This window comes from Tamandua tetradactyla, chromosome X (assembly GCF_023851605.1).
Source record: "Tamandua tetradactyla isolate mTamTet1 chromosome X, mTamTet1.pri, whole genome shotgun sequence".
Taxonomy (NCBI): domain Eukaryota; kingdom Metazoa; phylum Chordata; class Mammalia; order Pilosa; family Myrmecophagidae; genus Tamandua; species Tamandua tetradactyla.
In genome coordinates, this window is record NC_135353.1 from 29,855,493 (window position 1) to 30,432,208 (window position 576,716).

Genomic DNA, 576,716 nt, shown 5'->3' on the forward strand with positions numbered 1-576,716 from the left:
AATGTCAAATGCAAAAGGCAAAGAAAGAATTCTGAAAGCAACATGAGAAAAGCAATTCATCACATACAAGGGATTTTTAATAATACTAACTGCTGATTTCTCATTAGAACCACACAAGAATGAGCACTGAGCTGGGAGAAAGAATGCCTGGTTTCTAGTCTTTCTAGCTTGCTGTGAGTCCTTGGCAATACAATTCACCTTTAAACCTTATTTCCCTCATCTGCAAGTTTGAAGTGCTTGCTTTTTAAAAAAAAAGTATAGAGAAGTTGCAGATTTACAGAACGATCATGCATAAAATACTGGATTCTTTTATACCACTGTACCATCACTTGCATTGGTGTGGAGAATTCTTACAATTGATAACACATTTTTTTTCATAATTCTACTATATATTTTAACAGTAGTGACATTTGTTGCCATTGAAAGATTATTAAAGCAATACTACTAACTATTGCTCATAGCTTACATAGGGATATTTTCCCCCATATTCCAGTCCTGTTATTTTATTATTACTTTTTTCATGCATGTCTTTTATTTTGTTACTCATCTGCCCACAAACTGGATAAAGGGAGTGTTTGTCACAGGGTTTTTGCAGTCACACGGTCACATGATAAAACCTATATAGTTTTAAAACCATTATCAAAGATTAAAGCTACTGGATTATAGTACAACAATTTCAGGTATTTAATTATGGCTATTCTAATACATTAGAAATTAAAAAGAAATGTCAGTATTTACAATCATTTGTCAAATCTTAATTTCTCGATTACATCTCCTCTTTCTCATTTGATCATTCACTCAATCTCCAGGGATTTCTGGGCAATGACCATTTTAACTTTTTCATGCTGGAAAGATGTGTTGACTTTATGGGGTAGAGGAATGAAATTGGTTGATATTCTTGGAGTGACTGGTGAGTCTGAGTTTTAGGGCTTTTTCTGGCATAGGACCAATCTGGAGATCTTAACATTCTGAAAAACAAAACAAAAACAAAACAATCATACTGAGTAAAGTTTTATAGAGTCTTAAATAGAGCCCAGAGCATTTTTTCAGTGTTTCAGAAATACCGTTGGTTGGGACTTTGGTATACGGTGGCAATTTGCAGTAGCTGGCTGAATCTTGCATAACAATATACTGCAGAATCATCTCTAGACTCTATTTAAAATCTTTTAACAACTGATTATTTATTTATTTATTTATTTTTTACCATTTTGTTCAAGAAGGCATTTTCAATCCAACAATGCCAGAACCAAGATCATTCCTGGTAGTTATGCCCCCCGTTTCCCGGGAGAATTACCAGCCTGGAAGTTATGTCCCATGCTGGGGGGAGGGGAGTTATGTGCTGTGTATTATCAATCTCAGCCCTTGCACTCATTGTGGGCTGGGGTACTTTGTGCATCTGGTCAAAGAAGCTCCCAAACAGTTCCAAGCTATTTATTAGCTGCCCTAGAGGAAGAACTAAATCTCATACCTCCCCACACCACCATCTTGCCCCACTTTTGAGCTTGCCTTTTTAAGTCGTCATCTCTCAGTTTTAACAGTCTCTATTTTAAGTTCACTGACAGTTGCAAAAGTTAATTTTTTTTTCACAGAAAGAGGCTTAGGGAGAATCTGGAAGGTTTTGCCATGCATATTAAGTGGAATAAACACACACAATATGTGGATTATTTACTTTCATGTCCAAACATGACTTTATGGGTGGCACAAAATTTTCCCTATAAATTAGAGGCTGATTAATTGATTGCTACAGACTTTGACAGTGCTATGCAAAACAAGCCAAGGAAATTCCCAAAGGCTTGTCTCTCTTTTGCTAAAAGAGCACAAAGTACACACTGTACCCTATGCCAGTGGGCATGTGTCCAACTTACTTATGAAAAGTCATAAGGTGATCTTTAGATAGAATCTAGAAAGTAATGTCAAGTCAGACAAAACCAATACTTTAAACCAGACTTTAATGTTTTCATACTTAATTTCAAGATGTTGAAATCTCATTCGTATATGAACAAACATGCATTAATATAAGAGACTGATTGATATTCTAGAGTTTCTATTACAATGAGCAAAAATAGGATGAGAAGATTGACTTACTTGCTTACTTACTTCACATAGAAAACAATGTTGTGGTAGGGTTAAAGTTTGGCCAGGGACCAAATAGAACTACGAAAGTGAAATTGTCTCCATTAATTTTCCAGTATTTCCACATTGTACTTCTGCCCAAGGCACAAAACCTTAAGATGAATAATTAATTTACAGGGCAAAGAGCAATTTTTGCTATTTCAAATAATATCAGATCATTAGCTTTAAACTTGAAGACTTACATGTTAAGCTCTAAATAAACTCTTCCTTATAAATCAAACTATCAGAATATGTGACTGTCAACAAAATAATCACTCTAAAAAAACTCTGGGCTATAGAATTTGGTCAGATGTTACTTTCACTTTTACTTCCAGTACATTGAGAACATTGTCTTTTTTCATGGGGGCAAACTTGAGATAATGAGGATGTCTCTAGCAAACCTGGGTGTCTCTGTATCTGTAGAAGGAGAGAGAGAACTATAGCCTTTTGAAAGTTAAGTTCTAAAATAAAAAGATACCTGTCTCTAATTTTGTTGAAATGGAGAGCAAAATTGATATAGATTAGGTATTTCATGAGTTTCAAGAAACTGTCTTGCTTCTTGATTTCTTTTTTTTTTAATTTTTTAATTAACTAAAAAAATTAACAGACAAAACATTGATATCATTCCATTCTACATATACAATCAATAATTCTTAATATCATCACATAGTTGCATATTCATCATTTCTAGAACATTTGCATCGATTTAGAAAAAAATAAAAAAGACAACAGAAAAAGAAATAAAACGATAACAGAAAAAAAAAGATTATACATGCCATACCCCTTACCCCTCGCTTTCATTTACCACTAGCACTTTAAACTAAATTTATTTTTAACATTTGTTCCCCCTATTATTTATTTATTCATTTATTTAATTAAAAAAATTAACACAACATTTAGAAATCATTCCATTCTACATATGCAATCAGTAATTCTTAATATCATCACATAGATGCATGATCATCATTTCTTAGTACATTTGCATCGATTTAGGAAAAGAACTAGCAAAACAACAGAAAAAGATATAGAATGATAATATAGATAAAAAATAAAAATAATAATAATAAAAAATAAAAATATATATATATATAAAAAAACACAAACAAAAAAAAACTATAGCTCAGATGCAGCTTCATTCAGTGTTTTAACAAAATTACATTACAATTAGGTAGTATTGTGCTGTCCATTTTTGAGTTTTTGTATCTAGTCCTGTTGCACAGTCTGTATCCCTTCAGCTCCAATTACCCATTATCTTACCCTGTTTCTAACTCCTGCTGGTCTCTGTTACCAATGACATATTCCAAGTTTATTCTCGAATGTCGGTTCACATCAGTGAGACCATACAGTATTTGTCCTTTAGTTTTTGGCTAGACTCACTCAGCATAATGTTCTCTAGGTCCATCCATGTTATTACATGCTTCATAAATTTAGTCTGTCTTAAAGCTGCATAATATTCCATCATATGTATATACCACAGTTTGTTTAGCCACTCTTCTGTTGATGGACATTTTGGCTGTTTCCATCTCTTTGCAATTGTAAATAATGCTGCTATAAACATTGGTGTGCAAATGTCCGTTTGTGTCTTTGCCCTTAAGTCCTTTGAGTAGATACCTAGCAATGGTATTGCTGGGTCGTATGGCAATTCTATATTCAGTTTTTTGAGGAACTGCCAAACTGCCTTCCACAGTGGTTGCACCCTTTGACATTCCCACCAACAGTGGATAAGTGTGCCTCTTTCTTCGCATCCTCTCCAGCACTTGTCATTTTCTGTTTTGTTGATAATGGCCATTCTGGTGGGTGTGAGATGATATCTCATTGTGGTTTTGATTTGCATTTCTCTAATGGCCAGGGACATTGAGCATCTCTTCATGTGCCTTTTGGCCATTTGTATTTCCTCTTCTCAGAGGTGTCTGTTCAAGTCTTTTCCCCATTTTGTAATTGGGTTGGCTGTCTTTTTGTTGTTGAGTTGAACAATCTCTTTATAAATTCTGGATGCTAGACCTTTATCTGATATGTCATTTCCAAATATTGTCTCCCATTGTGTAGGCTGTCTTTCTACTTTCTTGATGAAGTTCTTTGATGCACAAAAGTGTTTAACTTTGTGGAGCTCCCATTTATTTATTTCTTTCTTCAGTGCTCTTGCTTTAGGTTTAAGGTCCATAAAACCGCCTCCAATTGTAAGTTTCATAAGATATCTCCCTACATTTTCCTCTAACTGTTTTATGGTCTTAGACCTAATGTTTAGATCTTTGATCCATTTTGAGTTAACTTTTGTATAGGGTGTGAGATACGGGTCCTCTTTCATTCTTTTGCATATGGATATCCAGTTCTCTAGGCACCATTTATTGAAGAGACTGTTCTGTCCCAGGTGATTTGGCTTGACTGCCTTATCAAAGATCAAATGTCCATAGATGAGAGGGTCTATATCTGAGCACTCTATTCGATTCCATTGGTCGATATATCTATCTTTATGCCAGTACCATGCTGTTTTGACCACTGTGGCTTCATAATATGCCTTAAAGTCAGGCAGCGCGAGACCTCCAGCTTCGTTTTTTTTCCCTCAAGATGTTTTTAGCAATTCGGGGCACCCTGCCCTTCCAGATAAATTTGCTTATTGGTTTTTCTATTTCTGAAAAATAAGTTGTTGGGATTTTGATTGGTATTGCATTGAATCTGTAAATCGATTTAGGTAGGATTGACATCTTAACTATATTTAGTCTTCCAATCCATGAACACGGTATGCCCTTCCATCTATTTAGGTCTTCTGTGATTTCTTTTAACAGTTTTTTGTAGTTTTCTTTGTATAGGTTTTTTGTCTCTTTAGTTAAATTTATTCCTAAGTATTTTATTCTTTTAGTTGCAATTGTATGGAATTCGTTTCTTGATTTCCCCCTCAGCTTGTTCATTGCTGGTGTATAGAAATGCTACAGATTTTTGAATGTTGATCTTGTAACCTGCTACTTTGCTGTACTCATTTATTGGCTCTAGCTTCTTGATTTCTTAGTATACACTAGTATAGTTGGGATGGACAAGTTCATATGCCAACTTGGCTAGGCTATAGTGTCCAGTTGCTTGGTTAAACAAGCTACTCTGGGGATATTTCCTGGATTAAATCTTTACTCAGTTAATTGCATCTATGTGAGATTGTATCTACAATCAATAATCAATTCCCAGACTTGAGACCATTTACAGACCCAGAGACCCTTTGAATGAGAGAGGATTGGATACCCTTGGGAAGGACCCTAAACAATGTAAAAAAATGTGTATTGTTAATCATCTTCCCAGCTTTCCCCTAAGGGATCCACAACATTTTATCTGGGTGACTGTGCTTTGGGAAAAATAGAATGATAAAATATTCAGGGATTATTAGACACTAATTTTGAACTGACATTAATTCTAGGAGACCCAAAACATCACTATGGTCCACCAGACAAAGTATGATTAATGGAGGTCAGGTGATCAATGGAAGTTTAGCTCAGGTCCATCTCCCAAGTGGGTCCAGTTGATCCCTGAACCCATTCTTCTGGTTATATCCCCAGTTCTGGGATGCAAACTTGGAATAGACATATTAAGAACTGATAGAATCCCCACATTGACTCCTTGACTTGTGGAGTGAGGGCTATTATGGTAGGAATTTCTAAGTGGAAGCCATTAGAATTACATCTAGGAGAATAGTAAATCAAAAGTAATACCAGGCAGGCCATGGTGGCTCAGCAGGTAGAGTTCTTCCCAGCCATGCCAGAGATCCGGGTTCAATTCCTGGTGCCTTCCCATGCAAAAAAAAAAAAAGTAGTGCCACATTCCTGGAGAAATTGCAGAGATGGGTGTCATCAAGGATTTGAAAGATGTGGGGTGGTATTCCCATCACACCCCATTCAACTCTCCTATTTGGCCTGTGCAAAAAACAAATGGATCTTGAATGATGATGGTGGATTATTGGTAAACTTAACCAGATGCTTAAGTTTCTCTTTCCCGGCCTGTAACTATGGCCTCTTGTAAATTTCCCTACAATTAGTTCACTGAGGAGAAGACTCAGACTTGGTTCACAGATGGTTCTGTATGATATGCAGGTACCACCCTAAAAAGGACAGCTGCAGCACTCCTGCCCCTCTCTAGATATCCCTGAAGGACACTGGGCAGAACTTCAAGCAATGCAACTATTTGTTCATTTTGCTTGGAAGGAAGAATGGCTGGAGGTTTGTCTGTACTCTGATTCATGGGCTATAGCCAATGATTTGGCTGGATGGTCAAGGAGTTGTAAAGAACATGATTGGAAAATTGGTGACAAAGAGTTCCGGAGCATAGGTATGTGGAGATACCTTTCTGAATGGGGGAAAAACATGAGGATAATTTTGTCCCATGTGAATGCTTACCAGAGGGTGACTTCATCAGCAGAAAATTTTAATAAGCAATTAGACAGGCTGACCCATTCTACGGAAATAGTCTCCCTCCTTCCCCAGTTATGCAAGGCCTTGATATCATGGCCTTCCAGTCACCAAGACTGACCTGGCTACAGACACAGCTGAGTGTCAATCTGCCAATAGCAGAGAACAACACTTGGTCTCTGATATGACACCATACCCTGAGGTGATCAACCTACTACCTGGTGGCAGGTTGATTACATGATATCATTCCTATCATGGAAGGGGCAACATTTTGTTCTAATTGGAATAGACATATACTCAAGATATGGATTGGTCTCCCCTGCATGCAAGCCTTATTCCAAAACAGCCATCTGTGGATTTAAAGACTGGCTTATTCATGGTAATGGTATTACATACAACATTGCTTCTGATCAAGGAACCCACATCATAGCAAATGAAGTGTGGGAATGGGTATATGCTTGTGGAATTCACTGTTTTTACCATGTTCCTCATCATCCTGAAGTAGCTGGATTGTTAGAACAGTGGAATGGCCTTTTGAAGACTCAATTACAGTGCCAACTGCATGGCAATACCTTGAAAGGCAAGAGGAATGTTTTCCAGGAGGCTGTATATGCTCTAAATTTCCACTCTATTGTGCTGCTTTTTCCCATAGCCAGGATTCATGAGCAAGCAATCAAAGGATGGAAATGGGAGTGGTGCCATTCATGGTTAGGAAAAACAAAGATGTAGAAAATAAGTTTAACATTTAGGAAGGGTTTGATACAACATACAAGTATAACCATAATGCGTTACCCCTTGTGATCCATTAGAAAAAATTTTGCTTTCTGTCTCCACAACCCTAAGTTCTACTTGTCTACAGGACTTATTTCCAAAAGAAGGAGTGTTTCCACTATGAGATACAGCAATGATTCCATTGAATAGGAAGTTGAGACTGCCTCTAAGCCCCTTTTGACTCCTCAAACCTTTCAAACAATGGAGGAAGAAGGGAATTACCATACTGGCTGGGTGATTGATCTTGTTTAGAATAAGGAAATAGGTCTACTACAACATAATGAAAGTAAAGATGTGTTTGCCTTGAATATAGGAGATCCCTTAAGGCATCTCTTAGTACTGCCGTGCCCTGTTATAAAAGTCAATGGAAAACTTCAGCAGCCCAATCCAAGTAGGACTACTGATGGCCCTGATCATTCAGGAATGAAAATTTGTGTCACCTACCAGGAAATGAACCATTGCCAGTTGAGATGCTTCTCAGGGTAAAGGAAATATGGAATGGGTATTGAAGAAGGCAGATATATATATATATATATATATATATATATATACAAGCTTTGTCCATTTGACCAAGGGTAGAAATGAGGATTACAATGGTTATGAGTATTTCTTCTTTGTTTTAAAAATATGTTTGTATATACACATAAATCAAATATCTTTGTTTTTTTCTCTACCTGATCCCCTTATATAACATAAGTCATGCTAAGCTTATGTCATAATCTTTAAGTTACAAGATATCAAGTTTAGAGTGAATATTACCCATGGGCTTGCATAAATCTGGAAAACATGTTAGTGTGTTTCTGGTTTTATGCCAGACAGTCAAACTATGTTAGGTGAAAACATGACTGCTTTTTTATTGAGAGATTAATTATGGTTTGAGGAAGTGTGTATGGGTGCCATGTTGCCGAGGCATGGATAGTGATGGTTAAATACATGCGTCAATTTGGCTAGGATATAGTGTCCAGTTGTTGTTTAGTCAAACAAGCACTGGTCTATTTGCTACCATGAGGGTATTTCCTGGATTTAAAACATTCATCAGTTGATTGCATCTGTGGTTTATTATATCTACAATCAACAAAGTATATTGTATTCAACAATGAGAGAAAACTCATCCAATCAATTGAAGACCTTAAAGGGAGAACCTAATGATTTCAAAACTCAGAAAACAGGATTTCTATCTCTACTACAGCTAACCAGCTTCCCCTGGAGAATGGATTGAAAACTTCATTGGCGTTCCCAACTTGCCTCTTTCTCCACCTGCTTCAGTTTTGACCATTTTTCAAGTCGCATTTCAAAGAACAACTATTTGATGAATGCTTTTCTGCTAACCCCTGCCAGATATTATCTCTATCACCTTTTGTAGAGCATCCAAATTGCTCCATATCTTTCTTAGCAGAGTTTACCTTTATCTTACATTATGGTTATATTTGTATGTTGTCTTAAACCCTTGCTAAATGTTAAACTTATTTTCTACATCTTTGCTTTTCCTAACCATGAACAACAGAAGTTTAGTGAATACACACTGTATTGAAATTGAGGGTTCTGAGCATCTGATGCTATTGTCCTGTTTGTGCTGCATCCACTTTCCTATATAATCTTTGGTTCTTGGGTTGACATTGGTGACTTCCTTCCATAATTAAATTTGAACATGTCTCTACCTTGATTAAAATTCATCATTGACACCGTTCATTTTTGTGAACAGAAATGTGCTTAAAATCTATAATTGATGTGTTCATTTTTGAGAAGAGAAATTCTCAAAGTATAGTGCATGAACCCCTGAGCACTCCCAAGACCCTTTCAGAGGTTCCACCAGATCAAATCTGTATTAAAAATTATTCTAAGACATTTTTATCCTTTTTCACTTTTTGGCATTTGCACTGATGATGCAAAAGCAATGGAGAGTAAAACTGCTGGTGCCTTTGCGTGAATCAAGTCAGTGGCAGCAAACCATGCTAGTAGTTGTATCTTTTGCTGCTATGTACCTGGAGGGAAAAAAAAAAGTCAGTTTCACTTAAAAAGATCCTTGATGAAGCAGACAGTAAAAATGATCAATTTTATTAAAACTTGATCCTTGAGAACATGCCTTTTTAACACTCAATGTTATGAAATGGAAAGTACACTTAAAACAATTCTGCTAAATAATGAAGAATTATGGCTGCCTTGAGGAAAAGCACCAGCATGATTGTTTGAGTTACAAGCTGAACTAGTTCACTTATTTCCATGGAACACCACTTTGACATGAAAGAATAACTGGCAGAAAAGTATGGTTATGCAGGCTTGGGAATGTTGCAGATATTTTCTTAGAAATGAAATAAATGAGCCTGTCACCTCAAGGAAAACAACTGAAAGTATTATTGACAATGATAAAATCTATGCTCACGAATATGTGTTTTTCAAATTTTCAAATTTTGCAAAACTTATATCTGCAACCATGACCTTTATGGATTTCCAATACATAAGACTTTTCTGATAAGATTAGTAGTGATATTAATTAATACAATTTTTGGTAGTGTATAATATAATATGTCAACATTTGGGAGTTCTGCATAATTCACTTTACAAGTAGTTTTCAAATGACTAAGGTATGATGGTACAAAATCGTGCCTGGGTAAAAGATGCAACATAGACAAATGAATTTTAAAGTAATAGAATAGAAAAAAGTTTATTAATATGGTTTCAGATTTCACATCTAACTAACTAACTTTTTAGTAACTACCACTCACTGAGTTTTGTTATAGTATCAGAGAAAAATGCCTATAATTTTCTGAGATGGTTATTAAAATACTTCTCCCTTTCCTACCTTTATGTCTGTCTGAGACTAAATTTTGTCATATATGTCAACCAAAAGGACATATTGCAACGGACTGAATGCAGAAGTAAGCCTTAGAATCCAGCTGTCTTCTATTTAGCCAGATATTAAAGAGATTTGCAAAAATGCAAAACAATTCCACTCCTCTCACTAATTTTTTGTTTGGGAAAATATAGCTAGTTTTCATGAAAAAGTGTTTTTTTTAAATGTCAATATGTAATTGTTTTTTAAATGAAGTAAAAAGTAAATAAATCTAAATGTCCCAGCTTTAAATTTTAATACTAATATCAGTAGATATATCCCATAGAATGAAAGCTTTTGGGGATTCTCACTAATTTTTAAGAGTGTGAAATCATTTTAAGGCCCAAAAGTTTGAAAACGGCTGTATTAGATAAAAATTCAAACTTTTTACCATTGCCCACAAAATCCCTCATGATCTAACTTCTGCCGCTCTCCAGCTTGGTGTTGTGCTGCTGTCTGTTTCTCACTAAGGTCCGGTCACAATGGCTCTCTTCCGAGGACACTCACACCTGCTAACCTCTCTGCTTAGAACAGTTTAGCTCCTTCACCTCTTCACCTTTCCCCTTACTGACACTTATTCTACCTCCACATTTCAAATCTGAATTAGTTTTCTATTCTTGTGAAATAAATCATCACAAATTTAGCAACTTAGAACATCACACATTTATTATTTCAAAATTTTGTAAGTCAGAAGTCCAGGTGGATTCTAGGGATCTATATGCTCTGGATTTCACAATGCCAAAAATGAGGTGTCACCAGTGACTTTTTTCTGGGAAGCATCTTTTTTCCAGGTTCATGCAGATTGTTGGCAGAATTAATTTCCATGTGTTTATGGGACTGAGGTCTCTGTTTCCTTGCTGGCTACTGGTCAGGAGTCATTCGCAGGTTCTAGAGGACACCCACATTTCTTGCCGCACTGTCCTCTCTATCGTCAAGTCAACAACAGTGTGCCAAGTCCCTCCTATGATTTGAATCTCTCCAACTTCTCTTTCTACCACATCTCTTCTGCCTTCAGCCAGAGAAAGTTCCTGCTTTCAAGGGCTCATATGATTAGATTGGGCCTTCCTAGATAATCCAGGAAAACCTCCTTATGTTAAGATTGGTAACCTTAACTACCTCTACAAAGTCCCTGTTGCCATTGAATGTAATGCATTCAAAGGCTCTGGATATTAGGGTGTGGGCATCTTTGATCGGGCTGTCTGCCCACCATCAACTCCAAAGCTTTCTCTGTCTCCCCAACTACCTGAAGTTTCCCCTCAACTCCTATAATTGTCATCATAACATGTATAGAACCAGGCTGGTGGTTTTCCCAAATCTTTTCTTTCTCTTGGATACATGTCTTCCTGGTCAGACACCATTTTTTTTCCTGATTGGCTTCATACAGATATGGTCATATAACTAAGTGCTTTCCAATTGGGTGTGAGTGGACGTGATGTTTGCACTTTTTCTCTCACTTGCTTAGAAATAAATAAATGGATTCCTCTCGTCTTTCCTTCCAAGGATCCACTATGCAACCATGTCGAAAAGGGCAATGCTTTGGGAGATGATGGACTAACAAGATTGGAGAAATGTGGGCTCTAAACAACCTCTCTTATAAGCAGTTATCCTACAAACCTGAACCTCTCACCTCAAGACTGTTATATGAGAATACATTAAGCATATCTCATTGAAGCTACAATATTATGGGGTCTTTTGTTACAGCAGCACAGTCTTCACCCTAACTGAAAGAATACTTACTACCATTTGGAATTACATATTTATGTATTTGATTACTTGAAATTGTTCTATCTCCCCAACTAGAATGGAAACTACATTATAGCAGGAAATATGTGACTTATTTACTGCTTTGTCTTTCGTGTCTAGCACAGTAGCCTACCACATAATAGCTGCTCAGTACATGTTTGTTGAATGAATGAAAGTGATGTATGCAATGAAACAGTGATTAGCTTTTAAACACAACAATCTTGTAGTTGCCACCAATTAAATGGAAGTATCTTTTGGTTTTGGGCTCTCCTCAACCATAAGTAAGTATTGCAATCTGTATTCAGCTACAATTTCCTCATTGCCTATTCTCAACCTAACTGCCTTCACAGCTACTCCCTATTTAGGCCAGCTCATCCTCTAAATTGCTGGTTTAGAACAATGCATATCCTGGATGATAACAACTTTCAACCTAGTTATATGGTAGCTTCTTCATAAACAATAATTTTGAAAGATAGTATTTTTACCACTTTTCTTGTTCATATGATATACCTAACCAACTTTTCCCTTCTTTCTATCTCACTGTATTTCTATACAAATGGTTAAGGCAACAAATGCTTGTATTTCCATAACAATTCAATTATTTTTTTTAGTTTCCTCTTTTCTAAATATAAGAATATCAGTATGTACTTTAAGCATCTTCCTGTTGGACTCATTCTTCTCTTTGTCTGCACCAGATTTATTCTTCATGTAAAGAATTCTGATATTATTAGCCCCAAGACATGATCTTGTTTTCATTTCACACCTGGTCCAATTGCTGTGTTTTTTTTCATTCTAAAGGGGGTATAATTCAACAGTGCTTGTTTTGGTGGTGGAATTGTGGAAAGATGACAGTGTAGGAAGATATAGGAATCAGTACCTCCACCAAAACAATGATTATCAGTCAAGAATTATCTAAATCAAAGATTTCAAACCTCTGGGGTTCAATAGAAGACGGTGCAGCATCCATGGAAGAGTAAGGAGGAAAAGGCTGGAAAATTGCAACAGATATCAGTCAATTGCTCTCTCTACATAGTGGTTATCATCACCTAGCCCCTACTCTTGTTGCAGGCAGTAATAGGACCTGGCCCCTGGCACATCTTGCTAGTGCCAGAAAGGGATATAAAACTCCACTTCTATAAGATCTGGGCAGGATGGGGTGTGGACACCGATCACAGCTTTTGATTAACCACGTCAGAGCAATAGGGACCCAGGTTTGAGGGTAACTACCATTTCAACCGCCCCCTACCAGAAAAAATCAGCAGGAGAGACTTAAAGACAATATTCCTCCTTAGAGATGCAGAGGGCAGTTGAATGGTGGTGTGTTGCGTAGATGCCAAATAAAGAAAGCACAGCTTTGTGGAGCTATGGAAAAAGCTGGCACCTTTCCTGGCCCCTCATTCACCCCTACCCCAGAATAGTTTGGAGTTGGCTGGCATTTCCTTTGGGGGAACCCTGGGCTTGTTTCATCTGGGAAGAACTAACTTGGGGAAATTCTCTCCAGCATGCCCCGTTTCCCAGAATTTGCCCTTCAAATAAAAGCAGCCTGAGACAAGAAAAGTAGTGTAAGAAACAATTGGGGTAGGTGGTCTGGGGCAAAGGTTTACCTACTTTAAGTCCTGCAGTGGAACACTTGGAATAAGCAAAATTTCTGTTTCCTGGGAAGCAGAGGGGGCATCCAAACCCTTGTAAAAAGAGGACTTCCTAAGGCCAATAGTGAACATAAGCCCAGGCCAAGATACAAGCCTAAAAAACACAGGGAGGACCCTACACTTTTCATTTGCCTTGGGCTGATCTTCATGATCGAAGGCTGAACTCTAAAGGCAAACACCAAACAAAGCAAAGCCAATTTGCAAAGACAGTGGAAGGCATTTCTTGCTTAAGTTTGGTTTTGTTAACTCCTGACACTCAAGAAAATCTCAGTATATCTGGATACAGACTCAAGAAATAGACATCTCAAGGGATAAATCCCAGATATAACATTTTTAAAAACGTTTTTATTGTTAAATATAACATAAGTACAAAGAAAAGAGAGAAAAAGCAATGATTTTCAAAGCCAGGTATAACATACAGATATGCAATAAAAGATTACAAGACAAATGAAGAAACAGGACATGATGGCCCACCCAAAGGGAGGATAAACACTCAGAAAACATTAACAAAGAAGACTAGACTGTAGACATACTAGGCAAAGACTTGAAAAAAAAGATCTTCAGTATGCTCAAGAAGATGAAAAAATATAGAGGAAGAACTAAAGGATTTCAGGAAAACAATGAATGAACAATATGAGAAGCTCAATAAAGAGATAGAAAAGTTCACAAAGACTCAAACAAAATTAATTACTTGCTTGGGTTTCCTAAGCTGCTCAAGCAAATACCATGAAATGGGTTGATTTAAACATATACGTATTTATTAGCTTAAGGTTTTAAGCCTAAAAGAAAACCCAAATCAAAGCATAATCAAGGTCGTGCTTTCTCCCTGAAGATAGTGGCATTCTGGAGCTGGCTGCTAGCAATGGTTGGCTCCTATGTCACATAGCAAGGCACATGTACCTCTCCTTGTCTCTCCCTTCTCTTCTGGGTTTCATCAATGTACAGCTTCTTGCTTCCTCTGGCTTTCTCTCTGTGTGTCTCAATTTCACTCTGCTTATAAAGGATTCCAGATTGATGTATCTTAACAGAAGTAACCTCATCAGAAGTTCCCACTTACCCATTTACGATGGGTTCACACAAACAGGAAAGAACTAGATTTGGCAATGTGTTTTTCTGGGGTACATACTGCTTCAAACTACATTGCTGGATTTTAAGAGTACAATAACTGTAGTCTTATTCCTAGGTGGATTTACACAGCACATTAGAGCTGTCAGAAGAATTAGTGAACTTGGAGATGAGAAAACTGAAATTAGTCAAGCAGAAGAACAGAAAAACAAAAGAATTATAAAATACAAAAATAGCCTAAGAGATCTGTAAAGCACTATTAAGGATACCAATAAACATGCTATCGGACTCCCAGAAGGAGAAGAAAGAGAAAAAGGTACAGAATGAATATCCAAGATATAGTGATGCAAAGTATCCGAAACTTAGCAAAATATATGTAGCTATGCATATCCAAGAAACCCAGAGAATGGAAAACAGGATAGATTTCAAGTGCAATTTATCCCAAAACATATTGGAGATCAAACTGTTGAATGCAAAGGACAAGGAAAGAATTCTAAAGTTGTGAAAGAAAAGCAACATGTATGTACAAGGGCGGTCCAATTAGATTAGGTTCCACTTTCTCATCAAGAAACATGGATTGAATATATCTGAGTTCCCAAAACAATTCTCAATAAATTATAAAATAGTGAAATCATACAATATATCTTCACCCACAATGGTATGAAGCTAGAAATCATTAACAGAATGAAAATGAGAAATTCAAAAATGTGAAAATTAAACAAAATACTTGTAACAACAAATGGGTTAAGGAGGATATCACAAGGGAAATTAGGAAACATCTTAAGGCAAATGAAAATGCCAATACAACATACCAAAACTTATGCGGTGCAGAAGAGTCACTACTGAGGCAAATTTATAGCTCTAAATACTTACATTAAAGAAGAAGAAAGGATAGGATTCAGAGATAACTACATCAATATGGTAACGGGAATATATGAAAAAATGATAGCCACCATTGTACTCAATGGAGAGAAACTAAAAGCTTTCCCCATAAGATCAGGAACAAGACAAGGATGCCCACTGTCACTACTATTCAACATTGTGGTAGAAGTTATAGCTAGAGCAATCAGGCAGGACATAGAAATAAAAGGCATCCAAATTGGTAAGGAAGAAGTAAAACTTTCATTATTTGCAGATGAAATGATACTATAGTTGGAAGATCCTGAGAAAGTTATATCAAAGTTACTTGAGCTAATAAGCAAATTCAGCAAGGTGGCAGGATATAAAATTAGTGTGCAAAAAAATCAGTATTGTTTCTATACATAAGCAATGACCTAACTGAGGAGTCAGTTAAGGGAAAAAATCTATTCAAAACAACAACTAAAAGAATTAAGTACTTAGGAACGAACTTAACTAGGGACGTAAAGGGCTTGTACACAGAAAACTATGTAACATTGTTAAAAGAAATCAAAGATCTAAATAAGTGGAAAGACAGTCCCTGCTCATGGATAGGAAGGCTAAATATAGTTAAGATGTCAACTCTACCCAAATTGACCTACATATTCAACACAGTACCAATCAAAATTCCAACAACCTACTTCAAAGACTTGGAGAAGCTGGTTACCAAATTCATCTGGAAGAGAAAGAGACCCCAAATAAAAAAGAAGAATGAAGTGAGAGGATTAACACTCCCTGACTTTAAAACCTATTATAAAGCCACAGTGGTCAAAACAGCATGGTACTTGCACAAAGAAAGAAGAATTGACCAATGGAATTGAATTAAGAGTGCAGAAATAGACCACCAAATCTATGGTCAACTGATTTTTTACAAGGCCCCCAAATCCTCTGAACTGGGACAAAATAGTCTTTTCAATGAATGGGAATGGGAGAATTGGATATCAATAGCCAGAAGAATGAAACAGGACCCCTATCTTACACCCTATACAAAAATTAACTCAAAATGGATCAAACACCTAAATATAAAACTAACACCATTAAGTTTCTAGAAGAAAATGGGAAACATCTTCAAGAACTAGTAATAAGAGGTAGCCTCCTAAACTTTACACCCAAAGTACAAGCAGCAAAAGAAAAAATAGATAAATGGGAACTCCTCAAAATCAAACTCTTCTGCACCTCAAAAAACTTGTCAAAAAGATGAAGAGGGCGGGCCATGATGGCTCAGCAGGCAGAGTTCTTGCCTGCCGTGCCGGAGACCCAGGTTTGATTCCCGGTGCCTGCCCATGCCAAAAAAACAAAAACAAAAACAAACAAACAAAAAGGTGAAGAGACAGCCAACTCAATGGTAGAAAATATTTGAAATCACATATCGGACAAAGGTGTGATATCCTGTATACACAAAGAAATCAACAACAAAAGAACAAACAACCCAATTATAAAATGGGCTAAAGATTTAAATAGGCATTTTTCTGAAGAGCAAATACAGATGGCTCAAAAGCACATAAAGAGATGTTCATTTTCATTGGCTATAAGGGAAAAGCAGATCAAGGCTTCAATGAGATACCACCTCATACCTATAAGAATGGCTGCTATTAAACAAACAGGAAACTATAAATGTTAGCGAGGATGTGGAAAAATTGGGACATGTACTGCTAGTGGGAATGGATAATAGTGCAGCCAGTATGGAAGACTGTTTGGCAGTTCCTTAGGAAACTAAATATCGAGTTGCCTTATGACCCAGCAATAACAGTACTTGGTATATACCCAGAAGAGCTGAAAGCAATGACACAAACAGACATTTGCACACCAATGTTCATAGCAGCATTATTCACAATCTCCAAAAGATGGAAACAAACCAAATGCCCAACCACAGATGAGTGGATTAACAAAATATGATATATATATTCGACGGAATATTATGCAGCCTTAAGACTAAATGACGTCCTGAAGCACATGACAAGATGGATGAGCCTTGAGGACATAATGCTGAGTGAAATCAGCCAGACACAAAAGGGTGGATACTACATGATTCTGCTTTTATGAACATCATAAAGGTAAAATCAGAGGCTTATAATACAGAATATAAGGGACTTAAAGATACATAGAAGTTAGAGATGGGTGAACCATTAGTTAATGAGGTTGAACTCCAATGTAAGGGAATAGATAGAAGCGAAGGCTGTTCTCTAATGGGTCTATAAGTAATATTACTATATTGAAGATGAACAGGATTGAAAAGGGTTGTATAGACCTAGGTGTCCCATTAATTAATACTAGAAATACAAATTAGTTCTTGCAAGAACTACTTCAAAGGTATGATTGATATACAAAGAGTGTTTAAGTCCAGGGTACAAGGGGAAAACTGCCATTGCATGTTATGAGCTATGTTTAAAAGGAAACCATCAGCTCTACCACAGCAGCAGCAGAGGTAAATGATGGGGGGAAGGGCAAGAGTTAAGAGGGGGTTTAGATTTCTTATTTGGCGTCAGTGTGTTTATTGGTTTTCTTTCTCTTGGGAACAGTGAAATAATCTAAAATTGAGAGTGTGGATGGACTTTGGTTTTTGGGCACTATACATGATGCCTGATTAATATAGGTGGCTGAAGGATGCACTGACTGAGAATTAGATTGGCAAACAATGGTTTATACTTATGAATGAATGTTGTGTTGCTACAAAAAGGAATGAAATCGTGAGGCATGCAATGATGGGAATAGACGTGTAGGACACTTGGTGAGGCAAGATAAGCCAGAAACAAAAGAACAACAATGATATGGTCTCCCTTAAAAAATGTTTATAAGAAAACAGGGGCCTAGATTCTAAGCTTTTATAGTAGACACATTAAGTCCAGAGTGGTAATTATTATTTCTGGATTCTGAGAGGCTATTTTGTATATATATAACCTGATATTTAGAAATAAGAATGAAGTTGATCAGACTGGGGTTAAAATAATTCAGAACACGGGGATAAGGAAGATATTGTCTATATTATACAATCACACATACTCTTTGAGACCAAAGGAAGAAAGGTTTATTTGGTTTGGAACCTAAATTTTCTGTAACACATAATCTAACTCAACCTATCTGCATAGCTCATTTGAACAACTAAAACACAAGGAGCCCAGAATAAGAAAGAGGTCCTTTAATCCTGTATAGCTTAATATAATGCCTGGATACATCCTAGAGTGTGTTAAGCAGATAATAAAAAAAACTATTGGCAAAATCCTTTGAGAAATGGGAGAAAATATATGGAACTATTGAACTTTACCATCAGGGAATCCCCTGATACTGTGTCAAAATTTAGGGGCACCCAAATCAATAGGCCATGCCCTTGATCCTGAGGCTTACTCTTGTGAAGCTTATGTAGGTAGCAGAGGAGATTAACCTACCTATAGGTATGCCTAAGAGTTACTTCTGGAGGATCTCTTTTGTTGCTCAGATGTAACCTCACTCTCTCTAAACCCAACTCTGCAAGTGAAATCATTGCCCTCCCCTCTACGTGGGACATGACATCCAGGGGTGAAAGTCTTGCTGGCTGTGTGGGAGATGACTCCCAGGGATGAATCCAGCCCTGGCACCAGGAAATCAATAATTCCATCCTGTCCAAAAGGGGGGAAAGAAGTGTAATTAATCAAGTATCAGTGGCAGAGAGATTTCAAATAGAGTTGAGAGGCTACTCTGGAGGTTGCTCTTATGCAAGCTTCAGTTAGACATAGCTACTTATCATAACCTGCCAAAACCCAACCAGAACCATTCCAGCCAATCCTAAAGAACACCTAGGGCAATATATGGGATTCCACATGGGTTCCATGTACTGGTGTAACTGTCCAGGAGCCTGCAACCTTCAGATGGGCCCCTGGACCAGATAGGTCCTGAAATCTAGAGGGCTCAACCTCTCCAGAACATCAGATAGTTCCATCTCCCTACACCATGTTAATGACAGGCCCTTCCAACATGAAAAATTTCAATGACCATAGCCCAAACACCCCTAAATAGAGGGATAGAAAGATCAAAAGTGATGTTGGAGTTATACAGAGAAGATAGGATCTAACAAATGAATAGGATTGCTGAATCATTAAATTGACATCGCTTTTGGTCTCCAGTACTTTAGAGCAGCTAGAAGTAAAAACCTAAAATTGTGGAATTGTAACCCACTTCAAACTCTGAAATATATTCTACAACTAATTGTGGTGCTGTGCTTTGAAATTTATTGCTTTTTTGTTTATATGTTATTTTTCACAAGAAAGAGAAAAAAAGCCAATTTTGATGATAAAATATATTTATGCCTTCTAGCCTCTTATATTCTGGAGCAGCTAGAAGAAAAAATCTGAGAGGATTTTATGGTAGCCCATGACAAACTCTGGGATCTGTCCTGTAACTACTTGTTGATGGGGTGCTTTCAAAACTATTGTTTTTTTTTATTTTTTGTCTTGTATCTATGTTATATTATAAAATAAGAAACATTATTAAAAAAGAGAAGAGAGATTTCAAATCAGAGACTTAATCTCAAAAGTGTAAGAGCTAAAAAAGGAAGAGAAAACTAAACCCAAAATGTATAGAAGGAAGGAAACAACAATGATTAAACTAGAGATAATTGAAACAGAGCATTAAAAAAAACAATAGAGAGAAGCAACACAATCCAAAGTGAGTTCTTTGAAAAGATCAATAAAATTAATTAATCTTTAGTAGACTGATGAAGAAAAAAAGAGAGAGAATACAAATAACAAATATCAGAAATGAAAAGGGAAGTGTTACTGCTAACCCCACTGAAATGAAAAGGACTCTAAAAGGATTGAATAACAATGGTATGCCAATAAATTAAATAACCTAGATGAAATGGACAAATCTTAGAAACACACAAAGTACCTACACTGACTCAAGAAACCATAGATGAGAGCAAGGAAAATCCAATAACTAATAAAGATATTGAATCAGTTCTCAAAAATCTCCCAACAACAAAATAAACCCAGGACCAAATGGCTTTAGAGGGAAATTTTACCAACAGTCCGAGAATTAACACCAATCTTGCTGAAAGTCTTCCAAAACATTGAAGGGGGGGACACTCCCTAATAAATTTATGAGGCCAACATCACACTTACCCCAAAGCTGTATAAAGATGGTGCAAGAAAATAAAACTACAGAATAATAACTTTTATGAATATAGATGCAAAATTCCCAAAGTATTAGCAAATCGAATCTAACATCATATTAAAAGAATTATGCCCCATGATCATCTGGGATTTATCCCAGTTATGTAAGGGTGGTTTAACATAGAAAATCAATTAATGTAATATACTACATTAACATAATGAGGAAAAAGATCACAGGATCATCTCAATTGATGTAGAGAAAGCATTTGACAAACTGCATCACACTTCTTGATAAAATCACTTAGAAACCTAGGAATAGAAGGAAACTTCCTTAACATGATAAAGGGCATATTAAAAAAACCTGATAGCTAATGTCATACTTAATGGTGAATGACTGAAAGCTTTCCTTCTAAGATCAGGAAAGAGACATGGATGCCCACTGTCATCATTGTTATTCAACATTGTGATGGAAATTCCAGCTAGAGCAATTAGACAAGAAAATGAAATAAAAGGCAGTAAAACCGGAAAGGAAAAACTAAGATTTTCCTTAATTGTAGATACAGAAATTCCTAAAAAAATCCACACCAAAGCTCCTAGAGCATAAATGAATGCAGCAAAGTGGTGGAGAACAAGATCAACACCCAAATGTGAGTAGTGTTTATGTATACTAGTAATGAGCAAGAAGAAATTAAAAATAATGACAGTGGACAACCATGTCTCTTTCCTGATCTTAGCATTTATGTTATAGCATTTGCTGCTATAACAAATACCTACAAAATGTGGAAACAGGTTTGGAATTGGATAATAGATAGAGACTAGGAGAATTGTGATAGCTCAAAAATGAATGAGAGCTGTAGACAAAGTTTGCATTATCTTAGAGAAATACGCAATTTGCCATGAATATAATGTTGGGAATTGTTTGTATTGTCTTAGAGAAATATGCAATTTGCCATGAATATAATGTTGGGAATTCATGAATATATGCCATGAATATAATTTACAATAACAGAAGAGTCAAATATCTAGAAATACATCTACCCAAAGATATAAAGGACTTGTACACAGAAAACTAGAAATATTGCTAAAGGAAATCAAATGAGACCTAAATTAATGGAAGGATACTCCGTGTTTATGGATTGGAAGACTAAATATCATTAAGATGCCATGCCTACCCAAAATTGTTTACAGATTCAGAGAATCCTAATAAAATTCCAACAAACTTATCTGCCCAAATGGAAAAGACAATTATCAAATTTATATGGAAGGGCAAGGGAATTCGAATAGCCAAAGCCATCTTGAACAAGAACAAAGTTGGAAAACTCATATTTCCCAATCTTAAAACGTATTACAAAGCCACAGTAATACAAATAGCATGGTACTGTCACAGGGACGGATATGTAGACAAATGGAAATGAATTGAGAGTTCAGAAGTCAACCCTAACATATATGGCCAACTGAGACAAGGAGGAGAACCATTCAATTGGAAAAGAATAGTCTTCAACAGATGGTTCTGGGAAAGCTGTATCTCCATATGCAAAAGAATGATGGTCAACCTCTACCTCACACCATGTACAAAAATCAACTTAAAATGGATCAAAGATCTAAATATAAGGGCCAGAGGTATAAAACTCTCAGAAGAAAATTTAAAGAAGCAACTTCAAGATCTTGTGTTAGACGATGGTTTTTAAGTGTTTGCAACCAAAGCACAGACAACAAAAGAAAAAAATAGATAAATGTGACCTCATCAAACTTTTGTAATTCAATGGACTTTATTATGAACATAAAGTCACATCTTACAGAATGGAAGGTAACATGTGGAAAACCATATCCAATAAAGGTTTAATATCTGGTATATATAAAGAAATCCTACAACTAAACAATAAAAAGACAACTCAATATAAAAATAGGTAAAATATTCGAATAGACATTTTTTCTAAAGAAGATATACAAATGGACAAAAAGCATAGGAAAGGATGCCCAATATCAATAGCCATCAGGTAAATGCAAATCAAAATGAGATATCATTTCACACCCACTAGAATGGATATTATTTTTAAAAACCCTGGAAATTTACAAGTGTTGGAGATATGGAGAAATAGGAACACTCATTAAATGTTGGTGAGAAGATAAAATGCTGTATCCTCTGTGAAAGATAGCTTGACAATTCCTCAGAAAGTCAAGCATAGATTTACCATATAACCTGGCAATCCCCCTTGTAAATATATATCCAAATAAATGAAAGTAGGGACTAGAGCAGATATTTGCACACAGATATTAATAGTAACATTATTCACAGTAGCCAAAAGATGGAAGCAGCCCCAGTTGCTTGAGCAACTGATGAATGGACAAACAAAATACAGTATATACACATGATGGAATATTATTCAGCAGTAAAAAGGAATAATGGTTGATACATGTGACAATATGGGTGAACCTTGAAGACATCAAGTTAAGTGAAATATGCCAGACACCAAAGGACAAATATTGTATGATTTCACTGATATGAAATAATTACAAAAAGCAAACTCATGGAGTTAGAATCTAGAATATAAGTTATGAGAGGATGGGTTGGGGATATGGAATAATGAATTAATGCTTAAAATGTACAGAATTTATATGTGGGATGATGGGAATATTTTGGTAATGGATTGTGCTGATGGTAGCACAACATTGTGAATGTAATTAACAGCATTGAATTGTATATTTGCATGTAGCAAATGGGGGAAATTTTAGGTTGTATGTATGTTACTAGAATAACATTAAAAAAATTGATGGAGGGCGGGCCGCGGTGGCTCAGCGGGCAAAGTGCTTGCCTGCTATGCCGGAGGACCTCGGTTCGATTCCCGGCCCCAGCCCATGTAACAAAAACGGAGAAACAGAATATAATAAAAAAACAAGAAAATGTTTAAAAATGTTTCCCTTTCTTCCTTCCTTCCTTCCTTCTCTCTGTCTTTCCTTTAAAAAAAAAAAAAAAAAAAAAAAAAAAAAAATTGATGGAACCGTTCACAGTGAATCCTAAGTTAAACCTTGTATTATAGTTAATAATATAATTATAAAAATGTGCTTTCATCAATTGTAACTAATGTACCACAGTAAGGCAAGGTGTTAATAATAGGGTGGTATTCTAGTTTGTAAGCTGCCAGAATTCAATGTACCTGAAACAGGATGGCTTTTAAAAAGAGGGATTTATTAAGTTGCAAGTTTACAGTTGTATGGCCATGAAAATGTCCAAATTAAGCACCAACAAGATGTTGCTTTCACTCAAGTAAGCTGGATGAAGTTTGGGGTTTCAATCTCTCAGCTGGGAGGCCCATGGTCTGCTAACTTTCTCTCCTGTCTTCTTGTTTCATGAAGCTCCCCCGGGAGTGTTTTCCCCCCTCACCTCCAAAGGTCTCTGGCTGCGTGGTCTCTGTGGGTTCTGGTGGTTTTTGTGGCTCTGAAGCTTTTTCCAGAATGGTTCCCTCTTAAAGGTTCTAGAAAGTAATCCCACTTTGAATGGGTGGAGACACATCTTCATGGAAACCATCTAATCAAAGGTTACCGCTCACAATTGGGTGGGACATCTCTCCATGGAAACAATAAAAAAAAAACTCCCACTCAGCAATATTGAATGGGGATTAAAGGACATGGCTTTTCTGGGGTACCCAACAGATTCAAACTGGCACAGGTGGTATGTGGGAACTCTGTATTTCATATGTGATTTCTCTGTAAACCTACAACTTCCCTAATAAAAAAAACAATAATAATTGCAGTGAGATAGAATCATGTCCCCCATACAAGGCATGTTCAGGTCCCAATCCCTGGTCTTGTTGGCCTGAACCAATTTTTTAAAAGGACTTTTGAAGCTGTTATTAGTTAAGGTGTGTGCAAACTGATTGAGGGTGAGCCTTAATCCAATATGCTTAAATTCTTATAAGCAAGAAAAATAGACACAGAAAGATATGTCATGTTGAGCAGACAGAAGCTGGAAGTCAGTGGGACCCTGAAGAGAAAGAAGATGCCTCCATGTGCTTTGAATGAGACAGAAAATATAAGGACCAAGGAGCACCAGCAACCAGATATGGAATACCACAGTTTTTCAGAGAGAAGAGATTTTGGACTTCTACTCTCAAAACTATGAGCCAATATATTCATGTTGCTGAAGCCATCTCATGTGAGATATTTATTTTAGCAGATGGGAAGCTAAAACAATTTTTGCTAGCAGATAGTGGGTTGCTGCTATAACAAAGACCTACAAAATGTGGAAACAGGTTTGGAATTGGATAATAGATAGAGACTAGAAGAATTGTGATAGCTCAAAAATGAATGAGAGTTGTAGATAAAGTTTGCATTATCTTCGAGAAATACGCAATTTGCCATGAATATAATGTTGGTAGAAATATGGACATTCAAGATGTTTCTGACAAGGCCTTAGAAGGAAATGATTAATGCATCATTGGAGATTGAAAGACTGGTGATACTTATTATAAAGCGTCAGAGAACTCAGTAAAATTGTGTTGATGTCAGATTGAAAGTGTAACTTGTTAAGTGATGAACTTGTATGTTTATTTGAAGGGATTTCCTAGCTAAGTGTGGAAGTTGTGGCCTGGCTTCTCCTTACAGTTTATAATAAAATATGAGGGGGAAGGGATAAGCTGAGAACTGAACTCTTAAACACGAGGAAACCAGAAATTGATGGTTGGAATATTCTGAGCCTATCCATGTAGTGTGCTCCGAGTCTAGGGCCAGTAGAAAGCTCTGTTAGGTGTCTTCCTGAGAATTCAGTGAGTTCCCAGTGGACAGTGCTTCATGTGAGGGTTTAATTGAAGAAGATGTGGTGAAGAGCCTGTGTCTGAACATGGATCTTCACTTCAGTGGAAATCAGTATTGATAATGCAGTTAATCAAGAAGGATCTGTAAAAAGCTCTATTGTCTGATAGTTTGGACCTGATTGAACTAGACAGAAAGCCGACAAGGTTAATGCAAAATTCGTAGAAGTACAACCACTGTCAACCTGGACTGAAAGGGACAGAGAAAGAATGGATTTAAAGAAAAATGACTTCAAGGGCAGAGTCATGGAAGCCAAGGAGGTATGGACCAAATAGAGCTCCTTAGGCAAAGTGAGCAGGCCCTCCTACGTGTGTGGAAAGAGCAGGTCCACCACAGGCTTTGCAGAGGGCAAGCCATCTGTTCTGCTTTGCTTAGGGATAGTGTTCCAATACTCATGAAGGGTGGGGCCTGTTCCCAGGCATTTGCTGAGAGCCTGTCCACCATTCTGATTCTCTGAGAGGGTAGAACCTTAAACTAAGTGTTCAAGGAGAGCATAGCTTCTGTGCAAACATTTGGAAGGGGTGGGGCTGCTGCTACTTCAGGCCCAGAGAACAAAACATCAATTCATAGATGGCTCTCAGACCTTGAAATATAACACCGTTTGCCCTGCTGATCAAACTTGTTGACTTATTGGGACCCGTGACCCATGTTTTCCTTCCAATTTCTCCTTTCTGGAATGGGAATGTTTATCCTATGCCTTTCCCTCCATTTTATATTGGAAGCAGATGAACTGATTTCAAGGATTCACAGGTCCATCAGAGAGAAGACGGGCCATGCCCATGTTGATTTCAATGAGACTTTGCATTTAGCTTAATGTACTTTGTACTTAAGCCTTAATGACTTAAGGCTTTGGGGATGTTATAATGGAAAGAATGCATTTCGCATGTGGGAAGAACATGTCTTTTCGGAGACAAGGGGTGAACTCTTGGGTATTGAACCATGTCCTCCACAAAACGCATGTTCATGCCCCTACCCCGTTTCTTGTGGGTGTGAACCCATTTGTAAATAGGAGCTTTGAAGATTTTATTAGTTAAGGTATGCTTAAACTGAATGAAGGTGAGTATTAATCCAATACAGATAAAGTCCTTATAAACAAAGGCAACTGGAAGAGAAGCCACAGAAAGCAACCAGAGTCTGGACATCTGCAGACCCCGAAGAGAAGGGATAAAAATGCTGCAATGTGCATTGTTATGTGACAAAAAGCCAAGGATCACCAGCAGTCAGCTTAGAACACCACAATCTTCAGGGACAAAACCTTGCCTTGCTGATGCCTCCTCAATTTAAGATTTCTCCTAGCCTCAGAATGGTGAGCCAAAACATTTCTATTGTGTAAGCCAACTTATTGCATGGTATTTGTTTTAGCAACTGGAAAACTAAAACAGTTTGCAAGGTATTTTTCCCAATACAGTGCCCTGAAAACTAGCACAGCCATCACAAAACCCTGAAGAGCTGTTCATTAAAAAAATATAACATAAAGTAAAGGAAAAGAAAGGGAAGGAAGAAAAAGAAAGCAAAATGAAAAAACAAAAACTTGAAGAACACATAACTCATATTTTTGTAAATATTAGTACCTTTTGCTTCAGTTACCAGAGCACATGGGAGTACTATTACATCAGATTCATGTTAATTATGTATTTCAAACATCTTAGGACAACAAACTCAGTACACCTGTTGTAGGGCAAGTTCAATTTATTCATTCCTTTGTTCCTTCATTCATTTGTTGTCTAACTATTTACTAAATAATTTCTCTGTGCATAATACTATGCAGGATGCACTGGGAAATACAAGGAAATTTCATGCAAGGCAATTCCTATTAATGTTCTAAAAATCACAAATGCATTTGTAGAAACAAGAGACTTGAATTTAGCAAAAGATTGTCAAACTTAGGGTGAGTCATTCTTTAGAGGATTTAGTTCTTTGAAGTCTGGATTATGTGATATTTTTATGCAACATTAGTTACTGAGGCACCAAAAAAAGCCACACAAATGTCAGATAAAGGCAACGTGTGCTTGTAGAATTCATTGAATCCAAAAAACACTACCATTTGTATTTGAAGTATAGACTTTGCCTACCCATCAAATATTGGATGTAATTTCATTTAATGTTGCTCAGATTTTCAAGCAGTGCACTACCTTCATTTACTCACCCATTTAAAATTTTATTGATTGTCTGTCTTGTGCTAGACCCTGCCCTTGGTGTTGGGAATACAACAATGAACAAAAGTGGCAAAATTCCTGTTTTCCTGGTGCTTACTTTCTAGGCGGGGGAAATAAATCAAACAATAAATCAAAGAAATAAATCTACAAAGAAAATCTCAGATAAGGATGTGTCATGAAGTTATGAGCAAAATTGGCATGCTCCTTCTCAGGGTAGGGGAAGAAAGTTGCATATTAGGTATTAGCTATTTTTATCCCTCCACCTTAGAAAAAAGGTTTAGGGAACTAACAATGGTTTACTTTTTTCTCACTATGCTCTACGTCATTATTGTTAACAGGTTCTATCTGCAATATCTAATCCCTCTTTTGAAGGATGTTTAAAGATTCATAGAAACAAGCCATTTTTCTTGAGACTCTACCAAGTAGATTGTGCTGAGATTGCACCATTAGTGTTTAAAACTTGCCAGCTCTGCAAGATCCCACTTATTTGTCTAGCAGCCGGTTTCAAACTATTATGTACCCCAGAAAAGCCATCTTTTAATCCTGATCGAATCTTGTGGGGCAAAATCTATTGTTTAAGGTGGGAAACTTTGACTGGATAGTTTTCATGGAGATGTGACACAACCAGTTGTAGGTGTGGCTCTTTTGGTTAGATGGAGATGTGACTCCACACATTCACGGTGGGTCTTTGTTAGTTTACTAGAGTCCTTTAAAAGGGGAAACATTGACTTCCGGAGAAGATGGCGGCTTAGTAAGACGCGCGGGTCTTAGTTCCTCCTCCAGAAAAGCAACTAAAGAAACAGAAACAATACGAAACAGCTCCCGGAGTCACGACAGAGACCAAAAAGACAGCGTACCCCATTCTGGAACAGCTGAACGGGCAGGGAGAATTTGCTGCGGTGAGCTACCCGAGGGGCGCACGTTTTCCCGGCCGGGGCGGCTGGCGACTGGGGTCCCCTCCACGCACGTGGCTCACCGGCCTGACTGGGAACGTTGGATAGCGGGGCCCTCCTGTCACACTTGGCGTTTCGGGCCAGCTGGGCAATTAGGACCGGCACTCTCCCAAGCCGCGGCGGCCAGCGACCCCCACCTCCATGCGCGGTTTCCCGGGCCAACTGCGGTGCAGACAGACGAGCGCCACGAGCGCCACCTACTGGGCAGGAAAAGAAAAACAGAGCCCAGAGATTTCACAGAAAAAGCTTTCAACCAGCTGCGTAACACACCCAGGGAAATCTGATCAAATGCCCAGACACCAGCAGAAAATAATGGATGACGCTCGGAAAACTGAAGATATGGCCCAGTCAAAGGAACAAACCAATAGTTCAAATGAGATACAGGAGCTGAAACAACTAATGCTGAATATACGAACAGAAATGGAAAAATTCTTCAAAAACCAAATCAATAAATTGAGGGAGGACATGAAGAAGACATGGGCTGAACAAAAAGAAGAAATAGAAAATCTGAAAAAACAAATCACAGAACTTATGGGAGTGAAGGACAAAGAAGAAAAAATGAAAAAAACAATGGATACCTACAATGGTAGATCTAAAGAGGCAGAAGCTACAATTAGTGAACTGGAGGATGGAACATCTGAATTCCAAAAAGAAACAGAAACTATAGGGAAAAGAATGGAAAAACTTGAGCAGGGGATCAGGGAACTGAATGACAATATGAAGCGCACAAATATACGTGTTGTGGGTGTCCCAGAAGGAGAAGAGAAGGGAAAAGGAGGAGAAAAACTAATGGAAGAAATTATCACTGAAAATTTCCCAACTCTTATGAAAGACCTAAATTTACAGATCCAAGAAGTGCAGCGCACCCCAAAGAGAATAGACCCAAATAGGCGTTCTCCAAGACACTTACTAATTAGAATGTCAGAGGTCAAAGAGAAAGAGAGGATCTTGAAAGCAGCAAGAGAAAAACAATCTGTCACATACAAGGGAAACCCAATAAGACTATGTGTAGATTTCTCAGCAGAAACCATGGAAGCTAGAAGACAGTGGGATGATATATTTAAATTACTAAAAGAGAAAAACTGCCAACCAAGACTCCTATATCCAGCAAAATTGTCCTTCAAAAATGAAGGAGAAATTAAAACATTTATAGACAAAAAGTCACTGAGAGAATTTGTGACCAAGAGACCAGCTCTGCAAGAAATACTAAAGGGAGCACTAGAGTCAGATACGAAAAGACAGAAGAGAGAGATATGGAGTAAAGTGTAGAAAGAAGGAAAATCAGATATGATATATATATAATACAAAAGCCAAAATGGTAGAGGAAAATATTATCCAAACAGTAATAATACTAAAAGTTAATGAACTGAATTTCCCAATCAAAAGACATAGAATGGCAGAATGGATTACGACCCAGCAATACCACTGCTAAGTATCTACTCAAGGGACTTAAGGGCAAAGACACAGACGGACATTTGCACACCAGTGTTTATAGCAGCATTATCTACAATTGCAAAGAGATGGAAACAGCCAAAATGTTCATCAACAGACGAGTGGCTAAACAAACTGTGGTACATACATACGATGGAATATTATGCAGCTTTAAGACAGACTAAACTTATGAAGCATGTAATAACATGGATGGACCTAGAGAACATTATGCTGAGTGAGTCTAGCTCAAAACTAAAGGACAAATACTGTAAGGTCCCACTGATGTGAACCGACATTTGAGAATCAGCTTGGAATATATCATTGGTAACAGAGACCAGCAGGAGTTAGAAACAGGGTAAGATAATGGGTAATTGGAGCTGAAGGGATACAGACCGTGCAACAGGACTAGATACAAAAACTCAAAAATGGACAGCACAATAATACCTAAGTGTAATGTAATTATGTTGGAACACTGAATGAAGCTGCACCTGAAATATGGTTTTTTGTTTGTTTGTTTGTGTGTTTGTATCTTTTGTTTTTGGATTTTTTCTTTTTCCTTTATATATATATATATATATATATTATTAGTATTATTATTTTAATTCTCTTCTCTATATTAACATTCTATATTTTTTTCTGCTGTTTTGCTAGTTCTTTTCCTAAATCGATGCAAATGTACTAAGAAATGATGATCATACATCTATGTGATGATACTAAGAATTACTGAGTGCATTTGTAGAATGGAATGATTTCTAAATGTTGTGTTAATTTCTTTTCTTTTTTTTGATTAATAAAAAAATTTAAAAAAAAAAAAAAAAAGGGGAAACATTTTGTAGAAACCTCAGATGCAGATGCTTGGAGAACACTGCTTCGGAGCTGACAGAGACACAGATATCTGGAGACGCTTGGAGTGCCAAAGGAGAGAGCAGATGCCTAGATATGGGCAGAGCCCAGCAGACTTCACCATGTGTCTTCCCATGAGATGTTAAGCAAGCCAGAACCTGGGGAGAGCCAAGGGAAGCCAAGAGATGAATCTCATCCCCCGAGAGGCCAAATAAAGATCCTTTACAGGAGACAGAGGCTGAAAACAATGGGCCCAGGAACAAGGGAACAGCAAATGCCAGCCATATGCTTTCCCAGCTGACAGAGGTGCTCTGTATGGAATCACCCTTTCTTGAGTGAAGGTAACCTCTTACTGGGTTCTTAATTTGAACATTTTCATGGCCTTAGAACTGTAAACTCACAAGTTAATAAATTCCCTTTTTAAAAGCTGTTCCATTTCTGGTATATTGCATTCTGGCAGCTTTAGAAAACTAATAGTCTATATGACCTATATAGTTTTTGACAGATTTACCAAAGTCTTCTGATAATTCTCAGGAATGCTGACAGTTGTTGACAAATCTGTCTTGGTTGTCAGTGACTGCATTAGTTAGAGCTTAGAATCCACGGATTCAGGCTCCAAATATTTCCACCAAAGCTATCCTTTGAGATTGGAACTGTGCTTTAATCACTATCATCACTGCCTATATTAAGATATTGGTGGGGCTGGAAATCTACTGCTCTTCATGTTGGTGATGCTGAAATACCATGTGCTATCCTGATGCTGGAGATTTATATCACTATTCTCACAAAGCGAGAACACTCTCTCCATTATTTATCTTGGTTAGAGAGGTTACCCACAGCACAATTCCACTGTCCCAAGGCACACACCTTCTGTCAGGGTGGTATCCTGAATCATCCCTCTTCTCTAAGACACACCCTTTTATTTTATTTTTGGATCTACTCAACATTATAGATTCCTTATTTTTTATAACTAAAAAATATAAAAAATATATATGTCTGGTACTCTCTATTTTTCCCTGGAATCTTCCTCACTTAGGGACATCCCAGCCCATGAATCCACTCAAACGGTGGACACAGATTAAATTATTTTCTTTCAGTGTACTCTTCAGCCCCTGTAATTCTCCTTCTTGAGAATTATTTCTCCCCTACAATCTGTAGTCTTAGTATACCTCTGCCCAATGGGTAGACACCTAACTCAAACTAAGCCAATTGGTCTCTCCTCAAAATAATAATCTTCAGAAAGAAGACCCAAAGGTGCAGAAAATGGCTGAAGTTCAGATATATTAATATGAGCAACCTGATAAGACTGTTGAACAGTTCTTGATCCCTGCCCTAAAAGCTCCTTCTTTGTTCTTTTTTGGGTAAGCTTGATTCTCCATTGATACCATGAACCAATTTATATCCCTCCACTAGTTTCATTTTCTACTTTAATTAGGCAAAGTGGGTTTCTGTTGTTTGCAGCCAAAGAACCCTAATCAATATAGTCAGAATATAATTTGGTTAATGAAAGGAAACATGTGGCAGAACAGGTGACTCTTAATTCCTCCCACCAGAAGCATCCACTCCTCAAGGCTTTCCCAGTCAAACACCTTGTTATTAAATGTCAGAACCTGAACATGCTTGAAAAGCACTGCAGTCCAAACCCTTCATTTCATAGATAAACTAAGGCGTAGAGAGAGGAAGAGACTTACCAAGCTTGTTCTTTCATTCTACAAATATTAACTATTAGGTACAAGGTACTGTTGTAAGTGCTGAGGGGGTAGGTGTTAAAGAAATTTGGATGCAAATATTATCTTTTGGGGGCTCAAGCTGTCTATGGAATATAAGCCATTAATGAAAATAATTAAAAATTTGCGATTGAAAATGTTAAGTACCACATAAAAGGTACTGATGAAGTACCTTAGAAGATTTGTCATGGGAGGGAATGTGTTATTTAGATGTATCAGTTGAGCTGCCTATGGAAAAATAAGTTGGAAATGGAGAGAAAGATAATCCAAGCAAAAGGCAAAGGCATATACTGGGAATAGTGTAAGGTGTTTGAGAGGGAAAGATGAATAATCACGTTGGGCTGTAATCAAAGGTGCATGCAGCTGAAAAGTAGGAAATGGGGTTGAAAAAGTAGACTGAGGTCAAATAAAGGAGGGTCTTGAATGCCAGCCTAACAAGTATGGTGAGTGAATAAAATCAATAGAGTCATGAAGGATTTTTGAAATGCAGGAATGAACTAGCAGAATGAAATTGTGAAAAAAGAAAAGGCTATAAATAGCAGAGATTTTTACAAATGTAGATTTGAGAGGGTTTAAATGTGAAGGGTCAGGGAAGTGGAGGAATGAAAGATGATGCCTGATAAGTGACAGCGTGGTGCCATTAAAGGAGAGAGACAACACAGGATGTTAAACAGCAGTTTCTAGTTTCTAGGGAAAAGATGTTGAATTTAGTTTGGGGAACTCTGCATTTGAGGTGCTGGTGACACATCCAAAAATGAGGGACTAATGCATAGGAAAAAGGACAGGGATAGAGAAAAATTCCAGAATCATCACTATGCAAGTGGTATTTGAAGGTGTATGAATAGTTAGCTCATCCATGGACATAAGAGAGGCTGAGGATAGAATATCTGAGAACACATTCACCCTTATAGGAAGGAGAAGGAGGGAAAAGATCCAGAGAAAGAGAGGATACACAGCCAGAGGAAATATAGCCCAGTCTTGGTTTTCTATACTACTCTCCTCACTGCTGTCAGAGTGACTGTTCAAAAATATAAATATTATCATGCCATTCCCCTACTTAAAATCCATTAGTGCAGGTTTTCAAAAGTGTGGGCTGGGGAAACATACATCAAAAGGACCTGGAGTGATGTTGAAAAGGGAGGATTTCCAGGGTCACCACAGTGATTGTGGTTTTTATCCTTGGGGAAACCTTTTTCATGAAGTGAAAGGGAAAAGAAGCACTCATAAAGGAGACCAAAGAAGAGTAGTAAGAGAGGAGAAAGGCAAGTGAAGTGTTAAGACACTATCGTTTGTCAAAGTATGTTCTGACTTCAACTCAATCACAAGAAAGACGTAATAAAATGTGTATTTCTAGGCTCCACCCCAATCAGACTCCATATAAGTGGGATCTAGGAAATACATATTTTAAACAGTGAATCTGGTTTTGAGAGCCACGGGTCTAGGCAGCTCAGGCAGCTTCAAAATCAGCAACGTGTGGAGCCCATACTGGTAAAGAGTGAAATCATTGTGGGTCAGTCCATGATCTAAGAGCTTGGGTTCAAAAATGAACTCTGGATGGCATCAACATAACAACATATGACAACCCCTAAAAAGCCTCCCCAGAGATTTCGCGAATAAAATGACAAACTCTATGTTTTTACAACTCTGGAGGATGATAGACACTGGAGAAGGACTCCACAAATGCTGAATTGAAGAAACAGAAAAATCTTAGGTAGGAAAATTCTGTTCCAAACCGCCTGTCTGTCACCATTCCCCTCCCCTTCACTCGCACCCATGCCTCTTGGGAACCATACAGAGGAAACAAGGCTCAGGTCCCTTCCACCATGGACAGAGACCATAGAGTGACTCAGAGTAAGTTAGAACTCCATGCATATCCAAGCACAAGGACCTAAATTTGCAGAGACCCAAGGAGGAACACAAACCACTGAGAAGTGTTGCACATAAAAGGGTCCTGAGGAGAGAGAAAGTGGGGGTGGGGGAGGGAGAGAGAGAGAGAGAGAGAGAGAGAGAGCAGGATATAAAGGCTGGCAAGAACTGTTGTGCCCACACTCAATCCAGTTTCAGACTACTGGAATACCTAAAGGCAAAACAGACTTCTCAGAAGTGACCCATCTTTCTGGATTAACCTCATCTTGGCACCTCAGTGTGGTTTGCCCTAATGGGGAAGAAACCAAAGGCAGAAAAACCTCAGCAACAGGAACAAAAAAAGGTGGGTAAACTGAATCGTGTAAGATAGGATGGTTCTCAGAACTGAGAAGTGTAAGGAAAATGGAGTACTGAATAAGGAAGAGAATTTAAATAGATCATTGGAGCTCAGGAAACAAGTCTGCACAGAAACAAATAGAACATATCAAGATTCCCAAAGGAAGAGGAGAGGAAAGGAAACTCTCTCCTGGAGGTGAAACAATTGCACCACATATCCATGGCAAGAATCACGTGCAGAACAGCTGAGGAAACCAGAACAGTTAAACATGGGCTATTCCAAACATGGTAGAATAAGTTATAACAAGCATTAAAGAAAAGCCTTAATACAAAGCCAATCAACAATAAACCCCTAGACAAGAGGAAAACAAACCTTCAGAGTTAATTCATCAAGATAATCAGATGTCCAGACAGGAACAAAAAATTATAAGCCATACAAAGAAACAGGAATATATGGCATCAGTTACATCTTTAACCTTAAGAGGAGTCACAGAAGTTGGGATAACTAATCAAGGCATTCAAACAAATCTCTTGAATCAATTAAGGAAGATGAAGGAAAATATGCATAAACAGATAAAAGATAATATGAAGACAATATGTGAACATAAAGAAGAATTTGAAAGTATAAAAAGAAATATGACAGAAATTATGGGGATGAAGGGCACACCAGTAGAGATTAAAAAATAGAATAGAGTAATACAACAGCAGATTTGAGCAGGCAGAAGAAACAATCAGTGAGCTAGAAGACAGGACAACCAAAATTATACAGTCAGAAGAACGGCTAGAGAAAAAAATGGAAAAATGAACAGTGTCTCAGGGACTTGAGAGACAGCACGAAGCACACAAACATACACACCTGGATTCCCAGAATGAGAAGAGAGGAAAAGAGGAGGAAAGACTATTTGGGGAAATAATATCTGCAAACTTCATAACTCTTATGAAAAACATAAATATACATGTCCACGTAACACAATGTACTCTAAATAGAATAAACCCTAAGAGACCTGTTCCAGACACAAATTAATCAGACTGTCAAATGAAAAAATAGAGAATTCTGAAAGCAGCAAGAGAAAATCAATTCATTACATAAAAGTTTCAATTTCTCATCAGAAACCATGGAGGCAGTATAACAGTGGTATGGTATATTTAACGTAATGAAGGAGAAAAACTGCCAGCCCCAAATTCTTTCTTCAGCAAAAGTGACATTCAAAAATGAGGGACACTCTAAAATAATCACAGATAACCAGAAACTGAGAAAGTTAATGAAAAGAGACCTTCCCTACAAGAATTACTGAAGGATTTCTGCAGATTGAAGGGAAAAGACAAGAGAGAGAGGATTGGAGGAGAGTGTAATAATGAAGATCGACAGTAAGAGTAACTAAAAGGGTAAATGCAAAACCCAATAGTAGGGTGGGCCACGGTGGCTCAGCAGGCAAGGACGCTTGCCTGCCATGCCAGAGGACCCGGGTTCGTTTCCCGGTGCCTGCCCATGTAAAAAACAAAAAACAAAAAAACCCAATAGTACAGTATCCTCAATATACAATTATACCCTATAATTCATGTAAGAATCAGGCACACTTGCTCAAGAAAAAGGCATATTTATTGATGACGAATGTGCAAAATATGAAGTTGTAGAATGGAAAAAAACATAGAGAGATATGGCAGAAAAGATTATGTATGCTATTGAATTTAAGTTGATTTTTTGCAACTTAGTAAGTTATAGATGTAGGTTTTGTAATATAAACCCCAGGGTGAACAGAAAGAAAGTATTTTAAAATATAAGAAAATGAATTGAGAAAGGATTAGTCAGATACATCACAAAAGATCAACTATACAAAAAAGATGGTTGCAATAAAGGAAAAGAGGCAAAAAGAAAAAAAAGGATATGATATATGAAAACCAGTGGACAAAATGGTAGAACTAAGTATTGCCTTTACAGCAATAACACTGAATATTAATGGATTAAACTTCCCCATAAAAGGCACAGATCGCCAGGTGGATTTTTAAAAAAAAGTATGATCCAACTATATGTTGTTTACAAAAGACTCACCTTGGACCCAACAAATAGGTTGAAAATGAAAGGATGGAAAAAGGTATTCCATGCAAATAGTAACCAAAAAGAGCTCTGCTAGCTACACTAATATGGGACGAAATAGACATTAAATTAAAAGCTGTTTTAAGAAGCAAAGAAGGACACTATATATTAATAAGATGGGCAACACACCAAAAAAAATGGCAATCATAAATATTTATGAACCTAACCATGGTGCCCCCAAATACATGAAGAAATCATTGGTAAAACTGAAGGGAGACAAAGAGACCTCTACAATAGTAGTTGAACGCACTAATACACCACTCTCATCAATTGACAGAACATCTAGTCAGAAGATCAATAAGAAAACAGAGTGAATAATATGATAAATGGACTAGACCTAACAGACATATATAGGACATTGCACCCTACAGCCACAAGGTATACATTCTTCTCAAGTGCTCAGCGATCATTCTCTAGACTAGACCACGTGATGGGTCACAAAACAAATTTCAATAAATTTAGAAAGATTGAAATCATACAGTGTATCTTCTCTGACCGTAATGGAATGAAGCTGGAAATCAATAGCAGGTAGAGAACTTGAAAATCCACAAAGATATGGAAGTTAAATGCACCCTTTTAAACAATCAATGGGTCAAAGAAAAAATGCAAGGATAAAAATAGTCTCTTCAACACATGTTGCTGGGAAAACTGGATATCCATATGCAAAAGAAAGAAGACCACTATCTCACACCATATGCAGAAATTAACTCAAAATACACGAAAGACTTAGAGATAAGAGCCAGGTTTATAAAACTCTTAGAAGAAAATATAGGGAAGCATCTTCAGGATCTTGTGTTAGGCAATGATTTCTTAGACTTTATACCCAAAGCACAAGGAACAACAGAAATAGATAAATTGGAGTTCTTCAAAATTAAAACCTTTTGCGTATCAAAGGACTTTATCATGAAAGTGAAAAGACAACCTTCTCAATGGGAGGAAGTATTTGGAACCACACATATGAAAAGAGTTTAGTATCCAGAATATATAAAGACATCCTATAACTATACAATAAATAGACAAAGAATCCAATTTAAAGAAAGGGGCAAAATAATTGAATAGACATTTCTACAAAGAGGATACACAATACAAATAAAATGCATATGAAAAGATGCTTAAAATTATTAGCTATTAGGGAAATGCAAATCAAACCCACAATGAGATACCATTTCACACCCAGTAGAACAGCTACTACTTAAAAACAGAAAACTACAAGTGTTGGAGAGGATGTAGAGAAGTAGGAACACTCATTCATTGCAGGTGGGATTGTCAAATATTGCAGCCATGTTGGACAACAGTTTGGCAGTTCCTCAGGTAGATAAATACAAAATTATGATATGACCTGGCAATCCAGCTATGAGACATATACCCCAAAGAATTGAAAGCAGGTTCTTGAACAGATATTTGCATACCAACGTTCATAGAGGTATTATTCACACTTGCCAAAAGATTGAAGCAACCTAAGTGTCCATCAAGTGATGAATGGATAAACAAAATTTGGTACATACATACAATGGAATATTATTCAGCAGTAAAAAGGAATGAAGACTGTTGTAGAGACAACAACGTGGATGAAATTTTAGAACATTCTATTGAGTGAAATAAGCCACGCACAAAAGGACAAATATTCTATGATCTCACTGATGTGAACTAATTTTAATAAGAAAAAACCCATAGAGTTAAAATCTAGAATACAGGTTACCAGGAGATACATTAAGTAGAGAATAGTAAGCTGATGCTTAATTTGTACAGAATTTCTATTTAGGTTGATTATAAAGGTTTGAAAATGGATGGTGATGATGGTAGCACTTTATTGTGAGTGTAATTAACAGTGCTTAATTATGTATGTGAATGTGGCTGTAAGGGGATGTTTTGGGCCATGTATTTTACTAGAAGGAACACTAGAAGATAAAGGCACAGGGCTGTACGACACAGTGAGCCTTGTTGTGAACAATAGATTGGGGTCAATAGTACAAGTATAAGAATGTTCTCCCATGAATTATAACAAATATACAACAATAATACAAGGTGTTAATAATAAGGTGGAGTATGGAAAAATACACCTAATGTAAGCTATGGGCTATGGTTAATAGAACTAATTCTTTTATCAATTGTAACAAAATTTCCATACTAACGCAAAGTGTCAACAATAGGGGGTATATAGGAATATCATATTTTTTACATGATTTTTCTGTAAACCCACAATTTGTCTAATTTAATAATAATAATATTTTTAAAAATAGCAAGTAGAAAAAAATCCATGAAAGATTGTAAAAAAACAATAAATAAAAGAGCCCAGCTCCCTATCAAGAGGGCACTAGGAGAGGCCAAGAAACAAACCGAAGAGATATCAAAAAATCTGATTCGTGGACCAGGAACTAAGAGAAACAGCCAAGGCATCTTTCATCCTGTGGCCATTTTAAACAGGTCACTGACTGCCCTTAGGTTATTGTCCTGAGGTCTTTTGGAGACGTTTTACAGCAACTGAAATATATTCCCATTTAATCTCAAGATTCTCCGATGGTTGGACCCCTAGATTTCCATTGATAAGAATTATTTTCATTGTGTACACAGCATATGATGAGCCCTTTAAAATTTTCAAAGAGCAATATGGGGTGCTGATCATGATTCTAAGTTTAGAAAGTATAAGATAAAACTAAGTATGGACTGTCTGGAAGAAGGAATGAAGTTGTGAGGCATGCAAGAAGATGAATAGACCTTGAGGACAGTATGCTGAATGAAACAAACCAGAAATGAAAAGACAAGTATTATAATGCCTCACTAATATGGACTAACTGTAATGTGCAAACTCTGAGAACTGAGTTTGAGAGCTCAATTCTTAGATCATAAAGGTTCCTAGATTGTAAGCTCTTACAACAGGCACATCTGTTCTGGAGTTGTAACTGCCATTTCTAAATTCTGAAATGCTGAGCTCTTTGTGTCATTCTCTGGAATTCTAGGTATTTGTGTGACACCTGAGACTCAGAATTAGAGCTCTGAAGCTATGAAAGTCAGCATTACCCCACAAAGCAAATGTTTAAAACAGTTGAAAAGGGATCAAACTTCAGTTAGGGATATGAATAAAACTGATCTGGATAGAACTAAAGTAAATCAGACTAAAGGATAAAGGATGATATTGACTGTATTTTAAAACTTCAACTTCTGTGTGAGACCAAAGGAAGAGATGTTTATTTGGTGCAAAATTTATATTTTCGGTAGCACACTACCTAATCTAACTTGTATGGTCAGCTTATTCAAACAGCATAATTACATGGAGCCTCTAATAGGGAGTGAGATCTTGTAGGTTTGTACAGGTTGGTGTGATGCCCCGATACATCCCAGAGTCATCTGGGAAGAAGATTAAAAAGTATTTGCAAAGTCCCCTTGAGGGACTCAGGGAAAAGGTAAAAATACTCAACTTCCCCATCTGGGGAAGACCTGATATTCTCGCAAGCGTTGGGAACTGCCAATTTGATGGGCTATGACCTTGATCTTGGAACTTGCCCTTATCAATCTTACTTCTGCAAAGGAGAAGCTAAGCCTACTTATGATTATGCCTAAGAGCCATCCCCAGAGAACCTCTTTTGTTGCTCAAATATGGTCTCTCTCTAAGTCAACTCTGCAGGTGAGCTCATTGCCCTCGCCGCCATGTGGGACATGACTCCCAGGGGTGTAAAATTCCCTAGCAATGTGGGACATGACTCCAGGGGATAAGCTGGGACCAGACATTGTGGGAGTGAGAAAGCTTTCTTGACCAAAAGGGGAAAGAGAAATGAAGCAAAATAAAGTTTCATTGGCAGAGAAATTTCAAACGGAGCCAAGAGGTCATTCCGGAGGTTATTCTTATGCAGTTTATAGATATCTCTTTTCAGATTTTATGTTTTTGGAGTAGCTAGACAGAAACACCTGAAACTGTAATCCAATAACCTTGGTTCTTGAGGATGATCGAATAATCATAGAGCTTTTAAGGTGTGACCGTTTGATTATGAAAACCTTGTACCTGACATGCCATTTACCCATTGCATGGAGAGATAAGCAAGCAAGAAAGAAAGAAACAAACATAAATAATATGGGGGGGGCATGGGATATTTTAGGTGTTCTTTTTTACTTTCATTTTTACATTTTTTCTTATTTTAATTTTTTTTGATGTAATGAAAATATTCAACAATCGATTGTGACGATGAATGCACAACTATATGATGATACTGTGAACCACTGATTGTACAATTTAGATGATTATTTGGCATGTGAATATATAATATATCTCAATAAAATTGCATTAATAAAACAGACAAAACTAAGAATACTCTCTTAAGTTGAAGTAGCGAGTCAGCCTCTAGGATATGATCTTATAAGAGAAAGGAAGCTGGGGTGTAAGGACCGTGTCAGGGAAGGCAACTGTAGAAAGAAGTACATTAAATATGCAATGTTGCTTGAGAAAATGTTCAGTTTCAACTGGGCATCTCCTGGCTACAAAGCCCCATATGACATTTCCTCCAAAGCCTAAATAAGAACTCTGAGCATGGTGTTTCAGTGTCCCAGAGTCTGTGGAATTGTTGGCAACCCAGCAACAGGATGTGGGATAGCCAGAAGATTAGGTGGAAAGGAGACCTGGAAAACAACAGGAGGTTTAGCAATTCTCCCAGATGTTTCTGGATAGGAAATCTCATGACCAGTTCCAGCAGGTTTTTTGGTGTTTTTTGTTTGTTTGTTTGTTTTTTTGACAAGTAAAGGTTTCATCTTCCTGTATCTCCAAAGCATCATGCAGTCAGAAGGGACCAAACCCCTCCCACCAATAGAAGTAGTGACTGTGTTCCTCGGCTCAGGAAATGAGTTGAAAGCAGGAGTTTAATAAAGAAACAACCTTCACAATAAGGAGTGGGAACAGAAGTTTTCCTGGACTCCTGCTGCTTCTTCATCCTGCTAGCCTTGTCACTGCCCAGCACTGGCTAAATAAATCAGGGATGTCAGACTTTTTCTTCTGACCACTGACTGATTCATGGTAGAGAGGGGGGTATGGATTCAAGGTCATATAAGTTAAAAGCAAGCTTTTCTCCCCAAAGAGGAAAAAACGTAAATTTTTCTAATCTTATGGTTTTTAAATTAGAAGGCAACATGGAACTTACATTTGATCTTAAAAAATAAAACAACAAAACAACTTGTTCTATGTTACAGCCAACTAATGGAATGTGGGGAAAGAAGGATGGAAGGAACAGAGAAGATGATACCAGGACAATGACTGGGTAGGAAAGAAAAGGAGACAGACCTTACGGTAACAACGGCATGGGGTAAAAAAACAGGGTAGGTGACTGCTGAAGATGACAATAAAGGGGCTTCCTTCCTGTGTCTTGTTGTGGTCTTAGAAAAGTTGTTTCTATGCTCTTCTTTTTGTTTCATTGACAAGCATTTAAAAACAATCTAGCAAATGTAAACTCTCTTTTCTGCATTGTAAGATCACATTTCTGCCTTTTATTTTCAAATTTCAAAATTGAGTTTTAAAAGAAGCCTTCATTTTCTCAGAGATTTTGCACGTGTGAAAAGGAATGAGTTGGCTGGTTCTTTTGGAATCTTAAAGGTGTTTCAAATTTGTTAGCTATACCCAAAAGTCTTGTCATTGTGAAAATAAATTGTGTGATTACCTTATTAGCTTCCCCCCCTCAGTTCTCATTTATTTATTTGCTTGTTCTTTTCTTTCTGTTTTGATAGTCATGGAGAAATAGTGCAACACAAAGATGAATTAAAGCTCAGTGTAATTGCATATAAGACCAGGTAGGCATTTCTCATAATTGGATTCCATGAATGGAAAATCTGCTTTAAGACCCACTAGATCAGATGATATTTATGAAACACTCATAATTGTGTTTCTTTATAAAACCTGACTAGAAACAGGTTAGTGTCTTCTTGTTACCATGTCTGTCATTTAGGCCACTGCCCTATAGTGGCACATGTCAGTATAGCATATATCTCCTTAATTCAGCTCTCCCAAGGATTACAGTATTGACAAGCAAACTAAAAAGATACAATCTGCCCAAATATTACTCCTCTCATTATTCGCTCTTTTACATAAATGGAATTACACAGCATTTTTCAAAGTGGTCCTACCATTTTAAACTCCCACCAACAGTTTGTGTGAGTTCCAGTTCTTTCACATCCTTGTCAGAACTTGGAATTGTCAGCCTTTTAACCATCCTAAAAATGAAAGAAGTGGTATATAGTAATGTGGTTTGAACTTGTATTGACCTAATGGCTGATGAGATTGAGCATCTTTTCCTTTGCTTCTCTGCTACATATATATCTTCTTTGATGAAGTGACTGTTAAATGTTGTGACCATTTAAAAAATTGAGTTATTTGTTTTATTTTTGAAAGTGCTTTCTATATTCTGGATACAAGACTTTTATCAGATATATGGCGTGCAAATTTTTTTCCCAGTCCATGCTCTTCTTTTCATTCTCTTCACCTTGTTTTTCCAAAGCAAACCTTTTATTTTTGATGAAGCCCTATTAATCAAATTTATCTTTTATGGATTCTGCTTTTGGCATTGTATCTAAGACATTTCTGACTATTTTTTAAACTTTTTATCTGGAAATAATTTCGAATGTACAGAAATATTGCAAGAATGAGAATAGTACAAAGTATGTCTGATTACGCTTTACCTTGCTAACATTTTTCCTCATTTGCTTTATCATTTACTTCTCTCTTTCTCTCTCATTCTGAATAATTTACGGAAAAGTTACATACATCACCTGCCTTTACCACTAAATACCTCAGGGTATATTTTGTAAGAATAACTTCCACAGGTAAGTTATCAGCTTCATAAATTTACATTGTTAATATTTTTATCTAATCTAACATCCACGTTTCCATAATGCATTTTTTTCAGTTAACCTAATAATGTCCTTTATAGCATTTCCTGCCTCCAGTACCCTTCCAGTAAAGAATGTAGTGTAGGGTCAGATATTGCAATTAGTTGTCATATTTCTTTAGCCTCCTTTATCTGGAGCTTTCCACAATCTTTCTGTTTTTTAATATATTTACATTTTTGAAGTTCTTTTTCTCTTTGAGAGTTTGCTTGATGTTTCTTCATGCATTCTAGGCTGGAATATTGCATTTGTGCTGTTGTGACCTTCTCAGAGCACCACATAATAAAGGCACACAATGTTTATCTGCCTCTCTTTAGTGGTATTAATTTAACCACCTGTCCAGTGAGCTGTCTGATTTCTCCACTATTTAATTACTATTTCCCTGTGGAACTCTTAAGCACTCTTTTGGAGACACTTTAATTTCATGCAAATATCCCAATCCTCATCTATGATGGTGACAAAATGATGAACATTCAACTCCAATTATTTCCTCCATATTTACCAATCTGCCATCAGCATTCGACTGCAAGTAAGAGCTTTTCTTTCCCCTTAGTTTTTTCTTTATTATTAATATACTCTCATGATTTTCATTTTCCTCAATGTCTTATAATTATTATTTAATTATTTTGATCCCCAAATTGTCTCAGATTTGCCCAGTGGGAGCTCCTCCAAGCTAGCTCCTGTGTTCCTGTATCATACCCCCATTATTGTTTGAGCACTTTATTACTGTTTTGTTTGCAGTGCACCATGAGACGGGTTCACTCTTAGCATTGGGAATTCATTAGTTTACAAGCTTACAGTTTTGAGGCCATGAACATGATCAAATCAAAATTTCATCAAGATGATGCTTTCTTCCTGAAGGCAGGCTGCTGGTGAGCCTGGGCTCCTCTGGCACATGGCAGTATCTGCTGGTCTCTCAGTTTTTCTTCTGGGTCTCTTTGCTTTCAGCTTCTTGTTTCTGTGGCTTTCTCTCTCTGTATTCATCTCATTTACAAAGGACTCCTGTAAGAAGATTAAGACCCACCCTGGGCCATACCTTAACTGAAGTAACCTCATGAAAACCTACTTACAATGAGTTTACCCCCACAGAAATGGATCAACTTTAAGAATATGATTTTCTGGGGTAACTACAGTTCCAAACCACCACAATTACTTTCTAATATGACAAGATGTTCCAGGCTCATCTTGTCCCTGTCCTTTCCTAGCCCTGGAATCAGTCATTATTCTTTGTTGCCCCAGTCCCTGCAGGGGGAAAATAGTACTAGGGACTAAGATCTAGGTTCAACTTTTAAAATGTTTTCAGTCCTTATTATCTTGAAAATCACTTGTTTATAGATGCTAAGTTTAAAGTAACTGCTATGAGAATTATTAGCCTCATATGATTGTATAATTTTGTGGTGGGTAGTGCAGTTTTTTTATTGTGATAAAATACACACAAACATAAATTTCACTATTTTAGCTATGTTAAAGTATACAACTCAGAGGCTTTTACTATATTCTCAAAGTTTTGGAACCATACCACTATCTAATTCTAGAACATTTCATCACACCCAAACAAATTCTGAACCTACTGGAAGTCTTTTCCTTCTCCCCACCCATGGCAACCACTAATCTACTTTCTGTCTCTATGAGTTTGCCTATTCTGAACATTTCATGTAAATGAAATCATATGATATGTAGTTTTTTATGTCTGACTTCTTTCATTAAGGGTAATATTTTAAAAGTTCATCCATGTTATATCATGTATTATAGCTTCATTCCTTTTTATGGCGGAAGAATATGCCATTGTATGGCTAGACCACATTTTGTCTAGCCATTCACTGGTTGATGGACAGCTGGGTTATTTCCTTTGGCTTTTGTAAATAATGTTGCTAAGAAAATGCTTTGAAAATGTATGTACCACTCTCTGCTTTCCATTCTGTGGGGTACATAACTGAGAGTGAATTTGCTGAGTCATATGGTAATCCTGTGTCTAACTTTTTGAGGAACTGCCAGACTATTTTCCATAGTGGTTGTGTCATTTTACATTGTTTAATTGTATAATTTTACAAATTGATTGTATAATTTTTACCACAACTATTTTATACTTTTTAGCAGTCTTATAAAGTAGCGCCATTAGCCTCAATTGAACCCATTATGTTCTGCACGCAAAATTTGAGAAGGCAGAGCAGCAACAACGCTTTGTAATCAGCTGCACCATCATCTCATTTTATAGATGGTGAACATGAGGCTCGGACAAGGTAAGAGCCTTATCTAATATCATCAAATCATTCAGTGGCAGATGTCGTCTCACTTTTGTCCAGTGCTATTTTCATGATATCATGCTAACTGTTACATTTTCCTTTACCAAAAAAATCACATTAATAAAAACGTTTAATTAAAAACCAATAAAAACACTTGAATAAGGAAAATCCCTGTGAATTCTAAAATACTTCAAAGCCTGTAAGTAAAATTAGTAGCTATATATATACTATACACTTTGGTTCTAGTGTGGGTGGGGCTGTCTATTGAGGAGTCAACATTTAGCACATTTTCATCAAGAACTTTATTGATGATCTCAAAGAGGAAGGCAGTTATTCATTAGCTTTGCAACCTTTAAAAAAATCTAAGTCCAGACCCAGGATTTTCATTAGCTAACCCCCAGTGAAGCCTGTCAAGTGCTTTTGCCTTCTTTATCAAACAAAGTAACAGAAACTTGGGGAGCTTAAGCAATTTGTCCAACACCAACAAGTGGGATGACAATGCATAGCATTTGAGGTGAGACCTTGTGTTTCTAAATCCTGTCCCTGTGACTGGTTCCCTGCTGTTCACCTCTGGAACATTATGCCAAGGCTCAATGACCACCCCAGGAATGACTGAATGTATTGGCCCATGGAAAAGCAGCAGTCCTGGAGGAATGAAAAATTGCCCTGAGTTACTGCTTTTGGCTGCCTCAAATGACAGACACTGGCAGACGGCCCGAAATGGAGGAGTTACTAAGTGCTGCAACATTAGCTCATAGAACAGAAAGTCCAAAGCTGAAGAATCTCCTTTGCTGGAGGTGGTTAGCAGAGGTTACACGATGCTATCTCTGGAGTTAAGTGAAACTTATCCGGTGTCAGGGACTAGTCTATACAATGGTTCACCTAAACTGCAGGTCACAGAGCCTTTGGGGAGTAGGGGATGGAATGGAGTTTGGGAGCTGAACAAAGTTACGTGTACCACAAATGTTATCAAGAGACTGGATAAATAATACACATCTCACATATGTGCACTCACATTTTTCAAACGTATGTAGATGTTGTTATTGACATCACAATTGTTACTGAATTCATGGTAGTTTTTTTGCCATACATTTTCTCGTTCAACAGATAGCAAAAGCTCAAATGCTATTATGAAAGACTGCAAGTTTTCTTATGCTCATACTCTGAGACCAGTTTTCTCTGGACTATGCAATCGCCAGAGTTTCCTTATGCAAAAAGACAATCTTTCATTCAGAAATATATTTTTGGCTAATTCCACAGAATCTACTCCCTCCCCTAAAACAGTGCACTTCAGGACGAGAAAGACAGAACAAATTGGAGAGGTCTGAAAAGTGCAATGGCATGATTGAATAAGAAATAGGGTAGAGAAGCCTTCTTTAAGGAAAATTGAAGGGGACATGAGTTTGAATAAAGTATCAGCAGGGGAATAAACATGGAAGGGATGATAGCATCGTGATTACCTTGCAGATGTAAATGCCAAGATTACAGAAATATTATGTTGTTGCATATGAGCCATTGTAGGCAATCTGGGATTAGAACGAGGAAGAGCAGGAAGTTTCCATTCCCCACAGGTACTTATTTCACAGTGATTGCGACACAATGAAATTCAGAATAGAAAAGCAAAGATACAAATCTATTGTGTATTCAATTTTTAGGAAAGGGGGACACAAGAAAGCTGTGGACATCATGGAAAAAACTGAAAAGCAGAGTTTATAAATGCAATAATTTACAGGATGCCTGAGGACTATTTGTAAACAACCTATTAGAATCTCAGAACAATGTATGCCAGAGTTCAAAATTATCACATGCTGGGAAAAGAAAGTCCTACATGGCTTAACGGATTGTCAGAGACTGCTTATGATTTTAATCTGGGACTTAATCCATTTAGATAAATACGTATAACATTTACTGGCCTTTCCAAACTCAAGGTATAGATGATCAACTGTACAAAAATGACCGTTCTAAATAAATAAATATATAGCCATTTCCCCTCTCAAGCAAGCAAGTCAAAAGCAAAAACATAAAATAAATAAAACTAAAATTAAAATTAAAAATTAAAAACAACAAAAAACTTCCAAAACAAAAAACACGACCATCACCACCAACAAAATGAAATGAACAACAAAAATATGAACAAAGAACCCTGAACCCACACTTGTGTACTCTATCACCAAACAGCATTAGATCCACTGATTACTTGTTAGACTATAAAGTTTAAGGTTGTGCTTTGCGTTGAAAAGAGAGAGGCCTTTATGCTCAAGTATCAAAGATGTGAAAGTAAAAATTTTCTGCTAATTATTTTGTCAATCCTATAACCATTTTCAAAACAAATAGATATAGCATAGGCAGAGTTCAGGTCACTTTGGTAATCCCTTCTTTCTAAACCAATGGTTGCCCAGCCTAACTGAGTATCAAAATCCCTGTGATGGTTTGGTTCTGGTGTCAACTTGGCCAAATGATTACACCCAGTTGTCTGGTAAGGCAAGAACTGGCCAGGCCATTGCTGCAAGAATATTTCATGGTTGGTTGATTAAATCATCAGTCAACTAATTGCATCTGCAATCAAGTAAGGCTTGAAATTACCCAATCAGTTGAGGCTTTTAAGGAAGAAGAGAGACTTTTTCACTGTTTCTTCACCCAGCGAGTCTCTCCTGTGGAGTTCATCCAGACCCTTCATTGGAGCCACCAGCTTCACAGCCTGCCCTACAGATTTTGGACTCATCCATTCCCACGGTTGCATGGAACACCTTTATAAATCTCATATTTACAGATCTCTCTTATTGGCTCTGTTTCTCTAGAGAACTCTGGACTAACATAATCCTTAAGGATCTTTTTAATCATTAGGATTCCAGATTCCCACCCAAATCTACCAAATCAGATACTACAAGTTTAGAGCCACTGCCTTAGTCTTATCCACAGGCTCTGATTAGGACATGCTGTGTACGTCATCAAGTCATCCTCTTTTGTTATCCTGGAATCTGAAGCTTTTCCAAGTTTATTCTCACCCTTTAGAATTACTCAATATCTAAGAGCCTCTGGCTTCTCCTTTATAAGCCATGGAAATAGCTATTACATTTTCACTGTGAAGACTCTACTTGTCAGCATTTCATTACATTACCTTTGAAGCCCACTGCCCATTGCTCTCCACAGACATCCTTGACTTGTCATATTACAACCCTCAATACGAAGTCTTCTGTCCTCTTTTCTGGGCCAAAGCCTCTGTGATTCTCAAGGTGGCAATTAGTTGAGCTCTTAAATTATTCATTGAGTTGTATCTATAGGTCATCCCTTTGTCTCCAAGTGGCATGCTTCTTTGGGCAGAGGCTTCCAAAGATCATGCTTTTGCCTTTAGAACCTCCCCCCCCCCCCCCCCCAAAACCAGCATCATTTTTGTTGCCTCATCTGGGAAATATATCTTAGAACAGACAAGAAAGGGAACGAGGGAAAGGTTTAATGTCTTTCTCACTATGCTTTAAATAATCAAATCTCTGGCCTACATTCATCCATGCTTAGCTACAGATGTTCTCTAAATTGTTACATGTTTGTCATCTCTCCCCCTCCCCTAAATGTTCCCAAACTAACAGGACATTAAATGAGAAAATGCCTCTCCATCAAATTTGCTTATTTTACTATTTGTTTCCCTCAGCATAGCATCCTTCTCATCATCTGTAATGTGCAATCAATTGCATACCCCTGGGAAGGTTGTTCATTGGTCATTTACATGATTAAAGAATAGAGAAAATGAGACACTTCAAAGAATAGAGGTGTTTTAATAAACTCCAATTTGAATATCTTTTCACCATCTACTCCCTACTGACATAATATAACAAATATCTCTACCTTTACCCTCTCTCGCAAAGGAGGTTTCAGGTTTCCCCCTATGTGGTGCAGTATTTTATTTATTAAGGATGCCAGGAATATGCCAGGCCATTAAACCCTATGGGAATCCTTATTCTGCTGGAACAGGAAGATCACCATGGATACATTTCTGCTCCACTGGATGATCAGCAACAGCTGTTGAGCTAAGCTTGGGAGCTTTACTTATCACACAAATTGCGTTAGGCGAAACCATAAACCCCATATCTCACTTAGTGTCAAAAATTATACATATTCCAGCAGTTTTGCCCAAAAGAAGAGTAGTCAATCATTCCTAGAATCTCCCATACTTATTTTGAAATCCCCCATATCTATTTGGAATCCCTTGACCTTCAGTAACTGCCCTTACTATGAATTAGATGAATAGAATTCCTCTGCAATCGATCTCCACTCCCAAATTCACCCCAAGCCCAGAACATCCTTATTATGAAAAAGGTGGGGGAACCACCCTAATAGGGGATCTTACAGCCCTTGCTTCCTTGATATTATACACAATGAAGCTTTTAAGAGTGCCTGACTTGTTCTAGGACGTGTTGTGACCTACTTGCTCTCTGAAAGTGTGGTGAGGCTTGGAGAACCTGAGCTGAATTGACAGCCAGGGAAGAAGCAGAAGACTCTGATTGCTCTGGAAGAGTCTGGTAGGCAAATAACTATGGTTACATAACATGCACAGCAGGACCCAAGCCCAGGCTCATTTATATGGGAAGTCCTGAGCTCTTCTGTTATGCTTTGAATTCCACTTTTAGGATCAGTACCTGAGAGCTTTAATCGAAGTGAGAGTTTCTTCTGTTGGTTAGGAGAAAAGTGGTGCTGGGAAGCCAAAATGATGGTACTTATCCCAAAAACATCAAACAAGCACGGACCCTACTTCAGAGGGAAGTTTAACTCCTAACTACCTGTGGAGTCCTGTCTGAGACTGGAAGCAAAGGTGGAGTTGGGGTTCTTTGTCACTGAGTCAATTTAGGACAAGAACTCAATTTTGTCATGGTATTATCCCCATGGAAGGCTATACTTCATTGGGTGGTTTGCCTGTTCACTTTAAAACAAATCTTCCTGGATTGTACTTTATGTGTGTGTGGCTTTGTACTAGGAATTTCCATAAACGAGAGCTAATAAAAGAGTTTCAGGGCTATTGAGATGAATAATGGGCAGTGTTTGTGGAGATATCAAAAAGAGTAGAAAAGTAATAAATAAAATAAAAATCTAAGCAAACAAATCTATAAAAGAAAAGGCCAAGGAAGAAAACACATTGGCGGGAAAATCAAGAACACTTCTGTTTTCTCTATAAACAATGCAATCAAAGTCTCCTCAAAGTGAGTATAACAATGCTAATAAACCTGGGAGTTTCAAGACTCCTAATGAAAGAATTAACACAACAGGGAAAAGACATTCATTCAACGAAGCCAATCTGTTGTAGGAAAACTTTAGCAGATTCCTAATCTGAGAATGATTAACAAAAATCATTACTCAAAGCTTTGGGCTGTTAACAACCAGAGCAAATGAAGCTAGGTATGGAGATAGTTTTGGTATGAAAAGGAAGTCACTCGGTTAAAAATGAGAGAAGGAGCTGCAGCTTTAAGTTGAAAAACCATAATCATAAACAAAGGAGTGTTAGAAAAACAAGCAGAAAAAACATATATGCATTCTAATATCAGACTGGTCAGCACAAATCTTGCAACTAAAAGGAAGAGAAGCCCCAATGAGAGTAAACACTTTCTGAGTAGGGGTTTTATCATCAAAGCTCAATGCACACCCTAAGGATATTTCAAAAGGGTTTTCAAGCACAAGGATCAAAGACAAAATTTAAAAAGAAACAAGGCATAGAAGATTCTTATAATACCAAATAAGTATATAGCACTATTCCAATATACAGCATTAGAGACATTAAAACAAGGACAGGAGATGGAAAAAGTAACAGAAGTCCTAGTCATTGCAAAATGCTGAAGACCATTTGAGTTTTCCTTTTTGGCCACGGATTTAACACAAAGGTAACATTTTATCCACAAAGTTTCCCATGCTTGGATGTATGAGTCTATAAAGCTAGAAACAGGGCTGGCTATATGGGTGTGTGCCTGTGCATTCACACAGAACCCAGTGCTTGCTTTAATGCTCTGCTCTTATTGTCTTAAAATACCTAATATATTTATTCTTTATTAGAGAAGTCTTGTATTTACAGAACAATCTTACATAGAATGCAAGATTCCCATATACTACTCTATTATTAACACCTTGCATTGGTATGGAAAATTTGTTACAATAGATGGTGGCATATTTTTATAATTGTGCTATTACCTATAGTCCATGGTTTAACTTGGGATTCACGGCTTGGATTTTAATAAAAATTTTTATTCTGTTATGATATATAAAATCTAACCTATCCCCTTTTAATAACATTCACATGCATAAGGGCTGTTAATTATGTTCACAATGTTGTGACACCAATAACACCATCCACTACCAAGACATTTCCATCATTCCAAATAGAAACCCTGTGCATTTTAAACCTTGGCTTCCCATTCCCTAACCCCAACCCATGCCCTGGTAACCTATACTTTAGATTTTGACTCTATGAACTTGCTTATTCTAATTGTTTCAAATCGGTGAGATCATACAATATTTGTCCTTTTGTGAGTGGCTTATTTCAGTCAGCATGATGTCTTCAAAGCTCATCCATGTTGTTGCACGCATCAGGACTTTATTCCTTTTTACAGCTGAAATCATTATAATTCCATTGTATGTAATACCACATTTTATTATCCATTCATCAGTTGCTAGACGCTTACGTTGCTTCGGTCTTTTGGCAATTGCGAATAATTTCCTTATGAATATCAGTGTGCAAATATCTGCTTGAGTCCTTGCTTTCAATTCCTCTAGGTATATAATGAGTAGTAGGATTGGCAGGTCATATGATGATTCTATATTTATCTTATGAGAAACTGCCAAACTGACATCCAAAGCAGCTGCACCATTTTACATTGCCACCAGCAGTGAACGAGAGTTCTTATTTCTCTGCATCTTCTCCAACACTTGTAGCTTTCTGTTTCTTAAAATAGCAGCCATTCTAATGAATGTGAAATGGTATTTCATTGTGGTTTTGATTTACAAGTCCCTGGGAGTTAATGATATTGATCATCTTTTCATGTGCCTTCTGGCCATTTGTATATATTACTTGGAGAGATGTCTATTCAAATCTTTAATATCAAGTTTTAATATCAGGATGTGTGAGTCTTCCAATTTCATTCTTCCTTTTCAATATGGCTTTTGCTCTTTGGGGTCTCTTATCCATCCATACAAATTTGATGATTAGTGCTTTCATTTCTGCAAAGAAGGTTGTTGGAATTTTTATTGGGATTGTATTGATTCTATAAATTGCTTTGGGAAGGATTACCATCTTAATGATACTTAGTTTTCCAGTCCATGAACAGGGGAATATCCTTCCAGTTGTTTAGGTCTTCTTTGATTTCTTTTAGCGATGTTTGGTAGTTTTCCATGTACAGATACTTTACATCCTTGGTTAGATCTTTTCCTAGATATTTGATTCTTTCAGTTGCTATGGTGGGTGGAATTTTTTCTTGATTTCTTCTTCTGATTGTTCATTGAGTTTGTATATAAACACTACTGAATACTGGGTGATGATCTTGTACCCTGTCACTTTGCTGAATTCATTTATTATCTCTAGGAGATTTGATGTGGATTTTTTCAGGATTTTCTGTATATAGGATGATATCATTTGTAAATACGGAAAGTTTTACTTCTTCCTTTCCAATTTTGATGCCTTTTATTTCTTTTTCTTTCCTAACTATATTAGCAAGAACTCCTAGTGCAATGTTGAATAACATTGGAGACAGGGGCAAAATCATCTTATTCCTTATCTTAGAGGGAAAGATTTCAGTCTTTCACTATTAAGTATATTATTAACTGTGGGCTTTTCATACATGATCTTTGTCATGTTGAGGAGAATTCCTCTTATTTCTAGAATTCTAAGTGTTTTTATCATAGAGGAGCCAGATTTTGTCAAATGCTTTTTCTGCATCAATTGAGGTGATCACATGGATTTCCCCCTCCATCCTGTTAATGTGATGTATTAAATTAATTGATTTTCTTATGTTGAATGAACCTTGCATACCAGGGATAAACACCATTTAATCATAGGGTTCAATGCTCTTAATATGCTGTTGCATTCAGTTTGCTAGTATATTTTTGAGGATTTTTGAGCCTATAATAATAAGGGATATTGGTCTATAGTTTTCTTTCCCTGTGGTATATTTATCTGGTTTTGGATTGAGGGTGATGTTGGTCTCTTTATTTGTCAAGGTTCTCTAGAGAAACAGAACCAACAGGAGATATCTTTAAATATGAGATTTATAAAAGTGTCTCATGCAACCCTGGGTATGCAAGAGTCCAAAATCTTAAGGACAGGCTACCAGGCTAGCAACTCCAATGAAGGGTCTTTATGCACTCCACAGGAAAGGCTGACTAGCTGCAGAAGAGATGAAAATTCTCTCTTCTCCTTTAAAATTCCCTCTTCTCCTTTAAAATTCCCCAACTGATTGGATGAAATCCAACTGATTGAATCTTCTCCTTTGTGGAAGACACATCCTTAGTTGAGTATAGATGTCATCAGTCCCAGATGCAATCAGTTGACTAATGATTTAATAAACCAGCGTTTTGGTTTATCATCCAGCCACAAAATGTCCTTGCAATAAAGGTTAGGCCAGTGCTTGCCTAACCAGACAATTGGGCACCATCACCTGGCCAAGTTGACACCTGAGTCTAACCATCATACCCTCATAGAATGAATTAAGAAATGTTCCTTCTGCTTCAATTTTTTGGAAGAGTTTGAGCAGAACTGGAGTAAGTATTCTTGGAATGTTTGGTAGAATTCCCCTGTAAAGCCATCTGGTCCAGGGATTTTCTTTATTGGGAGGTTTTTGATTGCTGATTCAATCTCTTTACTAGTAATTTTTGTTGAGCTCTTCTATTTCTTTTTTATATTATATTATATTATTTTATTTTTTTAAATAGAGAAGTTATGGGTTTACAGAGCATTCATTTCTTCTTGATTCAATGTAGGTAGTTTTTATGTTTCTAAGAATTTGTCCATTTAATCTAGGTTATCTAATTTATTGACATGCAGTTGTTTAGTTGTCTTGGACTTTCCCTGTTTACAAGATTTTGGTTGCTCCGTCTGTTTCCCAGAAGATAGACCTCTCTTTCTCTGTTGTTTGAAGCCAGTAGGCCCTTGCTTTGGTCTGTCTGTCTCTGCAGTTTCTTATACTTCTTTCATTGTCTTAAGCTTCTTTTGCCTGGAGGGTGAATTCTGGGAGGAGGGGCACACCAGTGAGGACTTGCTCAAATCAGTTTTTCCCAGCTGAAACAGGGCCAAGGACCCACAAAGGGGGTGCAGAATATATCCAACATGCCTTGTGGAGAGAATCGGAAGGGTGCCAAGACCTTTTCTCATGGCTCTCCAAAGCTGAGTTTCTCTGTCCTACCCAGCAAATCTAGCCCTTCAGCTAACTAAGCCCTGCCACACTGAAGAAGTGCAGCACCCTAATGTCTCCAACACCTTGAAACAATGGCTGTTGCTGCCCTTGTTTGGGGAGGGTTGAAACAATGGCTTCCCTCCGAGCCAGGGCCCATGTGATCCAAATTTGCAAATCAAAAGCTGTGATCAGTGATCCTCCATGCCAACCCGTGGTCTTGAGGAAGAGGACTTTTACATACTATTCTGTCACCAGCAAGCTAGCCAGAGTCTAGACCTCACAGCAGCCAGCCACAAAAGTAGGTGATGTGTCTGAGAGCTTCTGTGTGAAGAGAACAATTTATTGTTTTTTATCCTAATTTATCAGCCTCTTCTTCCTGCTCTTGTAATCCAATTTGTTCTTCTGGCCTCCAGAATTTCAACGTAGTTGTTTCAGACAGATCCTGCTTGTTTAATAGTGGTTTTGGTTAAAAGACTGAGTCCTTACTCCACCATCTTCCAACAATCCTCCTATGATGGTTAAGTTCATGTGTTAACTTCACCAGGTGATGGTGCCTTATGGAATTTGGATTTCTGCATCTCCACAGTTGCATGAGATACTTTTCTAAAATCTCTCATTTACAGACATCTCCTGTTGGTTCCGTTTCCTTAGAGAACCCTCATTAATACACCTCATAATAATTTTTGACTCTGCATTTTCAGTATTCATTGAGCCCTGCAAATTTTGTAGGTGGTCTGGCTAGGAAGTTCATATTGAAGGAATTTTTCATGGTGGGGAAAAGGAAGAGCAAAGGAGAAAAAGCATAGCCTAATGATAAAAAAAAATCTTAATAGAAAGTTACCATTATTTCTAAGTTCTAGTTTCTATAACACTTTTTTTGCATGCGTTAGAATGCAAAGGTCCATGTATTAGAAAAATCATCACAAATTATGAACCTTATTCTGAGATTACTCTATTTCCCTCACTATTAGGAGTTTATTATTTTTTCAGGTTCAATTTGATATTATTTATAATTCCTGCTTTGATGTCCCATTTCTAATATTTTTGGTACTGAAAATTCCTTGCAAACAAAGCCCAATCAGTTATTTCTTTAAGAAATATTATAGAATTTAGAATTCACACCAGGAATGGAAATGGTTGGAATTATCCTAGGAAAATGGAAGAATTTCTTAAAGAAAAGTCTGATGTGGCTGTGTACAAGAGCAATCTGTCCTCTGAGCCACAACTGAATTATAAAGAGTTTAAACATCAACTTATTGCTTCAGGGATCTCAAAAGCAAGAGGTGCTGTCATTCTAATTGCTTAAAAATTCCCATTTGATGTTCAAAGTCTTGAAACAGAGCCTGATGTGTAGTTATCTTTACTAAAGGCAATCAGCTAAGCAAATCATTAGCAAGATGCCCACTTTAAGTGTTGTGTGACCACAAAGGGCATTTTATAGCTCAATCCTTTAAAAAATTACATAAAACCTGATGGTGAGCAATAGAAAAATAGCAGACACTTTAATGCCTCACTGAATTCAAAGATGGATCTATTCTCCTTTTCTGTAACTACTATAGAAGCAAGGCATGGGGGATTCTTACAATGCAGTCTCACCTGCAGGAGGGTCTATTTTTTATTCAACTAGAACAAAACTACTCAAGATTGCATTATATTTTAACTTTCTTAGTTTGGGAAAATCTGTGTCAGCTAAAGTAGGAACAATAACACTAGTCGACAGTTCCTGGGTCTCTTATAAGCTTTCTGGAAACAGAAACATAAAAAGGGCTTAGAATGGAGGCATCCTGAGTCCATTTTGTGAGGTGACACAGTAGTAGTCAATCTTTCAGCAAAAATTACTTTCTATCTTCATGCAAATTCTTCACATGAGCTACCATGAGATATTGTTTAAGATGATATTTAATATAACCATAATAAGATCTGGACTATTGCCACTTCATAGTTTGTAATGCTCCAAGGAAACACAATCTTTATTTCTGGTTGAGAAAGAAGCATTCCCTGGAGAGAGACAGAACACCAGCAGGACTTCCCCATAATTCTCCATAACAGTAATAATCACCAACATGTATTTCTTGCTCAATCTACATCAAATACTTTGCATGCATTATTTCCCTATATCCTTCAAACGTCACTTTACAAATTAGGAAATCAAAGCTCAGGGAAAACATACCCAGATGAAGTGGTAGAGTCAGATTTGAAAGCAAGTCAAACTCTACAATCTTGCTTTTGACAGTATGTTACCATACCTCTCAACAAATGACTGGAAACACTGTGATGAAATGGTAGTATAATTAATTATATGCTGCCAACAGGATCCGAGATAAAGTTTGGAGCAACCCCTTGATTATCTGTGGATTTTGTTACTTCTCTGCTCAAAAACCTTTGATTGTCTGGTACAACTTTCTTAAACTGGAATTCAAAACCCTGTATTAACTGGCCCCATCCACATTTCTACTGATTTTTTTTATTATTCTACTTCCCTTATTTTCTGACTTGTTCATTCATTGGACAAAATGACAGTAGGAGCCCAAAAATTAGTACCTTAATTGTTGAAAGTGAAATATCCTCCTCTGTTTCTTGTTTTAGATCCAATAGATACATTTAGTTTTATTTTACTTGACATTTCTGGAAAATCTGCCATTGTTGACCTCATCTGTCTACTTGAAATTCCCTCTTCTGTAAGTTTTTCTCTCTATCCTATCCAATTTGATCACTCATGTGGGCTCCTCCTAAATGTTGGTGTGAACTAAGATTCTTAGCTCTCTTCTATTCTCACTCCACAGCATAATTTTTCAATGTGTGGTTCTGAGAATACTTGCATCATCGTGACTTAAGGTGTTCAGTAAAAATGCAAACTTCCTTGTCCCATGTACCATTTTAGAATCTTGTAGCATCCTGAAATCTGCATTTTTACCCAACACCCTAGGTGATCCAGATGCACTCTAATGTTTTGTATAAAATATTCTACATAGATACATTATCCCCTGGGCAATGTTAAACTTTCTAATGGCTTCAATAATTCACTATATACTGGATACAGAAGGTGGTAAGCTTACAGAATGCATATGAAGAAGTAAAAAAGTTTCCTTGACTTGGCTTCCATTTTCTCTGTGAAGCAGAATTGATATTATATTCTGAGAATGAAGGCATGAAGTTGGAGGGGAAAAAAAGAGAAACAGAACTCCAGGGAAATACAGAAGGTTTATTGCATATTATGAAAGCTCCATTTCAGATTTTCAAAATCGGAAAAGTACTGTGTAACTCATCAGTGTAGTTGGGACATATTTTTAAAGCCACTCTGGTACAGGTGTAAAGAAGGAAAATATATTGATTGATCCAGACATTGGATTTTGGCCAGGAGGTGTGAATAAGATGACAATTCAAGGAGTTGAGAATACTAATAAGAACAATGTAAATTATGGATGGTAGGATCTTCTACATAGAGAAGAAAGTCATAATGAGAGGTGATGGAAGGATGCCTTGATATGGGCCAAGTGTAGGTCTAATAAGAGTGACCAAATGGAAGAGCTAGAATAATGAGTGGTTATTAATAGAATGGAAAATTTGACTTTAATATTTCAGAGGTGAAGTAGTTTTGGGTAAAGACAAAGTCAGGTTGTTGCCAGGTAAGTGTGGTTGAAGTGGAAAGTTGGTGAAGATTAAGGAACGGAGTGGCTAGAGAGTTGGGAGCATATTCATTGTGGATGATGGTCACCAAGCATGATGGTGGAAAGACTTGGAATGGAGAAGACTGTGAGTCAACATTTTCAATAAATGAGGGAGAATTTCCAAGAGGTTGTTAGATAGCAGCAAAAAAGACCAAGTCTCTCATCTATGGAAAATTCCAATTTCTTGAAGTGCCAAATTCCTCACTGTAGTACCTGTAATTTTTCATGTTCTGGCTCCAACCTAAAGTTAGCCTAATTGTAGTCTATTCACCCCTATTGTAGTCATGCAACCTCTATTTTAGCCCCAACAGGGTGCTTGCCATTTTCTAAGTAAACACCACATCCTGCATTATGTGTTTCCTGATCTTTCTGTTGCACATCCAAAACACTTCAGTAGAGAAGCACCTACAGCTTAAGGCTTTTATTAGTTATTTGTGTACATGTCTTCTCCCCTACTGGTGTCTTTGATTCCAGGATGATATCATATGCCTCTTTGTAGCATCCATCTTAGCACCTAGTATAGTGCTTTCACATAGTAAGTTATTGATAAGTATTTAAATATTGCTGAATATTGTTAAGTTTATAAAATCATAACCAGAATATGTTTGAGCCAATTATAGAACTGCTAAGTAAGTTAAGCGAAGATATATGCTTATTCATTCATATTAAAAAGGGAATTTATTTTTATGGTTGCAAAAGTCTGCAAACTAAGTAATGGCATGAGAAGTTTCTGCACATAAAGTCTGATTGAAAAAGATATGATAGTTTTTATATTATATTTTTATATTAAAACATTCTTGCAAATATAAGTGCAACAGTGATTTCCTAGAATGTTGGCTTTCTTTTTTAGAATATTACTGACAAGAATGTTTGAAGGTAATCTACTTCCTATGAATAACACCAAAGAATAATGTAAACAGGATGATATGACATAAATATCATCTGTATAATGTTCACTGCACATTGTGGTGCCTAATATTGCTACAATTCATAAGGTATGTAAAACAGCCTAGATTTTATGTTTCATTTTTTATTAAGTTAATGTGAATATAATGCATACACACATATAAGCCACACATATTTTAATAAAAATATCATGGACTTTTGGTAATGTTAGCATGAAATCTCTCTTATCAGAAATCTAAGTTTGTAAAAGAAAACAGTTATATTCAGTTTTAGAAGTTTGCCTGTCAATCTAGAGAAATCCACTAATTTATTCAGCAACACTTTTCTTTCTCTATGAGCAGTCCTGAAAACACACGGGTCAAATCCAATGATAATGACATCAGAGGGTCTAGTCTTTTTATTTTCAACTGTTGTTTGGAATCAGTAAGCTAACAGCTGGAGTTTTGAAATTTCTTTCATTATAGAGGTGGTAATTTCATAGAGATGGACTTTAACCTTTAATATGAAAGCTTGAGTTTTCTCTCCTAGAATAGAAACTTTTGCTCTCAAGAGGAATTAGAAGACCTTGGAATTTGGGCAAGGTAAAGGTGTGGAGGTAACCAAGTTTCAGTTGGAAATGGAAGTGGGAAGCACATCTTGCAAGGGCTGCACTTATAAAGGCTACAGTTATCATTAGTTGAAATGATGTGTTAAAACCAAGAGTTAGTTCATATTTAAATTTGCAAAGTAAATTCCACATGCAGTCTATTTTGGGTATTCTAAACTTATGATGCTACCTTTCTCATCTGGAGTCAGAGGCCATTTATTAACATTTTCTTGAAGATAAACCTAGAATATCGTCTTGGGACTGATAAATTCAAAGGAGCCCTGAAACCATCTGTGTTAGTCAGGATTCTCCAGAGATACAGAAATAACGGGAGATCTCTGTAAATATGAGATTTATAAAAGTGTCTCATACAGCTGTGGGGATGCAAGAGTCCAAAATCTGTAAGGCAGGCCACAAGGCTGGCTACTCTAATGAAGGGTCTTGAAAAACTCCACAGGAAAGGCTGACTGGCTGAAGAAGAGGTGAAAATTCTCTCTTCTCCCTTAAAATTCCCCAACTGATTGGGTCAAATCCAACTGACTGGATTTTCTCATTTGTGGAAGACTCGCTCTTACTTGGTAGAAGATGTAATTTGTCACAGGTGCAATCAATTGACTGATGATTTAATAAACCAGCATTCTGGTTTATCAACCATCCACAAAATATCCTTGCAGTAATAGTTATGCCAGTGCTTACTGGCCTGACCAGACAACTGGGCACCATCACCTAGCCAAGATGACACCAGAACCAAATCATCACACCATCCTGCAACTAATTCCTCTGCCTATAACAGAGCCGGTGCTTGCTCTGAAATCATTGTCTTCAGAAGTGCCCACTGACCAGAAAAACAACTAGAGAATCATGGCTGCCACAAGAGCTAGTCAAAAGACTCCTTGATGGTTAGCCAAGAACTGTGGGTTGTGGGAAGGATACATGGTACAGGTAAACTTTGATAGTGAGGTTAGTAGAGAGAGGATCAGACAACCCCATGAGAGTGGCCTGGGAGACTCTATGTTGGGAGTCTCTTTCAGAAGGAGCCTTGGAAAGTAGGGAACGATAGGCAGACATGGTGGGAAAGGCCTTAAATGGGCCTGAATCAAACTCTTCTGTTTCACATTTTTAACAATTTAGTATTATTGAGGAATAATTCACATAAAGTGAATTTCACCTTTTTTAGGTGTACAGATCAACGAGTCTTCCCAAATGTATAGTCATGCAATGACCACCATCAAGATACAAAATATCACCCTAAAGAGTTCATTTGTGACCCTTTTAAGTTAGCAACTTTCCCCCAAGCCCAGCCCCTGGCAAATACTGATCTGCTTTCTGTCCCTAAAGCTTTTCTTTTTATAGAATATCATATAAATGGAATTGCATACTGTTAGAGATTGAATGATGTTCACCACAAAAGGCATGTTCAGGTCCCAAACCTTGGTCCTATGAGTGTAAACCCATTTGTAAATAAGACCTTTGAAGATGTTATTACTTAAGGTGTGCCCAAACTGAGTGAGTGTGAGCCTTAATTCACTATGGCTGAAGTCCTTACAAAGAAAGGAAATTGTACACAGAAAAAGAAGGCACAGGTTGCAGCTAGAAGCTGGAAGTCAATGGAGCATGGAAGGGAAAAATGATGCCTCCATGCACATTGCCATGTGATGGAAAAGCCAAGGAACCCCAAAGTTTTACTGCCTACCTGAAGATACTGACCTAGGGAGGAAGCAAGGCTGCTACCCTCTGAAACTGTGAGCCAATAAATTCCCCTGTTTAAGCCAACCCATCATATGATATTTGTTTTAGCAGCTGGGAAACTAAAACACACCACATGGAGTCTTTTAAGTGTGCGTTATTTTGCTTATCATACTCTTCATATTCTCTCATGTTGCATCAGTAGTTATCCCTTTTTATTCCTGAGTAGTATTCCATTTGTATAGGTATACCACAATTTGTTTATCCTTTCCCAATTGATGGATATTTTTTTAAGCAAGCAGAAAATTTATTGAATGCACATATGAGAAGACATGTGGGCACTCTCAGAAGAAAAGAAAGATGAAAGGTGAAAGGCAATAGGCAAAGTGGAGCCATTTGCTTTGCTTTGATAGATTAACTTTATTTACTCCCTCTCCCTGCCCCCGCTTTCCTTGTGCAGGGCTTTCTCTTCCCCTTGCTTCTCTTCAGTGTGGTCCCTGGTAGTAGTTAGTGCATTTGGATGGGTTGGTTGGTTCCACCATTCTCTGTAGATGACTCACTTAGGGTGGGGGGTATTTGGCTCCAGGTGGGTTGGCTGCCACTGGGTGGTTCCCATAAGTGGGTAGCTCAAAGCAGGTTGTCTGTTCAGGTCATGGACCCTCCTGATCTTGATTAACTGTCCTTCCTCAAGGGCTCCTTCATGTTTCTTTTTCTTCCTTTCCCCTCTCTCTGTGTTCTAGCCTGCCTTAAATTCCCCTTCAGAGAGTTTTCACCCTTTAATCTTAAGGTTTGCTTATGGACAAGGGTCTCTTTTCTGTATCTGCTTCCTGTTCATCAGAGGGTATAGACTTTGCCTGATGGAGTCTAGAACTTTCTGGCTATTTCATTTCACTTGAGAGGGGAGGAGTCCAGAGAGTGGTTGGAATGGCTGAAAATCTTCACAATAGCATTTGTTTGGTGTGAAAGACCTCTTGTCTGGAAGAGATAAACTTGATGAGAAGTTTAAAAGTGCAAGGGCTGATCAATAACAAGAAAAGGATAGAAGTGAGTGGGCCTCAGAAAGGTTAAATGAGACTGGGGAAGAAGGAAGGAAGTGATCCTCCTTCTAGTCCAAGAATGAATCTGGGCTAAGTGGCTCATTCCTGCTTAAGTGGGGAATAAGAGGGTGCATGTGGCAAGTTAAGGGGTGCAGCAGTGATGTTTAGAGGGGGCTTGATTGGTTGGGCTGTGCTGCTGTGTCAGCCTGGTCATTTCCTCAAGAAATATAGCATTATTTTTGATGGCTATGGCAATGAATTGCCACTATTTTCCTGTTGGTAAGACCATAGCATTGAAGGGATTGAGTATCTCTTGGCAGTGTTAATTGAGAGAAAGCTTTGCTTTTTTACACTGCTGCATGAGCATGCAGGGCTAGGAAAGCAGAGCTTTTTCCTTTTTTTGTTCTAGAGCCTGGGTGAAGTCAATTAGTTTTGCTTTCTGAGGTACAGTTCTTGAGAGCAGGCTGTTGCTTCACTTTAGTTTGGCTGACTATTGCAGACTTTGTTTTCTTTGTTTTTTAGTTAATGAAGCTACTTTCAGAAATAAAAATATTTGCCAAATTACAGCAGAAGTTTTGTCCTGTTTTACATTTACACATTTATTGGGTTAGGTTAATTAATAGGTAGGACATAGTTTGTACACTTGCCTTGTTTCTTGTTTAAAGTTTTTTTTGTTAAAAATGAAGTTCTGACTTATAACTGACCACCTGTACTTTTAGAGAAGCCTTAAAGAAGTGTAACTGACAAATAAATTTGGTTGTTTAACATTATACAGATCAGTATTTGGATATAACATGGACTGTGAGAACATATTAAATTTTTAGGAATTTTAAACAATTTTTAGATATATGAATAACATTTTACCCATGCAAATTTAGCTCAGGATAGAAAATTCTTTTTAATTACCGTCACTTTACTTTCACAAGGTGAGAGGACAAATCCTTTGTAACAGTTTTCCTTCAAGAATGAGAAGATTAAAAAAAAAAAAAGAGTGAGAAGATTTGCTTTCTGAAGTACAGGATGATATGGTTAGCACAAATATTAACAAGGATATTATTTTGATATAATATAAAAGGACTAAGTATTTACATGGTTAAGAAAAATTTTTATAACCTTTCATTAAGAGTAGATTAATAATTTACATTATTTTACAGAGAAAATTGAATTCTGGTTTTGTACGCATACATGATTTTACCCAAAATATATTTTTTAAATATTTTAAACAGGCTTTTAAAATTTTTGTTAGTACTGTATATGTGAATTTACTTTCATACATTTTTTTGCAACTTCTTGCAGTTAGCAGTGACTAAGTTTTATTTTTTTAAATCTTCTACGTTTCACATTCATCCAGCTCTTATAGTTAGCAATTAACTACAAAATTTACTTTCTCAAACCCCTTGCAACTTTCTACATCCACTTAGGGGTTGCCATCAGTAATGACTATAAAATTTACTTTGGCAAACCTTTGGTGACTTTCCATATCCATTCTGTTAGTAATGACCACAACAAAATTCACTTTTATATTAAGAATATATTAGTTTACAAAGTTAAAACCTTGCAAGACTGAGCTTTGAGGCAATTGTAGGGTAGTAAGGTTTGCTACTAGGCATTTTTAAAGGTATGGGGGATTATTTGGAAATTCTTGAGGCAGCACTGTTTAAGTGAGCTGGGTGGGACTTTTAGTTTTAGTTTCTGCCATTTAAAAGCCAATAGGTACCTGCACATGTCAAAAAATAAATAAATAAAAGGCCAATAGGAATTGAGAGTTAGAGTGAAGAGGCATACAAAAATGTCATTTTAAGATCTAGGACTGCAAACCTGAATGCAGGGAGTATTTAGTGAGCTTACCCTAGGGTGCCTTCATTTTATACAGACTTGTTTATTTGCTTAAGGATTTTTTTTTTGTGGGGAATGCCAAGAGGCCTTGACTTATTAGGGGCCTAGGAGCAAATGAGGGGGTAAACACTAGTTGGATTTACTGGTCTTAAGGTGGCTACCAGGAGTGAGAAAAATTCCTCCCTACAAGGGGGATGGGGCATTCAGGGGCAATGAGAAATTGATGGTGCACTAGAATGTCCTTGATCCTACAAGGGACAGAAGTTATGAAGATCTCAGATTTGGCTTTATCATCAACTCCCATAACTAGGCAAGTCCGAGTAGAAGTGGGTACAAAGCAGCAGTTTAGGACACAGTGGCTGCAGTGTTATTAAGAAATCAATAATTTTACCTGTCCCATTTAGTTGTTACCCGGGGCTCCCCTATGTTGCTCAATTGTGAAGTCAGTAGAACTATACATGGCCTTGGGCACCCTCAATCTTCTTCACTTGCTGCAAACAGGGCTCTAGGGGCTGTCCTGTCTCCCCATCAGGAGAGAGGGCAGTCCCTGGGCCCAAAGCCCATGTTGATGGCACTTGAGGTAAGGCCTCATTGGGTCCTGAGGTTGAGGGTTGTTTTGAGTTTTCTGGCACCCTCTTTGCCAATGGCCTTTTGACCCATAGTTGAAACAAGGCTCTTGAGCCTTGGAGCCATGATTTGGATGACCCCAAGAGGACAGGGTGGTGTTAACAGTGACTGCAACAAGCTGAGCCTGTTCCCTTGTCTTTTTCTTACCTCTCTTTGCCTTTTCCACCTCCTAGGCCTTGTTTGAATGGTTACAGACAGTTTTGAATAATTCAGTAGTGGGAGTTTGTAGGACCATGGGGGAGGTTTTGCAGCTTTCTCACAATGTCAGAGGCAGACTGGCTGATGAAATGGGTGCCCAGCAACATCTAAACTTCCCAGGAATCTGGGCTTACATTAATGACTTTTTAAGGCTTTCATTAACCTCTACTGGGACAGAGCCAGGTTTTTATCTTTCTCCTCAGTGATTTTCCTTAGTCGTTACAGTTAACTGACTTGGTGGCACATTTTTTCATGTCTTTTAACAAATAGGTATTTTTCCTTTAATGGAACTTGAGACATGGGCATAATAACTGTCTTGATAGAGACCTATACAGCTTTGTGCAAAGGGAATTTCTAACTACTTTCCCTGTCTTTTACAGACTGGAGGATGGTATTATAACTGAGAGCTCCATTGGAGAGCTATGCTTCCCTGTCTTTTAGTTTATATTGACTGTTGGCATTTCCCATTTTCTGTTTCTGAGGTGAGGACACTCACCCACCTGAGATAAGTCCAGGACAGTGTGCTCAGGAATACTTTGTCCTTTAGGTTTCCTGTTTGCTGAGGGCTAAAAAAAGAAAACATAATTTAGAAGAGAAGTGTTATACTTCACTGCAATGGGTTTTATGAGAGACTAAATCAGGATTTGGGGGGGGTGGGGCTATTTAAAAGAGGATTATTTAAAATATTTGCTTCCTTCTGTTGAAGAAGAGTCATGACGAAGAAGTCCCTACAGTTTTCTTGGGCATAACATGATTTGCAAGAGCTCTCTGTGGGTTTGTTTTGATATAAGGCTATAAAAGCTGTATGTAAGGAATTTTTACCGCTTCCCCCTCCTCTTACAAAAGAGATTTAATTGCAAGATAGGATGTCCTATTAGGAGGCCAATATTGGCCATCCTCCAGACAATATTGTGGCCAGGTGGTACTGCAGTAGACTTGGAGCACTGCCCATTTTTAAGGAAGAGAGAAAAAAAGGCAGATTTTCTTACTGGTGCCCAATATTCTGGGTCAAATGTCCGCAGAACATGTGGAATCGAGTGCTGGATTCTTTGGGTCCATTGGATCAGGCTCCCTATTTTCAGGTGTCCCCAGTATCCACGAAAACTCAGGAGATAGATGGCCTGGTACCATCCTGAGGCTGCTGAGCCAACCCATTTGTCTTCTTGGGTATCTGTGATCTTAACTTCATGCTTAAGAGAATAGAAAGAATCTACCATATACAAAGAAATTTTTAGGGAGGGGATCTCCATGGTGCCAACCCCACATGTTGCCATGATTGAGCTAGAGGGAAAGAACATGTGGCAAAGAATCAGGGTCCTTTTAAGAACGTGGCTTAGTATGCTTTTTAGGCAATCAGAAGGGTCTAGGTATGGACATAATGTAGGACAGGGCCAGGAATGAGGCTTTTTCCATCCCTACAGTGCAGAATGTTTTCAAGAAAGTGAGTGCACACCCAACAGTCTATTCTCCCCAGTCTATGGTCTCCTCCTGAACTGGGCAACACCCCCAGGAGGGTTAATAACAGAACATGCTTGGACTTGAGACATAGTAGTTGATGAAGAGATGGAAAGACCTGGAGGGAAAAAGTGAGAAGCCAGTTATCAGAGCAATGCTGTGAGTGAGCAGAGAGAAAGATGCCCTTTGTGCTTGGGGGCTTCCTGTGTTTTACAGGCTCAGTTTACTCTAATTAGGATAGCTGTGGCTTTTACTTACCCTGCAAACATGACTTCTGGCTTTCAGGGGGAGATACTCCCACTGGAAAGTACCGAATTCCCTTGGCCTAAACCAGAGGTGAGTCTTTAGACTGTCAAAGGCAACATTTTGTTTGGCACAAGAATTTTTAGTCCAGCATCCTGTGTTACAAAAGATGGGCTATTCCAGAAGACGTAGAAAGCCAGACAGAGGAGAATGGAGATTCTCTGGAAGCAAGGGAGAGGAGCTCTGCAGAGGAGGTGGAAAGAAGGAAAATTCAGCAGGAGGAAGTGACTGTGTCCTCAGAGGGAAGGAAAAGAGAGAGTGCAGGGAAATTTTGGAGAGCTGAGGAGAGAGAGAGAGAGAGAAAGAGACTCAGGCTCCGTTGGACTCCTGCTTGACATGGGGAAAAAACCCCAGTCAGTTCTCAAAGGGCTGTATCATTCACTGCACTGTGCTTCCTTGGATCTGCATGAGGTGGAGACAGGACTTCTACAACTTCCAAGGACAGAGCCAGTGGCTTAGGGTAAACCAAATTTATGTCCTGGGGGAGCTATATTTGAGCCCCTAGATTCCTAGAGAGACAGAGTTGCATGAGGACATAGGAGAGGATAGCAATAAGCCAAGCAAGAAGATAAAACAAAAACACACAGCCAAATCTCCCAGTATGGTTGCAGAGAAATCACTCCTGGTTGGCTCACCAAAACATGTTGCCAGATTTCAGCTTCCAGGTTCTTGGCTGCGCTGCAAGAAAAACTTCAAGGGCGCAGCACAGAGAGTAAGCAGGCATAAAATTTAATGAATGCATATATTAGATGATCTGTGGGCACTCTTACAAGAAAAGAAAGGTGAAAGGCAAAAGGCCCAATTGATGGACATTTGAGTTGTTCCAAATTAGGGGGATTTATGAATTGATCTACTATGAGTATTTTCACACGGGTCTTTGGCAATATGTTTTCATTTCTCTTGGGTAATTACCTAGCAATTGAATTCGTGGGTCATGTAGTAAGTGTATGCTTAACTTAATAAGAAATGGCCATTTCTTAATAAGAAAATGGTTATTTTGTATTCCCAACAGAAATGTATGAAGGTTCCAGTTGTTTTGTTTTGTTCTAGATATTAGTCATACTAGTAGGCATGCAGTGGTATCTCCTTCGGGTTTTAATTTGCATTCCCCTAGTGATTAATAAGGTTGGGTTACTTTTGAGGGGCTTATTGGTCATTGTGATGGTTAGGTTCAGGTGTCAACTTGGCCAGATGATGGTGCCCAGTTGTCTGGCCAGGTGAACACTATCTTAATCATAACTGTAAGGGATAGTTCACGGCTGGTTAATAAACCAGAAGACTGGTTTATTAAATCATCAGTCAGTTGATTGCATCTGTGGCTGATCACATCTGTGATCAACTAAGGGTGTGTCTTATGCAATGAGAGAATACAATCAGTTGAAGATTTTTAAGGGTGGAGAGAGAATTTTCACTTCTTCAGCCAGCCAGCCTGACTCCTATGGAGTTCGTTGAGGACCTTCATTGGAGTTGTGAGTCTCATGGCCTGCCCTACAGATTTTGGATTCTTGCATCCCCACTATTTCATGAGACACATTTATAAATCTTATATTTAAGATATCTCCTGTTGGTTCTGTTTCTCTAGAGAGCTCTGACTAATACAGTCATCTATGTATCTTTTTTGGTAAAGTACTGTTTTAGTTTGCTAAAGCTGCTGGATTGCAATATACCAGGAATGGGGTGGCTTTTACAATGGGGATTTACTAGCTTACAAATTTACAATTCTAAGGCTGTGAAAATGTCCAAATTAAGGCATAAAAAAGATGATACCTTCTCTGAAGATAGGTTGTTGTTGTCTGGGACAACTCTGTCACACGGTGTTCTAGTTTGCTAGCTGCCAGAATGCAACACACCAGAATTGGATTGGCCTTTAATAAAAGGGGATTTATTTCATTAGCTCTTCAGAGGAAAGGCAGCTAACTTTCATCTGAGGTTCTTTCTTACACGGGAGGGCACAGGGAGATCTCTGCTGGCTTTCTCTCCAGGCCTCTGGGTTCCAACAACTTTCCCCGGGGTGATTTCTTTCTTCATCTCCAAAGGCCTGGGCTGAGCTGCAAGTGCTGAGATGAGGTATGCTGAGCTGCTTGGGCTGTGCTACGTTGAGCTCCTTCATTTAAGCATCCAACCAGTTAAATCAAACATCATTCATTACAGCAGGCACGCCTCCTAGCTGACTGCACATGTAATGGGCAAGAGATGAGGTTCACATACCATTGGCTCATGTCCACAGCAACAGGACTAGGCACCTTCGCCTGGCCAAGTTGACACCTGAACCTAACTACCACACATAGGAAGGCACATGGCTGGCACCTGCTGGCCCTTCTGTCCTGGATTTTGATGCTTTCAGCTTCTGGTTTCAGTGTCTTCCTCTCTCCACTTATTTGGACTTGGGCTTCTCTCTTCTCATAAGGGACTGCAATAAAATGATTAAGACCCACCTTGAATAGGGTAGGCCACAACTCAATTGAAATAACCTAACCAAAAGTTCCCACCCACAATAGGTTTGTACTCACAGGAATGGATTAAAGGAGCATGGTCTTTTCTCGGGTACAAGACAGCTCCAACCAACACACAGGTACATATTCAAATATTTTACCTGTTTTAAATTTGGTTGTTTTTCTATTTATTAATGAGTTGTAGAATTTTATTTATTTTTAAATTTATTTTATAAATTTTATATTTACTGATATTTATTCTGGACACAAGTACTTTATCACATGTTTTGCAAATATTTTCTCCTACTCTGTGGCTTATCTTTTCTATTTGTTAACAGGGACTTTTGAAGAGTGGAAGATTTTACTTTTGATGAAGTTCAATTTATAAATTTATTTCCTTATATTATTCTTACTTTAGAGTCCTGAGTATGCTTTGCATAAAGCAAGTTTGCAAAGATTTTCTCCTATGCATCTTATAGGATTTTTATAATTTACCTCTTATAATTAAGGCATGATATATTTCATGTTAATTTTTAGCTATGGTGTGAAGATTTGGAGCTTACTTTTTGCATATGGACAATTGTTTCAAGTCCATTTACTAAAATAGACTATCCTCTCCCACTTAAATTACACTGGCAACTAAAACTCAATTGACTGTGTAAGTGTGAGACTACTTCTGGAATCTATATTTTGTCTCATTGATCTATATGTCTATCCTTACCCCAATTCTCACATCAGTACATTGTCTTACTTACTGTAGCTTTATAGTAAGTCTGGAAATCAGGTACTGTGAATTTTCTAACTTTGTTCTTCCTTTCCAGAATTGTCTCGGGTATAAGTCCTTTGCTTTTTATATCAATTTTTGTCAATTTCTACAGAAAAAAAGCCTGCTGGGATTTTGATTTGGATTGCATTGAATCTATAAATAAATTTTAAGAGAATCAACATCTAGATGATATTGAATCTTCTTCCTGTTCATGAGCATTGTATATCTCTCCTTTCATTTAGATCTTTCATTTCTCTCAGCGATATTTTGTTGTGTTCTGCATACATGCCTTGCCCATATATTGCTCTAATTATTCTTTAGTAGGCCATTTTACAGTATTATGAATGGTACTTTAAAATTTAATTTTAAATTTCTAACAGTTCACTGTTAGTATGTTGAATTACAATTGACTTTTGTATATTGACCTTATATCTTGAGACCTTGCTAAGCTCACTCATTAAAATGCTTTTTTTATGGTAAATTCTTTGAGATTTTCTATGCAGATGATCGTGTCCTCTAGGAATAAAGAGTCTAATTTCTTTTCAATCTTGAAGCTTTAATTTTTTCTTGCCTAATTGTGCTGGATAAAACTTACAAAATAGAAGTGTTGATAGTGAATATCCTTGCCTTGTTTCTGAACATACAGGAAGAGCATTCAGTCTTTCACCTTTGAGTGTGATGTTAGCTGAGATTTTTCATAAATGTCCTTCATTGGCTTGCAAAAGTCCATTTTTATTCTTAGTTTGCAGAAGTTTTTAACTCATAAATGGGTCCTATTAATTATTTTTCTGCCTCTATAAAGGTCATATACATTTTTCTCTATCTCTGTTAATGAGTTACACTGATTTTTGAATGTTAAACTAGCCTTGCATTCTGGTTTGTAAGTTTATCCATCTTCTGTACTTTGGGAAAGCATAAGTGTCATAAGGTTATCCTGTACTGGGAATGCCCTTTAAAATATATTATGAACATGAGGTCGTAAATGGTATGTGTCAAATTTTATAATGGAACATGGGTTAAAATAGAACCAAGCCGATGGGGAAAATACCTAGAAAAACCATTATTAAAAAATAAAACAATAAGAGCCACTTACGTGCTTTTTTTCATACATTACTACCCTCTACTAAGTGTATCAGGATTGTATGAATAATAATAGCATTACCTCTGGGTTGTATTTCCTTATTTTTCACTGGGGTAGAGGGGGTTGGAATCATTTTTTTTCACAGAGATGGTACTGTTCCAAGATCATACTAACTGAGATCATCTGAACCTGAGCACAGTGCAGTCAAATGCCAGAAAAGGGGCGCAGAGCTATGTGGTGCATTCAATACATGTCTGTGTTTAGTTGTGGTTCTTACATCCAAATGCATTTGAGGTATTGTTCTCTCTTATTAATGGATAAAATCCAGCCTATTTTTAAATGTTTGCATCACAATCTTGTTTGAAAATGAACATCTGAAATAATCTTAAATGCACAAATATGAAGTACAGTTAAAAGAAGAATGATGAGGGTGGGCCACAATGGCTCAGCAGGTAGAGTTCTCACCCGCCATGCCGGAGACCTGGGTTTGATTCCCGGTGCCTGCCCATGCAAAGAAAAAAAAAAAAGAAGAATGATGAAAAGTGACATGGAACACCTTTCAGCCACTGGCAATAATGATATAAATGTGTATTTGATGATATGAAAATATTTTTATGATTCTTTTAAGATAATAAATCAAGTTTTAAATAGCATGTAATATGACTCCAGTTTTTAAAAACCAAACATATGTATAATGGTGTGAATACATGGATAAAATTTTTGATATATACATATCCCAAAAGGTTAATGGTGCCCTTACATAAGTTGTGGTACCATAGGAAATTTTATTTTTCCATTTATTTATCAACATTTCCTTCTCTTTTTTAAAATGCATAATATTTTTAAAGTTAAAAATTTTAAGTATGTATCTATGTAAAATAATTTTTGAAAATATTTAGTCTCTTTTAAAATGCTCAGTCATGTGTTCTACATAAATATTGCAGTTAATTATTTAGATTATATGCAGTTTTCCATTTTGCACTTTAGACCTTGAAACTGACATCAGTGAGAAAGATCTGTGTTTGCATGTTTTGAAGACGTTGTCCATTTTGTTATCCAGTGTTTTCTTGTAGAAGGACTTTGGAATAAATTATACCTGAAATTAGTGCTAAGAAAACATTTATCCCTGCAGATGGACCTATAGGCTTTCATTTGTTGAATCATGTGGATTACAGATTTCAGTCATTTCCCCGTCTTACCTCAGGTGGCAGAAGTATCCCATTAAATGATTATATTTAAAAGAAAATTTGGAGCAAAATCTTTAAAGCACCGAAGCTCTCAAAGTCGAATACTATACCCAGTGAAAATATCTTCAAAATGGAAGGTGTAATAAAGATGTTCTCAGACATATATAATCTAAAAAAATTCATCACTAGTAGACCTGCACTACTAAAAATGTTACAGGGAGTTTTTCAGGCAGAAGAAATATATCACTGGATGGAAGTATATATCTAAAAAAGGAATGAAATATACTGGAATTGGTAATTATATGGATAAATATATATGACTTCCTCATATTATTTAAATCTCTTTAAAATAAACTTGACTGTTTAAACAAAATAATAACAGTATATTGTAGGGTTTATAGTGTGCACAAATAAAATTATGACAGAAACATAAAGGTGGGAATGAAAATATGACATATATTTATAACGCTCTTAATCTGTATTTGAAGTGTTATAATATCACTTGAAGTTATTCAAAGGCATTGTGAGAAAAGAAAAGCATAGACCAATGTCCCTCATGAACATATATGCAAAAATTATTCACTGAACTTTAGAGGATTGAATCCAACAATACATAAAAAGAATAATATATCATGACTAATTGGGATTTATTCCAGGACTGCTATAGTGGTTTAAAATGTAAAAATCTATCAATATAATTCACCATATTAACAAACACAAAAAGAAGCACCATAGGATGTTGGATGCAGTGAAAGCGTTTACAAAAATCCAACATTCATTCCTGATAGAAACTTTGAACAAATTAGAAATAGAAAAGAACTCCCTTAACTTGATGAAGGGCATTGTCTTAGTTTTCCAAGGCTGTTATGGCAAATAACACAAACTGGTTCTCTCTCTCTCTCTGACCCCCTGCCTTCTGGCTTCTACTGATTTCTTACTGCCAGTTCCAATTTCCTCTGCTTACAAGCACTTCAGCCATATTGGAATAAAGTTTGCTGTCATTCAGTTCGGCCACACCTTAACTAATAATAACACCTTCAAAGGCCTTATTTACAAATAAGTTCACACACACAGGAATATACTTTAAGAACTGAACACGTCTTTTTGTGGGATGCATGATTCAATTCCAACAGGCAAACACCAAAAACCTACAGCTAATATCATAATTGATAATGAGAGACTGAATCATTTCCCCACTAACATCAGGAAAAACACATGTATATGTACTCTCATCTCTTCTATTCAAAATTATACTGGGGACAGGCAATGATGGCTCAGTGGCAGAATTCTTGCCTGCCACACCGGAGATGCCCGGGTTCATTTCCTGGCGCTTGCCCATGCAAAAAAAAAAAAAAAAATTGTACTGGAAGCTCTACTCAGTGAAATACACAAGAAAAAAGGCATAAAATGCACACAGATTGAAAGAAAGTGCAAACTGTTACAGATGACATGATCATTTACACAGAAATGTGATGGAATCTGTAAAAGCTGCTGGAACTGATAAGTAAGATTAGTGAGATTACAGCGTACAAAATCAATATACCAAACAATTTTCTTTCTATATACTGAGAACAAATAATCAGAAATTGAAAATTTGTAGTATCATTTACAATAGTATAAAAATACAAGTACTTAGATATAAATCTCACATTGAAATGGCAAACCATTGCTGAAAGAAAATAAAGACCTAAATACTTGGAGAGATATGCCATGCTCACGGGTTGGAAGACATCAGATTTCTAAAACCCAATTTATATATTCAATGCAATCCCAACCAAAAGTCTTGCAGGCTTTTTGCAGAGTTTGGCTAGTTGATTTAAAATTCACACAGAAAAATGCACAGTACCTGGAAGAACCAAAATAACTTTAAAAATAAAGAACACATTTAGAGAGCTAATATTACTTGTTTTAAAGTCTTAATGTAAACTACAGCAATCAAAATGGTGTAGTATTGGTATAAAGTCAGACAAATAGATCAATGGAACAGAATAGAATCCAGAAATAAACCTATGCCCATATAGTCAATGGATATTTGACAGAGAGGCAAAGCAACTCAGTAGAGAAAGGATAGGGTTTTTTTTAAACTAATGGTGCTGAAGCGATTGGGTATCCATACTCAAAGAACATGAACTTTTATCCATACATTACATCACAAACAAAAGTTAACTCAAAATAGATTACTGTCCTAAATGTGAAACATGAAAGTATGAAATTTCTACCAGGATATGTAGGATAAAATCTTTGTGACCTTGGGTTAGGCAAAGGTTTTTTTGGATATGGTGCCAAAAAAGCACAAACCATAAAATAACAAATAGATATATCAGACTTGATCAAAATTTAAAACTTCTGATCTTTGAAAGACACTGTAGATAGAATGAAAGGAAAAACCACAGAAATGGAGAATATAATTGTAAATTAAATATTTACTAAGGGACATGTGTCCAGAATACAGAAAGAACACAAACTCAACAAGATGAAAAGTAACAACCCAATTTCAAAATGGGCAAAGCGAGGGGTGCAAGGGTAGTTCAGTGGTAGAATTCTCCCCTGCCATGTGGGAGACCTGGGTTTGATTCTTGGCCCATGCACTGCCCCACCAAAAAAAAAAAAAAAAAAAAAAAAACCAACAAATGGTTCTGTAATAATGAGATAGTCACATGGAAAAAGAATGAAATGTGAACCCCACCATACAGTATACACACAAAAAAAAAAAGAAAGAAAGAGAGTAAAAAATGAGCAAAGCGAATATAAGGTGGCAAATAAGCCATGAAAAATATGCACCACCATTAGCCATTAGGGAAATACAAATTAAACTGTCGTGACAATAAGGGAAAATGAAAGAGCAAGAGAAAATATGAACTTGTTGAGAAGGATAAAGAAGGACAGTGGAGAAAAGGAAAATAAAAGAGAGAGAAGAGAGGAGAAGAGAGAGAGACAGGGGGACAAAAAGAAGAGGGGGTAAGAGATGGAAGCAAAAGAACAGAAAGCTCTCGTCAAAATGGAATGAGTTTTGGCCCTGGCAACATATATCAGGGCAAGAGTAGGGTTTATTTCCTCCTGAAGAGCAGGAGTTGTGCCAGTTCTTTTGCTCTTTTGTTTCCCTATTGCCATTCCAATTCAGCCCAATAGGCCAAAATCTCTGTGAAATTCTCAACAGCTAGGATGTTAGCATCAGTTGCCTCTGGGACATAGTATCAATCAATCCATGTTGAACAGTCATTTGTGCTTGTTATTTTGTAAGAGGAAATCAATTTGAATATAGACAAGGTATCAAATGCTTTCATTCTATTCGATCAAAAGCTAGATAAGCTTTCCACTTGAATTAAAACATTGACGATGATCTTAGAAGTGTGTAACTCTAGCTCATTACATTTTTTCCTTCTTTTCTCTTAAAGACATAGATACAATATCCTCTCACAAAGGCACCTATAGATAGAATATACCTTTCTTGCACTTGTTTTAGTACAGTGACTGATTTGGGAATTTAGGATGATTTTCAGAGTGTTTTTGCCTCCAACCCTCCCACAATAGGGCAAATGTCAACCAAAATTTTTCATTGATGGTCAGCAAATCATCACAATTTGCTTGTGTATGACAAGACATAGAACTAAGTTCTATGGTGAATGATTCCTTTAGTTGTTCTCTTGAGCAGCCTACATCACATCAAAAAGATACTTTTTAAAGTAAGAAATGAGCAATTAGCTCTGGGAGTAAAAGATGCATCACCAGAATTTATTCTGTGATTGCACACATGATTAAAATAGGCAATCAGAACGCAATGATGACCATTGTCCATACCTTGTTGTGTTTCAAGCCGTACTGACCTGCCCAATAGAATGCCCAGGATTCAGACAACTCTTGGCATGTGGGTCTTCCCAAAGCTCCAGTTTTTGTGGATGCATTGCCCTAGCATCATGGGTGCCAAGGAGCACTGCCCTTACTTCCCAGTTGAGCTCCTCATCATTTGGCTGCTGTAGTTTTTGCTTTCACTGCACCATCTTCTCAGGTTCCAGTAAGACTGACAGCTGTTCTCACACTGATCCTGCTCTCAAAGAAGTCCTGGAAGTTGGACCCTGGTGATCATCTCTTCCCTGCTCCTCTACACATGGATGTGGCCCAGTGTTGCTGTGGGAAGCTTGCAAGTTTCCCCCACCCCAGAAAATCCATGTAGAAACTCCATAGAGAACTCTTGAAAATCACCATGTTCCTCACAGTGGCCTCTGTCCTTGTTTTCTTGGGCTGTTACTGTGAGGCCCTGTAGGTGGACACATGTATTCTCTCACTGGGATGGAGAGCAGAACCCTCCCAGGATTAACTGGGAGAAATCCAAGCTAAAGCAAGCTGCCACTGCTGATCTTGATATTTGCTCACTGGGGATACTCTGCGCAGGCTGTTGGTGGGAAGAAGGCAGCTTTAGGAGCAACAAAAAGCCATTTGAATGCCTCTTAGTCTACATCACAAGAGGCAGTATAGTAATTGATAGCATCAGTTTTGAAGCTGGTTCATCTTAGCTTGTTTCCCAACCCTGCGTGAACTTGGGCAAATCACTTAAGCTTCCTGTGCTTCAGTTTCCTCATATAAAAAATGGGAATAATAATCATAACTACCTTGAAGGGTAGTTGTGAACTTTACATAGAGTAATATGGATGAAGCACTTAGAAAAAGACCAGGGGATTATAAGCATGTTGTCACTGTTCACTGCCATTATGATTCTTAGTGACTTGCCACGACCTCTCAATGAACCCTCAAAGCCATGTTCTGATCCATCCTCCCAAAGTGAACACACACATGTGCTCACATACACATCATTTCATTTATTCTCAGCAGACTCTGAGGCTCATACAAGTTTCATGAACGAACTCTGAGACTGGGAAATGAAATGTCAACCTAAAACCACATACTACTTTGTTGATCCCTGATGGACATTAACAGTTGGCTTCAGTATACCTTGGCTTCAGTATAGAGTTCTGCATTTCTCTTTTATTGGAAGGGGGTAATTCAGCCCAGTCACGACACACTTAGACTGGACAGATTTACTAAATCTATTAAATCTCAGTAAGAACAGTGAGGAGACTTACTTACACCTGCTTATGTTTAGGAAGATATGAATCTTTTAAGACACTTACACAAAATAATTGCTCTTTGAACTCTAGATTACTAATTTGGTGAATTGTTTCACTATTTCCAGATACTCTGATAACTGAGATTAATGAGATAGTGATACAAACAGGCAGGAAGCAGGTAGGAACCCTAAATGCACAAACTAGGAGAAAATGATCAGATATTCACACTCTATCCATTCCCAAGGCAGTTCTTCCCTCCTAATATTCTGTAAAGTATCAAGTTTAATAATATGTAAAGTATTAAGGGTGTGTTTAATTGAACAACACAATATTCTAAAGAGATACCATCAGGGAATAAGAAGTTAAGCGAGAATCTGCAGAAAAGGAATGGTGAGTGAATGGTAAATTGTCTTTAAAAAAGCATTAACATTGAAGATAAAATGATGCAGCCACTGATCGTGGGAACTGAGGTTCAAAAAGGTTGTCCAACATGCTTGAGAACATCCAACCAGGAAGTGGCTAAATTATGGCCTGAAACTCAGTTTTATGGCAAAGCTTGGATGCTTTTTACTACACCGTCCTACAAGTTAAAAATGTATGCTTGAGGGTGGGCCACAGTGGTTCAGCAGGCAGATTTCTTGCTTGCCATTCCACAGACCCAGGTTCGATTCTCAGTGCCTGCCCATGCAGAAAAAATATATATATGCTTGATAAGCCAATACTCACTGTGAAGACTCAAAGCTATGTGAGCTTTGTCATTAAAATAATTGTTCCAGAAATTTTGCAATTGACCAAAGACCAAAGACCCCCTGCAGAATACGTAGGGGTAAGGTGGGAGCTAAAGTGGGAAGAGGAAGGATCAGTAAAATATGAAATAAAAAGCATCAAACACAGAGTAACTCCCATGAGAACACATTGCTTTAAGAAACCAATTTCAAACTTGGATTTTTGGATCTATCCAAATATCAATATTAACTGAATTTCATCTACTTAGCTATGAAAAAGTCAGACATATAAACCACTGGCCATTTTATTTGAAGCATAAGGAATAGTGGAAACAAAATTGGTTTTGAGTTCCGAGCCCAGCTCCATCACTGCTATAGGCAAGTCACAATTTCTCTGGGATTTTGTTTCCTCTTCGATTAAAAAATAAAGGGGTTGGTGAGGCAGGACTTCTAGAATCATGCAGTAAGGAGCTCAGCAGACCCTCTCTCTAGCAAAACAAGAATTGAACTGGTGAAAATTACACAACACAATCATTTAAAATCTTTGGATGCTGTCCTAAGAGCATTCAGCAAATGGAGAAGCATTCAATACAGAAAATCTACTAAATCTCAGAAAGAGCAGTGAGAAGTCTTACCTACACTTCCTAGCTCCAGGTGATGGAAGCTCTAACATGGGCATGTACAACTGAGAAGATAGGAATACTCTTTCGCCCAAGCTCCTAGTCTGGGGCCATGATTTCATCCTACAAGCAGGCAGGTTACTGGAGTTTCTTATCATCATCCCTAGCTCTGTGTGCAGAAGGGCTATTTCAAGAAGGCATGGCCAAGAGGACTGGATCTGCCTTCCTCCATCCAGCCCCGACTTGTAGGATAGAAGTTCTACACTAAGCATGAAACACTTTGATTACTTCCACTGAGAAGCAACTAAAGCATTATTTGGGGCAGACTTGAAAACATTCCACCAAGCTGCAGACAGACTCTTCAACTCAGGATGGAAGCCTCACTGTCACAAAGGTACATAAACACACCCCTTTGACCAAACACTGACTGAACAATAAGCTATTGCAAACCCGTGGAAACTCCTAAGTAGAAAGGCCTAAAATAATATCGCAGTCATCCCTGGCAGTCTAGAAGACTGTGCATGTCCGAAGCTGGGCTCACTCAGGAGAGACCATAGAAGCAAATTCTATGATATTAGTTCCTATCTGAACACGGGAGAAAAAAATGTAAATGCCATGAACTGTGATAATAGTCTTTGAGCCACACACACATCCAACAGTAAGAGATATAAAACAAATGGTTTAGGGGGCTCAAGTACAATCTTTGAACAATAAGTGGCTTATGCTGACCCAGGTGTAAACCCTTGGTAGCAAGATTTAAAAAAGAAAGAAAAATGAGTGGAACATCAGAGGCTGCACACTGTGGAAACAATAGATATTGTAGAATTAATTCAGCCAAGTCACTGAACAAATAAACAGATTTAACAAAAGCAACCTCCCAAGGATTCAGTATCCAGAAGTGTTACAATATATTATCTAAAATTTCCAGCTATCATAAAAACTTACAAAGCATGCAAAAAAGAAAACAACAACAGGGAATTGTGGTCCAATCACAGGAGAAAAAGCAGTCAATAGAATGTGTCTTTGAAGGGCCCAAATAGTAGATTCAGCGGACAAAGACATCTGTCTTAGTTTTCCAGGGCTGCTATACCAAAAAAACCATGGACTGGTTGGCTTAAACAACCAGAATTTATTACCTCACAGTTTTGGAGACTAGATTTCCAAAATTAATTTGTTGGCAGAGCCATGCATTCTCTGAAATGTGTAATGTTTTTGTGGTGGTCCATAACTCAATCTCTCCCTCCATCACACGGCTGTCTCTCCCCCCATCTTTCTCCTCCTGTCTCCTATTTCTGACCGCATCCAAGTTTCTTCTGTTCATAAGGATTCCAGTAATTGAATCCTTAAGGTCTATTCTGATTCAATTTTATTTCCCCTTAACTAATAACTTCTTCAAAGATTTTATTTAAAAATGGATTCACATCCATAAGAAAGAGAGTTAGGACTTGAACATATCTTTTGTAGGAGTTGATTCACTCCATAACACAGCCAAAGCAGCTATAAATACATTCAAAGAACTAAAGGAAACCATCCTTAAAGGAGTCATAGGAATGCATGCTGAGAATGACTCAAAACCAAAGAATATCAGCAAACAGATTGAAATTATTTAAAAGAAACTAATGACAATTTTAGAAATTAAAAACACAGTAACTGAAAATTTAAAATACAGTAGGGGTTTTAATATTGGGTTTGACCTGGCAGATGAAAATATTAGTGAGCTAGAATGTAGATCAATAGAGACTATGCAATCTGAAGAACAGAGAGAAAACATACGAAGTAAAATATATGAAGTCACAGAGAAATGTGGGACATCATTCAATGCACTAAAATCCATATACTGGGAGGACTAGAAGGAGAAAAAAGAGAAGAACAGAAAAAGTATTCAAAGAAATAATGGCAGAAAATCCCCAAACTTGGATGAAAAATATTAAACTATATATGCAAGGATCTCAACAAACTACAAGTAGGGTAAACTCAAAGAGATCTACATTCAGACACATTAGAATCAAAATGTTGATAAACAAAGACAAAGAGAAATCTTGAAAGCAGCGTGAAAAAAAATGCCTCATCATGTATAAGGGAAACCCAATAAGATTGACAGCTAACTTCTCATCAGAATGATGGAGGCCAGAAAGGAGTGAGACAACATGTTCAAAGTACTGAAGGTGAAAAATTTTCGAGCAAGAACCTTATATCCAACACAACAATATTTCAAAAATGGAAGTGAAATAGACATTCCAAGATAAGCAAATGCTGAGAGAATTTGTTGCTAACAGACCTGCCTTACAAGAAATACTAAAAAGTTTTCAGGTTAAAGCAAGTGACATCAGACAACAATTCAAACACACACACACATACACATACACACACACACACAGAACTGGTAAAAATAATTATGTAGATAATTACAAAATACAGGATAATTGCATATTTATTCTATCTTCTCTTGATAGTTCTGAAAAGCAATTGCATAAAACAATATTATATAATTTGTTGTTGGTACTAAAGTAATAGAAACATAGTATATTTGACAATAGCAGCACAAATGAAGAAGGTGGTAACAAAGCTGTATTAAAGAATGGAAATAATACCAGATGTTAGCTCAATCAATAGAAAGAAATGAAGAGAACCACAAAGGCTAAATAAGATTAATATAATAAAATTCTATAGACATATGCATGTTCTCCTTTCTTCTTTCAGCTTGTTTGAAGGACATAAGATTACATAAAATAATAATTGTAACAATATATTTTGTGATTTGTAACATATAAATATAATGAGCATTACAGTAATGACACAAAAAGGGAGGAGAAAATTGAACCATATCAGAGTCAATTTATTATTTCAATGGAATTAATTTAGTATAAAAGTGAAACAGATTTAGATAAGTTAACATGTATATTATTAGTCCTAGAGGAACTACAAAGAAAATACCTTGAAAATTATGGTTAAAAGATCATTAAAGGAATTAAAATGTTATACTAGAAAATATTCACTTAATGCAAAAGGAAGCAATAAAGAAGGATTACAAGAACAAAAATGACATAAGCCCTATAGAAAACAAAAAGCAAAATGGCAGCTGTAAATCCAGCCAGATGTATAATAATATTAGATGTGAATGAATTAAACAATTCAGTTATAGGCAGAGTTGTCAGACTGGTTTAAAAAAGAGATTCAAGTATTTATTATCTGCAGGAGACACACTTTAGGTTCAAAGGAACAAACAGAATGAAAATAAAAGTATCATGCAAATGATTATAAAAGAACTGAAGTGGCTAGACTAATATTAGAAAAAATAGACTTTAAAATAAAAATTTTTACCAGAGACAAAAAGACCTTTCAAAATACTAAATGGGTCAATCTACCAAGAAGATTTAACAAAAAATATATATATTTGCACCTAACATCAGAACCCAAATATAAGAAGCAAAAACTGACAGAATTGAAGGGAGAACAACAGTTCCACGATAACTACTGCACACTTCAATATCCCACTTAAATAATGGATAGAAAAGTAGACAGAGGATTAGCAAGCAAACAGAAAATTGTAATAATGTTGTAAACCGACTAGATCTAAAATATCTATAGAACACCCACCCAGCAGAATACACATTCTTCTCAAGCACACATGAAACATTCTCTAGGAAAGACCATATGTTAGACCATAAAACAAGTCTCAATAAATCTAGAGGATTGAAATTTAAAAAAACTTTCTTCAACCACAATGGAATCAAAGTATAAATCAATGATAGAAGGAAATTTGAAAATTCACAAATACATGGAAATCAACACACTCCTAAATAAACAAAAAGATAGAAAAGAAATCACAAAAGAAAGTACTTTGAGATTAATGTCAATGAAAACACAACAAACCAAAACATATGGGAAAACACAACATCCCAAAACTTATGGGACACATAGGAAACAGTCCTTAGGGGAAATTTGAGAACTGTAATTCCATTCTTTGAAAAAAAAAAAGATCCCAAACGGATATAGTAATCTTCCATTTTCAGAAACTGGGAAAAGAATATCAAGCTAAATTCAAAGCAAGCAAAAATTGGAGTGGAAAATGAAGGAAACAGAAAATAGAAAAAGAATAGAGAAAATCAATGAACCCAAAAGTTATTTCATCAAAAAGATCAACAAAATTGACAAAACTTTAGCTACAACAACCAAAAAAAAATAGTGAAGGCTCAAATTACTGAAATTAGTAATGAAAGAGGGGAATCACTACTGACCATTAGGAAATAAAAAGGACTATAAAGGATTACTAGGAACATTAGCATGCCAACAAATTAGATAACTTAATTTAAATGGAAAGATTTGTAAAAAGATACAAATAACCAAAACTGACTCAAGAAGAAATATAAAATCTGAGAAGACCTACAAAAGTTAAAAACAAAGATATTAAAATGAGAAATCCAGGATTATATTGCTAGTAAGTGGTAGACCAGGAATTCAAAACCAGTTCTCCCTGACTTGAAAGTCCATAACCTTATATATGTGAAATAATGCTTCAAACTAATGGCATTTTCAAATAGATGTACAATAAAATATTATTAATAATAATTTATTGCATATAATACTATGTGCCAGATATTGTGCTGAGTACTTTACATGAGTTTATCTCATTTACTCTATACAGTAAATCTATGAGGTGGGAATTATTATTAGATCCATTTTTTGCAGAACAGATAAATAAAATTTGAGAAGATTAATTTATTTCCATGTGGTTAATTTCACTAGCCATCAGGGAAATCAAAATCAAAATCATAACGAGATACTGCTACACATAAACCAGAAACACTAAAATAAAGTTACTATGGCGGGCCATGGTGACTCAGCAGGCAGAGTTCTCACCTGCCATGCCGGAGACCCGGGTTCGAGTCCCGGTGCCTGTCCATGCAAAAAAAAAAAAAAAGACGTTACTGGCCATCCCAAATTTTGCCAGGGATGTAGAACAACTGAAACTTTCCTACACTGCTAGTAGTAATATAAAGTTGTTTGGCAGCATCTACCTAAAGCTGAATATACGCCCCAGTAATTCCATTCCTAGGTATGTCCCCCAGAGATATGTGTTCACATGCTTACCAAAAGACATGTACAAGTATATGCATAGCAGCACTATCTGTAATAGTAAAAAAAATGGAAACAACCCAAATGCCCATCATGGAAGAATGACCAAATTTAATATATGAATGAAATGGAATACTATTATAACAGTGGTTCTCAAAGTATGGTCTCCAGACCAGCAGCATCAACATCACCTAGGAACTTGTTAGAAATGGAAATTCTTGGTCCTCACCCAAGCACAACTGAATCAGACACTGGGTGTGAAGCTAATTCTGACGCATGCTAAAGTACCATTAGCATTTACTAATATATAGCATTCTATATAGAAATGAAATGTTATATAGAAATGAATGCTATATCGAAATGAAAATAAATGAACTGCAACTGCAAGTAGCAATTGGGGTGAATCTCACATAATAATAGTAGGCAAAAAGACAGACACAAAGTCGTATATATTTTTTATATGATTTTACTTATATAAAGTACAGAAATGGGGAAGACTAATCAATTGTGTTAGAAATCATGAGTGTGTTTACAGTGGAGGGGAAGGATTTAGAATGGTCATGGGGGAGGCTTCTGAGGCAGTGGTTTTGTCTCTTGATCTAGATGTGCTCAGTTTGTGAAAATATATTGTGAACACTTATAATTTGTACAGCTATCTGCATGCATGTTTTTCTTAGTTCAATAAAATATGCTGAAAGAAGACAGTTAGCATATGAAGCCAGGTCCACCTGCCTCCAGAGACAACAAACACTCTGAATGATGGGGATATCTTTTTTCCTACCCCCTTATTTTACTTTGGTTATTTCTTTAATCATGGGGATGAAAATACAGTAGTCATATTTCCTAATTATCTAAAACAGAAGGAATTAAATCACATGAGCTTCATACTAGCTCTAAAAGAACAAGAGTGGATTTGTTACTTGTAGCCATGAGTGCCTCGATATTTGTCAATTCACTAACTGGAGGAGCAGTTCTATTTGAGAAGAGCTAAGTTATAGATTCCTGAAGCTAGTATTTGTGGGTCAACTTGCCAAAATTTAAATTCATATTTTAGAGTTTTAGGTAAGTCCGAAAATTAACTGTCATGGTATTTCGTATAAACTTTAATAGCTATTATGTATCTACCATCAACTTTCCAGAAATTATTTATCATGTTAAACCTGAGAGAATGATTAGAGAAATAATAATGTAGCTCTAATTGAAGAAAGCAAAAGGAAAGATATAAGAGAAGTAAATTATTTCTACACTCCCCCTAAATCACTTCCAGAGTCCTATGTTAATAATTTGCCCAAGGACAGAATTGACAATACCACTTTCATTCAAGGCAGACTTCTTAATAGCTCAGCTTTTCAAATTACTGACCAAAGGCTGCTCACTTTCAGAAATGGGAACTCGAAAAAATGGAAAATAGTATGCTTCATTTCTTGTATATGTATGGTGTACAATTATCATTCTGTCACACATGAACCATTAAGTGCAAGTCTGGGGAAAATTTGAAGAGAAGAAGTGAAACGAGAGTGTTTCCTCATAGCTTTATTTAGGAGGGACTAACAGAATTATATACAAAAAAAAAAAAAAAAAAAAGAAGCAGCACAAAAAGCCTCTTCAGTATTAAAGGAAAAGAGTGTGTGAAAATTCTCTATAAAGACAAGAATGTCACTGTGTTCAGTAGTATAGATAGAGAGGGCCATCACGAAATTGTCACCAAATTCTCAAATATTAGTGGCCTAATGTCTCTTCTTAAAACCTGCAGAAGGTATTAACATACATAAAATTAAAACAAAGTAGCAAAAGAAGTGAGAATCAGCCATAGTATAGTGATTAAGAGGACAGAATCTACAGTCAAACCACTTGGACCCAAAGCGTGGATCTACCACTTATTAACTGTAGGACTTAGGGCATGTTACTTACCCTCTCTGTGCCTCAATTTCCTCATCTATAAAATGGGGATAAGAATAGTACCTACCTCAATAGGTTTGCTATATGGATTAAAAGAGTTAATATTGGTAAACCACTTAGAATAATGCCTGGCACATTAAATAATATGGAAGTATTCATAAAATTTTAAAATAATTTTAATAATGATGACTTCATTTTCTCAGAGCACAGGAGAGCCCACATATCAATTTCACAAACATTATCTCAGTTAATCCTCCCACAAACCTTCTGGGCTATGCATAATTAATCCCAGTTTAGTGATGAATAACTGAGTTCTAAATGCCAACAATGATAAAAGCTAACATGCAAAGGGCATCTATAATGCACCAGCTCTATGAAAGCCCTTTATACAATTTTCTCTTTAATCTCTAAAATATCTTTACAAGGTAGGGACTTTCTTACAATAAATTTAACACATATGTATATAACAAACATATATACTGTTAAACACGTGTGCATACACATGCATACATATTATTACTCATATATATATTATTATATATTTTTCTGAACTATTTGAGAGTAAGTTGTGGACATGATGCTCCTTTATGCCTAAAATTTCAATTTGCATTTTCTAAAAATAAGGACCTCCTCTGACATAACCATAGTAAAACTTTCAAAATCAGGACATAAACACTGATACAATATTATTTATATAATCCACAGAATTTATTTAGATTTTTCCAACTGTCCCAATAACGTCCTTTATAGCAAAAGAAATCCAGAATCATGTGGTGCATTCAACAGTCGTGTCTATTTAATCTCCTTTAGCCTCGCACAGCTCTACAATCTTTCTTTGCATTTCATGACAATGACATTTTTAAAGCAGTATTGCCAGTTATTTTGTAGAACATTTTCCCACATACCACCTTATTACTAACACTTGTATTAGTGTTTTACATTTGTTATAATCATGAAGCTAAAATTTAAATTTGTAGTATTAACTATAGTCCATTGTTTACAATAGGGTTCACTGTGTTTAAGTCTTATGCTTTATCTTTTAATTTTTATTATACTAACATATATAGAACCTAGAATTTCCCCCTTCTAGTCACATTCAAATATGTACTAGTTCCAAAATTTTACAATCACCCTAAACAGAATTTCTGTACAAATATAAAGGTTAACTCCCTCTTCTCTACCCTGAACTCAGCACCTGGTAACCTATATTATAGATTTTAACTAGAGCTGAATGATGTGCTTGGGGGCCTGTGCACCTGCGCGGGCCTAGGAGTGCTGTAAACTGATGTGCAGAGCTCAGGGAAGGGGGAGTGGAGTGAGGCTGTGTGACACTATGGGGGGGTGGGCAGGAGTAGCTTAGGTATGGAGGTTGGTGTCCACAGCCTTTATGCAGTGGCAATAGCCTGCAGGGAACAGGGAGGGGGACATAGTGCTCAGGAGGGGTGCGGGAGAGGTGGGTTGGGCTGCACTTGGGGTGGGGGTGTGGGGCAGGTACATGCAGAGGGGGCTGGTGGGGTGGGGGCACCTGGAGCACAGGGAATGGGAATGGGTGATGGGTTCGGGTGCCTGGGGTGTGGGGTGAATTGCCGGTCATGGTGGTGCGCTGGTGAGGATAGTGCACCCAAGGAACACAACCTGGCTTATTTCCTAGTCCTGGGATTCCACCCGTGCACTCCCTTGGGCTCTGTGCCTCTGCGCCAGGCCTCAGCTTTCTGCCTCTCAGTTCCTTGGCCTCTGCAATCTGGGCTGCCCCATGTGGTGCAGAGGCTCTCCCAGGTCAGTTGCACTCCTGAATCACCACCTCAGTCGCCCTCTTGTCCCTTTTCTAACCTTTGCATGCAGCAGAACTAATCGTGAGCTGCTCTATTTAGCCATCTTCCCGGAAGTCTCAATTTTTCCCTCTTTTTTACCATTTGCTTTTTTGAATGTTTGAAATCAGTTAACCTGTCCTCTAGCTCACTTATTCTTCCTTCTGCCTCTTCAAATCTGCTGTTGTGTGTCTCTAGTATGTTTTTTATTTGGTCAACGGAATCTTTAATCTCTGTGATATCTGCTATTTTTCTATTTATTCTTTCAAATTCCTCTTTATGCTCTTCCACTGTCTTCTTGATCTCCTTTATATCATCAGCCATCCCACTTATTTCATTTAGTAGCCTTATATGAACATCTTTCATTAGTTCTTCCAATGTCTGTGTCTCCTCTGATGCTTTAATTTTGTCATTAGGCTGAGCTACATCTGTCTGCATTGTGATATGCTTGGTGATCTTCTGTTGTCTTCGTCTCATGTAAAGATCTTGATAGGCTTACTTTGGAAGTTGATTTCCTTCAGTAGTCAACAACCTTGTGTTTGTGGGATGGATGTGTAGCAGGATGCAAGGCACAGGGCATGGCACAACAGTGCGGTGATGTGTTGCAAGACATGTATAGGTGCAGGTTGTGGATGCTATGCTGCTGCCTGTGGACGTGGGCATCCAGTGGCCAGGGAGGATGTTGCTATGCCGGTGCATGGGTCTGGGGACGTGTAACCCTGGTGTATGCTGGACTAGGGCATGGGGCCCTTTGTACACATGGACAGAGCTATAGCAACGGGTTGGCATTATGCCTGCATGGGCTGGCAGCGGGTTTGACCCAACTGCACAGTCAGTGCTTTCCCAGAGCTAGAGGTGTGACTGGGGGCTGTGGGCTTCTGCGTGTCTAGGAGTGCCATAAACAGATGCTCCCAAAGCTGAGGGGCAGGACTGGGGACCAAGCACATGAGTGGGTCTAGGAGTGCCATAAACTGATGCGCAGAGCTGAGGTGGGGGTGCTGGGGGGCTGTGCAATTGTATGGGCTGGGGGCAAGTGTGGCCTGGGTATGGAGGTAAGAGCCCACAGTCTTTATGCCCTGGTGACAGCCTGCAGGGAGCAGAGAGGGGGAGGTAGTGCTTGGGAGGGGTGCAGGTGAAGTGGGTTGGGCTGAATTTGGAGTGGGGGTGTGGGGTGGGTATGTGTGCTGGGTGTTGGTGGCTAGGGGTGCTTGAAGTGCAAGGAGTGGGGGTGGGTGACAGGGTTCGGGTGCATGGGATGTGGGTGAGTCATAGTTCACCAGGCTGCGCTTGTGAGGGTAGCATGTTCATGGAACATGGCTTGGCTTACATACTAGTCCCCGTTTCCCCAGCTGTGCACTCCTGTGGCTCCGGGCTTCCATATTATCCTCCAGTTCTCTGCGTCTCAGTTTCTCAGGTTTTGCAACCAGGGCCACCCTCTTTGATGCAGAAGATTCTTCCAAGTCAGTTGCTCTCTGGAATCACTGTCTCAGTCACACTTACATTCCTTCTCTAACTTTTCCTTGGAGCAGGGCTGAACTCGATCTACCCTATTCCAACATCTTCCCAGAACTGCCCAATTCCTGTTTGTTTGTTTTTTTTTAATGTTATTTTTCAAGAAAAGAAGCTGGATTTTGTCAAATGCCTTTTCTGCATCAATTGAGATTATCATGTCTTTTTTCCTTTAATTTTGTTAATATGTGATGTTGTATTAATTGATTTTCTTAGGTTTGATCGCCCTTGCATACCCAGGATAAAGCTTACTGGATTATGGTGTATAAATTCATTTAATGTGCTGTTGGATCCGATTTGCATATATTTTGTTGAGGATTTTTTCATCTGTATTCATAAAGGAAATTGGTCTGTTTTTTCTTTTCTTGTAGTCTCTTCATCTGGCTTTGGTGTTAGGGTGATGTTGGCCTCATAGAGTAAGTAAGGTAGTGTGCCTGCAATTCAGTTTTTTGGAAGAGTTTGAGCTGGATTGTTATTCATTCTTCATGGAATGATTGGTAGAATTCATCTATGATGCCATCTGATCCTGGCTTTTCTTTGTTGGAGGTTTTTTTTATGACTGATTCAATATCTTTACTTGTAATTTTTTTTTTTTCTTGTATGCAGTGTAGGTTGTTTGTCTGTTTCTAGGAATTAGTACATTTCACCTAGGCTGTCAGTTTGTTGGCATACAGTTGTTTATGGTGTCCTCTTTTTATTATTGTGGGATCTGTAGTAATGTAACCCCTCTCTTTTCTGATTTTATTTGCTTCTAGTCTCTTTTTTTCTTTGTTCATCTAGTTAAGAGTTTGCCAATTTTATTTTCTTTTCAAAGAATAACTTTTAGCTTTGTTAATCTCTGTTCGTTTTTCATTCTCAATTTCATCTGCTTCTGTTTTAATATTTGTTTCTTTTCTTGATTTCCAGCCTCATTCCATTATGATCAGAGAAGATGTTTTGTATAAATTCAGTCTCTTTACAATTTTTGAGACTTCTTTTTGACCCAAAATTTTGGTCTTTTCTAGAGAATGATACATATGCCTTTGAGAAGAATGTATATTACGCTCTTTGGGCATGCAATGTTCTATATATGTCTGTTATGTCAAGTTGATTTACCACATTATTCGAGTTCTCTGTTTCTGTACTGATCTTCTGTTTAGATGCTCTGTCTGTTGATGCAATTTGTGTATTGAAGCCTCCAACTAGTATTGTAGAGACATCTATATTTCCCTTCAGTTTTGCCAATGTTTGCTTCATGTATTTTGGGGCAACATGATTGGGTATATACACCCAATTTCTTGGTTATTTCTTTAAGGTGAATTGCCCCTCTTTAAATATATAGTGACTTTCTTTCTCTCTTAAAACAGTTTTGACTTGATGTCTATTTTGTATGATACTAGTATAGCTACTCCAGCTCTTTCTTGGTTAATATTTGCAGGAATTATCCTTTTCCATCCACTCACTTTCAACCATCTTGTGCTTTGGTTCTAAGGTGAGTCGCTTGCAGTCAGGAAATAGTTGAGTCATGCCTTTTTATGCATTCTGCCAATTTTTGTCTTTTGATGGGAGAGTTTAGTATATTTACATTTAAAGTCACTACTGATAATTCAGGACTTAATTCTGCCATTTTACTCTTTAGCCTTTGTAAATATTATAACTTTTTTGTCCCTCAACTTCCATTAATGTCTACATTTATTTTTATTTGCTTTTCAGTGTTGTTCCTTATTTAGTGCCTTTTCATTTCTATCTGGATATATTTTTCATCTGTTTTCCTTGTAATTGCCATGGGGTTAAAATTTTAACACCCAAAATAAATAACAATCATATCTGTTTTGATAACAACTTAACTTCAATAGAATGCTCATATACTTTTCCTATATCCCTCTGTCTCCCACCAGTTTTTTTGTAGTTATCATATCTTTTACATCATATGTCCAAAAACCTAGATTTATGTTACATTTTATACATTTGCATTTTAGTACCTGTAGCAAAAAAGAAGTGGAGATATATCACAAACAAAACCATACAATAATACTAGAATTTTTAAGTGCCCAAATGGTTATCTTTACCACAAGTCTTTAGTTCTTTATGCTCCTTTGAACCATTGTTTAGTGTCCTTTCCTTTCAGTCTGAAGAACTCCTTTTAGCATTGCTTGTAGTGCTGATCTAGTAGTGATGAACTCCCACAGATTATATCTGAGAATGTCTTAATCTCTCACTCATTTTTGAAAGACAGTCTCACTGGATATAAAATTCTGGGTTGGCAGTTGTTTTCTTTCAGACTTTAAGTATTTCAACCTACTGCCTTCTTGCCTCCACGGATTCTGATAAGAAATCAGCACTTAATCAACTTAACACTCTTTTGTACATAACACATAGCTATTTTCTAGCAGCTTACATAACTCTCGCCTGGTCTTTTGCATTCAATAGTGTAATGAATATATGACAGAGTGTATTTTTCTTCATGTTTATCTTCTTTGGTGTTCTCTGAGCCTCTTTGGATTTGCATATTCACTTCTTTTGTTAAGTTTGGGAAGTTCTGTCTCATTATTTTGCTATTCCTTCTGCCCCATTCTCTCTTTCTTCTTTTTCTGGAATTCAATAATGCATATGTTGGTGTGCTTGATGGTGTCCCAGAGCTTCTTAGACTATTTTTGCTTTTAATATTTCTTTTTTCTTTCTGCTCCTCAGCCTGACTCATTTCAGGTATCTTGTCTTCAAGTTCACTGATTCTTTCTTCTGCCAGCTCCAATCTACTCTTGAAACCCTTCTGGGCATTTTTCATTTTAGTTATTGTGATCTTCATCTCCAGTAGTTCTGTTTGGTTCATTTTTTCTTTGCATGGGCAGGCACCGGGAATCGAACCTGGGTTTCTGGCATGGCAGGTGAAAATTCTGCCTGCTGAGCCACAATTACACTGTCCTGTTTGGTTACTTTTTAAAAGTTCTATCTATTTACTTAGACTCTCATGTTGCTCATTTATTGTTTTCTTTCCAGTTCTTTCTCTGTACTTTCCTTCATCTGCTTGAGCCTTTTTAAGATCATTTTTTTTTAAACTTTGTTGGGTATATCTATAATCTCATTGTCTTTATTGATGTTTTCTGTTTTTATCCTCCTCTTTATAAAGAAGAATGGACCATCATTTCCTATTTCATTGTCTTGTATTCTTTTGTTTGCACACTATATTTTAAAAATGTAAATGTTAACTCTGGGATTTACTACATGGGATGTCTGTTTAGTGGTTTTCTGTAACCAGCTGGTGAAAAGACAGATTTTCTTGATCTTCAGCCCTCCTATCAGGAAGATCTGCCCAAAGCAAATGCAGAGTACAGGGTTTCCCCTGTGTTTCTGGGCCTCTGTCTTGTCCCCGGCTTCTGTTTGTTATTTGTTTTGGATTTCCCCTGTTTATGGGATTTTGGTTGTACCCTCTGTTTCCAAGGAGACAAACCTCCTTCTCCAAGATTTAAAGCTGGCAGGACTTTGTTCTAGAGTATCAGCCGCTATAGATTTTTACATTCCTTTCATTGTCTCATGTTGCTTTTGCTTGGAAGCCAGATTCTGGGAGGATGGAACCCTGGAGAGGACTTTCCCAAGCCATTCTTTCTCAGCCAAAGACCCACGAAGGGTACATAGACAAGCTCCAAAGTGCCCTGGTAAAGGGATCAGGAAAGGTGCCATAATCTTTTCTGACAGCTCCCCAAAGCTGAGTTCTTCTGGCTTGCCCAGTAAATGTAGTCTTTCAGCTAACTGTCCCCTGCGGCCCACTGCCTCTTCACCTGTCCAGGGAGACTTGAAACAATGGATCCCACAGCCTTTGTCCAGGCTATCTTTGAAACAATCGCTGCCACTGCTTTTGTCTGGGATGGGGCTGAAACAATAGCTGCCCTCAGAGCTGGGATCCAGTAATTCAAATTTACTAATCAAAGCCATGATCAGTGATCAGCCATGCCCACCCCTATTCTTGGGGTAAGGGGTTTCATTTCCCCTTCTGTCAGCAGCAGCTAGCCAGAGGCCAGACCTCATGGTGACTGTTAAAAAGAAAGCCATACCTGGAAGAGAATAAATGCTCACCCGATTGTGGAGAAGAAAGAACAGAATTAATTCATGATCTTGCAAGAGCGGGCGCCTAACCAAAAAAATGGTGGCTGGCATGCCAAACAATAGAATGCCACAAATCTTATACCTAAGCCTAGCACGCAGGTCCCTCCCATTTCTCCACTGATTGGATACCCCAGAGGTTACAGCCTATCCAGATAGTCTAGCTAAGTCAAACTTCACCCAAAGTTTTCCCTTTTTGATTATGCTTTACATTTAAATGACCCTGGCCATTAAAGATTTGGCACCAATTCTAGGTTTGTGTCAGAGGCTCTCCCCTTTCCCGGCCTGCACCATCTTGTATGAAAGCTAAACTTAATTTTATTCTTACAAATCTCTCCTATTTCTTTTAGAACTTTTAGTTTTCACATTTTAGTCTCTCATCAAACTTGATAAGAGCCTTTTCACACTCTTGGGTTCTTAATGCGTCCCTGAGCTAACCCTCTGGCACATGGGATAATGCAGCACCTAAGTGCTGTGAGTACTCTACCTACAATGGTTAAAGAAGTTAGCATGGACAGTGTCACCCCTTTCCATTTCCCAAACCAGCTTTCTAATCATCTCGTGAGGGAATTATCAATGCCTGAATTTTTCGCCAAGTCTTCAGATAAGGTCATTAGGCCTTGTAAAGCTTCGGTGATAATTCCATCTGGGGCTGTATTATTGGCGATAAATGTACAAGGGCTACCTGTGACCATAAAGCTAATGCCTCCTTTTTCAGCTAGCATCACATCTAGGGCAATCCTATTCTCCCATGTCATTCGACTAGTAACATCCAACTGTTCTGCCACTCCCTTAAATGCATCCTTGGTGTAATTAATAAATCTTTGTTGATTAATCCAATCCACATTTTTGCTGATGGTGACCCACCAGAATGAGGATGCCTCAAATCCTGCAGCTACTTGCCTTAAACTCATTTGGGATTCCCCTTGGCACCACTATACTATCTAAATAAACTCAATCATTGAAGGAACCAAGTAAGACTTTGTTTTTGTTTTTGTTTTTTTCCGTTGCATTAGAACTTCCTCCTCCTTTTCAAATGCCAGGGTGAATGGGCTGGCCAACTGGACCAGAGCACAAGTTTCCTTTCACTTCTTAGGTAAAACTGGTCAGAGGATGCCCATTCCATAATACCAACAAAGGCCTGCTTGGGTTATGTTTAAACTGGAGAAACTGTCAGTACTATTCTCAGTCACATCCCATGCTTTGGTACATGAGACCATGGTCCCAAGGTTCTGGAGCACTTCTTCCCATCTAGAGAGACGGGCAGAGTGGTTTTTTGACTTGAGGTGAGAAGCCAGTATGGCCTTAACTTTCCCGCCCCTGACTGAAGGGAAAAGAGAGGACAACATACTGCAATTTTCACCAGGAGTAGTATTCTGAAAAAGGAGTACCATGCAATTAAACTCCTTTTCATGTTCTTCCATACCCATTGGAAAGGGCATGACAAGAGCAGTGGGTCGGCCTGTCGTGCAAGCATAACAGTTGATTTTGTGTAGACTCTGGACTATATATTTGATCCATTCCACCCAGGCATTTGTATCTCCATACCCTGTCTCTATCCCTATGGTTTGCTCCAAATTTTCTGTCCTGTCCACCCTAACAACTTTGGGATCATTCTGCATTGGGGAATTAACCTCTAGCTGAGTGTCCTTAGGCACTATCGAAGAGCCAATTGGAGAGGGCATTGTTGGTGTTGGGGAGAGGACCTGCATCCTGAACCTTCCCAGAGACTCCCTTCCAGTAATTTCTATGCACATTCCATATACTCAATCAGGGGAGGTGCACCTGTTTGAGCCCAAAATGAATTTCCTACCTTGAATGGTGATATTGATTTTGTCCCTTTTTGATCATCATCAGTACAGGGTTGCACTGAAGATCTTGGCAGTCTGATGGAGGATTTCCTTTGTAAAAGATTATTTTATCCTTTAATGGCCTCTAGGTCTGTGAAATTAATCCTATGTTCATGGCCCACCCTTCAAACTGGGTAGTCCTTCATACATCATCCCAGGAGAGGCAGGGAGAGGCTCAATAGCAATACCCCCCTGCTAGTTTTTGGACACAAGTACTTGTTTTCCCCATTCAATTGCCATTGACTCATTAAGTCTGTGCAGTCTATTATTTGGCAAGCATCAAAAGTTAGGCCTGAAGGACAGGACCCTTTCCCTCCAGGATGTAGCCCACTCCTGGCAAATATTTCTGAAATTATCTCTTACCCCAAACCGTGCCAACTCAGCATCTCCCTCACCCTCCATCAGTTTCCCCCTTGCAATAACCTCCTATTACTCAGCCTTCACTCTCTGGCAAATGTACTCTTGTGTAAATGCCCCTTATTTACTATACACCCTCAGGCATTTATAACCCTTCATGCCTAAGTATAAATTTTAAAGTTTAAAGTTTAAATTTTAAATTTTACCAATGGAAAGCAGCCAACTCCAAACTTAGCCCCTTATTTCTGAAAACTAGCCAATAGAGAACTGTCTAACCCCTGCCCCCCAACTCTCTAACCCTAAGCCTTAAAAACCCTATCCCCCACCACCTTGGGACAGCCATTTTTCTCTTTCTCTTGAAACCACGCCTGGATGGCTCTGTTTTTTTCCCTGAAATAAAGCCTTTGCCTGAACTCTTTTGTCCCACCTCCATCTTGGTAATTTGTTGAGTTTGCCTCTCATCAAACTGTACCGTTTGGGACTTTAAACCTTCAGTTACGTTCACTACCAATTTGACGGGGCTTGTTGCGTCCCCAATTTGGAACAATATGACTAGTATAATTATTTTCCTTTTTAAATTGGGCTTCAAATCCCTACTCTGTCTTTCTTGGGTAAAACTTTCCTTTGGCGAGGATCACTATTAACTTACGTTAGACTGAAATACAGAATTCAAACCCCAAATCCAAAAACCCCTTTTACCCTCCCAACTATTGAAAGGTCCAGAGTTGGAGTCATTTACTAGGAATTGGACTGCATTGTTGGATACTTATCGTCCGGCTCAGGTATTGGTTCTTTCACTCTGGTGTAGTGAGTCCGGCCTTTCTCTCCAGTCCAGATGGCCATTTCAGTTGTCAACATCCTTCCCACGCTGGTTGGAGCTTGGAGTCTTTCCACGATTTGATGAGGACCCAACTGCCAGGTTGGTGTTGATAGGCAGCAAATTCAAAAGGTGGTGTCTGGGCCAGCAAGCCAAGGTGCCTAAGGGATGACAGAGTAGAGGACAAAGCTAGTAGATAATTCTTAAGGAAGAGGTTTTTTGCAAAGTCAACTACTGGCACGGTCTGTCCTAAGGCAAAATTCTCCTCTGGCTCTGACCTGTAAAACTTAGAATAAGTCATTTGTTGCCACATACAAAGGAGGGACAGTCATAGGATACATATTCCCATTTCCATAAGGAGAAATTGGAAGGAACACAGAGGTCACAAGACCCAAGCAGTTTTGAAAACTTGCAGGACAAACTCCATTAGATTTCAAAGTCTAAGAGTCATTTATCTTCAGGGCTTTAGAAAGTGGCAGTCCCACCCTTTCCAAGAGCCTATGCAGCCGCCCACCTCTCTCTGAATGCAAATCTGGGGAACACTGGGGACACCACACCCCTCTTGGCTCCGCTCTCTCCAAGCACTGGGCCACACCCGGCCTTCTGCCATCTCTGGGGCACACACCCCACCTCTCCACTTGATGGCAGCCAGGCTTCCCCAATCCCTAAGGAATGTGCTCAGTGCTCTCCAAGGCCTGGGGTGGCACCACCCCTTCACTGCAAAGTGGAAGACCCATCCTCTGCCTTTGGGGCAAACTCGCCCTCTCCAAGTGCTTGGGTGGTTCTGCTCTCCTGGCCCAAGGCCTCCTGACTTCAGACCCCAGCCTCCTTAGTTCTGCCTCTGAAGCTATTTTTCTTCCGATGTGTCCCTTCCCTGTCCCTCCCAGTCAATTGGCAGTGGCTCTTTTTATACAGATCTTGCAACACTCTTGCTGGCTTTCTATGTAGTAGTAGTCTCAGGTTGGGCCCATCAGTCTGTCCCATGGGTATTATCAGGTCCTTTCCCAATAAGTTATCCCCAGTTTCTGGGATGTACAGTAGGGGGTTTATAATTTGGTTATCTTCCCAGCAGATATTAGTAGGTTTGAAAATGGGGATTTATAATCTTTTCCTTCTTACCCCCGAAACTGTGAGGGAGGTACCGGAGAATTCTATCTCCTTTGGGATATGGGTCACTAAGATTGAGCTGCCCCAGTGTTCATCAAAAATTTAATTTCTCCCTGATATTGCCCACTTTTAGATTTACCAAAGGCTTCCAGTGGGCTCTCAAGACAAGAACGCTGTGAGCTTCCTAATCCTCAAAATTCATCAGGGGTATCACCCGACTTTCTTTAAACTTGGGCATCCCCTTTCAAAATGACCAGGTTTCCCACGGTGATAACACCCTGCTTAGTCCTGTTCCCTTCCCACTATTTTATCCCCTTTGGCCCAGATTATTTCTCTATCTTGCCTCTGCCTGGCTCCTCCCTAATCCCTTCTTGACGATGTGGTCGATGGTGCTCAACATGATTTTGGCTTGTTGCTTCTGCTTTCTTCTTCCCTTCTCGCACCAGAGCCCAACTCCTCAAATGAAAGTATTGCCCTCCCCCCGACATGGGACATGGCATCCAGGGTTGAAAAACTCCCTGGAAATATGGGATGTGATTCCCGGAGATGAGCCTGTCCCTGGTACCATGGGATCAACAACACCATCATGACCAAAAGGGGGAAAAGAAGTGTAACAAATAAGGTATCACTGTCTGAGGGAGTTCAAATAGAGTTAAGGGGTTACTCTGGAGGAACTATTTGCAAGCTTCAGCTAGACAGTGCTACCTACCATAGTTTGACAACCTCAACCAAAACCACTTCTGCTAACCCTAAAGAACACCTAGGTTTTTATCTGAGATTCTACAAATGTTCCAAGCACTATGATTACTTTCTAGAAACTTACAACCTGCAGATGGTTCCTAGGCCAGGTATGTCCTGAAACACTGAGGGACAAGCTTCTCCAAGAACATCAACCAGTTCCATCTCTCCACCCCATATTATTGACAGCTCCTTCCAACATGAAAAAGTTAGGATGGGCATAGTACAAATAACCCTAAAGAGTGGGAGAAAGATAAAAAGAGATGGTGGAGGGTGGGCCACGGTGGCTCAGTAGGCAGAGTTCTCGCCTGCCATGTTGGAGATACGGGTTCGGTTCTCGGTGCCTGTCCATGCAAAAAAGAAAAAGAGATGATGGAGTTAAACAGAAAAGGCAGGGTTTGATAAATGTGTATGATTGCTAAATCATTATATTGATATTTCTTTTAGTCTCCAGTGTCTTGGAGCAGCTAGAATTAAAAACCTGAAATTGTGCAATTGTAACCCATACCTAGCTCTGAAATATGTTCCACAATTGTTGCAGTGTGCTTTGAAATTTATTGCTGTTTTGTATATATGTTATTTTTCACAGTGAAAAATCTATTTTTAAATAAAAATGTCCAGTTTACAAAAAACACAAGAAGTATGATGCATACACAAAAAAAAGCAACCAATAGAAACTGTCCTTGATGAAACCCAGATGTTAGAGTTACTAGATGAAGACTTTAAATTAGCTATTTAAAATATGTTCAGAGGGTTAAAGGAGACTATGAGATGCTTCAATAAATACAGAATATCAATAAAGAGATGTAACTTTTTTTGAGATATAACTTATTTTTAAAAGAACCAAATTGAAAGTCTAGGGTTGAAAAGCTCACGAACTGAAGTGGAAAATTCAACAGAGGGGCGCAATGGCATATTTGGACAGTTACAGAAACAATCAGAATACTTGAATATAGGTCAATTGATATCATACAGTCTAAAGAAGAGTAATAAAAAAGAATGAAAAAATGAACAAAGTCTCAGAGACATGTGGGAAACCATCAAGTGTACTAATATATACAAATGGTGTCAATGAAGAATGAAAGGGGCAGAAAGATTTTTGAAGAAATAATGGCTGAAAACTTCCCAAATTGATGAAATACGTGAATCAACACATCCAAAAAGTCAACTTCCTAGTACCGAAATTGGTATTATTTTGCTAGGGCTGCCATACAAATTACCAAAACTGGCTGGCTTAAGACAACAGAAATTTATTCTCTCAGAGTTCTGGAGACTAGAGTGTGAAAAGAAGGTGTCAGCAGGGCCATGCACTCTCAGAAGGCTCTAGGGGAGGAAGGATCCTTATTTGCCTCTTCCTAGCCTCTGGTGGCTGCAGGAAATCCTTGGCATTCCTTGGCTTAAACCATATTGCTCCAGTCTCTACCTTCATTTTAACATGTTCCTTCTTCCCCTGTGTCTCTGTGTGCAAATCTCCCTAATTTCTCTTATAAAGACACCAGTGATTGAATTTAGGGTCCACCCTAATTCAATATTACCTAATCTTAAATTGCTGAAAATATCTTAGTACCAAATAAGGTCATTCACAGGTACAAGGGTTTAGGGCTTCAATATATCATTTTAGCGGAAACAATCCACCCCATTATGGCCTGGAACCAATAAGTCTTCTGGTCTTTGCCAAGGGCCTCTGTGTAAACGTTGGAGGCATGCCTGTAACACTCTACCAGGTAGTTTACAACTCTGCCTTAGCCTCCCTCAATTTCCTGCTAGTTCAGAGTCATAAAGCAAGCAGAGGTAAGACCTTAGGTCTTTTTCAGATCTTTTTGAGCATGAGCACAGCCTGGTTCTTCTAGATTCTGGGAATATTTTGCAGCTTTTCAGAGGTCCTGTAAACATCTCAGTCCCCAAGCTTTCAAGATTTTTGCTTAGCCTGTTGCTGTTCAAAAATCTTATCACTCCTTAAACAGTTGCAAAGTTAATCCATTGCCGCTAATTTTTTGCAACAAACTCTTCTGGGCTTTCGGGGCCGAATGAGCTCCAAGTCAGGTGAAATGAGAAGAGTCTTGCAAGTGAAGTCTTCTAGGGAGCCAACAAACAGTTCAAATAATGGCATTTCTCTGGAAATGAATGTTTGAAGGAGCACCAACTTTGTTCTGCGCCCCCTAGTGGCTACCAGGCTGCTGGTTTTTATTGTTTCTATGGGCTGTTAGATTTTAGACTACCATGGCACTGAAAAGGGAGGATAGGAAAAAGGGCAAGCTAACAAAGATTGCTGTTCTTATGAGATACAACATGTTTTTTCTCGAATAATCACCTCCTGTAACAAGCATTTTGATAATTTTCAGAGCTGAGAAAAAGATTATTCTGTTCAATTTTACGAGTTTTTTCATTGATTTTAGGTAGGAGAGAATTTGGGGGAGTACTTCCTTTGAAAATTTTTCACCGACATTTTCATAGACATCAATTCTTGACTGATTCTATGGGATATTTTCACATTTTCATAAGTGTCACGTTCAGAGAGCCTTTCGTTACCGATTTCTGATTTTGTTGCATTGTGATCTCAGAATACACTCTATTTGATAACTTTATTTTGATATTTCATGGGCATTTTTGTTTTTGCCTGGAATTTTAGAATTAGAAAAAGGCATTATTTGTGTAGTGTAAGTAGAAGTGCTTTAAATTTCACTGGTTTCAGAAATTATTTCATAAAAACATATATATTTTTATTGATATATATTATATATTCACATACTATGTAATCATCCAAAGTGTACAATCAATGTTGCGAACCATTATCATCATATAGCTGTGAATTTATATCACAATAGATTTTTTCTTTTATGAAAAACAATATGTGTATATATATATATATATATATATACACACACACACAATAAATTGTGTATATATTTAGGAATTTAGGTTTTTAATTCTAGCTGCTATAAGAAACTGGAGACCAAAAGAAATATCGATATAATAATTCAGCAATCATATTCATTTGTTAAACCTCACATTCTCTGTATAACTTCACCATCACCTTTGATCTTTCTCCCACTCTTTAGGGGTATTTGGGCTATGCCCATTCTAACTTTTTCATGTTGGAAGGGGCTGTCAGTGAAATGGGATGGGGGCTGGAACTAATTGATATTTTAGAGAGACTGGCCCTTCTGCATTTCAGGACTCATCTGGTCCATCTCATCTGAACATTGTAGGTTTCTGGAAAGTAATCATAGTGCATGGAACCTTTGTAGAAGCTTATATAATGCCCTAGGTGTTCTTTATGACTGGCAGGAATCATTTTGGTTGGGGATTGGCAAGCTATGCCAGGTAGCAAAATCTAACTAAAGCCTGCATAAGAGTGACCTCCAGAGTAGCCTCTCGACTCTATTTGAACTCTCTCAGCCACTGATACCTTATTTGTTACACTCATTTTCCCCCTTTTGGTGAGGGTGGCATTGTTGATCCCATAGCGCCAGGGCTGGGCTCATCCTTGGGAGTCATATCCCATGCCTCCAGGGAGACTTTCACCTCTGGATGTCATGGCCCACATGGGAGAGAGGGCAGTGATTTCATTTGAAGAGTTGGGCTTAGAGAGAGTGAGGGCAACAAAAGAGGTCCTCCAGAAGTAATTCTTAGGCATACCTATAGGTAGAATAAGCTTCTCTGCTATATACATAAGGTTCATAAGGACGAGCCTCAAGATCAAGGGCTTGGCTTATTGATTTGGGTGTCATTTGACACAGTATCAGTGGTTTCCCTGGTGGTAAAATTTAATAGTTCCATATTTTTTCTCCCATCCCTCAAGGGACTTTGCCAATATTTTTGATGATCACCTTAGTATACTGTGGGATGTATCCAGGCATTACATTAAGCTATGCAGGATTAAAGGCCCTCATTCTTATTCTGGGCTCCCTGTGTTTGTACCATTTAAATGATCTATCCAAACAGGCTGAGTTAGATTATATGCTACAGAAAACTTATATTCTTGACAAAATAAACCTTTCGTCTTTTGGTCTCTAAGAGTAGATGAGGTTCTAAAATATAGACAATGTCTTTCTTACCTCTATATTCTGAATTACCTTAATCCCAACCTGATCAGCTTCATCCTTAGCTCTAATACCAGGTGATGCATTTATGAAACAGCCTCTCAAACTCCAGACATAGCAATTACCATTCGGACTAAATGTGACTGCTATAAGAGTTTACAATGTAGGCCCCTGTTTTCTTATAAGTATTTTCTAATGAGACTATACAATATTTATTTCTGGCTTATTTTGCCACACCAAATGTCCCACAGTTTCATTCAACATGTTGCATGCCTCACAACTATGTTCCTTTTTATAGCAGCACAATATTTAATCATATGTGTATGCCATTGTTCGCCAATCTACATCTCAGTCAGTGCATCTTTTAGCCACCTCTATTCACTGGGCATCATGTGTAATATTCAAAGTCAACAGTTCATCAACACTCTCAATTTTAGATAATTTCATTTCATTGTTCCCAAGAGAAAGACAACCAATAAACACACTCTCAACAACTAGAAAATCCCAAACTCCCATTAACTCTTATCCCTCCCCCCATTATTTACCCCTGCTGTTGCTGTGGTACTGTTGATGTTTTCCTGTTAAACATAGCCCATAGCATGCAATAACAGTTTTACCCCTATACCCCAAACTTAAATACTCTTTGTACAAGATTCATAACTTTGCAGTAGTTCACGGAATAACTTATTTGCATTTGTATGGTTAATCAGTGGGATACATGGGTCTATACAACCCTTTCAATCATATTTACCTTCAAAATGGTAATATTACTTATAGAGTCACTGGTGAACCATCTTCACTTCTACCTATTCCCTTACATTTAAGTTCAACTTCATTAGCTGCACATTCACCCATCTCTAGCCTCCACGTTATATTATAAGCCTCTGATTTTACTAGTACCATGGTCATAAAAGTGGAATCAAATAGAATCTATCCTTTTTTGTCTGGCTTATTTCACTCAGCACTATGTCCTTAAGGCTCATCCATCTTGTCGTGTGCTTCAGGGCTTCATATCATTTTACTGCTGCATAATATTCCATAACACATTTTGTTAATCCACTCATCTGTTGATGGGCACTTTGGTTGTTTTCATCTTTGGGTCATTGTGATTAATGCTGCTATAAACATTGGTGAGTAAATGTCTGTTCATGTCACTGCTTTCAGCTCTTTATGATGCTTTTCAGCTCATATGACCTGGCAATACAACATATAGTTGTATAGGGTAACTATACATAGGGTAACTCGATATTCAGATTCCTAAGGAACTGCCAAACTGTCTTTCATAGTGTGTGTACCATTATACATTCCCACCAGCAGTGCATAAGGGTCCCAATTTCTCCACATCCTCTCCAACACTTGTAGTTTCCTGTTTGTTTAATAGCAGCCATTCTTATAGTTTTGAGGTGGTATCTCATGGTCTTGATCTGCATTTTCCTTATAGCTAATCAAAATGAGCATCTCTTCACATGATTTTCAGCCACCTATTTTTGCTCTTAAGAAAAAATGATTATTCATATCTCTTTTTTTTTTGTATGCTGTATGGCAGGGTCACATTTCATTATTCTTCCATGTGAGTATCCATTATTGCAGCACCATTTGTTGAATTTTTGTTTGATTGTTTATTTGTTTTTTGGGAAGTGCATGGGCCGGGAATTGAACCCAGGTCTCCCCATGGTAGGTGAGAATTCTACCACTGAACTACCCTTGCACCCCAGCCTTTTCATATCTTTAGTCTGTTTTATTATTTGTTCTCTTGTTATTGAGTTATATGATTTCTTTATGTGTACAGGATATCAAACCTTTTCCTGATGTGTGATTTCCAAGTATTTTCTTCCATTGAGTTGGCTGCCTTTTCACCTTTTCTACAAAGTCTTTTGAGGCACAAAAGCATTTGATTTTGAGGAGTTCCTGTTTATTTTTTCTTCTGTTGCTTGTGCTTTACATATAAAGTTTAGGAAGCTACCTTCTATTAAGAGTTCTTGAAGATATTTCCCTACATTTTCTTCTAGAAGCTTTATGGTGCTAGTTCTTATATTTAGGTGTTTGATCCACTTTGAGTTAATTTTTATACAGGGTGTAAGGTAGGGGTCCTCTTTCATTTTTTTGGCTATTGAGATCCTGTTCTCCCATGTCCACTTATTGAAAAGACTATTCTGTTCCAGTTCAGTGATCTTGTCAAAAATCAGTTGACCATAGATTTGGTGGTCTATTTCTGCACTCTCATTTTAATTCTATTGGTCAATACTTCTATCTTTTGTGTCAGTACCATGTTGTTTTGACCACTGTGGCTTTATAAGAAGTTTTAAAATCAAGGAGTGCTAATCCTCCCACTTTATTCTTTTTTGGTTGCTTTTAGCTATTCAGGGTCTCTTTCCCTTCCAGATGAATTTGGTAACTAGCTTTTCCAAGTCTTCAAAGTAGGTTGTAGGAATTTTGATTGGTACTGTGTTGAACCTGTAGATCAATTTGGGTAGAATTGACATCTTAACTATATTTAACCTTTCTATTTATGAGCAGGGAATGTCTTTCCACCTATTTAGATCTTCTTTGATTTCTTTTAGCAATGTTATGAAGTTTTCTGTGAACAAGCCTTTGCATCCCCAGTTAAGTTCAGTCCTAGGTACTTGATTCTTTTAGGTGCTATTTTGATTGGAATTTCTTCCTTAACTGACTCCTCAGTTAGGTCACTGTTTGCATATAGAAACATTACTGATTTTTGCACATTAATTTTATATCCCACCACCTTGCTGAATTTGTTTATTAGATCAAGTAACTTTGTTGTAGATTTCCCAGGATATTCCAAGTATAGTTTCATGTCATCTGCAAATAATGAAAGTTTTACATCTTCCTTTCCAATTTGCATGCCTTTTATTTCTTTGTCCTGCCTGATTGCTCTAAGCTAGAGCTTCTAATACAATGTTGAATAATAATGGTGACAGTGGGCATCCTTATCTCATTCCTGATCTTAGGAGGAAAGTTTTCAGTCTCTCTCCATTGAGTATGAGGCTGGCTATGGGTTTTTCATATATGCCCTTTATCATATTGAAGAAGTTACCTTTGATTCCTATCGCCTGAAGAATTTTTATCAAAAAAAGATGTTAAATTTTGTCAAATGCTTTTTCAGCATCAATCGAGATGATCATGTGATTTTTCCCTTTCGATTTGTTAATGTGCTATATTACATTAATTGATTTTCTTGTGTTGAACTGTCCTTTCATTCCTGGTACAAACCCCACTTGGTAGTGGTGTATAATTCTTTTAATGTGTTGTTGGAGTCTATTTGCTTATATTTTGTTGAGAATTTTTGCATCTGTATTCATTAGGGAGATTGGCCTGTAGTTCTCCTTTCTTATGGTATCTTTACCATGTTTTGGTATTAAAATAATATTAGCTTCATAAGTTGAGAGTTAGATACTGTTCCTTTTTCCTCAGTTTTTTGGCAAAGCTTGAGCAGTACTGACGTTAGTTCTTTTTGGAATGTTTGATAAAATACCCCTATGAAGCCACCTGGACCTAGGCTTTTCTTTGTAGGAAGATTTTTGATGACTGATTGAATATCTTTACTTGTGACTGGTTTGTTAAGATCTTCTATTTCTTCTTGACTCAGTGTGGCTTGTTCATTGTTTCCAGGCATGTGTCCATTTCATGTAAGTTGTCTAGTTTGTTGGCATATAGTTGTTCAAAGTATCCTCTTATGATTTTTTTATTTTTTCAGGGTCTGTGATAATGACTCCCCTCTCATTTCTGATTTTTTAAATTTGTATCATCTCTCTTTTTTACTTTGTCAGCCTTGCTAGTGGTCCATTGATTTTATTGATTTTCTCAAAGAACCAACTTTTGGTTTTATTAATTCTTTCTATTGTTCTTTTGTTCTCCTATTCATTTAGCTGTGCTTTAATCTTTGTTATTTCTCTTCTTCTAAAGCTTTGGGGTTAGTTGCTGTTCTTTTTTTCACATTCCTCCAGATGAGCACGTAAGTCCTTGATTTTTGTTTTTTCTTCTTCTTCTTTTTTTTTTTCGCATGTGCAGGCTCTGGGAATCGAACCTGGGTCTCCGGCATGGCAGGCAAGAATTCTGCCACTGAGCCACCATCACGCCGCCCTCTTCTTTTTAAATACACGTATTTATGGCAATAAATTTCCCTCTCAGCCCAGCTTTTGCCACAGCCCATAAGTTCAGATATGTTATATTCTCATTTTCATTCATCCCCAGATAACTACCAATTTCTCTAGCAATTTCTTCTTTGACCTACTGGTTGTTTAAGAGTGTGTTATTTAATCTCCATATACTCATGAAAGTTCTCATTCTTTAATGGTTATTGATTTCCAGCTTCATTCCACTGTAATCAGAGAAAATGCCTTGAATAATTTCAATTTTTTAAATATCTATAAAGACCTATTTTTGTGCCCCAGCATATAATTTATCTGGAGAATCTTCTATGAGCACTAGAGAAGAATATATATCCTGGTGTTTTGGAGTGATGATCTATATATGCCTGTTAGATCTAATTCATTTATCAAATTGTTTAAATTCTCTATTTCCTTGTAGATCCTCTGGCTGGTTGTTCTGTCTATAGGGGAGAGTGGTGTACTGAAGTCTCCTACTATTATTGTTGAAACATTTATTGCTCCCTACAGTTTTGCCAATGTCTTCTCTCATGTTCTTTGGACCTCCTTGATTGGGAGCATAAATATTTATGATTGTTATTTCTTCCTGGTGAATTGTCACTTTTATTAATACACAGTGTCCTTTTTTCTTTCTTATGATATCTTTATATTTACACTCTACTTTGTCTGATATTAATAGAGCTACTCCTTCTTTCTTTTGGTTACAGCTTCATGGAACTTTTTCCATCCTTTTACTTTCAATCTATTTGTATCCTTGTGTCTAAGATGAGTCTCTTGTAAGCAGCATATAGCTGGATTATATTTTTTAACCCATTCTCCCAATCTGCATCTTTTACTTGGTAAATTTAGTCTGTTAACATTCAAAGTTATTACTGTAAAGGTGTTACTTAAATCCAACATCTTATCCTTTGGTGTTTATTTGTCAGGTCTATATAATCTTTTCCTTCTTTCTCTTTTTATCCCTTAAGTTACCCTTACTGGCACTCTTCAATACTGTACTCTCCTACAGACCTTCCTCTTCTTTTTTTTGCAGCCAGCAGAAATCCCTTTAGCATTTTTTGTAGGGTTGCTCTCTTGTTGACAAATTCTCTCAGCATTTGTTTGTTTGTGAAAACTTTAATCTTTCCCTCAGTTCTGATGGACAATTTGCCTGCATACAGAATTCTTGGCTAGAAGCCCTTCTCTTTCAGGGTCTTATATATACTATACTGTAAGAATTTGAGAATTTTGCCACGCAAAGGAGGACTCCAAGAGACGTTCTCTCATGCAACACGCAAGGGGTTTATTTTCCACACATGTGTGGGGCTCGCTGAACATGCAGGAACAGAGAGCCCCGAACCTAAGTCTGCAAAAGCTTTTTAAAGGGTAAGATGAGGGGGGTGGGGGTTGAGCATGGGTCACAGGTGCTGTTTTGCAAAAAAGCAGATAAGAACAGTTTTACAATAAGCATTTCTTAACAGTTTTACAACAAGTAACCTTGGCGCCAGGATTGTTTATCTTCAGCCTGATGGGGCCCATAATTCTTTTCTTTATAATTCTTAACTCACACCAAATGCATAGCCGTGAATATAAAATGACACAAATGCTTTTGCTGGATATTTCAGAAGCTAAAATATACGTAAATAGCTAAATTAAGCAGGAAAAATTAGCTACTGTTAAGCTTTATAAAATTCCCTTTTACAATACCACTGCCTTCTTGCCTCCATAGTGCCAGTTGAGTAGCCTGAACTCAGTCTTAAGTGGTTACCCTTGTATGTAGTAGATTTTTTTTCTCTTGCAGCTTTCAGGACTTTCTGATTCTCTTCAACATTTGACAGACTGATTTATATGTGTCTTGGGGAAGGCCTATTTGGATTTATTCTATTTCGAGTTCGTTGGGCTGCTTTGATTTGCATATTTATGTCTTTTATAAGGGTTGGGAAGTTTTCCCCCCATTATATCCTCAACTAATCTTCCTAGCCATTTACTCTTCTCTTCTCCTACTGGGGCACCAATTATTCTTATATTTGCAAGCTTTGCTTTGTCTATCATTTCCCTGAGATCCAATTCAAATGTTTCCTTCTTTTTTGCCATTTGCTGTTCTGAGTGTTCAAAATCAGTTATCCTGTCCTCTAGATCACTTATTCTTTCTTCCATCTCTTCAAATTTGGTGTTGTGTGCCTCTAGCATGTTTTTAATTTGGTCAACAGAGTCTTTAATCTCTGTGATATCTGCTACTTTTCTATTTATTCTTTCAAATTCCTCTTTATGCTTGTCAAGTGTCTTCTTGATCTCCTTTATTGTCACTAGCCATCCTATTACTTTATTTAGTAGAGTTATATGAACTTCTCTGATCAGTTGTTCCAAAATCTGTGTCTCCTGTGGTGTTTTAATTTGATCATTAGGCAGGGCTGTATCTGTCTACATCTGCATATGTTTAGTGATCTTCTGTTGCCTTCGAGGGCTGTAAATATCTTGATAGGCTACTTTGGGAGTTGATTTCCTTCAGTAGTCTAGAGCTTTGTATTTGTGGCATGGATGTGGAGCAGGATGCAGGGCATGGGGTGGGGCACAGTGTGTGGTGATGAGTTGTGGCACAGGTATAGCCAAAGGTCGGGGACACTACACTGGTGCCTATGAGTGTGAGGTGCAGATCCTGGGTTGTGGGACTGTGGTGTGGGGGCTGTGGGGGTGAGGTGCAGCTCAGCAGTCCTTAGAGTGCAGGAGAAGGGTACAGCATGGAGGATACAGAGGCAGGGCAGAGCAGAGGCAGGTGGGGGGCTGTGCAGATGCCCGGGGCTGTCGCTTAGGCAGGATGTGGGTGGGCACGTGGATCATGGTGGTGGTGGGTATCAGGTTATGGGGTATGGGGCCCAGGGGTGGGGGCACAGGGAGGGTAGGGCACAGATGTATCTTTGAGCAGGGGCAGGGGGCCAAGGGGGCCAAGATGCGGATGTGCAGATGTGTAGGGATGGGGCACAAGTCTGGGGGCTTGCAGGATGTGGGGCAGGGGCAGGTGATGTAGGATGGTTGGGGCCCTGGCGCGGGTGCACAGGTGTTGGGAGGGTGGTGGGACAGGGCACAGGGCAGGGGTGCCTGGATGTGTGGGTGCCTGGTAGGGATGGTGTGGCCACGTGTGTGCATGTGTGTAGGTCTGTGGGGCATGGCCCTAGTGTGTGTGTGCACAGAGCGCAGGGGCAGTGGGGTGGGCTGCACCTGGGTGAGATGGGGGACGATGTGGCCTGGATGCACAGGTCAGCTTTTGCCCAGAACTTGGGGATATGGAGGGGCTGCACGCATGCACGTGCATGGATCTGGGGGCATCTGAACACTGATGTATGCATGCACAGAGCTCAAGGGGGTCAGGGGAGGGTGGGGGTGGTGGTGTCGCGTTTGCATGACTGTATGGGCAGGGGGCCGGTGTGGTCCAGGTATGAAAGTGAGGGCCTGAAGCCCGGATGCGCAGGAGACCTCCTACAGAGGGCAAGGAGGGCGTGGTGGAGTCTAGACGTTGCATGCTGGTCTTGGGAGGGGAGGGGGAGGACTGTGCGCTTGCCCAGGAAAGGTGAGTAGGGCTGGGGCAGGTGTGCATGCATGCGAGTGTCAGGGCTGTGGGGCGGGTACAAGCATGGCAGGGGGGGTCGGGGGGTGCTTAGAGTGCGGTGGTGAGGGCGGGTGATGCGGTTCAGGTGCGTGGGGTGTGGTGGAAGTTAGGGGTCGCGGGTTGGGGACAGCGTGCACGAGTGTGGTGCATTCAAGAACTGCGGCTTGGCTTACTTGCTTGTCCCTGACTCCCTGTGCCTGAACTCTTGAGGCCTCCAGGCTTCCATCTGGAAATGGGCATGCTTGGCTGCTTGCACTAGCTGGATCCTATTCCTTCATCTTCCTGGAACTCTATGTCTTATATATTTGAATCAACTTTCATGGTGGAGTCCAGACATAGACAATGATGAATGTAATCAAATATTTCTATGCTGGTTGAGTATTTTACAATGTTCAAGGGACAAGGTTCTAATATGGGTTTTGATGTCAAACTAACCTAGATTCAAATTCCAAACCTTACTACTATTAGATATGTGACTTTGGCCAAGTACCTTAATATCCTTAGATAACTTTTGAAGAAAAATTTCATGATATTGGGCTCAGTGTGAAACAGACACCATCCACTCCAGAAGATCTGATTATATTTTTTAACCAAATTTGGCTGACTTTTACTTGCTTCATTGTCATTTGCTTCTTTGTGAATAAAAGGTAATGCCATTTTCACAGCTCTGGAAAAAGAAAAGTTAACGACAGCAACATTCCAGTATCTTGACAGTTCTATTGGCTGAAATCTGGTTAATTGAGGTTTTACTTAACATTGATAACTGAAAGTTGACTTTAACCTAGAGAAAAAACCTTTTGATCCTCTAAATATGTAATTATGAAAGGAAAAGAAATGTATTGAGGCTAATCACTCATGCAAGGGTCTGAGAGAAATTCTGTATTTAACTTTTTATTTTAAGGGACTTCTGAAAAAGAAATACATCCAGTTAAGATTTTTTTTCAAATGAACCCAAATTAAGCCTCCTAATTCATTCATTTACTTCTCTTGGTTAAGTGTGTTTTGTGTTGAAATACCACTATAAGAAGAATAGGAAATCTTAAGTCAATTTGGGAGTAATTAAGCACCATTAACAGGTAATATGAATTCCGTATTCATTGCCCTTAAATGCAATCCTGCCTTTGAGAGTTTAACCTTTTCTTAATAGCATCATTTGGCATTAAGATAGGAAGAGTGAATCATTAGTAAAATTCAAGCCAACAAATTCTACTTGTAAATGTGTGTTCAACTTTCAACTCTCTTAATCCATTTTAGCTGTTCATCACTTTCATCTCCCATTCTCTTCAACTCTTCCTCATGTCTCACTTCTACATAGTAGACAGGAATACAGTAGCACAGATTTTATGTAGTGTGCAGATATGTGTAAATACTTGTACTTATTTATGTACATAACATGTATGCTTCCTTTGAATGCATACTTTGAGGTGTATAAAATGTATCCACACATCTCACTTATTTATCACTTTAGCCCTTTGTACTCAGTGTCGTTGTACCCATTGTTACCTTCAGAAATGAGGAAGCCTAGTCTTTTCAGTCCACTTTAAATTAAGTCTTTTTTGCCTCCTCCCCATTATTTACATACCATTCCATAATTTAAACATAAAAATAAGGGCTTTTCCTTTTGGGGCAATGCACTTATTTTATTGGAGATCAGGGGCCCACATTTTTTACCTTTATCTTTGGGAATTGCCTTCAAAGCCCAATCTTATGGTAGAAAATTTTGGTCCCCGTGGGAGTGAATTTAAATTTTGGAAAGGTCACACAGTCTCCCAAAGCCAGGACGGATGAATAATTGGGGGGGGAGGAGCTGTGATCAAGCTAGGTAATGCTGTTTTTGTTCAGTGACTAGGTGTGGATGTGAAGGAATGAATGTGCTTTTCTTTTATGACTCAGAAATTGGCTCTAAAGGTATTTCCCCAAGAGGAGTTCCAAAATATGAAGTGCTGGCAGTGAAGAGGCTACTTTAGAAAGACAAAGGTGATTTAGTGCTGAGAGGTTTGGTGAAACAGAATCATCTCATTGCTTTTCAAGCAGGCCGTGGCAATTAAGAGACCAGCTTGTTTCCTGAGGATTTAACTATGAGTTTACCTTTGCTGAACCCAACTTCTCTAAAACAAATCTTTAAACCATTCAGCAGTAGTCACCTATTTTGAACATTCTTAGCCCTGCCTATTTAAGTATTATTTGGACTCTTCAATTCCCTCAATAGGAATTATCCAAGGTCCAAAATGAAGATTCATTTGAAAGACCTGCTAATGTAGGAAATACCTTAGTGAAGAGAAATGCCACTGTTGACGGGATGGAAGAATGTCAAAAGTTAGGTAACTTACTCCAAATCTGTCAAGTATAAAAAGCCTTGGTGCATGTAGATTAGACTGTGATGACTGAAATGATGACTCAGTTCAGGTCAGAAAAATGAATGTACTTGGTATCACTCAGCATCCTTTTAATTCTGGGTGATCACAGTGTGAAAGGACTTTAAGTAAGGATCCAGTATCTGAGCATGCTGAGAAATAGATAATGGAATACTGGAGAAATCATACATTTTAGTATTTAGATCGTATATTTTAGTATTGGGTTGCCTTTCTTCTTTACCACTGAACTGCAACCAACTCGGTGGCAGAGTATGTAGTGTGCTACACAGCAGCAGTGGAAGAAGAGGAGGTGGCTTTCAATTCTTTCCCATAGGGTCACCAGATTTTCATACTCCACCTTCCCTTGTAATGCTTCATCTGGAAAGAGCAAGCATCTGGAAATTAACTCAGTGTTTGGTTAAGGTTCTTGGAAGCTACAAACCTAGGGCTGTCGGCTTTGGGTTTTTCCATTGTGTTGTGTAATGGCACAGTTAAGGGGTTTAGCCTTTGGCCCATATTCAGTAAAGGAAAATACAAGTACTCCTTTGAGGATGTTCACTCGTGATTAGAGTTTTCTGCTATGGCATATTGTCCCTTGAGGGACAAGGAGCCTTCAGAAGATAGTTTGGGCCAGAGAGAATCACACTTAATGTATGTTTTGATGTTTTACTTTTAAAGCCAAGGCTGGAATGCTCTTTTCCATTTGGGTGTTGATCTAAGCCTTAGTCATTCATTTTACATTGTTTTGAACCATCTATTTAAATTTCACCACCTTTCCTCATACTCTCCTCTTGGGTCTGAATTCTAGATCTATTAAATGAACTGTTTCATAGAAACAGCATTAAGAGAAGCCAGTTGTCCTTCCATGTTTCCATTTGTCCCTCCTTCTCCACCCCTTCTTCCCTCTCCCTCTCCCTCCTTTCTTTCCCTCTACATCCTCACTCTCTCTCTCTCTCTCTCTCAGTACAGGTGGGTCTTGTATCTGTGTGTGAGTGTTGAGACCTTTTAAATCTCTCATAACACCAGAAGTAAAAGAAAAAAACAAACTTACAATGTACTACCTACATATACTACATTTTTCAAAGTTGCTTTTTATCTCCAATCTTAAGTAAAATACAAAAATCTAAACAGTATGAGAATCACACTCCCATTTAATGGTGATGCGAGCAGCCAGAACTTTCCAGCAACTGGCAGAAGTTGCAATTAAAAGCGGAATCTGGGGAAACCTATACTGACCAGGAAGCTGCAGTCAAAAGCTGGCTGCTTAAGTCTTCAGACACAGGGGAAAGGATGCTGGTGTTGCTTAGAAATAATTCACATATGCTAATTGCAGCCATAAATAGTTGTGAAAAAAAGAGAATGTTGGGCTTGGATCTGCTGCTCTTGGCCTCAGCACATTATCAGTTTTTGTGCATATGAGGTACAGGGTCCAGATTTTACCACAAAGGTACACCAGGGAAAAACTACCATACATGGTATGTCTTTAAGGAGCTGGAAGATATTTTTTCTTTTTCTTTTTCTTTTTTTTTTTCTTCATGGGCAGGCACCGGGAATTGAACCTGGGTTTCCGGCATGGCGGGTGAGAACTCTAAGTTTACCTTTGCTGAACCCAACTTCTGTAAAACAAATCTGTAAACCATTCAGCAGTAGTCACTGAGCCACCGTGGCCCACCCTGGAAGATATTTTTTTAATACAGTGACACAAGTGGAGAAACGCAAATTTCAAAATTTTCTCTTTCTCTTTGCCTTAGAAAAGAAAAAAGCAGATCCCAGTTCATGTGATGGAGGAGACAAAGATGGGATAAAGTAGGCGGAGGCAGTGTATGACATATAGGAGCTTGAATCCACTCACCTATAATTTCCCATATTCTTCTGAATCATTCTGCTACCTGTTATTTAATTTATACAACATTCGGTTTTAATCAAGAGTGGGGAGGTATTGATTCAGTCAGTAGCTGAGAGTTCTTAGAAGATATCCAGTCCACATTTGTGCCTCCATTCATTCATTTATTTATCAAACATTTTTGAGTGTTCGCTACCTTCAAGTGAATAGAAATACAAATATAAGACAGTACCTGCTCTGAAAGAGTTTGAAGCCTAGTAGGGGAGACAGAGATGTTAAAAGAGCATTACTAGACAGAGTGGAAAGTGCAGGGATTGAGCAGCATCCCACATACAGTGGATTACAGAAGGGAGGATGATCACTTTTGCCAAAATATGCTAAAAAAATTATCCACAGGGCAGGTAACATCATTACTGACAAGAGAATGAAGTCTGGAGAGGGGAAATGAGATGCCTGAGGTCTGTGTGGGAGGCAGAGTTTGACACCAATTTGCCATTACCATAAAGGCTTTTGGTGTTGCACCTCAGCACAGTAACAAATCAGTATGGCCTTCATATACTAAAAGCACTCCACGGGAAAAAAATATTTTCCTGTGTGACATGAGATGTTAGAGGGAATAATTAAGATGATTCAGTGCTCCCTCTAACCTAGCCTCTCTCCCCAGGCTTATTCTGCTCAGCCAGAAGCACTTAAGACAGCTTAGACTTTGGATGTTCATGAAGCTTTTTCAAGTGGACAACAGGGTCAATGGTCTGGCTATAAGAGTAAAGTCTTTGGACTTGTAAAAGGCTGTATTTCTAAACATCCATAAATGAGGCCTCATATTACCTAGTATATATTGTTGCCCATATCAGGGAATAAAAAGGAGCTCATTTTCATGGGACAGGATGGCCAAGGAGCAGCATTATTGCACAAAGGGGAAAGAATGTCCCCAGCTTTTCAATTAACCTGGGCACCTCATTCCCCCAACATGCTACCAGCCATTTTCCTGATATATTACTGGAGTTACTCACATGATCAAATTCAAGGGGATTCTTCAATAATTTAAAAAATTTTTTTGAGTTATATTATATATTCATGTACCATAAATTCATCCAAAGTGTACAGTGATTCACAGTATCATCATATAGCTGGCATTCATCATCAAATTGATTTTTGAACACTTTCATTATCCCCCAAATTAATAAAAATTAGAAAAATTAAAAATAAAAGTATAAAAGAACACCCAAAACATCCCATACCTGCCATACCTCCTATTGTTTGTTTATTCTTTTTTCTTTTTTTTTTTTTTTTGCTCATCTGTCCATACATTGAATAAAGAAGTGTTAGTTACAAGGTTTTCACAATTACATGAACACACCTTAAAAGCTGTATAGTTATTCCATCATCTTCATCATTTTCAAGAATCAAGGTGATTAGATTACAACGAAACATTTTCAGGTATTTCCCTCTAGGTACTCCAATATCCCTCCAAACCGAAAAGGGATTTATATATTGCATAACCTCCAGAAAGACCTCTTGACTCTATTTGAAATCTCTCAGCCACTGAAACTTTATTTTGTTCCTTTTCTCTTCCTCCTTTTGGTCCAGAAGACTTTCTCACTCCCATTAGGCCAGGGTCCAGCTCACCCCAGGAGTCATGATGCCCATTGCCAGGGAGTTTTATGCCCCTGGGAGTCACATCTCACGTAGTGGGGAGGGAGACAGTGAGCTCACCTTTGGAATTGGCTTAGAGAGAGGCCACAACTGAGCAACAAAAGAGGTTCTCTGCAGGTGACTCTTAGGCATAATCATAAGTAGGCTTAGCTTCTCCTTTGCAGAAGCAAGATTGATAAGGGTAAGTTCCAAGATCAAGGTCATAGCCCATCAAATTGGCAGTTCCCAGTGCTTGTGAGAATACCAGGTCTTCTGCAGATGGGGAAGTTTAATAACCATCTTTCCCCCCAGTCCCTCAAGGGGACTTTGCAAATACTTTTTAAACTTCTGCTCAGATGACTCTGGGATGTGCCAGAGTATCACACCAACCTGTAAAAACCAATAAGTTCTCACTCCCTATTAAATGTTTCATGTAATCATGGTGTACAAATAAGGTAACCATACAAGTTAAATTAGACAGTGTTACAGAAAATATAACTTTTGCACCAAATAAACATCTCTTCCTTTGGACTCACACAGAAGTTGAAATTTCAAAATACAGTCAATATCATCCTTTACCCTTTAGTCTGATTTACCTTAGTCCTACCCAGATCAGCTTCATTCATCTCTAATCGAAGTCTGATCACTTTTTCAATGTTTTTAACAGTTGCTTTATGGGGTGATGCTGACTTTCATAGCTACAGAACTCTATTTCCAAGTCTCAGGTGTCACACAAATACCTGAAATTCCAGGGAGTGACCAGGTTATATACAAAGAGCTAAGCTTCTTAGAATTTAGAAATAACACTTACAACTGAGGAGTAGATGTGACTTCTGTAAGAGCTTACAATCTAGGAACCTTTACAATAGGCCTTAATAGATAACCTATGCACTTGAATTCAGGTCTCATAGTTTGCACATTACAGTTAGTCCATATTAGTGAGGCATTATAATATTTGCCTTTTTGTTTCTGGATTATTTCACTCAATTTACTACCCTCAAGGTTCATTTACCTTATCACATGCCTCACAGGTTCATTCCTTATTGCAGCCACTCAATAGTCCATTGTATGTATACACCACAATTCCCCATCCATTACTCAATGTACCCTTAGGCCACCTCCATCCATTGCAAATCAGGAGCACTGCCGCCACAAACAACAGTGTGCAAATGTCCATTCTTGTCCCACTCTCAGATCCTCCAAGTATACACCTAACTATGGGGTTGTAGGACCAAACCACAACCCCACCCCTAACTACCACACTTCATAGCCACCGGAGAGGCTGCACCACTCTAACTTCCCTACCAAACAGTGAATAGGTACATCTCTCTCTTTCTCTTTCTCCACATTTTCTCCAGCACTCATATCTCTCTGTTCATTTTTAAGTGGTTTTATTCACACATCATATAATCCAATTTAAGTAAAACATCAAAGGTTCCTGGTATAATCACATAGCCTTGACTTCACCATATTCACATCCAATGGAAGCATATTATGATGTTACTGTTAACCATAGACCCCAGTTTACACTGATTGCATTCTCTCCCAGACACCATCCCATTTTAAACACTTTGCAATGTTGACATTCATTTGTTCGCCCTCATGCAAAAACATAGTTATATTTGTATATTTAATCACCCTCATTGTTGACTCTAAGCATCGTTAAGTATTACTGTTCCATTCTTCATCTTTTATGTTTCCTTCTGGTGTCATATATGCCCTCTGCTTTCCTTACTCAACCATACTCACACTCAGCTTCGTACAGTATTGTGTTACCATCAGATAGCACTGTGTTATCCATTTCTGAATTTTCCCAATCAGTCCTGTTGCACATTCTGTATTTCTTCAGCACCAAATGCCCAATCTTTACCTTCTTTCAATCTCCTGGTAACCTGTGTTCTTAACTTTAACTCTCAAAATTCACTTATTAATGTTAGCACATATAAGTGAAATCATACAACATTTTTTCTTCTGTTTCTGGCTAATTTCACTCAGTATACTGTCCTCAAGGTACATCCATGTTGATACATGCTTCATGAGTTTATTCTGTTTTCCAAGAGTGTAATATTTCATCATATGTATATACCAGCTTGTTTAGCCACTAATCCATTGATGGACATTTGAGCTATTTCCATCCCTTGGCAATCATAAATAATGCCACTATAAATATTGATACACAAATGTCTCTTTGTGTCCTTGCCTTCAATTCCTCCAAATATATAACTAGTAATGGGATTGCTGGATCATATGGCAATTCTGTACTTAGTCTCTTGAGGAACCACCAAACTGCCTTCAAGAGTGTTTCACCATTCTACATTCCACCAACAGTGAATAAGTATGCCTCTTTTTCCACATCCTCTCCAGCACTTGTCATTTTCTATTTTTTGTTAATGACCATTCTAGTAGGTGTGAGATGATAACTCACTGTGGTTTTGATTTGCATTTCCCTAATAGCCAGTGACGTTGAGCATCTTTTCATATGTTTTTGAGCTATTTGTATGTCTTCTTCTGAGAAGTTTCTGTCCAGATCTTTTGCCCATTTTTTAAATTGGCTTTTTGGACTTTTGGTTGTTCAGTTGTAAAATCTCTTTATATATTCTGGATATTTAATATTTATCTGATATGTGTTTTCCAAATGCTGTTCCCCATTTATATAGGCTGCTTTTTTTTTTTCCTGACAAAGTCCTTTGATGCACAAAAGCATTTAATTTTGATGAGATCCCATTTATCCATTTCATTGCTCTTTCTTTGGGTGTAAGGTCACATACAAGAAGATCACAAGATCTATAAGATATTTCCTTATATTTTCTCTTAAAACCTTTATGTTCTTAGCTCTAATGTTTAGGTTTTTTCATCCATTTTGAGTTCATTTTTGTATAAGGTATGATTTATGGGTCCTCTTTCATTGTTCTAGAAAAGGATATTTAGTTCTCCAAGCACCATTTGTTGAAGAGACTGCTCTGTCCCAATAGAGTGGACCTGACTGCCTTATCAAAGACCAATTTTCCATAGATGAGAGTGCCTATTTCTGAACAATCAATTCAATTCCCTTGGACAGTATATCTAACTTTATGCCAGTAACATGCTGTTTGCTTTAAAGTCAGGTACTGTGAGACCTCCCACTTCATTCCTCTTTTTCAAGATATTTTTAGCTATTTGGAGTGCCCTTCACTTCCAAATAAATTTGGTTATGTGTTTTGTTATTTTTGCAAAGTAAGATGTTGGGAATTTAATTGGTACTGCATTGAATCTACAAATCAATTTGGATAGAATCAAAATCATATCATATTAAGTCTTCCAATCCATGATTATAGTATGCCCTTCCTTTTAATTAGGTGTTTTTATTTCTTTTTGCAATTTCTTTTAGTTTTTTGTGTACAGGGCTTTTGTGGCCTTGGCTAAATGTATTCCTATATATTTGACTGTTTTGATTGCTATTGTAAATGGAATTTTTTCTTGATTTCCTTCTCAGAATGCTCATTACTAACATAAAGAAACACTACTGATTTTTGGTTGTTGATCTTGTACCCTGTCATGTTGCTATAATCACCTATTAGCTGTAGTGGCTTTGCTGTGTATTTTTCAGGATTTTTGATATATAGTATCACAACATCTGCAAACAGGGAAAGCTTTACTTCTTCTTTTCCAATTTGGATGCCTTTCATTTCTTTTTCTTGTGTAATTGCTCTAGCTAGAACTTCCAACACAATATTGAATAACAATGGTGACAATGAGGATCCTTGTCTAGTTCCTAATCTGAGAGGGAGAGCTTTCAGTCTTTTCCCATTGAGGATGATATTAGCTGTGGGCTTCTCATATATTCCCTTTATCATGTTGAGGAAGTTCCCTTCTGTTCCTATCCTTTGATGTGTTTTCATCAAGAAAGGATATTGAGCTCTTCTCGTGCCTAGTACAGTCATGGCTTGTGGCCCAAAGAAGCATTTGAAGTGTGTAGCAGCTCCAAAGCATTGGATGCTGGACAAACTGACTGGTGTGTTTGCTTCTCATCCATTGCTGAGAGAGTGTTTCCCTCTCATTATTTTCTTAAGGAACAAACTTACATATGCCCTGGCAGAGATGAAGTAAAGAAAATCTGTATGAAGCAGTTTATAAAGATTGATGGCAAGGTACAAATTGATATAACTTATCCTGCTGGTTTTATGGCTGTCGTCTGCATTGACAAGACAGGAGAGAATTTCCAAGGATCACTTTGCTGTTCATTGTATTATACCTGAGGAGGCCAAGTACAATTTGGGCAAAGAGAGGAAGATCTTTGTAGGCAAAAGGAAGCCCTCATCTGGTGACCCATGATGCTTGTACCATCTACTGCCCTGATCTCCTCAAGGTGAATGACATCATTTAAATTGATTTGGAGACAGGCAAGACTATTGATTTCATAAAGTTCAATACTGGTAACCTGTGTATGGTTACTGAGGGTGGTAATCTGGGATAAATTGGTGTGATCACCAACAAGAGAGATATCCTGGCTCTTTTGCTGTGGTTTATGTGAAAGAGGCCAACAGCAATAGCTTTGCCACCTGGCTTTCCAACATTTTTGCTATTGGCAAAGGCAACAAGCCATGGATTTTAGTTCCTTGAGGAAAAGGGTATCTGCTTCACAATTGCTGAGGAGAGAGACAAGAGGGTGGCAGTAAAACAGAGCAGTGGGCGAAATGATCTTTAGGTGACATGGATGGAGAGCTCTTTGTGGCTAATTAAAAATAATAAAGTATGAAAGTAAAAGAAAGGATGTTGAGATTTGTCAAATGCCTTTTCTGCATTAATTGAGATGATCATGTGGTTTTTTGCTTTGATTTATTGATATGCTGTATTATATTAATTGATTTTTTATATTGAAACAGCTTTGAATACCTGAAATAAATCCCACTTTTTCGTGATGTATATTCTTTTAAAGTGCTGATAGAGTTCATTTGCGAGTATTTTGTTGAGGATTTTCGCTTATACTCTAAAGAGATTGGTCTGTAATTTTATTTTTCTTGTAGCATCCTTGTCTGGCTTTGGTATTAAGGTAATGTTGGCTTCATAGAATGAATTACGTAACTTTCCCTCTTCTGCAATTTTTTTGAAGAGTTTGAACAGGATTGGTCCTATTTCTTTCATGAATATTTGGTAAGATTCATACATGAATCCAGTTGGTCCTGGACTTTTATTTTTTGGAAGATTTTCATTGACTGGGTCAATGTCTTTACTTGTTATTGGTTTGTTGAGGTTGTCTATTTCTTCTCCAGTCAATGTTGTTTTTTCACGCTTTTCTAGGAAGTTGTCCATTTCATCTATATTATGTAGTTTATTCACATATACTTGCTCATTGTATCCTATCATTATTTCCTTTATTTCTGCAAGGTCAGTAGCTATGTCTCCCTCCCATTTTTAATTTTATTTATTTGCATCCTCTTTTTTTTTTGTCAGCCTAGCTAAGGGTTCATTGATTTTATTGATTTTCTCAAATAAACAAAATCTGGTTATGTTGATTCTCTCTATTATTTTCATTTTCTCAGTTTCATTTATTTCTGCTCTAATTTTTGTTATTTCTTTCCTTCTGTTTACTTTGGGGTTAGTTTGCTGTTCCTTCTCTAGCTCCTTCAGGTGAGCAATTAATTCCTATATTTTTGCTCTTTCTTTTTTTTTAAATAAGCATTTAAGGCAATAAGTTTTCTTTTCAGCACCATCTTTGCTGCCTCTTATAAGTTTTGATATGTTGTGTTTTCATTTTCATTTGCTTCAAGATATTTACTGATTTATCTAGTAATGTCTTCCTTGACCCATTGATCATTTAAGTGTGTATTGTTTGCCTTCTATATATTTGTGAATTTTCCAGCCTTCTGTCTGATATTGATTTCCAACTTCATTCCATTATGATCCAAGAAAGTGTTTTGCATAATTTCCATCTTTTAAGTTTATTGCGACTTGCTTTTTGACACAACATGTGGTCAATCCCAGAGAATGATCTATGAGCACTTAAGAAAAATATGTATTATGCTGTTGTGTGGTGTAATGTTCTATAGATATCTGTTAAGTCTAGATTATTAATTGCATTATTCAACATCTCTTTTTCTTTATTGATCCTCTATCTAGATGGCCTATCCATTGATGAGAGCAGGGAATTGAAGTCTCCAACTATTATGGTAGAGGTGTCTACTTCTCCCTTGAGTGTTGTCAGTGTTTGCTTTATGTATTTTGAGGAACTCTGGCTTGGTACATAAATTTTATTATTGTTATGTCTTCTTGATGAATTGTTCCTCTTTGTCTCTTTTAATTGTTTTACATTTGAAGTTTAATTTGTTGGATATTAATATAGCTTCTCCCACTCTTTTCTGGTTGTTGTTTGCAGGAAATATCTTTTTCCAACCTTTCACTTTTAATCTATTTTTGTCTTTGGGTCTAAAGTGAGTCTCTCATAGACAGCATACAGATGGGTCCTGCTTTTTAATCCATTCTACCAGTCTATATTTTTTTATTTAGAAGTTTAATTCACTAACATTTAATGTTATTACTGGAAAGACAGTACTTTCTTCTACCATGTAGTCTTTTTGGATTTTATGTGTCATATTCTTATCTTCTCTTTTTTTTTTTACCCTCATTGATATACACGCACATAAATGGGAATGCTGGCTGCATAAAATGAAGGAAAAAATAAAATTTATTATCTTTACTTCTTATGTTTTATTCATTTGACAAGCACTTAAATAGGGATTGCTGTGTGCTTACACTCTTCTAAATACTTTACAAAATTAACTAATTTATTCCTTTATAGCCAGTCTTGGTAGTAGATACATATATTACCCCCATTTTACAGGTATTTAACAGGTTTTTTAAAAATTGAATTTGTTAACAAAAGTGCAAAACAGTTTGATGTTTATCTTCCATCATTAGGCAGAGAATACCTCCAATTTTTCTCCCAATAAAAATGATCAGGAGGATTTATGATGTCATCAACATGGTGACATAAGACATCCCCTGGAATATTTTTGGCTCAGAATCAACTAATAAAAGGACAAATCCTATTTCCTTAGAACTCTGTAATATGATAGAGACTGGAGAAGGACTCCACAAATGCTGAATCAAAGGGAAAAATAGTCACAAAGATCAGGCTGGAGATTTACGTCCCAGATCTGTCAGTCCAGACACAATCTCTCCCTTGATCTCACACAGCTTAGGAGTTGCACAGAGGCAGCATGGCCCAGGTCCTTCCTGCCATGGTTGAAGATCATAGAACCACTCATAGCAGTGAGTTAGAACCCCACCCATATCCAGGCACAGGGACCCAAGTCTCCAGAGAACCAGGACTGAACATAAGCAGCTGAGAAGTGCTGCATACAGAGGTGCCCCCAGGTAAAAAAGAGACTGTGGCAGAGTTATTGGCAACAGGCACACCCAATCAATCCAGTCTTGGTTTGCTTGACCAGCTAAATGCAAAACAAACCTTTCCAGATTGACCCCCATCTGATTTCCCAGGGCAGGATAACCTAATGTGAAAGAAACTAGAGGCAGAAAAACTTCACAGAGAAAAGGGGACTGGACTGCTATAGGGCAGGGCAGGTCCCTGAACTGAAAAGAGTAATGTAATGGGGAGCGAGGGAGAAAATTTAAACAAATTATGGGATCAGGGAAGAAAATTCTGCACAAAAACAAACAGTACAGATGAAGAGTCTTGGAAAAAGAACAGGAAATGAAGATTTTTTTTCTGAATATGAAGTAGATGCATAAAAAAGGACAATCTTAAAAACTGTACCACATCACCAGGTCAAAAATCAGATGTAAAAGAGCTGAGAAAACATGAAGAGTTAAACACAGGCTACTCTAGAGATCCCAAATAAGTTGGACCAAGTGTCAAAGAAGAGCCTGAACACAAAGCCTAACTATGTAAAATCCTACGCAAGAGGGAGAAACAAAATTTAGAGTCAACTCATCAAAATAATTCAATGAGAACAGATCAGCCAAATTTTACAAGCCATGCTAAGAAACAGGAACATATGACTTAGCCAAGGGGAAAAATAAAACCTCAGAGGACTCTCAGAATTTGGAACAACTGATAAAATATGTTCAAACAAATCTCCTTTATCAGTTCAAAGAGATGAAGAAAATATGGATAGAAATAAAGTAATGGTGGCTATAGAGCTAAAGGATATTAAGAAGGCCATATATGAGCAAAAATAAGAATTTGAAAGTTTAAAAGGAAACATAACAGTAATTATGGGGATGGAAGGCACAATAAAGGCATACAGCCGCAGATTCTAACATGAAGAAGAAAGAATCAGCAAACTACAAGGCAGGGCAATAAAAACCATACAGTCAGAAGAACAAATATAGAAAAGAATAGAAAACATTGATGAATGTCTCAGGGACTTGAGTGAAAGGATGAAGCATAAAACATACATCATGGGCGTCAGAGAATGAAAAGAGATGGTAAAGGGGGCAGAAAGAATATTTAAGGAAATAATGGCCAAAAATTCCCCAAGTCTTTTGAAAGACATAAATATATATGTCCAAGAAATGAAACATGCTCCAAACAGAATAAACCCTAATAAACCTACTCCAAAACACATACTAATCAGGACATCAAATGGCAAAATTAAAGAGAGAATTCTGAATCCATCAAGGCAAAAGTGATTCACCACATACATGGAATCCTCAATAAGACTAAGTGCTGATTTCTCATCAGAATCCATGGAGGCAAGAATGGAGTAGTATGACATATATATATAGTACTGAAAGAGGAAAACCGCCAGTCCAAATTTCTTTATCCAGCAAAGTTGCCATTCAAAAATGAGGGGGCATTTAAAACATTCACAGACTAACAGACTGAGAGAGTTTGTCAATAAAAGACCTGCTCTACAAGAATTACTAAAGGGAGTTCTTCAGGTCAAAAGAAAAAGACAGGAGAGAGTGATGACTTGCAGTAATGTGAACAAATGAAGATCTTCAGTAAAGGTAACTAAATAGATAAATGCAAATCCAAAAAGTACTGTATCTTAAGTATATAACTCTACTCTTTAATACCTGTAAGAGTCAGAATACAATTGAACAAGAAAAGTCATATTTCCTGATAATGGACACTAAGTATAAAGAGGTAATGTGGGAGAGAAACAACATAAAGAGGAGAATTGTGGGGTTATGGGAGCAAAGATTGTATATACTATTGAAGCTAAGTTTGGTATCTTTTCAAATCAGTAGGTTATAGATGTAGGTCATGTAATAAAAACTCTAAGGTAAGCACAAAGAAATAATTTTTAAAATATACAAAAACAGAAATGAGAAAGGGATCAGTTATGTACATCACAAAATATCAACTGTACAGAAAAGGACACTGCAATAAAGGAAAAGAGAGACAAAAATAGATGAGATATATAAAAACCAAAGGTTAAAATGGTTGAAGAAAGTACTGCCTTTACAGTAATAACTCTTAATGTTAATGGATTAAACTCACGAATCAAAAGATGCCAATTAGAAGACTGGGTTTTTAAAAAGCATGATCCAATTCTCCATTATTTATAGGAGACTCACTTTAGATGTAAAGACACAAATAGCTCAAAAGTGAAAGGATGGAAAAATATTACCCACACAAATAAAAACCAAAAAAGAGCTCAGGTAGCTATATTAATGTCAGACAAAACAGATTTAAGTTAAACACTGTTACAAGAAATGAAGAAAGACACTATATTTTAATAAAAGGAGCAATCTACCAAGAAGAAATAACAATCATAAATATTTATGCACCTAACCAGGGTGCTCCAAAAGATGAGGCTAGAACCGGCAAAACTGATGGGAGAAAATTCACATCTGTGATAATAGTTGGAGACTTCAATACACGATTGCGCTGGCTTGAATTTGTTATGTACCCCAGAAAAGCCATGTCCTTTGATCCTCATTCAATATTGCTGGGTGGGAGCTTTCTGATTATCCATGGAGATGTGACCCACCCTATTCAAAATGGGGTTTGTTTACTGGAGCCCTTTAAGAGGGAACCATTTTAGAAAAAGCTTTAGAGCCCACGCAACCAGAGACCTTTGGAGATGAAGAAGGAAAATGTCCCCAAGGGGAGGTTCAGGAAACAAGAAGCCTGGAGGGAAAGCTAACAGAAGTTGCCATGTTCACCATGTGCCTTTTCAGTTCAGAGAGAAACCCTGAATGTCATTGGCCTTCTTTAACAAAGGTATCTTTCCCTGGATGCCTTAGATTGGACATTTCTATAGCCTTGCTTTAATTCAGATATTCTCACAGCCTTAGAATATGTAAACTTGAAACTTAATAAATTCCTCTTTTTAAAAGCTGTTCCATTTCTGGTGTATCACATTCCAGCAGCTTGGAAACTAGAATAACCACTCTCATCAGTAGATAGAACATCTAGACAGAAGGTCAATAAGGAAACAGAGAAATTGAATAATATGATAAAAGAACTAGACCTAACAGACCTATAAAGAACATTTCACCCCAAAAGAGCAGGGCATACATTCTTCTCGAATCCACATGGATTATTCTCAGGAGACACCATATGCTAGGTCACAATACAAGTCTCAATAAATTTTAAAATATTCAAATTATGCAAAGCACCTTCTCTGACCATAATGGAAAGAAGCTGGAGATCATAATAGGTAGGGAATTGGAAAATCTGCAAATATATGGAAGTTAAATAATACAGTCTTTAACAATGGCGGGTCAAAGAAGAAAGAGAAAGAAATCAGTAAATATCTTGTGAGAAAATAAAACAAAAAAACAACATCTCAAAATTGATGGATACAGCAAAGGAGAAGGAAGTTCATATTACTAAATTCTTACATGAAAAAAGAAGAGCTAAAATCAAAGACCTAACTGGATATCTGGAGGTACCAGAAAAAGAACAACAAACCAAACCCAAAGGAAGATGAAGAAAAGAAAAACAAACATTATAGCAGAAACAAATGAAATAGAGAATTCAGAAACCAACAGAATGCATTAACAAAACTAAAGTTGGTTCTTTGTAAAGATCAATAAAATTGACAAACCCTTAGCTAGATTGACAAAGATATGCAAATAACTAAAATCAGAAATAAGATGGAACCATTGCTACTGGCACCACAGAAGTAAAAAGGATCATAAGAGGATTCTATGAACAAATTTATGCCAACAATTTGACATGCTAGATGAAATGGATAAATTCCTAGAAGTATACAAACAGCCTACACTGACTCGAGAAGAAATAGAAGACCTCAGCTGACCAATTACAAGAGATTGAATCAGTCATCAAAAATCCTCCGACAAAGAAAAGCCCGGTACCAGATGGCTTCATAGGTGAAATCTATTGAACACTCCAGAAAGAATTAATACCAATCCTGCTCAAACTCTTCCCAAAAATTGAAAATGAGGGAACACTATTTAACTCATTCTAAGGCCAATATTACTCTAATAACAAAGCTAGAAACAGATACCACAAGAAAAAAATTATGGACTAGTTTTTTCTTTTATGAACATAGATGTAAAAAAAAAAATGTTAGCAAAGTCCCATTAAATGAATTATACAGCATGAGCAAGTGGGATTTATCTCATTTACCAAGGTGGTTCAACATAAGAAAATCAATTAATGCAATAGAGCACATTAGCAAAATGAAGGGAGTAGCCACATAGTCATTTCAATTGATGCAGAAAAGGTATTTGAGACAAAATCTAGCACTCCTTCCCGAAAAAAAATACTTAATCCTGGAATAGAATGAAAATTTATCAACATGACAAGGGACATAAATTAAAAAGCCCACTGCTACCATCAAACCCAATGGTGAAACATAGAAAGCTTCCCCTCTTAGATCTAGTACAAGACAAGAATGATCACTGTCACCACTGTTATTCAACATTGTGGTGGAAATTCTGGCCAGAGAAATTAGGCAAAAGAAAGAAATAATACACACCTGTGTTAGATTGAAGCTCTTATGTACCCCAGAAAATGCCATGTTCTTTTAATCCATTCCTGTGGGTACAGACCTGTTGTGGGCAGGACACTTTTGACTAGCTTATTTCTTTTGAGATGTGATCCACCCCAATCAAAGTAGGTCTTTTTTCCCTACAATCATACATTCATATTGTGAAAGCTATATATTTATACAGTTGTCTTAAAGAATCAAGGCTACTGAAACACAGCTCAACAGTTTCAGGTACTTCCCCCCAGCCATTTCAATGTACCATAAACTAAAAAGGGATATCTATATAATGCATAAGAATAACTTCTTGACTCCGTTTGAAATCTCTCAGCCACTGAAAATTTATCTTGTCTCATTTCTCTCTTCTCCCTTTTGGTCAAGAAGAACTTACTCAATCCCATGATGCTGGGTCCTGGCTCACAGCAGGAGTCAGGTCAAACATTGCCAGGGAGATTTGCACCCCCCGGGGAGTCATGTTCCGTTCTGGGAAGGGCAGTGGGTTCACCTGCCTAGTTGGTTTAGAGAGAGAGGCCACATCTGAGCAACAAAAGAGGTTCTCTGGGGATGACTCTTAGGCATAATCATCAGTAGGCTCAGCCTCTCCATCGCAGGAATAAGCTTCATTGGGGTGAGCCCCAAGATTGAGGGCTCAGCCTATTGAATTGGTTGTCCTCACTGCCTGCAAGAAAATCAGGAATTCCCTAGATGAGGAGGCTTACTATTTCCTCCTTTCATCCCAGTCCCCCAAGGGGACTTTGCAAACACTCTTTATTCTCTGCCCAAATTACTCTGGGGTCTATCAGAGCATCACACTAACCTGTAGAAGCCAACAAGGTCTCATGCCCTATTCAAGATTCCATGCAATTATGGCGTTCAAGCCAATTGACCATACAAGTTAAATTAGATGATTTGCTACCTAAAATATATATTTTGAACCAAAGAAAATCTCTTTCCTTTGTCTCACACAGAAGTTGAAATTTGAAAATATGAGACATATCATCCTCTACTCAATATTCTGGTTTACCTTAGTCCTATCCAAATCAGCTTCATCCATATCTGTAGTCAAAGTTTCATCACTTTTTCAGCTTTTTTATAAAACAGTTTCTGAATGGGGTAATGCTGACTTTCATAACTTCAGTGCTATAGCTCTGAGTCTCAAGTGTCACATAAATACCCAAAGTTTAAGGGAATGACCTGGTTATATACAAATAGCTCAGCATCTCAGAATTTAGAAATAATAGTTATAACTCCTAAATATGCATGACTTCTGCAAGAACTTACAATCTAGGAATCTTTACAATAGGTCCCAAACTGATAACTCATGGTCTTGACTTCAATTGTTCGAGTTAGTATGTTATAGTTAGTCCATATGAGTGAGCCATAATATTTGTCTTTTTGTTTCTGACATTTCAGTCAACATACTGTCCTTAAGGTTCAATCACCTAGCTCATTCCTTCTTGAATCCACTCAGTAGTCAGTTATACATAAACACGACAGTTCCCCCTTTCATTCCTTAGTCATTGTACTCTTAGGCCACCTCCATCCATTGCAAATAGTGAACACTGCCTCCATAAACACCACTGTGCAGACATCCATTCATGTCCCGACTCTCAGTTCCTCCAGGTACATACTGGGCAATGAGGTTGCAAGATCATATGGCAACCCCAGCCCTAGTCTCCTGTGGAACCACCACACTGCCCTTCAAGAGGCTGCACCTCTCAGGTTTCCTACCAACAGTGAATAGATACATCTCTTTCTCCACATTTTCTCTAGCACTCGTTTCTTTCTGTTCTTTTTCAAACAGTTTTATTCACACATCATACAATTCAACCTAAGGAAATAGCCATGCCTTCACCACCATAATCTATATGAAGACATTTCCTTTTCTTCTGCAAAGAACCCCATACCCCTCTCCCATATCCCCCATTTGTTGATATTTAGTTTTGGCATAGTGCCTCTGTTACATTCTGTGGAAGCATATTACAAAATTACTATTGATTGCAGACCTTAGTTTGCATTGATTATATTTTTCTCCCGTATATATACCACCCCATTTTCAACACCTTACAATATTTTCATTCATTTTGTTCTCTCTCACGCAAAAACATTTTTATATCTGTGCATGTAGTTGCTATTATTGACCAATTTAGATTATGCAAAATTATACAGTCAAGTCTTTATCTTCTATCTTTCCTTCTGGTGTCATACATGCCCCAACCTTCCTCATTAAGGCATACTCACACTCATCTTTGTTCAGTGTTCTTACAATATTATGCTGCCATGAGATAGTATTGTTCTATCTATTTCCGGATCTATACAATCAATCCTATTGAACATTCTGTACTCCTTTAGCATCAATTATCCAATCTCTACCCTCTTTCTATCTCCTAATATCCTGTGTTCTCAATTTTAACTCTCCATGTTTGCTCATTAATCTTAGTTCATAATAGTGAGACCATACAGTATTTTTTTCTTTCGTTTCTGGGTCATTTCACTCAGCATAATGTCCTCAAGGTTCATCCACATTGTTACATGCTTCAAGACTTTATTCTGTCTTACAGCTGTGTAATATTCCATCATATGTATATATTACAGCTTGTTTAGCCTCTCGTCCACTGATGGACATTTGGATTATTTCCATCTCTTGGCAATCATAAATAATGCTGCAATAAACATTGGTGCACAAATGTCCATTTGTGTTCTGCCTTCAGTTTCTCTGAATATATACCTAGTAATGGGATTGCTGAATCATATGGCAATTCTATACTTAGCTTTCTGAGGAATCACCAAACTGCCTTCCAGAGCAGTTGCACTATTTTACATTCCCATTAACAGTGGATAAGTGTGCCTCTTTAACCACATCCTGTCCAGTGCTTTTCATTTTTTTTTTAATAATGGCCATTCTAGTGGGTGTGAGGTGATATGACTTTGTGATTTTGATTTGCGTTTCCATAATAGCCAGAGAAGTTGAACATCTTTTCATGTGCCTTTTAGCCATTTGTATTTCCTCTTCTAAAAAGTGTCTGTTCATGTCTTTAGCTCATTTTATTAATTGTGTTGTTTGTCTTTTTGTTGTTGAGTTGTAGAATTTCTTTATATATTCTGGATATTAAACCCTTACCTGATATGTGGTTTCCCAATATTGCCTCCTATTGTATAGGTTGCCTTTTTACTTTCTTGACAAAGTTATTTGATGCACAAAGGTGTTTACTTTTGAGAAGATCCCATTTACTTCTTTTTTCATTGCTCGTGCTTTGGGTGTAAGATCTAGGAAACCACCTCCCATCACAAGATTTATAAGATATTTTCCTACATTTCCTTCTAAATGTTTTATGGTCTTAAGGCTAATGTTTAGGTCTTTGATACATTTTGAATTAATTTTTGTATAAGGTGTGAGATATGGATCCTCTTTCATTATTTTGCATATGGATATCCAGTTCTCCAAAAACCATTTGTTGTAAATAATGCTGCAATAAACAAATGTACATTTGTGTCCTTGCCTTCAGTTTCTCTGAATATATGCCTAGTAATGGGATTGCTGAATCATATGGCAATTCTATACTTAACTTCCCAACGAACTGCCAAACTGTCTTCCAGGGTGGTTGCATTATTTTACATTTCCACCAACAGTGGATAAGAGGCTGCTCTGTCCCAGGTGAGTGGCTTGGCTGCCTTGTCAAAGATCAATTCCCATTCATGAAAGGGTCTATTTCTGAACATTGAATTCTATTCCAGTGGTCAGTATATCTAACTTTATGCCAGTACAATGCTGTCTTGACCACTGCAGCTTTGTAACATGCTGCAAAATCAGGTAGTGTGAGACATCCTACTTCGTTCTTTTTCTCAAGATATTCAGAGCACCTGACCTTCCAAATAAATTCGATTATTGATTTTTAATTTCTGCAAAGTTTGGGGATTTTTTTTTTTCACATGGGCAGGCATCGGGAATCGAACCCAGGTCCTCTGACATGGCAGGCAAGCATTCTTGCTTCCTGAGCCACCGTGGCCTGCCCAAATTTTGGGATTTTAATTGATATTGCATTGAATCTACAAATCAATTTGTGTTGAATTGACATCTTAACTATATTTAGTCTTCCAACCCATGAACATGGTATGTCCTTACATTTATTTAGGTGTTCCATGGTTTCTTTTAGTAATTTCTTGTAGTTTTTTTAATATAGGTCTTTTGTATCCTTAGTTAAATTTATTCCTAAATATTTTATTCTTTTGGTTGCAATTGTAAATGGCATTTTCCTCTTGATTTCCTCCTCACATTGCTCATTACTAGTGTAAAGAAACACTACTGATTTTTTGACAGTTGATCTTATACCCTGCCACTTTGCTGTACTCATTTATTAGCGCTAATAGCTTTGTTGAAGATTTTTGGTATTTTCAACATATAGTATCATATTATCTGCAAACAATGAAAGTTTTACCTCTTCCTTTCCAATTTGGATACCTTTTATTTCTTTTTCTTGTCTAATTGCTCTGGCTAAATCCTCCAACAAAATGTTGAATAACAATAGTGACAATTGGTAAATATGTCTTTGTTCCTGATCTTATAGAGAAAGCTTTCAGCCTTTCCCCACTGAGGATGATGTTAGCTGTGGGCTTTTCATATATTCCCTTTATCGTATTGAGGAAGTTCCCTTCTATTCCTATCCTTTGAAGTGTTTACATCAAGAAAGGACGCTGAATTTTGTCAAATGCCTTTTCTGCATTAATCAAGATGATCATGTGGTTTTCTGCTTTGACTTATTGATATAGTGTATTATATTAATTGATTTTCTTATGTTGTACCAGCCTTGCACACCTGGACTAAATCCCACTTGGTCATGGTGTATAATTCTTTTAATGTGTTGCTGGATATGATTTGTGGGTATTTTGTTAAAGATTTTTGCCTCTATATTCATGAAAGAGATTGGTCTGTAATTTTCTTTTCTTATAGTATCTTTGTCTGGCTTTCCTAGTAGGGTGATGTTGGTTTCAAAGAATGAGTTAGGTAGCTTTCCCTCCTTAACAATTTTTTGGAAGAGTTTGTGCAGGGTTGGTACTAATTCTTTCTGATATGCTTGGTAGAATTCACATGTGAATTCTGGACTTTTCTTCTGGGGCAGCTTTTTGATGACTGATTCAATTTTTTGCTTGTGATTGGTTTGTTGAGGTTATCTATTTATTCTTGAGTCAATATTGGTTATTCATGCCTTTCTAAGAAGATGTATTTCATTTATGTTTCCTTGTTTATTAGCATATAATTGCTCATAGTATCTTCTTATTACCTCCTTTATTTCTGCAGGGTCAGTGTTTATGTCCCCTCTTCCATTTGTGATTTTGTTTATTTGCATCTCTCTCTCTCTCTCTCTCTCTCTCTCTCTCTCTCTCTCTCTCTCTCTCTCTCTCTCTCTCTCTCTCTCTCTCTCTCATGAGTCTAGCTAAGGGTCCATTGAATTTACTGATTTTCTCAAAGACCAAACTTCTGGTTTTGTTTATTTTATTAATTGTTTTCACATTCTCAGTTTCATTATTTCTTTCCTTTTGTTCGCTTTGGGTTCAGTTTGCTTTTCTTTCTCTAGTTCTTCTAGGTCAACAATTATTCCGTGGTTCTTGCTGTTCTTTCATTTTAAATATAGTCATTTAAGGCAATAAATTTCCATCTCAGCACTGCCTTTGCTGTATCTCATATAATTTTGATATGCCTCTTGATATTTACTGATTTATCTTGTAATTTATCCTTTGACCCACTGGTTGTTTAAGAGTGTGTTGTTTGGCCTCCATATATTTGTCAATTTTCTGGCCCTCTGCCTCTTATTGATTTCCAACTTCATCCAAATATGGTCTGAGAAAGTGTTCTATATAATTTCCATCTTTTTAAATTTATTGGGACTTGCACTGTGACTCAGCATATGGTCTATCCTGGAAACTTATCTATTAGTACTTAAGAAAAATGCACATCTTGCTGCTGTGGGGTATAATGTTCTGTAAATATCTGTTAAGTCTAGCTCATTTATCATATTATACAAAATTTCTATTTTCTTATTGATCTTCTGTCTGGATGTTCTAGCCATTGATTAGAGCAGGGAATTGAAGTCTCCAACTATTATGGTAGAGATGTCAAATTCTCCCTTCAGTGTTGTGAGTGTTTGCCTCATGTATTTTGGAGCACTCTGGCTTGGTGCATAAATATGTATGACTGTTCTATCTTTGCGTTAAATTGTTCCTTTCATTAATATATAGTGTCCTTCTTTGTCTCTTTTAATTATTTTATATTTGAAGTCCAGTTTGTTGGATATTAGTATAGCTACCCCTGTTTTTTTCTGATTGTTGTTGGAGTGAAATATTTTTTTCTAACCCTTTACTTTTAACCTATTTTTGTCCTTTGGTCTAAAGTGAGTCTCCTGTAGACAGCATATAGATGGATCCTGCTTTTTAATCCATTCTGCCAGTCTATGTCTTTTGATTGGGGAGTTTAATCCATTAACATTTAATGTTACTACTGTAAGGCAATACCTTCTTCTACCTTTTTGTATTTTGGATTTTATAAGTCATACACAATTTTCCCCCTCTTTTTACCTTTATGATAATCTTCATTTCTACACTCTTCTCCAGACCTCTCTCTTCTATCTTTTCTTATCTACCTGTAGTGCTCCCTATAGTATTTCCTATAGAGCTTGTGTTTTAGTCACAAATTCTCTCAGTGCCTGTTTTTCTGAAATTATTTTAGTCTCCCCTTCATTTTTGAAGGACAGTTTTGCTGAGCATAGAATTCTTGGTTGGCAGTTTTTGTCTTTCAGAATTTTAAATATATCATACTACTGCCATCTTGCCTCCATGGTTTCTTTTGAGAAATCCACACATAATCTTATTGAGCTTCTTTTGTATGTCATGGATTACTTTTCTCTTGTTGTTTTCAAATATCTCTCTTTCTTTGTCTTTGACATTTGAGAATCTGATTAGTAAGTGTCTTGGAGTAGGTCTATTTGGATCTATTCTGTTTGGAGTATGCTGCACTTCTTGGATCTGTAACTTTATGTCTTACATAAGAGATGGGAAATTTTCTGTGATTATACCCTCCATTAGTTTTTCTGCTCCTTTTCCCTTCTCTTCTTCTTCCAGAACACCCACAACATGTATATTCATGTGCTTCATGTTGTCATTCAATTCCCTGAGATCCTGCTCATATTTTCCATTCTTTTCCCTATTTTCCTTTGCGTGTTATATTTTAGATGTCCAGTCCTCTAGTTCACTAATCCTATCTTCTGCCTTTTCAAATCTATTGTTGTAGGTCTCCATTGATTTTTCCATCTCTTCTATTGTACATTTCATTCCCATCAGTTCTGTGATTTTTAATTCAAACTTTCAAGCTCCTCTTTATGTTTTTATTTATATTTTATTTATATCCTCTTTCAACTTGTTGATTTGATTTTTGATGACATTTTCCATGTCTGTTTGAACATCCTGAAGTATTTGTTTCAACTCCTGTATCTCATTTGAGATGTTCTTTCTTCCTTTGTGCCATATCTTTGATTTTCCTAGCATGACTCATTATTATTTGTTGGCATCTAGGCATTTGATTTCTTTAATTAGTTTATTCTGGAGATTGGTTTTTGTCTTTTACCTAGTGTTTTCTTGTTGGTTGGCTTTGTTCTCTATCTGTTCTTGGCTTTCCATTCAACTTATTCTAGACCTTTAGCATAGGTTCTGTTTAACTGATTCAAATTTTTCAGTTCTTGTTTTTCTGTTTCTTGCCCTGCTGATATGGAGCTTTTTTTTGAGGAAGCTCTCCTCAGATATTAATGACCCCAGTCAAACTTTTCCAAACCAGAGAGCCTCACTTCTCAGAAGAAGGGTCACCAGTATCAAGTTTCCTTGAAGGTGAGACCCAGCAGGTTGTCAGACTTTCCTATGAAAACTCTAGTTTCTGTGCTTTTCTTATCCTGCCCAGCATGTGGTACTTGTCTGCCTGAAGTTTCCCACCAGTGTAAAGTGATGTGGTGCCTTTAATTTCAGTAGCTTCTCCCTGCCAGGGTTGTGATTGAGACAAAGGCTGAGGTGGTAGGTGGGCTTTGATTGCTTCTGTTTTGTAGCCCCTAGGGCCCGAATTCCATGAAGAAAGGATTCCACTTGAGCTGGGCCCCATCCCCTTTTCTTAGGGAAGATATACCCTTTAGGGAATTGCCCTTTCCAACTATTTACTTTGTCTCTCAGACATGGTTTAATTCCCCCCTTGCCTGGCACAATGCTGGAGTCTGAGAGTGCTTGCAGTTCTATCTAATGACCTATTAAGAAGTTAAAATGAAAAAGAAAGAAAACCTTTTCAGAGCTGGACCCCAACTCCCTGGGTTTACCAATCAAGAGCTGGAGTTGGTACGTGAGTCTGTGTGTCCCCAGGTTCTATGTGCCCCCTTTTCTTGAGCTTCAGCCCTTTTCCAGTATTTTGTGCCGTCCAACTCAAAAAGCCTCTGTTTTTAATTTTTTTCCCTCAGCACCACCCCCTCTTTACTGGAGTGAATACTCCTGGTTCCTTTAGTGTTTACTCCAGGTTTATGAGTGCTTGGGGCCTGTTTTCAGAAGTCAGAATTTGTTAATTAATTCCACAATTGGAACTTGGTTGAGCTAACTTCTTTGCTACTAGTAAAGTCTGTTTCCTTTTCCCTGGGGGAACCAGCCTCCTGTGTCCATGGGGGAGGGGCACCAGACTCTGCATTTTAGGAGACTTACAGTTCTGCATGGGATCTGAGCCATTCTACCCATTCCAGACTGCTGTACAATGTGTGTCCAGTTACTGATGTTGCCTTAGCAGTTGTTTCATATAATTCCTGGCTATTTACAAGTTGTTCTGGAGGATGAACTGAAGTCCACACCTCACTATGCTGCTATCTTGCCCCACCCTCAAGGTAGGTCTTAATTCCCTTACTGGAGTCCTTTGTGAAGATAAAGGACACAGGAAAAAAAAGCCCAGAGATCTCAGAGAAATCCCAGAGAAGATGAGAGACAAGGACACATGCACAGAAGCTGAGAAAGAAAGCCACTGAAGCCAGAAGCATAAAGCAAAAAACCTGGAAGAGAAAGACCAGCAGATAGACCATATGCCTTGTCATATGACAGAGGTGTCCCAGATGCCAGCAGCCTTACTTCAGAGAAGTTTCATGCCTTAATTTGTATATTTTCATGGCTTTAGAATTGTAAATTTGTAAGCTAATAAATTCCTATTGTAAAAGCCAACCCATTTTTTAATATACTGTATTCTGGCAGCATTAGCAAACCAAAATAGTATCCAAATTGGAAAGGAAAAAGCAAAACTTTCACTATTTGCAGTGACATGTCCCGAAAAATCTACAACAGAGCTACTAAAATAATAAATGAATTCAGCAAAGTGTCAAGTACAGGACCAACATGCAAAAATTATAGTGTTTCTAATCACTAGTAATGAGTAATCTGAGGAGAAAATCAAGAAAATATCCATTTATAATAGCACCCAAAAGAATCAAACATCTAGGAATAAATTTAACCAAGGATGTAAAGGTCTTATACATGGAAAACTATACAACTTTGCTAAAAGAAATCAAAGAGCTAAATAAATGGAAAAACAATCCATGCTCATGGATTGGAAGACTAAATATTGACAAGATGTCAATTCTACCCATAATGATTTACAGTTTCAAAGCAATCCCAACAAAAATTCCAACAGCCTACTTTGCAGAAATGGAAAACCCAAAGATCAAATTTATTTGGAAGGGTAAGGGGCCCCAAAGATCTAAAATCATCTTGAAAAAGAAGAAGTTGGAGGGCTTGTACTTCCTGGCTTTAAAGTTTATTACAAAACTACAGTGGTCAGAACAGCATGTTACTGGCACAAGGATATGTATATACTAATGGAATCAGTTTCAGAGTCCAGTAAAAGATGCTCACATTTATGGCCAATTGATTTTTGAAAAAACTGCTAAGTCCACTCAATTAGGAAAGAAAATCTCTTCAACAAATGGTGCTGGAAGAACTGGATATCCATATGTGTGATGGCTAGGTTTATGTGTCAACTTGGCCAGGTGATGGCGTCTAGTAGTTCGATCAAGCAAGCAGTGGACTACCTGTTACTGTGGGGACATTTCGTGAACTTAAATCATGAGTGCAGTGGTTGCATCCATGGCTGATTACATCTGCAGTCAGCTAAGGGGAGTGTCTTCTGCAATAAGTGACACACCAGAAGGCTTTTAAGGAGAATTCAGAAGAGAGAATCTCTCTTTCCACTTCAGCCAGAAGCTGCTCCTGGGGAGTTCATTGAGGATCTTCACTGGAGCTGCCAACTCATGGCCTGCCCTACAGTTTTTGAACTCTTACATCCCCACAGTTGCATGAGACAGTTTTATAAAACTCATATTTACAGATATTTCTTGTTGGTTCTGTTTCGCTAGAGAACCCTGACTAATACAATATGCAAAAGAATGAAAATGGGCCCTATCTCACACCAGATACAAAAATGAACTCAAAATGTATCAAATACCTAAATATAAGAACCAGGACTATAAACTCCTAGAAGAAAATGTAGGGAAGCATCTTCAGGATCTTGAGTTAGGCAATGGTTTCTTAAGGCTTTCCACCCAAAATACAAGGAACAAAAGACAGATAAATGGTACCTCCACAAAATTAAAAACTTTTGTGCATCAAAGGACTTTATCACAAATGTGAAAAAAGTTACTCAAGGAGAAAATATTTGGAAACACATATCCATAAGGGTTTAATATGCAGAATATGAAAAGAAGTGCTAGAACTCAACAATAAAAAGACAAATAACCCATTTAAAAATGGGTAAAAAACTTGGATAGACATTTCTCCAAAGAGGATCTAGAAATGGCTAGAAAGCACATGAAAAGATGCTCAATATCACTAGATATTGTGGAAATGCAAATCAAAACCACAATGACATACCATTTCACACCCACTAGAATGACTACTATTTTTAAAAAACAGAAAATTATACATGTTGTAGAGGATGTGGTGAATTAAGAACATTCATTCTTTGCTGGTAATAATGTAAAATGGTGCAATGGCTATGGAAGACAGTTTGGTGGCTCCTCAGAAAGTTATGTATGGAATTACCATACAACTCGACAGATCCCTCTACTAGGTCTATACCTCAAAGAATTGAAAGCAGCGAGTCAAACAGATATTTGCACACCAATGTTCATAGTGACATTATTCACAGTTGCCAAAAGATAGAAGCAACCCAAGTGCTTTTCATCCACTGAATGGCTAAACCAAATGTGGTATGTACATAAATAGAATATTATTTGGCCGTGAAAAGGAATGAAATTCTAATTCACATCACACCACGGATGAACCTTGAAGACATCATGTTGAATGAAATAAGCCAGACACAAAAGGACAAATATCATATGATCTCACTGATACGAAATAATTAGAATAACTTATAGAGCCAGAATCTAAAATATAGATTATCAGGAGTCTGGTTGGTGGTAGGGAATGGGGAGTTAATGCTTAAAATGCACAATTTCTACTTGGGTCGATTGTAAAGTTTTCATAATGGATGGTGGAAATGGTAGCACAACATTGTGAATGTAATTAATAGCACTGAATTATATATCTGAATGCAGTTAAAAGGTGAAAATTTGGGCAGGCCACGATAGCTCAGCAGGCAGAGTTCTTGCCTGTCATGCCGGAGACCTCAATTTGATTCCCGGTATCTGCCCATGCAAAAAAAAAGGGGGTGGTGGTGGTTGTGGTAGTTAGATTCAGTTATCAACTTGGCCAGGTGAAGGTATCTAGTTCTGTTGCTGTGGACATGAGCCAATGGTACGTGAACCTCATCTGTTGCTGATTATATCTGCAGTCGGCTAGGAGGTGCCTGCTGCAATGAATTATGTTTGATTTAATTGGCTGGTGCTTAAATGAGACAGCTCAATGTAGCATAGCCCAAGCAGCTCAGCATACCTCATCTCAGCACTTGCAGCTCAGCCCAGGCCTTTGGAGATGAAGAAAGAAATCACCCTGGGGAAAGTTGTTGGAACCCAGAGACCTGGAGAGAAGGCCAGCAGAGATCACCCTGGGCCTCCCCACATAAGAAAGAACGTCAGATGAAAGTTAGCTTTCCTCTGAAGAACTAACAAAATAAATCCACTTTTATTAAAAGCCAATCTGTCTCTGGTGTGTTTCATTCTGGCAGCTAGCAAACTAGAACAAGAGGGGAAATTTTAAATTGTATAAATGTTACTAGAACTAAAAAAATAAGCATAGTATTGCACAACACAGTGAAACCCACTATAAATGATGGACTATAGTTAATAATACAATTACAAAAATGTTCTTTCATTAATTATAACAAATATACCATGCTAATACAAGGTGATAATAATAGGATGGTATATAGGACCTCTGTATTTTATGCTTGATATATCTGTACCACTACTACTACTCCTGACAAAAAAAAAAAAACTATAAAAAATGATTTGGGAATATTGCCAATTTCCATTTTTCCGGGAGATGAATGATCCTTATATGTCCTCGATCCTGACATATCAGCAAGCCTAACCTTCCTCCATCAATGGAAATGTACTGACTTATTGGAAGAGCAGAGTAACTACACCGTAATTACAGGTTACGTGTCAGGAGCAAAGTAGACTTGTCTTCCCTGTAACACGACATATCAGATCCAAAAGTTATTTACAGCTCCATGTTCTCCTTCCCAATACTTCTGCTGCCTTTTCAGCTCATTTTAGGCACGTAAAGGAGAAAGACTGATGGATCCAATTGCCAAGGCAGACAGCAGGGCCACGCAGCGCTAGGTTCATTGGTGATCACACCTCAGTAGAACCTTGCAACACTTCTTGTAATCCCAACTGGGACTCCCCTGGGCAGAGACAGCAATTATGTGTAGTGGTTTTCAGATGTAAACAAATGTTCATGGGGGACTGGCATAATCAGTCAAGTCATTTCATTTGTGGCTTGAATAAAATTGGAATGGAGGGCTCTGATCAGGGAAATTGAGCATATTCATTTACTGCCTCTGCACGTGTTTTGAGAACTTGAGGTACGTTTCTCTTTCCCTTCAGGGATATGCCAGTACAGAATATTTAATCTTAGAAAGCACTTTAGAAAGGGGGTGTATCTTAAAAAGAACTCCATAGATCCTTTTGTGTTTAGCTCAAGTACACCAGTGGACATTTGGCCATTTTCTATTACTATTATTTTCTATGACTCAGTGCCATATGCCTGGAAAAGGATAACAGGCTTTTGTTTTTAAAAATTTCCCAGGCTGAGATTGGTTTAATCTTTACCCTGTTGTTTGGTCAAGCCATGTACCTGATTCCTCTTAAACTTGAGTGGCCTGCAGCCCGGACCAAATTGAAAAGTCATGGGAATTTTTTTTTTAATTTAATTAAAAATTTGCAAATATTCAATACCTACCAAGTAACAACTTTCTTTTCCCTTTCCTCCCTTCATACTCTGGTAACCCCTAATCTAATTTCTCTCTCTACAAATTTTGCTATGTCTAGATATTTCATATAAACGTATTCATACAGTATTTGTCTTAACGTGCCTTGCATATTTCACTCATCACGACTTGCAGTATGTTTGTCCCACTCAGTATTTTGTTAGACCACTCACTCCACTGAAAAGCCATGGGCAGGGTTTCAATTTAAAAAGTAGAGGGAATGCTAGAGACACTTTCAAGTATAAAAAGAAGCAAGTGATCATCTTAAGAAGAGATGTAACAAAGCTAGTTTGGGAGACAAGACGATGTGAATGAAAAAATTCAAATCATTAGGCAAAGCAGTCTATGCCTGAGAAACTGGGCAGTCAAAGTGGGGGGGGGGCAATGTACATTTCCTGGGCATGTGGGGATTTGTGCTGGTCCTTGAAGAGAAGCGACACTTGGGCTCCTTGAAGAAGTGAGGCACTGTTCTAGGACTGGAGGAGGATTTGAACTCGGGCTCAAGTCCTGCCGCTTTCTCTGACCAGACACATGACATTGGACAACTTTATTTATTTAACAAACACATATAATACTCCAAATACTCCCTATATTCACGTGCTGTTCTAAGCTCTTTATAAATATTAGCTCATTTAATAATAATTTTAAATTACTATTATAATAATTATATGAATAATGCACACTTATCTCCATTTTTATTGAAGAGGAAATGGAGGCAGAGTTTAAGTAATCTGCTTAAGACCACATACCTAGTAAGTGACAGAGTCAGGATTCAAACTGAAGCAATTTGGACCCAAGAATACGCACTTAACTGCTAGAGTATATTACAAATTCTCAACTTTTCTGATGATCAGTTTTCACAATTATAAAATAAATGATTCTATTAGCCCTGTTGTGAGGATTAAATGAGATAAGGTCACTGAAAGGGCTGTCACAAAGAAGGCACCTAATAAAAGACCGTTTCTTTTTTTCATCTCCTTTCACTTGGAAACTCAGCTTCGCCTGGTTGTTGAAATCAATCCTGCCTTGCTACTTTCATAAAATGCATACTTTCTCTCTGCTTGAATCTTCTGTTCCTTCTTGATTCTGGAGTGCCCATCATTCCATTCCACCTTCTTTTTGAGTACCTTTTTAGCATATGTTATGTTCCTGGCCAATTATGGACCCCCACAAGCGCCTGCTTCGCCTCATGGAACAGGTCAATGTAGTTGTGCTCAAGACAGTGTATCCCTGGATTATGCACCCATACCTGTCCTAGTTTATGTATGGTACACACATACAAAAAAGAAAAAAACAAACAAAAAACCCGGGGGATGGCAAAATAAAACAGGGTTAAGGAAATAAGGAAGACAGCAGGGTAGGGGAATTTTATGAACTATTCAGAGCACCAAGCAGACCCTGCCTTTGCCTGGCTTTAGTCTCCAATGGTCCTCAGGCTGCCTCTAGACGATCTTTTCCATTTCGTTCACTCCCAGCACCATTTATCTATCTGTTATCTGCTGGCCTCAGGGTCCAGCTCCCAGAAGCTAAGTAATATGATAAAAGTAATCTCTGTTAAAGCGTTCATCCAGCTAACAGGTTAATGTGTTATCTTTTCTGAGTAATTTGTTCATTTTGAGAGGGGTTTTTTGAAGACATTAAGGCATGATGGCAGGAAATTTCAGGTCTCATTGCAGCCTGGAGAGGAACAGAGTGCCCCCACACAACCCACGCTTTCAGGATTAGAATCAGTCTGGCCTCTGTGGTCACTTGCAAAGTCTCTCTAGTATTGAAGCCACTGACTTATGGCCCTTATTATACACCAGCCAAGTTTTGGATCAAAGGTAAAATATATGATTCTTTTATTTGGTATTTAGGATGCATCTTCCCGAGACACAGGAAGGAAATTCTCATGGTTGCAAGGGAAGCTGAGGAATGGGTTCTCTGCACACGCACAAAAAGGTACTCAACTCTCATGATCTGATCAGCAGGATTTTAAGCACTTTACATGCATCATCTCATTTAATTCTCACCACAAACCCCATGAGTTAAGTGCTATCATCATCTCCACTTCCAAACAAAGGACTGAGTCACAGAGAGGTTAACCTGCTCAGGATCAAACTGCCAGTAAGGGAACCCAGGCAATGTGGTTCTAGTATTTGAGTCATTAACCACTATACCGTACAATCAGCATCTCACGTTCAAGTTCCCTTTCCTGCATAGCATCAGCAGATAGACCAGACGTAGTCAACTGCTCATAGAGACTCACTATGCAGACACATGCACTTATTCCATAGCCAGTATTTTGCAGCTATGCCCCATCTTGACAGGGCAGAAACAGGCATCTGATCTGGCACTTTGACCCTGCACATAGGAGCCTAAACCATCGTGGGCCTATCATCCTCTTCCTTTACTGGGCTGCAGGAGGTTGACAAGGAACTGCCTCTTGAGCCCTCCCCTCCTCCGTGCCACCCCACCCCAAAAAAGGAAAGGAATGCTCTGACCTGGCGGCTGCTCTGAAGGTTTGATAAGGAACAGTTGAAGTGTGACTAATCCTATTTTCTAAATGTAAAAAAAGATTTGCCAAATTAACCCTCCAGTAGGGCTATGGCCAAGCCAATCTCTTCTCTGTCCCTGACATGACCGTTAAATTCCTGCCTCTAAGCCAATGTGCACAATGTGCCTCCAAATCTGTAATGCCCTCCACCTTCTTTTATTGATGGAGCACTTACTGTGTGGCATGGACTTTAAGTGCTTTCAAAACAATCTCATATTTAATCCTACAATATACACTATAAGAAAGATATTAGTATCATCTTCATTTTATTTATGAGGAAATAGAGGGTTGAAGTAATTTGACTGAGGTCATTATACTACCAGAACATACTTTTTAGCTATTTGCCCATTCTCTGGATTTGTACATTACCATTCAATTTTATCTTGGTTCCAAGATTAAGACTACCCATTAAAACTGACATACTACAATATCACAAATGTAAAACACAATGCAATCCAAATTATTGAATCAATTTGTTGCACAGGGATTAGAGCATGTTTTAGCATGACTAAAAGGCAGATATTTGGAAACTCAAAAATTAGAATGGCAAAAGCTTTTTTTTTTTTTTTTTTTTACGGCACGGGCAGGCTCCGGAAACAAACCCGGGTCTCCCGCACCGCAGGAGAGGATTCTGCCACTGAGCCACCGTTGTACCGCCCACAAAAGTTTTTTGTATATGCAAATGTAAATCTTTCCTATATGTGCTCATTGATTTTTCTGTGATGATAAATATAAAAGAATTATGGTATGGAGTTTTTGTACTCGATATCGTTTAAGGCTTGAAGAAGCTTTGGATTTGGCCTTGGTCATGGATAATAAAAAAGACAAGTCAGTTCGCCTGCTCTGAATTTTTTTTTTGCATGGGCAGGCACCGGGAATCGAACCAGGGTCTCCGGCATGGCGGGTGAGAACAGTGACTGCGGAACCACCAACCACCGTGGCCTGCCTTGTTTTTGCTTATTTTAGAAAGAGAGTCAGGGTGGTACACCGTGGCTCTGCAGGCAGAGTTCTCGCTTGCCATGTCAGAAACCCAGGTGCGATCCCCAGTGCCAGTTCATGCAAAGATAAAAATAAGTAAACAAAATCAATGCCTTATTTAAAAAATAAGGTAAATAGAATATATTTCTATACCATATTTTAATCATCCCAAGAGCAGAGACACAAAAAGAGCTAAGGAGAACAAAAGAAAAAGGGGTGGAGGAGGGGAGTGGATAGAGGAGAAAAAAAAGAGATAGCTGGAATAGGGTGAAATGGAGAAAGAGATGAAGGGCCCTAGAAATATTAGTAGAAGGAAAAAAAAAACACATGCTGAGAGACACAGGATAGCAAAGAAAGAAACAGAACAATATGAAAAAAGGAGAAGTGGTTTACCTGAAATAAAGATCTATTTTTCACATTAAATTATACTTCCAATTTAATGATGATTTATTAGACAGCTTGTCAAATAATAAAATAACAAAAACTATATCCCCATTATTAACATTTTTAAACCTAAATGCAAATATTCAGGCTCTCTTTATCATTATCTTTATGAATACCCATGGATGCAATGAAAGCAAAGAATATAATTTTGCATTCTAACCTTTTATTAATGTTAACTCCTATACAAATCATTTCATTGCATCTCAATATAATAGATACCTTAATCATTCCCCTATTGTTCGATGTTAAGGTGTTTTTAAGCCTCTTGGTATTCAAACTAAGGCTGTTTTTTTCTTCATTTGAATTATTGCTGTAGGATCATTTCCCAGGATTGGTATCCCTGAGTCCAGGGCTATGAACATTTTATGATTCTTGACTCAATTTGCAATGTCATCAGCAACTTGAATGAACCTATTCTTCCAGAGTCTATACAGTATTGTAAATTATCTCTATTTTTGGCAGTTTAGTATCAAATGGTGCCTTCGAGTTTATACACACACACACACACACACACACACACACAATGGTAATGGTCTTTTCAATTTGTAGTACATTTGTTTGCAGTTTCGATGCTATTATACTTATCTGTGATGCTCAGTGTTGCCACCATTTAATCTTAGTTTAGATACCCATTTTCTATTTTTGTATTATCTCATGCTCCCTGATCAGTCTTTCTTTGTAAGGCTTTCTATTAACTTAAAAACTTTAAAAAGCCCCATAGTTGAGTTAAATACTCTAGTCTGCTCCTTGTAGTTTTTTGAGTTTTCATTAAATATTCAACTTTTTAGTTCATGTAGAATCTTGTGATTTGTTTTAAGAGATAAAAGCTTATGTTAATTTCTCCCCATATTCATGACCAGTTACCCCAGGTGAATTTGTTAATCAGTATGCTTTCTTCATTGTTTTATTATGCTTTGTTCATAAAATATGCAATATTTGTATTTACTAGGTCCATTTCCTAGATTCCCCATCTTATTTACTAATTTATATCTCTGATTTGCATCACTTTTTTTTTTCTTTTGCTAGGGCAGGCACCAGGAATCGAGCCCAGGTCTCTGGCAATGGCAGGCGAGAAATCTGCCACTGAACCACCATCACCCACCCGCTACCATTTTAATTAGTGCCAATTATAACACATTCTTGTATTTGAGTCTTTTAGACATTTGTATTCCTAAGATAGTCATGTGTAATCGTTACTCCAGATTAATTTGATGCCATTTTTGAAATAATTGATATCTTTAAATTGTTAAATTTTCTATATCTCCAAGTCAATCTGTGAAGAAGTATTATATTCATTCCATTAGTTTACCCGTTCAAAAGCATGATATGACTTCCCATTTATTCAAATTTTTATTTCTGCCATTAAGGTTTCATAATATTATTTTACCTCATAACTCTTGGGTGTGTTAATTCATTTCCAATAATTTTAATGTTTTTGCCTTCTTGTAAATGTATTACTTTTTCTCTTTTTTCATTTATTAATAATGGGTATTTTATTGGCTTTCGAAGACAATTTATCTTCTGTCTTGGGACTTTGCTGAATTCCCTAGCTATCCTCTCATGTTTCTTAATTAATTATGTGGATTTTCTAGGTATTTTCTGACAGCAATAACTTTAAAAATGTTTCTTCCTTTCCAAAATTTACTTTTTATTTTTCTTTGGTGCATGGTCCGGGAATCAAACCCGGGTCTCCCGCATGAAAGGCGGGCATTCTAACCACTGAACAACCCGTGCACCCAACTGAACTACCCGTGCACCCATTTCAATATTTCCTTTTAATTTATTTTCATAACTTGCGTCCAAGACAAGAATTTTTCATAAACACTAAAATATAAATGATTAGAACTGTTCTTGTTTTGCTCCAGTTTTTATGGTAATTGACTTATTTTTCCATTAGGTAGCAGATTAGTTATTTGTTTCTGGATAAACATTCTTTACCATGTTAAAGAGGATTCATATACTTAAAATATGTTAACCAGGGGGGTTGCAAGTGTAGTTCAGTGGTAGAATTCGTGCCTGCAATGTGGGAGACCCGGGTTTGATTCTTGGCCCATGTACTTCCTAAAAAGCAAAACAAACAAGCAAACAAAGAAAGAAAACAAATAAATATTCAACAAATGATGCTGTGATAACAAGATACTCACATGGAAAAGATGAAATGTGATCCCCGCCATACAGTTTACAAAAAAAACCCCACAAAATGTTTTCCAAAAATAGGAGTTTGGTTTTTACCAACTGCCTTTTGGCATGTAGTGGGATGTTCATAATTTTGAGAGGCAGTGTGGAATAATAGAGCAAGCGTCTGAGTTTAAATCCAACCAGGTCCTACGGCAGCATTCATCCAGTATAGAAGAGTATTTAAAAACAGAGGCCTGTGTCTGTGCCGGAGCCTGGGCGGACTGAGGGTGCGGAGTACTGGGGGTGTGAGCCAGCGGCAGATGGGGGGCGAGTCCGAGCCTTCCAATCCTCCTGTTCCTTTCTGTAGCTGCCCCCGGGATCCTTTAGATTGCACGTGCTAGCTGTAAGCCCGCCAGTACTCAGGTCCACCGGTTCTCCCTTATGTCTCACCTCCTGCTCTGAGGTCGGCGGACGGGGTAACTCGCGCTCCCAAACCACCCACCGGCCCACAGGGCGGGGCCGTGGACGACAGGAAGTTGGAGTTCCCCACCCTCGCACAGTGCAAAGAAGATGCAGAGGAATGGGCCCATTCCGTGAAATGAGAGATGCGGGGAAATTTTACCTGGATTGCTTTTAGGCCCATATTCTTCTGCTATGAAAAGCAAGCTTCCTATACTACAGAAACATGGAATAACCCATATAATATGCATTAGACAAAATATTGAAGCAAACTTTATTAAACTAAACTTTCAGCCATTATTTAGATATTTAGTCTCGGATATTGCAGATAATCCAGTTGAAAACATAATATGGTTTGTTCCCATGACTAAAGAATTTATTGATGGGAGCTTACAAACTGGGGGAGAAGTTCTTGTCCATGGAAAGGCAGGGATCTCCAGGAGTGCTGTCTTTGTTATTTAGACATTATGGAAACATTTGGAATGAAGTACAGAGATGCATCTACTTATGTTCAAGAAAGAAGATTTTGTATTAATCCTAATGCTCGATTGTCCATCAGCTTCAGGAATATGAAACTATCTACCTAACAAATTTAACAATATAGATGACGTCACCACTACAGATAGAACGGTCATTATCTGTCCATTCTGGTACCGTAGGCAGTTTGAAGAGAACACATGAAGATGATGATTTTGGAAACATGCAAGTGACAACTGCACAGGATGACTGACTCAAGAACAGCAGTATAGAAGATGTGAATTTCTATTTGGGAAGGAGAAAATACAAGAGGCAATAATAATGTGAAATGGTAAAACAAACAAACAAAAGCAAGCAGTTTCTTTTCAAGTATATGTTGCTTCCAGACATATTTCTCTGCACTTGTTCAGCAACACTTTAAGAAGCTGTTGAATGTCTGCAATGGATAGCACTAATGATTTTACTCCTTTTTAAAATTATTTTTCACTTTATAGTTTTATTGTAAACTAAGAATTTTGGACTTGCAAAGGGGTATTATTGCAATAATGCATTTTTCAGTTTTGAAATTTATTTGTATGATATTGTTAGGTCGGGAGAACAGGGAAGGTCACCGTGACTCGAACTGCGCAAAATGTGCCGCCCCTTCCGGACGTCACCTGACCCCCTTGCTTAAAAACCGCCCTGCCGAGACCCAGGCGCGGACTCACCACCCCCTACCTTGGGTTCTGTGAGTCCCCCCAGGAGCGCAGGACTAAACCCCCTCACTCTAAGGTTTCTTTGTCTGCCTTTTCTCTCTTTCACCTCCCAAACCTTTCAGATATAAAGTTATTTAAACAAAATGCAAGTTAGGAGGGATTTGTTTATAAAATTAGGGTAATTTATGATAAAAAAATTTACTAAAGTTTGCTAAAAAATTCATTTTGTGTTACATATATTATATTTTAAAAATAATTTTACCATGCAGTTTTATGATGGAGCCTCTTATAGAAACACTAACAAAATGCAGAAATCTGCCACGCTTCTCTTTTGCAGTATAACTCAGTAGGTTAATTGTCCTTTTATTTTCCTAAGCTCTTCTTGACCCTTCACTAATAGTCTTTAAATCATGTCATTAGCTAATTTTCCTTACTTTAATGTGATCCAGTTACTGCATCCTTTTCTGTTACCTTCCTAATTTGTTTACTCCTTTAAAAAAAAAGTTTAATAAAGGAATATGCTTTACTTCATAGTATCAGATTCTCCCCCCAAAAGGTTAGTGTTAGAAATTTCAAGCGACTTTCCTTTTTGCATTACTTTTATTTGTTCTTTTGAGAACGTGCTTTTTTTTTTCCTGTAATGGTTCTAAATAGAATATAATACACCAGTGTAGCACTATTGGCTTTTTTTTTCCCTTAAATGAAACCCCCAAAAGAAAAGTGCCTTGAATCATTTAAAAATAAAAAGATACATCTTTATGACCTCCAAAATTAGTATACTGAACAGTGAAAAGATTGTTTTTCTGTAATTTCTCTGTTTTTTAAACCATAAATTAGTTTAAATAAAAAATATTAAGATTTGAAAAAAAAAGCACAGGCCCTGTCAACCCTGCTCCAAGTAACACCTGGAGAAGTGACTGGAAGTCAACTGGGATGGTGATTTCAGGGTGTAAGTGACCTGGGAGAGTCTTCTACACCACATAGGGAGGCCCTGGTTGCAAAAGCTGAAGAACTGAGACGCAGAGAACCAGAGACCATGCAAGCAGACTAATGCCCCCTTTCCAAAAGGAGGCCTGGAGCCCTCAGGAGGGTGACAGGGTGACAGGGACTAGGAAGTAAACCAAACTGTGTTCCTTGAACTTGCTACCCTCACGCACGCTGCCCCTGCCCTGCAACCCATGACTCTCCCCACACCCCATGCACTTGAACTCCATCCCTCATGGTCCCTCCCACTATGCTCCAAATGCCCCAGCTCCTATGCCCCACCCCCACCTCAACATCCCTGCCCCACACCCCTGCCCTGTGCGCTGATCCCAGCCCAACCCACCTCTCTGACACACACACACACACACACAGTATCGCCTGATACAGTATTGCCTGAGACCCATAAATAGCACCCAGCCCCAAGAACACCCCCCCCACCGCTCCTGGCCCCCTGCAGGCAGTCATTTGTGCATCCCGGCTGTGGGCGCTTACCTTCAGGCCCGGGTTACATCCAACCCCCCTGCAGGAGCAACCCTTGCCTGCTGCCCCTGAGCTCTGTGCACGCACACACCAGGATCCAGCCCCCAGACTTGCACACACCAGAGCCCCGCCCTCCAGACCCATGCACAAGCACAGTCACATCCTCCCCGTCGGGTACCAAGGCATCTGTGCACCGTACATGTGCTCACCCTTGCCCCAACTCCCCCCGCACAAGTGTCTTGCTCCCACACTTGGCAGGTGCTCATCTGCACATCTGTGTCACATAGCCCCGCTCTGCTTTCGCGTGCACCCTTGCTCCAATCCACCCGGCACATGTGCACCCGCAGCAGGGCCATGCCCACCCAACATCACCCACCTCTGACCCACGTCCCGTGGCCTGTGTCCCGCTGCTACACACTCGTGCATCTACATCCTGCACAAGGACACACCCAGGCCCTGTCCTTTCTGTGCCCCAACTCTGTGCCCCATATCCCACACCCTGATACCCACGACCCCCACGCTTCATGTGTCCACCCACATCCTGCCTGCGCACCAGCCCCCGTGCATCTGCACAGCCCTCCCTACCCACCTCCCGCCTCACCCAACCTCTGTTTTTCCCAACTCTGTACCCTTCTCCTGGGCTCCAAGATCTGCCTGAGCTGCACCCTGACTGCATGGCTCCCACACCATACATCCACAACCCCGCACCCCACACCCCATGCTCACAGGCACCAGCATAGCTTCCCCAACTCATGCCTATACCTGTGCCGCAGCCTGTCACCGCGCTATTGTGCCTGGCCCCATAACCCACATCCCACTGCACATCCATCCCACAAATACAAGGTTTTAGACTACTGAAGGAAATCAACTTCCAAGGTAACCCTATCAAAATATTTACATGCCTCGATGACAACAGAAGATAGCTAAACATATAAAGATTCAGACAGATACAGCCCAGCCTAATGACCATATTAAAACTCTAGAGGAGACCAGAGTTTGGAGCAACTAATCAAAGATGTTCATATAACTCTATTAAATAAAATCAATGGGATGGATAATGACAGAACAGAAACCAGGAAAACACTCAAAGAGCATAAAGAGGAGTTTGAAAAAATAAACAGAAAAATAGCAGATATCACAGAGATTAAAGATGCTGCAGACCAAATAAAAAATATACCAGATAGAGGATCTACAAGGAAATAGAGAATTTAAACAATTTGATAAATGAATTAGACCTAACAGGCATATAGAGGTCATTACCCCAAAACCCCAGTATACACATTCTTCTCTAGTGCTCATGGAACATTCTCCAGATAGATCATGTGCTGGGGCACAAAACAAGTCTTTATAAATTTAAAAACATTGAAATTATTCAAAGTACTTTCTCAGATCACAGTGGAATGACGCTGGAAATGAATAACCACAAAAGAACCAGAACTTTCACAAATACATGGAGATTAAATAACACACTCTTAGACAACCAGTGGGTCAAAGAAAAATTGCTTGAAAAACTGGTAGCTATCTGGAGACGAATGAAATGAGAATACAACCTATCAGAATGTATGGAATGTGGTAAAGGCTGTGCTGAGAGGGAAATTTATTGCCCTAAATGCCTATATTAAAAAATTAGAAAAATAAAAAATGGAGGACTTAACTGCTCACCTGGAGGAACTTGAGAAAGAACAGCAAACTAACCCCAAAGCAAATGGAAGAAGAGAAATAACAAAGATTAAAGTTATGGAAGACCATTTGGTGGCTCCTTAGGAAACTATTGAGTTGCTCTATGACCCGGCAAAACCACTCCTCAGTATATACCCAGAAGAGCTGAAACCAGTGACACAAACAGACATTTACACACCTGTGTTCATAGCATCATTACTTACAATCGCCAAAAGATGGAAACAACACAAGTGCCATTCAACAGTCGAGGGGATTAATAAATGTGGTGTATACATACAATGGAATATTATGCAGCAGTAAGACAAAATGATGTCCTGAACCACATGACAAGATAGATGAGCCTTAAGGACATAATGCTGAGTGAAATAAGTCAGACACAAAAGGATACACACTGTATGATTCCACTTTTATGACCATGGTAAAGGTAAAATCAGAGGCTTATAGTATAGAATATAGGGGACCAAGAGATGCACAGAAGCTTGAGATGGGTGAATGGTTAGCTAATGAGGTTGAACTCCAATGTAAAGGAATGGATAGAAGTGAAGGCGGTTCATTAGTGGGTCTATAAGTAACATTACCAAATTGAAGGTGAACATGATTGAAAGGGGTTGTATAGGCCAATGTATCCCACTGATTAACACTACAAATATAAATAAGTTCTTGCATGAACTACTGCAAAGATATGAATCTTGTACAAAGAGTGTACAAGTTCAGGGCATAGAGGAAAACTGCTATTGCATGCTATGGGCTATGTTTAACAGGAAAACTTCAACGTACCACAGCAACACCAGGGATAAATAAGGGGGGAGAGACAGAGAGACAAGCGTTAAGGGGAGGTTTATATTTTCTATTTGGTGAGGGTGTGTTTATTGGTTGTCTTTCTCTTGGGAACAATGAAATGATCTAAAATTGAGAGTGTTGATGGACTGCTGACTTTGAATATTATACATGATGCCCAATGAATGGAGGTGGCTGAATGATGCACTGACTGTGAAGTAGATTGGTGAACTATGGTGCATACATATGATTGAATAGTGTACTGCTACAAGAAGGAAGGAAGTTGTGAGGCACTCAACATTGTAAATGAAACTGTGGGACATTTGGTGTGGCCAAAGAAGCCAGAAACAAAAGAGCTAATATTGTATGGTCTCATTTAGAAAATACTTGTAAGAAAACAGGGGCTAGAATGTAAGCTCTTATAGCAGTCACATTTAGTCTGGAGTGGTAATTGTTATTTCTGGGTTTCGAGAGGCTGTTTTATATGTGTGTAACAGGGCATTTAGAGATAAGAACGAGGCCAATCAAGTTGGCGTTAAGGTAATTCAGAAGACAGGTATAAGGATGACATTGTCTATATTTTAGAACCATCTATTCCTTGAGACAAAGGAAGAGATCTGTATTTTGTCCAGAACCTAAATTTTCTATAGCCCATAATCTAACTCAACCTGTCTGGATAGACCATTTAAAGAACCCGAACACAAGAAGCCCAAAATAAGAATGAGGCCTTTAATCCTGTATAGCTTAATGTAAGGCCTGGATACATCCCTGAGTATATTAACCAAAAAGTATTGGCAAAGTCCATTGAGGGATGGGAGAAAAATTATAGAACTATTAAACTTTACCACCAAGGAAACCCCTGGTACTGTGTCAAATATTAGAGACACCCAAATCAGTAAGTCAAGCCCTTGATCTTGAGGCTTGTTCTTCTGAAGCTTATGTATGCAGTGGAGAGGCTTAGCCTACCTATAGGTATGCCTAAGAGTTACTTCCAGAGGACCTCTTTTGTTGCTCAGATGTGGCTTCTCTCTCTCTCTAAGCCCATCTCTGCAAGTGAAACCACTGCCCTCCCCCCTATTTGGGACATGACATCCAGGGGTGAAAGTCTCCCTGGCAGCAGGGGAGATGACTCCCAGGGATGAGCCTATCCCTGGCACCATGGGATCAACAATGCCATCCTGACCAAAAGGGGGAAAAGAAGTGTAACAAGTAAGGTGTCAGTGGCTGAGAGTCCAAATAGAGTCGAGAGACTACTCTGGAGGTCACTCTTAGACAGACTTCAAGTTAGATATTACTACCTATCATACCTTGCCAAACTCCAACCAACACCATTCCAGCCAATCCTAAAGAATACCTAGGGTGTTAAATAAGATCGTACAAAGGTTCCATGCAATAGGGTAGCTTTCCAGAAACCTACAATGTCCAGATAAGTCCCTGGACCAGATAAGTCCTGAAATGCAGAGGGACCAGCCTCTCCAGAACATCAAGTACTTCCACCCTCTATATCATATTACCGAGAGCCTCTTCCAACATGAAAAAATTAGAATGGGCATAGCCCGAATACCCCTAAAGAGTGTGAGAAAAATCAGAGGTGATGGTGGAATTATACAGAGAAGGTAGGGTTTAATAAATGAGTATGATTGCTTAATCATTATATTGATATTTCTTTTAGTCTCCAGTGTCATAGATCAGCCAGAATTAAAAACCTAAAAATGTGGATTTGTAACCCATACTAGACTCTGAAATCTGTCCTACAACTAATTGCTGCGATGTGCTTTGAAATTTATTGCTTTTTCTGTATGTTATTTTTCACACAAAAAATTTTGATTGTGATGGTAAATGCACAGCTATATAATGCTATCGTGATCCATTGATTGTACACTTTGGATGATAACATGGTATGTGAATATATAATATATCAATAAAAATTAATAATTTTAAAAAAAGATCAAAGGAGAAGGTACAGTTATAAAAGAGAAGATTGGATTTAACAAATGATTATGACTCCTGAGTCATTATATTGATATTTCTTTTAGTATCCAGTGTCCTGGAGAGGTCAGAAGGAAAAACCTAAAACTGTGGAACTTTAACTCATACCAAACTCTGAAATCTGTTCTATAACTATTGTCGTGGTATGCTTTGAAATTTATTGCTTTTTTGTATATATGTTATTTTCACAATAAAAAAAATTTTTAAATAAAGCACAGGCCCTGCTATTAGAGAGAACTGACTTTGAATCCTGGTTTTGCCACTTGTAGCTTTGTGACTTTGGATAAACCTCACTTTCCTTATCTGTAATATGGCGGTATAATAACAATTATGTGCAGGGATTGTTATGGGTAATAAATGAGATAATGTGGGAATAGTGCTTAGTAAAATGCCTGGCATGGAGTAGTTCCACATTAAATGGTTGCTATTATAATTATCATGCTCCTAAGTGAGAATAGCCCGTGTTTTTCTTTTCTGTATCATTCCTACAATTTGTATAGTTCTTACTTTTTTTTGGTATCATTTGTACCTGTATCACTTCGCCACATTTCCTCTGGAGGACAATTTTGAGAAATATATGATATTTTCAGTAAATACTTGGGAATAATTTGCATAAAATACTCTTCAAATTCTTGGGAAAAAATTGCCTTGTAAATCCATTGGGCCCAGGTGTGTTTTGGTGGATGTGGCTCTTTAATATTTTTTCCCCGTATTTATTAGAATATGCCTCGATGATTCTGACAATTTTGTCCGTACGACAGAGAAACCAGAGTTTCAGAAATTTTCGCTCTAACATGGGAAATATTTATGAATTTATTATTCACGCTTGAAATAAGTCTGACATTCAACTAGTTACTGGATTGCCTTATCATCTTTTCTGCTGTAAGAAATACAACCAGCAGCAGCATTTTACAAAGAGGTTATCTTGGAAGCCAACATTTATCCATTTATTTGATTGTCTACACCTTTTTAATAAAAAGATTCTGCTTTTTTTTTTCTAATTATTTAATTGGGCACTGCGTAAACGCCAGAGTCAAACTCCCAGCTCTAAATGGAAAAAAAAACCTTTTTAGAAATGAAAGAATGATCAGTGACAGTAGCTATTCAACCACCCTTACTTAAATCGCCAGATGCTTCTGCATGGAATGACCACAATGGCTGCGGCGCGCTATAGCTTAGGGAACCATAGTTAGAACAGAACAGTAGGGAATAGCACATGGAAAATAGGCAGGTGAGAATAATTCCACAGGTTCAAAAAAGGAGGGCGATCGTTCACCTTTTGCCTACAGCCTGGTCCTGCCCATACGTCCAATAATGCACACTTTTTTCAAAGAATATTAAAAAATTATGTGTCTTAGCGGAGGAGTGAAAGGATGATTCTGACAGAATATACTAAGAGCAAAAAACCCTTTGCAAAACCATGGTACACTGATATCAGAGAGAACTTAATTTTCACTTATCTGGCATCTTTAAAAACATAGCAATATTTGCTTGGCTGTGGATTACAATAATCCTTTTGTTCCTAAACCATTACATAACTTTTAGAATTCTTTCCTGCATCAGTCAAAGGTAATTATATTTATTAGACGAATGTGCCTCTTGAGAGGCTGGTACATCCTTATCCTATGTTTTTTTATGCGTAAATGTCCATTTCAAGCATTAAAGACATAGCTACCGCATAGCTCCCTAAGGTGTGCTTAAATATTCACTGACAAGCTTCTATTTGGATGGCTGGAGGAGAGGGACAGGTCCCAAACTTTAAATTCAAATGTTGCAAAACACAGAATTTTGAAGATATATCAGAAATAAGGAGGAGTGATCCTGAAACTATCCCAAAACGCCACAGGGAAACAGGTATAGGCATTCAGACACATTATGTGCATACGTTATTTTAAGAACTCATCCAGTGTAGCAGTTAGTACATAACTATATTTTCCTGGGTCCTGTCCCCAATCATGCCTAAGCGGAAGAACAGAAGAAAAAATTGGGGATAGCTCTAACCACTCTACTAAAGTGGAAAGCAATTCCAAGGTCAGTCCACCCCAGATAGCAAATGGGCCCTTTAAAAATGCTGGGGGGAGGGAACAGCAATTTCCTACTACCTTTGAAAACACTCCTGAGTGGTTTGGTGTCAAAGAAATTTGCTTACCTTCACTTGTGGTGGTCATACCACCCTGGATAAAAGAAAAGCAGTTTACTAGGTTAAAATTTGTTTATAAGACTGCTCTTCCCTCCAGTATAGGGGGAAAAAAAAGGAGAAAAATAAAGTGCCATTTACAATTTTCACTGACCAGAAATTTCAAATAAGGTGCAATGTTGAAGCTATACTAGGCAAAGAACTAACAAAATAATCTAATTATGACCTTACATTTATTATGAAACACTTATTTCAGCAACTCATTAACAATAAAATAGAGGTAGTTTGTGTGGAATCACGGAAAGCCAGCGTGTCCTAAAGGAGATATGTCTTGCAATGGTAGACAGAGGTAAGAGACCTCATGTTGATCCAAGTTATGTTTCATATAAAGATTTCTTTGTTGACTCACTGCCATAACAGTTTCTCATTTGTTAGATCACTGGGTATACAGAGTTATATAATTCAGCTTTGCTGGTCTCTCCAGTGTACTCTGGTAGACAACACATTCTACTTTTAATTGTGGGCGTTCCTGGGCTGCCAAAGCCACTTCCTATATGCCAGATGAATTTGACTTTTAGAGACTTGCAGGTAATTTAGCAAGTTTGAAGGGAGCTGCGGAGAGATGATTAGGAACAAGAGCTTTTCCTCCTTCCTTTGTTTTTCAAGTAACTAGAAAATTCTGCCCTCTGTTCTACCCATTTATAAAAATTATCAGACACTGCCCCTGCACATTGCTCTGATAACTTTCACAATACTTTTAAAATGCCATTGGGGGGTTTACTCAATTATTTGAAGGACAGTCTATACCCAGTTTTCCCCTCCCAACCATTATGATCATGATCCTATTATCTTACATTTAACAAACAGAGATTGATTTCTTGCCTAAAATTAGCTTGCTTAAAATTAGCTAGAGAATTCTAGCAGAATTAAAAAGTATAATTAGACCGAGAATTCACTCCACTCCTCAACCTAACTGCTGTTTAAACGTCTCCTGCAATGCTTTTGCACTTTCTGCAGAGCAGGTAGAACTCTGTGCTCTGGTGAAGCTGTTCCCTGCAGGAAAGAAACCCATGAATTACTATGAGCTTGTCTCCGCGTTCCCGCATATGCATGTGCTATCAACTACAATTGTCCTCGTAAAATTAAATAAAAGCACGCGTTTATTATTGTGGGGCTCCAATTAAGGGACAGCTGGTGTTCCTATTACACTTGCATTAAATTAAAACTTGTAATTTAGCTGTCCAGATGACGCTTTTTAATCAAAATATAAAATTGCATGTGTTTTATCCATTTCCTATTGAAAAGGATTTGGAACCTCACCTCAGGGCTTCTCCTACCCTTTAAACTTCTTTGAAGAAGAGGAACTATTGGCATTGATCAACATTTCCCTCTCTGAAGTTCCTAAAGTAAAATAAATAATCAGGGCATTTATAGAAGGGAGAAGACCTGGGAAGACAGCTGATATTTTTGTTGTTGTTTTGCCTGCAGTGAGTCGTTATATTTCTCGATTAAGGCCAGTTTTGAAATGACCTATCTCACCTCACCTGTGGTTTATCTGCGTACAGCGCACGCCGCATTTCTCTTTGGCACTTCAGTCCCTGAAACGGTAGAAACTTTGCTTTCCACCTCCTACCTCCACCCCCCTCCCCCGCCTCCCCGCTTCCCAGGGGGTGTGTGCGTGCTGTGCTTATTTTCGCTTTTGTAAAATCTTAGCGGTATGATTTGCCTTCCCATCTCTTAATAATGCAATGACTAGCAGTTGCTACGGGGGGCTGGGCCACCGGGTTTGGGGGAGGGGGGCGAGGCACCACACCCCCAGAGAATAAAGCCCGCGCCGCGCTCTCCTAGAGCCGTGCACGAGTGAACGAACCACACAAAGAATTACTTCGCGACGAAACAGCGCCCAACAGGAAGAAAGTGCCAGCACTCGGAGCGTGATTAGGAGCGCGACTTTTTGGCGCTCTTTGGGAGCAGCGTGAAGGAGGCAGACTGCAGACTGAGTCACGGCGTGGTCGCCGGAGTCCGGGCAACACGCGGCCGGGGATTCCCGCCAGTCCCGCAGCCCCAAGTCAGAGCTGGGAGCAGGCGCTCGCCGAGCCAGGTGAGGTTGGCTGCGGTGGCGGTGGCCGTGGCGGTTTCGGACATGCGGAGCTACCTGGCCGGGGCCGGCGGGGCGGGGCGGGGCCGGACGCGGCCGAGGGCGGCCGCGCGAGTCCGCTTCCAATCCCCGAGCTCCGGCTGCCCGCGCGCGGCTCGATTGCTCGGCAGAGTTTTCGCGCGAGTTGCGGTTTCGGCGGCCAAAGCCCCCGGACTGAGATCCATCCCCTCCGCGCGCGCGCGCGCGGTATCCCTCGCACTCGGTCTGTGAGCGGCGGCCCGGGCGCCCGGGCCTAGGTTGCCCGGGGGGAGGCGGACTCGGAGAGGGGACGAGGGGTGGAGGGCAGCGGCCGGGGTACAGGGTAGGTCTCTGGCTAGGGCCGGGCGGGGTCCGGGCCGGGGTTGCCATGGCAGCTGCTGGCCCGGGCTGGAGCCCCACGCCCGCCCGCCGCGGGGAGCTGGGGAGCTCAGAGGTGAGCTCCGAGTGGACTGAACCAAGAGGACAGGAGAAGGGGGGAGGGCCGCGCCGGTCCCCTCGCCACCCTCCCAGCCCGCCGGCCTGCAGCGGGAAGGGTGCACCCGCGTAGTCACGGAAGGAAACATTCTTTGCTCCGGGCCTCAGAGGAGACTTGCAGAAGCGTCGGGGTGACAGGGGGAGGGGAGAGGGCAGCGGCGGGCTTTTCGCTTCTGTCCCCGCGTCGGCGTGTGCGTGTGCGTACTTCTCCGCTTGACATTTTATACCCCACAGCGGCGGGCTTGGAACTGGATAGCACGTCCCGGCCATGAAGTTATGGAGGTGGGGCGGGCTTTAATTGCTTTATATCTAATGATTTCAGGAGCCTCGCTTTAAAATGGCGGCATTCAGTAGACACCCCTGCTAAGGCTCTCCCAGCTCCGGGGCCACCACGCGCAGCGCTGCTTTTGCGTCTGCCGCTAACAGATGGCATGTGCCGCTGTCGCTGCCCCTGCCATTGCTGCCGAGAGCGCGGCCCCGTAGTCTCTGGGTTTGCGCAAGCAGCCTAAGGTAAGGTTGGAGATCACTTGGGATATGTGAGAGTGGCTGCCTTTCTAAGAAGCCCGACGGGGAAAGATGCCTTTTAAACTTCAGTTTTCAAAATGGCAAATGGAAAGAAAAGTAATTCTGCAACTTACTTTGTTGTGATTCTAGCGTCTGGGTCTTCTTCCCTCCTGTTCTTTTCTCCCTCCTCCTCCTTTTTTCTTCCTTCTTTCTCCTCCTTTCTTCTTTTCCCCTCCTTTTAGCAATTTAAAGGAACTCCTTGCATGGACATCTCATCAACAAATGCTTGTAACAAACTAATTTCCCCGTTTTCGTGCGATCTCTTGAGCAGTGCCACAGCTTGGAATCATGTCACTTCCCGCCCTGGAGCCGCGTATTTGGGCAGCTTTCCTTACTACCGGAATCTGGCGAGCAGGCGGATAGTTAGCTTTTTAGGAGATTATTAAAAGGGGAACTTTCGTTTTTCTCACAGAATAAGCTTTTATGGTACGAAAACGAAATTAAGCCAAGCCAAGTAAGTTGATATCTGGGTGGTTCATTGATATAGTTTTATTATTACTGCCGTAGACCTACTGTGTGTTTTGTGACTGTTGTCTGTGGATTGGTGTATTTAGATCCAACAGTGAGGGTGAATTTAATGTGTGGCCCTAATTAGGGTAGTGGGTTTTCAGGAGTCTATTCCTGCCAGATGTTCTTAAATCGCTGTTTGTGGATTGGGGAGGCATTCCTGCAGCCTCCTTCTATGGGAAAATATCAATAAAAACGAGACTATTCCAAGATTTGATGTTGAAATGGTTACTAATTTTTCATTTAATTTTAATGTAATCCATGTCTTTGCGTGATTGCTGATATAGTGGTTGGAAAACAGACTTGTTATAGCTGACAGATGACTAGACATCAAAGCTTAACAGAGTTGATAGTTTTTTTTGTTTTCCTGATGAAAGGCCTGTTTACACTGAGGCTTATCAGAGACCTTGAATTTTCCTAGTTATATTCACTTTTCCTTTTCTGCTTATGCAAATCCAGTTCTCAATTTTTTAAAATGTAATTTTTTTCCTAGTGAGCAGTACTTTGGGGGATGCTTTCACCTTTATTAAAACTTCCCTAAACATAGTCGAAAGTGGCTTTTGCCCATAGCCCTCCTGGTATTCTACCTCTGTTCATTTCTCCCAAAGCAGTAAAAGCTACTTGACTGGCAGAGTCTTCTCCTATTAAAGTTAGTGTCTAGGAAGGGGAAAAAATGATTTTGCCATCTGTTAAAGCACAGTGCAGTTTACCTGCCTTGGTCCTGTAGTCTACCTAGAAACAAAAACCTGAACTTCTTACAATGGAACTTACTATGTAATAAAAGCTTTCTGTCAGTTTTTCAGGATTTTGTGAATTGTGAGAAACGTGGTGCAATTTGTTCTTTCACATTTGAAAGGAGAGCTTCTGCAAGTAGAGCAAAACATTCTTCCATTTTAGGTAGGGAGGGGCGGGGTGGGGCGTGGCAGAAAGTAACTTACCCCATTTTTAGTGATCCCATACTCAGATCCTAGTTCAGTAGTAGCCTTTGCTTCTGGATGCAGTGTCTTGCTGCTGAATGACTGTAGACCAAATGCATTCTCTTTATGAAAAATGTGCAAATACTAAACCTTAAGGCCAGAATAGACAAGCTAAACGGGTGTAAGAGACATTGGGATTCAATTTTGCCAGTTAACATTCTGCTGTCTCATATAGTGATGAGATGGGAGAACTTGTATGGAAATAAAAGTGAAGAAATTGTTAGAAAAAAGTATTATGAGAGACTTGATATAGTGTTGGGCTAGGGGTGGTGATTACGTGCTTTGCTCTGCTTCTAAGAGCTACTTCATTTCTCTAATTTCCTTTCCTGGTTTAGGCACTCATAATACTTCCCAAGACTATTATAAAATATCTTTTTTTTTCCGTCTACTGTCCACTCCAGGCATTTCACAACAACTACTTTGTAAGGGGGATAAAACCTATGATTATGACTTGGGAACCAAAGTATCTTTGGCATTCCTTTGCACCCACCCACTACACAATGTTTTGCACAAAGTAGGTGCTTAATGTTGAATTAAAAAGAAAAATGGATGGCCTGTAAACTCAGCAGAGGAGCAGAGTTTGTACACACCTTTTAATTTAAACAGAAAGCATTTTTGTGCATTTGCATGTACTTAAAAGTTTAAGATAGATTAGAATGTATAGCCCCCTAACTACCTGCATTTTATTTGCATCACATGGGATTTCTTGCCTGGCATTATACTTCTAGACTCTTGTCCTTCATCCTTTCAACCAGTAGATGTATTCTTATCTAACTCTGCAGTATGAGAAAGTAATCACAGCAATGTGGGTAAAAAAAAAAAAAAGATTTTGTCTTTTGAGTGGCTGTTCAGTGCTACATGTGTTGGCACAGTGGCGGTTTCTCTGCTGTTGTGTTGATATTGAAAATATAGTTGAGGTATGACTTTGTTCTCTATCTTTATTTGTGTGTGTGTGTGTGTGTGTGTGTGTGTGTGTGTGTGGCCGTGTGGGGGCAGGGTGGTGGTGAGAAGCCCTAAAGTGATGAAGATTTTCATGAATTTCTTTCTCAAAAATTTCTTTTCCTTCTTGCATAGGATAAATTCAGAGGTGGCAGGATTTTTCAGCTTTGAAGTAAATAATGTTGTGATAGGATTACAAACCAGGGCTGGGAACATAGCGGGCTAGAATAAATTACAGTTCATGTTTGACAAGTAATCTGATCCTGTAATTAAAGGCAGATAATAGTGACTGCCACGTTAAAAGGATCAAGTATCCGAAAGAACATGCAGGCTACATTCACCTTTAACTTCATCAGGGATCGTCCCTGCTGTTGAGTTTTCTTATTACGATGTCTAATAAGTTGAACCAATGGATTTCCTTCTTTTATAAATGTATGTGCTGTCAAGAAAGTAGGAATCAGAAGTTATATTTCTTTGTGGACGTTTTGTGGTTCTCCATAGGTGTGATACAGCTCTCTTTTAAAAAGCAGCCTGGGCCTCAGATAAAACAAATTAGCCGTTGGTTTTGTTTTGTTTTTTCCTTAAGAAAATAAACCGTGTCTGCAGGCAAGTAATTTGTCAGTCAACCAACTAACCAGCAAACAGAAATTATGACCAAAAAAAGCACAATTAGATCTGTATTAAGGTGAGCTTTCAGATCTTAAGGAAACCAGAAGGATCCCTGTATCCTTCTCTCTCTCTGAATGGTTATCTATTGCCTTAAGACAGCCAAAGGACTGCTTTGAGAATTAGGATAAATAAGGTATCAATTACCTTATCAGGTGTTAATGACAGCCATGTGACCTAAAAGGGATCAGAAAAGCTTTTTTTCCCCCCAGGTCATTCTACTAAAGAGACGATGTCAATCCATCATTTACCCATCTAGTGGGTATTAAATTGGGTGACAGTGTTTTAAAATATTGATTGGGAAAATAATAGAATCTGGGAAGAGGGACCTTATCATTTTTATTTGAAAAATAAAGATACTCCCAAGTTTTCAGGGTCCCTGCCACCCAAAGCAAGTGTGCACAAGTGTGAAAATTAGTGGTTGATTTAGAATAATTTATACAGCTAGCATTGATTTCTTCCTGGAAAATTATAGAAAACTACCTGTTTTTTAATAGCATTCTTCCAGTTCTAAGAATCAAAGGGGGGAAAGTTTACAATTAAGCACAATAAATATTTGACATAAGTTAATTTTTTCTTTGAAGCTGAGGAAAGGAGCCAGGACTGTGAATGTTCAAATGTAGTCATGTAACTTACAGAAAAGGGCTGTTCTGCTGAGAACTCAAGAAGAAGCAAAAATGAAATGAGGCTTATTTTAATTGTGTGTACGTATGTACGTTTGTTTGCGTGTTCTCCCTCCTTATGCATATGGTGCTTTTCAAGGAACTGAAACATGGTATCCCAGTACTCTTCATAACAGCCATGAGAGTGTTAAAAGTGTTAATAATAATAATAATAAAAAAGCCTGATTAGAGGTTTAGGAATCAATTAGGCATGCTTGTTAAAATATTATGTCCACTCTTTAGTCCCATTTCTATGAACATTAAATTGGCTCATGAATAGAAAGAGTGATTTGTTTCTGATTTTAGGTAAGAGTTTGCTTTATGCTTGCACAGTGAACTTGAAGGGCGGAGAAAGAAAGGGCCTCCAGATGAAAAACAAAGTCGGGAAAGAAATGCAGGGATGGGCACTAGAATTCTGGCAGCCTATTTGATATCCTTATGTCATGGGAGCATTTTAGGGAATGATGGTTTATTGGATCTTGTTTTCCCTTTCGGATCATTCAGATTGGACTAAAATTGTCCCCATCAGATTCTTTGACTCCTGAACTTCTCGGTCTTGCCTGCTACTGGTGTGAAGATCTGAGAAAGTTTTATTCCGGGTTATTCAAGTTTTTGTGAATCTAGGAATAACTCCTCCTTAGCCAGGTTATTGGGTCATCTTATCTCACATCCCAGTGCTTGGCATATAGTAGATACTCAGTAAAAGTTTGTTGAACAAATGGAAGAATAAATTAGCCTTTCTAACTTTTCCTTGCATTTTATGAACATTCTTCCTGTGATTTCAGATAGCATTATCTTTTTTTTTATTGACCAAAAGCCAGTAACAACAAACAGACTGGACACTAGGTCAAATGGAGGCCACAGTTAACAACTCCCTAACATGTCCAGAAAAAGCAGTAATGGCAGACTTTCAGCTGGGACCTCTAGGAATGGCCTAAAAGCCAGCTGCTATTTTTTGGTCTTCTGTAGTTACTTTGTGTATACCTCCCTCACATTCCATGGAAATCAGTCTTCAACACAAAGTTATGTAGAAATCATTCTTCACACCATTTCACTGGATTCAAAAGGAACAAAGTAAGAAATACTGTGACTCTGGTGCCTCATGACACACACACACACACACACACACACACACATATAGTTTAGCATATGACAAGGTCAAAGGAAAAAAAGTGAAAAAAAGGGACACTGGGAACTGTCTCAGTTTCAGTCAGGCAGTGATTACCCATTTAGAAGTTGAATTTGCATAGGCTTTTATTTACCAAGATACAGGTATGAAAAGCACCTCTTTTTACTGTCCCCAGAAAGCACAGTCCACACAGCTGAAGAGACAGGAACTGCCATTTCAGATCCACCAGAATTATCTTTTGTACCCAGAGGATCATCCATCTTTAGGTACAGCTTTCGCATTCTCTCCTTATGTGGCAGTATGAAGAAAACCAAACCAGGGGGTATGTTGGGGAGCCTGTTAGCAAAACGAGAGCGTAAAAGAATTAGAGAGCTTACATTTCACCTTTGTTTTGTAGTCGTCAACCTTTATGAGGGAAAACAAAACAGGACAAAACAAACGCACCGTGTATAATATTAGCTTGGGTATATATCCCATTCCTCAGTCATCTGCTCTACAAACAGAAAATCAGATTGTCACATAATAGTAACGTGGCTGCTTTATTCAGATTGGATTCATATACTACACAGTGCTTTTACTGAGTTCTACTTAAAAATAGACATATTCAACGAGATCCATGGCACCGTGACACCTCAGTGGGCCAAGTGTAAAGTTTGCATTTGACTTCTGAAAAGTAGGCGTTCAACAAATGGCCCGATTGTAGGCACTATTTTGTTAAAGGAGGCAATGGTATTTCTCAAAATTCGTATTGCCTCTGATGGATGAGGAGGCATGGGCAGGCTCCGGGAATCGAACCCGGGTCTCTAGCATGGAAGGCGAGCCTTCTACCAGTGAACCTCCGGTGTGCCCACTTTTTGGAAGTGATTTTGAAAAAAAAAAGAAACTTCCCCACTTGTTGATAGCAACTTTCCCCCTAAGCAATTGGACAGCATGAAGAGAAACCTCATTAGCTCACCCAGAAGTATGGAGTGAAAAATAGTGGACGTTATAGGGTCACGTTTTATTGTCTCAGGGCTTCAGCACACACGTCATTGGGGGCGGGGGGTGGGGGGCGCAGGGGCCGCCATGCCTGTGAAATCTGATCTGTTTCTTGAATGCCTTTAGCTGGCTCCCCAGCAGACCTCGGCTGTTTGATGAGCGCTTGATGAGCACTCGGCCGGCTTTCTGCAGCTAGCATTGGGGCTCTGCTCAGATTGACTGGTTCCCCAAAGGAGGGGCTTTTTTTGAGAAAGGCCTGAGATTTTGGCGGGACTTTTGGCTGATCGACTGTTTGCCCCTCTACCATTTGTTAATCCTCCTTCTCAGTGAGATAAACCTTTTTTTGGCCGGGCATGTATTTGGAACTACTGAGAACTTCAATGCAGCAATTATATGGGGGCAAATTGCTTTTACTTTCTGACTATGAAACTCTCCCTCCAAGGCTCTTTTTGATTGAGAAGTTGGCGGGCAGGAAGAAAATGTGGGGTAGGACTTGGCATTTCACAGTGCTGGAAAAAGACAAAAAATACCTCCATGTTTTGTGGAAAGTGATGATAATAATAATAACAGTAATAGGATCTATACTGTCGTTCCCTTTGAGTGCTCTTTTTTAATACATGCATGTCCTTGAAAGTTGTACAGGTTGGGTTAGCACATGGGTTGCGGCATGGTGAGAGACGGGAAAAACCACTCTAGAAGCTACCTCTCTGGCAAGTTGTTGTCTGTGGGTCTGTCACTAATCAGGTGCACAAAAATGGTGATTTTGAACATTGATCATAAATTAACAAGAAATTACAAGATTAATATATGATTCTAAACACTTATTTTTGCTTACATGATCCTATCCTTCCTATTTTTTAAAAAATGCAGTAGTTCAAGTAATTGGATGTGTGACCTGTGCTAAGTCATTTTGGGGGGGTGTAAAAGTTACATTTCTCACTTTCAAGCCTAGATCACATAATAGCCCTTCTTACTGCCCCCTCTCTCTCCCCAAAGAAATCTCCATAATATTTTTAGCCATCTAAGAAAACAGTTCAGACAGGATCTCAGGAACGGTGACAAGCAGAGACAGGAAACACTGATTGCATTGGTCTCCTTCATGACTTGGTAAGACCACGGCTGGTTGATTTGCTTTTAACTTCCTGTTTGGGGGCTACTTGGGTCAAAAGTAGCAGTGTTTTTCCACATAAAGATATTTTGCTTTATTCTGTAAGGTCACAATAAATCTGTCACTGGACTGCCTGTTTTGTATATTTTATGGACTGTATCATGTGGTTTGAGTTTAATTTGGAAGGCAGTACTTTTACAATCAAGACACTCCTACCCCCCCGCCTCTGATACACACACACACACACACACACACTACACACACACACACACACACACACGTAGTTTGGGGTCTGGTATTGCATGGGCCTTAGAAAGTTTATAGCTCTATTTACACAATAGTGATTGCTGAGGAGGGCATTTCCTGCCTGTTAATGACTGGTTGGAATGGCCAACAGTCCAAATCCTGGGAGAAAGGACCATTCATTAAATGCCACGAAGGGACCAGGCCACCTATGTCGCTTTTATCATGAAGTGGTGGGGAGAAGTGAAACCACATTCTTCCTTTTGAAGAGTACAAAGTAGTGTGGGAAGAGCTAGATATGACTGTTGTGCATCCTAGTATGGAGAATTGAACCTTTCATGACAGGGATCAGCTCACACTTTCTCATGTCATAGGTTGTCAAATCACAACTTGGCAGGAGGGGAATTTCCTTTCAGGTTCATGGGCCAGTAGAGAGGGGCCAAATAAAGATGAGGACCCAAGCTTGCCAAGTATTGACTGCCTAAAAATGCTCAACCCAGAAGTCATTACAGCTACATTAAAAAAAAAAAAAAGAAAGAAAACTAAGGTCACATGATTGAGTTTCCTAATTGGCTGATCATTACTAAAGTAGCAATAACTTAGGAATTGAATGAATGATCTCTCTTCAGGGTCAGTTTAGCAGGACACAAATTTTCCATTTTGATCCCTTGATATAAATGAAGCTAAATAATATGCATGAAGGGTGCTTTGCCTTTTGTGGAAGTAGCTTTGAGTACTGTAATATTGAACATTTAACCCAAGACATTCCCAGGAAACAGTTTTGTCCCCAGTGTAATTCTTGCCTGCTACAAAGCAGCTGAGGTGTGAAGAGTTTGGCACTGATTTAGAGCAAAAACAGATTAAGACAGAGGTTGGATTCCCATGCAGGAATTCCTGATTTTCTGGTCTGCCCTTAACTCCCTTAACTTCCTAAGCTTTTGATTTGCCAAACTGTTTATAAAAGATAAAAAAAAAAAACTCTGTTCTGAGGTCTTCAGTGTGTGCTTCTTCATAAGGGAAGTTGTATAACGTCTCCCCTTAACCCCCTACCCCCGAACTCAGCTTGGTCCTTTACCTTGAAAATATAATTTATTTCGTATCTTTCAGATTTGGCAGTGTGTGGGGGGAGGCAGGGACAGATAGATCTCTAAAGTATAGACAATCATTTACGGCCAAATGCCTGGATTTCTTCATGGGATTGAGTAATCTGTCCCATGCAGAACAAACTAAATATTAGGTTTCATTTTTGGGTCTGGCAAATGTCATCATATGCTTTTTAAATATTCAGTAATCCAGGGATTGCTGGGCATTGCCAGCTCACAAAAGTGAAAGGATTTTCTGAAGTTAAAACACTCTACAAAGGAACTATATACCAATTACTGTTGTTCTTAACAGATGAAGCCTCGAGCAGATATCTAAACAAAAAAGTGTCTGGATGATCTAAAATAGTTACATTTCAAAACATGAAATATAACTATTGAATGTTCTTGAGTTTGAATGTGAAAATTTTGTAAGAACATATTAAAAGACAATATTCTGACTTACAAAATGTTTTGGACTGAAAATCAACAAAGTTTCTCTAAGTGGATGTCCTATTAGCCTCAGTATTAAAGACTTAATATAATTAATACAGCTTCATATAAATAACAATTTAAAAACCTTACAAGTGCTTGTTCTAGGAGATTTAGTGCTCGCTTTCATCTCCTTGACATTATTATTTTGTTTAGTAAACCCTTTCTTTATAGGTTATCCAAAAATATATTTTAAGCTGGTTTGAGTTTAGTTACCACAGTCTGAACTAGTGGCATTGAAATTAATGAAGATTTATTCTATTGTATTTTCAGCCAGCAACACTACTTTGTGGTATTAGTAAAGCCTATTTGTTCTGTCATTGTAGTTTTCAAATGGCGAGCAACAACTCATTAGTGCATAATGAAATCAATTTAGTAGGTTGTGACTAATATTTCTTTCAAATAAAAGTGAATAGAATAGACAGTAAGAAAATATCAGAATGCATCATGTAGTGAGGTTAGACATTTCTGGTCAGACTTATTTCAGATTCATCCATATATGTACTGTTATGATGGAAAGGGTATTTCTAACTATTTGTTGCTGTCAAAAGGTTTATACGTCAGTGTTTTAACGGATGTTATTTTAAACTGGGTCAAAAATGTCTTTTTCCTCTGAATGATGTTGCTTAAGTACCTTGACTGTTAGGTAACTTCTTCAAATTGAGAAGTAAGGCATATTGTTATAAGTATGCTCTAAGGTCTAATATCTAAGGTATGTTGTAATCCAGAAGGGAGAAACTTTATGTGAACATTACGTATTTATTGAGTGGTGGTACTGAAATACAACACACAATAAATGAAGCTAGTAAGGAACCTAAAGTCAAAAAAAGGGTGTAATTTTTTTTATTAAAAATCTTGGGATGGTTCAGTTTGAGGTGTTACATTTCAAAAGAAGTGGTCAAAATAATTAAGTGAGTTTTAAAAATCCAACTTATTTTAAGGGGAGTTAATTGAAAGTTCAAAGAGCTCAAAAACTGATTTTGGTTTTTAAAAACGAAAATGGTCGTATTAAGAGAGTAAATGTCTGCAAGAAGAAAAGAAGCTGATACCTAAATAAATATAAATGAGCACATTTACCGTACATTGGAAGAAAACTTGAAGATAGCTAAATTTTTTCTACAATGATCAAAGGCATACATTGATGTGAATTTTAAAAATTGTGGGTGAGAGGCATAAGCTGAAAGTCTGTTAAATGCACCTTGGATATTAATGTTGAAATGATTGTACAAAAAAAAAAGACAACGTCCACATAGCTTTTCAAAATGATGTTTTGTACTGTTGAGAATTCAGCTCAGAAATAGTAAAAATATTTACTTGCATGTCCAGATGTAAGATTAGGAACTGAGTACAATCCATTAGGAGATTAGAAACATCCTTATAAGACTGGATAATTTGTGCATGTTCCTTCCTTTGAATTAAATAATTGTGTGAGGGGAGAAATAGTGCCCTCTGGGATACTATTGCATAGCCAGTAGAATTATAAGAATCTTGTTCCCCACCCCAACTCCAGTTTACTCCCATTGCCTTAAAACCCCTTTCTGCCACGGGCATGTTGACTTCAGGGTCTCTTCCTGTGGCCTTCCTTTAGTGCCTTAAAGCACTGCTGCTTTCCAACTCTGAGGAATTGAAGTGTAATTATTTTTTCAATCATAGACATTTAAACGTTAATCTTAAATTACTGCTCTGAAAATAAAATATAATCTCAGGTCTAATGAGTCGGTAACTAAACTCTGTGATTGTAAATGAGTTCTTATCTCCTGCCTCAGATAAACCACATTTAGAATTTATTAAGACCAGAAACAGACTTATGCATTTAACTGTGGTGTAATTAACAATCAATGATGAAATGAGTTGTAAAACAAATTAAGCATCATGATAAAGAATTAGACCATCACACACACACACACACACACACACATACACACACACGTATGCATTCTGTTCTCTATATCGCTCCATTCATGAGGATAAAAACTAAAAAATATTGATGGGTGAAACTGTGTATGTTACCAGATCCTGAAAGAGGCAGGCTTTAACTATTTCATATTCCTTTTGTTAGAGCTGTTTGAAAAGCAATAATCTGTATGTTTTAGGGCCAGAGGATACCATTGCATATGTTATCTATGTCACCATAAACAACATTTACAGAGTAACGTAAAGTTGGTGGACTAAGGTGAGGGCAATTTGAGTGTGAATTATTCAGAATTTTCAGCTGCAGCGAGCATGTGGTTGGTTGTGTGTTTTAGGCAAATGAAATTAGTCATTGCTTTGGGATTTCAGCTCCTGTTTTCAGATTAGCCTTCTGGGTTTTTCTCTTATGGAATACTTGGCAAATTAGTAGTGATAAATAAAAGTGATGTGAGAAGCCAACTACACCCCAAGCAGTTATCCATTTTGCATAGCATTCTAGCTTTTCTCCATCAGTTTGGGAAATATTATGAGATCTTACGTAACACACCTTCCAAATTACATTTGAACTATTAAAGAACTCAAGGCCTTTGGCGAATGAGTTCATTTTATTTATTATGAATGGAAATTTCCTTCAGGAGGCAATGAGACTGTGGGGGCAAGCTTTCTTCTATAAAGGAAGGAAGAAGGAAGGAAGGAGAGATGCAGGATTTGTTAGTCTTTTGCTTGGTAATCTCTTATATCACATTCCTCATTTTCATGGAATCCTGTCGGCTAGAAAAAAAGTTAAGATGCTATTGGGGTTGGAAGAGTTTTCCTTAACTGATAAAGGAGGAAAGCCTCTTGGTTACAAGAAATACAGCACTTTCTGGAGCCAGCAGTGGTTGGTATAAAGAAAACAAAAGCCTTGTCAACCAGGAGAGGCACTCTGGCTCATAGTCTTCATATTGGATAATGATTAAAACAAACAAACAAAAAAACCCTCTTGAAATGGCAGGTTGGTTTGTGTATTTGTTTTTAATTGAGAGTGAATTAGGTTTCCTTGGATACCTATAAGGGAAATCATGTGAAGCACACATCCAAACTTCTGATTCTTCATACTTTTGGTTTTCTACAGGAGGACACTCTTAGAAAATAGGAAGTCAGAAAACAAAACTAAGAGCCATTGTTTCAGTGTTTAGAGTCCTTTTCTGATTTGCTTGATATAAATAGTGGTATAGAATTTAGCCACATAAGATGTCTGAGGCTTAAAACTTCCCTTGATGCTTCCTTATGCTGGTAGGCAGAATGACAGATTGACTCTTGCTGCTCTTGGGTGGCAGGAAAACCAGCGTTTACAACCACCTTTACCTCCAGGAATGTATTATACTTTTAAAGCAATCTTAATATCTGTAGGTAGGGGGTTATATATAGGAATAAAATTTGAACCCCCATTTTCACACCCAATAAATTGCCCTATATAATAGGTGTTTATTCACAGTCAACTGACATTTATCAAATAATTGCTGTGTGCCAGATGCTTTGCTAGGTGTTTTCATTGTGTTATGACAAAATTTCATTTAGTCATAAAATACACTTGGTTATAGCCAGGCAAGTACTCTCTTTGGCATCTAATAGATGTCAGACTATAAATTTCATCTTCAGGACTTGCTCAGTTTTATATACAATCCTCTGCTCTTAAGCATCAATAATTTCTTCATTCTCTAATTACATTTTCTTTATCATTTATGAGATTAATCTCTCCCCTCTCCTGATAGAATGAGGGACTGGTAAATTGTGTTGCAGTGTGATAGGGGATACCAGAGGAAGAGAATTGAGTGAAAGTGCTGGTGAAACAGCCAGGTAGAAAAATCTAACATAGGCAGGATTATACTTGTCCAGAATGCAGAGAAAATAATTCAGGACGTTGGATGTCAATCTCAGCCCTTTGTGTGGCAAAGTCAGTTGGAGGAGAGCACCAAAAGGGGAGGAATCTTTCTCTAATGAGTCTTAGAAGCAAAGAGGCAAGAAAGTCTATAAGAGGGGAGGCTGTCAACATATGTCACAGAAATTACATAAATTGATGCCACTGGTTTTGGCATTTACAAAAAATCATTGGTGACGTTTGAGAGATCGGAAGCCAATTTGCAAGTGGATTAAGGAGTAAATGAAACATTGGGAAATGAAGGTGTTGAGATTTCTCTTTTGAGATATTTTATGATGAAGGATGAAAGATAATGCTAACTTCACAAGGCAGTAGGACCTAGAGAAGAAAGAGTTTTGTTGCTGTTTTCAGGGTAGGGGTGATTTGGATATGTGTACAGGCTGAAGAGAAGGGGCATTGTTGAAACAACCTGATCTTTGATCCTACTTTTTTTTTTGCATGGGCAGGCACCCAGAATCGAACCTGGGTCTCTGACATGGCAGGTGAGAACTCTGCCTGCTGAGCCACTGTGGCCTTGATCCCACTTTTACACATCGAATGTAGAATAGAAATGTCTGTAAATCAACAAATACGTATTGAGTGTCTACTTGAAGCCCTGCTTGTCCAGCATGTCTGTCAATATACACAAAGTTTTTTCATGCAACATGATTAAGTAATCTGTGCCAAACTCTGATGAGTCTGAGTTTTGGGTCTTGTTTATTCTTTTTACCCTTAAGGTGCCGGATTAAGTTTGTTGTGAAAGAACCTGGATAAGTTTGAACAAACAGACAGTGGAATTCAGCTAAAATAATAGATAAGATTGTTTTTACTTTATTGTTATTATTTTGTATGTTGTATGGCGGGGGTCACATTTCACTCTTTTTCCATGTGAGTATCCACTTATTGCAGCACCATTTGTTGAATTTTTGTTTGCTTGGTTTTTTGTTTGTTTGGAAAGTGCCTGGGCCAGCAATTGAACCCAGGTCTCCCGGATAAGATTGTTTTCAATCTTTTCACATCAGAGATAACACTGTGCTACTGAATTAATGAAAACGTGAATGACATATCTCTGTAGCTCAGGCTTAATGAAAAGGAAGCAGAGAATGGAGAATGCTATAAGAAATAACAAGGATAGTGAATATAACTACCAAGGATATAATTTTACTGTACTGTATGATCTGACTTTAGACCAAGATTCAGTTTCTTTTTTTCACAAAGTTAGAAATTTTAACATGGGGCAGCACCTTCCTTTCCTTATTGCATTTGGCATCTTTGAGTTTTTCTTGCATTTTATACTTTTAACATGTAATTGAAAAAAAAACAAACCTGAGGTTCAGTTTCAATTCCCCTTATTTAAAGTACCCTCCACATTCTTTCTTCTGGATGAACATGTTTTTGCCTCCTCTCTCTGAAGTTGATTATTGGTACAAAGTATGTCTAATTTAAGACTTGAATTTTAATCTCTGGGTAGATTTTTAGTAAAAAAGAAAGTGTTATTGCCTTGAATTTCTGCAGATCCCTTTTTACCCTGAAGAGGAAAATGACGCAAATTTTGCTGCATGTTGAAAAACTAAAGTCTTTGAAGTTATTGTATAGGTACTAATGATCTAAATCAGTATTTCCTAAGCTGTGTTTATTTTGCCACATGCTCCACTGGGGGAAAAGGTTTCTTAGGTGGAATGCCTTGGAATTAGTGGTTGAGATCAATACCACATGCTGAGGATTAAACTGCATTAAAACCATACCCCCCCCAATATATATGTGTATGTATGTATTATAAATGTATAATTTTAGAAATGTCAACTTTTGGATTTTTATGCTGCATTTCAAGTTACTGTGCAAACGTTATTGGTTGATAAGAATTTAAGAATATACTTCATCAATAGAAATCACAATAACTTAATGACATTTTCATGCTAAGAGAATACACTGTACAAATGCAATAATAATTTAGATGAAAAGATCCTGCCTCCCCACCCCAAGGAAAATGTTTAAGTACATTTCTAAATTAATTACATAAATTTTGCTTTTAATTTCTTCTTTATGGTTTCCAGTTTTAATGTCTTTTTTATTTTATGCTAGAGAAAATAGATTTCTATAGTATCCTAAAAGAGAAGCCAACCGAATGGGTTCACCTTTATATTACTGGAAATATCCTTGTACTTTGTTCAAATAAAAATATTAAGCAGATCCAAACTCTAAAATGATAGCATGAATGGGCTTATTAAGCCTGTGATCAAAGATTAGCTACTATTTGCCTGGTAATTGGAAGGATTGCAAAGGAAGGCAAGCTCATTTGGTTGGTTTAAATTAAGGCTATTGTTTTGAGGGAATCCAACAGCTTGGTAATCAAGTTGTGAACTCTTTGCATCTTTGATCTAATTAATTTAGTCTGATATCTCTCCAAAGGCTTTGTTCCATGTTGCCAATTAACTATAACTCCTAGGAATCTCAGCCCCTCTTCTGCTCTCTAATTTATCATTATTATGATTCCTTATTGAATTCAGTAAAGTAAATAGAATGCAGAAATAGATCCTCTTTGCGTTTAGTACTATCAGTAACACATTCTTAGCGTCCTTTTGCTCAGTGAAATTATATTTAACAATGAAGCTTTTACATAATGAAATAAAGGGAATTAAAATGGGAAACATGGGCTAATCTATTTTTCCAAAGTCCTTTACTCCACAATCTTTTTGTGTGTGTGTGGTGGGTGTATGATGATTAATATTGTAATAATTACAAAGAAATTCTATTTTTGTGTGTTGAGTTTGAAGTGGGGAAGTTCCAGCAAGGAAGACAAAAGTGAGTGATGAAGAGTATTTCCAAACATAATGTCTCTTAGAATGGCTTTTCAGTAAATGCCATTGCCTCTATCTCTGTCCAGCTGCATTAAGTTGAGAAGAACATTTACTTTAGCATGCCGAGTACCTTACCTTTGCCAAAGCTGTGGGAACCTAGCCCTAGATGACTTGTGACCTTTGAGAGGTGGTTTATTCACTTCTTCTGATTCCATTTCTGTTCGACTTAACTTTTGTATGTTGATCATCAGAATTCCCACTTGTCTCAAAACGTTAGCTTACATTTGACTCTTTAGCTTCAGAACACTGCATTAATGTTCCTAGACATTCGTTTTGATATCCAAAGCTCTGTGTCCTATTTTCCTGGCCAGAAACTGATTCTTCCAATATTCAAATAGAAAATTGCAGCCTTTGGTTGTGTGGAGCAGTTGGCAAAAAAAAAGGAAGGAGACTCATTTATTTCTCTCTAGTCAACAAGCTACATAAATTCACTGGAAAAAGCAAATCTCAAAAAAATGGAAAAAAGTCAGGTATACCAGTTGTGACTTTTACACTTGACCTTTTACAACATATCAAACCTGGCAGCCTTCCAAAGAAGTCTTTGCCCAAGAGATCACTATACATACTACCTTGCAAAATGGCTCAGAGATGTTAGGTAGCTTGCTGAAAGACACTCTGCTAGTAAACAGCGATCTCAAGACTTGAGCTTAACTCTAACAAAGTATATTAAACATTTTATCTTCTTTATATTTGAAAAGCATATTTTAAAATACATATTTATTATAAGTTTATAATAAAACATCCTGTTTATTACTAAGTTCCTCCCCAATACATATCCGCACATATGGTAAATATAAATAATTGGTTTCTATTTAAACCAGAGTTCTTGATAGAGATTGCAGTTGTACTACAGATATATAGTAGCTGGGAACATTTTTCGGTGGTAACTTCCCCTCTAATGTCTGACTGGAAATAGACTGGTTAATCCCACCTTTTCCTTTTACTTAATATTAATGGATAACCAGTTTTTAGTTTTGGAGAAGCTCTAATTCGAGAATAAGCACTAGGGAGAAAAAAGAGGAATATTAAGATCTTATTAGGACAGGAAGAGGTGATGTAATTTTGTATTCTCTTCTAATAGTAACAGCTACCATTTATTCAGCACTTACTATGTACTAAATGCTGTGGTAAGCACTTTACACACGGTGTCTCATCATATCCTCACAGCAACCCTGTGAACTTGATGTTATTGTCTCCTTTTTACAGAGGGAACCTGAGGCAAAGAGAGGTTAAGATACTCTACTCGTAAACAGCAACCTCAAAACTTGAACTTAACTATAACTCTAAGGTCTATCCGTATAACCCCCCACTTTATAAGGATATAAATAACCACAGATTGTCTCCATGGTTATTTAATGGACATATAAAAATGTTTGATTAAGAACTTGAGTTTGTGGACTGTCTCTTTCACACAGGTGTTGACCACCTAGGTTGATAGTGCTCAAACATAGTGCTGCTTGAATGAAGTATACATCTGGTATGGCCAGATGCTGCAAGCTTTACAATTCAATTCCAAGTTATAGAACCATAAACTCCTAAAATTGGAGGGGAGAAGTCATCATTCAATTAATGATACACTTGTGCAGGATAAATCTGTTCTGCACAGTATTGTCAGTAACATCAACACTAAATGTTTCAGACTTTTAAAAGTTATATTATGGTGGGATTGACTATTGTTTAATAACTATAGTTCCTGATATTTTCATAGAAGCTTTTGTATAGGAGATTTTACTGTATGTGTGTTGAATGCATGGAGCTTGCCCTTAGCACATTTTAAATCCCAGGTTGGATTTTCCCTCCTATTGGATCCCTTAGAGGTTTTCTATTCCACATTAAGCTGGTTTTTTTGCATGTAGTTGTTCATCCAGGATCCCTGCATTGAGCACATGCTATGAAACATCCATGTTTCTAGGTGCTAAGTAGCTAACACCCAGCAAGTACTCAAATGGGTTTTAGTATTAAGACAAGCATCACTCAACCTCATTATCTTAATTGCCCTGGGCGTCCTTGAACCTATTCATGGTAATTTAAAAATTGTACTGACATATTCATAATAGCCCCAAAGTGGAAATAACCCAAATATCTGACAGGGGATGACCATGGATACAATGAAGTATATCCATTCAATGCATACTACTCAGCCATAAAAAGGAATGAGGAACTAATACTACTAGTACATCCATGCTACACATGGATGAACCTTCAAAACATGCCAAATGAAAGAAGCCAATCACAAGAGACCACATATTCTATGATACCATCTATGTGAAATGTTCAGAATAGGCAAATCCATGGCAACAGAAAGTGGTTAGTGGTTGCCAGGGTCTGGGGAGAGGGGAGAATGGGAAGCGACTGCTAAAGGGTACAAGGGGGATAAAAATTCTCTAAATTTGATTGCGGTGCTGGGCACACAACTCTGAATATACTAAAAACCACTGCAGTGTACACTTTTAAAGGGTGCATGGTATGATATGTGTGTTATATCTCAATAAAACTGATATTAAAAATCATATTGCGCTATTGTGAGTGTAAGTAATAGTGCAGAACTATATGTGAATGTGGTGGAAAGGGGTTGTGGTTTAGAGTCACGTACATCACCAGAAGGAAAGCTGGAGGAAAAACATGGGATGCATAATGCATTGAGCCTTGTGCTGGACCATGTCTGTGATTAACACTACAAATATAAAAAAATTCTTTCATGAAACAGAACAAATGTCTGACACTTTTACAAGGAATTAGTAATAAAGTTGTATATGGCAAAAAATGTACCTCTTGTAAACTCCGAACTACAATGAACAGTAATATCTTAATATTCTTTCACCAGCAGTAACAAATGTACCACACTATATTAGGGTTCAGTGATGGGAGGGGGCGATAAGGGGTCTAGAATGTTTTGGGCTTTCTTTTTTATGTCTATTTGTTCTTTTCCTTTTTTTGATTAATCGAAAGTTCTAAAATTGATTGTGGTGATGATTGCACAAGTATGTGATGGTACTGTGAGCCCGACTGTGTACTTTGGATGGATTTTGTGGTGTGACTCTATCTCAATAAAATTGCATTTTAAAAAGTTAGTGGCTTTAATCATTGACTCTTTGAACTTCCTCAACTTCATTTATTTCTATTGCTGGATATTTTTGTATTTCTGTTTGTTATATACATAAATTCTTGCACAGCAGAAAAAAGTTTTTTGACTCTAAAAATTCATACTGATTTAGATATGGTGAAAGGTCTATTATTTCCATTTTAAGCATTACAGAAGTAAAGTGACAGATTAATGGGGGGAGTTTTAAAGAACGGCAATTGATTGAAACAGCTTTGGTTCCCAATTAGTCTGACATGTATGGGGAAACTTGAATACCTCCACTGACCACCTCCATTCTTTGAGTTGCCTCTCTTATTGGCCTAATCCTGTACTTGGCATTTAGTCATGTGTTTTAGTTTGCTAAAGCAGCTGGAATGCAGTATACCAGAAATTGGCTGGATTTTATACAGGGGACTTATTAAGTTACAAGTTTACAGTTCTAAGGCCATAAAAATGTCCAAACTGAGGCATCCAGAAAAAGATACCTTGACTCAAGAAAAGCTAATGGCGTCCAGAACACCTCTGTCAGTTGGGAAGGCATGTGGCTGGCATCTGCTAGTCTTCTGGCTTCTCGTTTCAAACAGCTTCCCCAGGGTGTTATCTTTCTGCATCTCCAGACGTCTCTGTCTGTGTTGGCTCTGAAGTGTTTTCCAAAATGGTCCCCTCTTAAAGGACTCCAGTAAGCAGATTAAGACCAACCTTGAATGGGTGGAGCCACATCTCCATGGTAACCACCTAATTAAAAGGTCCCACCCAAACAATAGGTCTACTCCCACAAGATTGGATTAGGATAAAGAACATGGTTTTTCTGGGGTGCATAACAGTTTCAAAGTAGCATACCATGCGATCTCACCCATGGATAAATTCTGTTTTCCCAACACCTAGCAAAATATGTGGCATATTGCAGATGCTTACTACTTCCATTGATTTAGTATTTGTTGAGAAATCACTATATATAAATTATAGTACTGGCAGTGAATAAGACCTGTCCTCAAGGAGCTCATTGTCATGCAAACAATTCAGCAGAAGTTCCACTACAGTGTGACATGTGCTGAGATAGAGACTGACAGGCATGTTTGATGGGTATGCCAAAACTCTCAGTTTATTTCTTTGTCTGGATCTAGCCTCTTCACCCATCTGACATGCACTCCCTTCTGGGGCATTCTCCCCTACATTTGAGCACATCCAGTAACAAGGAGCTCACTCTCTACCAAGACAGTGAAGTTAAACTGCATCTTTCATATCTACCAAATGCCCACATATTTTGACATCAAGTCTACAAAAACAATGTAATTATGTATTTCATTCATCAATAGAACGTGAGTTGTTGATATTGCTTGGCACCTCCAGAAATCACATTATATGTTAATAGAACTTTTAATAAGCTTTACAATTTTATAGAAAGTACTTGGATTCTTTATGTTCTCAAATTCCTAGTCATAAACCCATAAATTTTAGGTTAACTCTGTTTAGTTTTGTGCCCATAAGAGGCAGTACAGAGTGGTAGTTGGCAACCACGACCCTGGATGCAGACTGCCCGAGTTTGATCCCAGCACTGCTATTCATCATTAAGTTACTTAATCTTTCTGTATGTCAGTTTCTTCATCTGTAAAATGGGGGCAGTAATGGTACCTATCTCACAGGATTATTATGAGGAGTTCATTAATGAATTAATATATGTGAAAGTGCTACAAGCAGTGCCTGGCACACAGTAAACACAAATTGAAATAATATTTGCTGTTATTATCTTTTTGATTCAACTGAAATTTCATGCATTATTAGTCTGCTCTTCATAAATCATATATCCACATTCAAATGTCAATCAAATCACCGGAGATTGATGTACAGATTTCTGTTAGATGGAGTCTATAGTCCTTTGAGCCTTTTCACACCAAAAGCTGTAAGTGATTTCTCTAGTATGTCTACTTGGAAATGTGAGGCCAAGTTTGACACTCCATTCTGCTCTTTTTATGTGGCCACGTCATATTACAATAAATCACATGCCTATCTTCTGTCAGTTAGCCCGATAAAATCTCTGTAGCTCACACATATTCCATACCAAGGGATTGTGATTTTAGAATGTTTGTATAGTTAAAAATCCATGAAAAATAAAGCATACAGTGAAGCTGGATTTACACTTTTGACCTCTTTGCTAGCATTCCGTTGCCCAGCTTTTTAATTTACATTGGTATTTTTTTAGTCAGCCCAGTAGCATCATCGGCCAGCCAGTAAGCTGTCTAGGGTCCAATATTTAGTGGTGATTTTCAGTCTTCTTTGCCCATAAATGTTCTTGACAGTGCTTAGAATTTCTCCTTGGTCAAAAGGAAAGATGACAGTGATTTCAAATAATGACAAATTAACGTTGATTACTCTTTTGCCTTAATGCAGGTTATTGGTAACCTTTCATCTTTCTATATTGTAGCACACTTGCCATTTCCAATACAGTGATGACATTTTAGTCATCTTCAGGATTAAACACAAGGGAAAACTGTTGAAATGACGCTAAGCAGGGAAGGAGCCAATTTGGAAGAGAAAATAAAGGCCTAGTGGGACAAGACAATCTACTAAGTGCAGCTCAGTCCCGGGTCTAGGAGAGACCAGTTTTGTCCTTTCAGCCTTTGTGAACCAAGTTGATAAAATGTCCTCATCAATGTCTTTGGGTTGGGTTTACAATTTTTTCTTTGTCATTAAGCTTTAACATATTAAGGTTGTGCCCACCAAGAAATGGATTAATTATAGCTCTCACATGTAAGGTTATGTTAGGGTTTTTTTTGTTTTTTAGGGGGGAGGGGGGGTGCATGATCTGGACTCAAACCCAGGTCTCCCACATTGGAAGACTGAACCCCCCGTCCACCCTATATTAGTTTTTAATCAGCAGTTTCCTTAAATAAAATCTTAAGCAGTTAAGTTGAGTTTAGAAATTTAACAAAAAATATCCCTTATAACCTAGTGTAATTATCTCTAGAAGTCATGTGTTCAACACGTAGCTTTCCAGAGCTCTACTAATATAAATAAACAGAAGCAGCAATAACCATTCCCTCTTGTGTACTAATTATTGGCATTCCTTTTGGTCCTACTTTAGACTTAAGGAGGACTCGGTCTCTCCCTAGGAATCTAAAGTACACTTTATCGGGTAGGTCCCTGAAAAATCTAAACCTCCCTCTTGCTCATTGACTCCAAAGTCAACCAACCATTTGTGCATCCAGAAATGTGCCGAGGTCTTCCAACGTGCCATATATGTGAACAGACACCTGGCACAAAGTGTGATGATCCAGTAGTATGCCTCAGTATGACCGTATAATTATTGGAATGCTCATTGGAATACTTCCTTCCTGGTTGGTAAATAGCTGAAGTCCAGAGTGCCCTTTCCATTGCTTACCCCCTGGACATTCCAAGATTCAGCAACACAAATGGTACCCCCTGGTAGAGTAGCGTGAGTGCTGATGGGCGTGTGCCCGTGCTGTAAAGGTCATTTAATATTTAAAATATCCTTGCTCATAGCTTATTGTGAGGTCTACCCCTGCCCCCATTGCTCATGCCGTTGGAGCTCTGTGACCTTTACAGAGCTTTCATGGACTGTTTTCTCCTGATTGCTTTCTAAGTATTGGCCAGACTTCTGAAAAGAGAGTCACGTCCTATAAAGAGCCAAGATACTAATTCTAGGTTTGAGCTTCTAATGGACTCTCTAGATTTCATGAATGCATTTGAACTGGACTCTTAGGGAAGTCCCTGAGGCCCTCCTGAGCACACTTTAGAGCTCATGTTTTGTATGTTAAGACAAATCTAACACGCTTACACGGAACAATTGTTCACTATGTTTTATTTCACTGACTCCAGTTTAGCAAAACATAGAATATTAAAAGGGTAAGTTTGTGGGGGAGTTAGTAGAGGCAGGTGTACACTGAAGTCATAGCCAGTTTGACTATAAAAAGCAGATATGAGAACTCCAAATGCACAGGCATCTGAAACCATTTAACAAATGGTCTCAGTCTACTCTTTGAGCATTACTAATGTTTCTTTTCTTATTGATGACCCAGGATTGTCAGAAAAATCATGCTATCCCCCCCCCATCCTCCATCTAAGGGGACAACAAAATTAAAAGAAAATTTCAGAAATGTTTCTACCCAGATTGATTATAAAAGACAAAGGTTATTTTTAAAAATTTTACTTGTACTAATACCCTCCTTGCCTGACAATGTTCCATAAATTAACTGTTATTGCAATAAGGCCTTAATTTGAAATTACAGACATTTGTGGTACCTAATGGGCCAGCAATGTGACATAATTAAAAAAAAATACTTCAGTCATAGAAATTGTGGTGTTGAGAAAATTATTTTGGGATCAGAACCAGCATTTGGAAGTAATTCTTTCAGTGAAAGCACAAGCTCATAAGCGGGGATTTCGAGGACAAAGAGTCCAAAATATTAATATTCTATGTTCTTTTTAAAAATGAAATATGATTGAAGAATTATTACATGTTCCCCTAATAATAGAATAAGAGAGCCTGTTGAAGAGGAGTCTAAAGTAAACTGGTGTCATCACTAAACTTTTACCCATGCATCTTTTCTTTTCCATAAATATGCATTTGTATTTGTGGAGGAAATTATTTCTCTTAGCATCATCATACATGCCTGGAAATATTTGTACATTATTTAGGAATATGAAATGTAGATTAAAAGAAGAATAAATATTAAGAATTCTTTAAAGTGTTTTCTTTCCTTTTTTTTTTTTGAGATTCAGTTTACCAGTGGAAGTTTTTTCCAGATATCAATAACACTTTGCTTATCATATGAAACTTTTCAAGTACTGTGTGGATATGAATGCTGTATTATAGATGGAGGAAAAGAATACTATACAAATGGAAATGTCGCCTGTATGCGCTTGGGGAATAACCACACACATTTTCTTAAGAAGCCTAGCTTTTAAAGTTACGTTTGTCTTTATACCATTCACAGTGTAATGAGCAACAAATATTTTACTTTATTTAAATGCATCACCACTACAATGCGAAATAAATATGTAGTAGATTAGAAGATGTGCCCTAAATAGAGTTTTCTTTGTGAAAAAAAATATGGAAATATATTCAAAGTGATTTACCAGTGACTTTTTGATAGTCTTTTTATCAGAATCTGATATTTACATGAATATATATTTTTAAAAACCTACTATGTGCTTGGCACAAACAAGTGATTTAGTTCCCCTCATTTTCTGCATTGCTCCTTGCCCTTTTCCTCCTTAATCTACTTGATTTTTCCAACTTCCATCTGCTTTTAGAAAATGGCATTTTTGTTGCAATTCTTTTCTTACCTCTGCTTAGCATAACACATACATTTTGGGTAGCAAATACAATAGGGTTTGTTTTTGTGATTCCGTCTTTAGCTGAGATAGTACCATTCCACTTATAACTAAATGGTTCTCCTGATTTTTCCTTTGGTATGAATAACCTGGTAAGGAAATAGTACATGGAATAAATGTTTTTCTAGGGTTTTAAATTTCACTACTGACTTTCTACTAGATTTGAAAATTGAAAGTTCCTCCATTCTTTATTGTTACTTTATTAAAATTTGCAATCATGAGGAACAGATTTTCTTGGTTATAGCTTAGATTGTACAACATATTTAATTTTGAGTTTTTATTGCAAGATCACACTTTTTGCTTCTTACTGGGGAATGCCTATACATTTTTTCAAATACACTGATGTGTCAATTAAGTGAAACCCAGCTCTCTGAAATCCACAGTCGACAGGAATGTTATCTGCAGTTGGTCATTAGGAAAAATAAAATATGTACTTACCAGAGATTAGATATCACTAAAAAGATAAAAAACAAAAAAACAAAAAAACCCAGGTTGTGGCCTGAGGCTAATTCATATCAAAGCCAAAGCCCACTACCTTCTATTAACGTTAATAAGAAATGTTCAGGGCAGGCCACGGTGGCGCAGCAGGTAAGAATGCTTGCCTGCCAAGCCCAAGGACCCGGGTTTGATTCCCGGTGTCTGCCCATTTAAAGAAAAGAAAATAAATAAATAAATTAAAAAAAAAAGAAATGATGTTCAGGAATGCTGGCATTAAAGCATTATAATATCATCAGTAAAGAGAGAAAGATTCGATTATGTTTACTATAGGATGGCTACTAAGGCAAAAAAAAGGACTGGTATTTTGGAAGGATGTCTACCAAAGGTGGTTTCTAGTAAGCAAGATTTTTAAAAAGTCACCCAGTATTTTCATTAAATGAATTTATTTTATAGCTTTATTGATTTCAGATAATAATGTGCCTTTTCTTTTTATAAATCTGATGAAGAAATATTATTTCCTCTCATGCATCCCTTTTCTAGGTTCATAATCTAATGTCATATTATTTTCTCATCCCTTAAAAAATTGAAACCAACCTTTTTTAGATACGATAATGGCTATCCTTTGTTAAATATAGCGTATAACACAAATACAAATCATGTTTGTATGCTTGATTATGAACGAGAAATCCGTTCATTTTCTCAATTTATCCATTAATAGGAATTGCAATGAAATAAATTTACCTGTAGCAACCTGTAAATATTTAAAACACACAACCCAAATAAAATATCAGTCATTGTAAAGGCACAGCTTTAGATATTTCAGTGAGATTTTCATGGGACACATATTTCATCTTTGTCTTTTCAAAGCTAGCCTTAAGCAGGCTCCTTGTTTTCAACTCGCCACTCTCCCTGCAATTCTGTTAGTTGCCACCAGGTAGTGCTTGGTTGTAAATTGTAGCTATCTGGGTTTCCAAATGTGTGGATAACAGTGAATGTAAGATAGTACACAACTGAACTGATTCCTATAAAAAACAATAAAACATATTTTTGTATAAAATTAATTCTTTATTAAATATTCAATATAAATATTCAGTCAATTACCAATAATGGACAGGCTGATAGACAAGTTTCGTTAGGTTGCAAATGAAACCTAGTCCCTGGCATTTCTTCTATAGGAGAGAACTAGATTTAGCTCCTTTTCAGCCAGTAGAAGACTCTGCCACCATCGTCACCCCAACACTCACAAACATACCATACACACACTTATTTCCAGCACTGTATTGTATGCACATATATGTGTTGCTGTGTCTTCCTCTGGTCTGTGAAAATCTCTGCTGTGGTCTCTCTTCCACCATCTAGCTGCCAGCTTCTGTCACTCATTCTAACGTCTGCTTTCTTTTGGACTTTCATGTTTGGATTGGTTTAGAAGCTAATTTGCATCTAATAGTAAAGATTATTTATTAACTTCCCTATCAGTTTCCCAATTTTATAGTCTGCTTTGTAAAAAAGGGAGCTTTACTCAATTTTTTTGTACTTTTGAAAGCATTTATAACAACTTCTCAGTCAAAGCACCAGGAATCAAACCCAGGTCTCCGGCATAGCACGCGAGAATTCTGACTGCTGAGCCACCGTCGCACCAACCCTCATGTATATATACATTTTTATGCCATGAAAATTAAGAGTTAAACTGTGAAAAGAAAGAGTAGAGGGAGAGAAAGAGAGGGAGAGGAAAGGAGAGAGAGAGAGAGAGAGAGAGAGATGGAAAGAGGGGGAGGGAGAGGGAGAAACTGATTTTTAAACTTCCTCCAAGAGGTAGAACAGTTACTCAACTCTGATGCTGGTGGTGTCACTAACTTTCTTTGTAGCTGTGACCAAGTCATTTATTCTCTACAATCTTGTTGTCTTGTCTGAAAAAGGAGACCTGTGGATCATCACTGTGACTCAGGCTTTTATTAAAATAAAAATGTGGGGGATTGCATCTTAGCTTTAGATCAGCTTGTGTCCCTGACTGAACAACTCAACTACCAACAAAAAGCATAGATTCTAATGCATAATAGAAAAATGTGTTCTTTTTCTTTCCTTCATTTTCCTGGACTTACTGCTGCCAATGCAGTGCTTTGCATTTGGAAGAAATTGGCAGCTATAATCCTTTCCCATTCACATTAAAAGAAAACCGTAGCCTGCTGTGGTTATTTCTTTCCTTTGCAAAGATGCATTCATTGTAATTTCCAAGAAATATTACCTTTGGGTAAGAGAGAATAGCTTAAGAATGCACAGCTTCTCATTCTGTATTTCCAGTAGTTTGTGCTTCTAAAGCGGGTGAGATTCAGAACTCAATTGTAACCTACTTCTAATAGTTTGGGCAGTGTGAGATTCTCTCTCAAACTAGATTATGAACACCTTGGGGTGAAAGAATCTGTCATATTTATTCTCTGTCACCAAAAGACCAAGTATGGTGCTATGTGCACATAGCACACAAGTTAGCAAAGCACATCCTCTCTGATCTTGTAATCAAAAGTTATTGATGCATCGCATATTAACCTTGTGTATTGATTTTTAGATTTCTAGTCCAACTTCCCATCTGATGTGAAACAAAGGAGCACATCGCCTAGTGAAGTAGTCCAGAGGCACTATTAGCTCAAGTTGTGAGAAGGCCCTTTACTTTGTTGAACTAAGATGTGAGATGCCTCTCTATAACTTTCACTTATAGATCCTCTGGAGAAATAGAAAACAAAGTTAACTGCATGCCTTTATTTTTTCTTGCTCATCTCAGTTCATCTTCACAGTTCCTTATTTTGTAAGTACTTATATTAAGGAACTTGATGACTTCAAAGTAATTACAATATCAAACTTTTTAATTTTAGTCATTTGTGCAGTAATGGAATGGGGATTGCCAGATTCTTGTTTCACTATTGAACAAAATGAGTTCAGAAGCACTTAATCAGTGATTACTTTGTGTCAGGCATGTCTCAAAGTGCTTTATAAGTATTCACTCATTTCAATCTGCCAAACAACACTGATATAGATATATTATTAGCACCATATTATAGATGAGGAAACTGAACTGCAGATAGTTTAGGTAACTTGCTCAAGATTTTTCAATGAGACTCCAGAATCCCATTTTTAACCACTGTGCTATCCTGTGATATCTTTCATGGGTGTAACAAAAGCAAGGTCATTTCATTTTTTCTCATTTGTTTGTATAAGTTAGTAGCCTATATTGCAGCGTGGTGCAGTTTTGTTTTTTTAAGTTTCAACTTTTCCTGGGATTTTATTGACTTATTTTTGAAATAAATGTTCGTTTTTAAATGCTTTTAAAGTTACGGCTTTCATTTATCCTCTGTTTGGTCGTGCCACCTTGAAACACTATACCTTTATTTTGATTATAAAACCTCTTGCTCATTTAATTAACTGATGTTGCTAATACGTGGGTGTTACACTCTAGTCTCTAAGGATGCTGTTACATCAGCTTTTTATTCTGTCCCTAGGGCAGCTCTTTACTTCTTTCCATCTAGGTCCGTCACACTCCCCCACGCTGAATTTATTTACATATTCCCTTTGGCTAAAGTCAAGTCTAAAACACCAAATAAATACCATAATGCATCCATTTATTGTGGGTTTTTTTTTTTCATTTTCTTTAGATGACTGCCAACCCACCTGCCATGTCTAATACCAGTTCTATGTCACTAACTGGGATCTCGGATTTATTGAGTGTCTTCCTCAGGCCAGTTGCTTTCACATTGGTCACATGATTTAATCTTGCTGGGAAACCAAGATGCTGAGGTTAAATATCTTGACCAAGGTTCAAATCCAGGTCTTCGTGAATCTAAAGCTCATTCTATACACTATATAACATCTACCCTTTCTTAACCTTTCTAGGCCTTAGCTTCCTCATCCGTAAAATGAAAAAGAAAAATTGGACTGAGAACCTACTTAGTGTCAGTCATGATGCTAGATCTTGCCCCGGAGGGGTTCACGGAAATAGATGCAGAATTAATGTCCATGATATAATGGGCTCACAGTGGAGAGGTCTGTTTGAACAAAGTGCTTTGAGAACCTGATAATCCTTTCTGCTTGGTTACGTTGAGAAACTGGACCTAGAAGAACAAGTAGAATTTCCCCAAATAAGAAAGGAGAGGAGGGTGCATTTCATAAGTCTATGAGACCTTAAAAGATATATTTCAAAAAAAAAATCCTAGTTGTCCCCCTTTTTCTGTAAACAGGCTTGTTAAGCTTGTGGCATCAAAATGGGCGTTTGCTAGATTATGAAGGCCTATGAGAACTGATCACAGTTCTACTTCTGGTGTTTAGCACACAGTACTTAAGTATTTAATATTTATTTGCATAATAAATTAAGGAAAAATCAGTTTTTGAACTATACAAATCTCTAGGATGATCTCACTGACACTTTTGAAATGTCTTTTGGGTAGCTACTGTGTGATGCATACTACAACTTTATTTTTTAGATAATATTCAATTCAGCTAATATTTATTGAGAACTTATTTTTATCAATAAAGTGCTGACAGAATGAGTAGTAAATGTACCTACAATTCCCAAACCATTTAATTTAGATTAGCATTGTTCTTGAATGCAGTCACTGGATTTAGGGTAGCTGTAGTAGGATGGGGGGATGGAAGCCATGTTGTAGGTGCACGAATGGTTGGAGGAGAGAAAGAGGAGGCATCGAGTAGAGGATATTCCAGAAATCCTGGCTTTGAAAGCCTTCCTTGAGAAAGAGGCAGGGTTGAAGTGTAGAAAAGTCACATGGATGCAGGTTGGAGAGACAAAAATTGAAGCTCGAGATCATGGGAAGATGCCTGAGGGACATGGTCAAGGAATGGATGGGTTCCTAATGATATGTATATATCTTGGCCTACTTATCAGTGACCTGTGCACCTAAACATAGTTTTTTTTTTAAAAAAATGAAAAGTATATAACATCTGGATTTATACAATTATGTCATCTATCCACTAATCTATTCTTTTGGAAATTTATTTGAAAATAAAATGTAAGCAGGAAGGGCTGTGGCTTATTTATACTCTCAACATCTAAATACGTATCCTTGAGTTAGTCCTTAATAAATGTTTGTTGAGTGAATGAGTTTATGAAAGAGAAATTATGGATAACTATTATCAATATGCATTCAGTAATTCAATATGAGCCATCTCCCCCTGAATGGTTTAGAATCCTTCATTTACCTGTCTGAAAGTAATAGGCTAGACTTGATCTTTTAGGATTTGTTCCAACTATAGAATTTTCAAAATCCTTGGCCTTTGCTGTGAGAGTTTTATTTGACTTTTGAAAAACCTGGTAACCTGAAGTTGTGTTGTGTCAGCCACTTTTACTAATGTGAGAGCTGTTTTGTCGATTGAGGCTTGAATGTTTTTAGTGGAACAAATGCAAAGCAGTAATAAGTGTTTGATAATACCATCCACTTGCAGATTCTGAGGATTTAGGCTCAGTTCATAGGTTAGTGCTAGTTGAGGAAGTTTATATTATGCAAAGAACCTCTATGATATTTTGTGGGATTGTACTGTTATTTTAAATAGAATCAGAATATTTTGCTCTTCTTCATCTGCATCTTGAATTATATGCTGTCAAATTTAATCATTAGATCATTCATGCTCTATTTAATCAGTATTTAAGCCATTATTACTATTTGTTTGTTTGTTGTTGTTTTGACCTGGCCATTTAAACTTTTTTTTTGTTTGTTTATTTTTAACTATCTTCTTAATTTCTATATATGTTGTTTACCCTGTTGTACAGACTTCTTTACTGGCCTGATTTCATCATTTCTCTTAATTTTAGTTACTAATCCCTGCATTGTTTTCAGTTTCATACTCAGGACTTGTCCTGAAATCCTCATAGGGAGAAGTATTTTTATTTTGCCTTCTCCTTATGATTTTCATACTCCAGATTGTAGTAAATTGAAGTTAAAAGTTAGCATTAGGGAGAATTGAATTTTTTAGGGAATTGGCTACTTTGTTATATTTTAGCTTCACAGTTTTTGCATAATTTCTAAATCCTTGTTCAAACTTTTCAGTTTGATATGTACAACTATTTTTGTAGGGAATTTTCATTATTGAGAGAGGAGTTTACTATGTCTAAAGGCTTTTATGCTTCCCTTCTGCCAGCTGGATGCCAGATTTCTGGGCCACATGTTCTCTTGAATGGGTGATTTAACATCCAACGTATCAAGCATTTTCTAAAGTATTTGCCAGACATGGATGAGAAGATATATCTAAAAAGTTAGAAGTAATTCAGGATCCTCTGGCTTCCATGGAGAGGCAGGAATAAGCCTTCATATTGACAATTCCATTGGCCTCAAGGAGTTAACCATACGATGTGGAACAGATAATTCAACCAATGACTGCAGTGCCAAATGATAAATGCTGGGAAGACGTCCACATTAGGAGTTTTGTAAGTACAAATAAGGACATGTAAATCATACAGAAATATGATTGTGTATGTGTAGTATGTTAATGTGTGCTAGATATAAAGGTAGATGTTCTTCTAAGTTGGCTTCCAAGATGAGATGAGAGCTAACCTGCATTTGAGTTATATCTAGGGAAGAGAAAATGAATCTTCTGGGCACTGTGAAATGGCATGTGATGAGGCATAGACATTAGGGGACCTGTATATGCTGTACTGTATCTAGAGGGAGGATTAGACTGTAGACATAAAGAATGGCAAGAGAAGAGACTAGAATAGGAGACAGAAGCCAAAATATGCAATGCTTTGTGTACTAAACCAAATAATTCTAAATCTGATAATGAATCCACTAAAGAGTGTAATATAACATTGCTTCTTAGTAGTGTCTATCTCATAAGGTATCAGGGACAATTGAATGAGATAATGAATATGAAGTGGTTATCATAATACCTGATATAGCATTAGAGTTCCATAAATGTCTCAACTGTCAATAATACCTAGAAATGCCAGTTATTTAATAACCAAGACACTGGTTCTAAATACATCATAAAATATCTTTTGCAAAACAAATTTTTGTCCTCATTTTGTTTAAAGGTTATTTTATGAACCATATACTCACTCTTGGAACTCTTATTCAATAAAATTCCCAGTATGCAGGTTCATAAGAAATTGAAATAGAGAATATTTTGTATGGAACCAGTTTATTCAGATCAGAAGCTAAATGGGCTCTGATAGATAGAAATAGAATAAGAGAGGCCCAAACCCAAAAAAAATATTTAACAAGATAAATGTACCAGATTTATGTAAGTTTTGTTTCGTAATGGACTTAATAAGCTGAGTCTGATTCTAACAGGTTTACAGTTTAGGCATTCTGACAGTTTTAGAAAGAGCGGATCAGGTAGAACATGGTAGAAAAGTACGGTCCAAAATTTAGACAGCCTACAGTAGAGAGACAAATCCTCTGTGTGCAAAGAGGGTGGCATTCTCTGAAACTGCTAGGGTGTCAAGGCAGATGCATTGAAATGAAAGGAAAGCAATAAAGTGTCAGAAGCAGGGGACTGCCTTTCCCCAGGGATTCAAAGCTACAGGAGGTACCTTTTTGGTTTTCAGTAGTATGTAAACTGCCTCCATGGGCAGGGATTAAGCTTCAACTTGTACATGAGTTGAAAGAACCAGAACAAACTAAGACCATGAGCTCTTCTTGTGCACACTAAAATTTCAGGTATTTTAGCCATGAACCTTTCTGGGCTTCCATTCAAGGTCGAAGTAATCAATAGATCACTCTGTCCCTTATTGGCTTTAATAACTGTTGTAGACTCATTTAGAGGTTTTTTTCATGTATTTTGATATTTGATATATACTTGATTTTCTATAACCCCCTTTTAAACCTGACATATGAATTTAAATTACATACCTTGAAAAAGTAGGCATGTAAATTATTTCCCCATTCATTGAGGCAAACAAGTTGAATTTGATAGATTTTGTACAATAGTTCTTAGTGAAGATGAGTATTATATTTCAGGGCTAAAGTATTGTTTTTCATTCTTGTGGTATAATTAATTCAATCTTCTTTGCAGCTCCCCTCTACTTTGGGGGTTTTGTGATCTTTTCCATTGTGACTTGCTGAAAATGACCTTGAAAGACAGAAGAGAGCTATTCTTTCCAGGCAAGGAAGATGACTTTATGATGACTGTGTTGTACTTATACACCCTTCTTTAATGCTAGCAAGGGCATTGCCTACTTGTCCAGAATTCAGTTAAAAGATGTTAAAAAGCCAGGCTATTTTCATTTCCTCTAAAGTTTTTCATATAGAAAGGCCCATAATTTCCAGTCCAGCATAAATAGCACTGGAATTTCAAGGGAAAAATGGAATTCTAATTCAATAGGCTTTTACGGAAGGATGACCTCAGGCTTGTGTGAAGATTGGGAAATGAAGAACTTTAAATTTAAGATTCTGTCCTATCTGTGCTCCCAACTCTTCACTCTTTACTAAAACAGCTGGCTTTCAAATGAACGCTAGGCAATTGGTTTTTAGATAAATATTTTGGTCATATGTATGATATGAATGTGAAATAAGGCTGCTATCAGCAGAAACTTCACATGCAATATTTCCCAGAAAACTCCTGTCATGGTTAGGTTCTGGTGTCACCTTGGCCAGGTGATGATGTCTGGTCAGGTGAGTACTAGCCTAATCGTTCCTGCAAGGATATTTCATGGGTGGCTAATAAACCAGAAGAGTAGGTGTATTAAATCATCATTCAGTTGATTCCAGCTGTGGCTGATTGCAGCTGTGGCTGATTACATCTATGATCAACTAAGGCCTCTTCTCCCCCCTCACCCCCCCATGGCAAGATAATCCAATCAGTTGGAGATTATTAAGGGAGAAAAGAGACTTTCACTTTTTCTGCAGCCAGAGAACCTCTCCTGTGGAGTTCATCCAGACCCTCCATGGAAGTGGCCAGCCTCGCAGCCTGCCCTACGGATTTTGGACTCTTGCATTCCCACGGTTGTGTGAGATCCTTTATAAATCTCATATTTACAAATCTTTCCTGTTGGTTCTGTTTCTCAAGAGAACCCTGACTAATGCAACTTCCTTCAGTCGACTAGATGGTTTGGCATTCATTTATTGAACTAGTCGGTCCTTAAACTCACTCAGGACCCACCTCCCCCCAAATTTTCAGTCACAAACCTCTTTTTTTCCCTTTCCTTTCACTAGTTTTATAAGTGCTCCTAATAAGGAGCAGATGCTTAGGTTTGAGATTGTGATTCTGAATTTATTGGCTATAATATCAGTGATGAATTCAAGTAAGGAAGCCCTCACTAGATACCTTCTAGGTTCAGTGATGAATCCCTTTATATTGTTAAATCACTTAGATGCTACCTTAGTTTAACTCTCTGACAAATAATCATCTTTATGTGACTCACAAGTTTGACCAGAGAGTTAGTTGTGCGGTTTGTAAGTATTTAAAAGATGAGTGAACATTTAGTGTTCGCTTTACATTATTATTTTGCAATAAGTGTGTGTATGTGTGTTGGTATATTGTGTATATGTGTATGTATGGGGGGGTGAACAATGACTGTTTAACTAAATTTTGTCAGTGAGTAAATTGGCCCCTAGAATTCAATTGAATTGAATTCCGTGTCTGCTTTGGGGAGATCATGAACATTTTCAAACCACTGGGATGCTGGTTAAAGGCCTGTGGCAGGAGTTTACATGATGCCATTACAGCCAAAAAGTTACCATCTAAATTTGCCTTCTGGTATGAGCTTGTTCTCTTGCAAAATCTAAGTGACAAAAACAGCCCTAGTTAAAATCTCCACTATATTTTTAAAATGAATTTCCCTTAGAGATTAGTTTGTAAAGTGTTGTAGTAAACTCTGAAAATAGGAGTGCAATTATGTGTCATTAATGACTGAAGTCAATAAATGGATTGTTAGCAAACTGCAAATAAGAAGCTGCCCTTTTTAGTCTGTGTCTATGCTTGAATCACTGCCTGTCCTGGCTTCACAGAGCCTGTGACCTGGAGGAAAACACTCTGGCCCTTATCCCCTTCCCCTTCATCTTTGTTCTTCTAGTGTGTATTGGACACATGGAATTTGCTCTGTTTGTGTGTTGCAGGCTCCTTACATAATTTAATTTTTCCGAGGGCAGATCCTTGTTAACATGCTACTTTTATGGCCACTAAGTTTCTACTCTGCTTAAAATCTTTGAGAAGAGCTTCCATTTCTTTAACAAATATTCACTCCTTCGGTCACTCTCAAGGTTCTTCAGGAACCACTCCCGCATTTGTTCTCCTTGTTCCCCAATGGAACCTTCCATCGTAGCCCACTCCTCCCTACCATCCTACAATGATTCCATCCCCATTCTGACTTTCTCACCCTCATTTCTGCTGTTCTTCTGAGGAATGCTCTCTGCCCTACTTCCTCACCCAGGTCCTTTTCATTCTTTAAGGCCCAGCTGCACTTCCTCCTCCTTGAAAGCTCTCACTTGAGGGCTTCAGACCTTAGTGATATGCTCTTCTCACAAATCTCATATTTTTTTGTTATTCATATCACTGAAGTTTGTTCTTAATTGTCTTGGCATTGCTTGCTTTTATTTTATATATGTTGTTCTTAACCTCCCCAAGTAGATTAGAGGTTTCTTGAGTGCACATGTAGTGTCTTAAAGTTCGAGTTCTTCAGAAGCACGTTGGACAGGCCTCTGCACATAGCTGGTATATAATAAACATTTGTTGATTGGTATTTTTTCACATGTACATTTTGAAAGACTTCACTCGTCCGGACTTTAGGTAATGGTAGTAAATATTTGTTGAATGGATACAATGAATGATGAATATATTTCATTGTTATTTTCTACCTCCCTACTCTCATCGCCTGCCACTGCCCACTAGAATGTGTGATTCACAGGACAGGGATTTTGTCAGGCTCACCTCTGTATTCCCACCACCTAGAACTGTCCCTTGGCCATATTAGAGGCTCAATAAATATTTGTAGAATGAGTCATCAGCAAAACCACCCTGCACATATTAAACGCGGTCTGTCTTGTGATTCATTTTATATCTCACTCATCTCAAATGCTCGAGCATTATAGGACTTGGATTGCTAAATATGTTGAGCTCCCATTGTCTTCAAGTTTAAATCCAGTTTTTGGTGAATGAAGATCTTGTAATGTCACTGAGACTTCTGTCCCATGCACATAAGCAGGCACTTAACAGTGTTGTTTAATACAATTATTTATAATCTTTGGTAGTATACCAGGTTATGTTATTTTTTTTCAAAAACTTTATTTAGATTAAAATATTAAAGTGACATTTATTAGCAAGTTCTCATAATTTGGTATATTGTTAAAAATAGGTTGGATTCCCTGAGCCTGCCCAAGCCAAAAAAAAAAAAAAAAAGCACAACTATTTTATTTTTAAAAAGGATGAATTCCTTTTGATAAACAAAAGCAGGATTTTTGTGGAAAAAAAGTATACATAAAGATTTTTTTTAAAAACCTTAATGAAAAAATTCTGTGCATAAGCCAAGTATTCTTATTTTTACAACTTTTTTCCCCGGACAAAATACTCAGTTTTCTATAGGATGCCTATGAAATCATGGTTTCCATTTGCAGTGCTGAGAGCCTCTCATAGGCCTTAAAGAATCTTAACCAAAACACATGAGGGAAATAGAACTTGAAGCAAATTTGAAGACTTGAAAGCTTTTAAATCTTGTCAGCCTGCCAATTCAAGCTGCATGTGGCGTGTGTCTTATATGTGTATAGCCAAAGTAAATGGCCGAAAGAAATTCAGAGGTAATACAGATGTGAGGAAAGCTTAAACTGGAAAGAAAGAAAACATTGTTTTCCTTGTTTGTTCAGGGGGTTGATAAATTCATTTAAGGGAATGCCTCTTCAGGGCGGGCCACGGTGGCTCAACAGGCAGAATTCTCTCCTGCCATGCGGGAGACCCGGGTTCGATTCCCAATGCCTACCCATGCAAAAAAAAAAAAAAAAAAAAAAAAAAGGAATGCCTCTTCAGACATCAGTATAGGTGCCAAATAGTAAATATCTTTGTGATCTTCTGGACCAGGAATTGGAATGTTTCTATATTATATGTTGGCTTGTGAGAGAATTCAGAAGAAAGGAGGGAACAAGGAATAGGAAATGTGGGACAAAAGTATCTGTTGGTAGTGGCTTGCAAAGAGCCATGGAGCAAGTTATGATTTTCATTAGGTCAGTAGAAAATTTGTTTTATTTTTGAGATAACTTCCATGAGCAGTGGTGAGAATCCTTCAAAGTTTATCATCTATTTTTAAAAGGTGCAATTATGAATCTAGAGTGCATGTAATTTTATAATAAAAATGTTCATATTTTCCTTATGTTGAAATTTACCTAGGATTCTTATAGATGACCATCAATTAAAAGTCAAAATTAACTCTTCTTTTTTTTCAAGGAGGAGTACTTAGGGAATGTTTATTACTGTGGTACAAAGTGAAGCTTTCACCTGCCCCCAACAAACACAGCATTTCCATCAAAGCCTTTGTTGTGAAAGGTGAAAAAACTCACTAATAGAATCTAACGGATCCAATGGACTCTTAACTGGCAGAGGTGGCCAAAGTTCAGCCAACCTAGAAGGTGTTCAATGAACAAAACTTCTTGCTAGCATTGTACAGCAGACAGGTTAATGTTAAATTACTATTTAATCTTTGTACCATTCAAAAGAGGAAACCTGAGGAATGCTGGAAAGCTCTAACTTCAGGTTTACTACTAACTACAAGATAAATCCAGAAAAGTTGAGTAAAACATGATCTCTACCCTCAAGGAGCTTACAGTCCAATAAGGGAGAGAAGTTGAGAGCCCAGTTAGCTTTACTGAGGCGTAATGTGATAATGTGCTGTAAGAGAAACACAGTATTGTGGCATGATGAAGAGGTTGGACTCCGGAATCAGACTGCTTGGGTTTGAATCATGGCTTGATCACCTACTAGCTACGTGAAGTTGTGCAAGATCAATTATTTAACCTTTCTTCACCTCAGTTTCCTCTTCTGTGAAATGGGAACAGTAGTACCCTGTCCAAGAAGAATCCGATGGGCAGTAGAGTGTGAGTAATTCCAAGGTGTTCCTCTCAGTGACTCATTTCTGTGCAATCGTTTTTGGGTTTGTGTTTAAAAGTATACTTTAAGTCAAAGTGCTTGGGGTACTATCCATGGAGAATTAGAGGCAAGTTGGTGGCAGAATACCTAGTCTCTGCTTCTAGCCTTGCATAAACTCTCATAATCATTTCTCTTCTTTGTGCCTTTGGTTTCTTCTCTCTTTAAATGAGCATGGGAATTTCTGTGAAAGTGGGGACCTTATCAGTCCTGTTCAGATCTAGAAGATTACTTGGCTTATAGTAGGTGCTGGATAAATGTTGGTCTAGTCCAAACTAGGGATGTTATGTAGATGGTGATATAAAAGATATGAACATACTTTTGAGAAGGAACAAGAAGTACTAAAAAGATGACTGGCTTTTCTTCTTTGAAATTCCCAAGGGAGATAGGGAATTATCTGTACCACATTTCTCTGGCAGGATCTAAGCATGAGATTTGGAGGCAGAGGATTTAACTTGGAGTTATGTCTCTACCACTTAAGGCTTTGTGACTTCAAACGAGTAACATCTATGAGCTTTATTTCCTTCGTTGATATTTTTGTGGTAGTAATCACTTAATGCCATTCATACTTTAGAGTTGCTTTAAAACTCCAAAGATCCTGGAAATATAAGCACTTGTGAACTGTAAACACTATCCAAGTACAAATCCATTAAAGGATGGTAACTTCCATGGTCTGCATTAGAGGATTATAAATCATAAATAACAAAACTGTATTCCTGTTACTCAATTCTGACATAGCGAAGATAAAGCTGTGTTGTCACAAAAGGAAAGATAAAGCTGAGTTGATCTAAAAAATAAAAGGACTATGGAAACATGTTCTGTCTTTTATCCCCCAGTCAGACAGCATGGCTGCATCCGAGAACTTCTCCCCATCCTCACACCAACTCCATTTCATTTAATCCCAGCTTATTAACAACTCCAAACATAGTTTTAGTCTGAAGATATGTGCTGGGTAGAACTGCTTTGAGGGATTGGCTAAGGTTCTATGAGAGCTTACAGGCCAAAAGAAGATAAAAATTCCTTTTTCTCCCATCCTCAAACTTAAACAAAATGTGGCCAATTCCTCCGTGCATTTTTCATTTATAAAAGCTCAAAGATTAAAATTTAGTATTTATTATCTATTTCTATACTTGGTGGGCCTCTGTAGAAAAATCTTTCTCCAGATCCTCGCTGTTTATGTTCTGATAAAATGTTCAACATTTATAAGTGCGTATATTCCTTTTCAGTCGTTTATTTTTCAAATGTTTCCAGGCAACCTATATAATTTAGTTGTATATCTTTAAATATAAACTTACAAACTCCAAAAATGTAAATAACCATTATTCTTTACTGCTATTTCAGAGTATTTTCTATAATATACTAAGTCAGTTAAAGTATGGAAAGGAATTTACTCATGGAATTTGCCTTACCAATACTATTTAAAAGAGTTTATATCTAAGGAGAATTTAAGTTGGGAGAAGCCAGTCCCATCAGGTTTTTAAAATTTTTTTGGTCGTCATGTCATATTAGTTTCCTTTTTATAAATAACAGCTTCAGTGACATATAATTTACATACCATACAGTTCACTCAAAGTGCACAATTTAATGTTTTTTAGTATATTCACAGCATTGGGCAACTGTTACCACAATCCATTTTAGAACATTTTCATCACCTCAACGAGAAACCTTTTAGGGCGGCGCACGGTGGCTCAGTGGCAGAGTTCTCGCCTGCCATGCCAGAGACTCGGGTTCGATTCCCGGTGCCTGCCCATGCAAAGAAAAAAAAGAGACCTTTTAGCTATTGCCATCCATTCCTCCAAGCCCTAATCAACTACTAATCTACTTTCTGTCTCTTTGCATGTCCCTGTTCTGGAATTGTATATAAATGGAATCCTACAGTATGTGGCAGTTTGGTTTTAGCTTCTTTCACTTAACTTAATGTTTTCAAGGTTTATCCATCTTAGAGCATATATCAGTATTTCTTCATTCCTTTTATGGCCAAATAATATTCCATAGTATGGATATACTGCATTTTGTTAATGTGTTCATCACTTGATGGCATTTGGATTGTTTCTACTTTTTGGCTATTGTGCTGCTATGAACATTAGTGTACAAGTTTTTGCATGGGCAGAAGTTTTCATTTCTTTTGGTCATAAAAATAAAGTGACTTTGCTAAGTCAAATGGAAACTTGATGTTAAACTTTTTAATGAACAGCCAGACTGTTTTCCAAAGTGACTGTGCCATTTTATAATCGCAGAGTCTTTTTGTGATAGCCATCCTGGTGGGTGGGAAGTGGTAGGTTGTTGCAATTTTCATTTTCATTTTCCCCATCAGGACTTTTTAAAAACTATCTTGAAATATTTTCAAGATGTCATTTGTTTGAAAACCTTAACCCTCAAAGCACAGTCATGCATAGAATGTAATGCAAGAGGATTCCAGAGTAGTTAAGAATGGTCAGAGAACTTCTGCCACTAAGGGAGGAGAACTACTACCTGAACTAGTCAAACAGAGGCCAAATTATGTCCATTTAATGAATTTTAGAAAGAGTTCCATAAATAATAGTTAAATTAAAAACATATTTTTCTCTGAATGGACAAGACAAGCTTGCTTGAATTTTCTAGATACTTAATTTCCCAATGATATCTGAAACATAAGGGGATGCTGACTTTCCCTTTAAGTTCAGAAAGGACAAATAGAAAAATTCAGATTTTGTAAAGTTACTGAAACTGTTGTTTAAAATTACATGTGTTTTCTGCAACTTTCTTCTTTTATGGTGAAGTTAACAATTAGTTAATTTATCTACTACTCAGAGCTGAGTTTACTTTTGTTTTGGAAAATCCCTGTAATTTTGGCATGTGTCTGTGGCATCATGCCAGTAAATTGACCTTTAATGTGACATCTCAGTTGAGTTGCTGGTTGATACTGGGTTAAACTGCAAACCTTAAAGCTATACAATGAACGGTGATTTCTGTCTCACTTATTCGTATATGCCAAAATCTACTTTTGAGTTGTTCGGGTATCCCTTTGTAGAGACTAAAAGGCATCCACAGAAGAAGAGTCCAGCATCTTGTCAAAGGATTGTTTTCTTTGTCTGAAGCATATTTTAACATGTCCATCCATCACCCTACCTCATGCAGTGAATCTGCAACTGTTGGTCATAACTGTTTTATGTGATCATCAACAATTACATTTCAAACACACACAGAGTTACCTCTGACAGCAATTTGAATTTTCATAGAAATTCCTGTTTTCTGGATTTTGAGAGCAGATAGCCTAGCCTTCAATGAAACCAGAGTAAAACCAGTTTAAAGACCAGTCTCTTCTAAAAACTGGAGACCCAGGTGGATAAATGCATAGATGCAGAAGGGTCTGTCAGGTCAACCTCTGTCATTTCCTGTGCATTTCTGCCCCAAATGGATCAAAATGAAACAATCGTTTTGTTTGTTTGTTTTGTTTTGTTTTAAGCTGGATCCTTTTTTCCCAGTTTTATGCTGCAACAGTAAAGTCTAAGCAGTCATTATCTTTTACTATGCAGTTTTACACTGGGAAATGCCCTTTCTATTGACAATGGCTTACTGTACTATGCTGCATTGTCAGTATCTAAATGCTTCCTGTTTTAAATAGGGTATGGTTACTCCTTTCCCAAGTCTAGAGTCTGAAACGGAAGCATTTTATTATTTTAGCTAATTTATGTTTTTTTCTTGCAGGTTTCTGAAAAGTGCCTTTTCTGAAAACTTTGCTGTTGGGATTCCACTTCAGGGTTGTCTCTCTCTAAACCCCTCTCCCCACCACAGCCCCACCAAAAACACCCTATGTGCTTATAGTTCACTGTTAGCAGCTTGTCCGTTCTTTTTTTCATTCATTCTCAATTTTCCTAATCATTTTCCTTCTCCTTGAGTTCACAGTAAAACTTTTTTTTTTTTAACAGTGGTAACAAAACGTCCTTACCAATCTTAGCCCTTAAAACCAAGAAACAGGGAGAAAGGCTTTTCTCCCCATGATCTGAGACCATTGCACAAATTGAAGGGTAGCCAGCAGCTTATGCTTTTTGCACGAATAATGGAGAATATCAACTGGAGAGTACAGAATTCTTTTGAAAGTCTGCCAGTTATTTGAAGTAACCGTGGCTGAGGAAAAAAATGAAAGCACTAGATATCTCAGCATCATAGCCTTTGAGGTTACCTTGTAAGGAGATGGCCTCTGATTTGATTTTTAGTTATTCTGATACAATTTACAGTTTGTTATTGGCTTTTTATTTGACTAGACAGGTTTGACTTTTATGCAAATCTTAAGTTTTCGTAAGATTTTTTTTGTAATCTTATGACCATTTCATAGTTTGCTTTGGTGAAATTGACATTTCACCAAAGCAAACTATCTCTTTGCATTTAGCTTGATTTCATTTTTTTAAGCTTTGAACAATCAGCAGTTATAGTGTCCGAAAGAGGGTACACGTGATTTTAATTTTACTTTCAATATGACGGCTGTCAATGTTTCCCTGGTTCGTGATACCAGGTGGCTGACTTTAGGAGTCTGTAAAGAATTTCAGAGAGGAACTTCCTCTCGACCTGATGCAGATTGCAAATCTGCCTCTACACCAAGAGTTTGCCATGTGGAAAATGCTCGTGTGGTGGCCTGTTTTGATTCTCTGAAGGTAAGTCCCATCTGAATGCACATACTATTTATTTATTTGTTCATTTCTCCCTTTTTTGAAACATGATGCGCTTTGAAATCAGTATAGTTAATAATAGCATGAAAGTGGTAAGTTTTGTTTGTTTGCTCGTTTGATTTTTAAGACAGGATGTAGCCTTCGTGCTTGTGCAGCTAAGCCAGTCAAAAGCTCATATGGCCAAAGCTATTATGACAGACAGACTTTAAGAAAAACAAGTCAAGAATTTTTATAGGAATGAGGAACTGCAGCCTTGCCATACTTTTTTTTTCACATGTAATTGAGATTTTGAATACAGTGATCATAATTTTCTCTTTACTGAATTATCACTTATTATCTATGCTATCGAAATACACTGGCAGGGACCAGGCAGTTTTCAGATGAGAAATAAAATCAGGCCTAGAGAATATAAAGTGAAAATATCACCAACTAGGGGGAAATTTCTTAGCAAAGTTTGAGCCTATAACTAAATATATTACTACAAATCTAAGTTCACTTAGTATTCTTCCTAGGCAGTTAATTGAAGGATTTCACATTTGTTAGTACATTTTGAAAGGAAAGTCCTGTTGCTGAGGTCACCAAACCTGAATATTAGGTACTAGGATGTAAGCAAGTTATGAGGGCAAATGTGGCATTATGTGGAATAGACTATATTATCCTATTGTAGCATAAGAAAATGCACTTTCATATTTAATTCATAGTTATCCTTAAATTGAGGATAATGATGTACAAATTAAAGGAAAAACTAAAAACTGATAATAGATTCCTGGCTCAATTAATAAGATTTGCTACAATGCATTAGAGATTTTCTTTTCAAAATATGTCAAAATGAATTATACTTAACAAAAACCTTTTCAATTCTTAATATTGTTTCTCCCTCATCATGATCAAGTTTACCTCAAACATTTTGGCTGCATTGCCTAAAGGAAATGTATTCCTTCATGTAATCATTTCTTCAGAAAACATTTAGCGTACAGCATCCTTGTTAAATATCTAGTTTTACTTATTTCTTGGTATCTTGGTTTGCCAGGGCTGCTGTGACTAAGTACCACAGATGAGTCCGCTTAAACAACAGAAATTTGTCTCCAAGTCTAGAGACTAGAAGTCCAAAATCAAGGCGTGGGCAGTGCCATACTTCTTCTTAAAGTAGAGAATCCATCTAGGGCTTCTCCCCTGGCTTCTGGTGGGTGGTCAGAAATTCATGCATTGCTTGCCTTATGACAAAATAGCCCAACTTCTGCCTCCATCATGTGGCTCTCTCTCTCTTTCTCTCTCTCTTTTTCTCTGTCTGTTTTTGTCCAAATTGCTTCTCCTTGTAAGGACATGGGTCATATTCAAGTAGGGTCTACTCTAATTGAGTTCAACCTCGTCTTAACTAATAACATCTTCAAAGATCCCACTTACAAAATAAGATCACATCCACAGAACTGAAGACTAGGACTTGAACATGTCCTGTGGGAGGACACAACTCCATCCCATAGTACTTGGTTACGAGGTTTTGTGTGTGTGTGTGTGTTTGTGTATGTGTGTGGTTGCAAACAGTCCACTTCAAAGATACAAGCTTGTTTTAGTAAAGTGAAAGGTAATTTCTGTCTTGGAAAATGTCTGAATTGCTCTCATTTGCAGGAGATTTTATGACTAAAGAGCTTATTCTGCCTTCTTTATTTCAGTAGTATTCATTTCATCTGTTATTATCTTGTCATCTGTATTATTTAAATCTACCACTCTAGGACTGGAAAAGGGCACTAGGGAAAGAAAGGGGGTATCTTTCATCTCGTGCTGTACAGGGATTCCGGCCCCGTGCAGTCCCTACCCCATTACTGTATCTAACCCTGAACTACCTAGTCTCACCGAACTTGAGTTTGTTTTCTCTACCAGAAGGATAATATCTTCTCTTACATAAATTCCATGATTGATACAGGTACTCAAATGGAAAGTCGTGGATCATGATAAAAGTGAATTAAATATAAGATTGTCTTCTGTTAAATCAAAGGCTTGTTTGGGGAAATCTTCAAAAAGGTTTGTTTAAGATTTATTTTTTAAAACTGAAAACTTATATTCCAATGGACATGCCCAAATCCAATTGCTGTAAATGTGATACTAGCTTTTTAAGCGTAAGTGCCACAGGCTTTATGGTTTACTCTTTGGTATAAAGTTCCTTGCAGGCTTTGTAAATTCCGTCTTTCCAGGCATCTTAGTTTCTAGAAGAAGATGTTTATTCTTCCTAATCATCAACTTCTTTCAGTTCAGTCCTCCCATTTGAAGTCAAAAGAGTGCCATAAACCAAACATTTTAAAATAATACTAAGGTGATCATTAGCATAATGTATACTGTACTGCCACTTTAAGTCTGAAAAAACGTATACTTCAGAGACTAACTAGATAACTAATGGATATTAATAAGTCACTTAATTATTTAAATAAGCTGTCTGTTCACTCCATCCAGTGTTTTAAAAATCATTTTTAAATTATGGTAATAACTTGATGACCCGTCACATAGGATAAAGATGTTTTACATATCTTTTTATTCTCACATTTTAATGAAAGCCTTGATATTTCAAGTATACAAAGCATTTCAAACACCTCATTCGCTATTTAGATAGAACTTTCATCAGAGTTCCATGTCTGCACAAAAAATTTGTAGCTATCTTCTTCTACATCATTCCTTATGCATGAAAGGTATGCTCTGTTGAAGGTAATTGACCTGAGTGGATTATACTAGTATCATATCTATAATACAAAAACAACCTACTTCAATGGATGTTGCAGCATTTGCTACTGTCTTTGAGTTTGTACCATTGAAACACCTTTGAAATTCATCTGTGGATTTTGTTTCTTCCTCCATGAGTGGTTTAATAACAGAAGCAATCATTTGATGAGTTTGGGGATGCTAGTTTTGTTGTTGTTCTGTAAAGATTCCATTAGCACTAGGTACTCCAGATGATGGTTCTTTGTCTTTATAATAGAGACAATAGATACAATATCCTATACTCACCTCGTAATGTGGGGATATTATGAGAATAAGAATGGCAAGCTGGATAGTTGATTGTGCATTGTGTTGAAGTGTTGTGCTCATCACTCCATCAATGTTTTGAGTGTTCAGTGATGGAGATTGTACCATCTTCAGATAGAAATCTGGTAATTAACAGACAGTGCAGCCCATAGATTAATTTCCGGCTACAGAGAACAATCTTGCATTATGAATTTCATGGCAAAAGCCTTAGCAGCAGTCAGAGGAATAGTATATTCCCAACCCATATATTGGGTAAGGAAGGCATATAAAACATCACATGGAATCATAGACATAATAATATTTTGGAGCTCTATTCTTCAAGGTCAAATTGGCCAGAGTCTCTGGTATATTTTTTTCTAGCATCACTAGTCATAGTAATTTTTACCAATTTAAATTTGGACTATTTTTTACCGAATATTTACCTCACCCCTGTTTGCTAAGGGAAAATTTACGAGGAACAGCAGAATCCTAGCAACATAATCCCAAGGGTCATTGGATTATGCAAGATTTAGCAGCATTTAAAAGCTCTACAAGAGAGGTCTGCTTGCCCTGTAATGGCATAAAGACAGCTCCAGACTCAAGGAAAACAACATGTTTCTTAAGAATCTCAATCTTCTATGATACTGACCTTCAAAAGGCAATATCTCTGGGAAAAAGCAATGCTTTTTTTGACATTTGAAAAACCAGTTGTGAAAGAAATATAGAATTATAATCAGTACCCAACTAAATATATATTGGTAGCTCTGCCTTACTTTTTTAACTTTTCATTTTGAAATAATTTTAGATTTCGATTAAAGTTACAAAAATAGTACAAGAAGTTCTTGTATATTCTTCAACAGCTTCTCTTTAATGTCAGCAACTTACTAGCCCAATTATCAAAGCCAGCAAATTAACACTGGCCCAATACTATTAAGTGAACTAGAGAACTTACTGGAATTTCACTCTTTTACCCTAATGTCCTTATTCTGTTCCAGGACCCAACCCGGGATTCCACGATGCATTTACTTATCATGTCTCCTTAAGCCTCTAAGTTGCTTAGTCTCTTTAATAAAGAGTGTACTCCAATCTGTAACAGTTCCTCAGTATTTCCTGTCTTTCATGACTTTTGACACTTGGCTTGAGTACTGGTCAGTTGTTTTGTAGACTGTCTCTCAATTTGGGTTTGTCTTATGTTTTCTCACAGTTAGACTAGGGTCATCCATTTGGGGAAAGAACACCACAGAACCTGTGGGTACCATAATGGGGTACATGATATTTATATAGCTTATCATTGATTATGTTAACCTTCTTCTCTTAGTTAAGGTGGTGTCATGCTAGGTTTCTCCACTATAAGTGGCCATTTTTCTTTTTGTAAGGGGAAAATCCCAATATCTGAGATGTTAAAATGTGAACAAGTATCCATCTTAGGAGCAATGGATTATGCACTTTTTTTTTGTATGCTGTATGGCGGCGGTCACATTTCATTCTTTTTCCATGTGAGTATCCCCTTATTGCAGCACCATTTGTTGAAGTGTGTTTGGTTGGTTTTTTTGTTTGCTTGTTTGCTTGGGAAATCAAACCCGGGTCTCCCGCCTGGCAGGCGAGAATTCTACCACTGAACTACCCTTGCACCCTTGGGTTAGGCACTTTTATAATCAAGAAAGGTAGGAAGGGTAAATGGAGTCAAGGCATGCTAGAGAAAGTAGCAGCAAACTCTGCTGGAGAATGGGAAGCCTGGAAAGTTTATGATGTGTGTGTCCCGGTCACATGCTCCTGGAGCAGGGAAGGGGGTGAGACACATGCTCTAGATTCAGTGCCTCCAGGTACCTCTAACTAATGAATTTCCTGCATTTGCCTTTGTTTTTATGATAAATAAAAATTTCCCCTGATTTTAAAAGTCACGCATGTTTATGGAAAGAAAAGAAAACAACTAAATCCATTTTTAACATATACAAAGATAAAAAATAATAAAATGTAATCATCATCCCCATTATTCACATACCACTGTTCACATTTTTTATGTGTTTCCTTCCAGTCTTTCAGTGTTTCATATAATTGTATCTATGCCACATAAACTTTGCCTTACTTTCTGCCTCTTAATAGACCTTGCTTTCTCACTCAGTTCCCCTGGCTGGTGCTGGAGAGTCTATCTCTCCCTCCCCATTTATGCTCTGTGTTCTTCCAGCTTCTTAAATCAGCTTCATGTTCTTCCCAGATTATCAAAAAAGCAAAAAATAACTCTTCTAACCCTGTGTCAGCCTCTAGATTTTGCATGCTCCCTTTCTTTCCTTTTTTTTGTTTTTACTAATATGCCAGTTATCATGGCTATTATACGAATTGCAAAATCTAAAAATGCTCTTTTTAGAAAACTAGAACATAGGGATAAAGATTTCGTAAAACATGTAATCCCGTTACCCAGCTGAAAATATTCACATGTGGGTGTTTGTCCAGATTTTATTTTCATGACAACTGTTTCTGAAAATAAAGGTTTCCTTTCTTCCCTGGAATGCCAGAGGATTTTCATTATCTATGAAGGAATAATATTTTAGATATATGCTTAACTTAAAAAAAGATAAAATCTTTTCAAATAATAGACAGCCGTAAGGAATTATGTTTGTGAGAGCTCTGCAATAATAATGATAAATAATAAACCTCACCATCTGTTGACCACCGACTCTATTCCAGAAACTTTACCTACACCAACTCTGATCCTTACAACAACCGTGCATAACCTTTGGCCCAGGTTCCCCAGCTGTGTGGTCTTGGATAAGGACCCAACCTCCCTGCCCCTCAGTTTCCTCACCTGAGAAAACAAGGACCCTAATGGCACTTACCTTATGGAGTTACCAAGTAATCAAATGAGATGATCCACGTAAGGGGCCTGGAACAGAGGTGACACATCATAAGCACTCAATAAATGTCAATTATCAACAAAGAAATTCCAGGTGCCCTGAAAATTTAAACATGACAAAATAAAATCAAACTAGAAAATACAGTTGAATTTTTTGTAATCTTGGGATGGAGAAGACCTTTCTAAAGATGACATAAAAGCAGAAACAGTGAAGGCAAAGGTTTGATAGAAATTACCACGCAATAAATATCACTTCTGAGTGGTAGAAGATACCATGAAATTAGAAAACAAGCAGTAATTTGGAGGTAAAAATTGTAACGAAAATTATAACAAAGTTGACAGAAGGCTGTTTTCTTTAATATGCAAAGAGCTTTGCAAATAAAAAAGTATGCTCAAAGGTATTATCCAAGAAAAGTAGGCAAAGGACATGAAGAGCAAAGCAAGACAGTTTGAGGTGGCCAGTTTATCCGTGGGGACGTTTGAGGAGGCTTGTTGTCGCAGCAGCTATGATGCAGCCCGCGCATTACAGCTGTCCCAGTCAGAATACGTTTTCCCTGCCCTGCCTCTCCCCAACCTCCAGTCCAGAGGACTTACTTCTACTTTATTCTGCATTGTCTAAATTTTATTTTACAAGTTGGAGTTTCTTGTATTCAGAAAATAAAAAAGGAAAAATAATCAGAAAAAAATAAAGATATAAAAACCTGTTAGACAGGGTTAGCTTCTAAGGGGGAGTGGATATTAAAAGGAAATTTTATGAAATTAAATAAAATATTTACATACTCGAATCCTGAGAGAAAAGTTAGGAATATACTTGAGTATTTTCTCCATCATTTGCAGCTGAGGATAAGTAATCTTTCTTTGTTCTCAATAACTTCTTTCTCCCTCTCCACCCAGTATCTATCTATCGATCTATCTAACTATATATATAATATAACTCATCCATTCACTGAATAAGCAGTTACTGAGCACCTACCATGGGTCAAGCATTGCACTAGGTGAGGGGATCTGAAGTGAACTAGACACAGTGTCTGCCCTCCAGAGCAGACGTTCTAGTGGGAGTGGGAAAGACAAAATAAATAAACATTCAGGTTAATCATATAATGTCAGGTGTGAAGAAAAATGAGGCAGGGAAAAGACACAGAGAACGGTTAAGATAAAGGCCAGGAAAGGCCCCCCTAATGGGAAAAGAGGCGTGAAGGGGGTGAGGGAGTGAGCTCTGGGGCTATCCAGAACATTCCAGGCAAAGAGAACAGCAGTGACAACAGCCCTTAAGCAGGAGTGAGCCTGGCGTCTTTTTTTTTTTTTTTTTTACGTGGGCAGGCACTGGGAATCGAACCCGGGTCCTCTGGCATGGCAGGCAAGCATTCTTTCCTGCTGAGCCACCGTGGCCCACCCGGGCCTGGCGTGTTTGAGGAACATCAAGGTCAGCAGGGTGGCTGGAGCAGATGGATACAAGGAGGAGAAAAGAGGAGGTCACAGAGGTAACAGGGGTGGGGACAGATCATGTAGGCCTGGCATACCATGATGAAGACTGGATTTTATTTTAAGAGTCTGGGAAGGTCAACAGAATCAGGAGGAGGCATGCCTACGAAAAGCAGAGCTTTCTCTATCTTTTTATGATTTTTAAATGGAAAAGGGAATAACTTCCATTAAAACAAATGACCCCGTGGAATATGTGATTTGTAGGCCAAAGGTGCCCAGACCCTAACCATCCATCCTCCAGGCCTGGACCTCAACTCCTATTCACACCTGGATGGAAAGTACTAATAGGAAACCTCACGTTTGGGTGATGTGAGGAAGGAGTTAACAGCAGGTCTGATGACTAACTTCTTGCTTGTCTCCAAGGGAACCATGACTGACCCTTAGTCAGCCCCTGGGAATTTTGCCCTCAGGGTGTTCTTTTTGTCACTAATGGATTGATGGTTTTGTTGTGTACACCTGGATCAGTGAACCATGCTGTACCAGCTTGTCAGGATTGCTTTGCACAAACATCAAGATTGATGATGTGGACCCAGTCTCATTGTTGTAGTCCCGAGTTTCAGTTGCTATGGCCTGTTGTTAGCAGGGTGTACCTGTGTGACCAGCTCCCCCATCTGAGCCTAAGACCCTGAGACTCAAAAGGCGTTCCCTGGGCAGAGACATTCCATGCATTCCCCTATAAGTTTGCTGCTAGAGAGAGAAAACATGTCCTGCATGGCCTTGGATGAGGAAGGAAATTGGAAGCTTGTGGTGGGTTTCTTTGAACTCTGCTAATGCGTATCTTCTTCCTGCTTCTTTTGCTCCATATCCTTTGCCAAAATAAATTTTAGTCCTGAGTATAACTTGCTATTGAGTCTTGCAATTCTTTCTAATGAATCACCAAACAAAGCTATTTACTTTATTTATTTATTTATTTATGCATGGGCAGGCACAAGGAATCGAACCTGGGTCTCCAGCATGGCAGGTGAGAACTCTGCCTGCTGAGCCACTGTGGCCTGCCCACTTTTTATTTTTTAATTTAATTTTTGAAGGGCTAATTTTCATAATTAAAATTTTTACTGCCCACCAATTGATAGATTAGCAAATGTGGTATAGCTATATAATGGAATGTTACTTGGCCATTAAAAGGAATGAAGTACTATGATGTGGATGAACCCTGAAAACATTATACTAAGTGAAAGAAGCCAGACACAAAAGGCTGCATAGTATATAATTCCATTTATATGGAGCATCTGGAATAGGCAAATCCATAGAGGTAGTAAGTAGATTAGTAGTTTCCAGGACCTGAAGTAGAGGGAAATGGAGAGTGGCTGCTAATGGGTACGCTGTTTCTTTGGGATCAGTTCTGTAATTAGGTAGTGGTGATGACTGCACAACTTTGTGGACAGACTAAAAACCTTTTTAAATACACTTTAAAGGGGTGAACTTTATAATGTATGAATTATACCTCAAAAATATGCAAAAAAGAATTAGAGTGTAAAGGTGTATGCAGTGAAGTTTCCCTCTCATTCCTTTTTTCCAGCTACCCAATGGACCTCACAACTGATATTTTTGGTTTTCTCTCTCCCAGATACATTTTATATATATACAAGAAATATATACATGCATATCTTTCCCCCTTTTTTTACACAAATAGTAGTATACTATACGACCACTCTTCTCCTTGCTTCTTTTAAATTAAAAATATATGAAAACTTAAAAGATGGAAACAACTATTATGCTAACACTAATCAAAAGAAATCTGGAGTGGCTGTATTTACATGGAATATAAAAAGAATTTCACACAAATGCTGGACTCTAGTTAGTTAATATGTTACTCACAGACATGTATACCTACTTTATGTGTAATGTGTATTATAATATGTTATAATATATTATAATGTGTATTTCTTGTTGAATAAGAAAGTGAATAGAGTGTAGTAATGGGAGCTATGTTTCTCACTGTGAGAGAAAGAAGCTTCAGATAAGGAAAAGAGGAATGCTAGAATGAATCCCGTGGTGCTGGATTAGAGTGGAGACATCGGTATGAACTCATGTTTACTTTAATATGTTTACAGATAGATACAGGAATAATTGTAGAAATATGTGTATGCATGCTTATGTTTCATATCTCTGTCCAATGGGTGGACCTAAGAGCAATGCACAGGGCCAGTGCCCAGATCCTGGTTTCTAAATACCATTCTCCAATAAAAGGAAACAGGGCCCCTTGGAGAAAAAGCTAATTCCATGACTGATACAGGGAAACTACAAAATGAGCCTGGACTGCCTTGTGGTGCTAGAAAGTAAGGAAGTGCCCAAAAAAGGATAAGAAGATACAGGAGTCAACCCAAAGGAACACTCAACGGCCAAAGTAGGAACAATTTGAGCAACAAACGAAACACTGATGGTATTGAATTATAATCCATAAAATAAAATAAATGTCCATGAGTCCACACTTAAACAAACAATTGAGTAAATGGGGGAGGAAGAACAGCTCTTGTTTACAGAAGAATTCTAACTAATAAATGTAGGCTGAATGAGGGAAATAGAACATTATCCATCATTAGGCAAATACCTTAGTAATAATGGTTGCCGGCAAAATCCTCTGATAGATGCTAAAATCAGTGGGCAAAGTTGGAGGAGAAACAGGATATTTGCAGAGTCTTGAAGTATCTCTTCTAGAATATTTATCAACTAAAATAGGAAAAATGGACTCTTTACAGTGGAGAAATGCAGCAGACACCACTTTTAACTAAGAGATGAAAATTAACATAATCAGTAATAAAATATATCAACATCATGTACCCTCTATTAATGTACCCACATTAGTTCTGGGGTATTCTTCACGAAAATTCATCACCTCAGTTTGATTGTGAGAAAACATACAAAATTGAGAGATAATCTACAACATAACTGACGAGTACTCATCAAAAGTGTCAAGGTCATGAAAGACAAAGGAAATATTGAGGGATTAACACAGACTAGTGGAGACTCTTAAAGGAGACATGGTAAGTAAATGCAATGGCTTGGATCCTGGAACAGATAAAGGATATTAGTGGAAAAATTGGTGAAATTCAAATAAATTCTCTAGTTCAGTTAACAGTATTGCACCCATTTAATTTGCTAGTTTTGATAAATGTTCTATGGCATGCAATTTGATATTAGGGGAAGCTGGGTGAAGGATGTACAGGGCATTGCTATTTCTTTTCCTTTTCCTTCTTTTAAAAGTAACTTCTGGCTAGGAAGAAAAGTCTGAGATGATGGTATGGTAGCCTATGACAAACTGGGATATGCCCTGTAACTACCTGTTAAAGAGTGCTTTGAAAATTATTGCTTTTTTTGCTTTCTTTGCTTTGTATATATGTTATACCGTAAAAAAAATTTTTTTAAAATAATTTTGGGTATAGTAATGAGGAACATCTGAAATCCTTGAGATGACTGATCCTGGAATTGACTCACAAAAGATTAAGATGATTAAACAGTTAAGAAAGCTTTCATACCTTTAACAGCACTTCACAACCTTAACAAATCAAGATTTCTGGACATAAAAGGAAATCCATCCAGTTCAAAACTGTTATCATTTTACAGATAAGCAACTGGAGGTCCAGTGAGAGAGAGTCACTTGCCCAAGGTCATGTAAATGGTTATCAAAAGAGGCTGACAATTTCAGTCTAGTATTCAACCGAGAAGAAGGAAATGGAGAAAACATCAATCTGACTATCGTTTAACTAAATCAAAGGCATCCAGCTTTTATCATGTTCATGCTGTCCCACAGATATTAAGATGCACTGCCTGTGAAGTTTTGTGGTTCTATTTTTGTACTTATCTAGAGAGAAAAGGGGGGAGAAACCAACTTTTTTCTTCCCCTAATTCCTGTCTCATTTATAGTTTCATGAGAATAATCAAGACTTTAAATTAAGGCTCGTATTTAGTTTATTGACAATCGTTTGGGCTATTTTTTAAGGGTGTTTTTTAAAGGAAAATTTTAGATAAAGTTTAATAACTTTATCTAAAAGTTATCCATTATTTTATCCATTATTTATCCATTATTTAAAATACTGTTTTATAGGAACAGAGCCCCAAGATAATTTCTTTCTCCCCATTGCAGCCAAGTTTGCAGTTGGCCACCTGGTGAGAAAGGTCTTGTGATAGGGCCAGGATGCATTCCCGGACCACAATTTGGTACTCTTAGACGATTGATCCTTTGGCACGGGAACCAAGTTTTGTGTGAAAGATCTGTAAATTTGAGGTTTGAGAACTCTGTATCATATGCCAACTCTTCTTGTTGTGAAGAAACTCTTATGTGTTAGGGAAATATCTGCCTGATCCTATGTGATCATTAAGTAATTCTCTTCATATAGCACAGCTGTGTGAAGCTATTGTCTTTTTCTCTATTTCAAGTTCTTGTGAAATGTGGATACAAGGTGCTTCTGTGCATCTGGAAATAGCAATTATTTCTTCTAGAAACATGACTTTATTCATACAACATCATTTACTTACTGCTCTTTTTGCCCTTACAGATTATCTGTCTGCTTGTCCCATCCCTGGGGTTACCCTGTTTCCCTCTGTCTCACTTCAGTCTGTTGCTTGATTGTTGACCTATAGGGTTATGTATTCCAGAGGAGTCTGAGCCATCTGCTCTTTCTTCGTTATCTCTAAACATCGTTTCATTTTCTTCTCTATTTCTTCCACTGCGTAATCAGTCTTCAGTTTCTTAAGTATTTATTTCTGTGCCTTCAGTTCTCACTCCAGGGTCAAGTTTTACGGCTACTAGTTAGAAGTTTTAATTCACGCTTTTTTATGTCTTTCTGAATACCATTTTCCTTCAAGTCAGGAAAAGATTCCATTTGTTTTTCCACCTTTTATTTTCTAAACGGCCTTCACTGTTTGGATTAACCATGTTGTCTCTAGAGTCAGAGACTTTAAATGTCTTGTTTATGGTGTGTTTATATAATATTCCTTAACGGCATGTCTAATCTGTTATTGAGATAAGTAGATATGGCTGTAGGATACATCTGTTGAAAGCTTTTTTTAACTATTGCTTGATTGCAAGCATTTGGATGTGTGTTTTAAACTAGCTTTTTTTCCTATCATAAATGGTCATATGTTTTTTCTATTGAAACTCTAATTTTTATTTACTCACTAGAAATTGAAAGGAAATAAATTAGCCTTTTACTCCTACTCATATTCTTTTGGAACGACTGTGGACAGTGAAGGCAGCTTTCTCACTATGAAAGCTAGCTGTAAGTTTGAAGATGTATAGTCTATAGTAAAACAACTGTGCTAGATATGACAAATTCCCTAAACCGAGACATATAATACATCAGCCATGCTGTTAGCTGACTCCATAGTGGTAATGTCCTGATTTCTGTCTTTATTGTTCAGAAATGCAAACAGAAAAACTTTTTCTTTGTGACTTTAATCTGTCACTCAGTTCCAGATACATTTTGGAGACCACATTGTTTTAAATTACAGCGTTTTAAGACCACATTGTCCCATTGTCTCAAAGCCTTTGTTTCATCCCCCTATTTGTGGAAGATAGTAACACTGAAGGAACAATGTGAGAATTTTTAATATCACTAGAACTCTATGTTCTCGTTTTAAACATTTGACGAATAACTATCCCTGAAATTGTCTTTTTGCTGTTAGTGTTTGTCCTTATCACATGCTCTGTTTAGAGGATCTCACAATGTTTCTAGCTTTTATAAAAATACAATCTCTAGAGTTTTCGCAGTTTCCTTGTTATTTCACTTTTTCGTTAGCCAGGCAACCATTCTGTATAGAAACAGATTCAAACTTAAGTACAAAGAAACTGAAATGTTTTAAAACCATGTCTCTCTTTATTCTGTCAATACCCCGCTACAGGAAGGGTTTCATTTGGCTATATTGTCTTATTTTTCAAAGGAGCCTTAAAAGTGGTCTTGATAAATGCCTCTTTCTTGGGTGAATTAAAGATGTTAACCATTGTAATATTTGGAAGCATGATATCAGCAAGCAGCATAAGCATAGAAAATGTTGCCTTGTAATAATAGCTCTAACAAGGGCTCCTTGTGTGGCCTTGAGCAAATCATGAGAATGCTACTACTTCTGTTTCTCTTCATACAGGGCTCAAGCAGCAGCACTCAATTTGTAGGATTATTGGCTGTGCTTTACTGAAAGGATTTTATAAATGCCAGGGGTCAGTTAATGCTAAACGTCCTGTTAAGTCCATTAAGAGTTCTATATACATTTAATTCCCCAGAGAAATGATTCATTCAGCAAACATTGAAATCTCTTACTTGTTAGGCACTGGGCTCGGTGCTAATGCCAAAGACAAAGTTATATGGGATGTGGTTCCTACCTGACTTCTTAGTATGGGGCAGTTTGTATTACATGCCATAAGCCAGGTACAGACTAACCACTAACAAAGATATCCAAGGAAAGGGGCAGTGGCTGGGATTACAACCAGTTGTGGTGGTTAATGATGCAGTCATGGAGAAGTACTGTTTGTGAGTCTTTAAAGGAGGAATGGGAAGATATTTCAAGCAGAGGGGATAACACAAGCAAAGACCAAGATGGAAAACTGTGACTTGTGTTGGGGGAGTTGAGTGTTAAGTCACATTGATTGCAGCTTGTGCTGCAAATGAGTGGTTTTGAACATCACTGAGGAGTGTGGATTTCATTTTGTAGCTCTTAGGAATCTCTGACAGTTTTTAAGCAGAGAAATGACTTCATCTGCATATGCAAGATGAACTGGTGGAGTAAAAGAGACTGGCAAGAGGGAAGACCTCTTGGAAAGCTGTTGAGATATCTAAGGTACGAAATGATAAGGATTTCAATTAGGTGGCAGCCTGGAAAGGGAAAGGCAGTGATGGGGCTGAGATGTAGATGAAACCACCACAGATAAGAGGGGGTTGATATTCTATGCCAACCTACTGCTGCTGTGCTGACCTTAATATCATCAGATTTCACTAAAGTTTTAAGAAGATGTCTGCCTGACTGATTTTTTTGGTTTCACATTTGATGCCGTCTTGTCTATCACTTTATCTTTTGTGCCTAGCACGTATTGGGAGTTTGGAAAATATCTGTTGAATGAAAGGTGAGCATGGTGAATGGAGAGAGGAAGAACAATTGATGGGCTCAACTGCTAGGTACCCCATCATCTCTCTTGCATCTGTACTTCCACTTCCAGTTTGGCTTTTACTTACATATGGATAAAAATGGAATATATCCATGCCTCAGCTCTCCTTACTCAACCACATTTTAACCTAGATTTGATGGCCTACACGTTGCTGATTTTTGCTAATTTAATTCTGTCCCTTAGCCTTATAGAAATGTTCTTTGGCCAAATGCTGTTGGATGCTCTCCAAATGCTGCATTTTGAATGCTTTTACCTTATATATGAATGTTTAAAAAATTCGCTGAGGAGCCACTGTTAAATATTATTTTAATATAGTGTGATAATCTAGTAATATTCAAGCATTGTTTTTGGCTTAAAATGTTTGAAATTGGATTTTATAGCAGATGGCCAATTTGCAAATCAAGATATTCTTAGAAGCATGTTAGTGCTAATAAGGTCAATCTAATTGAAATACAAAGTCACAGTCTATAATGAAAGGGTCTTGTGTAAAAGGTGACTGCCTAGGCCAATGCAAATATATATTTAAAGTGTTCTCAATAATTATTGCATAAGATACACAGTAATATTTTGAAAGTCTAAAGAATTTGAACGTAGGAAAGGTGAATAAAAATTCTAATAGCGAGAGCTTATACATTGAAACTTTCAAATAAATACAAGTAGAGTCTTCAAAAACCAGAATTTAGTCGAAGCAATCTACTTTTATGGCGAAAGAGGGGAAATAATAAGTAATTTCAAGAGAGATTTAAAAACAAATCTCTAGACTTTGGGGTTTATCTTGGAGTTCATGCATAGTTAGCCCAATCTCTTAAAATGTTTCCAACTAAAATCTCTTTTTCTGGGCAGTGGTTGTTGTTTTTCAGAATTGGATGATCCTGAAGTCTGCGCAATCCTTAGTCATCAAGATGTGATTTAGTTTTCAGCAACTGGTCTTACTTCCAAGAACAGGAAAGGTACCATTTAATAGTGTTCAGCTGATGTCATTCACACTTGCAGATGAGAGCCATGATTGTGACTTGGGAATGTCAACAGGCAACTGAAGGTTAAAACAGAACCAAGACTATCTCCTACTTCTTCTGGGTTCAAGGGCTCACTCTGATGGTGCATGCAATTTACACCATCTTTTAAGTATCAGTGATACATATTTAAACATATTTCACCCCAATTTTTGCCATTCTCCCTAGAAAATGCTTCCAAAAGAAAATACTTTTCTAGAAAGAAAAGAAAATAGGAAACTCCTTGTGAGAAGGGCTTTTCATTCTGAAATACTTCAGCATCCATAATAATGAAGCAAAACCAGGATGAGAGTATAAAGAATAAAGTACCATACTAATGAAAGGGGAGTGATAAAGACCCCCTCCAAGAGAAGATTATTTGTGCCTTTTTGATCACAGTTTCTCCCATAAAGTACAAATGAAGAGCTGTGATTATTTCTTAGAGAAGTCTCATCTTGCCCACCAAACTTGTTCTTCCTCCTTCTCAATAGCACCACCATCACCTCTGATTTCTCCCACATTGTTCACAACTTCCGAGCAGATGTCAAGTCCGAGTCCCCCCTCAGCAACATAGGCAGCTGGGGGAGAGAAAAGTTATGTAAACTCCTTGTGGGCAGGTTCGATGTCTTATTTTTCCACTCTATCTTCCACTGTATCCGGCATAGTCCTTTTTGCCTGGGAGGTGCTTATAATGAGTAAGTTTTCTCTTATCAGACAGTAAGAGCAATGTAATTCCATAAATTTCCCTGCCTACCGTGGTTGCCAGAGAGCTCACAGCTGCATTTTGGGCCCAGGTGCAGCAATTCACCTTCGTCTAGATTTCTGGAGTTTTGGATATCATTATACACATCATCCCACTTTCCCCATGACATGACTCTCTGTCTACCCTCACTGGAACGGTCCTACTGGAAATGTATCTAAGACTTTTGGGAAGAATGTAGTTGTATAATCAGTGAGAAAGCAAGGGAGTAGGGGAAGGAGCTAATTCAATGTCTGTTTCGGAACTTCTTACTTGCAGCTTATTAAGCTAACTGAATGCTTGTCATTTAGACATGTTAATAGATCACAGGCCAGTATTGCCCACTGACAGTCAAAAGTAAACTAAATGCAACTCAGGCCACTTTTAATACAGAAAGGAAGGAGTAACAAACACTTGGAACCCCTTAGACAGGTGTTTACTTCCTTCACTATGAAAAGAAGAAAATGCTGCGTGAGATAATTTTTTTTCTCTATTGTAGTGCCCCAGGGTGTACCTGAGGAACCTTGCATTCGGCACTTGCTTTGAAGTTTGGGAATCTGTTGGTACTTCGGCTTTTTTGATTATCCATGCTGAAAGGCTATGCTCAGCATTGGGTTGTTTTGCTTATTAGATGTGTTAAGTATTTTGCTCCTTTTAGCTTGTTTTTTTTTTTCAGATGTCTTTTGGGGGCTTCTGGGAGAGGAGAACGGGCATTACCTTCAAATAAGTGTGGTTTCTCTAGGGAGTAAAGGTCTGAATTTATTGGAGAGCTAAGGATAATTTATTAGCAAATCCCTTATTCACTTAAATCTGGGCACATAGAGACATTTAGATAAACACTGGGGAAGTTTGTAGGATAAGTATAAGCAGCATATGATACAGAACTCTTGTATACATATTTACCTTTATAACCAATAGCCCTTCTTTGCAGACCAAAAGTGATCGTGTTTCCTATGGGTGGTAGGATAGTTTTGAGAAGCCCAGTTTTTCTTTGGCTTGACCTGGACTGGCCCACTTTTTCATGACTCTTAGCATCCTTGCTGATGTCAGAGATGTGCAATTAAGATGTCAAAATCCCTTCAGTGTGACCTTTTAGGAACCGAATTATCAGTAACATACGAAAATGCTTAGTAAATGGCTAAATCCACTGTTGGATAGGGCAGTATCACTTTACAACCGGGTGTGGTGGGCAGACCAAGAGCCGCAGCATCACCTGAGAACTTGTCAGAAATGCAAATTGTTGCCTCTCACCTCCCACCCCATATCCCTCACCTGCTGAATCAAAGATTCTGGGGCCAGGGCCAAGTAATTTGTCTTTACAAGCTCTCCAAGAGATTCTGATGCACACTAAAGTTTGAGAACCATTGGTGTAGAAAAAACCCAAAATAGTTCTGAAGGGTATCAACTAAGGGTGAAGTTTCTCAGTTTCCGAATTCTTCCTCACCACTGTTTCAAATATCCTTTCTTGGGTTATTGTTTATGTTCAGATCTGGTGCAAGCAAAGTGGTGCCTGTCTTGGAAGGCGTATCTATCTTTGGGAAGCTTATTTCTCCCACAAAGAACATCACAATGCTTATAAGCCTATAGTAAAGGCTCTGAGCAGTCCAGCAAGAAAGAAACCAGTTTAGTTCTGTTTAACCCAACATTTCTCAAATTTGATCACGTATCCCTGTTTTTATAGCACGTAAGGAAACTTCTCATGAAACGTTACTTGCATGTCATTGGGGAAGAATCACCTTGGTGCTTGTGTGAAATCAAGTAGAAAAAAAAAGCATTTTAGTTTTTTGCCCTTTATAAATCTTTGGAAAAATTAGGGACTTTATACCCCAAAACGTCTATTGTAGGTGTTACCAGCTTTCAGAAGTTCAAATGTGAGGACAAAAAGGGCTAATGTATACATATCAAAGGAATTCAAACATGTTTCACGTTTACATGAGTCAACTTTTGTTTCTAAGAGTTGGCCTGTTGAGATGAAAAATATTAAAAATTGCCTCAAACCTATATAAGCAATCCCATAATGAGATTCAATTCTATGGTCTCACCAATTTACATAAATGATATTCAGAATCACTTTACTGTAAGTGATTACTTGTTAGTATTTTAATCACCTTTGACATCTGCTCTTACAGTATATTACTTGCGTTGCTTTATCCTCCCAACTTACCAGGAGAAAATGGCTTACCTTATTTCATTTTATCGTTTTATTATATATTATAAATAAAATAAGAATAATTATGGCAAAGTTAAAGGAAAAAAAAACCAACCAAAGACTGTGATGCTCCATACTTTTTCATATAATGGGAATTACTTTGCATTTTTATTCATAATGACTGTAAAGAGAATTACAGTTACACTAAATCTTCAAGTTCGAAGCATCTGATGGCACAAGAGTATCTCTTGACTGGATAAACCTGTACCCTAAGTATGCACTGGCCTATCGCCAGTTGAAAAGGGAGCAATAATTCTTTTCTCTTTCCAGTTATTTGCAAGGACAAGATTAAAGCCTGGATCTGTTGGTTTTTAATTTTGTTATCTCTGTCATTTCACCTACCATAGCACTAAGCTGTGGGAGCAGCAACTGTTTAATGATAATGTCCAGTTCTAATAAAAGAGGTGTCCTTGGCTTTTAAACGTTGTATATAAATTCCCTTCCTAGGCACATGATAATTTGTATTTCCCAGATAATTAAGAATTACTCCTTTTGTAGGGCAAGTAAAATGGTAACAACTATAGCTTGTGATCTCTCCAGTCTTTTTATACTTAATTCACAGTAAAGTTTTGGCTCTATTATAAAGAACCAATAAAGAAATCCAAATAAGGTATTTTTCACATCTTCTACTAGTTTTCTTCCAGAGCTTAAGTTTCACTCTTTCCCTTTAATTCTCTTAAAGTACCTATAAGTATTTAGAAGCAGGACTTATTCTTAGAGAAATGCAGAGACATAATTGGAAAATAATTTACCCACAATGTAAAGCTAACCAGAATTCAGGGCACTTGAATCTCAGTCTAGGACTCTTTCTAATAAAATATTGCATTCATTTAAAATTTAAATTGATTCCTCCTTTGTTTAGGAACAAGTACATTAGTAGACAGTATGAAAAGACTGTGACCTGGTTTGAAACAGTTCATTCATATCGATAATGGATTTATTTGTCATTATTGTTTCCCCATAACATTATCTCTAAAAGTATAAGTACGCTTTTGTAATCTGAATACTCAATTGTCTAGTGTCTTCTAAGAGCCAGATTCCCTACTCTCATCAACAAATGTATATAATACTTATCTTTCAAAAACTGCAGAAAAACATAAATGATAAATTATATTGACTAGAATTGACATGCTTACATTATTGACATATTTACCTCGCGCAGCCACAAATTCATTTATAGTAGTAAAATCTTTAATTTTATTTTGTGAATACTGATTACCGAAGAAATGGCACTATAGAAAGGAAAATGAATAACCATAACCCTTGTTCACAGGCTCCAGCTGATGCTCTTAAAATGTCAAACCCTAATTCTTAGCTCCACAGATTGATCACACCCCTACTTTGTACCATCTCAAAGTATATAACTCTGGTCATTTCATCAAATCCCAAATAACATCGAGCTCTTTTGGGGGTAGTCTTTTGTGATGTGGCATGTGTAGTGCAAGTGAGTTCTCATTTAACTTTATTCTCAACAGAGCATCATGTTTCAGAAGACCATTTCCTACCATTTTGGGCCAGGGTTGATCTTTTGTCATTGTATGGAAACTTTCTCTGCTTTGGGATAGTGTCGAATCTACAGCACTCAGACGCTGTGGCCTGAGTAAATGTGTTTCTGAATGGCACTACTGTGTTTTAAAGTGATTCTTCTTTTAGGGTGGTGACAATAGTCAGAAAAGTGTATGACCAACTCTTTCGTTGAGCCCCACTTCCATTTGTTCTCTACGTCCATGGGAAATTGCTAGACTGTTACTGTTGTCGGGTCATGGTCTCTTGTGCTTAAGCGCCCATGACCCGTGTGACGTCCAGCTAACTCCCGATAATTTGACACTGCTTCTACCAAACCAATTGGCCAAATGCTACTGTAGTGCAAACATTTACTAAAAAGCTGTGCTAAGAAAGGAAATGTTTATTCTCATTGTTCTGCTTCAGTGAGGATGAGGGACTGTATATTTAATATTTGGTTACCTTGACTTACTTCTTTTCAACTCAGCCAGAGTTCATAGATACTTAACATCTCACTTGCCACATGCATGTGTCTTTTAAATAGTGTCTGCACATACCTAACAGCCAAAGTTTGATGTACAACCTTTATTATAATGCTAAAGGGAAAATAATGGTCTAGACAATAGAAATATTTGAACTAGCTCATTCTTCAGTTTAGCACATGTCAAAAGATTAAGAGGCAATTAATTGAAGTGGTTAAGAGTATGGGCTCTGAGCCAGGGCACCTAGGTTCAAATCCCAGCTCTGCTACTTATTAGCTCTGTCACCTTGGGCATATTATGTCAACTCTCTGTGCCTCAAGTTTTCTCCGCCATAAAAGGGGGGTGATAATGGCACAGACCTGTTAGGGTTATCGTGCCGGTTAAATGAAATAATGCATGTAAAACACTTAGGATAGTGCCCTGCGCAATACAGTTACCTATTATTATTCAGATCACTGACAGGATGTGACAAAAAAAAAAAGTAAACCAGATCATGGCATTCTATAAACCCCTCAAATGAGTATTGTGATTATGACTACTTCTTGGTATTAATGGAAAAAATATAATTTTACAAGGGCCTCAACCTGGTCTCCAAATGTACCTCAATAATTTTCACATGCCAAATAACATGAGCCAAAACATTATACACAATTACTCTCCAGTTTACTCATGAACGGTCAGAAAAGGTCACATCTGAAGGGTCCCTTGACTATATATACTAGAGTCTGGTATATAAAGTCAATGTAAAACATGAAGCAAAATACTACATTAGTAGTAGATCTCAAATAAGTGTTCCAGTTATCGTTAATGGGAAAATAAGTATAAAACAGGGGCATAGCAATATATTTCATGTATATATTCCACTGTATCACCTTATCAGATATTTTTCAAGAATGAAGTTTGATTTACCTTTGATAAGAGACACACGAACGGGGCATGCAGAGCCCAGAAGGGACTAACAGGCTTATTGAGACAAGGCAAGAACTGAAAACAACAACCACACAGTAGTAACCCCCACTAACATGGCAGGGTTTGAAACCTGGCAATGGAGGTGAGACCTCTGATATTGAGGGACTGGCGGTTCCCTACAGGAATTAGTGACATTTCCATTGCTACTAATAAATAGGAGCATTATATGCATATGCTTAGAAGAACAGTCTAAGTTTGTGAAATGTCTCATTTTATTTTTTAGAAAAACATGTTTTCTGACGTTTTCTAATTTTAACCTAGTTTTCAAGATCGATTCAGTAGATTTATTTTATTTTCCTTCACCGAAGTGGTCCACTAATTAAAAGGTAGTCATTAGACTATCATTCTGCTCTTAGGAACGTTTTGTGCTTTGTACAGAGTATAGTTTTTAAGGAACAGTACATTCTTGCAGTGCTTTACACTTTTACATCTTGTTCCAGCTCTTTAAACTGAATTGGGGAGTACAATTGATATACTTTAAAACTAATTAACTCTCTGTTCTTTGCTTTGTTTTTCCCCCTTATTTTGGATTGGGAAGACAGCTACCATTTGGCAGTGGTAATATTTCAATTTCTTTGCTTTAAGTGTGTGAGATATTTATGTTTGAGAGATTGATTTATTTTAAAACATAAAACCTACACTTCTCACTTTAACTTCTTTAAACTAACTCTACTTCTACTTGCGTTGTTTGTAGATGACCTTCTTTAGTTCTTTAAATACCAGGAACAGTTTCATCATCATCAAATATTAACTGCTTGCTGAAAGCAGGAGGTGAATTAGCAAGGTTACTACATTTAACTAAATTAGATTGGGAAAGGATAATTTTGTAGCACATGTACTTAAAAGTTACCTCGTTGCCTCATCTAGAACTTTGCCAATTCTGTTCAGATCTCTGAAACAAATTTTGGATGAAACTTAAGATATTCAGGCCTGGCAGAATAGATCTTTATTTTTAAAAGAGAAGGAATTTGTGCCAAATAAATTGCTTGCTTTCATGTCTGCAGAACAGAAACAAACAGCAATTTAGCCTAATTTTGCGATGCTTTTTTTAAAAGAGTCATGGCTCAGAATGTCACTTTATTTAAATACACAATGCATTTGGAGTTTGAAATTTTCTTTGGGGATTTGTGTGGTCTTCTAAAATGCCTACAATTTTAATGACAACTTAGCACAAAGATTTAAAAAAGACTTGATGATAAAAAATATATTATCACTACAAAGTATAGATTTCGTTCATGCCCTCGAAGTATTTTAATAACTGTACATGTCACAATGTGAAACTTTCTACTTGGAAATCACACGTTTAGTTTTAATCTGATAGTAGGGTAAGTGTGTAAAGAAAATACTTATTTTGAAGTGAATATATTTGGCTCTGTTTAGAGTTTAAAACACGAGTTCACACTCACGAATATAGCAGGACCCATTTCCATATCATGCTTTAAACATTCTTTATCCGAAAAAAAACTTATGCTTAGCAAACCAGGGACTGATTTTCATCTTTGTGCCTCCAATTTCAAAAGGCAGAGGTAAATCAGTATCTTGATATAACCTTTTGGTAGACGGACATGTCGCTGACTATAAACCTGTAATTATTTAATTTTTTCTCAGCAGTATACTAAGCCCTGCAAAGATAAATTGCTTTAATCTGTACAATAATCAGTGTCTTTGTCACCTTATATTCTACTTATATGTCTGTAAAATATGCATTTAAATTTCATTGTACTTTGAAACTTTCTTTTTACTGAGAGACAGGAAATACTTAATTTTGCCTAGTGAAGACCCTTAGGAATTGAAGGGATTACCAAAATACTTTCCTATTTCCCAAGTTTTAGTACAGTTAAAACTCACTTGAGACCCTTAAGTCATGGAAAACCCAAAGTAGCTGGCATGGCTTCAAGGGATGGAAGTCGCCGAATAGAGAAGCCAGTTGGACAGAGAAGGCTGGAAGTTCTTATTTCAGAACTTGCCTGCCTGAAGAATTCAAACAGAAGAAGAAAGCCAGAGAAGCCCTTTGGGAAGATCTGAAATGTCTTAAAGCTTTGGAAAGAGATATTGGGAGGATGATTGTGGATCTTGCTTTTGTAGCTGTCAGAGGAAAAACCCCCAGCTTGTTAGTTTTGGGGAGATCAAGTATAGGCAAAACTATTACATGGCGTTTCAATGGGAGATCCAATTTGGGGGGCAAGTTAAAATGTTTTTCTATTTACCAGAGAAATAGGAATGAAATATGGAGGAAAACAAACCTGACTTATAAAATGCAGTTTGCCTCAGTTTGAGCTTTACTTTCTTAATCCCTAGGGTGAGGGAGTTGGATTAGATCAGCATTTTCATAAGGTACCCTAAATAGAGGGGGTGACAGGTGTTTGATGAAAAAAGGGGAGAAGTTTCTGCGATTAAATTCTGGGTTAACTAAAAGCAAGCGATTTCATTACTGTAGGACATATGAAAATCTTTATTAAGCTCTCATATATTATCATTCTCCTTGAGAAGCATATAAGATGCTCTTTCTTAAAACCTTTTGACCAGGAAACCCAGTTTTTTTTTTTTTTTTACATGGGCAGGCACGAGGAATTGAACCTGGGTTCTCTGGCATGGCAGGCGAGCATTCTTGCCTGCTGAGCCACTGTGGCCTGCCCGGACACCCAGTTTTTGAGGATCCTCTCTTGGATCTAGTGGTCTGTGGTCCAAATTCTGGCAAATGCTGGGCTAAAAGATCCATTAGAGCCTTTCCAGGATTATCATCAGTGTTCCTGTGGCATGTCGATAAACATAAACATCTGTCGTATAGAACAGTTTCATTCTTTCTGACCCTGCTAATTCAGAATCTTTATAATTCCAGTGAAAGAGTCTGCATTCTTAATGAATAAAAAAATAATTTCAGGACAGTAACTAGTAATTGTATCCTAAATGCTGACAATTGCTATTTATGTGATAGATGTATCCTGTAATTTGGGGCCATTATGGATGGCCATTTTTCCTGAATACATTATTTTGCTTATTAGAATCAGCCATGCTCCTCTACTTCCCCCTCTCTTTTAATGTGAGTAATGGAGGGTTAGCTGAAAAAGATACGCAAACAGTGGCTATTTGTGTGTTTCGAATGTGTACCTGCATACATCTTCTGTGTGTTAAAGAAACATGATGCTTAATCGGTCATTTTCCTGGACTTTAATCATGACATTTGCTTGAATTTGAGTGTTCAGTAGACAGAACTGGAAAACACACACACATTAACCTGCCCGTCTACACACACATGACACATACAGACAGATTAAAACCTTAAAAAGCCTAAAAGCCTCATCTTCATGTGATGTTTCACATGTTCAAAAAACAGTTGTATATATTTGGAGTAAGAAGTTATGCAGAACTTGGTCACATACTATCCTCATAGAGGGGGAGCTCCGCCAGGCATCAAGGTCATTCAAATAAAAAGTTGCGCCACTGTGGGAGGGGAAGAGTGACTGGTTGGATAGTGAGTGGTAGGAAGCTTTGGGAGGGAGGAGCCACGGAATCAAAAATAGCTTTCTCCAACAGTCAACTTCCATAAATTCCTTGCAGCTGGTCAGGTAAGCTGGGGCTGAGCGTTCCCTCTGCTCTGAGTGCTCTGGGCAACCGGAGGCCTGGCAGAGTCTGGGCTCATTCCATGGAGGGGTTACTTAGGACCTTAAGCTAAAAGGACTAAAGTGGGTTTTTGAGGATTTGACTTTATTGCATTCAAATCACCAGCATAGAAGAATGGCTAGGGATGACGTTGCCAGAAGAAATGTCGCGTGAGGCATACCCCTACTGAAAAAGTATTGTTCATCAGAAATCCAAGTTTAATTGAGTGACCTGTAATTTTACTTGCTAAATTTGGCAATCCTAGATAGGAAGGATTCGAGGCAGAATCCCAGGCCTGGAAGAAAGTGTACAAGCAGCTGGTGTCCTCTTTGTCCTAACTTCTAAATTGTTGTGGTAAGTGACTGGATGGGATGTGCATGGAGCAGAGGGAAGGAAGGGAACCCTAAGAACCGGGGAGATGATTATGGGCCGCCGCAAGCCTCCTTTATGTTGTCGCGCAGGGAAGCCTTTGTAGCCGTTTTTTTGAAGTTCGTATGAATTTGTGTGTGTGTGTTATTTCCTGGAGCACAATTTGAATGCCATTCAGTTTCCTTTGCTCTTTTTCTGTATTTTAATGACCTTTCATGTTGGCAGCCATGGACTGCTTTGAAGACAACCTCCATCGATATTTAGCACCAGGAATTCCTTCTGACTCCTGGTAACTCAGTACCAAGGTACCTCATTGTCTTGGTTTTAATTTGATGCTAGTTTTAAACAGAGATGATTGCTGCATTCTTAGGAAGCCAATTGCTGAGCAGACATTTAGTTAATATTTTTATAAAGCTGTTGGAAGTATTTGGTCAGACCCGGGGACGGGGAGAGAAATGCATGGAGGGGTGGAAGCAAAGTTGGGGTTGTGGTGAGGCAGCCTGGGTTTCACTGTAAACAGCAGCTAGGTTTTTAAGTACTGTTGACTCTTTAAAAGATTTTAAAGAAGGATGTCAAGTTCACGATTGTTTGAAAATCAATGTTTAACGGAACTGAAGCTAGATATAGGTTATGGGGTGAAGCGGGGACATTTTTCTTCTAAGAACTCAGCCTATGCAATAGAGACCAGAATAGAGACCAGCAGGCTGGGATTAGTTGAAAACCCTGGTTTCAACCATTGGCTAAATGGCTTCAGGGAATTTGACTTGCAGCTTTCTCCAGTATGTGGTGGAGGGGAAGGGGGGCAGTTGGAAAGGGCAGTTTGTTCTAAATTGACCATAGAAGGGCAGGGGCCCTTTGGGCAGGCCCAGATACTGAGCAGATAGGCATCTGCTGCAAATTCCCTTATGCCCGCAACTCAGTGGGGCCCTGTATTCTGGGGGCTCTTGTGGCTGGAGACCCCTGAAATTCGACAGGGTTTGTGTCTGTGTGCCTCATGGCCTCCGGACACTTCCCATTCGGTTATACTAAATAACCAGGATTTTACAGCCATGATGGCCACATACAGCTTAGGGTGTATAGTCATAGCCAAAAAAAAAAGTTGCAAACTAGCTATTTTCACAACCCTAATAGAATAATAGTTCTTTTGGAACAGATAAGCATGAGTACCCTCAGTCATTTGCTATTCTCTTCTTTGAGGGAGAAGAACTTAGGAAAGGAAATAGCGAAAGAAGCAGGCTTCTAAGGCAGATTTAATGCTATGTGCTATGTCATTGTTCTCCCAAATTTCATTCATTCATTCAACAAACTTTTACGGAGCAGCTGCTATTCACCAGGCACAGAACTAGCCCCGAGGAAGACACAGTTCTGCCTTTAGATAAGCTCAAAGTCTAACAGGGCAGACAGGCATGCAAGCAACTTGATGTGAACGGTGATAAGTGCTACAATAAAACTGGGTCCAAGGTGCATTTAGAGCATGAAGGAGAGAGAGATAAATGGGATTGGGTTTAGGGAGAGGGATGCAGGAAAATCTTTACAGAGGAAGAGTCATTTCAACAGAGAATCCTTACTGAGTAGAGTCTGGAAACTTGGCTTCCTTACAGAGCTGCTTGAGAATCAGAATAAGTGACCTTAATTCTCTTGGCCTTCACTTTCCTTCTCTGTGAGATAAAGGTGCCCAGGATGTCCCTTAAAATCCGGTCCAGCCATGAAATGTTATAATTCTGGGAATAAAGTTATCTTAGTCGGCTCTTTCAGAATAACAGTGTGATTGTTAAGCCTATTCCTCCCTTAATCTTTTGGAGGTCACAATTTGAAAGCGGTCTTGGGGCAGATAGGGACGTAAGTTCTCCCGTCCTCCCAGATTCTCTCCCATTTAGACTTGATGACTGTTTTGCACCAGTCATTGCCTTGTGTGTGGGATGTGTCAAGAAAACAAGATTCCAACCATAAGAAGGTTGGGTACGGCGCTAGTTGCAAATGGGGTTAGGGGCTGCTGACCTTCCAGCTGGCTGGCCCTCTCCATGGAGGTTTTGGTCTGCCTCATTCGTTTTGCCTTCAATGTACTCAAGAAATAGTTTATTAAACCCTTTTATTTTTTTCAGGTTTCTTGCCTTCATCCCAAATTGAAATGGAAAAGTTTTATGCAGGATTTTAAAATACCCTTTGAACATATACATTGATATTTTTAGATGATAAAATGTTTGGAGGAGAAAATGGTGCAGATTATGGCCATTTTTTCGAAAAGATTGAATTCTAAGAGGAAGAAAGGTGGGAAATTTGCCATTACTATACTGACATCTGGCTAATACGCAGTCTGTGTTGACACTGACTCATTTTTAGCTTTCAGGTTTTTTCTAACTTTTAATAGATCCATGTTGGTTTTAGAAACCAGACAACCTCGTACATATGATGTGTAATTCTAAAATCACTGTTACTTCCCCTGAGAGCCATGTCTATACGTATATATATATAAATATATGTTACAGTGGGGCAGCATCATCAATAGGAATTTTCATTCAACACAGGATCATAAAAATGGAATAACATTTTCCTTCATAGAACAGATGATCTATTCAGTGCCTTTATTTAACATTAAATTTTAGCTTTTGGTGATCGAGCAGAGCACAGAGAGTACACCTTTGAAGAGGTGATCCAGTTACAATTGTATTTGTGGTTTTGTTTTTTTTTAATAATTCTAAATGTATTTAATGAAGCAAAGTCATCGTGCAAATAGCTGTTTCTGTTAAGCTACTATGACTGACAAAGGGTAATTTCAGCTTCTCTCTTGAACATAAAAGAGTACATTTGACCGGGTTTTTCTGCCACCAACTGCATGGGAAGTCTTGTACTTGACACACTCTCAGTCCTCAAATCTCCTAAGACTTAGGTGGGATTTAAATCTCTACAATGCTACTTTCTCTTTCAGTCAAAGGCTTTGTACTCATTTGTGAAAAGCCTGAAGGTAGGAAAAAGGAAATAGATTGAATTTTGGAGGCTTATAAATGCTCTGCAACCTTCTCCATTGTCTGTCATCAACTTTTTGATGCAAGTGTATTTCAGAAATTTCACTGGGCTTTTCCTTCTGCTGCTTTTTGGGAGCATTTTCAAAGACAGTTGAATTAAAAAGGAAGCCAGAAGATTCGTAAGTATAGTAGCACAGATTTCTGCAGAGAATCACTTTTCTGTTGAATCACTTTGCTCTTTTCTTAACTCACTATCACAGTGAAAGGCCAGAGGAAAATGATTTTAAGTTTAAGGACAAAAGAAAATAGAAAAGGGGGGATTGAAGTGAGCCTAAATGAGCCTGCAGTCTAATTTCTTTAATACTTCTTTTTATTTTGCATGTGTATTTGTACAGATAGTTGCAGAGAGATTAAATAGACAGATGGATTTACAGGTTTTGACTTAACATGGCTGCTGTTTTAAGGATATAGCCTGCTCTGCAGGGGATAGTGACTGTCATAAGTGCAACATTTGTAGGGTTGTTTATGACATGATCCAAGGCTTTGAACTAAGCACATGACAGCTCTGAGTTTCTGGGTCTAAAGCTGGGTCTAAACTGGAAGATGGAGGGTGGGACACCACTGACTTGGCTTGAGAAAACTGCAGGCCAAGTTATAGACCCAGTGAGATAACGTATCCATTGGCCAACTTGGAGTACTTGGCTGGTTCATGGAAAACGTTAGAACTTTTCTAGTCCATAGTCATTGATTTTCTTGAAGGACCAAAATAATAGGTGATAACTTATTCTGCTGGGACAATCCCTCCCCTGACCGCCACCCCATCCATACATGCCTTGCTAAAGTCTTGTCCCCTAAAAAGGTTTTAAAGCAAATGTTAGCAATGTTAAAAATAAAGTCTGTCCCTTCAAAACTGCAATTAAAATATTTTGGCCTATAATTAAGTTTGGGACTCTTGAAGAATGGATTCTGTATAAAGTAGATTTATTATCACCTAATGTTGTACAGATAAATACATTATCTAAAGTCATTTTGCAAAAACTTAAAAGGCTTAGATTTCTTTTGAAACATTGTGTTCCACAGGTAATGTATTTATTAAATTACTCGTTCTATGTCCTTCTATTGTTTGGATAAAAATACAGATTCTTTTTTTTACTTTTTAAGCTCTCTTTAACATAAGCAACAGTCTCTGGTGAGGGAGTACATACTATGAATTTGCATTGTGATAGAATTAAATTATGGATTCTGTCTTTCAAAACAGAAAGCGTTAAAAATCAACTAAAATCTCATAACTAAGATGAGTAAGTTTCTTTAAATCTCATTGTGCCTGATATTACATATTTTAGCTTCATGTATGACTTGATGTAATTTTTAAAGTGTAATTCTCACTTTTTTCTATTTCAGTGTACTGTTTTGGTTTGTGAAGTATCATGAGTTTCCCAAGAAAAGTTACTATATAAACGAAACTGATATAAAAAACGCAAAGGCATGTACTAATTCTTTATCTGTGGATTGACAGGAAATGTCCTAAATACACTGTGTTCTTTCCCTCCCTCTGTCCCTACCTCCCTTCCTCCCTTCCTTCTCTCTCTCTCTGATGGTATTCAGTGGGTGATAATGAAGCTCTAAATTGTAGCAAGTGGCGCAATCCTAATGTAGTATTTCTTTCTCTCTTTTTTAACCTGATCGATTGTTTACAATTGCTGAATATGAAAGACAATCTTCTTTATGTAGTTATCAAGAAGAGTGGTGGCATTGTGATCTTAAGGCAGTCGTGCCCAGCAGTTGCCAATTTCTTTTCTCACTGCCACTGTGTAACTACCTCCAAAGCATGGGAAATAGGGTAATGGCCATAAATCTGGGTATGCAGGAAGACAAAAAACTAGTTAATCAAAGGAGAAGGAAGGTCAAGAGTAAGTTATTAAAACAAAACAAAAAACCCACAAAAACCAGCAAGTTATTTAGACCTGTTTAGGTGGCAGGGTTTCCAAATGCTGCTGCAAGTAGTGATAAGAGACTGAAATTTAGAGAAGAGGTCAGAGCTTGAGATAGATTTAAGATCTGAGCAACTGCAGGGCTAAGTGAAACTTTGGAAGACCCTCATTTCTCTAGGGCAGAGAGATTAGAGGCAAGCAGACAATTTAGGACAGAACCTAAGGGAAATATTTAATGTTAGGGTGTGGGAGGAAGAAAAGAATTCCCGAAGTATAAACTAGCATGCTTGACTGTGAAAGTCACCAAGTGCCACTGGCTCCTTCAGGCTATTCATTCTGAGCCATCCTCAGTTACACTGGACAATCTGGGGACTGTCAATTCCCTGGGGCTGTCTCTGCCATGGTGCATGTATTGGTAGATGTAAAAAGAGGCTTATGGTTTCTCTTAGGGGGTATATTCATGGAGAAAGGTCTCCATTATTGTGATTTTTAACATATAAGGATTTCCTTACAGTACTTATATGTACTAGAATTATGTAGCTATTCCTAGGCTACTTTTATGAATTCAGAGAATCAGTTTAATACCGTTCTCAATTCTTACTACCAATAAATTCTTCCTTTTCCAGGATTTGCAGAGAGAGAAATAATGGTACATTGAAACTAGGATAGTATTTGATTGTATAAACCATTTTAACTTTATTTAAAGCAGATTGATCAATGGAAGAATAAAAGGATGACCCAACAGAAAACAATAGCACATCCTTCAATTTATGATGCTAAGTTTTAAATTATACTCAGCTTCTTGCCAGAGGAAGTAAAACAATAGAGCCACCTCTATCCCAGTGATCTAACGTGTAAATGAGCAGTTGCAGTGCATCTGGCTTTGCATTATATGTAGCTCCATAAAGGTTTTAAAGGGCATATCTTTCTTCTCAGTGAAATTATAAGAATGCTTTAGTAATTAAATAACTAAATATGGAAGAATGATTGTGTAAACCATTTAGGTGTCCATGATAAATACAGAAAATTAATAGCATGTATTGAATGAAAATTATTGGTGGACTAAGTCAGTTTTCTTCTGAGAGTTGACATGGCCTAGCAACTTGGACTCCTCGGTCCAAAAAGAAAAGCTTGCCTCTTTTCTCTACCCCTGTCTGCAATAATCTCATGTACTGTAAAGAATGTTTGCAGTATCTGGTAAACAATTGCTTGCATCCATATTCTTTGTTTTCGGAGACTTCTGGTGGACCTAGTAACCCAAATGAGAGAATCAATAGCTACTTTGTGTGGCACTTAAGAGTTAAACTTAATAAGATATCACATTGTGATAAGGTGATAACTCCAAGTCCACCAACATCCACTGCTACCACATAGTAAACACCATAATCAGCAGCCATATCAGCATTTTGGTAATACCAAAGGCATATTTGAATCTGTAGGACATTTTTTTCCTCCATTTTTAGATCCAGTCCAGGATCATTTATTGCATTTAGTTATCATTATCTGTTTGGTCTCTTTCTTTTTTAATTGTGGAAACATATGTAACATGAAATTTCCCATCTCAACCATTTCTTAGCATAAAATTCAATGGGATTAATCACTTTCACAATATTGTGCTATCTTCCCCACCATTTACTACCAAAACTTTTCATTCACCCTCAACAGAAACGTTTATGCATTAACTCACCATTTCCCCTAGCCCTGATCTGGCAACCTGTACACTACTTGCTTTCTCTATGAATTTACATGTTCTAGTCATTTCTTATGAGCGGAATGATGTCATATCTGTCCTTTGATTTGACTTATTTAACTTAACATGATGTCTTCAAGGTTCATGTATGTTGTAGTATGTATCACAACTTCATTCCTTTTTATGGTTGAATTGTTAAGAGTATACGACATTTTGTTATCCATTCATCTGTAGATGGTTGTTTCCACCATTTAGCTATTATGAATAATGCTGCTGTGAACGTTGGTAGACAAATATCTGTACCACTGCGTGCTTTCTATTCCTATGGGTATATACGTAGAAGTGCGCTTACTGGGGCATAAGGCAATTGTACATTTAACTTTTTGAGGAGCTACCAAACTGTTTTCCTCAAACGGCAGTTGGACCATTTTACATTCCCATCAGTAATGTATTTCGGTTCCTATTTCTCCCTATCCTTGCCAGCACTTGTTATTTTCCATTGTTGTTGTTGTTTTTAATTATACTAGCCATTCTAGTGAGTGTGAGGTGATTTTGATTTTTTTTATTGTGAAAAATATATACAACAAAGCAATAAAGTTCAAACTACAATGTAACAAGTAGTTCTAGAACAGATTTCAGAGTTTGGTATGGGCTACAGTTCCACAGTTTTAGGGTCTTCCTTCTAGCTGCTCCAAGACACTGGAGACTAAAAGAAATATCAATATGCTGATTCAGCAGTCATGCTCATTTGTTAAATCCTATCTTTTTTATAACTCCTCCTACTTTGATCTTTCTCCCAACCTTTAGAAGTATTTAGACTATGCCCATTCTCATTTTTTCATGTTGGAAAGGGCTGTCGATAAAATGGGATAGGGTAATGGAACTAGCTGATGTTCTGGAGAGGCTGGGCCCTCTGGGTTTCAAAACTTATCTGGCCTAGGAATCCATCTGGAGGTTGTAGGTTTCTGGAAAGTAATCTTAGTGCATGGAACTTTTGTAGAATCTCAGATAGGGCCCTAGGTGTTCTTTAAGGTTGGCAGGAATTGTTTTGGTTAGGGTTTGGTAAACCATTGTAAATAGCAATATCTAGCTGAAGCTTGCCTTAGAGTAGTCTCCAGAATAGCCTCTTGACTCTATTTGAACTCTCTCAGCCACTGATACCTTATTTGTTACATGGCTTTTCTCTCTTTTGGTCAGGAAGGCATTGTTGATACCATAGTGCCAGGGCCAGACTCATCCTGGGATTCTTCTCCCATGCCACCAGGAAGACTTTCACCCCTGGATGTCATGTCCTACGTAGTGGGGAGGGCAGTGATTTTACTTGCAGAGTTGGGCCCAGAGAGAGAGAGAGATTGAGAGAGAGGCCACATCTGAGCAATGAAAGAAGTCTGGAAGTGACTCATAGGCATAAGTATGGATAGGTTTAACTTCTCCGCTACAGAAATAAGCTTCATTAGAGCAAGCCTCAAGATCAAGGGCTTGGCCTATTGACTTGGGAGTCCATAATGTTTGAGACAGTATCCGGGGTTTCCCTGGTGGTAATGTTCAGTAGTTACATATTATTTCTCCCATCCCTCAAGGGACTTTGCCAATACTTTTTAGTTGTCTGCTCAACATACTCTGGTATGTATCTGGACATTACATTAAGCTATACAGAACTACAAGCCCTCGTTCCCATTTTGGGCTCCATGTGTTTGGGTTGTTTTAATGAGCTATCCAGACAGGCTGAGTTAGATTATGTGCCACAGAAAATTTAGATTTTGGACAAAATAAACCTCTCTTCCTTTGGTCTCATACAGTAGGTGAAGTTCTAAAATACAGTGTCCTTCTTACCCCTGTACTCTGATTTACCTTATTCCCGACCCAGACAGATTTGTTCTTATCTTTAATTTGAAGCCTGATCTCTTTTTTGGTTTCTTCAGCAGTTATTGTACGTGGCAGTGCTGACTTGCAGACCTGCTAAACTCCTACTCTCTGTTTTAGGTGTCATGTAAGTTATGCATATATAGCACAGCTTCTCAAAATCTAGAAATAACAATTACAACTCCGGACTAAATGTGACTGCTATAAAAGCTTACAAACTCGGCCCCAATTTTCTAATAAGTATTTTCTAAAAGAGGGGATACCATATTTACTCTTGTTTCTAGCTTATTTTGCATCACATAATGTCCTCCAACTTCATTCACCTTGTTGCATGCCTTAAATTTTTTTGCCTGTGGACTTCCAGTTTTTCCAGCACCATTTGTTGAGGAGACTATTCTTTTCCTGTTTAATATAATTGGAACCCTTGTCAAAAATCAGTTCGCCAGGGAGGGCCACGGTGGCTCAGCAGGCAGAGTTCTCACCTGCCATGCTGGAGACTCGGGTTTGATTCCCAGTACCTGCCCATGCAAAAAAAAAAAAAACCAAAAAAAAACAATATCAGTTGGCCGTACATGTGTGGATTTATTTCTGTACTCTTCATTTTATTCCATTGGTTTACACATCTGTCTTTGTGCCAATTTCACACCTGTTTTGATTGCTGTAGCTTTGTAATAAGTTTTGAAATAAGGAAGTGTAAGTCTTCCAACTTTGTTCTTTTTTTTCAAAATGTTTTTTGGGTAATCAGAGTTCCTTGCCATTTCATATGAATTTGATGGAGTGCTTTTTCACTTCTGCAAAGAAGGCTTTTTAAATTTTGATTGGGATTGCACTGAATCTGTAAATTGCTTTGGGTAGTATTAATATCTTAAGTATATAAGGATTTTCGACTTATGATCACAGAAAATATTTCCATATTTTTAGACCTTCTTTAATCTGTTTCAGCAATGATGTATACTTTTCTCTGTGCATGTCCTTTACATCCTTGGTTAAATTTATTCTTGGATATTTTAATTTTTTAGTTGCTATTATAACTGAAATTGTTTTCTTGATTTTCATTTTGATTGTTCATTGCTGGTGTATATGACCACTACTGATTTTTGCACATTCAACAAGATCAGTATCTTGTTGAATTTATTTATTTGATCTCATAGCTTTCTTATAGGTTCCTTGGGATTTTCTACATAAAGAACCATATCATGTGCAAATTGGGATGTTGTACTTCTTCCTTTCCAGTTTAGATGCCTTTGCTTTCCTTTTCCTTGCCTAATTGATCTAGTACATTGTTGAGTAGCTGTGGTGATAGTGGGCATCTTTGCCTTGTTCCTCATCTTAAGGAGAAAGTTTTTTGGTCTTTCACAATTAAGTATCATGTTAGGTGTAGGTTTTCATATGTCCTCTGTCATGTTGAGGAAGTTTCTCTGTATTCTTCATTTTCTGAGTATTTTCATTAAAGGGTGCTGGAGTTTTACAGATGCCATATCTGCATCAGTTGAGATCATGGTTTTTTTCTTTCATTCTGTTAATGTGCTGCATTGCACTGATTGATTTTTCTTATGTTGAATTAATCTTGCATTCCCGGGATAAATCCTACTTGATTGTGGTATATAATCCTTTTAATGTACATTCAATTCAGTTTCCAAGTATTTCATTGGGATTTTTGCATATATATTCATAAGAGATACTGGTTTGTAATTTTTGTTTCTTGTGATATTTTTACCAGACTTCGGTATTAGGGTGATTCTGGCCTCACAGAGTGATTTAGGAAGTGTTCCCCCTCTTCAGATTTTTAAAAGTGTTTGGAAAGGATTGGTGTCAATTTTTCTTTGAATGTTTGGTTAAATTCACCATTGAAGGCATCTGCTCTTGGGCATTTTTTTTGTTAGGAGGTTTTTAATTACAGAGTCAATCTCTTAACTTTTTATTGGTCTGTTGAGATCTTTTGTTTCTTCTTGAGTTGATTTAGGTAATTTGCATTTTTCTAGAAATATGTCCATTATATCTTAGGTTATCTAATTTCTTGGCTTATAGTTCATAATATACTTCACAATCCTTTTTTTATTTCTGTAAGGCTGTTAGTAATGTCTGCTTATCATTTCTGAAAGGTTTATGAATAATACTAATCCTTCCAAAGAACCAACTTTTGGTTTTCTTAATTCTCTCAATTGTTGTTCTATTCTCAATATTTCATTTATCTCTGTTCTAATCTTTATCATTTCTTCCCTTCTTCTCACTTTGTGTTTAGTTTACTCTTTTTTTTTTCTACTTTCTCCAGTGTGAGGTTAGATTTCTGATTTGGCATGTTTTTTAATGTAAGTGTTTACAGCTGTCAGTTTCCTTCTGCGCTGGATTCCATAAGATTTGTGTGTTGTAGTTTCATTTTCATTTGTCTTAAGATATTTTCTGATTTCTTTTGGTATTTCTTCTTCTTTCTTTCCTTATTGTTTAATTTATACATATTTGTGAATTTTCCTATTTTTCCTCTAATTTTACCTTTATTCAGTTGTGGTCCAGGATCGTACTATGATTTCAGTCTTTTAAAATTTATTAAGACTTGTTTTGTGATATATGGACTGTCCTAGAGAATGATTCATTTGCACTTGAGAAGGCTGGGCACTCTGCTGTTTTTGGATGAAATGGTGTATATATGTCTGTTAGGTCTATTTGTTGTGTGTTATTGGTTACGTTCTCTATTTCCTTATTGATATTCTTTGTAGTTGTTCTATCCATTATTGAAGGTGGTATGTAGAAGTCTCCTATTAATATAGAATTGTCTGCTTTTCCCTTCAAATCTGTCAGTTTGCTTCATATATTTGAAGGCTCCATTGTTAAGTGCATATATATTTATAATTTTGAAATGTTCTTCATGAATTAACCCTTTTATCAATATGTAGTGTCCTTCTTTGTCCCTTTAACATTTTTTAACTAAGGTCTATTTTATCTGATATTAATATATCTACCCATGCTCTAATTTGTTTAACACTTGCATGGAATTTTTTTTTCCATCCTTTCACTTTCGACCTCCTTGTGTCTTTGAATTTAAGGTGAGTTTCTTGTAAATAGCATATAGATAGATTATAATTTTTTATCCTGCCAATCTTGGCCTTTTGACTGGGGAGTTTAATCTATTTACATTTAAAATAACTACTGGTAATGCAGGATTACCTCTGCCATTTTGCTTTTTGTAAGTCTTTAGGCTTTTTAATGCCTCAATTTCATTATTGCCTATTTCTTTTATTTAGTTGAGCTTTGTAGTGGACCATTTAGTATCCTTTCTTATTTCCTTCTGTGCAATATTTTTCCAATTAAGTCCCAAACCATTTATGGTTACTTTTCATGTATTTGCATTTAAGATGGTATGAATAAAAAGTGGAGTTAAAAATGAAAAATTAAAATGTATGGCATTTATATTTACACATGTAATTATCCTCACTGGAGATCTTTATTTCTTCACATAGCTGTGATCTATTGACTAGTGTCCTATCCTTTCAACTTGAAGAACTCCTTTTAGTATTTCTTGTAAGGCCATTCTAGTGGTGACAAATTCCCTCAGCTTTTACTTATCTGGGAATGTCTTAATCTCTCCTTCATTTTTGAAAGGCAGTTTTGTCAGATCCAGGATTCTTGTTTGGCAGTTATCTTTCAGCTGTTTGAATGTGTCATCCCACTGCATTCTTAGCTCCGGTTTCTTATAAGAAATCCGAACCTAATCTTACCATGGCTCCCTTGTACATGCACTTTGCTTCTCTCTTGTAACTTGCAGGATTTTGCAATTGTCTTTGGCATCTGACAGTTTGATTATAATGTGTTTTGGTGTGGGAGTATTTAGATTTATCTTGTTTAATGCTCATCGAACTTCTTGAATGTGTGTATTAATGTTTTTCATTACATTTGAGGAGTTTTCAGCTACCATTTCTTTGCACATTCTTTCTGCCCCTTTCTCTCTCTCTTCTCCTTCTGGGACTTCAGCAATGGATATATTTGTACCATTCATGTGCTCCATATGTCTCTAAATCTCTGTACATTTTTCTTTGTCCTTTTTTCTTTCTTCTCCTCATCCTTAATTATTTCAGTTGTCTTATCTTCAAGTTCATTGATTCTTTCTTCTTTCAGCTCCAATCTGCTGTTGAACCCTTCCACGGAATTTTCTATTTCTCTTATTGTGGTCTTCACTTCTTTTTGCTCTTTTTTTTATGTTTTCTGTTTCTTTACTGACATTTTCTTTTTTGTACATCTGTAATTTTCTTGATTTTCTTTAGTTCTTTACCCTCTTTGGGATTATTTAGAATAATTTTTTTAAAGTCTTTAGTATGTCCAAGTTCTGGCCCTTCTCATTGATGATTTCTAATGCTTTATCTTATTCTTTTGTATGGACCATCAGACCCTGCTTTTTTTAAATATGTCTTTTATTCTTTTGTTACATAATGGATGATCTTCTGATGTGTTGTGTCTGAAATTTAGTCTTGGAGGCGTCTGTTCCTTAAGCTTGTATCCAGTTAATGTTACGACAAAGATTTCCTTGAATGTCAGGAGCAAGCAAAACAAAGCAAAACAAAATTCTTTTCCCATTCTTTTCAGATTGGTCTATGTTAGTATCTAACAATGAGTTTAAATAACAGCCCAAGGCAAAAGTTCTAAAGCATTCCCTGGTCTTTCTTGATCATGAGTCTTTTTTTGAGAATGCCTAGGAATTTCCCAATTTACATGGATCTGAATGTCCCCTTCTCTCCTACGCATCAGTGTTTTGTCATGATACCAGATGTTATACTGTGTCCCATAGCCACCAGTCATTTGTCCTAGGCAGTTGTGATTTGACTGTTGTCCTACAGTATTCTAGCTATCCAGCATTCCAGGTGTCTACCTTCGAGAAATTCTGGGATGGAATGCAAAAAGTTTCCTGGTTCAGTGCTTCAAGATGTCACCAGACAGATTGGCACAGATATATATGCACCCTCATATGTGCACAAGTGCTACCCTGTACCCTCTAGAACCAGGACTTGGAATTTGCACTGGGGATGTTGGCTGGCTTCACATGAGCTGGACAATAGGTGAATGAGAAACCAGCAATGACACCACGAGATTTTCCTACCATTTTCTTTTTAGTTTTTATTTTAATTAATTTATTTTTTATTAGAGCAATTGTGGTTTTATGAAAAACCATAGAGAAAATGTATTTCCCATAACCCCCCACAGTTTTTTCCATTATTAACATTTTGCATTAGTTTGGTGTCCTTATTACAATCGATATACCAATATAATTATAATTATGACGTATAATCCATAGTTTACATTGGGGTGCGCTCTTTGTATTGTACAGTTCTGTGGAGTTTTTATTTAATTTTTTTAATTAGTGAAGTTGTAGGCTTACAGAAAAATCATGTAAAAATTATAGCATACCCAAATACCTCCTGTTGTTGATATACATTAGTGTGATACCTTTCTTTTAATTGTATAATATAACATATATACAAAGCAAAGAAAGAAAAAAGCAATAGTTTTTAAAGTACTTTCAACAAGTAGTTACAGGGCAGGCCCAAGAGTTTGTCATGGGCTACCGTACCGGCATCTCAGAGTTTTCCTTCTAGCTGCCCCAGAACATTGGAGGCTAGAAGGAATATATACATATTCCTTATAAAATATATATGTATTTTATCATCACAATCGACTTTTTTGTGAAAAATAACATATATACGAAAAAGCAATAAATTTCAAAGCACAGCACAATAATTAGTTGTAGAAGAAATTTCAGAGTTTGATATGGGTTCCACAATTTTAGGTTTTTACTTCTAGCAGCTCTAAGATATTGGAGACTAAAAGAAATATCAATCAATTTAATGATTCAGCAATCATATTTATTTGTTAAATCCTACCTTCTCTGTATAACTCCACCATCACCTTTGATCTTTCTAGCCCACTCTTTAGGGGTATTTGGGCTATAGCCATTCTAACTTTTTCATGTTAGAAAGGGCTACCAGTATTATGGGATAGGGAGGTGGAACTAGCTGATGTTCTGGAGAGGCTGGGCCCTTTAGGTTTCAGGACTTATCTGGAACAGGGACCCCTCAGGAGGTTGTAGGTTTCTGGAAAGTTACCCTAGTGCATGGAACCTTTGTAGAATCTCATATATTGCCCTACGTGTTCTTTAGGATTGGCTGGAATGGTTTTGGTTGGGGTTTGGCAAGTTATGATTGGTAGAAATGTCTAACTGAAGCTTGTGTAAGAGTGACGTCCAGAGTAGCCTCTTGACTCTATTTGAACTCTCCCAGCCATTGATACTTTATTAGTTACACTTCTTTTTCCTCTTTTGGTTGGGATGGAATGGTTGATCCCATGATGCCAGGGCCAGACTCATCCCTGGGAGTCATCTCTCACACTGCCAGGGAGACTTTCAACCCTGGATGTCATGTCCCACATAGGGGGAGGGCAATGATTTCACTTGCAGATTTGGGCTTAGAGAGATTGAGGCCACATCTGAGCAACAACAGAGGTCCTTCAGAAGTAACTCTTAGGCCTACGTATAGGTAGTCTAAGCTTCTCCACTACCTACATAAGCTTCACAAGAGTAAGCCTCAAGATCAAGGTCTTGGCATATAGATTTGGGTGTCCCTAATGTTTGACACAGTATTAGGGGTTTCCCTGGTGGTAAAGTTTAATAGTTCCATATGTTTTCTCCCATCCCCCAAGGGACTTTGCTGTGACACCTGTTTTATTTGGGGGGGGGGGGGTGCATGGTCCTGGAATTGAACCCGGGACCCCCACATGAAAGACAAGCATTCTACCACTGGACCACCCGTACACCCCATGATACCTTTTTAAAGTTTCCTTCTTCTTGCTTTGGCACTTGCCCAGTTGCTACAACTCTTAACTCTTTTTCAGAGCTCTGAAAAATATGATTCTACCAGTTTTTTTACTGTTGTGTAAAGCTTTTGTGGGAGATGGAATCACAGAGCATCTCATGCCACCATCTTGGCAATATTAGACTCCTCAAAAGACACTGACCTCAGGTCTCCAGGACTGTTGCCTCCAAAACCTAAAGAACAACATGGCTGCCAATTAAGGGATTTACTATGTAATGAACAGAATATCACTAGACTTCAAGATATTTTTACATTGAATAGACAGGGGAAAGGAGAAGTTTGGAGCTTAAATTGTCCAGAATAATAGAGTCTAAAATTAGTGTTATATGCACGTGTTTGTGTATGCTTAAATTATTTTCTTCACTTCTCTTGATTATTTGTATATGTATATCCGCATACTGAATCTTATTTAAAATTTTTTTGGGGGGGTGCATGGTCCGGGAAACGAACTATTTAATTTTAATATACATAATTTCACATGTTATAGAGGAAAGAGTCTATTTAAATCTGTAATGTTATGATGATGTACTATTCCTAATATTTTTATGTTTTAAATATAATTTAATTCATATCAAAGTAGAGCAGAGTGGCTTAAAAAAAGTGGGTTCTGGAACCAAACTGACTAGGTTTCAATTCTGCTTTTGTCACTTTTTAGTTGTGTGACCATAGGCGGGTCACTTAGCCTCTCAGTCTCAGTGCCCTCCTGTGCAAGGTGAAGATAATAAGAGTATCAATTTTATGGGAATTCTATGAAGATTAAACTAGTTAATTCATGTAAAGCACTTGCTGTAGTACCTGGCACATGCTAAGAGAATGATAAACTCTGATTAGGTTCTTAATCATACCAGAATTTTAGAAATACTAAATGAAAATTCACCAAATCCTTCATTTTTAGGGTCGGTGTACTAGGGATAACTGCAAATACCTTCACCCTCCTCCACAACTAAAAGCACGGCTGGAGATTAATGGAAGAAACAATCTGATTCAACAGAAGACTGCCGCAACCATGTTCGCCCAACAGATGCAGCTTATGCTCCAAAATGCCCAGATGTCATCACTTGTAAGTCACAGCTATAGACTTTGAAATATTTTGCATGTGTCTTTAAAAAGAAAAAAAAACCAAACATATTTACATTGAAACAACCTCTTGGGCCTTCAGAAAGTTAGTTATAAAAGGATTCATGACACAAGCTAATATTTAAATTTAAGTGACACTACAGAATTGTGCATATGAAGGACCAACTGGGATATGTTGGATTGAAAACCTGGGTTGAGTTTGTGCATGAGTTCAGTTTACAGAAGAATATTCTAATAAAGGAGCCAGGGGCATTTTAAGATGGGGAGGCTTGATTATTATTACATGCAAACCTTTAAATTCTAGGACATAAATTCAAGAAGAGTTCCTTGTTCTTTGATGCTTTTGTCGTTGTTGCTTCTAAATAAATTTTTTATTTTGAAATAATTTTAGATTTACAGAAAAGTTGCAAATATAGTATGTAGAGTTCTAATATACCTCTAACCCGGTTCCTCCTATTGTCAGCATCTTATATTACCAAGGTACATTTGTTGCAACTGAGAAACTGACATCTGGCACATTACTATTAAAAAAAACTGCAGGATTTATTTATTTATTTATTTAGACTTCACCAGTATTTCTCTTAATATCCTCTTTCTGTTTTAGTGCCCAATCAATAGTATCACAGCATTTAGTTGTCTTGTCTCCCCTAGTGGGGATAATATCCTAATCTTTCCCTGTTTCCCATGACCTTAACAGTCTTGAGAAGTACTAATACTTTTGTAAACCTGTGAGTTTAAATAGATTCTTTAAAATGTAATTACGCTATAGCTGGTCATTTTCCAAGTACTTGTATAACTTAAGAAAAGATCTTGAGAATTCATCTAGCCCTGATACCTTAAAATATAAAGTTACATTTGATCTTAAACCTTTCAGAGAGAATTGAAAATGTCTCCTTTCTACTACAGTTCTTCCAGTTTGAAAATTTAGCTCATTGGCATCTCATTCTAATTCTAGCCGGCCTACTTCTTTTAATCCATTAGAAAGATAAATTTGAAAGGGCTGCGTTATCTTTATTACCCATTTCATCAGGGACTATGTAATAGACACACTGAAAACTGAAAGACATATGTAGTATTTAGATGCAATGCAAATGCATAAGTAGGACCATGTGCCTTCAAGCAAAGCCTGTCATTATGAAGTTGATTCTCAGAATTCAAGGAGATCTGTGAACATAGGGCAGCCCTTAAGTAGTGCATCTTTGTAGAAAAATGCAAAAACAGGTGCAAGGGGCATGAATGAGTTGCTAAAATTGTGTCCCATGATAGTTATTTTTTTTTCCTAGAATGTCTAGACAAATTTAAGAAAAGCAGTGTTTATGTCCTGTGTTATTGGTTTGCCAGAATATTTGTCTTGGAATTCAGTCCTGATTAATTATGTTGATAAATAAGTTCACAGAAGGTTGCCAGTGATCTCTTCAGAGTTTTTCTGACTTTCAGTAATACTTTACATGTCTGAACTCCTTCATGAAACTCTTCCCTTGGCTTTCACACGCTGAAGTACTTCAGTTTCCCCCTAATTCTTTTTTTTTTAAAACAGATTTTTGAGAATAGAAAAGACGGTTTATTACAAACAAAACTATTGTAAACGATATGTCCCAGACAATAAAGGAGGCAGCAGTTACAGAACGGAAAGACAACACTTGAAAGCAGGCCTGGAGCCAGTTCTTTACCTTGTGGGTTGTGTTTGTTTTTTTGGCAACAGCAGTCATTTTGACACAAGGGGCAAAGAACCTGAGGGAGAGGAGGGAAACACCACCGCAAAACAAAGAGCAGGCCCAGGGTCCATGGGAAGCACAGCTGGGCTGAGCACCATCCCAGGCCCAGGCTTTCCAGCTCTGCCTTGTGGGGCTGGATCTGGAAGGGTGGGTCTGTTTACAGTTGGGAATTCCTTTCTACTCCTGACGGGGTAAGGAAGAGGAGACATTACGGGTATTGGTCACAGCATAAACAAAGCCACAGAGAAATGGACGTGCTTAGTGAGCTCAGGAAATGTGAGTAAATGGGGAATAAGGCCAAAGAGCTTTACACTCACCGTTGCTATGCTCAGCCTCTCTTGGTCTGCCCCAGTATCACACTGAGCAAAAAAAAAAGAGCCAGATTTTATTATCAAACACCTGAGCCCAGTGTTTTCTATAGCCCTGGAGTTTAATATCTTTTCATAGGTTAAGGAACAGATTAGGATACCAGCCCAATGTTTCAGAGACTCAGGGAGCAAAGCCTGGGGTAAAATAGGATTACAGAAGGAGTTGGATGACTCTTCTTCTGTTTAGCCTCTGGAAGAGTCTGCACACTCCAAATCTCAACTATTCCTGCATTATTGGTGATACTGGTTTCCACGGGAGAGTAAGGAAAGGCTTTTTCAGAGTCCCATAAGAGATTCATTGAGTTTTTTTAGCCTCTTGCCTTCTAATTTGAATCTTTATGCTTTCTATAATAGAATACATTTTCCATTTTTCTTAAATGAAAACGACTTTATATTTTAGACTTCAGAAGATGACTGATATAACTCACAGCAGTACAGTTTATTTTATAGCATAGTGCAAGATACAGGATGTTACTTAGAAGAGCCCGGGGAACAACTGGAAGTGACTCTTCTACTTTGTAGATTATTTAACAGTAGATGTTGCGATGTGATCAACCTATAAAAAATTAATTTTTGGGGGGGTGGGGGGTGCATGGTCCAGGAATCGAACCTGGGTCTCCCACATGGAAAGCAAGCATTCTACCACTGAACCACCTGTGCACCCTTAAAAAATTAATTTTTAAGTTATTACGTATACAAAAATCTAACCCCAAAATGGTTAATATGCTCCTCTTTTGTGGAGTAAGACACTGCTTTGTAGGCATGTTGTAATTGAAATAGTTTGAGCAATTTTAAGTGGCACTTACCAGTCTGATTTGGAAAAAAAAGATTATTTATAATGGATCTTGATGTTGTACTGCCCCCCATACAACCGTCTACCCTTTGAATACCACCGCCCCCCTCCCATGCCGATAGTCTAATCTCTGTCCCTAAAATAGACCAACTTTTATTTAGATTCCAATCTCCGTGTTTGTATGGTTGCATAGTAAGACCTATTTGGTATCACTGACTTGAACTTTTGGTCTTTCTGAAAAGGATACATCGATATATGTTTCTAGGATACCAGAAGAGCACATTTGCCTTTGCAAAATTGAATATTGTTTGCCTATTATACTTCCCCAGATAAAACGAATGTCAACCTGAATGAGGTGGTAGCTAGAGAACAGATTCTGTGCCGTGTGACTGAACAATGAAGAAAAACCACCCATAGTAAATTTGAGTAGAATGCTTGCTGTAGCAGGCAAGTTTGTTCACTATATTTAACAGGTCTGAAATGCTATTTGCTGGTATAAAATTCCAACTCTGAAAGCCTTTATTGCTTTATTTAGGAAATGTAGCAAGGGAGACAGGGTGTGACTCCCTAGTATTTTTCATTGCAATTTAAGAGAGAGAGTTTCTAGTGTGCACAGCAAAATATTACACGTTTAAAAGGCCCCCTTGGCATGATCGGTGGGCAAACTTGAGCACTGTAGAAGAATGCTAGGAAAAGTGGACTTACTAGATTACTCTCAAACAAAGATAATGTCTTAAAATTTCACTTTCACAACTCAGAATGCAAGGGAGGAAGGATTCTCACTACTGGATGTGCTGTGTGGATATATAAGGTGAATGTGCTGTTATAAGGCTATTCAAATGTATATATTTTAATTTAGTCATTTGTCATAGCTTGTCCAAATCTGGGAAGTTCATTTAGTTTCTCTCTTTGGATATAGTGATTCACGTGGAAGCATATCCTGACACACCAGGTGAACTTGACCCAGTCCAGTGTATTCACCTGATGATTAATTTAGAGGTTTGTTGGTTCAGCACAGCTGAGGTTCCATTGATGTGTGCCAAGGCCTCTGGTTCTGCTCTACAGTTATCAGTGTGATTGCATTCCTATGGCCATATTGTGGAATTCCAACCCATTAAGGCCATAAACATGGGTTCCACTCCAGGCTTTTCCTTTATCTTAGACTGAATCTTCTGATGTCTGCAGACCCATCCCCATCTTTTGCACCATTCTTGTCAGTCTTTTTGCCAAATACATTTTTTCAAACTGGCTTATATGTTTATCTCACATTAATATAGTAAGAAATGAAGGTAAGATAGCACATAAGGACTGAAAGAATAATTTAAGTAGGAAGCTGAGTACCTAGAAGGAAGAGAATATACTAATTAACAAATACTATCATTATTTTTAACTTCAATGTTTGTAATGTTTTACTTCTTTAATAATCAAGAGCTGTACAGCATTATATTGCTTGTTGGAACTTTGGACTAGAACTGTTTTAAGTGTTTAGAAATAAAAATATTGGAAGGCATTTTTTTAATTTTTTAAGTTTTGAAAATAAGTAGTTGAAAAGAAAAGGGTAATATCCTTCCCTTATCAAGATACATTCTGTATTTTGCATATTCATATCAGAATTCCAACTTTTCTAGGTCACATAAACTAACTTTGTCAACTAAAGTAGTTAGGCTCTGTTGTCTTGTTCTTTTTTTTACAAACTTTATGTAAGAAAGATGGTTGACATTTTTACTTTTATTTTTAATTTTTTTTGCATAGGCAGGCACAGGGAATCGAACCCGGGTCTCCGGTATGGCAGGCAAGAACTCTGCCTGCTGAGCCACCGTGGCCTGCCCATTGACATTTTGTAGATTTAATAGAAAAAGAAAGTATGTCCATATTCCAGATTACCGATTTCATGGTCACTACTTTATTCCAGGTTTTGTTGGTATGATCATAGCCAAGTCATGGAGGCCACTGTGTCTCAGCTTACCTGTTTGTGGAATGATCCATCAAGGCCATTAGTTCTTTCAGATAGATGTGGTGACATTAACGTTTGTAAAGTGATCTTTGCAAAATATTGAAGTGAGTAAATGAAAGGCATTGCATAAGTATAATGCTAGTGCCCTTGGTATAATTATGGCCATCATTACTAAGTGAGGTTATACAATGTCTGAGGTTGACCAAGTCAAGTCATAGAAACGGTCATGATGCCACCATGCTCTAAGCACAAAGTTTCAACTAGATTTTACTATTTTTTCCCAAGCCTCATATAAGATTTTACTTTTAGATAGAACAATTCAAGCTTTAGATTATTCATTTGTTCAATAAACACTGTTCCCAGACTTACTTTGACGCTAATGAAGGTTCAGTTCCCCTCATTTACGTGGCCTCTTGCCAAGGCCTGGGAAAGGGTCCTAGCAGTGTGTTTCCAGTTCACAATATGTTTGTAAAGTTCGCAAAAATTATCTGTGTACTCTTGGTTCTTAAGCCCCCCTTCTCATTCCCTCACACCCTCCCCCAAAAAACTGTCTAGGGTTCAGGGCCCATAAATCCTGGATTCACTTCTAATTGCAGGGTCCTTTCTTGAGGCTGTGTATGTCACACTGTCTAAAGCTTCTCTTATATTCAAGCAAAGTAAATCACCTGAGAAGAAGATTTGCTGCCTTGCCCCAACTCTGTTAACCCACAATATAAAATCTGTTTTATCAAACATTAAATGAAAACGCTATACTTCTGCAGCTGAGCAAAGTGCTTGCTCACGATATCTTTTGAAGTGCCCAGTTTCTTTAATAGTAACAAATCTCAACATTCTTCCCTTATACTTCTTCATATATTCCCATGGTATAAATTACGCATAATCTCTGCCCATCCTGTGTCCTTCTCTGGGGCTGGTTTAGTCAGTTGGTTGGAGCCTTGTGCTAATGAGACCATGTGGGTTTGCCCCTGTTTCATGGCTACAAACAGTTACCTCAGAATTGCTGGCTATTTACACAGTGAGATAAAGACAAAAAGTTTAGAAGTCGCTGTAAAAATCTTTTTTCCCTGAAGATGGAAAAAGCAACAATGAACAAACAAAGCCAGTGATAACAACCTCATCTATAAAAGAAGATTTTTTTTCTCTTATCAAAACCATCACCTTGAACTTCTGATCAACCAAAGATGGCATCACCTGATGTGCCAGGATGCCATTTCTCTGCAAAGTCCTTGAACAATTAGCAACAACTGGCAGAGCCATCTTCCTCAAAACTGGATAACTGTTAAAGGGTTGACGTAACTGGGTGAGTACTGAATCAAGAAAATGCAGCTTTAAAAATGGCAAGAGAAGGTTATGGTACCTGCTGGGCCCTTCCTCACCACCTCCTCAGTGTATTGTGGAGCCAGTCTTGCACTCCCATTGTGGATGCCTGGCCTGTTCCAGAGGGAGCAAAGTAACCCCTTTATTCATGGCGGGGGCGGGAGGGCACCTGTATGTTGATGTTAATGTATTGGATGGCAGCCTGACTGACTGAATCAGGAAACTTGTCTCTGCTTCACCCTCCCAGATCTTGCCCTGCAGTCAAAAGCAAAAGCAATGTAAGAAACAATTAAATTGAAGAGGACTGCAGCAAGGGATTATCTCCTTTAAGTCATAAAATAGGGGAAAAATCTATTTCATAGGGAGTAGAGGGGGAGCATCTGAATTCCTAAGGCTATAGGCAAGCACATGCCGAGGACAAGATAAAGCCTCCGAAAAGATGGAGAGGACCTGTGCTTCACTTTCACTTCTTACCGATCTTCTTGACAGGAGGGCTAAACATTGAAGGAGAATCCTGGCCAGGGCACAGCTAATTTGCAAAGACTGTGAAAGATTTTTTTTTTTGCATTGCTTTGTTTGTTTTTGTTCACTCTTGGCACTCAAGGAAATCTCTGTAGTATGACTACCTTGATGCAGATGTAAGAAACAGCTCAAGAACTAAATCCCAGAGTTACAATTTTGAAATATTAAAAAAGTGCATTGTGCAACAAAACATTATGAGACAAACAAAGAATCAAGATATGATGGCCCATCCAAAGAAATAAGATAAAAGTCCAGATATCATCAACAAAACCAGGCTTTAGACATACTGAGCAAATAATATTTTTTTAAATGATCTTCAAATATGTTCAAGTTTATACAGGAAAACACAGAAAAAACAAAAAATATTAGGAAAACCATAATGAATAATATGAAAATCTCAATAAACAGAAATTTTAAAAAAGAACCAAATAGAAATACTGGAGATGAAGACAGCAATAATGGAAATGAAAAAAATGCCCTAAAGGATTTCAGTCCCAGAATGGAGCTAGCAGAAGAAAGAACCAGTGACCTCGAAGACAAGGCAATTGAAATGATTCAAACTGAGGAGAAGAAAGAGAAAATAATTTTTAAAAAGCAAGCAGAGCCTAAAAGACCTGTGTGATTCCATCAAGCATACCAGTATATGGATTTTGGGAGTACTGGAAGGAAAAAGAGAGAAAAGGGCAGAAGGAATATGCAAAGAAATAATGGCAGAAAACTTCCCAAATTTAACAAAAGACATGAATATGCACATTCAAGAATCCCTGTGGACTCCAGGCAAAATAAACTTGAAGTAAACTCTGCCCAGACACATAGTAGTCCAACTATCAAAACCAAGGACAAAGAGAGTTCTGAGAGCAGCAAGGGAAAAGCAGCATATTATGTGTAAGGGAATTCCAATAAGGCTAAGCCAATTTCTCATCAGAAACCATGGAGGTAAGAAGGCTATAGGATGAAATAACTAAAGTGCTGAAAGAAAACTATTGCCAACCCATATATATATATTTTCCCTCTCTCTATATTTTTTGGCATGGCAAGCACTGGGAATTGAACCCAGGTCTCTGGCATGGCAGGCGAGAATTTTACCACTGGGCCACTGTTGCACTACCCTCAAACAATAACTTTATATCCACCGAGACTGTCTTTCAAAAATGAGGGCGAGACTAAGACATTCCCAAATAAACAAAGCTGAGGGAGTTCATCATGAGACTGAAAGCAGGGATTCAAAAAGATATTTGCACAATGATGTTCATAGTGGCATTATCCACAGTTTACAGAAGTTGGATGCAACCCAAGTGTGCATACGCCAATGAATGGAAAAATTAGATGTGGTGGATAAATACAGTGGAATATTATTCAGCTATAAAAAGGAATTACTTTCTAATGCATGAGACAGCATGGTTGAACCTTGAAGACATCATCTTGAGCAAAATAAGCCAGATGCAAAATAAACATTGTATGATCTCATTCATATTAAATAATTAGAATAAGCAACTTCATACTGTGAAAAACTAGAATATTGCTTACCAGGGTAGGGGTAGAGGTAAAGGTAAGGACCTGGGAGTTAATGCTTAATTAGTACAGAATTTCTATTTGGGGTGATGGAAAAATTTTGGTAATGGATTGTGGTGATGGTAGAACACTGTGAATGTGATTAAAACTACTGAATTATATATTTTTATGTGATTAAAAGAAGAAATTATAAGTTGTATATATATATATATTACTAGAATAAAAATTTTAAAACACCATAGGACTATACAACACAAACCATGAGCCCTAATGGAAGAACTGTAGTTATTATGAATAGTGCAATTTATAATAATATTCTTTCATCATTTGTATCAAGGTGTCACACTAATGCAAGGTGTTAATAATTGGGAAAATTGTATGTTTGAGGGGAGTATATGGTAACTCTACTTTCTGCATAATTTTCTATTAACCTACAGATTCTGCAATACAAAATAAGGTAAAATTAAATTGCATTGAATTTTGTTTAAAAAGATGCCTTGTCAGGTTCCATGTAGTTCAAGAGTTTGTCATTGAGAGGGCCATTGGGTGACTTAGTGTAACAACCGATGGTTGTCACCTCTATCTGATAATAAAACTTAAGTTAAGGAGGTCCCCCAAGCATTCTTAAAACACACCTTGGGGAACTACCGCCCACCTCTTTATGAATTTCTGCCGTTATTTGGCAAAAATGGGCACCAATGATGCTATTCTGGAGAGACGGGCAGAAAGGTTCTGAGGCAGATCAAATTATTAAATATCTTAAGAAGCAAATTGCTCTTCTTAAGGAAAAAGCAATTTTGCAGGCAACTTTGAGAGAGGAGAAGAAAGTTCGTGTTGAAAATGCTAAATTAAAGAAAGAAATCGAAGAACTGAAAAAGAGTTAATTCAGGCAGAAATTCGAAATAGAGTGAAGCAAATACCATTCCCGTCTGGTACTCCACTGCAAGGTAATTCTACACTTTCTGGAAATGTGATACAATCTATATCAATAGCAACCATATCTTCTGGTGTCAGTGAACAGATAAATGAAGGTAGAGGAGAAGAAAAGAAGATGAAAGAGGAAATTGAAAAGAAAGAAGTAAAGGAGAAAAACAGCAATCAGTAGCAGAAAGTGCTGATTCTAAGCCAATAGATGTTTCTCGTCTAGATCTTAGGATTGGTTGTATCATCACTGCCAGAAAACACCCTGATGCAGATTCTTTATATGTAGAAGAAGTAGATGTGGGTGAAACAGCCCCAAGAACAGTTATTAGTGACCTGGTGAATCATGTTCCTCTTGAACAGATGCAAAATCGGATGGTGATTTTGCTCTGTAGCCTCAAACCTGCAAAGATGAGGGAAGTACTATCTCAAGCAATGGTGATATGTGCTAGTTCACCAGAGAAAGTTGAAATCTTGGCTCCTCCTAATGGATCTCTTTCTGGAGACAGAATTACTTTCGATACTTTCCCTGGAGAGCCTGACAAGGAACTAAATCCTAAAAAGAAGATATGGGAGCAGATACATCCTGATTTTTACGCTAATGATGAGTTGTGGCTACATACAAAGGTGCTGTCTTTGAGGTGAAAAGGAAGGGAGTGTGTAGGGCTCAAACCATGGCCAATAGTGGAATCAAATAAAAGAAAATGTTTCAGATATTGGAATTCATTAAGGAAAACTTTAATAACACTAAAAAGGAATATATTTGTCACATGTAAAAAAAGCTCGCTTTTATATCCTTTAGGGATTTATGAAATATTAATTTAAATTCTTCTTTTCATAATCTCTTCTCGTGTGCCATTTTGTCACATTATCAAATCACTAGTCCCATGGAACCACAGAGTTTATAATAAAATGTTATATATTTTGGTCTTTAGTCTCATGATTTAGTTTTTTCAGAATTCTTTATTCCATCTCTTCTGGTACTGATGATTTAGACACTCCAGTCAAGTACACACTCACACACACACTTACACTGTGCTTTTCATACTGTTTGATCTAGCATTTCACATCTTTATTAAAAGACATTTTGGGAGTGGCAATCTATCTAACATCACGCTGGTTTGAACTGTTATGTACTCTGGAAAAGCCATGTTCTTTTAATCCTAATCCAGTTTTGTGAGGGCAGAGCTATTGTTGGATGGGATCTTTTGATTGGATGGTTTCCATGGAGATCTGATCTGTCCACTTGTGAGTGGGACCTTTTGATTAGATTGTTTCCATGGAGATGCGACTGACCCTCTAATACAGGTCTACGAATGAGCAGAATGGAACTGATTTATCGACACTGAAATACAAATTTCATATCATTCTCATGTGTTACAAAATATGAATCTTTTAACTTTTGTTAACCATTTAAAAATGTAGAAGCTGTTCTTAGTGCTGGCTGTATAAGACATTACTTGGTCTGAAACAGGCAGTGGTCTACATTTGGCCCACAGGCATTAATTTGCCAGCTCTTGCTCTAGAATATGAGTTTTTTAACCTGTACTGGGGTGAGTGTCATGAGGTCCTTGAACTTCATGAAATTACATGCATTGTTTTGGGCATACATGGATTTTTCTGTGAACAGGGTCTGCAGCTTTCATCTGACTCTCAGAAGTTCAGGACTCTGGAAAAGATTGAGAACCACTTAAGAATTCAGAAACAAGTGAATATATGAGACATCTTTAAGTGTCCAGACCAATTATGGCCATTAATAGTAATCCTATTAGGTACCTTTTTCTTTAAAATGAAAATTATTCTACAGTTAAGTACATATTAACCCAACTGAAACCAAGGACTGTAATATAGGAATAGGCAGGATTAAAGTTGTGCTTATTAAAGCTGAATATGTAATCTTGCAGACTGCTTTACTTAATTGATGACTATGAGCTAAAGCTAAGCCCTTGAATGTTCAAATTCATGAAATGGAATAGTTACCCTGGGGCAGAGGCGGTACAGAGAAAACAGAAATGTCTATTTGAAAATGAACAAGAAGCTCAGAAGTTCCTGACTATGCCCTAGGGTTGAGAAGGAAAGAGCTTTCTTCTTCTCAATAAACAGTGTTATGGAATGAAATGTATTAAGGACCAAATGACTATAGAAGCTACCATAGTAATTTCAAAAGTCAAAGATGGTACTATATAGTTAGTGGTGAAACCTTAAAAATGTTAACCATTTTCAGTAAGCCCTTTTTGCATTTTTAATATAGACCATGAATTAATTTGCAGCTTTTTCCATATACTTGGAGCATATAAACCACTTAAGCAGTTTCAAATGTATTCCAAACAGAGCAGAAGTTTGCCAAGAAAATTTCCCTGGTAAGTCACCCCCAAAAAAGGAAGGACGAAAGTTACAGAAGTTGGGAGGTACTATAAACTGCATGTACAAGGCTCAGTATTATTAATTGATAGGTATTGTTTAGTGATTAGTGATATTTTTTAATCTGGAAAACTCACCCAACTATATGACATTCTTTCACTTTAATGGTTAAAAAATTTGATGGAGGTCCTTCTGAGTTCTGAAAGAGATAAAAGTAAAAATTATCCAGAAGAACTGGATGGTGATTTCAGTGAGAAATTTACTATAAAAGTCAGAGAGAAACCAAAAAAAGAAAACAAAGTACACTGCTGTGTGGGTCAGATATGGAGTTTTACTGTCAGATTCTGGATAATTTTGAGAGGTCCATGGATTGTTGAACTGATGAAGTATCCTTATTGCTGAAGCATGCTGGGGTGGCTGCTTCCAAGAGAGACCCATCTTATTATATAAAATAAGGTCAATTAGCTAATTCCTGGAGCTTCACATCTCATTCAGTGAGATGTGTGACATATATATATGTGTGTGTGTGTGTGTGTGTGTATATATACATATGTGTGTATATATATATATGTATATATATATACACACACACACATATATAGCTTCTTACATCAGTCAACCCTTGACTGTGCTCAAACTTTAAGGCATCTTCATTGACTTCATCTTTCCTGGTTCTTGCACCTAGTGTTACCTCCTTCCCTCTTAAGGCTCCTTCTCTCCCCACCTTAGTGAGTCTTGCCAGTTCTAGATTCTTTCTCTGGGGCCAAACTTTCTGACCTTCCCAACATGCCAATTAGCTAATTTGATAAACTCATCTAAGCTACGGTGCTAATGGATGAGTACCGGAAGGCGTTTTCCTTCCAAGTAGAATGTGGTTTGTAACAGGCTTTCTGAAGCATGTTATGCTGCTGAGAATTTAAGTCAGAAGTGATGTGGGGTCAGGGTGGAGAAGGGGGTGTATTTTGCCCTTCACGGCCTCCTATTCTGCCTGTTTTTAGAAGCTATTCTGGTACATGTGATTTAGCAAGAGGTGTGGGTACAGCTCGACAGTGCAACGTTTACAATATTTTCTTAATGAATGAAATGAAAAGAAAGCAAGAAAGAACGCATTCTATTAGTAATACACAATGCATTGCCACCAGTTACAACACAATGTTGCTAACCACCCTATAAAATTACTATTAGAAATGTTCTACATCTAAGCATAATTTGTCTTTAATTCATTAAAATGTTTAGATTTCTTTTTGACTTTTATCTTTGATTATATCAGTAAGTCAATAAGTGTTGGCTCCTATGGAGGAGACAAGAGAACTATCAAAGGCATTATAACCCTGTTGGGAAGGAAAAAATGCCCACACATGAGACAAATTAGAAAAGAGCAAAGTAAAGTGATAAATCATGTGGTCACAGATAACAGCAGTGGTTACAGATAAAGGCAGTAACCACACACATCAAAGTCTTTGATACCAGAACATTTAAAATAGAAAACCTCGTAATAACTCTTTCCATTGCTAAGGCTTTTCTTTTCAAGTTTATGTAAAGAAAAGTTTATGTTCTAGTTTGCATCCCTTATAATCCTGCTATACGTCTCTTCCTGCCTAGCAGGGATGCTTGTAATATTTGTAGGTCCTACTTTTGAACTGTGAGTATCCTGGGTCCCCTAAAGGCAAGGCTTTGCAAGTCAGATTAGTTTGTGAAACAAGACCTCTAAATTTGAGAAAATAATAATAAAATGTAAGCATTCCAGTCTCATTTTTAGGTAGACAGCAAAGAAGTTACTAAGTGCTCTTTTTTTCCTTCTTCCTCAGCTCCTTGGCAGTCTAGTGCCAAGAAGAAATGATGGGGAAGAGGAGGGAAGAGGTTGGAAGAAAGGGAGTTTTCATGAGTATTTGAAATCTGCTTGCAAAGACATAGCTGGGGGTGGTGGTGCCCATATGTGTGATATCATTGGTGACACGGTTTTCAGGTTAAAAAGGAAGTGCTAGAGAAATCACATTTGAAACAGAAATTCCATCAATGAAATATAATTTGCTCAATTCATGACTTAAAATGAGTGGCTTGTTTTATCGGCTTATGGAGTAAATGTGCTACTGGAAGAGATTTGTTGTTTTGAAAGCAGCTCCTTTGTGGGAATTAGTTTGTGGAGACTAAGAATAAATAAGAGGAAACAATTGATGTTCTTAATATGATTAAGATTTCTGAAAGAATACCACCTTGTGTAATAATCGAAAGAGCCCATTTACTATTAACGATTGCTTTTTCTCCTTTTAAACATACAGGCTTCTTTTCCTATGAATCCAGCACTTCCGGCTAATCCTCCCATGGCTTTCGGTCCTTACTTACATCATCCTGGGATGAACCTGATTCCTGCTGAACTTTTACCAAATACACCTGTTCTGGTTCCTGGAAACCCACCTCTCGCATTGCCGGGAGTTGCTGGTCCCAAACTGATGCGTTCAGATAAACTGGAGGTATTTGTGTAGAAATAAATACTTATGGATGATAAGTCAAGAATATGTATGTTGAGATCATGAACCTCTCAGCATTCTCAGAGTCCAGCTTTTTGAATGTTTTAAATAAGTACCCACAGGAATATTAACATTCTTTTTTGTTAAATATGTTTAATTGTGAAATATATTCAAGAAAGCAATAACGTAAAAAGTATAATTACGTTACAGAACAGAAATCTGTTCTGTACCCACAGGTTTTTAGCTTCTGGCATATAATCTCAGATAAATGTTCACCATTTTATTTTTGCAATTATACCCTTTTATGAAGTCCATTGATTCAATTATATGGTAGATCAAACAGTATCTTAGTGTGCCCAGCCATAGACTGTGCATCTCCTTTGCTATGGCACAGGAAGTCCAGGTGGGAATGCTCCTTGTACCCAGGCCCCAGGTTTACTACACAAGATTGATGTGTATTTATTAAAGAGTCTCTACCTGCTAAAGCAATAACACTGACAAAAAAAGTAGACTAATCTCACTCTATATGCATAATGTAAATCTATATGAATGCAGGATATAAATGTCTCAGTGTCTAAATATTTTCTTCCATTTGAAGAATGGTTTACTGGATAATAAATATCCCTGATTCCTAAGAAAAGAAAATTGAAATGAAATTTCAAATAGCTTTTTTGCTTTGTTGAGTCCCTTAAGTCTTCCCTTAATTGTTGCATTTCATAAATCGAAATAACTAACTAGGTGATTTCTTACAAAGTTGGCTCCACTGGCAGCGCCTTGAATGCCTGGCAGTGTGTCATAATGAAATCTAATTGTACATGTAACTCAGACATGGTTCACAGGTTTGTTATGGAAAACCATCAGTGCATTGCTGTGTAATAAAGACTCATCTTACATCTTAAAAAAAATAACTCCCTGTTACAAACAGCTAATTGACACTTTAGGCTATTACGTGGGGGAATAAAAAGTTGGTTTTCAACAACAGTTTTAAAGCCCTTTTATTTCAGTGTGAGGAAAACAGACAACTTTCATTTTGGGAGAATGGAATTCTTTTTTTCCCTAGGAGAAGAACTTTTGTCTGTCTCAAAGTGAACATGGCTTTACCTTATCCTTCGCCCTTTAAAATTTTTCCTAAATAAATGCCATAATAATGTACACTATTCCTTTTATATTCACTGGCAAAATAAATAGGCTAATCATCTGTCAGTCATCAAAGTGACTGATGTGATTTTTCTTTTTTTCTTTAAGGTTTGCCGCGAATTTCAGCGTGGAAATTGTACCCGTGGTGAAAGTGATTGCCGCTATGCTCACCCTACAGATGTTTCTATGATCGAAGTAAGTGATAATACTGTGACCATCTGCATGGATTACATCAAAGGTCGATGCTGCCGGGAGAAATGCAAGTACTTCCATCCTCCTGCACATTTGCAAGCCAAACTCAAGGCAGCTCATCACCAGATGAACCACTCAGCTGCCGCTGCCATGGTAAGAACAAGCTTCGTCTTGCGAACTGTTTGTTTTAGGGGCAATGATAAACATATTCCCAAACTTGTCAATATCCTGTAACCATAATCTTGGATTATCATGAGTGCACCTTAATATGTACAACCAAAGGTATAAACTGGAAAAGAGAGACTCTTATCTATACTATCTTTTTTTTTTACTAAGAGTTTCTGAAGGCAATTCTTTAAAAGATTTGCTGCTGATTTTAACCTCCTATGCTCTTTCTCCCATTTTTAGACAGGGAGGTAAATTAAATGATTTAAGCGGTAAATTATTTTTGAGTGGTTTTTATAGTCTAACTACCTTGGTGTTCTGAAAAAGGCAGACAGCTGCCTCTCTGCTCTGGGCGCTTTGCTAGAAATGTCCTTAATGACTTTTGAGAACAAGGGCTTTGAGAAATGGGATTTTAAATAGGTTCTCATTTCTCAAAATTTAAGGTTCTCTTTCTGTTCTGGATGGGTGGTTTCAAGGACAAAGGCGGCATCCTGCCCAGGAAGGGCTTAAAGATCTCTACATGGAAATGCAGAAATCTAGGAGAAGAGGCCTGACTTTTTTAGTTGCCTAGCAAGTCACTTTTGGTTAAGAGTTAGTTCTTAGCACTGAAAGATAGGAGGTAGGAAAGATGTTTGTGTAACAGTTTAGTGTGATAGGTTGAGAAATAGGAATTATGCTTGCTTAATAGTTGGTCACTGCTATCAATTATTCTGATATGTCGCTTAATATTTATTTCTTTTTACTATCTGGGGCTTTCCTCATGTAATAGTAGTGGGTCATAACCCCCCATACAGGCTACGACCTTGAGGAAACTTTGTGCTCCCTGACTGAGAAAAAGCACCCACATGCTTCTGATCTCCCGAACCCCAAGAAATGCAGTGTGGAGCTAAATTTCCTCATGTACATAGATGGTTCAGACTCCCATCATAAGAGACCTTCCCGTTCAGAAGAGAGACGCTTATTTTCCAACATCCCTATATGTTTAGAAGGTTTGCCTCATTTTGAGTTGAAATCTCTCTTGCTGTAACTGGAACTTCCCAAAAGAAGTCAGTCCTTGACCATGTGCGAGTGACTCTCTTGTATTTTCTGTAGGGCAGATACCCCAAGTTTCTGAAACCTTTTCTCGAAGATCACAGTTTCAAAAACCGAGCCCTATTTTGGACTTGCTCCCACCTTCTCAATATCCCTCTTCTCTCAGAACTGCACCAGATTACTTTGTAAATGGTCTTAGCACCAAAGTAGAACAAACTTATCTTCTGCCTTGATCTGGACAAAGTACATCTATTAATGAATGTAAAAGAAGACTTTGCCAAATGTTTTCTGTGTTGGATTTTTTTGAAGGGGGAATTTTAAGCTATGCAAATAGCAACATAGCCAGAATGTTTCAGTGAAAATTCATGCTTCTGACTTTTTTTCTACTTCGGTGTTTTTGCAGATTTTATTGATATATTCACATACCATATATTCCATCCAAAATGTGCAATCAGTATGTCACAGTAGCATCACTTAGTTGTGCAACCATCATCACACTCAATTTTGACCATTTTCATGGCTCCAAAGAGAAAAATAACAGATGGACACACAAAAAGGAAACCCAAAACACCCCATTCCCTTACCACCCCCCTATTATTGACTCTTAGATTTGGTGTGGTACACTTGTTACCGTTGATGAAAGAATCTTAAGTTTAACCATGGCATAGCATGCACTAGGTAATTTCCCCCCATATACCACTCTTAACCCTCCAAGTTTTTGGTTACTTAAATAAAAAACACTTGGCTCTATTAAAGGAGGAAAATATTGTTTGGCCCATAAAAATAAAGGCTGTCCTACGCATGGACTGTAGAAGGAATGACTTGTTTGCGCCAATTTTGCCCCTATACCCGTGTTCAGACATGGGTCCTTCATATGTGTGTGTCCGTTTTGAATGATTTCAGGGTGTTTAGTACAATGCTCATGCACCAAATCAGCTCCAAATTTGCATTTAGAGAGCCACCTGTTACGTAGTAGGTCTTTAGTTGGTACTCGTGAATGTCAGCATAAAATTCCTTTCTGAGGAATTTATCAGAGTAGGGTGTTAGTGGTCAGGTCACATTGGCCCAGAGGAATTGGTTTGAGGTAAAACTAAACAAAGACGTCTTCACGAAAAAGTTTGTCTTTTTAAAAAAATATATTTTGTGAGGTTCCGAATTTAAAGGCTGTTAAAAAAGAGATTTTGCCCCTATTCATGTATATAGCCCAGGTTGACTTCACGGAAAGCAGCTGTATGCATAAAAAAGAAAATTCGCAGGGAAGATATGTAGTTCATCCACAGCTTAATGCCTCTTTGGCAAGTTTGTGCATTTGCAATGAAATTCTTGTTGAAGATCTGCCCAGTGTTGATAAGCAAAATATTTAATAATAGTTCAGACACCATCTAGTCAAAGCCAAGCATTGATCTATCAGAATGGATATCAGCAGAAAACAAACATTACTTCTTTGACAAGGCCTGCCAGACGAATGCCCATCTAAGCCGTGCTCCAATTTGTAGTTTGTTAGGCAACACAGCCTTCGTTATGATTATCATTCCATATTCTGGGCTTTTTAGAGAAAGACCTCACCAATATAAAAGGGAAATCTTTTCAGAAACCGGACCTGTCTTGTTCAGGTCGCATCTTAAGTGAAATCATTTTCCCCGAAGGTGATAAAAATGTTAAAAATTGTAGGTTATATTTTATAATTTATGGTTTTAGTCATGACCTTTTTTTAAAAAAAACTATACTTTATTGAGATATCTTCACGCACATACAGTCCATCCAATCAGTGGCTCACACTATCATCACATAGTTGTGTATTCATTGCCATGATCATTTTTAGGGCATTTGCATCACTCCAGAAAAAGAAATATAATGAAAAAAGAAAATAAACGTACACATCCCATACCCCTTACTCCTCCCTCTCATTGACCACTAGTATTTCAATCTACCCAAATTTTTTACCCCTTATCCCCCCTATTATTTATTTTTTGTCCTTATTTTTTTTACTCACCTGTCCATACCCTGGTTAAAAGGAGCATCAGACACAAGGTTTTCACAATCACATGGTCACTTTGTAAAATCTAGTTGCATAATTGTCTACAAAAATCAAGGTTACTGGAATATAGTTTAACAATTTCAGGTACCTTCCTCTGGCTACTCCAATACACATAAACTAAAAAGGGATATCTATATAATGCCTAAGAATAAACTCCAGGATCATCTTTCGACTCTGTCTGAAATCTCTCAGCCACTAAAACTTGATTTTGCTCATTTCTCTGTTCCATCTTTTGATCAAGAAGGCTTTCTCAGTCCCATGATGCCAGGTCCTGGCTCATCTCAGGACTTCTGCCCCACATTGTCATGGAGAGTTACACCCCTGGGAGTCATGTCCCACGTAGGGGGGAGAGCAGTGAGTTCACCTGCCTAGTTGGCTTAGAGAGAGAGGGCACATCTGAGCGAAAAAAAGTTCTCTAGGGGGTGACTCTTAGGCATAATTATAAGTGTTCAAATAAACTGACCATGCAAGTTAAATTAGATAATGTACTACCCAAAATATAAATTTTGCACCAGGCTATATACAAATAGCTCTGTATCTCAGAATTTAGAAATAACAGTTAGCACTCCAGAATAGATGTGACTGCTATAAGAGCTGACAGGACACTTTACAATAGGCCCCAACCTGATAACCAATGCTCTCGACTTCAATTCTCCGAATTTGTATTTTATAGTTAGTCCCTACGAGTGAGGCATGATATTTGTCTTTTTGTTTCTGACATTTCATTCATCATACTGTCCTCAAGGTTCATTCACCTAGTTGGATGCCTCAAAATTCCTTTCCTTCTTGCAGCAGCTCAGTAGTCCGTTGTATGTATACACCACAGTTCCCCCTTCCGTTCCTTAGTTGTTGTATCCTTAGCCATTTCCATCCATTGCAGATCAGGAACACTTCCACCATAAACACCCAGTGTGCAAATGTCCATTTGTGTCCCCACTCTCGGTTCCTCCAGGTATATGCTGAGCAGTAGGGTTGCAAGATCCTATGGCAACCCCACCCCTAGCCTCCTGTGGAACCACCACACTGCCCTCCAAGGGGCTGCACCGCTCAGCTTCCTTACCAACAGTGCATAGGTACATCTCTCTCTCCACATTTTCTCTATCACTTGCTTCTCTCTGTTCGTTTTTAAACAGTTTTATTTACACAAAATACAATCTAACCTAACCAAAAAAATCAGTGGTTCCTGGTATAATCACATAGCCATGCCTTTGCCACCACAATCTATATGAAGACATTTCCTTTTCTTCTGCTAGTCATGACCTTTGCCATCTGGTCCTCATTTATAAATTGAGAAATCATGTATCTCTGAAGCTACTTGGTGTGCATTCATTGCACTTTTCTAGCATTCTTAATTTAGGGGGGAAAAAACCCAAACCTGTCACACTGTTTGCACTGGCATCAAAGTTCCCAAAAGAAAATAGAGCAATATACTTTTTGGCCATTGTTATCCACGGGAAGAAGGAAATCATGGCATGGCCTCTTTTTGGCACATGGAAGCTTTGTTGCCCAGAACAAGTCTTCCTAACTCTTAAGAATATGTTGCATACCTAATTGTTGTTGCTGAGACATGTTTTTAAATAATGTGCAATTTGCTGAGAAAAAAAATGTAATGTTTAACTTCTCCAAAGAATATGATCCAGGGGCAAGTTTGAATATTATAAGCACTGTGGGATTTTGAACGTACTGTAGACATGAAAGCAGGATTTAAAAATGTTAATGGGTTTTAGAATTAAATGTTGCAAGGACTTAAAAAGCAAATTATACATATTAAAATATACTGCAATCCTCTATAATTGAGAATTGCATACATTTTGCTAGCAATGGGTGGTATCTGGGTGGGGTGGGTGGCAGGGGAGGAATGATTTCTTTGCTTTCTTCTTACATGCTGTTTGGAAATATACAGTTTATAGGATTTGAACCTGAAGTCCTTGTATAAACTGGACTTTTGAAATGGGACTACAGTATCAGACACTGATCTACCGACATCTATTTTATCACCTGTGTACCATTTACTTCGTGGACATATATAGAGAATTTTAACTTGCAGAAATCTGTTTCCTGCTGTATCTATTGCTTCTGCTGATCTCAGTCTAATAGATTAATGGAGGAGCATTCCTGAGATGTTAATTTTATGTTTGTTTTTTTTTTTTAGTTGTAGAACATATGTCAGAGTTTGCCATGGGTTACAATTCCACAATTTTACGTTTTTACTTCCAGCTGTTCTAAAATACTGGAGACTAAAAGAGATAGCAATTTAATGATCCAGCATCATATTCATTTGTTAAATCCTATCTTCTCCGTATAACTCTACCATCACCTTTGATCTTTCCATGAGATGTTAATTTTGAATGATTATTTCCTCTGACAGCTTCTTGTCACATCCTGCCCAAAAGAATCCGTCCTTTTAGCAAAGTGGAAAAGCTTTTTTCCCCTTGTATTTTTCTTGTTGTTGCTGTTTGGACTAACTAGTTATCTAGTGAGCCACTTACTCTCTGCAGTTGTTTCCCTAACTGTGGTGATCACTGCTTATTTAATACCTTACTCAGTTGATACCCTTGCAGGGGAGTCCCAGGCCATACTTTTTATAACTGGTGCTTGCTTGTTTTGCATATACTTTGACGTTCTTTCATGCCGTTTATTAATCCATCGCTCCCCGACAGGCCCTACACCCTGGTGCGCTTCAGCTGATTCCGAAGAGAGGGGCACTTGAAAAGACCAATGGTATCACCCCAGTCTACAGCCCCAGTGTTTTCCACTGCCAGCAGCCACTGGCTAATCTGCCGCTCGCGCAGCCAATCCCGCAGGGGCTTCCGCAGCCAATCCCGCAGGGGCTCCCGCAGGCGCTTCCGCAACCAGCATTTATCCCGGCAGGTGAGAACAGGGTTCTGGGCATTGCGAATTTAGAGATGTAAGCGAATACATTGCAGAGCAACTTCCCAAGAGCTTTTATGGGAGGAATGTCAACAGGTGTTTTGATTAGAAGTAAAACAAGGCATTTATGTTTGATCTGCTAGTATATAGAACATGTTTTTCTATGATTTTTGACAATTAATGGTTTTAAATCAATATAGAAAAAAAGTCAACATTTTTCTTTTTAGCATTTCTTATTTTTCAATTCCTATGATTGATTCACTTGGCTTAGTCTCAAACTAATTCCTTGACTCTTAGGTATCACTTTCAGAGGCAGAGGACTGCTATAAAAAATTGCTTGACAGCTACAGCACTGCGAAAATGTGTAGTTCATGTATCTTTGAAATGCCAAAGATAGTTATGATAAATCTACCTTAAGTCTATATGCTATTAATACCTATAGTATAGTGTAGTGCAGTATATATAAAATAGATAGTTTTAACTCCTGTCTTCGACTACTTGATATCAGAAATAGAGCCGTTTTTATGTTTTCCTGATACTTTGCAGCATATATTTGTTACCCTACATCCAACTATATTTAATTAACAGTTTCACAACAAAATTTAATAGAAAATTTCAAGCCAGAATTTTTTCAAATAAATATCATATATGAAGGGAAATACTTTTCTTTCAGTGGTTCAATACTTTAAGAATGCACATATAACCTTCTAGGATTTATTCCTAGAATAAATCGAAAATCCTAAACACTGGGAATACAGTAGATTTTTATTACAAAAAATCATAAATGCCCCAGTTTGGAAACTATTATTGAATAAAAATGGCATATGCATTAAAAATTGATTGGTTTTCTCCCTGTTAAATTTACAAACTTTTCTTGGATTATTGGTCTGCTCCTAGAAAGAGGCTATAAGAAGTTTCATTTATCTTCTAAGTAACTGATGTAGAAGGCAGAGATTATGTTTTATCAGAATAACTTCTTGTGCTTTATGTTGATGTTATTATAGCCTTGATTAAGAGAATCGGGTTTTCGCACTTTTAAAATAACTAAATTTTTAAAAACATCATATTACCTACTATAATTACATATTTTAAAATCTTTTATTGTCCCTTTGATTAAATAGGGAGCCAAGCATTGTTTCACGGTGACCCATGACCCTATTTAACCAAGTGTTCAAACCTCCTGACTACTCTTTTTACATTTTGCCTTCCCCAAATCAAATCCTAAATGAGCTATCTTCGGGACTCCAGAAGGCCCCTGGAAAATCACAAAAGATGTGTTCTTTCACCTTGTAAACAAAAGATACTAAAAAGAATTAGGTTTATTTGATATGTTATGAGTTGATGAAATGTGTTGTCAAAATAAAAATGATTTTCTTAAAAAAACATTTAGAAAGCCTTGTTAATTATATAAAGGTGCTAAGTACATGTTATTGTATATTTGGATTTGAAAAATTTCCATTGGTGAATTCATAAATCAGTCAGTTAATTTTGAAAGAAGCTTTAAAAAAAAACACAGTCTTTTCCCTAGTTAATACCACAACAGTCCTTTATGACATCATATAAAATACACAGTTTTTACACATTTATGTAATAGTTTCTCAGAGGAAAAACCAGAATGGAATTCTTTAGTACTTGTTTGCATCACTTCTGAAATGTTAACATTGATATCTAACAATTAAGATTTTTCCCAACCTAAGGAATAAAAATAATGTGGTGTTTAGAGAGAAGAAGCATTAACAAATATGATTGAGATGTCTTTAATTCTGGCACTTTTTCTTCCAAAATTGTGGTAATTTACGCAAATTATTTCACTTTCCCTTGGCTACTTTCCATTTGACTGTGGAATGAATATGGGCCCAGGAAGGCCAGCCACAGTGAATATAGTTTGATTATAACATTTACATTGTTCAATTGTATAGTCACTTTGCTTAGAAGTTAGTATTTTTTGCTGGGCTTGACCAATTTAAAGTCTAGATTTATAAGCATATATGTCAGAAGAATACTCTTCCTCTTAATCAATGCCAAATTAAAATTCTGTCTGGCTGAGAGCCTCCTGTTCATGAAAAGCTTATTTACCTTATGTTCACAGCCAAGTCCTTGTTTTTGAAGAGATGAGGGAGACAGTCTTAATAGATTTGTGCTCTAAATAGAAATATTGGCAGCAGTATTAGATCCTGGTACATCATGTTTTGAAAATAATGAATGTAATGAATAAAAAATTTTCCCTTTTCTGATAAAAATCACTTAGGATGTGTTGGTCCAAAATAATATATATAATTTAAGTAAGATAATCCTTTAAAGAAAAATTAAAGATCGTTTTATACCTAAGAATCCAAGAATTACTTTGTTTACTTGGGTATGTGATCAGTAAAGCTAAGCTTTCATTGTAAGCATGGGAGTTTACTGGGTTTGCATGTGCTGATTAATTAATATTGCAAAGAAAATATCTTTCTAGTTAAAAAATATATCTATCAGTAAAGCTTTAATAATGAAATATCTCTTTTCTTTACTTTCCACGCTTTTCTGCATGGTGTACAGGGCCAATACTGTGCATGGCACCCACTCCAAGTATTGGTAGGTTTTTATACACAAATTCTCAACTTGTTCTAATCTGAATAAAAGTACTGTTCTGTTGTGACTATGGAAGAACTGAGTGACTGAATGATGTGGCTGTACATTTTCTGTGTACTTAAGGTTTAATGTGGTGATGGTGCTGTCTGTTACGTGTCTTCATAGAATCAAAATTGTCCTACTTTCTTAAGTCCTAGTCGGTTGCCACTGTGGCCAAATACTGACCCTGCCGTTTCTTTACTTCTACCCTAAAAATAGCAACTGAAATATTTTGAGATGTTTCCTTACCTAACCAGACTAGGCAATTTTGTTCTTAGCGTCACATCTGCTATTTGAAAATTGTAAAATATTTCATATGTATGATTTGTAAAGTACAATGAACCAGTTCTTCCAAAAAAAAGATTCCCAATGCCTGAACCATTCAATCTTTAGATGTCGAGAAAGGATGAGTTGAGCAGAGCTAAAGAATTCTGTAGTGTCCCATGAGCTTAGGATGAAGCACCATCTGCACAGAAACCAGGCACAATAGAATCATTTCCAAATGGTTTGACCTCCCCACTTCTGATTCTTTTGGGAGTTATGTGGTTTTTAACAAGCTGTCCCACTTGGATGCAACACAGCATGGGAGCTGTATATAAGCCATATTGTACATCACTAATACTAAAAAAGATGAGAAAGCAACTGATTCTCTTTTCTTAGAATTCCTGGGAAGTTCACACACTCTGGTCTCCAGGAACAAACTGGGAGAAAACAGTTCTGTTCAATGCAGGGAGGGATGGCCCCACCCCACCTCATGATCTTATATCAATCCAGCTCCTCCCTTCCTTTTTGGGAGTTTGCAACAGCTTGACCTCCCTGCCTTAGGTGGACTAGACAGTAGATAACAGAGCCCAGGAGGGACTAACAGACTTATTGAGACAAGGCAAGAACTGAAAACAACAACCACGCAGTAGTAACCTCCACTAACATGGCAGGATTTGAAACCTGGCAATGGAGGTGAGACCTCTGATATTGAGGGACTGGCGGTTCCCTACAGGAATTAGTGACATTTCCATTGCTACTAATAGGAGCATTATATGCATATACTTAGAAGAACAGTCTAAGTTTGTGAAATGTGTCTCATTCTTCACACATTGTGTGAATACTCCCCTGTCCTTTCACCTTAAATGTTCTGCTTAGGAATGCAATCTGCATGCTTCTGAGGTGCTGCTTCTTGTCCAATTGCTGTGCTCTCAAAGGGAAAACCAGAGTGTTTTTGGAATTGGCATATGAGACAACAAAGCACTATTGATAGTGGATAACTAGAGATAAGCATAAGGGCCAACTGCAGAGTTTTTGTCACTCACCATTTGGAGTACATTTTTGGTTTCTGTGACATTGCATATGTTGATTTCTTCTCTCCAGACCATTCACTTTCTCTGTAGACTTTCTGAAAATTTGAATTCAATAGACATGCATATGATAAATTATTATATATGCATTATTGCCATTCACACATCAACTCCTTGGTTTGCTTTGCAAAACTGAGCTAGCAACGAATAAAGTTTTCTCGGACAGAGAAAGCATCCTGAAAGAGATGTTGCAGCTGCTAGCCCTGTAACTATAATCTTTGCTGTGAAGACAGATTTTGTCGGATATTTACAATGAACTGCCCCTGGTATTTAATAAATAGCCAGAGCTTCCAAGGAGTTTGCCAGAGATGTACTTAAACACCTGCATGCACAGTTCACTGCATTCTTCATATCCACTCTCTGACACTATACTTACCAACAGAACAACTGTTTTTTGCATGCATATCAGGTAAGTATACATATAAGTATCCCCTTGTACCTGCAAATCTAGTGACAGCAATCACATCCATAAGTCAGTGAACCCAAACATCAACTCACAAGATAACTGTCAGCCAAATGTGCATCCCAGTTACTTGTCTGCATAGCTAGCTATTCATTTAGGCAGCCCTGGTAAAGATCAGATTTTTTTTCATATACGTCCATTGTAATCACTTCTGGAAATTTTGCCCTTTGAATCAACTATATCGTGATTCTCCTCAAAAACTTACTAAATGTTGAGAATGGTTCTGTTTTCCTCAATGGTAACTATAATTGGCTTTTCCCCTTTTCTCTTTTTAAATTTCCCTCCCTTCCATGCTGTGTTGCTTTGCACTGACTGTGATTGCATGTTGCACCTTGGTGTATCCATCATGATGATGTCACATGGCTTGTTGCTGTGATACCTACCACGCCCCATTCCATCGTACATGTCATGGTTGCATAAATACTCCACCTTCCCGTGTATTGCTTCCATGGTTTCCTACTGAAAGTGTCCATGATGCACGGTGCTACACCTACCACTGTGTCTGCAGCAACAACACCTGCCACCAGCGTCCCCTTCGCTCCAACAGCTACAGGCAATCAGGTTTGGCCATTTATTTCACCTGTTCAGACTTAGATAACTGCAATGTGTTGGTAAGGCATGTATATGCTTTTTGGATTGGTGAGACGGTGGTTCAAATTCTTGTGTGTATCTTAAGTAACTGTCACATTTAGAAGTTTTATTTTGCATATATTCTAGAGTGTGGTATGTGCTTTGCTACTCACCTGAGTTTAGTAATCAGAGTTGTACTCATTTTTTAATTGGTTACCGGATGTTTCTCTTGATACACCATATACAATTGTTGCTGCCATACCAATCCGCAAATGTATATACTAAATATTTCTTAAATGCTTCCTCATGGTCTAGAGGAGAATTTATTTTTACTACCATCTTTGGTTGTGTGTTTGAAATTTCACTTGGTACAATCATCACATTTATTTTAAGATCCACTGGAAAGAAAGCAAAGATGATAATCCCCTTCCTTTCCAAGGCACAGATATCCTTATCATTTCCCAGTGATTTCATCAGAAGTTCCTTCTCACATGAACATTAGATGTGCTTGTGTTGTTATGATTTTCATTTGCTTTAGGTATTTCTAGGCAGAGTCGAAAGGCAAATTTTAAGTTTTGGGGGGTCTTGAAATTTTAAGGCGATACATACAATAATTTTCGTGTAATACGTATGGCCGTTTGTGCCTTATTAAAGTGGCAATCATGCTTGCAGACTGCTAGTTCCACTGCTGTTTAATTTACATTTCCACTTTGATAACCTGGAGCATTAATTCACTGGGGAACAAACCACATTCTGATCTGTGCTTTGTAAAATGAACTATTGGTGGAAATGTTTAACATGTCTAAATTTTTCTCTGAAATTGATTATGGTTATGGATTACCATGTTCAAACAGTGAACAAAATAAACAGAAGCATCTCAAGAAACTATTTTAATCTAAAATCTTTTTTACTACTATAGATACCCCAATTATCAATAGATGAACTGAATAGCAGCATGTTTGTTTCACAGATGTAGAAGTTACCAGTAGAACAGTAAGTTTCTTTAAGTATTAATATCAATAGTACTTATAGGTTATAACTTATTTATATAATTGCATTTGCTAATGGCTTTGGTAAATATTTTCCTTCATAGACATTGCTTATAATTTAGAGCTTGATTTAAACAGTCTCACTTTTCCAAATTGAAATGTGGAGAGAAAATATGTAATTTTGAAAAATGGAAATGACAGCTGGTACTGTATTTTCCCAAAGGGCTTACAAATCCTGAAATGTTTTATTATTAAAGGAGTATGACTGGTTAGCAAAAGGCACATATAACTTTTGAATTTTAATTCTTTAACATTTTTGTAGCTTCACTTTCTATTGAGGTAAAGCAAAGGAATTTGTCAGGATTTAACTGAAATGATTATCTTAGAGAAAGTAAGCATTCTGCTTCTCCTTGGACCTTATAGAATCTAGTGCTTTTACATTCTGCTACGCCATGTTGCTTCCCATGTAAGTCTGTCAGAACTGTTCCAGCTGTTTTAAATTTTGAGTGACTTAATTTAGTAACTTAATCATTACCTTCATTCAGATCATGAAATCATGTTTCTTGTCAAATTTTTGTTGTTGTTGTTGGGTTTTTTCCCCCCTTCACCCTTGATGTCCTCTTTGCCTAATCCAGAGCCCTCAGTAGCACACGATTTGAACAGTTGCTCACTTGGAACATGTGGCTTTTGAATCCACTTGAGATTCCCAGGTCTCTTCATTAGTGATGGGTACTTATTAAAAAAACAGACAATTCTGAATTGTATATGAAGTATTAGTCATTGAAAGGTCGAAGTTCCCACAACCAGAGTGTTTCATTTAGTTGAAGGAGACAGCAGTTCACCTGATAGATTGGTTCCCCAAATCCCAGCTAGCACTCCTTGCCTGCTGAGTGCACACAAGCTCAGAACACTAACTGTTCTAAACAGTGTCTGTAGGCGACTGATGAATAGGGCCCCTCGATCATAAGCAATGTTTTACAAAGACACCTCTGAGGAGATGGAATAACTGAAATAGTCAGAAACTGCAACAGTTTCCAGGGATGTCATTTGGGATAGTGGCAACTTGTGAATACCATCAAGCACGAGAATGTAGGTTTTGCAAACACTCGCCCAATTCTCATGGGCTGCTTCACATCAAGGTAAACAAAAGTTGTCAAATATAATTAACCTTCCAACAGAACATGTGTGGGAATAGTAATTGCGTTTTGCTTGATTCCATTTGAAAATGGAGAGGTATTTGGCAAAACATAATCACTTCAGTGTGTAACAGATGTTGCAAATTTCTCTTAAGGTCAGAAAAGTAATTGTGCACAATGCCTGGGTTTCACACTTAGCCTATTTCTGTATGTCTCCACAATATTCAGATAAAAAGTTGGAAGTTTGTTTAATATTTGCAGAGTTCAGAAATATTTGTTGTCAAATACCTTTTCTTAATATATGCTCGTCAAAGGAGATGGATGGATGGGTGTGTGTTCATCAAAATATTTTGGCTTTGTGTAGGTAATGCCTTCAAATTGAGTGTGTTTCTGCTAACTTAGGGCAGTTTTTCGACATTAGCACTCAACGATAATCAGAGATTGTCACAGCTATATGGCTCTTTAGTGGCCATTCCCAGCGGTCTCATTTTTACAAATGTAGAATCTGAAATTCAGTGTGGAGAATATCTGGCTGTAGTTCACACACAAATTTGGGGCAGGAACCATAGTATCCTAACTCCTAGTTTAATAACCCTCCAGTTTTTCTCATTCTTTCTTTTGTTTTTTCCATTTCAGTCGAGATACTGAACAGCAGAGTTTTGGAGTATCGGAATATCTCCATGAGAAGATCCATATGGCCTTTCTATATATATTCACGTATGTCTTCTTCTACCAACTCAACATTAAGTGTGGTGCAGTCAATATATTAAGCAAAGCAAAAATGCCAGCCAACAAATTCAAATTAAAACAAAGCACTAAAAAAATCCTCCAGATGTTAAAACAAAATCGATAACTATCCATCTTTTCTTGTATTTATCAGGTAGAACACATCATAAAATGTTGTAATTTGTTACATTACCCTTTGTCATTTCCCAACAACTGTTATGCTCGTGCATCTCAACAGGGGATTGCTGTTGGTTTACTGTACATTCTTGGTAGATAAATGTTTGTCTTTATTTGAAGTGCTACCTTACTGTTTTGTTTACACAATAGTCTGTTGGGTTGAATTAGAATGTATCAAATATATCCGATATCATTGTCCCCATTATTGTATTGTTAGGTTTTTACATACTGTAGTGTTTTTCTGCTTATGTGTGGTGTTTGATTTCAACTAAAACATTATGTTATTGGGAAACAGAAATATGTGCTTCAAAAACATGACAGGTTAATGTTAATATGTTCTCTCTTAGGATATTTCTGTAGTTTTCCTGAGGCAGACATTTAAAATGCCTCACTTTTGAGTGTACAGAAAGCCTATTCATAAACATGCATGTGTAGAATTTGTATCTGCAGATTTGACCTCATAACATAAGGTCCCAGTACTAGATTGTTGGCAAGTGAAATAATTAACTGCATAAAGCAGGGAGCTTCTTAAAACATTAACCTCTAATTTTACTCCTTTGTAGTAACTCCTTGAAAAACAAGAATTTACCTTTAAATCAATTGCTAAGCATTTATACTAAAAATGAGGTAAAGAGCCCATTGCATCTTTTTCTGGCTCAAGGATTCTATCTCCTAGACTGAGTGTCGAAAATGAGCCATTTGTCATCTTCAGCTGAGAAACCAGTACTTGGAGGCTGAAAGGTATGTTAATTATAGGTTGTAAATGAAACAGAGATATGGGCATGGAGATGGTTTTTACAGATTGAAGAAAAGGGTGTAAAACCATTGCAATGTAACATTTTACACAAGTGCCATTTCCAACTGCAAATGGCTCATCCTCTTTAGATTACGCTTTGAGTAATAAGTATGATGCAGTATAGCAAAATTCAGTCAGGATGAAAAAGAATTGATTCCAGATGAGGCCTTTCCTCCCCAAATTGGAGACTTCACTATTGTGATTATAGGCATAGCTTGACTACAGGTTGGACAAAATGAGCAGGGGAGGGAGGCGTTTAAAATGATTCTTTGATTTATTCAAAATTTTTGGAAGGATGTCCACATTTGTCTTTAGGCTCAGTTCAACTGAGTTTCCAGTTTTGTTAAACATAGTAAAGGAGCAAGTACCTAAGATCAAATGTTTCCCCATCCAAACTTTTATAACATCAGAGTCTCTCAGATCATAACCAAGCCTCTTTTTGTCTGTTGAGATTCGTTTGTCCTTATATGCATTTGAAAATTAGAATATAGAGGCTCTTAGCATCCTTTTTAGACACAACGGCTACACTCCACAGTGCTGAACTGAACTCAAATGACTAATACTTATGAAACAATTTTATGACCAAGTCAAATGATAATTAATTCCTAGTAATTACTAAGGCATACCTCCTCTACTCTACTCAATAATTCAAGCCACTATTATGATACAGTGGAAACGTATTTTACATCAACTTAGAGTTAATGGTTTCTACTAAATACATACTGTCTCTCTGCAAAGTATAAAATCATCAAACAATATGTATAAAAGGTTTGTTTTTCTCCTTCATGAAAATGACGAACAGAGCAAAAAACCTGCTGATTTAGGATACCTTAAGCTGGCTAGTAGTGCTCGAATCACAGAACAATGCTACCAGCAGAGACCTTTTCACAGTGGATAAAACTGAGGCCGACGGCCACCGAGTTAATTGGTGGCAGTTGGAACCAGAAATATCTCCTGACTCCCAGTTGTTCTACTATTTTACCTTGTTTGTGCCTCAGAACATTTGAGACTCCATCCCAAATCAGTTGATCCCGAGATCAATTTGACTCAAGATCCAAAAAGCAGAATTAGCTCTCTGGTAGTTGATATCCTACTGATCTTAACTATCAATCCAAATCGGGATCAAAAGTAAGTTTTAAATGATCTTGCTGATATCTGTTAACTGTCATCCATGAACAGTATTGCCTGGAGTTAGAGAACTAAGAGGTGTCTTGATTTTTGCCTGTTGATTCTTTGAACTACTTAATTTGTTTTCCCAAAATTTTGTTAAAGAAAGGAGAGTATGCCTTTTGTAAAATATTTGTGTATGGAACCGAGTTTTCTATATCCTGTGCCAGTGCTCCCTAGAAGGGCAGATCTGATCACATAAGCCAGGAAGGATGCACCTGAAGTAGTCTGGATGTATTGTTCAAACGAGATGGGGATGTTTTCAGTGCTAAATGATTCTTTTGTGTAGTTCAGCATTTTGATACAGCGTCCCATCTTATTTAACTCTTTAAACTTCTGGCAAAGATGTACATAGATTTATAAAAACCTAGAGTAGAGCTGTTTTCATGTTGCTTTAAGCACTGGAAGACATTAATAGATTTAGGGAGGTATATGCAGAGTAGTTGGATTTCTAGTGCCACAAACTTTATATATTGTTGGCATATTTAAAGTTGCTTTGCAAATAAACTTAAAGAAAGCTCAAAGCATTAAAGTTTTGATGAAGTTAAAAAGAATTTTGACAAAATGCAATTTTAAGATAGCACTCTTTAAACTAGCTGTGCAATGACTTATTCAAATTTTCTTTATTCAAGAAAAGAAGAAAGTCATTAGACTATAAATTTCCAGTTAAAAAGGCAAGTCACAAAACTAATCAGTGACTCTAAACCAAAATTTACTTGATGAATTGTATATATTAAATTCTAACCACTTTTGATTCTTAGTTAACAGTTTGTAAGTTTCCTAGTTTTCATGGGCCTCTATTCTTATTTACCCAAAGTTATTGTTTTGTCCATTTCCCTCGGGCTTTTGCAAAAATATGCAGGAATGCTGAAATGTGGATAAAACAAGTCATATATACAAAGAAACTAATCTAAAATTTATCATTTAAGATGACTTTAGCAGTATCAATTAAAAACACACACACACTGTGTGACCACAACATAAGCATATTTTAAAGAGGGCTTAAAATTAAAATTACATTAAATGGGTTCATAAAAGTGCCATTTAAATGCAGTATTTCCTTTTGCAATTGGAGCATGATTCCACAACCAGCTGTTGTATTTCATTTCACTTTTTTACCTTCGAGTCTAATCTGTGGTTAATTGTGACGTGGAAAGCCATTTTCTCTCCACTCCATCAGTCTCCACCATCCGTTTTTGAACATGCTAACGCACTTTGATCTTTCCCTAAGTGTTGACCTACACCACAGGCTGTGTTCCTTAACAGGGGAGCCTCAACTTACCACCTCCTCCCTACCATGGCAGGAACACAGTGACGTTAATCTTGACAATTTGAATCTGCTGTTAATGACTTGACTGGTAAGCCTAGTGATATGTGAAATCAGGAATAACAGTGACCTTACATTTTATTAAATAAGAGAACAGGCCCATGTGTTATTTGAGATGTTCTATGGATTTTTTTATAATTCCCCTTTGGAGAGTGCAGATGAGAATGCTCTTAGATAAAATGCAGCCACAAATTAACTGAATTCTTTTAGGCTGCAAGATAGGCTGTGATGCACAGAATCATTAGTAAATGGAGTCTTCATTCTTTTTGTCCCGTCTACATTTCACATCACAGATGTTGAAATAGATGTAGGTAAAATTTGTGAGAGAAATTTGTGAGAGAAATTTGATTTCCTAATTCTGTTGAAGAGATTTCGTAATATAGTGGCCTGATTTTACCAAAACCTGTCGAAGGCGGTAGAGTAAACAATAAGAAAAAGTATAACAACTTCTTTGCAAATTTGGGCGATGGCCTAATCAAACTGTAAATATGACTACAAATATAGTTTCTCAGCACCAACTCGCTAATTGGTGCCACTGTTTCCAGTTTTCTTATTGTTAGTTTTTAAGGTTTTTATTGTATTACTTTTTATATCTCTAGGAAACTAAAGAATTTAACTTGAAGGAGAGTTAGAGAACTTTTAAGTTTTTACTACATGTATTCAACCTGCCTAGATATGTTCTAAACTGACACTGAAGCATAAGACCTAGACTGCAGTCCATAACTGTTCTTTACAGTTCACAGTTTAAGAACAAATTTAACTTTATATACAAATAATAATTAATACTTAACTAATTATCTTTAGTCGTTGCTTTGGCAACGAAACTACAACATGGCTACCTTTAGACACATTTTGTGTGTGTGAAAATCTTACTTGTAAACTATACATGGATTGTGACAGTATGAGCTTGTAGAAAATACAGCTCAAAACTCAATGTGGATGTGGTTGTTTTTTGTTTTTTTTTTTTTAATCCCAAAGTCCCATGTGAAAGCTGAATTTGTGTCCTGTGTGACTTTTTGCTCAAAAAGTTTACAACACATGGATTCTAGAGTCAGGTTTTATAGCTTATAGAATTTGTTGTGTGGATAGGGTTATTCCACAGTATTTAGACTTCAAACCACAATCGCTGTATTTATAATACATTACCTGACCTTTTTTGTGCATTTATTTATTCAAAATTACTCTACTTAAATGGCATAGCTAGAGCTGGAAAAAATCTGGTTTCTGGAATTACATACGTATTTGGATATATCTAAGTGAAGATTAAAGCACGACCAAAGTATATTTTGAAATTAATTCATAATTGTAAATTCACACATAAGGATACTGTGGAATGACCCCATAACAGTGTTTAAGAGACATATGCTGCAGTTAACTGATTGTCTCAGTTAGGGTGCGAATGTGTGAGACACATCTTTTTTGCACTTATGTACATAGTCCACGAAAGCAATCCTTGGAGCTTTCTTTGAATATAAGAAGTCTGTGATAGTAGTGGAAAAGTTTCTAAGAGAGAATTATTTCTAAGACTTTGAGAAGGAGGGGATTTTGCTAAAAGACTTAACTAAAGCATGATGTAGCTTTGCTGTTGTGGGTGATTTCTAGTTTGCTATAGACACCAAAAGACAAGACTGGTAACAGGCAACAGGTCAACTTCAGTTTACAGCACTGAACAAGAGTAACAGTACTTCGCCATTTAGTAAGACCACTAGCAAAGATTTTATTTTTATTTCAAAATTATTCCCCACTCTAAATACTTATGCATACACACATACACACATCAGGCATGTTTCTGGCTAAGGTTTTCTTTTTTCAGAGTTTATAAGCAGTAGAATATCCTGTGAATCACAAGACAGATATTCCCTTTAAGATCGACTCAGATTTAAACTTTCACAGAAAATTATATATAGAGAGTGACAAATAATTAACCCTGACCACTCAATTCAGATCCAGAACCCAAAACCAAGGTAGGAACCATTGAAAGATTTCATATTAATAGCTAAGTCTGGTCAGCATGGAGCATATCATTCCCTTTAAGAAAGGGAAAAAAGGCTCCTGGCGTAACTTTATAAATGGCTTTATTTACATTGAACCTGTTCAGTGGATACTGTTTTCTGACATAACTTAACCAGATTAGAAAGTGCATCACTGCTGCACCACTTCAGCCTCCCACAGTTTCTTGAACTAAACAGAAGAGAACCAGTCAAAACCTTAGATGACATAGGAGCTAGAAGAGAGTGTTTCAGGGAGACCATCTCTGCCTATTGTGGCTCCCACATCACCTGCAGACCTCCATTTAACATTCGTGTTGCCCTCAGATAATGAGGCCTAGAGAGGCTTAAGGTTAGAAAAATTTATGGATCCATCATTGTCCTCTCAGGTACTTTGAATCCTTTATATCTTGCTCAGGAGAAGGAGCTCATCCTGGATTTGGGGGAGTTGATACTAGTGTCTCTCTCCATTTTGATTACTCTCACTACAGAGACAGGAAAACAAACCAAAACCAAAAAGCATTGCAAGCCTTACAGTTGTCCAACAGCTCAGGGCCAAGTTGGCTGGAAATTTCTTTTATTTTTTTCACCTTAGCCATAATCACCTAGAGTCAGCCATACAATAGCCCCACCATCAGATTCAGCATTCCCCTTGATATAAAATACAGGTATTCATTCATTCTATAGTTAGAAATTCCAACTTTAGCTTTATTAGCAGTATATTTTCCCAGTTTTAACCTGTGTCCTTGTGTGATATTTCCTTGAAAATCTAAAAGTCACAAGAATATGTTTTCATGAGGTCAGCAGAGATATTGGAAGATTTTACATCAGAAAGATCCATCTATAAAATAGTAGGAATGAACCTGGAACCTAGATAACTATTGATACTCTAGCATATTCATCTTAATCTTTAGAAATTCTAATATGCAATTTAAAATTATCATTTTGGTTCTCAAAAGATATCTAGTGAATTGATGGCATGGTGTGCAGGCTGACAGCCACTGCATCACACACTTTGGAGCTCAGCACTCAGTGGCTGCATTTGCAAAAGTAAAATAAGTTAAAGAATGAGGTATAACTGAGAATGTGTACAACTGAGGCAAAAAAAAAAAAGGACCTCTACGATTAATTCCAGAAGAGGGATTAATTTGATTAATTCATAAAGTTTCCAGACTCTCTACTATACTTGTCTGTAAGACACTCACCCATCCATACTTAAAAACAGGATTATTCCAGAAAAAAATTTAACTTTGAATAGAACTCATCAATTACGTACACCTAGAAGGAAAACAAATATTTCACTATGAAATAAGTCACTGCTCTTTGCAGATACTGCAAAAATCTTTGCTAGTGATCTTCTACATCATATTACTTTAATCTTAAAAATATCTCTGTTACAAGGTCTAAAAGTAACACCACAATTAAGCAGTGCTTTTTTTTCTCCCAAAACACACAACTTAAAGAGTTATCTGTCACAGAACTGCATGGTTCCAAAGCTTTATTTCTATATACAGATGCTATTAGTGACGGAAACCAAATCATTTTGTTGCTATGTCTTTTGTGTCTAGCAGTTGAGAGGATGATATGACCATCAGCTATTGGATTCTGGACTTTTCCTTTTCAAAACAAGTTTCCTTTTAAAACTATTGCTGTTGCTTTAATTGTTAAAAATGAACCATTTGTTATTACACCCCCAGACTACAGTCATTTCAATTACAGTTTACAAAAGGATGCTCCTAAAGATATTCTTTTTTAAGGGCTAACTTTATACATTCCTATAATAACAATCCAGATGATGTAGAAAATGGAAGCACATATTTTGGGCAGAAGAAAATGTTGATTTAAAAATACCTGTATATAAGAAAAACTATTAGCCCTATGCAACAATTACCGATTTAAATAATGATCAGAATAGTTCATGAATATAGACTGTTTCCATAATATTTTGCCTCCAAAATGCAATAGGTCATTCCCTCAACTGCTCTCAGTAGGGCAGATGCTTTGTTTTGTTTTTTTGTTTTGCCAATTTATAGTGCTGTAGTGCCTGTTTGTGCTTATAATTGTACTTTATGCAGCTCATTTTAATATACTAGTTCTATGTTGGTTATTTTTTGGTTCATTTAATAAAATGTGTAAATTTCTTGGTTATGTCTTTTTTTTATGAATCCATATTCAAACATTAGGAGTTTACTTAAAAGCTATTGATGTGCTAGTATATTAATTCTAATCTTTAGGAATTCTAATATAAAATTTTAAAATGTGATTTGGTTCATTGTTTTCATACATAGAATAAATTTCTTTCCAAATATACCTTCAGTATTTTGAATTATATAGATAATGCATCCATTTTATGGGATGTTTTATTATAATATTGAAGTTTCTAACACAAAAAGACACGTATTTTAGTAAAAGAAAACTTAGAATTTTGAGATACTGCTTACTGGTTTCTATTGAATCTCAGAATTCTTAGAATCTCAGAATTCTAAGGCAATTCTGAGAGATATTAGAAGTTTGTATTTCCCAGTCATTCATTTCCAACCTGTATATTCAGTATAATATGAAACCACTGTTGTTCATTTTATTCTTTTAAGATGGGCATCAGTGGTTTCTCAATGAGATGCATGATTTTTTCTATTAAAATATTTTCTCTGATATAATTAAAATTAGTTATCTCCAATAAATGGCACAGAAATGAAAGGATAATTTTTGTTCCTTAAGAAAGCAAAATGTAACTTGGTAATATTTTAGTCTGTCAGATTTCTAAATACTTCAAAAACATGAATCCATAATTTCTCGGCATTGACCACCTTATGGTAATCAAGATGTAGAAAAACTAAGGCGAAGAGAGTTTGGATCGGAGGTTGTAGCAAAGTATTATTCACATGTCTCTAATAGTGAAGAGGGCCAGGGAGGAGGATGGATCCTTGTCCAATATCAACTGAATCATACAGAGCTGCAAGCTCCCTCGCCCCCTTTGCCCAAGCTATACTATTCTAAGCATGGTTCCCACATTTCCTGATATGTCATTTACCTTTTTAAGCCAACTTTGAGAACATCGACATATTTGAGTCTGTGATAATCCCAGCACTATAACCAGTTCAAGTATATAGACATTTACAGGAGATCTTTGGAACTCGGTTTGTCTTTCTCTTTGAAGCTGCTGAATGATAGATAAGAATTCAGGGCAGGCATTCACAACCATCATCAAAATGGAGACTTGGAATTTTCTATTGGCCAGAAGAAAGTTGACCCATAGCCAAAAATGGACTTACACCAAGTTCGTCTTGGGTATTTTCCCCCTCTTTTCTTAGCATCCTTTCATCCCACATGGCAACCTCTGGTGACCAGGAAGCCCCATGGCAGTATCTAAGCAGACCTGCTTCCTCAGTAAATCTGAAGATTACCCCTTCAAAATATTCCTATTAGGTGTCTCAGGCTGTAGAGAGCACCCCTCCGCTGAGATCTAGGAAACAAATCTCACTAAAGTGTTAGAGATTGGCAGTATACCTAATGTGCTGCCCCTCTGGGAACGTTTGTGTTTTAAAAAGGCATTACTCCTGTGGGTAAGGAAGCTGTATTTTACCGAAGCAAACTTTTAGGCACTGAGTCACCGCATTTAGGCAGCAATCGAATTCCTATGGAAATGAGTGGTCTAGTCAATTCACCACCTCAAGAAGGCCAAAAAATGAAACATCTTATAATGATGTTATGGTTGGGAAAGTTTCCATTTATTAATGAGCCTAAAATAATGGCTAGATAGTGAACACTCCAAAATTCCATGGACCAGCCTTATAAAATGCACATGGTCAGCCTTATAAAAATCAGCCTTTAGAGTACATCACACAGTGAAAGATCTGATATGTAAAGATATTTCTGGAATAGACTAATGCCTATACATTGTAACACTTAACAAATGGACACACATACTCTGATTTTTTTTTCACTTGAATCTTTCCTGTACTAGAAATGCCCCTACAACTGAACCCTCCCAGATTTTCCATTCAGTGCCTGAACTTGACGTTTATCCCTTAGGCAGGAGGACAATGGGAGTTTAGGGAATAAAATCCAAGAGCTCCAAGCAGAGTATTTGGATAGAAAGGGCATCCACTGGGATATAACGCGAGATTTGATAGAGGAACAGGAGGTCTGTTTCCTGTCCTTATGGACAGATGGCCAACGCAAAAACACAGCATTCAGAAGTGAATGAAGAAATCAGTATAAGCAGAGAATTTCAGTCAGTGTAGCCCAGCATTTTAGTGTTGTACAGGGAACTAACACAGTGCAGAAGCAGACAGGGTAGATGCTGCAAAGTGAAAGAGATACAAGAAAAGTCATAGGTTTCCCTAATGAGAGGGAGAGAGATGTCTCCCCATATGTGATGTAATGCACTGCATGCATGTCCAAATACAAAGAGAGAAATTGGTAAAAAAAAAAAAAAAATCATAGAGCAAGCAGCAGCAAAAGCACCACTTAAATCAGACGGCCCATTCATTAAAACAATGGGGCCTGGGTAAATGCAGAAGAAATCTGAGGAGTCTTCTGCAGTCAGCATCCTTAATGGCAAGAGAAGATGACTATCAGCCCCTTGAGGGTCTCAAGAAGAGGGTGGGGGGATAATGGGATCCAGACAGAGACTTTGCCTTTAGCCTTTAAGACCTGAAGAGTCTTAACAATTCTTTGTGGAAAAATTGGCAATTATGAAAGGATCATGTCTGTGTTAACTATATATATATATATATATATTGTAATTGGTTATTGATGTGCCTTTGCTAACTATTTAATAAACGTGTGTGTAGTTCATTCAAAGTGGTTTGTTTTATATTTTTCTTGACAAAAAACAACACACAAACGTGAACATTCTTAACATATGAACATTCCATACTTGGTGTACAATCAATGGCTCACAATATCATCACATAGTTGTATATTTATCACCATGATCATTTCTTAGAACATTTGCTTCACTCCACAAAAAGAAATAAAAAGAAAAAAGAAAAAAGCTCATACATACCATACCCCTTACCCCTCCCTCTCATTGGCCACTAGTATTTCCGTCTATCCAATATATTTTAACATTTGTTTCCCCTATTTTTTTCTATACCCCTTACCACTCCCTTTCATTGATAACTAGTATTTCAATTTACTTCAATTCATTTTAACATGTTCCCCCTATTATTTATTATCCATATTTTTTACTCATCTGTCCATACCATAAATAAAAGGAGTATCAGACACAAGGTTTTCACAATCACATAGTCACATTGTAAAAGCTCTATCATTATACAGTCATCTTCAAGAAACATGGCTACTGGAACACAGCTCTACAGTTTCAGGCACTTCCTTCTAGCCTCTCTAATACACCTTAAACAAAAAAGGGGCTATCTATGTAATGCATAAGAGTAACCTCCAGGATAACCTCTTGACTCTGAAATCTCTCAGCCACTGACACTTAATTTTGTCTCATTTATCTCTTCTCTCTTTTGGTTGAGAAGGTTTTCTCAACCCCTTGATGCTGAATTCCAGCTCATTCTAGGATTTCTGACCCACATTGCCAGGGAGGTTTATACCCTCGGGAGTCATATCCCATGTAGAGAGGGGGAAGGCAGTGAGTTTGCTTGCCATGTTGACTGAGAGAGAGAGGCCACATCTGAGCAACAAAAGAGGTTCTCTGGGGGTGACTCTTAGGCCTAATTTTAAGTAGGCTTAGCCTGTCCTTTGCGAGGATAAGTTTCATATGAACAAACCCCAAGATTGAGGGTTCAGGCTATTGATTTGGTTGTCCCCACTGCTTGCGAGGATATTAGGAATTCTCCAAATAGGGAAGTTGAATTTTCCCCTTTCTCTCCATCCCCCAAGGGGACTTTGCAAATACTTTTTAATTCACTGTTCAAATCACTCTGGGATTTATCAGGGCATCACACTGGACAAACCTACAAAACCTCATGCCCTATTCAAGGTTCCATGTACTTATGGTGTTCAATTAAACTGTCCATGTAAGTTAAATTTAGGAAATGCACTAGTCAAAACACAAATTTTGTACCAAATAAACATTTTTTGCTTTAATCTCACACCAACCAAAGTATTTTGGTTCTTATTTTCCATTTACCAAATCCCAAGTTAAAGAAATCCACTTACAGATTACACTAAAAAAAAAATGGGAATCCATATAAACTCAGGCAATCAGTGGTCAGAATGTGGGGCCCTCCGTAGGAATTTTCCATAAATGAGGCATTTGTGCTAACAGCCACACCCCAATTCCACAATTGGTACCTGGGACCTCACTGATGTTCAGTATACCAAGTAAGTGTTTACCGGCAACTGAGTGCCAGCCAAAGCTGTCATAAACAATTCCTTTTTTTGATGGACATTATCAAAGATATTCTGGATTTTAAAGATGCTTGGTACCAGAGGAGTCATTGGATGAGATTGTGGGGCCAGAGGAACACCTGGACCACCCAGGAAAACTGGCCAAGGAGTGTCACATATGCAACCACACTCACTGTTTGTGTCTTCTCGCCACATCCTGGAGAAATGTCCCTGTGAATAAAATGTACTTACAGCTCCAGATATTGTTAAGAGGGCTTTGGGGAAGGACAGTCCAAGAATAACTTTTGAGTGATGTTCTAGTTTGCTAGCTGCCAGAATGCAACACACCAGAGATGGATTGGCTTTTAATAAAAGGGGATTTATTTCATTAGTTCTTCAGGGGAAAGGCAACTAACTTTCAACTGAGGTTCTTTCTTACGTGGGAAGGCACAGGATGGTCTCTGCTGGCCTTTTCTCCAGGCCTCTGGGTTCCAACAGCTTTCCCCAGGGTGATTCCTTTCTGCATCTCCAAAGGCCTGGGCTAAGCTGTGAGTGCTGAGATGAGGAATGTTGAGCTGCTTGGGCTGTGCTACGTTGACCTCTCTCATTTAAGCACCAGCCAATTAAATCAAACTCATTCATTGCAGCAGGCACGCCTCCTAGCCGACTGCAGATGTAATCAGCAACAGATGAGGTTCACACGCCATTGTCTCATGTCCACAGCAATAGATCTAGGCACTTTCACCTGGCCAAGTTGACAACTGACTCTAACTACTGCACCTAGTAATAAGTCATACGGTAATTCTATACTGCACTTTCTGAGTAACCTTCAAACTGTCTTCCACAGTGGCTGTACCATTATTAACTAGGTATGTTCACCTGGTCAAGACGTTGACAACTGAATCTAACTACCACAAGTGATAACAGATGTAAAAACCCCTTTCAGTAAGGTGAAGCCATCAAGCTTCATCTTTGCTGTCTGCCTTCCTGAAATCTGTACATTCCAGATAAACCAAACCACTCACCATTTCTCATATGCATGCCATAATTTCCTACATCTCTCTGCTTATGCATGTTTTTCTCTCTGCTCAGATCACCTTCGATCTTTTCCCTACTCATCTTTGAAAACTCATCCTTCAAGGTATATAACAACCATCAACTCTTTCTTGAGGTCTTCTCTGCCCTTCCCAGGTACCGCTCAGATTCAACTAATATTTATTTAATGCTTACCAGATGATCTCAAAGCCTGGTACTCACCTCCCCTGGGGTACTTATAACATTGTCTATATGCCTCCTCCATTAAAGCGGGATTTTCACTTCCACGAACCAAGTCTACTTCATCTTGGTATCCTTCATGATGCCTTGAGTAATGGCCATGCAGTAAATAAACAATAGAAGACTGTCAGAGAAATAATCAACTGAGAACTCAGCGATTCTGAGTTCAATCAACTCAGAAATGTTCAATCAACTGAGAACATTTGTTGTAATGGAAAAAAAACATTCAAATAAATGGGATGTATGTAATGATACAGGAAAATTTCACAAATTACAATTGCAAGAACGATTAGGTCTTATGGAACTGGAAAGCTATGGGGTAGCTTGTTTCTCCTCTCTTTCTACCTTTTCTTGTCTTTGACTCAGTCTCTTTCTGTGCCTCGCTTTCTTCAAATCTCCTGCTTCTCTCTGAAGCACCTTTCTTTGCCTAAGCACACAGGTGATTGATCATGGCTACTTCCAAAATGGTAGGCCTCTAGAATGGTGGTCTGTACCAGAATCACCTGGAGGGAATGTAAAACACAGATAGCTGGGCCTCACCCCCAGAATTTTTGATTCAGGAGCTCTGGAGTGAGGTCTGAGACTTTGCATTTCTAATAAGTAGCCAGATGACACTGATGCTGTTGGCCGGGCGTCCACACATTCAGAACCATTGGTCTATATGAATTTCAAGCCTGGTTCCCCACAATGGATTCATTACTGGGTCCCAGGCCTTTATTCTCATGAGTGAGAATCTGATGGCCCAACTTGAGTCAGATACTTATCCCTGTTATATTCAGTTATGGCCAAGGGGTTGGACTCACATGGTACAGATTCTGAGTCTGGGAAACTTCAATGAAGATGAATTAGAATGTGGACCTCTAGCACAGCCACTGCCATTGCTTCTTGTAAAGACAGTTTCCACACTGAACCAAATCCTTGGTCCATGCAGATCAAGGCTCCATGCAAAAAGAGCCTTTCACAGCATAATAACCACCTATTGGGGATCTCTAGCTAATTATGTCAAAGTACATCAAATCTTTATATCCAGCTTTAAACTCAGTATCTTCCCTCTCAGATAAGCTGCTCTCCACCGAGTTGCTCAAGTCAGAAACACAGCACTCTCCTCTGACTTCTCTTCCCAACTCTACATCCAAGCTATCAAGTCCTATCAATTCTAATTATTTTCTCTATCTCTAGTATGCCTGGCTAACTTAACTTGACACCCTGTCTTCAGTCCTATTTTCTTCTGATCCATCCTTCACATGACGGTCAGAGTGATCTATCTAAAGCAGCTTCCCAGTCTTAGCCTTTTGGGACAGCTGCATTGGGCCTGGAACAGCTGAAGCTTGGGCTTGTTGTCTCCAGCAGCATGTAGCTGCAAGTCAACCCAGAGTGCCATACGAAAAGATCATTCTGTGTGTGCTGTATTGTGATGTGAAAAAAAAAAAGATTGGGAAGCACTGACCTAAAACAGAAATCTGGCTTTATAACTCTCCTGCTTAAAACCTTTCAATGACTCCCCATAGCTCCCAGGATAAAGTCTAAACACACCTTAACATGGCTTATGATGTCCTGCATGAACCAATCCCTGTCTTCCTCTCCAGCCTCATCTCTTGCCATCCCCTGCCTTGGACTTGCTACTTCAAAAGCAGGTAAAGGCTTGTAGTTTAGAGTGTATCCCCAGCTATTTCATGCCTGCAAGCCATTGCTGGTGGTTTCGTTCTGCTTAGAATTTCCACTCTCCCATTTTTGTCTGGCTAGCTCCGTTTGAGACTCTGTTTAAATTTTATCTCCCCCAGGGAAACTTCCATGACAGCTTCCCATCCCCATTGGTGTACATCACTTTGCAACTCCCGTAATAACTTGAGCATGTTATTGTCAATAGACTTACTACACTGTATTCTGAAGTTTTCAGCTTCTTTAACCAGCCTGTGAGTTCCTTGAGGACAGAGTCTGTGTCTCATCCATTGCTTTATTTCCAGCACCTAGCATAGTAGTTAAAAGTAGTCTGTCACATTCTTGCCCCAGTCCCTCAAGGGACCTTGCAAATACTTTTTCAACTTATGCTCAGAACACTCTGAAATACATCAGGGTATTACATCAATTTGTACAGAATACTAAGATCTCATTCCCTATTCTAGGTTCCATGCCACATAAAGCTGAATTACATTGTTTAAATAACTGTCCAGATGGGGTAAATTAAATAATGTGCGACAGAAAATTTAAATTTTGTACAAAATAAATCTCTCCTCCTTTGGTCTAACACAGAAATTAAACTCTTAAAACACAGACAACATCATCTTTCACCCCGTATTCTAATTTACTTTAATACTAACCAGATCAGCCTCATTTACATCCCTAATTGAAGTCTAATCTTTTTCAGCTTCTTTAACAGTTGCCGTATGGGGTAATTTTGCTTCTTTAGTACTTCTAGAGCTAGAGTTGTCTAATTCTGAGTCTCAGATGTCACACAGATGCCTAAAGTTCCAAGGAACTTTTAGGTTATATACACTAGGTAAAGCATCTTAGAATTCAGAAGCAACAGTTAAAGCTCAGGAATAAAGATGACTCTGTAAGAGCTTACAATCTAAGCCCTAATTTTCTTATATGCATTTTGTAAATGAAGCAATTTCTAGAAATAAATATATTTGATAATTGACTTATATTGGAATCGTCAACCACAAATGATAGCAGATTTGTCCTGTCTCACCTTTACACGTTTACCAGGGTTATATTAACAGATAGAGCATAATGTACATACTTGCCTCACCTCCCTTTTAAAGTCCCTTTTTATTTACCACATGTATGTTTAGAGAAGACTCAAAGCAAAGTAGCGTAATTGACAAGTAAATTTGGTTGTTTCCATGATCTGTATCAGTATTAGGACATAACATAGTGAGAACATGTCAAGTCTTCAGGAATTTTATACAGTCTCTAAACATATGAATAATATTTCACCCATACAAATTTAGCTAACAGAAAGATAAAAAAAAATCCCTTTTAATTATTGTAATGCCTGTATATCACTTCCTAGATAATATGTTCAACTATTTTAACACCTCATTTTACAACATAAAGAACATATCCTTTGCAAAAGTTTGAAATAAAAGATATCCTTTAGGTGGGCCACGGTGGCTCAGCAGACAAGAATGCTTGCGTGCCATGCCAGAGGACCCGGGTTCAGTTCCTGGTTCCTGCTCATGTAAAATAAATAAATAAATAAAAGATATCCTTTAGGGTTTGATTTTGGGAGGGCGAAATGTTAAAAGTTGTCAGGTTAGCACACTGCAAAACAGAAAAATGGATTACTGTGAAATAATATCTGATTCCTTATTTAACCAAAGTGATGACAAAGTCTTCTAAACTAAAGGATGATAAGGTCAATATTAACACCAGCAAGGATTCTGATATGACATAGAATCTTTGTCTTCTGGACAGAATACTCAGATGGTTAAGAAAAACTTTTTATAACCTTTCATGAAGAGCAGAACAACACTCTACATTATTTTAACGGAGAAAAAAAAACTAAACTTCAGTTTTGTATGAATACACAGTTTGACTACAAAAGATCTTCAGCTTATCAAATTTTTGGTCATGCTAGCTTATTTTATCAGTAAACTTGTATAAATTTAGGGAGAGCCACATTTACACAAGTAGAATAAAATTGCATTTGTTTCATTCAAAAATCATCATGAAAACAGGAACAGGACTAGACTTTGTCACCACATTTTTGCAGTTGTGTTTGCCTTTTCCTATTGGAGGTTAAAAAAAAAACTCTTTGTTTCCATAAAATCCTAAAATTATGAACCTCAAAAGCATCAAACTCTGGAAAATATACAATGGTTTAATTTGACCCAAGCATAAATCCCGGAAAACTTTCCCATAACTCTCAAGGACATCTTCTTTTACTTACTGAAATTTGGGAATTCCATCTTTGTGGTGGCTTGAAGCGGTTAGGTACCCCAGAAAAGACCATGTTCTTTCAATCCATTCCTGTTGGAGCAGACCTATTGTGAGGAAGAACTTTTGATTAGGTTATTTCCATTGAGATGTGTCCCACCCCCTTCAAAGTGGGTCTTAATCCCCTTACTGGAGTCCTTTATAAGAGGATAAAGGACACACAGAAAAAGTCCAGAGAGCTCAGAAAAACCGTTTGTGTAAGAGACAAGGGCAAACCCACAGAAGGTGAGAGACAATGAAGTCAGAAGCTGAAAGAAGCAAATAAATTCCAGGAGAGAAGCACAAGCAAATACCAGCCAAGTGCCTTCCCATGTGACAGAGGTGTCCCAGATGCTGGCAGCTTGTTTTCAGAGACGATATCATCCTGCTGATGACTTAATTTGGACCTTTTCATGACTTTAGAATAGTAAATTTGTAAGCTAATAAATCCCCATTGTAGGGGGTGCAAGGGTAGTTCAGTGGTAGAATTCTTGTTTTCCATATGGGAAACTTGGGTTCAAATCCCAACCTATGTGCTCCCTCCCCCACCCCCCAAAAATCCCCATTGTAAAAGCCAACCCATTTCTGGTATAATACATTCTGGCAGCTTTAACAAACCAAAACAATCTTATTTAAGTACCCCTATCCCAAGGCTACTTATATATATTTTTTGCGTGGGCAGGCAGTGGGAATATATTTTAATAATGATTTTTTATTGTGGTTAATGTTGCAAAGGTATTATTGGAGAAAAATAATTTTAAATTGGGGCATTCTCTCAGAACAACATGGCTTATTCTACAACATTTCCACTGTCCCTACCTTTTCTAATCTCCAGGCCCAGTAGAAAGAATTCTAAATCAAGTCCCCACTCTCCAATCTTTCTGCACCAACCCTTCCTTCTACAGCTGCCTTACTGGTGGGCCCTGGGAGCAGAGATACATGAGACAGAAAGAATGAGGCCTGGTTTTTAAAGTTTAAATGAGGGTGGTGGGATTTAAGACCCCGAAGGTGGTCTTAGTGTTGATGAGAGTTCCTATGCCTTTCCTTTAATTGTTTCCAATTATTAGATATATTTCACCTCAAGTTGTTTCCTAGATCATTGTAAAAGTCTTTGCCTTCTCCCAAGACAGACCTTTGCTGCCTTAGGAAAATTTCGGGGGGGGGGTTTCTTTCCAATGTCCAGGTTTGTTTATAGTAATTACAAATAGTATAGATTTTGAACCCTGGTGCCTAGAGGGTAATTTTTTTTTTTTGCCTTGTTCTCTGGGACTACAGGAATATTAATTTGAATATATTAAAAAGTGCTTATTTATCTTTAAGCAATTTGAATAGAGCTCCTTTAAGAACTTTTGTTTGCCAATTTGGTGTTACCGTTCGGAGGTAGGAAAATATACATTGCACAAACAGACACAGATGGAAAGTTAGGCACACAAAAAAATCCCAGAGACATAGAAATATAAAACTCACTAATTTGAACCCCTATTTTTCATCCTTTTCTGGTATGCTTGAACATTAGCCCAATTTGGGTTATAGGTTGAGCTAAGCTTTCTGTTTTCTTTCAGCCTTCTCTATAGAGTGGGGTATTATTTTTCCAATTATATAAATTAGATGTGAGAATGGGGTATGCACCTACACAAATCCTCTTGGACCTGCCTGTTCTACTACTATAGGCACTTGCCAGAGGGGTAGACGTTTTGGCTTTGCTGCTGGTTGTACAGAGCAGTTCTGGACAAATTGAGTTCCCTGGCTGGTATAGGACGAGGAGACAATTTTTATTTTGGACTCTTTTATTTCCAATAAAGGAGGAAACAGAGCGGGGGGGGGCACTGGACTTCCTTCTTTCCTGGTCTATTGACCTCTTAGTTATAGGTTGGAGGTGGAGCAGATGAAGGAGTTAATAAAGGTTCTATTGGATCTTCCAGGCTTGAATTCAGAAAGACATTGTTCTTTTCCCTGCTAATCTGTACAAATAACAATTTATGTTTTCTCATCAACATCGATGGCTGGGTGAGACAAACAAAGGATTGAACATCCATCATCTCATCCCATTTCTGCTCCTTTGCAGAACTCTAACTGTAATACAGTGTTCTTTCCTATGTGGTCATTCTCAGGCCATTTCTCTCCTGATTCTAAATCATATTGAAGCAAGACTGTGTTATAGTTATAAACTATTTTTTGTTCTTTCATAAGCTAAATCTTTTCAGTTTTTCAAAATACAGCCCACAATAGTATTCAGGAATACTATTAGAATTAGAAAAGCCCATTTTAAAGAATTTTTATAATCAGTTACCAATTAGGAACAATTGAAAAATACAAATGCAGTAACACACCAACTAACAAGTTTAAACAGACACTTAAATTAAAACCAGCACTTACTATGTATTTAAGTAGCAGCAATTAATAAATAAAACACATCAATTAACAGCTAAACAGGCATTAAACAGTGTATCTAAGTAACACACCAATTAACAGTTAAACAGACATCATACACTTGATTTCATTGAATACCAATTAATTGTTGGATTATTTATTTTGCATAATCATACTCAACAGACAAACTCAGGTCAGGGCCTCGAACCCCATACAGCATAATGCCCAGAAAACAGAAAGGCGTAGAGGTCAGAGCAAAGGGGGCTCATTCTGAAGCAGGAGCCAGCTCCTCAAACCCAGGGCCAGGGCCTCGGACCTCTGTACTAACTTCCAGATGTCTGGACTTAGCACTGAAAACTGTTTCTCTCTTTGAAACTTTAGAAAGTGCCGGGGGCCTGGTGTGCTGGCAGAGCAGAGCAAAACCCTCTGCTGAGCTGAACAAGGCTCGAGTTATGTTTACCTGTCCTGCTGGGGCTCCAGAACTTCAGGCAGTTGGACTCCTTGCTTCTTAGGAATCTACGCCCCAGGTGAATCCATCTTCTGCTTCATCCAGGAAGAATGCAAACTCCCTCTAGGGAACTTTGGGAAACAGAGATGTAAACCCAAGAAAATAGTGTGGGAACAATGACTTTTCTCTGCTAGACGGTCAAAGGTGAATGGATTGCTGTAGAAATCCTGAGTGCCAAAACATTCAAGACTGCAGCTAGCTCTTGTCACCATGAAGGTATTACTTCGGGCCAGGTGTTTTCAGTGCCTGGCAATTCCTGGTTCTGTGAGAGCATTACATAAAGATTATAGAATAGTTGCCCCTCAGAATTTCTCCAGCTATGAATTGACGAAGCAGGACTTCAAATTGGAGATCCCAGAGTATTTCAACTTTGCCAAAGATGTCCTCGATCAATGGACCAAGAAAGAAAAGGCTGGAGAGAGACCTTCCAATCCAGTCTTCTGGTGGATAAATGGAAATGGCGAAGAGGTGAGATGGAGTTTTGAGGAACTGGGATCTTTATCCAGGAAATTTGCCAATATACTTACAGAAGCCTGTGACCTGCAAAGGGGAGATCGAGTAATTGCAATTCTCCCCAGGATCCCAGAGTGGTGGCTGGCAAATGTGGCCTGTCTGCGAACAGGGACTGTTTTCATTCCAGGAACCACTCAACTGACCCAGAAAGACATCCTCTACAGACTTCAATCTTCAAAAGCAAAGTGCATTATTACCCATGAAGTTTTAGCCCCAGCTGTAGATGCTATTGCACCTAAATGTGAAAATCTGCACTCCAAGCTAATTGTGTCTCAAAACCCCAGAGAGGGGTGGGAGAACCTCAAGGAGATGATGAAACATGCCAGTGACAACCACACCTGTGTGAAGACAAAACACAATGAGACGATGGCCATTTACTTTACCAGTGGGACAAGTGGATCTCCTAAAATGACAGAGCACACTCACAGCAGTTTCAGTTTAGGATTGTCTATAAATGGAAGGTTCTGGCTGGATCTGACATCCTCAGATATAATGTGGAATACCTCAGATACAGTCTGGGCAAAGTCTACATGGAGTAGTGTTTTTTCTCCATGGACCCAGGGAACATGTGTATTTGCACATTATTTGCCACGTTTTGAGCCAACTTCTATCTTGCAAACTCTCTCAAAATTTCCCATCGCAGTCTTCTGTTCAGCTCCTACTGCATATCGAATGCTTGTGCAGACAGATATGACCAGCTATAAGTTTAAAAGCTTAAAGCACTGTGTGAGCGCTGGGGAACCAATCACTCCTGAAGTGTCTGAACAATGGAGAAACAGAACGGGCCTGGATATCTATGAAGGATACGGACAGACTGAGGCAGTGCTAATCTGTGGAAATTTTAAGGGAATGAAAATTAAGCCTGGCTCAATGGGAAAGCCTTCTCCTGCTTTTGATGTTAAGATCTTAGATGTAAATGGCAATGTTCTACCTCCTGGACAAGAAGGAGATATTGGCATTCGAGTTCTACCTAACCAATCATTTGGCCTTTTTACTCGTTATGTAGATGATCCTTCAAAAACAGCTTCAACTCTACGAGGCAATTTCTATATCACTGGGGACGGGGGTATATGGATTAAGATGGGTATTTCTGGTTTGTTGCATGATCAGATGATATCATATTATCCTCTGGTTACCGAATTGGACCATTTGAGGTAGAAAGTGCCCTGATGGAACTCCCAGCAGTTTCAGAGTCAGCTGTTGTCAGCAGCCCAGACCCCATAAGAGGAGAAGTAGTAAAAGCGTCTATTGCCCTGAACCCTGGTTACAAGTCACATGATAAAGAACAACTTAAAAAGGAGATCCAAGAACATGTGAAAAAAAACAACAGCACCTTACAAATATTCCAGAAAGGTAGAATTTATTCAAGAGCTGCCAAAGACTATCAGTGGGAAGATAAAAAGAAATGAACTAAGGAAGAAAGAATGGGAAACAATTTAAATTCATCCCATTAAATTATCATGGTATTTCTAATACAAAGACATTGTAGAACCCCCAAGATTATAGAGAGGTGATAAACAATGAGCTAGTATGATTATAAACTGTTAATTTAAAATATCTTGTGGTTATATCAGAGACTAAATTTTTAAATAAAGCATTCCATAAATGCAAAAAAAAAAAAAAAATCTACGCCCCAGCTGGATCACCAAACTGATACCGAACGAAAGTGGGGGGTTCTCTGCCCAATGCACACAGCAGCTAGTCCATGATATCAGGCTTTCAAAGAGAGAAAAAGTTTAATGCCATTCATGAAGCAGATCAGATGCCCTATGGGCCCCACAATCTGTCTCCCTGGGTCTAAGGAGTTGAGGGATTTTATGGATTCAAACAAGGTACGGGGTAGCATGGAGTTGTCACCATTACAATATCAGGTATAAACAGGGCTGAGACTAGCCTAGAATGACCATTTCAATAGTAGGTGTAAACAAAGCAGAGAGTAGGCTAGAATAGCCATTTCAATAATAGGTATAGACAAGGGTGAGACTAGTTGGGTTTCAGTAATCTCAGGTATTAAGTTCTGCCAATTCTATAATCTAGAAAGAAAACCATCTATGTAATGATTCTGTAATCATAATCATTTGTTAATTCTTAATTTCTTGGTTACACCAAAATTGGGAGCCATAGTTCCTAGGGATGGGCCTTCCTTATTGTACCACACAGCCACTTTCCTCTGAGGTTCCGTCATCTCCGCCAAAACACAGAGAGGCACAGGGTTCACAACAAATGACCATGGCCTCCTAATTGCATTCCCTTTTCTTTGGTCTTTCAGGTCCCCCAGGAAGTTATCCAAACTTCTTCACATTTTGCCGTTCAGTCTTTTCCATCCACAAGCTTTCACTTCTTCCCCCCCCCCACCTGCCGCCCACCCACTCAAGGTCTTTCCCAAATAAGTCCTTAAATAAGACAATGGTTTAAAAATAAACAGCCACAAAATATCAGTACCATAGCAACAGCAGAAGTAAATAATGAGGGGAGCAACAAGAGTTAAGAGTTAAGGGAAGGTTCAGATTTCCTATTTGGCGAGGGTGTGTTTATTGGTTATCCTTCTCTTGGGAACAATGAAATTATCTAAAATTGAGAGTGTTGATGGACTGTGGACTGCAGGCATTATACATGATGCTTGATGAATGCAGTTGGCTGAAGGATGCACTGACTGAGAAGTATATTAGCAAATGATGGTGTGTACATATGATTGAATATTGTGCTGCTACAAAAAGGAACGAAGTCATGAAGCATGCGATGATGTGAATGAACCTGTGGGACATTTGGTGAGGCAAAATAAGCCAGAAACAAAAGCACAATTATTGTGTGGTCTCCTTTAGAAAATGCTTATAAGAAAACTGGGGCCTAGATTGTAAGCTCTTAGACACATTTAGTCCGGAGTGGTAATTATTATTTCTGGATTTTGAGGCTGTTTTATATGTCTATAACCTGGTATTTAGAGATGAGAATAAAGCTGATCAGGTCAGGATTAAGGTAATTCAGAACACAGGGGTAAGGAAGGCATTCCCTATATTTGAGAACTGCACCTACTTTTTGAGATCAAAAGAGGAAAGATTTATTTTGTCTGGAACCTAAATTTTCTGTAGCACATAAGCTAATTCAACCTGTCTGGATAGCTCATTTGAACAATTGAAATACAGGGAGCCCAGAATAAGAATGAGAGCGCTTAATTCTGTATAGTTTAATGTAATGCTTGGATACATCCTAGAATATACTAAGCAGATAATAAAAAAGTATTCAAAGTCCTTGAGGGATGGGAGAAAAAATATGGAACTATTAGACTTTACCATCAGAGAATCCCCTGATACTGTGTCAAACATTAGGGACACCCAAATCAATAGGCCAAGCTCTTGATCTTGAGGCTTACTCTTGTGAAGCTTATTTATGTAGTGGAGAAGATTAGCCTACCTGTAGCTGTGCCTAAGAGTTACTTCTGGAGGACCTCTCTCTCTCTCTCTAAGCTCAACTCTGTAAGTGAAATCATTGTCCTCCCCCCACATGGGATATGACATCCAGGGGAGAAAGTCTCCCTGGGGACAAGGGAAACGACTCCCAGGGATATGTGTGGTCCTGGCACTGTGGGATCAACAATTCCATCCTGACCAAAAGGGGGGAAAGAAGTGTAACTAATAAAGTAGTGGCTGAGAGAGTTCAAATAAAGTCGAGTGGCTACTCTGAAGGTCACTCTTATGCAAGCTTCAGTTAGACATTGCTACCTATCATAACTTGCCAAACCCCAACCAAAACTATTCCAGCCAATCTTAAAGAACACTTAGGGCAATATATGAGATTCCACAAGATTGCATGCACTGTGTAACTGTCCAGAAACCTACAACCTCCAAATGGGTCCCTGTACCAGACAAGTCCTGAAACCTAGAGGGCCCAGCCTCTCCAGAACATCCACTAGTTCCACCACCTTATCCCATATTATTGACAGCCCCTTCAAAATGAAAAAGTTAAAATGGGCATAGCCCAAATACCCCTACAGAGTGGGAGAAAGATCAAAAGTGATGGTGGAGTTATATAGAGAAGGTAAGATTTAACAAATGAATATGATTGCTGAATCATTAAATTGATATCTCTTTTAGTCTCCGGTATCTTACAGCAGCTAGAAGTAAAAACCTAAAATTGTGGAATCATAACCCATGCCAAATTCTGAAATATGTTCTACAACTAATTGTGATGCTGTGCTTTGAAATTTATTCCTTTTTTGTATATATGTTATTTTTCACAGAAAAAGAGAAAAAAAGTCGGTTGTGTTGATAAAAAAATATTTATTCCTTCTCGCCCCCTATATTCTGGAGCAGCTAGAAGGAAGAATCTGATAGGATCATACAGTAGCCCATGACAAACTCTGGGATCTGCCCTGTAACTACTTGTTGAAGAGTGCTTTGAAAATTATTGCTTTTTTCTTTTTTCGCTTTTATATATGTTATATTATACAATAACAAAGTTAAAAAAAATAGCAACAACAAACAGACATGTTTGATTGAAACGCAGATCAGCCAAGGGGAACAAAGTCTTGGCTACCCTCGTGATGAGGGAGGGGATAATACTTTTACCACTGAAACCAAACACAAGGTACTGGTAATTGCATCCATCAAGATGGTGGAGTGAGTTGTTTCATGGCTCTGATCCCCAGAAAGTTTTAACAACCTGCAATAGTTGGCAGAAACATCTTTCCAAAAGCTTCAGAAAACAGTTAAAACACTGGAAGAATAGGACAAGCGCCGAATCAAGAAAAAGGTTATTTAAAAGCAGTAGGATCTTGTGGTAACCTGGCTGGCCCATCCCCCACTGCTCACCAGCTCAGCAAGGAGCTGGCCCATGGTTCCAGTGAGAATTCCTGGTCCCAGTTCCAGGCTAAGCAGAGTAACCCTCATGCACACGCTGGGAGCAAATATGTCTGGCCCAATCTGTCTGGTGGTGGCCTGAGGGACTTACTCTCCCAGGACTTGCCTTACAACTAGAAGGCAGTTCACAGAGCTCTTCTGCAGAGCAACGTGGGCCAGCAGTCATGTCATCCTGCCTGGGGCAAGGGATTTCTGGCTGTAAGATATACAGTGCAGGACCCGGGAGTGTGAGCATTCCTGGATTACCCAATTGTTTTGCTACCACATACCAACTATCCAACCACTGCACCCACTTTAGAAGCTTTTCTCTTGACTTTATCTAGCCCTATTTTATCTTCCTTTAGGTATTTGTCAGCCAAGTTTCTCCAGGGAGACAGAACCAACAGGATGTGTGGTGTGTGTGTGTGAATATTATGGGATTTATTATAGGAATTGGCTCACATGCCCATGGCGATTGGCAAGTCCAAATTCCACAGTGCAGGCCACAAATCGCAAACTCTAATGAAGATTCCAAGTTCCCCCAGGAGAAGCTGGCTGGTTGAAGTAGAGCTAGAAATTCTTCCTTCTGTCTGCTGAAATATGTTCTCCTTTAAGACCTTCAACTAATTGGATGAAATTTCTCTCATTTCTGAAGGCAGTTGCCTTTGTTGATTATAGATGTAATCAGCCATGATGCAGTCAACTGAGGAATTATTTAAATCCACAAAATTTCCTCATGGTAACAACCAGGCCAATGCTTCCTTGTCCAAACACTGGACACCGTAAACTAAACTTAACCATCACAAGGTGTATCAGCTAAAATTGCACCTAATGGTTTTGCATAAGGAAAGTAAAACATTTATATTTTGTTTCCAAAATTCCTCTTGTTTCTGCCCCAAGTGTTTTTGGCAGTTGGAGAAATTGTTGTTGTATTTCACTGCCCCAACAATTTGGAAGTCAATGTATTAGTCCATGGAAGGACTCTGATGCTCACTTCCCTATATCATTCTGACAATAAATGAGATTGAACATTATAAAGTTCTTTTATCCTGCTAGAGGAAGGCCTCCTGTTAAGGGTCAGGGTTTTGTTTTTTTCTATAATGTATATCATGTTCTTGAAATATTCATTATAATTCAGAAAATATCTGCTGAATATTTGTAGTTAATTTGCCCACCCTCTTCACAAAATTTGGGTTATTTTGAACTGCTATGAAATTTATAGAATGCCATATTAATTAAATGACTGTAAATAACCATGGCAGTAACTTTCAGTTTAGTGGTTTATGCTTAGCACATAGTAAGAAGCCCATAGATAATGCAGTCCAGCGCTGGGACAACAGATCAACAATGCAATCCGAGAAGTGCATCAGATGCCTGCACTTTGCATCTTTCTGCTTAATATATAAGCCTTTCCTCTTGCATCTTATGTTCACAAGATGGTTGATGTACCACCAGACATTTTGAACATGTTCTGAGCAGAAAGAAAAAGAAAAAGGTAGAAAGATTCAAGAATATGCCAACTGAATACATCCATTTAAAAAGATTTTCCAGAAACTGCAAACAGTGGTTTCAGCTTACAACTCATTGGCAAGTACTAAGTCATATGGCCGTTCCTAGCTGTAAGAGAGCCTGGGCATTTGAATATTTTTTTTATTTTCCAGCCTCTATAGTAGAGAAAGTCAAGGAAGAATAGGTCTGTGGGGACTTAATCTGCAGTGTCTGCTACAATTCACCACTTGGGGTATCCAATGATAATATACATCTTTTTGCTCTTTAATGGAGAAACAAGACAATCCCAAAGTCTCATCTGATTATGTGTGTTACACAGACCTCTCCATAAAGTCTGTGACCGACGAACTAAAATGCACATCGTATTCCAACATAACCAGTGAACATGGTGTAGTTGGAACAGGATATCTGCAATAAAAACTTCATTCTGATAATGAGTACAAGGGAAACACACCACAATCATTGGTTTAAAGTGTTTATCAGAACCTGCTAGAGAGGAATAACAGGGATTTCCTGTCATGACAGTGGAGTAAATACCTTGGCAAGCAGTTCCTGGTTCTGCTCTCTGGGTGGATCTCCCTTGTTCCTTTTCCTCCATTAAAAAATTTTTGTCTTCTGAGGGGATTATTCTTGGCTATTCAAGGCCATATATGAGATGGTCACTGTGGAAGACATCTTAGAGACTGTACAGTTTCACAACATTTCTTACTGATGTGAGTTTGGAAACCTGTGGACTGCCTTAAGCATTGAGCAACCACAGTATGTTGGTGGCTTTAGCAATAGATTTCTGTCAAAAACAGAAGGATGTTTCCAATCAGTCCCATGTGCAGTTAACCATAGCCAAATGTCTTAAAGAAACATAGTCTTTAAATATGAATAATACCTTTTTAATGTATTTATTGCTCTGCATTCTACCCATCGCCTTAGTCATAAATAACTTTGATCAAAGAGACACTACTCATAATCACACTATTGTCAGTGGGTTTGTCCCCTTGGTCTGGCAGAGAACTATTAGCAGAACCTACTTAAGAAAGGCCTGGACCACCAATTGTATCTTCTGCGGTGGCTGCCAATTCTTAGCTATTGATTGCACCAGCTTCAGTTTGGGGATAGAGAAACAGTTGTTTTTTTCAAGCCTGTCCAGCTCCAAATTATGGGACAATCAATCAATTTAGATAACAGACAAAAGGCAGAAAGTACTTACTTTTGCAATACTGTGTTTCTTTCTGTATCTGCTTGCAGATTGCTTTAGTTTGGGTTAAACCTCTTATAGAACCTTGATGAAAGGAACAGGAAGTAACTAGCAAACGGTAACATTCTGATTTTTTCCCTGTGATTTGCACATCTGCTTCGTTTTTCTTTGTTCAGAGCAGCTTTCTTAGTTTCTTTGCCCTTTCTCCTAGCCAAGGCAACACTTGAGTTAACATATCTTCAATTTAATAAAAAACACCAGGACTCCAGAATTCTTTAGTCCCAAATTCCAATTTCCTAGAGAGGAAATCTTTATGGACGTATTTGGTCAGTTATCTACCCATGATCAAGTCTGCTATGATCAAGGAGCCAGGGAAGTATATATATACATGGTTGACAGGGCTCTTTCCTGCAGCTTTGGGGTATTATTCCCTAGGGAGAAATTTGGTTGTCTGAACAGACAGCTCAATCAGTGTAACATAAATTTCTGTACAAGATGTAATCATAAATTTCTGTACAAGATAAATACAATGAGGAAAATAAGGATTAAATGCCCTAGTAGAATAAAGGATGAAGAGATTTCTTACAGTGAAGAAGCCCCATGAAAGGGGCAATTCTCTAAATCTTTGAGATAGAGTGGCAGGGTTGCTTTCTTTCAACTCATATGATTCAAACTCTTATCAAAGTTCTCAAAATGGTGGCAGTCAGATCAGATCCAGCTTTTCTGCTTATTATGGTCAGGGTTCAAAATTTGTTTTAGTGGTTTGGCAACACTGAAAATCAAGATAGTTCTTGAATGATGTAGATTTCGGTGTACGCTTGAAGTATCACATAAGCTGGTAATGCTGTGGCAATCTTCTGTGGCTCAGAAGCAACTGCCCTCTTTAGACGAGCGAACACAATGCATCAGTCTTAAAATATCATAGCTATACTTTGTTGTTAATGGGAGACTGCCTCCCTTGAATGCTAAGGACTACAAAACAAGAAAATCCAGAGTCATGAGGTAGTACAGAAACAAATCACACTCAGATTTGCAGTATCGGGTTTTGTGTTTTTGAAGACTGTCTCTAGAATGTTCCCTTAAGTAAAAAGTATTCCACAGGATACCATGAAGGTGCATAATCTATACAGAGTGTGTCAAAAGCTATGATTTTGACTATTAGAGCCTACTTCTTCTAGGGTCACCAGAACTATATCTGTCCTAGAATGTGGCTATGTACACATACCACATTAAGTTTTGGGTATATGTAAATAGAAAACAAATACGTTGAAAGAAACATGTGAGATAAAACAATTTTTAAAAATATCTTGCCAAAAAAGGTTTATTTGGTACAAATTTTATATTTGACTACTGCATTTCCTAATATAACTGATGTTGATAGCTTGGTTGAACACCATAAGTACATGGAACCTTGGGTAGGACATGAGATTTTGTAGGTTTGTCCAGAGCAATGCCTCAATGAATCCCAGAGTGATTTGACCACTGAGTGGAAAAGTATTTGCAAAGTCCCCCTTGGAGAATGGTGAGAACGGGGGAAAATTCAACCTCCCCAAGCTGGATTCTTGATATTCTCACAAGCAGTGTGGACAACAAAAGCTATAGGCTGAGGCCCCAGTCTTGGGGTTTGTTCATACGAAATTTAACCCCACAAAGGATAGGTCAAGTCTACTTAAAATTTAGGCCTAAGAGTCACCCCCAAGAGAACCTCTTTTGTTGTTCAGATGTGGCCTCTCTCTCCAGCCAACACAACAAGCAAACTCACCATTCTCCCCCTGTCTACGTAGGACATGACTCCCAGGGGTGTGGACCTTCCTGGCAATGTGGGACAGAAATCCTACAATGAGTGGAGATACAGCATGAAGGGATTGAGAAAAACCCTAGAATGAGCTGAGACTCAGCATCAAGGGATTGAGAAAACCTTCTCAACCAATAGGGGGAAGAGTGAAATAAGACAAAGTGTCAATGGCTGAGAGATTCAAACAGAGTCGAGAGCTTATCCTGGAGGTTATTCTTACGCATCAAATAGATATCACCTTGTTAGTCAAGATATAATGGAGAGGCTGGAGGGAACTGCCTGAAAATGTAGAGCTGTGTTTGTTCCAGTAGCCATGTTTCTTGAAGATGATTGCATAAGGATATAGCTTTTGCAGTGTGACTGTGTAATTGTGAAAACCTGGTGTCTGATGCTCCTTTTATCTACCTTGTCAACAGATGAGTAGAACATATGGAATAAAAATAAATAATAGGGGGAACAAAGGGTAAAATAAATTTAGTTTGAAATGCTAGTGATCAATTGAAGGGAGGGGTAAGAGGTATGGTAGGTATAATTTTTTTTCTCTGTTTTCGTTTTCTTTCTTTTTCTGTTGTCTTTTTGCCTCTTTTTCTGAATTGATGCAAATGTTCTAAGAAATGATCATGATGATGAATGTGCAGCTATGTGATGATATTGTGAATTACTGATTATATATGTAGAACGGAATGATCATATGTTAAAGAAAAAAAGAATTGAAAAATACAAATAAATATATCAATGTTTAAAAAAAATAGCTTGCTATTGCTGGACCATGAACCCCTCCTCACCCTCAAAAAAGCAGCTCGCTGAAAAAATGTAGTAGATATTATAGCACTCCTTCCCAGACCCATTCTCCAGGGCCAACCCACCTCAAATTCAGCTGTTGATCATCCACAGCTACTTATCTCCCTAGGAATTGTTCCCCTGTCCTAGGGAATGCTTGTTATAAGATTATGCTCCTTTCCAGGAGGCTGGCCTGTGGACAGTGATGGGAAGATAGAGAAATACCAAGATCTTATCTCCTTACCTCAATTTGGGAAAACCCTAAAGTCCCATTTCAGTTCCAGATCTCATTGAAGAATCAGCTGAGAACTCAGTTGCGACCATACTGCGAGCAGCTTCCGTCCCAAACCTGCCTTCCTCACTTTCTTACTGGTGTATTCCCAAGGAAATGTTCCAGCAAAACTTCCACACTCAACTCTAATCCTAGAAGCTATTTCCAAACATCCCAGTTTAAGACAGCACAATTGCAAAATGCTATCTTTACCTCCCCAGGATCTGATCCTCATACTTGTGGATTCAGGCTACCACTAAGGCAGTGCCATAGACTTATCAGTGATTTGGAATATATACTACATCCTGCAAGATAACTGTGAAGAAACTCAGGATGGAACCATAAATTCCACACACATTCTGCATGGCAGAATATATGACAGAATCAATAAATATCATTGAAATATATTGAAATCCATCCAATGCTGCTTCAGAGTTGTGACAGATTGAATTATGTACCCCAATTTAGACATGTTCTTAATCTTAATCCACATTCTCTGTATATAGGATGTTTTGAAGATGTTATTTTAAGTTAAAGCATGGCCCAAATGAATGAGGTTGGGTCATAATCCGGATTACTAGAGGACTTGATGAAGAGAAGAAATTCAGGGATAGTGAGAGAAAATTACAGGAAGGAGCCAAGATCTGAAAGCCAGAAGTGAAGGGACTCTAGAAGAGAAAAAAGAAGACATTGCTATATGATGTAAGTCATGGGTACGAGCGAAGGAACCCCAAGAATTGACTGAAGCCAACACCAGAATGCTACAGTTTTCTAGGGGGAAGAAAACCTTGCTGATGCTTTGATTATGGACTTCTTTTAGCCCCCAAATCATGAGCCAATAAATTTCCATTTTTTAACCCAACCCACTGTGTTGTATTTGTCATAGCAGCAAGGAAAACTAGGACAAGAGTTTTCTTTTCTTTTCTTTCTTTTTTTTTTTTTTTGCTGCTGCTGGTACTGTTTTGCTATGAAGTGAGTTCTTGTAGCAGAAGCAGTGCTTCTCCAATCAATAATACATGGATGGTCCAATTGGTAGATTTCATATAGGTTAGAAATATAAATTCTACAGTCTAAAGTTCTACATAAAAGAAAGAGTTTCCTTTTTCATTTGTACTGCAAGGTCCCAAAATCCATGAATGCCTGTGTCATCAGAGGAATCTATTTGGCTGGTATATTCAGTGCTGTTTTTAAATTAGTCTTTAGTGTTTTTAGTACTGGTTAGTTGATGATAGGGAACACTTGCATAAGGACATAGTCATGTCTTGAAGGAGGAAGAATGGCAATAAGGCATTTGTTCACCACCAGAGTCCATTATCAAACTAGGGGTTCTCTCTGGAGAAAAGAAAAAGTTCACTAATATAAGTATATGGTATTCATTAGCTGATCATAAAAATTTACAAAAATTATTGAGCCCACCTTATGTGTAGTAAGCAGTGTTTTAGGTATTTAGAACAAACCCAGTAACAAGAGAAACAAATGTCACTGCCCTCATAGAGAATGTAGTCCAGTAGGAGCTCATAAATTAACAATAAACCTTATAAGTTACATGGAAAGACATATTGCAAAAAGGAAGTTGAACAGGTTAAAATTGCACTTGGGAAAGTGCAATTTAAATAGGTGGTCTGAGAAGGTAACACTTGGATGCAGACTTGAAAGAGGTAAAACAACCAAAAGAGCAAAGGAGGACACTATGTATTAATAAAAGGGACAATCCATCAAGAAGATGGATCAAAGATATCTAAGCACCAAGCCAGAGTGCACCAAAATACAAGAGGGAAACACTGACAACATTAAAAGGAGAAGTAAACACCTCTACAATAATTGTTGGAGACTTCAATAGACCATTCTCATCAATTGATAGAACATTTAGACAGAGTATCAATAAAGAGGCAGAAATATTGAATAATATGATAAATGAACTAGACTTTACAGACATTTAAAGAATATTGCACTGCACAGCACAGGGAATATACTTTTATACAAAATAGACCACATGTGGGTCCACATGTTGGGAAATAGCAAAGATTAGAATAGAAATAAATGAAACTGAACATGAAAAAAATAGAATCAATAAACCAGAAGGTGAATCTTAAAGAAAAACTACAAAATTGATGGACACTTAGCTAGGCTGACAAGAAAAAGTAAAAGAATGCAGATAAATGAAACCAGAAACAGGAGGGGGGGTGCATAACTACTAACCCTGCAGAAATCTAGGAGATAATGTGAGGGTTCTATGAAGAACTATATGCTAACAAACTAAACAACTTAGATAAAATGGACAACTTCCTAGAAAAGCATGAACAATCAGCATTGGCTCTAGAAGAAATAGAAGACACCAACAACCAATCCCGAGTAAAGAGATTAAATTAGTCGTCAAAAAACTACCCCAAAAGAAAATCTCAGGACCAGATGGCTTCACATTTGAATTCTACCAAGCGTTCAAGAATGAGTTAATACCAATGCTTCTCAAACCCTTCAAAAAACTGAAAAGGAGGGAAAGCTACCTAATCCATTCTATGAAGCCAATATCACTCTAATTCCAAAGCTACACAAAGACAGTTCAAGAAAAGAAAATTAAAGACCAATCTCTTTAGTGAATATAGATGCAAAAAAAAATCATCAACAAAATAATAGCAAATCAAATCCAGCAGTGTATTAAAAGAATTATACACCATGACCAAGCATGTTTTATTCCAGGTATGCAAGTCTGGTTCAACACAAGAAAATCAATTAGTATAATACACCGCATCAATAAATCAAAGGGAAACTATCAAATGATGATTTCGATTGCTGCAGAAAAAGCATTTGAAAAAATTCAGCATCGTTTCTTTCTTCTTCTTCTTCTGTTTTGTTTTTTTTTTTATTTTTTTGGCATGAGCAGGCTCCTGGAATCAAATCAGCATCCTTTCTTTTTTTTTATTCAACATAACAACATACAAACACAAACATTCTTACCATACGATGATTCTATTCTTGATATATAATCAATAACTCACAATATCATCACATAGTTGTATATTCATCATCAACAGCATCCTTTCTTGATGAAACACTTCAAAGGGTAGGAATAGAAGGAAACTTCCTCAACACAATAAAGGAAATATATGAAAAATCCACAGCTAACATTATACTCAATGGAAAAAGACTGAGAGCATTCCCTCTATAATCAGGAACAAGACAAGGATTCCCACTGTCACCAATCTTATTTAACATTGTGTTGGAAGTTCTAGCTAGAGCAATTAGGTAAGAAAAAGAAATAAAAAACATCCAAATTGGAAAGGAAAAAGTAAACTCTCCCTGTTTGCAGATGACATGATACTATATGCCAAAAATCCTGAAAATTCTACAGCAAAGCTACTAGAGCTAATAAATGAGCAAAGTGGCAAAGTACAAGATCAGCACACAAAATCAGTAGAATTTCAATACACTAGTAATGAACAATTAGACTAAGAAAATAAAGAAAATAGTTCCATTTACAATAGCAACTGAAATATTTGAAGGAACCTAATATTTATGAGTAAATTTAACCAAGGACATAAAAGACCTAAACACAGAGAACTACAAGAAATTGCCAGAAGAAATCATGAAAGACCTAAATAAATGGAAGGACTTACCATATGCATGGATTGGAAGACTAAATAGAGTTAAAATGTCAATTCTACCCAAATTGATTTATGGTTTCTATAGAATAACAATTAAATTCCCAACAACTTACTTTGCAAAATAGGAAAACCAAAAAATCAAATTTATTTCGAAGGGCAGTGTGCCCTGAATAGCTAAAAATATATCGAGAATAAAAAATGCAGTGGGAGGTCTCACACTACCTGACTGTAAAGCATATTACAAAGATACAGTAGTCAAAACAGCATAAAAATAGATGTACTGACCAATTGGATTGAGATGAATGTTCAGAAGTGAACCCTCTTATCTACAGACCATTGATTTTTGTGAAAAATAACATATATACAAAAAAGCAATAAATTTCAAAGTATATTGTAGCAAGTAGTTATAGGACAGATTTCAAAGCTAGGTATGGGTTACAGTACTGCAATTTCAGCTTTTACCTTCTAGTTGCTCCAAGACATTGGAGACAAAAAGAAATATCCATATAATGATTTAGCAGTCACATTTATTTGTTAAATCCTATTTTCTCTGTTATAACTCCTCCTTTTCCTTTGATTCTTCTCCCAATCTTTAGGGATATTTGGCCTATGCCCATTCTAACATTTTCATCTTGGAAAGGGGTGTAGCAAATAAGGGATATGGGGGTGCAACTAATGGATGTTCTGGAAGAGGCTGGACCCTCTGGGTTTCAGGATTTATCTGGCTTAAGAATGATTTGGAGGTAGTAGATTTCTGGAAAGTAATCTTAGCGTGTGAAACTTTTGTAGATTCTCAGCCAGAGTCCTAGGGGTTCCTTAGGGTTGACAAGAATGGTGTTGGTTCTGGTTTGGCAAACTATGGTAAATAGCAATATCTAGCTGAAGCTTGCATAAAAGTAGCCTCCGGAATAGCCTCTCAACTCTATTTGAACTCTCTTAACCACTGCTACCTTATTTTGTTGCATTTCTTTTCCCCCTTTTGGTCAGGAAGGCATTGTTGAACCCATGGTACCAAGGCCAGGCTCATCCTTGGGAATCAGAAGCAAGTTGCCAGGGAGACTTTCACCCCTGGATCTCATATTCCATGTAATGGTTTTCCTTGCAGAATTGGGCCTATAGAGAGAGAGAGAGAGAGGCCATGTCTGAACAGCAAAAGAGGTTTTCTGGTAGTAACTTAGTAGGCTTTGTGTCTCTGCTACAGAAATAAACTTCATAACAGTAAGCCTCAAGATCAAGGGCTTGAAATGTGTGGGAAATGATCATGATGATGAATATGCAACTATGTGATGATATTGTGAACTGCTGAGTGTATGTGTTGGGAATGTTTGTGCTTCTTGTAATTTTTTTTAATTAATAAAAAATTAAAAAAAAAAAAAAGATCAAGGGCTTGGTCTACTGACTCGGGAGTCCCTAATGTTTGAAATAGTATCACACGTTTCCCCAGTGAAAAAGTCTAATAGTTCCATATTTTCATATTTTTTCTCCAGTTCCTCAAGGGATTTTGCCAGTACTTTTTCATTATCTCTCTAATATACTCTGGGTTGTATAGACATATTATATTGATATTTACAGAATTATAAGCTCTCATACCCATTCTGGGCTCAATGTGTTAGGGTCATTTAAATGAGTTATCAAGACAGGTTAAGTTAGATTATGTGCTACAGAAAATTTAGGTTTGGGACAAAGTAAACCTCTCTTCCTTTGGTCTTATACAATAGATGAAGTTCTATAATAAAGACAATATCATCCTTTATCCTATAGTTGATAATTGAAGGCTGATCTCTTTTTAGATTTCTTTGACAGTTGTTGTGTACAGGAATGCTGACTTTCAGAGCTGCAGAACTCCAAATCTGAGTCTTAGATTTCACGCAAGTAGCCAAAGTTCCAGGTAAATACCAATTTCTACATATATAATGCAGTATCTCAAAATCTAGAGATAACATTTACAGCTCCAGAATAAATGTGACTGCTATAAAAGCTTACAATCTAGGCCCAATTTTCTTACAAGTATTTTCTAAGAGAAACCATACAACATTTGTTCTTTTGTTTCTGGCTTATTTTGCACTATGTAATGTCCCCAAGATTCATTCACCTCATTGCATGCCTCATGACTTCATTCCTTTCTGTAGCCACACTATATTCCAACTTATGTATACTCCACAGTTAGCCATTCTGCTTCTCAGTCAATTAATCCTTCAGCCACCTCCATCCATTGGGCATCACCGATAATGTCCAAAATCAACAATCTATACTTCATATTATCCACAATTAGTTACACAATCATCAACACTCTCAATTTCAGAAATTTCCATTGTTCCAAAGAGAAAAATAACAGATAAACACACCCTCACTATGCTACATTGAAAGTGTTGTGTATCCCAGAAAAGCCATGCCCTTTAATCCTGATACAATATTGTAGGGTGGAAACCCACTTGATTAGATTATCTCGTGGAAATGTGATGCTCCCAGATGTGGGTGTGGCCTTTTTGTTAGATGGAGATGTGACTCCACCCATTCAGGGTGAGTCTTGATTAGTTTACTGGAGTCCTTTAAAAGTGGAAACATTTTGAAGGAAGCACAGGCATTTGGAAAACAGTTTCTTCAGAGCCAACAGAGATGCAGACATTTGGAGATGCTTGAAGTGCTGACAGAGAGAGCAGATGCCTGCAAACTGATGTGGCCAATGAGTCTGGTGGCCCCCAGTCTACCACTTGGAATGACCTTGTGCTGTAGCTCTGGGTGTTAAAGCTGTGCCTGTCCACAGCAAATTTGGAAACACCTGCCAGCTAGGCATGACATGGGGTGTGGGGCATGGGGCACAATGCAGATGCATGAGGTGCAGGGAATGTGGCAAGACTCAAGGCTGGGGCACAAGGCATGGGCAGGGGCATGGGATGTGGGGCAGGGCTCAGGAATTGGAGCAGTGCGCACAGTACAGGAGCATGTTACCATGACATGGGACATGTAGAGGGGACATGGGGTATGGAGTGTGGCATGAGGCAGGGGTGGTGGCAGAGTATAGGGGCATGGGACAGGTGGGGGAGAACAAATGAATGTCACCAGTGCAAGATGTTAAAAATGGGATAGTATATAGAAAAAATACAATTAAGGCAAACTAAGGTCTATGGTTAACAGTAACATTGAAGTGATCGTTCATTAATTGTAACAAAGGCAATATACTACAGCTAAATGTCAATAAGAGGGAGATATAAGGGCGGGGTATAGGATGCTTGTTGTTGTTTCTCTTTATTTTTTTCTTTTCCTCTTCTTTCTTTATGGAAGAAATGGAAATGTTCTCATACAGATTGTGGTGGTGAATGCATAACTATGTAATTATACCAGAAGCCACTGATTATATACTTAGGGTGGATTGTATGGTGTGTGAATAAAACTGCTTAAAAGATAAACAGAAAGATACAAGTGCTGGAGAAGATGTGAAGAGAGATATATACGCATTAACTGTTGGAAGGTAAGTAGAATGGTGAAGTCCCCTTGAAGGGCAGCGTGGTGGCTTCACAGGAAGCTAGATATAAGGTTGCCATATGATTCTGCAACCCTGTTATTAGGCATATACCTGGAAGAACTGAAAGCAAGGACATGAAAAGGCTTTTGCACACTGGTGTATATGGTGACATTATTCACAATTTGCAATGGATGGAGGTGGCCTAAGGGTACATTGACTGATGAACTGAAGGGTGAAATGTGGTGTATACATACAATGGAATATTGAGCAACTGTGGGAAGGAATGAAGTTGTGAGGCATGTAATTGGGTGAATGATCCTTGAAGACATTTTATTTGAGTGAAATAAGCCAGAAAAAAAGACAAATATTATATGGTCTTACTAATGTGAACTAATTATAATGAGCAAACTCTGAGAACTGAATCCGAGTCCATGGGGTTGTCAGGGGACAGAAAGTGGGTAGAATTTGGGCAATCAATGAATAAGGAGTACAGAATGTCCAATAAAGTGCATTGTAAAGTTTCCTAGATTGTCAGCTCTTACAGCAGTTGCATCTATTACTGAGTTTTTTTGTTTTGTTTTTTTTTCTATTCCTGAGTTTTGATTGTTATTTCTAAATTCTAAAATGCTGAGCTCTTTGAGTATAGTTTCCTGGAACTCTGCATCTCTGTGTGACACCTGAGACTGAGAGTTGAAGTTCTGCAGCTCTGAGTGTCTGCATTACTCCATACAGCAACTGTTGAAGAAGCTGAAAAAGATATCAACCTCCCATTAGAAATATGAATAAAATGGATCTGGTTAGGACTAAGAGAAATCAGAATACAAGGTAAAGGGTGATATCATCTGTATTTTAAAACTTCAGCTTCTGTGTGAGATCAAATGAATTTGGCCCCAAATTTAAATTTTCTGTAGTGCACTATCTGTTTTAACCTGTTTGGTCAGTTTATTTAAACAACATAATTGCATGGAACCTAGAATAAGAAGTGAAATTTTGCTATTTTGTACTCATTAACGTAATACTCCATTATATTCCAGAGTATTTTGGGCAGAAAATAAAAATGTATTTGCAAAGTCCCTTTGAGGGACTGGCAAACAATGTGAAACTATTACAATTCCCCACCTGGGGAATTCTTGATAGTCTCTCAAGTATTAGGTACTCCCAATTTAATAAGACAAGCCATCGATATTTCCCTTTTGAAACTTATTTCTGAAATGGTGAAGCCAAGCCTACTTAAAATTGTACATGAGCATCATCCTTAGAGAGCCTCTTTTGTTCCTCAGATTGTGACCTCTCTCTGTCTAATCCTACTCTGCAGATAAGCTCACTACCCTCCTCCCTGCATGGGACATGACTCCCAAGTAGAAAGTCTCCCTGGCAATGTGGACCATGAATCACAGGGACCAGCCTGGCCCTGACATTGTGGAATTGATAATATCTTCCTGACCAGAAGGAGGGAAGTAATGAAATACAGTAAAGTTTCAGTGGGTAAGAGATTTCAAATAGAGTGGAGAGGTCATTCTGGAAGTTGCTCTTATGTCAGCTTCAGCCAGATATTGGAAATTGCCAGAGTATGCCAAGCCCCCACCAATGGTATTCTTGGAAGAACTAGCGAATACACTGGGCTCTATCTAAGAATTTATAAAAGTTTTCCTTAGTAAGTTTTTTTTCCAGACACTTGTCTGAAAAGGCCTCCAGATTGTTCCTATTCCAGGTAAGCCCTGAAAACCCAGAGGTACCAGTCTCTTCAAGAACATCAACCAGTTTCCTTCCTCTACCCTGAAAGGTCAAGTCACCTTCCCAGCACTGAGAAGTTAAAATGGTCATTGCCAAGATATCCCTGACGATTGAGAAGACAATGAAATGAGAAGGAGGAGGTGTAAATGAGAAATTAGGCACTAAAAATGATTATGACTACTGATTCATTATTTGGAAATTTTATTTTAGTTTCTGGCTTATTAGAATAGTTAGAGGAAATACCTGAAATTGTTTAACTGTAATCCAGTAGCTTTGATCTTTGATAATGACTGTATAAGTATATAGCTTTTGTGGTATGACCATGTGATTGTAAAAACCTTGTGACTGAAACTCCCTGTATTTAGTGTATGGGTATATGAGTATTAAAAGAAGGACAAAATAATAATAGGGATGGGGGAAAGGGGTACAGGATGTTTTGGGTCTTTTTTTTAATTTTCACTTTGGAATAATGAAACCTAAAATTGATTGTGGTGATGAGTGCGCATCTATATGATGATACTGTGAGCCTTGGATTGCATACTTTGGATGGATTATAAGGTGGGTGAATTTATTTCAATAAAATTGCATTAGAACAGTTGACTTTGGAGAGATAATGAGAACTATGTTAAGTAGTGCCTTCAGTGCCATTGTGAGGACATTGGCTTTTTCCCTCTCTCTTTAATCTACCTCGCTCTCTTGGTTTTCCTCATATTTAAAGTTTTTAATAGAAATATGTCATACACACCAAAAAGTACATAAATAATAGGTTTATTATTTTAATTATTTATTGAGCTATAATTTATTTATTGAGCTCAATAAATTATCTCAAAGGGAACACGCCTGTGTAAGCACCATCCAGGAAAATAGATAGAATATTACCAGAACCCTGGGAACCACCTTTATTTCCCCTCTCAATCATTCCTCCGCACCTTCTCCTCAATTACTGACATGTAAACACCATATATTTGGTTTGCGTGTTTTAAAATTTTATATGCAGTATGTATTATGTTGAATCTGGATTATTTTGCCCAACATTATGTTCATGAGATTCATCTATGTTGTGTGTAGAAGTATATTCATTTTATTATGGTATACTAATCCATTGTGTGAATATAACACACATTATTTATTCATTCTTCTATTGGTGAGCATTTGGATTGTTTCTATCTGACCGTTCTAAATAAGGCAGTTATGAGCACTCTTTATATTACTTGAAAGCATTCTTCGTTAGGCTATAAGAAACTCATCCCTTCCGAGTTTTGTTAGTAGGTTATAATAAAGTAGCTGCATGTATTTTTCTCTTATGGATTCCCTAGTGCTCCATACATGTATGATACTTGCTTCCAAATATTAAACCACTTAATTCAGCATTGTGTTGTGATGGACAAACATCCTTATGGTTTTATCTTAGCTTTAAAATATACTTCCTACCTTTTGGGCTATTGGTTTCCTCATTCGACAAAGACTATAGAGATGTTATGTGTGATTTCTTGTCTTGGTTTTACATAAATAGAAAATAATGCCATTCTTATTTTGAGGGTAGTAAAGGGTACTTTTTTATCATATCAGATGTGGGCACTAAATATGAGTTCATACAACAAAAAGCCTTATGGCAAAATCAATATATGAAACTGAAATAAGACTCAAATGAGAAGCATATTTAGTCTAAGTAACAAAATTAATGTGGGTACACAAAAATGCTATTAAGGATAATCAGTATTACACTGAGGTATCTGTAACCAGAAACGTTTACATCACAAATTCAAAAGCAGCTAAGGGTACATAGCCTGAATTCTTTGCCACTAATGTTAAACAGCTTTTTACCACAAACACACCACAAAGCAAAAACTTGGATCTCAGATCCTGTTAGTTGTCATCTCTCTCTGAGCACTATAGTGAAGGCTGAACAATTTTTCCATCAGATTCTTATGTAGTGATTTCTCTTGAGGTCTCCTTGAAGAATTACAGTTTGATCAAACGTTTTATCCAAGGTACAAAGCTGAGACTTTGGAATAGACACCAGGAGAATCCTTTGACTCTGCGGCCATTACCCCAGGAGGTTACACCAATACACAACCCAGCTCTCTGCAGGCCATTCACACAAGAGTGTCCCCCACTGTCTCCATGACAGCTGTCCACACGTTTACTTTTGCGGAGGTTTCCTGAAGAGAGCACCCTCCCTGCAAACCAATCTTTATAATGGTCTTCACAGAACCTCTTGGGAAGCAAGGGGGTGGCTGCTTGCTGTAGAGCTCCTGAATAGCCTTCTCCTGTGTCTCCCCATCCTGATATGTAACAAGTTGGGCTGTTTTCTGTGGCTTCTATTTCTGGAGTGGTAACCAGTCTGGAAAAACATGGCTGCTGAATGAGGCACATTGCTCTTTTGGTACTTGCAATCTAACCACATATAGTCACTGCTGTGCTGGTGAATAGCAATCTGCCTGACTCCTATTTCTTCTAAAAACTGCTCGGGCACCAGATCATGATAATCCCCAACTTGAACAGCATAACTTCCAGTGCTGTTACCATACAGTTTTAGAGGCCAGAAGTTCCAAATGAAGGCATGAACAAGACCATGCTTTCTTTTTACTAGTGGCCATAGCATCTGGTGAGGGCAGTCCTCCAATCATGGCGATCCGCTTCATTCTCTCCTCTTGTGGCTTTCTCGAACTTCTAGCTAATATGTCTTCTCACTTCTCCTGGTTTCTGGTTTCTTGAGTGTGCTCTTGTACACAGCATTAAGTGGAAATATTTATGTATATGTGAGAATATACTTAGTGGTGAAATTGCTGTGTCGTAGTGTATTCATATGTTCAGTGTTCATAGATAATGCCAAACACCCTTCCAAATGGTTAGTCAAAAGCAAATGTAAATGTATGAGAGTCTCCTAAGACCAGAACTTGCCATTTGCTTTCATGCTATAAAAAACAGCCAGCCTATTCCACTATTTCTACAGTTTCTAATGCCTCCAAACCACTCAAAGTGACAGATACAGTGTGCCCTCACCAGTACCCAATCCATCCTTCATCTCTGTATTCCTTCTAAGGAGTTTTCCCTTGTAACTTCTTTCCTAGCACCAATTTATGTACAATTTATTCCTTTTAATGGTGTAAGGAAGAGATCTTACAATATTACTTTTAGTAATGATGGTTGTATTTTGTAGTTGGTATGGATGCTACACCACAAATGTGTATGCAAGAGCTGTCATATTTCTTTATTTTCTTTAAATCCAATTCCACATCTCTCTTATGTAAGCCTAGCAGGAAATCAAATTGCAATTACTTTCTGGAGCTCTCTCCCACGCATAGGATCATGCAAGCATCAGGAGGTTTGTGTGACATCTGTCAAAATAGGGAAAACATTTCTAATCTTCAGGTCATGTTTTCTAGTCCAAGACTACATGGTTGTGTCAAAGTGACCAGCCGCACTTTCCCCATGCTGAGGAGGGAGCCATAGTAACTAGAATCTAGTTAATTTAATATTGACCAGAGAGATATTACCTCTAGGGTTTCTGGGAAGGGGTGGCCCCAAGACCTTGCTATTCCCCAAACTGGCAGCTGTCAGTTCTTCCCAAAGCTTGGAGAAATCTCTCCTTCTCCTGTCTTCTCTAAAGTAACTATTTCGTTCCCCTCTTTTGTACATAATCTTCAAGATACTCAGGATTCCAGGTAGGAAAAATCCAGGGGAAGACAGGCTTTGGGCTTCACAACACAATCCACTCTCCCCGTATGAAAGAAATCCCAGAGGTTCAGGATTCTCTTTTGGAATACAAAGGAAAATTTGAGATAGATTAAACACATATCTCAAGAAATTACCCTGCCTTCTTAATATCAGGATAAAATAATACTAAAAGCTTACTTTTCAGTACTTACTAAGTGCCAGCCATTGTTCTAAGTGCTTGACATGTATTAACTCATTTAAGACCCACAATTCTGTCTGGTATTTGCCATTATTATTCCCATTTTACAGATGGAAAAACATAGAGAGATTATGTGACTTGCATAGGGTCACATGGCTATTAAGTGGTAGAGCCAGTATTCAAACACAAGAAATTTGGCTCCTGAGACTGCATTCAACCATTATTCTCTACAGCCTTTTATTAGAACACATCACCTTACCCACATAGGTACTTAGATACCAGTAATTTCTAGACTTGGATGATTATCAGATTTCAAGGAAAATGGTAATAATAGCTCAACAACATTCAGAACCTCAGAGTCACTTCCAACCCCCTGGATAGCTATAGGAGTTCTTGGAACAAAGTTTCTCAATAAACCACCTCAAAAAAGATAGCCTATTTCCTATCCATTCTATAGATGTTTGCCCTTGGCACCAACAACTTCTAACATAGAGCATCACCATAAGACAGTGTTTCAAGTCAAATTTAGCCTTGGATAAAAATTGGCCTTGATCATGTGCATATCTCTGGTTCAATGCGTCAGGGGTTTGTTTTACTCCAAAGGTTAGTAGCTCTTAATACATATGGCATAGGCTCCAGCAATGTCATGCAGAGAGAGCCTTCAGGGCAGATTTCTTCAGAAAGGGACCGTGGGGGTGGCAGTCACTAAGAGCATCAAAGAGTGCAGCCTAGGGTCTTACAAAATATTTAAAATATTGTATTAGGATTCTCTAGGGAAGCAGAACTGACAGGAGATATCTGTAAATATGATATTTTTTATATGAGTTGTCTCACATGACTATAGGGATGGCCAAGTGCAAATTCCATAGGACAGGCCACAAGCTGTGAGTTTTGATAAAGGCTTACCATGAATTCCTCAGGAGAAGCTGGCTGGCTGTAGTAGAGATTGAAATTCTCTCTTCTGACTGCTTATTCAGACATTTCAGTTTTGGTTGGAGCTAAGCAAGTGTCCTAGTGTTGTCGGTCAGACTTCATAGTGGGAGACCCTCCTTTATGCATTAAACAAGTTTCATAAGGAATCAGCAAATATCAGGTGCCAAATTCAACAAAATGAACTCAAAATCTAGAACCTAGATGTACAACATAGGGACTAATTTAAAATTTGAAGCCACTAAGGATGAAATTTCTTCTCTGATGGTTTCTTTCCAATAGAGTTGATACTTTCTCAAGTCTCCTTTCCCATTTATTACCCAATTTCCTGAAAAAAATGTCTATATGTACTATCTCCATATACCTTTCACTCATTCCTCAACCTACTCAAGTCTACCTTCTACCTTTCCTGTACTTCCTCATCAAGGAAACTACTGAATTTGTGGACAATTTTTTTGACCTTACAACTCTTCCTTTGGATTAAACAAAGAGTTCTAGGACGCCAGACCAAAAGCATGATCCATAAAGGAAAAATTGATGTTTTACTTAAAATTAAACACTTCTCTATGGAAAGATATCATTCAGTGAATGAAAAGACAAGCCATGGACTGGGAGAAAATATTTACAAATCGTATATCTGACAAAGGATTTGTATTCAAAATTTAGAAAGAACTCTTAAAGCTCAGCAATAAGAAAACAAACCAGATTTTAAAATGGACAAAATATCTGAACATACATTTCACTACAGAACATATATGGATGACAAATAAGTATAAGAAAATGTGTTCAAAATCATAAGATATACTGGAAATACAAATTAAAACTACCATAAGATTCCACTGCATATCTGTTAGAATGGCTTTTAAAAATTGACAATATCAAGTGCTAGAGAGAATGTGGAGTGAATGGAATTCTCATACACTACTGGTGGGTATGCAAAATGTTATTGCCATGTTAGAAGACAATTCAGCAATTTTTTATAAAGCTAACCATACACTCATGGTATGTCCCAGCAATCCACTCCCAAGTATTTACCAAAGACAAATGAAAATTTATGTTCATGCAAAAATCTGTATGTGAATGTTTAAAATGGTTTTATTCATAATCTCTGAAAATTGAGGCCAACCTACATGTCCCTTGACTGGTGAATAAATGAACCAAGTGTGGTGCAGCCATACCATGGAATACTACACTTCAGTAAAGATGAATAAACTATTGATTTGCACAAAAACGTGCGTGAATCACAAATGCATTATGCTGAGTCAAAGAAGACAGGCTCAAAAGAGTTCCCCGTCATATGATTCCATTTATGTAACATTCTGGAAAAGCCAAAGTTTTGTCAATAGAAAATAGATTGGTGGTTGTCAAGGGTGGGCAAGGGGGATGACTGAAAATGGGCAGCACAAGGGAATTTAGGGAGGTGCTGGAACTATTCGGTATCTTAATTGTGGTGGTGGTGGTTATATGACTGTATGCATTTATCAGAACCTATAGAATTGGACACCACAAATTAACACATTTTTATTTCATGTAAATTTACAACATAAAACAAAACAAAACCTCTTCCTTTGGCTTTCATGATAACATTCCTCGTTCTTCTCTTATTTTTTATGGCTTGTCCTCTACCCAGAGAGTAAATGAATTTCTTCAAGTCCCCCCTTTTTAAATTCTGCACTTCACTCTTTGGTGATCTTATTCATTCCTGTGATGTACAACTCTAACCCAGAATGTCTCCCAGTAGCTTAGCCACTACATGTCCAAAACGGAACTCAGCATCCTCGCTCCCAGCCATGCCTCTATCCTAACCATCCCTATTTATTCTCATTTTGGTGTCTCCCATTTCTTCACTTCCCACATACAATCTGACCTTTAAAGTTATGTCCATCCTTACTCTCTTCCAACCAGTTAAGATCAAGGTCCTACTCCTCCACTATTCCACATTCTAACTTCATTCTAACCACCCAGAAGTTCCTTCAATTCCTAGAAGGTACGATCCCTCTAAGTCTTTGCACATACTGTTCTCTCTTCTTGGAATACTGTCCTCCCACCCCATTGCCCACCCCACCCCCAGTGCTCCCAGGTTCAGCGAGATCTTACTCATCCTTTAGGTTTCAGTTTGTCTTGCTTTCTCAGGAAGACCTTTTCTGATATTTCTAAACTAGGTTTAACTAGGTTTAAATGAAGAAGAACCCTTCTTTCATATATCTTTATCATCTCAATGAATCACAATTATTTCTCTCATATGTTTCTCTTTTGTTAAGATCTAAACTCCATGAGAGCAGGGCTATGTATATTTTATAAACTCCCCATCCACAGTGCTCAGCATTGCCAATTAATATTTTCCAAAGGAAGGAAGGAAAACAGGCAAGAAATTAGGAAGCATATGTTACATTCACATGTATTTGTGAACATCTACTGTTGTACTCATTTCTCTTTTGAATATATGTGATTGTATATATTTGGGATAGCCTCAGCTTGTCTTAAACCACCATTCTTAGAATATCCATCTAACAATGAACCTGTCCCCCGCCCACTCTTAGTTAAGGGAGAGGGGGCAGCTTCCAAAAGTGATCAAGGAATGTCGTTAGGTTGGAGGGGAATGTATAGGTTGGTGGTGGGTATTCATGGCTTCTGTTTGGATTTGTATACACTTCAACCACCTAGTTGATTCGCCATTGATGATGCCTGGGAGAGATCAATATGACCCCTAAAATTTCTTGGAAAAAATGCAATGCATGAGATATAGGAGATCTACTCTAAAGACCTGATTTTTGTGTAACTGTGTAGAGTTACAGTGCTCTGCTCTCACCCTGTGCAAGAAGTGCAGGATTCTAGATTGTGAGGTCAGATGTTTCCCTTAAGGTAGAAAGAGGCATGACCAACACATTCATAGTTTTCCCAGTGCTTGAGTGTGATCTACCCAAATGGGTCCCTCAGAGATTTTAGGTGCAGCATTGGAATAACAAGGCAGGAAACAGGGCCAGCTGAGACCAGAAGTTCAGAGGGACCAAGTGAAAATACCAAATGGTAGGATATAGAAAAAAAGCAGAATCAAAAATAGGCTAGGGTTGGAGATGCCATGTATAATTAATGATAAAATCATGAAATGGGGTGTAAGAAAAAAGCTGCTATGAACATTATGCAAAAAGTCTAGGCAAGAAAAGTTAGCATAGGTAATTAGTCTATGATCTCAACTGTTCTTAAACATAGGAATTATAGGTGTTTTTATTAATGTTTAGTGATATTTTCATCTCCCTGCTAGTGAATTTTAATAAGATCAGCTCATAAATAGTAGAGGGTTTTTCAAGACATGCATCAATGAAACGCCTCCTGCATGCATATGTATATCCCTTTATGAACATAAACCTAAATAGTTGTCAAGGAGAATCAGTGTGGAAATGCTTGGGCTGGACAATCAGCCCTGCCTCTTTTTATTATTCACATTCACCATGTTAACTCCTGCTTTCATGTCTTCAGCCCTGCCAGCCCCACCCCAGCTTCTCCTACTTCTCTTTCAAATCTGAGTCATATTTCCTTCATGACCCAGTTCATTGACTGATTGATAATCATGACATATTAGACTTGAAAATATCTGTAAAGCTCTCCAAAACCCACTCACACATTTTATAAGTCAGGAAACAGAATCCCAGAGTAGGAAAGCATCCTAAATCCCAGGTCCCCTGATTCCCAGCCTGGTACATTTCTTACCATTCCAGAAGCTCAGGAGTCTCCAGGAACCATGGGCACATTTGAAAAATGTAAAAAAAAAAAAAAAAAAAAAAAAAAGGTGAAGCTGAACTGGAGAATCTGGCCCAGATCTGTGGCCACAGAGGCCGCTTTGCCCCTCTGTACCACCATACTGGACTGACATGTAACTAAGTTGTAGGGCAAGGAAGACTGGCCTCAGTGAGTTTGCCACAAGGCAATCTCTGAATAGAGGAGGGCAGGTCTGAGCTACACATACTTAGGCATCTTTTCTCCATTTTACCAAGATTTAAGTCACTCCTCTTGGGTGAAGAAGTGAGTGAAAGGCAAAAATATAAATAAATAAAAATAAAAACGGCAGAAGAGCTATTCAATACCTAGGAAATGATGACAGTCCCTACTTTATAGGCCAAATTGGAATAAAGATACAAAGAAGGAAAATGGTCCCTCAAACAATCTTACACTCGCAAACAGTTTGAAGCGATTTGAAGCAGAAGCTGTGTCTTGTCCATAGCTTCTGTAAGTGAACAACTTCTATTTATAGCTGCCCAGCGTAGTATTCTCTTTCATCAAGTGGTAAAACCCGGATTTTCCTTTGGGAAATCACAACTCCTCTAAACATAGTCAATGAAGCTGTAATATATCTCATACTTCCGCCAGTTCCAGGGGTGGATATGTGACCCAGGCCAGGCCAAATGGGCACAGTGGTAGATTCAGAGAAGGGCAAGTGACACAAACTGCACCAATAAGAGTCAAACCTAGGACTTAACTGGAATCATTGGTGAAAAAAATACTGTCTTCTTTTTGCTGGGTTTCTTAAGCCAGAGGACTGGAAGCCTGGAGTTGCTGGCAGTTATCTTTGTCATCCTGTGGGAAGAGCCTGCCTAATAATGATGCAAGCGTAGGGGAAATCAGAGCTGAAACTTGGGCAGTGAGAGATGGAGAAACATGTGGAAAATCCTCATGGAATCATTGAGTCCCAATACCTGGTTGTTCCTTAAGCCTGATGGACCCCCAGACTTCTTAACTATGTGAGAAAATTAGTTCCTCTCTGTCATGTAATTGCTTTAGCCATTTGGATTTAGCCATTATGATTCTGTCATAACCAAAGGGCTGGTGGTGAAAACACTTTCTCTTTTGATGACTCTAGAAAATCCTTCTCACTTTCATTATTTTTTTTGATTCATACTGACCCTGTCCATCTCAAAGTCCATTTAAATTAGCATTAGGATGACCCAAATTAATTCTTTCCTATTACTGTCTGGCTTTCTGATTATTTTCATTGCATACATTATACCTGCTTGGTTAATTTGCAGGTATTTAGTTTGTAAGTATTTTGGCACCAGAAATAATGCTTGGCTTTAATCTTCTTTTTTAAACCTCATGTGGCGAATCACTCACAGATTGACTGAATCAACCTACTATTGTGCAGGGGAATAAGAGGAATTTGAAAAATTCAATGAATTCAGCGAAGACTTGAGAACAGACCATGTTTTTGTGTCTGTGACTAAATATAGACTGTTATCTTGGTGCCAGCATTGTAAATACTGTAACTAAACTTCACTTTTGTGTATGTTTTTTCTTTTTCTTTTTGATGTATCCTCTGTAATAAGTTCTTGTACTACAGTAGGTGTCTCAGACACCTTTCTACTGTGAAATCCTTTAGTGCATGTGTGTTGTATTTAATGTTTGTCCCCCATACCTTGTATTTTGTGGCTCACAGTTAATATACATTGTCCATGTTATGTTCTTATGAGTTGAGTACTTGTCTTAGTCTCCTGGCTGCTGTGGCAAATACCTCACAAGGTGTTGGTGAAAACAATGGGAATTTATCGTCCCACGGTTTCAGTAGCTCAAAGAATTGCTTTCTCCTCAGGTCAGAAGTGGTCTGGTGGGCTGGCAATCTTTGTGCTTCCTTGGCTTTCCTATCACATGGTGACATCTTCTCCTTTCCAATTAAAACAACTAAATTGTCACACTAGATGAAAGTTAGACCCTAACTATAACTATGTACAAGAATCAAGAAAAACATTTTAATGTAAAGTCAGAAATAGGTTGAAGTAAAAATATAGGAAAAGATAAAGTGTCTAAACATTAACCCAAAAGAAGTTAGTACTTTAAGAAAATAAGCATAATGCAAAATAAGGAGAAACATTTCATAATAATGAAAAGCTTGCTTCAATGGAAATAGATAAAGAATCATAAATTTGTATGAAATTTATGAATAGCATTTATGTACAGACGTATGTATTTAGACAGTTGCTGGAGAATGTGTAATTTGAATCAACTGGTTATTAACCAAAGTAAGGATCATGGTCCTTAAATCTGGACCCCTACATGGGGATTTCTTTCTTTATTCAACAGATCCATCATCTCTAACACACTGGGGTAAGGGTAAAGAGGCAGTGATAATTTATTCCTTATTCCAGGGTGTATTCCAATGGAGGGATCTTTACATTAGAAGCAATTTTTTTTACAGGTGGTGAAAATAGGTGTTTGGGATGGAGCTAAGGCATTCAAATGCCCCTTATTTTCTCAAACTCCTTCCTAGTCCTAACCATACTTACCTTAGTGTTTTCTGACTCCTTGCTTTTCTTCTATATAGGGAATAGACGTCAACATTTTCCACTACTCTCAGCCATCTTAATTTATTGGTAACAAGCAGAAAATTGTATGCTTTTTCTTTTCTGTCTTCACATGGACCAGCCAGGACCGAAGTTTGTATCTGTGCAGATACATATTGAAGACCACAAAAAGTAGCATCCACCTCAGTATCTAGATCTTTTCCTAGCTCCAGACCAATAGGTACATGGTCTGACCTACAAGAGTCAATAAAGCCAGTTTATCAGATAGTTTGGAAGTTTATAGTAGCTTTAAAATAGCTGGAGATGATGGAATCTTCATTGCCCTGAATCCCATATCAATGTAGAAAATTTCACCTTTCACGACTCTTGCTTTCTAGACACCAATTCTGTTACCAATACTGCATTATTCAGGACTCCTTCAGATGCAGGAAACAGAAACCCATGTCAAAGTAGCTTAAACAGCAAAGGGATGTATTGGCTGACGTAGTAACTGGAAAGTTGAAGGTCAGACCTGGCAGAGCTGGATCCAAGGGCTCAAAAAAATGTCATTTGGGTTCTATCTCTTCATTTCTTAGTTCTGTGACTCTCTTTTTGATGCTTATTTCTTCGTCAGGTCTGTTTATTTGTCAGGAAAAATGGTTGCTTGGAAGTTCCCATTTTATTTTATTTTATTTTTTTCCCATTTTATTTTGACAATTTAAAATTCAAAAGGAAGGTAAAACTTTTTTTCTGTGCTCATGGGAGATTCATATCATTCTTGACAACTTCTATGAGGCAGTGAAGGAGGAATAGTACCTTAATCAAGGCGTTGTTTGGGCAATCAAAAAGGTATCATGCTCACTAAAGATCCTTACCCTTATCTGCATTGGTTGCTGTACTTACAAAAATAATTCATGGTCACTATAAATAATTCACAATTTACAGAAATGCAGTGCAGTATTATTGGGGTAAAAATCGTGGGCTCTGAAATCAGAGTGACATGGTCTTGAATCATGATTCAACCCTGTTTTAATTTTGTAGTAATGGGTAAGATACTTAATTTTTCTAAACCTCAGCTTCCTCGCCTGTAAAATGAGGAAGACAAAAATACTGATTTCATGGGCTATTTATGAGGACGAAATGTAACAGTGTATGAATGTTGTAAGGACACTGCTTGACATGTAATAAACCCTTAACCAATGTTAATTAAAAGCATTTATAATTTATGTGCTGGTTTGAAACTATTATGTACCCCAGAAAAGCCAAATTCTTTTATTACAATTTTCTGGGTGCAGACTTATTATGGGTGGGAGCTTTTGATTAGGTTGCTCCCATGGAGATGTGACCCCGCCCATTTAAAGTGGGCCTTAAATCCACTTATGGGAGTACTTTAATAGAGGAACATTTTGGAGAGGACACAGATGTTTGGAAATGCAAAATAAAATACCCCAGGAGGTGCCAGAAGCTGAGAGATCCATTTGAAACGAGAGGCCAGGAAAGAAGGACAGCAGGTGTCCCCAAGTGCCTTCCCATGTGACAGAGGAAACCCCTACAAGATCTGCCTTTCTTGAGTGAAGGGTTCCTCTTGTTGATGTAACTTGAACATTTTCATGGCCTTCGAACTGTAAATTTGTAACCTAATAAATCTCCCTTGTAAAAGCCAATCCATTTGTAAACAACAGAGAATGTCAAAGAGTCAATGATATCCCAACTTTAGCCCACCATCTTTCTTTAACAATTTGGTGTGTATTTCTTCACATTTTAATCCTGTATTTATAGTAGCATGTACTTCTTTTTTTTCATTAAATAATCATGGGATCATGTCACACATGCTGCTTTGAAACCTGTTCTTTCATCTGCAATTTTCTCTCCTTCCTTTCTGCTATAATTGAAAATCTCTGCTCCTACATGAGACCAATCCTTTCCTCTGCCTTTAAATCCTCTCCATTTCTGCTTCCTAGGCAACCTTATGCTGTAAATCACCCACTTTATCTCTTTTAAATTCAATTTCTTTCTTTCACCAGAACTTCTCTAATTAATGTTTATTCCTCATCAATTCCCTTCTGACTTTAAAAGTCCTTCGTTAGGCCCTAACCCTTTCTAGTTACCTCCTTGTCTCTCTCCTCCCCATTCATAGCTACACTTCTTTAAAATGTTGTCTAAACTTGTCCTAACCCCTCACTCACCTTATTCCAATCTGTCTTCTGCTTCTCTAACAAAACAACTCTCAAGAAAATTATCAGTGACCCCCCAAGTCACCAACGTTTCACTTTCATATGATTTTTCTAAATTGAATCAAGACTTATTTAATTATTTCTTGGATTTTTTTAGTACATTTATGCTCTTAGTTTTTGTATTTCTGACACAAAGTGTTTTATTTTACAAGCTCCAGTTTCTTTTTTTTAAACCTTTTTTATTGTGAAATACATCATATATACAAAAAATCAATACATTTCAAAGTGCATTGTAACAAGTAGTTATAGAACAGATTTCAGAGTTTGGTATGTGTTACAATTCCACAATTTTAGATTTTTCCTTCTAGCTGCTCTAAGACACTGGAAACTAAAAAATATCGATATAATGCTTCAGTAGTCATACTCATTTGTTAAATCCTGTCTTCTTCTCTGTTATAATTCCTCCTTCTTCTTTGATCTTTTTCCCAATCTTAAGGGGTATTTGGACTATGCCCATTTGTGCCAATTTGAATCTAATATGTACCCAGAAAAGTCACGTTTTAATACTGATCCAATCTTGTGGGGCAGCTATTTCTTTAAATCCTGATTCAAATTTGCAGGTGGAAAACTCTGATTAGATTATCTCCATGGAGATGCAGCATGCCAGATTATGGTTGTAAACTTTTGATTAGATCTAAGATGTGACTCCACCCATTTCAGGCGGGGCTTGATTAGTTTACTGGAATTGTTTAAAAGAGGAAACATTTTGGAGAGAATCAGAAATGATAAAAATGACAGAGCTGACAGAAATGTCAGATCAGAGCTGGAACAGATCCAGACACTTGGAGTACAGAGGCACAGATGTTTGGAGATGCCTGAAGCCCAGCAGACATTGACATAAAATGATAAGCAAGCCAGAACCTGGAGAGAGCTAAGGGAAGTCAAGAGATGAAAGCCAGCCCCAGAGAGACGAGGTGAGGAACCCCCACAAGAACAGAGGCTGAAAGCAACAGGGCCTGGAGCAAGGGGCCAGCAGATGCCAGCCATATGAATACCCACCTGACAGAAGTGTTTTTGACCCATCGAACTTCCTGAACTAAGGTACCGAACTCTGGATGCCGTAGTTGGGACATTTTTATAAGCTTAGAACTGTAAACTTGTAACTTATTAAATTCCTTTTTCTAAAAACCATTCCAGGTCTCATACATTACATTCCAGCAGCTTCTACAAGCTAAAACACCATTCTAACTTATTCATGTTGGAAAGGGCTGTCAATAATATGGGATAGGGGGATGAAACTATTGATGTTGTGGGGGGGCTGATCCCTCTGAGTTGTAGGACCTATCTGGTTGAGGAACCCATCTGGAGATTGTAGGTTTCCAGAAAGTAATTATAGTGCATGAAACTTATGTAGAATGTCAGATAGAGCCCTAGGGTTGGCAAGAATGGTTTTGGTTCGGCTTGGTAAACCATGGTAAATAGCAATATCTACCTGAAGCTTGCTCAAGAGTAGCCTCTAGAATAGCCTCTCTACCCTATTTGAACTCTCTCAACTACAGATACCTTATTTTGTTACAATAATTTACCCCATTTGGTCAGCCAGGCATTGTCGATCCCATGCTGCTAGAGCCAGGTTCACCCCTGGGATTCATATCGCATGTTGCCAGGGAGACTTTCACCCCTGGATGTCATGTCCCATGTAGGGGGAAGGGTAATGATTTTCCTTGTAGAGTTGGGCTTAGAGAGAGAGGCCACCTCTGAGTAACAAAAGAGGACCTTTGGAAGTAACTCTTAAGCATAACTATAGGTAGGCTCAGCTTCTCTGCTACAGAAATAAATTTCACAAGAGCAATCCTCAAGATCAGGGAGCTGGCTGATTGACTTGGGAGTTCTTAATGTTTGAGACAGTATTACAGGTTTCACCAGTGGTAAAGCTTAATAGTTCCATATTTTTTCTCTCATTGTCAAGGGACTCTGTCAATACTGTTTTTAGTTTCAATTTTATTGAGATATGTTCACACAGATACAGTTCCACCATATTATACAATCAATGGCTCACAATATCATCAAATAGTTGTGCATTCATCACCATATCATTTTTAGGACATTTGCATCACTCCAGAAAAAGAAAGAAAAAACTCATACATCCCGTACCCCTTACCCCTCCCCATACTTTATCCCCTCCACATTATTTATTTAATTCTTATACTTACTTTTTTACTCACCTGTCCATATCCTGGATGAAAGGAGCATCAGACTCAAGGTTTTCACAATCACCCAGTCACATTATAGAAGCTATATATTTATATGGTCTTCTTCAAGAATCAAGGCTACTGGAACACAGTTAGTTTCAGGTACTTCCCTGTAGCCACTCCAATACACCATAAACTGAAAAGGGATATCTATATAATGCATAAGAATAACCTCCAGGATAACCTCTTGACTCTGTTTGAAATCTCTCAGCCACTGAAACTTTATTTTGTCTCATTTCTCTCTTCCCCCTTTTGGTCAAGAAAGCTTCCTCAATTCCATGATGCCAGGTTCCAACTCATCCCCAGGATTCAGGTCCCAAGTTGCAAGGGGGATTTACACCCCTGGGACTCCTGTCCCACATAATGAGAAGGGCAGTGAGTTTGCTTGTCATGTTGGCTTAGAGAGAGAGACCACACCTGAGCAACAAAAGAGGCTCCTGGGGGTGACTTAGGCATAATTATAAGTAGGCTTAGCTTCTCCTTTGCAGGAATAAGTTTCACAAGGGCACACCCCAAGATCAAGGGCTCAGCTTATTGATTTGGCTGTTCCCACTGCTTGTGAGAAAATCAGCAATGGGAAAATTTAATATTTCCTCTTTTCTCCCCAGTCCCCTAAGGGTACTTTGCAAATTTCTTTTTATTCTCTGCCCAAATTATTCTGGGATATATCAGGGCATTACACTAACCTGTACAAACCAACGAGATCTCACACCCTATTCAATATTCCATGTAATTATGGTGTTCAAATAAACTGACCATACAAGTTAAATTAGATGATGTGCTACTCAAAATATAAATTTTGCACCAAATAAACATCTCTCCCTTTGGTCTTGCACAGAAGCTGAAGTTGGAAAATATGGGCCATGTCATCCTTTACCCAGTATTCAGATTTACCTTAGCCCTATCCAGATCAGCTTCATTCATATCTGTAGTCAATATCTGATCACTTTTTCAGCTTTCTTAGCAGTTTCTGAATGAGGTAATGCTGACTTTCATAGCTTCAGTGTGCTAACTCTGACTCTCAGGTGTCACATAAATACCCAAAGTTTTAAGGAATGCCCAGGATATATACAAATAGCTCAGTGTCTCAGAATTTAGAAATAACAGTTGCAACTCCTGAATATATGTGACTGCTGTAGGAGTTTACAATCTAGGAACCTTTACAATAGGCCCCAATCTAATAACCCATGCTCTCAACTTCAATTCTCCGAGTTTGTATACAATAGTTAGTCCATATGAGTTAAGCATTATAATATTTGTCTTTTTGTTTCTGACATTTCCTTAAGGTTCATTCACCTAGTTGCATGTCTTACAACTTCATTCCTTCTTGCAGCCACTCGGTAGTCCATTGTATGTATACACCTCAGCTCCACCTTTCACTCCTCAGTTGTTTTACCCTTAGGCCACCTCTGTCCAATGCAAATCATGAGCACTGCCCCCATAAACACAGTATGCAAATGTCCATTCATGTCTGCACTGTCAGTTCCTCTAGGTATATACCTAGAAATGGGGTTGCAAGATCATTTGGCAATCCCACCCCCAGCCGCCTGTGGAACCAACACACTGCCCTCCAAAGGGGCTGCACCACTCTACTTCCCTAACATCAGCGAATGGGTACATCTCTTTCTCCACCTTTTCTCTAGCATTTGTTTCTCTGTTCATTTTTTTTTTTTGTATGCTGTACGGCAGGGTCACATTTCATTATTTTTCCATGTGAGTATCCCATTATTGCAGCACCATTTATTGAATTTTTGTTTGTTTGTTTTGCTTGTTTGTTTGTTTTTTGAGGAAGTGCATGGACGGGGAATTAAGTCCAGGTCTCTTGCATGGCAGGCGAGAATTCTACCACTGAACTTCTGCTGCACCCTCTCTTTCTATTCATTTTTAAACAGTTTTATTCACATATCATACAATCAAACCTAAGTAAATAGTTATGCCTTCACCACAATAATCTATATGAAGACATTTCCTTTTCTCTGCCAAGAATCCATACACCTCTGCCATATCCCCTGCTTGTTGACATTTAATTTTGGCATTACGCCTTTGTTACATTGAGTGGACTCATATTACAATGTTACTGTTGACTATAGAACCTAGCTTGAATTGGTTGTATTTTTTCCTTTATAAATCCCATTTTCAACACCTAGCACTGTTTACATTCATTTGCTCTCCCTCATGCAAAAATGTTTGTATATTTGTACATTTAATCACTACCATTAGTCACTCTTGATTTTGCAAAGTTATACGGTCAAATCCTTGTCTTCTATCTTTCCTTATGGTGTCATATGAGCCCCTAACCTTCCTCTTTCAACCATACTCATACTCATCCTTGTTCGATGTACTTACTGTATTGTGCTGCCATGACAGAGTATTGCGCTATCCATTTTTGGATCATAAAATCAATCCTATTGGACATTCTCCCACGTTGCTAGGGGGATTTTCACTTCTGGATGTAATGCCCCATGTACAGGGAAGGGTAATGATATTGACTTGCAGAATTTGGCTTAGAGAAAGAGGCCACTTCTGAGCAACAAAAGAGGTTTCTGGAAGTAACTCTTAGGTATAATTACAGGTAGGCTAAGCTTCTCCACTACAAAAATAGGCTTCATAAAAGCAAGTCTCACGACCAAGGGCTTGGCCTATTGACTTGGGAGTCTCTAATGTTTGAGACAGTATCAGGGGTTTCTCCTCTGGTAAAGTTTAATAGTTGCATTTTTTTCTCCCATCCCTCAAGGAACTTTGCCAATACTTTTTAATTATCTGCCCCACATACTCTGAGATGTATCCTGGCATTACATTAAGCTATACAGGATTAGAAGTCATCATTCCCATGCTGGTCTCCATATATTTGGGTTGTTCAAATGTTATCCAGAAAGGCTGAGTTAGATTATAGGGTACAGAAAATTTAGGTTTTGGACAAAGTAAACCTCTCTTCCTTTGGTCTCATACAGTAGGTGAAGTTATATAATACAGACAATGTCATCTTTTATGCTGTATTCTGATTTACCTAAATCCCACCCCCAGTCAGCTTCATTTTTATCTCTAATTGAAACCCGAACTCATTTTCAGTTTCTTTAACAGTTGTAGTATGTGGCAATGCTGACTTTCAGAACTGCAAAGCTCCTACTCTGAGTCTTAGTTGTCACACAGGTACCAAAAGTTCCAAAGAAAAGCCAGGTTCTACCTGTATAGCACAGGCTCTCAAAATCTAAAAACAACAATTACAGATCCAGACTAAATGAGACTATTATAAGAACTTACAATCTAGGCCCAATTTTCTTATAAATAGTTTCTAAGAGACACCATACAATATTTGCTCTTTTGTGTATAGCTTATTTTGTATCACATATTGTCCCCCAGGTTCATTCACCTCGTTGCATGCCTCACAACTTTATTCCTTTTTGTAACTGCAGAATATTTGATCATATGTATATTCCACAATTAGGGTCAGGTGTCAGCTTGGCCAGGTGATGATGCCCTGTTGTTCTGTTGCTGTGGACTTAAATCATTAGCATGTGAAATTCATCTATGGCTGATAAAGTCTTCAGTAGGCTAAGGTGAGTGCCTTCCACAATGGGTGATGTTTAATTTAATTAGCTGAAGGTTTAAAAGTGAGGTCAGAAGTCGAGCTCAGCAGCTCAGCATACCTTATCTCAGCACCTGGAGCTCAGCCCAGACATTTTGAGATGCAAAAAGGAATAACCCCAGGGAAAGGCATTTGAACCCAGAAGCTGGCACCATGGGCCTTCTTATGTGACAGGGAAAGCCAAAAGAAAGCCAGCTGCCTTTCCTCTGAAGAACTATAAATTTGCAACTAAACAAATTCTGTTATTAAAAGCTGATCCAGGGTGGGCCACGGTGGCTCAGCAGGCAAGAATGCTTGCCTCCCATGCCAGAGAACCTGGGTTCGATTCCCGGTGCCTACCCATGTTTAAAAAAAAATAAAAAAGCTGATCCATCTCTAGTGTGGTGCATTCTTGCAGCTTTAGCAAACTAAAACACCATTTTACTTCTCAGTGTATCCTTCAACCACTTCCATCTATTGTGCTTCGTGTATAATGTCAAAAGTCAACAATCCATGTCTCATCTTATCCTCATGTAGTTTTGTATACTCATGAACATTCTCAATTTTAGACAATTTTCACTGCTACCAAGACAAAAATAACCGATAAGCATACCCCCACCAAACAAAAAATCCAAACTTCCCCTTGACTCTTGTCCCCCTCCCCAATTATTTACCCTTGGTATTGCTGTGGTATTGTTGATGTCTTATACATAGACCATAACATGCAGTAGTATTTCCACCCTACACCCTGATATTCTTACTCATTGTACAAGATTCTTGCCTCTGAAATAGTTCATGCAGGAACTTATTTATATTTGTAGTATTACTCTGTGGAATACATGGATCTATACAACCCCTTTCAATTATGTTCACCTTCAATGTGGTAATATTACTTATAGACCCACTAATGAACTGCCTTCACTTCTATTTATTCCCTTACATTTAAATTCAGCCTCCTTCGGTTTTATGGACCTTAAACCTAAAGCAAGAGCACTGAAGAAGGAAATAAATAAATGGGAGCTCCTCAAAATTAAACACTTTTGTGCATCAAAGAACTTCATCAAGAAAGTAGAAAGACAGCCTTCACAATGGGAGACAATATTTGGAAATGATATATCAGATAAAGGTCTAGTATCCAGAATTTATAAAGAGATTGTTCATCTCAACAACAAAAAGACAGCCGACCCAATTACAAAATGGGAAAAAGACTTGAACAGACACCTATCAGAAGAGGAAATACAAATGGCCAAAAGGCACATGAAGAGATGCTCAATGTCCCTGGCCATTAGAGAAATGCAAATCAAAACCACAATGAGATATCATCTCACACCCACCAGAATGGCCATTATCAACAAAACAGAAAATGACAAGTGCTGGAGAGGATGCGGAGAAAGAGGCACACTTATCCACTGTTGGTGGGAATGTCAAATGGTGCAACCACTGTGGAAGGCAGTTTGGCGGTTCCTCAAAAAGCTGAATATAGAATTGCCATACGACCCAGCAATACCATTGCTAGGTATCTACTCAAAGGACTTAAGGGCAAAGACACAAACGGACATTTGCACACCAATGTTTATAGCAGCGTTATTTACAATTGCAAAGAGATGGAAACAGCCGAAATCTCCATCAACAGAAGAGTGGCTAAACAAACTGTGGTATATACATACGATGGAATACTATGCAGCTTTAAGACAGGATAAACTTATGAAGCATGTAATAACATGGATGGACCTAGAGAACATTATGCTGAGTGAGTCTAGCCAAAAACTAAAGGACAAATACTGTATGGTCCCACTGATGTGAACAGACATTCGAGAATAAATTTGGAATATGTCCTTGATAACAGAGTCCAGCAGGAGGTAGAAACAGGGTAAGATAATGGCCAATTGGAGTTGAAGGGATACAGACGGTGTAACAGGACTAGATACAAAAACTCAGAAATGGACAGCACAATAATACCTAATTGTAAAGTAATCATGTTAAAACACTGAATGAAGCTGCATCTGAGCTATAGGTTTTTGTTTTGTTTTGTTTTGTTTTGTTTTGATTTTACTATTGTTACTTTTATTTTTTTCTCTATATTAACATTCTATATCTTTTTCGGTTATGTTGCTAGTTCTTCTAAACCAATGCATATATACTAAGAAATGATGATCATGCATCTATGTGATGATGTTAAGAATTAATGATTGCATATGTAGAATGGTATGATCTCTAAATGTTGGGTTAATTTCTTTTTTTCCGTTAATTAAAAAAAAAAAAAAAGAGAAGGGATAATTGGAGCTGAAGGGATACAGACTGTACAACGGGACTGGATATAAAAACTCAGAAATGGACAGCACAATACTACCCAATTGTAATGCAATTATGTTAAAACACTGAATGAAGCTGCATGTGAGGTATAGGTTTTTTGTTTTTTTTTTCTTTTTCTTTCTATTATTGTTTTGATTCTTGTTCTGTTGTCTTTTTATTTCTTTTTCTAAATCGATGCAAATGTACTGGGAGGTGATGAGTATGCAACTATGTGATGTTATTGAGAATTACTGATTGTACAGGTAGATTGGAATGATTTCTAATTGTTTTGTTAATTCTTTTTTTAATTAATAAAAAAAAAAAGAAAAAAAAATAAATTCAGCCTCCTTAACTAACTGTTCAACCATCTCTAGCTTCTGTGAATCTCTTGGTCCCCTATATTCTGTAGTATAAGCCTCTGATTTTTTTTTATCATGGTCCTAAAAGTGCATCATAGAGTATCTATCCTTTTGTGTCTGGCTTATTTCACTCAGCATTATGTCCTCAAGGCTCATCCATTTTGTTATGTGATTCATGATGTCATTTCATCTTACTGCTGCATAATATTCCATCATAGGTATATACCACATTCTGTTAATCCACTTGCCTGTTGATGGGCACTTGTATTGTTTCCATCTTCTGGTGATTGTGAATAATACTGCTATGAACACTGGTGTGCAAATGCCTGTTTGTGTCACTGCTTTCAGCTCATTTTGGTATATACTGTGTAGTGGTATTGTTGGGTCATAGGGCAACTCAATATTTAGCTTTCTGAGGAACTGTCAAACTGTATTTCTTAGTGGCTGTACCATTATGCATTCCCACCAGCAGTGCATAAGTGTTCCAATTTCTCCACATCCTCTCCAACATTTGCATTTTCCTGTTTGCTTAGTAACAGCCATTCTTATCGCTTTGAGGTGATATCTCTTTGTAGTCTTGATTTGTATTTTCCTTATAACTAATGAAAATGGTTATTTATTCATGTGCTTTTAAGCCATCTGTATTTCTTCAGAAAGATGTCCATTCATACCCTTGGTCCATTTTATAATTGGGTTGCTTGTACTGTTGTTGCTGCGTTGTATGATTTATTTATGTATACAGGATAACAAGCCTTTATCTGATATGTGATTTCCAAATATTTTCTCCATTGAGTTGGCTGCCTCCTCACCTTTTTTGACAAAGTCTTTTGAGGTGCAGCAACATTTGATTTTCAGGACTTCCAATTCATCTATTTTTTTCTTCCATTGCTTGTGCTTTCAGTGTAAAGTTTAGGAAGTTACTTCCTTCCTATTACTAGGCCTTGAAGATGTTTCCCTATATTTTCTTCCAGGAGTTTTACGGTACTGGTTCTTATATTTAGGTGTTTGATCCACTTTGAGTTAATTTTTGTATAGGGTGTACGGTAAGAGTTCTCTTTCATTCTTTTGGCTATTGATGTCCAGTTCTCCCATGCCCATTTATTGAAAAGACTGTTTTGTCCCAGTTAAGTGGATTTGGAGGCCTTGTTGAAGATCATTTGGCCATAGATTTGGTGGTCTATTTGTGCACTCTCCTTTCAATTCCACTGGCCAATACTTCTATCTTTGTGCCAGTACCATGTTGTTTTGACCACTGTGGATTTATAATAAACTTTGAAGTAAGGAACCATTAATTGTCCCACTTTGTTCTCCTTTTTTTTAGGATATTTTCAGCAATTTCAGGTCTCTTTTCCATCCAAATGAATTTGATAACTAGCTTTCCCAAGTCTTCAAAATAAGTTGTTGGAATTTTGATTGGTATTGTATTGACTCTGTAGATCAATTAGGGTAGTATTGACATATTAACCACATTTATTCTTCCTATCCATGAGCAGGGAATGTCTTTCCACTTACTTAGATCTTCTTTAATTTCTTTTAGTAGTGCTATGTAGTTTTTTGTGTACAGATCCTTTATATCTCTAGTTAAGTTTATTCCTAGATACCTGATTTTTAGTTGCTATTTTAAATGGAAGCTCATTACTTGTGCATAGAAACATTACTGATTGTTGCACATTAATTTTGTGTCCCAACTTGCTGAATTGTTTATTAGCTCAAGAAGCTTTGTTGTAGATTTCTCAGGGTTTTCCAAGTGTAGTATCATGTCATCTGCAAATGATGAAAGTTTTACTTCTTCCCTTCTGATTTGTATGCGTTTTATTTCTTTTCCCTGACTGATTGCTCTAGCTATAACTTCTAGTACAATGTTGAATAGTAGCAGCGACAGAGGACATTCTTGTCTCATTCCCAATCTTTGGAGGAAGGCTTACAGTCTCTCACCATTGAGTACAATCTTGGCTCTCACTTTTTCATATATGTCTTTTAACATATTGAAGAGCTTTCCTTCAATTCCTACCTTTTGAAGTGTTTTTATCAAGAAAGGTTGCTGAATTTTGTTAAATGTTTTTCTTCATCAATCGAGATGATCGTGTGATTTTCCCCTTTTGATTTATTAATGTGCTGTATTACTTTGATTGATTTTCTTGTGCTGAACCACCCTTGCATTCTTAGTATAAACCCCACTTGGTCGTGGCGTATAATTCTTTTAATGTGTCATTGGATTTTACTTGCTAGTTTTGTTGAGAATTTTTGCATCTATATTCATTAGGGAGATTGGCCTTTAGTTTTCCTTTCTTATAGCATCTGTGATGGTCAGGTTCTCATGTCAACTTGGCCAGGTGATGGTGCACAGTTGTCTAGTCAGGCAGGCACTGGCCTGACCATTACTACAAGGATATTTTGTGGCTGACTGATAAACTGGAAGGCTGGTGTATTAAATCATCAGTCAGTTGATTGCATGTATGGCTGAATATATCTGTGATCAACTAAAGTGTGCCTTCCACAGTGAGATAATCCAATTAGTTGAAGGCTCTTAAGGAGAAGAGAGACTCTTTTACTGCTTCTACATCCAGGGAGCCTCTCCTGTGGAGTTTTTCCAGACTCTTCATTAGAGTCACTGGCTTCACAGCCAGGGGTATGGATTTTGGACTCTTACATTCCCACAGTTGCATGAGATATCTTTATAAATCTCATATTTACAGATATCTTCTGTTGATTCTGTTTCTGTAGAGAACCCTGATTAACACAGCTTCATACCAGGAGTGGTTCTTGAGGAACAGAATCTTAAAAGTGGGTCATTACAATTGTTTTTCTACTCTGACTTACTCAGAGGCACAAATGACTTGATTTCCAATAATCATGTTGGCACCAAAAGTCCAGGGGTGAGTTGCAAAAAGATATACTCAAAATATCACCATTCAATTCTACTAATTGTAGTTTTAAATGAGGCAAGGCTCTGAGTGAGAATGTTTTTGACACCTTATGGAGCTTTGTGGAATTAAGAGGTATAGTGATGTTAGCTGATTGTTGTTAGATGTGCTGGATACAGTGATGAAGCTGAGGGCTTCAAATTTGCAACTTAAGCACCATATGAATGATGTAAAAGCTTCCATGTGTGCCCTGAAAGAAAATCTTATTTCCTGTGGTTGCAAACTTGAGATCTCAAAAACCAGACACAGAGGCTCATTGTGCAAGTCATAGATTTACACTGTAAACTAAAATCTCAACCTTGTAGGGTGTCTAATGTTAAAGTAAGGGCTTTGAGTGGAAAAGAATAGGGTCCTGAAACATGGGGTGGTGATATATGGCTTGAAAATGATCTTGAAGGAGAGATGGCATTTCTGGAATCTGCTGAGCCTTTCGTAGATAGACCTGTAATGGACTGCTGTGAGGAAAGAGCATCCTTACCTCCAGCCTGCCTTGAGGAAAGAACTTCCTGACCTCTAGTCTCCCCAGAGGAGTCTGCCATCAAAGCTCCACCTAGTGAGATTAACCCTTCAGTGCCTGCTAATGTTGTAACTGCCTCCCCTGGGGAAACAGCCCTCACTGCTCTGTCTGGAGTGACTAAACTTTTTTCACCAGATGAAACTGCTATGGAATGCCCTGAAACAACTGGCTTGAAAGACACTTCTATGGCTTTTCGTGATCCACACCCAGCACCCTTCCTTACTTCAAGATCTATAACTAAAGTCCCAACAGGCCCTGAAAGGTAAGGTACAAAGTATGACTCATGAAGAGGTATGCTATACTCCAAAAGAACTCCATGAGTTTTTCAATCTACATAGACAGAAATCAGGAGATTATGTGTGGGAATGGATATTAACGGTATGGGCTAATGGTGGAAGGAAAGTAAAGTTGAACCAAGCTGAATTTATTGATATAGGCCCACTAAGCAGAGATTTTGCATATAATGTTGTAGTTTGAAGGGTTAGAAAGGGCATTAACAGTTTGACTGGTTGTCTGAAACATGCATCAAAAGGTGGCTGACATTACCTGGGGTCGAAATGCCAGAATTACCTTGGTATAATGTAGATGAGGGGATCCAGAGGCTTAAAGAGATTGGAATGTTAGAGTGGACTTATCATGGAAAACCTGCTCACACACCCCAGGAATGTCCAGAGGACACATCTTCCAATAGAAATAAATTCATGAGACTAACTCCATTATCCCTAAAGAGCTCTGTAATTGCCTTTCTCTGTGTGTCAGCTATTACTGTGGGAACTGCTGTCACTGAGCTGGAATCTTTAAACACAATAGGGATGATCAGACCCCGAGTTGGCAGAAGCCATGTGGCAACAGTTAACCACCACAGACAAGGTGGGTGTGGTCACCATAATGGACAGCAGACTCAAAGTAGCAGTCAAAATAATTTGACTCACAGAGACTTGTAGTGTGGGCTAGTAGGTCGTGGGTTACCTAAAAGTAAAAATAGATGGGCAGTCTACTAAATTCCTGTTTGAGCTGTATAAGCAGAAGAATTCTAGGTCAAGTGAACAGAAGTCTAACTTGAATTACAAAGCAGAGAGTCACAGCCCCTTAATCAATTCCCAGACTTGAGACATTTGCAGACCTAGAGTCTCTCAAATGAGGGGAGGGCTGGATACCCATGGGGAAGGGTATCCTTTTACACTGCTCAAAATTTACACTGTTAATCTTACTCCTAGCCTTCCCCAAGGAGACCTACAGCCTTTTACCAAGCTGGCTGTGTGCTGGGGAAAAGAAAATGACCAGATATTTTTGGGATTATTGGATACTGGCTCAGAAGTGACACTAATTCCAGGATACCCAAAATGTCACTATGATCCACCAGTCAGAATAGGGGCTTATGTAGGTCAAGTGATTGATGGCATTTTAGTTCAGGTCCATCTCACAGTGGGTCCAGTATGAACCCAGACCCATTCTGTGGTCATTTCCCCAGTTCCAGAATGCATAATTGGAATTGACATACTCAGCCACTGGCAGAATCCTCACATTGATTCTCTGACTCATGGAGTGAGGGTTATTATGGTAGGAAAGGCCAAGTGGAAGCCACTAGAACTGTCCCTACTTAACAGAATAGTTAATCAGAAGCAATACTGTATTCCTGGAGGGGCTGCAGAGATTCGTGCCACTCTTAAGGACTTGAAGGATGCAAGGGTGGTGAGTCTCACCACTTACCAATTCAACTCTCTTATTTGGCCTGTGCAAAACAAAAGATGGGACTTGGAGGATAACAGTGGATTATCAAACTTAACCAGGTGATGACTCCAATTTCAGTTGTTGTTCCAGATGTGGTATCATTGGTTGAGCAAATCAATACATCACCTGATACCTGATATGCAGCTATTGATCTGGCAAATTCTTTTTTCTCAATAGCTGTCAGTTAGCACCACCAGAAACAGTTTGCATTCAACTGGGAAGGCCAGCAGGATACCTTCATTGTCTTCCCTCAGGGCTGTATCTACCCTCCAGTCCTAAGTCATAACCTTGTCCACAGGGAACTTGAATATTTCTCCTTCCCATAAAACATCACACTGATCCATTATATTGATAATATCATACTGATTGGCCTTAGTGAGTAACAAGTAGCAGCTACTCTAGACTTATTGGGAAGGCTTTTGCATGTCAGGAGATGGGAGATCAAGCCAACAAAAATACAGGAGCCTTCCACCTCAGTTAAATTTCTAGGTGTCCAGTGGTGTAGGACATGTCAAGATTATCCCTTCCAAGGTTAAGGATAAACTGTTGCATCTGGCCCCTCTTATGACTAAAAAAAAGGCACAACACCTAGTTGGAAACAATATACTACCCATTTGGGTGTGTTACTCCAGCCCATTTACTGAATGACTAGAAAAGCTGCTAGTTTTGAGGCTTGGTGACATGTGCAGGCTGTTGTGCAAACTGCTCTGCCACTTGGGCCATATGATCCAGCAGATCCAATGGTGCTGGAAGTGTCTGTGCTAAATAGGGATGCCTTCTTGAGTCTTTGGCAGGCCCCTATAGAAGAATCACAATGCAGACCCTTAAGATTTGGAGCAGAGCCTTATCACCCATTGCAGAAAACTACTCTTTTTGAGAAACAACATTTAGCCTACTACTTGGCCTTAGTAGAGACTGAATGCTTAACCATAGACCACCAAGTTACCATGCGACCTGAGTTGTCTATCACAAGCTGGGTGTTGTCTGCCTCACCAAACCATAAAGTTGGATGTGCACAGCAGCACTTCATCATAAAATGGAAATGGTCTAGTAGAGATAGGGCTTGAAGAGGTCCTGAAGGCACAAGTAAGTTACATGAGGAAGTGGCTCAAATACCCATGGCCCCTACTCCTGCCACATTATCTTTTTCTTCCCAGACCAGGGCTATGGCCTCTTGGATGGTTCCTTACAGTCAGTTGACTGAGAAAGAGAAAACCTGGGCTTGATTTACAATATGCTGGGACCATCCAGAAGTGGACACCTGCAGCGCTACAACCCCATTTTGGGATGTCTTTAAAGTACACTAGTGAGGAGAAATCCTTCCAATGGGTGGAACTTTGAGCAGTGCACCTAATTGTTCATTTTGCTTAGAAGGTGAACTTGTCAGAGGTACATTTATATACCAAATCATGGGATGCTGCTAATGTTTTGGCTGCATGGGCAGGGACTTGCAAAGAACATGATTGGAAAATCGGTGACAAAGAGGTCTAGGGAAAAGGTATTTGGATAGACCTTTCTGAATGGGAAAAGAAGATGAAGTTATTTGTGCCCTATTGTGAATACTCACCAGAGGGTGACTTCAGCAGATGAAAGTTTTAATAATCTAGTGGATAAGATGTCCCATCCTGTAGATACAAATTATCCCCTTTCTTCAGCCGCTTCTGCCATTGCCCAATGGGTTCATGAACAAAGTGGGCATGGTGGTAGGGATAGAATTTATGCATAGGCTCAGGAACATGGACTTCCACTCATGAAGGCTGACCTGGCTACAGCCACTGCTGAGTGCCCAATCTGCCAGCAGCAGAGACCCACACTCAGTCCCCAATGTGGCACCATTCCCCGAGGTGATCATCCTGCTCCCTGGTGACTGGTTGATTGCACTGGACCACTTCCATTATTCCAATTTGTCTAATTGGAATAAACACATACTCCAGATATTCATTTGCAATCCCTGCATCCAATACTTCTGAGAAAATTACCATACATGGACTTATGGAATGTCTTATCCACCAACATGGAATTTCACACAGCATTGCTTCTCATCAAGGAAACCACTTCACAGCAAATGAAATGCCAGAATGGGCAGATGATCATGGAATTCTCTGGTCTTAACATGTTCCCCATCATCCAGTCGCAGCTGGGTTGATAGAACGGTGAAATGGCCTTTTGAAGACCCAATTATGGTGCCACTTAGGTAGCAATACCTGGCAGGGCTGGGGCAATATTCTCCAAGGGGCTGTGTATGCTCTGAATCAGTGTCCAATCTATGGTGCTGTTTCTCCCATAGCCAGGCTTCACGGGTCTAGGAATCAAGCGGTGGAAATGGGTATAAAGCTGTTTTTTAATTCTATTCAATCTTGTGGGAGCAACAGTTTATTCTAATCCCTATTCAGCACTATAGGTTGAAAATTTAATTAGGTTATGTCCACAGAGATGTAACTCAATCAATTGTGGATATTAAATTTTATCAGATGGAGTGGCATTATTCACTATCACCCCTAGTGGTCCACTAGGAAAATTTTTGCTTGCTGTCCCTGAAATCTTAAGCTCTACTGGTCTACAGGTATTAGTTCCAAAAGAAGAGTGCTCCTACCAGGAGACACAGCAACGATGCTATTTAACTGGAAGTTAAAACTGCCACCTGGCCATTTTGGGCTTCTCATGCCACTGAACCAACAGGCACAAAAGGGGATTACTGTTCTGTCTGAGACTATTGATCCTGACTATCAAGGGGGAATAGGATTGCAAGTACACAATAGAGGTAAAGAAGCATTTTCCTGGAATACAGGAGATCCCCTAGGGTATTTCTTAGTACTACCATGCCCTGCGATTAAAGTCAATGGGAAAAAACTGAAACAATCCAATCCAGGCAGGAGGACCAATGGCCCAGGAACTTTTGGTATGAAGATTTGGATCACCCTACATGACAAAGAACCATGGTTAGCTGAAATGCTTGCTGAAGGTAAAGGGGACATGGAATGGGTCAAAGAAGAAGGTAGTTGTGCTGGTTAGAAAGTATTTATGTACCCTAGAAAAGTTGTTTTTTAATTGTATTCAATCTTGTGGGAGCAACAGTTTCTTCTAATCCCTATTCAGTAGTATAGGTTGAAAATTTATTTAGGCTATCTCCACAGAGCTGTAACTCAATCAATTGTGGATATTAAATTTTATTAGCTGGAGACATGTCTCCACCCATCCTATGTGGGTCTTGATTAGTTTACTGGAATCCTATAAAAGCGGAGACATTTCGGAAAGAGTTCCTTTTTTGAGAAGAAGGTGAGAGCCGCAGAACATGACAGAATGACCACAGAACGACATAGCTATGAGAATCAGAGAATCCACCAGCCAGCGACTTTGGAGATGAAGAAAGAGAATGCCCCCCAGGAGAGCATCATGAAGCAGGAGGCTTGGAGAGGAAATTAGAAGATATCACCATTTGCACCATGTGCCATTCCAGTCGAGAGAGAAACCCTGAACTTCATCAACCTTCTTGAACCAAGGTATCTTTACCTGGATGCCTTAGACCAGACATTTCTATAGACTTGCTTTTGGACATTTCCATGGCATTAGAACTGTAAACTAGCAACTTATTAAATTCCCCTTTTTAAAAGCCATTCCAGTTCTGTTTTGCATTCTGATAGCTATCAAATTAGAACAGTAGTGATAAATATGAACTACTACCACATGATCAGTTATAAAAATGAGGACCCTGATTGTATGGATATTTCCTCCATGTTCTGTTATAAGTATGTTTGCCTTTGTATATAAGCAAATATCTTGTTTTCCTCTTATCATATGACATAAGTTGTATTGTTTCTGTTATAGTATTTAAGTCATAGGTTATGAAGTTTAAGAGTGAATGTTACCTGAGGACTTCCACCCTATTCTCAAGAGATGTAGTGTGTTTCTGGTTGTACACAGAACAGCTTAGTACCGTTAGGTGAAACATATGTCTCTTACTGTGCTCTGTCTGGAAATTAAGCATGTTTCAAGGTGTTGTGTATAGCTGTCAAGTTGAGAAGGGATGGACTCCAATGGTCAGGTTCTGGTGTCAACTTGGCCAAGTGATGACGCCCAGTTGTCTGGCCAGGCAGGCACTGGTCTGACTGCTGCTGCAATGGTATTTCATGGCTGGCTGATAAACCAGAAGGTGTATTAAATCATCAGTCAGTTGATTGCATCTGTGGCTGACTACGTCTGCAGTCATCTAAGGTGTGTCTCCTATCAATGAGATAATTGAATCACTTGAAGGCTTTAAAGGAAGAAGCGAGACTCTGACTGCTTCTTTAGCCAGTAAGCCTCTCTTGTGGATTTCATCCAGACCCGTCATCATAGCCACCAGCTTCACAGCTTTCCCTATGGATTTTGGAGTCTTCCATTCCCACACTGCAGAAGACACCTTTACAAATCTCATATTTACAGATCTCTCCTGTTGCTTCTGTTTCTCTAGCAAACCCTGACTAACACAGCAACTTTACTCAGTTTTGGTATTAGAGTGATGTTAGCTTCATAAAATGAGTTAGGTAGTGTTCCTTGTTCCTCAATTTTTTGGAAGAAGTTGAGCAGGATTAGTGTTAGTTCTTTCTGGAATGTTTGATAAAATTCCCTTGTTAAAGCCATCTGGCACTGGGCCTTTCTTTGTAGGAAGAGTTTTGATGACTAATTGAATCTCTTTACTTGTGATTGCTTTCTTGTGGTCTTCTGTTTCTTCTCAAGTCAGCATAGATTGTTCATGTGTTTCTAAGAATTGTCCATTTCCTCTAAGTAATTTATTTTGCTGGTGTAAAGTTGTTCTTGGCATTCTCTTCTGATTGTTTTTATTTCTTCAGGGTCCATGGTAACAACTTCCCTCTCATTTCTGATTTTGGCTATTAGCATCCTCTCTCTTTTTTCTTTGTCAGCCGGGCTAGTGGTCCAGCAATTTTATTGATTTTTTCAAAGAACCAAATTTTGGTTTTATTGATTCTATTGTTCTTTTGTCTTCCAATTCATTTAATTCTTCTTTAATCTTCATTATGTATATTCTTATCTTTTCCTTGGGATTAGTTTGCTGTTCTTTCTCTAGTTCCTCCAGGTGAGCAATTTGCTATTTGTTCTTTCTTGCATTTGAATTCAATTGTCCTGTCCTCTATTCATTTAATTTTTCTTCGGCTGTTCAAATCTGCTGTTTTGTGTCTCTAGTATATTTTATTTGGTATACAGTATCTTTCATCTCTGTGATAGCTGCTATTTTTCTACTTATTCTTTAAAATTTTTCTTTATGCACTTCTAATGTCTTTTTTTTACATTCTTTAAATTAATTGCCAACTCATTGAACTTATTGAGTAGAAATGTAAGAGCATCTTTGATTGGTTATTACAAAGTCTGTGTTTCCTCCGGTGTTTAATTGGGTGCGTAGACTGTACTATATCTGTCTGCAACTTCATATGCTTCGTGATTTTCTGTTGATTTTGAGGCATTTATCTTAATAGGGTTACTTTGGAAGTTGATTTCCCTCAGTCGTCTAAGGTTTTCTATTTGCGGGATGGGCATATGGCAGGGCATGGGATGTGGAGTGGGTATGGTACCAAGGTATATCTCAGGGCTAGGCACGGGGTAGGGGCACTATGCTGGTACCCAGTGGTGTGGGGTGCTAGGCATGGGGTCAAGTGGGAAGGCGTGGGTGCCCAGGGGATGGGGTGCAGCACAGGCAGGCCTTGAGCACAAGGGCAGGGTGTGGGAGAGGGGACATGGGGGCAGGGGATGTGGGAGGCTGATCATGGGTGTATTTGGGGGTGGGATGCTGTCATGCTTGTGCATGGGGTGTGGGGTTTTGGGTGCGAGTGTATGCATTTTGGAGGTTGGAGGTTGTTGGTGTCTGGGGTGGAGGGATAAGGGAGCAGGTGCACGGGCCCTTAGGGGGTAGGGTGCAAGTGCATACGTGAGCAGGGTTTGGAGGGCAGGTTCAGGTACATGGATGGGTGGGACATGGGTGTGGGTCTCAGTGGAATAATGAGGGTCAGGACATGGGTAGGGCAGGGTGCAGGTGTATATGTGCAGGGCACGGCATGGGAGAATGCATATGCATGGCACTGGGGTGCAGGTGTGCCCATGCTCATGGTATGGGGGTTGGGGGAGGGGTTGGGGTTGCGGAGCCCAATTGCAGGATGGACAGAGTAGGGCAGGTTGAGTGCATGCATACATGGAATACGGGGGTCATGATGTGGGTGTGAGCTTCTGAAGGATACAGATGGGGGCAGGTGCACACATGTGTGGGATGCAGAGAAGTGAACAAGTCAGTGGGCGGGAGCAGGTTCATGAGTTGTGGATGGGGTGGGGCAGGGCTGTGGTGGGGGCAGGGTAGGGGTGTGCACGTTCCTTGTGCATGGGGGATTGGGGCGTGGTGTGTAGGGTGCAGGGTTCAGGGGGAGTGAGGTGTGATTGCTCAGGGAATGGAGTTGTGGGATGCAGGTGCTTGGGGTGTGGGTGAGTGGGGCACTGAGAGGTGGGACATGGAGGCCTGGGTGCGGGTTGCAGTGTGGGGAATGGTGCATGTGAGCTTGTGGGCATGGGGCTGTCAAGGGGTGCTGCTTGGCTTGCTACCTCATGTCCACCTCCTTATCCATGCACTCCTAGGGCTCTGGACCTCTATATGAAAAGGTGCATGGAATGCTCAGTGCATTAGCTGGAGAGTCTCTATGAAGTGGGAAAGCTTTTTTACTGGCTTCCAGGTTCCGCAAGGGAGCTCCAAACATTGGAGCTGAGGGGGCTGATCTCCCAAACTAGCTGTCAGGGCAGGTACTTTCCTGGATGCGATCTCTTGACCCAGATGGAGTCCCCATGGAATCCATTCATCTGGTTCTCTGCATTTCAATTCCTCAGCTTTTTCATACAGGACCTCCCTATGTAGACGTCTCAGATCATTCACACCCTGGAACCTCTGTCCAGATTGCTTTTCTGTCACTTGTCTAGCTTTTCCTTGGAGTAGGAGTGAACTTGGCCTATCCTATTCTGCCATCTTCCCAGAAGTTCCAAATTCTTTTTTGAGAATATGTATTTAGATGAGTGTATTGCTTTCAACTTTATTTAGCTTCATGGGCTTTTTGGAGATAATTTTCACCATCAGAAATACATTGATTCATATTTTTAAAAAATTTTTTACAGTAGTTTTGTATGGATGTGTTGTTGTTGTTGTTTTCTATTCCTATTTATTTCATACATAGTTTTCCTAGTTAGAGAATTCTCTTCCACCAGTTCTGCCCTCTTCTGTGAAGTTTCTTTCATGGATGCTGGTGTTGGTGCAGAGGAGAAATAGAGAGATTAATGTGTCTTGTTTCCTTTTCTTTTCTTCAGGATCCTTAATTTTCCTGCCTTATTTCTCTCTTTCCCTACACAGCCTCATCTCCAAGAGACACTGACACTTCTCTATGTAGCTGATTTTCCCACACAAGTATATGAGGCTGTTACATCTTGTCCCACGTATTTTCAAACAAGACCCTTTCTTGCAGTCAGTGTGTGTACTGCCAAATCCCACCTGTGTTTAATATGTTGCCATTTAACCTCTGCTGAGCTGATATCCACTCTTTTTTTCAAGGAGCCTCTTAAGACTCCCCTAACCCATTTTCTGCATCCACAGACTTGCAGCAGCAGCGGGCAGTGGCAGCTCTTTTGCAATTTGTTATTTTTCTCATGAACACTAGTATTGATGGACATATTATTTCTTCTTGTTATTATAATCAGTGCTACTATATACGTTTTTGTACATATCTCTAAAGCCCATATGCAAGAACTTCTCTAGAGCTGCACTGCCTAATGTGGTAGGAACTAGCTGTATGTCACCACCGAGCATTTGAAATGGAGAGGTAAGATTTGAGATGTGATCTAAGTGTAAAATACACACTATTTCGAATATTTTTTTTAAAAAAGTGTAAAATATCTTGATGATAATTTTATATGGATTACATGTTGAAATGTTGATGTATTGGGTAGAGTTATTTAAATAAAATGGATCATTACCTTTAATTTCACCTGTATCTCTTTATCTCCAAGAAAGTTAAAAATCATATATTTGGCTTACATTTGGGGTTCATATTATATTTCTCTTGGGATGTACTGCTCTTGGGTGTATACCTGGGAGCAAAATTGTTGGGTGAAACATTTTATGTGAATCTTGACCTTTACTGATAAAGATAAATTACTTTCCAATGAGATTGTACCAATTTAAACTGTCACCAGTAACACACAAGAATTCGCATCGAGCCACACCCTCTCCCATAATCTGGATTGTCAGATAATTTTATTATTATCAGTCAGTTAACGTAAAATGGAACCTCTTTGGGTTCTCAGTTTTCATTTTCCAAATGAATGACATTGAAGAAATTTTCAAAAAATGTAATTGCCATTCACGTTTCTACTAATATGAAATGCCTACTTTGTTTTTCCCCTTTCCAAATCACCTGATACTTTGTGCACTGTGTAGTTTTTCTTACTGATAAAAGAAATACTTTCTACATTTATGATACTAAAACTTTTATTTTATATATTGTAAGTATCTGTCTATTTATGGTTAGTCTTTTCACTTTCTTTATGGTGTACTTTTTGTATTTTTAACTTTTTTATTGTATAGTATAACATATATACAAAGCAAAAGTTTTCAAAGCACTGTTCACAAGTAGTTACAGGACAGATCCCAGAGTTTGTCACGGGCTACCATACAATTCTCTCATATTTTCCCTTCTAGCTGCTCCAGAATATAGGAGGCTAGAGAACTTAAATGTTTTTTATCATCAAAATCAACTTTTTTCCTTCTTTTTTTTAATGAAAAATAACATATATACAAAAAAGCTACAAATTTGAAAGCATAGCACCACAATTAGTTGTAGCACATATTTCATACTTTGACATGGGTTACAATTTCACAATTTTAGGTTTTTACTTCTAGCTGCTCTAAAATACTGGAGACTAGAAGAGATAGCAATTTAAAGATTCAGCATTCATATTCATTTGTTAAATCCTACCTTCTCTGTATAACTCCACCATCACCTTTGATCTTTTCATCCCTCACTTTAGGGGTGTTTGAGCTATGGCAATTGTAATTTTTTTTATATTGGAAGGGTCTGTCACTAATATGGGGTAGGGAGATGAAACTATCTGATGTTCTGGAGAGGCTGGGTTAGGTTTCAGGACTTATCTGGACCAGGGACCCATCTGGAGGTTGTAGGTTTCTGGAAAGTTACTCTAGTGCATGGAACCCTTATGGAATCTTATATATTGCCCTAGGTGTTCTTTAGGATTGGCTGGAATGGTCCTGTTTGGAGGTTGGCAGGTTATGATAGGTAGCAAGGTCTAACTGAAGCTTGTGTAAGAGCAACCTCCAGAGTAGCCCCTCGACTCTATCTGAACTCTTTCTGCAGCTGATACTTTATTAATTACACTTCTTTCCCCCATTTTGGTCAGGATGGAATTATTGATCCCACAGTGCAAGATCTGGAATCATCCCTGGGGGTCATCACTCACATTACCAGGAACTTTCACCCCTGGGTCATGTCCCACTTAAGGGTGAGGGCAATGATTTCACTTGCAGAATTGGGCTTAGAGAGACTGAGGCCACATCTGAGTAACAAAAGATGTCCTCCAGAAGTAACTCTTAGCATGCCTATAGGTAGTCTAAGCTTCTCCACTACCTACATGAGCTTCACAAGAGTAAGCCTCATGATCGAGGGCATGGCCTATTGATTTGGGTGTCCCTAAAGTTTGACACAGTATCAGAGGATTCCCTGATGGTAAAATTTAATAGTTCCATGGTCTTTCTCCCATCCCTCAAGGGACTTTGCCAATACTTTTTGATTATCTGCTTAACGTACTCTAGGATGTATCCAGGCATTACAATAATCAATACAGGATTAAAGGACCCCTTTCTTATTCTGTGCTCCCTGTGTTCCAGTTGTTCAAATGAGCTATACAGATAGGTTGAATTAGATTATGCACTGCAGAATATTTAAGTCCCAGACCAATTAAACCTTTCTTCTATTGGTCTCGAAGAGTATGTGTGGTTGTAAAATATAGACAACTGTCTTCCTTACCCCTATGTTCTGAATTAGTTTAAACCCAGCCTGTTTGGCTTCATTCTTCTCTGTAAATATCAGGTTATACATATAAAACAGCCTCTTGAAATCCAGAAATAATAATCACCACTTCAGACTTAATGGGTCTGCTCTAAAAGCTTACAATCTAGGCCCCTGTTTTCTTATAAGCATTTTCTACAGGTGACCATACCATTGTTCTTCTTTAGTTTCTAGCTTATTTGTTCTCAGTAAATGTCCCACATGTTCATTTGCATCATTGCTTGCCTCACGACTTTATTCCTTTTAGTAGCTGCACAACCTTCGTTCATAAGTATACACCATCGTTTGCCAATCTACTTCTCCATGAGTGCATCCTTCAGCCACCTGCATTCATTGGGCATCATGTAGAGGGCCCAAAGTCCACAGTCCATCAACATTCTCAATTTTAGATAATTTCATTGTTCCCAAGAGAAAAAAAACAATAAACACACCCTCACCAAATAGGAAGTCTAAACCTACTCTTAACACTCATCCTTCCCCCCATTATTTATCTCTGCTGTTGCTGTGGTAGTGCTGATGGTTTCCTTTTGAACATAGCTCATAGCATGCAATAGTAGTTTCCCCCTGTACCCTGGACTTAAGCACTCTTTATACAAGAATCATATCTTTGATGTAATCCTTGTGAGAACTAATTCATATTTCCAGTGTTAATCAGTGGGACACGTAGGTCTATACAACCCCTTTCAATCTTGCCCATCTTCAATATGGTAATATTACTTATAGAGCCACTAGAGAACCACATTCACTCTTACCTAGTCCCTTACATTGGAGTTCAACCTCATTTGCTAACAGTTCACCCATCTCTAGCTTCTATGTATCTCTAAGCCCCCTATATTCTGTATTATAAGCATCTGATTATACCTTTAGGGTGGTAATAAAAGTGGAACCAAACAGTATCTACCCTTTTGTGTCTGGCTAATTTCACTGGCCATTATGCCCTCAAGGCTCCTCCATCTTGTCATGTGCTTCAGGACGTCATTTTGTCTTACTGCTGCATAATGTTCCATCGTATGTATATAACCACATTTTGTTGATCCACTCGTCTATTGATGGGCATTTGGTTTGTTTCCATCTCTTGGCAATTGCGAATAATGCTGCAATGAACATCAGTGTGTAAATGTCTGTTTGTGTCATTGCTTTCAGTTCTTTTGGGTATATGCCAAGTAGTGCTATCATAGGGCAACTCGATATTTAGTTTCCTGTGGAACCGCCAAACAGTCTTTCGTAGTGGCTGCACCATTGTACATTCCCACCAGCAATGCATAAGTATCCCAGTTTCTCCACATCCTCTCCAACATTTATAGTTTCCTGTTTGTTTAAAAGTGGCCATTTTTATAGGTGTGAGATGGTATCTAATTGTAGTCTTGATTTGCATTTCCCTCATAGCTAATGAAATTGAGCATCCCTTCATGGGCTTTTCAGCCATCTGTATTTGCTCTTCAGAAAAATGCCTATTCATATGTTTAGCATATTTTATAATTCGTTTGTTGTTCTTTTGTGATTGAGTTGTATGATTTCTTTGTACATATAGGAAATCAAACCTTTGTCTGATACGTGATTTCCAAATATTTTCTCCCATTGAGTTGGCTTCCTCTTCACCATGTGATAAAGTCTTTTGAGGTGCAGAAGCATTTGATTTTGAGTAGTTCCCATTTATCTATTTTTTCTTTTGTTGCTTCTGCTTTGGGTGCAAAGTTTAGGAAGCTACTTCCTATTACTAGGTCTTGAAGATGTTTCCCTACATTTTCTTCTAGAAGCTTTATGGTGCTAGTTCTTATATTTAGGTGTTTGAACCACTTTGAGTTAGTTTTTGCGTAGGGTGTAAGTTAGGAGTCCTCTTTCATTCTCCTGGCTATTGATACCCAGTTTTTCCATGCCCAATTATTGAAAAGACTATTTTTTCCCAGTTCAGAGGATCTAGGGCCTTGTCAACAATCAGCTGACCATAGACTTGGTGGTCTATTTCTGAATTTGATTCCATTGATCAATGCTTCTATCTTTGTGCCTGTACCATGTTGTTTTGACCAGTGTGGTTTCATAATAACTTTTAAAGCCAGGAAGTGTTAATCCCCTCACTTTGTTCTTCCTTTTTAAGATGCTTTTGGCTATTGATAATTAGCTTTTCCAAATCTTCAAAGTAGGTTGCTGGAATTTTGATTGGTACTGTGTTGAATCTGTAGATCAATTTGGGTGGAATTGACATATTAACTATATTCAGTCTTCCTATCCATGAGCAGGGAATGTCTTTCCACCTATTTAGGTCTCCTTTGATTTCTTTTAGCAGTGTTATGTAGTTTTCCATGTACAAGTCCTTTACATCCCCAGTTAAGTTCATTCCTAAATACTTGATTCTTTTAGTTGCTATTTTGAGTGGATTTTTTTCCTTAACTGATTACTCAGCTAGGTCATTGCTTATGTATAGAAGCTCTACTGATTTTTGCATATTAATTTTATATCCCACCACCTTGCTGAATTTATTTGCTCAAGTAACTTTGCTGTAGATTTCTCAGGATCTTCCAAGTCTAATATCATATCATCTGCAAATAATGAGAGTTCTACTTTTTCCTTTCCAATTTGGATGCCTTTTATTCCTTCATCCTACCTGATTGCTCTAGCTAGAACTTCTAGCACAATGTTGACTAATAGTGGTGACAGTGGGCATCCTTTCTCATTCCCAGTCTTAGGGGAAAGCTTTCAGTCTCTCTCCATTGAGTATGATGCTGGCTATCGGTTTTTCCTATATTCTCTTTATCATATTGATGTAGTTACCTTTTGTTCTAGTTTGCTAGCTGCTGGAATGCAACACACCAGAGACGGATTGGCTTTTAATTAAAAGGGATTTATTTTATCAGTTCTTCAGAGGAAAGGCAGCTAACTTTCCACTGAGGTTCTTTCTCACGTGGGAAGGCACAGGATGGTCTCTGCTGGCCTTCCCTCCAGGCCTCTGGGTTCCAACAACTTTCCCTGGGGTGATTTCTTTCTGCATCTCCAAAGGCCTGGGCTGAGCTGTGAGTGCTGAGATGAAGTATGCTGAGCTGCTTGGGCTGTGCTACGTTGAGTTCTCTCATTTAAGCACCAGCCAGTTAACTCAAACGTCAGTCATTGCAGCAGACATGCCTCTTAGCTGACTGCAGATGTGATGAGCAACAGATGAGGTTCACAGGCCATTGGCTCATGTCCACAACAACAGAACTAGGTGCCTTCACCTGGCCAAGTTGACAGCTGAAGCTAACTACCGCTCCTTTGATTCCTATCTTTTGGAGTGTTTTTATCAGAAAAGGATGCTGAATTTGTCAAATGCTTTTTCAACATCAGTCAAGATGATCATGTGATTTTTCCCTTTTGATGTGTTAATGTGCTGCATTACATTAACTGATTTTCTTGTGTTGATCCATCCTTGCATTCCTGGTATAAACCCCACTTGGTCATGGTGTATAATTCTTTTAATGTGTTGTTGGATTCAATTTGGTAATGTTTTATTGAGAATTTTTGCATCTATGTTCATTAGGAAGATTGGCCTGTAGTTTTCCTTTCTTACAGCATCTTTACCCAGCTTTCGTATTAAAATGATATTAGCTTCATAAAATGATTTAGGTAGAGTACTTTTTTCCTCAATTTTTTAAAAGTTTGAGCAGGATTGGTGTTAGTTCTTTTTGGAATGTTTGATAAAATTCCCTCTGAAGCCATCTGGCCCTAGGCTGTTCTTTGCTGGAAGATTTTTGATGACTGATTGAATCTCTGTACTTGTGATGGGCTTGTTGAAATCTTCTCTTTCTTCCTGAGTCAGTGTAGCTTGTTTGTGTGTTTCCAGGAATTTGTCCATTTCATCTAAGTTGTCTAGTTTGTTGGTGTATAGTTGTTCATAGTATCCTCTTATGATTTATTTCTTCAGGGTCTGTGGTAACCCACCACTTCTCATTTCTGATTTTGTTTATTTGCATCTTCTCTTTTTTTTTCTTTCTCGGTCTTGCTAGTGGCCCATCAATTTTATTGATGTTTTTTTTTATTAATTAAAAAAAGAATTAACAAAACAATTAGAAATCATTCCAATCTACATGTACAATCAGTAATTCTTAATAACATCACATAGTTGCATATTCATCATTTCTTAGTACATTTGCATCGATTTAGAAAAAGAAATAAAAAGACAACAGAATAAGAATTAAAACAATAATAGAAAGAAAAAAAAACAAAAAAAACAAAAACAAAAAACCTATACCTCACATGCAGCTTCATTCAGTGTTTTAACATAATTGCATTACAATTGGGTAGTATTGTGCTGTCCATTTCTGAGTTTTTATATCCAGTCCCGTTGTACAGTCTGTATCCCTTCATCTCCAATTATCCCTTCTCTTTTTTTTTTAATTAACGGAAAAAAAGAAATTAACCCAACATTTAGAGATCATACCATTCTACACATGCAATCATTAATTCTTAACATCATCACATAGATGCATGATCATCATTTCTTAGTACATTTGCATTGGTTTAGAAGAACTAGCAACATAACCGAAAAAGATATAGAATGTTAATATAGAGAAAAAAATAAAAGTAATAATAGTAAAATCAAAACAAAACAAAACAAAACAAAACAAAAACCTATAGCTCAGATGCAGCTTCATTCAGTGTTTTAACATGATTACTTTACAATTAGGTATTATTGTGCTGTCCATTTTTGAGTTTTTGTATCTAGTCCTGTGGCACAGTCTGTATCCCTTCAGCTTCAATTGCCCATTGTCTTACCCTGTTTCTAACTCCTGCTGAACTCTGTTACCAATGACATATTTCAAGTTTATTCTCGAATGTCCGTTCACATCAGTGGGACCATACAGTATTTGTCCTTTAGTTTTTGGCTGGATTCACTCAGCATAATATTCTCTAGGTCCATCCATGTTATTACATGGTTCATAAGTTTATCTTGTCTTAAAGCTGCATAATATTCCATCATATGTATATACCACAGTTTGTTTAGCCACTCTTCTGTTGATGGAGATTTTGGCTGTTTCCATCTCTTTGCAATTGTAAATAATGCTGCTATAAACATTGGTGTGCAAATGTCCGTTTGTGTCTTTGCCCTTAAGTCCTTTGAGTAGATACCTAGCAATGGTATTGCTGGTCGTATGGCAATTCTATATTCAGCTTTTTGAGGAACCGCCAAACTGCCTTCCACAGTGGTTGCACCCTTTGACATTCCCACCAACAGTGGATAAGTGTGCCTCTTTCTCCGCATCCTCTCCAGCACTTGTCATTTTCTGTTTTGTTGATAATGGCCATTCTGGTGGGTGTGAGATGATATCTCATTGTGGTTTTGATTTGCATTTCTCTAATGGCCAGGGACATTGAGCATCTCTTCATGTGCCTCTTGGCCATCCGTATTTCCTCTTCTGAGAGGTGTCTGTTCAAGTCTTTTTCCCATTTTGTAATTGGGTTGGCTGTCTTTTTGTTGTTGAGATGAACAATCTCTTTATAAATTCTGGATACTAGACCTTTATCTGATATATCATTTCCAAATATTGTCTTCCATTGTGAAGGCTGTCTTTCTACTTTCTTGATGAAGTTCTTTGATGCACAAAAGTGTTTAATTTTGAGGAGTTCCCATTTATTTATTTCCTTCTTCAGTGCTCTTGCTTTAGGTTTAAGGTCCATAAAACCGCCTCCAGTTGTAAGATCCATAAGATATCTCCCAACATTTTCCTCTAACTGTTTTATGGTCTTAGACCTAATGTTTAGATCTTTGATCCATTTTGAGTTAACTTTTGTATAGGGTGTGAGAGATGGGTCTTCTTTCATTCTTTTGCATATGGATATCCAGTTCTCTAGGCACCATTTATTGAAGAGACTGCTCTGTCCCAGGTGAGTTGGCTTGACTGCCTTATCAAAGATCAAATGTCCATAGATGAGAGGGTCTATATCTGAGCACTCTATTCGATTCCATTGGTCGATATATCTATCTTCATGCCAATACCATGCTGTTTTGACCACTGTGGCTTCATAATATGCCTTAAAGTCAGGCAGCGCGAGACCTCCAGCTTCGTTTTTTTTCCTCAAGATGTTTTTAGCAATTCAGGGCACCCTGCCCTTCCAGATAAATTTGCTTATTGGTTTTTCTATTTCTGAAAAATAAGTTGTTGGGATTTTGATTGGTATTGCATTGAATCTGTAAATCAATTTAGGTAGGATTGACATCTTAACTATATTTAGTCTTCCAATCCATGAACACGGTATGCCCTTCCATCTATTTAGGTCTTCTGTGATTTCTTTTAGCAGTTTTTTGTAGTTTTCTTTATATAGGTTTTTTGTCTCTTTAGTTAAATTTATTCCTAGGTATTTTATTCTTTTAGTTGCAATTGTAAATGGGATTCGTTTCTTGATTTCCCCCTCAGCTTGTTCATTACTAGTGTATAGAAATGCTACAGATTTTTGAATGTTGATCTTGTAACCTGCTACTTTGCTGTACTCATTTATTAGCTCTAGTAGTTTTGTTGTGGATTTTTCCGGGTTTTCGACGTATAGTATCATATCGTCTGCAAACAGTGATAGTTTTACTTCTTCCTTTCCAATTTTGATGCCTTGTATTTCTTTTTCTTGTCTAATTGCTCTGGCTAGAACCTCCAACACAATGTTGAATAATAGTGGTGATAGTGGACATCCTTGTCTTGTTCCTGATCTTAGGGGGAAAGTTTTCAATTTTTCCCCATTGAGGATGATATTAGCTGTGGGTTTTTCATATATTCCCTCTATCATTTTAAGGATGTTCCCTTGTATTCCTATCTTTTGAAGTGTTTTCAACAGGAAAGGATGTTGAATCTTGTCGAATGCCTTCTCTGCATCAATTGAGATGATCATGTGATTTTTCTGCTTTGATTTGTTGATATGGTGTATTACATTAATTGATTTTCTTATGTTGAACCATCCTTGCATACCTGGGATGAATCCTACTTGGTCATGATGTATAATTCTTTTAATGTGTTGTTGGATACGATTTGCTAGAATTTTATTGAGGATTTTTGCATCTGTATTCATTAGAGAGATTGGTCTGTACTTTTCTTTTTTTGTAATATCTTTGCCTGGTTTTGGTATGAGGGTGATGTTGGCTTCATAGAATGAATTAGGTAGTTTTCCCTCCACTTCGATTTTTTTGAAGAGTTTGAAGAGAATTGGTACTAATTCTTTCTGGAACGTTTGGTAGAATTCACATGTGAAGCCATCTGGTCCTGGACTTTTCTTTTTAGGAAGCTTTTGAATGACTAATTCAATTTCTTTACTTGTGATTGGTTTGTTGAGGTCATCTATGTCTTCTTGAGTCAAAGTTGGTTGTTCATGTCTTTCCAGGAACCCGTCCATTTCCTCTAAATTGTTGTATTTATTAGCGTAAAGTTGTTCATAGTATCCTGTTATTACCTCCTTTATTTCTGTGAGGTCAGTAGTTATGTCTCCTCTTCCATTTCTGATCTTATTTATTTGCATCCTCTCTCTTCTTCTTTTTGTCAATCTTGCTAAGGGCCCATCAATCTTATTGATTTTCTCATAGAACCAACTTCTGGCCTTATTGATATTCTCTATTGTTTTCATGTTTTCAATTTCATTTATTTGTGCTCTAATCTTTGTTATTTCTTTCCTTTTGCTTGCTTTGGGGTTAGCTTGCTGTTCTTTCTCCAGTTCTTCCAAATGGATAGTTAATTCCTGAATTTTGCCTTTTCTTCTTTTCTGATATAGGCATTTAGAGCAATAAATTTCCCTCTTAGCACTGCCTTTGCTGCGTCCCATAAGTTTTGATATGTTGTGTTTTCATTTTCATTCGCCTCGAGGTATTTGCTAATTTCTCTTGCAATTTCTTCTTTGACCCAGTCGTTGTTTAGGAGTGTGTTGTTGAGCCTCCACGTATTTGTGAATTTTCTGGCACTCTGCCTATTATTGATTTCCAACATCATTCCTTTATGGTCCGAGAAAGTGTTGTGTAAGATTTCAATCTTTTTAAATTTGTTGAGACTTGCTTTGTGACCCAGCATATGGTCTATCTTTGAGAATGATCCATGAGCACTTGAGAAAAAGGTGTATCCTGCTGTTGTGGGATGTAATGTCCTATAAATGTCTATTAAGTCTAGTTCATTTATAGTAATATTCAGATTCTCTATTTCTTTGTTGATCCTCTGTCTAGATGTTCTGTCCCTTGATGAGAGTGGTGAGTTGAAGTCTCCAACTATTATGGTATATGAGTCTATTTCCCTTTTCAGTGTTTGCAGTATATTCCTCACGTATTTTGGGGCATTCTGATTCGGTGCGTAAATATTTATGATTGTTATGTCTTCTTGTTTAATTGTTCCTTTTATTAGTATATAGTGTCTTTCTTTGTCTCTTTTAACTGTTTTACATTTGAAGTCTAATTTGTTGGATATTAGTATAGCCACTCCTGCTCTTTTCTGGTTGTTATTTGCATGAAATATCTTTTCCCAACCTTTCACTTTCAACCTATGTTTATCTTTGGGTCTAAGATGTGTTTCCTGTAGACAGCATATCGAAGGATCCTGTTTTTTAATCCATTCTGCCAATCTATGTCTTTTGATTGGGGAATTCAGTCCATTGACATTTAGTGTTATTACTGTTTGGATAATATTTTCCTCTAACATTTTGCCTTTTGTATTATATATATCATATCTGATTTTTCTTCTTTCTACACTCTTCTCCATATCTCTCTCTTCTGTCTTTTTGTATCTGACTCTAGTGCTCCCTTTAGTATTTCTTGCAGAGCTGGTCTCTTGGTCACAAATTCTTTCAGTGACTTTTTGTCTGAGAATGTTTTAATTTCTCCCTCATTTTTGAAGGATAATTTTGCTGGATATAGGAGTCTTGGTTGGCAGTTTTTCTCTTTTAGTATTTTAAATATATCATCCCACTGTCTTCTAGCTTCCATGGTTTCTGCTGAGAAATCTACACAAAGTCTTATTGGGTTTCCCTTGTATGTAATGGATTGTTTTTCTCTTGCTGCTTTCAAGATCTTCTCTTTCTCTTTGACCTCTGACATTCTAACTAGTAAGTGTCTTGAAGAAGGCCTATTTGGGTCTAATCTCTTTGGGGTGCACTGCACTTCTTGGATCTGTAATTTTAGGTCTTTCATAAGAGTTGGGAAATTTTCAGTGATAATTTCTTCCATTAGTTTTTCTCCTCCTTTTCCCTTCTCTTCTCCTTCTGGGACACCCACAACACGTATATTTGTGCGGTTCATATTGTCCTTGAGTTCCCTGATACCCTGTTCAAATTTTTCCATTCTTTTCCCTATAGTTTCTGTTTCTTTTTGGAATTCAGATGTTCCATCCTCCAAATCACTAATTCTATCTTCTGTCTCTTTAAATCTATCATTGTAGCTATCCATTATTTTTTCTATGTTTGCTACTTTATCCTTCACTTCCATAAGTTCTGCGATTTGTTTTTTCAGTTTTTCTATTTCTTCTTTATGTTCAGCCCATGTCCTCTTCATGTCCTCCCTCAATTTATCAATTTCATTTTGAAGAGGTTTTCCATTTCTGTTCGTATATTCAGGATTAGTTGTCTCAGCTCTTGTGTCTCATTTGAGCTATTGGTTTGTTCCTTTGACTGAGCCATATTCTCAATCTTTTGAGCGTGGACAGTTATCTTCTGCTGCTGGCGTCTGGGCATTTATTCAGATTTCTCTTGGTGTTGGACCCAGCAAGGTTGTAATATTTTTCTGTGAAATCTCTGGGTTCTGTTTTTCTTATCCTGCCCAGTAGGTGGCGCTCGTGGCACACGTTTGTCTGCGGGTCCCACCAGTAAAAGGTGCTGTGGGACCTTAAACTTTGGAAAACTCTCGCCGTCCTGGGGGTTCGCTAGCCGAAGCGGCTTGAGCCGGCCCGGGGTCCGAACGCAGGGAGGGTGTCCGAACGCAGGGAGGGTTGCTGGTCGCCGCAGCCAGGGAAAGAGCCCGTCCGAATTTCCTAGTCGGCCCTGGGCAACAAGCGTGGCGGGAGGGCGCCAGCGGCAGCGGCCCGCCCGAGAGAGTGCACGTTCCCCGGGAGTCACGGGGTCACCGTTCTCCGCGGCCTGGGGTTTCCGATCCAATTCTCTCAGTTGGTCCGGGGGCTGCGCGTGGTGTGGGCGCCAGTCGCCTTGGTTTCAGGGGACCACCTCTCCAATTCTCCCAGCCGGCCCGGGAAGGGGGAAGGGAGTAACTCCGGCCGCTTGCCACCCCACCCGGTAAGGCCCGCGCGCCTCGGCGATCTCACCCGAGCTGCTTCTCTCAGCCAGCCAGCCGTTCCAGGATGGGGTATGCTGTCTTTTTTATCTCTGTTGTGGCTTTGGGCGCTTTCTGTATCGTTTCTACTCCCCTAGTAGGTGTCCTGGAGAAGAAACTAAGATCCGCGCGTCTTACTAAGCCGCCATCTTCCAGGAAGTCCCCTTTATTGATGTTTTTGAAAGAGCCAACTTCTGTTCTTATTGAGTCTTTCTATCATTCTTTTGTTTTCCCATTCATTTATATCTGCTTTAATCTTTGCTATTTCTCTTCTTCTATTTGCTTTCAGGTTAGTTTGATGTTCTTTCTAGAGTTCCTCCAGATGTGCTGTTAATCCTCAACTTTTGCTCTTTCTTGTTTTTTAATATAGGCATCTAGGGTAGTAAGTTTCCCTCTCAGCATAACCTTTCCACATCCCATAAGTTCTGTTAAGTTGTATTCTCATTTTCATTCATCTCCAGTTAGCTACTGATTTCTTTAGCTATTTCTTCTTTGACCCACTGGTTGTTTAAGAATGTGTTATTTAATCTCCATATATTTGTGAATGTTCTCATTTTTTGGTGGTTATTGAGATCCAGCTTCGTCCCATTGTGATCAGAGAAAGTGCCTTCGTGGATTGGGGGCAGATGTGACCCTGTTGCGCAGGTTAGCACTTAGAGGTGGGAAGTGTGGCTGAGAGCTGTGTGCATGCGCAGTTCTAGGATTACTGTAAACTGAGGTTCCCAGCGCTGAATGATGTGATTGGGGGCCAGTGAGCATGCGTGGGCCTAGGAGTACCATAAACTGATGTGCAGAGCTCAGGGGCCAGGATGAGGCTGTGTGACACTATGGGGGGGGGGCATGGGTAGCCTGGGTATGGAGGTTATTCCCCGTAGCCTTTATGCACTGGCAACTGTCTGCAGGGAATAGGGAGGGGGAGGTAGTGCTCAGGAGGGGTGCAGGAGAGATGGGAGGGGCTTCACTTGGGGTGGGGGTGTGGAGCAGGTACCTACACTGGAGGCTGGTGGGGTGGGGACATCTGGAGCACGGGGAATGGGAGCAGGTGACGGGTTTCGGGTTCGTGGGGTGTTGGGTGAGTCACCGGTCACCAGCTGTGCTGGTGAGAGTAGTGCACCCAAGGAATGTGGGCTGGCTTACTTCCTAGTCCTGGGCTCCCATCCATGCACTCCTGTGGGCTCCGTGCCTCTGCTCCAGACTCCAGCTTTCTGCATCTCAGTTCCTCTGCCTCTGCAACTAGGGCTGCCCTATGTGTTGCAGCCGCACTACCAAATCGCCACCTCAGTTGCCCTCCTGTCCCTTCTCTAACTTTTCCATGTAGTTAATCTCGAGCTACTGTATTCAGCCATCTTCCCGGAAGTCTCCTATGGTATGCTTTTATAAACAAAACTTTCTAATTTTAACACAATTGAATTTATCAAACTTTTTTTTTTTACCTTTAATGCCTTTTTTCTGCCTTGAATCTAACCTATGATGAACATATATTCTCCTTTAGTTTCTACCAGAAGTGTGCTGGGAGGAATAGCAAATCTATAGACATAAATTATGTCTCCATTTATTTAGGTCTTCTTTAATGTCTTTATATTCAGGTTCATAAATTTCTCCATGGATATATTATACAGCTTTTAAAAATATTTATAACTAAATAATTTATAATTGTATAGATATTATAAGTGTTTTGTTTTAAATTATGCCCTCTGTTTATTGCTAGAACATATAAATGCTATTAATTTTGCATGTTGCTCATTTTTGTAACCCAGGTTGCTAAACTCTATTTCTATTTGTAATAATTTTTACAAATATATTCTTTGGTTTTATATGAAAAAGCCACACCATTTGCAAATAAAGACAGTTTTGTTTCATTCTTTTCTATTTGAGTTATTTCACATTTCAGTCCTTAATTTATTTGGGATTTATTTTACTGTAAGTTGTGAGCAACCGTTTTATTTCATTTTCCATATGGATAACCAATCTTCCTTACCCTAAAATTTCAATGCCTGTGTTGTAAACAAAGATTCCATATAAATTGTATTCTGGGGCACTTTATTTTTTTAATTGATTCTTTTATTTATCCCTGGACTGAAAAATATACTGTTTTAGAGTGGTGCAGTGGTGGTATAGTGGCAGAATTCTTGCTTGCTGGGCCGGGGACCTGGGTTTGGTTCCCAGTGCCTGTCCATGTATTAAAGTAAATTAATTAATTAATAATAATAATAACTATATATATGTACTGTTTTAGTTTAGATTTAAAGCAAATTTTAAAGTGAGGGGCAAATCAGTTTGACTTTGACTTCTTTATTAAGAATGCTTCTCTCTTCTTGGCCCTTTCCCTTTCCATATAAATATAAGAATTGGTTCATCAAATTCCACAAAAGTGTTTTTGGAGATTTTGATCAAAATTTATAAATCAATTGGGGAATAACTGACATTTTTACAATAGTAAGTCTTCACATCCATAAACAGAAAATACCTTTCCATTAATTCAGCTCTTTAGTGCCTTTAAAAGAAGGTTTATAAGTTTCCACATGGATGTCCTGCACATCTATTGATATATTTACGCTTAGGTAACCGATACTATTATTGACATAATAAGTGGAATAATTTGCTCAAATTTTGTTTTCTAAAGGTGTATGGCTGATAGATATAAATGCAGTGATGTGTTTTAATTGCTCATACAGTGATCCACGTTATTCATCACTATTTTATCCTTTATAACTTGTCTGCACATTCTTTTGGGTTTTCTATGTGGAAAATCATCATTTCTTAGTATTGGAACTTGTTTTTCTTTTTCATCTTCTGCTTTTAATTATGATTTCTTATCTTACTGCATGGCTAGGAATTCTAGTATAAAATGTAATAGAAATGGTAAGAGCCTCACCTTCTTTCTGATTTTCCCCTGAATTTTACTACCTTTCTCACACTAAGAAAAGTATTTCCATTACATTTTTGATAGGGGCCCTATATAAAGTTATGGATTTCTATTCCTACATTGCTGAAATACTGTATTATAAAAGGATATTTAATTTTTAAAACTTTATAGGCAATTTATTTTTATTTTTTTTCTTTTTTGCATGGGTAGGATCTGAGAAACTAACCTGGGTCTCCGGCATGGCAGGGGAGAATTCTGCCACTGAGCCACCATTGTACCACCCTTAAATGGATTTTTAAAACTACACCTTAATTGAGATATAATTCACATACAATGAAATTCACCCTTTTAAAGTGTAAAATTCAGTGGTCTGTGTATATTCAGTTGGGAAACCATCACCACTATTTAATTTTAGAAATTTTCAACACCCCTAAAAGAAACCTCACATCCGTTAGCAGTCACTTCACGAACTCTTCCCCCCTAGTCCCATAAACCATTCATCTACTTTCTACATATTAAGATTTGCCTCTTCAAGGTGTTTCATAAAAATCGGAATCATATAGAGCGAGCCACGGTGGCTCAGCAGGTAGAGTTGTTGCCTGCTGTGACAGAGATCCAGTCTGGTTCCCGGTGCCTGTCCCTACAAAAAAAAAAAGAATATGCCATGCAGCGTGTTCTGCCTGGTTTCAGTCAACTAGCGTAATGTTTTCAGGTTCATATATGTAGTAATCTATTCCTTTGAATTGCTGAAGAATATTTCATTCTATTGTTATATCACGGTATCTTTATATATTAAAGAACCACTAAAATTTGAATTGTTTCTACCTTTAGATTTATGAATAATTCTGCTATGAGTATTTATGCACAAGTTGTTGTGTGTACATGTTTTTTTATTAGAGACGTTGTAGGTTTTATAGAAAAATAATATGGAAAATGCAGAGTTCCCATATACTCCTCTCACACACACTGTTTTCTTATTATTAATACACTGCACTAGTGTGTTACTTTTAATACACTTGAAACAATATTATTGTAGTTAAACTATTAACTATAGTCCAAAGTTTACATTACTATTCATTGTTTGCATTGCACAGTGCTGAGGCTATTTAAAAATTTTATTCTAGTAACATATATACAAACTAAAAATTCTCCTTTTCACGACATTCAAATATACAATTCAGTGGTGTAGATTACATTTAAAATGTGCTACTGTTACCGTCATCCATTACCAAAACTCTTTCATCACCCCAAAGAGAAACTGTATCAATTAACCATTGATTCCCCTTCCCTACCCCGATACTGACCTCTGATAAATTGTATTCGACTTTCTCACTGTCTGAATTTAATTATTAAAATTATTTCATATCAGTGAGATCTTATAATATTTGTCCTTTTGTATCTGGCTTAATTCACTCAAGATGATGTCTTCAAAGTTCATCCATGTTTCACATGCATTAGGAATTCATTCATTTTTACAAGTAAATAACTTTCCATTATATATATACATATCACATTCTTAATCCATTCATATGTTGATGGACTCTGGGATAAATGCAATTTCTTGGCAATTGTGAATAATATTGCTACAAACATCAGGGTTTAAATATCTGTTGGAGCCCCAGCTTTCAAAACTTTTGGATATATACTTAGAAGTGGGATTGCTGGGTCATATGGTAATTCTATGCTCAACTTTTTGTGGAATTTCCAAGTTCCACAGTGGCTGCACCATTTTGCATTGCCACCAGCAATGAATGAGTGTTCCTATTTCATTGCATCCTCTCCAACACTTGTTACTTTCTATTTTCTTAATAGTAGCCATACAGGTGGGAAACAGTATTTCATCATGGTTTTGATATGCATTTCCCTATTGGAGAATGTTGTTGAACATCTTTTAATGTGCTTCTTAGTCATTTGTATATCTTCTTTGTAGAAGTGTCTATTCAAGTCTTTTGCCTATTTTTATTTGCCAAACAAATTGTTTTCCTTTTTTTGTTGCAATGTACAATTTATAATTTTCTGGAATTTTTATTGGGATTGCTTTGGGTAATATTGACATCTTCATGATATTTAGCCTTCTATTCCATGAACATAGAATGTTCTTCCATTTATTTAGGTCTTCTTTAATTTCTTTTAGCAATGTTTCGTAGTTTTCTGTGAAATGTCTTTTACATCCTTGTTTAGGTTTATTCCTAGATGTTTGTGTCTTTTAGTTGCTATTTTTGAATGGATCTTTTCTTAATTTCTTCTTCTGATTGTTCATTGCTTTTATGGAAACACTACCAATTTGAGGGTATTGATATTGGACCCTGCAATTTTGCTGAATTCATTTGTTAGCTCTAGGAGCTTTGCTATGGTTTTTAAAGTCTCTTACTGTTAATGTAGAACCATGAACTTTTCCTTTCAAATCTGTCAGTATTTGCTTCCTATATTTATGCTGTTAGGTACATATATATTTACAATTGTTACATCTTCCTGTTGAATTGTCCCTTTTATCAGTATATAACAACCATCTTGTCCCTTAGAACTGTTTTTGACTTAAAGTCTATTTTATCTAATATTAGTCTAACCACCCCAGCTCTCTTTTGGCTTCTATGGTATATTTTCCCATCCTTCCACATTCATCCTACTTTTATCTTTGACTTTAAGGTGAGTCTCTTGCAGACAGCATATAATTAGACCATCTTTTGATCCATCCTGTCACTCTTTGCCTTTTGACTGGAGAGTTTAACCATTTACATTTAAAGTCACTATTGGTAATGCAGAACTTTCCTCTCCCATTTTGCCTTTGTAAGCCTCATACTGTTTTGTCCCTCACTTCCGTTAAAGCTTATTTTTATATTTATTTGCTTTTTTTGTGTTGTACCATATTGAGTGCCTCTCACGTTATTATACTTGTGGTTACCATGAGGATAAAGTTTAACTTCCTAACATATAACAATCTTAATCGGTTTGATATGAACTTAACTTCAACAGCATGCATATAAATGTTTCCTATACCCTTCAGCCCCCTCACCATTTTCTCTACTTGTTACCACTTTTTTCTTTTTATATCTTGTACCCAAAACCCTATATTTGTAATTGCTTTCTATGCACTTGTATATTTGACCTGTAGGAACGAAGAACTGGAGTTACATACCAAACAATACTACACAATAATTCTGGAGTTTATAATTACCCAAATGGTTACCTTTAAGTCAATTCTTCATTTTTTATGCTGCTTTGAGCTATTGTCTAATGCCTTATTTTTCAGTGTGAAGAACTGTCTTTAGCATTGCTTGTAGGGTCTTTCTAGTGCTGATGAACTCCCTTAGCTTTTGTTGATCTGAGAATGTCTTACTCTTTCCCTCACTTATTTTGTTTTAGGTGCATGGTCTGGGAATCGAACCTGGGTCTCCCGCATGGAAGGCAAGCATTCTACCACTGAACCACCCGTGCACCCCTAATCTTTCCCTCATTTTTGAAAGAGAATCATTCTGGATACTAAATTCTTGGCAGGCAGGTGCTTTCCTTCAGCACTTTAAGTATTTTAATCCACTGCCTTCTTGCCTCCATAGTTTCTTTTACTGTATCATTAATAAAACGAGTTTATTTCATATTAAATTTTTCAAAGACCACACTTGTAAAATGTGCACATACTAGGCTTAAAGATAGCCTTTATAAAGGGATTAACAACTTACAAAACTGTTTTCTCTTAATTATTAAGGTACACCGTTTTAAAAGGTGTTAAAAGAGAAAATGTTGTCATAGTCAATATTTTTTAAAAAGTTAATGTACATTTAATCTGCAGTATAGTAGAAATTAAGTCTTAAAACATTTTAGCAAAAAAGCTGTACTTTCTTTTCAAAAAGCTTTAATCTTAAGTGATGTTTACTAAGAAATACATGCTGCATAACAGTAACAAAGACTTTCTCAAAAGTTACCTAATTGCTTTGCAAATAATGTTAAACTCCTTAATCTTCCTGTTAAAAGATGATCAGAATGAAAATTTAGTATATTCCAATTAAAAATATAAATTACTGATATTTAATATAAGATAGCCTTGTATATTTTTAACAAAAAAAAATGCTCAAGCATTTTCCCAAATCACAAAGCTGTGTTATTCCAGGGGGAAAATAACACAAAACACATTTTATCTAAATGTTTCACAGAACCTGGAATACTTACATACTTCACAACATTGTAAAAATCTTTGGTAGTGAGCTATGGATTAAGTTCCCAAAACAATCTCATAATTTTGTTCCATCGATCAGTGTAGTCAAGTACTTATAATTAAAATCCTGACATATATTTTTCTAGCCAATCTACATATATAATTGTGAATCTTAAACAGGGGTTCTTAAACAGGGCCTAGTATATTTCCATAATTAATTATATAGCAAGAACTCTCATATCTGGCTCATTTTTAAACCAGAAAAACTTATGTTAAAAAATAGATTGATTCTTACTTATAAACAAACTTTGGCAATTGTCAACATTAAATATTAATGAACAAACTGAATGGATATATAAGAAAATAAAACACCATCTACAATTTCTGGATACACTTAACTGGTTACCAAATAACGCCATAAGTAGGCCCGTGCACCAAATGGAGGTGGAGGGAAAGCAAGGAACTGTGTTCTATGGAAAAATGTATCTTGTAAAACTAAGAGACTTAAGAGCACAAAAATGCACCAAAAAAAAGAGCTGCCCCACTTTAAAAGAAGAAAAGTATAATGGCATTTATGAGTTAACTATAATTAAGGACTAGACTTAATACTGAGATTAGATTTGAAAAAGATTAAATGGTACAAATTAGCTCCCATAGTGGTTGTTTTATTTTTATTTATTTATTTATTTTGCGTGGGTAGGCTCCTGGAATCGAACCCAGGTCTCCAGCACGGCAGGCAAGATTTCTACCCCATAGTGTTTTTGATACAAAGTCCCTTACACCTTACCAGGCAATTTGAGATGACACTATCTTTGCATAGGAAAAGCAGCATGTTAGTATTTATGTTGACAAATCTAGTATTAAGCCATATAAATAAAATTTTCTTTCAAGAGTTTCTAATCAGAATGTATAGGAATTGTGAACATAAATTGTGAACAATTTGTGAACCAAAAGAGTTTTTCCAGAAACTAAGAGCTAAAATTTAGTCAAGCTCAAGTAGATGAAGATATCCACAGAGTTCAACTTTAAGGGGGAAAATGTTGAACGATTTTTTACTTGGTGTTAGAGCTCAAAAATGCAAGAGAACCTAGAAAATATTTCAGAATTAGTATCAAGAAACAATATATGAATTATACTACGGTACTGCTGAATAAGCATTCTGTTCTCAGACCATACTTCTCAGAGTATTAGTTCTGAAGATCTATTATCAGCTGACTTCATTTCTTAAAAGGTAGAAAAGTCCAAGATATCACAAATCTCTCAATTTTTTTCCTTTTGAACAAAAAGATCAATCAAGTAAATTATCTAACCAAACATAATTGTAAAAATTTGAAATGATTACTAAAACTAACCTCAAAAATGCATTGACTTAGGGTTCACAAGGCATAGCTATCGTGTATCCTAAAGCTTCTCAAAGTTCAATAACTCAGAATCCTTTGGATTAAACATGTTTATTTTTCTAATAGTTTCTAATATGCAATAATAACGTGGTTAGTATTTTGCATTGGCACTTATCTTCAGGAAATCATCTCCCAAAGAGAAGTGATTTAAATGATTCTAGTTAATGCCTGACTTATAAACCAGTAGCATATATCAATGCCAAACTTGTGAAGTGGATTGGCTGTTGATTATTTCATAAACTAACAGAGATCTCAGTGCTATAATGGTCTCTGACTATATTTCACACCAGCTACTATTTAAAAGCTAAAAATGTGACCTGTTTTAATAAAAACATGCTAAGTTCAACTACAATCCACAGCTAAATATGGAAAATTGTGTAACATTTAAAATCATTTTTTATTTGTAAAGAAGGTGATTAAAGAGTTAGAAGTTCTGATACATGGGACAACATGGATGAATCTTGACGATATGATGTTTAGTGAAGGAAGCCAGACGTAAAAGGACAGATATTGTATGATCATACAAATATGAAATAATTAGAATAAACAAAGTTATAGAGTCAGAATCTAGAACATAGATTACCAGAGAATGGAATGGAGGTAGGGAGTAGAGCATAAAGGCTTAAAATGTACAGAGTTTCTATTTGGGATGATGGAATGGCAGTTTTGGTAATGGATTGTGGTGATGGTAGCACAACACTGTGGATGTAATTGGTTTCAAGGGGAAATTTTAGGTTGTATATATGTTATTAGAATAGAATTTTTTAAAAATCCCATGGAATTGCACAACACAAACAGTGAATCATAATTTAAACCATGGATGATAGTTATAATACAATTATTAAAATGTGCTTTCATCAACTGTAACAAGTTACTACACCAATGCAAGGTGTTAATAATAGGGTGGTTTATGGGAACCCTGTATTTTATGCAAGGTTTTTCTGTGAATGCATACCTCCTCTGATTTAAAAGAAAGGAAAATAATACATCCAAAAAATTATGCAAACAGAAAAAAAACAGTTAAAATGGAAAAATTAGCTATAGTTTTATATTACTGAAATCAAACGAATTTAACACATGAAACCCACAGAAAGAGAGATGACATAATCCAAGGCATAAATGTGAAATGTCAGAATGTGACAAACAATAATAAAGGTAGTGTCAATGCAATTTAAAATAAATGCATGGTTGTAAAACGAATAAACATTTTCAAGTATACAAAACCATTTGGGAATAAAAGTGCTATATGGATACATACCAGTTTTTTTTTTAATTTGTATAAAAAATGTTCAGTTGATGGTAAGAAAGCTAGAAAGTATTATAAAGGTAAAAATTGCAATAAGCCCTTATTTTATTATTTATTTATGACTGATGGGTCAAAGATCTGTTTACTTGCTATCCTTATGTGATATATACAACAGAAATTAGAGGTAAACACAGTACAATATCACAAAGACTGTCTTATGCTGAACCACAAAAAGAATCTTTTCAAGTATACTGTGGGTTTGATTTTCATCTTATATTCCAGGCACAATAAAATTGCTGAATTTAAAACAGATAATATGATTTCCTATAATTTTTGATACAGATATTAATGAATTTTACATGAATGACCTTTAGTTGCCAATTTGGAAGTAATTGTTAAAGGAATAAAAGCTATTTAAATTAGTGAAAGGAAACCCTATCATTGCCACAACTTAATGAATTATTTTAATGCATAAATCCTGAATATATAATGTTGAAAAATGAAGTGGATGCATTAGCATAATGTTTCTTGGGATTCTTGAAGTATAGGTGGCTAAAAATACACCTGTGGTTTCTTCACTTTGTATCTTAGTGTCCCCTGTCACACCTCTCTGGGGCCTTTGATGGTTTTCACAGATTTCATCACCTGCGAGTTTCGAAGTCCTTTGTGTGTTAAAGTCTCATTGTCTGAATATGTCCCATTCACTTAATCGGTTTTCTCATCTCCATCTTTCAGAAGAATTCTGTAACCTGCTGATTTACTGGGTGCTGCTTTACTTCTGTTTTTTGCTTCTGATAGAGTTTGATACGGTCTTTCTCCTACAGGCTCATCACCTTCATTAGCTGGTAGGTCACGCATCCTGAAGCATCTTCAACGTTCAGTTATTGCAGTGACAGCAGCCGTAGCTGCTAAATTTAAACCTCGCCGTCCAAAGTTCACCAGAGCCTCATACCCTCGTTCCTTTGTTTGTACGATGTAATCATCAATCTCCAAGCAACCGTTTGATCTGCCACCGTTTCACTCACAGTATAGAGAGTAAAAACAATCCGGTACATCATCCATAGAACATATCCCTTCACAGTTTTTGTTTTCACACCTTTGTATAAATAATATGCAGGATAAAGCATTGCAAACACCAACAGCACAGCTCCGGGGATCATCCAGGATCCCATTTTTCTGGGGGGGCTTGTGCCCCACCTCCCAGGCAGGTGGACACTAGGTATGGTGGACCAGGCTGCCAACTGCAGGTCATGTGCTCCTGGCCAAGCTGGGGCCCTTGGGAGCTGGGCCTGTATCAGCGTGTGGTCGTCAGTCTCCGTGTTTTCTGATGAGAAATTGGTACTTAATCTAATTGGGACTCCCTTGTATATAACGGATTGCTTTTCTCTTTGCAGCTTTCAGAACTCTCTCCTTGTCCTTTGCATTTGATAGTGTCATTAATATATGATGGGGTATATTTTTTCTCCATGTTTTATCACATTTGGTTTTCTCTGAGCTTCATGTTTTTTGCTAAGTTTGGGAAGTTCTCTGCCATTATTTCTGTAAATATTCCTTCCACCCCTTTCTCCCATAATGTAGATATTAACGTGCTTGGTGGTGTCCCAGAGCTGCCCTAGGCTATTTTCACTTTCAATATTTTATTTCTGTTTCTGCTTCCCAGCCTGATTTGTTTCAAGAGTCTTGACTTCAGGTTACCTGATTCTTTCTTCTGCTTGTTCCGATCTGCTCTGGAAACCTTCCAGGGTATTTTTCATTTCAATTATTGTGTTTTTAACTCCAGTTGCTCTGTATGGTTCCTTTTAAAAATTTCTATCTCTTTACATAGACTCTCAAATTGCTTATTCATTGTTTTCCTGCTATCCTTTAGCTCTTTCTCTGTACTTTCCTTCATGCCACTGAGCATTTTAAGATACTTTTTAAAAGGCTTTGTTCATTTGTGTCTTCTTCACTGGTGTTTTCTGTTTTTATCCTCTTGCTCTGAATGGACCATCATTTCCTGTTTCTTTCTCTGTCTTGCACTCTTTTGTTTCACACTCTACATTTTAATATTTAAATGTGTTAACTCTGCGATATACTCCCTGAGATGTCAGTTTCTTAGTTTTATAACCAGCTGGTAAGAAGGCAGATCTTCTTGACCTTCAGTCCCCCTATCAGGAAGGTGTGTCCAAAGCAAATGAAGTGTGCTAAGTTTTCCCGGTCTTTCTTGGGCTTTTGCTCGTTAGTTGTTTTGTATTGCTCCTGTTTGCAGGAGCTTTGCTGTGCCTTCTGTTTCCCGTGAGACAGACTTCCTTTCCCAGGTAGTTCATGCTGGCAGGCCTTTATCCCAGATTGTCTGCCTCTACAGTTTTTTACACTCCTTTCATTGTCCCACACTGCTTTTGCTTGGAGGGCACATTCTGGGAGGTGAGTCACCCTGGAGAGGACTTTTCCTAGTTAGTCTTTGCCAGCCAAATCAAGGCCGGGGACCCACGAAGGGGACACTCACTGGTTCCAAAATGCCCTGGGGAGGGTATCAGGAAGAGTACCAAAAGTTTCTCCAGTAGATCCTAAAAGTTGAGCTTTTCTAGCCTGCCCAGCAAATGCAACCCTTCAGATAACTGTCCCCTGCAGCCTGAGGATGCACTGCGTCTTTAAGTCTTCATCACATTTGCCCCTCTCCCAGGAGGTTTGAGGCAATGGCTGCCATGCTTTTGTTGGGGCAGGGTTAAACATAGCTGTTGTCATCTTTGTCCAGGGTAAGTTGAAACGATAACTGTCCTTAGAGCCAAGATCCAGAAATACAAATTGGCTCATCAGAAGCTGTTATCAGTGATTGGCCATGACCACCTTTGTTATTGGGGAAGAGGATTTTTACGTACTTTTCTGTCACCAACAACTGGCCAGAGACTGGACCCTGCAACTGAGGAAGTAAGAGCTGGGCACCAGTAGCTACCATGCATGGAAAATAACTCACAGTTTTTTACTGTCATTTTCCTGCCTCTTCCTCCCGTTCTCTGGATGCAATACAGTGTTCTTCTGGCCTCTGGAATTTCAAAATCTTTGTTTTAGACAGCTCCTGCCTGAAAAATAGTTATTTTGGTGCAAGGACTGAGTTCTGGGGCTCCCTACTCTGCCATCTTCCCTGGAAGTCTATCACTCTGTAAGGTTTTAGTGAATTCAAATTAAAACAAACTCCCAAGAATGAAAGTTTTGAAAGACTTGCTCAATGCATCAAAATATCAGCAATTATCTGGGGATGGAGATTTGGGGGAGCTCCAATTCAATTCTGCCTCTTTCAGTGACTACTCAACCTGTTTTTCTAGTACCATGATTATTATGCTGTTGGTTTTCAAGGCTGAGGTGGAACTGGGGCAAGGAAGATGGAAATAGGGCAAGTTAAAACATCACAAAATGTTTTTATATATGTTCCCACAGTTATTAAAAAAAGAGTAATTGAAGAGACAATGGCAATCAAGTGCAGTACATGATTCTGGATGGAATCTAGCAGGAACTGATAATAGGCTCAACCCCTAGAGCCTATTGGAACATTTATTTGAACATATGGAAAAAATAAAATGTAGACTTTAAGCTTTATATCAGTGTGAAATTTCTTGAATTTGATAACTGCACTTAAATGGTTATATAAGTGAATATCCTTGTTCTTAGGAAATGTACATGGATGTATTATTTGCTCAAGGAGCATGATGGCTGCAGCCTACACTCAAGTCCCAGAAAATAGATAGATAGATAGATAGATAGATAGATAGATAGATAGATAGATAGATAGACTGATAGATAGATGGATAGATGATAGGTGGAATGATACAACAAGCAAAATGTTAAAATTGATGGAGCTGGGTATCTGGAGGGGTATGTTGGAATTCTGTGTGTGGGGTTTGTATTATTTTTGTAACTCTTCTATAAGTTTTAAAGCATTTTAGAATAAAAAGAAAAAAACACTCTCTTAGTGAGAGTCAGCTCTTTTTAAAAAACAAAATCTCTCTTGGTATGTCATAAATATTCTACTAACCTCTAGAATTCTGAAACAGTTGATTTTGACCATTTTTGACAATTCTTGTTGCTTATATGGAAGAATGCATTTTCAGAAGTCTTTATTCTACCATGCCAGCAGTGTTTTTAGGTGTTTTATTTCATCAAATGTATTATCTTTATCCAGTGAAATTATCAATTTTCTTTTAATATGCAAAATGTGTTGGATTCCATTCATGTATTTTATGTTAAATTACCCTTGATTCACAGATATATACCAACGAATTCATGATGATGTATCTTTTCTTTGTGTCCTGCTGAGTATGGCTTACCAATATCACTTTAAGATTATTTCGTCTATGTTGGAAAATGAATATTTCATTGTAAATTTCCTTTCTTACATTCTCCTTGTTTGATATTTTATGAAAATTTTACTGGCATGGTAAAATTATCATGGCATATTTCTCTCTTTTAATTCTCTGAAAGGGTTTTTGCAATATCAGAATGATGTAGTCTCTGAAATTTGATAAACTCCTCTGCTGTTAACATTTTTATTGTAAATATAACATACATAAAAAAAGCAATAAATTTCAAAGTACATTGTAACAGTAGTTATAGAACAAATTTCAAAGTTTGGTATGGTTTACAGTTCCACAATCTCAGCTTTTTCCTTCTAGTTGCTACAATTTACTGGATACTAAAAGAAATATCAATACAATGATTCAACAGTTTTTCATTTCTTAAATCCTGTCTTCTCTGTTATAACTCTGTCTTCTCCTTTGATTCTTCTCCCAATGTTTAGGGGTATTTGGACTATACCCATTCTAAATTTTTCATGTTGGAAAAGGGTGTCACTATGAGATAGGAGGCTGGAACTAGTTGATGCTCTTGGAGAGGCTGGCCCCTCTGGGTTTCAGGACTTAGCCAGCCTAGGAACCACCTGGAGGGTGTAGGTTTCTGAAAAATATTCTTAGCGCATGAAATTTTTGTAGAATCTCAGATAGAGCACTAAGTATTATTTAGTATTAACAGGAATAGTGTTGGTTGGGGATTGGCAAACCATGGTAATTAGGAATATCTTGCGGAAGCTTTCATAAGAGTAGCTTCCAGAATAGCCTCTTGACTTTATTCAAACTCGCTTAGCCACTGATACCTTATTTTGTAACATTTTCCCCCTCATTTTGGTCTGGAAGGTATTGTCAATCCCCTATGCCAGGGCCAGGCTAATCCTTGGGAGTCATGTCCCATGTTGCCAGGGACACTTTCATCCTTGGATGTCATGTCCCACATGGGGGGCATAATGATTTTCCTTGCAAGGTTGGGCTTAGAGAGAATGAGCCATACTCTGAGCAACACAAGAGGTTTTCTGGAAGTAACTCTTAAGCATAACTATTGGTAGGCTTAGTTTCTCTGCTACAGAAATAAACTATACATGAGCAAGCCTCAAGATCAAGGACCTGGCCTATTGATTGGGAGTCCCTAATATTTGAGACAGTATCAGGGGGTTTCCCAGTAGTAAAATTTAAATGTTGCATATTTTTTTCTCCAGTCCATCAAGGGACTTTGCCAATACCTTTAAATTATCTGACCAACATACTGTAGGATGCATCCAGGTATTACATTAAGATATGCAGAATTAGAAACCCTCATTCCAATTCCAGACCCCATGTGCTTGGGTTGTTTAAATGAGCTATCCAGACATGTTGAGTTAGACCGTGTGCTACAGAAAATTTAGGTTTTGGGCAAAATAACCTCTTTTCCTTTGGTCTCATAAAGTAGGTGTAGTTCTAAAATGCAGACAATGTCATCTTTTACTCTGTATTCTGATTTACCTTAGTCCTGACCAGATTAGCATAATTTTTATCTATAATTGAAGACTGATCTCTTTTTTAGTTTCTTTAACAGCTGTTGTATGTAGCAATGCTGACTGTCAGAGGTGCAGAATTCCAACTCTGAGTCTTAGGTGTCACTCATGTACCCAAAATTCCAGGGAAGTACCAGGTTATACCTATATAGCACAGCCTCTCAAAATCTGGAAATGACAATTACAGCTCTGGACAAAATGTGACTACTATAAGAGTTCACAATCCAGGCCCTAATTTTCTTATAAATATTTTCTTAAAAAAACCATACAATGTTTGTTGTTTTGTTTCTGGCTTATTTTACACCAGTTAACGTCCCCAAGCTTCATTCACTTTGTTGCATGCCTCACAACTTCATTCCTTTCTGTAGCCGCACAATATTCCATCATATGTACACACCAGAATTCTCCATTCTACTTCTTCATCAATGTATCCATCAACTACTGCCATCCATAGGGAATCATTGACAATGTCCAAAGTCAACAGTCCAGGTACCACATTATCCTCAGTTGTGCAATCATCAACACTTTCAATTTAAGACAATTTTCATTGCTCCAAAGCAAAAAAGAACAGATAAACATGCCCTCACCAAATAGAAAATCCAAACCTCCCCTCCCCCAATTTACCCCTTGTATTGCTGTGGTGCTTTTGATGTTCCCTGTTAAATATAGTCCATAGCATGCAAAAGTAGTTTTCCTCTTATATCCCTCTATTATTGACTCCTTGTATAAAATCAACACCTTTGAAGTAGTTCATGTAAGGACTTATTTATATTTGTAGTCTTAATCAGCGGGATACATGTTTCTATACAGCCCCTTTCAATCATGTTCACCTTCATATTACTTATAAATGCACGAATGTACTACCTTCACTTCTATCCATTCTCTTACATTTAAGTTCAACCTCATTAGCTAACTGTTTGCCCATATCTAGCTTCTGTATAAGTCTGGATCCACCATATTCTACCTTATAAGACTCTGAGTTTAACGTTACCAAGGTCATAATAGTAATACAACTCATCTTTAACAATTTCTGGCCTTGGTGTTTCCTACATTGAAATGATTTAACTATTGTTTTAATTTATTCAATTCTACAAGGCTGTTTAGTCTTCTTGCTTCATTTTTGTTTACAATTTTCTAGAATTTTCTTTCATCTAAATGTCAAATGGAATGGCATAAAATTTTCCATAACATTTTGTTATATTTTTAACCTTCATAGCATTTTAACTATGTTCTCTTTTTCACTCTCAGTATTGTTTATTTGGGCCTGCCCTTTATTGTCTTGATCAGTTTCAAGAGAGGATTTCCAATTTTTCCTTTCAATGAACCAAATTTAGTTTTATATATCTTCTCTACTTTATTTTTGATTTCTATTTTTTAACTTGTTGTTTCTTTATGATTTTCTTCCATGTACCTTCTTTTGGCATTCTCTCTCTTTTTTTTAAATTTGTAATTTAAACACTTAGCACCTTGCTTTCCAGCCATTTTTTCTTTTATAGTAGATGTGTGTAAGGCTGTAATTCTTCCTTGACAAATTGCTTTTGCAGTTCATCCTAAAAGTTTTTATATATAGAATTCTCATCATAATTTTGTTCTAAGATTTTAAAAATAATTTTAAATATGATTTATCCTTCTATATGCATGTTATGAAAGACATGTTTTTAAATTTTGAAATGTACGAGGTTCTTAAAATTCAAATATAACTTGATTGCATTGTGGTGTGCTGTGGTTTGAAGCTGTATGTACCCCAGAAAAAATATTCTTGAATCTAGTCCATTCTTGTAGGTGGAAACCCATTGTAAGTAGTACCTTTTGATGAGACGACTTCAGTTAGCATGTAACCAACCTCATTCAGGATGGGTCTTAATCCTATTACTGGAGTCCTTTATAAAATGAATACAGAGACAGAGAGAGAAAAAGGCCAAAGAAGCAAGAAGCTGAGAGTAATGAAAGCTGGAACAGAAGGAAGAGACCAGCAGATGCTGCCATATGCTTTGACATGTGACAGTGGAACCAAGGATTGCCGGCAGCTGGTCTTCAGGAAGAAAGTATCATCTTGATGGTGACTTGATTTGAACATTTTCTTGGCTTCAAACTGTAAGCTAATAAATTTTCATTGTTTAACCTAACTCATTTCACGCTATTTGCTTTAAGAAGCCTAGTAAACTAAAACATGGTCTGAACATGATCTTTACAATATTAGTTTTGTGAAATTTTCTGAGACTTATTTCATGGCTTAGTAGGATATAAATTTTTATAAACAGTCTTTCAGTGCTTGAGAATAATGGAATTTTTAAATTTGGGGGTGTTGAATTTTACATATGTTCAATTGATTAAGTTTGATAATTGTAGATACTACTATATTGATAATTGTAGATACAATTGTAGATACTGCTAAATATTCTATGTCTCAATTTTTATATGACATCTATTAAAATTTGGTAAAGTTCTGTTGCAATCTCCTTCCATGATAATGGATTTATCATTTTGTCTCTTGTACGTCTATTTTTTGCCTTTATATATTTTGAGGCTTACACATGTAAACAAATTTATATTTTCTACGTATTTCTAGTGAATTTAGCCTTTCTTCAAACATAATGCTTTTTTGTCTTAAGGTCTTTTTTATTTTCTAGCAATATAGCCACCTATGGTTTCTTTTACTCTGTTGTTTTCCTAGGTTATCTCCCTATCCCCCTCTGGTATATATTTTGTTAACCTATTTTTTCAACCCTTCTCTGAAGGGTTCACTTTATGATATTATTGATATAGTTGGAACTGCCTCAATCATCTGACAGTTTTATTTCTATTTATACTTTAAAATATACTTCTTTCTCATTCCTTATTTCTGATACTCATTTTCTCTCTCTCTTTGTCATGTGAATAAGTTAGAACACAATTATCTTATTTTGTTTTCCCTCATATTCCATTCCTTTTTCTAACAATTTGGAATTTATGCATCAAATAGTGTTCAAGAGATTGTCATCAAAATTTTATTTCATAACACAGTGAAAAATAATATCTTTATCTCCCTCCCAAAGAATACATAGCTCTCAGTATATTTTAACACCAAGCATAACCTCCACTGTTCTCCAACAACTGGAGCTTACATGCCATAATGGGCCAATATTTAGTTCTGTTCACAGTTAGATGAATGAATTAGTCACGATTATATTTCAAATGCAAAATTGAGCTTAGATTTGAAACACTTTCACCATCTCCTTTGCTCAACATTCCTCTTTTTAAAAAATCACCTTTTTAAGAAATAATTTAAGAAAAATAAAATGCATACACTTTAATAAACAGTTCAATGAATTTAGAAAAATACGTACACCCATTGCCAAAGGCAGCAGTGTACACATCTCTACCAGCTATGGAGACTTCGGTCAGCAGATTGCTTCCAGCTGTGAGCTGTTGCTGGCTCTTCCCCAGATGCAGAGAGCCATATCATTCTAGGTCACATTCTTCCTGGGACAGCCCCTAATTGATGACTAACCAAGGCAGAAATATAAAGGCTTAGTCATATCTGACCCATGTGGGTTAATGTGATGGGCAATATTTGCTCCAAGACTTGTTTCCAGGTTGACAGAAGTTTGTGAGGTTTTTTTTGCTTAAGTCACAGTTCAACAACTCCCACTGCTTAATATGGCTTTTTCTCTCTTCCTTCACTGGTATTGATTCTTAAAAAACAATTTGTACCCTAAATTCAGAATCTTCTTTCAGAGAACTCAATATGCAGCACCTTTGTAATCACCACCATAATTAACAAATAGAAAATTTCCTAAACAACAGAAGGTTCTTTAATTCCCCTACCAAGTCAATTTCCATTCTCCTACTACTGGCTTTAGGCAATTACACTCTATCTTTATATATTAGATTTGTTTTTCCTAAAATTGCATATAAATGAATTCAAACAGTATGTATACCTTTGTGTCTGGCTATTTTGGGCAACATAATCTTTTTTTTTTTGTATGCTGTATGGCGGGGTTCACATTTCATTATTTTCCCATGTGAGTATCCCGTTATTGCAGCACCATATGTTGAATTTTTTGTTTGTTTGTTTTTGCTTGTTTGTTTGTTTTTTGGGAAGTGCATGGATTGGGAATCGAACCTAGGTCTGGCAGGCAAGAATTCTACCACTGTCTTACCCTCGCACCATCTCGTGCTTCGTAATCTTTTATATATTCATCCATGTGTGTTAGAAATCCATTCTTTTCTATTGCTGTATGATATTCCATTATATAAATATATTGTAATTTGTTTATCCATTCACTCTTTGTTGAGCATCTGGGTTGCTTTCAGTTCATCAAAACTGCTTTTAATTTTCACGTTCAGATCTCTGTATGGACATATGCTTGCATTTCTCTTGGACAAATACCTAGGAATAAAATGATTAATGATAGATATATGCTTAGCTTTTTAAGAAACAGTACTATTTGCTAAAATGATTGTACCAGTCTACAATCCCTCTGTGTTTCAATTGCTCCACATGTTTTTTAACACTTAGTGTTGTCAGTCTTTAAGCTTTACCCATTCTAATGGCTGTGTGGTGGTGTGCTCTTGATATTTTAATTCGCATTTCCTTGATGACCAATGAGCTTGAGTATCTTTCACATGTTTTTTGACCATCATACATGTACTTTAAAAATGTATCTTTTAGTATTTTTTCCACTTTTAAGTGGGTTGCCATATTATATTTGAATTGTAATAGTTATTTATATATTCTGGATACAAGAACTTTATTATTTTTATGTATTGTGAATATTTTCTTCATCTCTGACTTGCCTTGACATTTGAACTGTGCCCTTTAAAGAGCAGAAAGTTTAGTTTTGACAAAATTTATTTTACCAAATTTTTTCTTAAATGTTTTATGCTTTTTGTGTCCTACCTGAGATTCTTTGCCTATCCCAAATTCATAAAGAGTTTCTCCAAAATTTTCCTCTAGAAATTTTGTATTTTTGGCATTTATGTTTTTGTTTATGATACATTTCAAGAAAATTTTTGTGTATGGTGAGACGTAAAGATCAAGGTTTAATTTTTCACTCAATTGTTGAAAAGACCATCTTTTCCCTATGAATTACCTTTGGTGAGCCCAGGAAGTCATACAAAAGTTGTTCTGAAATTGTAGTTTCCCTTCGAGCATCTAGCTCCCATACTAAACCATGGGTAGAGTATGTGAGTGACAGCCTATGGCTATCTTGAATTTAGGGAATGATGACAGGTCAAATGCAAGATTGAAGGAGTGACTAACGATTTGGACCAGGAAAAAAATTTCAATTTATGAAAACACTGTCAGCTTTGAACCAGTTACTGCTACTGATGCAGGGCAAAGCAAGCCTCTGAACTAGGAATCCTGTCAGGGCTACCTTTACCATGGCTTAAAAAACAAACAAACAAAATGGAAAAACAGGGAAGGACGAGAACAGCATGAGTCTTTGTCTTTGTTCACTACTACTGCCTTTTCAATGCTGCTTGGTATTTGGGAATCTGATTCTATCATTCATTCCTTCCACCATTTCATCACTGATTGATTCTTTCAGCAAATAAAGTAGCTACTATATGCCAGGTAGCCAGTTGCAGAGTGGATATTGAGGTTACAGGAATGCTCTCAAGGTCATTATTGAAAAGAGAAGATCTTGGATGAGCATGATAGCTTTACATGTACTGAGAAAGTATTATGGTAAGAGACTATAGCAAGGTGTTTGTGGAGGCCTAATTTGAAACCTACCTTAGAAAAACAAAGGTAGCAGGGGCAACCAAGTGTACTCCTATATGCAAGGAAACCCCTGACAGAAATAGAGAAAGGGATCAGGGGACCGAAATTCTTTTCTCAGAAAGACTTCTAAACAAAAACTCTGTAAAAAGGAAAGAATGGCATCCTTGGAAGTCAGTTCACTTATCGTGGGGTCAGAAAGTCAAAATATCTTATATGTAGTTCCAGGGCTGGAAGCTGGAAGGAATATTCCCAAAACAGCAAGGAGAAATATGTCACTAAAATATCTCCTCAAACAGTCCGTGGTAAACTTGGCCTAAGTTTCTCAAAGAAACTCATACCGTTTAAAATTTCTCTTGGGGTAGGGGTGAACAACAGAAGTTTAAGAGTTATGGTCTCTTAAATGCTAGAAAATCAGTGTTTGGCCAAGAAATCTGGAATCAGTTAGGGAAAATAATTGTTCACTAACTTTGAGAATGGCAAAGCAGAACTTTGGAAGGGAACCAGAGCACAGAAACGGAGACCAGCAGAACAAGAACCAAACTATACACAGCGACAATCCATGCCAAGAAAGAGCCCTTTGGATTATAAGGGCAAATGAGGGGCCAGAATGAGGGAGGAGTTGTCGTGTTAGTAACCAAAATCAGGGGCTCAGAGCCAAATATCACAGAGCTGGTCTTAAAAAACCTTTGACTGTTCCTGAATCTAGATCGTCATAGAGAAACTTGTCTTTCTTATACCAGTAACTTGACATGAGTCTATATTTGTAGATTATATACTCACCTCAATACAGAAAGTCACGTCATAATTCATATAAACATATCTATGTGGGGTTTTTTTGGCATACATTTGACATTTTTTTATCACTCTAATCCATTTTCCCCTTTAGACTTCAGTATTTGTGAGCCAAGTTTAATGAAAACTTTATCTCATGTAATCCTTATGGAAACTCTATGGCAAGCCTTCCAAAATCCATTTTTTAAGGGATCTCCAACAGTACAAAAGGGAAATGGAGTTTCCATTCTTGCTGATTATATGACTGCATGGTTCTTTTAGATCCATTTCTTCTCTGAAAAAAATATGAAGTTGAAAGAAATATTTTATAAATCCTTAAAAGTTTGAATGTAATAGAGCCTTTTTGACATAAAAGGCTATTCAACAAAAAAGTTACTGTTTTAAGATATTGAAGCTGAAACAAAGTTAGTGGTGGAGAGAGGAATGTAGAATTTTAGAAACAATGTATTTTTTTCATGGGTTTTCGTTTTGGGAGAAAAACAGTAAAAGGGACTCCATCTGTGATGACTTCCTTTTTTAAATTCATGAATGACTAGTGTTAAACCGGGTGAGTGGACATATGCTAGGCAGTAAATACACAGAATTGAAGGCAGTTAGGCATTTAGATACACATGGACCACAACCAATCTAATCTACCCACACAGAGGATCTACTTACCTGCAAGACTATGAGCAAATATGCAACAGGACCCACCAACTGGTTTTCCACCAGCTGGCCATCTAATCCTGTCTGCCCCTGATATCAACCCTTATTCCTCATGTTGCCACTGACCTTCTGGACTTTTCCATTGGTACTTGATTGTTTCTTTTTTTTTTTTTTAATGCTTTCTGTGCTGCTTCAGATAGAATACCCTAACTCTAATTTAGGTCCCTCAGAAACCAACCCCTTAAACTAACAACTTAGAAGGTACCTCCATACAGCTAATCCCTGCTCCCCCTTCAGATGTACAAGGAGGAGAATGGGGTGGAATTCAGACATCCAGCTGTTCAGAAGCCAAAAGAACTTAGGCTAGCAAGTAAGCATGAAAACTGTTGGCCCAAGCCACTATCCCATTAAACTTACAGCGCAGAGGAGCATTGAGTAAAACTGAAAAAAAATAATTAAGAGTGGGCAAGATTCCATCACGCACTTCCTCCTGCTAGAGCCCAGTACTGCTCCATCCATCAATACCAAATTGTAGTCCGGGTCATTTGATCCTGGTAAGCTAAGAGAAGCCAGGGTGCAGGAAGGTAAGCCTTCTCACCTTTTTCTACCTCCTTTGTCATCAATCATAGTATCAAAGGACCTGGGTTTCACCCTTATGGAACCAAAAAGCCTACTTTTTCTGAGAAGAGCTTTTATGTGTTTACAGGCAATCTGTTATTATATGTATCAATGGTGAGTTTTAAGGATAGAACAAATTACAGTAATGTTGATGCCAATAATTTTATTTACTTTTTACCTTCCTTGGTTTTAAAACATGAACCAAATATACCCTCTAAGTAGCAGAAAATTGTAATGATGCTGTGGAGTGCAGATTTTACTTCTATGGTAACTAAAAAAACATATTGATAATAGATTGTTTAAAAGAGAGTTAGTGGCACTATTGGGATTGAATTTTAATGCTATGACTAAAACCTAGGAAAACAAATTTACTAAAAATGTAGCTGTCAGCAGTTTTATACGTGATGATACAGGGTCTAGTGAACAGGACAGATAAAAGGTTTCTAACTTTCACGGATGGTAGAACACAAAGTTTAAGCAATGTCTCTTAAAGATGGCTGGGGGCTTGGGGAAGGGGAGAAGACGCAATGGATAATCTCTTACAGGAATAGTCATCAGGAAGAGACACATCAAAGACACACCATGGTGAACAAGAGAAACAGGAATAGAATAATAGAAACTCTGAGTCCCCCAGGTTACTCCTCTAGTTCTGAAACCCTCTGTAGATATGTTTGACAGATGGGGTGGGGATTAAATGGAAAATTCTTGATGTAATAGGTGGGATCAAATAGCACTATCAAAAGGAAAAAGTGACAAAATAGTTTACCCAATTAAGCCTCCGCCAACCACATTTCAGAAATATTCAGCTTAACAGTAATTTCCATTTATGGAATTCAGCATGTATGTTAAGCCTGGATTCAGATGCTCTGTTTTCTTACATTAGCTCTCATTCTCATACGACCTCATGAAGTACTTTCACATGCACTCAAAACGTCCCTTGGAACCTCCATGACACTTGACTCCAGGCAAAATGGACTTCTGTTGAGAATGAAAGGAAAAAACGTTTTTTTCTCACCTTATGCTGCCTCAGCGTATCTGACCTGGTTGTTAGTAACATAAGGGACCTTTGCGTTGTCATGAGACTTCAACCTCTGACACCCTTTGGACACTTGCTCATACAAGATAAGCAGCTTCTCACTCTCCTCCCCACATGTTATTTGGGTTTGTGCCCCCATGAAAGTCAAATACATATTCCTTCAGCCCAACTCTTGTTTGACCAAACCCTATAGCCCCACCCTCATAATATTGGAGAAGCATAGTCCCAAATTCCGCGTTTTGCTCTCCATCTGCTAGGTTGAGCCTATGCTCCTGATGCGTTTCTCTGTGTGAATTGTGAGATACGCTGGTCCTCTCTGTTCTAGGTCCTGTAAGTACCAATAATAATTTCTTTCATACATCTCTGCTGTTACTCATCCTTTTAGCACCTGGCTAACATATAAAGATCCTTACAACATAGCAACAAGCCTCAAAATTTGCTACCAATGGAAGTCCAAATTTCAAACTGTATTTCCTGTTAATGCCTGCCAGATTCCTATGCCTCCTGGATCCTGCTTCGTCTCACATGTCCTCTGTTCTCACAGCTTCAATCCGGATACGAAATTCAGCTTCTTGTTCAGTTTCCACACACACACATGCATTCACTCACACACACAGGTTTGGTACTGAAATTATTTGTGAGTATACTAACTATCTTAGTTTCCAAGCTGCTAAAACAAATGCCATGCAATGGGTCGGCTTAACAACAGGAATGTATTGACACCTGGTTTCAGATGCTAGAAGGCTTGCTTCCTCCTGTGATGGCTATCTTCAGGCGAGTTGGCAATCTTTGGTGCTCCTTGGCTTTTCCATCACATGACAATGCACATGGCAGCTTCTGCTCCTTTCTCTTCCAGGTTCCATTGATTTCTGGCTTCTTTCCCTCCGTAGGGCTTTCTCTCTTTCCGTGTCCAATTCCCTTTGCTTATAAGGACTTCAACCAAACTGGATAAAGACACCCTCATTCAGTTTGGGCACACCTTAGGTAATAAGATCCTCAAAGGTCCTATTTACAGATGAGTTCACCTCCATGGGCCAGGGGTTGGGACATGAACGTGCCTTTTGTGGGGAACATGATTCAGCCCCCAGCAGTAAGTATATTGAAAAGTGATAATTATGGGAATGGGGCTACATCGTGCACCACATCTTACTGGTTCCTTTCTTCCCTTTCCTTTCCAACTCCTTCTTCTCTGTCCTCCAGAAAACCCCTGGGAACTCCACATTCTTCTTATACAGTTTACTTCACCTCTCACTGGCTTTTACCCCCATGCTTGCTTAGCCAACGCCAACAAAGTGCTCAGCAGACAAAAGAGGATTTCAGTTAAAAAGATATTCTTTCTTCAGAGAAAGAAGTTGTGATTATAAATATCAAAATAGATTTATGAAATTATGTAGATGTGTAAACAGATTCAGAGAGATGACACGTCACTTGCCCAGGACTAAACAAGTAGAAAGTGGCAGAGTCAAGATGAGAAACAGGTCTGTCTGAATCTAAAGCTTGCGCTACTTTCCTTATCAAACAGCAATCAGTCCTTCTGGCTTGCAAGGAGAGTGGAAGCTTAGACTGCTTTCCTCATGACCTTTTCTTAGGTTTTCCACTTGGTTATTGATTTTCAAGTTGCTCAGTTGGTCTCTTAACTACTCCTAAAACATCTAGGTGCTTATGCTTTTGGTGTCATATTTAAGAAACCACTGCCTAATCTAAGGCCAAACCAAACTCTTGTTCTTCTCTTTGCTTCTTCTCACAGACATTCCCATCTCAGTAAATGGTACCTCAAACCACGAAGTTGCTAAAGGCATAAACACAGGAGTAATCCTTGATTCTTCTCTTCTTCTTACCTCATATCTAATACACGAGGAGATACTGAGTTCTGGTTCTATGTACAAAATATTTCCAAATCTATTCATTTTTGTTTCCCTGCTACTATCCTAGCTGAAGCCATGATCATTTATCACTTAAGTGACCACGATAATTTCCTATCTAGTCTTCCTGCTTACATTCTGGTCCTTCTGCAATCTAGTCTTCACACAGAAACCCAAATGATCCCTGAAATATGTAAATTTGATCACATCATCCCTAACATAAAATCACTTGATGGCTTCCTATAATACTTAGAATGAAATCAAAACTTCCTAAGCTTGTGTATAAGACATTGTCCTGGTTATTGTCTAACTCTTATATTTTGTTTTAATTTCTTAGGCTGCTTAAAGCAGATACCATAGAATATGTTGGCTTGAATCATGAGAATTTTATTAGCTTACAGTTTAAGGCCAAGAAAATGTCCAAATCAAGGCATCATCAAGGCGATGCTTTCTTCTCAAAGACCAGCTGACAGTGATCATTGACTCCTTTGCCTTCTGGCAAGGCACATGGCATCTGCTGACCTCTCCCTTCTCTTTTGAGTTTCATTGCTTTCAGTTTCTTGCTTCCATGGCATTCTCTATTTCTCTGTCTTCTTTCCACTTACAAAGACTCCAGCAAAAGGATTAAGTCCCATCTTGAATGAAGTGGGTCACAACTTAACTGAAGTAGTCTTATCAAAACTTACAGTGGGTTTATATCCACAAGAATGGTTAGATCCAAGAACATGTGTTTCTGGTGTGTATATAGTTTCAAATCACCACAGCTACCTTCGATTATGTTTAAAGTAAAACATTCATATTAGTACCATCACCATCACTCACTGTCATTCAGTTACATTGACTTTCTTTTTGTTCCTCACACATGCCATGGCTTGTTTTCACAGGAGTTTCACATTTGTTTTTTCCTTTGTCTGGAATGCCCATCTCCAGATTTTTCCATAGCTTGCTCCATTTTATACTTCAGATCTATGCTCAAATGACTCCTGTTCTAGTTTCCTAGCTGCTGGAATGCAGTATACCAGAAATGGAATGACTTTTAAAAGGGGGAATTTAATGAGTTGCTAGTTTACAGTTCTAAGGCCGAGAAAATGACCTAATTAAAATAAGTCTATAGAAATGTCCAATCTAAGGCATCCAGGTAAAGACACCTTGGTCCAAGAAGGCCGATGAAGTTCAGGGTTTCTCTCTCAAGTGAGAAGGCACATGGCAAACGCAGTCACGGTTTCTCTCTCATCTGGAACGGCACATAGCGAACACAGCATCATCTGCTAGCTTCTTCTCTTGGCTTCATGTTTCATGAAGCTCCCTGGGAAGCATTTTCCTTCATCTCCAAAGGTCACTGGCTGCTGGGCTCTGCTTCTCATGGCTATGTCATTCTGCTCTCTCTGAATCTCCTCCATTCCGCTTGTTTTCACAGGAGTTTCACGTTTGTTATTTCCTTTCTCTGGAATGGCCATCTCCAGATTTTTCCATAGCTTGCTCCATTTTATAATTCAGATCTATGCTCAAATGACTCCTCATAAGAAAAGTCTTCATCAATCACCTTAGTAACCATACCTCCCTCTTCCTCCATTATAGTAACCTACCTCATTTTCTTCCTTGCATTTATTATGATTACTGTTGTTGATTGATTTATGTTCACATTTATTGTCTCCCTTTCCCCCACTAGAGTGTAAATTTTGTAAGAGTAGTAGCCTCATCTGTCTTATTTTTTGTTGTATCCCCAGTGACTTGAAAAGTTTCTGGCTCACAATAAATCTTTAGTAAATAATTGGTAATTAAATGAAGACTTCCAGTGAAGAATTAGGCATATAATTTAAGCTCAAGAGAACTGTCAGAGCTTTAGTATGCTTCCACTGAATGTAGCTAGGGCATTGTGCCAAAGCTAAGTGTCAGCGGGCGGGGGACATGGAGGAGGGTTGTGGATTCTTTGTGGAAGAAAAAGAGGTGTCTTCCTGTGGATTGTGGTGGTGAAGTCATGTCTATTTGCTTGGGCTGCATTGTATGATGTGTGGATGAAACTGTTTGGGAATGAACAGAGAGAAAGGGATACTGGGGAGGGTGTGGAGAGAGAGGTATACCTATTCAGTGTTGGTGGGGAGGCTGGGAGTTGTGGCCCCTTGCAGGGGGGCGGTGTGATAATTAGGCAGGGGGCTAAGGGTATGTTTGCCATGTGATCCTGAAACCCTATTGCTCAGTGTCTGCCTAGAGGGGCTGGGTGTGGGGATGTGAATGGACATTTGCACACTGGTGTTTATGGTGGCAGTGCTCAGGATTCACAATGGATGGAGGTGGCCTAAGGGTACAACATCTGAGAAATGGGAGTGGGAACTGTGGCATATGTATGCAAAAGACAGCTGTGGGAAGGAATGGGGTTGTGAGGCATGCAGCTAGGTTTGTGAATCTCAGGGACTGTGTGTTAGGTAAGATGTCAGGAGCCAAAAGCAAATGGTGTCATGCCTCACTCATATGCACTAATTATAACATGAGAACTTGGTGGACCAAGATCGGGAGCGTGGGTTGTTGGGTTGGGGCCTATTGTAAAGGATCCTGGATTGTAAGCTCTTGCACCAGTCACATATATTCAGGAGTTGTGATTATTGTTTCTGGATTCTGAGATGTTGAGCTGTTTGCATGTGACCTGGTCATTCCCAGAGACTTTGGGTGTTTGTGTGGCACCTGGGACTGAGAGTTAAAGCTCTGAAGCTATGGGGGGGTCGGCACTACCCCATACAGTTTAAAAGATTGAAGGGGAGATTGCACTTCGACTGGAGACGTGGATGAGGTTGATCTGGATGGGACTGGGGTGGATCGGAGAGCAGGGGGTGGAGGATGATGTCGTCCATGGTCTGAAGCATCAGCTTCTGTGTGAGACCAAAGGGAGAGATGTGAATTTGGTGCAGAATCTGTATTTTGGGTGGTGCATTGCCTTGTTTGACTTGGATGTCAATTTGGTTGAATGCCATGAGTGCATGGAGTCTTGAATGGGACATGAAGTCTTGTTGGTTTGTCCAGGTTAGTGTGATAACCTCATGTATCCCAGAGTGATTTGGATAGTGAATGAAGAAGTATTTGCAGGGTGCCTTTGGGGGACTAGGGAGAGGGGAGGAAATATTCAGCTTCCCCATTTGGAGAATTCCTGATATTCTCGCAAGCCAAGAAGGTGGTCAGGTCAATGGGCTGAGCCTTCGATCTTGGGGTTCACCCTTATTAAACTTATTCCTGCAAAGAATAGGCTAAGCCTATTTATAATTATGCATAAGTGTCCCCCCAGAGAACCTCTTTTGTTGCTCAGATGTGGCCTCTCTCTCTGGGCTGACTGGGCAGGTGAATTCATTGCCCTCCCGCCCTACAAGGGACATGATTCCCAGGGGTGTAAATCTCCCTGGCAGTGTGGGACAGAACTCCTGGGATGAGGTGGGACCTGGCATCACGGCATTAAGAAAGCCTTCTTGACCAAAAGGGAGAGGAGAGAAATGAGACAAAATAAAGTTTCAGTGGCTGAGAGATTTCAAACAAGATTCAAGAAGTTATTCTGGATGTTATTCTTAAGAATTATATAGATATCCCTTTTTAGTTTATGGTATACTGGTTTGGCTAGAGGGAAGTATGTGAAACTGTTGACCTGTGTCCAGTAGCCTTGATTCTTGAAGATGATTGTAAAACTATATAGCTTTTACAGTGTGACTGTGTGATTGTGAAGGCCTTGTGTCTGATGCCCCTTTTGTCTAGGGTATGAACAGATGAGTAAAAACAGGTGGGTAAAAAATAAATAAATAATGGGGAGATAAGGGATAAAAATTTTGGGGTAGATTGAAATACTAGTGGTCAATGAGAGGGAGGGATAAGAGGTATGGTATGTATGAGTTTTTTTCTTTTTTTAAATTTCTTTTCCCTGAGTGATGCAAATATTCTAAAATTGATCACGGTGATGAACACACAACTATATGATGATATTGTGAGCCACTGACTGTACACCATGTATGGACGATATTTGTGTGAAGATCTGCCAATAGAAATATTTAAAAAAGAGAAGGGAAAGAGGTGCACGTAAAAGTTCAGGAGCATCAGCAGAAAGGTGATACCATATTTCCTTACTATTAAGGCAAATTTGTTTCTCTTTTTAATATTTCTGTAATAAGAATGTGTCTTACAGTGAGGTTTTGTAAGGCTCTTAATAAATCAATGTCTTAGAATCATGAGTCTATGATTTCTTAGAATCATGAAAATATGTTATTTGCAGAGTGAAGGATGATCAAAAAAATGGCTAGAGATAGAACCTTGTTGAACACATATTGAGGGATTAGGTGAAAATTTACGTGGGGAGTGAATGTATGCTCTTTCAAGACTCAAAACTTTTCTTTTTAATCAAAGCCAACCAAATGAGGGGCAGTGCAAGGGTGGCTCAGTGGCACAATTCTTGCCTGCCACGCCGGAGACCTGGGTTCGATTCCTGGTGCCTACCCATGCAAAAAAAACAAAAAACAACCAAATGAGAGTCTTTTAAATGATTTATACTTTTGTCTGCCTTTTTAAAAACATTGCTGAACATTTTCATGATAAGTGAAGGGACTAGAGATAGAAATGTGGATAGGGGAGCAGTAGTACCAGAGACAGTGGGGTGTAGGTCACTGAGGACACACCTTCTACATTTTCAAGAGTTTCTGTAGGCCCGCTTTGCTGGGGAGAAGTAGCATTGCTTTCTTCACTCTTCTCAGAGGAAAAGATGAGAAAATACCAATGAAATAGGGTTACAAGTTGCGGCACAGGTGGTCATGATGATTGAGGTTCAAGGCTAACAGGATTTCCTTTTGTTTTTAGAACACTTCTGCTATTGACCTCTTCCCTACAACTGGCCCCACCTCTACCTTCCTATGTTCAGTCCCTGTGGAGCCCCCTCCCTAGAACAGGAAGTAAGCTATAGGGATACTCTTAAATATTTCTATCTTGTCATTTCTCCAAGCTAACTTGGTGGGTACTTTGAGGCTGAGAGCTGGAGAAACAAGCTCAGCAGTTAAGTGCTTGGTTAACAGAGAGTAAACTTGTACATTCTCTTTTACATATGTCTGAAAGAGCTCCCTTCGCTCCAACTAAAATTTGACCTTTATGTCCAAAAGGCATTTCCAGGGGCTTCTCTCTAAGCTCCTAAAAAATTAAACAGAAGTTCAGATGATATAGAATAAGGCACATGTTTTCACTGTTTTTTTTGGTCTTAGGCCAATGGTCAGTCATGGAAATGGCCCTTTGCCAGCTGTCATTCTCTTCCCCAGAAATGATAGGATTTGGAAGAAGCTGTTTGAGCCTCTGTGCCAGCACCAGCAGACACCCAAACCAGGGAACTCCATGTCTGGGCCCCAGGATGTGCAGATTAGAAACCTCTGAACAGGCTGAAGCAAGGTAAACCAGATTATCGCAAGATTTAAGATTCTCCCTGGAATTCAGGCAGGTATTGTAAACTATCAGATCTTCTTAAACTTTTAAGCTACCACCTAGCACATTCCTCTTAGTTTGGAAGAACAGCTTACACAATTACCTTACTCCCAGCTGAGGAGGAAGGAGCTGCAAAGAAGGGAGCATAAACCTGTCTCCACATAAATCATTGCATGAAGTATCCTGCTACTCAGTAAAACAGGAAGCTGTGATACAGAAAGGAATGGTGAAGATTAAGGCTCACAGGAGAGCCATTGCTCTGCCTCAAAGTACTCAAATTCAAATCTCCATTAAAACCCTGTGCTGGTCAAATAAGCTGTTTTGGTGGGCTGCAATCAGCCTCTAGGATACCAGTTTACAACTTCTGCCTGGCATCTGCAAATAACTGAAATGAATGCATTTTAAATGGTGGCATTAGAGACAAGATGGCAATCACTGGAGGAGAGCCTGTTGGGCAGCAGCGATTCCCACATCATCTCTCAATGCTCCTAACAACATTGATCTGCAAGTACTAGCTCCTGGGAAGCATCCCCCAGGAACTAGCTCACAACGCAAATGCATTTCCTGCTTTGGAGAGAACTAGGGTCCCTAATTCTTGAGAAATGAAGGCTTCTCTCCTCTGCTGCTTGTTTTATTTAATTACATTCACAGTGTGGATTGCACACTTGTTCTGACAAGAAATCTAGCAAGCTGAAACTGCAACTGTTGGGAAATTGGACCCACCCAGTGAGTTATGCCAGATACGTGAGCACAGGCATGGGGAGGCAAGAGATAACTTTCTACTCCGGAAATGCCAAATGAGGACTTTACTTATCACAGAGAGTCAGCACTTGCTCTGGTCTCAGGAAATGTCGCAAAGAATGTGAGGATTGTCAGGACTCTCAGAGATAACGTGGTTCAGGCCCCCGTGTTATAGATGGGGAAACTGAGGTGAAAAGATTGCAAGTGATTTGTTCAAAATCAGAGCATGAGTGTATGCTTTATTTTGACTCTGTCAAAGATTTCGCGGTCCTTAGTTACACAGCCTACCCTTCCCATCATTTTACAAAAGGAGAAACTGAGGCCCAGGAATTGAAAGAGATTTGTCCAAGATCACAAAACTGTTGCTTCATCCAATCTTTGGAATCCAATCTCCTGGACACTAGACAATCTTTACTCTTTATTATGCTACCTCTTGGGCTCTGTTTGGGAGTGAAGAGGAGGTACGAAGGAAGGAAATGCAGTTATTGGGATCAGTGATGCCCACTCTCTTTATTAATGGTTCCTGGAACTATCCAATAGTCATTAACTCAAAAGGAATACCACCTCTGATTCAGATGAGCCACAGTCACCAAGGTTGAAACAACAAGCCTCTAAAGGCATCTCTATCTTTAATTTGTCTCTGTGTTCCTACTAATTTGCTGCTGGCTACCTTTCTACCTGGTTACCAAGTAACAGTTGCAAATTCAACCAATGAGAGTCTGTTCTGATGAGATAACTCAGTTCTGGGTCTTTTATACTAACAAATGTACATCAGGTGATTGAGAGTGGAAGGAGGAAGAAGCTTGGAGGAGGGAGGTGGTTAAATGAGGATCTCTTGCTGCTCTCTTTTGAGCTGCTCCTCACATACCCTGCTGTGCTTCCTTTGCCAGTGCATTGTGTGGAAGAGGCGTCTGGATATTGAACAGACAAGGGAAGCCATGTGTACTGGGGCTAATAGTGCCTCCCCTCCTCCAATTCATGTCTACCTGGAACATGTGAAATTGACCTTAGAAATGAGGTCTTTACAAGTTATGGTTTTTTTGTGTGTTTTTTAAGTTAAGGTTTTTAAGCAAGTTAAGATGAGGCCATCTTGGATTAGAGTGGACCCTAAATCCAATGACTGATGTCCTTATAAGGAGAGGGATATTTGAGCATACAGAGACACAAGAGGAAAACCATGTGATAATGGAGACAAAGACCGGAGTGATGCACCTGCAAACCAAGAAACACCAAGGATTGCCAGCAAGCATCAGAAGCTACAAAGAGGCAAGGGAGGATGCCTACCTTGAGCTTTTAGAGGGTGCATAGCCCTGCTAACACCTTGATTTCAGACTTCAGTCTTCAGAACTCTGAGAGAATAAATTTCTAGTCTTTTAAGCCAACCAGCTTGTGGTACTTTGAGAAGATTCAGGGCTCCACCTCTCCACTCCCCTTCCAGAAGCTTTGAAAAAACCAGAAAGAACTGGCAGAAAAATGCTACTTAAAAACAGTAGGGTCTGGGCGGGCAATGTGGCTCAGTGGCAGAATTCTCGCCTGCTGTGCTGGGGCCCTGGATTTGATTCCCAGAGCCTGACCATGAAAATTAAAAAAAAAAACAAAAGCAGTAGAGTCTTGTGGTGCCCTGGCTGGCCCCTCTCCAAATCCCTCACTGATTAGGCATAGTCCCAACCCATGCTTCCCGTGAGGGCCCTTGGTCTTGGTTCTGGAGAGAGCGGAGAAATCTTCATTCACATTTTGGGAGCATGCCTGTCTGGCTCAGTCTCTCTGGTTGCAGCCTGGAGAAGCGAAACCAGGATACTCAAGGTAAACTTGCCATTGCAGAACTTGCCCTTCAGAGCAGCTCTCATAGCTCTCCTATAGAAACCTCTGAAAGAACAGTTAACTTGTGGCTGTCTGGAGTAAGGGACTGCTGACTATAGGACATACAGTGCAGTGCCCAGAGCTGTTAAGAAATGTTTCCTTAGTAAAAGGGATATTGTAAATGGGGGAGTTTCTAGGGCCCTGGGTGCATGCCAAGAAAAGATGTATTCAAACAAAGCATCAGGGAGGTGCCTATGCTTTGGCCTGGAGCTAGTCTCTAAATTCATTGTCTGGATAAACTCTGAAGGAGAGCATTTCCATAGGTCAATCCTCAAAGATTGAAAAAAGTGTTTTAATTTTTGCTTTTTAAAAAATGCTCCTGGCATTCAAGGAAAATGCTGAACGTTAAAGAATAGATGTCTCAGAGTCTAAATTCCAGTGATAGCACTTTAAAATATAAATTGCTAAGAAAAAAAAAAGAAAAATATAAATTGCTCAGGTTTCAACAAAAGATTACAAAACGTAGAAAAAAAAACAGGAAATGATGTTCTAAACAAAGGAGAAGATTAAAGCATCAGGATCCATCAAACGGGAGGATCAGACCTGGAACATACCAGAGAAAGACTTTCAAAAATGGTCCCAAATATGCTCGAAGAGGTAAAGGAAAACATGGGCAAAGAACTAAAGGAAATCTGGAAAATGATAGATGAACAAAAAGAGAATATCAGTAGAGACATGGAAATTTTGAAAAGGAACCAATCAGAGCTGAAGACCAAAGTAAGAAAAACTAAAAATTCCCAACAGGGTTTTGAGAACACATTGGGTCTGGCAGAAGAAAGACTGTGTACTTGAAGATAAGAAAATTGAAATCATTCAGACTGAGAATCGGAAAGAAAATAGAATAAATAAAAGTGAACAGAGCCTGAGAAACCTATGGGATACCATCAAGTATACCAATATGTGCATTGCAGGAGACCCAGAAAAGGAAGGGATCAGAAATGACCTCATGTCTTAAAGACATTCCAAGAAAGGGATCAATGAGTTCATACCCATTTGTGCTTTCTCCTTAGCTGATTTATAAGCTCCCTGAGGTCAGAGATTCATCTTATTTATCTTCAGTCTATCTTTTGGGGTTTAGCACAGGATGGGAAAACAGAAGACATTGAATAAAAATTCAGGGGTCAATGAATTCTGAAAGCACACCATTACTTCTGGCTATGATAGCAGATTTGACTAGCAGCCACAAATAGCTATAAAACTAGACTATATATATGAAACAAGTATTGTTAAACACTGGCCAGCAAAAATTGCAGGATTGTGATCCCTGAGAGATGAAAATAATCATGATAGGTCCTGTGATTGTCTCGCCTTCTGATGGACTGTGCTGTATAAACCAAGGCTGAGGGAGAGAGAAAACCCAAACAGAACATGGTAGCTCTCACTGAGTTAAGACAAAGATTACTTTTACTGAAGCTGAAGCAGCTGGAATTTGTGGGACAAAGTACTAAAGCAGAGGGATTTATGCAGAGAATAAGCCCCAGAAAATGCTTAGGATCCCCTTGAGTCTTCTGGTGAATATTACACACGCGTAAGGGGAAATTCCACAAGACTGGGCAAAGATCAACTAATGGGGTGATATAATCTGAATAATTCCCAGAGCTCACACCGGTTAGGAGATATTTGAACGTTGACCAGTCAGAGTGGAGAGGTCACACTGAACACCGGGAGCATTCAGTTAAGAACGAAATGGAGGAGGAGTAAAGACGGCTGCAAGGCACACAGGGGCTAGCCAGCGTTTGGACCCGGGGATAGGCTGCCTTCTGGGATGTCTAGTGTGTCTGTTGGACTTCAGGGTTTCCTCATCACAGGAAGAACGTATTCTTTGGCGTTCATGTGCTTTTATATTTTCTTCACCTTGAAAGGAAAACAAATTATGAAGTCAGGACTTGGCAAAGTTATTTCTATACTGTTTCCTGCTTCTTTTATCTGGACACCTTCCCTATTCTTGAAATGTGTATATCTCTTCCCTACATTTTACCTCCATGATTTGGAATGGGAAAAGCTGTATTTCTTTTCTTTTTCCACCCTCCCTCTCTCTTGTCCATCCTTCCTTCCTTCCTTCCTTCTTTCTTTCTTTTCTTCCTTCCTTGCTTCCTTCTTTCCTTCCTTCCTACCTTCTTTCCTTCCTTCCTCCCTCCCTCCCTCCCTTCCTTCCTTCCTTCCCTCCTTCCTGCTTTCCTTCATTCTTTCTTCCAATGTGGATATCTTGCCAGTATTTAAACATTAGATAATTTCATATAAAAATCCAGATTTCTGCATTGTCTTGAAAACCTAGGAGATCTGGCCACACATAGAAGCCTCTCCAACATTTAATACAAAATGTGAGCTGTATTAAAAGAGAGAGAGAGAGAGTTTGGAAATGAAATGGCACTGTCTAGAACAATACTTTAACTTCTCCATAAAAGACAACTGTCAATTCCTTCCTCTGGGTCCTTTGGCAATCTGATGAACTTACTTCTATGAAAGAGGGAAAGGCCAAACACTGTAAGCGCAAGTACATGGTATAGGTTGCTACCACTTCTGCTCCTTTACCCTTTTCTTAAAAATTAAAAAGAAAATTTTATTGAGATCTATTCACATAACATATAATCCATCCAAAGTATACAATAAATGTCTCACAGTATTATCACCTAGTTCTGATAATCATCGCAATCAATTTTTGAACATTTTCATTATTCCAAAAAGAAAAATAACAAATAGACATCAAAAAAACCCAAAAACCTCCATATCCTTTATCTACCCCTATTACTGACCTCTAGTATTGGTGTGATACATTTGTTACTGTTAATGAAAGAATATTAAGATGTCATTGTTAACTATAGTCTTTGGTTTTCAATAGGTACTTTTACCCCATATACCACTCTATTTATAACTCTTTGTACAAGTGTCATACATTTGTACTAGTTCCTGAAAGAACTTATTTATATTTGTCATGTTTGTCATAAACGTCGACCACATAAGGTTCCCTGTTATACAATCCTATATTTTAACCTCTAGCTTTCCTTCTGGTGACACACATGATTCTAAACAACCCCTTTCAACCATATTCACCTACAATTCAGCACCAGCTTCCATCACCTCTATCCATTTCCAAACATTTAAATTCAACCTCATTAAAAATCCTATACATATTAGGCAACTATTCCCCATTCTCTAGCCTCATTTTGTCTCTTGGTAACCTATATTATGACTATCAGTTTGTATATTCTAAATAGTTCATATTAATATAATCATACAATATTTGTCCTTTTGTATCTGACTTATTTCACTCAATATTATGCTGAATGAAATGTCAGACACAAAAGGACATCCACCTATTTTTAGGTTCACCCACCTATTTTATGACTGTGACTTATATGCTTTCAAAAACAACCAGTTAAGGAGACTTCCAGGAAGATGGTGGAGTAGGAAAGGCAGAACTAACTTCTCCACTATGGGTAACTAGAGAAAAGTCAGAAAATGACTGGGACAACAGTTCCAGCATACAAGTGGCGGGAGGGAGTCTTCCACATTATAAAGGGATGAACCAGATGAAAAAACAGAGAAATGATGACTGAAAGGATGAGGTGAGTCCTTTAATTGTGATGACCACCTCTGTGGCTGGCTGCTGTGCATTGGCCCAGAGCAAGTAAAAACGGAGCTGGACACTCCTGTATTCTCATCTCTACAATCAGCTGAGGAGTCATCTCTCAGCCCTGCAGCCTGGAGCTCCCATATGGGAATTTGGGAATCAATAGACTTATTTTAGCAGCAAACAGAGAACTTACTGTAGTGCACAGTGCCTACCTCCCAACCCTGAGGTTGGGGGGCCTTCCCCTCAGGAAGAGAGGGGATGCAGAGCACAGAAGAACAGATCTGACAATTAGCAGGCAAGAGAGACCCTCTGTGTTCAGCTGCCTTTTTCCATGGAAGCACGTGGTGCTCATGGCATGCATGGTGGAGAGGTGGAGACCAGGAAGAGAGCCACATGGAAGCTCCAAGAGCCCCCACCCCCACCCAAATGGCTCAGAGGTACATGGTGGGCAGAGATCTTGCAGACCACCAACTAGCAGGGCACTTCCAAGCTGGCTGAGGGCTGGGGAAGGTGAAACTCTTAACCTCACAGCCCAAGATGTTTTCACTCAGAGGCCTGAGAATCACCAGACCCATTGTACCCCCAGCTGATTCTCCACTGAAGCACACAATAGCACCCCCCCCATACCCCTGGGGCTGGCAATCTCCAGCATGCATGGAGACCAGCTCCATCACTGTAATTTTACCTAGTTTGGACTCACAGTCAGAGAAAAGCTGGCCTGCAGGGTAGAGGTGGCCCAAGAGTGCCATCTTCTGGGAAGACAGGGAACGCGCACTGTGGCAAATTACTGTTCTGCCAAATTTCTTACAATTTTCCAAATAGACTTGCATCTCTTGCAGAAAGCCTTGGCCTCGCACAGACTGATAAACCAAGTGCCAAAAGACAGCTTTAGTACAAACCTAAGCAACTATAAAGTTTCAGGTGAGGAAGGTGTGCTGGTTTGAATCTGTGGTGGACCCCAGAAAAGCCTTGTCCTTTTCTGGGGCCCAATTGTGGGTGGTAACTTTTGATTAGATGATTTCCATGGAGGTGTGTCTCCACCCATTGAAGGTGGAGTTGCTTGCTGGAATCCTTTAAAAGAGGAAACATTTTGGAGAGAGTCCCTTTTGTAGAGCCACAAGAAAACCAGCGGACACTATCACGTTCACCACATGCCCTTCCAGCTGAGAGAGAAACAGTGAATGTCATCAGCCTTCTTGAACCAAGGTATCTTTCCCTGGATGCCTTAAATTGGACATTTCTATAGACTTATTTTAATTGGGACATTTTCTCAGTCTTAGAAATGTAAACTTGAAACTTATTAAATTCCCCTTTTAAAAAGCCATTCCATTTCTGGTATATTGCATTCTGGCAGCTAGCAAACTAGAACACATGGGAAATCAACTTTCAAAGTAATCTTATCAAGATAATCTAATGCAAAGAAATCAGCAGAAAATAACAAAGTATATGGAGACGAAAGAAAATATGGCCAAGCAAAATGACAAAATTAAAAAGCCAGAGGAGATAAAGAATTTGGGACAACTAATCAAAGAATTACATACAAATCCCCAATTCTGGGATACCAGTGATTCTTATATTTGCGTGCTTTGTGTTGACCAAAGATATGAAGGATTTTAAAAAGACATTACAAGAGTATAAAGAAGAATTTGAAAGAGTAAATACAAAAGTAGCAGATCTTATAGAAATGAAAGATATTGTAGAACAAATGAAAAATATACCAGAAACACACAAAAGCAGATTTGAAGAAGCTGAAGAAAGAATAAATGAACTAGAGAACAGGGTAACTGAATGTGAATGCACAAAAGAACAAAGGTGAAAAAGATGGTGTCATGGTCAGGTTCATGTGTCAACTTGGCCAAGTGATGGTAGCTGTTTGTCTGGTTGGGCAAGTGCTGGCCTGTCTGCTGCTATGAGGACATTTCATAGAATTAAGTCATGATCATGTCCACTGCATCCACAGCTGATTCCATTTGTAATCAGCCAAGGGGGGTGTCTTCTGCAATGAGTGATGCTCAATCTAATCACTGGAAGCCTTTTAAGGAGGATTCAGAAGAGACAGGCTCTCTTCCTGCTTCAGCTGGTGAGCCTCTCCTGTGGAGTTCATCCAGACCCTCCACTGGAATCATCAGCTTCACAGCTTGCCCTACAGATTTTGGACTCTACCATCCCATAATTACGTGAGACACTTTTATAAATTTTATATTTACGAATATTTCCTGTTAATTTTGTTTCTCTAGAGAACCCTAACTAATACAGATGGAAACAATTGAATTAGACTTCAGGGAATTGATGGACAACACAAAGCATGCAAATATAGGAATCATTGGTATCTCAGAAGAAGAAAAGAATAAAGAGCTACAGTGAGCATTTGAAGAGATAATTGGGGATAACTTCCCAACCCTTATAAAATTCATAAATAGGCAAATTAAAGAAGCCCAAATGAACTCCAAATAGAATAAATCCAAATAGGCCCATTCTAAGGCATATACTAATCAGATTGTAAAATGCTGAAAAGAAGGAAAAAGTCCTGAAAGCAGCAAGAGAAAAACAATTCACCACATACAAGGGAAGCCACATATGACTAAGCCCTGACTATTCAATGTGCACCATGGAAGCAGGAAGGCAGTGGTATGACATATATAAGATTCTGAAAGAGAAAAGTTGTCAGCCAAGAATTCTTTATCCAGCAAGGCTGTCCTTCAAAAGTAAGGGAGTTTAAAATCTTCAAAGAAAAACAAATGCTGAAAGAATATGTTAACAAGAGACCTGCCCTGCAAGAAATATGAAAGGGAGTTTTGTTATCTGAAAAAAAAAAATAAAGACAGGAGGGAGAGGTCTGAGGAAGGGCATAGAACTGAAGAGTATTAGTAAGGGTAACTTAAAGGATAAAGAGAGAGAGTGAGAAAATAGATCTGACAAAAACTAAAGGATAGGATGGTTAAAGTACTGCCTTTAAAGTAATAACTTTAAATGTGAACGGATTAAACTCCCCAATTAAAAGACAGATAGTCAGAATGGATGAAAAAGTATGATCTATATGCTATTTACAGAAGATTCATCTTAAGCCAAAGGATACAAATAGATTTAAAGTGAAAGGATGGAAAAAATAGTACACACAAGCTATAACCAAAAGAAAGCAAAGATAGCTATACTAATATCAGACAAAATAGACTTTAAATGCAAAGATTTCATAAGAGACAAGGAAAGACACTATATGTAATAAAATGGGAAATTGACCAAGAAGAAATAACAACCAAAAATGTTTATGCACCCAATCAAGGAACTCCAAAGTCATGAGGCAAACATTGACAAAAAGAAGGCAGCAACAGACATTTACACAATAATAGTTGGAGACTTCAATACATCATTCTCTTCTATAGACAGAATAACCAGACAATGGACCAATAGAGAAATAAAGAACCTAAACAGTGTTATAAATTATTAGACCTAACACACATATATAAATCATTGCATCCCAAAACACCAAGATATACATATCTTCTCTAGTGCTCATGGAACGCTTTCCAGGATAAATCATGAGCTGGGGCAAAAAATGGGTCTCAATAAATTTAAAAAGATTGAAATTATTCAAAGCACTTTCTCTGAACATGATGGAAGGAAGCTGGAAATCAATAATCACCAAAGAGACAGAACATTCGTACATATATAGAGGTTAAACCACACACTCTTAAACCAGTAGTGGGTTAAAGGAGAAATTGGTAAAAATCTGAAAACAAGAATATAACATATCAAGACCTGTGGGATACAGCAAAGGCAGTGCTGAGAGGGAAATTTATAGCTCTAAATGCATATAATAAAAAGGAATAAAGAACTAAAACCAAAGACCTAACTGAACAACTGAAGAAGTTAGAGAAAGAACAGCAAACTAACTCTAAAGCCAGTGGAAGAAAGGAATATGAAAATTAAAGCAGAAATAAATGGACTTTGGGACAAAATAAACAATAGAGAGAAGCAATACAATCAAAAGTTGGTTCTTTGAGAAAATAAAAAAATTGACAAATACAGCTAGACTGACAAAGTCAAATAGAGAGAAGATGCAAATAAAGAAAATCAGGATGAAAGGGGAACATTACTACGGATCTTGAAGAAATAAAAGAAATATCATAAGAGAAGACCATGAACCACTGTATGCCAACAAACTAGAAAACTTAAAGGAAATGGACAATTTTCTAGAATCACATAAACATCCTACACTGACTCAAGAAGAAACAGAAGACCGCATCAAACCCATTACAAGTAAAGAGATTCAATCAGCCATCAAAAACCTTCCTACACATAAAAGCCCAGGACCAGATGTCTTCATGGGGGAATTTTATCAGATATTACAAAAAGAACTAACACCAATCCTGCTCAAACCCTTCCAAAAAATTGAAGAAAATGGAAAACCTAACTCATTTTATGACGCTAACATCACTTTAATACATAAACCAGATAAAGATACAAGAAAGGAAAACTACAAGCCAATCTCCCTAATGAATATACATGCAAAAATTCTCAACAAAATGATTGCAAATCTAATCCAAAGGCATATTAAAAGAATTATACATCATGACCAAGTGAGGCGCATGCCAGGCCTGCAAGGGTGGTTCAATATAAGAAAATCAATCAATATAACACAACACATTAACACATTTTCAATTTGTTTGTTTTCAATTTGAACCACATGTTCATCTTGATTGATGCTGAAAAAGCGTTCAACAAAATTCAGCATTTTTTTCTGATAAAAGTCCTTCAAAAGGTAAGAATTGAAGGAAACTCCTTCAATATGATAAAGGACATATATGAAAAATCCACAGCCAGCATCGTACTCAATGACAAGAGACTGAAAGTCTTCCCCCTAAGATTGGGAATGAGACAAGGATGCCTTCTGTCACCACTATTATTCAACATTATGCCAGAAGTTCTAGCTAGAGCAATTAGGCAAGAAAAATGGCATCAAAATCAGAAAAGAAGTAGTAAAACTTTCATTATTTGCAGATGGCATGATACTATATTCAGAAAATCCTTAGAAATCTGCAGCAAAGCTTCTTGAGCTAATAAAGATATCCAGTAAAGTGGCAAGATATAAGATTAATGTGCAAATATCAGTAATGTTACTATACACTAATAATAACCTAAATGAGGAGGCAATTAAGAAAAAAAATCCATTCACAATAGCAACTAAAAGTATCAATATCACCCTCGCTTGCTGCTGACTGTCTGCCTCTCCATCTGCATGCTTGCCAGCTGCCCCACAAAAATGTTTTGATTACCTACAGTCCTTCACCAAATGAGGCCAGTGTCCAGGGCATTGGCTCCTCTTATGCCAAGGATGTAAAATTTGGTGCAGATGTCTGAGCCTTAATGCTTCAAGGTGTAGACCTTTTAGCCAATGTAACTGTGCTGATCTGAATCTGTGGTGGACCCCAGAAAAGTCATGCCCTTTGATCCTCATTCAATAGTGCTGGGTGGTAGCATTTTGATTGTTTCCATGAAGATGTGACCCACCCAATTGTGGGTGGTCCATGGAGGTGTGTCTCTACCCACTGAAGGTGGAGTTGCTTGCTGGAATCCTTTAAAAGAGGAAGCATTTTGGAGAGAGTCCTTTTTGGTAGAGCCACGTGAAAGCCAGCAGATGCCACCATGTTTGCCATGTGCCCTTCCAGTTGAGAGAGAAATGTTGAACATCGTTGGCCTTCTTGAAACAAGGTATCTTTCCCCGGATGCCTTAAATTGGACATGTCTATGGACTTGTTTTAATTGGGACATTTTCTCGGCCTTGGAACTGTAAACTAGCAACTCATTAAATTCCCCCTCTTAAAATCCATTCTATTTCTGGTATATTGCATTCCAGCAGCTAGCAAACTAGAACAGTAACCATTACTATGGGGCCTAAGAGAAGAAGAGTGATTATTGAACAGAGTGGGGAAGTCCCAAAGTAACAAAAGATCATGTTTACATTACAAAGTCTATTGACTTAAAGGATAAATATATAAATACATTGGCACTAAACTTGTTCAAGATGCTGTCAATAGCACAAATAAAGACTGCTACTGTACTGGCATGCTCTATTGCCAAGGAAGGCTTTGAGAAGATTAGCAAAGGTGCTCAACCAGTGGAAATCAGGAGAGATGTGATGTTAGCTGCTGGTGCTGTAATTGCTGAACTTAAGAACATAAGAAGCAGTCGAAACCTGTGACAACCCCTGAAGAATTGCTCAGATTGCTACAATTTCTGCAAATGGAGACAAAGAAATTTGGAACATCATTTCTGATGCAATGAAAAAGTTGGAAGAAAGGGTGTCATCACAGATAAGGATGGAAAAATATTGAATGATGATTAGAAATTATTGAAGGCATGAAGTTTGATCAGAGTTATATTTCTCCATACTGCATTAATACATCAAAGCATCAGAAATGTAAATTCCCAGGATGCCTATGTTCTGTTTAGTGAAAAGAAAATTTCTAGTGTCCAATCCATTGTACCTGCTCTTGAAATTGCCGATGCTCACCATAAGCCTTTGGCTATAATTGCTGAAGATTTTGATGAGAATCTCTAAGTACACTTTTTTTTGAACAGGCTGAAAGTTGATCTTCAGGTTACAGCAGTCAAAGCTCCAGATGATAATAGAAAGAACCAGCTCAAAGACACGGCTATTGCTACTAGTGGTGCGGTGTTTGGAGAAAAGGGGTTGACTCTAAATCTTGAAGATGTTCAGCCTCATGATTTGGGAAAAGTTGGAGAGGTCATAGTGACCAAAGATGATGCCATGCTCTTGAAAGGAAAAGGTGACAAGACTCAAATAGAAAAACATGTTCAAGAAATCATTGTGAAGTTAGATGTCACAACTAGTGAACATTAAAATGAAAAACTAAATGAACGTCTAGCAAAACTTTCAGATGGAATAGCTGTGCTGAAGGTTGGCAGAACAAGTGATGTGGAAATGAATGGACGATAAAAAATTCGGTATAAAAATTATTAAAAAGAACACTCAAAATTTCTTCAGTGACCGTTGCTAAGAATGCAGGTGTTGAAGGTTTGTTGATAGTTAAGAAAATCATGCAAAGTTCCTCAGAAGTTGGCTATGATGCTATGCTTGGAGATTTTGTGAATATGGTGGGAAAAGGAATTATTGATCAAACTAAGGTTGTAAGAGCTGCTTTATGGGATGCTGCTAGGGTGGATTATCTGTTAACCACAGCAGAAAGTGTATTCACAGAAATTCTTAAAGAAAAGAAGTGTCCTGCAATGGGTGGGATGGGTGGGATGGGTGGATCTGCTCTACCATGATTAATAAACTGTGATGGAAGCTCAAGGCAGTGTTTCTCACCAATCACTTGAGAAAGTCATTTGAAAAAAACTGACAGAAGAAAAGGCTGACTGATGTAAGAAAATCTTGATAACCACAAGTTACTGGTTTCAATGGACAATATATAATGGTTTATGGCTGTCATTGTCCATGCCTACAGATAATTTATTTTGTACGTTTTGAATAAGAAGACATCATATATTCCTCTACCATGTACCAATGGACTGCTTTCAACTTAAATCACTGAGGCATTTTTACTGATTCTGTTAAAATCAGGATTTTAGTGCTTGCCATCACTAGACAAGAAGAAGCAGCCTTTCTGAGGAATAACTGTATATAAAGAAGAGAAATATTCAATTATGTGGCAAATCTTTGTGTAATAAAAATTTGTTTAAAGTTAAAAAAAAAAGGAATCAAGTATCTATAGATAAACTTAATCGAGGATGTAAAGGACCTGTACACAGAAAACCACACACCCTTGCTAGAAGAAATCAATGACCTAAATAGGTGGAAAGATATTCCATGTTCGTGGATAAGAAGGCTAAATGTCATTAAGATGACAAGTCTACCACAACTGATCTACAGAGTCAAAGCGATACCAATAAAAATTCCAACAACATATTTTGCAGAAGTGAAAAAAACCAGTTACTAAATTTATTTAGAAGAGAAAGAGGCCTTGACTTGCCACAAAAAGAATCCAAAAATGAAAAACAAAGTGGGAGGACTTACATTTCATGACTTTAAAGCTTATTATAAAGTCAAAGTGTTCAAAACAGCATGGTACAAAGAAATACATTGATCAGTAGAATCGATTTGAGAGTTTTGATTGAAGTCTATTCAGTTGGTTCTTGTCAAGGCCTCCAAATCCACTGAACTTGGAAAGAATAGTCTTTTCAATAAATGTGGCTGTGAAAATTGGATATCCACAGCCAAAGGAATGAAAGAGGACCCCTAACTTATTCCCTGTACAAAAATTAACTAAAAGAGGATGAAAACTAAATATAAGAGTCAGTACCATAAAACTCATAGAAGAAAATAAAGGGAAACACCTTCAAGACCTGGTATTATGATATAGCTTCTTAGAACTTACATCCAAAGCACAAGTGAAAAAATAAGAAATAGGTAAATGGGAACTCCTCAAAATCAAATGTTTCTGTGCCTCAAAGGACTTTGTCAAAAAGGTGAAGGGGCAGTCAACTCAGTGGAGAATATATTTGGAAACCATATATCTGGTAAGGGTTTAATATCCAGTATATAGGAAGAACTCCTATTACTCAACAACAAAAAAACAAAAAATAATTATAAAATGTGTGAAAGATATGAATAGGCATTTTTTGGAAGAGGAAATACAAATGGTTAAAAAGCACATGAAAAGATGTTCATCTTCCTCAACTATTAGGGAAATGCAAATCGAAATCCCAGTGAGATATCATTTCATACCTATAAGAATGGCTGCTATTAAACAAACAGGAAACTACAAAAGTTGGAGAGGATTGGGGAAATTTGAACATTTATCCACTGTTGGTGCTGATGTATAATGGTACAGCTGCTGTGGAAGCCAGTTTGGCAGTTCCTCAGAAATCTAAATGTTGAGTTACCATACGATATGACCCAGCAATGCCACCACTCAATATATACCCAGAAGATCTGAAAGCAGTGACATAAATAGACATATGGACACTAATGTTCATGATGACATTGTTTACAATTGTCAAAAGATGGAAACAATCCAAGTGTCCAACAACAGAGAAGTAGATAAGAAAAATATTGTATATATGTATGATGGGATATTAGGTAGCAGTAAGTAGGAATAAGGTCTTCAAACATATGACAACATGGATAGAAGTTAATATAATGTTGAGTGAAATAAGCCAGACATAAAAGGATAGATACTGTATGACTTTAGTAAGATGAACCCCCTCGAAAACATAAACTCAGCCTCTTAAGATGTAGAATAGGAAGAACCTGGAGAAGCAAGAAGCTAGAGAATGGAGAGACGTTACTTAATATGAATAGACTTGTTAATAAGGTTGAACTTAAATGTATGGGGAATGGATAGAGGTGTTGTAGTACATTAGTGGGATTCTAAGTAGTAGTGCCACATTGCAGGTGAATATGACTGAAAGAGGTTGTTTAAAGTCATGTATCTCACTGATTAGCACTACAAATATAAAAAAGTTCTTGCATGAACTACTTCAAAAGTATGACACTTGTACAAAATATTAATAATTGAGTGGTATTTGGGAAAAAATACCTAGTACATGGTATGGACAATATTTAGCAGGAACACCTCACTAGTACCACAATAATTCTATGGATAAATAATTGTGAAGCATAAGAGTTATGGAGTGTTTGGGGTTTTCTCTTTGGTGTGGGTGTGGCTGTCTGTTGCTTTTCTCTTTTGGAGCAATGAAAATTGTCTAAAATTGAGAGTGATGATGATTGTAAAACTGAGGATACTGTGACACAATGATTATTTATTTGGAACTGAATATATACTATGTGAATATATCTCAACAAAATCTGCAGATTCAACGTAAAATGAAAACAAACGGAAAGATTCAAGTGCTATAAAAAATTAGGAGAGGGAGGTATCTGATGTTGGCAGGGTATCAGAATGATGCAGTCCCTCTGGAGGGTAATGTAGCAGATCCACAGGAGGCTAAATATAGGTCACCATGTGATCAGAAAATCCTGCTACTAGTAATACACTCCGAAGAACTGAAAGCAGGGACTCCAATTGACATTTGCACACTGATGACTATGGCTGCAGTATTTATGATACCCAATGGATGGAGGGGGCCAAAGGATACATCAACTTACAAGTAGAAAGTTGAATATGTGATGTATACATACAATGGAAAATTGTGCAGCTACAGAAAGGAATGAAGTCATGAGGCATGCACAAGGTGAATGAACTTCATGAACACTATGTTGAGTACAATAGCCAGAAACAAAAGAGCACATATTGTATGGTCTGTATTAGAAAACACATAAGAAAATAAGGGCCTGTGCTGGTTTGAAAGGATGTATGTACCCTAGAAAAGCCATGTTTTAATCAAAATCCCATTTCATAAAGGCAGAATAATCCCTACTCAGTATTGTGTGTTTGAAAGTGTAATCAGATCATCTCCCTGGAGATGTGGTTTAGGGAGTCTCATCTTGATGTGATCTTGATGTAATCTTGAGTAATCAAGAGTGGTTGCTAAGCCGGATTAGGTAGAGACGTGTCTCCACCCACTTGGGTGGGTCTTGATAAGTTTCTGGAGTCCTATAAAAGAGGAAACATTTTGGAGAATGAGAGATTCAGAGAGAGCAAAGCAGAATGACATAGCCACGAGAAGCAGAGTCCACCAGCCAGCGACCTTTGGAGATGAAGAAGGAAAATGCCTCCCAGGGAGCTTCATGAAACCGGAAGCCAGGAGAAGAAGCTAGCAGATGATGCCATGCTCGCCACATGCCCTTCCAGATGAGAGAGGAACCCTGACTTTGTTCGCCATGTGTCCTTCCACTTGAGAGAGGAAACCTGAATTTTATCGGCCTTCTTGAACCAAGGTATCTTTCCCTGGATACCTTAGATTGGAAATTTCTATAGACTCATTTTAATTGGAACATTTTCTTGGCCTTAGAACTGTAAACTAGCAACTTATTAAATTCCCCTTTTTAAAAGCCATTCTGTTTCTGGCATATTGCATTTCAGCAGCTAGCAAACTAGAACAGGGCCTAAACTGTAAGCTCTTACAGCAGTCACATTTATTCCTGGGCTTTAAGTGTTATTTCTAAATTCTATACACATGCTCTATGTGTATAACCTGATATTTCCCAGGAATTTGGGGTATCTGTGTGATACCTAAGACTCAGAGTTGGAGTTCTGTGGCTCTGAAAGTCAGCATTACTTCCTACAGCAACTATTAAAGAAGCCAAAGATAGATCAAACTTAAATTAGAGATAAGATCTGGTTGGGACTAAGTTAAATCAAGTGCAGGGTAAAGGATTATCTTAGAACTTCACCTTCTGCGTGAGACCAAAGGGAGAGATGTTTATTTTGTCCAAAACTTCTACCAACTTCCACCTAACTTAACCCATCTGGCCAGTTCACTTAAACAACCTAAACACATGGAGCCTAGAATAGAGAATGAGATCTTATAATTTTGTATAGCTTCATATAATATCCTGATATATTCCAAAGTATAAGTTGGGCAGATAATTAAAAGTATTGGCAGGATGGTGTGATGGTAGCTTAGTGGCAGAATTTTCACCTGCCATGCTGGCGACACAGGTTCGATTTCCACACAAGAAAAAAAAGTATTGGAAAAGTCCCTTGAGGGAATGGAGAAAAAAGACTGAACTATTAAACCTTCCCTCCTGAGAAATTCCGGATATTCTCTTAAGCATTAGGGACTCCCAAGTTAATAGAGCAGGTCCTCAATCCTGAGGCTTGCTCTGGACTTTATTTCTGTAATGGAGAAGCTAGGACTACCTATAACTATGTCTAAGAGTCACCCCCAGAGAACCTCTTTTGTTGCTCAGATGTGGCCTCTCTCTGTAATTCCAACTCAGCAAGTGAACTCATTAATCTACCCCCTACATGGGACATGATTTTCAGGAGTGTAAGTCTCCTTGGCAATGCGGAACATGACTCCCAAGGATGAGCCTGGTCCTGACATCATGGGGTTGATAATGCCTTCTTGACCAAAAGGGGGGAAAGATTTAACACAATCAGGTATCAGAGGCTAAGAGATTTCAAACAGAGTTGAGAGGCTGTTCTGGAAGTTACTCTTATGCGAACTTCAGCTAGATATTGCAAATTGCTACAGTATGCCAAGCTCCAAACAAAAGTATTTCAGAAAACTCTAAAGAATACCCAGAGTTCTATCTGAGGCTCTGTAAGAGTTTCATTCACTAAGTTTATTTTTCAGAAGCTTAAAACCTCCAGATTGTTCCTATGCCAGATAAGCTCTGAAACCCAGAGCCACCAGTCTCTCCAAGGGCATCAACTAGTTGCATTTCCCTACTGCATAATTTTGACACCACTTTCCAAAATGAAGAAGTTAGAATGGTCATTTTCCAAATAGCCCTGAAGATTGTAAGAAGGATTAAATGAGAGGGAGAAGTAACAGAGATGATAGGAATAAACAAATGATTGTGACTACTGGGTCATGGTATTGGTATTTCTTATTAGTCTCTAATATACTAGAACAGGAAATATCTGAAATTGTGGAAGTGTAACCCATAACCATACTTTGAAATTTGCTCTATAAGTACTTGTTAAACTGTACTTAGAAATTAATCACTTTTTTCTGCTTGTTATATTTCACAATAAAAATATTAAAAAAATAGTTGAGTAAAGGAAATCAATTACTAGTACAAAGTTCAAAAGTAAAATCAGTAATTAGCAAGAAAGAGAACGATGGATTCTAAATGGAAGATACTGGGATATGGACTGAGATAGACTTTCAGAGTAGTACATTCAGAAATGGATTTACCATGTACTTAATGGAACTTAAGCTTCAGGGCTCCTCATTTGCACAAGGTATTTCCACATGCCTGTTTATGTTGTCACATGTTCTTATAAAATTTGCATGTGAAATAGTTTAAATTGAATCAATTAAGACAAAGTTTCTTTCCATTCCAACTTCCCTTCCATCAAACTTCTCCTAGGGTAGGACTAGTCATGGGCAATTTTCAGGTCCCTGCAACATACCTGGATTGAGTAGAATACCCTGACAATTTTCTAAGCATACACAATGTAAAAAGAAGGAACCTAGGGAACAGTCAGGAGGACTTGACAAACTCAACACTACTATAATACATGTTTTTTTAAGCGGAGAAGATAAATTTCATGCTGAGGAAGTTGTCAGCGTCTGCAGATAAGTGAAACATGAGTCTACTAATCTGAAGAGACAAGGATAGTGGACATGAAGGCGAAGACTAAGAGGGGGAAGATATGTTCTTCTGTATGGAGACAGAGATCTTCTATCTTGTTTGCAACCTGGATATGGCTCTTAGATGCAGAAAGCTTGCAATAAGATCAATTACCTGGAGCAAACTGAAGAAAAAGAGCACTGTGAGTATTAATTTAGGAGCTGAGATGTTGTTCAAAGAGCTTTCCTGAAAATGGACCTCTGCTTCCAGTGACGATAAGAAGAAGGGACTGTACTTACCTTCCCACTTCAAACAACCAAAACAGCAGATGAAATGTAGGAAACAATTGGAGAAATTAAACTCCCATATATTGCTGATGGGAATGTAAAATGTTGGAGCTGCTGTGGAAAAACCATCTGGAAGTTCCTCAAAATTCTAAACACAGAGTTACCATATGACCTAGCAATTCCATTCCTAAGTATATATCCAGGAGTAATGAAAACTGATGTTCAAAGAAAAATGTGAATGTGAATGTTCATAGCAGCACTAGTTAGAATAGCCTAAAGGTGAAGTCAACTTAAATGCCCAGCAACAAGTGAATGGATAAACAAAGTGAGGTATATCCCTACAGTGGAATATTATTCAGCCATAAAAAGGAATGAAGTACGTATATATCCTGCAGTATGGATGAACTTTGAAAACATTATACTTTGAAATAGGATAGGCAGATGAGAGAGAAAGTAAATTACTAGTTTCCAGGGGCTGGAGTAGGAAGAATGGAAAATGACTACTTACTGGATATGGGGTTTTCTTTTGGGGTAATTAAAATGTCCTAGAACTGGGGTTGTATAGACTCATGTGTTCCAGTGATTAACACTAGATATACAAATTGGTTCTTGCAAGAACTACTTCAAAGATGTGATTCTTGTATAAAGAGTGTTTAAGTCCAGGGTACAGGGTGGGAAAACTGCTATTGCATGCTATGGGCTATGTTCAAAAGGAAACCATCAGCACTACCACAGCAACAGCAGAGATAAATAATGGGGGGAGGGATGAGTGTTAAGAGTAGGTTTAGACTTCCTATTTGACGAGGGTGTGTTTATTGTTTTTTTTTCTCTTGGGAACAATGAAATTATCTAAAATTTAGTGTTGATGGACTGTGCAAATTGGGCATTGTACATGATACCTGATGAATGCATGTGGCTGAAAGATGCAGTGGCTGAGAGGCAGATTAGTGGACAATGGTGCATACATATGATCAAACATTGTGCTGCTGCAAAAAGGAATGAAGTCGTGAGGCATGCAACGATGTGAATGAATGTGTGGGACATTTGGTGAGGCAAAATAAGCCAGAAACAAGAGAGCAATTATGGTAAGGTCTCCTTTAGAAAATGCTTATAAGAAAACAGGGGCTTAGATTGTATGCTCTCATAGCAAACACATTTTGTCCATTGTGGTGATTATTATTCCTGGATTTTGAGAGGCTGTTATATATATATATATATATACTGGTATTTAGAGATAAGAATGAAGCCGATCAGGTCAGAGTTAAAGTAATTTAAAACACAGGGGTAAGGAAGACATTGTCTATATTTTAGAACCACACTTACCCTTTGAGACCAAAGGAAGAAAGGTTTGTTTGGTTTGGAACCTAAATTTTCTGTAGCACATAATCTAACTCGACCTGTCTGTATAGTTCATTTGAACAATTTAAATACAGGGAGCCCAGAGTAAGAAAGAGGGCCTTTAATCCTATATAGCTTAACATAGTACCTGGATACAACTATAATATACTAAGCAGATAATCAAAAAGTATTGGCAAAGTCCCTTGAGGGATGGGAGAAAATATTAAACGTTACCTTCAGGGAATCCCTGATACTGTGTCAAACTTTAGGGACACCCAAATCAATAAGCCAAGTCCTTGATCTTGAGGCTTATTCTCATGAAGTTTCTGTAGGTAGCAGAGAAGCTAAGCCTACCTATAGGTATGCCTAAGAGTTACCTGTGGAGGACCTCTGTTGTTGCTCAGACGTGGCCTCACTCTCTCTAAGCCCAACTCCGCAAGTGAAATCGTTGCCTTCATCCTTACATGGGACATGACATCCAAGGGTGAAATTCTCCCTGGCCATGTGGGGGAGGACTTCCAAGGATGATTTCAGCCTTGGCACCACGGGATCAACAATTTCATCCTGACCAAAAGGGGGAAAAGAATTTTAACTAATAAAATATCAGAATTTTTTTATTAGTAATATTATACAATAAAAAAGTTTAAAAAAAATAAACAAAACATTCACTAGAAAGAACTATTTCATAAGTAAAACAAAAATGCAAGTACATGGAAAATAGTAAAGAAAATAAGCAGATCCATTTATGAGATCCATCAACTGACTAATAAACTTCCAGTAAAAGAGAACCAAAAAAAAAGGAAGAATGAAAAATTTCAAAATGAATGCAAAATTTTCTCTCATACCTGGAAGACAAAAATTTCAAGATTGAAAGACCCCACCAAGATACCCAAACACTGCATTTTAAAACACTCAAATCAAGTTACATCATTATGACAGTTTGAATATTAGGGTTAAAGAGACAATGCTAAAAGCTTCAGTTTACATACAAAATGGCATGAATTAAAGCCATTCAATTATCCAAAGCAGCATTGGAAACAAAAAGACAAAGGACCGGTATCTTCACAACTCTGAGAGAAACATAATTTCCAATCCAGAACTCAAACTACCAATCAGTGACAGTGTAGAAAATAACACTTGCATTCAGGCAAGGTCAAAGAATGTGTTCCCCATGTACACTGTCTTCTTTTTTTTTTTATTTTATTTTTTTTATTTTTTACTAACGGAAAGAAAGAAAAAAGAAAAAAAGAAATTAACACAACATTTAGAAATCATACCGTTCTACATATGCACTCAGTAATTAACATCATCACATAGATGCATGATCATCGTTTCTTAGTACATTTGCATCAGTTTAGAGGAACTAGCAACACAACAGAAAAAGATATAAAATGTTAATATAGAGAAAAGAAATAAAAGTAGTAATAATAGTAAAAAACAACAACAACAAAACCCTATAGCTCAGATGCAGCTTCATTCAGTGTTTTAACATGATTACTTTACAATTAGGTATTATTGTGCTGTCCATTTTTGAGTTTTTGTATCTAGTCCTGTTGCACAGTCTGTATCCCTTCCGCTCCAATTATCCATTATCTTACCCTGTTTCTAACTCCTGCTGGACTCTGTTACCAATGACATATTTCAAGTTTATTCTCGAATGTCCGTTCACATCAGTGGGACCATACAGTACTTGTCCTTTAGTTTTTGGCTGGACTCACTCAGCATAATATTCTCTAGGTCCATCCATGTTATTACATGCTTCATAAGTTTATCTTGTCTTAAAGCTGCATAATATTCCATCGTATGTATATACCACAGTTTATTCAGCCATTCTTCTGTTGATGGACATTTTGGCTGTTTCCATCTCTTTGCAATTGTAAATAACGCTGCTATAAACATTGGTGTGCAAATGTCCGCTTGTGTCTTTGCCCTTAAGTCCTTTGAGTAGATACCTAGCAATGGTATTGCTGGGTCGTATGGCAATTCTATATTTAGCTTTTTGAGGAACCGCCAAACTGCCTTCCACAGTGGTTGCACCATTTGACATTCCCACCAACAGTGGATAAGTGTGCCTCTTTCTCCGCATCCTCTCCAGCACTTGTCATTTTCTGTTTTGTTGATAATGGCCATTCTGGTGTGTGTGAGATGATATCTCATTGTGGTTTTGATTTGCATTTCTCTAATGGCCAGGGACATTGAGCATTTCTTCATGTGCCTCTTGGCCATCTGTATTTCCTCTTCTGGTAGGTGTCTGTTCAAGTCTTTTTCCCATTTTGTAATTGGGTTGGCTGTCTTTTTGTTGTTGAGTTGAACAATCTCTTTATAAATTCTGGATACTAGACCTTTATCTGATATGTCATTTCCAAATATTGTCTCCCATTGTGTAGGCTGTCTTTCTACTTTCTTGATGAAGTTCTTTGATGCACAAAAGTGTTTAATTTTGAGGAGCTCCCATTTATTTATTTCTTTCTTCAGTGCTCTTGCTTTAGGTTTAAGGTCCATAAAAGCACCTCCAGTTGTAAGATTCATAAGATATCTCCCTACATTTTCCTCTAACTGTTTTATGGTCTTAGACCTAATGTTTAGATCTTTGATCCATTTTGAGTTAACTTTTGTATAAGGTGTGAGATGTGGGTCTTCTTTCATTCTTTTACATATGGATATCCAGTTCTCTAGGCACCATTTATTGAAGAGACTGTTCTGTCCCAGGTGAGTTGGCTTGACTGCCTTATCAAAGATCAAATGTCCATAGATGAGAGGGTCTATATCTGAGCACTCTATTCGATTCCATTGGTCGATATATCTATCTTTATGCCAATACCATGCTGTTTTGACCACTGTGGCTTCATAATATGCCTTTAAAGTCTGACATCGCGAGACCTCTAGCTTCGTTTTTTTTCCCTCAAGATGTTTTTAGCAATTCAGGGCAACCTGCCCTTCCAGATAAATTTGCTTATTGGTTTTTCTAATTCTGAAAAATAAGTTGTTGGGATTTTGATTGGTATTGCATTGAATCTGTAGATCAATTTAGGTAGGATTGACATCTTAATTATATTTAGTCTTCCAATCCATGAACACAGTATGCCCTTCCATCTATTTAGGTCTTCTGTGATTTCTTTTAGCAGTTTTTTGTAGTTTTCTTTATATAGGTTTTTTGTCTCTTTGGTTAAATTTATTCCTAGGTATTTTATTCTTTTAGTTGCAATTGTAAATGGGATTCGCTTCTTGATTTCCCCCTCAGCTTGTTCATTACTAGTGTATAGAAAAGCTACAGATTTTTGAATGTTGATCTTGTAGCCTGCTACTTTGCTGTACTCATTTATTAGCTCTAGTAGTTTTGTTGTGGATTTTTCCAGATTTTCAACGTATAGTATCATATCATCTGCAAACAGTGATAGTTTTACTTCTTCCTTTCCAATTTTGATGCCTTGTATTTCTTTTTCTTGTCTAATTGCTTTGGCTAGAACTTCTAACACAATGTTGAATAATAGTGGTGATAGTGGACATCCTTGTCTTGTTCCTGATCTTAGGGGGATAGTTCTCAATTTTTCCCCATTGAGGATGATATTAGCTGTGGGTTTTTCATATATTCCCTCTATCATTTTAAGGAAGTTCCCTTGTATTCCTATCTTTTGAAGTATTTTCAACAGGAAAGGATGTTGAATCTTATCAAATGCCTTCTCTGCATCAATTGAGATGATCATGTGATTTTTCTGCTATGATTTGTTGATGTGGTGTATTACATTAATTGATTTTCTTATGTTGAACCATCCTTGCATACCTGGGATGAATCCTACTTGGTCATGATGTATAATTCTTTTCATGTGTTGTTGGATACGATTTGCTAGAATTTTATTGAGGATTTTTGCATCTATATTCATTAGAGAGATTGGTCTGTAGTTTTCTTTTTTTGTAATATCTTTGCCTGGTTTTGGTATGAGGGTGATGTTGGCTTCATAGAATGAATTAGGTAGTTTTCCCTCCACTTTGATTATTTTGAAGAGTTTGAGGAGAGTTGGTACTAATTCCTTCTGGAATGTTTGATAGAATTCACATGTGAAGCTGTCTGGTCCTGGACTTTTCTTTTTAGGGAGCTTTTGAATGACTAATTCAATCTCTTTACTTGTGATTGGTTTGTTGAGGTCATCTATTTCTTCTTGAGTCAAAGTTGGTTGTTCATGTCTTTCCAGGAACCCGTCCATTTCATCTAAATTGTTGTATTTATTAGCGTAAAGTTGTTCATAGTATCCTGTTATTACCTCCTTTATTTCTGTGAGGTCAGTAGTTATGTCTCCTCTTCCATTTCTGATCTTATTTATTTGCATCCTCTCTCCTCTTCTTTTTGTCAATCTTGCCAAGGGCCCATCAATCTTATTGATTTTCTCATAGAACCAACTTCTGGTCTTATTGATTTTCTCTATTGTTTTCATGCTTTCAATTTCATTTATTTCTGCTCTAATCTTTGTTATTTCTTTCCTTTTGCTTGCTTTTGGGTTAGTTTGCTGTTCTTTCTCCAGTTCTTCCAAGTGGACAGTTAATTCCTGCATTTTTGCCTTTTCTTCTTTTCTGATAAAGGCATTTAGGGCAATAAATTTCCCTCTTAGCAATGCCTTTGCTGCGTCCCATAAGTTTTGATATGTTGTGTTTTCATTTTCATTTGCCTCTACGTATTTACTAATTTCTCTTGCAATTTCTTCTTTGACCCACTTGTTGTTTAAGAGTGTGTTGTTGAGCCTCCATGTATTTGTGAATTTTCTGGCACTCCGCCTATTATTGATTTCCAACTTCATTCCTTTATGATCCGAGAAAGTGTCGTGTATGATTTCAATCTTTTTAAATTTGTTAAGACTTGCTTTGTGACCCAGCATATGGTCTATCTTTGAGAATGATCCATGAGCACTTGAAAAAATGGTGTATCCTGCTGTTGTGGGATGTAATGTCCTATAGATGTCTGTTAAGTCTAGCTCATTTATAGTAATATTCAGATTCTCTATTTCTTTATTGATCCTCTGTCTAGATGTTCTGTCCATTGATGAGAGTGGTGAATTGTAGTCTCCACCTATTATGGTATATGTGTCTATTTCCCTTTTCAGTGTTTGCAGTGTATTCCTCACATATTTTGGGGCATTCTGGTTCGGTGCATAAATATTTATGATTGTTATGTCTTCTTGTTTAATTGTTCCTTTTATTAGTGTATAGTGTCCTTCTTTGTCTCTTTTAACTGTTTTACATTTGAAGTCTAACTTGTTGGATATTAGTATAGCCACTCCTGCTATTTTCTGGTTGTTATTTGCATGAAATATCTTTTCCCAGCCTCTCACTTTCAACCTATATTTATCTTTGGGTCTAAGATGCGTTTCCTGTAGACAGCATATAGAAGGATCCTGTTTTTTAATCCATTCTGCCAGTCTATGTCTTTTGATTGGGGAATTCAGTCCATTAACATTTAGAGTTATTACTGTTTGGATAATATTTTCCTCTACCATTTTGTCTTTTGTATTATATATATCATATCTGACTTTCCTTCTTTCTACACTCTTATCCATATCTCTCTCTTCTGTCTTTTTGTATCTGACTCTAGTGCTCCTTTTAGTATTTCTTGCAGAGCTGGTCTCTTGGTCACAAATTCTCTCAGTGACTTTTTGTCTGAGAATGCTTTAATTTCTCCCTCATTTTTGAAGGACAATTTTGCTAGATATAGGAGTCTTGGTTGGCAGTTTTTCTCTTTTAGTAACTTAAATATATCATCCCACTGTCTTCTAGCTTCTATGGTTTCTGCTGAGAAATCTACACATAGTCTTATTGGGTTTCCCTTGTATGTGATGGATTGCTTCTCTCTCGCTGCTTTCAAGATCCTCTCTTTCTCTTTGACCTCTGACATTCTAACTAATAAGTGTCTTGGGGAACACCTATTTGGGTCTAATCTCTTTGGGGTGCGCTGCACTTCTTGGATCTGTAATTTTAGGTCTTTCATAAGAGTTGGGAAATTTTCAGTGATAATTTCTTCCATTAGTTTTTCTCCTCCTTTTCCCTTCTCTTCTCCTTCTGGGACACCCACAACACGTATATTTTTGCGCTTCATATTGTCCTTGAGTTCCCTGATACCCTGTTCAAATTTTTCCATTCTTTTCCCAATAGTTTCTGCTTCTTTTTGGAATTCATATGTTCCGTCCTCCAAATCACTAATTCTATCTTCTGTCTCTTTAAATCTATCATTGTAGGTATCCATTGTTTTTTCCATCTTTTCTACTTTATCCTTCACTTCCATAAGCTCTGTGATTTGTTTTTTCAGTTTTTCTATTTCTTCTTTATGTTCAGCCCATGTCTTCTTCATGTCCTCCCTCAATTTATCGATTTCGTTTTTGAAGAGGTTTTCCATTTCTGTTCGTATATTCAGCATTAGTTGTTTCAGCTCCTGTATCTCATTTGAACTATTGGTTTGTTCCTTTGACTGGGCCATATTTTCAATTTTCTGAGCGTGATCCGTTATCTTCTGCTGGCATCTGGGCATTTAGTCAGATATCCCTGAGTGTTGGACCCCACAGGTTGTAAGATTTTTCTGCGAAATCTCTGGGTTCTGTTTTTCTTATCCTGCCCAGTAGGTGGCGTTCGTGGCACACGTTTGTCTATGGGATCCACCAGTAAACATTGCTGTGGGTCCTTTAACTCTGGAAAACTCTCGCCGTGGGGGAGGTTTGGCAGCCGAAGCATCTTGGAAGAGTGCCAGCCGGCCCGGGGGTCCGAACGCGGGGAGGGTCGCTGGCTGCCGCAGCACGTGAGAGCGCCCGACCAAATTTCCTAGTTGGCCCGGGGCGCCAAGCGTCGCGGAAGGGCGCCAGCTGTCGCAGCCCGGGAGAGTGCACTGTTCCCAGGCGGACCGGGGAGTCACGTGTTTGGAAGGGCCCCCCTGGTCACCGTTCTCTGCAGTCTGGGGATTTCTGACCCAACTCTTTCAGTTGGTCCGGGGGGCCTCGCGTGGTGGGGACGCCAGCCGCTGCAGCCTGAGGGGACCGCCTGCCCAATTCTGCCAGCTGGCCCAGGAAGGAGGAAGGGAGGGAATCCGGCCGCTTGCCGTCCCACCCAGGAAAGCCCGCGTCCCTCGGTGTTCTCACCGGAGCTGGTTCTCCCAGACAGTCAGCTGTTCCAGGATGGGGTACGCTGTCCTTTTGATCTCCATCGTGGCTCCGGGAGCCGCTCTGTATTGTCTCCACTCCCCCAATAGCTGTTCTGGAGGAGGAAAGGTGAGGGCGGCAAGGCTGTCGAGGCTGGTGGCAGAGGAGCCGGTGAAGGCAGAAGAGGGCACCGTGGTGGTTGGAGAGCCACCGGAGCAGGAGGGGGAAGAGGGGGGAGAAGGAGGGCGGGCAGGTCGGCTGCTGCGGGGCGTGGGCGCCGCGCGGCGGGCCGGCGGAGAAAGAGAGGGGAGAAGGAGGGCGGGCGGGTCGGCTGCTGCCCCTGTCTTCTTTTCTTATTGCAAAAAAAAAAAAAAAATCAGTTGCAGAGAGATTTCAAACAGTCAAGAGGTCACTCTTTCGCAAGCATCAGTTAGACCGTGCTACCTATCATAAACTGCCACACTCCAACCAGAACCATTCCAGCCAATCTCAAAGAACACCTAGGGCAATATATAAGTTTCTACAAGTGTTCCATGCAGTAGAGTAACTTTCCAGAAATCTACAACCACCAGATGGGTCACTGGACCAGATAAGTCCTGAAATCTAGAGGGTCCAGCCTCTCCAGAACATCAGATAGTTCTGTGTCCCATATTATTGACAGACCCTTCCAACATGAAAAAGTTAGAATGGCCATAGTCCAAACACCCCTAAAGAGAGGGATAGAAAGAACAAAGGTGATGGTGGAGTTATACAGAGAAGATAGGATTTAACAAATGAATATGATTGCTGAATCATTAAATTGATGTCTGTTTTAGTCTGCAGTATCTTAGAGCAGCTAGAAGTAAAAACCTAAAATTGTGGAATTGTAACCCATACCAAACTCTGAAATATGTTCTACAACTAATTGGGGTGCTGTGCTTTGAAATTTATTGCTTTTTTGTATATGCTATTTTTCATTAAAAAAGAGAAAAAATTCAATTGTGATGGTTAAAAAAATATTTATTCCTTCTAGCCTGCAATGTTCTGGATCAGCTAGAAGGAAAACTCTGAGAGGATTGCAAGGTAGCCCATGAAAAACTCAGGGATCTCTCCTGTAACTATGTGTTGAAGAGTGCTTTGAAAACAATTGTTTTTTTTTTCTTTTGTTGCTTTGAATATATGCTATATTATACAATTTAAAAGTTAAAAAAATCCTAGAAGTATCTAGTTCTATCAAGTAGTGATGGTTGCAAAACATCACTCACAATATTGTCTAAAGTTACTAAATATCACTGAAGTATAAACTTTAATATACTGAAAATGGCAACATTTATATTATGTATAAGTATGAATATTTATGTGTATTTTACCACAATAAAGGAAGAAGAAAAATATGAAACAACACTTTCTAAGACACTGCACATCAGGCAATGATATGTAGTAATCCCTTAGACATGGGAAATATATGAGGTGAGTGCTATGATTGACCCAGCCTACTGCTTTTAGAGAATTTATATGCTGTGGCCCAGAGAAAAGGAACCCAGACAGTCTGCAGACTCCCTGAGTTGAGGAGATGAAACTGATTGTTTTAGAAGAAAGGAATTCTCAGAACAAAGTACTGGAGTACTTACAAAGTAACAGTGCTTGGTACTCACACAGGGCCAAGAAAAGTATCTGTTCCAAACAGCCAGAATGGAAAAAACTTCATAATTCGCAGGGTATTGGGTATAGTACTTAGGAAGGGCTTACCTCAGTTGTGGATAACAGTTACCCCCAGACTGCGCACTGCTCCAGGCCCACTTCACAAACCATAAAAGCAACTCCTAAAAAGACAAACTGTTTCCAAAAAACTTTACTGCATTCCAGAACAAAGCTCAATAATATTTATAAGAATACAAAATTATCTAGCACTCCACAAGGTAAAAGTCACAATGTCTGGCATCTGATAAGATTACCAGGCATGCAAAGAAGCAGGAAAACATGATTTATAATGAGAAAACTAATCAATTAGGGTTGACTTAGAACTGACACAGATGTTAGAATTAGAAGAAAAAGACATGAAGAAGTTTTTTCATATGTTAAAAAAAAATTAAGTTGAGACATGGAAGATTTAGAAAGACACTAATGAAACATTTAGGGATGAAAACAACAATGTCTGCAATGAAAAATACACTGGATGGAATTAATGGAATAACAGACATTGCAGAAGAAGAGATTAGTGAGTGTGAAAACATATCAATAGAAACTATCCAAAATAGTGGCCTAATATACATGGAATCAGAAACTCTGTGTGCGTGTTTGTGGGGGGGGGGATGATACAGAAAAAAATTATTGAAGAAATAATGGCTGAAATATTTCCAAATTTGATGAAAACTATAAACCTAGAAATCTGAGAAGCTCAATAAACCCCAAGCACAAGAAACAAGGAGAAAAGTACACCAGAGCGTATCATAACTAGATTTCTCAAAACCAGTGGTAAGGAGAAAATAGTAAAAGCAGCCAGAGGAAAAAAAGTGTGTAATTTTCAAAGGAACAAAGATAATAATGACAGATTTCTAAACTTAAATAACACAAGTGAGAAAACAGTAGAACAACGTCTTTTAAGTACTGAAAGAAAAAATTCTGTAAACCTGGAATGGTATACTCAGAAAAATACATTTGAAAAAACAAAGGTGAAATAAAAATGTTCTGTGACACAGAAAAGCTGAAAGAACTCATCACCAACAAACCTGTACTTCTTCAAGGAAGTCCTTCAGGCAAAAGAAAAATTATATCAGATGGAAATATAGAGCTACACAAAGGGTTAAAAAACACTGGAAATGATAACTACATGGGTAAAAATATTAAAAACCTTCCTTATTTGGTGGGGGGGGGGGAGAGAAGGCTAGGAGGAGGGGAGAAGGCAGCTGTCACTAGCTCTCCTGAAATGCCACTCTGTATCTGTGACTGTCTAAGAACATCTCTTGGAATAGTGCTGGAGTCATCAGTGGAATGGCAACAATAACCCTGATAAGCCTGTTGTGCTGATTTGAAGCTATTATGTACCCTAGAAAAATCATGTTTTTCTAATCCAATCTTGTAGAGGCAGACATATGGTTCTGGTGGGATCTTTTTATTAAGTTGTTTCCATGGAGATGCGACCCACCCAAACGTGGGTGTGACTTTTTGATTAGATTATTTCCAGGATGGTGTGCCCCACTATTCAAGGTGGGTCTTGATTACTTTACTGGAGTCCTTTAAAAAGGGAAATATTTTCGAGAAAGCTCCCATGCAGCATTTGGAGATGAGTAGAGAACCAACACAGATACAGATGTTTGGAGATCCAGACAGAAATAGCCCAAGTGCTAAACAAGGACTCACAGAAATAGCCAGAACCTGAAGAGCAGAAATTTTCAGTCCTGGGAGATGCTAAGCTAAGAGACAAAACCCAGAATTTTGCCCCAGAGCAGCTAAGTGCTGACCCACAGACACTTAGAGAGGAAGCCACTGGAATCAGAATTAAAAGTAATGAACTGAGAGCAAGGCAAGGACCTCAGATGCCAGCCACATTCCTTCCCGGCTGACAGGGAAATCCTGGATACCATTTGACTTATCTTCTCAGTCAAGGTATCCTTCTTTGGATGCCTTACTTTGGACGTTTTCTCGGCCTTAGAACTGTAAACTTGCAACTTAATAAATCTCCTTTGTAAAAGCCAGTCCATTTCTGGTATATTGCATTCTGGCAGCATTAGCAAACCAGAACACCTATAAAGAAATCTTTGCTGAGGGCATTGTTCAGGGTGTGAACCGTGACTTTTACACTCTTATGATTTAACTGTTGGAGGCATGTGTAGTTGGATCTTATGAATGTTTATTTTTCAAAGAAGACATATATCTAGCCACACTGTAACTAAATTTGCAAGTTGATGGTAACCTATTTGACTCTCCAGGAGGGACTAATCATTTTCTGAACAGGGGCTCAAGAAGCATTGCATCTCTCCTTGAGCCTGGCCAATCATAAGGGCCTGTAGAATAACAGAAAGAACATAGATCTTAGCAGAGGAGACGGCCCTTCATGTCCCTGCTCTGCCACATAGTTGCTGTTACTCAGCATTTCACTGTTACTGTGTCTCATTTTCAACTGACAATGCAAGTCCCTGTCCTTTCTGCCTCAAAGATAGCTTGTGGGGCTCAGATGAGAGAATGGATATAAAAGAGCTAAGGAAACTTTTAAGGACTATGCAGATAGTAGCTACTATTATGCTCCAAGTGTTACCCTTCCTCAACTTTGTCTTAAAGTCAATATATAGGTGTAACTTAAGTAGCTGAGAAGGATTTGCTGACTCCAGGCCTGTCACTTCCCCCAGTCTGAAATCCCAAATCATGACATTTAACATCCATTAACACCATATTGTGAAAGAGCTTATGAAGCAGCTGGGTTCTTGGGCACTGGTTCAGCAGTGTGAGCGAGGTATGCTAGTGAGAGGCTAGTGGAGGGTGCTGAAGACCTAAGAAAAGGGTGTCAAGGACAAAATCTCCTATTGCCAAGTTGGGGTCAAGGTCCCAATGTCCATGACCAACTTTGGCCTGATTATTTTCAGACAGAAGCTATTATAATCTCTCAGTTCCCCCCCCCAAAATGTAATTCTCCAGTAGTTTAACATTACCACATCTATTTACCTTGCTCCCCCATTTTGACTTGCACCCTATTTGTTTCACAGGTACAGCTATGACACCAATATAACTTCTTACTTTTTAGTATATTTTTGCTTAATGCATCTAGCTTTTCAATCACTTTAGAAAATCCTCTCCGAGTTGGTCCTTTGGAGTTGTGATGCTCTCTGATTGGAAAATTTCCTTTGAATTTTGATGCTTAGGTGTTTAGTCCTTCAGGTGTTCAGGGCTGAGCTGGTTCATGGTGAAAGGCAATCATTTTTAGCAGTGGAACCTTTTGTTTAAATGGAACCTATGTAAAATTTCACATAGCTGCTTGGGAAAGGAGGTAAGCGAGAGAGAACCTTTCACTTGGTCAGACTTGAGGCAGCTCCATGGAGCTGGGGGCCTTATGGCTCATAGATTAAAAGCCAGTGGTGAAATGAATGAGAGAACTGGGATTTTTTTCCTAATTGCATCAACAGGCTCTATGCCTCATTCACCACATGTAGAAAATGAAGACATTAGACTAGATCAGTGAGAACTTTCTCTTTTCCCTCCAAAACAAAATTTTATCCAAACTATAAAACATATAAAAATAGAGTAACTTCTATTGAATCAGGCATGGAGGACTGCAGACCACCTGTTCCCCTTTATCCCTTCCCACAATGGCACCTGAAGTGGCTCCAAGGAACCCAAGGTCTAAATGATCTCTGAGGCCCTTCCAAAGGAAAAGAATGGCATTTATTGAGCATCTACTATGTGCCAAGCCTTGACTCAAGCAGGGGCTAAGAGGAGGCAAGGCATAACATCCTGGCAGTGAAGGAGGGGCTTCAAATGGCAGAAACAAAGGCCGATGGTACAGGACGCTAAGAAGGTATGCCCACTGGGCCTGGATGGAAAGACAAACCTCAATCACGTGGGAATATGAAGGAAGAGTTGAGAAGGTAAGGGGGTGGCCTTGCTGTGCTTTTTTGAAATGTGGCTAGCTGGGCCCTTTGGGCACTGAATGTACTCTTGATACTTTGAAAGAACTCTTGGATTACACCCAGGTTCAGGCTGCCTTCAAAGAGCCCCTTTGTTTAGAGACCTCTTTCAGAGTTTGTACGAAGCCATGCTCACCTCCTACAGATGTTGCTAAGCTGTCAAGCGCTCTCCAACTCTTCCGGAAGGACCTTGTGGCGAAGGAAGCTATGGGCTACAAAAGCCAGTTGCTCAGACTCCCATGAATGGGTTGGGGGTGGAAACAAAAGTGAATGGAATTGAGAGACATGGAATGTTCAGGTCATTCTTAGTTGAGATTCTAGGGAACAGCTGTAGTAGAAGCAAGTCCCAGGCTAATTTTTTTTGGTTCAACTCCATCTCCCTTGTGCAAGGCTGAGCTTTGGGAGCAAGTGGGGCAAAGAGAATAGGCTACTTCTTGGGGAATGACACTTAGTGGAAAGTTACTGCTAAGAAAAGAAGAGCTGAAGATTGAAAGCATTTGAACGTTCCTGTTTAGTACTGGTAGGGAATTAGCCTGAAATTAAAGAACCCACACTATCCAATCCCATCCCACTTGACTCAAGTGTTACCGTTTACTTCTCCTTGATTGTCACCCTCTGTTTAAGCCAGTCTAGACCTTAACATCTGCATAATCTTTGAATTTCCCATTTGCAAGTTTAGCTTCATTCTCCACCCCTTCACCCCCCACCCATGAGCCTGTTTTCCTCTCAGAGGGCTTTCTCCTCTGAATTCCTTTGTCACTCACCAAGGTTAACATTTTTCTCACACTGCCTTGTCACACAGGACATTAATTCTTTTTCATTGTGTATAAATCTATCTTCCCAGCTAGATTCTAAGTGTCTGAAGGACAAGTGCTTAGTCTTATGTCTCTTGTCCCCCTTCCCTTCCCCAAGTATCTAGCTGTGATAACTCAGTAGATTAAAAATGATTTTCTGATTATATGTTATTATGAGTATGACATGAGATTCTTACCCATATGACTCTGCCTTGAATACTTTGTGTGACCTTGAACAAGTCTCTGTTCTTTTCCGTGCCTCATTTTCCCCATCTGTAATGATGGGGTTGAACACAATGTCTAAGAGAACTTTGAGCTTTGGCAGTATGTGATTTTTCAAGTCCATGCTCAGAGTGAGGAAAGAGGTTCAGCCCAGATTTGCTAACCAGGCTAGGTAGGAAGGGAAAATAAATCTGGATAAAAACTAAACCGAACAACAACAGCTGAAGAGGGAACAAAAGGGCCTCTAAGGAAAGATTTGTGGCTGGGAATTTGTATAAGAATCGAAGTAGGTGAAAACACTCATCAGCATAGAGAATAGGCTTTTCAAGCCCTGAATGTTTTACACACGTGGATTTTCTTCTGGGATGGACAAAGGGTTCCTGCTAGGTCTAGTGCCTTTTGTCAGCAACTGGTTGTAATGACCTAAAAGTAGAATAACCAAGTGAAACATCGCATCCACATAGCGGTCAAGCCTGCAGTAATGCCCAGAGAGGTTAGCAAAGTTTCCAGACACTGCCATCTAGTGGCAGTTTGGAGATATATTTGGGACAATTCACTCTTGAATTCTCAGGTGGAACTGCCAGCTTTCTAACGAGGCCAAAGTAAGTGAGACAGGCATTCATGAAACAAGGTGAACCTTTCATTGAAAATTGGAGGGTGGGATAATTAACAATCAATTATCCAGCAATTATTGCAGTGACCTGTGGTTTCAGCATTTGATATAGACATCCAACTCATCAATTTATCTTCATCTTTTCTGGCAAAGCCCAGTCAAAGTCCCCCTCATTTTAACCTATTTTACTTCAGTAGCCTCTTAACTGGCATCTCCACTTCCAAACTTGTTCCACAAAGACACTCCTTCATATATTGGCTATATTGTTTTTCTGCCCTGCAAATCCTTGTATTTCTCTTCCCTGCTTAAAAAATTTTCATAGGGCTATGGTTGAATGGAGAGATTAGCAAATCCTTCCCCTCAAATGCATTAAAGAGCTGGGCAAAACTGACAAAAATAGCAACTCTAATGTTCTAGAAATCAACCAAAGTCTTGAAACATCTGAGAAGTATTTATTCTTAAAAAACTGCTGGACCTCAGCTAAGGATCTGTGGCATTCTGGCTTGGAGCATCTCCAATTCCCCAACCACCTCAGTCAGCATAGAAGTTCTTCCAAGAAAGACTAGAAGTTCATGCCATGAAGACTAGAAGCTTCTCAGCTGAGGTCAAAGGAGCATTGGGCGATGTTGATGCCCAGTCGTATTGTTCGTGCAAATGGCAATTGTAGAAGGCAGTGAGCTGCAGGTGAGTAGGAAGGACGAATATCTCTGTTACCAAGGGGATGCATGATTGGGGCAAACATGTTCCTGGATGAAATGGTATGCGTATGCAACAGAGACCTGAAAGCCCTCATGCTAGCTGCCAACTTCTGGGTAACTATGAAGCTGCACACATACATATATATAGGAAATATGAAAGAGCCCAGCAGAAAGAAAAAGAGCTGGGATAGATTTGTAAATGGTCTAATGATTTACTGTGCTCCCTTACTGTCACAGAGTTCCATTTGTAGAGGACAACTGGAGGTGGCAGATCACATGTCTGTTCAATTTCTGACTGACCACTAACCTAGGTAGATACAAGGGCAACACTTATAAAGCCAGAATTAACAATAAAGAAAATATTACTTTTTAAAAATTGAACAGAGACAGCAGCAGCCACAAATAGGTAGTAGAGACAGAGTTCACAGATTTAGCTCAGGCAGGTTACTAAGCAAAGAAGCAATCAAACAAAAACACAACAAAAACAAGAATATGCAGAGGTAAAAACACAGAATCCAGAGTTGCTGCACTATATCACCATAAATTTCCAGTTATCAAGAAAAAATTGTAAGACGTACAAAGAGAAAAGGAAGTGAGACCTATAGTCAGGGAAAAAAAAGGAGTCAACAGAAATTGTCTCAGGGTGTCCCCAGACGTTGGATTTAGTAAGTGAAGACATTATAGCAGTTATTATAAGCATGTTCAAAGAATTAAATATAAACATGTTTAAAAAATAAAGGAAAATATGATAAAGAATTATCAAATTCTAATTCTTAATAGCAAACATAAATTCTAAAAACAACCAAATGAAAATTCTGGAGTTGAAAAGTATAATAACTGAAATGAAAACTTGACTAAAGGGGTCCAAAAGAAGATTCAAGATGGCAAAAGAGAGAATAAGATAAAGCAATAGAAATTGTTCGATCTGAAGAACAAAAAAAGTTTGAAAAAAAAAAGGAACAGATTTTCAAAAACCTGTGGGGGGAAATCAGGCATAGCACATGTGTAATGGGAGTCTCAGAATAAAAGAAGAGAGACAAAGGGGAAGAAAAAAATTTGAATAATAGAGTAAAACTTCTCAAATTTAAAGAAAACATTAATTTACATACCGAAGAAGCTCAATGAACCCCAATTAGGATAAACTGAAACAGATTAACTTCTAGGCATATCAGAGCCAAACTGCTGAAAAACAAAGATAAAATCTTGAAAGCGGCAAGAGAACAACTCATCTCATACAGGAGAGCAATGATACAATTAATGGTTGAGTTCTTATCTCAAACAATTGAGACAAAGAGACAATAAAGTAGCATACTCAAAGTGCTGAAATAAAAAAAATCTATCAACCAAGAATTCTACATCCAGCGAAACTATTCCTCATAAATGAAGGTGAAATAAAGATAGTCTAAGATAAAGAAAGACAGAGAACAATGAGATACCACTTGCACCCACTAGGAGGTAGTATTACAAAACTGAAAATAAAAAGAGATGGTGAAGATGCAGAGAAATAGGAAGCTTCCTATGTTGTTGGTGAAATGTAAAGTAGTGCAGCCACTGCGGGAAACAGTTTGACAGTTCCTCAGAGAGTTAAACACAGAATTACCATGTTGTCCAGCAATTCTGCTCCTAGGCACACACTCAAAAGAATTGAAAGCAGGGACTTGGACAGATATTTTTACACCAATATTCATCAGAGCATTATTCAAAATGGGAAAAGGTGGAAACAACCAAAGTAGCCATTCACATATGAACAGATAAACACATTGTGGAATATATATACACAATAGAATATTATTCATTTATATCTGGTATATGTGGTATATGGTATATACTAAAAAATGGATAAACCTTGAAGACATCATGTTGAGTGAAATAAGCCAGACACAAAAGGACAAATATTGTATGATTTCTCTTATATGAAATACATAGAATAAGCAAATTCATAGAGACAGAATACTGGTATCCATAGTTGAGGGGAAATAGTGGTGAACGTTACACAGTATTGTCAATGTACCTGATGTCAAGGGATCATCTATTTAAAATGGCCAAAATGATTTTTATGTTATATATATTTTACCATAATTAAATATTCATTGTTTATAGATTAAAATTAAGAAAACAGGAATTCAAATGGTATACTAAAAATTAGGTATTTAATCCGAAAGGAGCCAGTTAAGGAAGTTCAGGGAAGTAAAAAAAAGAGGAGACAAAAATAAAACAAATAGCAAAATAGTAAACAAAACAAACCATATCAAAAATTACATTAAATGTAAATAATCTAAGCACCCCTGCTTAAAGGCAGATATTGTCAGAGTAGATGGAAAAGTAAAACCAAACTATGTGCTATCTACAAGACAGACACCTCAGGTTAAAAAACACAGACACTTTAAAGTTAAAAAGATGAAAAACAATATGCCATACAAACAGTAACCATAAGAGAGCTGTAGTGGCTAAATTAATACCATACAAAATAAACTAGAAAACAGTTAAAACAGAACATTTCAAAATGACAAAGGTAAATAAATGAATCAGGAAGTTATAACAATTATAATGCATACACCCTTAATAACAGAGCATTAAAAAAGATGAAACAAAAATTGACATAATTAAAAGAAGAATTAGACAATTCAACAATAATAATTATAGATTTTCAATGACCTAATCACAACAATTATAGAATGACCACGCAGAAAATTAGCAAGAATGTAAGGACTTGAACAACACTATTGTCATGGTCAGGTTCATGTGTCAACTTGGCCATGTGGTAGTACCTGTTTGTGGTACCACTTGAGTAAGTGCTGGCCTGTCTGTTGCAATGAGGACATTTCATAGAATTAAATCATGATGAGGTAGGCTGCATCCATTTGTAATCAGCCAAGGGGAACGTCTTCTGCAATGAGTGATGTTCAATCTAATCACTGGAAGCCTTTTAAGGAGGATTCAGAAGAGACAGGCTCTCTTCCTGCTTTGGCTGATGAGCCTCTCCTGTGGAGTTCATCCAGACCCTCCATTGGAATCGTCGGCTTCACAGCCTGCCCTGCAAATTTTGGACTCTACATTCCCATGGTCATATAAGACACATATATAATTTAAAGCTTGTGAGTGTTCCCTGTTGATTCTGTTTCTCTAAAGTACCCTAATTAATACAACTTGGTACCAGGAGTAGTTATTAAGAAACAGAAACTTAAAAATGGGGTTTTATGAATGGTTTTCTACTCTAACTGGACTTAAAGGCACTAAGGACTGTGATTCCCATAATCAGAATGACACTCCCAATCCATGGAGTGAGTTGGCAAAAGAGATAGTCAAAATATCACCATTCAATTCTCCTAATGCTTCACTTGTACGGAGCCAGGCTCTGTGGGATAATGTTTTTAACACCTTTACAGAGTTTGGTGGAAATGTGAGGTATAGAGATGTTGGCTGGTTGTTGTTAGATACATTGGCTACATTAAAAAGTGAAAGCAATGGGCTTAAGGCTTCAAATGAGAAGCTTATGCGCCATCTGACAGATGTAGGAGTTTCTCTGTGTATCCTGAAGGAAAATCTTATTTCCTGCAGCTGTATACTTGAGATCTCTGAAAATTAGACTCAGAGTCTTATTGTGAGAGTAGCAACTTTACAATGTAACTGAAATCTCAATGTTGCATGGTGTCTGCTGTTAAAGTGAGGGCACTGATTGCAAAGGAGTGGGACCCTGAAAAGTGGGATGGTGACATATGGATTGATAATGATGTCGGGGGTGAGGTTGAAACCCTAGGTCATGCTGAGTCTTCTCTAGACAACCCTCTAATAGTCTGCCCTGAGGACATAGCTGCCCCACCTCCAGTCTGCCTTGAGGAATTGGCCACCCAACCTCCTCGAAACGATTAGCCCTAGAGTGAGTAATCCTGTTTCACCAGATGAAACTGCAAATGAAGTCCCTGAAGCAAATGGCTTGGAAGATATTTCTAGTTCTTTTCATGACCCAACCACCACCCCTCTTTTCTTCCAGAACTATAAGTCCCAACAGTCCCCTAAAGGTGAGATATAAAATATCACAGATGAGGAGGTACGTTATACTGCAAAAGAACTGTGTGAGTTTTCCAATTTATATAGACAAAAATCAGGGGAATATGTGTAGCAATGGATTTTAAGGTTGTGGGATAATGGTGGGAGGAATATAAGACTAGATCAGGCTGAATTTATTGACATGGGCCTACTAAGCAGAGATTCTGCATTCAATGTTATAGCTCCAGGGGTTAGAAAAGGTAGTTACAGTTTGTTTGGATGGTTGGTTGAAACATGGATCAAAAGGTGGCCGACATTACCTGAGGTTGAAATGCCAGAACTGCCCTGGTATAATGTAGATGAGGGGATCCAGAAGCTTAGAGAGAATGGAATGTTAGAGTGGATTTATCATGCAAAGCCTGCTCTTACACCCCAAAATGTCCGGAGGATGCACCTTTTACCAGAACAGTGAGAAATAAATTTGTGAGACTAGCGCTATCATCCCTGAATAGCTCTGTAGCCACACTTCTCTGTAGGTCAGATACTACTGTGGGAACTGCTGTCACTGAGCTGGAATCCTTAAACACAATGGGGATGACTGGATTCTGAGTTGGCAGAAGCCAGGTGGCAGCACTTGATCACCAAAAACAGCGTAGACATGGCTATTATAATAGACAGCAAACTCAAAGCAGCAGTCAAAATAATATGACTCACAAAGATTTGTGGTGTTGGCTAGTAAATCATGGGATACCTAGAAAGACAATAGAAGAGCAGTCTACTAAATTCTTGTTCGAGCTGTATAAACAAAAGAGTTTTAGGTCAAGTGAAGAGAAGTCTAACCTGAATTACAAAAACACAGAGTCATGGCCTCTTAATCAGTTTCCAGATATGAGACAGTTTACAGACCCAGAGCCCCTTGAATGAAGGGAAGGCCAGGTCCCTATGGGGGAGAACCCTGTTACACTGCCACAAATTTACACTGTTAATCTTCCTCCAAGTCTTCCCCAAGGAGACCGACGGCCTTTTACCAGGGTAAAAAAAGGAAATGATCAGATATTTCGGGGATTATTAGACACTGGTTCAGAAGTGACATTAATTCCAGGGGACCCAAAATGTCACTCTGGACCACCAGTCAGAGTGGGGGCTTATGGAGGCCAGGTGATCAATGGAGTTTTAGCTCAGGTCCATCTCACAGTAGGTCCAGTGGGCCCCCGGACCCATCCTGTAGTTATTTCCCCAGTTCCGGAATATATAATTGGCATAGACATACTGAGAAACTGGCAGAATACCCACATTGGCTCTCTAACTGGTGGAGTGAGGGCTATTATGGTGGGAAAGGCCAAGTGGAAGCCACTAGAACTGCCCCTACCAAGCAAAATAGTAAATCAGAAGCAATACTGGATTCCTGGAGGGATTGCAGCGATTACTGCCACTCTTAAGGACTTGAAAGATGCACGGGTGGTGATTCCCACCACATCCCCGTTCAACTCTCCTATTTGGCCTGTGCAGAAAACAGATGGGTCTTGGAGAATGACAGTGGATTATCGTAAACTCAACCAGGTGGTAACTCCAATTGCAGCTGCTGTTCCAGATGTGGCATCATTGCTTGAGCAAATCAATACATCCCCTGGTACCTGGTATGCAGCTATTGATCTGGCAAATGCTTTTTTCTCAATAGCTATTAGTAAGGACCACCAGAAACAGTTTGATTTCAGCTGGCAAGGTCAGCAATATACTTTCACTGTCCTACCTCAGGGGTATATCAACTCTCCAGCCCTATGTCATAATCTTGTTTGCAGAGACCTTGATCGTTTCTCCCTCCCACAAGACATCACACTGGTCCATTATATTGACGATATCATGTTGATTGGACCTAGTGAGCAAGAAGTAGCAACTACTCTAGACTTACTGGTAAAGCATTTGTGTATCAGAGGATGGGAGATAAATGCAACAAAAACATAGGGGCCTTCCACCTCTGTGAAATTTCTAGGTGTCAAGTGGTGTGGGGCATGTCAAGATATCCCTTCTAAGGTGAAGGATAAGTTGCTGCATTTGGCCCCTCCTACGACCAAAAAGGAGGCACAATGCCTTGTTGGTCTCTTTGGATTTTGGCGACCACATATTCCTCATTTGAGTGTGCTACTCCAGCCCATTTATCGAGTGACCAGAAAAACTGCTAATTTTGAGTGGGAACCTGAACAAGAGGAGGCTCTGCAACAGCTCCAGGCTGCTGCACAAGCTGCTCTGCCACTTGGACCATATGATCCAGCAGATCCAATGGTGCTGGAAGTGTCAGTGGCAAATCGAGATGCTGTCTGGAGCCTTTGGCAGGCCCCTATAGGAGAATCACAATGCAGACCTTTAGGATTTTGGAGCAAAGTCTTACTATCTGCTGCAGACAACTACTCTCCTTTTGAGAAACAGCTTTTGGCCTGCTACTGGGCCTTAGTAGAAGCTGAATGCTTAACCATGGGCCACCAAGTTACCATGAGACCTGAGTTGCCTATCATGAGCTGGGTGTTGTCTCACCCACCAAGCCATAAAGTTGGGTGTGCACAGCAGCACTCAATTGTAAAATGGAAATGGTATATACGAGATAGGGCTAGAGCATGTCCTGAAGGCACAAATAAGTTATATGAAGAAGTGGCCCAAATGCCCATGGTCTCCACTTCTGCCACATTACCTTCTCTTCCCCAGACCAGAGCTATGGCCTCTTGGGCAGTTCCTTACAGTGAATTGGCTGAGGAAGAAAAAACTCGGGTCTGGTTTACAGATGGTTCAGCATGATATGCAGGTACCACCTGAAAGTGGACAGCTGCAGCATTACAACCCCTTTCTGGGGTGTCCTTGAAGGACAGTGGTGAGGGGAAATCCTCCCAGTGGGCAGAACTTCGAGCAGTGCACCTGGTTGTTCATTTTGCTTGGAAGGAAAACTGGCCAGAGGTGCGTTTGTATACTGACTCATGGGCTGTTGCTAATGGTTTGGCTGGATGGTCAGGCACTTGGAAAGACCATAATTGGAAAATTGGTGACAAAGAGGTCTGGGGAAGAGATGTCTGATAGACCTTTCTAAGTGGGCTAAAAACATGAAGATATTTGTGTCCATGTGAATGCGCACCAGAGGGTGACTTCAGCAGAGGAAGGTTTTAATAATCAAGTGGATAAGAAGACCCATTCTGTGGATGCCAGTCAGCCTCTTTCCCCAGCAACTCCTGTCATTGCCCAATGGGCTCATGAACAAAGTGGTCATGGTGGTAGGGATGGAGGTTATGCATGGGCTGAGCAACATGGACTTCCACTCACCAAGGCTGACTTGGCTACAGCCACTGCTGAGTGCCCAATCTGCCAGCAGCAGAGACCCATGCACAGCCCCCGATATGGCACCATTCCCCGAGGTGACCAGCCGGCTACATGGTGGCAGGTTGATTACATTGGACCACTCCCTCCATGGAAGGGGCAGCGATTTGTTCTAACTGGAATAGACACATACTCTGGATATGGGTTTGCTTTCCCTGCACACAGTGCTTCTGTCAAAACTACCATCTGTGGGCTTACAGCATGCCTTATCCATCATCATGGTATTCCACATAACATGGCTTCTGATCAAGAAACACGCTTCACAGCAAATAATGTGTGAGAATGGGCACACGATCATGGAATTCTCTGGTCTTACCATGTTCCCCATCATCCAGAAGCAGCTGGATTGATAGAATGGTGGAATGGCCTTTTGAAAACTCAATTACGGTGCCAACTAGGTGGCATTACCTTGAAGGGCTGGGGAAGTGTTCTCTAGGAAGCTGTGTATGCTCTGAATCAGCACGCTGCATGGTGCTGTTTCTCGCATAGCCAGGATCCATGGGTCCAGGAACCAAGAGGTGGAAATGGGAGAGGTACCACTCACTATTACCCCTAGTGATCCACTAGGAAAATTTTTACTTCCTGTTCCTGCAACCCTGAGCTCTGCTGGTCTACAGGTTTTAGTTCCAAAAGTGGAGTGCTTCCACTAGGAGAAACAGCAATGATTCCATTGAACTAGAATCTAAGACTGCCACCTGGTCACTTTGGGCTACTTATGCCTCTGGATCAACAAGCTGAGAAGGGGATTACATTATTGTCTGGGGTGATTGACCCTGACTATCGGGGGAAATAGGACTGCAACTACATAACGGAGGTAAAGAAGAGTTTTCTTGGAATATAGGATATTCCTTAGGGCATCTTTTAGTACTACCATGCCCTGTGATTAAAATCAATGTAAAACTGCAACAGCCCAATCCAGGCAGGACTACCAATGGGTCTGAAACTTCAGGAATGAAGGTTTGGGTCCCCCACCAGGTGAAGAACCACGGCCAGCTGAAGTGCTTCCTGAGGGTAAAGGGAACATGGAATGGGTAGTGGAAGAAGGTAGTGATAAATATGAACTACGACCACATGATCAGTTACAGAAATGAGGACTGTGATACTATTTTGCTCCTGTTATACTATTTAAGTTGTAAGATATCAAGTTTAAGAATGAATATTATCCAAGGACTTGCACCCTATTCTGGAGAAAGTTAATGTGTTTTCAGTTATATGCAGGACAGTTGAGTATTATTAGGCAAAAGAAAAAATGTGCATTTTAATGTTTTTTATTTTAAAATTAGGTATGGTTTAAGGTGATATGTATAGCTGCCAAGTTGGCAAGGGGTGGACTGTCGTGGTCAGGTTCATGTGTCAACTTGGCCAAGTGGTGGTACCTGTTTGTCTGGTTGGGCAAGTGCTGGCCTGTCTGTTGCAATGAGGACATTTCATAGAATTAAATCATGATCATGTCAGCTACATTCACAGCTGATTCCATTTGTAATCAGCCAAGGGGAGTGTCTTCTGCAATGAGTGATGCTTAATCTAATCACTGGAAGCCTTTTAAGGAGGATTCAGAAGAGACAGGATCTTCCTGCTTCAGCTGGTGAGCCTCTCCTGTGGAGTTCGTCCAGACCCTCCATTGGAATCGTTGGCTTCACAGCGTGCCCTATGGATTTTGGACTCTGTGTTCCCACGGTCATGTAAAACACGTATATAATTTTATATTTGCAAGTGTTCCTTGTTGATTCTGTTCCTCTAGAGAACCCTAACTAATACAACTATCAACTAACTTAACCTAACTGACAATGACCAAAGTAAATATATTATTTTTCAAATACATCATGAACATTCTCCTGTATAGATCATATACTAGGACGTAAAACAAGACTCAGTTTAACATATTGAAATTATTCAAAATATGTTTAAAGATGAAAGTGGAATTAAATTAGAAATCAACACTGAAGGAAATTTGGGAAACTCCTCAATATTTGCAAATTAAACAACATGTTTCTAAATGACTCAAAGGTGAAAGAAGAAACATGAAGGGAATTTTAAAAATTTAAATGAATGAGGATGAAAATAGACCACATTAAAATTTATGTGATGCAGCTAAAGCAGCTCTTAGAAGGAGATTTATTGTTTTAATATCAGAAAATGTAGTATTTCAAGTTACTAATCTGAATTTCTACTTTAAAGACTAGAAAAAGAAGAACAAACCAGGCTCAAAGCCAGCAGAAGAGAGGAAATAACAAAATATTAGAGTAGAAATTAACGAAGCAGCAAAAAGAAAATCAATATAGGACATCAGTTAAACCAAAAGTTCTTTCTTTGAAAAGATCAACAAAATTGACAAACCATAAGCTAGACTGACCAAGAAAAAAAAGAGAGAAGGTACAAATTACAAAAACTAGGAACAAAAGAGGGGACATCATTATCAACCCTACAGAAATGAAAGAATTATAAGGGACTGCCATGAAAAACTTTATGTCAAAAATTGGGCAACTTAGCTGAAATTCAAAATTTTCTAGAAAAACACGAATTACAAAAAAGAAAAGAAAAGAAGACTAAATATATGCCAAGTAAAGAAATCTATATAGTAGGAATTAATATACTGGGAATAATATAGTGGAAAATGCCTTCCCACAAGTAAAAGCCCAGTCTCAGATGACTTCTTTGGTGAATTCTATTAAATGTTTAAAGAAGAAATATTACCATTTTTTTACACTCTCTTCCTACAAATAGTGGAAGGAACACTTCCAAACTCTTTCTATGGGGTTAGTGTTACCCTGATACTAAAGCCAGAGAAACACAAGACATCAAAAATAGAGACCAATATTCCTTATAGATATGAACATAGACCATAGACATAATCCTTAACAAAATACTAATGTCTTAATTTTCTTGCTCCTATGACAAGTACCCCACAATTGGTTGTCGTAAACAATGGAAATTTATTGGCTCATGGTTTTGTAGGCTGGAAGACATGTTTCCACCCAGAATCAGTAATTTTCTGGCTGTTTGACAATCTTTGGAATCTTTGGGTTTCCTCTCACATGGTGATGTCCTCTCTGTTCTGCTCTGGGTTCCACTGACTTCCAGCTTCTTTCTCGTCATAAATCTCCCAGTAATAGGATTAAGACCCAACCTCATTTATTTGGGCCATAGCTTAACTAAAAATAACATTTTCGAAAGGTCCTATTTACAACGGGTTCACACTTGCAGGAATGGGTTTAAGAGTATGTTTATTTCTGGGGCACAGAATTTAAGCTACCACAATTAACAAACCAAATTTAGCAATATTTACACTGGGTTTTAATCCATATCCAACTGAGATTTCTTCCTGGTATGTAAAATTTTTTAACATCTGGAAGTCAATTAATGTAATAAACCAAATTAATAGAATAAAGGACAAAAGCCATGTGATCATCTTAATAGATGCCCAAAAAAAAGCATTTTTCAAAATCTAACTTCCATTCATGATAAAATTCCTCAATCGACTAGGAATAAAAAGAAACTTCCTTAACCTCATCAGGGGTACCTACAGGAAAGAAAAAAAAAACACAGCTAACATCATACTTAATGAAGAAAGACTGAATGTTTCTCTTTAAAATGGCGAACAGAGCAAGTATGTCCTCTCACACCACTTCAATTCAACTTTGAATTAGAGGTCCTATTAGTGTAATAAGCTAAAAAAAAAGGGGAGGGGATTAAAAAGAAATAAAATGGTCCTTATTTGCAGATGATATATCCTGCATATCAAAAATCCCAAAGAACCCTGAAAACAACTAGCAGAACTAACAAATAGTTTAGAAAAATCTCAGGATGCAATATCAATATATCAAAATCAATTGTATCCCTGTGAACTATCAATAAACAATTGGAAAAAATGTATATTTAAATACCAATTAAAATGCCATCCAATTATGAAATATTTAGGGATAAATCTGACAAAAGATGTGAAAGACCTGTGCACTGGAAACTTCAAAATACTGCTGAGATAAAATTTTAAAGCTTTAAATAAATGGAGAGATAATCCATGTCTGTGGGTTCAAAGTCTCAATATTTCTCAGTATTCTCAGTATGGCAATTCTCCCAAAATTGATGTATAGTGTCAATGCAAAACACCAGCAAGGTTTTCTGTAGAAATTGGTAAAGTGATTCTAAAATTTATGAAGAAATACAGAGGAACTAAAATAGGCAAAAAATTCTGAAAAAATAACCGTCTGATTTTGATACTTAATATAAGCCCACAATAATCAAGTAGTTTAATATTAACACAAGGATTAATACTAATAGTTAATACTATTATTATTAATGCCAAGGGATTAATGGAACACAATTAAAGATACTTTATGATCAATTGATTTTTTACAAACATGGCAACTAAAGTTCAATATCTTTTTAAGAAATGGTTTGGGACAGTTAGATACCCACAAGCAAGGAAAGGAATTTAGACTCCTTATTGCAAACCAGATAGAAAAATTAACTCAAAATGGATTACAGAATTAAATGTATGGGCTAAAATGCTAAAATTTTTAGAAGAAAATATAGGTGAAAGTCTTCATGACCATGGGTTGGGCAGAGTTCTTAGCTATAAGACACAAAGTACTATCCATAAAATTAACAATTGATAAGTTGGTCTTTATCAAAATGAAAAACTTTTGTGCTTCAAAAGACACCATCAAGAAAGTGAAGAGAGGGCGGGCCGCGGTGGCTCAGCGGGCAAAGTGCTTGCCTGCTATGCCGGAGGACCTCGGTTCGATTCCCGGCCCCAGCCCATGTAACAAAAACGGAGAAACAGAATACAATAAAAAACAAGAAAATGTTTAAAAATGTTTCCCTTTCTTCCTTCCTTCCTTCCTTCTATCCTTCCTTCCTTCTCTCTGTCTTTCCTTTAAAAAAAAAAAAAAAAAAAAAAGAAAGTGAAGAGATAAATCACAGAATGGGGGAAATTTTCACAAATCTTATATCTGGTAAGGGATTTGTATCTAATATATATAAAGAACACTTACAATTCAACATTAAAAAAACAAGTAACCCATTTTAAAAAATGGTCAAAGATCTGAACAGACAATTCTCTAAAGAAGATATTTAAATGGAGATGCTCAACATCATTAGTCTTTAGGGAAATGCAAATCAAAACCACGTTGTGTTAACACTCTACACCCATTAGCTTGACTATAATCAAAATACAATAAAAACAAGTGTCAGTGAGGATATGGAAAATTTGGAACACTCAAACACTGTTAATGAGAAAGAAGAAAGATGCAGCTGCTGTGGAAAACACGTTTGTAGTTCCTCAAAAGATTAAACATAGAGTTATCGTACCATCCAGCAATCCTCCTAGGTATATACCCAAAAGAAATGAAAATATACAAATGTACAAAAACTTGTACATAATTGGTCCTAGCAACACTATTCACAATAGTCAAAAAAATGAAAGCAACCCAAATTTACATGACGAATGGATAAACTAATTCTGCTATATCCATACTAGTGGAATATTAGTCAGCAACTTGAAGGAACTGAAATACTGACACATGCTAAACACTGATGAACCTTGAAAACATTATATTAGTGAAAAGAACCAGACACAAAAGGGCATATATTGTAATAAATGACTCCATTCATATGAAATGTGTAGAATAGGTAAATCTATAGAGACAGAAAGCAGAACAGTGGATGTGAGTGGCAGGGAGATAGGAAGAATGGGGAGTGATTGCCAATTGGCATGGGGTCTCTTTTGGGAGGATGAAAATATTGTGGGATTAGATTGTGGTAATTGTACAATTTTTCAAATATACTAAAAGCCATGAATTGTACACTTAAAGTTTAAATAAATATTTAAAATATGTGAAATGTATGGTGTATGGGTTATGTCTCAATAAAGCTGTGTTAGTTAGATTCAGTTGTCAACTTCGCCAGGTGAGCATACCTAATCTTGTTGCTGCAGACATAAGCCAACGGTAGGTGAACCTCATCTGTTGCCAATTACATCTGCAGTCAGCTAGGAGGCGTGTCTGCTGCAATGAGTGACGTTTGACTTAATTGGCTGGTGCTTATGAGAGAACGCAATGTAGCACAGCCTTAGCAGCTCGGCATTCCTCATCTCAGCACTTGCAGCTCAGCCCAGGCTTTTGGAGATGCAGAAAGAAGTCACCCTGGGGAAAGTTGTTGGAACCCAGGGGCCTGGAGAGAAGACCAGCAGAGACTGTCCTGTGCCTTCCACGTAAGAAAGAACCTCAGTGGAAAGTTAGCTGCCTTTCCTCTGAAGAACTAACAAAATAAATCCCCTTTTATTAAAAGCCAATCCATCGCTGGTGTGTTGCATTCCAGCAGCTAGCAAACCAGAACAAAAGCTATTACCAAACAATCAAAACAAACCAGAAAGAAAGCTGAAACTTCCATAGTTCTCTGCTGCCATTAGTATTAAGTCTAAGGTTCATTGCCTGGAATATCAGAACTTCACAAATGCATAACTGACCAGTTCAGGCCAACAGGCTGTGTATGACACACCACTGTGCTTTTGCTTCTGTTTGTTCCCTCTCCCTGGAATGTCTCCCTTACCTTGTTTACCTGGTGAACAGCTATTTATTTTGCAGGCAGCTCAAGCCTGTCATCCTTCCCTATTCTCCACTCTCCCAGGCCCAACAGCGTTATTTGTTCCCTTCTCTCTGCCACAATTGTTCCCAGCACACATGTCTGTCATTGCACTTCTTACACTGTTTGATAGTTACCTGTGTTTACCTATTCATTGCCTTAACTGGATGATGAGTTCATTGTGGGCAAGATCTATAGTGTGTTTACCTCTCTATTCCCAGCACCTCATATAGGTCCTGATACATAGCAGACTCTAGATAAATATTTACTCATTTCGTGACTGAACTTGGGTTGTCTATCAGCTAGTCACACCATGCTGGAACTCCCCCTGATCAGAGTGATGTCCACTGACTAGTGAGCTGGCAGCAAGCTTAGAATATACGGAAGGTTAGGACAGACGTATTTTGTGAGTATGGGGAGAGTTATCCTGGCTAGGTTGTACTGGGCAGAAACTTGTACAACCAGAAAGCCACATGAAAGCATGTGAAAGGGGAGAGAGGGTCAGTACTCACAGAGGAAGGAAGCCCCATCTTAATCCCACTTGCTAGGAGTCATTAATTCCCAGGATAGGGCACTCCTTGGGGTCAAGAATCATGCATGATTCCTTTCTATATCCCTGTGCCTAATATTGAGTGGCAACAGAATAGATGTTCAATGAATGGAGGTGCTCTGGTTGCCTCTCAGGAGCATAGCAAGACAAAGGGATCAGCCAGGTGCATTTAGATTCTCTCATAGTCCCTAGAGCAATGAAAACCAGGTGGCAGGGAAGAGATCAAAGAGTATTCATATGATTCAGAGGGGCTGGCCAGCCAGGCAGGGTAGGACAGTAGAGAACAGGGAGGGGCAAACAGTTGTGGCTTGAGAGACAAAGAAAGCCCTCAGACCAACTCTTGGGCCACTGTCTACCATGGACTTCCCCTGAGGACCGTGATCCCTAAGAGTCTGGCTCTCTCAACACTACCCAGAAACTCCTGCTAAACATGTAGGGCCATCCAACAAAGGCCCCTGACTACTCACCCTCGAGGGCTTCCTAACTCCACAGAGAACTTCATCATGTTTCTTCGTAGACTGCACCAACAACCTTAAAGCTCTATAACTTCCAGTTGGCCCCACAGGCCAAGAGGCCCTGGCTCAGAAGGTAGAGAAATGGTTGAAGAGAAAATGTGTCTATCTCACAATTTTGTTGGGCAACTTTCTCATGCAAAAGATAGCTTCCATCAGTAGCCTGTTAATCATCTTCCAGTTTCTGATTCAAAACAGTTGTTTCTTTGGCTGGCCAAGTCTTATTTGACAATGGGCACATTTGATTAAATGCACACAGGGGCCTGTGACAGCAAGTTTGTTAGCAAGTACTGCTTTTTCCATCACCTCAGTGGCTTGGAGGACACGTATTTAATTATTTATTTCCTGGGCTGTGTCGGTAATCCAGTAAGGCCCAGGGCACAAGAGAAGGCTAGTATTGTTCAAACAGTCTGGGAAAAGAGAAAGTGCAGGAAAGTCCTTTTTTTTCTCCATTGGCTGAAATATTTCTTTCTCTTTATAAACGGTACACTTTCTATTAAAAGAAAAATTTCCTTGTGCAAGCTTTAAAAGATACAGAAAATCATAAATAAAACAAAAAAGCATTTAGAAATAACTTCAACATTGTGGTGTGTATATTTCAAAGTCATCTTCTTACTATGTGCAAATATTAATGTGGGTATTGACATGTGTGTACACGCAGAGTTTTCCTTATTTTTTTAAGTTTTTTTATTAGACTTTGTAGGTTTACAGAAAAATCATGCATAAGATATAGAGTTCCCATATCCCACCGTATTATTGCCACCTTGCATTAGTGTGGTGCATTTATTACAATTGATAAAAGGATATTTTTATAACGGTGCTATTCATTATACTCCATCATTTACAGTAAGTCCACAGTTTGTGCTGTATAGTACTATGTTTTTTAAAAAATTTTTTCTTCTTTCTATGAAAACCTAGGTCACCCACCAATGTTTGCCTCTTTAGATTAAAAAAAAATGCATTCTGTACAAGACACTTAAAACTGCGATTAAATTGTTCAGTTGCTCCCTTCATCCATATTCATACTCACAATCCTCTACCAGTGCCAGATGTTTCTAGAAGTGGTTCACGCAAAAGCTCGTCCTCCAGCACTCCATGGAATTCCTTTCATTGATGGTTAACGGAGGGCAGAAGGCCTGACTCCACCTTGGCCAGGGACTGCACTGATTAAGGCAAGCTGTAAGGAATCACAGCTTTCCTCCCTATTCTTGGCCAGCTTTTGGGCATTCGCAGCCCTCCAATAGGAAAAAAATGGTTTCTCCTGTCTGGGATAGAGCTTCTCCCATGTTTTTTTCTGGGGGTGGGGGGAAGGGGAGGGTCCCACACTAAGGGCAGGAAGTAAATTGGGCCGGTAGTGCGGAAGCAGAGAAACACACTGTGCAGCTGATCTGAAAGGTGGTACCATGTCTGAGAACACTGAATCACAAGACGTTGCGTTTGTCTCTCATTCTCTCTCTTTTTTTTTTGTTTTGAGAAGGAGGCATGTTCCCTTGTGTAAAAAAACTAGTGCACACTTTCTTTTTTTAAAAAACATTTTTATTGAGGAAACTTCACACACATATAGTTCAACCAAAGTATACAATCAATGGCTCACAATATCATCCCATAGTTGTGTATTCATCACCATGATCATTTTTTTTAACATTTGCATCACTCTAGAAAAAGAAATATAAAGATGCCCCAACCCCACTTTTATTGACCACCAGTATTTGTCTACCCAATTTTTTACCCTTTATCCCTGTTATTACTTATTTATTTCTGTCTTTTCTTTTTTTATTTGTCTGTCCAAACCCTGGATAAAAGGAGCATTAGACACAAGATTTTCACACTCACACAGTCACATTGTAAAAGCTATGTATACAGTCATCTTCAAGAATCAAGGCTACAGGAACACAGTTCAACAGTTTCAGGTATTTCTCTCTAGCCACTCCACTCCACAATAAACTACAAAGGGATATCTATATAATGTGTAAGAATAACCTCCAGGATAACCTGTCAACTCTGTTTGAAATCTCTCAGTCACTGAAACTTTATTTTCTCTCATTTCTCTCTTCCTGTTTTTGCTGAACAAGGTTTTCTCAATCCCATGACACTGGGAACCAGCTCATCCTGGGAGCTCTGTCCTATGTTCCCAGGGAGATTTATACCACCAGGAGTCATGTCCTACGGAGAGGAGAGGGAAGTGAGTTCACCTCCAGAGTTGGCTAAGAGAGAGAGGCCACATCTGAGCAACAAAAGAGGTTCTCTGGGGGTGACCCTTAGGCATAATTATCAGTAGGCTTAGCTTCTCTTTTGCAGTTATAAGTTTCATAGGGGCAAATCCAAAGATCAAGGGCTCAGCCTATTGAATTGGCTGTCTCACTGCTTGTGAGAATATCAGGAATTCCCCAGATGGGGAAATTTAACATTTCCTCCTTTCTCCCTAGACCCCCAAGGGGACCTTGCAAATACATTTTTACATTTTATATTGAGTATATATCCCAGATAGATCACATTAACCTGTACAAACCAATAAGATCTCATGCACTATTTAGGATTCTGTGTAATTACGGTGTTTATGGTGTTCAAGTAAACTGACCATACAAGTTAAATTAGATAATGTGCCACCCAAAATATAAATTTTACACCAAATAAACATCTCTCCCTTTGGTTTAACACAGAAGTTGAAGTTTGAAAATATTGGCCATATCATCCTTTACCCAGTAATTCTGATTTACTTTAGTCCTGTCCAGACCAGCTTCATTCATATTTCTAATCAAAGTCAAATTACTTTTTCAGCTTTTTTTAAATCAGTTTCTGAGTGGGGTAATGCTAACTTTCATAGCTTCAGTGCTCTACCTCTGAGTCTCAGGTGTCACTTAAATATCTGAAGTTTCAGGAAATGCCCAGGGTATGTACAAGTAGCTCAGTAGCTCAGAATTTAGAAAGAAGTTACAACTCCTGAATATACGTGACTAGCTTACAATCTAGGAACCTTTACAATAGGCTCCAACCTGGTAACCCATGCTCTTGACTTCAGTTCTCTGAATTTGTATATTATAGTTGGTCCATATGAGTGGGGCATGATAATATTTGTCTTCTTGTTTTTGACATTTGATTCAACATTCTGTCCTTAAAGTTCATTCATTTAGTTGCATGCCTCACCACTACATTCATTCTTGCAGCTACTCAGTCATCCGTTATATGCCAACCACAGTTCCCACTTCCATCCCTTAGTTGTTGTACCATTAGGCCACCTCCATCCATTGTGAATTGTGAACAGTGCCAACATAATCACCAGTGTGCAAATGTCCATTCCTCTCCCCATTCTCAGTTCCTCCAGGTCTATACTGAGCAATGGGGTAGCAAGATCATATGGGTCCTGCATTCCTAGCCTTCTGTGGAACCATCACACAACCCTCTGGAGGAGCTAGTACACAGTTTCTTAAATTTTTGTGCGCATGCGAATCACCTGGGAATCTTCTTAAAATGCAGATTCTGATTTGGTAAGTCTGGTAGACCTGAGATTGTGGCTTACAAGCCCACAGGTGATATCTAGGCTGCTGGTCCTTGGATCACAATTTGAGGACAAGGTTGCAAAACATGTGAGAGTCAACTCTTCACTTGCCAAGTTGGTTCCAGACCTCTAGTGTGAACCAGATGCAGGTCCTGCTCTCCTAAAATTTACCATCGAGAAGGGAATGATTCTTGGGTGAATATAATGAGATCTATGTCACAAGGGAGGTCAAAAGAACTGGGGGTGTTTGCAGGAAGAAGTGGTCACTTCTAGCTGAGAGGGGAGGACTGCAAAAGCTTCAGAGAGGACAAGGCATTTAAGCTGTACCATGAAGGAGAGATAGGACTTCAACAGTCAGATGCACAGCAAGGTTACCAGGTGGATGGATCACCGAAAGCAAATGCAGAGGCTAGAAAGCATGAAGCATGGGTAGAGAAAGGAGAGCAGTTCCACTGGACTAGAATATAAAGTGCTCTAAGCAGAAACTCAGATGGCCAAATAAGGTTGATCAGGTAGTTTAGGACCTGATCACTGAAGACATTGAATGTCATATGAAAGATTTGGACTTGAATCTGTAGGTGAAGGAGAGAATTATTATTATTATTATGATTTTTAGCCCCAAAGTGATTTGACCAGCACTATGCCTTAGGTCCTAAACTTTGGAGATCACTGAGGGAGAAGTGTGAAGAATTGGTTGGAAGGGGAAATCCTGGAGGGAAGGAAGGCAGTTAGGAGGCCATTTCTTAGTCAACCATCCAGAAAATATTTATTGGGTTTTTATCTTTTCTAACCACTGTTCTGATGTCTTCAGCAGGGAATGAAAATATTTATGGCCTGTCCTTTTGTGGCACTCAGATTTTGAGGAGTTTAGGGTGCTAGGAGAGCAAGAAACAGGGAGACCAAAAAGTCTGGGGACCGGAGGAAATATCCAGATCTGAATTTTGAGGAGGAGTTATCCAGATGATCTGAAAATGAGGAGGAGTTATCCAGATGAAGAGGAAAGTGAAAGAGTGCTGCAGGCAAAGAAAAGTGCTCCCACAAAGGCCCAGAGACTAGAACGCCTGGCATTCAAGACTGAAAAAAAGTAGAGCTCAGCTGAAATGGAGAGACTGCAGAGAAGAGACATGACATCAAGCTAGAAAGGTTGGCAGCGGTCAAATATGTGCAGAGCTTTTGTAGACTAGATAAGAACTTTGAATTTTGCCCTAAGGGCAATGGGAAGCCATCAGGGGTCTTAAGAGAGGAAGGACCTGATGAAACATGTGTATCCTAACAGTCTTCTGTGTCTTTGTTCTGTGGAAGATGGATGTGGGTAGGGAGGGGGAACCAAGATTAGATGCAAAGAAGGCAGTTATGAGAATGTTTGAGTAGAACAGACAAGAGGTGATAGAGGCTTGGTCTGTGTGGAGAAAGGTAAATGACTACAAGTGATCATAAGGGCATAAGATCTGTAAGAATTGAAGAATTGGGGGAATGATAGAGAAGGAGAAGTGAAGCAAGAATGAGTCCTCACTTTTTAGTTTGGGGACTAGATGTATAGTGGTATCAGTCCTTGCTATAAGAAGGAGCTAAATTGGGAAATTTTGTGTTATGCATTTGTGACCATATTAGAAACTTTAAAGAGACAAGAACATAGGAGGAGAAGCAGTTTTGGAAGGAAGTGAAGAAGAGAAGTTTAGTTTAGAGTTCACTGAGCTTGAAGATCCCGTGGGGCATTCAGGGGAAGGCCAGCAGGGTGATCTATACGCCACTGGGTATCCGGAGCTATGTCTTGGCCAGGGATAAGGATTTGAGCATAATCAGAATAGAGGTGGTGGCTGAAACTGTGCAGCCTCACGATTGATCCCAGCTCACTCCTCTCTGCCTGCCCATCATGCCTCCAAACTGAGCCTAGTCCCCACCCCAAAGTCCACCAGTCTGCAAACATTGCAATCAACTGGTTGATATGGCAGCCCAGATTCTCCCGTGACGGAGGTAAAGAAGGACAGATTAAGGAGGTAATTCAGACTGAGAAATGATGGCATTTTAGTTTATGTGCAGCTTCTTAAGGTGAGCAACGGCTCTCATTTGAATTTCTTAAGTCTGATAGATCAATTGCAAAGAGAGGACTCAAGACTTTGGAGTCAAATTGTATATCAAGCAGCCTCTTAAGAGCCTTGGGTCTCTCCCTGCTCAGCTACCCAACATGTTCTTGACATATATATGCTCAGAGTGTGCAAGCTAATTCCAGTATTAGCCTAAGCAAAAACATAATTAACAGCACCTGCTGCTGCTGGAAAAAATCTATAATATATTCCCAAAACAAATACAGATTATCTTTCCCCCAATGTTTTAGATTATTTACCTCACCTTGCTCTTCCAGGAGCCTAGATAATAGAGTTGGCTGTATTTATAAAATAAAGATGTACATTTTTAATAAAACCGTGCAAAGAAGTTTGCTCTAGACAAGTGGTCTTTTGGATGCTTTATCTCTCAGCTACCTTCAAAATGTATTTTGAAATTATTATAGGTACAAATTAATGTTTTTCACAGGACCTACTGAAGTGGAATGCTTATCAAGGAAATGAAAAGAAGTAAATAAAGCCAGCAGCAATATGTCTTCTACATTTGTCACACAGTGATTCTTGTGGAAAAAATATGCCATCTGAATTCAATCTGATGCAAACCTCAGGATGACACCATGCATTCGTATGTGAGAATTTTTTACTGAAACCAGGACTTGTAAGGGTGTGTGGTAGGGAGGAGAGGTATAGAGTGGATATGGTTCCCTAGAAAGGCAATACCATTGAGCAATTATCAGCCTCTGAACAGGCAGGCATGTAGAAGGAGGAGGCCACCTGTCTTAGTGACTGACTATGAGTCATTTGGAGAATTTCCCCACCTGCTTATTAATGCCAGAAATGCCAAGATCTGAGGCTGAAGCCTTTCTTGCACAACTCAAACAGGATACTTGGAATACCACCTCTTGGGAAGATAAAGTACTGAGACTTGGCTCATAGAGAATTGTTGATAACCCAGAAGTAAATCCTTTTCCATGAGAAGCTGAAGGGGTTTCCAACAAGGAAGGGTGACCCAAGGGCATGGGAGGATTTGAAAATCAGATCTGCTTGGCCCTACCTCATAGTGTTGGGTGTGAGCAATTCTAAAAGTGAGGGTTTCTATTATTTGTCACCTAAAAAACTATCCTAAAACTTAATGGATAAAATAGCAATCAATTTATTTTCTCTCATAGTTCAGTGAATTGACTGGACCTAGCTGGGAAGTTCTCTTGGTCTCCCTTGAGTTGTCTCATGCAGTTCAGTCAGATGGCAGCTATAGTCATCTAAATGCCCTGAGATGGCTGGTCCTCTCACCATCTATATATAGTCTCAGGGCTTCTCCTCTCCATGTGTTCTCTCCATTCAGAAAGCCAGACTTTTACAAGGTTCTCAAAAACGAGTGTACCAAGAGAGAGGGAGTCAAACCTGCCATCACTTCAAAGACAAGACCTGGAACTGGCACAGCCTTGTTTTTGCTGCATACTGTTGGTTCTTGATAGTCACAGGCCAATATGGGAGAGTACGGAAGGGTGTGAATATTAGGAAATGAGGGTCATTGAGGGCCATATATGGGAAACTACCTATCACAGGGTAACCTGCTATTCTACTTCCTCTAACATTTTCCTGGGGGTACTTCAAGGGAAACTTCAATTATCTTTCCTATCTTGGTTTTGGGTGATGAAACTCAGCTTTGGAGTTCAGGTTTATTTAACTTGTCCCTTATCCTGCATTTCAAAATCACTTTAAGTCTTTGTGTCTCTGACACACAGATTACCTCTACAAGGTGATCGCGACCAATTTTTCCAAATATAGCAGCAATGACCATGAGCACAATATTTGGGATTTGTACAGATTTGGTGTATGTTCAACTGAAAGGGAGAAGAATGGGTCTGATCTGAGAGATAATTCAACCATGGTGCTCTTGGTGACTTAGGATAAACAATTAAATTTACATTCTGCATATGTACGGCACATAATGGGACCAGAATAGCATCTTGTTCTATCTACCCCCTGGAAATATTAGGGCAGGCCCTATGAAGGTTTGCTGACACAAGAGAGAAGTAGCATCTCCTAAAATCACCACCTATGCTGGAGATCCCCCATCCTGTTTCAAACACCCCCCCCCCAGTTACAAATTGATCCTTACTCCAATTATCAGATTAATATGGCTTAAAACTCAGTGCTCCCCATCACCACCACAACAAAAAACTAAACATAATTTATTCAGCACTTAGTGAGCACCTATTCTGTGAAACATATCATTTTGGGCATGATCTCTGACCTCAGGGAGTTCACAATCTAACAAAGAAGATTGGTACTGTGATGGTGGTGAATATGAGAGGATGTAGAAGCATGAAGAGGCAGTTAGCCAAATCTTTGACCACAGAGGAACTCCTTCAAGGAGGATGTGACACCTAAGATAAGTTAAAGGGAAAAATTGGAGTTAGCCAGGTGATATTATGTGGGATTAGAGGATGCAAAGAACATTCCAGGAAGAGAGTAATGACACAAAGTTAAGAGAATGTGTGGTATGGTTAGGAAACCCTTGATGTTCAGCAAAGATGGAGGATAGAGTCTGAGGGAAGATGCGGTGAAAGATGAGATCGAAAAGGTGGGAAGAGGCTGAATCATGAAGCATTGTATACCATACAAAGGAGTATGGAAAGCAGTATACCATGGTGAGTAATAAGGACACAGAATTTAAAATCAGACAGGCTTGGCTGCAGATCCTGTCTGCTATATGACCTTGAGCAAGTCACTTTACTTCTTAAACCTCAGTTTTCTAATCATAAAGTGAGAATCAAGAGTATCCACTTCATAGGGTGGTCGTGAGGAATAAATGCGATAATGTATATAAAATCTTAGCAAAGTGCCTGGCATGTACCAAATGCTCAAAAAGTGCTAATTATATTTTTGTGAGGTTAATGAGGAATCATTGACCTTTCTTAAGTGTTTTATTCTTATTATTTTATTTATTAAACATGCCACCATACAAACACAAACATTCTTCCCATATGATCATTCCATTCTTGATAAATAGCCAATAACTCACAATATCATCACATAGTTGTATATTCATCATCATGATAATTTCTTAGAACATTTGCATCAATTCAGAAAAAGAAATAAAAAGACATCAGAAAAAAATTTATGCATACCATACCCCTTACCCCTCCCTTTCACTGATCACTAGCATTTCAAAATAAATTTATTTTCATGTTTGTTCCCCCTTATTATTTATTTTTATTCCATATGTTCTCCTTGTCTGTTGACAAGGTAGGTAAAAGGAGCATCAGACACAAGGTTTTCACAATCACACAGTCACGCTGTGAAAGCTATATCATTATTCAATCATCATCAAGAAACATGGCTACTGGAACACAGCTCTACATTTTCAGACAGTTCCTATGAATGTGCACAAATCATAAGTGGATTTTATGTATTTAAAAAATGCATTTAAAAAAGATATATACCCATGTACCTAGAACTCAGATCATGAACAGAACATTACCTTAACTCCCAGAAGGTCTTTTCCCATTATAACTACCTCCTCACGGGGTACCTACTACCCTGACTTCTCAAAACATAGGTAAGTTTTGTCTATTTTTGAATGTTATATACATTGACCTACACAATCTCTCCTTTTTTTTTTTACACAATATCTCTTTTGTGACTAGATTGCTCCATTCAACATTATGCCTGTAATATGCAACCATGTTGTTCCATGTAAGTGAAGTTCATTCATTCTCATTGTATAAGTACGTCATTGTGTGAATGTACCACAATTCATGTATCCATCTACCACTGATGGAAGTTTGATATTATTTATTTCTTAAAGGTTTAGAATAATTCTCCAATGACGTCAGCTGTGCCTGTAATTTTCACTGTGTGGAGGTTTTTGTAACAGATTCAGTCACACATTGAAAAACAGATTTTCATGTAACGAAAATTCCAGGCCTCGATTACCCAAATATTCTACTTCTTCTTTTTTCAGTTTTAGTAAGTTGTGTTTTTTTAATGAATTTATTCATTTTAGCTAAACTTTCAAAAGTACTAGGCAAAGTTGTTCATACTATTCTTTTTAAATATTTTTGTGAAATATAACATACATATTAAAAAGTAATAAATTTCCTAGTACATTTTAACAAATAGTTATAGAACAGATTTTAAAGTGTGGTATAGATTAGTTCCATGATTTTGTTTTTTCTGCTAGCTGCTCCAAGATACTGGAGACCAACAGAAATAGCAATATAATGATTCAGCAGTCATACGCATTTGTTAAATCCTATCTTCTCCGTTATACTCCTCCTTCTCTTTAAAAAACATATATACATGAAAGCAATGAATTTCAAAATACATCACAACAATTAGTTGTAGACCAGATTTCAGAGTTCGGTATGAGTTACAATTCCACAATTTTTAGGTTTTTACTTCTAGCTGCCCTAAAATAACAGAGACTAAAAGAAATATCAATATGATGATTCAGCAATCATATTTGTTAAACCCTACCTTCTCTGTATAACTCCACCATCACCTTTGATCTTTCTCCCACTCTTTAGCGGTGTTTCGACTATGCCTATTCTGTCTTTTTCATGTTGCAAGGGGCTGTCAATAATATGGGATAGGGAGATGGAATTAGTTGATATTCTGGAGAGGCTGGACCCTTTGCATTTCAGGACTTATCTGGTCCAGGGACCCATTTGGAGGTTGTAGGTTTTGGAGAGTTACCCTAGTGCGTGGAACCTTTTTAGAATCTTATATAATGCCCAAGGTATTCTTTAGGATTGGCAGGAATGGTGTTGCTTGGGGTTTGGCAAGTTATGATAGGTAGGAATGTCTAACTGAAACATGCATAAGAGTAACCTCCAGTTTAGTCTCTTGACTCTATTTGAACTCTCTCAGCCACTGATACCTTATTCGTTACACTTCTTTTCCCTCTTTTGTTCAGTATGGCATTGTTGATCCCACAGTGCCAGGGCCCAGTTCATCCCTGGGAATCATCTCCCATGCCACCAGGGAGACTTTCATCCCTGGATGTCATGCCCCATGTAGGGGGCAGGGCAATGGTTTCCTTGCAGAGTTGGGCTTAGAGAGAGAAAGGCTACATTTAAGCAACAAAAGAGGTCCTCTGGAGGTGACCCTTAGGCATACCTATAGGTAAGCTAAGCTTCTCTGCCACATACATAAGCTTCACAAAAGCATCATGCTATTCTTTTTAATGACTGGAAAATTTGTAGTTGTTTTCCCATTTTTGTTCATACTAATGATAATTTGTATTCTCTCTCATTCTGGATCTGTCTCGTTAGAGGTTCGTTACTTTTGCCATTCGCTTTAAGGAGCCAACTTTTGGCTTTGTTGACTTTCTCCACTATTATTTCAATCTTTCTGTTTTCTTTGTATTTAGTTTGCTGTTCTTTCTCTAGCTGCTTGAGAAATAAACATAAAAATTGGTTTTCAGCCTTTCTTTTCTAATATGTGCATAAAAAGCTAAATTTCTCTCTAAGCACATTAACTGCTTCCTAAAAATTTTGACCAGTCATATTCTGACTATTTTCTAATTCCACTTTGATTTTTGTTTTTGTATGCTGTATGGTGGGGTCACATTTCATGATTTTTCCTTGTGAATATGCCATTATTGCAACACCATTTGTTGAATTTTTGTTTGTTTGTTTTTTGGGAAAGTTCATGGACTGGGACTTGAACCTGGGTCTCCTACATGGTGTGCGAGAATTCCACCATTGAACTACCCTTGCACCCTCCCCTCACTTTGATTTATTATTTGATCCATGCATTATTTAGAAGTGTGCTCATTAATGTGCAAATAGTTGGGGAATTTTCTAGTTATTGCTTCCAGCCTAATTCCACTGTACTCATAGAACATATGCTGGGTGATTTCAATCTTCTAAATTTCTTGGGATTAATTTTATGACCCAGTATATACTCGAATTTGTTAAGTGTTCCATGTGTACTTGGAAAGAACATTTATTTTCCATGTGTACTTGGAAAGAACATTTATTTTATTGTTGTTGGGTGCAGTGTTTTACATGTCAATTAGGTCAAGTTTGTTTTTCTTGTTACATGGGCAGGCCGCAGGAAGCGAACCCGGGTCTCTGGCATGGCAGGCAAGAACTTTGCCTGCTGAGCCACCGTGGCCTGCCCAATTAGGTCAAGTTTAACTGTGTGTGCACCTCTTCTATATCCCTATTCATTGTTTTGTCTGCTTGTCCTACCAGCTATTGAGATAATTGTGTTAAAGTCCTTCACTATGATTGTGAATTTGTCTATTTCTCCCTTTACATTTGTCAATTTTTTGTTTTATATATATTTAAAGCAACGTTATTGGGTACATCAAATTTAGAATATTGATATTCTCTTATTAGATTTATCCCTTCATCATTATCCAAATGTCAATCTTTATCCCTATTAAAGCTTCTTACCTTAAGTTCTTCTTTGGCCAATAATAGTATAAATGCATTAGATTTCTTTTACTGTTTGCATGATATATCTTTTTTCCATTCTTTTCCTTTCAACCTTTATATGTTCTTATATTTAAAGTATGTTTCTTAAAAGCAGAATGTAATAGTTTTTAACAAATTCTGAAAAGCCCATTCGCTTAATTCTCTTTAGTAAATTTACATTCAGCATGTATCTACCATCTTTTTATTTCTTTTCTCTTTTTCACACTTTCTTTATGTTCCCCTTTTTCTCCATTCTTACTTTGCTTTGGATTCACTAAAAAAATTCCTTTTTTTCCTCTATTAATTTTTAATTTTATATTATTCTTTTCAACTATTCCTTTAGTGGTCATCTTGGGAAATAAAGCAAACATCCTTGGCTACCAGCGCCACTGAACTGGAACAGAATAGTCTCTTCAATAAATGAGTCTGGGACAACTGGATATTCATAGTCAAAGAAATGAAAGAGGACCTCTACTATGCTCACTCCCTACACAAAATTAATTCAAAGTGGATCAAAGACCTAAATATAGCCAGTACCATAAAAATCCTAGAAGAAAATATAGGGAAACATCTTCAAGACCTAGTAATATGATATAGCTTCTTTGACCTTACACACACACACACAAAAAAAAAAAGAAAAAATAAACAAATGAGAATTTTTCAAAATCAAATGCTTCTGTGCCTCAAAGGACTTTGGCACAAAATGAAGAGGCAGCCAACCTAATGGAGAAAATAAATTGAAACCATATATCTGATATGGGGTTTGGTATTCAGTATATATAAAGAAATCTTATTATGCAACAACAAAAGGACAAACAACCCAATTATAAAATGGGCAAAAGATATGAGTAGACATGTTTGTGAAGAGGAAATACAAATGGTTAAAAAGTTCATGAAAAGATGTTCTACATCATTGCTACATGATGGAATATTATGTAGCAATAAGAAGAAATGAGGTCCTGAAGCATATAGCAACATGGATGGACCTTGAGGACATAATGTTGGTTGAAATAAGCTGGATATAAAAGGATAGATATTGTACGACTTCACTAATATGAATCACCTAGAAAATGTAAACTCAGACTCTAAAAATGTAGAATACAGGGAACCTAGAGACAGTCAGAAGCTAGAGAAGTGGGAGCAATTACCTATTATGTACAGACTTGTTAATGATGTTGAACTTAAATGTATGGGAATAATTAGGGGTTTTGGTAGTATGTTAGTGGAATTATAAGTAATAGTACCATATTGAAAGTGAATATGATTGAAAGGATTTTTTATAAGTCATGTATTTTACCCATTAGCACTACAAATATAAAGAAGTTCTTGCATGAGCTACTTCAAAGGTAAGACCCTTGTACAAAAAAGTTAATAATAGAGTGGTATTTGGGAAAAACAACCTACTGTATACTGTGGACTACATTTAACATGAAAACCTCACTAGTAAGTATCACAATAATACTATGGGTAAATAATTGGAGAGGGGATAAGAGTTATGGGGTATTTTGGTACTTCTCTATGGATATTTCTATCTGTTGCTTTTCACTTTGGAGCAATGACAATTGGCTAATATTGAAAGTGATGATTGTACAATTAAGTGAGGATATTGTGGGTTCTAGTTTGCTAGCTGCTGGAGTGCAATATACCAGAAACAGAGTGGCTTTTAAAAGGGGGAATTAATTAAGTTGCAAGCTTATAGTTTTAAGGCCATAAAAATGGCCCAATTAAAGCAAGGCTATAAAAGTATCCAAATTAAGACACCAACAAGGTCACCTTCACTCAAGAAAGGCCAATGAAGTTCAGGGTTTCTCTCTCCACTGGAAAGGCACATGGCAAACATGACGACCTCTGCAAGCTTTCTCTCCAGGCTTCTTGTTTCATGAAGCTTCCCAAGGGCATGTTCCTTCTTCGTCTCTAAAGGTCTCTGTCTATGTGGGCTTTCGTGGTTCTCATGGCTCTCTCATGGCTCTAAGGATTCCAGTAAACTAATTAAGACCCACCTGGAATTGGTGGAGTCACAATCTCCCTCTAATTAAAGGTTGATACCTACAATTGGGCGAGTCACATATCTGTGAAGATAATCTAATCAAGTTTCCACCCTACAGTGCTGAAAAGGGATTAAAAGAAATAGCTGCTTCTACAAGACGGATCAGGATTAAAACATGAGTTTTCCAGGGTACATAATCCTTTCAAGCCAGCACACTATGAGACATTGTTTATTTTGGATAGCATATATGCTATGTGACTATGTCTCAACAAAATCTGCGTATTCAAAAATAAATAAATAGATACTAAGCAGGGAGGGGGCCAAGATGGTGGCTTAGTAAGGTGCACGCATCTTAGTTCCTCCTCGAGAACAACTACTAAATAACCAGAAACAGTGCAGAACAGCTACCGGGGCCACGGCAGGGACCGGGCACACAGTGTACCCCAGTCTGGATTGGCTGGTCCGGCTGCGAGAATCCACTGCGGTGAGCTCCTCAAGTGGCGCACACTTCCCCAGGCCACGGTGGCTGGCAGCTGGCGCCCCTCCCTCCCTCCTTCCCGGGTGGGCTGGGAGTCTTGGAGAGGCGAGTTTCCCAAGCCGCAGCGGCCGGCGGCCAACCCTCCTCCCTCGCAGGCGGCTTCCCGGACCGGCTACGAGTCTCGAGTCGGTGAGTTTCCCAGGCCGCGGCGGCCTGCGACCAGCGCCCCTCCCCCACAGGTGGCTTCCCGGTCCGGTGGCGGGTCTCAGATCATGAGTTTCCCAAGCCACACCGGCAACTGGCGCCCCTCCCCCATAGGTGGCTACCTGGAGGGAAAGGAAAGCGTTTCCAAACAGTAGCGGGGACTGAGCCCAACCAAACACCAATAGTGGCGTTAATGGACAAATTTTGACTACTAGAAGTAGGCCCCCAGCTCAGGTGAAACTGATCAAGGCGGAAGTCGCCTACTGGGCTAACTGAAAAAGAGGAAAGGGAGTGAAACAGAGCCTTCTGTGGCTGTTTCTATGGAGGCTCGGTGGCCTCTGGGCTCAGCGCCAGGATTACACAAGGTGCAACTGCCCCAAACAGGCTGCTTTCAGGGCTCTCTACCACATGAACCTTCCCCATGGGAGGGGTGAAACGCAACTCAGGTGGAGTCCCTCTCCCAGGGAATTCAGATCCCAGGAATTTGCAATTTGAAGCCATTAAAACCAGCCTGCAACCTTTCCTCTGTCTCCACCACCCACACAGCAGGGAGAGTCTTTCAAAGTTAAAGGAGCCACAACATCCTTTGCTGCTGGGACCCACAGACAGACAAGCACCACATACTGGGCAGGATAAGAAAAACAGAGCCCAGAGACTTCACAAGAAAGTCTTTCAAACTGCTGGGTCTCACACTCAGGGAAATCTGATTAAATGTCCAGATGCCAGCAAAAAATGACAAATCACACCAGGAAAATTGAAGATATGGCCCAGTCAAAGGAACAAACCAATAGTTCAAATGAGATACAGGAGCTGAGACAACTAATTCTGAATATACGAACAGAAATGGAAAACCTCTTCAAAAACCAAATCAATAAATTGAGGAAGGACATGAAGAAGGCAAGGGATGAACAAAAAGAAGAAATGGAAAGTCTGAAAAAACAAATCACAGAACTTATGGGAATGAAAGATACAGTAGAAGAGATGAAAAAAACAATGGAAACCTACAATGGTAGATTTCAAGAGACAGAGGTTAGAATTAGTGAACTGGAGGATGGAACATCTGAAATCCAAAAAGAAACAGAAACTATAGGGAAAAGAGTGGAAAAATTTGAGCAAGGGCTCAGGGAATTGAATAATAATGTGAAGCAAACAAATATACGTGTTGTGAGTGTCCCAGAAGGAGAAGAGAAGGGAAAATGAGGAGAAAAACTAATGGAAGAAATTATCACTGAAAATTTCCCAACTCTTATGAAAGACCTAAAATTACAGATCCAAGAAGTGCAGCGCACCCCAAAGAGAATAGATCCAAAGAGGCGTTCTCCAAGATACTTACTAGTTAGAATGTCAGAGGTCAAAGAGAAAGAGAGGATCTTGAAAGCAGCAAGAGAAAAACAATCCATCACATACAAGGGAAACCCAATAAGACTATGTGTAGATTTCTCAGCAGAAACCATGGAGGCAAGAAGACAGTGGGATGATATATTTAAATTACTAAAAGAGAAAAACTGCCAATGAAGAATTCTATATCCAGCAAAACTGTCCTTCAAAAATGAGGGAGAAATTAAAACATTTTCAGACAAATAGTCACTGAGAGAATTTGTGACCAAGAGACCAGCTCTGCAAGAAATACTAAAGGGAGCACTAGAGTTAGATATGAAAAGACAGAAGAGAGAGGTGTGGAGAAGAGTGTAGAAAGAAGGAAAATTAGATATGATACATATAATACAAAAGGCAAAATTGTAGAGGAAAGTATTACCCAAACAGTAATAGCACTAAATGTTAATGGACTGAACTCCCCAATCAAAAGACGTAGACTGGCAGAATGGATTAAAAAAACAGGATCCTTCTATATGCTGTCTACAGGAAACACATCTTAGGCCCAAAGATAAACATAAGTTGAAAGTGAAAGGTTGGGAAAAGATATTTCATGCAGATAACAACCAGAAAAGAGCAGGAGTAGCTATACTAATATCCAACAAATTAGACTTCAAATGTAAAACAGTTAAAAGAGACAAAAGAAGGATACTATCTACTAATAGAAGGAACAATTAAACAATAAGACATAGCAATCATAAATATTTATGCACCAAACCAGAATGCCCCAAAATACGTGAGGAATACGCTGCAAATACTGAAAAGGGAAATAGACACATCTACCATAATAGTTGGAGACTTCAATTCCCCACTCTCATCAATAGACAGAACATCTAGACAGAGGATCAATAAAGAAACAGAGAATTTGAATATTACAATAAATGAGCTAGACTTAAAAGACATTTATAGGACATTACACCCCACAACAGCAGGATACACCTTTTTCTCAAGTGCTCATGGATCATTCTCAAAGATAGACCATATACTGGATCACAAAGCAAGTCTCAACAAATTTAAAAAGATTGAAATCATACACAACACTTTCTCAGATCATAAAGGAATGAAGTTGGAAATCAATAATAGGCAGAGTGCCAGAAAATTCACAGATACGTGGAGGCTCAACAACACACTCTTAAACAACCAGTGGGTAAAGGAAGAAATTACAAGAGAAATTAGTAAATATCTCAAGGCGAATGAAAATGAAAACACAACATATCAAAACCTATGGGACGCAGCAAAGGCAGTGCTAAGAGGGAAATTTATTGCCCTAAATGCCTATATCAAAAAAGAAGAAAAGGCAAAAATTCGGGAATTAACTGTCCACTTGGAAGAACTGGAGAAAGAACAGCAAACTAACCCCAAAGCAAGCAAAAGGAAAGAAATAACAAAGATTAGACCAAAAATAAATGAAATTGAGAACATGAAAACAATAGAGAAAATCAATAAGACCAGAAGTTGGTTCTATGAGAAAATCAACAAGATTGATGGGCTTTTAGCAAGATTGACAAAAAGAAGAAGAGAGAGGATGCAAATAAATAAGATCAGAAATGGAAGAGGAGACATAACCACTGACCTCACAGAAACAAAGGAGGTAATAACAGGATACTATGAACAACTTTATGCTAATAAATACAACAATGTAGATGAAATGGACAAGTTCCTAGAAAGGCATGAACAACCAACTTTGACTCAAGAAGAAATAGATGACCTCAACAAACCAATCACAAGTAAAGAAATTGAATCAGTCATTCAAAAGCTTCCCAAAAAGAAAAGTCCAGGACCAGACGGCTTCACATGTGAATTCTACCAAACATTCCAGAAAGAATTAGTACCAACTCTGCTCAAACTCTTCAAAAAAATTGAAGTGGAGGGAAAGCTACCTAATTCATTCTATGAAGCCAAAATCACCCTCATACCACAACCAGGCAAAGATATTACAAAAAAAGAAAACTACAGACCAATCTCTCTAATGAATATAGATGTAAAAATCCTCAGCAAAATTCTAGCAAATCGAATCCAGCAACACATTAAAAGAATTATACATCATGACCAAGTAGGATTCATCCCAGGTATGCAAGGATGGTTCAACATAAGAAAATCAATTAATGTAATACACCATATCAACAAATCATAGCAGAAAAATCACATGATCATCTCAATTGATGCAGAGAAGGCATTTGACAAGATTCGACATCCTTTCCTGTTGAAAACACTTCAAAGAATATGAATACAAGGGAACTTCCTTAAAATGATAGAGGGAATATATGAAAAACCCACAGCTAATATCATCCTCAATGGGGAAAAATTGAAAACTTTCCCCCTAAGATCAGGAACAAGACAAGGATGTCCATTATCACCACTGTTATTCAACATCGTGTTGGAGGTTCTAGCCAGAACAATTAGACAAGAAAAAGAAATACAAGGCATCAAAATTGGAAAGGAAGAAGTAAAACTATCACTGTTTGCAGATGATATGATACTATACGTCAAAAACCCTGAAAAATCCACAACAAAACTACTAGAGCTAATAAATGAGTACAGCAAAGTAGCAGGTTACAAGATCAACATTCAAAGATCTGTAGTGTTTCTATGCACTAACAATGAACAAACTGAGGGGGAAATCAAGAAACGAATTCCATTTACAATCACAACTAAAAGAATAAAATACTTAGGAATAAATTTAACTAAAGAGACAAAAGACTTATACAAAGAAAACTACAAAAAACTGCTAAAAGAAATCACAGAAGACCTAAATAGATGGAAGGGCATACCGTGTTCATGGATTGGAAGACTAAATATAGTTAAGATGTCAATTCTGCCTAAATTGAGTTACAGATTCAATGCAATACTAATCAAAATCCCAACAACTTATTTTTCAGAAATAAAAAAACCAATAAGCCAATTTATCTGGAAGGACAGGGTGCCCCAAATTGCTCAAAGTATCTTGAGGAAAAAAAACAAAGCTGGAGGTCTCACGCTGCCTGACTTTAAGGCATATTATGAAGCCACAGTGGTCAAAACAGCATGGTACTGGCATAAAGATAGATATATCGACCAATGGAATCAAATAGAGTGCTCAGATATAGACCCTCTCATCTATGGACATTTGATCTTTGATAAGGCAGTCAAGCCAACTCACCTGGGACAGAACAGTCTCTTCAATAAATGGTGCCTAGAGAACAGGATATCCATATGCAAAAGAATGAAAGAGGACCCGTATCTCACACCCTATACAAAAGTTAACTCAAAATGGATCAAAGATCTAAACATTAGGTCTAAGACCATAAAACAGTTAGAGGAAAAGGTAGGGAGATATCTTATGAATCTTACAATTGGAGGCGGTTTTATGGACCTTAAACCTAAAGCAAGAGCACTGAAGAAAGAAAGAAATAAATGGGAGCTCCTCAAAATCAAACAATTTTGTGCATCAACGAACTTCATTAAGAAAGTAAAAAGACAGCCTGCACAATGGGAGACAATATTTGGAAACGACATATCAGATAAAGGTCTAGTATCCAGAATTTATAAAGAGATTGTTCAACTCAACAACGAAAAGACAGCCAACCCAATTACAAAATGGGAAAAAGACTTGAACAGACACATCTCAGAAGAGGAAATACAAATGGCCAAAAGGCACATGAATAGATGCTCAATGTCCCTGGCCATTAGAGAAATGCAAATCAAAACCACAATGAGATATCATCTCACACCCACCAGAATGGCCATTATCAACAAAACAAAAAATGACAAGTGCTGGAGAGGATGTGGAGAAAGAGGCACACTTATCCACTGTTGGTGGGAATGTCAAATGGTGCAACCACTGTCGAAGGCAGTTTGGCGGTTTCTCAAAAAGCTGAATATAGAATTGCCATATGACCCAGCCTTACCATTGCTAGGTATCTACTCAGAGGACTTAAGGGCAAAGACATAAATGGACATTTGCACACCAATGTTTATAGCAGCATTATTTACAATTGCAAAGAGATGGAAACAGCCAAAATGTCCATCAACAGACGAGTGGCTAAACAAACTGTGGTATATACATATGATGGAATATTATGCAGCTTTAAGACAGAATAAACTTATGAAGCATGTAATAACATGGATGGACCTAGAGAACATTATGCTAAGTGACACTAGCCAAAAACTAAAGGACAAATACTGTATGGTCCCACTGATGTGAACCGACATTAGAGAATAAACTTGGAATATGTTATTGGTAACAGAGACCATCAGGAGATAGAAATAGGGTAAGATAATGGGTAATTGGAGCTGAAGGGATACAGACTGTGCAACAAGATTGGATACAAAAACTCAGAAATGGACAACACAATACTACCTAATTGTAATGTAATTATGTTAAAACACTGAATGAAGCTGCATCTGAGCTATAGTTTTTTTTGTTTGTGTGTTTTTTTATATTTTTTTTTGTATTTTTTATTTTTATTTTTTCTCTATATTATCATTTTATTTCTTTTTCTGTTGTCTTGCTATTTCTTTTTCTAAATTGATGCAAATGTACTAAGAAATGATGAATATGCATCTATGTGATGATATTAAGAATTACTGATTGTATATGTAGAATGGAATGATTTCTAAATGTTGTGTTAGTTAATTTTTTTAATTAAATAAATAAATAAATAAATAAATAAATAGACAGAAAGATTCGGGTGCTAGAGAAAATGGGAAGAAAGAGGTATAACTATTCAATGTTGATAAGGTAGCAGAAAGGTGCAGCTCCTCTGGTGGATAATGGAGTGTATCCACAGAAGGCTAAACACAGGGTCACCGTATGATTAGGCAATCCCACTACTATGAATATACTTGGAAGAACTGAAAGCAGAGACTTGAATAGACCATTTGCACACTGATATTCATGGTGGCATTATTCATGATAGCCTGTGGATGGAGGTGGGCCAAAGGATATATTGACTGAAAAGCAGAAGGGCAAACTATGATGTATACAGACCATGGAATATTGTGTAGCTGCAGAAAGGAACAAAGTCGGGAGGCATGCAACATGGTGAATGAAACTTGAGGAAGCTATGTTGAGCAAAATAAATCAGAAAAAAGGCAAATATTGTGTGATCTCTTTTAGAAAATAGCTATAAGAAAATTAGGGCCCAGATTGTAAGCTCTTTCAGCAATCACATTTATTCCTGAGCTTCATGTTTCATTTCTAAATTCTAAGAAGCTGTGCTCTATATGTGTAACCTGGTATTTCTCTGGAATTTCGATTATCTGTGTGACACTGAAGATTCAGATTTAGAGTTCTGCAGCTCTGAAAACTAGTATTACTCCATGCAGCTACCGTTAAAGAAGTTGAAAAAAAATCAGACTTCAATTAGAGATAAGAATGAAGCCAATCTGGCTGGGACTGAGGTAAATCAGAATACAGGGTAAAAGATGACATTGTCTGTATTTTAGAACTTCACCATCTGTGTGAGACCAAAGGAAGAGATTTTTATTTTGTTCAAAACTGAAATTTTCTGTAGCACACACACCCTTACTTAACCTGTCTGGCCAGTTCATTTAAACAACCTAAACACATGGAGCCTAGAATAGGGAATGAGATTTTGCAATTCTATATAGCTTAATGTGTATAGCTTAACCCTGATACATTCCAGAATATGCTGGGCAGATAATTAAAAAGTACTGGCAAAGTCCCTTGAGGGAATAAAGAAAAAATACTGAACTATTAAATTTCCCCACCTGGGAAATTACTGGTACTCTCTCAAGCACTAGGGACTGCCAAGTTAATGGGCCAAGACCTTGACCTTGAGGTTTGCTGTTATGACAGTTATTTCTATAATGAGAAAGCTAACCTTATTTATAATTATGCCTAAGAATCACCTCCAGAGAACCTCTTTTGTTGCTCAGATGTGGCTTCTCTCTATCCAATCCCAGCTCTTCAAGTAAACACATTACCCTCCCCACTACATGGGACGTGACGTTCAGGAGTATAAGTCTCCTTGGCAATGTGGGCCATGACTCCCAGGAATTAACCTGACCTTGGCATCATGAGATTGACAGTGCCTTCCTGACCTAAACGGCAGAAAGAATTGTAACACAATAAGGTATTAGTGGCCAAGAGATTTCAAAGAGAGTCAAGAGGCTATTCTGGAGGTTACTTTCATGCAAGCTTCAGCTAGACATTGCAAATTGCCACAGTATCCCACACCCCAACCAACATCATTCCTGAAAACCCTAAAGAATACCCAGGGCTCTATCTGAGGCTCTGCAAAAGCTTCACTCACTAAGTTCATTTTTCAGAAACTTAAAACCTCCAGATTGTTCCTGTGTCAGATAAGCTCTGAAACCCAGAGCCACTGTCTCTCCAAGGACATCAACTAGTTGGATCCCCCTACTGCATAATGCTGACACCTCTTCTCAACATGAAGAAGTCAAAGGGTCATTGCTCAAATATTCCTGAAGATTGGGAGAAGGATCAAATGAGAGGGAGGTGTTGTAATGGAGAAAATATAGGATTTAACAAATGATTGTGGCTACTGGATCATTATATTGATATTTCTTGTTAGTCTCTAGTGTGTTAGAACAGGAAAATTGGAAATTGTGGAACTGAAACCCATACCATACTTTGAAATTTGTTCTATGACTACTTGTTAAACTATACTTTAACATTTATCACTTTTCTGTATGCTGTATTTCACAATAAAAATGTTTCAAAAGCAAACATCCTTGACAAATTATTACTTTTAACACTTCCTCAGATAATACTAGAACTTTAAAACCCTTTAACTGAATTCACTCCTCTAGCATTTCCCATTATTGTTCTCACGTATTTTAATTCTGCATATACATAACATATGTGTGTTTGTGTGTGTGTGTGCGTATTATATATTTTTTGTGTGCTGTATGGCAGGGTCACATTTCATTATCTTTCCATGTGAGTATCCTGTTACTGCAGCACCATTTGTTGAATTTTTGTTTGTTTGTTTTGCTTGTTTATTTTGAGGGAAGTGCATGGACTGGGAATCGAACCCGAGTCTTCCGCATGGCAGGCAAGAATTCTATCACTGAACTATCCTTGCACCCCCCTAATTCTACATATATTTTAAAATCCACAAGTTACCATTATAATTATTGCTTCATAGAATTTCTATTTATTTATGTTTACCAATATGTTCACCCTTCCCAATGGGCTTGTTTCTTTCTTGAATTTCCATTTTTCCATCTGAGATCATTTTCCTTTTGCCTGAAGAAATCCATTTTATATTTCTTTTAGTGCAAGCCTACTGATGATGCATTCTCTCAGTTTAGTACATCTGAAAATATCTTCATTTCATCTACAGTTTTGAATGATATTTTCACTGGGTATAGACTCTTAAGTTAGAAATTGTTTTAGTTTACCATTTTAAAAATGTCATTCCATTCTCTTTTGTCTTCCATAATTTCTGTTCTATCAGATGCTGTTATTGGTCATTTAAAAGTAACGTATCTTCTCTGGATCCTTTTAAAACTTTCTTTGCCTTTGTTTGCACTAGTCTAGTCTTATTAGGGTATGCCTGGGTATGTTTTCTTTGCATTTATCCTGCTTGGGATTCACAGAGTTTCTAGAATGTGTAATTAATTGTAAATTTGACTATATATTACTTCTGCCCATTCTCTCTTTCATCTCCTTCACTTCTGGGATTTTAATTCAAACTAATTCAGCCTTTTCACTATGCTTCACATATCTCTTACACTCTTTTATTTATTTTCCATTATTTTATTCACCACGTGCTTCATTTTAAAAACTTTGATGTGTCTTTCAGTTTACTAACCTCTCTTCTGTTGTGTATAATATTCTATAAAATAAATCATTGAGTTCTTAAGCACTGTTTTTCAATTCTAGAATTTCCATTTGATTCTTTTTATATAGATTCTAATTATCAAATAAAATTCTGTTTCTCATGTTTTTGAACATTTTAATTAATTTAATTTTGAGAAGTTCCTTGTCTACTAATTTATATATCTGGATTACTTGTGGGTTTGGGTCTATTGTCTGTTTTGCTTTCTCAAACTTCTCAGTCATATGGTCTCATCTCTTGAAATTCCTGTATCTCCCTTACTTTTTAACTGCTAAAAACAGACATACTGTGATGGACCAGTTTTGATTATGTAGATGAGGACAATATTTTAGGGAATGATGGAACCATAATATAGAATGAAACTGGGTCTTTGGCAGACATAGCACAGGAAAGCACATCTGTTATGACCACTTGTCTCTCTGTTTTTTTTTTTTTTTTTGGCAAGTAAGAGGGATAAACATTCATCTTATCTGGATACATACTGTGTTGTCCTTAACCAGTCACCCACGGGAATATTTTCTGTACAATTTGGCTCATAGCCTGTCTTCAGACTTCAGCCTGTCCACCTTGGGCAGTGACTATCAAGACCAAACTCAAGTTCAGCCATCACTGTAAAGGCAATCCTGTCCAACCACCCTTTGCCCCTATCTTCATTAGGTGTTACTTCTCTCTCTTCCCAAAGAACTCTGGGTCTACCTTTCTCCCACCATTTAGCACAAAGGATTTTGTTGTCTGTGGATGTGTCCATCCTCCTCGCTGGATAGTGAGGTCCTTGACAGTTAAGCTTTATCTTAATTGTTCATTGTTGTTACTGCAGCACTTTCAGGATTTAATTTGGACCTCATATCCTTTGAAAAACTTTTGCTGGCCTCTCCTCCACCAGATTGGGTGAGGAGTTCCTCCCGTGTACACTTACAGCATCTCAACAAGTCCAATGTATCACCTACACAGCAATGAACATGATGCATTTTAATTGTTCCTTTTATCTTTTCTTCTCCACTAAACTATATGCTCCTCCAAGGTTTCTGAATACCCAGCAAGTTATATTGCACCTCACTTACTAATTTACTTAATGAATGAACTTCCAAACAGTTTTACATCAGGAGACAGAAAAGAATGCAGTATTATGAAGTCTTGTCTTATGAATAGATTGGTCTCCAATATTTTGTTTCTAAGGCAGTTATTTGGAACCCTGCTTTCCATTAGAGATGGTGTGGTTAAATGCAAGGCCTGATGGCAAAATACATGGCTTCTCTGTCATTAACTCCCTAAAGACTGTAAGCAAGTTCGTTTCTCTATCTGTGACTCAGTTTCCTCTTCTATAAAGTAAGGGTATAAAGAGGTGATTTCCAAGGCCTTTGTTACTCTAGATTTCTATGATGTTCTGTGAAAGGATCTGCTCTCTCATGGCTCCTCTGTCAAAATTCAAAACATGCAGGGAAAGTCCCATTAAATTTCAAATATCTTGATTGAAGGAATTTCTGTTGACCCTACTGTTTTTCTTTAGATGAACTGAAGGGGTAACCTGAGATTCATGGGCCCCTGGATGGGTCACAAATTGTAACACAGAGAAGGAGCAGCCATCAGGGGAAGGAAGAATTACAGCAGAGGCGTTCTTACTTCTCAGGTGCCGAGCTTCGCAGGCAGGTTCACCTGAGAAAATACAATCACTAGCCGGGTGAAGATTAACCCATTCAGATTCTTGAGATAGGTCAAACAGTGCCCAGGCATTCCCAGGGGCCACTCCTGGAAGGAATTTTGGAGTAAAGTTCTCATCACTCATTTCTTTCACCTCCCAAGCTTGGCCCCTCCCAATATTGCCACAGTAGGGAACCTTCCCAGGCTCCAGGCTAGGGTTGGCATGTTTTCTCAAGGGACTGATTGGGACATTGCTGTGGATGGCATCCAACTTGCCAGGTGTTTGGTTGGAGGCAGTCAGGGAAGGCCTGACAATGCAGACCCTGATTGTAGCTTTTGGTTCCTTGCTGAGAAGGCTGATAAACTCCCTCAGGGAAGACTGCTGCGTTTGCACTTTTGGTGGCTGATCAAAGGGCATTGTTTCTGCCCTGCCTCATGTATTTCTGTATGTGCATATGATTCAAAATGTCCACTTTCTGCCTTGAGTGTTAAGTAGTTGTGCTGGTTTAAAATGATGTGTGTATCCTAGAAAAGCCATATTTTAATCCTAATCCCATTTTGTAAAGGCAGTTGCTTCTTCCAATCCCTATTCAGCACTGTATGTTTGAAACTGTAATTAGATCATCTCCCTGGAGATGTGATTTACTCAAGAGTGATTGTTAAAATGGATTAGATGAAGGGGTGTCTCCACCCATTTGGGTGGGTCTTGATTAGTTTACTGGAATCCTATAAAAGAGGAAGCGTTTTGGAGAGAGATTCAGAGAGAGCAGAGAAGAACGATATAGCCACGAGAAGCAGAGAGTCCATTAACCAGCGACCTTTGGAGATGAAGAAGGAAAATGCTTTCTGGGGAGCTTCATAAAACAAGAAGCCAGGAGAGAAAGCTAGCAGATGATGCCATGTTTGCCATGTGCCCTTCAAGCTGAGAGAGAGAGAAGCCCTGACTATGTTCGCCATGTGCCTTCTCACTTGAGAGAGAAACCCTGAACTTCATCAGCCTTCTTGAATCAAGGTGTCTCTCCCTGGATGCCTTGGATTGGAAATTTCTGTAGACTTACTTTAATTGGGACATTTTCTTGGCCTTAGAACTGTAAACAGGCAACTTATTAAATTCCCCCTTTTAAAAGCCATTCCATTTCTGATATATTGCATTTCGGCAGCTAGCAAACTAGAACAGTAGTAGAAGGGCCTCAGTGAATCTGATGGGATGAGCATGATGTGCACATAGGAACCATATTTGTAATTGCACTCACCGAACAGAAAGAGCACAGGGGCCCTGCTTTGTCCCCACTACTTCTTCAACCAGCTTTACCTGCATACTGTTCTTTTTCAGCCAACCCCCTTTGTTTAGTTCTTACAAAGAAAATAGACAGGGGCTAGGGCAGGTTAGCAGAGGGATTCGGGAAGAGCTGAGACATGTGCAGCACTAGTTTGATGGTGAAGTGAATCTCTTAAGGGCAGTGGGAAGGGGGCCACATAAAGTCACTGCGAAGCATCTCAGAGGAATGAGACAAAGGTTAGGATCCCTGGCAGCCAATCTTGGCTCTTACTGCTCCATCTCTATTTAGGTTTTAACTGGATGGTTTTGGCCTTATGAGACTCAGATAAGAGGTGTAGATTAAAGGACTTTATAGATGCAATACAACTCTTTGGTTTTATTACATGACATGATTTGAGAACATAGTGAAATGTTCCCCACTAACTACCCATGTAACCAAACTCTATCCAATTCATGACTTCTAAACCCATATTTAGAAATTAATTCCTTCCATGGCATTGATCTGCTTCAAACTCCTCTTTTAAAATTGCAGCCCCACCCCCTAGGACACTTCTCCTCGAAGATAGTCCATCAGGGGCCTAGGATCTCAGTGTGAAGATTTTTCATACCATTTCCTCTATGATTATGGCCAAGAGGAAATCACAGGATATCTGGAGGCAGAGGAGTCAGGGAATAGAGGTGAAAGTCACCTGCTATCCTTATGTTCAACAACTGCTGACAATTTTTCAAATTAAATTTTATTTTTATCAAAACAACAGATGCTGATTTAGAAAGTTACAGTATACCAATCTAAAGGGCCTATTGTATAAAACAAAGTGAAAAAACAAAGTGAGACCCCCTGCCTCGTTGGACTCCCTCACCACTTGTCCCCTCTTACTCAATAGCTTTAATCTTTTACAACTCTTTCTTCTATTTCCTTCCATATTTTAAAATAACATGCATGCATTATCCACTCTTGATTCATTATAACTAATCTATTGGCTACTTATTGTAGTAGATGACCATTTCAATTTTCTTGCAAGTTCTCTTCCCTCCTCCATTTTTGCACAGCAGAGTTCTATCGCAATTCAAGTTTGTATCATTATGATTATCGCAAATATTGTTTACTGCTGAACCAAGAAGTATACTATGATTGCATTTATTTTCTTGTGGAATTTCTGTTTTCCTGAAATTAATAATTTCCTCATTCATTTTTTCCTTCTTTGCTTGTTTCTTTTTTCTTTCTTTCTTTTTTTGATCCTGTAGCCGAACCTTCCTATACCTTCCAATGTTCTGGTAAAACGTCAGTACAATTGTCCACATGTCCCCATGGGCAAAGCCCCTAGATTATCTCTCAGGTTTTTTATATTGCTGTTTGGTAATTTCATTTTGTTTTGCATTGTTCTCCTAGAAATGTCCCTTATGGGCCCTCTGGTGTTCTACCGCAGTCTAATCTGGAATTTACAGCTGTCATCACCATCCAGGAAATTCCCTTCACCATTCCCATGGGTAGGATTCCTCTTTCATGAATTTCTTTCTGGGTTTACATCCTTGTTTTGGCTGAGCACCATCTCCTAACTAAGAGATGGTAAGATTTCTGATGCATGTCTAAAATCTTTTTATTCTGTCCTCTCATTTGATTGATAACTTATCTGAAGGCAAAATTATTGTTTGAAAATAATCATTTTCTCAGACTCTTGAAGACATTACGCTATTGTCTTCTAGTCTTGGAACTTGCTATATTGAGAAATCCAAAACATTTTATTAGACTGATTTTATTTTTCTCTCAGGAAGTATTTAAGTCTCTTCTCTCTAGTATTCTGAAATTTCACAATGCTGTTGTTCCAGACACTAGTTGGCCCCTTAAATCTGGAAATTCATGTCCTTCAGAACTGGGAAATTAATTACTTGATATTGCTTCATTGATAATTTGCTCCTATCATTCTCTTGCTTCCTTTCTGGAGATTCTTAATAGCTTGATGATGATGCTTTGGCCACCAATTTCCGTTTAAAAGGGAATTAATGATTTAATTATCTTCTACTTTTCCTATCTCTATTTTCATATTGCCTGCCAAAATGTAACTTTCACCCAAATGTTCCACCCCATGCAAGTTGAAGTTGGTGGAGCAACGTATGGGAATGCTGAATTTTATACATGATTGTTCTGGAAACCCACATCTTGTATAATAAAAAAATTTTTTTACATATATATAAATATAAAAAGAAGGTATAAAAGAAGATTGGCGATACCATTTTTGTAGTCTACTTTTAGCTTTCATTCAACACAGCTGAAAATTCAAAATTCTTCATTTTCTGCCCATAATGGCAAAGAGAAGAAAATCTCCAGAGGAAGACATTTTGGTTATTAGACAAATCAGCTAATGAATACAAAGAGAAAGATAACAGGCCTCTAGAGGATGGCCAAATTAATTGCCTAAGTGAAATCTCAGACTGAATCTTCAGACAAGATGCTAATGAGTATTCTTAAACTTAAGGACACTGAATGAGCAATATATATCTAAAGGCAAAAATAAAATAAAATAATAAACTATTCCCATCTAGCTAGCCATTCTACAGGAAAGATGTTCTAATTTTCTAGCTGCCAGAATGCAATAAACCAGAAATTGAATGGCTTTTGCAAAGAGGAATTTAATACGTTGCTAGTTTACAGTTCTAAGGCCAAGAAAATGTCCCAATTAAAACACGTCTATAGAAACATCTGATCTAAGGCATCCAGGGAAAGATACCTTGGTTCAAGAAGGCCGATGAAATTCAGAGTTTATCTCTCATCTGAAAAGGCACATGGCGAACACAGTGTCATCTGCTAACCTCTTTTCCTGGCTTCCTGTTTCATGAAGCTCCCTGGGAAGCTTCTTCATCTCCAAAAGGCACTGGCTGGTGGAATCTGCTTCACATGGCTATGTCATTCTGCTCTGCTCTCTCTGAATCTCCCATTCTCCAAAATAAATCCTCTTTTATAGGACTCCAGTAAATCAATCAAGATCCACCTGAATAGGTAGAGACATGTCATCACCTAATCCATCTTAACAACCACTCCTGATTAAATCACACCTCCAGGGAGATGATCTAATTACAGTTTCAAACATACACTACTGAATAGGGATTAGAAGAAACGGCTGCCTTTACAAAATGGATTAAGATTAAAACATGGATTTTCTAGGGGACATGCATCTTTTCAAACCAGCACAAAAGACTCTTGCATTGATTTGCAACAAAAACCTGGACTATTTTGTTTTGTTAAAAGGCTGCATGGGAGCCAAGATGGTGGCTTAGTGAGGTGTGGGATTTAGTTCATCCTCCCGAGCAGCTAGTAAATAGCCAGGAGCAGTCCAGAACAACTGCTGGGGCCACATCAGTGATTGGACACACAGTGTACACCAGTCTGGACAAACTGGGCCAGCTGCTAGCCCACCCAGAACCATGAGTCCCCGAACTGGAGGTGCTGATGCCCCTCCCCCACAGGCTGCTTTCCAAAAGGGAGAGGAAAAGGAGTTTACTAGTAGCAAGGTGCTGAGCTCTACCGAGCTCCAATTTGTGGAATTGATGAATAAATTCTGACTACTAAAAATCGGCCCCCAGCTCACCTGAACCTCAAGTAAAAGCTGAGGGTGCAGGTTTTTGCCCTGGGAGCAAAAGCTGATGGAAAAAAAAAAAGAGGATTTTATTTTGTTGGATCAGACAGCACAAAATACTTGAAAGGGTCTGGGCCTTAAAGAAAAGAAGGGGGCACACAGAACCTAAAGATATACTGAGCAATGAACCAACTTAAGCTCTTGATTGGTGAACCTCAGGAGGGGGGTGCTGCTCTGAAAAGGAATTTTTTTCTTCTCATTTTAGTGGCTGTGTTTCTATGGCTTCACTGCTGATTGGACACAACTGCAAGGCTTCTCAGGCAGAATTAAGCTTGTCTGAGAGCTTGTCTGGAGGCTGTGCCTTCCCCAGGAGAGTGGTGGGGCTCAGCTCAGGTGGAATCCCTCCCTCAAGGAATTTAGACCCCAGGGTCTGGAAAACTGAAATGATTAATGCCAGCCTGCAACCTCTCCTCTGTCTCCACCACGTCCCCATCAGGGAGAGTCTGCGGAGGTTAAAGGTACCATATCACTTAATGCTGGTAGGATCCGCAGGCAGATAAGCACCACATACTGGACAGGACAGGAAAAACACAGAGTCTAGATGATTCATAGGAAAGTCTTTCAATCTGCTGGGTCTCACCGTCAGGGAAAACTGACACAGATGACTCTTTCCTCCTGAGAGGAGGCCAGTTCAGCCTGGGAAAATCTGACTGGGGCCTATAATACCTAAGTAGGCCCTCCTAAGGGGGAAAAAAGGCACCATACAGGCAGGGCAAAATACAAGAAAACAAGAACTGAAAAATTCTGATCTGTTAAACAAAACCTAAGCTAGAGGTTCAGAATAAGCTGACTTGAATGTCAAAGAACAGATAGACAACACAGTCATCCAGGAAGAAAATCCTAGGTAAAAAAAAGTGAACACAATCTCCAGAATAAACTAATTAAGGAAATTAAATGCCTAGATGCCAACAAAAAATAGTGAATCATACTAGGAAAATTGAAGATAGAGCCAAGTCAAAGGAACAAACCAACAATTCAAATGAGATACAGGCCTTGAAATAAATGATTTAGAATGTTCAAACAGTCATGGAAAACCTCATCAAAAATCAAACCAATGAATTGAGGGAGGATATAAAGAGGCAAGGAATGAACAAAAAGAAGAAATTGAAAGTCTGAAAAAAATCACAGAACTTATGGGAATGAAAGGCACAGTAAAAGAGATGAAAAACAATGGAAACCTACAATGTTAGATTTCAAGAGGCAGAAGATAGGATTAGTAAACTGGAAGACAGAACACCTGAAATCTGACAAGCAAAAGAAAATATAGGGAAAAGAATGGAAAAATACGAGCAGGGACTTGGGGAATTGAATGACAACGTGAAGCAAGCAAATATACATGCTGTGGGTGCCCCAAAAGTAGAAGGGAAGGGAAAAGGAGGAGAAAAACTAATGGAGGAAATTATCACTGAAAATTTTCCAACCCTTATGAAAGGCTTAAAATTACAGATCCAAGAAGTGCAGCATACCCCAAACAGATTAGATCCAAAAAAGACGTATTCCAAGACTAATCAGAATATCAGATGTCAAAGAGAAAGAGAGAATTTTGAAAGCAGCAAGAGAAAAGCAATCCATCACCTACAAGGGAAGCCCAATAAGAGTATGTGTAGATTTCACAGCAGAAGCCATGGATGTGAGAACAGAGTGGTATGACATATTTAAGATACTAAAAGAGAAAAACTGCCAACCAAGAATTCTATATTCAGCAAAATTGTCCTTCAAAAATGACAGGGGAATTGAAACATTTTCAGACAAAAAATCACTGAGAGAATTTGTGACCAAGAGACAGATTCTGCAAGATATACTAAAAGGAACACTAAAGACAGATAGGAAAAGACAAGCAAGAGAGGTGTGGAGAAGAGTGTAGAAAAGAAGACTATCAGTAAAGGTAAAAAGAACGAAAAATTAGATGTGACATGTAAAATCCAAAAGGCAAAATGGTAGAAGAAAATACTGCCCTTACAGTAATAGCACTAAGCATTAATGGATTAAAATCCCCAATCAAAAGCCATAGACTGGCAGAATGGATTAAAAAACAAGACCCATCTATATGCTGTCTAGAGGAAACACATCTTAGACACAAGGATAAACATAGGTTGAAAGTGAAAAGGTTGGGAAAATATATTTCATGAAAACAACAATCAGAAAAGAGCAGGAGTAGCTACACTATATCCAACAGATTAGACTTCAAATGTAAAACAATTAAAAGTGACAAAGAAGGACATTATGTATTAATAAAAGCAACAATCCAATAAGAAGACATAACAATCCCAAATATTAATGCATCAAGCCAGAGTGCTCCAAAATACATGAGGCAAACACTGAAAACACTGAAAAGAGAAATAAACACATCTACCATAATAGTTGGAGACTTCAATTCCCATTCACATCAATGGACAGAACATCTAGACAGAGGTTCAATAAAGAAACAGAGAATTTGAATAATGCTATAATGAACTAGACTTAACAGACATTTATTGAACATTACACCCCACAACAACATGAAACATCTTTTCCTCAATTGCTCATGTATCATTCTCAAGGATTGTCCATGTACTGGGTCACAAAGCAAGTCTCAATAAAATTTAAAAGATTGAAATCATACAAAACACTGTCTCATGTCATAAAGGAATGAATTTGGAAATCAATAATAGGCAGAGGACCAGGAAACTGACAAATATATGGAGGCTCAACAACACACTCTTAAACAACCAGTGGGTCAACGAAGAAGTTGCAAGAGAAATCAGTAAATATCTCGAAGCAAATGAAAATGAAAACACAACATATCAACACTTATGGGATGCAGCAAAGGCAGTGCTAAGAGGGAAATTTATTGCCCTAAATGCCTATATCAAAAAAGAGGAAAGGGCAAAAATTGAGGAATTAACTATTCAGTTGGAAGAACTAGAGAAAAAACATCAAATAAACCCCAAAACAAACAAAAGGAAAGAAACAACAAAGATTATAGCAGAAATAAATGAAATTGAGAACATGAAAACAATCAAGAAAATCAACAAAACTTGGTTCTATGAGAAATCAGTAAGATTGATGGACCTTGGTGAGGTTGACAAAAAGAAGAAGAGAGAGGATGCAAATAAATAAAATCAGAAATGGAATAGGAGACATGACCACTGACTCTGTAGAAATAAAAGAGGTATGAGAGGATACTACGAATAACTTTATGCTAATATAGCAGACAATGTAGATGAAATGGACAACTTTCTAGAAAGGCATGAACAACCAACATTGACTCGAGAAGGAAGAGACGACCTCAACAAATCAATCACAAGTAAAGAAATTGAATTAGTCACTATGAAGCTCCAAAAAAAGAAAAGTCCAGGACCAGATGGCTTCACATGTGAATTCTACCAAATATTCAAGAAAGACTTAGTACCAATTCTGCTCAAAATCTTCCAAAAATTGAAGAAGAGGGAAGTTTACCTAAATCATTCTATGAAGCCAACATCACCCTCATACCAAAGCCAGACAAAGATACTATAAGAAAAGAAAATTACAGGCCAATCTCTCTAATGAATATAGCTGCAAAAATCCTCAACAGGGCGGGCCGCGGTGGCTCAGCGGGCAAAGTGCTTGCCTGCTATGCCGGAGGACCTCGGTTCGATTCCCGGCCCTAGCCCATGTAACAAAAAACGGAAAAACAAAATACAATAAAACAAGAAAATGTTTAAAGATGTTTCCCTTTCTTCCTTCCTTCCTTCCTTCTATCCTTCCTTCCTTCTCTAAAAAAAAAAAAAAAATCCTCAACAAAATTTTTGCAAATCTAATCCAGCAGCACATTAAAGAATTATACACCATGACCAGGTAGGATTCATCCCAGGTATGCAAGGATGCTTAAACATAAAAAATCAATTAATGTAATAAACCATGTCAAGAAATCAAAGCAGAAAAACCACATGATCATCTCGATTGATGCAGAAAAGGCACTTGACAAAATTCAACATCCTTTCTTGTTGAAAACACTTCAAAGGACAGGAATAGAAGGGAACTTCCTCAACATGAGAAAGGGAATATATGAAAAACCCACAGCTAACATCATCCTCAATGGGGAAAAACTGAAAACTTTCCCCCTAAGATCAGGAACAAGACAAGGATGTCGACCATCACTATTGCTATTCAACATTGTGTTGGAAGTTCTAGCCAGAGCAATTAAACAAGAAAAAGAAATACAAGGCATCAAAATTGGAAAGGAAGAAGTAAAGTTCTCACTGTTTGCAGATGATAAGACACTGTATGTTAAACATCCAAAAAAATCCAGAGCAAAGCTACTAGAGGTAATAAATGAGTGCAGCAAAGTGGCAAGTTACAAGATCAACACTCAAAAATCTGTAGTGTTTCTATACATCAGTGACGAGCAATCTGAGGAGAAAATCAAGAAATGAAATTCCAGTTACAATTGTAACCAAAAGAATAAAATATTTAGGAATAAATTTAAGTAAGGATACAAAAGACCCATACAAAAAAAAACTACAAGAAATTGCTAAAAGTAATCCAGAAGATCTAAATAAATGGAAAGGTATACTGTGTTCATGGATTTGGAGACTAAATATAGTTAAGATATACATTCTACCTAAAATGATTTATAGATTCAATGCAATACCAATTAAAATCCCAAAAACTTGCTTTTCAGAAATAGAAAAACCAAAAACCAAATTTATCTGGAAGGGCAAGTTACCCTGAATAGCTAAAAATATCCTGAGACAGAAAAATGAAGTTGGAGATCTCATACTACCTGACTGTAAGGCATATTACGAAGCTTATAAGTGGTCAAAACAGCGTGGTACTGGGATAAAGATATACAAGCTGACCAATGGAATAGAATAGAGCATTCAAATATAGGCCCTCTCATCTATGGACAATTGACCTTTAATAAGGCAGACAAGCCAACTCACCTGGTACAGACAGTCTCTTCAATAAATGGTGCCTAGAGAATTGGATATTCACATACAAAAGAATAAAAGAGGATCCATATCTCACACCCTATATGAAAATTAACTCAAAATGGATCAAAGACCTAAACATTTGATCTAAGTCCATAAAACTGTTAGAAGAAAATGTAGGGAAATATCTTATAAATCTTATACTAGGGAGAAGTTTCCTAGATCTTATACCCAAAGCATGTGCATTGAAGAAAGAAATAGATAAATGGGAACTCCTCAAAATTAAGCACTTTTGTGCATCAAAGAACTTTGTCAAGAAAGTAAAAAGACATCCTACACAATGGAAGACAGTATTTGGAAATGATGTGTCAGACAAGGGTGTAGTATCCAGAATATATAAAGATTGTTCAACTCAACAACAAAAAGACAAACAACCCAGTTACAAATGGGCAAAAGACGTGAACAGACACTACTCAGAAGAGGAAAAACAAATGGCCAAAAGGCACATGAATAGATATTCAACTTTCCTGGCTACTAGAGAAATGCAAATCAAAACCACAATGAGATATCATCTCACACCCACCAGAATGGCCATTTTCAATAAAATAGAAAATGACAAGTGCTGGAGAGGATATGGAAAAAGAGGTACACTTATCCATTGTTGGTGGGAATGTCAAATGGTACAACCTCTATGGAAGGTAGTTTGGCGGTTCCTCAAGAAGCTAAGTACAGAATTGCCATATGATCTGGCAATGCCATTGCTAGGTATCTACTCAGAGGGCATGAGGGCAAGGACACAAATGGACATTTGCACACCAATGTTTATAGCAGTATTATTTAAATTGCCAAGAGATGGAAACAGCCCAAATGTCCATCAACAGACGAGTGGCTAAATAAACTTGGTATATCCATACGATGGAATACTATGCTGCTGTAAGACAGAATAAAGTGATGACATATGTAACAACATGGATGGACCTTAAGGACATTATGCTAAGTGAGATTAGTCAGAATCAAAAGGACAAATACTGTATGGTCTCACTGATATGAACTAACATTAATGAATGAACTTGGAGAATTTCAGTTAAGAACAGAGACTGAGATTTTGTAGGTTTGTCCAGAGTGATGTTCCAATAAATCCCAGAGCGATTTGAACAGTAATAAAAAAAGTATTTGCAAGGTGGGCCATTATGGTTCAGCAGGCAGAATTCTCACCTGCCATGCCAGAGACCCGGGTTTGTTTTCTGGCACCTGCCCATGCAAAAAAAAAAAAAAAAGTATTTGCATAGTCCCCTTGAGGGAAAGGGGAGAAAGAGGGAAAATTCAACTTCCCCATTTGGAGAATTCCTGATATTCTCACAACTAGTGGGGACAACAAAAGGAATAGACTGAGCCCTCAATCTTGGGAGTTGTTCATATGAAACATCCCCACAAAGGATAGGCTAAGCCTACTTAAAATTAGGCGCAAGAGTCACCCCCAGAGAACCTCTTTTGTTGCTCAGATGTGGCCTATGTGTCAGCCAATATGGAAAGCAAACTCACGGCCCATTTATGCAGCAAACTCATCTTTGAATTTAATGATGTCATGTGTGAAAGTCTCATCTGTCCAACTGCACTATATGTTACTTGAAGGCAGATCCTATGTCTTAGATTTTGGGAGGGAATTTTTTAGTTGTATCCAAGTGTTGGGCTTTTTCATCCAAATTAGAGAAATTTAAAAATGTACATGTATTTCTATTTCACCTGTACATAAAATAGTCATATAACTGACAATCAAGGGCAGATGTTTCCTTATAATATCATTCTTTAGGATAGGATTATGACATCTTTATCTTTGGCATCAGAAATTTTTACCAAGTTCCTCTTTATATTTACGTATTCCCATGTCAATGGTTGTGAGTACTTATCCTTGCTTTCTCTGGCTTCCATCACAAGCCAGAGTTTTGTCACTTGGCCAAAAATGTAGATGATTTATTGGTGGTATTATTTAATCTAATTCTTGCATAGTCTTTTCCAGCCAATGAAGGGAAGGGAGAGCTACCCTTTGGAGAAGCTGGTAAAATTTTCCCTAAGACCTTTTGCAAATAAGCTACTGGATTTATTACAAAACTCATTCCAATAAACAAAAGTGTATAATAAATTCAGTTCCTAATCATGAAGTCCATAAAGTTCTAACTAAAGGCATTTGGGAACTCAAAAACCCAAATTTTTATTTGATTCTAAACAGAAAACTATTACTGGAAGTGCCGACAGTTGATAAGTTTGAGACATATGGTCCTATTCTCTTTCTCCAAAATGAGAATGGTGGTTTTAGCAGAAAATTGATAGTGTAAGTAAATCTAGCACTTGAAAGAATTTAATTAAATTCCGTTATCCTCAGTGTAAACGCCAGACAGAATCTATCCTTCTGGTAAAGAGAGGTAATGGAAATCCCCTATGGCAAATGACTATTGCACTAAACTAGCTCCTGTTGAAAAGGCAGGAATGATGATCATGTAAGATAGCCTGTAGTCAACAGCAGATAAAGCGTCTCCAATTTTGAAAGGGAAATATATCACAGCAGAGCACTGACATGTCAGCTGCTTAGGAGTGCTAAGCAGTCATTGCTATGAGCACTAGCAGAATAGCTGATAGGCTCCACAGCAAAAGGGAAAGGCCCTATTCTCATCACGTTGGTAAACAATGGTGTAAATGCAGGTGCCAAATGGGGAGAAAGGAATGGAAACATAGAAGGTGCAGACATTAGTTGAGAAATACTCTAGAATGATACTAACCTTTAGAGAACTAATGACTACTTTGGAGCTCTAGAAACCAGAATAGCTAATCAAATTGTTTTTGCCAACAAGAAACTTCACATAGAAAGCCTTTAGCCAACTCAGATGAGCATGCATTAGATAGTAATACACCACCCCAAATCCAGCTCTGCCCTTCAGCATTATTTTTATATGGAAAATACTCTTAAAAATGTTGGAAACAAAACTGTCTTGCAAATGCAGGCACTTTTGACTTTATATTTGAGTAGGACATAAAGCTATTTTGTGAAACAAAAAGACTATAGATTGAAGGTTAGTTACAGGCCTAAACCTGGACAAAGATATGAAGAAGACAAAAGTTCTTTCATCTTATTTTTCTGTGTCCCTTCCCTTCCCCAATCCCATTTCAATATCTTCCTTTTCTACCCAATATCCACAGAGTTGTGGATTGATCCATATTGTCAAAAAGATAACACTGTTCATTGAGATTTAATATGCTGCATCTTTCTGTGCATTGGCATTTTAAAAACTGAGTTTATTTATTTATTAGTGTATTCAAAAGATATTTTTGAACACCCACTATGTCCCTGGCACTGTGCTAGGTTATTCAGTAGTGAACAAAAAAGATAGGGCCCCTGTCCTCATAAAACTTACAATCTGGTAGGAAAGATAAACTATAAACAAATAAGCAACAAATAATTTCAAACTGTGTCAAGTGTGTTGAAGAAAATGAACAAGGAGCTGTGTGTGATGGAAGTAACAGAGAGAAAGGGAGCTTACTATTCTTAAGGTGGACAGGAAAGTTTCTGTGTTAAGGTGACAGTCTAGCTGAGAAATGAGTTCCCCAATCCCTCATCCACAATTGCTAAATCCAAAACTCTCTGAAAACAAAAAGTTTTTTCATAATCTTATAGAAAATCCATGTGTAGATTACATGTGAGGTTTATGTTTATCCCACTTTATGTGAATATTCCTGTAATTCACAGAAGAAATCTCAACATGTTTATTATGAGATGCTTCCCACCCCCCACTGGAAGTATTAAGCAATATACAGTCTATAAATGACATTGTCTTTCTAAAACCCCCCAACTCCAAACTCTGAAACACGTCTGCTTCTAAGGGGGTTGGATAAATGATGGTGGCCTAGTAATAATAATAAAATGAACAATCATAATAACCAACAACTATATATAAAGTACTTAGAACTGTGCTTGGCACATAGTACATGCTAAATTTCATCTCAGTTGATTGTCATTAATATCCCCATTGGATAGATGAGCAAATTGAGGCACAGAAAGATTAGGTAACTTGTCCAAGACCACGCTATAAGAGATAGAGCCGGGATTTGAAGTCAAGTTGCTCACTTCTCTAAAGATAGAATTGCAGGGATTAAGGAATGAGTGTGAGGAAGGAATTACTGGCTAAAAGACTTTTCTGGGTCAGTTTACTTATTCCTCCTACATTTTCAGTGAATCTTGATTAATGAAACATGCAGCAAGATCTGCAGAACGTAAAATAATAGTCACCATATTTTAAGCAGAGGCCAGATGAGCCTTGTCCTGGATGTATAGAGGGCATTTTCCCTAAGGATATTCCCTATCGTGCTTCTTCCTTAAAAGCCTGCCTTGGGTCTCCACTGCCTAGAGCATTCAGCACAAACTCCGAGGGCCAGCTCTCAAAGCCCTCCCATCAACCCGCCTTCCCGGCTGCCCCTCCCACTACTCCCTAATGGCTGCCTAGGGCACTAACCTAAATGCGCTCCCTAATCTTTCCACAGCCTAATCTAAGCTTTCTTCCCTCATGTTTCCCTGTGTGTTGTCCTGACTGTCTTGTTCTTCTGCCCTAGCATCTTATCTTGCTAATTATCCTTGATGTCCCATGGCGAATACCGTCTCCTCTGAGAAGCCTTTCAATCTGGCTTCTCTCTCCTCTTTTCAAATCAATCGTGACCGTTGAGACCTCATAATATAGTGTTTAAACATCTTCTATGGCACTTATTGTCCAAGTTCCCATTGTCTCTCCCTTTCAAAAAGTGGCAGTGTTTGTTTTTGAAACATCAAAAAAAAATGACTTTTACCATGACTAATAAATCTGATCTGTTCATTGCATACTCACTGGAATTTTCTTTTCTGTAACTCAGGCCTGAGAACTAATCAGGGTAGCCCATCCGATTGCAGTGTATGCCCCAGAAAATCATCTACCCATGGACTGCTTGTTGACCAAGCCTATATCTCCAAAAGACTTGTAATCTGGCAAGTTTTTTTGGTTTCCTATTACATTTACATCCACACTGATTTGTGACTTGCTAGTATGCTGTCTCACTCCGTGCTAGAGTGATCTTTCTAAAAGCATCTGATATTTCAAGCCATCGCCCTGCTTGAAACTGTTCAAGGTTTGCTATCATTCTTAGGATTCAGACCCAGGTCCTCAGGCTGGCCTAAAAGACCCTTCGATCATCTGGCATCTGTCTAATTCTGCTAACCTCACTATTCCCTATCCAGGTCGCTGCAGTAGCACCCCTCAAAACCACTTATAGGTTTCTTCATTCACCAGGCTTTTTCCACCTCTGCTTTTGTGTTCACACCCTTTCCCCTTCCAGAGATGCCTTAGCCTCTTGTCTGCTTGGGGCACTGCTACCTCTCCCTCAAGATTCAAGGGACACCTCTTCCGTGAAGTTTCCCAGATGCCCCCCTCCCATCTAGAGCTAACAACTGCTGCCGCCGTGCGCTGTCCAAGTATCCACTATCACACCTATAATATTTTACCATGTATTGACATGTCTGTTTCTCTCCTCTAGACTGTAAGTTTATTGAGAACTGGAACATGCATTTTTTTCTGTTATGTTGCATTTTATTTAAGCTTTATTGAGGTGTAGTTCACATATCATACATGTGAAGTATACGATTCAATGGCTTTTAGTATATTCAGAGCTGTGCAATCATTACCACAGTCAATTTTAAATCATTTTCCTCACCTAAAAAGAAACCCCATATCCTTGACCATCAACTCCAAACTCTCCATTCTCCTTGCCCTAGGCAACCACTGGTCTACTTTCTGTTCCTACAGATTTGTCTACTAAGGACATTCTATATAAATGGAATCATACAATATATGGTCTTTGTGACTTGGATATATAACTTATCATAATGTTTTCATGGTTTATCTATATTGTAGCATGTATCAGTACTTCATTTATTTTATTGCTGAATTATACCCAAATGTACAGATATGTCACATTTTGCTTGTCCATTCCTCACTTGACGGACGTTTGGATCACTTCCCTTTTTAAGCTATTATGAATAATGTTGAAATTGATATTTATGTACAAGCTTTTGTGTGAACACTGTATGAAATGTTTTCATTTCTCTTGGGTATATATATCCAGGACTAGAATTGCTGGATCGTATGATTTAATCATTGAGGAACTGTCAGACTGTTGGAACATGAATTTTAACTCCTTATTAAACTCCTTAACCCCCATATCTAATACAAGGACCAGCACAAAGTAGCTGCTCAATAAAGGATTGCTAAATGAACTATGATTTAATTAATTAAGGAAAAGGAATAAGACAAACGTGATACTAAGGCTATAAGCCTAAAATGATCACTTGATTAGGTCAATCAACTCATTGTTCAATATCAGTCACCACCTAGTTGCTTTATTTTCAGAAATGTAAGAATAATGTTTGCCTCTGTTTTGAATTTAGAATTTTTTTTACCTTTGTGCCTGTTTGAATCTGTGGTGTACCCCAGAAAAGCCATGTCCTCTAATCCTCATTCAATATTACTGTGTGCGAGCTTTTTTTATTATCCATGGAAGTGTGACCCACCCAACTGTGGGTGGTAACTTTTTTCATTAGATGGTTTCCCTGAAGATGTGTCTTCCCCCATTCAAGGTGGGATTACTTACTGGAGTCCTTTAAGAGGAACCATTTTGGAAAAGGCTTTAAAGCCATGAGAGCCCACGCAGTGTCACCTTTGGAGATGAAGAAGGAAAATGCCCCCGGGGGAGCTTCTCCAGAAGAAGCCTGGAGAGAAAGCTAGCAGACGTTGCCATGTTCACCACTGTGCCCTTCCAGTTGAGAGAGAAACCCTGAACGTCATCTGCCTTCTTGAACCAAGGTATCTTTCCCTGAATGCCTTAGATTTAGACATTTTCATAGGCCATAGAAATGTGAACTTGCAACTTAATAAGTTCTCCCTTTTTAAAAGCCATTCTGTTTCTGGTATATCACATTCTGGCAGCTTGCAAACTAGAACAACCTCACAGTCATTATTTTTATACATTTTATCCTTTCTCTAATAGACCACCTGTTTCTTCAGGGCAGGAACTAAATGTCACATATTTGTGCATTGTGCATAATGAGCACTCAGTATACAGTTGTTGTGTTAATTGATTCCTTACTTTTGTATATCTCTTGACAGTAACAAAGATCTTTCCTTAGTAAAACCCAATGAAGTAAGCAAGTATTCTCTCCATCCCTCCTCTTGTTTTGGATAAAGGAACTGATGGTCAGAACAACAATAGAGATTTGCCCATCTTTAAACAGCTGGCAAAAGTCATGCCTGAAAGCCCTATGACCCCCTTCTTCTTGCTCTGAAATCTTTTATTCCTTCCTTTGCTCTCCCTGCATAGACCAATCAGCTTCTTTGCCCGATGTGGTCATGCTCCAGAGAAGGCAAGAGGTTTAGACAAATGTCATTACTTGGTTCCTTGATATAAACTACCTGGTCAAATGTTTTACACAGTGATTAGTAACAACTACCAAGCTTAATTGTCAAAAGGAAATCTTTCAGGACCTGGACTTTTGTAATAAATGCCTCCTTTCTGTTCTGGAGCTAACATGAAGAAAGTAATCTCTCTTAGAGCCAGTCCAGGACCAGATCAAATAACATCAGAGTCCAGGTGGGCCACGGTGGCTCAGCAGGCAGAGTTCTAGCCTGCCATGCTAGAGACCCGCGTTCGATTCCTGGTACCTGCCCATGCAAAAAAACCAGAATCCATATTGGCTCAGTGGTTGGCCAATCACATAGTGATGTGAAAAACAAACAATACTGTACATTTTATACCGTGCATTATATTCTTGAATGCCCATTCAACTACATTACTGTAATCACACCATCCGTTAGTCCTGCAAGGGGATGTAAGGTAGATATTTTTATTCCTAGACAAGAAAATGGGATCAGAAAGATTGAGTACATTATATATTATTATATTCTTAGCCATGCAAAATTTTTTTTTATTTTTTTTTTATTTTTTGTTTGTTTGTTTGTTTTTTTTACATGGGCTGGGGCCGGGAATCGAACCGGGGTCCTCCGGCATGGCAGGCAAGCACTCTTGCCCGCTGAGCCACCGCGGCCCGCCCAGCCATGCAAAAATTTTAGAAGCCTGGAGACTATTTTAAAAACTTTTATCAGGAGCCAAGATAAATTTGTGCTGTGGGTCAAAAAGACTTGAAGTTCAATAAAACAAACCAATCACACAACAAAACAGGAGAAACCCTTTTGTAGTTAACTGGCAAAGTGAAAAGTATTATTGTTGAGAATCCAGTGTCAAATAAATAAAAATTCATTTCTGTTACATTAGTCTTTGACAAGCAAGTATGGAAGCAATTGCTGTACTGTAGTTGGTTAGGATGGTATTGCCACACCGCAAAAGGGAAAGGAAACTGCATTAATACTACATTGCTGATTGCTGTGGGAGAATTTCTCAAATACATTATGGAGTAGGTTTCTATTATGATCCTTAGAAAACTTGAAGGAAGATCTTGATTTCTATTGATAGGCCACTTAAATTCTCTAAACCTCAGTTTATCGTTGTTAAGTAGGGAAGATGATGCTTACTTCATTCAGGATTGCCGTTGGGAGTTATCTAGCTTAGTATGTAACCCATAATGCATGGATGAGGGGAGGAGCAGCTCAATAAGGGTTACTTCCATTTCTTTTTCTTTTATAAGTGAAACATGTTACTTGGACCAAACGTGTAACAAGGATCAGTCAAGTATAATATGAAACTGTTAATAACATAGCTGCTATTTCTAACTAAATAAACCATGACATCATAAGTGTGCCAGATAAGCGCCATTGCCTTTTAAAGTGTCTGGCTTGGGGGAGTGTAAGAGTAGTTCAGTGGTAGAATTCTCGCCTGTCATGAGAGAGAGAGACCTAGGTTCGATTCCCGGTCTATGCATTTCCCAAAACAAAACAAAACTAAAAAGCATAAAGTATCTCACTTGGGAGACTGTCTACCTATTCTTATGCTACTCAAAACATATCTGGAAATAGGACCTGCCTTCAGAGTCAATTACGAAGTCTTTTAGAAAACCAATCTCATTTTTTAATTGTCACATCTCACTTTTAATTAAAAATTTATGTCCCAGCTCTTTCGCTTGTCTTATTCATTTGGCTTAGCTCTAAGTGACATTTGGTTGTTCCCAAACACCTTGCCTACTGTCCAATGACGAAGATGTGTTCCCAATGAGGCCATGTGCCACAGGCAGTGAGAACAGCTATCAAGTGTCTGTGAATAATCTTTCAAGGATATTATTTCAAAGAGACTACACCACATGCCTAGGTGTTGTTATATTTGTTTTAAAATCAATGTTATCACATCATATTGGAAGTACATAGATAGATACAAGGACAGGAATAAAAGGAGTGAAAGCAAAGACAAACATTATAGCCTTGTTTCATTGTTGGAATTGTGTCACTGTCAACTTATACATCCTGTCTCTGCTTCAGTACTTGGGGCCTTCTTGAGTCCTGGTGGCAAATGTTTGCTATATATTTGTGGAACCATTTAATGTCTTACTTTTATTTTTAAGAACATGAACAATGTCCTAGACAACTTTGCCTCCTACAAAACACATAGCACAGTGCCTCACACTGAATAGAATCGTGGATTTATAGACCGCTAGAGCTAGAAAGAGTCTGAGGAGATTGAAACTCGGACTGAGAAGTGATGAGTCTAGGCTATCTATATAGGGAGGTGCACTAGTTTAGGAGCAGGCTTTCAAACTCAGACCTTCATACTCTCAGTCCACTGTTGCTATCAGTCCACCACATTTGAATGAACAAACTAGGATCTCCTGATTGCTTATTATTTGAATGAACTTTGGACAGCCCATATAGATCAGCTATCTTGTTCTGTAATATCTCTGGTCTCTGATTTACTGCTACAATTATGTTATACTTTGGTAAAGTGGTCCCAGTTCAGGCTCCTAGCACTCATCACCTGACATGGTACTACATATGCACTTTTCTTGATTTGTATGCAAGAATCAGCAGAATCCCATATTGTAATACCTAGTAATCAGCCTCAGACAATTAACAGAAGAACACACCTATCATTCATAAGAACACATGCCTAATTTCACTTCATTCAAATAATAATGAAAGCAGACACTAATGACATTTGTTTGGATCGACATCGGCAGAGCTAAAAAGAAACAAACAAATGATGCAGTTAGTTAACCTTCAACCCATATGGAGTAGTAAGTAAATGTTTTCCAATTGTCAGTAACACCTCCAAAATTATGAGCTCTGTTCAATGACAGCATTGGTTTAAATGATGAATATACCGTAATTATGTAGGCAAAAGTCCAACAGAAGAATTAAATTTCAATATTAAAAAAAAAACGCTACCTGAAAATCATAAATTAGATAGTTACTTGGTGCCATTTTCTTTTTCTTACTTTTAAAAAAAAATTTCATACACAAAATACAGGATTCACATATACAACCCTATTATTAACACCTTGCATCGGTGTGGTACATTTGTTGCAACTGATGAAAGCACAGTTTTATAATTATACTGTGAACTGCAATCTATGGTTTATCTTAGGGTTCGCTGTTTGTGTTGGGAAGCTCCATGTATTTTTTTATTCATTCTAGTAACATATATATAAGCTAAAATTCCCCTCTTTAACCACATTCAAATATATAATACAGTGCTGTTAATTATATTCACAATGTTGTAGTAACATCACCACCATTCATTAGCAAAACTTTCATTCTCAAAATAGAAATGCTATACATATTAAGCACACGCTCTCTATTCCTTACCCCCATACTGCCCCGGTCAACTATATTCTAAATTCTGACTCTATGTATTTGCTTATCCTAATTATTTCATATCAGTGAGCTCATTCAATATTTGTCCCTTTGTGTCTGGTTTATTTTACTCAGCACAATGTCTTCAAACTTCATCCATGTTGTGGCATGTATCAGAACTTCATTCCTTATTATGGCTGAATAACATACCAATGTGTCTGTATACTAAATTTTATTTTTCTGCTCATTGGTTTACGGACACTTGGGTTGCTTCCACCTTTTGGAAATTGTGGATAATACCACTATACACATAGGTGTGCAAATATCTGTTCTATTCCCTGTTTGTAATTCTTTTGAGTATATACCTAGTAGTGGAGTCACAGGTCATATGGTAGCTCTATACTTAAGTCTCTGAAGAACTGCCAAACTGTTTTCCACAGTGGCTGCCCCATTTTACATTCCCCCAGCAACGGATGAATGTTCTTACTTCTCCATATCCTTTTCAACACTTGTTCTTAAAAAAAAAAATAGTAGCCATTCTAGTGGGTATGAAATTATATTTCATTGTGATTCTGATCTGCATTTCCCTAATTTCTCTTTGGCATTTGTATATCTTTGGAGAAATGTACATTGGAGACTTTTGCCCATTTTAAAATTGGGTTCTTTGTCTTATTGTTGTTGAGTTGAAGGATTTCTTTATATATTAAACACTTATCAGATTTGTGGTTCCAAATATTCTCTCCCATTGTAAAAGTTATTTTACTTCCATGATAATATCCTTTGAGGTGCAAAAGGTTTTTTTAATTTTGATGAGGTCCCATTTATCTTTTTCTTTTGTTGCTTGTCATTAGGTATAAATTTTAATAAGCCATAACTTAACATAATGGCCTGAAGCTACTTCCCTATATTTTATTCTAGGAATTTTATACTTCTGGTCCTTATGGTTAGGTCTTTGATCTTTATGGACTTAATCTCTGTATATAGAATGAGGTAGGTTTCACTTTCATATTTTGCAAATGGAGACCCAGTTATCCCAGCACGATTTGTAGAAGAGATTGTTCTTTCCAATTGGGTGGTCCTTGCCCCCCTGTCAAAAATCAGATGGTCATAAATAAGAGTATTGATTTCTGAACTCTCGATTGAATTTCATTGGTCCACATGTCTAAATGGAATGTCCTTCTATTTATTTATGTCTTCTTTGATTTCTTTTAGGAGTGTTTTGTAGATTTCTGTGTACAAGTTCTTTACATCCTTAGTTAGATTTATAACTAGATATTTTATTATTTTATTTGTTATTATGAATGGAATTTTTTTCTTGATTTATCCTTCCAATTATTCATTGCTTGGCTATAGAAGCACTATTGATTTTGGGGTGTTGATCTTGTATCTTGCCACTTTGCTGAATTCATTTATTAGATCCAGGAGCTTTTTTGTGGATTTTTCAGGATTTTCTACATACAGGACCATGTCAATTGCAAATAGTGGAATATTTTGCTTTTTCTATTCCAATTTCAATGGCTTTTATTTCTTTTTCTTGCCCAATTGCTCTGGCTAGAACTACTAACACAATTATGAATAACATTGGTAACAGTGGGTAGCCTCTTTTTGTTCCTTATCTTAAAGGGAAAGCTTTTCAGTCTTTCCCCATTAAGTATGATGTTAGCTATGGGTTTTTTGTATATGTCATTTACTGTATTGAGACAATTTATTTCTGTTCCTAGTTTTCTAAGTGCTTTTATGAAGAAGCACTGCTGGATACATCAATTGAGATGATTACATGTTTTTTTTTCTTTCATTCTATTAATGAAGAATTAATTAATTATATTAATTTATTTTCTTACGTTGAACCACTCTTGCCTACTTGGAATAAATCTCACTTGATCATGGTGTTCTAATATACAGTTGGACTCAGTTTCCTATTATCTTGTTGAGGATTTTTGCATCTATATTCAAAGGAGATGTTGGTCTGTAATTTTCTTTTCTTGTGATATCTTTATCTGACTTTGGCGTGAGGGTGATTGTTTTGTTTTGATTAAGACCAACCCTAGACCACTCCTTAACCGAAGTAACCACATTAATATGTCCTAGTTACAATATGTTTACAACTACAGGAATGGATTAGCTTTAAGAACATGATTTTCTGGGGTCCATGCAGTTTCAATCCTCCACAGTGATGTGACACTCAGAGAATGAATTAAGGAGTGCTCCCACCTCTTCACTTGTTTTCGGGGAGAGTTTGAACAGAATTGGAGTTAATTCTTCTTTGAATGTTTAGTAGAATTCAGCTGTGAAGACTGAATTTTCTTTCTGTACTTTCTTTGAAGGTTATTGATTATTAATTCCATCTCTTTGCTAGTTATAGTTTTTTGAAATTTCCTATTTTTCCTAGATTCAGTGTATGCAGTATGTGTGGTTCTAAGAATTTGTCCATTTCATCTAGGTTATCTAATTTATTGGCATACAGTTGTTCAGAGTATCCTCTTGTGATCTTTTTTATTTCGGGGAGGGGTAGGCAGTAATGCCTCCTTCTCATTGCTGATTTTAGTCATTTATGACCTCTCTCTTTTTCTTTCAAGAATCTAGCTAAAGTTTTGTCCATTTTATTGATCTTTTCAAAGAACCACCTTTTGGTTTTGTTGATTCTCTATATATTTTTTTAATTCTCTATTTCATTTATCTCCACTCTAATCTTTGTTATTTCCTTCGTTCTGCTTTTCTTTTTCTACTTCTTCCAGTTTTTGGGTTAGGTTTCTGACTTGAAATCTTTCTTCTTCTTTTTTGGAGGGGGTGTGCATGGGCTGGAAATTGAACCCGGGTCTCCTGCACGGAAGGCAAACATTTTACCACTGAACCACCTGTGCACCCTCTTCTTTTTTAATGTACACATTTAGAGCTATAAATTTCCCTTTCATCATTGCCCTTACTGTATCTGAGAAGTTTTGGTATGTTGGCATGGGTTTAAAGTTTTCCATTCTAAATGTATAACAATAATATTTGTTTCGATACCAGCATGACTTCAATAACAAACATATACTGTTCTACCCTTCTGCCCCCTCGCCTTTTTTTGGTATTTATTATAAATTATACATTGTATATTGTACACCCTAAACCATACATTTATCATTACTTGTTAGGCATATGCACGCTATCATCTGTAGGAAGTAAGAAGTGGAGATACATACCAAGAAATAAAACACAATAGTACTGACATTTCAAATTGCCCAAATGGCTACTTTGCTAGAGGTCTTTATTTCTTTATGCTACCCTGAGCCACTGTCTAGTGCCCTTTCTTTTCAGTCTGAAAAACTCCGTTTCGTATCACTTGTAGCGCTGGTCTAGTAGTGATGAGCTCCCTCAGCTTTTGCTTATCTGTGAATGTCTTAATCTCTCCCTCATTTTTGGAAGAAAGTCTCACCAGATATGAAATTCTTGGTTAGCAATTGTTTTCTTTCAGCACTTTAAATGTTTCAATCTACTGCCTTCTTGCCTCTATGGTTTCTGGTGAGAAATCAGGACTTAATCTAATTAAGACTCCTGTGTATACACATTGTTTTTCTGTTGCACCTTTCAGAACTCTCTCCTTATCCTTTTCGTATTTCCTTGATCAATACACACACACACACACATTTCTTTGTTGTTCTCTGGGATGCTTGACTGTGCTTCGTCACGACTTCTGTTAAGTTTGGGAAGTTCTCTGTCATTGTTTCTTTGACTATTCCTTCTGCCCCGTTCTCTCTTTCTTCTCCTCCTGGAATTCCCAAAATGTGTATACTGTTAGGCTTGATGGTATCTCAGAGGTCTCTCAACTATTTTTGCTTTTATAAATCTTTTTTTCTTTCTGCTCCTCAGTCTGTCTCATTTCAATTTTCTTGTCTTCAAGTTCACTTATTCTTTCTTCTGCTGGTTCCAATCTTCTGTTGAAACCCTCCTGGAAATTTTTTATTTCAGTTATTGTGGTCTTCAACTCCAGTAGTTCTATTTGGTTCCATTTCAAAATTTTTATCTGTTTATTGAGATTCTCATATCTCGGGGAATAAATCTCAGAGTAAACATTTAAAACTTTTTGTACAACAAAAGTTTACAAGACAAACAAAGAAACAAACACACAAAAAATGATGACCACTTCAAAGAAAGAGAATAGAAGCCCAGAAAACAATGAAGAAGACAAGACTTTGGACATACCAGAAGAAGTCTGGAAATTAGATGAAGGCAAATACAGAGAAAGCATTAAAGGATATCAGGAAAACAATGAGTGAACAATATGAGAAACACAGCAGACAAATCCCAAAAGCGACACATTCCACAAAATATCTGATTGGTACTGTTCAAAACTGTCAGAGTCATCAAGAACATGGAAATTCTGAAAGAAACTGTCACAGCTAAGAAGAGCCCAGGGAGACGTGATCACTAAATGTAAAGTATCCTGATTGAGATCCTGGAAGAGAAAAAGGACATTAAGGGAAAACTAAGAAATTTGAAGAAAATATGAATCAGCATCGGTTGATTAATTGTAACAAATATACCATATTAATGCAAGATGACAATGATAGTGGAAACTGGGTTTGGGGTATATGGGAACTCTATATAATCTTCACAATATTTCTGTAAATATAGATTTATTCTAAAATAAAAAATTAATTACAAAAATATATAGCTGTGGTTAACCTTTTTTTTCCCCCAAAGCCTCATAGGCCTTTTATTTTCTGTCGAGCAAGGGTTAGCAAAATATGGCCCGTAGACCAAATCCAGCCCCCAGCCTGCTTTTGTAAAAAAAGTTTTATTAGTATGCAACCAGGGCCATTTGGTTAGGTATTGTTATGGTTGTTTTCAGTTTACAGAGACAGAGTTGAGTAGTTGCCAGAGATCTTAGGGCCCACAAAATTGAAATATTTATCATCTGGCCCTTTATAGGAAATCTTTGCCAACTCCTGCTTTTGAGTTACTAAGTTTTATACTTTGATCAGACCCAACATCAGAGATTCACTGACTGGACATCCTTGTCTGCTCCACTGTGGCCTGTACTTTAGGGCTCTGCCATCAGGCTGCATCAAGGGACATTAACGGCCTGGGTGTTTAGACTGAAGGGTGTCAAGAACCTTTTATCACTTGGCACTGTGGTTACCTTTTCTTTTTTTTTTTTTAGTTTGCCTTTGTGTGTGTATGGTCATCTTTATTTTATTTTATTTTTTGCATGGGCAGGCTCTGGGAATCGAACACGGATCTCCAGCATGACAGGCAACAATTCTGCCACTGAGCCACCATTGCACCGCCCTGTGGTTACCTTTTTTTTTTGGGGGGGGGTGCATGGTCCAAGAATCGAACCGGGTCTCCCACATGGAAGGCGCACATTCTCCCACTGAACAACCAGTGCACCCTGTGGTTACCTTTCTCAACCTTTTTTTTTTTCCTTTTTTCTTTTGCATGAGCAGGCACTGAGAATCAAACCCAGGTCTCCGGCATGGCAGGTGAAAACTCTGCCTGCTGAGCCACTGTCACGCCACCCTGTGGTTACCTTTTGATGGTAGGATTTTAGGTGAAATTTTTATGTTCTTTCTTTTGCCAGACCATAGTTTTCTACATTTAACAAGCATTGCTTTCATAATTAGAAAATAATTTATTTGTAAAAGTGTGTGAATTTATATTTTACTCATCACAATAGTATCTGCACAAATTTAAAACATTGCATATGTGCATCACTTCATTTATTGAAAAGATGGAAAGGGAGAGAATACAGGACTTTATTTGCTGTAAGGTGCCTGGTGCACTGTAGTTGTTTGACGAGTACTAGTTTGCTCCCTCTCCTTCCTTTTTGCCATTAACTCCTTAGCTCTTACAATTTTTACACCACTTACTTGCCCTTGGATGTGTGAGTTTTAGTGTCCAAAAATTTATCCCCTAATATCATGATTTATAGATAAATAGCTGGCTAGTGGTGGGCTGAGCATGGAAATAGGATAAACTTCCTTTCAATCTATTAAAAATATTTATTGAATACTTCCTGGGTGCTGGGGGTATATGGCCTGGGGCACAGCAGTTGATAAATATTTGTCGAGTTAATGAGCAAAGCAGAGAGTTCTCCTTCCATCAAGGAGTTTGCACACTAGTGGAGGAGACAAACAAATAAACAGGCAATTACTATACAGGGTGGAAATCTAGGGTGCTAGGGGAGGGCAGAGCGAGGGCACCTTACCCAAACTGAGGCAGCCCGGGAAGGTATCGTGAAAGAAGAAGTTTAAGCTTAAAATCTAAGGGAGAAGAGTGAGTTAGCGAGGGAGGAGAGGGAGTTGGAAAAGGGCAAGACACAGAAGCAAAAATTCTCATGGTGTATGTAAGAAATAACTGGGCTGTGTGGGAAGGTTCCTGCTGAGGATTCATAAAAGAAAAAAAAGACACGTTTTACAGTCGGTTCGAATCCCAGGTGAGGAGATCCTTGACTGCCCAATTGAAAAAAACGTGTGCCTTCACCTTGGAGGTAATAGGCCATCATCACTTACTTTTGAGCTGGGCTCTGACAGAAGTTTGCAAAGTAGTGTTCTAGAACAGCCTTGGATTGAACTGGAAGGGAACATGTTAGAGGTGGAGTGGGCAATTGGGAGGCTTTAGTGGTAGTAGGGTGTGAGGTGGGGAGGTCCTGAACTAAAATGGTAAGGTTGAGAGTGGGAGGACGCCGTGGCAGACGGATGCAGGGAATATTTCAGAGGAAGAATCCGTAGGACTGGGTGGCTTGCCTTAGTTTTATAATTCCTTCAGTCATGGTGACCTCCGTAAAGTGTAAACTCTGGGTGAGCTCTACTTTGGGCAGCAGCAACCCAGTTTCTTCCATGTACAGGTTTCACAGCAACAAGGAAGCGCGTTGTGTCTTCTCTATTAAAATCCCTGAAATGTATTTTTGTTGTTGTTATAAAACATTCGAAAACCATAGAAAAGTAGAAAGAGAAAAAAAAAAAAGCAAGGTGGGTGCTTCTAAGTTAATCTTCTGCTGACATCTAGTGACAGAATTCTGTATATTCACCTAGTTGCTCCAAATGCGAAAAAAATGTTGTTTTGTTTTAAATTGCCAGGAATTTGAAACAGAAAGTAATGATTATGTATTATACAGAACAATAATGTCTAATAATGTCTAACTTATTTTACACTAATTTTTTCACATAATTTTCCATAGCCTTTTAAAGTATTCAGGCACCAACCAGAACTTTAAAAGGACTAAAGTTCCAATTCTGAGGCAAATTCTCTCTATCTTCATTATCTGTTACCTGCTGGGGGAATTCTTGAGAGTATGCAGAGGCCCAAGTAAGTCAGAAATTCACCCTCTGTAAATTTATGTAGCAGTTAGGATAAATTCTCCCTAGACGTTGCATAGGATGAGACTGAAGACCATAGTGTTTCAGAATCATACTTTTGTACCATTGAAGAACACTCTACTTCGTTTTAAGGGTCTATGCTAAAGGGAAAAAAATCTAGTTCTTATATGTAATTACTATAAATTGCCATTTATCAAGAAAATTTAATTAGTAAATGGGGGGCGGGGAATTACTTCTTATGGTATCCAATAATGTTGAGGAGTTACAAGCATGGTTTGCACATAGATCATTTTAAAATATAGGATTTGAACTGCTGTATGGTAACCCAAATCACTTAAGCAGTAAAAGCATTCAAGAGGATTCCACTGGTGTTTGGGGGAGTAATAGCCATAGAGGCAAAGCAAGACATTAAAAATGGAAAGTTTGTAAAAACGAAAGCATGAATTCTCTCCTTGAATCATGTCTACAAGGTGTGTGATCTTAGGTAAGTTAGTTAAACTCCTTGAGCCTCAGTTTCCTCATTCCTAAAATAAGGATGATGATAATAGTAATTGCCTCATAGGCTTACTGGGGGGTATTGAAGTGTTCCACAAAATTCCTGACACATAGCAAGTGTCCAATAAATACATGCTATTTATAATAGTAGTATTAAACATAATTAACCTTATCCCCTGCCATCTCCCACAGACTTCAATGTTTTCCCAGTGGCAAGTGAAGGAAGTTCCCTGTTGTAAACTCATTAAAACACTTTGGAGCACGATTGCGACCACCTTAGCACTAGGTACTACAGATTCCAGGTTAAGTGACCTCTGGCAAGTTATGGAAGCATGTCCTCAGAGGGAATACAAAATCAATAGGAATAGCCAGCTTTGCTCAAGGTCAGAGAAACAGGAGGATAAAATCTAAATTCTTTGCCATTCTCTCACTACTCATTCACTGGCCTGTATGCAAAGAAACAGAATTGTTAGCTGTGAAGAAGGTAGTTCATATACTATAGGCTATGGGCTGGACTGACCTGAGTCAGCTCAGCTTGAATTTGCACAGTTGCTTAACCTCTCCAAGCCTTAATCTTTTCATTTTTAATTGGAAATAATAATAGTACTAGACTTTTAAGATTATAGCAAGGATTAAATGAAATGGTGGGTGTAAAGCTCTTTGCACAATGCCTAGCATAGAGTCTATAATCGATAAATTGTTATTACTACACAATTAAACCATACAATTTGCCACCACTTCAAATAAGGCCTTGACATTTGAACTAGCTTAGTGGTTTCAAATGAAATTAGAGTAATCTGGGAAGCATGTTTTCCATGTCTTTTGCTATCTAAACTTCAAATCTGATCCTAATCACCATTTGTTAAACACCTACCATAAACCAGGCATTAGGTACTGCTTTAGTTTGTAAGCTGCTAGAATGGGGTAAACCAGAAATTGAACAGTTTTTTAATAAGAGAATTTATTAAGTTGCAAATGTACAGTTCTAAAGCCATAAAAATATCCAAATTAAGGCAAGGCTATAAAAATGTCCAAACTAAGGCATCCAGAGAACATACTTTGGCCCAAGAAGCTCGATGATGTTCAGGGTTTCTGTCAGCAGAAAGGCACATGGTGATGTCTGCTAGCTTTTCTCTTCATTTCACAAGGCTTCCCTTGGGGGCATTTTCTTTCTTCATCTCCAAGTGTCTCTGGATGTATGGGCTCGGTTGGTTCTGAGATTTTTCCAAAATGGCTCCCTCTTAAAAGGCTCCAGTAAGTGACCCTATCTTGAATGGGTAGAGACACATTTCCATGGAAACCATCTAATGAAAAGTTACCACCCACTGTCTATAAGTAATACTACCATACTGAAGGTGAACGTGATTGAAAGGGGTTGTATAGACTCATGTATCCCACCAATTAACACTATAAATATAAATAAAGTCTTGCATGAACTACTGCAAAAGTATGAATCTTATACAAAGAGTGTATAATTTGGGGGTATGGGGGGGAAATGATACTGTATGCTCTGGGCTGTGTTTAACAGGAAAACATCAACAGTACCGCAGTAATACCAGGGGTACATAATGGGGGGAGTGATGAGTTAAGGGGAGGTTTGGATTTTCTATTTGGTGAGGGTGTGTTTATTGGCTATCTTTCTCTTGGGAACAATTATCTAAAATTATCTCAATTATCTAAAATTGAGAGTGTTGATGGACTGTGGACTTTGGACCTTATATATGAGGCCCAGTAGATGGACGTGGCTGAAAGATGCACTGACTGAGAAGTAGATTGGCGAATGATGGTATAACCATATGATCGAATGTGGTACTGCTACAAAAATGAATGAAATTGTGAGGTATGAAACGATGTGAATAACCTGTGGGGCATTTGGTGAGGCAAAATAAGCCAGAAACAAAAGGAAAAATACTGTATGATCTCATTTAGAAAATACTTACAAGAAAACTGGGGCCTAGATAGTAAGCTCTTATAGCAGACACATTTGGCCTGAGGTGGTAATTCTTATTTCTGGATTTTTAGGAGCTGTTTTATATATGTGTAACCTGGTATTGAGAGATAAGAATGAAGCTGATAGGGTTGGACTTAAGGTAATTTAGAATACAGGGGTAAGGAAGACAACTGCCAGTATTTTAGAACTTCATTTATTTTTTGAGACCAAAGGAAGATAGTTTTATTATGTCCAGAACCTAAGTTCTCTGTAGCATGTAATCCTACTCAACCTGTCTGGATAGATCATTTAAACAATCTAAACACAGGGAGCCCAAAATAAGAATCAGAACCTTTAATCCTGTATAGCTTGATGTAATGCCTGGATACATCCAAGAGAATATGAAGCAGATAATCAAAAAGTATTGGCAAAGTCCGCTGAGGGAAGGGAGAAAGACTACCGAACTATTAAACCTTACCATCAGGGAATCCCCTGATACTGTGTCAAACATTAGGGACACCCTAATCAATAGGCCAAGCCCTTGATCTTGAGGCTTGCTCTTGTGAAGCTTATGTAGGTAGCAGAAAAGTTTAGCCATAAGTATGCCTGAGAGTTCCCTCTGACCTCTTTTGTTGCTCAGATGTGGCCTCACACTCTTTGGGTCCAACTCTGCAAGTGGGGTCTTTGCCCTCCCCCCTGTATGGGACATGACATCCAGGGGTGAGGATCTCCCTGGTGGCGTGGGGAATGGCTCCCAGGGATAGGTCTGGCACTGGCACCATGGAATCAGTGGTGCGGTCCTGACCAGAAAAGGGAAAATGGGTGTAACAAATAAGGCGTCAGCGGCTGTGAGTGTTCAAGTGGAGCCAAAAGGCTGCTCTGGAGGTCACCCTTGCACTAGCTTTAGTTGGGCATTGCTGCCTATCATGACTTGCCAGGCCGCAACCAAAACCATTCCAGCCAATCCTGAGGAATATCTAGGGCAATATATGGGATTCTGTGAAGGTTCCATGTACTGGGGTAACTTTTCAAAAGCCTCCAGTCTCCAGGTGGGTCCCTGGACCAGCTAAGTCCCGAAACCTAGAGGGCCCAGCCTCTCCAGAGCACTGGCTAGTTCCATCTCCTTACTCCTTATTGTTGATAGCCCCTTCCAATATGAGGGGGTTAGGGTGGGCATGACCTGGATACCCCTGGGGAGTGGGAAGAGGATGGGAACGGTGGTGGAGTTGTGCAGAGAGGGTGGGGTTTGGTGGACGGGTGTAATTGCTGAATCATTGTATTGATGTTTCTTTTAGTCTCTAGTGTCTTGGAGCAGCCAGAGGTTGAGAGTTGTGGAGTTGCAGCACATGCCAGGTTCTTGAATCTCTTCTGCAGCTGGTTGTTGTGCTGTGCTTTAGAATTTATTGCTTTTGTGTGTGTGTATGTTGTTTTTCACAAAGGGGAAAAAAATGATGACAAAAAATATATATATTCCTTCCAGCCTCCAATGTTCTGGAACAGCTAGAAGGAAAAATCTGAGATAATGGTATGGTAGCCCATTACAAACGCTGTTATCTCTCCTGTAACTACTTGTTGAAGAGTGCTTTGAAAACTATTGCTTTTTTCTTCTTGGCTTTGTATATATGTTACATTATATAATAAAAGAAGTTAAAAAAAAAAAAGAGTCACCTTTGGAAGACCTCTTTTGTTGCTTAGATGTGGCCTCACTCTCTCTAAGTCCATATCTGCAAGTGAAACCATTGCCCTCCCCCCTACATGAGACATGACATCCAAGGATAAAAGTTTCCCTGGTGGCATTGGAGATGACTACCAGAGATGAGTCTGGCCCTGGCACCATGGGATCAACCATGCCTTCCTGACCAAAAGAGGGGAAAAGAAGTATGACAAATAAGATGTCAGTGGCTGAGAGAGTTCAGAGTCGGAGGCTACACTGGAGGTCACTCTTATGCATGCTTCAGTTAGACCTTGCTACCTATCATAACTTGCCAACTCCCAAACAAAACCATTCCTGCCAATCTTAAAGAATACCTAGAGTATTATATAAGATTCTACAAAGTTTCCATGTACTAGGGTAACTCTCCAAAACCTACAATTTCCAGATGGGTCCCTGGACCAGATAAGTCCTGAAATGCAGAGCGGCCAGCCTCTCCAGAAAATCAACTAATCCCATCCCCCTATCCCATATTATCAACTGCCCCTTCCAACATGAAATAGTATTTGGGAATAGCCCAAATACCCTTAAAGAGTGGGAGAAAGATCAAAGGCAATGGTGGGGTTATACAGAGAAGGTCAGGTTTAACAAACGAATACGAGTGCTAAATCATTATGCTGATATTTCTTTTAGCCTCCAGTATCTTAGAGCAGTTAGAAATAAAAACCTAAAATTGTGAATTGTAACCCATACCAAACTCTGAAATCTGTTCTACAACTAATTGTTGCGATGTACTTTGAAATTTTATGTATGTTATTTAAAGAGTAGCAAGAGTATAACAGAGAAGATAGGATTTAACAAATGAATATGAGTATGGCTGCTGAATCATTACATTGATATTTCTATTGGTTATCAGTGTCTTAGAGCAGCTAGAAGAAAAAAAAGAAAAAATTGTGGAACTGTAACCCATACCAAACTTTAAAATCTGTTCTATAACTACTTATTAAAATGTACTTGGAAATTTATTGCTTTTTTTGTATATATGTTATATTTCACATTTAAAAAAAAACTTAAAAAAAAGTTACCACCCACAATTGGGTGTGGCAAATCTCCATGGAAACAATAAAAAAGATCTCACCCAGCAATATTGGATGAGGATTAAAGGACATGGCTTTTCTGGGGTACATAATACTTCAAACCACTACAGGTACTTTTCTTTATTTTCACAGCACCTGGATAAGTTAGATATTATTTACCCTTTACAGATGAGAAAGGGAGGCTAAGTGAAAGTAAGTAGCTTGCCTCAGGTCACACAAGCAGCACTGCCAAGAGTGGAAACTGGGTCTAGATGCCTCAGCCTGTGCTTTGGCTCAGTGCAGTGTCCTGTCCAACCTTTCTAAAATCTCATTCAATGACTTCCTATGGTTTTCAGGGAATAGTGCAACCCCCTTAGCTTACTAAACAAGGCTTTTCTTTATCTGTCTCTAATGTCTACCAACCTCTCTGACCTACTCACCCATAGCCCAAATGCCTCCTTCAGGAAGCCTTCCCTGCTGCCCTTCCTGAGTCTGCCATCGCACCCTATCCCTATCTCTATCACAGGACTTGCCACGCTGTACTGTAATTCTTAATTTAATTGTCCTTATTCTTAAAGAGACCATGAACTCCTTGAAGGCCCTCTGTCTTATCCATCATTGCTTGCCCAATAGTCTAGCAAAGTGCCTGGCACAGTGAGAATTTCAAAAAATGTGTTGGAATGAAAGAATGAGTGGATAAATTAATGAGTATTGAACAGAGAAGGTCCAAATACAAAGCCCTACCTTTTTCTAGAACAGTGGTGCTTAAAGGTTGGACCAGCAACAACAGTGTCTCTTGAGAGCTTGTTAGAAATGCGAATTATCGGCCCAGCCCAGGACCTACTCAATCAGAAACTCTGGGAGCAGTGTCCCGACATATGTGCGGTCTCTTTAACATCATCTCTAGGTAATTCTGATGCACCTAAGTTAGGAGTATTATTAATACAGATCCCTTAAATTTACTTGGTGCTTCATAGATTACAAAATGTTTTCCCAGTTACTACCTATGAAATTAAAAATGAAATGGAGAGTGAATATTAAGCAGTTCAGAACTATTTTAGATTTAACTCTATTGGGTAGGCTTTTGAGTCCTGAGGAACTTTCTCAGCTGTTACCATCAGAAAATAAGACTTTTGCATCTTTGTGGGAGTGCCGTCTGACCATGCTGGGATAGCACCCTCTATGATAGCAGCACCTTCCAGCAAATTCTATTGGTTGTATGAAGGATTCCAGGAGGGCCAGGTTGAATGTGATTAAACACCAAGTGGGTTTGTAGGTAAGGCCTATTCAGGCAGGGTATGGGGATTACATGAGTATTTCTAATACTTTATGCAGACATGCAAAAGTCAGGGAAGGAGGCTGCTCACAAAATTATGTGATCCTGTTCTTAGTTTTAAAAACATAGCTGTTTACTCTTACAGAAAAATTTTGAGAAAGACAGAAAAATGTTAATGGCAATTTTCCATGGGTAATGAGATGACAGCTTTATTTCTTGATTTTTTTTCAATAAGCATTATTTTTTATAATGAGAGAAGTGTAACAAGGAAATTTTACTGTTTTTCGCGTACTCAGGGAGCTTAACGTGCCGGGCAACTGGTGTAAGAGGAGGCAGAATTTGAATGGGGAGATTTGCATCTCAGAGGCTAAAGGGGTTTGTAAGATAACCTAACTGATATCAAAGGGGCTCCAGAGTATATAGACTAAGATTTCTTCACCTTATGGTAAAATTTGACTGTGTTTCTGAAAATCATTGCACGAACAACAGTTACTCTGGGGTGGCAGTTGATACAGAAGAAATGAAAGCAAAATTCTGAGTCTCAAGGGCATGGTCTCTGGAGGAAAAGCCCTCCCCCTCATCTTTGAGCCCTGGGAGTGGAAAGTTATCATTTGAGCAGTTTGTATTTATTGAGCAGTTAGTGTTTGGCAGGCTAAGTGCTTTGAATGGGTTGTCTCATTTATTCCCTAAAGGATCCCTGTGATTTAGATACTGCTATTATGCTCAACTTTACCAAGGAGAAAATGGAGTTGTAGCTAGCAAAGGGCAGTGTTAGTTAGGACTGTTTGACTCCGAAGTCCAAATTCCTTCTACCACACTATGCTACATTTGTTAGTCCTGCAAACACCCTAAAGGGAGTAATGATGGCAATAAAATTCTAAAAATAGCTAAGGTGAGGGTATAAAAAAGTACCAAATAAATTTAAGGGATCAGTATTAATAACAATACTCCTAACTTAAGCGTCATGCAGCATTGACAGGAGTGTGAATTGGTATGACCTTTCCGAAGGTCAATTGGGCAATATTTTCCAGAAGAATTTTAAATGCAAATACCCTTTGTTTCATTTATAGATCTACTAGAAAGTCACTCTAAAGATTAACTGACAAAGCTATATATGCAAGATGCTCATTGCAAAGAATTAAAAGCAACTGGTGTCCTTCAATAGGGAACTCCTCACCCAAATTTTGGTACAGCTATTTAAAAGAATGAAATAGATATATATGTTCTAAAATCACCAAGATATAGTAAGTGGAAACAAGTGAGATGCAGAATGGTGTATGCAGTTTGTAGTGTGATCACTTTTGTGGCAATCTTAAAAGATACATATAGAATGTGGATTGATAGATGCACTGGCAATATAAATAACCTTTTTATTCCTCCAAGAAAGGAAACACAAGGGCTTTTTAAATAGGTATATCTTTGGAAAGAAGTACTGAGTTATTACTTTTATGCCATTCAGAGATATTTGGGTTTTTTTTACATTTTGTTTTCTACCCTGTGCTCTCTGATTAAAAGCAAAACAAACATTTTATTAAGCCTTTTAAATAAAAACCAAATAGCTAGCATTCACTGTGTGCTAAGCACTTTACATGCAATACCTCATATATATTCTCACATGAAATTATCCCCATTTTACAGGTAAGGAATCAGAAGCTCAGACAGTGAAATCACACAGCTAGGAGGTAGGAGAGTTGCAATTTAAATCCCTGCCTGTCTCATTTAAGAACTCTAGCCCTCAATTGCCAGGCCCTGTACCTCGAATTGGTCTTTACACTCTCATGGCCTAATGAAAGTAAACTGGTGAACAACTGGAGTCTAATGAGATAATGTATGTGAAAATAATTTTCTAAGTATAGAGTTGTTTGGGGGGAGGTAAAAAAGGGACAGGGAGTTTGTCTAAATTGAGCAGACCTGTCCACTGACTCCTAAACATTTAGGATATTGTTTTTAGAGGAAGCGATGATCAAAGACTTCCTTTTATTTTCCCTTTAAAATGTTAAAATTATATTTATTGTCTTTTCCCCAATAATACCTGATCATTATTTTAAAATTAAAATGATATGGAGAAAAGACAGTTCTTCCATGATAACCCTCACCCATAATTAACTAGTTTGCTTCAGATTTTAATGGCTATATAATTATTGCATATGCACTGGCACATATTTTACATAAATGGAAGCAACGATATATTTGTTTAGTATCTTTTTCAGTCTCACAATGCATTGTGGGGTTCTTTTCATAACAGTACTTACAAATCTACATCTCTTTTTAAAATAGCAACCTAGTATTCCATTTTGTGAATGTATCCATATATATATATTTTAACATGGGCAGGCACTGGAAATCGAACCCGGGTCTCTGGCATGGCAGGTGAGAACTCTGCCACTGAGCCACTATCGTACCGCCCTTCTCATATATTTTTGAATCATGTGTAGGAAAACATTGAAGTTTATTCCCAAGTCTTTGTTTTCCTAAACAATGCTTTACTAAGAAAGCTCTTCAGGCTGAGTGTGGCACTTGGCGACCCCTTAGTTGACGAGACTGACCCAAAAGGATTCTGTACTGAGGGGAGGAGTATGTTTCACTGTATGGAGAAACAAAGAATTCTCTCCAAACCATGACCAATACATCAGAGATAGTGCATCTGCCAACAGGTGGGATGGCGTCAAAAAGAAGAGCTCCATGTTTTGACAGTTAGGGATAGAGCAGACTTGCTAAGATTGCTAAACCAGTGGCTGGATCAGAAGAGGAATTTCCAGACTCAATTACAAGCAGTGCTGGTGGAGGGCTGTGGATTCTACCAGACAGTCTGGAGACAGCTAGACGGGGAGATGGGCAGCAGAGCTCCAAATCAGGCAACAGCACGTGTGAAAGGAGCAGTGACCTATGGGGAGACTCATAACTCAGAGAACAAACCTTTTCCAGCAGAGGGCAGTGCGTCTGATATGAAGCGAGGTCCAGGCCAGCTGGAGCCAGAGCTGGGGACTTTGCTGGAGAGATTGCGCCAGGCCTGGGCCAAGGAAAAATTGAACTAAACGGTCCTTTGGATACTGTAAGTGACATTGGGAAACACTCAGGGTGGGACACACTACTGTGATTTGCCTATTTTCTAGGGTCCAGTAATTTGGATTTGTCTGTATTCAGTCTGTCCAGCCAAGCTTGCAAGTAAGGGACTTAAAATTCAATTTAACTAGGCTGGCCACCATGTTTCTCAGGTTTCTGGGTGCATGCTTGAATTTAAAAGGGGGGGACCTGCCGAAAATGTGACTAGTCTTCTGATCCTGGGGCTCTGTGGATCTGATACGAAGTTTACAAATAGAAGGCTGTCAGAGTGAAAGCTACGTGAGAAGTAACAATTTTATCTAAAAATAGCAACTTAGTGTCTAGCATTAGTAATTATTTGTTTTTGAATTTCAATGACCCTCAAGGATGACAATTAAAATAAACTTTAAAGTGGGAGAGTCAACAGTGTGAATTGCTCTGCATTTAGATGATCAATGATTAAAGGAAATTAGTCCGCTGACCTAAACAATTTCCAATCAACTGTTCCCTGCATATTGGTTTCCCTTTCTGTTACGTAGTCTTTGACATCAAATAGAGGCAAAAGTGAAGTAGCATACCATGAGTCTGTTTCCAATGCTGTCATTTTGCAGCCTTGTGATAAGAAAGTGAGTGATGGGGTCAAGGCAGACCTGTCAGATGATAAAAGTATTGCGCGTTTCTGTGTTTAATTATTTGCCAGGCACGGCTAAGTAACACGCCCACATGGGAATAGGAAACAATAGCATAGTCTAGGGGTAGTTTGCATGAATTTCTTGGAAAAAAATAACAAGTGGAGGAAATACCAGCAAAGACCATCAACTTTCTCGGCCGTTTTATTTTCCCTGCAACTTCTAGCTCAGAGATTTTGGTCTTCTCCCGGTCGCTGGATAATTAGCTGGTGGTCCCGTGTCCTGGCCAAAGAGAGATGAGTCCTCAGGCCTGGCTGGGGGAGCGTGAGCCGCGGAGGGGCTTCACCCGGTTGGGAGGTGGGACCGTCAACAGCCACGGCTGCGGGCCGGATAGGGGGGACGCTGGCAGTCCACCCAGAGGTCCTTCGTCCCGGCCCGAAACCGTCCCCGACCCGCTCGCCCTCTCGCCCGCTGGGCAGGGCGCGGCCCCAGCGCCAACCGGCTCGCCCCGAAGAGGTGGGACTTTCCCCACCGGAAGTGATCCCGTCCAGTCTCGGGGAACTGGGGCACCTCAGCCAGTGTGTCAGGGAAACCCTTCCGGGTGTGTGCTGGGGGTAGGGGGTGGGGGTGGGGGGGTGGCTGAGGGAAAAAAAAAAAAAAAGAGGTGGGTGAGCCTGAAGTCCCTGCGGCCGCTGCGGCCGGACGGCCCCCCGCCCCTTTCTCCTCCTCTGAGAGCGGCAGCTCTGGGGCGGCGGTGAGACCGAGGAGCCGGCCGGTGGCAATGGCCTTGGCGTGACAGAGCCTCCCGGGCGGGCGGGCGGGCGCGGACGGCAGGGTAAGCGGCGGCGGCGGCGGCGGCAGCCCGGGGCTGGCTGGGAGCGAGGGGTGGCGGAGGTCAGGCGGGTAACGCGCACCCCTCTCCCCCTCGCAGGCCGGACGACCCCCCGCGGGAGCCGGGACCCGGAGACCCGCCCGGGCGGCAGTGACTGGAGCGGAGCCCGCAGGCCAGGGCCGGCTCGGAGGCGCGAGCAGGAAGCGGGGTCCCTGGGCCACTTTTGTGTGAAGGGCGGGGGAGGGGTGCTTCTCGGACGTCCGCCTTCCCGCGGGGGCCCCCTTTCTGCAGCGTCCACCCCCCCCCCCCCCACTTCCCCACGGAGGGGCAGGTCTCGTCTCCCCACCCTCGCTGGCATCTTCCCGGGCTCGCCCTCGTCCCCACGCCCCCTGCCTGGGCTTCAGTTCCTATAGGAAGGGCATTACCATCCCATCCCCACCCACCCCGACACTTCGCTCTTTCCCCTCCCCCTCTTTTAACTTCCTCTTCTTCCCCCGTTGGGCCCTCGGCTTCTCTGCACTCTCCTCCCCAGTTCGCAGATTTCCGCCCACCTTCCGCCTCGCCTAGCCGCACCGCAGCTAGCCGGGTGTTGTCCCCCCACCCCTCCTCTGGTAGGAGTTGGTGAAGGTGAGACTCATGAGGGAATACAAGGTAGTGGTGTTAGGGAGCGGAGGGGTTGGCAAATCTGCGCTTACTGTGCAGTTTGTCACTGGGACTTTCATTGAGAAATATGACCCCACCATTGAAGATTTCTACCGCAAGGAGATCGAAGTGGACTCTTCCCCCTCCGTGCTGGAAATTCTGGACACCGCAGGAACTGAGCAGTTTGCCTCCATGAGAGATCTTTACATCAAAAACGGCCAAGGTTTCATCCTCGTCTATAGTCTGGTTAACCAACAATCTTTTCAGGTAACCAAAACCAAGTCTTGTAATTTGTTAGAAAGGGGTGTGCTAATCCTGCATCTGCTTCTGGTTTGCCTGAAACTGTGCATTAATGACTGTGTTTGCTTTTGAAAGTCAGACATGGGCCATTTTTGAGGTTACTCCTCGCATGGAAAAGTCTCGGGTTGTTTCTATAGAGAGTAGTGCAGTAATAACCGTCAACAAATATCTTAAAGTTGTTTGTAGGTCCAAGAAAAGTGAACAAGGAATAGACGGGCCAGTCCGCCTATAGTTAGCCTGGAATAAAACCTTTTGAAGCTGCTTGTTCAATTCAACAAGTATTGATTAATTTACTCAACAAAACACAAGATTTAACTGATAATCTCCAGCAAATAGAGCACTTTGAAAGGAAAATTATTTGGAGTCCATTATCTTTTGCACAGATAAGCTCTTTCTGTCTGCTTCCCCCTCTGCCTCTATTCTCACCCAAGTTTCTCAACTTGAATCATAAATTTGAGTGCTGCAAGATAAAGAACCCAAGACCTGCCTTCTAGGCATTTTACTTAGAATGTGTGGCAAAAAGGGAAGTTACTAATAGAAAAGACTAGTATCCAGAATTAATAACCAACAAAAAAGCAAGAATGATTTTCTTTTTGTGCCATAGTTCCAAAGTGTTTTTGGTAGCATTGACTATAGAAAATGCAGACTTCTTACCCTGGCTGGTTAGCCAAACTGGATGTGGTCCAGTTTCTTAGGAAAATCTGTCCTGTCCTTCACTGTAAGACAGAGTGAAGGTTTAACATTGTTTTAAGAGCTGCAATAAATGTTGCTATTTATTGCTTGAAAATAAATAACCTCATATTGACCCATTGTATTGACTTCCATTGACTTAGGAAATGGATGTTTTTTCTGCATTTAAAGGTAAGCACTTAATGTTGTATACTTAAGAGACTAAGTGCTTTAGCGGGTGCAATTTACTAATTACACTTTTCTTAGTATTTTTAAGGTACTGTGGCAAACTTTTCCAGTAACTTGACTAATATAGCAACTTCTGAATTTTTTTTAAGATGTTGAGTTGTTAGTAAATGAATCAAAGCTATTGCAACCAAACAAAAGTTCATTTTATGTAGGCTTAAATTCCAAAACAATAGTATCATAAAAACATTTTTCCCCACAAACTACCAAAGTACTAAAGGTGCTATTTGACAGGCTTTTTTTTTTTTCTAAAGGATCCTGGGGAGATTTGTTATTCTATTAGCTGACTCTCTTGAGGCTGGAAATCTCTTGAAGGGTTTTTCATAAGATGTCCATTATATCCACTTCTGTTATTGACATAAATGGGGGGTGAAAAACTGCCATCATTTCAACAGAGACTATTACTCTTTTGAGCCTAACTACCATAAGTTTGGATTCTCAGCTGAAATTTGTGTTTCTGTAAGGACACAGGGAAATAAAGCTTAGCCTAGAAGATTGAATTGATTATATGATCAAACAAAATTGTTGCAAATACCAAATAACAGTATTTGTCCCTAAATTTTCAGTCCCGTTTTTCCTTCATTCTGCCCATGTATATTCTGTGTTTACTGTATCTGTTCAAATTAAACATAGATTTTATATTTATGTCAAATCTTTTGAGATGAAAAACAAAAAAAAATTGTGGTGTAAGGATACAATCTATGATATCATCTTGAATCAATATTTTTTCACCCTCCAAATTGATGCTGCTGGAGAATTGTTAAGACTCTTCTTCTTATTTTTTGTAGTTAAATGGTTTTTTTATTAGAAAAAGTAATACATATGGAAAAATTCAAGTAGTAAAAACAGAGGTATGTGAAGAAAAGTATGACTTCTTTCCACCCCAGAATCCCCCTTCATTGTTCTTCTCAGGAGTTGCTCACTTGAAGTGAATTTAAGTATATTTTAAGATTTTGCTGGGATAAAGGCATACCATTAAATTTAAAATGAAACATTTAAGTGTATTAATCTGTTCTTAATTTTGATCTTCTAGGTAAATTCTAAGGTGTTTTTGTTCCCACCTAAAACACTTTCTCTCAAGTACTCTTGCTAAATGGCTAGGAATGCATAGATGCAGCAAGCCTGTGCTAGGATAACAGGTGTTACAAAGAGTGATGATGACAAGCAGGCAAGAATATGGAAATGGCCAAACATGCTCATGTATGAATGGGTTAATCATATTTGGGGAACTTCCTTTTTGAATTAGTATAGAATGGGGGATAGAAGTGATTATATGAGTCCTAAGGTTAGTATGTAACCTAAGTTTTATATTATTCTCTATATAAATCTGGTAGGTAGGACCTGTAGAAATGATCTAGTTCCTAGTTCAATGGAGAATATTTTCTCTATTTGGGTGTATGATTTTAGTTTGGACATAGCTAAATATTCTCACTGAGGGATAACTTTTTGTGATATTTTCATATTTCTGTTATAGTTGTACAAGCAGCATAATTTTTTTTCTCTTTGTGATTATTTGAATAGGATATCAAGCCAATGAGAGATCAGATTGTCAGAGTGAAGAGATATGAAAAAGTCCCACTAATCTTAGTAGGAAATAAAGTGGATCTGGAACCAGAAAGAGAGGTTATGTCTTCAGAAGGCAGAGCTCTGGCTCAAGAATGGGGCTGTCCTTTCATGGAAACATCGGCAAAAAGCAAATCAATGGTGGATGAACTTTTTGCCGAGATCGTCAGGCAAATGAACTATTCATCCCTGCCCGAGAAGCAAGATCAGTGTTGTACAACTTGCGTTGTCCAGTAATAAAGATAACCTCAATCATGGCCATACCGAGCAGGTTAGTTGTTGGTGGAAATGTGTGAGCCCGGTGGTATTCTGTTTTTGATCAAGGTTGACAAAAGATTGGTTAATATTAATACACATTGTACTACCTTAAGTCTGTTTATTTCTAAAATAACATTTTCCTTAGCATAAAAGCAGTCAGCATTCAATGCAGAAAATAAAAAAAAATACAGATAAGCAAAAAGAAGATGAGAAATTGCCTGCATTCCCATTACCAAGATTTATTTTTTAAAGTGACCTACTGTTCTTCCCTTTCTGCTTTATTGATAATATTTCTTTGGGGTGAGTTAAAAGGTAATGTGCCTTTTTCCTGTCTTACTGATTTAGCATCCAAAATACACAGGACAGCATTCAATAATATTTCAGAAGATAATTAGTTTTGTTATGTTTGCTAGGCTTTTATATCCTGGGCTAGATAGAGAGCTTCTATAATTTACTAATCACCCAAGTGCTTGATTTAACAGGGTTCTTATTTTATCAAGTTCATCTGTACCTTGCATCCAAGTGATATAAGTGACCTCTGATTATAACAAATTATAGTGCCACAATGTACACTGACTTCATAATGAATATATGATTCGAATGACAGTCTGGTTAAATCATCTGTGATGTGTTAGAAGGGACTGTCCTAAATGCAGGAAATATTTTTATACAGTGTAATAGATAATGGAGTTAAGAAGAAGCAATAACAAATCCTCAAGCCTTTCATTGAATTGAATGATAACTTAATAAAAGTTTTTAAATGAATGAAGTTTTGAAAAATGAAGGTTATATAAACTTACTGAGCAATTAAAATGAAAATATTTTATTTACAGCCTAATCTTTTAATCTGGATTAGAATTGGCCAGATAGTCTCACTTAGACATTAACACTTAGATAATAAAACAACCAATATTTTAGATGACTGAGAAATGACAGCAAATGCCAGACTAGCCTGACAGTGTCAGGGATGGAATTGATCTTTTTGAACCAAGATTGACCTCAAGTCTAGGAGGCAGTGTTGCAAATGGCAGTAGGCATTCCAGATCGCAGTGATGATTCCTAATCAAAGGTCTGGCTTTATATGTGCTCCCTAGAGAAAAGACTAACAGCCCCTAATTTATCTTTGCAGACAAGGTCTCCTGCCCGGTAGTGTCATCTTTGAAATTGAAGGATGGCAACTGTACTTCATTCAAAATGCCTGTACTTGTCAGTCTTTTAGCATACCAGAATATGATGAAAACTCCTTTATTTTCTTATATCTAGCTACATTTGCTGTCTTAAAAAGTCACTATTCAAACGATATAATCCAGCATATATTTTGTTGGCAGTATCACATTTAGCAGTATATTCCTCTTGAGACACATGAATGTAGGTGAGTCCCATGTTCTTGTTCCTGTAATCTCCCTGTTTAAACTGTAAGCCAGTTTAAAGTTTGAACAAGTTCTGTGGTGATCACATCTTTACCATTATACTTTATTTCCCTGACACTCCTTAATTGGACAGATGCCATAAGTATACAAGTATTTAGTTTTATAATCTTTATTGAAAAATTAACCAACTCCCACAGAATGTTCCCAATTTTCTTTTCAGCATTAATGTATACAAATATGGGAAGTAAACTGAATAAAATTGATCTCATTCATGTACGGGGCCAGCTGTCTCAGTCAAACTGACAAATGAATAATTTCTAAAGCTCCTTGTGAATTAGTTTTGAATTACTTTCATTTTGCAAATTTTTTGTGATCTAAATTATTTTAATGCATTTGGCTATCTATAGGAATGAATATGTAGTTTTCTTCCTTTTATGTTTTTTTTATATCTTAAGCCAACTTTAAGTCCTATATTTGTGGTTGGTCACTATTTTAAAAATTGGGAAATATTATTAATACCAATAATTGCTTATTAAGTTGCCTGCAGAGCTTTTTTTTTTGCTTTTGTTTTTGTAAGCAGAATGCACATGTGAAGGTGTAGAACTTGAAATAAAATATTTAGTCAGCTGAATTTCTGAAAATATAGGGAATTCCCTGACTTTAATATGATTTTTAGAACAAAGTACATTATATGCAGTTCTCTTTCTGACATCATTTCAATAAGATTGAGTGGATTTATATGGCAATCTGTAATCTGAGACCAGTAAAGTTTGTGGTTGTACTCACTCTACTTATCTAAAAAAATAGGCAGTAGATTTTGAATCCTTTAGCTCAAGTCATGGAGCTGTGAAGTCCCTCAAATCGCATACTGTCTTAAGAGTCAAACTTTGACAGGTAAAGGTGATTTGAGAAAGGTTTGTCTTTAATATTTAGAACAGTACTTTGTCCAATTTAGAAATTTTAAGACTCAAAGAAGTCAGAAAGACTGTGATTGTTAGCTATTAACTGGTTGCTCTTAATTGAGCGTTAAAGTTTATTAATGCTCTGAGAACTGCTTCTGATAATTCCTCACATTTATTTCTCACCACCCTTCAATTTGGGTCACCAATATCTTACCCAGCATCTATTTATCTGCATGGCTCCCAGGATTGCTTCCTCACTTTTACCTTCTCACTGGCAGTAATCTTAGTGTAAGCATGGTCAGATTCTTTCTGCACTATCTCCATGCCTGGCTTCCTTACTGACCCAAGGAGATTACCATAAAGTGCTTTGAAGGACTACTTTTTATTAACTGCATCATAGCTCTCCTGAATTGGTGTAAATAGTGGGCAGTTGGCTGTTTAGGTATATGTTGTTAAGGATGGATGTTTTGTTAATAATCTAATACTATAAAAGAAGTAAAACACTGTACTGTGGGGATTCAGGGAAAGGAGAGACCTCATCCAGCTAGGGCACGATTGACGCCACATTTTGGACTAGATGATTCTTTGTTGTGGAGGCTGTACTTCACATTGTCGTTGTTCAGCAGCATCCTTGGCGTCTACCCATTAGGTGCCAGTAGCATACCCCCCTCCCCTGGTTGTGGCCACTAAAAATATCTCCAGATATTACTAAATGTCCCCTGGAGTGAGAAGGCAAAATCAGCCCTGGTTGAGAACGACTTAGAGAGTTTGGGGAACAGTCGTATTCAAGTCAGGTCTTGAAGAATAGGTAGGATTTGAGTGGGTGGGAGAGGGATGGAGGTGGATTCCAAACAGGGAATGCCAGAAATGAGCGAAATAATACTGTAAAATATTCTGTCAATTCCTTGAAAGGGAAGAAGTACAATAAGTGTATCCCTTCAATGTGGCGATTTGGTTAGACCCTTTCCACAAATCGATTTTTTTTCAAAAGTTATTTTTCAAGGATTTCTGTATCTCAGTCCAGCACTGATGAAAGTTATAAAAAAAGAAAGCAGAAATAAAAAAGTATTCTTCACTACAGTTTGATGGTCTTCTGCAAAATTTTAGAACATTTTTCTCAGTATATTATAGAATGGGTTTTCCCAACAAGCAAAAATGGTGAATAAGAGTACCAAACACCAGGAATTGAACTGAAAGAACAAAGATCATTATTTATGTCAGCCCCGGTTCATTATGTATGTCAGCCTGAAGAAAAAGGGAGATTCTTGATTGAAGACTAGCACATCATTTCACATGGCAGCAGAATGCCTGGGATGTTAACAAAGACTCGTGAAGGGCTTAACACATCCATGAATGTCATTTTAGTGTAGCTGGACTTATTATTTCTAAATACAGTGGAATTGGCATTTCAGAGTTCTTTAAAAATAAGTAAAAATGTGGAATCAGAATAGTTTCTAATCATTTGTTTCAGCTTTTATAATATGCTGGGGATTTAGCAAATGTGAAGGGAAAATCATCAAAAGTAAATCATATTTTGGACTTTAAAGTGCTGGCAATTTCATATCCAAGTTAAATATTCATATCACTAAAACACTAGGGGGGAAAAAGTTAATTTTGTTATATGCCTCCTTTTTCCCCCTGCTGCATTTTGCATGTCACTTTGAGTTGGTGGGAGGGGTATTGTTTATTTTAAATGCTCATCTATCATCCACTATACAGGGTAAGCCAAAGTGGATCAAAGGCAAGGAGTCCTTGAAAGGAGGAGGACACTGATTTGGCAGTGGAATATACCATATAGGTCTACAGTGGACCTGGGGTAGAAAGGAAGGGCAAACTTGCTTTGCTGTCACCACTGCCCCTTATTCTCTCAGACTTTCACTGACGCCCACAAGGTTCATGATTTGGGACTATTAGGAGTGGATAGGTGCCTAGTTAAATCTGCTTTGGGTGTGGAGGTGTTGGTGATTAGAATGACTCTTTGTATATCAGTTCCCTCTTTAACTGCTTCCTTTTAACCTCAAGATTAGGCTTTTATTGCAGAATGAAATACCTATGAGCCAGTTTTACTCCATTACCTCCCTGGCTTAGAAGGAGCCATCAGTAGAATTAACAAAAATTGCGTCATAGGGTTGGAACTTTGCCACTGAGAAAGTGTTCTAGCCATACTACAGGAAAGATTCTCCTTGTGGGATTACTTCTCAGTGGAATTCTGTAATTCAGAAGATAATGTCACTAAGAAAAACTTAAATCCTGTCAGCTGTTTGAAAAACTTATCCTACCAAAAAAACATCCTTACAAATTCTTTTGATTAGCTACAGTCATAGAAATATCAGGCTTAGCAAAAAAGCAATTTAAAGTTGAAAACAGCAGTCCTACCTGGTCTAAGTCAAAGCAAGCAGATGGGATCAGTAGCTCACATTGCTGCTTATCAGTGGACATGGTCACTGTTTCAGATCTCATCAAATTAATTTAACCTTTTGAAAATGTAGAAAAGTCTAGAACGTAAGAAAAATAGCTTAGCCCTTCCCTTCTACTCTGTGTTCACTATGAATTTTAGGATGCATGCTCTCTTTAAATCATGATTCCACCTTCATTCAGTGATTCTGTGCCATAGGTTTTGCTTTTGCTCTCTGTTTAACCAGTGAGCACTTTTCATGACCTAGTCCTCCCACCCCCAACAAGCTTTGAAATTATTATGCAAATTAGGGTACAGAAACGAAAGAAGATATTTAATAAAAACATAACCTCTAGCCACAGAATCCCATCATGTTGTTCTACTGATACAACATTTAACTTGAATATTAAAATGCCAAGTAAAAACTGAAGGGAAATTCATATAAAAGAAAAGTCCTTTGGTTAACTCCCCAGAATATCGTGTCCAAAAACTAAAAAAAAATTTAAAACCAATTATGTTTGCACATTTGTATTTGCTTAAAAGAGAAAGAATGTTAGTAAATTCCATTATATTTAGAAATAGTCCAGCTAGGCGAAAAATGACATTCATAAACTGCTAAGCCTTTCAGGGGCCTTTGTTAATGTCCCAGGCATTCTGCTGCCACGTGAAATGATGTGCTAGCCTTGAATCAAGAATCTCCCTTTTTCTTTAGGCTGACATATAAATCATGATCTTTGTTCTTTCAGTTCTGTGTTTGGTACTCTTGTGTACCAATTTAGTCCACTAGGGAGACCCTATCCATAGTTTCCTGACCAAAATGTTTGGCTCTCTTTTTTACTGTTTTTGACTCTCCCATAATAAAATTTTATTGGCAAAAAGTGAAAAAGTGAAACCAAGCAGTTAAGCAAGAATACAGGTAGAAGCTTCCAGAGTTACAATTTGTTGGGTGCCCTCCTGGAAACTTGAGAGTAAGGACAAGGATAACTTGTGTTCTAGCTTGCAAGCAGCAAGTCATAATTTGCAATGTGTGTCTGGATGTGATATCCTAGAAATTAAAAAGTACTAGTTTGACCAGCTTCCTTTAAAGCTTCTGAGATACATATTCTTAATGATTGAATGTTAGTGCACTGAAAATGTTGCTGTCGCAGTGTAGAGTGAAAACATTTACATTTTGCGTTCTGTGAAATTCTAATCTGAGGCAGACCATCTTTTTTGCTTGAAGGATTTATTACTACAGAGAATTATAATTTATTACCCTCTTAGAAAGTAGCTGGTATGAACATTTTGTTTAAAAGTATGTCTAATATTAATATTGTTGAGTCTGACCCAGGGGTTTATCTGTGCCCCTTGATTTCACTGTAGTATTTTTGTTCTGTGGACCAAATGTTAACTGGATTTTGGAGGGTGTAAGGAATTGACAATATCACCTTTTATTTAATGTAGGTGGAAGGCTGTTTGTATTTCTAATGTTTATATTGGATAGACATAAATAAGAACTATTTTATTTTCTCAACTTGACTTCTGAGAATGCCTAAAATATTAATTTGTCTGATATTACAAGTCCTCATTATTTAAAAGCCATAACTACATTTGAAAATCCCAAGCTGTTATGGTTGCTTATTTTGAAAGTGTGGATTAAAACTCATAGCACTCTTATTAGTTCAAATTAATTCAAGAAATTAAAAAGTCTTCACTCTGAGTTGTTAAAAGGTCTCTACTATGAATTGCATATACAGTGACATACTATTGTCTTCAAGTAGGAACAAAAAATTTAAACTAGGCTAAAAAATATTCCTTAGTCAGGATATTAAAGACATAATCCTGTTCTTCTAGAAATGTATAACCTAGAAGGGAAATGGAAACAATACCTGACATTTATGTAGCCACTTATACTTTATAAGATACTTTCACATAATATGTTATCTTTACAACCACTCTGTGAGTGAAGTATTTTTACCCCTATTTTAATGGTAGGGAAACTGGATTTGCCTGAGTTTACATAACTTCCATCCTAATTAACAATTTCCTTCAAAGAAAAATATGCATAATTTTCATTAAGAAATCGTTTCCATAATAGTATTAAAAGAGGCAAACTTTTGTTCTGTTTTTTCCTAATAGGTTTAAGTGGCAGGATTTCATTAGTAATGAGAGGAGGAATCTTCTTTAAAAGTAGTCATTTTTATGATATAGCTGCTAATAAAAAAGAGTTATCTCAGATACTTTGAATAGTAGTAGAAGTGTAGCTATCAAATGAAATTAAAATTTTGCATTTATAACCACTGGCAGTCCTTAGAGTGATCTTAAATTGGTTTCACTTGTCATTTTTTCACAGTTGCTGTTCTCTTTGTTTCTGGCTTTATTTAACTTTTTTAAATCTTTTACATTAAAAAACAAACATCATGCCGGTGTGATGGTGGCTCAGTGGCAGTATTCTCGCCTGCCATGCCAGAGACCTGGTTTGATTCCTGATGCCTACCCATGCCAAAAAAAGAAAAAAAAAAGAATAGAAAACATCATTCTACTCCTCTAGAAGCTATTTGGTGATAATAACTTGCTGCTGGAAGATGATGTGTCTGAATGATCGCTTTTTCCCACCACCAGGATTAATTGAAAGGGAGCAAATTTATCAGCTGTAAGAGTAGAGACTGAGGAGTCCCTATCATAGGAAAAGGTCCTATGGTTGGGAGGATGTCCAAACAGGGCATACCAGAGTAGGAAATGCTGTGACTACTGTCACTTCTCCTCTAGCCCAAGCCAGGGCACCTAGCAAGTGTTCAATATCTGGACCTTGAATTGGATCATTTCCTTGTTCTTAATTCTCAAGAAGCTAAATTTTGAAAAGTCTAGCAACCTGTTAAGTTAGCTCATAATTAATATGCATTTAATTCTAATATTCTTTCCAGTAAAAAAAAATATGAAGAGGTCAGAACTAACATTTGCAACACTTTTTATACTGTAAGCTCTCTTAAACTAGTATGAGCATTTTAATATTGTATAAAGTAGAATAACAGTATAAAGTATAATAATATTACAAAAATAAAGTAGTTACACAAACACACACACTGTATGATATTATAAATCCAAAGCATTATTACTATATTTCTGATTTTAAGTGATTTTTCAGGACCACATGAAATTTTGTTTTTTTTCAAATGTAAATTGATGAGAAACACAGTGAAATTCTACCTTAAGGTAGTTATTATGGTACCACTTTCACATCTTTATTGATCTATTGTCAGCATTCTCATTTTAAACCATAATCCATATTTCTACATTTTTATGACATTTTTATCTTAATTGCAGATAAAACTCAGAGGAAATTTGCACAGATGCTGCTTTGGAGAACTTTACAACCTGGGTTGCAGAACTGAGCCTTGGTAAACCTGTCTCTATTACAGCATGTTGCCATACATCTAATTAAGTGCATAAGGTCTTTGGCCTTCAAGATCCATCGACCTTAAACAGGAATGCTTAGCATGTTTACCATATGTTTAAAAATCTGTTCTTTATCAATCAGTCCTTTTATAGCTTTCTAAGTTCTTATTAATGGCTATTATGCAAGGATTAATTTTTAATATTTTAATTGATTTCTTTAATCAGTCTTTCAACTTGTATTTATTAAATACTCAAACTCAGTATTACCTACTCAATGCCTTTTAAAAGAAAGTTATAATGGAGAAAAAAATTGAGCCTTAAACAAATGGTTACTTCTGTATATTACCTCGCACCAGTGCTTCATTCTATTTGTAAAATCTTTCTCCTTAAATGGTTGGCTAATACTTTGAGACGTTGTTTACGTGTGGCAGTGTTGTAAAAAGAAACTGAAGATCACGTTTTACCTGTATGGATGTAATATCCCTTTTCTTCAAGTACAGTTTGTGACGTCTTTTTGTACTTCCGTGTTCTGAAGGTTACAATTGATATTTGAAATAGATTGTAGAGCATTGAGCTGAAGAGTTAAGCATTCAGTTCCATTAAGTTTTCACATGTTTTAATCTCATTTTCAGCATCAAATTGCAGCAGTAACATTTTCCTTTCTGTGAAGTTCTAAATTTAGTTATGACCTACTTAGCAATGCCTTTGAAAAGGGATATTGTAGCCATGGTAAATTAATTGTATATCTAAACAGAGATAGCTCAGCTTTGCCTGTCAGGCTTATAATTGATATCTAGTCAACTTCTGCACATGTAAATGAAATTTGAATAAATTCATATACACTTTCTAGTTCTTAACATGTGTCCTTCTGAATAATAGTTTAAAGCAATATTTGTTAAAGTTTTCTTGCACTATCATAATTGCTTTTTAGTTATTTCTCAAGAAGCATGTTCGTAGTAGAGACAAAATCTGTAACAGGAGGGAGAATAGCACCAAGTCTCTGGGCTATATATATATGTGTGTGTGTATATATACACATATATATACACACACATATATATACACACACACATATATATATGCTTTTTTTTTGCAAATGTGCTTCTACTAGCCATTGCCTTCCATGTTGTTTACCTAATCAGCACATTTTGTCTGAATACTTGAACATTTTAACAGTGACACAGGTATAGAAACAGACAGGAAACTTATAAAGAGTAATCTTTTGGTTCAGTTTTAACATGGCAACAAGCGCTTTTTCTAGCAATGATTTTGAAATTTTGTAAGCTTGACAGTATTTTGTTGTTGGATTTTCCTTTGGTTTTAGTTGTTGTATGGTTTTAATTTGCTGAAGTTAGTTACTGCAGCTCACCTACTGCACCAAAGTTCTCGATTTTAAGAGCCCAGCTTTAGTCGTTTGAACATGCTTCTAAATAAAACAAAAACAGAAAAACCAAAACTATAATAATAGCTCAATAACTTTGTCAAGGAAAGCTCTAATATATGCAGTGATGGATGGTTTTTGAAAGGGTGTGGCAATTTTAAATTTATATTGTGTGTGATGTTCAAATAAAGTGATATCTACATTCATGTGATTTATTGGTCAGCATGACCATTAATTATTGAGTAGAAATTGATTAAACTTTGATTTCCTTTTTTTAACTCGTGTTGCATTTGATTCCTGATCAAATTCCCTCATAGTGAAATTTTGTTCTTAGCTTTTGAATTTTATGGTGATATTGTAAGTGTGGAGGCAATCGAAACATTGTTCCATATTTCTAAACTGCTTGAATTGAGTACCTAATTTAAGTTTGCACTTTAATACCAAACTTAAAACCAAACACTCAGTTCAAAGTACGTTAAGTGATCATGGTTCTTTATTAGGTGGGTGAAATTATAAAGGAATCAAATAATTCATAATGATTTAAATTTTCTGAAGATTACTGATTTTTAAAAACAGTATTTTGTTCCTATGGGTAGTTTTCTCTCATTCTTTCTTAGAAAAAAAAAATAGCAGTGTTCACTGTCATTGACTTCAGCAGCAAATTTGACTTGAATTCACTTAGGATGACAGGAATCACGAGAAAAGTGATTTAAAAGTGGTTTCTCCAGCACATTTTAAGAAAAGGGACCAAAAGTTATTTTAGCTTCCTCAATAGATTGCATGTCAAGTTGCTTATTAGGATAATAAATTAATATTAAATGCAATATATGTCTTGTCTTTACTATGGCATCTGTTTAGGAGTTGTTCAAATCACTGCAGTAGGGCTCTGCAAATAAAGTCATGTTACCTATTATGGATCTAATGTACTGTAATTTTATCAGTGAAAAGTAAAATCTGGAATAACAAGTACAAACATTGAACAACGAACTATAAAGATTTGTAAAAGCAAAATTTTTCCAGTAGATTTCATTCTTGTCATTTTGTAAGATGACCCTGCAGTCCACCTGTTTGTAACTTTTTTAATAAAATAGACATCTCTATTACTGAGATTGGTTTCTTGACTTATTTTCATGTATTGCTTCTTTTTCTAGATTTGCTAACTTATAAATCTCCCTACTATAACTGAAAGCCATTACTTTTTATCAAAATGATAATGTGTATTACTGTACATGTTTAAATGGAAGCTAAAAAATGTTCACTTGTTTCCTTAGTCACCATCCTGGCATATGTGTGGGGAAAACAAGAGATGTCCTAAAATATAGTAACTTTTAGAGTAATCCATTTGAATGACATAAATAAATTACAAATTATAGATAACAGGTAAATGAGAATAATATATAGGACTTGTCCCATATCCAGAAAGTGGCCTAATTACAAGTTTGTTGGCAGGTAATTGTCTGTGTACAGGAAGTTTCAAGCAATATAATTAAATTTTGAAATACTTAAAGAATTAAGAAAATTCAACACAGTTGTCACTTCTTTTGGTAATCACTAATTTACTGCCTAACTCAATATTTTAAATCGTTGAACTGAATACATTGTTTAACCTCATTGATTTTTTAACCCATAGTCAATCTTTTCATAGAAGTTGGACAGCTCTGTCTGTCAAAATATATACAGAATGTTCTTTTTTAAAATTTTTGTATATGGAGAGGTTTATGTACCTGTGACATGACATATAGAAAATATTGAATTGCTAACCATTGATTATTGGTCTTTAATTGGGTACCTTACAACTATAATGTGCTGGTACTAGATGCTGTCCTTGCAGTCTATAAAACCCTTTTCTACAATGAATGTACTCATGATGGCAGCCCCTGCTCCCTTTTCTACCGAAGGAATAGTTTTCTTGAATTCAGCAAGGTCAACACTTTAACCAATTGAATTCAGAACAAGAGAATGAGAGAACGAGAGAGAAAGAGAGACAACAGACAGAGTAAGTAAGAGCTAAGGGAAACTGGTCTGATGAGTCAAATTAGCCTCGGATATCAGCAGGCTATTTTGTCACTGCCAGACCACCTTCATTCTCTCACTTATTCTTATTCTGGGAGAAGATTCATGTAATCTTCAAACTTCTCCAGGATATAGCATCTTGAAATCAAGATCCAAGACTATAAGACTTTTTGTTCAGATTTAAAGCAGAGACAATTTTCCAAATAGGTTCCTGCTTTCACATATATTTCATTTTGGCCTTACTGCTTGCTATCTGATGATTTAGACTTTATTGCCCCAATTTTATAGCTGACAAAACTAAGGCTCAGGGAAGTTGTGGTTTCAGTTCATGAACAAAAGTTGAACAAAATGTTGAGAAAAGCTCTTTGGGGTAAGTTTTAAAACAAATCTAACATTGGATAGAGTCAAATGAGCACTGTTAAAATGTTATCTTGTGGAAACCAGATAAAAGACACACAGCAAAAAAATAGCTGTTTTAAGGCAGTGTGACAGTCCAGTCTATATGTAACACAATACTGTGGGTCCTATTTTAAAATAATGTGAATGGGCCATGGTGGCTCGCAGGCAGATTTCTTCCCTGCCATGCCGGAGACATGGGTTCAATTCCTGGTGCCTGCCTATGCAAAATAATAATAATAATAATGTGTGTGTGTTACGTTGCTATAAGATTATGTAAGACCTAAGCTGTTTTCATTATAGCTATTTTTCTTTGTGAAGCCAATGTCTTAAATGAGGATTTGGCAGCCTTTGACCCCCAGGCAGAATCCAGCCCAGGTAACTGTGCCAAAAGAACAGTAGTTAGATTTAGCAACTGTATCCTGAATTCACCCGTTTTCTATACCTAAACTTATAGTTTGAATGGAAGACCTGCTAATCACATACCCATCTCTTGTTAGCAAAGAGCTGTAGTCCTGTGGCATTTAAGCATTATTCTTAACAGACCAAACTATGGCACTCCCAAATGCAATGGTCCTACAATCATAATATAGTTTAAGAGTTTTCTCTGATAGATTGTGAGCTCCTTGAAGATAAGGACTTTGTCTCAATCACCTCTTCATCCTCAGTGCTTATTTCAGACTAATGCATTATAGGTGTTAAATAAATATTTTATGAAATAGTATTCACAGAATCAGTATGACAGATGGGTGTTTACTTTTTAGAAAATCCTAGCTCTGACATTCCCTATTGGTCTTTTTCATCTGTAGCATTTGAGTAGCATGGGAAATGCAATTTCTCCCCCTATCTTCCTTCATCTTCTGCAGTGCTGGTTTTTTGTTTTTTTGGGGGGTGGGGGGGGCTTGTTTTGCCTTTTGCTTTTTATTTTAATAGAAATATTTGTTTCTAAATTTACTTCCAAGGAAAATGTGTATCAGAGAGAGATGGTCCAAATGGGTATACTGTGAGTACAGACATAAGGACGTTGAGGCAAATACTAAATCTTGCAAAACTCTAGGGAGAAGAATCCAATCAAGAAAGTGTATTTGCCTCCCCATGCCTGGATTTCCTCTCCAATAGATTCTGAAGCTGACTCAGACCTGCCTTTACTTCATTCTTAGACAAATAAGATAAATATTCATGTTAGGGTCCAGAAGCTTCTCAAATATTTCTCCTTTAATCAGGCAATAATTCCCGTTCTCTCTGCAAAACCTCAAGTGGTGCTCCACCTACACCCCTACAGTCAATCCCTCTTGCCTTGTTCTTTATCCCTGCACCCATTTCTTCATGCCTACCAACCAGCTTAGACCCCATATAACTAAACTCCTACCCTACCTCTTGTCTTTTTTCCTCTGTGAATCTCAGAATGGAGAGTTTTATGAGTAATAAAGCTATTGAAAATAAGATTTAAAAAAAAATCTGCTTCCACCAAGTCCAAGACTCAGCCTTCAAATCTTTTGACATCATAAATTGGAGACATTTTCAGGTTGGCCAAAGGCTACCCCTGAACTGTTGGCCCCATGTATTGTGCCTCGATATTGGTGATCTGTGCAGTCTGCCTAGTAAGTAGAGATTCTCAGATGCCACAGAAAGCCCTCCAGGAATTGGCTCCTGAGGCTCTAGATACTTTCTTACTCAAGTTGTAAGTCCCAGGGAATGCCTTGAACTTAGTAGTTTGAAGATCTCCCAGCTGCTGTTAGCTTTAATGGTTTGGTGTTTGTGAAAGGAGGAGAGACTTAAGCCCATGCATGCTGAACTTTCCTTGGACTTTGAAAGTGAGCAAATGTTAAATCTACAGTTAAGAAATATAAGGATCTCTTAGGTTGAAGGTTTTGACCTTTCAATAAATCCAAATTTGGGGTTCATTGTTCCTCTATTTAAGAGGAAGTCCCTGATAACACCTTGATACCTGAACAATTCTCTGTTTTCTGGTGGTCCTTCTTTAGGACATATATGTGGCTGTCCTTAGGAAAATCTCAGATGAAGTGCAGACATTAGGCTATGCCCCAAGATATCTCTAAGAATGCTTTTTGTCCTTCGCTCACACCCCCAAAATACGCATGTGAATGGGAGAGTGGACATTTAAAGGCAGACACAAGGCTTTAATGTACTGCTTGGTTGCGAGCTGAGTTTATGGCCTGTGCATGATTCCTGCCTGAAAATTGTTTTGGCATGGTGATTGAAGCTCTTGCTCTCAAAGAGAAGCCAGAGCCACACAACCTAAGCGTTTTGCTCTCCGGCCAGCTAAAAAGATAGTTGCAGTGATATAGGAATAAAAACCTGGTCTAAAAAAAAGAGTGACTTCCCGTTGGCAGTAAATAGTTGCTTGGTGAAGAGGATAACTATTCTAGACAAAAAAGGGGCCAAGAAGATCAGTGCCTTCATTTAACATTTGGCTGAGCTTCTAAATATGTGCCAGGCACTACAATGAACTGAGTTTATAAGAGGAATGTGATATGGCCCCATCCTCTGGCAGAGCTTACATTCTAGCCTGGGAGCAGACTTTTAAGCAATAATTATGAGTTGATGTGATATGTGCTCTAATATCAGCATGTACCAGATGCCAGGGAGACCAGAGAAGGGAAGGGATTTGTTCTCTGTGTATGAGGGGGAGAGGTCAAGGAAAGGTCAGAGAAACTCTCCTTGTGAGTTAATGTTTGAACACTGGAGAAATTTGTGGGGAGGAGAAATGGGAAGTGAGGCTGGACAGTAGCATAGGCTGGAATATGAAGGTTTTGTATACCATTCTGAGCATTTGAGGATTTCTCCTGGCAGCAATGGGGAGCTACTGGCAGGCTGCCACAGGAGAATGGTGGGGGCAAATTGTTTTAAAGATAAACCAATGTGGAGGGCAGATTAGAGGGGGGTTGTCTGGGGCATAGAAATTTGCTGAGAGACTACTGCAATCATATAGATGAGAAAGAAGAAAAGCCTTAAGTGGGCCAAGACAGGGAAATGAAGAGATGGAAAATCCAAAATATGGACTCATGTCACAAATTTGAGCATATCACATTTTTCAGCTTAAAAATCTCTCCTGGCTCTCCAGGAGCCACTGCATCAAGCAAGGGCTTTCACATTGTGCTCTGGGCCTGTATCTCCAAACTTGTCTTCTTCCATGCCTCTCCTTATAACCTAAGCTCTAGTTCCAGTAATCCCAAACTTCTTGCTGATTCCCAAACAAGCCTGACACATTCACATTTCCATGACTTTGCATGAGCTATTTCCATCACATGCAATGCTCTCTTTCCAACCTCCTCCCTCTAGGGAACTCTTACTCATCCTTGAAGACATAACTCATACCTCATCTCTGGATCTTTCCCTAATCTTTCTCTCATTCTCCTCAGGCTGAGATAGTTGGTCCTTCTCTGTTACCCACCTCCACTTAGTCTTGGATAGCACCCAGTGAATACATAACCCATTATTACAAAATAATCTATTTACATATCTTTCTCCACCACAAGGCAAACAGCTTCTCTAAGGAGAGATACGGATTCTTTTCACCTAGCTTGGTATCAGAGTCATAGAAGGGTTCAATAAATGAAGAGCTATTAAATGAATTTGGTTGGTAGAAAACAGGACTTGATGTAGTTGTCTGTTGCTTATGATGAAGAGGGGGAAGTGGAATGTAAGTAGTTTTGAGCTTGAGTAACTGGACAATCTTAATCCAGTTTCTAAACAAGTCCCCATTCAAGCCTCTCGCTTCTACCCATTCATGGAGTGGCACTCTTAAACAGATCCAGTCACTGTTTCTTTTTAAGTGGGATGAATGTCAGCCTCCCAACTTACATCAATAACAAATCCACACCGAATGCAGAAAAGTTGGTCAAGGCAAATCTCTAGTCAGAGGTGTGTGAAGATGCAGAAAGAAAATGCCGCTAGGGAAGCTATTTGAAACCAAAAGCCAAAGGACCTGCAGACCCCAAGCACATGCCTTCCCAGCTGACAGAGGTATTCCAGACACCATTGGCCTTTCTTGAGTCAAGATAGCTTTCTATGGATACCTTAGTTTAGACATTTTTATGGCCTTAGAAATTTTTTAAATTCTTTCTATTGTATATAATATAACATATATACAAAGCAAAGAAAGAAAAAAGCAATAGTTTTCAAAGCACTCTTCAACAAGTAGTTACAAGACAGATCCCAGAATTTGTAGTGGGCTACCATACCATCCTCTCTGATTTTTCCTTCTAGCTGCCCCAGAATATAAGAGGCTAGAAGGAATAAATATTTATTTATCATCACAACCAACTTTTTGTGTGTGTGAAAAATAACATATACAAAAGAGCAATAAATTTCAAAGCACAGCACAACAACTAGTTGTAGAACAGATTTCAGAGTTTGGTATGGGTTACAATTCCACAAATTTAGTTTTTAGTTCTAGCTGCTGTAAGATACTGGAGACTAAAAGAAATATCAATTTAATGATTCAGCAATCATATTCTTTTGCTAAACCCTATCTTCTCTGTATAACTCCACCATCATCTTTGATCTTTCTATCCCACTCTTTAGGGGTATTTGGGCTATGGTCATTCTAACTTTTTCCTGTTGGAAGGGGCTTTCAATAATATAGGGTAGGGAGATGGAACTCGCTGATGTTCTGGAGAGGATGGACTAGGTTTCAGGACTTATCTGGCCCAGGGACCCATCTGGAGGTTGTAGGTTTCTGGAAAGTTACCCTAGTGCATGGAACCTTTGTAGAATCTTATATATTGCCCTAGGTGTTCTTTAGGATTGGCTGCATGCCTTAGAAATTTAAACTTCTAACTTAATAAGTCCCCTTAATAAAAGCCAACCCATTTCTGGTATATTGCATTCCAGCATCTTTAGAAAACTGAAACACTCCTGAAACCAATATTTTTCTTAGTCCGTTAGTAAGTGAATGGTTATTTTCCCACCTTTAGTTCTGGTCATAGCAACACCTAAGTCCGTACCATTAATATAAGCAGAATTAAGGGCTTCAGCTTCCTATTAAGTTTTTCATAGAGGCATTAGAAACAAGTATATCCATTGTCTTTGTCAAAGAATTCAGGTTCTGTTTGTTTACTTGTCAGTAGAAAATAATACATGGCAGTGTTACTAATAAAATGTAGAGCTCACTCACCCGGTGGAGGACAGTCATTCTATAGTACGTTATCTGTACCGTCTAGCACGGAATTTCATCCTATTGTGTATTGTTCTCTACATGTGTCTCATTAGAAGACCCATGGTTTATGTTATAGAAATATACCATAGATGAGACAAGGCAGTTACTCATAAAAGATCTTTGACTCAAAGAACAGGGCTTTCATACATCTGCAGTTCTGCACATAGCTACCTCAGAACCTTTCTCTGTATCTAAACATCATATTCACCACCATTAGGATCCCAGATCACATACAGCCTTCACCACAGCAGGACTGTTTCTTTTATAGCTAACTAAGATCCTGAAATTGACATATTCTCCCCTCCCCACCCCCAATCTCATGTTCTTCTGGTATCCTAAAAGAGGTAAATTAGAAATATTTTTTACTCTGGTTCTGTCATACTATAGAAAAGCATATTCATTTCTTTGTATCCTATCTCCTCACTTATCTATTTCAATTAAAGAAGTATGGTCTCGAGGTGCAATCAATCAATGTACTTCTGGAAACCAAGTTACTGTCACCTCCATTTTCAACTTATTTGCAAAAAGAAAAGTAATCGGAAGTATAATCCTTAGCCTTAGCATTCATAAAAAGAAACTACAAAGCAATAGTAATTAAATCAGTGTGATATGACTGTAAGAATAAGCAGACAGATTAATGAAAAACAAGGATTCTCTCACTCCCCATCTCTTCTTCATATAATAATTTAATGTGTTATAAAGAGGTATTAAAAACAGGGAAGTGAACAATTATATAAAAAAATGATGCTGGCACAACTGATTAACTATTTTGGTGCCTGGTCTCTTAGAGCTTCATCTCACAGCATATATTAATACAAATTCCAGATGGCTATAAAAACTAAAACCAAAAACTTAAGGGATGAAATAGAACTAGTCATCAGAACTCCCAATAAAGAAAAACATTTTGGGGGCGGGCCACGGTGGCTCAGCAGGCAAGAATGCTCACCTGCCATGCCAGAGGACCCGGGTTCGATTCCCGGTACTTGCCCATGTAAAAAAAAAAAAAGAAAAACATTTCGGGTTTAAAAGCAATGGAGGGTATTATTTTTGGAACTAAACTGCAAGTTTGAAATTATTTCAAACTAAAAATTTAAAAAAAAAAGTAAGGAAGGAAGAAATAAAAGTAAATGTTTAGTTTTGATTAGATTTTATAAAAATTTGAAAAATGGTTGTAACAAATATGATAGACCAAGAGGTTAATAGCTTTAATATGTTAAAAAAAAAATACAAATACAGAAGAAAAACTAAAAACCGCAAGGGAAAATCGGACAAAGAAAAACATTGAAGAAAAAGATTTATAAGTTGCTATGTACAAAAAATGTCCAATCTTACTGGAAACAATAAATATGCCAATAAAAAGAGGCATATAATTTTTATCGTTATGCATTAAAATGATCTCTTTAAAAAACTCCTCATGATTCTATTATTTTAAACAGTTGATGTTTCCTTATCCCCATATATAGGTCATTTCCTTTGCTCATCATTCCTTCCATCTAAAATCATGTTCCTTCTACCTGGAGTACATCCTTTAGAATGTACTTTATTGCAGGTTTTAATGGTGGTAAAGTTTGAATATTTGAAAATTGTTGAAAGATGTTTCCATTAGGCGTAGAAGTCTAGGCTGGCAGTTATTTTCACTTAGCACACTGAAGAGATCATTCCACAGTCTTCTGGGTTCCATGGTTGCTTTTGAAAAGTCAGCTACCAACTGTCTCTCTTTAAAGATATCTTTCTAATCTATTGGGTTTCCCATTTCAGTTATTTGGTTTGTTTTTCAATTTCCAAAGTTCTATTATTTCTTCTTCATTTCTGCTAGGTATTTTTAAAAATTGTTTCCTGTTCCCTGAAAATATTTTAAAGTTAGTCTTTTATTTCTTTAAACATATTAAACATTATTTTGTAATCTGATAATTCCAGTATCTGAAGTGTTTATGATTCTGTTCCTCTTGTCTGTTGTTTCTGTTGTATCTCACTTAGGGAGTGCCTTGTTTCATTGTGTGTAGTTATTTTTGGCGCTCAGCAGCTTATGGTCTTTGGAAAATTATTTGTGGCCTTGGATAGAAATGTGCTTCTCCAGGGAGTATTTGTCATGGGCCTGTATTTGTCTGGGGCCATATTGGGCTAAATTGACACCTTGAAGCTATTTTGTACAACACAGGCAATGTGAGTTTGGGGTGATAAATCCACACAAGAGCTAGATTGTGGTTACAGCTTCTCAGGGGTGATCATTCCCACTCCACCCCAAAACCCACTAGCTGTAACAGACAACAAGGTAACTTTTTTTACATTTTCTTGAAAGTGGGTGTTAGCTTCTGGTTTACCTTTACACTGAGGAGGTAGCCTTTGGGATACTAGATTTATGGGGGAGGGTCAACTAGTTAGACTCCCCACTTTTGATAGGGTCCTGAGCTTCATATTATGTTTCCCTTGTCTGGAGAAAGTATAAAACATAAAGCTCAAGTTTGACCAGTTTGCCAAATGTCCTCATGGTAAAACGAGCTTTAGTGCTCAACTTATCCCTCTGGGTTACTGCCTTCACTTAGATTTAGGCCTGATAATCCCAAGCTATCTTATTAACCTTCATTATATACCTTACCCAGCAGTTTAATTGTTTTCTATTTGCAGGATCTGTCCAAATACCTAGACAGCTATATTATCTTAAACTAAAATATAATATTTCATTACAAATAAAATGAACAAAGATATATATAAAAAGATAATCCTAAATGTTAGCAAGTATGTAATGAAAGAATATTTATATATAACCAGTGGGATGTCTACTAACCTTAATAAAGGGCTGTTTGGTAATATGTATCAGAATTTTTTATATGTTCATAACCTTGAAAACATAATTCCAAGTTGAATAATATGTAATAAGAAACAAGCCAAGATGACAGCAAACATGTATATGCAAGGATGTTTACTGAAATGTTACTTTTAATAGCAAAAAAAAACTTTATGGTATATCCGTAAAATGGACTATTATGCAGCCATTAATAAATATTTTTATAAGATATTTAATGACATGTTGAAATGCTCTTGATAAAAGTTTGATAAAATCAGGCCTCAAAATTATTGTATATAGCAGAATAATCCTAATATGTGGGTCTATATGTGGAAAGACAAATCAAAATGTTAATGTGTGTATATAATAAATGTGTATATATTTAATATATAGATATAATGCAAGAGATAGGTGGGATTATGACTAATTTTTATTTCCTTCATGAATTTTAAATTTTACATATTCTTCTAACATATTTTTTCATGATCAGAAAAGAACTTTTTAAAAAGGAAATGCATTAAGAAAATTGTAAATGTTTGCAGCAGTTCCTTAAATGGTTGATATTTGTATTATTTAAAGAACTCACACAATCTAAGAAAAGCTCTAAGACTAGAGGTAAATAAATCTGTATATTGCTATCAATAGCACTTTGCATCCTGTGAACCTAAATTCCGTGGTCCACCCAATATTGCAGAAAACCCTTTCTACCTAGCTGAACAAATGGATTTTCTTTTACTCCAGGAGAAACTATCCCTCTTCTCTGAGAGGCAGGGAAGCTATGGCTACAGATTTTGGGCTCTATCCTTTATATGAGCTATAGAGAGAGGCCTGTGGTCTGCAAGTGTACACATACATGTACACAGATACATATTTTTCTAGTTCTTACCTCTTCCACAAGCTCTGTTCTGGTTTACTAAAGCTGCTGGAGTGCAATATACCAGACATTGAATCATACCTTTTAAAAGGTATTATATTAAGTTACAAGGTCACAGTTCTAAGGCCATAAAAATGTCCAAACTAAGGCATCCAGAGAAAGATACCTTGACTCAAGAAAGGCTGATATCTGTCACATGGGAAGGCATGTGGCTGGTGTCTGCTGGTCCTTGTTCCTAGTTCTGTTGCTTCCAGCTCCTGATTCCAGTGGTTTCCTCTCTAAGCATCTGGGGACCTTCACTTAGCTCCTCCAGGACACAGGTCTGGGTTCTGGTTTTCTTAGCATGTGGCAATATCTGCAGGGCTTTCCCCCCATGTCTAAGCATCTGCTCTCTCTGTCGGCACTCTAAGGCTCTCTAAATGTCTACATCACTGTTGGATCTGAAACAACTGTTCTCTAATCATCTGCATCTGAGATTTCTCCAAAATGTTTCCCCTTTTTAAGGACTCTAATAAAACTAATTAAGACCCACGTTAAATGGGTGGAGTCACATCTCCATCTATTCAAAACACCACACCTATAATTGGGTATGCCACATCTCCATGGAAGTAATCTAACCAAAAATCACACCCACAATTGAGTGGTCAATCTCTATGGGAACAATCTGATCAAAGGTTTCCACCCTAAAGAGGTTTGCTCCCAGAAGATTGGATTAAGAAAGAAAACATGGCTTTTCTGGGGTACATAGCAATTTCAAACCAGCACAAGCTCCCTGAAGGGTTCTGACCACTACAAACTTCTTCTACATGTTTTTGGGAAGAATCTCATTTGTGCTCATGAATAAGTCCTATCTGTTTCCATATGGCTTTTGGGTTTTCTTTTCCCTATTCTCCTGTTCTAGCTTATATCCTCTGGATACTTTTGTGCGATCTAAGCATCACTATATTTTCTGGGCATAGTTGGCACTTATGCTGTGTAATGCTGCATTTGAAGGGTACTGTGCCACATCCACTGAGTACCAGCTGCCTCCACTGGCTTTCTTTCTCTGTTTTTTTTTTAACATGGGCAGGCACCAGGAATCAAACCCGGGTCTCTGGCATGGCAGGCGAGAACTCTGCCTGCTGAGCCACTGTGGCCTGCCCCCTCCACTTGCTTTTGCCACTCACCATGGGGACCACATTATTTCTACCTGCTAGAACTTATTCTGGCAGTAGCTTTTACTACATACCACAAGAATTAGTACTGGGCATCACTATCTTATGCCAAGAGCGATTGCTGACTCCTTGGAGCCTTGCAGTCAAGGCCATCATGGACAGTTGGGCAGTTTGTACACAACACAAGATATGCCTGGTTGAGGGGGAAATGTGGGAACTGGAACTCCGCATGGGTTCCCCTGCCTGTGGGGCTGAATCTTCCCCGAAGGAGATGGGAGATGCCTATTTCTAAATCACCTGGCCTGAGAGAGCATTGTCCCCTCATAAAGCTTCTGGGCTGCCTAGATCAGGGGCCACTTTCTAATTCATACAATGATACAGCATAGGCTAGTTGTGACCATGCCTGAAATGACAAAGTATATGGTGTTTGATATGATTTGACATAAAATGTTCCTCTCCTTCATAGGTTACACTAGAAAGTAAACAGCATCTACTTTTTTCACTCCTATATCCCCAACACCTAGCGCAGGGTCTGGCAAAGAGGAGGGGTGAGACAGATATCTATTGACTGAATAAATGAATGAATTAGTGGAATCCCAAAGCAGTTGTACTTATGCCCTAAAGACAAAAGATTCTTTTCATTTTCATTGATTCCACCTTCCTGCAGGCCCATAATTCACATAATCATTTGAGATCTGTGGGGCTAGGCCCAGAGACAAATTCCAGTGAAAGCCACAATGCTCCAATAAGAAATGTCTCTACCCTCTAGTGATTAAAGCTTTCTTACTTGGGCAACTTTGTATACCTGACTCTTTCTTTCCCTAGGATAAATTATGTCTCAGGAGGCTCCTTAGCCCTTTAATACAGATACATTTCTGATAGGCTTGCGGCAACAGCTTCCCAGCCATACCCAAACATGTGTAATGCCAGCAATTGACAGGGCTTGGGCTGAAACGGAGACCCTCCCTACTCCCCAGCTATACACACACATACACACATATTTTATAGGCACATAAACACATGTGTATGCATGTCTGTTCATGCAAATCCATACATTCACACACTTGGGCCCACAGATATATGTAATCACTCATATCTATATACAGTAAGCTCTAACATACAAATTTACATGCACATATGTGCAGGTATATATCCACCCCACCTTCCTAACACATTTCTATTTAGAACTATTTAATTGTCAAGGAGCATTGTTTTAGTTTGCAAGCTACCAGAACACAATATACCAGGAATGGAGTGGTTTTTTAAAAGGGGAATTAATGTATTAAGTTGCACGGTTACAGTTCTAAGGCCGAGAAAATATCCAAATTAAAGCAAGGCTAAAGAAATGTCCAATCTAAGGCATCCAGGAAAAGATAACTTGGTTCAAGGAGGCTGATGACGCTCAGGGTTTCTCTCGCAGGTGGAAAGGCACATAGTGAGATCTACTAGTTTTCTCTTCAGTGGCTTTCCCCGGGCTCTGTCTGTTCTGTTGGCTCTGTCGGTTCTGGTGACCGTCGTGGCTCTAAAGCTTTTTCCAAAATGGTTCCCTCTTAAAGGGCTCCAGTAAGCGATCCACCTCACCTTGAATGGGTGGAGACACATCTCCACGGAAACCATCTAATCAAAAGTTACCACCCACAATTGGGTGGGTCCCATCTCCATGGAAATAATAAAAAAGATCCAGCCCAATATTGAGTGAGGATTAAAGGACATGGTTTTTCTGGGGCACACAACTGATTCAAACAGGCACAAGCATCATTCCATTTTTCTGAACACTATGACTACTCTTCTCCTTTTGACTTAACCACACCAAACTAAAATCACATATAGGACCACCTAACTGGAATGTTCAATGTTTCTTTAATCCAAGAAGCTTATATCTCTGAGATGGTGCCCCCACAATATTGCATGACTTTCTCCATCAAAACACTTTCAGTTGTGGCCCACATCCTCTGCTTTCCTGTATGTACCTCAGTTAGGAACTGGTGATTGAGCGTCAACGCTCTTATCTTGAGATAGGGAGATGTGTTCTGGACATAATGGTAAATCAAATAAGAAAGCGGTGTGAGGTAAAAATAGTATTTAATGAGGTTTGTAAAAAATACAAGAAAGCACTGTTTTTAGGGGGAGCTTGAGAGGATTTCCTGGAATACTATAGTAGTTCTGATGTCTGGAGTATAGTAAGCATGGAGGTGAAAAGTGGGGGATAAGAATGGAAGACTTGGCAAGGGAAAGATCGTGGAAGTTCTTCTGGGCCTAGTAAGAAATTTGGTCTGTATCTGTAGGGAAAATGGAAAGCATAAAAGGCTTTTTAGATTTTATTTCATTTTATATATTACAGCAATTTTAAGTTTACACAGAAAAATCATGCAGAAAACACAGAGTTCCCATATACTACCACCATCCCCAAGGCATACAGGTTTTCCCTATTATTAACATTTTGCATTAGTGTGATACCTCAGCTGCAATTGATGAAAGATTATTTTTATAATTGCACTGTTAACTATACTCTGTAGTTTATTTTTGGGCTCACTGTGTATACAGTTCATTTTTTATATTAAAGTATAATTTAATCAGTGGAAGATCTGGCTACTACATCTCTAAACAATACTTTTAGAAAATAAGCATATCATTTTTGTAATACGGAAGCAATAAAAATTTATTTAAAGGCCCACAATTGTTCTTATATACAACTTATGTCTTATTTTTTATTTTTGAATAAACAGATTTTATTTATAAAGGAGTTTTTGATTTACAGAAAAGTTAAACAGGTATCATACAGACTTCCCATATACCAGTCCTCGCACATACAGTTTCCCGTCTTTTTTCTTTTTAAACTTTTTTTTAATTGTATAGTATAACATATATACAAAGCAAAGAAATTAAAAAAGCAATAGTTTTCAAAGCACTCCTCAACAAGTAGTTACAGGACAGGTCCCAGAGTTTGTCATTGGCTACTGTATGATCCTCTCATATTTTTCCTACTAGCTGCTCCAGAATATAGGAGGTTAGAGGGCTTAAATATTTTTTTTATCATCACAATCAACTTTTTTTGTGAAAAATAACATATATACAAAAAAGCTATAAATTTCAAAGCACAGCACCACAATTAGTTGCAGAACATATTTCAGAGTTTTGACATGGGTTACAATTTCACAATTTAGGTTTTTACTTCTAGCTGCCCTAAAATATTGGAGATTAAAAGAGATATTAATTCAATGATTCAGCATTCATATTCATTTGTTAAGTCCTATCTTCTCTTATTAACTCCACCACCACCTTTGACCTTCCCATCCCTACACTTTAGGGGTGTTTGGTCTATGGCAATTCTAAATTTTTCATATTGGAAGGGTCTGTCGTGAACATGGGGTAAGGAGATGGAATTATCGGATGTTCTGGAGAGGATGGGCTAGGTTTCAGGGCTTACCTGGACCAGGGACCCCATCTGGAGGTCGTAGGTTTCTGGAAAGTTACTCTTGTGCCTGGAACCCTTGTGGAATCTTATATATTGCCCTAGGTGTTCTTTAAGACTGGCTGGAATGGTCCGATTGGGGGTTGGCAGGTTATGATAGGTAGCAAGGTCTACCTGAAGCTTGCGTAAGAGCAACCTCCAGAGTAGCCTCTCGACTGTGTTTGAACTCTCTCTGCCACTGATACTTTATTAATTACACTTCTTTCCCCCCTTTTGGTCAGGATGGAATTGTTGAACCCACAGTGCCAGATTTGACTTCATCCCTGGGAGTCATCTCCCACGTCACCAGAGAGACTTTCACCCCTGGATGTCATGTCCCACATAGGGGAGTCCTTTGTTTTTTTTAAAAAACAATATTCTACTAACATATAAAATAAGTAAAATATCCTATTTTAACCATGTCCAAATATACAATTCAGCGGTGTCAATTGCATTCACATTGTCGTACTATCATCACCAATATCAATTATCAATACCTTTCAATCACCCCAAACAAATTCTGCACCAATTAAACAATAAAACCCCATTTGCCACATGCATCCTGGCACCCAGTAACTAATGTTCTACTTTCTAACTCTGTGAATTTGCTCCTTTTAATTATTTCATATCAGTGAATATATGTAATATTTGACCTTCTGTGTCTGATTCATTTCCCTCAAAACAATATCTTCATAGTTCATCCATGTCGTCTTATGTTTCAAAACTTCATCCCTTTTTATGGGTAAATAATACTCTGTTCTATGTATATACCACATTGTGTTTATCTGTTTATCAGTTGATGACACTTAGATTGCTTCAATCTTTTGGCAATTGTGAATAATGCCACTATGAAAAATGGTGTGAAAATATCTTTTTGAGTCCCTGGTCTCAATTCTTTTGAGTATATATCTATCAGTAAAATTACCAGGCTATATGGTAGCTCTATACTTAAATTTCTGAGGAACTGCCAATCTGTCTTCCACAATGGCTGCACCATTTTACATTCCCCCAGCAATGAATGAGTGTTCCTACATCTCCACATCCTCTTCAATATTTGTTATTTTTCATTTTTTAACAGTTGTGGTACTAGTAAGCATGAAATGGTATTTCAATGTTGATTTGCATTTCCCTGATGGCTAATTATCTTGAACAATTTTCATGTTCGTTTTTATCATTGTATATCTTCTATGGTGAAATGTCTATTCGTGACTTTTGCCCATTTTCTAATTGTGTTGTTTATCTTCTCATTGTTGAGTCTTAAGATTTCTTTATATATATATATATAAAGTATATATATGTGTGTATATATATATAAAGTATATATATGTGTGTGTATATATATATATACTCTAGATATTAAACCTTTATCAGATATGTGGTTTCCAAGTATTTTCTCCCATTCACTAGGTTGTCTATTCAGTTTCATGATAAAAGTTTTTGGAGGCACATACACTTTTATTTTGACGAAGTCCCACTTATCTACTTTTTCTTTTGTTTCTCCTGTTTTTGGTTAAAGTTTAAGAAACCATTATCTAAAATAAGGTCCTGAAAATGCTTCACTACGTTTTCTTCTAGGGATTTTATAGTTTTCATTCTTATATTTTAGTCTTTGATCCATTTAGAGTTAATTTTTGTATATGGTGTGAGGGTGGGGTCCACCTTCATTCTTTTGCATGTGGATTTCCAGTTGTATGGGCACCATTTGTTAAACAGGAAAAGTTTTGTATCCCGCCACTTTCCTGAATTCATTTATTAGCTTTAGGAGCTTTGTTGCAGATTTTTCAAGATTTTCAACACATAAGATCCTGTCATCTGCCAATAGGGAACATATTGCTTCTTTCTTTCCAATTTGAGTGTCTTTTATTTCTTTTTCTTGTCTAATTGCTCTGGCAAGAACTTCCAGTACAATGCTGAATAAGAGTAGTGACAGTGGGCAGCCTTGTCTTGTTACTGATCTTAGAGGGAAGCTTTCATTCTTTTACCACTAAGTATAATATTATCTGGAAGTTTCCTTCTTTTCCTAGTTTTCCAAATGTTTTGGTGCTGGATTTTGTCAAATGTCTTTTATGTGGCAATTGAGCTGGTTACATTTTTTTTTCCTTCATTCTATTAATGAGGTGTATTTCATTATTTGATGATCTTATTTTGAGCCACCCATCCATACTTGGAATAAATCCCAATTGATTGTGGTGTATAATTCTTTGTATAGTGTCTTAGTTTGCTAGGCTGCTGAAAGCTGAGACCATGAAATGGGTTGGCTTTTAACAATGGGAATTTATTAGCTTACAGTTTTGAAGCTGAGAAAAATGTCCAAATCAAAATATCAAGGTGATGCTTTCTTCCCAAACCCTGGCTGTGGGTGATCCTTGACTCCTCTACTGCATAGCAAGGTGGCAGGGCACATGGTGGCATCTATTGGTCTCTCCCTTCTTTTCTGGGTTGCATTGCTTACAGTTTCTTGCTTCTATCTCTCTCTCTCCATTCCATTTGTTAATGATTCTAAGAAGAGGATTAAGACCCATCCTGAGTGAGGTGGGTCATACCTTAACTGAAGTAGCCCCCTGAAAAGGTCCTAATTACAATGGGTTCACACCCACAGGAATAAATTAAATTTAAGAACATGTCTTTCTGGGTCACATACAGCTTCAAACCACCACACATGGGCTCTTGGATTTAGTGTGGTAGTATCTTGTTGAGGACTTTTGCACCTATATTCATAAGGGATTGTAATTTTGTTTTCTTGTAGTGTCTTCATCTGGCTTTGGTATTATGGTGATGTTTACTTCATAGACTGAGTTAGGTAGTGTTCCCTCCTGTTAAATTTTTTGGGGACGAGTTTAAGGAAAAATGGTGTTAATTCTTCTTGAAATATTTGTTTAGAAAGATGGTCTTAAAATAAAGTTTCTGTCACTGAGAGATTTCAGAGTCAAGAGTTATCCTGGAGGTTACTCGTATCCATTATACAGATGTCCCTTTTTAGTTTATGGTGTATTGGTGTGGCTAGAGGAAAGTACCTGAAACTGTTCAGCTGTGCTCCAGTAGCCTTGATTCTTTACAAAGATATAACTTCTACAATGAAAAAAAGTCACAAATTTAAAGGGAGAGTTTAGGCTGTGGAATTATGTAGCTATAAGCTGAGTAAAGAATTTGGCACGTGCACATAGAAACATAAATATAAGCATATATGTAAATATACTCATGTAGAGATAGTTGGATAGGCAACTTGGCATGTTAAATTTATGACTTGTGCCATGAGACTTAGTTTATAGTGTTTTGGGAAAAATCAAATGCAACTGAAGCAGCTATTCAGATTGTATTTTATTTACTTCTAAATTAGTGTTAGATTATAGTCATGAATTGCTGGCACACTCTGGCACCTGTATCCGATTTGATTTGTTGCAGCTAAAATCTTGTCAATGGCCCTGCTATTAATTTATCTGACAGCGTTCTGTTCTACATTGTTTTCAAAAGATTAAGGGTAAGGAATGTATATGATGGCTGATTATGGCTCTTCCATTTATAAATTTACATGGTCCCTTTAAAAAATAAAATGTACTTTCTCACATTAGATGCAATTTATTATTATAAAAAACGTGGAAAATATAGAAAAGTATGGATTGACAGAAGCTATTCAGATACAATGATGGTTAAAATTGGCTGTAGCATTCAAATCTAGTGATGATTATTCTTCTTTCAGGGATTATTATTTTATGGTGTTGAAATCCTAATGTAATAAAATTTTGTATCCTGTTCTTTTTTGGCTTATGGCATTATAGTATACACATTTCCCCATGTGATTAGAATTGTTTGTAAGAAAAAAAAGTGGGTCTTGAGCTTTTCATTGTTGGAAGGTTTGTGATAACTGATTCAATTACTTGACTTGTTATTGGTCTGTTGAGATCATCTGTTTCCTCTTGAGTCAATGTATATCGTTTGTGTGTGTCTAGGAATTTGTCCATTTCATATTATCTAATTATTTGGCATATGTTTGTTCATAGTATCCTGTTAGAATTCTTTTTATTTCTATGGGCTGGTAATAATGCCCTGCCTTTCATTTCTGATTTTAGTTATTTGCATCCTCTTTCTTTTTTACTTTGTGAGTCTAGCTTGAGGACTTTTATTAATCTTTTTGCAACACCAACTTTTGCTTCCATTGTTTCTCTCTATTGTTTTTTACATTACAGAAATTGTGGATTTACAGAATGATCAAGCATAAAATACAAGATTCTCATATGCCACCCTATTATTAACAGCTTGCATTGGTGTGACACATTTGTTACAATTGATAAAAGCACATTGGTATGATTGTGCTATTAACTATAGTCCAAGATTTAATTTAGGATTCACTGTTTGCATAGTACAGTTACGTGTATTTAAAAAAATTATTCTGTTACCATATATACAAACTTTCCTTTTTAACCACATTTTGAAACATATTTCAGTGCTGTTAGTTACATTCACAATATTGTGTTACTATTACCACCATCCATTATCAAAACATTTCCATATTTCCAAATAGGAAATGCATTTTAAGCCTTAATCCCTATACCTACAGTGCCCCTGGCTACCTCTCTGTTGTTTTTCATTCTCTATTTTGTTTGTCTCTGCTCTGATCTTTGTTATTTCCTTATTTCTGCTTTCTTTGGATTTAGTTCACTCTTTTTTTTCTAGATCCTCTGTTCTGAAATTACATCTCCTGTTTGAGAGTCTTCTTCTTTTTTAATGTAAACATTTAGAGCTATTAATTTCCCTCTCAGCACTGCCACTGCTGCATCTCACAAGTGTTGGTATGTTATGTTTTAATTTTCATTTGTTTCAAGATATTTCCTAATTTCCCTTTTTCTTTTATCTTTAACCCTTTAGTTGCTCAAGAGTGGGTTGTTTAATTTCCACGTATTTCTAAATTTTCCTATTCTTCTTTTGTTATTTATTCCTGGTGTCATTTCATTTTGGCTGGAGAAGATACAATGTACTATTTCAATTTTTTTTAATTTACTGAGACTTGTTTTGCAACCTAACATATGCTTTATCCTGGGGAATGATCCATGTGCATTACAGTATGTTTATTTGACTGCTGTTGGGGGAAGTACTCCATATATGTCTGTTAAGTTTAGTGGGTTTATGGTACCATTCAAGTCTTCTACTTCCTTATTGATCCTGTGTCTAGATGTTCATCCATCATTAAAAGCTGTGTATTGAAGTCCCTTACTAATGTAGAATCATCTATTTCTCCCTTCAAAATGTCAGTATTTGCTTCATATGTTTTGGGGCTCTGCTATTAGAGCCAAATATATTGATAATTGTCATGTATTCCTGTGGAATTGACCTCTTTTATCAGTATATTATAACTTTATTTGTCCCTTGTATCAGTTTTTCACTTAAAGTCTATGTTATCTGATATTAGTATATCAAGCTCTCTTTTGGTTACTATCTACATGGTATATTTTTCCACCCTTTTCACTTTCAACCTATTTGTGTCTTTGAATTTAAGGTGAATCTCTTGTAAACAGCATATAGTTAGGTGATCCTTTTTTATTTATACTGCCAATATCTGCCATTAGAATGGAGAATTTAATCCATTTATATTTAAAGTAACTTTTGATAATGTGATTTTGCTATTTGGTCTTTTTAAGTCTTATGTCATTTTTGTCCTTCAATTCTTCCATTAATTCTATTTTCACATTTATTTGATTTTTTTATTGTACCATATTGAGTCCTTCTCATTTCTTTCTGCTTATTACATACTTTTCTTTGCGGTTACCATAAGGCTTGAGTTTAACATCCTAAATATACCATAGTCATATTTGATTTGATACCAACTTAACCTCAATAGCAAACACAAACACTGTACCTATATGTTTGTTCCCTCATCTTTTTGTATTTGTTACAAACTATAGCTTTCTATATAATCTAAAACCATAGATTTATCTTTACTTTTTATGCATTTGCATTTTAGAATCTGTAAGAAGTAAAAACTGGAGTTTCATACCAAAAGATAGAGTTCAATACTACTGGCATTTATAATTATCCATATGACTGACTTGTCTTTATTCAGCACTTATTCACTTACTGCAACCCTTTAACTGTTTTTCAGAGTTTTGAGGAAAATGGCTCAGCCAGTTTTTGCTAAGTTGTTCAAAGAGTCTGTGAGGAAATGGCACCCTGGAGCATCTTATATCACTAACTTGGTCAACCAGAAGCCATAAAAGGCTTTTCAGCAAAGGAATGAAACTAACTGCTATGTGGAAGAAGGGTAGAAAGGGTGTGTGACTTAAGGCAAGGAAACCTGTAAGTCAGCTGAGCAAGAGTCCAGATAGAGACAAATGCAGATTGTACTGGGAGAGTACAACTGGCAAAACGGATAATTTCAAAAGATATTTAGGAGGCAGGGAGTAGCAGGAGATAAGGCAGGACAATTAGGCAAAGGTTGGATTTTAAGAATTACAGGGAAAGAAAGATTATAAGCCATTGAGAAGTCTTTCAATGAAAGAAGTATATTCATATTGGCATTTTAGAAAGAGTACTCAGGATGCAGTATGAAAAATGAGTTGTAGGGGCAAAAGGGTGGAGGCAGAGAGACTAATTAAGAAGGATGTTGCAAAGAGATCATGGAAGACCTAAATAAATGGAAGGCATACCATGTCCATGGATTGAAGGACTAAATATAGTTAAGATGTCAATTCTACCCAAATGAATTCATAGATTCAATGCAATACCAATTAAAATCCCAGCAACTTACTTTGCAGAAATAGAAAAACCAATAACCAAACTTATTTGGAGGGAAGGATACCCAGAATAGCTAAAAATATCTTGAGAAAGAAAAATGAAGTGGGAAAGCTCACACTTTAAAATATATTACAAGACTATAGTGGTCAAAACAGCATAGAACTGGCATAAATAGATATATTGAACAATGGAATAAAATTGAGTGTTCAAAAATAGATCCTCTCATCTATGAACAATTGATCTTTGATAAGGCAGTCAAGCCAATTCACCTGGGACAGAACAGTCTCTTCAATAAATGGTGCTTAGAGAACTGGATATCCATATGCAAAAGAATGAAAGAGGGTCCATATCTCACACCTTATACAAAAATTACAAAACGGACATTTACACTGTGATGTTTATAGCAGCATTATATGGCAATTGCCAAGAGATGGAAACAACCCAAATATCTATCAATAGATGGGTGTCTAAACAAACTTCAGAATATACATATAATGGAATATTACGCAGCTGTAAGACAGAATAAAGTCATGAAGCATGTAGCAACATGGATGAAACTTGAGGACATTATGCTGAGTGAGATTAGCCAGAAACAAAAAGACAAATACTGTATGGTCTCACTGATATGAACTAACATTAATGAGTGAACTTTGAGAATTGCAGTTAAGGACACAGGTTATCAGGAGATAGAAAGAAGATAGAGATTGGGCATTTAGTATTGAAGGAGTACAGAAGGCATGGCAGGACTGATTGTAAAAATTCAGAAATGGATAACACAATATTATCTGATGGTAGCACAATAATATAAGTACACTAAAAGAAGCTGAATGCAAGTATGGTTGAGGGAGAAAGGCTGGAGGCATGTATAACACCAGACGGAAAGACTGAGGATAAAGACTGAGTTGGTACAAGTTAGGAATGCCTAGAGTAGGCAATGATGGTGATTAAATGTACAAATATAAGAATGTTTTTGCATGAGGGAGAACGAATGTCAACATTACAAGGTGTTGAAAATGGGATGGTATACAGGAAAAAATACAATCAATGCAAACTAGGCTCTATGGTTAGCAGTAACATTGTAATATGCTTCAATTGACTGTAACAAAGGCAATATGCCAAAACTAAATGTCAATAAACTGGGGATATGGGGGAGGGGTATGGGATTCTTTGTGGAAGAAAAGGAAATGTCTTCATATAGATTGTGGTGGCAAAGGCATGGCTACGTAACTGTACCAGGAACCACTGATTTTTTTCCATTAATTTTTATTATGAGAAAAATGCAAACATACACAAAGATAGAGAGAATGATGTAAAAAAAAAAAGTGCAGGTACCAAACTCAGCTTTGACAGTTTTTAATATGCTGCCATTCTTATTATTTAGTCCTGATTTTTTTTTGCTAAGGTATTTTACATTTTGTCAAGTGTATTATCATATAATTCACACATAAATACTTGTGTCTATTTCTACCATAATAAGCTTTCACTTTTAGCAAAGTCACAACGCCATTGTCATACCTCAAAATTAATAGCAATTCCTTAATACCCAACTTTTGTTCAACTTTCTCTAATTGACTCAAATCTATACATTTCACAGTTGATGTTATTTGATTCAGTATCAAACAAGCCCCATCCATGGCATTGGCTTGTTATATCTTAAGCTTTAGTCCTTGTCTAGATCTGTTACTCTATAAAGAAATTCAAAAGGGTGATTTTCTAATTCTACCATCCCTTCTACAATGTTTTAAAATTTATTTATTAAACATAACAACATACGAACACCAACATTCTTACCATATGATCATTCCATTCTTGATATATAATCAATAACTCACAATATCATCTCATAGTTGTATATTCATCAACATGATCATTTCTTAGAACATCTGCATCAATTCAGAAAAAGAAATAAAGAGAAAACAGAAAAAAATTCATACATACCATACCCCTTACCCGTCCCTTTCATTGATCACTAGCATTTCAATCTACTCAATTTATTTTAACATTTGTTTCCCCTATTATTTATTTATTTTTAATCCCTATGTTTTACTCATGTGTCCATAAGGTAGATAAAAGAAGCATCAGACACAAGGTTTTCACAATCACACAGTCACATTGCAAGAGTTATATCATTATACAATCATCTTCAAGAAACATGGCTACTGGAACATAGCTCTACATTTTCAGGCACTTCCCTCCAGCCTCTCTGTTATGCCTTAACTAACAAGGTGATATCTATTTAATGCATAAGAATAACCTCCAGGATAACCTCTTGACTCTGTTTGGAATCTCTCAGTCATTGACACTTTATTTTGTCTCATTTCACTCTTCCCCCTTTTGGCCAAGAAGTTTTTCTCAATCCCTTGATGCTGAGTCCCAGCTCATCCTTGGATTAATGACCCATGATGCCAGGAAGGTCCACACCCTTGGGAGTCATGACCCACGTAGAGAGGGAGAGGGCAGTGAGTTTGCTTGTCCTGTTGGCTGAGAGAGAGAGGCCACATCTGAGCAACAAAAGAGAGTCTCTTGGGGGTGACTCTTAGGCCTAATTTTAAGTAGGCTTAACCTATTCTTTGTGGGGTTAAGTTTCATACGTACAAACCCCAAGATTGTGGGTTCAGTTAATTGCTTTGATTGTCCCCACTGCTTGTGAGAATATCAAGAATTCTCCACTTGGGGAAGTTGAATTTTCCCCCTTTTTCACCATTCCCTCAAGGGGACTTTGCAAACACTTTTTTATTTGCTGTTCAAATCACTCTAGGATTAATTGGGGTATTACTCTGGACAAACTTACAAAATCTCATGCCCTACTCAAGGGAACTGTTGATTTTTTACTTACATTGGATTTGATGTGCTAATAAAACCATTTAAAAATGAACAGAGAGAAGTGCTGGGGAGAATATGGAGGAAGAGCTATACCCATTCACTGTTCATAGGGAAGCTGGCATGCAGCCCCCATGGAGGATAGCACGGTGGTTCCACTGGAGGCTGAGGGCGGGGTTGCCATATGATCCTGCAACCCCGTAGCAAGGTATATACCTAGAGGAACTGAGAGTAGGGACACGAATGGACATTTACACGCTGGGGTTATTGGCAGGAGTGTTTGTGATCCACAATAGATGGAGGTGACCTAAGGGGTACAACAACTGAGGAACGGAAGGGGAACTGTGATGTCTATATACAATGGACTACTGAGCAGCTGCAAGAAGAAATGATGTTGTGAGGCATGCAACTAAGGTAAATGAACATTGAGGACAATATGTTGAATGAAATGTCAGAAACAAAAAGACAAATATTTTCATGTCTCACTCATATGGACTAACTATAATATATAAACTCAGAGAATTGAAGTCGAGAGCATGAGTTCTCAGGATGGGGTCTACTGGAATGGGTTCTAGATTGTAAGCTCTTATAGTAGTTACATCTATTCTGGAGTTGTAACTGTTATTTCTAAATTTTGAGATACTGAGCAATTTGCATATAACCTGGTCATTCTCTGAAACTTCTGGCATTTATGTGACACCTGAGACTCAGAGTTAGAGCTCTGAAGCTATGGAAGTCAGCATTACCCCATACAGCAACTGTTTAAAAGGTTGAATAAGTGATCAGACTTCGACTAGAGATATGAGTGAAGCTGATCTGGATAGGACTAAGGTAAATCAGAATTCGGGGTAAGAGATGATACGGTCTGTATTATAAAACTTCAACTTCTGTGTGAGACCAAAGGGAGAGATGTTTATTTCATGCAAAGTGTGTATTTTAGGTAGTGCATTATCTAATTTAACTTGTGTGGTCAGTGGATTCAAACACTGTAATCACATAGACTCCCGAATAGGGTGTGAGATCTTGTTGGTTTGCACAGGTTAGTGTGATGTTCTGATACATCCCAGAGTAATTAGAGCAGGGAATAAAAAAGTATTTACAAAGTCCCCTTGGAGGATAGGGAGAAAGGAGTAAATAGTCATCTTCCCCATCTGAAGAATTCCTGATATTCTTGTAAACAGTGGGAGCAACCAATTCAATAGGCTGAGCCCTCAATCTTGGAGTTTACCCCTATGAAACTTATTCCTGAAAAGGAGAAGCTAAGCATACTGATAATTATGCCTAAGAGTAACCTCCAAAGAATCTGTTTTGTTGCTCAGATGCGGCCTCTCTCTCTCTCTCTAAGCCAACTTGACAGGTGAACTCACTGTCCTCCCCACTAGGTCAATAAGAGGGAAGGTTAAGGGGTATGGGATGTATGAGGGTTTTTTTTCTTTTTTCTTTTTCTGGAGTGATGCAAACATTCTAAAAATGATCATGGTTATGATTATGATCATGATTATGGTTATGAATGCACAACTATGTGATAATATTGTGATCCCATTGTATCCCATGTATGGACTGTATGTGTGTAAAGATTTGTCTGTCAATAAAAATATTTTTAAAAGATGGATGTTGCAATCCTTTGAATGGAGACGCTGGAGGCTCAGGCTAGGATGGTGGCAGTAGAAATGGATATAAATGGGCAGATTTAAGAGATAAAATGCAGCAAAGTTTTGAAAGAATGTGATGGCGAATATATTATGAAAAGCAAGGGAATACCAACAGATCCCACTGTGGGCCTGTGTTTGGTCTCCCAGAAGCCTTAAAGGCAAAAAAGGAACAATGACATCTCTTTAGTGAACAATGATGCTGCAGTTTTACTCCTGGGGGGAATGTGGGCTTTGTGATGGAGCCAAAAACACTGAGAGTACAGAAGAGGTTTATTGAGTCTACATTCAAATGATGCATTTGGCCTCATCCTCTCTATTCTCCAGATTGCCTTCTCTCAGCCAGTGCACTGAGAACTGATATTTCTAATGCTGGGTTTGTAAGCCTTTGGCATAAAGGAAAAACAATGAAGGCAGTAGCGTCCTTTAATAGAGTGCCTGCTTGCTAAGGGCCAGACTCTACTGGTACTTTCATTTATTTTCCTCACTAAATCCTCCCAACAATTCTATGAGACAGGAATTATTATCCTCATTCTCCAGAGGAGGGAAATGAGGTTCAGAGAGGGTCACTTAATGCCACAGTCAATTTGTTCCAGTCTGTAGAACTTCAAGTGCCACGATCCTTCCACAATTTCAGTGGTTCTCAAGCTTGGCTGTACCTTAAAATCACTTGGAGAGTTTTATGTGGGTTGTTTTTCCCTTTTCTTAAAGTAACTTTATTGATATATAATTCACATATCATACAATTCACTCATTTATAGTGTACGGTTCAATGGTTTTTAGTATGTTCACAGATAAGTGCAACCATCACCACAGTTAATTTCAGAACATTTTTCTACCTCAAGAAGAAATCCAGTGCCTGTTAGCTATCAGGACCCACCCCACTTAAACATCTCCCTTCCCAGCACTAAGCAGTCACTAATCTACTTTCTGTCTATATAGATTTCCTTATTCTGTATTTTCATATGAATTGAATCATATGGTATGTGGACTTTCAGGACGGCCTTCTGTGACTTAGTATGTTTTCGAGGTTCATCCATGTTATAGGATGCATCAATATGCCATTCCTTTTTATTCCTCAAAATATTCCATTGCATGTTTATTCCACATTTTGTCTATCCATTCATGCATTGATGGGTATTTGGGTTGGTTCCGCTTTTTGGATATTTTGCCTAATGCTGCGGTTAACATGTGTGCATGTACGTTGTTTTGTTTTTTTAACTTTTTTTTATTGTATAATATATGTACAAAACAAAGAAGGAGAAAAGCAGTGGTTTTCAAAATGCTCTTCAACAAGTAGTTACAGGACAGATCCCAGAGTCTGTCATGGGCTACATACTTTCCTCTCAGATTTTCCTTCTAGCTGCTCCAGAACATTGGCTAGAAGGAATAAATACTTTTCATCATAATAAACAATTTTTTTTCTTTTTTTTTGAAAAATAATATAAATACAAGAAAGCAACAAATTTAAAAGCACAGCGCAACAATTAGTTGTAGAACAGATTTCAGAGTTTGGTATGGGTTACCACCCAATTTTAAGTTTTTACTTCTAGCTGTTCTAAGGTAGAGACTAAAAGAGATATCAATTTAATGATTCAGTCATCATATTCATTTGTTAAATCCTACCTTCTCTGTATAACTCCATCATCACCTTTGATCTTTTTCTCCCACTCTAGGGTATTTGGGCTATGGCTATTCTAACATTTTGATGTTGGAAGGGGCTGTCAATAATATGAGGTAGGGAGATGGAACTAGCTGATGCTCTGGAAAGGTGGGGCCCTCTAGGTTTCAGGGCTTATCTAGACCATGGACCCATCTGGAGGTTGCAGGTTTCTGGAAAGTTACTCTAGTGTCTGGAACCCTTGTGGAATCATATATATTGCCTTAGGTGCTCCTTAGGACTAGCTGGAATGGTCCTAGGTGGGGTTTGGCAAGTTATGATAGGAAGCAATGTCTAATTACACTTTTTTCCCCCCTTTTGTCAGGATGGAATTGTTGATTCCACAGTGCCAGGGCCAGTCTCATCCCTGGGAGTCATCTCGCAGGCCGCCAGGGAGACTTTCACCCCTGGATATCATGTCCCAGGTAGGGGTGAGGGCAATGATTTCACTTGCAGAGTTGGGCTTAGAGAGACTGAGGCCACATCTGAGCAACAAAAGAGGTCCTCCAGAAGTAACTCTTAGGCATGCCTATAGGTAGTCTAAGCTTCTCTGCTACCTACATAAGCTTCACAAGAGTAAGCCTCAAGATCAAGGGCTTGGCTTATTGATTTGGGTGTCCCTAATATTTGACACAGTATCAGGGGATTCCCTGATGGTAAAGTTTAATAGTTCCACATTTTTTCTCCCATCCCTCAAGGGACTTTGCCAATACTTTTTTGCTTATCTGCTTAATATATTCTAGGATGTATTTAGGCATTACATTAAGCTCTACAGGATTAAAAGCCCTCGTTCTTATTCTGAGCTCTCTGTGTTTCAATTGTTCAATGAGCTATCCAGACAGGCTGAGTTAGATTATGTGCTGCAGAAAATTCAGGTTCCAGACAAAATAAACCTTCCTTCCTTTGGTCTCAAAAAGTAGGTGCATTGAATATGGTATTCTAGCTTGCTAGCTGCTGGAATGCAATATACCAGAAAGGAATGGCTTTTAAAAAGGGGAATTTAATAAGTTGCTAGTTTACAGTTCTAAGGCCAAGAAAATGTCCCAATTAAAGCAAGTCTATAGAAATGTCCCAGCAAAGGCATTCAGGGAAAGATAACTTGGTTCAAGAAGGCCGATGAAGTTCTGGGTTTCTCTCTCATCCGAGAAGGCACATGGTGAAAACAATCCCAGTTTCTCTCTTGGCTGGAAGGGCACATGGCGACCAAGGCATCACCTGCTAGCTTTCTCTCCTGGCTTCCTGTTTCATGAAGCAACCCGGGAGGCATTTTCCTTCTTTATCTCCAAAGGTTGCTGACTCATGGACTCTCTCCTTCGTGTTGCTGCAGCATTCTCTGCTCTCTTTGAATCTCTCTGAATCTCTCATTCTCCAAAATGTTTCCTCTTTTATAGGACTTCAGAAACTAATCAAGCCCCACCCAAATGGGTGGAGACATGCCTCCACCTAATCCAGTTTAACAAGTGCTCCTGATTGGGTTACATCTCCAGGGGGATGATCTAATTACATACAGTATTGAATAGGGATTATTCTGCCTTTACAAAATGGGATCTTGATTAAAACATGGCTTTTTTAGGGGACATACATCCTTTCAAACCAGCACATATGGCATGAGATTTTGTAGGTTTATCCAGGTTAGTGTGATGCCCCAATAAATCCCAGAGTGATTTGAACAGTGAATAGAGAAGTATTTGCAAAGTCCCATTAGGGGAACAGGGAGAAATTGGAAAAAGTCAACTTTCCCATTTGGAGAATTCCTGATATTCTCACAAGCAGTGGGGACAACCAAATCAATAGGCTGAGCCCTCAATCTTAGGGTTTATCCCTATGAAACTTATCCCCACAAAGGATAGGCTAAGCCTACTTAAAATTAGGCCTAAGAGTCACCCCCAGAGAACCTCTTTTGTTACTCAGATGTGGCCTCTCTCTCTCAGCCAATGCGGCAAGTGAACTTACTGCCTTCTCCCTCTCTATGTGGGACATGAGTCCCAGGGGTGTAAGCCTCCCTGGCAATGTGGGACAGAAATCCTAGAATCAGCTGGAACTCAGCACCAAGGGATTGAGAAAATCTTCTCGACAAAAAGGGGGAAGAGAGAAATGAGACAAAATAAAGTGTCAGTGGCTGAGAGATTTCAAACAGAGTTGAGAGGTTATCCTGGAGGTTATTCTTATGCATTATATGGATATTCGCTTTTCAGTTTATGGTGTATTAGAGTGGCTAGAGAGAAGTACCTGAAACTGTTGTGCTGTGTTCCAGTAGCCATGCTTTTTGAAGATGATTGTATAATGATATAGCTTTTGCAATGTGTGTATGATTGTGAAAACCTTGTGTCTGATGCTCCTTTTATCTATGGTATGGACAGATGAATAAAAAATACGGACAATAAATAAGCAAATAATAAGGGGAACAAAGGTTAAAATAAATTGAGTAGATTGAAATACTAGTGGTCAATAAAAGGGAGTGATGAGGGGTACGGCATGTATGAGATTTTCTTTTTCCTTTCTTCTGCTGGAAAGATGCAAATGTTCAAAAAATTGATCATGGTGATGAATACACAATTATGTGATGATATTGTGAGCCATTGATTGTAACCATGTCAAGAATGTTTGTTTGTTGTTTATAATAAAAATATTTTTAAAAGAGTAGGTGCGGTTCTAAAATATAGACAATGTTTTCCTTACCCCTGTGTTCTGAATTACTTTAATCCCAACCTGATTGGCTTCATTCTTATCTTTAAATACCAGATTATAGATATATAAAACAGCCTCTCAAAATCCAGAAATAATAATTACCCATTTGGATTAAAAGTTTCTCCTATAAGAGTTTACAATCGAGGCTCCAGTTTTCTTGTAAGCATTTTCTAGAGGAGACCATACTATAATTGTTCTTTCGTCTCTGTCTTTTTTTCTTTTTTTTTTTTTGCCTGACAAAATATCCCACAGATTAATTCACATCATTGCATGCCTCATGAGTCTGATCTTTTTTGTAGCAGCACAATATTCGGTTATAAATATACACCATCGTTCACCAATTTACTTCTCAGTCAGTGCATCCTTCAGCCACCTGCATTCATCAGGCATTATCCATAATGCCCAAAGACCACAGTCCATTAACATTCTCAATTTTAGATAATTTCTTTGTTCCCAAGAGAAAGATAGCTAATAAACACACCCTCACCAATTAGAAAATCTAATCCTCCCCTTAACTCTTGTCCCTCCCCCCATTATTTACTCCTGCTATTGCTGTGGTAGTGCTGATGTTTTCCTGTTAAACATATCCCATAGCATGCAATAGCAGTTTTCCCCCTGTACCCTGGACTTAAACACTCTTTGTACATGAATCATACCTTTGAAGTAGTTCTTGCAAGAACTAATTTATATTTCTAATGTTAATCAGTGGGACACATGGGTCTATACAACCTCTTTCAATCTCCTCCACCTTCAATATGGTAATATTAGTTATAGACCCACTAGAGAAGCACCTTCACATCTATTTCCTTACATTTGAGCTCAACCTCATTAGCTAATCATTCACCTATCTTTAGCTTCTATGTATCTCTAAGTTCCCTATGTTCTATTTTATAAGCTTCTGGTTTTACCTTTACCCTGGTCATAAAAGTGGAATCATACAGTATCTGTCCTTTTGTGTTCGGCTTATTTCATTCAGCATTATGTCCTCAAGGCTCATCCATCTTATCATGTGCTTCAGGATGCCATTTCATCTTATCGCTGCATAATAATCCATCGTGTGTATATACCACATTTTGTTAATCCATTTGTCTGTTGATGGACATCTGGGTTGTTCCCATATTTTGGTGATTGTTAATAATTCTGCTATGAATACAGTGTGCAAATGCCTGTTTGTATCGTTGCTTTCAGCTCTTCTGGGTATACACCAAGTAGTGTATTGCTGGGCCATAGGGCAACTCGATATTTAGTTTCCTAAGGAACCGCCAAACAGTCTTCCATAGTGGCTACACCATTATACATTCCCACCAGCAGCGCATAAGTGTTCCAGTTTCTCCACATCCTCTCCAACATTTATAGTTTCCTGTTTGTTTAATAGCAGTCATTCTCATAGGTGTGAAGTGGTATCTCATTGTAGTCATGATCTTCATTTCCCTTATAACTAAGGGAAATGAACATCTCTTCATGTGCTTTTGAGCCATCTGTTTTTGCTCTTCAGAAAAATGCCCTACATGTATTTTTTGAGTACCCATTTTCATTGATTTTAGGTATATAATTAGGAGTAGAATTCTTGGGTCACATGGCAACTCTATATTTAATTGTTTGAGGAGCTTTCAGACTGTATGACCTGGGGAGTTTTACAATGTACTCAAAATACTGTTGCCCTGATGACTCCACCCATCCCTCACCCCCTGACCAAATGAATACATACTCTCTGGGGTTGCACCTCAGTTGATTCCAAGCACCACCACCATCCCCAGTAAATTCCAGTGTGCAAACTACATTAACACCACTGCATTATACCATGATCTTGATGATATTTGGTAGATGGCTCTAGTTAAAAATATACGAGTTTGAAGGTTTATCAACTTATAAGGACTCAGCAAGAAGCCTACGGTGCTTTTTATTTTTATTTGGTTAAGCCAACCACCCTGACAACTTGAGATTCTGGGGAGAGAAGGCTCCACTAGCACTTTGAAGATTTGTCGTTCTCTTCTTTATCACCAAGGCTGATCATCAGAGCAGGAAGGCTAATACAGCAAATAGCGGGCAGGATTTTCAATGTACTTCAAAGGTATTACTTGTCACAGTGACTAGAATGACACCATAAAAAAATTCCTTTTTTGGAGTCTGGAAAGATTATGAGTCTTCAAGAGTTTCTTAGAATCTACAGAGCTCCATGGTAGAAAAGAAAGTGACAGGGAGGGAGAGAGCCAGGTGGAAAACATGACTTTTTTTGGCAAGAGGCAAAGGGAAGGGAAATTGGCAGGATTGATTGCTTGCCTTCTTTCAGCCCTTTTCTGCACTCAAGCTATTCCATTTCCCCCATTTCTGGACAGTGAGTTACACTTTCACTCTGGCGGTAAGGGACCCTGAGGGAGAGGATGGAGTGTTCAGGTGGGAATGGGTGAGGGGATTTCCAAAGGACACATCCTGGATTTCATCATTTCATCCACGGAGAATCCCTCCCTCTTTGGCTCAGCTCAGTGTCTGTGCATTTACAGTTGAAGATTCTCAAAATATTTCCAGGAATAAGTGTGCAACAAAGCACACCCAATCAATTGCTAATTACAAATTTTCCATTTGGTATTGCTTCCAGGCCTTTTCCCTGGTTACTCTTCCTCTCAACTTTTTTCAAAAGAGGAAATGCCAGACCTTTGAAATTCAGCCATTTCGCATTTTCCACCCATGATTTGTAGTTTAGATAAGCACCGAATGCTTTCAGATATATTGGTCACAATATTGACCCTTACAAAACTTTGTGAGACTAACGAAAAATGTTCATAATAGGGAAAACTTGGGGGGGGGAGGGGAGGCAGTACTTTCTTCATGATTTTTCTGTGAATCTATAACCGCTCTAATTTAAAAAAAGGGAAAAAATGAGATATTAGTATCTCTAATACAGAGGAGGAAACTGAGGCTTAAAGATGATTAGGTGACTTGCCCCAAAACACACTACTAGTGTTAGGCAGAGATAGGACTTGAGCATGGGTCTCCTGATTCCATGTTTTTTTTTTTTTTTGCTCTACCTGTCCTAGCTGGATATAAAATATACCTCGAGAAGCAGCTACAAGTCATAGAATCAACATCAAATACAATTTGTGGAGTATATTTACCCTCAAATTTTGCCAAACCTTTAACTTTTAATAGGGGTAAAGAGTAAAAATCACCAGTAAATAACAGTGGGGAAGCAACTGAACTTGAAAAATATGACTACATAAGGGGTCTTATTTTTTTTAGTGTGCTTGTTTTTAATATTCACCAGTATCATTTAAAGCAGTGGTTCTCAAGCATTTTTAAAATTCAGTGTTCTTTTGGAAATGTGATAAATACAATGGATTGTCTATTCAGATAAACGCACATATATACAATTGTGGAGAATTATTATACGAGTTCAGAGGATTCATGCACTCATGAATCCAATCTTTGCATCCCAGATTATGAATCTCTACAGGGAATAGGAACAGAATGAAAAAAAGACAAAGACACTTTGCCCAGGATTGAGGATATGCAAGAGAAGTATGAGAAAAATTTAAAAATAGAGAGAATTTCAACTGGAATTCTTGACAAAGCAGACCATTGAATTCTGGTTGGGGAGAAAAACTAATGGAACTGAAGGTGATTGCCAGAGAATGAAGAAGGAGGGTAGGAACTGGGTTCTTGATGAAATGAAAAAACAGGTTGTTTAAAAGCCAGGCAAAGTCTCTCTCTAAGCCAACGTGGCAGGTGAACTCACTGCCCTCCCCATCATGTGGAATATGACTCCCAGGGGTGTAAATCTCCCTGGCAATGTGGAATATGATTCATGGGGATGAGCTGGGACCTGGCATTATGAGATTGAGAAAGCCTTCTTGACCAAAAAGAGGAGGAGAGAAATGAGACAAAATGAAGTTTCAGTGGCTGAGAGACTTCAAATAGAGTTGAGAGGTTATTCTGGGGTTATTCTTATGCATTACGTGGATATCTCTTTCTGGTTTTTTTGCTTTCAGGGTATTAGAATAGCTAGAAGGAAATACCTGAAACTGTTGCGCTGTGTTCCAGTAGCCTTGATTCTTGAAGACAATTGTCTAACTAAATATATGTAAAAACTATATAGCTTTTGCAGTGTGACCATGTGATTGTGAAAACCTTATCACTCATTCTCCCTTTATACAGGGTGTTTTGGTTTGCTAGCTGCTGGAATGCAATATACCAGAAATGGAATGGCTTCTACAAAGGGGGAATTTAAGAAGCTGCTCGTTTACAGTTCTAAGGCCAAGAAAATGTCCAAATTAAAACATGTCTATAGAAATGTCCAATCTAAGGCATCCAGGGAAAGATACCTTGGTTCAAGCAGGCTGATGATGTTCAGGGTTTCTCTCTCAGCTCGAAGGGCACATGGCAAACATGCTGGCGTTTGCTAGCTTTCTCTCCAGGCCTCTTGCTTCATGAAGCTCCCTAGGAGGCACTTTTCTTCTTCATCTCCAAAGGTTGCTGGCTGGTAGACTCTGGTTCTCTCATCCTTCTGTCATGGATCTGCAGCTCTCTCCTCGTTCTCAAAAAGTCGCTGGCTGGTGGACTTTCTGCTTCATGGTTCTGTGGCATTCTCTGCTCTCAGAATCTCCAGCTTTGTCCAAAATGTCTCCTCTTTTATACTATTCTAGTAAATGAATCAAGACCCATGTAGAATGGGTGGAGACACGTCTCCATCTAATCAAGTTTAATACCCACAATTGATTGAGTCACATCTCCATGGAGATAACCTGATCAAGTTTCCAACCTATAGTGCTGAATAGGGATTAGAAGAAATCATTGCTCCCACAAGATTTATTAGGATTAAATAGAGTAATCCTACGGCTTTTCTAGAGTAAATAAATCCTTTCAAACTGGCATGCAGGATGTGGACAGGGTGAGTGAAAACATAAGGACAAAAATAGATAAATAATGGGGGCAGGGATAAGGGGTAAAAAAATTAGGTAGAGTACAATACTAGTGGTCAATGTTAGGGAGGGGTAAGGAGTATGTGATGGATGAAGGTTTTCCTTTTTCTTTTCATCTCCTTTTCTGGAGTGATGCAAATATTCTAAAATAGTCATGGTGATGAAAATACAATTATGTGATGATATTGTGAGCCATTGATTGTATACTTTGGATGGACTGTATGGTGCATGAAGATATCTCAATAAAAAAATTCTTTTTAAAAAGAGAGTCATGCAAATGATTGGGAGATGTTGGCCAGGAAGGGAAGTCTCAGAATGAGAAGTTTCAGAGCTGGACCTCTCTCCTCTGAGTTTCAAAATTGTATATCAAATTACATACTTAACATCTCTACTTGGATGTTTAGCAGAATCTAAAATTTATCCTTGCTATATTAGAACTCTCTACTTCTCCCTCCCACTACAGACCTCTCTCTTCCAATCTTCCCCATCTCAGTTGAGGCATCCCTAGTTACTGAAACCAACTTCTTTTTATAAAAAATTTTTATTCACACCATTCAGTCCATCCTAAGTGTGCAATCAATGGCTTTTGGTATAATCACATGGTTATGCATTCACCACCACAAACAATATGAGAACATTCTTACTTCTTCTAGAAAAAGAAATTCCATACCCCTTATATCCCCCTATTATTGACTTTTAGCTTTGGTAAAGTGCTTTTGTTATAACAACAGTCCCAGTTTTATCCTCTAGCTTTCCTTTTGGTGACATACGTGACCCTAGCCTTTGTCTTTCAACCACACTCACACTCAGCATTGTTAAGTACACTTACAGTATTGTGCTACCATCATATAGTGTTGTGCTATCTACTTCTGAACATTTACAATCAACCTAACTAAACATTCTGCACACCTTAAGCAACAACTGCCCAATTTCTACCCTCTTTCCATTTCCTGATAACCTGTGCTCTCAAATTTCACTCCCAGAGTTTGCTCACTATAAGTGATTCATATTAATGAGAACATACAATATCTGTCCTTTGTTTCTGGCTTATTTCACTCAAAATAATGTCCTCAAGATTCATCTATGTTGTTGCATGCATCATGACTTCATTCCTTCTTATAGCTGCATAATATTCCATTATATGCATATACCACAGTTTGTCCACTCATCAGTTGATGGACACTTGGGCTGCTTCCATCCATTGGCAATCATGAATAATATTTATGTAAACACTGGTGTGCTAATGTCTATTCTTGTCCTTGTTTTCAATTTTTCTGAGTATATAATGTTTTAGTTTATTGACGCTGCTAGAATACAATATACTAGAAATGGAACAACTTTTAAATAGGGAATTTATTAAGTTACAAGTTTATAGTTCTAAGGCCTTAAAAATGTCCAAACTAAGGCATCCAGAGAAAGATACCTTGACTCAAGAAAGGCCAACATCGTCGCATAGGAAGGCACATGGCTGGTATTTGCTGGTCCTTGTTCCCGGTTCTGTTGCTTCCAGCTTCTGATGCCAGTGGCTTCCCCTCTAAGTGTCTGAGGGCCTTCAGTTAGTTTCTCTGGGACACAACTCTGGGTTCTGGCTTGCTTAGCATGTGGTGAGAAGGCACAGGGCGATGTCTCCTGGGCTCTGCAACTCCAAACGTCTGTTACTAGGCATCTGCTCTCTCAGTCAGCACTCCAAGCATCTCCAAATGGCTATGTCTCTTTCAGTTCTCCAGAAAATATTCTCCATGTGTCTCCATCTGAAATTTCCCCCAAACATTTCCCCCCTTTAAAGGACTCTAGTAAATTAATCAAGACCTACCTTGAATGAGCAGACCACATCTCTATCTAATCAAAAGACCACACCCACAACTGGGCACACTACATCTCCCTGGAAGTAATCTAATCAAAAGGTCATGCTGGGGTATGAGGGTAGCTTAGTGGTAGAATTCTAGCCTGCCATGTAGAGACTTGGGTTTGATTCCCAGCCCATGCATTTCCCAAACAAATAAACCAACAAAACCAAACAAACAAAATTCAACAAATGGTGCTGCAATAACGGGATACTCAAATAGAAGAAAGAGTGAAATCTGACCCCACCATACAGCATGCAAAAAAACAAAAAAAACAAAAGTCATGCCCAGGATTGAGTGGGTCAATGTCCATGGAAACAATCTAATCAAAGGTTTACACCATAAACAATAAGTCTGGCCCCACAAGAATGGATCAGAACTAAAATCTTGCTTTTCTGGGGTACATAATAGTTTCAAACCGGCATATATAATGGGTTTGCTGGACCATATGGCAATTTTATACTTATCTTCCTGAGGAACCTCCAAACTGCCTTCCAGAGCACCTGCACCATTCTACATTCCTATCCAACAGTGAATGAGAGTGCCTCTTTCTCCACATCCTCTCCAGCACTTGCAATTTTCTCTTTTGTTTTTTGATAATTCTAGTAAGTGTGAAATAGCATCTCATCATGGCTTTGAGCTGCATTTCCCTAATATCTTGTGAAGTCGAGCATCTTTTCATGTGTTTTTTAGCTATTGTATTTCCTGTTTGGAAAAGTGTCTGTCTGTGTCTTTTGCCCTTTTTAAAATTGGGTTGTTTGTCTTTTGCTTGTTGAGTTGTAGGATTTCTTTGTATATTTTGGATATTAAACCCTTATCGGATATGTGGTTTCTGAATATTTTCTCCCTTGAGTAGTCTGTCTTTTTTCTTTCCTGACAAAGTCCATTGACACACAAAAGTATTTTATTTGAAATTTAGTTCTTGATTCATGAGTCTTCTCTTTCCTTCTCATATCAAATCCATCCACTAGTCCTGTCAATTTTTACCTCCAGTCATGTAGTCTATTAGTTTCTCTTCATCTCTGTTGCCACCAGTCTGTCCTAGGCTCTTGCCCAGACTCCTGGGATAGCCTTCTAACTGGTCTCTCTAAGTTCAAAATTGACATGTCCTACCCCAGTCCATCTTCAACACAATGGTTAGAGGGATATTTTTAAAATGTAAATTACATATAGCTTCCTAATTTGAATCCCTTTGGTGAATCCCCATCACCTTCAGGAGTAATATTAGCTCCTTAATATTACTTGGAGTTATCCCTGAATCCTCTTTCCCTACCCAGTAACTGATCTTCCATACAATCCATGAGTAAATCCTGTTGGCTGTTTCTCCAAACCACCTTCTCTGCTACATCAAGAGGCTAAAGCTGCCATCACCTCTCCCCTGGATTATGGCAATAGTCTGTCAATCAGTCTCTCTGCTTCCAACTTTGCCCTCCACCCTCATAGTCAATTCTCAACACAGCTGTCCTACTGATTCTTTTAAAACAAAAGCCAGACATCATCACACTTCTAAAGCCCTCCGATGACTTTCTATTATATTGAGGATAGACTAAAACCCAAAGCACTTACACCGGTCTACAAAGCCTTGAAGAATCTGGATTCCTATTATCCCGAACTCTTATCTCCTATTGCCCCTCCTTTATTTGCTTCTGTGTGGTACCTTAGTTCTTTCTCACTTCTACCTCAGGACCTTTAGGCTTAATTTTCTTTTCTCTTGGCTTGGAATGACCCACACTCCCCACCCACACACATGGCTCATTCCCTCACTTCCTTCGATAAAGGAAGTCAAACGTCATCCTCAATGAGGCCTTCCTGGAATACCCTACTTAAAATCACAATCACCCTGTCCCTTCTTGCTGCATCTCTCCACCCCTCACTGGCACTTCTTACCTCCTTTTCTTGGTTTATTTTTCTTCATAGTACTTAAAACTATGTGACATACTATACAATTCACTTAGTTTGCTCATTGCTTATCTCCTCTCAAAAGAATATAAACTCCATGAGGGCAGGGAGTTTTGTCTAATTCACTGCTGTTCCCAAACCCATGGCTAGCACATAGTACATTCTCCATCACTGTTGATTGAAAGAGTAACTGAAAAGGCCCTATTCACCCTCATCTCTCTGCTACCCCCTCACACTCCATAGACAATGCATTTCCCTCCTCAAAACACTTGCCACATTTTATTATCCCCTGATGATTACCCTGATTTCCTACCTAGACTGTAAACTCCTCTGAGGCTGGGGTCCTGTTCACAGGAGTATCTCAGCACTTAGTAACCAGAACTGACACTCAATAAATGCTCTGAGGAGGGTTCTGCAGAAGAAGAGGTCACTTCCAGTTGGATGGAACTGAGTATCCCTACAACAGACATGAACTTACTCTTAATTCCCTTTTAAGATATATTATCCATGAAGCTGTGGCCTCATTTATGAAAAAGATCTTCTAAAATACTCTTTAAGAGTGGCTCAACTGAATCATGATGAGCTTTAATCTGTATGACTGGAGTCCTTTATAAACAGAAGAAATTCAGTTACAGTCAAAGAAAGAAAGGAGGAGACTAAGGACATTGGCATGTGATGGAAGACAGAGATGCAAACTAAGAAACCTTAAGGATTGGGCATTACTGATGCCTTGACTTGGAATTTCTGTCCACCAAAACCATGGTCCAATAAATTCTTGTCATTTAAGCCAAGCCTTGTGTGGTGTTTGTCGTAACAGCCTGTTCAGTTAAGACAAATGGATTGATAAGAAAATGTTTCATGAAAGAGATGGCGTTTAAAATAAGCTTTTACAAACAAAGTGGGAAGAGTTCTGTTTTGGTTTGCTAAAACTGACAAAATGCAATACACCAGAAATGGGTTGGCTTTTACATTGAAGGTTTAGTAATTTACAAGCTTCCAATTCTGAGGTTGTGAAAATATCCAAATCAAGGCATCAGTAGGACAATACCTGGACTCTGAAGATAGACTGCAGGCATCCTCAGCTCCTGTGTTACATGGGAAGGAACATGGCACTTCTGCTGGTCTCTCCTTTCTCTCCTGGGTTTCATTGCTGCCTACTTCTGGCTTCGGTGGTTTCATCTCTGAGCTTCTGCATGTTTCTCTCTTTTATTTTCCATCACTCTTAGCTTTATGTGTCCTTCTCTCTAAGCTTCACCCACTTTTCTTAGTGAGCTTCTCTGGCTTTTTTCTGTGTGCTTCTGTGTCTCTCTTCATATTCCTCTCATTTATAAAGGAATCCAGTAAGAGGATTAAGAGCCTCCTGGGCATGCCTCAACTGAAATAACCTAATCAAAAGGTCTCACCTAGAATAAGCCTACACCACATGAATGATTAGAATTGAGAACATGATTAGGGTGCATACAGCTTCAAACCACCACAAGCTCTACTTTTTCTCTTCTCTTCCTTTTCTTTCCCTCCCCAAACAATTCAGTCCCCAAGCTCTTAAGTGGGGTGGAGCAAGGAGGCAGAAAGGCGAGGAGTTACAGCCTGAGCACCATAAGAAGGGTGTCAAAGTGGGTGCAGGTTATCAAAGTCTAAACAGTGTGAGGAGGGTGTTTATGCAGGAGGAAGCCCCAGCATGGGGGGTCTGAGCCTGAGTCGGATGAAGGAAGTGTATATTTGTGGGAGTGGGGTGGGGTGGGATGAGAATTGTATCCATGGATGAGAAGAAAACCACACAGAAGGGAAGCCTGGGGTGGGTTAGTGGACCCCAAGCAAGGTGAGAGAGGAGACAACAAAATATTTAATACATAGAATGGGAAAAAGAGTAACTTCACAGTGGAGAAGGTCGGCAGAAATCACCTTAACAAAGTGAACAAAGAGAACGTCGTCAGTAATAGAATACATTGAAACCATGATCCTCCCTGACAAGAAGCAATGAGAACAAAACATCACTCATGTGCTAACCATGCCCCAAATGTACAACCTGAACCTAATCACGAGAAAACATTAGATAAGCTCAAATTGAAACACTTCAATTTAATAACCAATCTGTAATCTTCGAATGAATCAAGATCAGGAAAGTCAGAGAGAGTAAGGAGCTGTTCCAGAATGAAGGAGATGAAGGAAACTTAATAACTAAAGGCAACAAATGATTCTTAACCAGACCCGTTCACCATACAGGACATTATTGGGACAATTTGTGAAACTGTAATGGGGTCTGAGGATTAAGTGGTAGTAATATATCCATGTCAATTTCCTAGATTTGATAGTGGGGTTGTGGTTATGTGGGTTGTGGGGGCCAAATTCCTAATTAAGAGAAAAGCATAGAAAACAGAAAAAAAGAAAGAGTTTTGTACATATTTGAGAAGTTTAATTTCTCCAAACAAATCAGGCTGATAAAAGCCCAGTTCCTTCATAGAAACCTGCACTCCTTCTTCATTGACCTTCTCATAATTGTCATTAATTGAAAAGTTGAAAGTCTTTTGATTTAATGTCTGTCTCCCACAATGATTGTAAACTCAAAGAATCAGTGATATTTTTTGTCTGTTTTGTACATTGCTGTATTTAGTAAGGTACCTGGTGTGTAGTTCTCAGTCAATATTGGTTGATTGAATAAATGCTAAGAGAGATTGAGGGACAGAGATAGGGTATCCTATAAGTTATTTAGTCAAAGAAGCCCCTTGTTGGTTGCAGGGCATCTCTAGGGGACGCAGTGGGCCAGCCACAAAGCAACACTGAATCCAATGGGGATGGAAACCTGGCTGGGTGTGGTCCCATTCATCTATTTGCTCTGAGTCAAGCCCAAAGACAAGAGCAGGTCTAGCAGTCTGTCTGTGGAGCAGTGGGGAACGGGAACCCCCTAATAGAAACCTTCACAATTCTGGCACCTAGGGCACTGAGAAAATGTCAGCTTGCCTGTAGTAGATCCAGCCTAAGAACTTGGCAGACTTGCAGCTTCACCTGCAACTGACAACCATCTAAAGGGCCCACCACAGAAGTTGTCATTGTCCTGCAGCCCCTGGCAGGGATCCAGAGTCGCCTTTCCATGGCGCTCTAGGATCCAGATATAAAGGGAATGATTGACTAACAATGTCTGCTGGAACTTCCCCCAGGAGTAAGGTCTCACATGCATGCACCTCTCTTCTCATGTCATCTGCAGACAGGAGGTCTGGCCCTGGAACTTTTCTAAGTACTTGAGGCTGCAAGTGGGGGAAGCATTCCAGGCAGAGAGAGTTTAAGGAAAGGTATAAAACACTAATGCACATTGGAGTCCTCTAAGTAGTTTGATATAAATGAAGCTTTGGGGAGGAGGTGGAGCAAAACAAAAATTGAGGTTAAAGAAGTAGACACATAACTGTCTTAGTTTCCTAGCGCTTCCATAGAAAAAATTGTGTGGCTTTGGGATTGCTATAATAAAATACCTCAAACTTGGTGACTTAAAACAAGGTAAATGTGTTGGCTCACATTTCTGTAGGCTGGAAGTCCTAAATCAGGGTGTTGGCAAGTCCATGCTCCATCTTAAGTCTGTAGAGGAGAATCCTTCCCTGCCCTTTCCTAGTTTCTGAAGTTTGTTAGCAATCTTCGGTATTCTTTGGCTTGTAGATGCATTTCTGCATCTATCTCCATATTGCCTTCTTTATTGTCTCCATCATCACAAGGTTTTCTCCCCGATCTGCCTGTCCAATTCTTTCTTCAGATAAGGGTACCAGTCATATTAGATTAAGGGCCCATTTTACTTCAATATGACCTCATTTTAACTTGCCTAATTCCATCTGTAATGACCCTATTTCCAAATGAGGCCACATTCTGAGATACCGGAAATTAGGACCTGAACATGTCTTTTGGGGGGACACAAATCAACCCATAACAGCCACTTCATGAATGTCACACTAAGGAAACTGAGCTTTATTCTGCAGGCAATGAAAACTTACTGAAAAGTTTCATGTTGTGGCATTTTTAATCTGAGTGTTAGGGGAAGAATTGTTTAGAGTAAGAGGCAAACCATAGAAGAAGCTACTAAAATTGTACAGAAAAAAATGTAATGAAGGCTCAAACTAAGGAGTGAGCACAAAGAGGAAGGGTCAATTACGAGAGGCAGACAGCAAAGCAACAAATCTAGGCTGATGGTGCCTTCACTGAGATAAGCAATATAAGCAATAACTGAGATTTGTTTGGACACATTAAAATTAAGGTAACCATAGAGCATCCTAGTAAAAATGTCCCCTTAATAATTAATACACAGGTCTGGAGCTCAGAAGAGAAGCTGAGGCTGGAAATAAAGATTTGGAAATCATTAACAAATAACTAAAGCTATCATTATAAAGCGTTCACCCACAGAAAGTGTGGTAGCAGGAGAAGAAAGACCAATGAAGAGTCTGGGAAAATACCAATGTTTAAAGGTTTGTGCCAGTTTGTATCTGTTGTGAACCCCAGAAAAGCCGAGTTCTTTAATCTCCATTCAATATTGCTGGGAGGGATCTTTTTTTATTTTGTCCATGAAGATGTGACCCACCCAATTGTGGGTGGTAACCTTTGATTAAATGGTTTCCATGGAGATGTGTCTCAACCCATTCAAGGTGAGGATACTTACTGAAGTCCTTTAAGAAGGAATCATTTTGTGAAAAGCGTAGAACCAGCAGAGCCCATGTAGCCAGAGATCTTTGGAGATGCGGAAGGAAACACATCCAGGGAAGCCATGCCTTGCCAGCTGGGAGAGAAATCCCAAATGTCACCAACCTTCTTGAGCCAAGGTATCTTTCCTTGGATGCCTTAGTTTGGTCATTTTTATAGCCCTGCCTTAATTTGGACATTTTCATGGCCTTAGAACTGTAAACTTGCAACTTAATAAATTCTGTTTTTAAAAGCCATTCTGTTTCTGCATTCTAGCAGCTTACAAACTAAAACAAGGTTAATCAGAGAAGAAGAATGAGCAAAGGGGGTTGTGAAATGGTGGTCAATGAGGTTGGAGAAGCTAGCTAACTCATAAGTGAAGATAAAGTGAATTTCTGAGAAACAGGGCATGGTCAATAGTGTCAAATGGCAATGTGAAGCCAAGTGGGATGAGGACTGAGTAAAACTGAGGATGAGGGTTGAGAAAAGGATTAAAGGCAGTTAGGGGGTTACTGAGGCCTGTAGAAGGTTGAATTATGTGCCGGAGAAAAAACAAAAACCAGCTCTTAATATTAATCCCTTCCTGTGGCTGCGAACCTATTATAAATAGGACCTTTGGAAGAAGTTAATTTTAGTTAAGGTGTGGCCATCTACATCAGAATGGATCTTAATCCTCTTACTGGAGCCTTTATAGAGAGAAAGCTATAGGGAGGAGCTGGAAGCTGAGAGTCAACAGAACCCAGAAGAGAAAGGGGAGGACATTGCTATGTGATAGGAAAGCCAAGAAACCCAAGCATTGTCAACCAGCCAAAATGCAACCAATCTTGGGGTAGGGGGAAACAAGCCTTCCAATCTCCGAAACCATGAACCTATAAATTCCTTATTGTTCAGGCCAACCCAAAGGGTGGCATTTGTCATAGAAGCTAGTAAACTAAGAGAAGGATCTTTTCTAGGGTTGATCCAGGGGAAGTGTGAAGATAGAAGCCTGACTATAGCAGACTGAATGCTTAAGGGAACGCAAGGAATTAGCAATAGTAAGACTGCTAAGACTATTCTTTTGAGGGTCTTCACCAAAAAGAAAAGGAGAGAAGTGGGACTGTGGAAAAAGGGAAATGCAGAGTTCAGAAGGAGTCAAAGAAGTGATACTAAGCCTAAAAGCTCACATTATGAGGATCCTTACTACGTAATATGAACTGATCTAAGTGCCTTGTATAATTATCTCAACTTTACAACACTATTCTGAAGTAAATTATCCCCTATTTTACCCGGAAGGTAACGGAAGCCCAGAGAGAATAAGTAACTTTCTTAAGTCTCCAATCTAGTAAATGGTAGGGCCAGGATTTGAACACAGCCTGCCTGACTTCAAAGTCCATGTATTTAATCATACAGGGAGAATGGGGAGGTAGTGATGAGAGATGAACCTGATAAAACAAGCATGAGCCAGATCACGCAAGGCCTTGTGGGTCAGGCTTACAATTTTGGTCTTTACCCTCAAAGTATAGGCAGCCACTTAAGAGTTTAAAGCAAGACAGTGACCTGATCTGATTTACTTCTTGGAGAGATCCCATGGCTATTATTTGGAGACGGATAGTAGAGGCTCCAGACAGGACGAAGGGAGAAAATTGAGAAAGTTATTCACAGTAACGCAGGCAAGAGATGGTGGAGGTCCCTTGTAGGGTAGATACATAGGAGATAGTGAGTGATCACAGAGTCAAGAGATGCTAAGAAGAATAAAACTTGGTGACTGAATTTAGGAGGTAAGGAGAATAGATAGGGTAAGCCTTATCCTCTTGAGCGATGCCACAAAAATGACAATCACTCTGTCTTTCTTGAGAAAGATCCTAAAAGTCCATAACATTCCTCATTGGCTAAAAAACCTGGAAGCCGGTGTCATCACCAGAAAAGTCACTTATCAGAAACTCAGTGGCCTTAGGAAGGTGTAGTTTTCAGTGGTTGACCCAGCCACTTTCTCCTAATAAGAAAGACTCACAGATTGCATTTCGGGGCAATGTGATCTTCTGTCTGTGACCCAAATTAGGTGAAAATTTTCATGGCAGTATAAAGGCTGTCCTGGAACCTTAGAGGTCATGGTTTGAGATTTGTGTTCCAGTTTGTGAGAGTGGTATGACCCAATGGGAGCGCTCTCTGTGGAGGGCTGTGCTGGCATACAGATGGGCACTGTAGAGTACTTGCCCACAATACAAGATTGCAATATAGTCTTTGGTTGAGTACAAATTGTGGTCAAGGAAGAAAGCTAGAGAAATGGTGCTGAGCATCAAGATCAAAATATGTATAAAACCATAATCAATAAGAGAAATCATGAGATTGGCAGCTGAAAGAATCAGAAAGAAGGGGGAAATAATTAGGGTACGAAGTTAAGAACCAGGGTTGTGAACAATTTGGAAGTGTCAGAGCTCTGCTTTTGAGTGATGTTAGCTATGTGGTAACAGTTGTAAGTCTTGATGGCTTAACAGAGTTGTCCAGGCCTGTCCAGGGAGGCTGATAAGAAGAGCCTCTTCAGGGTTTCTGACATAAGTAAAGGACATGGAATGAATGTTGAAGTTTTTATCTGAAGAAACTTGATCAGACATGATAACAAGAAGTTTTGTCTTTCCAGAGTCTCAAGGTAGAAGGTGTCATTTCTTCGAAGGCCTTACTTCAGGCCAAAGGCCAAACTATGCACACAGCTTGACTTTGGTATTCTATTTAGCAAGTTTAAGAGTGTCATTGCTCTGGAGACAGGATTTCAGTCACTACAATAAGCCCTCATTAAGGGGGGGGGGGGTTCTAGTTTACTAGCTGCTGGAGTGCAATATACCAGAAACAGAATGGTGTTTTAAAAGGGGAATTTAATAAGTTGCAAGTTTACAGTTCTAAGGCCATGGAAATGTCCCATTTAAAGCAAGTCTATAAAAATGTTCAAATTAGGCAGTGCAACAGTGGCTCAGTGGCAGAATTCTTGCCTACCATGCCAGAGACTCGGGTTCAATTCTCCATGATTGCCAATGACAAGCAAACAAACAAACAAAAAAAAAAAAACGTCCAAATTAAGGCACCAACAAAAGGTTACCTTCACTCAAGAAAGGCCGATGAAGTTCAGAGTTTCTCTCTCAGCTGGGAAGGCATGTGGCGAACATGGCCATGTCTGCTAACTTTCTCTCCAGGCTTCTTGTTTCAAGAAGGTCCCCCAGGGGCATTTTCCTTCTTCATCTCCAAAGGTCTCTGACTGCGTGGGCTATTAGCCTCGTGTCTCCCTCGTGGCTCAGCAGCTTTCTGCAAAATGTTTCCTCTTTGAAAGGATTCCAGTAAACTAGTCAAGACCTACCTGGAATGGGTGGAGTCACATCTCCCTCTCATCAATGAATACATACAGTTGGGTGTGTCATATTTCTGTGGAGCTAATCCAATCAAGTTTCCAAACTACAGGACTGAAAAAGGATTAGAGGAAACGTCTGCTTCCACAAAATGGATCAGGATTAAAACATGGTTTTTCTAAAGCACATAATCCTTTCAAACCAGCATGGGGGTTACTGTAAAGATCTCACTCAGACAAAAGTATTGGCTACTTACTAGAATAATTAGCAAGCTGCAAAGAGTGGTGAAAATCTTGGTGCTATTCCAAGATTTTTAATATTATTTTTTGCTCTTAAAGAGATTCAAGCTATCTCTGCCCATAGTTCCTAATTTGAACTGGAAATCAAAATATATGTCATTGTTTGGAGTGTTTGTTTTATGAATCAACTCCAGATTTTTAGTCTAGGTAGTGTCTTTGCAGGGATAATAAATACTGATAATGATGAAATAATTAGAGAGGAAATAGACTTTTCAGGAATAACTAGCTTAAGGTTAAAGCTAGTAAATTGACACCACTACAATTCTACATAAATTTCTACAGTCTAAGATATTACTTCATAAATATGTGAAGACTTCAGAATTCCATGAGCAAATGAACATGTATTTCAAAAATGAACTATTGGAGTTGAAAATAAATGCAAAAATATGTTCACAGTGGAGAAAGGATAGTTCCTGAATTGTTACAGAGCTAGTGAGTGTTTCAGAGATCAAGTAATTATCCTGATGCATATTTGCTAAGTCTGGGACTAGTGTTTTATCTTTAGCCACCCTTCCATAGACCAGCACCCTCCCACACCTCCAAGATGGAATTCCCTCCAGTTTCCTCTTTCCCTGTACCAACCGTTTTTATCTCCGTGTCCATCTCTGCTTCCATCTCCCTCAGGATGTTACTGATCCTTTCTCTCACTATGAAATCCCCCATTTTACTTCTTTCACCTCTTCTTTTTCTCTCCCCTTGGACTGATCATAAAAACAAACTAAGGTATGTTTTTTTTATGTTGTCGAGTTTATTGAATTTAGGGTTTATGCTGCCTCTTTTTAATTTAAAAAAAAGAGGCAAGTGAATGAAATCTTTTTCAATAACATTGCTCTTTCCTTGTGTGTGGTCCTTACTTTCCTCTTATATCAGGTGACTGGACTTCTGTCAGTTTCCACTGGGTCTTAGAGCCTGAATCTTTCCTTTGCAATTACTTAGAAACAAACACGTGTAAATAACAGAGCTCTTGCCTGCTCTATGTCCCCTCCTCCATGAACTAGTTAGAAGTTCTGCCTGGAAACTCAAAGAGGTCTCTATCCTTGGTTGAAGCTCTGACATCTGATGACTGATCAGAGTGAGCTCTAGCATAAGTCAAATAAGCCAAGGGGCCAGGCCCATGTTCCCATTTGCAGGACCTAGTGGGTACCAAAAATTCAGTCTGCCTTGGTGGTGTGGATTGAATTTTTACCACAGTTTGTGGATGTGGACATTGTAAATAAGATGTCTTCAAAATGGCATTTCAGTTAAAGCGTGGCCCAATAAATCACATTGCCTTTAATCTGGATAACTGGGGTCTTTTATAAGCAGAGTGAAGGTCAGACAGAGAGAGAAGCCACCAGGAGTGGCCAGAAGGCGGAAGTCAATAGAACACAGAGGATAAGGTAGAAGACATCACCATGTGCATTGCTATGTGACAGAAAAGCCAAAGACCAAGGATCACCAGCAGATAAAATGCAGCCTTCTAGGAAAAAGCATCACCTTGCTAGTGCCTCAATTTTGGACTTCCCCTAGTTTCAAAACTGTGAATCAAAAATTTCCCACTATTTAAACTAACCTGTTGTATGGTATTCGTTTTAGCAGCTGGGAAACTGAAACACTTGGAATTACAGATATTGGATTCTGGCCCAATGAGTAACTTGGACACCTCTCTATATATGTATTCCCAGAGGGGCATATTGTATCTCCTTAAAGAAGTTTGATGGGTAGGCCACGGTGGCTCAGCAGGCAAGAATGCTTGCCTGCCATGCCAGAGGACCCGGGTTCAATTCCCAGTGTCTGCCCATGTATAAAAAAAAAAAAAAAGAAGTTTGATAATTAGTTCTCTGGAGTCAGACTTTGAAACTTTGAAAATATACCCTGTATTGGTAAATGGAATTGAGGGGTGCTCTGAAAATCCTGTTCATATTGATTCCTGAGACCAAGGAAAAGCTGGTTCCTTGGTTAGTGACAGCTCAGGGCAGCAAGGGTTAGGTTTCCCTCTATGCACACAGATTTTGTTCTGCCCCATCAAAATTCTTCCCTGGCTTCAAAGTCCATTTCAGTCATTTACTCCTACATGGAGTCTTTTTTTGATCCCTTAACCAGTTATGTCCAATATCTCCTTTAGACTCCTTGTTGTTTTCCTGTAGAGAATCACTTTTATTGTATTTATGGCCAAGACCACTAGTTGTCATACAATAGCTGGTCTCCCCTTATTCTTTAATAATGAAACTGCAATTTTAAGCTAGGCACATGACCATCTGGAATAAAGGTACAATCCTTCCTAAAGAAAACCTAGGGTATTATAACATTCTACCAAGATTCCATGCACTAAAGTAACTTTCCAGAAACCTACAACCTCCAGATGGGTCCCAGGACCAGGTAAGTCCTGAAACCTAGAGGGCCCAGCCTCTCTAGAACATCAACTAGTTCCATCTCCCTATCCCATATTATCAACAGCCCCTTCCAACATGAAAAAATTAGAGTGGGCATAGCCCAAATACCCCTAAAGAGTGGGAGCAAGATCAAAGGTGATGATGGAGTTATACAGATAAGGTAGGATTTAACAAATAAGTATGAGTGCTGAATCATTAAACTGACATTTCTTTTAACCTCCAGTACCTTAGAGCAGCTAGAAGTAAAAACCTAAAATGGTGGAATTGAAACCCATACCAAACTCTGAAATCTGTTCTACAACTAATTGTTGCAATGTACTTTGAAATGTATTGCTTTTTAATATATGTCAGTTTTCACAAAAAAGGAAAAAAGAGAAGGAATAGTATAATAGAGAAGATAGGATTTAACAAATGACTATGACTGCTGAATCAATATTCCTTTTGGTCTCCAGTGTCTTGGAGCAGCTAGAAATAAAAATGAAAAATCACAGAACTTTAACGAATACCAAACTTTAAAATCTGGTTTATAACTACTTGTTAAAATGTACTTGGAAATTTGTTGCATATACATATATATTATTTTTCACAATTAAAAAAAAACGTTAAAAAAAAAAAGATACAATCCAAATTTGTCCTGTGATGAAGTCCTAGCCATTGGGATACAAACAAAGGCGGCGTATGCAACTTTCGGGGAGTGTCTTTATAGATAAAAGAGCATGCTATTCATTCTGCTTCTCATCCTTCTTTTTGCTGGGCAGAATGGAAGCTAAAAGCTGGAGCACTAACAATTATCTTGGACCACAAAGGGTAGAGCAACAAGAAAGAAGGATCTTGCGTTCCAACTCACAGCATTTTGGTTACTGACTCTCTGATAATGACTCTCCATTCAATATAACTGGCCCAGACCTCTGCCCTGTACTCTATTTCCTTATTTCTTGCTCCCTGGCTTACAACTCCATCCATAGGCCCTGACTCTGTGAAGCACCATGCCAGTTCTGGACTGATGACGTTGGTATTTCTTGAACATGAAAGAGAAATAAATTTGTATTTGGGGAATATCTGGTGTTCATAACTAAACTTAATACCAAATAATAAATTATCATCTCTCCTTTGCCTTCTCTTAAAGATTCAGTCTTGCCTTAATCCCTGTGGGAATTCTGATGCATTTTTCCATGTGTGATATATAAAGGAAGATGATGCCAAGGTATGCATTCTCTCACTAGTCTGTCAGTTGACAATGCTACTTGGATGGACCCTTCTGAACAGAGATGGCTAAAAACTGTGTGCTTACCTCCAGTAAGGCTTTCAGTGTCAAACACAAAAGACCATTTCAGAGGTCCAAGAAGAGCAATGTTTCTGATCGTAACTGGAGAATATGCCAGGGATAGATCATTTCATTCTGCTCATTTCCATTCATGTATTAGTCCCAGAGAGAAGCATTCAAGTAAAATAGTCAAGAAGCCTGATTACCTGAGTGCAAATCCCAGCTCTATCACTTCCAAGCCTGTGTGACCTTATGCAAGTGACTTAACCTCTCCATGCCTGTTTCCTCACTTTTTAAGCAATGGTAATAATAGTGATGACCTCAGGATTGTTGTGAGGATGAAATGTATTAATTTACATAAACACATGAGCACTTGTTATTAGTGAATATTATTATCTTAAATTCTATTACCTACTGGTAAACAATGTAGATATGGACTCTGTCCTCATGAATCTTATGGTCTACAGAGGATAGACATTAAATCATATTTAAATAATTTTTAATTTAAAGTTGTAATTGGTGCTTCAAGGGGACTATGAGAGTGCATAAGATGCAAACATATTTTAATGTAGGGAATCAGGTAAGATGTCTCTGCAACAGTGACATTTAAATGGTGACATGGAGAATGAGTAAATTCCCTGGGAAAGAGTGCTAAAAAAAGAGGAAACTGAGAGACCCAGGTTGCTTTGGTGATCTGGTAAGACTGGGGTGCTCAGCTTACTGGATGACATTCCTAGCAGGAACTGAGGCCACCTACAGGGAAAGACTGCATGTGCACTGCAACTGAGAGAGAAGGGCCTGGAGGGCCAGGGAGAAGAAGATGCAGGGGAGTTGGTCTTTGAACACAAATCCTCCAATCCCCTGGACCATTTCAGGGCAGAGTGGCACAACACAGAGGAAAGGTGAGTTATTGCTGGGGGATACATTCTTTTTAGACAGGTTAGGACACCCATGAGGATATTCCACAAGGAAAAGTCAAGGCAGGGATCACACAAAACTGGCCAAATCACCTTTGCAGTTGATTTTTAGAAGAAGGTCCTCGAACACTTAAGAAATAATATTTGCTGTACATATGTGAAGGGTTGAGTCAAGAGACCTCAAATGCTCAAATGTATTCCTGGCATGCACAACCTTAAATTAGAGGGGCTAAATAAAGCTGTGACTTGTACTTCCTGAAAGTTTGCCAACCACTGATATAGATCATGTGGGACATAGGGCCTCATCTGGGCTGATGCTAAGACAGACATTGGAACTTGCTTTCTTGCTAAAATATCTAATGTCAGCCCTAATTTTTAGCCATGTCTCTCTTTCTCCGAGACATAAAGTACAGGGGGTCCTGGGGGAGGGTGGGCTAAGTCCCCAGCAGGCTAAAGGATTCTTTGTCTAGAGAATGAATGATTGATTCCTGGCCCCAAGCAGCCTACCCCAAGTTGTTCTTTCCCTTTACATAGACCCATCGTCTTCATAGCTTTTATATGTGCCCTCTGATGTTTTTATTTTTTTGCATGGGCAGGCATCAGGAATCGAACCCGGGTCTACAGCATGGCAGGCGAGAACTTTCCCTGCTGAGCCACGTGGCCCGCCTGCCCTTTGACTTTTGAGCAACATCTGAAGCGTTCTTTCAGTTTGGCATCAGTAAACACTCCAGACCTCCCAGGCAGCTTAAAGTCACGTTCCACATCACCTTGTTTAGGAACATCACCATTTGGTGGACTTCACTGTATCTTCTCTCAAGGACTTGGCTGTGTTTTACCAATTGAGGGCATCCATATCTTGCTGAATGCTTCAGCTGTACGCCTGCTCTGGGATTGGTATTTGAGGAAGCCAGACTTTGGGGCAAATAAAGGAGAATATACCATGCTTCATGCTTCTAAGCTAATAATCTTGGCACTCAGTTAACTGGATATATATGGTTTGGTTCGTTTTTCTCAGAAGCTCAGTGAGCCCCCCCCCCCATATTCCTTCTTCTAAGGAGTTTCACTGCACCTCTGTAAGCCTGAGTTGCCTTTCCAAGGACCACAGAAAGTTTCCAAGGGGTTGAAGGAAACTAATAACTTGCTGTTCTTTCATCATAGCTAATTGAAATTCAATCCCTGGAATCTCACAGGAGGCAAGACTGCCTTCTTTCCAATCAGGCCTTCCCTGGCATGGTCAATCCCAAGAGTGTCAGGTCAAATGAAACCCTGAGCCACCCATCCCAGACCTGTGCTGTGAAATTCATATTGCACTTGCTCTTTCCTAGCTAAAACATTAGCCAAGTCTCTTAAACACTGTCTTTCATTACTGGCAGTATAGGGAGCAGAAATACAGGCATTTGCAGTCTTAAATGAAAACATCTACTCAAGTGAAAAAAATGTCTAGGCTTTAGAGTTAAGGAGACATAGATTTAAATTCCAGCTTTTCCATGTACAAGTTGCATGGATGAAACACAGGCAGACATTCACTCAAGTCCTGCTTCCTCTACTCCCTAGCAGAAAGTGACTCAACTTTTCCAAGCTTCAATTTCCTTATCTGTAAAATGGGAATGATCACAGCTCCTATTTCATGTGGTTGCAATGAAAACTAAATGAGAGAGTAATTTTGCTATAATTAACTCTCACTTGGTAATTTAAAAAATGTAGTACTTTAATTTATTTGGGGTTTTGATAATAAAGGAGTTCAATCTTATTCTTGCCATCTAAGCCAAAAGTTCTTACTCAGAGTTGATTCATCCTTAGAATGTTGTTCTCTGAAATAGTCTATTTAGTGTCCAATGAAACGTATCTTGAGGGTCCAAAGTATTATTTTTAAACTTTAGATCTAATTATCTCATTTTCTTGGAGTTGTTGTTCTCAAACATTTTTTTCTAGGCAGCAGAGTTCCTTTTTTTCAAATGATTTCTCACTTGGAACTCCAATATATTAAGAGATAAAAGCAACGATGCAGGGGTTGGAGCTGGTGCTAGTGCTGAAGGAAGACAAGTATGGCTCTATCAGTTCCCGCTATAATTCTGGCTCTAGAACAGCAGCTGTTTTGCCTGATTTGTTCACTGCTGTATCCCCAGTGTCTACAACAATGCCATACATTGACATGACTCAATAGATATTTTTGAATGAATAATGGATGGATAGCATAAAATAAAGGTTGGCAACAGGCCACAGATTTCAGGTTTTCCGATCATTATTTGGGTAACCTCAGACCTCCCTGAGCCTCAGTTTCCCCATCTGAAGAGCTATCCTCATTCCTTTTCTGATAAAAATAGTAGCCACATCATAGGTTTATGTGGAAATTAAATGAGCCGATTAACTGATTAGTAAAGTACCTGGTATGTAGTGTATACAACACGAAAGCTCATCTTCCCTCTCTTCTTGTCCCAGAAGTTCCAGATAATAATTTAAAGATAAATTGTTCTGTACAGACGTCCCAAAGCAGAAGTTCAAGACTTGATAAGGGGCAAATGGTAGGATGTAATGGAGGCATATTTTAAGCAAAGAAATTCAGATGCACACATAGGAATACCAGGATTCCTGCGCTCCCTAAGTGACAGATGGGTAGAGAGTGGAGGCAATATAATAGAGTGGTCAAGAGCTGGGTACTGGAGGAATCTTAACAGCATGATTTAAAATAAAACCTTGGCCCTGCCGTTTGCTATGTACTTATTTCTCTTTTTGAACCTTCATTTCCTTACCTGTGAAATGGGGATGATAAGAATCCCTTCCTTCTTCGGGAGGCTGTCTTGAGGATTAAATGTAATAATATATTTGAAGACCAAAATACATAAGAGATCAATATATAGTAGTTTTGAATATTACTATTCCTAGGATTAACCTGTTTGGAAAGAAAGAGTTGGCTAGAAAGAATGGGAAAGAAAGTGTGGCAGTTTCCTCAACTCTAAGCAGGAGAAAGACTCACTTCTAGTGAGGGCTCCAAATAGACAGTCCTGTATAGAACTCATCCTTGAAGAGGACTACAGAAAGGATAGGCAGGGGAGGGCTCATGATCTACCAAAATTTGCCACTTTCGCTTTCTTGAGTTATCTTGACAACAGCCTGTGAGGTAAACAGACGCTTAGGTCCCAGGTTGGCTTCTCCACAAGTCGACCCTGAGATGAAGATTCATGTGCAAGTGATTTATTATGCAATTGTTCCTTGGAAAATTGGGTAAAGAAGTGGGAGAGAAACCAAATAAAAGGAGCAGTTTTAGGCTAAGTCCCAGCCTTAGCTTTATTTTGCAGGGGAGCTCTGGAATGTAAATCATGTATCAGAGTTGGACTTTTATATACCTTCACCAGTCAGTCATTGACTATGGGCTTCCCTGGACTCCCAGGCTTTTGGGGTTTCCTGCACTTTTAGGAAAAGTGGCTCCAGTCATCCAAGGTCAGTCCTCTTAAGAAGCCATTAAAAGCAAAGTACAAAAGCTGGAGGATTGAGCGTGCACACACACACACACACACACACACACCACACAAAACAGTAAAAGGTATCTGAAGGGATCATGCTTGCTATTCAGGTCTCTGTTGTCCCTATTTTACAGCCTTTAGAGTGATCTATCAAAAGTCACCCAGCTGGCAAATGATAGTGTCAAAAGTAGAACTCAGGGGGTATTTACT

The 576,716-nt window shown here is 38.1% G+C and overlaps 2 protein-coding genes, 1 long non-coding RNA gene and 6 pseudogenes across 10 annotated transcripts; 7 read left to right on the forward strand and 2 right to left on the reverse strand.

Moving 5' to 3' along the window:
* Window positions 1-453: 453 nt before the first annotated feature.
* LOC143670352 (uncharacterized) lies at window positions 454-160,817 on the reverse strand. Its single transcript, XR_013169330.1, has 3 exons — window positions 160,574-160,817; window positions 96,707-96,945; window positions 454-968 (listed from the first exon to the last, which is right to left on the reverse strand). It is a non-coding gene; the product is annotated as an uncharacterized LOC143670352 (long non-coding RNA).
* LOC143670908 (small ribosomal subunit protein eS4, X isoform-like) lies at window positions 120,133-120,898 on the forward strand (annotated as a pseudogene).
* Window positions 145,004-148,835, forward strand: LOC143670909 (serine/threonine/tyrosine-interacting protein pseudogene; annotated as a pseudogene).
* MBNL3 (muscleblind like splicing regulator 3) lies at window positions 159,268-277,199 on the forward strand. 7 transcript variants are annotated; one of them, XM_077145089.1, is made up of 9 exons: window positions 159,268-159,425; window positions 244,011-244,175; window positions 257,935-258,126; window positions 259,369-259,605; window positions 265,348-265,558; window positions 268,097-268,132; window positions 270,450-270,544; window positions 271,473-271,546; window positions 273,315-277,199. In XM_077145089.1, exons 2-8 carry the CDS (start codon window positions 244,122-244,124, stop codon window positions 271,527-271,529), a joined length of 882 nt encoding a protein of 293 aa, XP_077001204.1. In that variant the 5' UTR covers window positions 159,268-159,425; window positions 244,011-244,121; the 3' UTR covers window positions 271,530-271,546; window positions 273,315-277,199. The 7 variants fall into 7 exon arrangements, with proteins under 7 accessions (XP_077001204.1, XP_077001205.1, XP_077001202.1 ...); XM_077145090.1 differs by lacking the exon at window positions 159,268-159,425 and adding an exon at window positions 160,173-160,217; XM_077145087.1 differs by lacking the exon at window positions 159,268-159,425 and adding an exon at window positions 160,295-160,445.
* Window positions 252,719-256,210, forward strand: LOC143670351 (aminoacyl tRNA synthase complex-interacting multifunctional protein 1 pseudogene; annotated as a pseudogene).
* Window positions 277,200-293,440: 16,241 nt separating the features above from the next.
* Window positions 293,441-295,342, forward strand: LOC143670247 (acyl-coenzyme A synthetase ACSM3, mitochondrial pseudogene; annotated as a pseudogene).
* A 75,026-nt stretch (window positions 295,343-370,368) lies between these two features.
* LOC143670413 (receptor expression-enhancing protein 3 pseudogene) lies at window positions 370,369-370,988 on the reverse strand (annotated as a pseudogene).
* A 32,189-nt stretch (window positions 370,989-403,177) lies between these two features.
* Window positions 403,178-405,207, forward strand: LOC143671756 (60 kDa heat shock protein, mitochondrial pseudogene; annotated as a pseudogene).
* Window positions 405,208-507,239: 102,032 nt separating this feature from the next.
* Window positions 507,240-520,447, forward strand: RAP2C (RAP2C, member of RAS oncogene family). 2 transcript variants are annotated; one of them, XM_077146444.1, is made up of 4 exons: window positions 507,248-507,695; window positions 507,831-507,977; window positions 510,447-510,759; window positions 518,717-520,447. In XM_077146444.1, exons 2-3 carry the CDS (start codon window positions 507,903-507,905, stop codon window positions 510,723-510,725), a joined length of 354 nt encoding a protein of 117 aa, XP_077002559.1. In that variant the 5' UTR covers window positions 507,248-507,695; window positions 507,831-507,902; the 3' UTR covers window positions 510,726-510,759; window positions 518,717-520,447. The 2 variants fall into 2 exon arrangements, with proteins under 2 accessions (XP_077002558.1, XP_077002559.1); XM_077146443.1 differs by having other exon boundaries at window positions 507,240-507,977.
* Window positions 520,448-576,716: the final 56,269 nt, after the last annotated feature.

Excerpts from the sequence above, each read along its gene's own strand:
- MBNL3 (XM_077145084.1), top strand. The coding sequence starts at position 202,340 with ATGACGGCTGTCAATGTTTCCCTGGTTCGTGATACCAGGTGGCTGACT. Across the intron at positions 259,606-265,347 it reads ACTCAGCTGCCGCTGCCATG|GCCCTACACCCTGGTGCGCT; the intron begins GTAAGAACAAGC and ends GCTCCCCGACAG. Across the intron at positions 265,559-268,096 it reads ACCAGCATTTATCCCGGCAG|GGCCAATACTGTGCATGGCA; the intron begins GTGAGAACAGGG and ends CATGGTGTACAG.
- RAP2C (XM_077146443.1), top strand. The coding sequence starts at position 507,705 with ATGAGGGAATACAAGGTAGTGGTGTTAGGGAGCGGAGGGGTTGGCAAA. Across the intron at positions 507,978-510,446 it reads TTAACCAACAATCTTTTCAG|GATATCAAGCCAATGAGAGA; the intron begins GTAACCAAAACC and ends TTATTTGAATAG.